We start from the raw sequence: 481,652 nt of genomic DNA, 5'->3' as shown, positions 1-481,652 counted from the left end.
AGCGGGGGCCACTCTTCATCGCGGTGCGTGGGCCTCTCACTATCGTGGCCTCTCTTGTTGTGGAGCACAGGCTCCAGACGCGCAGGCTCAGTAGTTGTGGCGCATGGGCCTAGTTGCTCCGCGGCACGTGGGATCCTCCCAGACCAGGGCTCAAACCCGTGTCCCCTGCATTAGCAGGCAGATTCTCAACCACTGCGCCACCAGGGAAGCCCCGTCTGGATTCTTATCGCCCACTGCTCCTGTCTTCTCTCCCATCGGCCCCATCTCTCAGTGCCCAGGCCAGAGCTGGGTGAGCAGTGGGGAAGGACTCCTTCCACACTCCTGGATATAGGGAAATGGGAACCCAACAGAGGGGTGTGGTTGGGGCCACAACCTCCAAACCATCAGTCCTTGCCTCCAACTGACCCCCAACGACTGCTTACTCGGGAAGGCCATCACTAACTCATCCCTTAGCGCAGGAGGAGGGATGGCTCAGCCAGACCCTCACTCACTCTGAGGCAGGGACCCAGGGCCTTGGGTGTGGGGTTGGGGGCAGCCAGAGGAGCCCCGTCAGGGCACTGAGCATCCTCCCCAGCACGACCAGGTGTCTGTGAAAAAACAGCGGATGCTCCTCCCTTACCGTCACCAAACATCCCCCACTGCCCAGCAGGCAAATGATCCCAGGATGACTCACTCAGTCCTGCAAAAAACAGGCTCTGGGCACCTCAGGACTAGCAATTACACCACAAGTAACAGCTGGGCTGCCTGAGCAGGCACCAGCACCCTGAGAGGGTCCTCGAGGGCTACCAGGGCCCCAGGGAGACAGGGTTTATTGTTGCACCTGGCACTGGGAGGGAAGGGAATTTGGACATGGCCACAGAGTAAATCTGGGCGGAGACAAGCTTCATACCCAGTTCTCCAGACACCCAAACCCAGCCTCTATCCCCTGGGCTTTGCCAGAGGAGCCCCTGGCCGAGGAGAGTGCAGTGAGCCTTTGGAGGCGCCTGCAGGCAATGTGTAATAGTCCTACATTAGCATGTTGCTTCGGTCACTGTTGATGAGCCAACATTGATACATCCTTATTAACTACTGTCCACACTCTATTCAGATACCCTTAGTTTTCCCTACTGTCCTTTTCCTGTTCCAGGATCCCATCCCGAATCCCACATTACATGTAGTCGTCATGTCTTCTTGTCAGGTTACTCTGCTATAAAGTGACTCTTTTTTCCTCCAGCTTTCTACAATGTACCTTTTGAAGAAGTGAGGAGTTATGTTCCACCTCCTTGAGGATAGAGTATCTATATCAATTATTTGGATTTATTCTGTATGGGAAATTTGTCTCTTCTCCTTCACTTATTTATTTATTCAATCATTTATATCAGTATGAATTCATGGGTATTTATTTTATAATTTGAATTATATTACTTTATTTTCTTGCTCAAATAGTTCCTGCTTCGGCTGTTTGAGTTCTTTCAGTTGGTGAATCAGATATTTCAAGTGAATCTAGAAATCAAGATTTTTTATAAAATCTCTAGGTTTTGAAACATTGACTGTGTAAGCCAGTGCTTCTACAGGCCAACCCTGGCAGCTCTAGGCCCTGGGGTCAGATTACCTGCTTTGAACCCTGCTTCTCTGCTTGTAGCTGAATGATCTTGTTCATGTGAGTTAACCTGCCTGGGGCTCAGTTTCCTTATCTGTGAAATGGGAGGATAATATCCTCTGGGTGGTTGAGAGGACTCTGTTGAATGGCTCAGATAAAGTTCAGGGCACTGGACCTGAAACAGAATTCTTATTAAACAGCAGGGACCATCATGACCACAGGCATGAGCAACTCCCTGTGGAGGGCAAGAACTGAGTTTGTTTTGGGGAGGCCTAGAAGGAGACTTCAGGGCTGGAGGTGGCCAGCAGGATTCTGTGAGCCCTGGAGTGGATGAGAAGAGAAACTACCCACCCCAAGCCTGGTTTTCAACATGAGAGTCGAACTCTGCTACTCTGTAGTAATACAATACTGACAGGTGGTGTATGCACAGGCAGCTGTCCTATCTTACTCATGCTAAAGTGTGAATGACTACCTCTCTCCAGGAGGGCAAGTCAGACTGGCAAAGAAAGAGGCTCAGCTTAGTGGAGTGGATGGGGACCTCACTGGCCTGCCAGGCAAGACCCTGGGGTTCAGTCCTGGCACCACCTCACACTTACCCTATGACCTTAAGCAAGTCCAGTTTCCAACATCCTTGAGGATAATTTCACAGTCTGGTCAAGGGTGGGCCCTGGGGGCTGGGGCACCTCCTTTTCTGTCCCCCATGCACAGAACCTTGGGTATGCTTTGCCTGAGGGCCTCTGGTTAGGGGAGAGGGTGATGTTCAGGTCATCAGGCTGCTAGGCGCAGAGGGAGACCCTCATCCCTTAGACAATGAGGCTTCAAGGCCTGGTAGCAGGAGGGAGATGTATTAGTTCCTTATTGCTGCTGTAACAAATTACTCCAGAACTTCCCTGGTGGCGCAGTGGTTAAGAATCCTCCTGCCAATGCAGGGGTCACGGGTTCGAGCCCTGGTCCAGGAAGATCCCACATGCTGCAGAGCGACTAAGCCCGTGCACCACAACTACTGAGCCTGTGCTCTAGAGCCTGTGAGCCACAACTACTGAGCCCGCGCTCCACAACAAGAGAAGCCACTGCAATGAGAAGCACGTGCACCACAACGAAGACTAGCCCCTGCTCTCCACAACTAGAGAGAAAGCCCACGCACTGCAACGAAGACCCAACACAGCCATTAAAAAAAAAAAAAAAAAATACCCCAAACGTAGTGGCTAAACAACATGAATTTATTACCCTACAGTTCTTGAGGTCAGAAGTCCAAAATGGGTTGGCAGGGCTGCATTCCTTCCGGAGGCTCTGAGGAGAATCGTTTCCTTGCCCTTTTCACCTTCTTGCGGTTTCACCTGCATTCCTTGGCTTGTGGCCCTGCATTACTCCAACCTCTGCTTCCATCATCACATCACATCTCCTTCTCCTGACTCCCTCTTATAAGAAGCTTGTGATTACGTTGGGCCCACTCAAGTAATCCAGGAAAATCTCTGCATCTCAAGATCATTAATTTAATCACACCTGCAAAGCACCTTTTGCCTTGTAAGGTAACCTAGTCATAAATTCTGGGGATTCAGATGTGTATGGGGGGGACCCTGGGCCCCCCAAAGCTGCTCCCCCACTGGGCACTACAGCCTAAACTTCCGCCATGGCTGCATTTGGCCAGCCCGGGAATCCTCTCACTCAGTTTAAGAGACATCTCTCATTGTTCACGGGAACAGCTATAGGTGATGTGTGGCTCCAGCATACAGTCTGGCAAAAACCCCTAACAGGCAGGGACCCTTTGACTCAGCAATGCCACGAACTTATCCTAAAAAAATACACTCACAAGTAGCCAAAGATATACGTGCAAGGATGTAACTTGTAGCTTTCCTTATGATCAGGAAAACATGGGAACAACTTACAAGTTCAGTAATAGGCACTAGTGAAACAATTCACGCAACATTCCCAGGACAGAATTCAATCTTGGGCTCCACCACAAATGATACGGAATGACATGAAAACACGTTTACAATATACTGTAAAGCAAGGAAAAATAGGCTTCCAAATAATAGGTACAGATGGATCCTATTTTCATAAAAATTCACATATTTATATTTATGTCATATGTTTGCACTGGGAAAAGTGTGGAAGGATAGATACCAAATATCAGCTGTGGTTATCTTGGGGAAGGGGTAGGATTTTTTTCACCATTGTGTCATATTTAGGGAAGGCCTATTCAGTGCTTGGTACTCTACGGATTAATAAGTAGAGCTTTTTCTGTCTTTACAGATTAAAATTTCACAGGAGACTAGTTTGTTTGCTGTTTGGAGAAAAAGAGGGGGTTTTGGTTAACTAAAATTATTTCCTCTATTTTCTAATGTTTCTTGAGTGAACATTCATTATTTGTGCAACCCTTTTTTTTTTATAGTAAACACTTTTTTAAATTGTGGTAAAACATACATAATATTAAATTTACTGTTTTAACTATTTTTAAGTGTACAATTCAGTGGCAAGAAGTACATTCGCAGTGACCTGTAACCATTACCACTACCCATTTCCAGAACTTTCTCATCTCAAGCAGCTCTGCACCCATTAAACAATAACTCCCCTGCCTTCCTCCCAGCCACAGCAACCACCATGCTTTCTGTCTCTATGAATTTGCCTATTCTAGTCCCTCACATAAGTGCAATCATACAATATTGATCCTTCTGGGTCCGGCTTATTGCACTTAGCAAAACGTTTTCAAGTGTTAAGTTTGGTTTTTTTTTAAATATAAAAACACCTTTTTTTTTTTTTTTTTTTTTTTTGCGGTACGCGGGCCTCTCACTGTTGTGGCCTCTCCCGTTGCGGAGCACAGGCTCTGGACGCGCAGGCTCAGCGGCCATGGCTCACGGGCCCAGCCGCTCCGAGGCATGTGGGATCTTCCCAGACCAGGGCACGAACTCATGTCCCCTGCATCGGCAGGCGGACCCTCAACCACTGCGCCACCAGGGAGGGGAAAATGCAATCGCCGAGTTCTAGGAAATACAAAGCCACCCTGAACAGGTTCCCATGCAGTCCCATCGCCTCTGAGGAGGCAGGAGACAGAGGGGAAGGGACTCACAGGTCCCCAGCAGCAGACAGCTGAGCTGGGAGACCCGCAGCCCCACCCCAGCCCCAGGGCCCTGGCTGCTGGCCTCCTGGTCTCCTAGGATGTTTGTAAACACCCAGGGACCAGAGCCCCTTCCAGGAACAGGCCTGTGTTCTCAGTGCCCGTGACAAGTGGAATTTCACTCTCCACTGGAAACAATCCCCAGGGCATTGTGTTTCTGAACCCAGGGATGAAGCCGCCCGGCTGAATAGTATACATTCTCTAAATTATTAAACAGCTGCTGCCACACTGGGGTCACCAGTGCGAGTCCCCAGAGCAGCAGCTCGGTTCTCAGCGCGGCAGGCACACCAGGCCCCCACGCCCATCACTGCTGTGCTGTCCGGAGGCCAAGGGTCTGCACCAGGGGCACTGAGAAAGTCTCCCTGCTCCCAGGGAGCGAGGCTGACTCTCATGGAAACGAAAGGAACTCACTGTAGGGAGGGAGGTCTGTACTTTGGCCAGAACTGGACTCCCTATCACCTCTGACGTCCAGTGGCAGGGCGGGGCAGCCAGGTCTGGGTACCAGGCTGGCTGTGTGAACTTCAGCACAGCATCTATACTCTCTAAGCATGTTTTCATCCCAGTCTGTCAAATGGGGATTAATAAAGCGGAGCCCCGTCCCTATTTTATTCTTGTGACCAGCCCCTCTCCCCCGCCAGAGTCATGCAGTGCCGTGGCCTTGATTCAAAAGTCCTGGAAGGACTGGGATGTCAGGCTGGGCTAGAAGGGCTGGTGTGACTCCCAGTTACAGCAGTTATACGCTGTTGCTGTCAGAATCGCTGACTCGAGTCTCTCCACCCTCCACCTACCAGCTTGCCTTGCTGGGCCCCAGCTTTCTACTTCTCAGGCTCTCCTGAGGCAGGAGCCGCTGCTCCTCCCTGGAGGCCCAAACCTTTCCCTGTTCAGGAAGGCGCCCCAGGGGAGAGGAAGAGGCTTCACGAAGGCACCACAGAGTTGCAGCTAGGACCTCAGTCTTCTGAGACAGCCCATGACAGAATGTACTGTAAAGAGGGGTGAGGGTGGGAAAGCTCCCTCTGTGAACGGACGCAGGCTCACTTCTTTATTCTCTGGCCTCTGGGCCTATTGGTTTAGGGTGGGTGTTGAATACACTAAATGCCATGACTCAGCTTGGAAAGAGGCCAGGGCAGCTGCCCCAGAGGCTTTGAACGTCGTGGGGTGTTGTTCTTGCGGCCAGCGTCTCAGGCTCTCCAGAAGGATGTAACTTTTGGCCTTAAGTGGTTTCCTCGTAGATAATCCCTTCACCCATCTCCACGGTAGGAGTCTTCACCAACCCTGAGGCCTATGGTGACCTAAGCCCAGCTCATCCCAGGAGGTCCGGGGTCTTGCTGTAACTGACAGCAGGGGCCAGTTCTCATCTGCAAGCACAGAAGCCAGGCCAGCTCTGGCTCTCACACGGTTCCATCCTTGATGGCTCCCCTTTGTCTAAGGATGCACTGAATGGAGCGGATGCCACCAAGTCCAGTCTGGCTGTGCTGCTTCATAACTGTCAACCCTCATCTTATAGAGCGCAAAAGTGAGGCCGCAAGCAGCCGCCCAAATTACAAAGGAGAGAGGGGTGCCAGAATTGACGCTTGAGGTCTGAACCACAAGTCTGGAATCCTGTGAGCAGGTCTGACTGCCCAAGTCAGGGCTGACGTGGGAGACGTGGAGGACACACAAAGGGGCAACTGACATAAGAAAGGGGATGGGCAAGCCATGGAAAGGCTTAGAAGAGGAGCCCTTGTTAGGAAAGATAAAGACCGACCGAGAGGGGATGAGATGGGAGGCTAGGTGGTTGTGAATGATAATTTAAGACGAATGTAGACCAAACCTCAGAACGAAAATGTTACCAAACCTCAGAACGACTTGGGAAGCATGAGAGAAGTGAAGTGAAGTCCCACCTCTAACTGAACAAAACTTACTTACCCTGAGCAGGGAGAGGATAAATGGATTCAGAAAACATTTAGAGGGACTCACAGATTAATGTGATGTTAATCACATAGGTTAAATACCATACGTTAAAAAAATACAAAACAGATTAATCCAGGTTTAGAGGAATCAAGGGTCATTGGGGCATATTCCTGCTGCATTAGGGTTCTCCAGAGAAGAACCAGTAGGACATAGACAGGCTGAGGGTTCTGCTGTCTGCAGGCTGGAGACCCTGGGGAGCTGACAGTGTAAGTCCTAGTCCAAGCCTGCAGGCATGAGCGCAGATGGACAGGAGGAAATGGGTGTCTGAGCTTAAAGAGAGAGCAGATTCGCCCTTCCTCCAACTTTTGTTCTATTCAGGCCCTCAGTGGGTTGGATGATGCCTATCGACATTGGTGACTATGATCTTCTTCTCAGTCTACCCATTCGAATGCTGTTTCTAGAAAACCCCTTACAGACATGTTTTACCAGCTACCTGGGCATCCCTTAGCCCAGTCAAGTTTGCACAAAAAATTAACCATCACACCTGCCCCGTCCAAATGCTTCTTCCAGAGACAGAGCCCTGGGCTGGTACTGCAGAAGATGCTAGTAGGTCTCAGGGATGACCTAGTCCAGTCTTCTCCATGGGTGGCGTTCTCCTCCTACTTCCGGACATGTCTCCCCCAAAGCACTGGGCTCTGTGTTCAGAGACAGGCAGACAGGGCTTCCTTGCTGAATCTTGTCTTCTCAGAGGGTTTACACAGGAAGAGAGGGGCACAACCGCCCTGCTGGACGGAGGAAGACCCTTTTGGGAGGTAACTGGGCATTATATTTCAAGGCCTTGAAAATGTCACCTTCCCTGACATGACAATTCCACTTGTAGCAGTGATCTGGAAATGATCAGGGATGCAGGTCCAGATCTCAGGACTAGGCAGTTCACCACAGCATCATGTATAATGACAAAAAGTGGGTAACCTTAGTGGCCAATGGTTGAGGACTGATGAAACAAACTGTGGTACAAGCATGTAATGGTACATTATGCAGCCGTTAAAAATCGTTTTCTCAAAGAATGTTTGAATAAATGGGGATGTGCTCATAGTACATACCATAGGTTAAAAAAAGAATACAAAACTACATACACCAGTGCGGTCCAACAGAATTCTGTGCTGATGGAAACGTTCAATACCTGCACTTTCCAGTAGTGTAGTCCCTGGTCACGTGACTGCTGAGCAGTTGAAATCTTTGGCTAGTGTGACCAAAGAACTGAATTATGAATTCTAATGAATTTAAAATTTAAATCAAAATATCCACATGTGGTTACTAGCTTCTGTATTGAGCTTCACGGGTAGAGTATAATTCCAGTAGTGTTAAGAAAAGCTATGTAGGGCTTCCCTGGTGGCGCAGTGGTTGAGAGTCCGCCTGCCGATGCAGGGGACACGGGTTTGTGCCCCAGTCCAGGAAGATCCCACATGCCGCGGAGTGGCTGGGCCGGTGAGCCATGGCCGCTGAGCCTGCGCGTCCGGAGCCTGTGCTCCACAACGGGAGAGGCCACAACAGTGAGAGGCCCGCGTACCACAAAAAAAAAAAAAAAAAAAAAGAAAGAAAAACTATGTAAAAACGTAGGGAAATAGACTGAAAGTATCCCAAAATGAACACAGCAGTATTCTCTGTTAGTAAGACTATGGGAGATTTAAGTTTTAATTTTTCTGCTTCCAAATTTTCCAACAATGAATGGTTGCCTTCGATAATCAGAAGAAAAAAGAGGTACATCAGGAGGGGGAAGAGAGAGGTCAAGCCCCGTGCAGACAAAGCTCCCACTGGCAGGAAGGCCTCGCGCTGGCCGAGTTGGCCTGGGAGCTGGGGCCATCTGCCTCGTGCAGGGCTGATTTGACAGAAGTGGTGTGCCTCTGGTGACCTGGGTCTTCTCCAAGCTGCCGGGCAACCTCGCTGACACACTAGACGCTCGGCTTAGCCGGGGTGAGCATGTGTGCGCGCGCACATGGGTCCTGCCATCTGCTGCCAACCTGGCAGCTGAGTGTTGCCTCTTCAGGCGTGTTTGCTGGGACTTGGGTGGATTTTGTTGTGTGAATTTCTCGCTTGTTTCCCAGGCCTTACTTCAGCTGCTTCTCCAAGTTACTGATGACTTTAAGGGGCTTCCCTGCAAAGGCCTCTGAAGGTAGGAGAAAGTTCCTGCAGGTGGGTCTCAGCAGATGTCAGGGAGGAAACCTGGGCTTACTCATTATGGTTTGCTGGTGCGTCAGGAATTCAGGAGTCTGAATTATTTGAAGTGGTAAGAATAAAGGAAATGGAATTTTCCTAAATACATAGCTGGAGGCTTTTACATTTTTTTCTAGGTAGGGAGGCCATAAGCAGCGGTTCTCAAACTTCAGAGTGCATAAAATCATGGGGTTGCCTGTTCAAAATGCAGATTCCGGGCTTCCCTGGTGGCGCAGTGGTTGGGAGTCCGCCTGCCGATGCAGGGGACACGGGTTCGTGCCCCAGTCCGGGAAGATCCCGCATGCCGCGGAGCGGCTGGACCCGTGAGCCGTGGCCACTCGGCCCGCGCGTCCGGAGCCTGTGCTCCGTGGCAGGAGAGGCCACAACAGTGAAAGGCCCGTGTACCGCAAAAAAACCAAAACAAAACAAAACGCAGATTCCTAGTGTTAAATGCCCACAGTTATTAACCCCCCTCCTTTTACAGATGCAGAAATGGGGGCAGAGGAGGCCAAGCCACATGCCTGAGGGCACCAGCTGGTCAGCAGAGCTGGGATTAGGGTGTCCTGATTCTCCAGCAAGGGTGTCTTGACTATATCGCACTGCGTCTCAGTCACCTGTGGCAGATGTTTGGCGTTAACGTTAGACAAATGTGGGGTCCAACCAAATCTCACCAAGGAGATGTCCAACAACTCAGTTCAGTTCATTCACTATCTACCCAGAGTTAGCACAGACCCCATAGTACGGGCTCAGCCACACAAGACCGCCCCGCTTCAGACGCCAGCTGAGAACGGGCTGCCGAGGCTGCTGCCCATGCTGCCGCCCAGCTCACAACCACCCATCACGTGTGATAATTTGCTAGAACAACTCACCGACTCAGGAAGATGCTCTCCTTACGAAAAATGTTATAAAGGCTACGAACAGTCAAATGAAAATGGTCCAGAGGGGTCCTGAGCAGGAGCCTCTGTGCCCAGCAAGTGGAGGTGGTCAGCAACTTAGAAGCTCCCCAAACTCTGCTTACGGGGTTTTTACTTAGGTTCCATTATGTTGGCATGATTGATTAAATCATTAGTCATTGGTGATTCTTTTTTTAAATTATTTATTTTTGGCTGCGTTGGGTCTTTGTTGCTGTGCACGGGCTTTCTCTAATTGCGGTGAGCAGGGGCTCCTCTTCATTGCGGTGAGCGGGCTTCTCATTGCGGTGGCTTCTCTTGTTGCAGAGCACGGGCTCTAGATGCGCGGGCTTCAGTAGTTGTGGCACGTGGGCTCTAGAGTGCAGGCTCAGTAGTTGTGGCGCACAGGCTTAGTTGCTCCGTGGCATGTGGGATCTTCCCGGACCAGGGCTCGAACCCGTGTCCCCTGCATTGGCAGGTGGATTCCTACCACTGCGCTACCAGGGAAGTCCTTAGCCATTGGTGATTGATTGATCTCTGGCCTCCCTCTCCAGAGGGAGGGACGGGTGGTGGGTGGTGGTGGAGGGTGGGGCTGGAAGTTCTAAGGGGTCAAAGGTGTGGTTTTCCTGGTGACCAGATCCCGTCCTGAAGCTGCTGAGTTGGAAGCTATTCCATAACATCTTATGGAAATACCCGAACGAACTTTTTGGCCAGCCCAACACTTGGGCTCGGGCTCCCCCAGGAGTCCTCTCATTAGCACACAAAGAGAGTAAATTCCAAGGGTTTTGTGCCAGGAACTGCACAAAAAACAAAATATGTATTTATTGTACCACGTGGGGTATTTGCAATATTTTAAAAAATACAGTTGTACTGCAAAGACAGAATAGGCCTCTACAATGATGCTTATTCACATCATTTCTACCCCCAGTTGTCTATAGTGGTCTCAAGGGCACACACAGGTCACACCAGACACTGTTGGTGCAGGAGGGCTGGGTGTGTGTGTGTGACTCGGGGATGGGCAGGCTCCCCTCCCTGTGTCTCAGGATACCAACCTCAAATTCAAAGGCCCTGTAATGGAGCTCAGTGGCAGGGCTGTAACAGAACTGTGAGGTCCAGCTAGAGACAACAGCAAAGATGAGGCAATCTGATGAGATGTCTGGGACAGAGAGGGTCCACCCTGCCACAGATGCAACCTCAGGCACCCAAAGAGCTTCCAGACTTAAAAAATGTCTCCCAGGGACTTCCCTGGTGGCGCAGCGGTTAAGAACCCGCCTGCAAGTGCAGGGTACACGGATTCAAGCCCTGGTCCAGGAAGATCCCACATGCCGTAGAGCAACCAAGCCCGTGAGCCACAACTACTGAACCTGCATTCTAGTGCCTGCACGCCACAACTACTGAGCCCGCGTGCCACAACCAGTGAAGCCTGCGCGCCTAGAGCCCGTGCTCTGCAACAAGAGAAGCCACTGCAGTGAGAAGCCCACGGACCGCAAGTAGAGGAAGCCCAAGCGCAGCAACGAAGACCCACCACAGCCAAAAATAAATAAGCAAATAAATAAATTTATTTTTAAAAAGAAGTCTCTTATTTGTCAGTCAGGGTGCCTCAAACTCGGGCAGGCTTCGGTTATTAATGTAGAGGTGTTAACTGGAAGAAGTAAGGCATTACATCATTACCAGAGATTAGTGGGGTTAGTCAGAGGATAGTTCCCTCCCTCCCTGCAGAGGCCCAGCAACACTCCTCCACACCCTGAGGAGATGGCCACACCTCTACAGCGACCTCATGTCACAGCTGTGGCCCAGGGCCCCGGGGGTGAGCTCAAGATGCTGGGCAGAGTTTGAAAACAGGCAGCTCCATAACTTCCACTAGAAAACTCAGACATTGACTGTAATTCATTTTGGTGTCTTTAAATTTCAAGCTCATTTATCCAGGTCAGGAACCATTTGTTTGCATCTAACAAGTCAAGGCCTACGGTAGCATCTTTCTAACATATGGCCTGTTTGTGTGCACCTGTGCAGCCTTGTGGGTGAGGGGAAGGCTGATCGGCAGGGATCACACCATCAGCTGTGCTGGGACAGGGCACGTGGCCTGGTACAGACCCCTCAGCTCCCCCAGCCACCCAACCTGCTTTTCAGAGAAAGGGGAGCTGGGGCTGGAGGGGTTGGGCATGTAGTAGTTCACCTATGTGAATCACTCATCTCCTGGAGAATGTCTCAAAAGCAGCTTGGAGGGATCATTCTGGAATGCCTGCTGGCCCAGAAGAGGAGGCAGAAAAAGCTCCTCGACACCCAGCAAACTCATCACCATGGCACCCAGCGAGCTCACCTCCATCCCTGAACTGCCCCATCCCTTGGCTATCTCTCCCTAAGGAGACTGACTGAGGTGATGCAAATTTAAATGTGGGCTTGTCTTTCCTTCAAAACAATTTATCTTGAAATATTACAGATAAATAGAGTAGAAAGGTATAATGAATAACATAAGAAATATCTGTGTCCCCAACTCCCAACTGAAGATATAAACCCACATCATTAAACGAAGCTCCTCTGTTATCTTTCTTTTATTGTATAAGCTTCCCAATCCCATGAGAGGTAACCACTATGCTGAATTTAGTGTTTATCACCCACTTGTTTATATATATTTATATTGAATGAATATATGAATATATAATTATATAGTATATATATTATTCTGAGTCAAAGGACAGTATCTTTCCCATGTTTTAAAAATTTTATTGAGGTGAAATTCACATAACATAAAATTAACCATTTTAAAGTGTACAATTCAGTGGCATTTACTGCATTCACAATGTTGGGCAACCATCACCTCTACGTTCGCATGCTTTTGAACTTGTATAACTGGGACTGTACGTTAGTTGTTTTGCGTCAATGCTGCTTAAGAGGTTCATCTGTGTTGAGGCATGTAGCCCTGGCCCAGTCGTTTCACTGCTGTACTGTACTCCACTGTGTGGCTATTTCACAATTGGCCCCTTCTCCTGATGGGCACTGGGTGGTTTCCAGGTTTTTACTATCACCAATGAGCCTGCCTCCTTGTGCACATGCTGGTGCTTCTCTAGGATGTCAAGCCAAGAGCAGAGCTGCTGTGTCACAGGCCGAGTGCAGCTCCAGATTCATGAGACATCGCCAAAGTGTTCTTCAAGGCGGTGCTAATTTATACTCACAGAAGCCTGGCTGTCTTGGGGAGCTGGGAGCCTTTAGTGTGCAATTTAATTAGAGTAACTTAACACTTGGATAATGTATTTCATTTAACAAAATACTGTGAGGTAGGCAGAGCAGGATTATTAAGCATTCTCAGAAACCTTTTGAAGACAAGGAATCTGAGACACAGAGGGAGGGACTCAACCCGGATGGCAGGGCTACAATCTAAGGTTAGAGGCAGGACGCCAAACCCACTGTAAGATGTTGCCAGTGTTCTCCTCATGTTACATTTCTCCCTTCCCTCCCTGACACAGCCACCTTTTCCCTTACTTGAGCGGAGATCTGTCTACACCATCAGCTTTCTGAGGGTACAACAATGAAAGCTCACCGGCAGACCATGGAGAGGGGCTCTGGAAAGGAGAGTCTCTGGGGACTGGGCAATACCAGGCTGCAGGGAACCAGGGTGGAATCTTCCAGACTTCCACAGCCCGCTCTCCCTCTGTGGTCAACTTCGTGTGCACAAAGATTGCATCTGGTGGTCCTGTTGGATCTAAGTTGCCTTAAGAGGGCATGGAAAAAAAGCTGCAGAAAAAAAGGAAAGACTTTGCAGGAAAGCCTGAAGCAGGAACCCTGTGTACATCTGTGTGCCCAAGGAAGGAGGTGCAGTGGGATGGCATTTAACATACCTCGACTCTCCGAGGTACTGTCACCTGGGCACCAGCCCCTCCTCCCCTCACTCGCTGAAACCAGGCAGCATCCCAAAGAGGAGAGGGCAACACTGCCTACACCGTGTAGCACAGAAACTTGGTTCTGGGGCAGGGCTTATGCCTCCCCACCGGCTTGTCTGCCCAAGGCCCGAGTGTGTCTAGGTGAGGCAGCACACTCTTCCCCAAAGAGAGGTTCAGATGCCGCCCCACGGCACAAAGGACTGGAAGCTGAAGCCAGCGTGCCCAAGCCTTTGGTGTACTTCTGACACAAGCTTCTGGCACCGGAGTGTGCCAGCTGCCATTCTTCTCAACTGGAAGCATCTCTTCATCTTTGGCTGCTCTGTCCCCTTGCACTCAAATCTTTCCTTTCCAACGTGAATCCTCCAACTAGGAGCTGGGATCCAGAAGGCGATGAGAGGCTGTTTCATCTCGCCGGCAGGGCCCCCCGCCTTCTGTCCTCTAGGCATAAGACATAGGTGTGACCGCTGGCAGTTTCGCAGTCTGACCTCAGGCAAGTTTCCTCTTCTGGTCAGATAACTTGTGAGGAAGCACCAGGCACATGGAACCACTGCATCATTTATTGATGAAGCTAAGAGCTTCTGAATCCTTCCCCAGGAGTCCACCATCTTACACCAATTCCTATCTGTTTACTGGTTTTTTGGTAATTAAAAAAAAAAAAAGAGTCATGGACTCTTACCCAACATGCCTGAGCAATTCCAGTTCTGGCTAAAGACTGATACCAAATACCAGAAGAAGACGCACTCCAGAGAGCCATGCCGCACACACCTCCTCTGTCCTGCTGAGGCCAAGAGGCAGCACAGCACCTGGAGAGCCCTGTCACCTGGCCTTCCTGGTCCCTGCCTGGCTACCAGCAGCACCATCACGCCACTCTTCTCTAGGGAGGTTTTCTGCACCCTCCTGCAGCAGCAGCTACCAGCTGGCCTGCTGGACCTGTCAGTTCTCATGAAATCGGGCTCTGGGCTCCTAGTCCTGTTCCCCTCCTCAGCCCCAGTGCCGCACGCCTCACTCAAGACTTAGCTCTTAATGCGAGCTTTCTCCCCTAGGGACCTCATGCAGCGCTCCTAATTAGAGGACTGTGTTCCTTGGGAAATAGGTGAACAGAACACATAGAGAAGGCTGTTTTTATTCTTTGACCTTATGCTGTTTTAGGGCAGTTTTTTTCAGTAATGGGAAGGTAACACATGCTCTGGAAATGTGATGCGTTTATCTGGGACAAGAAGACAAAGACTGATGGCAGGAGCAAGGCCAGGAAACTCATCTCTCAGGGATTCTCTGGACTCCACAGACCAGCAGGAAGTATCCTTGGCTGCCCTCCTCAGTCATCCATGCCACGGACAAGGGAGGCGCATGGTGCCCGGCAAAGGGCTACCGAGCTGCCTCCCGGCGCTGACTCAGGCCCCCACTTCCTGCCAACATTTTCCTTGGCAATTCCCGACTCCTAGATAAAGAGATGTCACTTCCTTTGGGAGTCAGGCAGATTAGTTTTCACTAAGTGTGGATGTGAAGAGCTAGATAAAATATTATCCACCTGTTCTTAAAAACTGTGGGCTATGGTTCAAAGAAGACTCTGACAGAAAAGATGATTCTCAACTGAAGATGCACACACCTCAATCAGCCCGACCACCCAGCCTGGCCTCAGTGAGTAATGAGGGTCATAACCTCACAGCCATGCAGGGCTGACAATCAGGTCTTGGTTGCACGAGGTTCTGCCCACATATTAGAGGACTGGAGGGGGAGACCTGTGCGTGTTCCCTGCACATGTCACTGGCTCATCTCGACCCTGTGAGGTTCTGGTATTACTCAGGCCACTTACAGACCAGAAAATGAAGGTTCAGAAAGCTGAACTGTGCTCAAGGTCACAGAGCTGGTAGATGTCCAGGCAGGATTCTGAATTCCAGTCTTTGGAACCCTACCTCCCCCAAACCTGTCCGTGTTACTCAGGACATCCCCACCACTAGCCCACAGGGGCAGGATGTGCTGTTTACTGCTTTATTAATATGAAGTTTGGAATTTAAATTTTCCTAAAGAGTTAAAAAAAAAAGTCCTTTGGAGTCTTGACAAACCAAAAATTAAAGCATTACTGAAGTGAGAGCACACGTGAAGTTGACTTTGAGAACATGAAAATGGCTGAAGGAAAAGAAAAATCCCTAATGCAGTAATAGTGTATCCTTATTTTCAGCCTCACATTATACCAGCAAATAGGAATCCCATTCAGGAGAGAGAAAGAGATCAGGAGAGAAGCACGAGTGGAACTGAGAACAGAGCTGCCAGGGGACCTGGTGTTCCACCAACACTGGCGAGCCTCTTCACAGGGAGCCCTACAGCCTCTGGGGGTTCACGTGTGTGCAGGCTGGTCACTCTCTCCACCATGGTGGCCAGGACAGGCCTGGAAGGTGCTGGCTTGGCCTGGTGGACTTTGTAGCAGAACAAAGGAAAGGTGAGTGCTGTCATCTTCACCAGCCTCTCACAGGACCAACCTGTACTTTTTTATTTTTATTTTTTAAAAGACAAACTATTAAAAGTAAAATGAATGAAATCACATGAGATCAAGATACAAAGACAGAAATTCAATGTAGAAAAAAAGACCTTGCTGGGAAACAGTCAATGGGAAACACGGGAAACATTTCAAAGACGCACAAAAAGCTCACGTTGTAAACAGGATTGAGCTGCTGTAGGTTCCTCATCACATCAGGGTTTCATTTTGCTCAGCCTGAGATCTCGCTCGATTTCAAACTGCCTGTGATCCACTCGGTCTAGAAAAGCTTTTCGTTCAATGTACCTGGAAGAAAATTAAGGTATCTGTCAGCAGATGCAGTAAAAGAAAATGCCTCCCCTGCACTGTCCTGTCCTGTCCCCCGCATCCCTCACCCCGCTGTAAAGGGGTCCACTTGGCCTGTGGGATTATCGGGTTACAGCAAACATAAACGGATGACCACAGGTGGTGCCCAGAGTGGACAACACGACTATTTCAGGAACATCCAGACCACTCCCATTTAGTCTAAACAAGCACGTTTCTGGTTCAGATGTGAGTGAAAATAGAATGAAAAAGAGAAACCAACAACTTATCAAGGGGAAGTACATTAGAGGCTGAAGGCAAGAAAATGTTGCAATTTTGTAACCAGGTTTTAAGGAAAGAACAGGGGCGCCCTCAAGCCCAGGTTCAGAGCCTGGCTTGGTTAGACATTAGCAGACCATGCTGGTCAAGGAGCGTCGCTTTTCTCAGCAGCAAAATAGTGACACCACATTTCCTGGCCTTGGCGGTGCGCTGAGTTGGTGGGGAGAGAAAGCTATGTACCCTGCACACACGCATCAAAATGTGGGAAAAGGTGCCTCTACAAATGGAAGAAACCCAGTAAGAACTACCTCCTGGGGCTGCAGGGAAGGTGAAGTGGGCTGAGGTGCGCAGAGCGCTCACCGTCGAAGGTATTTACCTGCAGCTCCTTCCTTCCCCACACCCTTCCCACCTCTCCTTGTGTCCTCCACCCAGATGCAGCCAGGGTGCTTCTGTGAGGACGACAGAAGAGGCCTTTCCTTAAATTCCTCCAAGGGAACGAGGTCAAGCACCTCTGCCATCCACGGCTCACACCCAGGGTCCCCTAAAAGCTGGTGGTTTGCCCCTCATCTTGGCCAGGCTCAGCAGACAAGGCTTCCGTCGGCCTCCCAGGCAGGGTGAGAAGGAAGCACAGGGCTGAAGCAGCAGGCACTGCGAGGAGAAGGCTGGCCGCTGAATGAGACACAGCTGCATTTTCGTGCACCTTCTGGCCTGAACTGTGCTGCTGCTTGCCTGGGGGGAGGGGATCTCTGCTGCTAATTAATCTGTTGAGAGAGCAAAACTGCCACTGAAAACGGGAGGCAGAATTGAATCTCTGCACTAATCTTTCCTTTGTTGCACTGTGGAAAATGTGCATCTGTCATTACAAGGTCATTATGTTTAGGGTGAGAACGTTAGCAGGTTCAGGACCCTGTGTTCCTTTGCTGAGTTCAGAGCCTCGCTTGCCTGCCCACAGCACCCTGTGAGGAGCAACCCAGCCCAGCCCATCCGCTCTCCAGCCAGGCCTGCGGCCACTAACCCTATACCTCACTACGGACAGGGTGGCAGCTCTCAGCTTGAATCCCGACCCTGCGGCTTGCTAGCTGTGTCTCTGGGTAAGCCACGTAACCTTGCTAATTCTGTTTCCTAATTTGCCTGCCCCCCAAAAAAAGGTAATCATCCTTAATCATTCCTACTCTGAAGGGCTGTTGTGGGGATTAAATGCAATAGTGTACATATTATGCCTAGCACAGAGCAGGTGCTCAATAAAATGGCAGAGTTGTCACCATCATTTCGGGAAGCCAGCTTCTGTCAGGGCTCTGAGGACAATCAATCCAAGGGGAACAGTCAGCTCTCTTGACGCACGTTATCAGCAACTACTAGCTACCACCTGGTCTGGGATCAGGAACTCAGCTGCTGTGTCAAAATTGCCAAGGAGGGGCCAGAATGGCTGGAAACACAAGGGCAGGGCCTGCTTGTAGGCTTGACATAAGCCCTCAAGGTCAGGTCATCAAATTTCGCAAATGAAATACAGGATGCCTGGTTAAATTTCAATTTCAGATTCCCCGGCAGATGGGGAAGCCACAGACACTGTGGACCCCTTTTGATAAAGTGTGAAAGCAGGAGAGACTGTGGCCGGTAAGTAGACACATGACAGAACAAATTCATCTTCTGTCTACCACCAAGGGACCCATGATTCCCCAGTGGGGACTGTTAACCGAGATCACTGACGGGCTTTGTCACACTACAACCGTCACCCCTCCCCACCCCAGCCCACAGGCCCTGGTGAAGACCACGACGGAGATCAGTGTTCTGACAGCCTGCGCTTTAACTGCCTCTCTGGAAGTTCCCAAAGAACAAATGCGGGAGCCATGGTTCAAGACAACTTTAGGGCATGTTTCAAGAGAGCCATTACCCAGGGATACCTGAGAGAGCGGGCCTGGGGGCGGAAAGAAGAGGAAGTATGTGGCTTTGAGCATTTGTGGTCTGTCTTCTTGACTTTCCTTTAAAGAAGAGGAAGTGATACTTAAATTAAGATGCTCACTGAGCATGAATAATGCCTTCCAGGTTCCCGGAAGCGGTGCTGGTGCCGGGTCCAGCTGACTTTGAGACTATCAAGAGCGAAGCCACGCTGGGTGCTAAACAAGCAGGTGCAGGCAGAGTTCAGGTTTAGGGAACGCCTCAGGCAGCAAAGAGGGGCACATATGCAGAATGCAATTCTCAAGGGCAACCCAGACAAAGGCCATCAAGGCAGGTTTGGCGACTTCATTCCCCCTTTCACAGCATCTGCAGCTGCTAACAGGATCCTTGTGATGGCTTTGGTTTGCGGCCAAGAGCTGACCAGGAACAACACTTCTACTCGACATCCTCCTCCCACCCTCAAGACAGAAAAGGTGCCAAGGATGAGGGTGGCTCTGACATTTACTATGTGTGTGACTGTGGGCAAGATACTTTATTTTTCTTCTCTGTAAAACAGGAATAAAAATTACAACACCCCTCTGACAGTACAATGAAACTGTGAGAAGTACTTTGTAAACAATAAAACCAAAAATGCCTATGAGTGTTGTGCGGTTCTTGCTTCCCATTTCTGACCTGACTGTATCACTATAAAGCCTCAGAAACTGGGACAGCTGGAACAGGGACCAAGAGACCAAATGCCCCAGAAAGAGGAAGGGCTTGTGGGGAAGGCTGCCTCCTCCAAGGTGGCCCGAGTGGACGACCTATTTAAACTGAGCCTCAGAAAGTTTTCAGGCACCTTAAGCGGGTTACAGTCCCAGAAGAGAACCACCAGCTGACAAGTGCAAGGCTTCTTTTCTGGTCTGTGCCCAGCACTCCTGGGGACCCAGAGTGATTCAGCCCAGTCTACTGGGAAGGGCAGAGGGGATCATCCCTTCCCACCACTACTGCCTTATGTGGCCCATTTAAGAGGCTGCAGCTCTTCACTGTCATTAATAAAATATGCTAATAGCACCAAAACCTAAGGGATTTTCTAAGCTTTCCCTTTCAGAACCAGGTTAGACACAATAGGCTCGGTCATCTTTTTGATCCTGCAACCCAAATTACTTTTCTGCCACCAATTTTCTTGAGATCTAGGCCAATGTGGAGGGAAGGAAAAATAGAAGAAGAGGACGAGAAGGGTAGAAAATGCTTCCAGAGAACATGTTAGTACCTACTTCTGGGAAACCAGCCTGCAAGTGAAAGGACGCCCATCCACCCCCACAAGAAGGCAGAGTTCTGTGGGGCAGCTGATCCCCAAAAGCTCCACCAAACAGTCACAACCGCCCACGAGAGGCGTCCTGCCCACTGGTCAGGAAAAGAAAGAGCACAGGGAGGTGCAGGGAAATCCGAAGCAGGCACATAACAGAGGACGTTTCAGGGCTGCGTTATCACTATGCCCCCAGCAGAGCCAGCAGGCGTTCTGTGCAGCATAAACCTGAGAAGGAAAGTGGACCAACACCAGAAAGCCACAGGCAGCGCAGGCCGTCTGAGGCTGGAATAAAGCTCTGTGATGGAAGTACTAAGAGGTGCACTTCTTTGCCCTGAGAAGTGCAAGTGAAAGAAGCAATCTGCTCAACATCACACAAGCCCTGTGCAAGAGGATGACTCGCAAACACCTCGAGGGCCCAAGTGAAAGGGTGGTGATTTTAATTTTCTTGTCCACTGCTTTCCTCCCATCTCACCTCAAGACTGTGCTCGTTCTGAAAGAGTGACTCTTGGGGGTCACGGAGATAGATTCTTTGGAGAAAGAAAATTATTTTCTCTCTCCTTCACGCCTCTCCAAATCACAAGCACACCTGGTCTCCAATCATCGCGCTCCATGACCTTCAATTTGATTGCCAGCAGCAGCCGAGACCAAGCCCGTATTCCTCTCATTTTCTCTGCGTTGATCCCTCCCCCCAAACCTGCTGGCCTCTACCTCAGCAGTGTTGGAGAGACGCACTGCTGATGGCGAACACTGCCAGGGAACCTAGTGCGATCAGTTATAGGAATAGAGGGAAGCAATGTTAAAGGCCTTGAGTGCCGACTGGTGACACTGATCCTGAAATGCTGGACTGTGCCCTGGAGTCCATGGCTCAGAGGAAAGGCAGCGATTCTTTGCTGTGCAGCTGACCTCTTCGGAACAGGCATTTTAACCAACTTTGCTGTCTGAAAATGATGCCTAGGTGGAGATGTCATTCTGACTTGTCATGCCCTTCCTTTCTGGGTGGTTAATGCCAATCTTACTAGGTTCCAAAACAAAGCCATGGCTGCCTGACAGCTAGTGGGATGTGCATGTAGACAGTGCAATGGCTCAGCGCCTGCTCTGGGACAGATGCTCTTCTAGCACCCCGCTGGTGGCAGGGTGGTGAACCAGACCCTGCCCTTCGGGGCTTACCGTACATGAAACAAAACACGACAACATGTATCAACTGACAATAAATGTGATGAAGAAGGTCAAAGAGGGTGATTTGATGGAGGGTTCCTAAGGTGGGGCTACTCAGAGAGTGAGAGTGGCATCTGAGTGACACAACAAGAGCCCACCGTGGAGGAGGACCCGGAGGAGCAGTGCAGGGGCTGGGCCGCCTGGAGCAGGGGAGAGGGTCAGAGGTGGGCAGGGGACGGCTCGGGGGGCCTGCAAACGCCAGGGTAAGGAGGTGAACACTCGTTTAAGTGCTACTTAAAATCAGCAGGGAAGAGAGGAAAAACGGTTTGTACTTTCAAAAAATCATTTTGGCTGTGATGTAGAGAAGAATGGAGGGAAGGTACAGATACAGAAGCAGGGAGCAGAGCTTGTACCGGACTGCAGGCAGCTGGGATGGACCAAAATACTTCATGACAGAACTGTCTATTGGACTTTCAGGATTGAGTGGAAAGAGGATGCTCCGAGGGCTTTCTTTCATCAGTTGGGTGCATGGTGATGGTGCCGTTTTCTGAGAAGTCTGAGGAAGGAGTCTGTTTATGGAAAGAAAGCAAGCAGAGGTATCTCAAGCTATCCGAAAGTAGAGCGTCCCTGTAACACCTCTCTTAGCTGAAATGGTGTGAAGTGAAGAAGCAATTGCCTTTTGGTGAAAACGAAAATCCTCTTCAGATTTCTTTCAGTTAAGGAGAAAATGTAGAGGTCTTTCGCAAAAGCAAAGTGGTGTAAGCAAGCTTTTGAACAGTGGGGGATATCTGTATTTGGTTTTGGATGTTAAGTTTGATGTAATGTCTTGGACATGCAAATGGAGATGTCAACTAAACAGCTGCTACGGGAGTCTGCAGCTCAGTGGGATGGTCAGGCAGGAGAGAGCTTTTTTGCGAGTTGTCAGCAGAAAATAGTACTTAAGCCATGGAATTAGCTTTCCTGGGGGAGAGAATATGAGGAACGACGGCTGCCCATCACTCAGCCCTGGGACTTCCCTACTTTAAAAGCCCAGAGAAGGAAGAGAGGCCAGCCTGGGAGACAGAGAGGAGATGCCCCCAAGCTGTACTGGCCACGGTTGTGGGAAGTGTTCCTGAAGGCTTGGCAGGAATACACCAGGAAGGGATTTAGAGGAATAGAGCACCTAGCCTTCCAGTAAGGCCCTAAGCTTGGCGTGGTCAGTAATGGCAGACAGAAGAAAGAAGAGGGGGCAGAGACTTGGGGTGGGGGGGAATCCTATCTATAAACATGCCAGACATTTCCCCTACTTATTTAATTCCCATTATAAACCTGGGAGTACACTGAAGAGTTTCTACTTCACAGATGAAGAAACTGGGGCTAGAGCACATGGCAGGCTGGTAGAAGAGCCAGGATTTGAATTCAACTGCACTTCAGTTTACTGTAAAATCTAACAAACACGCACACACACAGAGTATAAAATGGGCAAGGCAGATGAATCATTATATAGCAAGCCAAGAAGCAGAAGATGAGCACCCTAGAGAAGTCCAAGCTGTACTGGGAGAGCTTGCTTTATAGTGATTCGCAATTAGGCACAACTAGATTGTAATGTCAGAGGAACAGAAACTTGAAAGGGAAGTGGAAATGTGGGCAGGCTCACACCTGGCTGGGCTTGGGTGTTGGGTGTGGGTGTTGGGTGAAAGTTATGAACGTGCCTCCTGAAGGCTGGCAGCATTCGGCTCCTTGACCTGGTGGCGGCCTGAGAACTCGACATAAATAGACATACACTGTGTGCATTCTTTTGTGGCTTGCTTCTTCACAAATTGACCTAATGGATGCATTGTTTTTGCCCATTTTTGTTTTTGCCCATTTTTGACCTTCATATAAATGGAATTAAAACAAATAAATATAATACATGGAACCATACTGCATGAACTTCTTTGTGTTATTATGTTACTGAAATTTACCCATGTTCATTCCAATTGGTAAAGAGTATCCCAGTGTGTGAACACATCACACTTTATTTGTCTATTACAAATAGACATTGGAGTTGTTTCCAATTTGGGGATGTTATGAAAAGTACTGTTAATTGAGAAGCTACCTGTCAGTCTAACTGCCCCTCCTTTCAAAGAAATCTCTTTTTTCTGGCTGCTCTTAAGATTTTTCTCTTTGTCACGGGTTTCCTGCAACTTCACTCTGCAGTGTGGATTTCTATTTTATTTATCTTGGGATTCTTTGAGTTTTGAAAAGTCTGTAAAGAGGTGTCTCTCATCTCTTCCCACGCTGTCCTCCAGGAGGCTTAACTTCCCTCTTCCTTATTTTTTGTCTCTCTGAACAATATTCTGGATGATTTCTTCTGGCTCTTTTCCAGTGCATGTATTTCTCTTCTCTGCTGGTCTAACTACTATTAAATCTATCCCTCTCGTTTTTAATTATGGTTATTAAATTTTTCATTTCTAGAAATTTTGTTTGGGTCTTTTAGGCCACGTTTTATAGTTTCTTCTTCTTGCAAATATTTTCAAGTTTGTCTACTTCTTTAAATACAGTAGGCATAATTGTATTAAAACCTGTCTCTGATATTTCCATTGTCTAAATTCTTTGCAGATCTGGTCCTGTGCCTGCTGTTTCTTAAGGTGCTTTGCTTCTTTATGTGAGTATTTTCACACAGCAAAACTGCTTTTAAAAAATTGGACAGTAGGGCTTCCCTGGTGGCGCAGTGGTTAAGAATCCGCCTGCTAATGCAGCCCTGGTCTAGGAAGATCCCACATGCCGCAGAGCAACTAAGCCCGTGCGCCACAACTACTGAGTCTGTGTGCCACAACTACTGAAGCCCGCATGCTCTAGGGCCCGCATGCTGCAACTACTGAGCCCATGTAGTGCAACTACTGAAGCCCATGTGCCTAGAGCTCATGCTCCGCAACAAGAGAAGCCACCGCAATGAGAAGACTGCGCACCACAATGAAGAGTAGCCCCCGCTCGTCACAACTAGAGAAAGCCCGCGCGCAGCAACGAAGACCCAATGCAGCCAAAAATAAATAAACTAAATAAAATTTAAAAATTGGACAATAATAATCCAATATTGACCAATGTAGCTTCAAATTCTATTAAAGCTTTACAAGGGTAAAGATGGGATAGCACTTACTGAAGTAGAATTACTATCAAAACACAAAAAGCACAACATCATCTTTTAACCTCAATTCCATCTTATTTTAGTCAGGTCTGTATTACAGGAATATTTTTTATCACTATCCATGATTTGGATTCTTGTATAGGAGAACAATTTAAATATGGTGTCTGTAAAAATGTCACAGTCTCATAATAAATATGGTAGAGGCCAATCATTACTCATAAGTAGCTTTTTTGAGATGTTATCAAATAGGACCTTTCCCCCTTAGTTTCAGCAGAGATCACTTTTGTTCCATGGTAATACTTCTTGGGATTCTCCACATATTCCCTCAGAGCAGACTCTCCCCAGGTGGCCTTTGCTCTCGTTGGCATCTGTGTAAGAGAATTTGGGGGCCTGACCAAACAGACCTTTCAGGTTTGGCTTGTGCTTCCCACCCTCTGACACTGTGGCACTGGGCACACTTCTCAGTAGAAATCTTCTTGCCCTTCTTGACAGTCCCTGTTTTGAAGTCAGCTCTCTAAGTTACATACGTGCTGGATAGGCTCACCCAGCAGCTGACTGTCTTGCTCTCATTTCTAGAATTTAGTTGCTGTGGTCTAGTGAGTCTCAATCCAGGCTGTGCATGAGAAGCACCTGAGGAGTGATTTAAAGATACCGGTATCTGTGACTCTTTTTTTTTAAATTGAGGTATAGTTGCTGTACAATATTATATCAGTTTCAGGTGTACAACGTAGTAATTCGCAATTTTTTTTTTTTTTTTGGTGCAGCCGCAAAGCTTGTGGGATCTTAGTTCCCTGACCAAGAATTGAACCCATGCCCTCTGCAATGGAAGCGTGGAGTTCCTAACTACTGGACTGCCAGAGAATTCCCAAGTAATTCACAATTGTTAAAGGTTATACTCCATATAGTTATAAAATACTGGCTATATTCCCATATAGCTTATTTATTTTATACGTAGTAGTTTGTACCTCTTAATCCTCTACCCCTGTCTTGCCCCTTCTCCCTTCCTTCTCCCCATTGGTAACCACTAAGTTTGTTCTCTGTATCTGTAAGTTCTTTTTTGTTTTATTCACTCGTTTGTTGTATTTTTTAGATTCCACATTTGCCTTTCTCTGTCTGACTTATTTCACTAAGCATATACTCTCCAAGTCCATCCATGTTGTTGCAAACGGCAAAATTTCATTCTTTTTTATGGCTGAGTAATATTCCATCGTGTGTGTGTGTGTGTGTGTGTGTGTGTGTGTGTGTGTGTATACACACACCACACAGACATCTGTGACTCTTGATTCAGCGGTGCACAGGGATGCCCTTGTCATGTAACTCTGGAAAAACCCCCAGAAGGTTCTCATGCTTAGCCAAGGTAAGAACCAGAGTAATAGTTCCCTCCCTGGACTAGGGGTTGGGCCCTTTAATCTGCCAGGAGCTAGGAAAGGCAGTGAGTGGAGGTATGGGGTGGGCACTAGAGAGGGCAGGTGAGAAGAGCCAAAGGCAGAGCACAGAAGTCATCATATCTGCACTGGAAAAATACAATCAGATCCGTGGAATCATCTGGCCAGGCGGAAAAGGCTCAGAGACAGAGGGAAAAGCAAAGAGCTTAAAAGTTGTATGCTATTAGCTGTTCCCTAACCCAGTTATGTGATTTTCCATTGCCTGAAAAGTCCTCATTGGGCAGATGTCCTTTTTAATCTTGTTTTCTCTTCCAGCCTACATTTTCTTATCTCTCCCTTATCTTCAACAGCACCACTCCTTACTTTTATAAGACCTCTATTAACAGAACGAACACTGTCTAACCCATATAATCAATCCTCAGAGAAGCAGTAAAGTGTGGCACGCACTGGCAGTTCCTCTGCTGCCTGAGATCACCAGGCAAACATGGAGAAGTGGCAGGGCTGAGTTACTAGAGCTGAGTCAGAGTGGGGAGGTTCAGGGCATGCATCAGAGGCCTTCTGCAGGTAACACTGACTCCTGCTTGTGCTTTCTTGTGGGCCCTTCCCCAGATGGCTCTGGTACTTCTACCTCTGTCCTGTGGCAAACCATCTTTGACAGATGGACTTAGAAGTCTGGTAGTTAAACAAGCTCATAAAGTCATTAAAGGCATTTTTTTTTTAATCTACTGATCAGCTTCTACATTCATTCAAATACTCGTGAAACCTAATCTAGAAAAATGACCCCCCAAACAAATCCCTCACCTATCTTTATTATAATTTAGCTTATAAGTAACCTGAATGACTACCACTTAATACACACCTTTAAGTGACAGTGACGGGCAGTTCTGCAAAGGGCTTTATGTGGACAGGGCTTTATGCCTCTCTTATCGTGCTCCACTTTATTGCACTTTGCAGATACTAAGTTTTTTAACAAATTGAAGGACTGTGGCAATCTTGTGTTGTCAGATGATTGTCAGCATTTTTTAGCAATAAAGTATTTTTTAATTAAGGCTTGTACATTGTGTTTTAGATATAATGCTTGCATCCTTAATAGACTACAGTATCGTATAAACATAACTTTTATATGCACTGGGAAACCAAGAAATTCGCACGACTCACTTTATTGCGATATTTGCTTCATTGCAGTGGTCTGGAACAGAACCTGCAATATCTCTGAGGTCTGCCTGTGCTATATACATATATGCATGATATATATATCACATGTTTTGTCTCATGAGAGCCTCACAACCACCCTAAGGGTGGTATTACTATCTCAGTTTTACTGGTGAAGGAGCTGAGCCTCAGGGATGCACAGCGACTGCAGGGAGAGCCCCTGCTGGAGAGGGGCAGGCATGTGGAGTACCAGGGCTGTCTGATGGGCCACGCACACTTCCTTTCACTGTTAGGGGTGGGGAGTGTGGACCTTGAGCCATGGACCCACTTCTGTCGTAACTTTGTTCTTGGGTTCTTCTGAGGTTCCTAAGTACTCAGTGAACACCGTTTCTCTCAGGACATTCCTGTACACAGTTTATGGACACCCTCTTTGTATTCCAAAGTGAAGAGGAAGAGGGTGCATGTGATGGCCCAGATGCTGTCTGAGGGCTGGTGTGTCACATAGGTTGAAGCCAAAGGTGAAGCCCCACCCCGGGCCACAATGACACGGACAAAAAAATCCCACAATACCCGACAACATCTAGGCGCTCTGTTGACTCTGCGTTTGATGCACTGAGCTTGTCTGGCTTCTCAGAAGGCCAAATAATTCAGATGAGACTGAGGCTGATACGGTGAGCCAGACTGACCACATGAACAAACGAGGTGACTTACAGTTCATGGGAGCTGCAATTCAGCAAATTCAGCTTGGCAGACGTGCCTCTCCCCGAGAGAAGTGCTGCTCACGTGCCCCCCCACCCCCTTCCTGTCACCCCAATGTTTTCCTCACCGACAGGACCTGCCCACATTAGAACACAGCTTCAACAACAAACCAGAGAGCTCATGTTTTTTGTTTTACCGTGAAAAGCTCCTGCCTACTTAAATTGGGTGGCGCATGTGCAATGAACTAGCCCAGGGTTTGGAGGATTTTCAGAGAATAGAATGCACTGCTTCTTACCCCTCCTTCCCCCGATTGTGGATGGCTAGTTCTTCGCCAATGCCCTCCTCCTCCTTGAAGCTCTCCCAGTCCAGCTTGGACTTCTCTAGGGTGCTCATCTTCTGCTTCTTGGCTCCTATTTTCCCCAGAAGGCTGCTCATGCCACTTGATCTTTTTAACCTAGGGAAAGCAAAAACATGAAACATGTAGCAGGTAAAAACTCTAATCTCTTGATTAATGGTTTTTCTGATTGGCACGGGCCTCCCTAGATTCAAGCGATTTATCTTAATGGGAGCCATGTTTGCATCCAGGGTACTTCCTGTCGCTGTGGAGAGCACAGTAAGGAGACCAGAATCCTAATGCACTCTTCCTGCTCAATACCTCTGACCACTCTAACGACCTGGGGATAGGAAATCCTGAAGACCTCTGTCTGCTCTGTATGACAGACAGGTCTCTGCTTGCAAGGAGGGAGAAGTGCAGCATGATTCAGACATGGTTTTACAATCACATGCCTTGCTTCATATTCCAGCGCGAACCATGTGACTTTAGGCTAGGTATTTAACTACATCTGCCTCGGTTTCCTAATCTACAAAGTGAATGCTTACTCACAGGGCTGTAGTGTATCCTCTATATAAAGTGCTTAAAACAGCAGCTGGCACACAGCAAAGGGGCAATAAATGTTATCCATCCTGAATCACTGTCATCATCTGTGCACTAAAGCCCCAGGGAATCCTTTCAAGAGAAAGAGAACCAGATCCCAACACTGATGAGCAAGAGTTACAGGATCTTAAAAAGACCCTAAGATCAGTTTCCTTTCAACTCCTGTGAGTCAGGACCCTGGTTTTTCCCAGGAGGTGGAGAACATTCCTCATCCTGAAAGCAGGGAATGTACAGCCTGTGCTCTACTTGCTGGTTATGCTGTCGTGGACGGTGGGAGAAACCCCATATGTCCAAGTTCAAGTCCTGGCAGGTCAAATGTTTCTAGTCAATGTTAAATGTATGAGATAAAATAAGCAAGACAGAATGCAGCTAGTAAGAAGGTGGTATTAGGGGAAGGAAGTATGGAATGAACATGGCTTTTGGTCTCTTTAGAAAGTAAAACAAGTTATATACCAGCATACAGGAAACTAGAAGTCATTTTCTGCTTTACTGAGATATGCAAGACGGTTAAAACATTTAAAACCTCTCTGAGCTAACAACACAAGGACTGCTGACAACATCAATACTAATACCTCTCACTTGCCTAGAAGGCTCATTACCCAAGTGTTTCATAGCCATTTCTTATCTTACTCTCCCTAGTGCCGTGAAAGAGGACCACTGAGTCTCAGAGTTGGAGGAGGAACTTCAAGATGATCTTGTGTCTCACCAACCATTCTGAAATCCCACCTTCCTGCAGCACAGGGCCAGTGAGGGGTGGCTCACTACCTCTGCCCTGGAACGAGCCGATAGGCCAGTGTCCACACTGAACACGAGACTCCTGGGGCTGAACCATTACCCTCCACACTCTCATTAGCTTCCCTGTTGTGGTCATACCCTACTACAGGCTGTCAGCTTAAGATCAACTCACAAGAGGCTGGACAGGCATCACTGTCCTCATTTCGAGTTGGACAAATAAAGTGCAGAGAGGTTAAATGATACAACAAAGGAACCAACAGAAGATGCAGATCCAGGGCAAAACAAGGCTTTTCTGACCCTCAGTGTGGTGCACTGTGCTGTCTCACTTCTAACGTGAGAAGTTACTCGAGAGATTTTCTGACGGCTATTTTATTCCCAATTTGCTTAAGGATTTTCCAAAGAGCTCTTTATGAGCTTTTGATTCATATCTTCTAATTCTTTTCCAGATAACGGTCCCTACAACAATCTCTCCATCAACACACACAGACTATATTTTACCAGGAACAGAGCATAAGTGGGGAGGCAGAAACTTAATATGGCTCAAATCTTTCCCCTTCTCACCTGCTTCACTGCTACTGTCCTGGTTCTCATTTTTATATTCTCACCTGGATGATTAAGCAGGCTCTTCACTTGTCTCCCTGACTTCTGTCTTGTCCCACCATCACTCACCTGCTCCATCCTGGCATCTATCCTACATGCTGTCTTCACCGTGAATTTTTGAAAATATGAAGCTTATCACGTCTTTCTGGTTAATGTCTCCTCCTTGACCCCTAACTACTCTTACAATAAAGTCTAAACTCCTTCGCTCGCAGAGTTCTTCCTGATCTTCTCTCGCCACATCTCCCCTTGCAACCTACACTCCAGCCACACCTGCAGTTCACCTCTCCTGGTCCCCCTCCCATTCATCTGGTCTTGCCTTAGCTTAGAAACCGCTTCCTGCAGGAGGCTTTCCCAGACCCTTCCCCCAGTCTCTGAACTAGATACCTCCTGCTGGTGTTTCTACTGCACCCCTGTTCTTTTCCCATTACGGCACTGCTCCTCTCCGTAACAGGTGTTTGAGGGCTCTACGTTCAGCTGCTGCTGCACTGGTCAGCTCTGAGGAAGCTCAGAACCACTGCGGACAACATCTCACCAAAACCACACACCTGGAGGCTTTCCATTTCTGGCCGCAGGGTGTCCTTTGACCCTGCCTACATGCCAGAAGCACTGTGGTGGAGTGGTTGTGGCGGACAGGAGCTGGCGGCTAAATGGCCCAACCTCTTGTCCTCACATAGGCAGTCCTGGGAGGTACACTGAATGCTTCTCAGAAGTCCTGATGGCTCGTGGCCTTGGAAATGCGGGCACTCTTGTATTGGCTTTTCTGCCTTCCCTGCCTCACTTTTCCCACCCCCTCAACTCTTGCTTCTTGGGACACCTCCCCAACTAAACCACCTGCACTCAAAGCCTTACCTAAGGTTCTGCTTTGAGGGGAATCTAGCAAAGATGTTGAGGAGAAACATGACTTTCCCTTTGCAGGCTCTATATCGTGTGGATACTTAAGTTCTGGGTCTCCAAATCTCTCTCTAGCACATGGATATAGTTCTGTAAACAGTGGACACTCGATAAACTCAACAATGTCACCTGGATCACAGAACCAATTAGTGGGAGAGAATCAGATTTTTGTAGAATAAAGGTGTTCAGAACACTTCTAAATTGGGGAATTCTAAGGGGAGGAATTTCCACTTATATATGCCAATCAGCTCTCAGTAACTCAGGGTTCCCCATTTTGTCTGGGCAGCACCACGGCTCTGTACACCATCTCTCCCCGACAGCCTACAGCTCTGACAGTATTACCAGAATATACCATCTTTTCAACAAGTCACTTCGAGAAGTCTATGGGAAAATGATTTTTGCCGCATAGCAGTGAAAAAGGTTCTAGAAAAGGAAAAGTTGTAATCCCCCTTTAAATGAATATCAGCAAAATTTCACCCGTGCTATTATGCTTTAGGAGAAAGCTTCTATGTCTGCTTGCATTGGATCATTAACACGGTGTATGATTTCCTAATCTGATGGCCTCAAAAGCAAAATTACCCCTCTTGTATTTGAGGCTAAATCAAAGTGAACGACACATTTACAGTAGCAGCCAAAACATGCGGAGGTTCATCACCACGGAGAGACCAGCACTTGGTTCCTGGAACCTGGAATGTGGGGTCTCACACTCACTCTCCACCTTGAAATGGGGCTTTAGTGGCATAATCCTGGCATCATTCCATTGCAATTGTCAGGAAGGCAGATTTACCCTGACCTTGGACCCATCTCTGCTGTTAAAGTTCATCCACCAGGCTTTCAGGAAAGCTGAGGCAGGCAGGAAAGAGCCAGATTCTGGGCAGTGGCTGCTGGCTGTCTCTATTCTGCTGTGAAGGAAACTGCAGAGAGCGCCTCGGCCTACGGCTCCTCTCAGAACTGCAGCTAGGCCAGGAGGGAGCAACTTCAGCACTGGCATCCCACAGGCATTTAGCAGGTGTGTACACTGGAAAACAGGGGAAAGGGGAAGGTCCGAATTCCCTTGGAGACCTCTCTGCTGTCAGCAGGAACCAGTGCAGTTTCAGGCATCAGAGCAACAGCAACACTGACTTCTCTTTGTTCTGGATCCTAAGCCATAATGGCAAGGGACTACCAGAAAGTCGGCTTTGACAGACCAACCCCTCCCCCAGCTGCAGATTTTCCAGTCTTGGTTCTAAAGTGGGATGAGCTGTGTCATGAAAACCACATTCAAGAGAACCTTCACCCACCTGTTAGAGGTCAAAGTCCACAGGAAGGCACCCTGCACTTGCTCCCTCACAGACTGCATCCAGAAGGTTATACTCAGACATATCCAGACTACTGCTGCCGAGGTGTTTTCAATGTAACAGTGACATTTCAACCGCCTCCTCCTACTCTACTGATCTTACGACCGTAAGTTCGATGTGAGGACTAATCCTGTCTGAGGAGCACGACCTTCACTCTAAGCAGCTGGCTTCCGTGCCATCAGAGAGTATGGCTGAGTGCACAACACACTTGTGAAAGAGCCTCTTACTAAGCCTTTTTTCTTGTGCTTTCTGTCCTGTTCTCCATCAATCAGCAATTATCCCAATTCCCTTCCCACTGTACCAAGCCCGATGACGTGTCCCAACACCAGACACCAACCAAGACCTCACAAAAAAATATTCAGAATCTCAGAAGAGTAAAAGGGACAAAAAGGGCAAAATGACCATTGTTTTTTTCCTTGCTGAATTCAAAGTTTACAATGATATTTTGCTAGAAATTATGCTGCCGTTTAGCTCCCAGAATGGAAGTTTAACAAAATTCACTGCAACTAAATGATAAACTCCATCCTGTTGAGTCTATTATAAAGATATTAAAGTAACATGTTTTCTTTGCTCCAGTCCCATGAGCATGGACACAGAGTCACTCAAATGATTTGTTTCGTAGCAAAAGCACTGCTTTATCTGGCCATGCTCAGTGATGCTCTGGATCCTGCTGTTTATTTATGAGAGGTACTGGAAAGGAGCTGGGAAAATAACTTCTTAAACAGGAACAGAAAGGATGAGAGGACACAACAACTGGTTGTGAAGAAAAGGTGGGAACATCTTTCCCATAATCTTTAAAATTGGCCTCAGGCACCCAGCTGTCTCACAGAATAGAATTTGAGGTTTGGGAATGAATTTAGAGTCATTTGTTCATTGGACTCATCCAACAAAGATTAATCAGAAATTACTGTACACCAGACAATGTGCTTGGAACTGGGGATACAAAAATATATAAAGCATAATCTTTGGCTTCCAGGAGAAAATCTAGTAGAGGAGATCATCATCCAAAAAAACTGTGACCAAATACTATCAGGACACAAAACAGGGAGCGGCTGAGAGGCTGTTTAATGCAACCTCTTTATTTTAGAGATGAGTTAACTAAAGTCTAAGAAGGTTAAGAAATCTGCCCAAGTTCACCGTGGGAGACTTGGGTCTAGTACTCAGTGCTTTTGACACCTGGCCTGTCTTCTCCACCTTGCTGATACTAGAGCTGAGGACAGATAACCTTTGGAGAACCCTTCCACACACCAATTTCACTGCTGATTTTGGGGTTGGGGAGGATATTCTTATTTTCCCTGTTGTCCTGGAGCTTACTGTACACAGGGCCCATGTCTTACTCATTCTTGGCTCACCCAGCGTAGTACAAAGCCTTGCCATGGTACGTGACCACTACATGTTTAATATGATTCGATAATGGACTTATCCAAGTGAATCTTCTCTTATAACAGAAGGATTTAACACTGCACTTGGACCAACAGGAAAGAAAAGGAAACGCCAAAATTGGACAAGCAAGGATAGGGTCAACACATGTGCACGGAAGCACTACTGACCTTTACTTAGAACTTCAACATACAGAGCCCAGCTCAAGCCTACGCCTTCTCTCTCACAACCTGTTTAACCACTAACATGCAAATTATTTGGAACAAAGATTCTTTGGCAGAGATAGGCAGTTTCCTTAGTATTTGTCATCTGTTTACAAGGCAGGAGTGGACTTATTTGTAGCTTACCCATGGACTATTTTCCAGAGCCATACAAGGGTCTGGAACTGGCATGGTACTTCCTGCGAAATGGGAAGAAAGTTTATGATGAAATTCTTCAGTGAGAGCTGTCTGATTGAAACCACTATTCTCTTTCAGATCTTCTTTGGATTAAGCTGAAATCCCGAAGAATGAAATGTAAAGCCCTAGTCTCTGGGCCAATTTCATTCCCCACCTCTGTAAGTCTCTAAATAATCTCCACAAAGCCCAAGACAAGATGACTCAAGGAAATGGACTGGAAGCCAGTGGTAAATTAGGAAAAGAGTTTAAATCTCATTCACTTCCCAACATTGTACTGACAGTATTCTATGGGACATCGGGACTCAGGAAAGTGGAAAACCAGAAATATTGACATTGATACACTGCCAGCCAAAAAAAAGGCACCTATCAGCAAAAGGTAAAATAAAAGCTGGCAAACAGCAGCAGCTTCCGTTTTTGTACAAATAGAAAACGATCTGCTACTCAGTTATTGATCTTATGCCAATCCAAGAGTAAAGGGAGGGACTTCCCTGGTGGCGCAGTGGTTAAGAATCCGCCTGCCAATGCAGGGGACATGGGTCTTCGTCCTGGTCTCCGAAGATCCCACATGCCACGCAGCAACTAAGCCCGTGCGCCACAAATACTGAGCCTGCGCTCTAGAGCCCGCGAGCCACAACTACTGAGCCTGCGTGCCACAACTACTGAAGCCCGTGTGCCTAGAGCCCGTGCTCCACAACAAGAGAAACCACCGCAATGAGAAGCCTGCGTACCACAATGAAGAGTAGCCCCCACTCGCCGCAACTAGAGAAAGCGCACGTGCAGCAACGAAGACCCAACGCAGCCAAATGTAAATAAATAAGTAAATAAATTTAAAAAAAAAAGAGTGAAGGGAACGTAAGTTTGTCTGATTTGATTTCCGCTGCTCTGCATCTTTACAGCATGTCTATGAAACATACCTGATGATTCTGGTTGCAAAAGCCCTGAATTCTAAGCTTCTAAAACACTATATTATAGAAAAAGCCCCTTTCAACTCTTCCTTCCCTACCTGTTAAGCACAGAGGTCTATTTTGCCTGCTTTGGCCTTTGAGCTGCTGCTGGGAGGACTATTCTAGCTGACTTGGTTCTGTTTAAATGGACAGCTCTTCCTATAGAAGACATTCATTCACAGTCAGTTCTCCCCAGAGCAGTAGGGATCCTCTAACTGCACAGTTTCTGGTCTCTCTTGCGATAAAGGTCATTTATTTTTGAGACAAGTAACTTGGGGTTAGGGACTCTCAAGTGACTGAAATGGACTTTTTCTCTGGGACAAACTAACTGATCTGTTGGGCAGTAGTTTATTTGCATCATATGCCAAGAGAAAGTTAATGCCCCTCTTTGTGAAGAACAGTCATCCACTGGTCTATTGTTCTGCTGAAACCAGCTCAGTGGGCTTGCGCCCCTTGCCACAGAAGGCAATTGTTTGTTTTTATTGTTGTTTGTCTTTATTAATCTGCCTAGTTCAGACCTTTCAGAGAGGGTCAAATTTAGACAAGCATTAGGAAAGAATGGGTCCTTTCCCACACCATTCCTTGGTGCACGTGAGGCCTCTGCAATGCTTGGTTCACACACTTAACGCAGAGAAAAATGCTGTATGAAGATGCAAAAGGGCTTGCGTTGCCAGGTGGGTGGGTGAGCTTTAGGGTATGCAAGCATCCAGTGCACTCCTGCTTCTGCGGTATGGAATGTGAAGGCACAAGAACAGCAGTGTGGTCTACTGAGAAATTTCCCTCAACTTTCCTGTTTGAAAAATGTCAAACTGACAGAAAAGTTGAAAGCAGAGAACGACTATTACCTAAACACTCTTCACTTAGATTAACCAATTATTAACATTTTGCCACATCTGCTTATCTTTTTTGGGGGGGGTGATTCATGCTCCTTCACCTCTAAATACTTTGTGTGTGTCTCCTAAGGACATTCTTCTACATAAACAACACCTTATACCCAAGAAATCTCACATTGATAGAATGGTGTAATCTAACTTAAAGTTCATATTCACATTTCCCTCAATGCCTCCCCAACGGCCTTCACATTTGTTCCCCATTGCCTCTAATCAGGCACATCTGGGGTTCCCTTAGCCTCCTTTAATCTAGCACAGTCTTCTGCCTTTTGTTTTGTTTTTTGGTCTTTGATAGTCTTTTGAGTCTAGGTTGGTTGTTTTACAGAATATTGCTAGTTTAGGATTTGTCTCTTTCCTATACCAAATATGCCATGTACATGAGGTAGGGTACTTCTTACTGCACCATCACATAGTAATGGACACATAGTGTCAGGTCAGCCCAGGACTCATGATGCTAAGTGTGGCCCCTTGGGTAATGTGGTGACTGCAAGAGCTCTCATTTGTAAACGTACATTCTCTTCTCTGTGATTAATTTGTAATTAATGTGTAATATGTAGAATAATACCTTCAGGAAGTTCTGACTGCTTATTTCATACCTCACCTATAATGCCTTGGCCATGTCTAAGGACAGACTGGGGTGAATGAATAGTGAAGGACCCTATTTGAAGGATAAATATGCAGAAAATCCCAAAGGGATCATAAAGCTCTGGCTGTAAGAAAGTCTCTAAAAAGGGAAAAAGCAGTAACTGGAGAAAGGCCAATGGTTATGAGATCATCAGCAGAGCCCTAGACTAGATCTGCCAATGGTGAGCACAGAAGTCTCTGGCCAACACGGAAGCATTCACCTCGATACCTGGATACTCTTCTCAAGGGCTGGAGGCCTGGTATGCATAGGGTTAAGTGACATGAAGTCAGTGGCAAAGCAAAACCCTCTGGCCTACCCACCAGACCTGTAGGAAATACTACTGAATTTCCCTTCTCCTTTGTCCCACTCCCCTGTGGTTGTATCTCATTCCCTGGGGAAGAGATAATGCCACATCCCTTCCTGCCTCTGCTCCAGCAACTTCCTTCCTCACACCATTCCCATGATGGGGGCTCAGGGCAAAGCAGGGAAGGGCCTCCACCATTTCACAGCAGTTGGGGAGTGAAGGAGGCCTGGGGGCTCTCCAAGGAGGAAATGTTTAGTTTATTGGGAATGAGGGTTATGCCTGGGGAGGGGAGGGACACTTTCCCCTTGAGGTGCAAACTGCTATTGCTTTCATTTGTATGATCAGGCAGAGTTGGGGAGAATAATGTATTGACCAACACAAACAGGCCATTTACATTTCTGAGACCGAATTTTAAAGGAATTATTAAATACAGCTTCTAACAAAGCCCATAATGACATTTTTCTTTATGCAGAACCCTGGGAGCTCAACTGAGGAAGGCACAGCTTGTTTTTCCTGATACTGCTTCCATATGGGCTCCAACCAATCACAGCCATAGAGGCAAAGGAGAGATGAGGCAGAATCAGGATCTGGCGGCTAACACATCAAGGCCCTTCCGAAGGAGAGCTCTGTTGGTTTCGTCCTGTGACTGCACCAGGCCAGGGCGGCTCTGCGGACGACCTGCCTGGTCTGAGGGCAGGAGCCACACTCACGCTGATCGATCCCATCAGGAAAAGAGCACATCTGTCAGAGACACCAGCCAACATGAGAAGCAAAGCCCAGAAGATACATGTGCTCCGACTGGCTTGTTTTGGCTAATTGCTGATTCAGGAGTTGGCATGTTTTCTCAAACCTCATTCTGTTGTTTGACTCCCGGCTTGCTTTTTCTCAGGCAGGTCTCCATCTCCTCATGAAAATGTCTGAGGATGTCAACATAAAATGCATTTTTAAATTCTTGGCCACCTCCCAGGCTGAGATCAGGTCGAAGTTTCAGGATGTGGGGGGTGTCCTCAGTCAGACCAGATGAGTCATGCCTGCGCTCCTTTCTAGAAATGGGTAGGCACATTAGCCACAAGGCTTTGAACACACAGGAGTTAGCTAGCACACATTTTGCAAAATTACTCCCCTCCATGCCTCAACTTCTTACCACTACTAAATAAGCATGCAGTGATTCCCGACACCTCACAGTTCTGCCGTGCGTGCGTGTGTGTGTGTGTGTGTGTGTGCATGTGCACTTTATGGTCCTTTCATTAGATGGGGCTGAATAGTAAGAAAGGTAATTTCCAGCACTTGACACTCCTGCTGGGGCCCTGACTCCAAATCCCTCTCAGGGCGGCATCTGCACTGTCAGTTGCTCGCTCGCTTGCCAGGGCATCTTCTCTGGCTTCCCAGAAGCCGCTATCCTGGTAACTCAGTGGGCAACTCAACGAGGCCCAGACCCCAACCTGCCCCACTCCAGGGCAGCTCCCATCTGTCCTCAAAAAGCCAGGACACACCATTATCCACAGTTTTCCCATTGTCACAGGACCCCTTTACAATCTAGGATTTAAAGAGTCCTTGGGAAGCAATTACCTGCACAAGCATGATCAAAAGAAGGGGGCTGTTTCAAGCCTGAGCCCTAGGTGTCACTTTGCTAAAGCAATGCAATGGATTTCAACAAAGAAAAATATCTGTTCCCACGGAGTCTGGTACAGAAAGCAGAAAACTTTCTTTTTACTGCACTCAGGAAATGGTTTTCATAGATGTTAACCGCAGCTGGGTAATCTGTATAACCACAACATAGTTTCTCTTTAATAAGTGGAAGATTTTTACCCACTGCATCACTGACTACCAAAAAGAATTCCCACCCTCCATCTCTAAGGCAAGAAAAAAATGATAAGGATAAGTAGAGTCCCTTTCCTTAATCTGCCAGCTAGGGGTTGCTAAAGTAGCTTTTTCATTCAGAAATGTAGACTGTTCTACGAGGTTCCTGTCATCCAACCCTACTGCTGAGTGGTGGAGGAACCTTGAACAAATCCAGTTTCTTTGCACGCTGGGATCCCCTCAGAGCCTTTATGACCATGATCCACAACGGGTCACAACGTAAATGTATGACTATGGGTCACAATCAATAAGTCTGAAAAAGGAGCTTTAGCGACTACTGGCTGGGAGATGAAGGTGTGGTGAAACAAAGCTGACCAATGTTGCCACGCACAGATGGTTCAAGAAAATGAGAACAAATCAAAGCAAATTCCACCAACTAAAGATGTGAAGGGTGGACTGTTCAGTTCTCTGATTCATCCTTGTATATTAACCATTTGTCCTGGGAAACTTGGCATCACTCTCTCCCTGCTGTGAGAGCAAGGCCTCTGACCTGTGGCTCCTTGCCCAGAAGCCAGGAGCAGCCTGGGAGAGTCTGTGGCCCTCTCCTTGGGGGCAAGTGGCTTCACGATGCTGCTCCCATCACTGTGAGGCCCAGCTGGTAATTCAGCAAAGACTGAGTGAGCATGTTCACCATTCTCACTGCCCAGATGAAGGAAGGAGGTTCGGAGCTAGGGGTGTTGACACTGATGGTCTCATGTGAATGATATAACTAAAACTAAAAGGGCACCCACGCAAAAACACACAAAACGAAAATTTACCTAGTTGTAATGAGGAAGAGCTTTTCTCTAAGAGTGAAGATAATAGAGACGATAACCCAAATATATAAGCTACTGAAAGAATGCTGGAAAATCTGATGACACATCATTTTTTATTTTCAGTTAATACTTTTAAAAACAGCTTTACTGAGATATAGTTCATATACTATTCACTCATTTAAAGCATGCAAGTCACTGGTTTTTAGTATATTCAGTTGTACAGCCATTACCACAATCTAATTTTGGAACATTTTATCACCCTCTCAAAAAAACCCCCTCATACCCATTAGCAGTCACCACCATTCCTCTAGCTCCAGGCAACCACTAATCTATTTTCTGTCTCTACAGATCTGCCTATTCTAATATTAATAATTTACTATTATTTTTATTTTTTTGGCCACTCGGCGTGGCATGCACGATCTTAGTTCCCAGACCAGGGATCGAACGTGTGACCCCTTCAGTGGAAGCAGAGTCTTAACCACTGGACTGCCAGGGAAGTCCCAGACAGCTAATATTTTTAAATCTTAAGTTTAAGATTATACAGTTGGTATCTGTTGTAGCTTCCTATGAGAAATACATTTAAACTTTCAACTTGTCCCCTATGTTGATAGTCATATGTAAGTTTCCTAAGGGTGAGGAAAATCAGAAATCTAGACTTCAGACAGGAATACTGGAATACCTGAGCACTGCTTATATAGCTAAGTCCCGCATATCAACAGTACTACTTTGGAACTGTGTTTTTAAAACAGTGAGACATAGTGGCTTAGCATTCAGTGCAGAAACCTGCCCCTGCCACTTAAGGTTTTTTTTCTTTTAAAACCCTGGGTGAGTAAATTTATCTGAGCCTCAAGTAACCAATTAATAAAATGAGGATAATAATAACTACCTTGAAGCATGATGATTAAATGAGATATTCATCAACTCAGCCTTTATTCATTGAGTGCCTTCAGTGTGCCAGACTCTGCTGGCCACTGAAGATAGAAACACAAATTTCTTATCCTCATTTAATTCACTTGCTTGAGACAGATATGCAAACAAGAAGTAGATTATGAGAAAAGCGCTACACAGCAAGTGCAGTAGGAGCCTAAGAGTGTGAATTGCGGAAGGCTGTAGAAAGGGAGGGGGAGGTGTCTGAAACGTGAAGGATAAGAAAGAATTTGCCAAGGGGACAACGTGGGATAGGAAGTCCAGAAAGAGATAATTACATGCTCAACGTATGTGAGCGCACTGAGCAGCATAATACCTGGCACACAGCAGAAAGTCAACACTTCCTGTTGTTCCTGCTCTTACCCTCTCACGTCCTTGAAAAGATGCTTCTCTAGAATACAGAAAGAAATTAAAATCTTGCTGCTGCTACAGAAAAATGATTGATCTGAGACTTTAGGAGTTGCTTGTTCTATCTTTTCCTGAGGCTAATTCACCTCTGGCAGCAAAGTATATTTGAAATTTTGACATTTTCCCCCCACAAACTTCCAATTTTGAAAAGTTTCAAACCAAGAAAAGTTGATCTCCCTTGTCTAGAACACTCCCCTTGCCTACAGAATGGCCCACTATTTGGACTTGTCTGATTGTTAATGTTGGCTTCTTTGAGGGTATCTGGGAGTCTTCTGGCACTCGATCCCTGGACTGCTTTTCTCCATGTACACTCACTGCCTGAGTGATTTCACCCAGTCCCAAAGCTTAAATACCATTTATTTGCCTCTGACCTCCAAATGTCCTATTTTCAGCCCAGACCTCTCTCCCTAACTCCAGAATTTCACTCAACTGCCCAGTGGGCATCTCCACTTGGATGCCCAGTAGACCTCGCCTGCAGCCGCTTTCCACACCTTAGTAGAGGGCAACAGCACCCGCCAGGTACTTACCTCTCCGATCTCCTCTCATAACTAACCGCCCGACTCATTCCGCTTCAGGCGTGCAACACTTTTGCAAGCCATTCCTTCCACCTGAAATACTCTCTTCCCACATAACATCTTGTTAACTTCCTTACCTCCCTCAAGTCTGTGCTCAAATCTCAAACTTCTCACTGACACTTAACGCTTACCAACCTATTCAATACTCTAAACTTAACTCTCACCCCACAGTCCTGATTTCCCTACCCTCCTCGGATTTCCTTTTCTTCGTAACATTCAGCATTTTCTAACACACCACATAATTTATTTATTACGTTTAACGTCTATCTCCCTGCTGGAATGGAAACTCCACAAAGGCTTGAGCCAACATCTGTTTTGATCACTGATATAACTCAAACACCCGGCACAGTGCCTGGCACTTGTTAGGCACTCAGTAAACATTTGTTAAAAGAATGTATGAATATTGGGAAAACGTATCAACTTCGTATATTATAAATAGATTCCAATAATGATATCTACTAAAATAACAACTCTCGATGTTGGCTCATCTCATAGCTGCTGTCCATCCTTCACTGGGTTTTCTTCTACAGGAGACGTAAGTACTTCAGAGCAGGGACAGGAAAAGCATTTGCTCATTGCAACAGATGGCAGACCCCTCCTTGAACGGCTGTCAGGAGCCTGCAATTTGTCTTAGGCTGGCCTCGGCACCACTGGATGAGAGCCTGCAGAATGCTCAACATCCTTGCCGTAAACTGTAATCTGGGGTACACAGGCTAAGCAGTCCTAATTGAAACGCAAATAAGGGACAGAATTAAGGGGAATGCTGGATCAATCTTTGCTTTTTTTTGGTCTATGACAATAGAATTTGCAAGAAAAAAAAAAATGGGGCTTCCCTGGTGGTGAAGTGGTTAAGAATCCGCCTGCCAAGGCAGGGGGCACGGGTTCAAGCCTGGTCCGGGAAGATCCCACGTGCCGCGGAGCAACTAAGCCCGTGCGCCACAACTACTGAGCCTGCTCTCTAGAGCCCTCAAGCCACAACTACTGAAGCCCACACACCTAGAGCCCATGCTCCACAACAAGAGAAGCCAATGCAATGAGAAGTCCACGCACCGCAACGAAGAACAGCCCCCTGCTCGCAGCAACTAGAGAAACCCCGCACGCAGCAACGAAGACCCAACGCAGCCAAAAATAAATAAATAAAACAAATAAAAATTTTAAAAAGTGATATTTGCATTCATATTTTGTGATAATGAAGCCCTGGAACAACCAGGTCAAGAGACCTAAGGATGGACTTAGCTGAGGGTGGCAAATGAGTCTTTTTCTCTTGTCACTGGCTACCTCACAGCCAGGCTACTTTTGTCTGTTTGCTCTTGGGGGCTAGTTTTAAAGTCATATACTCTACTACGTTATGAGCCAGAAGCAATGCCTGAGTCCAGCCTTGAAGCTAAAACCAATACTGGATGGATGTAATTGGAGCAATTAGCTAACTCAATAATCAGCCAACTGAACAACTTCTTGTCTGAAGCTGCCAGAAAGAATTATTCAGGTGTACAGATTTGCTACAGGCAGCAAACTGAGCTGCAGCAAAGATGACCACTCCCTCCAGCTGTCACAACCAACTATGTCAAGGTAAGAGAATCATGCAGATACGACTTTCTCGCTTGTTCAGTGGGCAACTGAGTTGGTGTACCCAGTGGAAGGGATCAGATGGTGAAGAGCACCTAGAAAAAGATGCAAAAAGGAGTGGGTTCTTCTCACTGCTGGGGGTCTGGGTGCCTGGTGAGAAGATCCTAAAAACTTCCAAGGCGGGGGGCAGAGGGGGGCGGGGAGGATGAGGTCATACACGAAGATTCAAGACTTCCAAATGGCTTCTGACCATGGAGCAATGTCCTCACAATTCTGAAGAAAAATCATTTTCCACCTATAATGTTATACCCAGCAAAAACATTAGTAAAATGTGAAGACAGAACAAAGTCATTTTCAGACACTCCAAGTTTCAAAAATTTATCTCCCATAAATCATTTCTTCAGGATGTAACTGGAGGATGAGCTCTATCAAAACGAGGGAATAAACCTAGAAAGAGTAAGACAAAGGATCCAAGAAACAGGGGAGCCACACAAAGAGGGATGAAAGGCAGGCCCAGAACAACAGCTGCACAGGAAGCCGAGAGAACAAGGAGCCCAGACCTGAGCAGGAGGATGGAAGGCTCCAGAAGGGACTGGGGATGGGATGTAAATGACAGATTATCTGACATAGTGGAGAAAAATACTGAGATGGATTTCACAGCCTTGTTGGAGAGTTTGGGAAAAATGTGATAGGGACACAGAGAATGAAGCAAACTAACAAATAACATACATACATAAAAGGAAATACAAGGGTAGTCCACACCCGGGCTCAGGGGAGGGGCAGTACAAGAGTGTTAATTCCTCCTCTTCCAAAACAGGAGTTGGTGCTTCTTGAAGACTAGAATTAACAGGAAGTTAATAAATGATGTCTTTTTAAAAATGTCTAATATTGAAAAAACAATAAATAACAGTATACTAAACACAGCAGTTTAAATCACAAACAAAATAATACCAGAACAACTAGCTAAAAGAGTTTAAAGTGGTTGCCTCTGGAAAGCAGGACCCAGGCCTGGGTCAGGAGACTGCATAATACATTTTTTTTTAATAGATTTTTAAAATTTTATTTTATTTATTTTATCTTTGGCTGTCTTGGGTCTTCGTTGCTGCACGTGGGCTTTCTCCAGTTGCGGCAAGCGGGGGCTACTCTTTGTTGCGGTGCGCGGGCTTCTCAATGGGGTGGCTTCTCTTGTTGCAGAGCACGGGCTCTAGGCGCAAGGGCTCAGTAGTTGTGGCTCGCAGGCTCTAGAGCACAGGCTCAGTAGTTGTGGCGCACAGGCTTAGTTGCTCCACAGCATGTGGGATCTTCCCGGACCAGGGCTCGAACCTGTGTTCCCCCGCATTGGCAGGCAGATTCTTAACCACTGGGCCACCAGGGAAGCCCTAATATATTTTGACTTTTCACACTATGCATCTGTATGACTTTGAACTGATAACCAACCTGGGTTAATAAATCTTAATGTGCCTTTTAGCAGAAAAAGAAAAGAAAGGAATTTTTCTGAGGAGTCATCAGTCTGGCTATTTCTCCATTGGAAAAGCTGGTGAAATGATCTGTTCCCCAGTGAGTGCACTGCTGAAATGATGAAAGAGATGAAAGCTAGAACACTCTTCCCGCACTTAATAGAAAAGGTTTTGCAGGATCATATTTATTTCTCAGTAGGGTTTGTACGCTGTTAAATTTTAGAAAGACAAAAATCTTAGATGCCTGCCCCTTCAGATATATGCTGTGCTGCAGAGTCAAAGAAAATCAGGGGAAATGGCTAAAAAGGGACATGCCTCTGTCAAATGAGAATTAGGAAGGGAAGTCTGAAATGTCACTGAGATTGTCATCAAGCCAGAAAGTTTGTTTTAAATAGGGGGAGGGAAGTAAAAAAGGCGATGAAAGGAAGTCTTTAAAGCCTTTCATTCTAAATTCTGGTAGAATACAGCCATTATTAATACAGCCCATTCCTTCTTTCGCTCTCTCCACAAGCTGATTAAAAAAATAAGGAAGGAAGTTATGGTGGTTAGAGCAGGGCATTAATAAGATGGTCTGACTTCTGGGCTGCACTCCTAATTCACCTGCTGTGTGGGCTTGCCCCACCCTGGATAAATCACTCCGTCACATTTTTTACTTCAGTGACTGAGATGTAGAGAGACCAATTTAACTCTGTGAGAGGCCGTGAACATTGTTAATCATTAATACTCTGCAAGAGCCTCTGTGGAGAGAGGTACTGCAGCATCAGTTACTCATGATCATCTGGAAAGGCCAACAATCATCCATGACTTGCCTCCTCTTAAAGCATCTGGTCCACCATAGCTGTGGAAAGGTTTGCTTTTTCTCCTCCTGTAATTAATTAATCCAAACAAAACCCTTTAAAACAACAGAAACATGTGAAAAGGAACAGGAAAGAGGGTAATAATAAGGACAAACTGTTGCAACAATCCCACCTGTCCAGCCAATCTTGCCAAGCCTGAAATGCTCTGAAAAACATCTATCTGTATTTCCCTGGGATGTAAATACCAGGAAAAGGCTGCTTGCTGGCCAGCAGACCTAGCCTGGTGTTGTATAGGAGAAACCATCGGCTGGAAGTGGTGCAGTGGGTGGAGGAGGTTTCCACCAGAACGAAGGAGAGAGAGGGAGAAAAGGCCAGGTAAAGCACAGTAAGAAGCTTCTTGACCCACTTTTTAATTACTCTCACTAAACTGTTAAAAATAAGGCTAAAAAACAAAAACAAAAGGTGGAACACTCCCAGCACAATCTAAACCCCACCAAACTGAAAAAAGTCTGGAGAAAAGAAGACCTCCTATTCAGCAGGTCAGTTGATGGGCTAAGGGAATGCGTATGGAGGATGAGAAATGGCGCAGCTGCCCCTAAAATCAGTCTCCCTGTGAACACATTCCATGGACTCAACTAATTCAGTGATCCTTCTGGAGCCAGCCATCTATTTCATGTTGGCCTCGCATCTTATAAATGCTGTAACCTACCCCCTAGTCAGGTTTCAAATACTCCTAGCTCTCTTGATTTACAATGAAACGTTGACTATCAGAACATGAAGTATGTATTTGCCATAAGTCTTGCCAGTGACTCTTTGCCGTTTCGGGGGAAAAAAACCTTAATTTAGTTTATGCATATGGTCAAAATACAAAATGACCAAAATAATCCCCTAGCCACCGATTCTTTTTCTCTGAAGCAACAACTGTTTACCAGTTCCTGACAGTCCACAGGCTATCTCCTCCAGAAGCTGATTTCCTAGAGCTGTAGGGTAGGACCTAATTTCCTATCTGAACACTTAAATCTCCATATATTTAGTTTTTATTGGGGTCTGGAAATAAAGCTCTGCAAGTCAGAGTTTTAAAATCTGCTTCTTCCTGCCAGAGCTATTTCATGCATATCCAAGCAATGTACATTTGTATATATTCTCTCCCCATCCTGCACATAAATGATTGTATACCTCTACACTATCCTGCTCCTGGCTTTTTTAACTTATTTATGTATTCCAGGGATCATTGTGTATCAGTACATAGAACACTTTCTCTTTTCCAAGCTGCGTGTTGTTCTATTGTATGGAAGAACCATAATTTATCAGGCAGTCACTACTATGGACTTCAATGACAATCTTTTACCATTACAAACACGGAGAGCCACATCCTTGTCAAAGCACTATTATCTAACTTTGGGATCTCTGCCAATCTTGTGAAAAATAGCATCTCCTTGTCATTTAAATTTGTTTCTCTTTTTATTAGGGAAACTCAGCGTCTTTTCTAATGTGTAAGAGCCATTTATATTTCCGTTCTGGTGAGTTTTCTTTGCCCTTTTAAAAACTGGGTGGTTGATATGTTTCTTATTGATTTGTAGAGGCTCTTACTAGGGAAATTTGTACCTTGTTTGGATTTAGTTGCAAATGGCTTTCTCCTAGTTTGTTATTTGTCCTTGTTTATGGTGGTCTTTGCCATGGGTTTTTCTTGGCTTTTTTTTTTTTTAAGGAATGTATCAGCATTCTTTTAAAAAGGCTTCAATCAAACTAATGTCCATCGACAGATGAATGGATAAAGATATGGTGTGTGTGTATAGTAGAATATTACTCAGCCATAAAAAAGAATGAAATAATGCTATTTGCAGCAACATGGATGGACCTAGAGATTATCATACTAAGTGGAGTAAGACAGACAGAGAAAGACAACTATCATATGGTATGGCTTATATATAGAATCTAAAATATGACACAAATGAACTTATATACAAAACAGAAACAGACCCACAGACATAGAAAACAAACTTACAGCTACCAAAGGGGAAAGGGAGGGAGGGATAAATTAGGAGTTTGGGATCAGCAGATACACACTACTATATATAAAACAGATAAGCAACAAGCACAGGGAACTATACTCAATATTTTGTAATAACCTATAAGGGAAAAGAATCTGAAAAAGAATACATATATATGTATAACTGAATCACTTTGCTCTACACATGAAACTAACACAACATTGTAAATCAACTATACCTCAATAAAAATAAAATAAAAAGACTTCAACTGTGCTGTGTCTTAGTTAAAATGGACTTCCCTACTAAGGCAGGTGACATCAGAATGGTCTGTTTGCCGAGGGGAATGATCCAGCTGAAGTGAGAAGATGACAGTGCGGGATTAAGGGGATAAACACAGGAACAGGCAAGGTCACTGAGAGGAGCAGGGCATGCAGTGGATGGGGGACGAATACGGTACTAGGAAGGGCAGGATCCACAGGTACAGGCGCTGGACAGATGGCGGAGCTGCTGCTTCTAAACTTTCTCCTTTTTTTTTTTTTGGGTGGGGGGGCAAACTGTCCTACTTTGAAGCACAGGTCCTGAGGCTTTACTGCCCCTTGTCCCTCCTTATTGTCACCAGCTATGGCCTTCTCCAGTCACTCCCTTGTCACTGACAGCTTGTTTGTTCTTAGCCTCTACCAGATGATTTCAATATCCACAGATGATCCAAACTTGTTCTCTCAATTTTTCAAATTTCTCAGAGTCAGGTAACTTTCTCTTTAGTCCAACTCAGCCACCTATTTGCGTAGGCTTTCTCTGACAATCCAACAAACCTCCACAACCTTTAATTCAAAGGTTCTACTCTCTGATCATTTCCTCTTACCGTTCTTGGCTCAAATACTTTAGTACTTCCACTAACTTCAATGGCAAATCCAGGAAGGAGGAGGAAAGAGAATTTGGAAGCAGTGATGGGGTACAAGGAAGATATTTATTTCAACTCCAGGTTTTGGGAAATGAAAAGTATAGGAGAAAAAACAGCAGCCCCCTGAGGTTGCTGTAGGGGAAGCAGTGTTTCCAGGGGACCACTTGGCCCAGTTTCAATGAAGGCATAAGGTAAAGGGATTATTCATCAAGGAAGTTGAATCAGCAGGGGCTCGGAATGTATCACCCCAAAATATGCCACTTTGGCCTACTGATATTTTGAATTAAAGGTACTTGAGAAATAGCCAGTAAAAGAAGGACACTGATCCTCCTTTGTCCCCGTAATCAGCAGGAGATAACCTCCCACGGGAAAGGTACCAGAGGGGTAGAGGGCATCCTTCTCACCAGATATAGGGAATCCAGGGCCCAGAATGCTGAATAAACCAACCTTGTTACTTCTTCACCAATTTACTACCCCAAGCCCAAACCCCTTTGTCTTGTCAGTTCTTCACAAATTTATTGTTTCTTTATCTAAAAGGTATAAAAGCTTCCTGTTTTGGTCACTTCTTTGAGTCTCATATTTTTGTGGGGCACTGGTACATACACAATTAGATTTGTTTTTCTCCTGTTAATCAGTCTTATGTCAATTTAATTATTAGACTAGCCAAAGGATCTAGGAGGGAAGAAGGGAGAGTTTTTCCACTCCTACAAAACTGAAGGGAGGTCACTGAGCTCAAACTACATGCAGGTATGAAAGGACAGGGAGGGACGTGGTGGGGATAAGAATCTTAAAGATGAGCACAGTCTGGAGGCCTGGACTTGTGGTGGCATCCACAGTGGATGTCAGAGTAGACCGTGACCGAGGGCTCTGGGCGGCTGCTTTCGCCTGTGTCTGCAGATGTCACTGCTGTCAGGAGCATACAGCTGCTCAAGTTCCGGATTACTGACCTAAGGCATTTTCTGCTGAGTTTTCTCCCCCTTTATCAATGCTTCTTTTGTTTACCCCTTTAATTTTTCTGGACAACATCCCTCTGGTAATTCTATAAAATAGGAATCATGAGCGGGAAACTGAGTTCTTGCACACGTGAAAAATGCCTTCACTGGCCCTTAATACCTGAGGGATAGCTTCCCTGGGTATGGGCTCTTAGGTTCTACAGTATTTTCTCTCAGAACTATGAATATGTTGTTTCATCATCCTCTTGCATCCAGAGTTGCCAATAAGACTCTGATACCAACACGATTCTTGCTTCTTTATAGGCTGGACTGTTTTCTCTATCTGGAAGCTTTTAGGATTTTTCCTTATCCTAGTCTTCTGAGACTTCCATTATATGTGTAAAACATATAAGTAAGCCCTCTTAACTTGATATCTTCACAGTGGGCCCTTTCATTCTAAGGGTCTTATTTTCTTCTGTTTGGGAAATTTTCTTCCGTTATTTCTTTGGGTATTTGTTCCCCCCTCCATTTCTTCTCTCTTACCCCCAGAACTCATATTCTATGAACCCCAAAACTTCTGAAATGACTCCCTTTGTTATAGTTACTTTTCTGTCAGCCTATCTCTTTATGATTTTATAACCTAGGAAAATTCTTTGGCTCTTTCCTCTGCTCACTACTAATTCTCTTTAGCTGTATCTATTAGACTATGGAGTCCCTTTAATGAGGTTCTAGCTAAACAATCATGTTTTATTTCCAAGATCTAGGAAATAAAATTCATTCTTTCCTATAAGAGTCTGTTCTCGTTTCATGAATGAATTTTTTTTTTTTTTTTTTTTTGCGGTACGCGGGCTTCTCACTGATGTGGCCTCTCCCATCACGGAGCACAGGCTCCGGACGCGCAGGCTCAGTGGCCATGGCTCACGGGCCCAGCCGCTCTGCAGCATGTGGGATCCTCCTGGACCGGGGCACGAACCCGCGTCCCCTGCATCGGCAGGCGGACTCTCAACCACTGAGCCACCAGGGAAGCCCGAAATATTTTCTTTTTATTCCTTTCAGGGTATAAACATACTTCCCTTTAAGTCTCCTTTACATTCTATTTACAGTATTTGGAGCCTCCAATGTTAGCTTTTCAATTTCTTGAGTTTGGAGCTTCTCTCATTACTCTGGTTTTCTTGTGGCTTGATTTGTGCTAGTTCAAGTGATGTTCTAGCTCCCCAGTGTGTAAATGCTGCAACCATTCACCACAGCCGTGTCCAATAATTACATGGGAGGGGTGGGACATTCAGGACTTCTGGATTCCGGTTTCTACCTTTAATATGATTCCATCTGCCTTCTATCCTTCAGGAATTCCTCAAACTTCCAGATTATCCAGAACATTCTTTTTTTCCAACATTGTTAAAAACATGTATCTTTCTGATATATTTAGGAATTTGGGGCAAATGTGTGGCAGCATGTGTTCAATTTACCATCCTGAGCCGTCTTAGCAGTGGCCATTTAGCACTGACCAGGTAGAGAGTGTTTAAATACGAACCACCAATACCAAGTACCTGACAGATAAATGCCTTACAGTAGAAGAGAGATTCCTTAGAAGTCTCTAAGTGGCATATGGAGAAGATGATTGATCTCTTTTCTTTTCTTTGCTTACCTCCTTACAAAGCCTCCTATCACTTTCTATGATTTTCCAGGTACTGGTTTGGGGATGCCTCAATAGGACAAACTCTTCTGGTTAATGAAATAATAACTAAGTTAATCAACAAGCACTTTGGTTTTCTAAACCAAATGTAACACTAGCCTAATGAGTCATGAATCAGTTCATCAGAATCTAATCAACTAGTAAAATCACATTTTTAGAATTGCAAAGCTGAGAAATGACCCTGTAACAGAGGTATCTACAACAACCTTCAAATCACAGAACATCACAATCAATCACTAAAAGAAAAAATAATTTGGAGGAAGAAATAATGTCTGGCTCTTAAAGATAACCTAATTTAAAGGAGACTATTCTTTCTCCAATAAGCTGAAGACAGGATCTGCCTCTGTTAATAAATGCTGGGTTCATAACATTTACTTACAGAAGTAAACATTCCTTTGCTTTTTCCTATACTGAAATGTTTACACAAAAATCAAATACTTCCATTGCTCAATTCAAAGCAGTTTCTTGTCAGAGTAATGGGTGGGAAATCCTTCAATAAAATGTCATTGCCTTGGGGTAAAATGCAACATAAAAAAATACAAGACCACTTCTATTAAGGTTCTTCAATAAGAGGAAAATATTTCTTTAAATGATATTTCTATCTGCAAGTGAAGTTAATGTTCAAATTTTAAAATTTCAGAAATCAAAGCCCCCTGGTGGATTCTCCACTTCTCTGCCACGTGGTTCTTACCTCCCCTTCTCTTTCTCATTTGCTAAGTAAGAAAGAGTTAACTCATAAATTAGAGGAATGTTGTTTCAGCTCCAAAGAAAGCTTTTAAGGAGAGGGTCAATGCAAGGACCAGAGTCTTCATTAACTCATTAACAAGACAGGTCACTGTGGCCTCAGGGTTCATTTATCAGCAGGAAAACCTCAGCTGGTAATGGCTGGTTGTTTCCTGCACATCTCAAAATTCAGAATGGAGAAGTAGACTCCATTGTGAGTCTGTTTCCTGACTTGGAAGGAAAGAAAATATTTTCATGATGACTATTCTTTTCTCAGGCTGGTGTTACATTTGGCTCAAAGGCACAATGGGCAAGCGTGGGGCTTCTACTCCCACAGCACTTTCTAATGCTTTTTTGTTCCCAGTTAATTACGTTGTAATGATGCTATGTATAACCTCACTGGGTTTCACCAACGAGGCACTAGTTTTTAAATGAATTTTTATGTAAGTGTTAATATCTGTAAATTAGGCAAGCTGTAGCAGTAACTGCCTGCCCATCCACCTGAACCACATATACCATCAGCTACAGTTCTCTTCGGTGGCTGCTGTTCTTGACTGTGAACTGCTGTTCATAGCCCACAATGGATTCAAAGCTATTAACAACCCTATGGAAACCCAACTAGTTTTGCTATAATGTTCAGAAAGGCTTTCTTCTGTAACGTTGAGGTTGGCATCTACTTTGAGGAAGAAAACCATGAAAAACTGAGCAATCATTGTGCTCTCAAAAGAAGACTGGTAGTTTCTCTCCAAAATACGTGACTGGTTGGATTAGCAGAAAGCTTAAAGCAAAACTCCAAACTAAAATCTCTCAGTGGGGGAACTGTAAGTAGAGCTTCTGTGCACTTGGCACTGCTCTGGCAATTAAGCTTTGGGAAGGCTTGCTGCAAACTGCAGGTTGCAGCAGGGAAGAGGGGGAAGAAAAAAAGACCTGATTTCTCACCTTCCCCTCATAGCCCTGAACCAGCAATGCTGACATACCTTCCACAGCTCCAAGAAAAGGCAGCCACAGCATTTCTGGAGGAGTTAAAGCTGTTGTGCTTTCTCTCCACCTCTAGCGTTTTGCATCTGCCACCATTTCTAAGCCTCCCCGTCTGTGTTCGTTCTACTGCTCTTCTCCAGCAGCTAGTCTGGAAGGCAGTATGGTACAACTGAAAAGACCTGGCTGGAGGCATCAAAAGCTCTAGGTCTTCGGACTTTGCTCTGGTCCTTAGCCGCTCTGAACTCCCTATCCCACGGTCTTTTTCATTTCTAAAACTCTACTGGCGTTTTCTTAATTGCTAATACTTGTACAGCACACAAATTCCACACTAAACACTTCAAATACGCACTTCAGGTGCCTGAATATCACAGGCCATGCCAAGGATGTTCCCAGTTGCTAGCACGCTGCCACAAAATCCACTGCCAGGACCAATTTGTGGAGTTTGCTGCACTAGAGGTTTTATAATCCTCTGTTGACATCAGAATTTACTTTTTATTATAAAATGTAGAGAATAGTGGAGCTTTCTAATTGTTATTTTTGGGAAGAAAATCTTGGATTTTGGAAAAACATTACTCACTATAGCTACACATCCATGTTGGCACTTCTGTTTTCACTGATATCCTTCCCCACTCCCCAGGAGGAAAAAGTCAGTACAACAGGAACTTATGTGTACAAAACTCTGCTATGTCTCTGCTTCCTAAAAGCTTTGGCAAAAGAAGAGTGTTTTCTTTACCAGCTGACTCATTAACAGAAAGACAGTAAAAGTTTGTTTAATTAGAACAAGAGGGGCAGGTAGTAAGGAGGTCACTGCTGGCTCATCAGTTGCCATCCCGAGTGGCTGCCAACGCCAAATGCAGTTCAGGTTCTGACCGATTCCTATGTTATCAGAGTGCCTGTTTCTCTATCTGCACATGAAAGCAGAAGAATTCTTTCTCTAGGCTCTTACTTGGGAGAAGAAGAAAAAACACTTTGCGGTTAGGTGGTTTGGTTAAGAGTCAGGAACCTCATCTTGCCTTTGGAAGAAACCTAAGATCAGTGACTCTCAATCATGGGCAATTTTGCCCCCAGGGAACATTTAGCAATGTGTGGAGACATCGGGGTAGTCATAACTTGGGGAGAGAGGAAGAGGTATGACTGGCACCTAGGGGGCAGAGGCTGGGGATGCTGCTGAACAGCCTGCAATGTACAGGACAGTTCTCCACAACAAAGGACTATCCAGCCCAAATGTGAGGGGAGCAGGGGCTGAGAAGCCCTGCCAGAGGTGAAACAATACTCCTTCCATCCCAGGAAGCAGCTCTGCTGCAACGACGACAGCAGTCTCCCTGACACAGCGCACTGAGCTCCTTGGAAACATACAAGATTTAAAATCTGGTCCATCAGTGAACATTCCCTATGAGCTCTAACTTCTGGTTGTTCTTGGGAAGATGGAGACTCGCTTGAGAGAACAAAAAAGTCTCTAGACTGAATTTAGAATCTACTGCATGATACTAAACATTTCTAAATAACATTCAGCAAAACCCTTTCACATTTTAGCTGGTTAGAGAACAAAACGAGGGTGGCACTAGATAGCCAGTTTTCTCTGTGTGCACATGTTCTCTCTTGTTTCATGGCAGTTCCTTTGTTGAGGATTCTACCTTTGAGCAGTCCTCAAGTGGCCTGGGTACAGCCTGGCTACAATTCCTTCACACTAATGTGTTGACTCCATTTTTCTCCAGCAAAAAAGGCGCCGATCCGCATCATGTAGATGGGAAGCAAATGCTAATGGAACTGTTCCAAGAAGGAAAGGAATTTTAGAGAAAATATATGTATATGACAAAACAGCTGGGGCAATTCCCACAGTCCTGAAGGAAGAATGAGGCCCCAGAGCACATGAGGAAAGCCTGGGAGGGAGTTCATGACTTCATCACTAGTTCAATTATTTTAAAAGCTTCCAAATAGACACTAAGCAATAAGCTTTGGAACTGCCTTAGCTAGTACATACGCTAAGTAGAATTCTCAAAGGTGGCCTGATGAGTTAAAAATCATCAATATCCTAATATTGACTAACTCTACTACTTCCTGCTATATCACTTTAAATCGTTAATCAATGAAAGATCAGCTCATGCAAGGTTAATTTCCTAAGAAGGCAAAGAAAAGGGAATAATTCGGTGGATGATTTGATATTTGTGTAGACTGGGCAACAGATGAGTGTGCGACATTTTCTGCAGAATTTTAAAAAAGCATTTGTTTAATTATAAGGACATTTCAAGAATCTCAGTAAGGGGGCTTCCCTGATGGCACAGTGCTTAAGAATCCGCCTGACAATGCAGGGGACACAGGTTCGAGCCCTGGTCCAGGAAGATCCCACATGCCGCGGAGCAACTAAGCCCGTGTGCCACATCTACTAAGGCTGCGCTCTAGAGCCTGCAAGCCACAACTACTGAGCCTGCGTGCCACAACTACTGAAGCCTGCACGCCTAGAGCCTGTGCTCCGCAACAAGAGAGGCCACCGCAATGAGAAGCCCGCGCACCGCAACGAAGAGTAGCCCCCTCTCACCGCAACTAGAGAAAGCCTGCGCACAGCAACGAAGACCCAATGCAGCCAAAAATAAATAAAATAAATACATTTATTAAAAAAGAATCTCAGTAACAAACAATTTCCCCCTTATCCCCCAATTAAAGCAGCATGAATAATTTTAGCGCTCTTATTTAGTATAATTATGGTATGGTAGAATATGCTGTAATAAGCCATAGTTACTTAAAACCCAATGGACTGGGGCTTCCCTGGTGGTGCAGTGGTTGAGAGTCCGCCTGCCAATGCAGGGGACACAGGTTTGTGCCCCGGTCCGGGAAGATCCCACATGCCGCGGAGTGGCTAGGCCCGTGAGCCATGGCCGCTGAGCCTGCGCGTCCGGAGCCTGTGCTCCGGAAAAGGAGAGGCCACAGTAGTGAGAAGGCTGCGTACCGCAAAAAACAAACAAAACCCAATGGACCACTGCTTCGCTGTTGGAGGAAACTAACTAACCTCCAGCAGTGGCGCACAAATTCTGAAGCCAATGAAAAGCTTGCCCTGTCAGTATATACAAGGCTTTTGGGGCCTATATAAGGTTTTTCATTGCTATACACAAACATAAAAATCAGGGTGATGACTGCACAAAAATGAGAATGTACTAAATACCACTGAATTGTATGCTTTAAGATGTCTCATTTTATGTTACATGAATTTCACCTCAATAAGTAAACAGAGGAATCAGGACTTAAACCACTTTAATTACTTTAGAAAACAAAATCATGGAGAGAATGCCTATTAGAAAAATACCTATAACATTAATGATACAATTCGGAACCAAACAATCATATTATAGCTCATGTACAGATGATGTTTTATAGTAGACATATATTCACATGAAAAGAATAGCAAAAAAAAGAAGGAAAGCTGAATGAAAGACTACTCAAAGTAAATCTCTGAATGAAAATAATGATCTTTAAGAAGAGCCCAGGAGCAATATAATTTACAAGAATATCCCTAAAAGCTGTGAGAGAGTTTGGTAATAGGAGATTAAAATCATTTGTCCCTCTTGTGACTGGTTTGAGGTAGACCAATGTGGAAGTAGGAATATAAGGAATGTGACAGAGTGAACTTTAAAATCTTGGGAACTGTTAGATCTCTTTAAGACACACGTTATTTGGTCCTAAGTTGGTGTCCAGCTGCCACAAGACCTGGTCAAGTAATCAGTGACTGCACTGAAGCTGCACCAGGGAATAATCAAGGCCTTCTTGCGATGAGGTCTGGAGGCTTCCGGGTTTCCACCCAAGAAGAAAGCGGAAATGTCCATTAAGAGAAAAATAACAGAAATGGATGATAGTGTGAGCAACACTGAATGATAGCTCAAATGTAAAGGTTCAGTGTTCACAATGCATCTCCCATGAGGACTCGCCTTGCTTAAATTCCGCTGTACACAGTGCTTACTAGTACCTGTCTAGTGTTAAGAACAGAATGGTAGTGAGATTATGCCCTGGATTCTGACATGAAAGCTCCTGGTGAAATGTAAATTAAGTAGCCCAAGGACCAGGAATTTTAATTTGCCAAAGTTCTCTTGGAGTACATGCCCTACTGCACACAGTAGCAGATGTACAGATAGGATGAAGGAAGTAAGAATAAACTACAAGATTTCTAGATATTCTACACGGTGCATACTTTGATGTTCCAAGATAACTCTAAAAACTTCCACTCAAAAAAAAAAGTCAACACTCCCTATGAAAGAGATTGGTATGCCATCCAAACTCTGGAAATAACCCTGCTCCATTCCTCTCTTCTGAGGTAGTATTTTGCTGCCTAATAAAGACTTGAAAATCCAGTCAGTCATCAGGACTTCCCCACCCCACCCCCAAAAAGTGACTGAGCTTTTCTTGGAAAAATGCGGATGGTCTCATCTATCCTTCCTGAGTAAACAGCAAGTAGTTGGTGCCACAATACATTTTGGGAGCTCAAGTTCAGTAACAGGTGTCAGTATTCCTTTGTTAATCAATAGAACACAAATCCAAAGTGACTTGGAAAAACTGAAAAGAACAAAGCAATAAAAATAAAATAAAATAAAAAAGATAAAGAGGGCTTCCCTGGTAGCGCAGTGGTTGAGAGTCCGCCTGCCGATGCGGGGGACACGGGTTCGTGTCCCAGTCCGGGAAGATCCCACATGCCGTGGAGCGGCTGGGTCCATGAGCCATGGCCGCTGAGCCTGTGCATCTGGAGCCTATGCTCCGCAACGGGAGAGGCCACAACAGTGAGAGGCCCGTGTACCGCAAAAAAAAAAAAAAAAAAGAGAAAAAAATAGCAACTTTACAGTAGAGAAACCTGGCAGACTCTCCTTTAACCAAATGATCAAAGTTAACATCACTAGCAACAAGTTGATACCACGTGTGATAAGAAGGGCACGTTTCCTCTCTGGCAGTCTTTCCAAACATCCATAATCCCAGTCTCATCATGAAGAGAACTCAAATGGAGGGACACTCTACAAAATACCTGATCAATACTCTTCAGAAGTGTCAAGCTCAAGAAAAATAAAGACTTAGAAGTTGTCACAGATTAGAGGAGACCGTGTAGAGATGGCAACTAACTGCAAGGTAGAATCAAGGTTTGGATTCTGGAACAAAGGGACATTAGTGGGAAAACTGGTGAAATCCAAATAATGTCTGTTTCTTAGTTAATCGTATACCAATGTTAACGTCTTTCCTTTTTCCTCTATAAATTTATTTATTTATTTATTTATTGGCTGCATTGGGTCTTTGTTGCTGTTTGCGGGCTTCCTCTAGTTGCAGCGAGCGGGGGCTACTCTTTGTCGCGGTGTGTGGTCTTCTCACTTAGGTGGTTTCTCTTGTTGTGGAGCATGGACTCTAGGAGTGCAGGCTTCAGTAGTTGTGGCATGCGGGCTCAGTAGTTGTGGCACATCGGTTTGGTTGCTCCGTGCCATGTGAGATCTTCCCGGACCAGGGCTCCAACCCGTGTCCCCTGCATTAGCAGGCGGATTCTCAACCACTGAGACACCAGGGAAGCCCCCAATGTTAATTTCTTAAAGTTTTCTTTCTTTCTTTTTTTTTTTAATTCATGGGCAATCCTCATATTTCTTTCTCTTATTTGTATTTGTTAATCAATTTCTAACGTGTGTGTGTGTGTGTGTGTGTGTGTGTGTGTGTGTGTGTTTTAAATTTATTTATTTATTTATTTGGTTATGCCGGGTCTTAGTTGCAGCTCACTGGTACCTCAGTTGTGGCCTGAGGGCTCCTTAGTTGTGGCATGCGAACTCTTAGTTGCAGCACGCATGTGATATCTAGCTCCCTAACCAGGGATTGAACCCAGGCCCCCTGCATTGGGAGTGCGGAGTCTTAAACACTGCACCACCAGAGAAGTCCCTATGTTTTAAATTCTACCAGTGATTTCCTAAATTTTTCAATTGGTATTATAAACCCTTCTATTTTTTTCCTAAGTAATATTTGAACAGATACATATGGACATACACAAATGATTCTTTTCTCCTTCACTCTCCCACTTCCCTAAACTCACATGACACTGAGTTTATGATCTGTTATTATTGTTTATCCTTCCAGATATGTTTTGACTCATTAGCATTCACTTTTGATTAATTTCTTAATTTTGATAAATGAATCAGGGTTACGTAAGATGTTTTAATATTACAGGAAGCTGGATGAAGGGTTCAGGGAAACTCTGTACTGTCTTTACAACTCTTCTGTAAATCTAAGATTATTTCAAAATAAAAATTAAATAACAACAACAATTTAAGCCCAAAGCCTAAAATTTCTTCAACTCTGCTTTGGTGGTCACTGTCTTGTCTTAAGTGGGAAAGAAATGCTCATCTAACATGAACAAGTGGAAGACTGGAGTAAACTGTACATTGTTTTTTCCTTTTTGGCTTACCTTCATTAAAACTTTACTGAGCGGGGGACTTCCCTGGTGGCACAGCAGTTAAGAATCCGCCTGCCAATGCAGAGGACACAAGTTTGAGCCCTGATCCTGGAAGATCCCACATGCCGCGGAGCAACTAAGCCTGTGCGGCACAACAACTGAGCCTCTAGAGCCCACGAGCCACAGCTACTGAGCCCACGTGCTGCAACTACTGAAGCCCACATGCCTAGAGCCCATGCTCTGCAGCAAGAGAAGCCACCACAATGAGAAGCCTGCACACCACAATAAAGAATAGCCCCCGCTTGCTGCAACTAGAGAGAGCCTGCACGCAGCAATGAGGACCCAATACAGCCATAAATAAAATAAATAAATTTATATATTAAAAAAAGCTTTACTGAGGGGACTTCCCTGGTGGCACAGTAGTTAAGAATCTGTCTGCCAATGCAGGGGACACGGGTTTGAGCCCTGGTCCGGGAAGATCCCACGTGCCGCGGAGCAAACTAAGCCGATGTGCCACAACTACTGAACTTGTGCTCTAGAGCCCGCAAGCCATAACTGCTGAGCCCGCGTGCTGCAACTACTGAAGCCCGTGAGCCTAGAGCTCGTGTTCTGCAACAAGAGAAGCCACTGCAGTGAGAAGCCCGCAAACCGCAACAAAGAGTAGCTCCCGCTCACTGCAACTAGAGAAAAAGCCTGTGCGCAGCAATGAAGACCCAACGCAGCCAAAAACAAACAAACAAACAAAACAAACAAACAAAAAACCTTTACCGAGGTAATAATTTACTGCAAGCTCTTTTTTTGATATTGAGATATAATGTGCATGTCAAAAGATGTACTCTTTTAAAGTGTACCTTTCCGTGGTTATTAGTAAAGACACAAAGCTGTATAACCATCACTATCTAATTCTACAACATTTCCATTGACCCTCCCCCTGCCAAAAAAGAAACCCAAACGAAACCCTGTACCCATTAGCAGTCACCCGTCCTTCCTTATCCTGTCCAGCCGCAGACAACCTTTAACCTACTTTGTTTCTATAACTGCTTATTCTGGACATTTCATATAAGTAGAACCATACAATATGTGGTCTTTTGTATTTGGCTTCTTTCATTTACCACAAAGCTTTCAAGGTTCATCTACGTTGCAGCCCAAATCAGTACTGTACTCATTTTCAAGGCCAAATAATATTCCATTGTATGGGTTTTACACATTTTATTTATCCATTCATCAGTTGATAGACATTTGGATTGTTTCCACCCTTTGGCTGCTATGAATATGTACTTGTATGGACAAGAGATATCCAATTGTCCCGGTACCATCTGTCAAAGTGATTACACCTTCCCCATGTAGCTGTCTTGGCATTCTGGCCAAAAATCAATTGACTATAAATGTGAGGGTGTATTTCTGAACTCTCAATTCAATTCCACTGATCTATACATCTGTCCTTATGCCAGTACCACAATGTCTTGACTACTGTAGCTTTGTAGTAAGTTTTTTAAAAAATTTATTTATTTATGTATTTATTTATTTGGCTGTGTTGGATCTTAGTTGCAGCATACAGGATGTTCACTGCAGCATGCGGAATCTTTTGTTGCAGCATGTGGGCTTCTCTCTAGTTGTGGCACTCGGGCTCTAGGGTGCGCAGGACTCAGTAGTTGTGGTGCACGAGCTCCAGTGTGCACAGGCTCAGTAGCTGCGGCTCACAGGCCCCAGAGCATGCGGGCTCAGTAGCTGTGGCACACAGGCTTAGTTGCCCCGTGGCATGCGGGATCCTAGTTCCCTGACCAGGGATCAAACCCATGTACCCTGCATTGGAAGGAGGATTCTTAACCACTGGACCACCAGGGAAGTCCCTGTACTAAGTTGTGTTTTTTTTTAATAAATTTTTAAAAAAATTTTTATTTATTTATTTATGGCTGTGTTGGGTCTTCGTTTCTGTGCGAGGGCTTTCTCTAGTTGCGGCAAGCGGGGGCCACTCACTATCGCGGCCTCTCTTGTTGCGGAGCACAGGCTCCAGACGCGCAGGCTCAGTAATTGTGGCTCACGGGCCTAGTTGCTCCGCGGCATGTGGGATCTTCCCAGACCAGGGCTCGAACCCGTGTCCCCTGCATTGGCAGGCAGATTCTCAACCACTGCGCCACCAGGGAAGCCCCCGTACTAAGTTTTGAAGTTGGGAAATGCGAGTCCTTCAACTTTGCTGTTCTTTTTCAAAACTGTTTTGGCTATTGTGGGTCCCTTAAGTTTCCATATGATTTTTAGAATCAGCTTATCAATTTCTATAAAGAAGCCAGCTGGGATTCTGATAGGAGTTGCACTGAATCTGTAGATCAATTTTGGGAGTACAGCCACCTTAACAATATGAAGTCTCCCAATCAATGAAAACGGATGTCTTTCCATTTATTTAGATCTTTAATTTCTTTCAATAATATTTTATAGATTTCAGTGTACAAGTCTTAAACATCTTTTGTTAAATTTACTCCTAAGTATTTTACTCTTTTAGATGCTTTTGTAAGTAGAATTGTCTTCTTCATTTTGTTTTTGGATTGTCCATTGCTAATTTATTGAAATACAATTGATTTTTGTAGTATACTGATTTGTATCCTGCAACCTTGATGAATCTGTCTACTACTTCTCATAGTTTTTAGATGATTAATGAGGATTTTCTATATAAAAGATCATGTCATTTGTGAATAGAGATTTAACTTCTTTCTTTCCAATTTGGTTGCCTCTTACTTCATTTTCTTGTCTAAGTGCCCTGGCTAGAACCTCCAACACAATGCCAAATAGAAATAGCATGAGGGGACATCCTTGACTTCTTCCTATCTTAGGGGGAAAACAGCCAGTCTTTCATGATTAAGTATGATGTTAGCTGTGGTTTCGTTTTTCATAGATGCCCTTTTATTGGGTTGAGGAAGTTCCCTTCTGTTCTTAGTTTGTTGAGTATACTTCACTCCTTTATTGTTTTTCACAAGTGATTAATATTCCACTGTATGGATACAGTATAATAAGAAATGTATTTGGCCCCAGTTTCCTGGAACACAGCTCCCAAACCCCTTGGGATTTCCTGAGTGCTAACAGCATCTTTTGTTATTCATAGCAAGAGCTCCTTATGTTCACACTGGAGTTTATGCTAAACGAGGTGACTTAGGATAGTGCCCACAGATAGCTTCAGGACTGAGCTGGTCACAAGAAAGACCAAATGGTTAGAGGCCATCGACCTCTGGGAAGGGGAGGAGGGACAGAGATGAAGCTCTATAAAAACCTCTAAAGAGCAAAATGTGATGAGCTTCTGGGTTAGTAAACACACTGAGGTGTTGGGCGAGTGCTCCCAATACCTTACCCTATGCATCTCTTCCATTTGGCTCTTTCTGAGTTGTACTCTTAATACTAAACTGGTCAACATAAGTAAAATGCTTTCCTGAGTTCTGTGAGCCATCCTAGCCAATTACTAAACTTTAGGAGGGGGTCATGTAACCCCTGATTTATAATTTTTTTAAAAAATCTTTTTAAAAAAATAAATTTATTTATTTTTGGCTGAGTTGGGTCTTCGTTGCTGCGCATGGGCTTTCTCTAGTTGCGGTGAGTGAGGGCTACTCTTTGTTGCGGTGCGCGGGCTTCTCACTGTGGTGGCTTCTCTTGCTGCAGAGCACGGGTTCTAGGCACTCGGGCTTCAGCAGTTGTGGCTTGCAGGCTCTAGAGCGCAAGCTCAGTAGTAGTGGCGCACGGGCTTAGTTGCTCTGTGGCATGTGGGATCTTTCTGGACCAGGGCTCGAACTCGTGTCCCCTGCACTGGCAGACGGATTCTTAACCACTGTGCCACCAGGGAAGTCCCTGATTTATAATTATTTAGTCAGAAGCATGGATAGCCCGGGTTTTGCACTTGGTATCTCAAGGGGGGCTATTCTTATGGGACTGAGTCCTTATGCTGTGAGGTGTACATTAACTCCGGGCAGTGGCAGAACTGAATTAAACTGATGAACACTTAGGTGGTGTCTGGAGAATCACAGTATTGGTTGGTGTTGGAAAACACCCCAGAATGGATGTACGTTTTGTTTATCTGTTCATCAGTTGATGGACATTGGGTTGTTTCCACTTTTTGGGTACCATGATAATGCTGCTATGAACATTTGTGTACGTTTTTGTGTGGACATATTGTTTTCAGCTTTCTTGAGTATATATTTTGGAATAGAACTATAGGTTTAAATGGTAAGTTTATGTTTAACTTTTTGAGGAAATGTCAAAATCTTTTCCAAAGCAATTATAGCATGCTGTATCCCACCAGTAACATACAAGGGTTTCAATTTCTCCACACCCTCACCAACATTTATTTCCATCTTTTTGATTATAGCCATACTAATAGGTGTGAAGTGGTATCTCACTGTGGTTTGATTTCCATGTCCCTAATGAATAATTATGCACTGCAAGTTTTTAACTAAATGTTATTTTAAAATTATTGCAGACATTTAATTGGATGCAACTTAAGCAAGGATAGCCTTAAATCATGTAGAAATCCTTGCCAGAAACCACGAAAACACATATGCATAAAACTATTCATTGTGGGACTCTTTTATAATAACAGAAGACTAGAGGGACTTCCCTGGTGGCCCAGTGGTTAAGAGTCCGCCTTCCAGTGCAGGGGACGTGTGTTCAATCCCTAGTCGGGGAACTAGGATCCCACATGCCACAGGGCAACTAAGCCTGCACGTTCTAGAACCTTCTCATCACAACTACAGAGAAGCCTCCGTGCCCCAATGGAGACCCAATGAAGCTAAATAAAAAGATTAAAACAAACAAACAAAAAACCCAGAAGACTAGAAACAACCCAAATGTTTAATGAACAAAATTAACTGAATAAACTCTGGTACATTCATACGATGAAATACCTTGCATCTGAAAAAAATGAAAGAGGAAACTCTCTAAGTACTACTATCAAGTGATCTCCAGAATGTACTAAGTAAAAATGCAAGGCAGAGAAAACTGTATATAGGATACTATGTGTGTGTTAATCTAAGTAAAGAGAAATAAATGTATCTTTTTTTGTCAATGGAAGGATAAATCATTAAAAAAAGATTACTTATACTATAAAGAGAGAATAGGTAGAGGGAATAGAGACAGAAATTGAACTTATTTGAAAATTTGCTTTTATAGATTTTGCATTAAGTACAAAATAAAATTTAAGTAGAAACAAAAGCAATCTCTAAAAACTAAAAATGAAATAAAACAAATGAACTTAATATATATCTACTTGGTAGCATCACAAAAAGAAATACTATTCCAGGTGACTTTAGATCACAGTAATTTAGCTATACATTTCAAGTGAAATATACCCTAAGGACAAAAAAAACTGCAAAAACAAAACAGAAAACCTAACTTATACTATTTGTACTAATCCCACTTGGTGGTGGTACTAAGACTATTATGTGTACATTGTGAAATAAAGCAAATGGGTATTTGTGTGATATTCTATCAATCCTGCTGTTTGTTCTCAGTTTAAGAAGATAAAAGTTTCAGATTTAAGATAACCCGAGAGTCCTAAATTTGTTTCAGACGGAGCAGTACTGCCTTTACAGAAAGGAAATAAAAATAAAACAAAACAAAACTCTTTGTGTACTGAAAAGTCCTTGGGACAACGACCAACTCAGTAGTGCTAAAAAGAAACAACAGACCCAAAATGGAGTCACTTATGCTAAGCCCCATAAAAACTTAAAACTACTAACGTAACTGCAGTTTCACCTCTCCCAGGAGTGGAATTATAAACCAACCAGTCTGAAATTTCTTAGTCAGCACTAGAGAGGTAATCTACCTAAAATGCCCTGCCTTCCCCTAAAGGAAGGTATACCTTACCTGAAAAAATCCAGTTTTTAAATTTCCTTGTTCCACCCTCTTTCTGCTTATAAAAACTTTCCATTTTGTAAGGAGCACCTTTCTATCAATATTTGGTAGATGGGATGCTGCTTGATTCATGAATTGCTTAATAAAGTCATTAAGATCTTCAAATTTACTCTGCTGAATTTTGTTTTGTAACACTAGCAACTAACATTCCTTATCCCTAGTGTCTTGAAATAATGCTTCCCAATAAAAGGCAACAGGGGTCCTAGGTTAGATAACCTACACCAGGTCTGTGGCAAATGTACAAAATGAGCCTGGGATATTTTGTCATACCAGATAACCCGGAAGCTATCAAAGAGTATTAGGGTTATTGTCAAAAGGACTTGTGACCTTACTTGAAGAAGTACTCACTGACCAGATGAAACAATGTGGGAATCAATAAGGGTAATGACTCTAATACCCTTGATTGATTTGAAATAATATCAAATGTTTAAATTCATGAGTTCACAATAAAAAATACTAATTTGTATTTAACTGGAGGATGTTAGTGAATCAACTCATACTGAAAATGGGTACATAAAAAAGAAACAAGCATTTATCCTGTCTTTCCTATATGAATTGGGACCAAACAGATGAGGAAGAGTTGATATGTATATGAGTATTACAGCTAATAAATGAAGAGAGAATGACACCGTCACTGCTATAGGTTGACTTTGTCTCCCTGCTCTCTCCAATGCACACTGAAACAATCCCAGTGTGTTGGTATTTGGAGGTGGGGCTTTTGGGAGATGATTAGGTCATGAGGGTGAAGCCCTCACAAATGGGATTATTAGTATACTTAAAAAAGGAGGCCCTAGGGAACTCCCTTACCTCTTCCATTGTGAGAGGACAGTGAGAAGACATCTGTCCATGAGCCAGGAAGCGGGTTCTCACCAGATATTGAACCTGCCCGAGTCTTCGTCTTAGGATTCCCAGCCTCCAGAAATGTTTATAAGCCACCCAGTGTATAGTAATCTGTCACAGCAGCCTGAATGGACTAAAACAGTCTCCAGTTTGCAATCGTGGATGGATCTAGGATCTAGGATCATAACACCATAAAAAGAGAAAGCCAGACATTATGTGTCTCCTAATACAACATCACTCTGATACAGTTTTGAATATAAAACAGGATGTGGGAAACTCTACAGGACAAACTAGTTTCTTCAACAAAAACATAAGAAAAATAGATGGAATGGAGACCTAAAGATTAAAAGGGACTAAGAAGAGCAGTGGTTAAGAATCTGCCTGCCAATGCAGGGGACATGGGTTTGAGCCCTGGTCCGGGAAGATCCCACATGCCGTGGAGCCACTAAGCCTGTGCGCCATAACTACTGAGTCTGCGCTCTAGAGCCCGCATGCTGTAACTACTGAGCCCGTGTGCCACAACTACTGAAGCCCACACGCCTAGAGCCTGTGCTCCACAACAAGAGAAGCCACCACAATGAGAAGCCCGTGCACCGTAACAAAAAGCAGCCCCCGCTTGCCGCAACTAGAGAAAGCCCACACACAGCAATGAAGACCCAACGCAGCCACAAATTAAAAACAAATAAATAAATTTATTTTAAAAATAAAATAAAATAAAAGGGACTAAGAGATATATCAACCAATTATCATGCCTGAACCTTACTGAATCCTGATTCAAACAAACTAGAACATATGAGACAAACTGGATATTTAAACAATGATCGAATATTTGGTAATATTATGAAAACACTTACTTTTTTCAGGTGTGACATGGTATTATGATTCTGTTTAAAAAGAAGAGAAACATATTGAAATATTTATCGGTAAATATTTTTATTTTAGAGATATACATAAAATAATATTTATGAGTAAACTCACATATCTGAGATATGCTTCAAAATAATATGATAAGCCTAGACAGGGGTACAGACGAAGTAAGACTGGGTACTAATGGTTAATTATTGAAGCTGGGCTAAAAAAAGAAAAAAAATGGACCATGCTATTAGAGAGATAATAATTTAAAAATTCCTTACCAACAAAGTTCTTAAACCTTTCTTTCTTTCTTTTTTCAGTTTTGAAGATTTTTATCATTTTACTGAATCTCTGTCCTATGCCTCTTTCTGGGAACAGAAGAGACTATTTTAATTGAAGTAGAATGCTTATACCCTCTACTATAACTAATTTTTATGTCTAAAAGAAGAATTTCCACAGAAACTACCATAAAAACCCACTCTAAAGAATCTTAATTATACCAATCATGTCTCCAATGAAGTAATATAAAACGTTAACTGTTTAAATATACAGTTGTCCTTCAGTATAAGGGAATGGTTCCAGGACCTTCTTTGGATACCAAAATCCGTGGATGATCAAGTCCTTTATATAAAATGGCAGAGTATATGTATATAACCTATACACATCCTCCTGAATACTTTAAATCATCTCTAGATTACTTAATACCTAATACAATGTAAATGCTATGTAAATAGTTGCTGGCCCTAAGCAAATTCAAGTTTTGTTTATTGGAACTTTCTGGAATCTTTTTTCTGCATATTTTCGAACCTGTGGATACGGAGAGCCAACTGTATAAGAGTTAAATGTGGATCTTAGCCTTCATGTAATTCCTGTTTCTCAAAGAATATTTAAAGTCCAGACAGAACGAAAGCCTCCATTTAGAAAACTGCCAGAGCAAATATACAAAGGGAAAATTCCTGCCTATTGTGGGAACAACAGGCACCTCACAACATGTCCATGGTCCCTCCTCCTGCAACCACAGCAGACATCAGTAATCAATCACTTCTTTCCTTCTTTCCTTCTGAATCTCCACAGAGCTTCATGGCAATATGATAACCAGATTAGTATTATTAGGTGTCAGGAAACCTATTTGCCACCCTTGTTTATCTTTCCTTCTTCACTTCCATCTCCTTGGAAAAGCATCATGATAGAGTGGAAGGAGCTCAGACTTTGGACTCAGATAAACCTGGGTGGGAATCTGGTTTCTGCCTCTTATTACTTTGGGCAAATGAACAAACCTATCTAAACCTGTTTCTTTATCTGTAAAATAAAACAATTCCCTAGGATTAGAGACGATATACATGAAGCAGCCATGGTGGGGGTTCACCAAACGATAACTATCATTACCACCCTCTCCTGAGGCTTGCTGAAGGAACACAGGATATAAAGCCGTTACTGCTTCCACTACCTGAGGGGTGGCAGAATGTCTACTAGAGCTGGGGAAAGGCATACTGGCCCACAAAGAAACAGTAAACTATTGCCTTTAAGAGGCAGTCCTACGGAGGAGTAATATGGGGAAGCTCTGCTGTGAACTGTGGTGACCTGTGAAGAAAGAGCAGATAGGGGTGTACACAAGCCAAGTCACTCTTTAACTGGGCTAGAGATGACTGCTCCAGATTAACAACTAAGAAAAACTTGTTACAGAGTTAGTTGTAGGGGCACTTCTCTTTCCCCACTAGGATTTCAGTCCTTTGAGGACAGATACCCTTTTCTTCCTTCTCTGTATCCCTAGCACAACACTTTGCCAAAAATATTCTTCACTGCCAGGCAGTTAAAAGGGAAAGAGAGAAAGAGAGAGAGAGTGAGAAAGAAAGGGAGGAAGGGAGGGAGGGAGGCAGGAAGGATGGATGGATGGAAGGAAGGAAGGAAAGGGAATATTGACACTGACTGGTTCAAGATGGTGGAGTAGAAGGATGTGTGCTCACGCCCTGTTGCAAGAGAACCGGAATCACAACTAACTGCTGAACAATCATCAACAGGAAGACAATGGAACTCACCAAAAATGATACCCCACATCCAAAGACAAAGGAGAAGCCGCAATGAGACAGTACAGGGGGCGCAATCACAATAAAATCAAATCCCATGACCACTGGGTGGGTGACTCACAAACTGGAGAACACTTTTACCACAGAAGTCCACCCACTGGAGTGAAGGTTCTGGGCCCCATGTCAGGCTTCCCAGCCTGGGGGTCAGGCAATGGGAGGAGGAATTCCTAGAGAATCAGACTTTGAAGGCTAGCGGGATTTGATTGCAGGACTTCGAGAGGACTGGGGGAAACAGACTCCACTCTTGGAGGGATCGGGACCCAGGGAAAGGAGCAGTGACCCCACAGGAGACTGAACCAGACCTACCTGCTAGTGCTGGAGGGTCTCCTGCAGAGGTAGGGGGTGGCTGCAGCTCACCGTGGGTACAAGGACACTGGCTGGCAGCAGAAGTTCTGGGAAGTACTCCTTGGCGTGAGCCCTCCTAGAGTCCGCATTGGTTCCACCAAAGAGCCGGTTGGGTCCAGTGTTGGGTCGCCTCAGGCCAAACAACCAACAGGGAGGTAACCCAGCCCCACCCATCAGCAGACAAGTGGATAAAGTTTTACTGAGCTCTGCCCACCAGAGCAACAGCCAACTCTACCCACCACCAGTCCCTCCCATCAGGAAGCTTGCACAAGCCTCTTAGATAGCCTCATCCACCAGAGGGCAGACAGCAGAAGCAAAAAGAACTACAATCCTGCAGCCTGTGGAACAAAAACCACATTCACAGAAAGACAGACAAGATGAAAAGGCAGAGGGCTATGTACCAGATGAAGGAACAAGATAAAACCCCAGAAAAACAACTAAATGAAGTGGAGATAGGCAACCTTCCAGAAAAAGAATTCAGAATAATGATAGTGAAGATGATCCAGGACCTCGGAAAAAGAATGGAGGCAAAGATCGAGAAGATGCAAGAAATGTTTAACAAAGATCTAGAAGAATTAAAGAACAAACAAACAGAGATGAACAATACAATACCTGAAATGAAAATTACACTAGAAGGAATCAATAGCAGAATAACTGAGGCAGAAGAATGGATAAGTGACCTGGAAGACAGAATGGTGGAATTCACTGCTGCGGAACAGAATAAAGAAAAAAGAATGAAAAGAAATGAAGACAGCCTAAGAGACCTCTGGGACAACATTAAATGCAACAACATTCACATTATAGGGGTCCCAGAAGGAGAAAAGAGAGAGAAAGGACCTGAGAAAATATCTGAAAAGATTATAGGCAAAAACTCCCCTAACATGGGAAAGGAAATAGCCACCCAAGTACAAGAAGCACAGAGAGGCCCATACAGGATAAACCCAAGGAGAAACACACTGAGACACAAAGAAATCAAACTGGCAAAAATTAAAGACAAAGAAAAATTATTGAAAGCAACAAGGGAAAAATGACAAATAACATACAAGGGAACTCCCAGAAGGTTAACAGCTGATTTCTCAGCAGAAACTCTACAGGCCAGAAGGGAGTGGCATGATATACTTAAAATGATGAAAGGGAAGAAACTACAACCAAGATTACTCTACCCGGCAAGGATCTCATTCAGATTCAATGGAGAAATCAAAAGCTTTATAGACAAGCAAAAGCTAAGAGAATTCACCATCACCAAACCAGCTCTACAACAAATGCTAAAGGAACTTCTCTAAGTGGGAAACACAAGAGAAGAAAAGGGCCTACAAAAACAAACCCATAACAATTAAGAAAATGGCAATAGGAACATACACATTGATAATTACCTTCAATGTGAATGGATTAAATGCTCCAAACAAAAGACACAGGCTCCCTGAATGGATACAAAAACAAGACCCATCTATATGCTGTCTACAAGAGACCCACTTCAGACCTAGGGACACATACAGACTGAAAGTGACGGGATGGAAAAAGATATTCCATGCAAACGGAAATCAAAAGAAAGCTGGAGTAGCAATACTGATATCAGATGAAATAGAAATAAAATAGAATTATTTTATTCTTTAAAATAAAGAATGTTACAAGAGACAAGGAAAGACACTACATAATGATCAAGGAATCAATCCAAAAAGAAGATATAACAATTTTAAATTTATATGCACCCAACACGGGAGCACCTCAGTAATACATACAACAACTGCTAACAACTATAAAACAGGAAATTGACAGTAACACAGTAATAGTGGGGGATTTTAACACCTCACTTACACCAATGGACAGATCATCCAGACAGAAAATTAATAAGGAAACACAAGCTTTAAATGACACAATAGACCAGATAAGATTTAATTGATATTTATAGGACATTCCATCCAAAAACAGCAAATTACACTTTCTCAGCTGCACACAGAACATTCTCCAGGATACATTACATCTTGGGTCACAAATCAAGCATCAGTAAATTTAAGAAAACTGAAATCATATCAAGCATCTTTTCCGACCACAACACTATGAGATTAGAAATCAATTACAGGGAAAAAAACGTAAAAAACGCAAACACATGAGGCTAAACAATACATTACTAAATAATCAAGAGATCACTGAAGAAATCAAAGAGGAAATAAAAAAAACCTAGAGACAAATGACAATGAAAACATGACGATCCCAAACCTATGGGATGTGCAAAAGCAGTTCTAAGAGGGAAGTTTATAGCTATACAAGCCTACCTCAAGAAACAAGAAAAATCTCAAATAAACAATCTAACCTTACACCTAAAGGAACTAGAGAAAGAAGAACAAACAAAACCCAAAGTTAGCAGAAGGAAAGAAATCATAAAGATCAGAGCAGAAATAAATGAAAAAGGAACAAAGGAAATAACAGCAAAGATCAATAAAACTAAAAGCTGGTTCTTTGAGAAGATAAACAAAATTGATAAACCTTTATCCAGACTCACCAAGAAAAAGAGTGAGAGGACTCAAATCGATAAAATTAGAAATGAAAAAGGAGAAGTTACAACAGACACCGCAGAAATACAAAGCATCGTTAAGAGACTACTACAAGCAACTCTATGCCACTAAAATGGACAACCTGGAAGAAACATACAAATTCTTAGACAGGTATAACCTTCCAAGACTGAACCAGGAAGAAATAGAAAATATGAACAGACCAATCACAAGTAATGAAATTGAAACTGTGATTAAAAATCTTCCAACAGGGCTTCCCTGGTGGCGCAGTGGTTCAGAGTCCGCCTGCCGATGCAGGGGACACGGGTTCGTGCCCCGGTCCAGGAGGATCCCACATGCCACAGAGCGGCTGGGCCCATGAGCCCTGGCCACTGAGGCTGTGCATCCGGAGCCTGTGCTCCACAGCGGGAGAGGCCACAACAATGAGAGGCCCACTTAGTGCAAAAAAAAAAAAAAATCTTCCAACAAACAAAAGTCCAGGACCAGATGGCTTCACAGGTGAATTCTATCAAACATTTAGAGAAGAGCTAACACCCATCCTTCTCAAACTCTTGCAAAAAATTGCAGAGGACGGAATACTCCCAAACTCATATTACAAGGCCACCATCACCCTGATACCAAAACAAGACAAAGATACAACAAAAAAAGAAAATTACAGACCAATATCACTGATGAATATAGATACAAAAATGCTCAACAAAACACTAGCATACAGAATCAAACAACACATTAAAAGGATCATACACCATGATCAAGTGGGATCTATCCCAAGGATGCAAGGTTTCTTCAATATATGCAAATCAATCAATGTGATACACCATATTAACAAATTGAAGAAGAAAACCACAGGATCATCTCAATAGATGCAGAAAAAGCTTCTGACAAAATTCAACACCCATTTATGATAAAAACTCTCCAGAAAGTGGTAATAGAGGGAACCTACCTGAACATAATAAAGGCCATATACGACAAACCCACAGCAAACATCATTCTCAATGGTGAAAAACTGAAAGCATTTCTTCTAAGATCAGGAACAAAACAAGGATGTCTACTCTTGCCATTATTATTCAACATAGTTTTGTAAGTCGTAGCCATGGCAATCAGAGAAGAAAAAGAAATAAAAGGAATCCAAATTGGAAAAGAAGTAAAACTGTCACTGTTTGCAGATGACATGATACTATACATAGAGAATCCTAAAGATGCCACCAGGAAACTACTAGAGTTAATCAGTGAATTTGGTAAAGTTGCAGGATACAAAATTAATGCACAGAAATCTCTTGCATTCCTATACACTAACAACAAAAGATAAGAAAGAGAAATTAAGGACACAATCCCATTCACCATTGCAACAAAAAGAATAAAATACCCAGAAATAAACCTACCTAAGGAGGTAAAAGACGTGTACTCAGAAAACTATATGACACTGATGAAAGAAATCAAAGCTGACACAAAAAGATGGAGAGATATAACATGTTCTTGGATTGGAAGAATCAATATTCTAAAGATGACTATATAACCCAAAGCAATCTACAGATTCAATGCAATCCCTATCAAATTACCAGTGGCATTTTTTACAGAACCAGAACAAAAAATCTTAAAATTTGTATGGAGACACAAAAGACCCCGAATAGCCAAAGCAGTATTGAAGGAAAACAACAGAGCTGTTGGAATCAGCCTCCCAGACTTCAGACTATACTACAAAGCTACAGTAATCAAGACAATATAGGACTGGCATAAAAACAGAAATATAGATCAATGGAACAGGATAGAAAACTGAGAGATAAACCCATACATGTATGGTCAACTAATCTATGAGAAAGGAGGCAAGGATATACAATGGAGAAAAGACAGTCTCTTCAATAAGTAGTGCTGGGAAAACTGGACAGCTACATGTAAAAGAATGAAATTAGAACACGCCCTAACACCATACACAAAAATAAACTCAAAATGGATTAGAGACCTAAATGTAAGACCGGACACTGTAAAACTCTTAGAGAAAAACACAGGAAGAACACTCTTTGACATAAATCACTGCAAGATCTTTTTGACCCACCTCCTAGAGAAATGGAAATAAAAACAAAAATAAACAAATGGGACCTAATGAAACTTCAAAGCTTTTGCACAGCAAAGGAAACCATAAACAAGACAGAAAGACAACCCTCAGAATAGGAAAAATATTTGCAAATGAATCAACGGACAAAGGATTAACCTCCAAAATATATAAACAGCTCATGCAGCTCAATATTAAAAAAACAAACAGGGCTTCCCTGGTGGCGCAGTGGTTGAGAGTCCGCCTGCTGATACAGGGGACACGGGTTCGTGGCCCGGTCTGGGAAGATCCCACATGCCGCAGAGCGGCTGGGCCCATGAGGCATGGCCGCTGAGCGTGCGCATCCACGTCCGGAGCCTGTGCTCTGCAGTGGGAGAGGCCACAACAGTGAGAGGCCCGCATACCGCAAAAAAAAAAAAAACCCAATCCAAAAATGGGCAGAAGACCTAAATAGACATTTCTCCAAAAAAGACATACAGATGGCCAAGAAGCACATGAAAAGCTGCTGAACATCACTAATTATTAGAGAAATGCTAATCAAAACTACAATGAGGTATATCACCTCACACCAGTTAGAATGGGCATCATCAGAATATCTACAAACAACAAATGCTGGAGAGGGTGTGGCGAAAAGGGAACCCTCTTGCACTGTTGGTGGGAATGTAAATTGATACAGCCACTATGAAGAACAGTATGGAGTTTCCTTAAAAAACTAAAAATAGAACTATCATATGACCCAGCAATCCCACTACTGGGCATATACCCTTGAGAAAACCATAATTCAAAGAGTCATGTACCACAATGTTCATTGCAGCACTATTTACAATAGCCAGGTCATGGAAGCAACCTAAATGCCCATCAAGAGATGAATGGATAAAGAAGAGACTGTCATACAGAGTGAAGTAAGTCAGAAAGAGAAAAACAAATATCGTATATTAACGTATATATGTGGAACCTAGAAAAATGGTACAGATAAACCGGTTTGCAGGGCAGAAACTGAGACACTGATGTAGAGAACAATCGTATAGACACCAAGGGGGGAAAACGGCGGGAGGGGGGTAGTGGTGGTGGGATGAATTGGGAGATTGGGATCAACATATATACACTAATATGTATAAAACAGATAACTAATAAGAACCTGCTGTATAAAAAATAAATAAAATTCAAAAAAAAGAAAGCAAGGAAGGAAGAACAAAAAGAAAGAAAAGGAAGAAAAGAAAGGAAGGAAGGAAGGAAGGAAGGAAAAGAAAAAAAAAAGGCAGTTTCACTTAAGAACAAAGCAGCAGTTTGCTGAGAGTCTGCCACGAGCACTACATTTGCCCATTTGTGGAGGAGGAAGCTGAAATTAGGGCGGTCACACTCCAGGACATGGCTGTGGTGGGGTACAAAGCCCTGGTCTGCCTGACTCCAAGCTTGAAATCATGAGAGTGAGAAGCTCACAGATGTGGAGGTTCCCCCATATCTAAGACATATCTACAGGGGAGGTGTCTCCATGATGGTATAAAAACATGGCGGCCTTGTTGGTCTATTAGTTTTGGACAAACGCACTGTCATTATGCAAGATGCTCACATTAGGGGAACCTGGGTGGAGGGTACATGGTATTCTCTGTTCTATCTCTGCAACTCTTCCATAAATCTTACGTTTATTTATTTCCTTAAATGTGGCAGAGAAAAGGAGAAAGTATTATTTAAAAAATTGCTGCCTAAATGCAATGGGATAGTCTGGATTGGATCCTGGAATAGCAAAAGGACACTCAAGGGAAAACTGGAATAAAGTTTAGAGTTTGGTTAAGAGTTCTGTCCCACTGTTGATATCTTAATTTTGACAAACGTTCCATGGTCATGTAAGATGTTAAAATTAGGGGAAGCTGGATGAAAAATACATGAGAACTCTATCATTTTAGCAACTTGTCTGAAATAAACTATTCAGGTTATTCACTATAAAATTATTCTAAAATAAGACCCTTGCTTTTATTAAAAAACCCAAAGCAGTAAAAAATTAAGTGAGGACTTCCCTGGTGGCGCAGTGGTTAAGAATCCGCCTGCCAATGCAGGGGACACAGGTTCGATCCCTGGTCCAGATCCCACATCCACGGAGCAACTAAGCCTGTGTGCCACAACACTGAGCCTGAACTCTAGAGCCTGCGAGCCACAACTACTGAAGCCCATGCACCCTAGAGCCCTTGCGCCACAACTACTGAAGCCCGTGTGCTCTAGGGCCCACGTGCCACAACTACAGAGCCCATGTCCTGCAACTACTGAAGCTCACGTGTCTAGAACCCGTGTTCTGCAACGAGAAGCCACTGCAATGAGAAGCCCACGCACTGCAACAAAGAGTAGCCCCTGCTTGCTGCAACTAGAGAAAGCCCATGTGTAGGAACAAAGACCCAACGCAGCCAAAAATAAATAAATAAATAAAAATTAAGTGAAGTAAATATTCTATATACCATATTTATAATTGTATTTGTAATGAAATATAATTGTATTAAAAATGAGGTTAATTTATTAAATCTTAATTCTTAAATAGATATCTTTTCATATTCTATTTTATGAAATGGGAAGTAAGCATAAAGCTCTCCTGCCAAGAGTGGTGGTCTCCAGGAAAAGCATTTGTGCAACTGAGTTGCAAGCTAAATCTGCTTTCCCAGATAAACTATGGTTATTCATACTTGGGTACTTGGCAGACATCTTCTCATTTCTGAGAAATGAAAGAAGTCTGTCATTTGAAGGAGAACAACTGACAGTATTTGCTGCCAATGATAATTCTGAGCTTTAAAATTCTGGAAAACTTGTATCTACCACTGTTAGCTGGACAGCTTCCCGGTACTTAAAGGCTTTCTGATGAGATTGGTGGTGATACTAATGAATATAACTTGTTAATGAAATCAGTCAACATTAGAACTGTATAAACCAGTGAACTAGTATTTTCCAAATAACTAATGCATGGTGTTACAAATCATGCATATTGGTAAAAAAAAAAAATTCATTCAAAATGCAAGACCAAAGATTTTAATGTAACAGTACAAAATCTGATCAGTTTTCAGATTCCACATTGCAATTAAACTTTAAGATACTACCATTGGAGGGACTTCCCTGGTGGTCCAGTGGTTAAAAATCCGCCCGCCAGGACTTCTCTGGTGGTACAGTGGTTAAGAATCTGCCTGCCAATGCAGGGGACATGGGTTTGAGCCCTGGTCTGGGAAGATCCTACGTGCCATGGAGCAACTAAACCCGTGCGCCAAAACTACTGAGCCTGTGCTCTAGAGCCCGCGTGCCACAACTACTGAGCCCGCGTGCCACAACTACTGAAGCCCATGTGCCTGGAGCCTGTGCTCCGCAACAAGAGAAGCCACCGCAATGAGAATCCCATGCACTGCAATGAAGAGTAGCCCCCACTCACTGCAACTAGAGAAAGCCTGCACACAGCAACGAAGACCCAACGCGGTCGAAAATAAATTAAAAAAAAAAAAAAAGAGTCTACCTGCCAATGCAGGGGACATGGGTTTGAGCCCTGGTCTGGGAAGATCCCACATGCTGCGGAGCAACTAAGACCGTGCGCCACAACTACTGAGCCCGCACTCTAGAGCCCGCATGCTGCAACTACTGAAGCCCGTGCGCCTAGAGCCCATGCTCCACAAGAGAAGTCACCACAATGAGATGCTTGTGCACCTCAACGATGAGTAGCCCCTGCTCGCTGCAACTAGAGAAAGCCTGCGCTCAGCAATGAAGACCGAGCGCAGCCAAAAAAATAAATTAAGAAAACAAAACAAACAAATCAACCTTAGGAAAAAAATAAGAAACTACCACTGGAGAACTTCATGTATTAAATAAAGACACTCAAGTGTTTGAATTTGGTGTGCTGATGAATTAGGTGCTAATGCATAAAGCCACCCACAGTGGCTGTGTTTTGTTAAGCTAGTCGATGTTTAGTATTACGTTTTTAAACAGGGAAATCAAGGTGCTGCTTTTTCAAGAGGGGAGTTATATAAAATATTCTCTTTATTTGATGGATTGCGCTGCCTAATGAAGCATGCCTGCAGCAAAATAAGGAGGAAGGGCTGATGTTGTCTTTGGCCCTTTTGGTGTTGGAGTTCCTCTGAGACAGCCTGCAGCATGTCCCTGAAGGCATGCTCTATGCCTACAACCCTGCTTCTAAGGCTTCCAGGGAAAATCACAGAGCTACACAGATCCCACAAACCTATCATTTCCAAACTCAGACCTGCTTGCTCTTAAAGGCGCTCAGAAACCCTAGGGAGTGACTGTCTAGGAAGCTCCCCTTTCCCATTTCCCAGAGACCATCCCAACCACCACCACACTCTTTGAGTCCCTAACATCACCTCCTCTTTCCTGTAGGGAGTAAATAGGAGCTATCAAGCAGGAACGCTTTTAACTTCCAGGTCACTTCCCTACGTGGAGGCTCTAAGTGTGTATTCTCGTAGCTTCTATTCCAAAACTAATGCACGCCCCTGAGCTGAGAATTCCATCCATCTTTTCCCACCTCCTCAGCAACGTCACTTGTTTAAATACACCTCTTTCCTCTATTTTAGCTTTTCCCTCTGTAGCTGCTCCAAAAGTCTGACCTCACTTGCTCTACCCCTTCCACAGCCCTCACTCCTTCCTTCTCCCACTGCCATTTGGGCTGTCTTACTCCTCCTATGAAACCACCTGGTGGAGGTCGCCAATGATGTCCTAGTTACCGAAGGCAAAAGAACCTTCTCTCCCTCTTCCTTTTGTTGTAGGTACTGGGAATGTGGGAGTTCTGGACATTTTAAATGACTGAATTGAGACCATTATTTAGAGTTAAAGATCTCAGAAAAATAAGGCTCAGCTAGAGAGTTCATCCAAAGCATAGTAGGAGAGGCACAGAGAAATTAAGACACTTCTCAGTATTCTATAATTAGGAAGTAGCAGATTGGGACTTTGAAGCCAAGAAGCTAGGCTCCTGCTGGCTTAACCTCTCATTAAACTGCTACTTCTAGTCTCCTGTATTTTTTTAAATGATGTACTTCAGAGGCTTTCCCCATAAGTACATACTGATCTCAGTGTTTAATAGCTGCATTATATTCTATTGTGTAGATATACTATATTTCATTAGTCACATATTGATTGGTATTTAGACTCTTCAGTTTTGCTATAACAAAAAAAAGTTGTAATAAACTTTCTTAAAGAAAAGAAACTACCATCATTTTTTGCTGTAGTACCACAAAATGATATCCAAAATTATCTAAACAGCTATTAAAATACGCCTTCCTTTGCCAACTACGTATCTGTATGAGGCTGGCTTTTCTTCATATCATTCAACCAAAATAACATATTAAAACAGACTGAACAGGGCTTCCCTGGTGGGACAGTGGTTTAGAATCCGCCTGCCAATACAGGGGACATGGGTTTGAGCCCTGGTCCGGGAAGATCCCACATGCCACAGAGCAATGAAGCCCATGCGCCACAACTACTGAGCCTGCGCTCTAGAGCCCGTGAGCCACAACTACTGAGCCCACGTGCCACAACGACTGAAGCCTGCATGCCTAGAGCCCGTGCTCTGCAACAAGAGAAGCCACTGCAATGAGAAGCCAGCACACTGCAACGAAGAGTAGCCCCCACTCGCTGCAACTAGAGAAAGCCTGCAGGCAGCAATGAAGACCAAACACAGCCAAAAAAAAAAAGACTGAACGGAGCAGCAGACCTGAGAATCCAGCTATCTTCTATTAAACCAGACATTAAAGAGAGAAAATCACACCATGACTCTAATCTGTTGGTAAATATACTTATTAAGCAACCTAAACACCCATCAACAGAGGAATGGATAAAGAAGATGTGGTACATATGTACAATGGAATATTACTAAGCCATAAAAAGGAACGAAATTGTGCCGTTTGCAGAGACGTGGATGAACTGAGAGACTGTCATACAGAGCAAAATAAGTCAGAAAGAGAAAAAGAAATATCGTATATTAACACATATGTGTAATTTTAAAAAATGGTACAGACAAACCTATTTGCAAAGCAGAAATAGAGACACAGATGTAGAGAACAAACGTATGAACACCAAGGAGGGGGGTGGGTGGGATGGACTGGGAGATTGGGATTGATGTACGTACACTACTGTGTACAAAGTAGATGGCTGGTGAGGGCCTACTGTATACCACAGGGGGAAAAAAAAGAAGATACAATCTGTTTGCAAGACATATATTAAGTTAACCTTAAAAACGCATTCCCATATACATTAGGTGCAGACAAATACTGTTTGATTCCACTTATACAAGGTACCTAGAATAGTCAAATTCAGAGTCAGAAAGTATATTGGTAGGTGCCCCCTGGGGAGGGGAACGGGGAGCTAGTGTTTAACGGGGACAGAGTTTCAGTATAGGAAGGTGAAAAATTCAGGAGATGGATGATGGTGAGAGCTGCCTAACAATGTGAATGTACTTAGTGCCACTTAACTGTACAGTTAAATAAGGTTAAAATAGTATGTTATATATTATGTCTTTTACCACAATAAAAACAATTTTTAGTAGTAGTATGTAGTTACTTGTTTATATTATGTTAACATGTATCAGAGTTCATTATTGTTATTTGAAAATGAATTAATAAGTATTTAAAATTGTTCTCAGTTTTAACCTTTTATACTACAAATGGCAGTTATAACCAACTCAGTAAATTTTTTTTTTTTTTTTGCTTTACAATGCTGTGTTAGTTTCTACTGCACAGCAAAATGAATCAGCTATATGTATACATATATCCCCTCTTTTTTGGATTTCCTTCCCATTTAGGTCATCACACAGCATTGAGTAGAGTTCCCTATGTTATACAGCAGGTTCTCATTAGTTATCTATTTTACACATAGTATCATCAGTGTTTATATGTCAATTCCAATCTCCCGATTCATCCCCCGCCCCCCACTAGCACTCAATAATTTTGAAGAGTGCTAAGAGGTCCTGAGAACATAAAGCTTGAGAACTGCTGAGGTAGGGTAACATGCATACAAGCTCCTTTTCTCCAATAGGGAAAAAAAAAAAGCCAGATTCTTATTAACAGGGAATCATTCACACCACTGGCTCCAAAATAGCAAAGGTCTGCAGAGGCTGATATGCTGTGTAGTGAATGAAGCGTTGAAGTTTTAGTTAGTCCGTGCATTTAATTTTTCCCCCCAAAGACTCTTTCTTAAAAATTTTATTTCTTTATTTTTATTTTTGGCTGAGTTGGGTCTTCATTGCTGCGCATGGGCTTTCTCTAGTTGCTGCGAGCAGGGGCTGCTCTTCATTGTGGTGCGTGGTCTTCTCATTGTGGTGGCTTCTCTTTGTTGTGGAGCACAGGCTCTACGCGCGTGGGCTTCAATACTTGTGGTACTCGGGCTCCGTAACTGTGGCTTGCGGGCTCTAGAGCACAGGCTCAGTAGTTGTGGCACCCGGGCTTAGTTGCTCCGCAGCATGTGGGATCTTCCCGGACCAGGGCTCGAACCCGTGTCCCCTGCACTGGCAGATGGATTCTTAACCACTGCACCACCAGGGAAGTAACCTCCACCCCCCGCCCCCGCCCAAAGACTCTTAAAGAGCAAAAAAGTAAGACAAAACAACAAAACCACCAAATCTCATGCCTTGGATTTGCCAAACCATGAAGCCAGTCTTTCCTGAGACTCCATGCCTTTGCAGCCTGTTAGCAGTTTCCCTGACCATTACCACCTCCACCTAGTACTAAGGCAAGTGGCTTGCCTTCTATCAGATTCTCCTATCTTTTCTCCGCGGATAACAGTCCTAAGCAAATTTGGAGACATATTCAGGACCATTAAAAGTAACTGGTTTTGAATTCAGAATAAAGGGATAACTACCTCTGGCCTAATAGGGATGTGCTTCACTGTCTACTTGACTAGGGTCAATTTCATAAGTATCATCTAAAGTTTTCAATGTTTTGTTTATTGTGCTATCAAACCCCACGTTTGCATTGCTAACGGATACACTCCAAAGAAAGCTGAAAACGATCTGCCAGAGAGAGAACTAGTTTTCTACTTGGCTGAATCTTGTGTACTTTCTACCTTTTCAGATGCTGGTCTCCCAATAGAGCTTGGAATAGCCATTTTGTGACTTACCCACACATACCTCTTATCCAATCAAATAAAAATGTCTTCTGGAAGGAGGTCCCTTCTGAAAGTAAACACAAGTGTCCTTATACTACAAGACAGCTTTATTTCACAGACTTGGGGACTTTGGAGCGGAAGTCAGGGAAGAGCTGGCGGTGTCTCTGAAGAGCATAATGCATCTAATTAGTCTTAACCACTGGGTGTTGAGGCACATGGCTGGGTAGTGAGTGAATAAAGTTCCTTGGAGCCAAAGTAGTGGGATCAATTCTAAATCCTGCATTAGATGAGTAAGAAAAGCCCTAGGGAAAATCAAGCAGAAAAATATCTATGGTACTGGAAGATAAGGAAAGTAAAACCATTTTTCTCTGAAGATCAATCTATACATGTAGAATTATATCCACTTATTAACTGTGTCATAATACAAATAATTTTAACTATAAGTGGGGTCCATGTAACTCTTATCAGTTACCAAGGCGTCACCAAAGCCTCAAGGCTACTGGACTATCCTATTAAGATTTAAATAAAATTGGTTCAATCTATCATCTCACAGAGAAAAAACATGTATCCCGCCCACTCTCTTCTGTATATTCTTAGAGTCTATTATTAGTTGCTTTCAGCTTCAATTTTTTGGGTTGTGTTGAATTTACATCCTCTGCTCTGTCACTCATCTTTAGCACACACTGTCTATACACACAGTGTTACGCATGCTGGTACCCCATGATGGACAACAACAAATTCTGCCACCAATGCAAAGCTGCAGGCCATATCACACTTCTCCAGAAAGCCTCAGGATGGAGGTGGGGGCGTTGGTGTGGAGGAGGGAAGCCTCAACCCAGCACAGTAAATGACTCAGATGGAACAGAGAAATCAGCCATCTGTGTTGCTGGGAGTCCCTGGGAACTTTTTACCAGCTATCTCTTCCTCTAAAGGTCCTAAAATGGTCAAGAACTCTCTGGTATTGTATGTCAAATTTACAGATAATTGTATATGTGTAATTTTTCTAGGAGGTAGGTCCTTAACTTTCATCAGATTTTCAAAAGCCTCAAGATCCAAGAACGGTGAAGACATACTTTATATTTAGATGAATATCAAAGTGCACTCTAATAGTAAACAAAATTGTCTCCCCACTAGATAATTCAATCAGTAATGGGGAAATGCAAATTAAAGCTACAGGACATACCATTTCACACTCATGAAACTGGCAATTCCAAAGTTTGCCAATGCCAAGGATTGGAGCAATAGGAACTCTCACTTGCTGCTAGACGGGTTCAACCACTTAGAAAAACAAAGACATAATCTTCTTAGGTTAACATTTAAACATATTCTAGACCCAGCAAATTCACTCTGAGGGCAGTTCTCAAACTGCTGGTTTTAACCCAATGGATCATGAATCAATTTAGTGGGTCACAACCAGTATTTTATTTTAATGAAAGTGAATGGAATAAAATGTTATATTTTTACCTCATTACACATAAATAGTGCATTTTGCCTTATTATATTTCTTACTATGGGGTCATGGTTAAAAACATGTCCCAAAACAATGACCTGGAGAAACACCTACACACGTGCATAAGGAAACGTGTATGGGAATGTTCACACCAATATTTTTCCAAGAGCAAAAAATGGGAAACAATAGAGGAAAATGCAAAAATTGTGGCATACTATGGAATATAATAAAGCAGTGAATATGACTGAACTAACGCTACCACATCAATGTGGATCTCAAAGTAAGGATGACTGAAAAAAAATCAGTCAAAGGAGAATACATACTGTAAGACAACATATTTCAAGTTCAAAAATGAGCAAAACTAAATAATAAATGTTTCAGGGTACATACATGGTAACAAAAAAAAACTAAAGTAAGAGAATGATAAAAATAAAAGTTAAGATGGTAGTTACCTCTTTGGGGTTGAAAGGGGATGCAAAACAGAAGGATACACAGGGAATTTCTAAAGTTTAATAATGCTTCCTGGGCTTCCCTGGTGGCGCAGTGGTTGAGAGTCCGCCTGCCAATGCAGGCGACACGGGTTCATGTCCCGGTCCAGGAAGATCCCACATGCCGCCGAGCAGCTGTGCCTGTGAGCCATAGCCGCTGTGCCTGCGAGCCATAGCCGCTGTGCCTGCGCGCCCGGAGCCTGTGCTCCGCAACAGGAGAGGCCACAACAGTGAGAGGCCCGCGTACCGCAAAAAAAAATAATAATAATAATAATGCTTCCTTTCTTAAGCTGGGTAATGAGTGTATGGATGTTTGTTTTGTTTGTATTCCTTAGGTATACATTACGTATGTTTTTTGTATGCAGGCAATATCTTACAATGAATAGGAAAACAAAGCTCTGTCACTAAAATTAGTGCAACAGCAACAGCAGTACTTTTGCTGGTCACCACCATTCATAAGCCCAGGTTTTGATCTCTACTATTACACTCCACTAAAAAGAACCAGGACCGAATGGGAGATGACTCCATGTCCTGGGGCAAGAAAACAGTCAATACTGTTCTGGTACTTTCTAGCATTGACAGAAAGCAAGGATATTTTTAAGTCTGTCAGAGTTGTGCTGAAAGGATTAAACAGTCAGCTTAAAGACTATGTTGTTAGCCAGAATGCGACACTGCATAAATCAAACTAATTTTGTAAAAATAATTTAGCATTACAAATGGAACGTCCAGAGGGTCTAAAATGGGTTTCTGTAAGTGGAAAGGAATAGTAGGAACCCCTTTCCTTCTTCTCAGTAACACCCATAGGGAGTGTAAGGTAAAGACAAAAATAGCAGATATGACAATAACTTCTCTGTGGCTGATTAAAATCCCCTTTTCTTAGTTTTCTATTAAGTGCAAAAAATCAAGATAACTGGAAATTAGCCAGCAGTTTACTCCAAACCAGATAGTTATACGTTGTTGTTGTTGTTTTTTTAAAATCTCGGTGTTTTTATTTATTTATTTGGCTGTGTTGGGTCTTAGCTGCAGCACGCGGGCTTCTATTTGTGGTGTGTGGGCTCCAGGGCGCATGGGCTCTGTAGTTTGTGGCACGCAGGCTCTCTAGTTGAGGTGGTCGAGCTCAGTAGTTGTGGCACGCGGGCTTAGTTGCCCTGCAGCAAAAGGAATCTTAGTTCCCCAAGCAGGGATCAAACTCACGTCCCCTGCATTGGAAGGCAGATTCTTTAACACTGGATCACCAGGGAAGTCCCAGTAAGTTTTATAATAATCACATTTATAATATATTTTATGTTAAGTTGTTTAAAGTGTTTAAAAGAACAAGCCACATTAAATTTTAGTTAACGTTTAATATTTAAACAACATTGTCAATAGAGAAATTAAATAATTTACTATGAAACCACAGAAATATTACAGGTAAAATAGTTAAAATGTCACATATAAGACTTTTTTTTTTTCTTAAGAGGATCTAGAGATGGCAGTCTTTTTTTAAAAAAATAATAAATTTATTTATTTATTTTTGGCTGTGTTGGGTCTTCGTTGCTGTGCACAGGCTTTCTCTAGTTGCGTCGAGCGGGGGCTACTCTTCGTTGCGGTACGCGGGCTTCTCAATGCGGTGGCTTCTCTTGTTGCAGAGCACAGGCTCTAGGCGTGCGGGCTTCAGTAGTTGTGGCTCACGGGCTCTAGAGCACAGACTCAGTAGTTGTGGCACACAGGCTTAGTTGTTCTGCAGCATGTGGGATCTTCCCGGACCAGGGCTCGAACCTGTGTCCCCTGCATTGGTAGGCGGATTCTTAACCACTGCGCCACCAGGGAAGTCCTAAGACTTCTTTATTAAAAAGTAAGAAATAGCAGTTGATTGTCCACATGGTCTCCAGTAATATTAATCCAAATTCTTTAGTGTTAAGATTCATTTTTGGCTGTCCTTTCAAATATCCTACCACCCATTCCCTAATCTCCTTCCTAAAATCATTCATTAATTCAACGAATATTTATTGAGTGCCTATTTCTAACATAAATTCTTCTGGGTGCTGCTGATACAGAGGTGAGTCAACCAAGCAGACTGGGTTCCCACTGTCTTGGGGCTTATGACCTCATCATATAAACATGGCCCTCTGCACAATGAAAATACCCAACCACTACCCAGTAATGAGAACTTTCACAGGTGAAATTCTGGGTTTAAGTCATAGATTCAGGTCCCCATAAATGCTCCCAGAGTGATACTGCTATCAGTGTTAGACTTTGCTACTTTGGGACAAGAAGAGGTCCAGCAGGAACTAAAAATCCCATCTCAAACAGAATGTTAGGTCAGATATTACAAAGACTTAGAAAGGGATAACGATTAGAAAAGCTCAGAGAATGAAACATTTACAATACACAATAGAACTCCCAAGGCACCTGTAGCCTCCATAAATATACCATGGAAAATAACACATGGGCATGTTCTCTACTAGTCTGGGTTCTTTCTGAATTTCTCATGTCTGTTTCCTCTTTGGTTCCCCTAGTTTCCTTGTATTTGTTTTCAGAACTTTTGTTACTTCGTTGCCCTCTTCCTTCTCCTATTCTGCAATGTGCAACTATGGCATGGACTGGAAGCAAGGCCTAGAAAAACAAGCAAAAGAGCCTGTCTTGACCAATAATTCCCATACCTACAGGAAGTTATTTGTATTAGATGAAGAAACTCAGAAAAACCCAAGTATTCAACGAAGTTATTCTTTCCCAGAGGTGCTTTTGCCGCCATCAAACACTTGCTATTTCCTAGAGTGTATGATCTCTACAAATTAGGTGATGACAGTCGTGGGACAGTCCTGGGTCACTACTATACTCTACTTTTACTTCTCTGCCGTACAGGCTTCAATGCAAAAATGATCTTCATAACCAAAAGGAAGTCTCTATATGGACCAATGGTTTTTGCTTAGTGTGTGGTGTAGCATCCTACTTTGGGTAGAGAGGTGGGGCCAGGCTGCAGCTCTAGGAGTGTTGATGCCAACATTGTGCTGAAAAATCAGTAAAGTGGAAATTAAAATACAGCTTTCCACTCTTTTGAAGAGTCAACCTCCCGTCTTCCTTCTAGGAAAGGCATCCCTATGTCCTGGATCTTCCTGAACAATCCCATCCCAACTTTTACTTTACTCCTTAAAATATAACTACCTTTGACTTTTCTTTGGCGGGGGGCAAAGGTGTTCATTTAGGAAAAAAAAAAAAAAAAAACCCATGAAGCTTATTTCACGTAGCATAATGCCTTTCAGGTTCATCCATGTTGTTGACTTATTTTTTATACCACTGTACAACTCTTCTGGTAAGTAAATCTACAATTAAAAAAAAATGGCGGAGCAGGTATGCTGATTTTTGGTTTGGAAAATATGTTCACCATAGCTCAAAAAAAAAGTTTGGCACAATCTATAAAACAAGCTATAAGCTGAGGTACCTTCCAGAAGAGTACACTCTGCTCTTCATTCCTATACTTATTAAGCAAACCTAAGCTAAAGATCTGTTTATAAAAGGGAAACAAATTACTTTACTATGAAACTACCCTTCACTGTGCATCTTCCTAGTAATGATTATAAACCTTCTGCTCCACTGTTTTGCACAGAAGAGGCGATAATTCTTTTTATAAATAATGAAACTACATGGAACCTGAGGCAAGGGCAGGAGTGGACCTCAATGGCTACAGCAAGAGCACTAGCTCTTATTACTATGGCAGTGGGAGATCTTGTGGCAATGGAGGGTCTTGTAGCCGTATGAACAAACTGCTGGCTTTGAAATCCAGCTGCTTGCCTCTGACAACCCAGTGGTGAATGAGCTAAGAATACTATAAGAACCACCACAAGGAAACAGATGAAACATTTGGCCAACTTCATCTAGGCAAGAAGAAATGTTTGGTGTAATGCTCTTTATTCCAGCATTAGAGTCAGATTTGGTCTTTTTTTAATGTTTATTTTATTTAGAGAAAAACATAACAAATCAAAGAATGAGATGGAGAAGAAAATCTTTAAAATAGCAAAATGGTTTCACGTATGAAAGTCTGAGCACAAAAACTTTTTGTGGCCCCCTCTTGTGACACTCACCTTTAAAATGCTTACTAAATACTTACTGCTCATCTAGTATACAATCTATGAGGAGCCTGAACAAATGCAGGAAGCTTTTTACCCACACAAAAATGGTATTTGGGCAGGATATCTATATTCTGGCAACTGTCCAGAACTGCTCATCATTGACAAATGGGAAACTGATGTGAGTTTCCCACAGATCCTCATTCATTCATTTTATAAATATATACTGACAAACCATTATAAACCAAGTACTAGATTGAGAATAGTGAACAGATTTGATTCATGCCCTCAGGGAGCTAACAGTCTAGTGAGGGAGCAGAGAGGTGAAAAAATAAAATATACAAGAAAATCCATGTAATTACAAATTGAGGTAAGTTCTACAAAGGAAAAGAATTTTTGTAGGATTCTTTTGTTAGAAAAGGGGCTATGAGAGATAAAGACAGTGGGAACCGAATTTAGATTGAAGAAGTGTCTCCTGAGGCTCTTCTCCCCTCTAAATAAATGTACCTAAAATAATTTTAAAAAATCTATTATTTTAAGCACCTTTCTGCCAGAAGATAAGGGCTTTATTTAATAATTTACTTTTTAAAAAATGGTAATCAATGTACAAGGCACAACATTCAAAAAGTATTTGAAAATATGTCTCCCTCCCTTCTCTCTCCTGTCTTCCAGTTACCAAATCCTGTCTCCCCTGAGACAAATACTGTTATTAGTTGCCTAAGTATCTTTCTAGAGATAATACTAAACTAAATGTAAAACAAGGCCATTCTTCTGAATTCTTTTTTTTTGTTTTGGAAAATATACTTATTTTCCATAAAAATGTTAGTTTTACTAACATGTAATGAGTTTATTACTACTTGAAAATAAATGTTTTAAATTTCTTAGTTTTAATTTCTAATACAGTAACAGATATCAAAAGCTCTTTGGGTTCTCAGTAATTTTTAGGAATGTAAAGAAGTCCTAAGACCAAATAGTTTGAGAACCACTAATCTAGGCATTTATAAATGTACGTCAATTGTTCACTTTTAACCCTACTAAACCCTGGTCATCTACTGCATCATTTTTCTTAAATACATCTTTATTGGAGTATAATTGCTTTACAATGGTGTGTTAGTTTCTGCTTTATTACAAAGTGAATCAGCTATACATATATATATATATCCCCATATCTCCTCTCTCTTGAGTCTCCCTCCCACCTTCCCTATCCCACCCCTCTAGGTGATCACAAAGCACCAAGCTGATCTCCCTGTGCTATGCAGCTGCTTCCCACTAGCTATTTTACATTTCGTAGTGTATATATGTCCATGCCACTCTCCCTTTGCCCCAGCTTCCCCTTCCCCACCACCCGTGTCCTCAAGTCCATTCTCTGTCTGCGTCTTTATTCTTGCCCTGCCACTAGGTTCATCAATACCATCTTTTTTTTTTTTTTTATCATTTTGGTAAATGTTTTACAGTGTGTTTTGAGTATATTGGCAATGAGATGGAAACCAAGTTACTTACTTGTGGCTACAATGTGCTGTGGGTTATTTGGCCATCAACACAACACAAATTTCACCATGGTGACTGGCTAGTTGTTTTTCTATAGCACCTTAAACATTTAATGTATTAGTATGTAGTACTACTCAAAGCCCATAAAGAATTTTCAGAAAGTAATTATAATGTATATGTCATAGCTGAAGTTTTTTTTTTGCTTTTTTGTTTTTTTTGGCCATACCATGTGGCAGGTGGGATCTTAGTTCCCCAACCAGGGATCGAACCCGCACCCCCTGCACTGGAAGCGTGCAGCCTTAACCACTGGACCGCCTGGGAAGTCCCTGTCATAGATGAAGCTGAATGGCAAGGTTAAACACATACCTGTGGTAGGAGAGTAAAGAGAGAAGCTATTTTTAAATGAAATAACACAGTAATAGTGGAGTGTCTTTTTTGGACTAACCCTCCCACAGTCAGGTAACAATGATAAACTCTGGACAAAACATGAAAAACAAGTATTTAAAGGCACTGAAGAGCAACAAAAACCAGGCAGACATTGGAGTGGAGTCAAATGCCAGAAGAAGGGAGGCAGCTGAGAGAGCCCAGTTATATTGCTTTGCCTGTGGGCACGCGCCAGTCTCTGTGGCATGGAGTGGCTACAACTCAAGCGGAAAACTGCATTTTCATGGCAGAACTGCCCAAGTCAAAAGCACATGATTATACTCTACCTACTTGCAAAGAAGGAACCAGCAACAGGAATATTCATGACAGTATTTTCTTCTCTCTATTATAAACACAAGATGCTCAAAATAATAGCTATAGGGCTTCCCCGGTGGCACAGTGGTTAAGAATCCGCCTGCCAATGCAGGGGACACGGGTTCGAGCCCTGGTCCAGGAATATACCACAAGCTGTGGAGCAACTAAGCCCCGTGCACCACAACTACTGAACCAGCGCTCTAGAGCCTGCGAGCCCCAACTACTGAGCCCACGTGCCACAACTACTGAAGCCCGCGTACCTAGAGCCCATGCTCCGCAACAAGAGAAGCCACCACAATGAGAAGCCTGCACACCGCCACAAAGAGTAGCCCCTGCTCACCACAACTAGAGAGAGCCCACGCGCAGCAACGAAGGCGCAACACAGCCAAAAAAAAAGCTATAAGAAGAGTCTGACCAAGAGCTAAGAATCCTCAAATAAATAAAAAGAAAAGTGAACACAATCTAGTGGTAACAAAATTCAGATATATATGGTTTTTATATTTGTTCACGAATAACTCAACACTGGCAGGAGGCACACACCGGCAATTTCAAGCCTCCAGCCAGGAGTGCTGACTAGCCTCAACAAAGTGTCAACTTACTGCCAAAGGACCCAGATCAGTGGAACTTTCCAGTTCTCTAAGGAAGCAATATATAGTTGCCTGCAAAATGGTTCCAAAATCCAATCATAACTAGAAATTTTAAAAAGACTCAGACCAGGCTCTGAGCATCAAATAACTTCATGAAAGAATCAACAGAAAATCTAAGAGCAGCACTCTAGTTGTGCCTCAATCCAGGGTTTAAGATCTGGAAATAATTCTACTTTTTAAACTGCTTGCAAAGTTCATTCAACTATTCCTTCCAGGGACTTCCCTGGCAGTCCAGTGGTTAAGACTCCACGCTTCCACTGCAGCGGGTGCAGATCTGAACCCTGGTCAGGGAACTACGATCCCACACACTGTGCAGAGCAGCAAAGAAATTTAAAAAATAAAACAAGACAAAAACTTCCTTCCAGGTTTTGTTTCATGGAAAAATACAATAAAATCATCATATTTTAACACAAGGAGTGCTAACTTTTATTCCTGTCACTCTGTACCCCACAAATTTAAAAGAACACACACATTCAAACACCCTTCAAAAGGCTTTTTGAATCCTAAATAAGCCAGAACATTTGTCAGGGAAGGGGAAAATAAAAGCCTCAGCAAGGAAACATTTTAGTTCCAAAATTCTAAAGGCAAACTGCTAACTGAAAAGGGAAATTAACTTTACCAGTCTTAAGATAAAGTTCATGACCTTGCTGTTTTAAAGGAATTCCTAGGCATGGAGTCAGATCACAGACTCAATTCCCAGTTTAGGAACTGAAACAATTCTGGCCTGGAGATAAAACGGTGATGAATTGCTTGACACACCTCTGCTGGAGCAGCTGCTCCCATCTGTCCACTTCCCTCCCTTCCTCTAAAAGCTACTTCAAGGTCTGGATTTATCAGTTACATGTGCTAATTGAAAAGAAGGCACATTTCCCAGGTCACATTTATGGAAATAACATGCTGGCCCATTTCAACACTCACAAACAGATGTTAAACCGACCAAAGTATATTTAAATAATCTCATCTCACTTGTTCTTGCTAACGCTTACTAATTGGTTCTCTTATGGGACTTTCTTCCCACAAAATGACTGGCCATATACTAAGTTTTATAAATATTAGGAACGTTGTTTTGCTCAGAAAAAAAGGAAAATAATTGCAGAAGAGAAGAGCTTTTCAAAAGAACTTTTACACAGTGGGCATTAAAAACTCTCCTAAGCCAAGGCACAGAATTCTGGCTTCTTTTTCTTTGTGACCCTCCATCCAGCCTAAACTTGCTGTGTAACTAACTGATCATGAACAAAAGAGAGGCAGTTTGAACTCCAGCAGGAGAAATACACTGTATTTAAAGGGTCTGCTCCCCTAAGACTGTTCTGATTAGAGCTCTGAAGCCATTTTGTCCTTTACAAGGGAACCCTGACTTCCTCTACACAATTCACCCATCCTAGCTGCGATAACCATTTCTACTTGAGAAGAAAACGCTAATGAGTTTTTATCACCTTTCTAAATATGAAGCAGTGTCTACAAACACACTATTTACCAAAAAGCAAAACGGTAGGGCTTCCCTGGTGGCGCAGTGGTTGAGAGTCCACCTGCCGATGCAGGGGACACGGGTTCGTGTCCCAGTCTGGGAAGATCCCATGTGCCGCGGAGCGGCTGGGCCCGTGAGCCATGGCCGCTAAGCCTGTGCGTCCGTCCGGAGCCTGTGCTCCGCAACAGGAGAGGCCACAACAGTAAGAGGCCCGTGTACCACAAAAAAAAAAAAAAAAAGCAAAACGGTAAATAAACTAAATGTCCCTATAGGGAAATGGTTGTATAAATTACAGAACATCCAATACAGAACACTATGCAGCCATTAATAGGAATATCAGATAAATCTATCAATACAGGCACTAACATGATATGTGTCAGTGGGTATTTATGTTTTTAAGCAAAAATGACAAATTTCAGGAAAACAGGCTTGGATGACTCCATTTTTGTAAGTAAAACTACCTTTTATATGTGAAAAAAAAATTCCCAGCACAGATACAAAGATTACTAAATGCTTAGGGAAAAGTCTAGAACAGAGCTATTCAATTGAAATATAATGGAAACAACAAATGAGAGTCACATGTATAATTTAAAATTTTATAGTATCCATATTAAAAATGTAAAAGTGAAGTGAATTTTAATCATTTATTCTATTTAACCCAATAAATTAAAAATGTTACCATTTCAATAATGAAATTGGTACAAAAATTGAGATAGTTTGCTTATTTTTTTCTTACTAACTGTTCAAAAATTAGTGCATACATTACACTTAAAACACATCTCAATTTAGACTAGCCACATTTTAATGCTCAGCAGCCACATATGGTTAGTGAGGACTGTACTGGACAGAGGAGGCCTAGAAAGAGAAACATCAAACTATTAACTTTCATTTTGTTTTCTATATTTTTCTGCATTGTTTGAATTTTTTAAGCAACTGTTTAAATATAAAAATAATCAAGACATCAAAAACCTAAACATACAAGCCAGAATGATACGGGTTCTTTAAAAAAAAAAAAGGAAAGAAGGAAAGGAGAAATTACCTCAACCTCAGGATAGGTAGACTTCTTAGGACATAAAAAGCACTAACCATAAAAGAAAAAATAAGAGATAAATTGAACAAAATTTAAAATTTCTGCTCATCACAACACACCATAAAAAGAAATACTCAATAATACCATTTATATCTGACAAAGCACACATATCCAGAATATATAACGAACTCCTACAATTCAACAACAAACTGACAAACAACCGAATAAAAAATGAGACTGGAGGAGACATTTCATAAAAGAATATATACAAATGGCCAATAAGCACATGGAAAGACGTCAGTATTATCAGTTTTCAGAGCAATGCAAATGAAAACTGAAGGAAATACCATTTCACACCCACTAAAATAAAGACTGACAAAACCAAACACGTACCAGGATATGTACCAAGTGGAACTCTCATACACTGCTGGCAGGAATATAAAATAATACAATCATTTTGGAGATCTGTTTGGCAGTCTGTTTTTACATTAAACACACATCTATCCTATGACCTAGAAATCCTATTCCTAGGTATTTATTTACCCAAGAGAAATAAAAACATATGTCTTCAAAAAGATTTGGAAACAACCCATCAACAGGTTGGATAACCTGGTATATTCTCATACAATGGAAATAAAAAGGAATGAATATGACACAGCAGCTTGGGTGAGTCTAAAACACATTATGCTGAGTAAAAGAAGCCAAGCACAAAAGAGTTACACAACATATTTGATTTATATGAAGTTCTGGAGTAGGAAAACTAATCTATCATTAATAAAAATGAGTGGTTGCCTGGGGCAGAGGGTGTGAGGGGGCTGGGGAAGAGAACCAACTAGAAAAAGGCATGAGGAAGCTTTCTGGGGTGATGGAATCATACTACACCTTATTTCAGGTGGTGGCTACATGGATATATACAATCATTAAAACTCACTGAACTGACACTAAGGCTCCTGTGATAACTAACCTATTCCCTGTCAAAAAAGTCAAATGTTATGGGGAACCAAAAAGCACTCAATGGATGCTGTTTAATACATCTTCAGAATAGATGAAGACTGAGGAAATAATGAAGCTTGGAATACGGGGAATTATCACTAAAATGTTCTCTACAATTCCTCATGTGAGTCCACATGAATCTCTTCAACGTATTTTCTTCTAGTTTTATTATTTATAAATGAGATGAAGGGATGCTAACCACAACTAAAATGATATCCTATCTCTCTGCAATCTTGCCTTATTTATATCTCACCCCTTTCTTGAATATTTTCAATGTATATCCATATAATAAGGCATCTAGCTGAAATAACAAAAAAGAAAAGAAAAAAGATGGCAAAGAAGTGAAGAAACTAAATATGAGAAAAGATAAAGGACTTCCTGTGTTCAAGTACAATCTAGTCAATTTAGTTCGAAAGAAGGAAAAACATGAAGCCATTAAATATGCTCATAATTGAAAGTCAGGTAAATCTTTCAAAAAGTCTTTTCCCCACTGGCCATCCCCAGTTCATTCAGTTCTTTTTTTTTTTTTTCTTGCAGTAAAAGCTGTAAGAAAGTCCCTGAAAGCAACAAAGAGGTAGTCACCCCAAATTGTCTTAGCAATAAGTTGGATATTGTGCCAAGTGACAGAATGTTTAGCTCATGTCTCTATAACATCTCCTACATCTACTCCATTTACTGCAGCACACAGCAACTTCGCTGGCAGTCACCAGCCACAGCCTGAACACTTTAATAGTGGTGCATATTATACAGCAAAATCCCTTAGGTACATTTTAACCCAGCACCTATACTAAATGGAGAAAACCACCAAACAGTTATCCAAAAGGAAACACAAAGTTAAGTGCAGGAAAGGCTGAGGGAATACCATGTACTTCTTGACTAGAAAACAAGGCTTCCAGGCACATATCAGAGCTTTTGCTCACTCTGCAAAGATGTGCATTGTGCTGACTTCCCTGGGGAAGCAGTGGTTAAGAATCCGCCTGCTAATGCAGGGGATACGGGTTTGATCCCTGGTCTGTGAAGATCCTACATGCCGCGGAGCAACTAAGCCTGTGCACCACAACTACTGAGCCTGTGCTCTAGAGCCCGTGAGCCACAACTAATGAGCTCATGTGCCACAACTACTGAAGCCTGCACGCCTAGAGCCCGTGCTCCACAACAATAGAATCCACCACAATGAGAAGCCCGCGCACCGCAGTGAAGAGTAGCCCCCGCTTGCCACATCTAGAGAAAGCCCACATACAGAAACAAAGACCCAACGCAGCCAAAAAAAAAAAAAAAAGTATATTCCCTTAAGATGTGCATTGTGAAATGTATTGCTGTGGAAACAACACTTCTACAAGAGGACAAGTCAACCTCAAATAAAGGAAATAGCAGGAGTGGTGAAATAAGTTTTGTGTAATGAGTAAGGAACTTCCCACATGTCTATGCTTGAAGTATGGCATGATTAAGCTGAAATGAAATGTCATTCTAATCACATAATAGACATTACAGTCTGTTTCCGGGGTCAGTTACTTGCTGAACACAAGCTTGTGGAACCAAAAACACTCTGCTTTTAAGATTAAGACTGAGAGGAGAGGGGCTTCCCTGGTGGCGCAGTGGTTAAGAATCCTCCTGCCAATGCAGGGGACACGGGTTCAAGCCCCGGTCTGGGAAGATCCCACATGCCATGGAGCAACTAAGCCTGTGTGCCACAACTACTGAGCCCACGTGCCACAACTACTGAAGCCCACACACCTAGAGCCCGTGTTCCGCAACAAAAGAACACACCACAATGAGAAGCCCGCGTACCACATCAAAGAGTAGCCCCAGGGCTTCCCTGGTGGCGCAGTGGTTGAGAGTCCGCCTGCCGATGCAGGGGACAAGGGTTCGTGCCCCGGTCCGGGAGGATCCCACATGCCGCGGAGCGGCTGGGCCCGTGAGCCATGGCCGCTGAGCCTGCATGTCCGGAGCCTGTGCTCCACAACGGGAGAAGCCACAACGGTGAGAGGTCCGCGTACCGCAAAAAAAAAAAAAAAAAAAAAAAGAGTAGCCCCAGCTCGCCACAACTAGAGAAAGCCCACACACAGCAACAAAGACCCAATGCAGCCAAAAATAAATAAATAAAAAAAAAAAAAAAAAAAAAAGATACCGGGCTTTGCAAGTGTCCACAGGACACATACCAAGCTAGGCCATATCCAGGGCCATAAAACTAATGTCAACAAATTTAAAAGAGGTGAGGGGGACGGACTTCTCTGGCGGTCCAGTGGTTAAGACTCTGTGCTTCCACTGCAGGGGGCATGGGTTAGGTCCCTGGTCAGGGAGGTAAGATCCCGTGTGCCACATGACGTGGCTTAAATACATAGATAGATAGATTCATAGATAGATCAGAACAGCAATCAATCAATCAATAAATAAAAGAGGTGAAATCAAAAGGAGTGTGTTCCTTAACAACAATGCAATCAAATGAGAATCAACAACAGAAAGACAACAGGAAAACCTCCAAACACATGGAAACGAAACAATACACTTCTAAATAATGCATGCGTCAAAGAGGAGGTCTCAAGGGAAATTTAAAAATATATTGAACTGAATGAAAATCAGAATACAGCATGACAAAATTCATGGGGTACAGCTAAAGCAGTGCAGGAGGGAAATTTTTAGTACTAAATACATACATTATAAAGAGGGAAAGTCTAAATCATCAATCTAAAGCTCTCACCTCAAAAATCTAGTAAAAGAAGAGTAATATAGGGACTTGCCTGGCGATCCAGTGGTTAGGACTCTGCGCTCTCACTGCTGAGGGCCTGGGTTCAATCCCTGGTCACGGAACTAAGATCCCACAAGGGGTGCAGCGTGGCCAAAAAAAAAGAGTAATATATATGCAAAGCAAGAAGAAGTAAGGAAATAATAACAAGTAGAAGTCAATGAAATTGAAGACAGAAAGACAATAGAGAAAAAAAATCAAGGAAACAAAAAAAGAGCTACTTCTTTGAAAGGATCCGTAAAATCAACAAACCTCTAGCAAGATTAACAAAAATAGAAGACACAAATTACAATACTGGGAATGAAATCGGTTATCACTACAAATCCCACATACATCAAAGGAATAATAAGACAATGCCACAAAGAACCCTACCCACATAAATTTAACAACTTAGACAAAAATGGGCCAATTCCTCTAAAAACACAAACTACCACAACTCACCCACTATGAAAGAGATAAATTGACAAGCCCTGTAAATATTAAGGAAATAGAACTTAAAAGAAAATCTCTAGGCCCAGATGGTTTCACTGGAGAATCTACCAAACATTTAAACAAGAATTAACATCAGTTTTACACAATCTCTTCCAGAAAACAGAAAAGAAGGGAACACTTCTCAAATTCACCTTATGATACCAAAACCAGATAAAGAGAGTAAAGAAGAGAAAACAAACACCAACATTCCCTCATAAATCCTTAACAAAATATTAGCCAATAGAATTCAATTATATTATATATATATATACACATACATACATATATATATATATATATATATAAAAAGAATTATACACCATGACCAAGTGGGGTTTATTCCAGGGATAAAAGCTCAACATTTGAAAATTAATCAATGTATACTAGCATAAGGACAGAGATATACATCAACAGAACAGAACCCAGAGATAAACCTAATTAAGGTCAATTAATTTTTGACCAAAGTACCAATACAATTCAAAGGGGAAATACCTTTTTTCAAAAATGGTAACAACTGAAACAACTAGATATCCACAGGCAAAAGAAGGAAGCTGGACTCCTACACCATACCATACACAAAAATTAACTCAAAATTATGCAAAACCTAAATGTAAGCACTAAAGCTATAAAACTTTTGGAAGAAAACATAAGCATTAATATTTGTGATCTTGGGTTAGGCAACAGTTTCTTAGCTAAGACACCAAAAGCACAAGTGACAAAAAAATAACAAAGATTAAGGATTTCATTAAAAAAAAAACACACACACACAACTATGTTGCGAAGGACATGAAAGTGAAAAGATAACCCACAGAATGAGGGAAAGTATTTATAAATAATATATCTGATAAGAAGCCTGTATTTAGAATATATAAAGAACTCTTACAACTCAATAATAAAAAGACAACACAATTAAAAATGGGGAATGGGGCTTCCCTGGTGGCACAGTGGTTAAGAATCCGACTGCCAATGCAGGGGACGTGGGTTCGAGCCCTGGTCCGGGAAGATCCCACATGCCACATAGCAACTAAGCCCGTGCACCACAACTACTGAGCCTGCGCTCTAGAACCCACGAGCCACAACTGTTGAAGCCTGTGCACCTAGAGCCCATGCTCTGCAAAAAGAGAAGCCAACGCAATGAGAAGCCAGCACACCGCAACAAAGAGTAGCCCCCGCTCACTGCAACTAGAGAAAGCTCACGCGCAGCAACGAAGACCCAATGCAGCCCAAAATAAAATAAATAAAATAAATTTATTAGGGGCTGCTCTAGTGGCGCAGTGGTTAGGAGTCTGCCTGCCAATGCTGGGGACACGGGTTCAAGCCCTCATCCAGGAAGATCCCACATGCCGCAGAGCAACTAAGCCCGTGCGCCACAACTACTGAGCCTGTGCTGTAGAGCCCACGAGCCACAACTACTGAGCCCATGTGCCACAACTACTGAAGCCCGCTCGCCTAGAGCCCATGCTCCGCAACAAGAGAGGCCACCGCCATGAGAAGCCTGCACACCACAATCAAGAGTAGCCCCCACTCGCTGCAACTAGAGAAAGCCCGTGTGCAGCAACGAAGACCCAACACAGCCAAAAATAAAATAAATTTATTTAATAAATAAATAAATTTATTTTTTTTTTAAATGGGGAACAGATTTGAATAAACTTCTCAAAAAAAGATATACAAATGGCTAATAAGCACATGAAGATGACCAACATTACTAGCCACCTGGGAATTGCAAATCAAAATTACAATAAGACAGCACTTCACACCTCCAAAGATGGCTATGATCAAAAAGACAGTGCTGATGAGGATGTAGAAAATAGAACCTTTGTGGAAATGTAAAACAATGCAATTGCTTTGGAAGACAGTCTGGAAGCTCCTCAAATAGTTAAACACAGTTACCATATGATCCCACTCACTCCCACCCAAGAGAAATGAAAACACACGTCCACAGAAAAACTTGTACACAAATGTTTATAGCATTATTCACAATTGCCAAAAAGTGGAAACTGACTTGAATGTCTATCAACTGATGAATGGATATCCATACAATGGACTATTATGTGGCAATAAAAAGAAATGAAATACTGAAATATGCTACAAAATGAATGAAACTTGAAAATATTATGCTAAGTGAAAAAGCCAGAAACAAAAGCCCATGTATTATACATTCCACTTACATGAAATGTTCAGAATAGGCAAATCCATAGAGAAAGAAACAGACTGGTGGTTGCCTAAGCTGGAAGTGGAAGGAATAGGGGGGTGGGGGGAGGAAATGGGAAGTGACAGCTAACGGGTACAGGATTTCTTTCTGAGGAGATGAAAATTATCTCACATTGGTCACAGTGATGTTTGCAAAACTCTGTGACTCTACTAAAAACCACTGATGTGTACACTTTAAATGGGTGAAGTGTATGGTATATGAATTGCATGACAATAAGGCTCAATTAAAAAAAATCAACATTATCCGTATTAACAAGCTAAAGGAAAACAAATCACTTGACTATATCAATATATACAGAAAAAGCAATTGACAACATTTAACACCCACCCACGATAAAAACCCTGAAAAAAATCAGAAACAGAGGGGCACTTACTCAACTTGATTAAAAGCATCTACAAAAAGCCTACAGCTAACTTATACATTATAGTGAAAGACTGAATGTTTCTCCCTAAGACTGGGAACAAAACAAGGATGTCTACTCTCATTGCTCTTATTCAACACAGCGCTATAAGTTTGAGCCAGAGTAATAAGGCAAGAAAAGGAAAAAGCATACAGAGAGAATAAAGGATAAAACTGTCCCTATTTGCAATAATGATTAACTACCTAAAAACCCCAAGGAGTCTATTTTTAAGTTCAGACAGGTTGCAGGATATAAGATAAACACACAAAAATCAATTATATTTCTATATACTAGTAATGAACATGTGGACACTGAAATTAAAAACACAATACCGGGCTTCCCTGGTGGCGCAGTGGTTGAGAGTCCGCCTGTCGATGCAGGGGACACGAGTTCATGCCCCGGTCCGGGAGGATCCCACATGCCGCGGAACGGCTGGGCCCGTGAGCCATGGCCGCTGAGCCTGAGCGTCCAGAGCTTGTGCTCCGCAATGGGAGAAGCCGCAACAGTGAGAGGCCCGCGTACCGCAAAAAAAAAAAAAAAAAAAACCACAATACCAGTGGACTTCCCTGGTGGTCCAGTGGTTAAGAATCCATCTTCTAATGCAGGGGACACAGGTTCGATCCCTGATAGGGGAACTAGGATCCCACATGCCACGGAGCACCTAAGCCTGCGCACCACCATTACTGAGCCCGTGCACCACAACTACAGAGCCCACGCGTTCTGGAACCTGAGTGCCACAACTAGAGAGCCCCTGCGCCACAACTACTGAGCCTGCATGCCACAACTAGAGAGAAGCCCACATGCCTCAACGAAGAGCCTGCATGCCGCAATGGAAGATCGCCGTAACTAAGACCCGATGCGGCCAGATATAAAAAAATAAATAAATATTAAAAAAAAACAATACCAGGGAATTCCTGGGGCAGTCCAGTGATTAAGACTCCATACTTGCACTACTGAGGGCACAGGTTCAATCCCTGGTTGGGGGATTAAGATCCTGCAAGCCGCGCAGCACAGCCAAATTTTTAAAAATAATAAATAAAGTCAATTAAAAAGAGAGAGCTGGAGTGGCTATACTGTTATCAGACAACATAGACTGTAGAACAGAAAAATGTTACTGAAGATAAAGATTGATTTAAAAAATACAATACCATTTATAATCAATCAAAAGAAAATGAAAATTAGGTACAAATCTAACAAAACACGTACAGAACTTAAATGCTAAAAACTGCAAAATGCTGATAAAAAAACAAAGATCTAAATAAATGGAGATACATACAATGTTCACTGATTGGAAGACTCAGTATAGTAAAGATATCGATTCCCCTTGGATTGACGTATAGGTTTGTATTAGTCTGCTTGGGCTGCCGTAACAGAATACCACAGACAGGTGATTTAAAACAACAGAAAGGCATTTCCTCACAGTTCTGGAGGCTGCAAATCCAAGATCAAGGTAAGACCTCTCTTCCTGGCTGGCAAACAGGTACCTTCTTGCTGTGTCTTCACATGGCCTCTTCTCTGTGAATGTTTGGAAAGAGAGGTTTCTGGTGTCTCTTCCTCTTTTTTTTTTTTTTTAATATTTATTTATTTATTTGACTGCACCAGGTCCTAGTTGCATGGCACACAGGATCTTAGTTGCATCATGTGGGATCTAGCTCCCTGACCAGGGATTGAACCCAGGCCCCCTGCATTGGGAGCCGGAGTCTTAACCACTGGACCACCAGGAAAGTCCCTCTTCCTCTTCTTATAAGGAGACGGGTTCTACTGGATTAGGACCCACCCTTATGACCTCATTTAACCTTAGCTACCTCCTTAATACCTTATCCCAAAATACAGTCACATTGGGGGTTAAGGCTTCAAAATATAAATTTTGGGGGGGAGGGGGACACAATTCAGTCCATAATAAGGTTTAATGCAATTCCTATCAAAATCCCAGAGTTTTTGTAGATACAGACAAAATTATTCTAAAATTCACAAGAAAAGGCAAAGGAACTAAAATTGTTTAAAAAAATACTTCTGAAAAGAAATAATAAAGTGGGAGAAATCAGTCTACCAGATTTCAAGATTTATTTTATAGGTCAGTAATCAAGATTGTGGGATAGACACATGTCAATGGTGCAGAGAACCCAGAAACAGAACCATAAGCCAAACTGATTTTTGACAAAAGGGCAAAAGCAATTCAAAGACAGCCTTTTCAACAAATGGTGCTAGAAGTAGGACAGCATAGGAAAAAATAAATAAAATAAAATAATTAAAAATCATGCCTTATACAAAAATTCTTAGACTTGACACTGGAAGTAAAATCCATAAAAGGAGAAACTGATAAATTGGACTTCATCATAATTAAAAATATATGCCCTGTGAAAGATCCTCTTAAAAGGATAAGACAAGCTACACACTGGAAGAAAGGATTTGCAAACCACATATCTGATAAAGGACAAATATCTAGAATTTACAGACAACTCTTAAAACTCAAAAGTCCAAACAATCCGGTTAGAAAATGGGCAAAAGACATGAACAGTCATTTCACCAAAGAGGATATATATATGGCAGAAGAGCACATGAAAAGGTATTTAACACCTTAGGGAAATATATATCACTACACACCTACTGGAGTGGCTAAAATAAAAAATAATGACCATGCCAAATGTTGACAAGGATGCTTGTCAACTAAAATCCCTTACACATTGCTGCTGGAAATGTAAAATAGTACAGCCCCTTTGGAAAAGTTCGGCAGTTTCTTATAAAAACTATACATTCAATTACCACATGACCCAGCAACTGACCCCTCTCAGAACATTTACCTCTGAGAAATGAAATTTTAATTGTGGTGAGCAGAATAATGACTACCACCCCCCCAAAAAAATACTTACTTCCTACCCTCCTGGAATCTATGAATTAGTTATCTCACCTTACATGCAAAAAGGACTTTGCAGATGTGATTAAGGGTATGGACCTTGAGATAGGGGAGATTATCCTTGATTATCAATCTGGGCCCAATCTAATCAAAGGAGTCCTTAAAAGTGGAAACCCCTTCTCAGCTGGGTTAGAGATGAGATGAAGGAAGGAGTAGACCTTCACAGTTTGAGAGGGAATCAACCAGTTGCTGCTGGCTTTGAAAACAGTAGGGGGCCATGAGCCAAGGAATGTGGATGATCTCTAGAAGCTGGGAAGGTCCATAGCTGAAAGCAAGAAAATGAGGACCTTAGTCCTACACTCACTAGGAACACAGACCTGCTTTGATTTTAGCATGGTGAGACCACAGTGTTGGACTTCCAGTCTGCAAAACTGTAAGACAATAAACTTGTGCTATGTAAGCAGCTACACTTGTAGTAATTTGTTACAGTAGCAATAGAAAACTTGTTCACACAAAAATGACACACTTATGGGAATTCCCTGGTGGTCCAGTGGTTAGGACTCAGTGCTTTCATTGCTGTGGATAGGGTTCAATCCCTGGTTGGGGAACTAAGATCCTGCAAGATGCGTGACAAGGCCCACCCCCACCCCCCCAAAAAAAACCCACACAAGCTCACACACTTACATTCACACAAAAACCTGTACACAAATATTTGTAAAACTTTATTTATGATACTGCAAGATGTTACCATAAGGGGAATCTGGGTCAAAAAGTCAAGAAAACTGTGTTATTTTATACAACTGCATGTGAGTCTACAATCTCTCAAATTACAAAGTTTAATTAAAAAAAAAAAGGTATTGGGTTACTCATCAAAATCCAGGAGGATTCAAGAACAAAGTTCAGAGGCCAGAAACAATGCCCCCAAATCACACTGCAAACCTAGACTGATGAGGATGCTGCTGTCATGGACACCATCCACATACTGCAGCTGGCACCCCTACGTAGGCCCAAGAAGATTTTTGGAGTTCCCTGCCTCTGCCTCACTAGGCCTGGACTCAAAATGCTGGGCACATAGCTGATTCATGAAGCCAAGGTTCCTGACTGAAAACTAGCTACAAAGGGTGCTGGGAAATCAAGGGTTTTGAATATTCAGCTCCTTGCCTCCCATGAAGGGTGGCATTTATGAAATTTCTTGCAGATCTCTGAGGAGGTCAGATCAGACAGACAAAAAGAAGGTCCAGGGTCTTCCCTGGCAGTGCAATGGTTAAGAATCTGCCTGCCAATGCAGGGGACATGGGTTCGAGCCCTGGTCCAGGAAGATCCCACATGCCGCGGAGCAACTAAGCCCGTGCGCCACAACTACTGAGCCTGCACTCTAGAGCGTGTGAGCCACAACTACTGAGCCCGCGTGCTGTAACTACTGAAGCCCGTGCACCTAGAGCCCGTGCTCCACAGCAAGAGAAGCCACCGCAATGGGAATCCCACGCACCGCAACAAAGAGTAGCCTCCACTCGCCACGACTAGAGAAAGCCCACGTGCAGCAACAAAGACCCAACGCAGCCAAAAAAAAAAAAAAAAAAAAGGCGGAGCTGAAACAGGGAGTTACAAATAAACTGATATAGATATGAGGGAATTTCACATAAGAAAATTCATGGATGTTTTAGAAATTATATAAAAAAATATTCCCAGATATTTTGTTTCTGAACAGAACAGGGAAAACCAACAATGGGAACAATGTAGTAAATAGCTCAAAAGAGAAAAGAAAAGCATCAGATATTTAAGATACAAAGGTTTTTTTGTTTTTTTTTTTCAGGTACGTGGGCCTCTCACTGTTGTGGCCTCTCCTGTCGCGGAGCACAGGCTCTGGACGCGCAGGCTCAGCGGCCATGGCTCACGGGCCTAGCCGCTCCGCGGCATGTGGGATCATCCTGGACCGGGGCACAAACCCGTGTCCCCTGCATCGGCAGGCGGACTCTCAACCACTGCACCACCAGGGAAGCCCCAAGATACAAAGTATTTTAATGGTGAAAATCAACAGGTTTTAGGAGAAGCATCAGTTCATATCTGATATGAAAGATAAGTCATCAAATGTATTTTTAAAGAGTATTGGGTATTTCTTCCTATGCTCAGAATGATCAGAAATATTTCCTTTGAGTTACTCAAATTCACCACTTGTAATGAACAACTTGGTACTAGTTGCTGGGAAACACTTTTAAAAGAGCAATACAGGGTATCTGCCCTTAAAGAACTCACTTCAGTTCAGGCAAGATGAATGTTTAATATAACCTAAACATTTTCCAGATAAAGACCTAGAAATGCTAGATTAAAATATACCAAAAATTATTTTAAATGTATAGCTGAACCCACAAGAAAGAAAGGGAAACCCCCAGGGTGCCTGGATCAAAGAAGGAACTGAAAACCACAGTGGTAGCATGTAAGTTGATATAGTGGCTACAAGGGGGTGAATGGGGTGGGGAAGAAGTTTCAATAACTTCCGCCCTGGGTTTTGTTATCCACATGATAACAGGACTGGTCTTGGACTTATAAAAGGTGGAACACTAGAACCAAAACCTCAAATAAAGTAGAAGCTACTTTATCCTCAGGGAAAGGACACACTAGGAAAAATTCACCTAACAGCCCATGGAGCAGACAAGAAAACGTCTCTCTGCTTGGGCAGTAGGGAAAAGGGGGAAAAAAGTATCCCCTGAGAACTGGAACCCTGGGCCTGCAATCACATGGAGTTGGGGTTCACAGTTACTTTAATTATAATAGCTGAGTGTTCTAGAAACTTCAAAGCAAAAAAAAATTAACATAAATATTAGCCCAAGCCAGGGCATCTAGTAGAGAATTCATCTCCACTTTTGAGAAATACAGCTTCACTAGGCCATGAGATCACTCCAAGACAAAACCTTACTAAAGATGAGTAAAGAATACTAAACACAAAAGGAAATAATCCACTATAAGAGACAACAAATGAAATAAAGACAGCTTTAGAACTCCAAGAACTTCTGATAAAAGAACCATCAGACAGACACTATAAAGGAAGTATACTTAAAATGATTATGAATATAAAAGAAAACCTCAAAACCATATGAATGAGATACCATGAAAAAAATAACAGGCAGATTTGAAAACAAATCAACTAAAAATTCTAAAAATAAAAAACGTAGTCACTGAAATGAAACTCAATGAACAAGTTAAAATAGATTAGACACAGCTGAAGAAAAAGTAAAAAACTAGAACACAGGAAACAGCCAGAAGGCAACTCAGAGAAATAGTGAGATGAAAAATACCAAAGAAAAGTGAAGTGATACTGAGGACTAAATGAAAAGATCTGACATATAGGAGTTCTAAAAGGAGATAATAAAATGCAAACTGACAATATTCAAAGAGATAATGCCTAAGAAATTTTCAGAACTTTCAAAAGGCATGAAGCCTCAGATTTAAGAAACAAAACTAAATCCATACCATCTACATTGTATTGAAACTGCAGAAATCCAAAGTCAAAGAAAAGATCTTAAAAGAGCTTTATTCTTCTTAAGGCATGAATAAGAAAGAATAAAATAACTATACTTCATGGTCCAATATTTAAAGGGCCATTAGTGGAACAGCAGTAGAGAGAGAGGACCTGTATCAGGAAAGAGTGTGGGAGGGCAGAGCTGGGCTTGAAAAATGGGCAGGATTCCCATAGATGGGGAGAGATGAGGGCACCTGGGGGTGGGAGTGGGTTATCTGAATAAGCTGAGGGAGGAAAATATGGGGCAAAGGGAAGGACTTCTTTCTGGCTGCCAAACAGAGTAACAGAAAAAAGTGTGGTTGGCTGGAACTAACGTAGTATGTTGTTCACTAATATTAGGCTAAAGCATTTGAACTTAATAGTAGGTAACAAGGATCAAATTTTTGAGCAAGTGATAGGATCTAAACTGAATTTCTGCCACAAATCTCTTATCCCAGCAGCAGCACTCCGGGTGCATATAGGAAGAAGGACTGTTGCCTTTAAGTAAACTTAGGAAACAATTCTAATAGTCTAAGCTTTTCAAAAGGCTTTAGAAAATATTCCAATTACCACAGAGAGAATCCGCAGAAAGACCCAGAAAAAAGGCAATGGGAATGAAGATGAAATATAGAGAGAAGAGGGGGAGGAGAGGGAGGGAAAGAATATAAATGAATATTTATAGACATTTTGAAGGTGGAATTAAAAGGACTTCAAGGACTGGGCAGTGGGCAGAGGAGTGGGGGTGGGGTGGGCGGTGTGCAGGAAAAAGAAAGGGAAGAAGACAGCACTGAGGTTGAGACTGAGTGAGTCAGGAAATAGTGGTGGTATATTTTTTCTCCAGAGACAGGCAGTGTGACCCAGCAGAAAAGAACACTGGAATACAAAGAAGCTTTAGTTTAGGTACTCTCTCTGACAAGCTACTTAACTACACAGACTCCATTTCTCCAGCACTGTAAAATGGAACAAGTTAAGAGAAAATGAATTAAATGTTGGACCACTGTGGTGTCAAGGGGATTCAGAATAAACTTTCAGCAAGCAGTGAGAAATATGCAGTGAGGGTCTGGAGCTCAGGAGAAAGGCAGTTCTGAAAGGACAGAGAACCACCAACATAGAAGAGATGGTTAAAGCTGTTGGAGTAGATGAATGACATTATTTAAATGCATAAAGAGAAGAGGCCTGTGAATCTTGAGAAAACTCCACACAAATGCAGAAAAGGTAGCTTAGAGTCTTATCAGGAAGGGGTGTCCTGAGATAGTGTATCATAATTAGATGACATACCATACTGGGAGAATGAAGTTGTGTGCCATTTTCCATTGCTAATCAATTTCCCCAAGGATTGATAAAATGTAAGGAAAATACAAGCCTTTATCATGAACTTTCCCTACTATCTGGGAAGCACAGATCCTTTGCTTTCATTATGGTGCTAACCAAAGTCCTATTTCAAAGGAGTTTTAAAAATATATAACTCCGGGGGCTTCCCTGGTGACACAGTGGTTGAGAGTCTGCCTGCTGATGCAGGGGACATGGGTTCGTGCCCCGGTCCGGGAAGATCCCACATGCCGCGGAGCGGCTGGGCCCGTGAGCCATGGCCGCTGGGCCTGCGTGTCCGGAGCCTGTGCTCCGGCAACAGGAGAGGCCACAGCAGTGAGAGGTCCGAGTACCACAAAAACAAAAACAAAAACAAAAAAATGTATATATAACTCCAGTTTTATAAAGACAGATACTTAATAATCTAAGGCTTCATGCTGAAATTCTGCCTGGCTCATTCTTGTATGATACTATAAAACACATAGCTAATCCACCAAGTTAGCCCAATAGGAAAGTTGGCTTCACCACAACAAGACCGAGAAATTGAGGTCCAAACAGGTCCAATGTAAGCTACATCAGAATAACTTTCTGAAAGGCTATCAAAAACTTGGATTTAGTTAACCCACAGCACATACAGAAACATGGCTGGGAAGCAGACATGATGCTTGTGGTTACTGTGCTCTAAAGGGAAGTTCCTCAAATCTTTTCTTTGAAACTAGTTACTCTAGACAAGAGCCCAAGATCAAGAATGCTTTGTACATGGGATCCCTTAGATCTTTCTAATTCTCACTTCTGGTCCAAATAAGTTATGTCACACTCTTCTCTTTTGGTTCCTGCCCCCTATAGTTCACCATTCTGCACGCAGCTGGGGCTAAATGATCCCGGTTTAAAGCAAAAGCCAATGCAAAGTGTGGGTTTTTCCTGCTCATTCTAAATAAGCAGCTACTAATTGTAAATATTGCAAATTCAACTAAAGTCTAACATTCAAAAGGTTGTGACCGCTTTTTATGGTCATAAGCATCCAGAATTACTGTATCTAAAGATTAATGATTTTCAGAATCTTCCATTTTCTTAATGATACAGAAATATTAGCCTAGGTTACAAATTTTAAATTATTTCAGCTGAAATTTATCACAGGTTTCTTTGGATAACAGGATTTTGGCAAGAATCCAGAGCTAGTAACTGAATATAGTAAGTGCTGCACCTCACATCAGCCTGATTTTCAATCCCTGACCAAAATAATCAGAACACAGCTTCTCAGCCTCTCCCGTAAGAAAAATCCCCCAATCCAAATTAAATTATTTATCAAATATGTATCTTTCTATATAATCATAACCTTCCACCAAACAGCAGCAAGATGCCTGTATCAAAACGTGATCAGACCAGGAAGAAATAGAAAATATGAACAGACCAATCACAAGCACTGAAATTGAAACTGTGATTAAAAATCTTCCAACAAACAAAAGCCCAGGACCAGATGGCTTCACCGGCGAATTCTATCAAACATTTAGAGAAGAGCTAACACCTATCCTTCTCAAACTCTTCCAAAATATAGCAGAGGGAGGAACACTTCCAAACTCATTCTTCGAGGCCACCATCACCCTGATACCAAAATCAGACAAAGATGTCACAAAAGAAGAAAACTACAGGCCAATATCACTGATGAACGTAGATGTAAAAATCCTCAACAAAATACTAGCAAACAGAATTCAACAGCACATTAAAAGGGTCATACACCATGATCAAGTGGGGTTTATTCTGGAATGCAAGGATTCTCCAATATATGCAAATCAATCAACGTGATACACCATATTAACAAATTGAAGGAGAAAAACCATATGATCAACTCAATAGATGCAGAGAAAGCTTTTGACAAAATTCAACATCCATTTATGATAAAAACCCTGCAGAAAGTAGCCATAGAGGGAACTTTCCTCAACATAATAAAGGCCATATATGACAAAACCACAGCCAACATCATCCTCAATGGTGAAAAACTGAAACCATTTCCACTAAGATTAGGAACAAGACAAGGTTGCCCACTCTCACCACTCTTATTCAACATAGTTTTGGAAGTTTTAGCCACAGCAATCAGAGAAGAAAAAGAAACAAAAGGAATCCAAATCGGAAAAGAAGTAGTAAAACTGTCACTGTTTGCAGATCACATGATACTATACATAAAGAACCCTAAAGATGCTACCAGAAAACTACTAGAGCTAATCAATGAATTTGGTAAAGTAGCAGGATACAAAATTAAGACACAGAAATCTCTGGCATTCTTATACACTAATGATGAAAAATCTGAAAGTGAAATTAAGAAAACACTCCCATTTACCATTGCAACAAAAAGAATAAAATATCTAGGAATAAACCTACCTAAGGAGACAAAAGACCTGTATGCAGAAAATTATAAGACACTGATGAAAGAAATTAAAGATGATACAAATAGATGGAGAGATATACCATGTTCTTGCATTGGAAGAATCAACATTGTGAAAATGACTCTACTACCCAAAGCAATCTACAGATTCAATGCAATCCCTATCAAACTACCACTGGCATTTTTCACAGAACTAGAACAAAAAAATTCACAATTTGTATGGAAACACAAAAGACCCCACACAGCCAAAGCAATCTTGAGAATGAAAAATGAGCTGTAGGAGTCAGGCTCCCTGACTTCAGACTATACTACAAAGCTACAGTAATCAAGACAGTATGGTACTGGCACAAAAACAGAAATACAGATCAATGGAACAGGATAGAAAGCTCAGAGATAAACCCACGAACATATGGTCACCTTATCTTTGATAAAGGAGGCAAGAATATACAGTGGAGAAAAGACAGCCTCTTCAATAAGTGGTGCTGGGAAAATTGGACAGGTACATGTAAAAGTATGAAATTAGAACACTCCCTAACACCATATGCAAAAATAAACTCAAAATGGATTAAAGACCTAAATGTAAGACCAGACACTATCAAACTCTTAGAGGAAAACATAGGCAGAACACTCTATGACATAAATCACAGCAAGATCCTTTTTGACCCACCTCCTAGAGAAATGGAAATAAAAACAAAAATAAACAAATGGGACCTAATGAAACTTCAAAGCTTTTGCACAGCAAAGGAAACCATAAACAAGACCAAAAGACAACCCTCAGAATGGGAGAAAATATTTGCAAATGAAGCAACTGACAAAGGATTAATCTCCAAAATTTATAAGCAGCTCATGCAGCTCAATAACAAAAAAACAAACAACCCAATCCAAAGATGGGCAGAAGACCTAAATAGACATTTCTCCAAAGAAGATATACAGATTGCCAACAAACACATGAAAGAATGCTCAACATCATTAATCATTAGAGAAATGCAAATCAAAACTACAATGAGGGCTTCCCTGGTGGCGCAGTGGTTGAGAGTCCACCTGCCGATGCAGTGGACACGGGTTTGTGCCCCAGTCCGGGAAGATCCCACATGCCACGGAGCAGCTGCGCCCGTGAGCCATGGCCGCTGAGCCTGCACGTCTGGAGCCTGTGCTCCACAACAGGAGAAACCACAACAGTGAGAGGCCCGCATACCGCAAAAAAAAAAAAAAAAAACAGAGAAAAAAAAAAACTACAATGAGGTATCATCTCACACCAGTCAGAATGGCCATCATCAAAAAATCTAGAAACAATAAATGCTGGAGAGGGTGCGGCAAAAAGGGAACCCTCCTGCACTGTTGGTGAGAATGTAAATTGATACAGCCACTATGGGGAACAGTATGGAGGTTCCTTAATAAACTAAAAATGGAACTACCATACGACCCAGCAATCCCACTACTGGGCATATAACCTGAGAAAACCATAATTCAAAAAGAGTCATGTACCAAAATGTTCACTGCAGCTCTATTTACAATAGCCAGGACATGGAAGCAACCTAAGTGTCCATCAACAGATGAATGGATAAAGAAGATGTGGCACATATATAGAATGGAATATTACTCAGCCATAAAAAGAAACGAAATTGAGTTATTTGTAGTGAGGTGGATGGACCTAGAGTCTGTCATACATAGTGAAGTGAATCAGAAAGAGAAAAACAAATACCGTATGCTAACACATATATATGGAATCTAAGAAAAAAAAGTCATGAAGAACCTAGGGGTAAGGCAGGAATAAAGACACAGACCTACTAGAGCATGGACTTGAGGATATAGGGAGGGGGAAGCTGTGACAAAGTGAGTGAGAGAGTGTCATGGACATATATACACTACCAAACGTAAAACAGATAGCTAGTGGGAAGTAGCCGCATAGCACAGGGAGATCAGCTAGGTGGTTTGTGACCACCTAGAGGGGTGGGATAGGGAGGGTGGGAGGGAGGGAGACGCAAGAGGGAAGAGATATGGGAAAACATGTATACGTATAACTGATTCACTTTCTTATAAAGCAGAAACTAACACACCATTGTAAAGCAATTATACTCCAATAAAGACGTTAAAAAAAAAACACAAAAAAACGTGATCAGAACATAAGAATCACTGACTGTTATACTTAGGACAAATGACATGCTTTACTGACATTAAAACATTTCGGATATGGGGATATATGTATATGTATAGCTGATTCACTTCGTTATAAGGCAGAAACTAACACACAATTGTAAAGCAGTTATACTCCAATCAAGATGTTTAAAAAATAGGGCTTCCCTGGTGGCACAGTGGTTGGGAGTCTGCCTGCCGATGCAGGGGACGTGGGTTCGTGCCCCGGTCCGGAAGGATCCCACATGCCGCGGAGCGGCTGGGCCCATGAGCCGTGGCCGCTGGGCCTGCGTGTCCGGAGCCTGTGCTCCGCGACAGGAGAGGCCGCAGCAGTGAGAGGCCCGCGTACCGCGAAAAAAAAATTAAATTAAATTTAATTTAATTTAAAAATTGGGGGATAGTAACTTCCAACACTATGGACATAAAGAGAGAAATAACACACAGCGTTTTAAAGAATCTATAATATACAGTCTCTAAATTGGCTCACGATTGCTCTCAGTGTGTTTATAAAACTCAGATTTTTACCTGAACTCTTAAATGACTGAGAATTAATTAACTTTCATGATTTGATACAATATGGAGACTACCTATAGGTGATACCCAAACCTTAATTAATTCTTTAACATTTGCCAAATGCACAAAAATGTAGCACTAGATTAATTCTTGAAAAAAAATGTTTTTGGTAAAGGTTTTCAAAGGAGGGGAAATTTTAAGCCACAATGCAAACCAGCAGGTTATGAAGACTCAGTTAACATAATGATTGTGGAGAAACCCTGAATACTAGTAATGGCGTGCGGAAATGGGCCCTCCCTCTCATGTAACACTGGAGAGATTTCAAATTTTTCTTGTCTATTTGGCAGCATTTATTATGATTTAAGGTGCACACATTTGATGAGCCAGCAATCCCACTTCTATGAATCTGTCCTCCAGAAATAACAGCATGAGAACATAAAAAAATATATGTGCAAGGATTATTATGTAACTATTCATAACTGTAAAATTTGGAAAACTAAATGTTCACCAATAAGGGAATGGTTATTCAAATTATAGAATATTCACACAACAGAATATCATGCAGGCATAAAAAAATGTAGATGTTTATACTGGACCTGGAAAGATGCCCAAGATAGACTGTTTAAGCAAAAATACACGTTGCAGATTAATGGAGAAGAGTGAGTCCATTTTTGTTTTAATGTTATATGATTACAATATACTAGCATAGTAAGGGAAGGACTGGAACATAACTGATAACCAGCTAAAATTATTAGCCTCTGGGGCTGGGAATGAAAGAACAGGCAGGTAACAAGGAAATTTCACTTCCTTCTTCCTGAAAAAAATTTAAGTGGTAGGACTATAGGTCATTTTTTACTTTCTTATTTGTAATTCAAACAACAATGGTAAAAGCTTTTAGATCTCAAGGAAAAAAATGAGAGAAGAAAAATCATCTTCCACTTTCTAAGCACAATGGTAAAGTTTAAAACAAAACAAATTCTAATAAAAGAAAGATGTAGAAAATGTATAACACATAGAAATCTCATACCAAGAGAATAATCTAATTAGAGAAAAATGTATAGCACTTATATACCAAATCTTAGGGACGCTTCGTGTTCCTGGGATCTTGCCAAAGACAAGCTATCTTTTCAGGCGGACTCTGCCCTCTAGTGTACACTAAAAGAAGCTAAAGCACTCAAAGTAAATCAATAAATTCATGTTATAACCAAAATATTTCCACTTCATTTCTAGAGCATCACAATCTTCTCCTTAAATGAATGTCTCCATATCCTTATTTCCAAATCAATTTCCTATTATCGTACTGAGTAAACTTTATGAAAGTCATAGCTTCAGCTACCTATTCTTTCCATTCTTCCCTACACTACCAAGAAGCACCCAAAGTACTTTCCTGACACCTATTTCACACCAAGAAAAAGTTGGCACAACCAAGGGTATAGGAATATAGCAAAATAAAAGTTTAAAATTTTATAACACATACAGGCACCTGGCTCTTAAACTCATAGATTGTTGAAACTTGTTGGCACTTTAACTCAGGGGTAAGGGCAAAGGAAAAAAGAAGGCTGCTCTGTGTAATAAAGTTCAACTCCTCATAGGATTTTCTAAAAAGACTAGAATTTGTTCAACTCTGGGCAACACTGAAAACCAAAAGGGACATTTCCTAGATTCATAGTATTTGCTGTAGGTATTCAATCCCATCCTGGTGACTGCAAATGAAAAATGTTCTTACTTTGAAAGCTCTTCTATGTTTGGGATCTCATTTAGACGCTTACATTGCTTGATCCAAATGTCAAAGAGTCTCCAAAAAAAGCAGGGGGGGGGGGGCGGGGGCGGGGAATAATCACTAATCTCTCCATTCATAATTCTTTCACTTTCTAGCTCGGCCTGGAACAATCTCTTCAAATCAAGAATGTGAATGAGGGGCTTCCCTGGTGGCGCAGTGGTTGAGAGTCTGCCTGCCAATGCAGGGGACACGGGTTCATGCCCCAGTCCGGGAAGATCCCACGTGCCGCCGAGTGGCTAGGCCCGTGAGCCATGGCCGCTGAGCCTGCGCGTCCGTAGCCTGTGTTCCGCAACGGCAGAGGCCACAGCAGTGAGAGGCCCACGTACCGCAAAAAAAAAAAAAAAAGAATCCGATTGACAATGCAGGGGACACGGGTTCAAGCCCTGGTCCGGGAAGAGCCCACATGCGGCGGAGCAAAGCCCGTGCACCGCAACTACTGAGCCCGCCAGCCACAACTACTAAAGCCTGTGCACCTAGAGCCCGTGCTCCGCAACAAGAGAAGCCACCACAGTGAGAAGCCTGTGCACTGCAACGAAGAGTAGCCCCCACTCGCTGCAACTAGAGGAAGCCCCCGTACAGCAACAAAGACCCAACACAGCCAAAAATAATTAATTTTTAAAAAAAGAATAAATGAGATGAGATTACCTTTAATAAATTCAAAATATTCCAAGTATTCATGGGGAAATCTTTAAAGAATTATTTAATTTCAATTTCAAATCCACTTACTCTGTACCTGCAACACCTGTAGAGGTATACTTAAAAAACAATTGAGGGCTTCCCTGGTGGCGCAGTGGTTGAGAGTCCGCCTGCTGATGCAGGGGACGCAGGTTCGTGCCCCGGTCTGGGAAGATCCCACATGCCGCGGGGTGGCTGGGCCCGTAAGCCATGGCCGCTAAGCCTGCATGTCCGGAGCCTGTGCTCCACAACAGGAGAGGCCACAACAGTGAGAGGCCTGCATACCGAGGGAAAAAAAAAAAAAAAACAATTGAAGAATAATTTAAGGGACTTCCCTGGTGGCGCAGTGGTTAAGAATCTGCCTGCCAATGCAGGGGACATGGGTTCGAGCCCTGGTCCAGGAAGATCCCACATGCCGCGGAGCAACTAAGCTCATGCACCGTAACTACAGAGCCTGTGCTCTAGAGCCCACGAGCCACAACTACTGAGCCCATGTGCCCCAACTACTGAAGCCCACGTGCCTAGAGCCTGTGCTCTGCAACAAGAGAAGCCACTGCAATGAGAAGCCTGCGCACCGCAACAAAGAGTAGCCCCCGCTGGCCGCAACTAGAGAAAGCCCGCATACAGCAACGAAGACCAACACAGCCAAAAGTAAAAAAATAAAAAGAATAAGTTAAAACCAAATGAGGCAGAGTATAAGCATCCATTGAAGAACATGAAGGTGAAAGTCAGTACAGGGTTTTCTTGCCCCAACACACAGCATCATTCTGGAGCTGATAAGTAAAGTAACAGCAGTACCACTGAGGCTGCCAGAATCAATCATTTCCTCTTAAAAGCTATTTCTAGCTAGTCCTATTCTGGAACAAATGGCTGCTAGAAGAAATGACCTTAAAACAAGCTGGGCAAGGATATTTCCTATTTGAGTCCCCTGGCAACACCCTCACATAAGCTTTCTACAACGTAGAATTCAGACCTCAGTAAGAGTCCATTACCATACTCCAATAAAGATGTTTAAAAAAAAAAAAAAAAAAAAGAGGGCTTAAAAAAAAAAAGACTCCATTACCAGATAGAAATGGTAACAGCCATTACTCCCCAGTATCACATGTTGTCCACAGCTTCACTGTTGACTGCTGGCAGATTATCAAAGTACAAACACACCTCGAACTCATTTTTAAAATGTGCTATTTTTGGACTTTGCTACTTTTTTAACCTTCTTCACAAATCAACATTTATTTAAGGTTCCCTGTTAGTCATTCTGGGACAAGTTATTAAGGAGTTTAAATCTGAGCCTCATTTTCTCACAGCTACATATACAGTTATTCTGGAAAAATGAAATACAATTTAGCCATTCAGCCTTAATTATCCAGACTGGTGGAGGGCAGGGCTACAGGGAGGATGCCAGTAATTTTACTCTGCTCTTAAGAGTCCCTGGGCTTCCCCGACTTGCTGCGGCAGACAGAAGCACCCAAGTTTGAGCTTGGAAGAGCTGCCCATTGCTATCTGTTCCCTGGTGGGCGCCAAAGGAGGATTCAGTTATGACCTTCACAAATGAGGAGGGAGCATCCTGGTGCTTCTGCTGTGCTTTCAATCAGAATGATAAGTGAGACGCGTCTATTCAGGTGCCACCCAGCTCGGTGGGAGTCCGCTCTCAGCACCTGGACAGGTGGGAGACGAGGTCCCCTTCCCCCAACCTGGGGCGGGCAGGTGGCCCAGGAACCTAGTCCCGAGCTGCCAAGCGCCAGACAAGCACCTCCCTCCCATGATCAGGAAACCAGAGGTCACCTTCCCACAGAAACTTTATTTTTCACAAATCTCAAGTGCAAAACATAGACGACCATTTTTAAAAAGCATTTTAAAAATTTTTAACCACAGAATGTCTACAAGAATTATACCTTTTCAAAACACAACCAATTTTTATATTTCAAAACTATCTCAACTCGAATAAATTAATTTCTTAAAAAGTAAAAAAAATTTTTTAAATGTGCTAGCTCCTTCAATTTCATGAGATAAGGATGAGATTAAAATATAGTACAGGAGGGCTTCCCTGGTGGCGCAGTGGTTGAGAGTCCGCCTACAGATGCAGGGGACACGGGTTTGTGCCCCAGTCCGGGAAGATCCCACATGCCGCGGAGCAGCTGGGCCCGTGAGCCATGGCCACTGAGCCTGCGTGTCCGGAGCCTGTGCTCCGCAACCAGAGAGGCCACAGCAGTGAGAGGCCCACGTACCGCAAAAAAAAAAAAAAAAAAAAGAAAGTACAGGAAACCCAGACTAGCCATGGTTAATGAGGAAAAGGCTTACAAAGGAAATGGGAGTAAATAGTCATCTCACTTCCTTCAAAAATAACAAAACACAAAATAGCTTTCAAACAGTCCTTCATAGGTTATAAAGCTGAAGAGATACTTTTAACAAAAAAGGCCAATTAGGAGGGTAAGAAAGAGTGGTTGTAAGGCGCAGGGGCTGAGAGCCCAGACTTTGGTCTCAAAGAGAACTGGACTGGAATCCAGGCTCCACCATCCATCAGCTATACAATTCTAACAAATTAAGGGCCCCTCCCTGAGCCTCAGTTTCCTGATCTGTGAAATGGGCACAAAGTTAGCACCTACCTCTTGAAATGTTTATGTGGAATGAATGAAATAATACATGTAAAACACTTAGCACTGTGCCTTAAATTTGGCAAACTGTCAATAAACAGAAACTATTCTTTTAAAACGGATATAGAAACATTTAACCTACAGCATGAGAAGATAGTATGTCATACTTAATCTAGAGAACAAACTGGTTCCAAAAGGAAATTAACCTGGTCATTAGAGGGAAACATGGCATTCTAGCATGTGAGAAACACCTGACTACAGGAAGCAAGTGGGTAGCATAAATGAGGAGCAGGGACAGGAACAGGCACAACCCATCTACTCTGCTCCAGCTCCTTAATGCTCTAAGGAAAGAGGAAGGGCAGTGGCACAACTTCTCATTTCTGAAGAAAAACCAGTAATCCAGAGTTTATGCCAACTCTCCTGATTTTTAAATACTGACTGAATAAAAACATCCAAGGACAGATCTGATCCATCAACTTCCAGTTTGTGAATGTCTAACCTGGAGCAGAGTCTCAAACTGGAAACTGAAGGACCCCAGCTCCCTTAAAACAGCATGTCACAAAGCTAGCATTCTGGAAAAGCAAATTCTCTGTACAAACTGTCCTAAGCACTGCAGGATATTTAGTATCCCTGAAACCCACCCACTAAGTACCAATGGTCTCAAGTCATGTGACACCAAAATATCTCACCACACGTTTCTGAACACCTCCTACTGGCAGCACCACATTCGCTAAGAGTAACAAAGTTAAATTCAAAAGTTAAGGAGGAGGACTTCCCTGGTGGCGCAGTGGTTAAGAATCCGCCTGCCAATGCAGGGGACACGGGTTCGAGCCCTGGTCCGGGAAGATCCCACATGCCGCAGAGCAACTAAGCCCATGCGCCACAGCTACTGAGCCAGCGCTCTAAAGCCCGTGAGCCACAACTACCGAGCCCGTGCACCTAGAGCCTGTGCTCTGCAATGAAGAGTAGCCCCCGTTCGCCACAACTAGGGAAAAAGCCCATGCACAGCAATGAAGACCCAACCCAATGCAGCCAAAAAATAAATAAATAAGTGTATCTCTTAAAAAAAAAAAAGTTAATGAGACTCATGAACATCTACTTACAAACAGTAACAAAATAAGGACAGGGCCAGCCCTGAGTCAACTAAACTAAAACCCCAAATTATCATCAAACAGGAAATCTCACTAAAGTAGAAAACTTAGAGCTGGCTGTGGGAACAAATCAAAAGGCTTAACTCCCTCTCCTTACTTCTAACATTAATTATGACGGCTGGGTCCGTGAGCTATGGCCGCTGAGCCTGCGCGTCCAGAGCCTGTGCTCCGCAATGGGAGAGGCCACAACAGTGAGAGGCCCACGAACCCAAAAAACAAACAAACAAACAAAAGAAACATTTCCACCCAGTACTGTGGCTATATCGGTTTTTGTTACTTTTTTTTTTTAAAGGGCTGCTGTGTATGCAATACTCGTCAGTGTTTTTATTATTATTTTTTAAATCAATTTATTTAGTTATTTTTGGCTGCCTTGGGTCTTCATTGCTGTGCGTGGGCTTTCTCTAGTTGCGGTGAGCGGGGGCTACTCTTCGTTGCGGTACGTGGGCTTCTCATTGCGGTGGCTCCTCTTGTTGCGGAGCACGGGCCCTAGGCATGTGGGCTTCAGTAGTTATGGCTCGCGGGCTCTAGAGCACAGGCTCAGTAGTTGTGGCACACGGGCTTAGCTGCTCTGCAGCATGTGGGATCTTCCCAGCCCAGGACTCGAACCCGCGTCCCCTGCATTAGCAGGCAGATTCTTAACCATTGCGCTGCCAGGGAAGCCCTGGTTTTTGTTACTTCAAGTGAAATGCTCAATGATCTCTGTATAAAAAAGACTATATATTGAAACTCAAAAGCCAACAAAGTCATATTAACTCATGTCCGAGGAGCTTGGGAGACATCAGATCAACTGCTCAGACAGCAAGACTCTGTTGTACAAATTAAAGGTCCTGGGGACTGACTGCTCAAATACACTGAGTACCAACAGGTCTTCTACCTTCAGTGTGACACTGTAAGGAATTCTATCTCTTCTATCTTTGGGGCAAACATTGCTAAACTGACACCACCCAAGATGTTGTCTGAGACTCAACAATAAAGCCTCTTTTTTTTTTGCTCAATAGACCGAGAAGACAAGACAAAATTACACGGGAAAATGATGTTTTTCACCCTTAGGTTTTATTGCTTTAGGTCACTCTCAATCTATAAGGAGGCAACTAAATAGTAAGCCCTTCATTAAACAAGTTAACGCTTATGGGTAGGATTATAAACTTGAATGGAACTAACAGCCACCCACTGTTGGAATAAAGTAAGTAATAAATGTTGGGTTGAAGGCAAGCAGTAAATGTACCAGCCAGACCCCCACAAACACTGGTAGAAGCTGGATTCAAGTGGCCAACAGTATTGGTAGCAAGGGCTGGAGGGGAGTGGAGGGTGAGAAGTGGATCGAGAGCTTAGACTAACAGAACTACAGGAATTCAGACACATTATGCCGAGCACAGTGCTTTTTTCTACCAATCATAGTTTCCTGGCATTTCTGACTCCGGCCGCCAATGAAATTGGGAGTTTTGCTTACTCCATCCCCAAAGCATAAACTTTGGCTTTTTATAGCCAAAGCAGTGTGCTATTTTAAACATGTGGCGGAAATGCACTGTCAGTTACAAACATTTGCTCCTGTGATTCTTTTTTTTTTTTTTTTTGTGGTACGCGGGCCTCTCACTGTTGTGGCCTCTCCCGTTGTGGAGCACAGGCTCCGGACGCGCAGGCTCAGTGGCCATGGATCATGGGCCTAGCCACTCCACGGCATGTGGGGTCTTCCCAGACCGGGGCACGAACCGTGTCCCCTGCATCGGCAGGCGGACTCTCAACAACTGCGCCACCAGGGAAGCCCTCCTGTGATTCTTATTTGCTAGCAAAGGACATGGGACAGGATGTTTTACTCTCCTGCTCTGGTTTTCCTGTATTGCTTAAATCTGTTTAGAGAGAAGAAAAATAAACAAAGTGTTTCTGCTGGGCAATTTCTATAAACTGAAGCAACTCCAAAAATGAAAATGAAAAAAGTCTGTGGAAACAATATTTTACTGCATTAAAATAATTTTCTTTTAATAAGTTAGATATTTCCTGTAGATTCTTCCCCTGAAAACTTTGCATACCACGCATGTGCAGCCTGCAGCACATACTAATGTCTGCACTGATAAAATGTGTGCACTTAGACACCCCAGATCAAATGAATTCCTCTTGAGCCTGTCTTTTCCCAAGCACAACTACAACTGTGGAAGCTTTTTGAGATGAATTTCAGAAAAACGATCATGCCAACCTTGAAGGTCATCTTCTGGATTTATTCAGAAGTTCAAGGTACGTGTATCACAACTAAATGTGTCCCCATTTGCATGTACAAACTGTGAGGACTTTTTTACTGAGGCAGACATATCCTTGTAATCTGTTATGTTCCATTATAGCTTTCAAAGAAACTGATTTTGCTCAAATTTCACTTCACCCCTTTATAAAGGAAACAGTAGTTCATTGATCTACTAAAAGGTATGTCATTGGTTGACCCCTCTAGATTCCCTCTATGTCCTCCACGCTGCTCTCTCTGCCCCAGATGCTGTCCTGTACGAACAAAAGACTCTCTTCTTTATCCAACCTTAGTCAGGCTCCTTTGAGACCTCTTCTCGCCTAAGCCTCAATCTTGGCCCCATCCTTGATGGGCTTGCATAGCTCAGTTTCAGTAAGAATCCTGCTAAATCAGTTTAAACAGAACTGCCCACTCATATCTGATCACTCTCGACATATGATCAAGTTCTTCATTTGCCACCTCTGATGTATAAGTCCTTGGCCTGCCTTCAGCAAGAACCCTGTTAGGTCAGTTCAGCAAGAATCTCTGGTGGCGCAGTGGTTGAGAGTCTGCCTGCCGATGCAGGGGACACGGGTTCGTGCCCCGGTCCGGGAGGATCCCACATGCCGCGGAGTGGCTGGGCCTGTGAGCCATGGCCGCTGAGCCTGCAAGTCCGGAGCCTGTGCTCCGCAACGGGAGAGGCCCGCGTACTGCTAAAAAAAAAAAAAAAAAAAGAATCTCCCTACTTCTCATGTCTCCCCTTAGCACTGTTCCATCCACTGATCATCCTCTCACCCTCAATTCTGTTCCCTAGCTATAAATCCCCAGCTGTCTTTGCTGTATTCAAAGTTAAGTCTGACCTTTCCCCGCTATTGTGATAGTCATTAACAACTACTGCAATAATCCTGAATAAGTCTTCCTTACCATTTTAACAAGTACCAGAATAATTTTTTTTCTTTCATAAGCCTCAATGGCCAATGGAGTGCCCTAGCAAGAGATGGGATGGAAGGAGGAATGGAATATGGATATTTATTCCCCTGGCTTCCCCCTAGATGGCCCATCACTCAAGTGAAGTTCTCAGCTCCTGACAGGAGGCCCTCCCTATCTTCACTGCCATAAACTGCTCCCTGTCTTGCCCCTTCAGGTCTAGGGTTGGTGATGGAGCCGCATTATTACTAGGCCCAGAGATACCATACTGTCCCTCTCCCTGTGGTTTTTCATTATTTTGTGAGATATTAAACTCTCCTCAAGGTATCCTAATTTGAGGATGCCATCTGTTTCCTGCTGGTTTCTCCTAATACAGATATCATCATAGCAGATTTCTTATCTTCTAAAGGCTATTAGCTCTTTCTAAGAAAAGAAGGCATGAATACAGAATACAGTGAGATTTCCATGAGTGACTCAGTGACTTAAACAAGGTGACCTTGCCAAGCTACCACTTCTCCCTCCTCTGGTTATCTTCATAACTACGGTAACAGTGTTTTCTGAAACACATTGTTTCCAAGTAGAATCTCTAAGCATTAATAGGGATTATTTTAAGAAACACCCAAGGGGCTTCCCTGGTGGCGCAGTGGTTGAGAGTCCACCTGCCGATGCAGGGGACGCGGGTTCGTGCCCCGGTCCGGGAGGATCCCACGTGCCGCGGACCGGCTGGGCCCGTGAGCCATGGCAGCTGGGCCTGCGCGTCCGGAGCCTGTGCTCCGCAACGGGAGAGGCCACAACAGTGAGAGGCCCGCGTACTGCAAAAAAAAAAAAAAAAAAAAAGGAAAAAGAAAAAAAAGAAACACCCAAGGAAGCTAGAAGTAAAAATTATGCTAGTTGAAACTAACTATGCTAGAAACCTAAGGCAGAAGAAACTCTGCCTTTATTTCTATCTAGTACTTAATCTAGTACTTAATTTACAGTAACACTTCCAATAAATGCCAAGAGACACTGTTTAATAATACCAGATACAAGCCTGGTAACCCAAAGACAAGCCTGCAGAAGGCTACTTCTGTAAGTAATCTAGAGCAGTATTTGTCAAATTCAGGTTGTAACAGACTGTGAAATCAATTCAAGGGGTCATAACATTTTTTTAAATGACACATACTACACATAATAATTACATAATAATGGAAATAAAAGAGAAGAGTTCACCATACATAGTAAAGGTAAACGTAATTTCACCAAATTTTTATTTCACTTTTTAACATACCTATATTTTAAGTCATGATGTAAAATGTATTCCTTATTGTGAGTTGCAGTCAATAAAGTTTGAAAGTCATTGGTATGAAGAAAATCCCTTTCAAACAATATGATTAGAAGGCTAAAAGCATGTTCCTTCAGCCAAGAGCCTCATATTTTTTATCTCAGACCTCATAAAAAATATAGTTTATTTCATCACCCTGTACAAGCACTTTTATAACTGAAATAGGGAATTCCCTGGCAGTCCAGTGGTTAGGACTCGGTGCTTTCACTGCTGGGGGCCCGGGTTCGATCCCTGGTCAGGGAACTAAGATGTTGCAAGCCGCGGGCACAACCGAAAACAAACAAACAAAACCCACACTGAAATAAAAATTTTGTGAAAACAATATTTATTCTTACCACATGATGTACTATGACATGTATTCTATTTCATTTCTCTTAAATGATGATTGCAAACCACAGCTTGAAACGTACTGGCCTAGAGTATTAAGAGGGTCAGTCTGGAGAACTCTGTTCACATTACTCTGTTCCTCTCACAGATGCCTTCCTCGGTGTTTACCTAATTTCCACGGTGGTAGCAAGCACTCAAAACCTTTTCCTTCTCAGGTTCCTGTGTAACTACTACATGACTTCTGCCACCTAGTTGCTCCAGTGGGAGAGAAATGCATGGATTAAGAAGCAGAAAAAAAGTATGGAGCAGATGTGGACACAGGCCATCCACACGTCCCTGCACTCACCGCCATGACACCCTGAGAGCAGCGTCACTGCAAACACCTGCAGCTCATGGCCTGAGCGCCGTGGAAGCAGCTGAGCCAGCACAGATGGGAGTTGGAGGATAAATATCCCAGCCTCCTTGCCCTTGCCAAGTCCACCAGCAGGACTGATTAGCAGCCACCACCAGCAGCGGCTGGAAAATACACCCTGCACTGGCTACCTTCCCACACCTTTTCACTTCCCTGCTCAGGCTTCCTGGAATCACCTCCCACACTAATGACTTGCATTCAAACCTTTGTCTCAGGATTTGCTTTTGGGTAAATGCACACCAGTGTAACACAGTGTCGTTTGGAGCCAGGGCTGCAAAGATGAGAAAGGCCTGTCCTATAAAAGCTCGTAACCTGACAGGAAAACCAATGACTTTTTTTTTTTTTTTAATGTAAAAACACAAAACAAAACTTCACTGTTTTGGGAGGAAAGGATGAAGCAACAAACTGACTTAAGGATCAGCGAAGCCCCTATAGATGACTTGTTCTACCCCAAACACCTCAAGGACAGAGAGCTCCCCCTCAGGAATCAGCAGGTGATCAGTGTTACAATGGGTGTAGTCCATGTTCACTTCTCTGTAGGCTAGTGCCCTGGTTCCTCATACTAACTGTGATGCTTTCCATCTTACATACAGGTTAAGAAGAAGGGAATTTTTATTTCCTCCAAAGAAACAATTCTAGTCTTCAGCTAAAAATAACCCATGTAGTATGGAAAATATAAAGGGAGGAAAACTATTAAGTTCTTGATGATGTGTTAACAAAATTATTTGCAAGTCAGCTTTGACCTTTTTCTGTTCCTATGAGGTCTTTGGGAGTGGAAGCAAGTACTCAACCCAAATCTTTATTACAAGTTCTGATGATCTGCTGATATTTTCATTCAAAAATTATTTTTTAGGGACTTCCCTGGTGGCACAGTGGTTAAGAATCCGCCTGCCAAAGCAGGGGACACGTGTTCAAGCCCTGGTCTGGGAGGATCCCACATGCTGCAGAGCAACTAAGCCCATGCACCACAACTACTGAGCCTGAGCTCTAGAGCCCGCGAGCCACAACTACAGAGCCCATGTGCCATAACTACTGAAGCCCGGGTGCCTAGAGCCCATGCTCCACAACAAGAGAAGCCACAGCGATGAGAAGCCCCGAGCACCGCAACGAAGAGCAGCCCCCGCTCGCCGCAACTAGAGAAAGCCTGTGCGCAGCAACAAAGACCCAACGCAACCAAAAATAAATAAATAAATGTCATGCTTTTAAAAAAATTATTTTTTAAATGTAAAGTCTACTATGTGTTCACCTCTGTGGCCAACACTGTATATCAGGACTTTTTTCAGAATCAAACAAGAAGCCTGTGGCTAATTTTCCTCTGCCTCCCCCGTTTTGGCAAATATTTCAGCAAAGGCACAACAGCAGCAGAATTCCTTCTCTCAGGAAAGGAGTCACGAGAGCTACAGGTAAAGGGTGTCCTTGTACTGAAAACAGCTTCTCCAACGTGCCAGGTACACCTGGACCTGAGACTAGACTACTCACCCTGATCCGGCAGGAAGTGATGGCAGAGCTGAAGGGACATTAGCCTGGGGTTTTTCTTTCTCATTTTGCTTGAAGAAGGATTTGGCTTCTTTAGATGTAGCATCCACTTCCTTAGTCACCCTGTACCAAGGAAGGAGACACCAACTTTACAAGAGGAATAAAAAGAAAGAAACAAAATCTAAGAAAAGGGCATAAATAACAACAAGGAAAAACACACGGGGCTTCTATAAATTCTGGCTGCTGAGCTTTATGATTAAAGTGTACTGTAACAGTTCTAGATAAAGACATTTTCCCCTTATTAATTTAACAAATGAAACAACAGCATATGTAAGTCTGATGTCTCTCAAGTCCCCCCCGTTACTTCTGTCAGCATGACAGTCACCACTGAATCACAGTCCACGTGGGTCACCGATGTGAAGGCTGAAAAGGGCTCTTCCACTGCACCTCACACGCAGATGAGCGCTCACACTTAAGTAAAAGTTGGAATGGGGAGATGGAATATTTGGGAGAAAAACACTGGCATTATTTCAAGGAGAAAAGCAACAGTATAAACAATTGGGAATACTCTAAAGAAGGCTCTTGCTCTATACCTAACTGCCCAAACATGAAACAAAATTCCTTAAAACCGCCAAATAGGCAGTGATTTAAGGGTGGAAGAAAGCAACACGACTGAGAATCCTGTCCAGTTTCAAAACTGGAAAAAATGCCCTCAATAAAACTAAGTCCTCACCAGGGAAGTCCCTGTTTTTCTTTAATTAACAATAATCTTTTGATGTTTCTACTACCTGGTTTGCAAAAACTCCTATATATCCTGGCTCCTCCCTGACCTCTTCAGAGCAGTCCCTCAGAGTCATCTGAGAGGTTGTCTTCCAGGCTTAAGTCCTCATCAAGTCCGTCAAATAAAACGTAATTCTCAAAAAAAAAAACAAAAAACTGAGTCCTAAAGCAACAAATAAAAGTATTAATGGTGCCTGAAATTTCAGATAAAGAAGGGAAATGCCTAATGCCGTCCTGGGTTTGCCAAGTCAATAAAAACATTTGAGGAATTTTGTTTAAATGCCAATCTGTCTGTCAGAGGGTCCAAGATTATGGTCACTGTGTTATCACGAGTGTTCAAACAGGTCATTCAGCATAATGACAGATGAATCCTATAAATTCCAGATTTGCAGGAATAGAAGTCTCTATCTTTTCTCTTCTTCCTTCTACGCTTCTTAGGACCAAAACCAAAATTTCTCTTTAAGAACCATCTCACTCCTGCACTCAGTACTGTGTCACCCACACAAGTGGCACAAAATAAGAGGTTGACGGTTTTACATTAAGAATCTTCACTGGCAAAGACTACCTTAATCTTGAAGGATGACTTCAAACAAACAAACGAACACTCTGTTACTCCCCTACTCAAGTTCTTATGATGGCTCACTATTACTCAGAGGATCAAATACAAACTGCTGAACCCCCCAAATCAAGGTCCCCCCCAAATCTGGTCCTACTCTGTATTGGGCTTAATTTGTGTGTCCCTCTATTCTCCTAAGTAAACCTCTCAGTACTAAGAGTCAAGAGTCAAAAACAAGAGGAAGATATGATAGATTAGATATGATATGATATGATAGATTAGACCACCATTCGGCAAATATTCACACCTTCCCTGTGGACCAAGAAGATACTCCCCTACCCTACCGATGCTGAGCTTGGATACATGACTTGCTTCAACAGTCAATGAGATGTTAGCTGATTTGACAGGAAAAGAAGCTTTAAATGTATTTGTGCTGTTTCACTTGCCCCTTGAGTTCCTCCCTTTAGCCATAAGAACAGTATGCCTCAGGGAGCTGCTGGTCTAAGATGGCTGAAAGACACATGCTGCAGATCTGAACCCAACAAGCAGCTTGGAGACCAGCCTAGATTAGCTGAACCCCAGATATCCAGGAACACATGTTCAACAAATAAATTCTTACTGGTGTACACCACTGTGTTTTGGGATGGTCTGTAGCATTTCTGTAGTAGCCGCTAACACATTTACATTTCATGAGTGAGAACACTGATATCTAAGGGGTTAAGTTACTTTTTCTCATCTAGAGATTAAGTAGCAATGCTACAGAAAGCCCTTCAGTAAATTCTATTTCCCAAAGATGGTTGCCACAAATTTCCCAACCTCCATGCTCTTCCAGAACCTGACACTACCCCAATGAAAGGGAGAGTATATGTCACCCCCCTTGAAACTGGGTGGGCCTTTGCGGCTGCCTCGACTCACAAGATTCAGTGGAAGGGGCACTACATGACTTATAAGGCTCACTGAGAAAAGGTGGCTCTCTCTCAAGAATGTACCTCTCTCTCAAGAATGTACCTCTGAAACCCCAAGTTACCACACAAGAAGTCTGGCTGCCCCAAAGCCGCCATGCTGGAGAGAATACATGGGAATACCACTGAGAGAGAGATACCTAAGGAGCCCGTTCCAGACCCCAGGTGTTTCTTCCTGGCCCAGGCACCAGACATGGGAGTAAAAAAACTTTCAAGATGGCCCCAGACCCAGCCACTAACTACAACTGCATGAGAGGCTCTGCACAAGAACCATCTAGCTGAGTCCAGCCACCCCAGAACTAGGAGAAATTACAATAAAACAACTGTTTTAAGCTGCTGAATTTTGGGGTGATTCATTACACTGCTATAGAGACAACCAACATAAACCTACATCCAAACCTGAGGCTTAATGCAGAGTCCCAGAGCACTGGCCTAGAAAGTTGCTTTAAATCTCCTTGCCCTGGGTAGAATCTGGAGAAGAACTGAGATGGCTTGTGAAGAACAAGTGGAAACTTCCACTTGGAAATGGGGGTTTGAACTCTACTCCCTACCAAAACCCTGCCAAACAGTGGTAAACAAATTTACAAAGGCAGAACTACACAAGGATAAGAACAGGTATAACAGGAGAAAGATGTCAATCAAATTTTTTGAAGGTAGAAAGCAAACACACGAGTAAAAGTTGACTTAAGTCTTTGTTTGCTCTAATCTCTCAAGCTGGTAGCCATGTGAAATGGCCAACAAGCAAGCAGTATCCTAGAAAGGCTCAGTAAATGTAGATACCAGGAAACTTTGAAGGTTGGGGAGAGGAGTGGGGCTAAAACTAGTTGAAAGTTTGTATCAGGAGCGTCTAGGTCCCAGATCCCCTTCTCTATCTTATACCACAGGCTACTGACCCCTACCCAACCCAGAACCCATTACTCATTGGAGAAATGAAAATCACATAAGTTCCAGACTCAGATGGCAGGGCCGAAGTCTCATTCTCAAAACGGACAAATTAAATGAAGATGTATCTATTCGCTCTTCCTTTGCCACAGCAATCTCAAGGGCTATGTGTTTCCTACGTGTTTCAGACGGCTGAGTTGTAAGATGTAGGGCTACCCAACCTGTGTTGGACTGTGTACCAGTAAGAAATAAATATGTGTTATGCTACGGACTTTCTGGGTTTGTTACCCCAGCATAGCCTAGCAGAGCCTTACTATTACATCAATTTAACTAATAGGAATTTCAGAATAAGAAAATATGGGAAGTTATGAACAAAAAGAAAAATTTCCCAGAAGTTTCCACAAAATGAGTGTTCCACAGGATATGTGACCCAGCAATTTATTTTATTTATTTATTTTTAAAAATATTTTGGCCATACCACGCAGCTTGCGGGATCTCAGTTCCCCGACCAGGGATCGAATGCAGGCCACAGCAATGACAGTGCTGAATCCTAACCACTAGGCCACCGAGGAACTCCCATGACCCAGCAATTTAAAAAGATCTACAGAGCTTCCCTGGTGGCGCAGTGGTTGAGAGTTCGCTTGCCAATGCAGGGGACAAGGGTTCGTGCCCCGGTCCGGGAGGATCCCACATGCCGCAGAGCAGCTGGGCCCGTGAGCTATGGCCACTGAACCTGCGCGTCCGGAGCCTGTGCTCCGCTAACAAAAGAAGCCACAACAGTGAGAGGCCCACATACCAAAAAAAAAAAAAAAAAAAGATCTACAAAAAGGCATATCATTATGAAACTTTAGAATGCTGGTGATGAGAGAAGATAAAGATCAAGTAGCCCAAGTCATAGGGAAAGTAAAAGAAGACTTTATGCAAAGTATGTTTTGTTTACTTGTTTTACCACAGTACCAACAAAACTTTTCTACCAGCAACCTAAGACAATTCAGTGGAGATTTTCTGAAAAGCGACCTAGATGCAGGCACTGTGTTGAACATGAGACATATAAAAAGATATGACATTGTCTCTGCCCTGACTGGCTCACAGTCCATCAGGACAGCCAACCATGAAAACAAATCATAACAAAACATGATATATAGTAAGTGGCATAAAGGAAGCATGGAAAAAAGTATAAATTGTGGGAATATCTCTATTAATTTCTTACTGCCAAAGTCTTATTCATGGACTTCCCTGGTGGCGCAGCGGTTAAGAATCCTCCTGCCAATGCAGGGGACACGGGTTCAAGCCCTGGTCCGAGAAGATCCCACATGCCGTGGAGCAACTAAGCCCATCTGCCACAACTACTGAGCCTGCGCTCTAGAGCCTACAAGCCCCAACTACTGAAGCCCGCGCCCCTAGAGCCCTGGTCCGCAACAAGAGAAGCCACCGCAGTGAGAAGCCTGTGCGCCACAACGAAGAGTAGCCCCTGCTCGCTGCGACCAGAGGAAGCCCACATGCAGCAACGAAGACCCAATGCAGCCAAAAATATAATTAATTAATTAATTAATTTTTTTAAAAAAAGTCTTATTCATATTCACTAGGAAACAAGTTCTTTAAACTGGAATATTTCTCTCAGGGACTTTGATAAATGACACAAAGTAAAAATAAGCAGATTACTGTATATTGAAAATACGCCTAGAAGAACTCCACTTTTAACAAGCAATAAAAACAGATTCGCAGGAATTCCCTGGTGGTCCAGTGGTTAGGACTCGGTGCTTTCACTGCCGGGGCCTGGGTTCAATCCCTGTTCAGGCAACTAAGATCCTGCAAGTCAGGCGTTGACCTAGATGCAGATGGGGTGGGGGGGGGATTCGCTATCAAAATATCTTCAAGTAGGAGAACAGTTAAATTATAGACCACTCCTAATGTACAAGAGGGAACCCTGACAGGAAAAGGCCCATCATTAGCAACAGTTAATTCAAGTGCTAGCAGAAGGAATTCCATCTTAACTTCATTTTCACTTAATCAGAACTTCCTGAAAAGTCTTTATTTATGCAGAAACTTTCCATGACTGGCCTCTTCCAAAAGGTGAATCATTTAGGAAATTCTGAGCTAACTGGCTCAGCTGGTTATATGATAGGGAAGGATAAAAAATACTGTATTTCCTCATTCACCAAGGTTAATAAGCTACACATTTTTCAAGTGGGAGAAAACCGAAACAAAAAGGTAAAAATCCTAAATTTAACAATTAAAACATAATTAGAAAAAACCCAAAAGACTGACTGTGCTAACACTACCTTATGCTTATACTTACAAATTCCTCCCAGTCATCAGTAGCTCTTTCTCACATTTCTTAACTTGATACAAAGACAAAAAGGAAAAGCAGAATAATGACATCAAGAGATTAAAAGATATGCTCAAAATCCATTTACCAACTTTGCATCTTATTGTCAAAATTCAGGCCCTTCAAGTTCCTACATGAGGGCTCCTTATAATACTTAAATTTAAGTATAAATAATTGAACTTCTTAAAAAATTCCTGGCAACATGACAATTATTAACAGAATTTTTGTTTTTTTTAGGGAGAAGGCGTTACACAGAACTTTCACTTGTCACGTTATACATCTCTGCATGTATGTGTTTAAAGTAATAAGCATATATTACTTTTGAGTATAAAACATATGTGCGTGAGTGTGTATATTTATGGAAAAAAAAGTTTCTTTATTCATACTGCTGTTTTTTTGATAGACACGGTGCTGCCCTCTTCTGACAAATGATAGAAACAGCAGGTTCTCTGAATACTCATCCAGTATTTAAAACAATCACCCATTTGCTTTAAAAAAATGAAAGAGAAAAAAATTTAAAAATAGAAAATTTGTTTCAGTCAACTATATTTATAAATATTAATAAATCCACAAAATTTAATTTGATCAGGAAATTTAATGATTTATCATAACAGTTATTCACCAGCTTTTCTTATTACTCTCTATGTAAAGTCAATGGTAAAGTTATAATAAATCTTTCTTAGATATCCTATATGACACATGGGAAATAATGCAAGCCAAGAAAAATTTCCAAAAATTTAAAACCTATATTCCCAACGGTATATTAAACACTTTCTGTATTATTTTTGTAGGACTTCAGTTCACTATCAGTGTTCTACTAACCTCTGATGGATAGCTCAATACTTCCCAGTATGATTTCTGGCAGCAAAACACATTCTTTTTTTTTTGTAAAGAGATTTCCCTTTTATTTTTGTTTGTTTCTTTGTTTCTTGCGGTACGCAGGCCTCTCACTGTTGTGGCCTCTCCCGTTGCGGAGCACAGGCTCCAGACGCACAGGCTCAGCGGCCATGGCTCACAGGCCCAGACACTCCGCAGCATGTGGGATCTTCCCGAACCAAGGGCACGAACCCGAGTCCCCTGCATCGGCAGGTGGACTCTCAACCACTGCACCACCAGGGAAGCCCCCTTTTACTTTTTAAAATTAATTAATTTATTTATTTATTTATTTCTGGCTGCGTTGGGTCTTCCTTGCTGTGCGCGGGCTTCTCATTATGGTGGCTTCTCTAGTTGCGGAGCACGGGCTCTAGGCACGTGGGCTTCAGTAGCTGTGGCTCGAAGGCTCTAGAGCTCAGGCGCAGTAGTTGTGGCGCACGGGCTTAGATGCTCCGCAGCATGTGGGATCTTCCCAGACCAGGGCTCGAACCCATGTCCCCTGCATTGGCAAGCAGATTCTTAACCACTGAGCCACCAGGGAAGCCCAGCAAAATACATTCTTAATTCACATCATCAAGATTTATTTAATGGATCCCTAAAATGATTATATGGGAAAAGGGTGTCTTTGCAATGGAGAATTCTGACATATATTGCCTAAGTAGTCTAACTTATTGCCACCAATAATCAGTGTTAACAATGTGATGTACTGACGAGGACAAAACATCATCATGTAGTATTTTTGTCTAAAGTGATTAATATGAAGTTAACCATGAGGAAACAATGCAACAACCCAAACTGAGAGACACACTACAACACAGAGGGACTCTTAAGACTAAATGACTAAATGCAGAGTCAGCTCTACCCACCACCAGTCCCTCCCATCAGGACACTTACACAAGCCTCTTAGATAGCCTCATCCACCAGAGGGCAGACAGCAGAAGCAAGCAGAACTACAGTCCTGCAGCCTGTGGAACAAAAACCACATTCACAGAAAGACAGACAAGATGAAAAGGCAGAGGGCTATGTATCAGATGAAGGAACAAGACAAAACCCCAGAAAAACAACTAAATGAAGTGGAGATAGGCAACCTTCTAGAAAAAGAATTCAGAATACTGATAGTGAAGATGATCCAGGACCTCGAAAAAAGAATGGAGGCAAAGATTGAGAAGATGCAAGAAATGTTTAACAAAGACCTAAAAGAATGAAAGAACAAACAGAGATGAGCGATACAATAACTGAAATGAAAACTACACTAGAAGGAATCAATAGCAGAATAACTGAGGCAGAAGAACGGATAAATGACCTGGAGGACAGAATGGTGGAATTCACTGCTGCGGAACAGAATAAAGAAAAAAGAATGAAAAGAAATGAAGACAGCCTAAGAGACCTCTGGGACAACATTAAACGCAACAACATTCGCATTATAGGGGTCCCAGAAGGAGAAGAGAGAAAGGACCTGAGAAAATATTTGAAGAGATTATAGTCAAAAACTTCCCTAACATGGGAAAGGAAATAGCCACCCAAGTCCAGGAAGCGCATCGAGTCCCATACAGGATAAATCCAAGGGGAAAAATGCCAAGACACATAATAATCAAATTGGCAAAAATTAAAGACAAAGAAAACTTATTGAAAGCAGCAAGGGAAAAACAACAAATAACATATAAGGGAACTCCCATAAGGTTAACAGCTGATTTCTCAGCAGAAACTCTACAAGCCAGAAGGGAGTGGCATGATATAAGAGAAAAACCTACAACCAAGATTACTCTACCCAGTAAGGATCTCATTCAGATTCGATGGAGAAATCAAAAGCTTTAGAGACAAGCAAAAGCTAAGAGAATTCAGCACCACCAAACCAGCTCTACAACAAATGTTAAAGGAACTTCTCTAAGTGGGAAACACAAGAGAAGAAAAGGACCTACAAAAACAAACCCAAAACAATTAAGAAAATGGTCATAGGAATATACATATCGATAATTACCTTAAACGTGAATAGATTAAATGCTCCAACCAAAAGACACAGGCTTGCTGAATATATACAAAAACAAGGCCCATCTATATGTTGTCTACAAGAGACCCACTTCAGACCTAGGGGCACACACAGACTGAAAGTGACGGGATGGAAAAAGATATTCCATGCAAACGGAAATCAAAAGAAAGCTGGAGTAGCAATACTCATATCAGATAAAATAGACTTTAAAATAAAGAATGTTACAAGGCACAAGGAAGGACACTACATAATGATCAAGGGATCAATCCAAGAAGAAGATATAACAATTATAAATATATATGCACCCAACATAGGAGCACCTCAATACATAAGGCAACTGCTAACAGCTGTAAAAGAGGAAATTGACAGTAACACAATAATAGTGGGGGACTTTAACACGTCACTTACACCAATGGACAGATCACCCAAAATGAAAATAAATAAGGAAACAGAAGCTTTAAATGACACAACAGACCAGATAGATTTAATTGATATTTATAGGACATTCCATCCAAAAACAGCAGATTACACTTTCTTCTCAAGTGCGTACGGAACATTCTCCAGGACAGATCACATCTTGGGTCACAAATCAAGCCTCAGTAAATTTAAGAAAATTGAAATCATATCAAGCATCTTTTCTGACCACAATGCTATGAGATTAGAAATGAATTACAGGGGAAAAAACGTAAAAAACACAAACATATGGAGGCTAAACAATACATTACTAAATAAACAAGAGATCACTGAAGAAATCAAAAAGGAAATAAAAAAATACCTAGAGACAAATGACAATGAAAACACAATGATCCAAACCCTATAGGATACAGCAAAAGCAGTTCTAAGAGGGAAGTTTATAGCTATACAAGCCTACCTCAAGAAACAAGAAAAATTTCAAATAAACAATCTAACCTTACACCTAAAGGAACTAGAGAAAGAAGAACAAACAAAACCCAAAGTTAGCAGAAGGAAAGAAATCATAAAGATCAGAGCAGAAATAAATGAAATAGAAACAAAGAAAACCATAGCAAAGATCAATAAAACTAAAAGCTGGTTCTTTGAGAAGATAAACAAAATTGATAAACCCTTAGCCAGACTCATCAAGAAAAAGAGGGAGAGGGCTCAAATCAATAAAATTAGAAATGAAAAAGGAGAAGTTACAACAGACACCGCAGAAATACAAAGCATCCTAAGACACTACTACAAGCAATTCTATGCCACTAAAATGGACAACTGGAAAAAATGGCCAAATTCTTAGAAAGGTATAACCTTCCAAGACTGAACCAGGAAGAAATAGAAAATATGAACAGACCAATCACAAGTCATGAAATTGAAACTGTGATTAAAATTCTTCCAACAAACAAAAGTCTGGGACCAGATGGCTTCACAGGTGAATTCTATCAAACATTTAGAGAAGAGTTAACACCCATCCTTCTCAAACTCTTCCAAAAAACTGCAGAGGAAAGAACACTCCCAAACTCATTCTGTGAGGCCATCACCCTGATACCAAAACCAGACAAAGATACTACAAAAACAGAAAATTACAGAGCAATATCACTGATGAATATGGATGCAAAAATCCTCAACAAAATACTAGCAAAACAGAATCCAACAACACATTAAAAGGATCATACATCATGATCAAGTGGGATTTATCCCAGGGATGCAAGGATTCTTCAATATATGCAAATCAATCAATGTGATACACCATATTATCAAATTGATGAATAAAACCATATGGTCATCTCAAGAGATGCAGAAAAAGCTTTTGACAAAATTCAACACCCATTATGATAAACACTCTCCAGAAAGTGGGCATAGAGGAACCTACCTCAACATAATAAAGGCCATAAAAAAATTTTTTTAAAAAAGACTAAATGCAGGGACTTCCCTGGTGGCACAGTAGTTAAGAATCTGCCTGCCAATGCAGGAGACATGGGTTTGAGCGCTGGTCTGGGAAGATCCCACATGCCATGGAGCAACTAAGCCCGTGCGTCACAACTACTAAGCCTGCGCTCTAGAGCTCGCATGCCACAACTGCTGAGTCTGCGTGCCACAACTACTGAGGCCTGCACACCTAGAGCCCGTGCTCCGCAACAGGAGAGGCCACTGCAGTGAGAAGCCCGCGCACCTCAATGAAGTGTAGCCCCCACTCGCTACAACCAGAGAAAGCCCACGCACAGCCAATGAAGACCCAACGCAGCCAAAAATAAAAATTAAAATATTTATTTTAAAAAAAAGAACATTTTAGAATAACTAGGGAAAGATTTGCGTAGAACTGTAGCTACCAAAAATGTGGCCTGCGAAACTACCTGTTATTGGTCTAAGACAAGATAGGTACAAAAATTTTGAAAAAGTATTTAGAAACTTGCTTAGCAATTTGACAATGTCACAATATTCAAGACATGAATGATGGACTCATTGCATTAAACAGAACATAGACCAATTCAGGTACTGTCAAACTTGCAAGGTGGTCACACGTGATATTAGTCTTGTGCAGTAAGACCACATTACATTGTGTATGAAAGTTTAGAGTTATTTTATCAATTAAAACCCCAAAATGTGATAAAATTTAAGCATTTCTTTTTATAAATTTTTACAATCATTTTAATTTTTGACCAAGTGTGACTTTTAAAATTTATAGTTTAATAACTAAATTAAGAAAGTAAATTTGGTATTATTTTTTAATCCTCATTTACTGATAGCAAAACAACCCACACTGTATGCTTCTGCAAAAAAAACCCACGTTTCCTGAATGCATCAGTAGTAGTAAACCACATGATGATAATGGAAGTGACTCCAAAGAAATGAAGGACAACCAAGGTCAAACCGCTTTTACTCTATGAGCCCTCATACACTGGGCTTGGGTTTTGATCACTCAGCGCTAAAACCAGTGAGTTCTTTGCAGAGATGTTTTGGCTAATAAAGCAACAAATCCACCAAAACTTCTGCAGCATTTACATATAAAACATGAAGAAATAAGTTCAAAATCAAAAGAATTATTTGAAAGAAGGAGTACTGAACTAAAAAGTCAATAAAAACAGATACAAAATTCCCTACGTTAGCACTGTGGCCTTCTGAGAAAGGAGTACTTTTGGTTGCTAACTAAGAAAAACATATACCACTCCCAGGACATTAGTAAAAGACTATATCAAAGGTGTCTGCTTGGAAATCTTGACAAAGAAGGTAGTTCAAGTACAACTTTCCAATGACACCATGGCTTAAAGTATTCAGGATCTGGCTTATGATGCAGAAACTATTAACAAAGTTAGCAAAGTGTTTCTTCAATGCAATTTGAAGAATGACAGATTATTGCTAATATGAAAATTATTTTAGTATATGTGATTTAATCATGAGGGCGATATATTCTTTTTTATCAGTTTTTTGCTGACAAACATTAACTGACACTGATCTGTGTAATAAAAGTAGGATCACATGTCAACAGATGAGACTTGAAGTTTACGTGTTTAGAAGAATATGTTCCAATGGCACAGCTGCAAAACAGGGAAACAGTTTACATTAAGGAGTTTGTGCTAGAACATAAATTAATACACTGCTTCCTTCATTGAGAAAACTCTTACTACATAAAAAAAACCCCACTGTTCTTAGTACAGTAGTAAAAACTGTGCATTATGTAAAGCTAATGCATTAAATTTAAATGACTATTTTTGATAAACTGAAAGTTGATCATAAATATGCATATGTTATAATGCATGCTGAAGTACAATGGTTATGAAGAAGAAAGTGCCTTGAGAATGATGAACTACAGAATAAACTTAGTACTTCTAAAAGAAAAACAATAACCATATGGTCCCCAATTTTAAAGATCTCAATTGGACAAGTAAGACATGCTTATTTGCCTGCTTTGTTTGGTATTTTTTTGTCCACACTGAGCAGCTTGCGGGATCTTAATTCCCCAACCAGGAATTGAACCCAGGCCCAGCAGTGAAACTGTGGAGTCCTAACCACTGGACTGCCAGGGAATTCCCAGTTTGGTGTTTTTAAAAATCTTAGTACTTTCACACAAGGAAGTAATTCAACATATTTTTCAGAAACAAATAAACTCTAAGAGTAAAAATGCAAGCTAAAAGCCTGAAGAACAGTTCCTATAGGTTAACATGTTTCACAGAATGTTTTGAATTATATTTTCCATAAAAAAAAAATCCACACATAGGAAATTCATGCATCCAGAATTCCTTTTTCCCACTGAAATATAACTTAAATTTTTTTTTTTTTTTGGCAGTACGCGGGCCTCTTACTGTTGTGGCCTCTCCCGTTGCAGAGCACAGGCTCCGGATGCACAGGCTCCAGACGCACAGGCTCAGCGGCCATGGCTCATGGGCCCAGCCGCTCCGCGGCATGTGGGATCTTCCCAGACTGGGGCACGAACCCGTGTCCCCTGCATCGGCAGGCAGACTCTCAACCACTGCGCCACCAGGGAAGCCCAATATAACTTAAATTTAATTATAACTTGACAGGATAAATTACTCGAACTGACTACTTATGAAGCACTGAAGATGAACTCTGAAAATACAGTTACTACTAATCATTTCATGAGGTACCTAGGTCAAATCATTTTGCTGTACACCTTAAACTTATACAGTGCTGTATGTCAATTATTTCTCAATAAAACTGGAAGGAAAAAAAAAGTAAATGTAGTTAGTACTGGCTTCGTTTGGAAAAAGTAAAAATGAAAATCCTGAACTTAATGAAACTGCTTTAAAATCCACACTTCCATCCTCATTACTTTCACATTACTGCAGATCATTGTCTAAATTATCTGTAGTGAAGGACCATGATTTAAAAACTTCAACCTGGTGCAGACCAATACTTTTGTAAAACACAATAGAAAGAATTTATTAGAAAAATAAATTAAAAAGAGGTACAGGACTTCCCTGGTGGTGCAGTGGTTAAGAATCTGCCTGCCAATGGAGGGGACATGGGTTCGAGCCCAGGTCTGTGAAGATCCCACATGCCACAGAGCAGCTAAGCCCGTGTGCCACAACTACTGAGCCTGTGCTCTAGAGCCCATGAGCCCACTATTGAGACCACATGCCACAACTACTGAAGCCCGCACGCCTAGAGCCCGTGCTCCGCAACAAGAGAAGCCACTGCAATGAGAAGCCCGCGCGCTGCAACGAAGACTAGCCCCCACTTGCTGCAACTAGAGAAAGCCCACACACAGCAACGAAGACCCAATGCAGCCAATAAATAAATAAACAAATAAATTTAAATAAATAAATAAATAAATGAGGTACAAAAACAGCCCTTTGAGATGGGTTTATGATGAGTATTATTTTTTAAAAAATTAAAAAGAAGAGGAAGAGCACCAACACAGAAATAATTTACATATACATCATCCTCCAGGAGTAGGGCTGTCACCAATCCCACTTAGATTAATTAACAAGAAAGATATAAGCTATTTTGACCCATTAAAAACTTTAAAAATTAATATAAACAGCACTTATTCAAAGTATGTGTCTAGATGTTAAGTACTGGGAATTGATACTTCTAGTTTTTTGCTTCAATTATAGAATTAAAAGGTGATTCCTTTTATTAATCACTTACACTCACACTTTCAATGATCAACATGTATAGTTATAGGGAATTCCCTGGCGGTCCAGTGGTTAGGACTCGGCACTTTCAGTGCCGGGGCTCGGGTTCAATCCCTGGTTGGGGAATTCAGATCCTGCAAGTCGCAGGGTGTGCCTGCTGCCCCCTCCCCAAAAAAGGATAGTTATGTAATTCTTTTCCTTTTCTTATTTTGTGCTCATTTTGACTGTATTTATTGAAATGTAATTTTACGTCTGTCTGTTAAATCTTATTGTTAAAAATTTGAGCTTGGGGACTTCCCTGGTGGTCCAGTGGGTAAGACTTCACACTCCCAATGCAGGGGTCCTGGGTTCAATCCCTGGTCAGGGAACTAGATCCCACATGCATACTGCCAACTAAGAAGTCCGCATGCCACAACTAAGAGCCAGCATGCCACAACAAAGATCCCATGAGCCGCCACAGCCTAAATAAATATTTTTTTTAAGTTTGCGTTTGTATTTTGTATCTCTTCTTAATTTACTTTTCTAATAATTCCTATTAATTGTGTTTTACAAAAGTATTGGTCTGCAACAGGTTGAAAATTTAAAATCAGGATCCTTCACTACAGAGAATTTAGATAACAATCTGCATTAATGCGTAATCTACCGAATATGAGAGTTATATTGTGTCACAAAGGAGAAGATCCTTGTTCTTAGGAAACAGTTATGAAGTATTTAAGAGTGAAGTGTCGGGCTTCCCTGGTGGCGCTGTGGTTGAGAGTCCGCCTGCCGAAGCAGTGGACACGGGTTCGTGTCCCGGTCCGGGAGGATCCTGCATGCCGCGGAGCGGTTGGGCCCGTGGGCCACGGCCGCTGGGCCTGCACGTCTGAAGCCTGTGCTCCGCAGCGAGAGAGGCCACAGCAGTGAGAGGCCCGCGAACCCAAAAAAAAAAAAAAAAAGAGTGAAGTGTCATGATGTCTACAATTCTCAAATGGTTCAGCCTAAACAAAAAGAGAGAAATATGGAAACAGATGGTGGAGAGAGGGGCAAAACATTTACAAGTGGTGAATCAGTATGATAGGTATATGGGTGTTCAGTGTAATACTATTCTTGCAACATTTTTTTTTTTTTTTTGGCGGTACGCGGGGCTCTCACTGCTGTGGCCTCTCCTGTTGTGGAGCACAGGCTCCGGACGCGCAGGCACAGCGGCCATGGCCCACGGGCCCAGCCGCTCCGCGGCATGCAGGATCCTCCCAGGCCGGCGCACGAACCCATGTCCCCTGCATCGGCAGGCAGACTCTCAACCACTGCGCCACCAGGGAAGCCCACAACATTTTTATAAGTGTAAAATTTTTCAGAAAAAAAAAAATTGGGGGAGATTAAAAAGTAATACTAAAAGACTAAAAGAGTGTAAATATGTGTATCTATAACCGATTCACTGTGCTGCAGAGCAGAAAGTAACACAACACTGTAAATCAACTCTACTCCAATAAAAAAATTAAAAAGCCACCACCACCACCAACAACAACAAATAATAACAATAATAAAAAGTTTGCTTCACATCATTTATAAAACTAATAATGCCGGGACTTCCCTGGTGATCCAGCAGTTAAAAGACTCCGTGCTCCCAGTGCAGGGGGCCCAGGTTCGATCCCTGGACAGGGAACTAGATCCCACATGCCGCAACTGAAGTTCCCACACACTGCAACCAAAGATCCAGCACGCTGCAATGAAGATCCCGCATGCCGCAACTAAAACCCAGCACAGCCAAATAAATAAATAAATAGCACAGGGAGATCAGCTTGGTGCTTTGTGACCGCCTGGAGGGGTGGGATAGGGAGGGAGGGTGGGAGGGAGGGAGACGCAAGAGGGAAGAGATATGGGAACATATGTATATGTATAACTGATTCACTTTGTTATAAAGCAGAAACTAACACACCATTGTAAAGCAATTATACTCCAATAAAGATGTAAAAAATAATAATAATAAATAAATAAATGTTAAAAACAAACAAACAAATAATGCCAAACTTTTTTCTTAGATATATTTTCACTAGATGAAATAATTGTTGGAAACTGGAAATTATTTTTAAGAGTATCAACTTTAGGGGAAATTATATTTACAGAAAGTAAACAAGTCTAATTAATTACTGTCAAGGAAAATAAATGTGGCCATCTATAAAATTGATTGGCAGGCACTTCATCTGTTCTTGTCCAGCTCTAAATTACAGATCTGCTGTTTTCATATTAAAATTTTAAATAAATGGGGAAAAAGAAATTCTGGTCATGTGGCTCTCATCTACAACAGCCAAGAGTATTAAGCCTATAATGTTTTTCTAAACTAGTAACAAACCTATGAATCAATTAAAAAAATAATATTAAGATGAGGAAATAATATCAGAATCAAATTTCTCTCCAGGTACTTTCAATTCTCACCTGATTTCAAAGGTTTCACTGGGGCTTATACATCAAAGTTAAGGGAAGTAATAAAGGGAGAAATAGCCAGTCACAAAGCAAGGCATGAGTAAGTGAAACCAAATACTTAACTCTTACATTTTCTTGTTTCTGTTCAGCCAACCACTTCATAGTGCCCCCAACTACATTACCATATGTAACAGGACCTTTCTCATATTCCCTGATAATCAATGGAACCACTATTTTCCTTGAGTTCAAATATAAATCTTCCACAATATTAAGATGGGGTGGAATGAAGACAGATGTCTAACACCATTTAGAAAGATGCTCCTTTTTAAAAGTACTAGTTTTGAAGTTTGTGAATGTCATCTTACCTGACTTCTTCACCAGCAAAATCAAACACCTTGGTAATTTTAACTTTTTCTGTTTCTTTAGGTTTCTCTAGCTCTTCTGCTTTGACCAACAATTTACTTGAACTTGTCTCTTCAGCCTCCTCTCTTCTCTATGAAAAAAGAAGTGTAATCAGTTTCATATAAGGATGAAAACTAAAAGATCCATCCAAACATGTTGTTTCCAGCTATCCTTAAATATTTCATCTCTAAACAGTTAAATGCTTATTGAAATTTTATTTAATTATAAAGGCCTGTGTTTCCTACCATAGGGAATGCTTTGCTTTTCACTTAGTAGAGTTACTATTAAAAGGCATCTAGTCTGATTTCTGTTGTAAGCCTCAAATCTCAGTTTCCAAATTTAAAAAATCTATCTGGGGAACTTCCGGCATTTCTGGCAAAGCATTCATCCCATTCATCTATTAACTTACTTTAACTTGTGTACGCAGAGGCACTTTTGATTTTGGTCCTACGTCATTGAGGAAGCTGGCCCATAGTTCATCTTCCTTCTTTTTCTTTGCATCCTCTGACTCAATGCCTTTTTCTGGCTCTGCAGCTCCATCTTCCTCCTCACTACTACTTCCTCCAGATTCCTCATTGGCATCCTCCTCGTCCTCTTCTTCTAATGAGAGGCCACCTTGTTTTCTCTTCCTAATCACCAACAGTCACAAGGAAAAGGAAAGACAAGACAAACAGGCAAAATAATTTCAGTTATCCCTTCCTGAATTCCAAACATAATGTTGCAAATATCAGAAAACTTTTAAATCTGGGGACTACTGGTTAACACGCCTGATAGGGGAAGTGGGAGAGGTAAGCTGAGATTTTGTGGAAGAAAAAAAGAACTGAGCTCTTACAGTTAGGATTTTCCCAAAGCATTTAGAATCAAAATACAGTGTTCTACTTCTAAGTTAGGACCAGCTGTTTTCACCAAGAAAATACCCAAAATCACCTCACAGAATCAATCTGTTCAGAAAGAGGGTTCTAATAACATACATATTCCTGGTATTTTTGACTTTTTAAAAGTCACTCCATGTGGGGAACAGAGATTGAAGAGAGCCTCAGATTTATTTGCACTGTTTCTTCCCAGAGTTCTGAGGGGGTGGGGAGTGGGGAATCCATGTTTCTTCCCACCTTCTGAAGATATGAAAGCTGGAATATACAAAAGCCAAGGATAAAAGAACTGGGTCCAAGACTTAAAAGAGTAAACTGCTTCTTAAAGACTATTCTGACTTCAAGTGAATCACCTAATTCTCAAAATTCTCTTTCTACAATCTGATTTTTGCTTCAATGTCCAGGAAGACAGAAACACCAATCAAAGAGAATAAAAGACTTGTACTGAAAGATTCCCTTTTTGAGTTAAATAACTTGTCAGAATTTTCATAATTTTTGGTGGGAGTGCAATTCAGTACCAGGCTTATAGAAGGTAATTTGTCTATACCTATAATTTTTTTTTTTTAACTACATATAACACTGGGTCAAACAATTCTACTCCTACAGATCTAATTTACAAATATACATGTGTACAAAGACACATAAGAGTATTCACTGCAGTCTTATTTGATGTAGTAAAGATGAGGACAATCTAAAGGTCTCTCAATAAAGGAATGTTTAAATAAAGTAAGGTCTGTCCAGTAATGTAACACTATGCTGAAAAGAAAAAGGTATAGCTAAATATACTGCCATAGTATCATCTCCAAGATGTGAAATAAGGAAAGTGAGAAATGATATGCAGAGTATGCTACTATTCTTTTTTTTTTTTTTTTTTTAAGAGTAGGGAATTCCCTGGCGGTCCAGTTGTTAGGACTTCCCATGCTTCCACTGCAGGGGGCGTGGGTTTGATCCCTGGTCAGGGAAGTAAGATTCCACGAGCCTCATGGCCAAAAAAAGAAAAAGTAGGAAATACATATATACATGATCGTACATACACAGAATTATCTCTGGTAACATAATTCTTCTGAGACAAAGCAACAAGGGCTAGAGATGGGGTACATATTTTTTGTAGCAATTGCTTTTTTCTTTTCTTTTGGCCGAACCACGCAGCTTGTGGGATCTTAGTTCCCTGACCAGGGACTGAACCCAGGCCCTGGCATTGGAAAGGCAGAGTTCTAACCCCTGGACTGCCAGGGAATTCCTGGGTTTTCAATTTTAAACCAGGTGCACATATTACCTATTAACTTTTTAAAATTAAAGCTCAAAAACTTTTAAAGCTTGCCAGAGAATAAGAATTTAATCCTAATATGTCACCAAATATTTCCCTCAATGAGAAAAAGGTTAGAAACCATGGCAGTAAGAAATCTATCATGAGACCAATCCCAGCAATCTGGAAGGTTATGACAACAGCCCCTGACTTCTAAGGGCCCTGAGGGCAGCATCACCTGGCCGGAATGCTCTGAGACTTTCTTTTTCTCTCTTTGGTTTTCTGTGTCTGCTCTTCACCATCCACTTCATCTTCCTTCACTAATTCATTTACATCATCTTCACTATACTCTCCACCTGAAATCACATAACAGGGTTGGTCAGACAGACAGGAATAAAGGTTTTCACATCAAGATGAGACATTTTCATTAAGAAAAAAATGTAGTACTTTCCAGACTGAAATATCATTTCCTGAGGGACGTCTTCCCTATTCCTGAAGACCAGGCTAAGTTCCCCTATTCTAGGCCTCCAGGGCAGTCCATATTTCCCTCCTTAACGCACCCCACTTATATTTAATGCTTGCAATTTCTGCTATGCTCCACACACCATGAAAACTAATGAAAATCGCTATCTGTAAGGGTCAAGGCAGAAGACAGTGGGGTAAGCAGGGGCAGCAGAAGCAAGAGTTCTCAGTGTTTATTGCTCCGCAGAATTCTAAAAATCCCTTAAACTGAGCAAAGTTTAAATAAACAAACATAACCAAACTGATAACACAAGCCACAAAGAAAGGATTTACTCCAAGGACTTTATTTATTTATTTATTTTTAATGAATTTATTTATTTTATTTATTTATTTTAGGCTGTGTTGGGTCTTCGTTGCTATGTGCAGGCTTTCTCTAGTTGCAGTGAGCGGGGGCTACGCTTCGTTGCAGTGCTCAGGCTTCTCATCGCGGTGGCTTCTCTTGTTGCAGAGCACGGGCTCTAGCCACGCAGGCTTCAGTAGTTGCAGCTTGCAGGCTCAGTAGTTGTGGCTCACAGGCTCTAGAGCACAGGCTCAGTAGTTGTGGCACATGGGCTTAGTTGCTCTGTGGCATGTGGGATCTTCCCAGACCAGGGATCGAACCCGTGTCCCCTGCATTGGCAGGCGGATTCTCAACCACTGCGCCACCAGGGAAGCCCCTCCAAGAACTTTAGAAACAGTATTTTGACAGTTCATCCTTAGCAAGATGCATTCTAAAGACCAAAAAAGTTCTATTCCTAGTAGTAACATTGGTGTTGGTATTTTGAAACTGTTCCTTTTATTATAGGTAAAAGAAAGTTAAGTAGTTATACTAATCTTGTTAGGAATCCAGAACTTCAGAGTAAGAAATGACACACAATTATAAAACCAAAGAAATTAAGAAATTAAGTGAAAACAAATGTTAAATCTGAACTTAAAATTCAGAACTCTTAACTCTTTTTAAGATAAATATTTTCTAGCTCTGTTCACTTAAATGGCATAGAAGCAATGCCACTCTAGTAGCAACAAGCATTTCTTTAAAGTTCAGATTGTATTCTTTGATATGACTCAAAACAAAAATGGCTCCCTGAAAAGGCCAGCTAATTTCAGGTCTGAGGGAAGGAAAGCACAAGGTGAAATGGGGACATTTTGCTGTGCCAGAAAGCAAGGTAGTTATTTAAGAATAATGGGTCACGTTAAAAGGATATAAGATCCAGCTTGAAAGAACTTTTAGTGGCCAAAAGTGATGACCTGACCATTAAAACGAGAACTGTTAGACTGAAACACACTGAATCGATAAAAAACTGTGACACCTTTATGATATATTTTTTTAAAAGACAGAAAAAATTATTTGTACCAGGGCTTCCCTGGTGGCGCAGTGGTTAAGAATTCGCCTGCCAATGCAGGGAACACGGGTTCGAGCCCTGGACCAGGAAGATCCCACATGCCACGGAGCAACTAAGCCCGTGCACCACAACTACTGAGCCTGCGCTCTACAGCCCGCGAGCCACAACTACTGAGCCCACGTGCCACAACTACTGAAGCCCGTGCGCCTAGAGCCCGTGCTCCTCAACAAGAGAAGCCACCACAATGAGAAGCCTGCACACGTCAGTGAAGAATAGCCCCCCATGGACGCAACTAGAGAAAGCCCATGCACAGCAACGAAGACCCAACACAGCCAAAAATAAATAAATTAATTAATTTAAAAAATTATTTGCACCATTTTAGGTTACTATTAAGAATACTCCCTATTTTGAAAATTGGAAATTAAGGGAAATGAATTAAACATTTATCCTGCCCCACTGATGAGGAAGAGCTACACTTTCAGAAGAACATCAACCAATAAAAGTAGAAGAACCACAAAATTAGAAAACCATCGCTCTCACACTCTAATAATAGTAGTAATTTAGGCAAGGATTATCAAGTAATGTTAAAAAACAATTTAAGTTTTAACGATTAAGTATACTGCCACACAGAATACTTTCCAATTCTAAGAGAAAAAATAATTACACAATAGAAGGACCAAACTCTCATCATTCTGATCCAGAAGTCACAACCACGGGAATTAACCAGGTATTTTGTGTTTTCTGATGTTATGCATTATGAAACACTCAAGTCATCTATAATTTATTTTAGCTAAAATTATTTCATTTGAATCCACCAAGCATTTAGATCTAACTTCCAATTTAATGAAAATTCAAGGGACGAAGGAACAACCTAATACCATGAGGGAGCAACCAGACAAAATCAGAAGGTGAGACATTCTGCAGGACATACAGCCTGATCTCCTAAGCCAATCTAAGTCACAGAAACAGGAGTGTGCTAGATTTAAACAGATTTAAGGGATAGAACAACTGGATGATACATGTAGTCCCGAACTCAACGGTGATTTAAACAAAAAAGCTAAAGCCATTTTTGAGTCAACAAGGAAAACTTGAATATGGTTTGTATATTAGATGAGCTGAAAGTTTACTGAAATGGACAGGGACAGAATGTTCACTGAAAAGAGCAGGTTACAAAGTAACATGAAAAAACTATGATTTCTGGTTGGGGAAAATTACAATTAACTACACTCGGGTATAGAAAAAAGATCAGAGTGGGTTTCACTAAGGGACCAATACTGATAATCTCTGGGTGGTAGGAATGGAATGATTCTGATTTTTTATGTTTAATTGCCTGCATTTTCTAATTTTCTACAAAGTTCATGCACTGCTTTTGTAATAATATATAGCTATTTTTCTTCATAAAAATGGGTGAATGTTGTAGACAGTTCAGACATAGAGATGCATATGGCTCTGGATCTTAAACATGAAAAAAGATGCTCAATCTCACTGATAAGAAAAAAGCAAATTTTAAATTACACAAACAACCACAAAAATCATGCAATTACTCTAAGAGTAAGAAACAGAGTAACAACCCTATAGACAAAAAAAGCACAAAATGAACAAATCTTTTTTTAATTGAAACTCCAAAGACTCAGAGCTTCCATCACCTTTTCAGTCCCCCATGCTTAATTTAAATATGAGTCAGACAACTAAGAATCACCAAAAAAATCTGAGAAAGTGTCTAACATAATAATGCCCAACACAAACGTACAGGGTGAATAAATATCACCTTAGCGGAAAGAGATTGTTTCCTCATTCTATCAGGCTAGCATTATTTGATACCAAAGCCAGGCAAGGAAATTACAAGAAAACTACAGACCAACATCCCTCATAAACAGATGCAAAACTCCTCAACAAAATTCAGTAATGTAGAAGAAGAATAATACATCAGGACCAACTAAGTTTTATTCCAGAAATAAAAGGCTGTTCAAAAATTTTAAATCAATCACTGTAATTCATCACATTAACAGATAAAAGAAGAAAAACCACACTATCAACAGATGGAGAAAAAGCATTTGACAAAATTCACCTCTCAGCAGATTAAGAATAGAGGGAATTTCTTTAACCTAATAAAACACATTAGGGGCAGTATATGCAGACTGCCAGGATTCAAATCCCAGCCCAGCTACTATCTAGCTGAGTGACTTTGGGTTCCTCAGTTTCTTCATGTGTGAAATGGAGAGCACAATAGCACATACTTGATAATGTTATGTGATTGAGTTAGTAATGAGTTAGACAATGTAAAGTGCTTAAAACACACACAAAAGGCATCTATGAAAAACCTATAGCTAACATTATACCAAATGGTGAAACAGTGATGCTTTCTCCTTAAGACTGGGAACAAGGAAAGGATATCCACTCTCACCTGTCCTATTCAATATTACATTGGAAGTCTATACTAAGTACAATAAGGCAAGCGAAAGAAATAAAAGGTATGCCTATTGGAAAAGAGGAAATAAAACTGTTTCTATACACAGACAATATGATCTAATTTGGGGGGGGAGGGGAGGGTAAAGGTGGCCTTGGAACTGTTAATTTTAGCGGCAGTTACATAACTCTAAGCATTTGTCAAAAATTCATAGAACAGTATAATGAAGAATGAATTTTACCATGCATAAGTTAAAAGTAAAAAAATTTAAAGCATTATTATTATTATTATTATTTGATAGGTAAGAAATGGATTTATTTAGAGATACACATTCCACAGGAAGAATGCGGACCGTCTCTAAAGGCAAGAGGGGTCCCAGGGCATGGCGTCGTCTTGGAAAGTGAGAGCAGTCATGGGAGAAACACGCTCCACAGAGTGTGGGCCAGCTGAGAAGGGAAGAGGCCTTAAAGCATTAATAATATCCACAGAGCAATAAGATACTGCACACATGAAACAAGAACATGATGCTATTTAAAATTTGTGAAAAAACAAAAAAGTTATTCAAAATTAAAAACATCCAAGGGCCAGATTCAACACTGATACAAGAAAACAAAGCACATGCTGCCCGGTGGCTTCTGGAAGTTCCTGGTCCACTAGGTCAAAGAGCTTGAAGTGCTGCTGATGGGCAACAAATCCTACGGTGCTGAAACTACTCCCAATATCTCCTCCAAGAACCCCAAAGTCACTGTGGAAAGAGCCGCCCACCTGGCCATCTGAGTCACCAATCCCAATGCCAGGCTGCACAGCAAAGAAAATGAACAGACAGCTCGTGTACACGCTGCACTTGTGTTAATAAAAGCCATAAAACTCTGGGAAAAATATGTAAAGACAAAAAAAACTCAACAGAAGAGTTGGATGGTAAAATACTGAAATATTCTCATAAAGTGAAAAAGAAATCAAAGGGTTAGAAAATAGAGAATAAAAATAGAGGAAGGGACTTCCCTGGTGGTCCAGTGGCTAACACTCCCCACTCCCAATGGAGGGGGCCTGGGTTCGATCCCTGGTCAGGGAACTAAATCACACATGCCGCAACTAAAGACTCCGCATGCTGCAACTGAAAGATTCCACGTGCCACAACTAAAAGATCCCGCACCCGGAGACGAAGATCTCATGTGCTGTAGCTAAGACCCGGCGCAGCTAAATAAATACATACTTACATACATACTTCATACATACATAAATAAATAAAAAAATTTTTTAAAGTTTATCAAAAAAAAAAAGTACAGGAAAATAGAACCAGTCCATAAGGTCTAACATAAGATTCAACACATAAATAATGATGATTCCAAAAAAATAAAATGGAGAAAACTGTCCCCCCCAAATTTAAAAAGTTCCAGAAGTGACTTCCCTGGTGCCGCAGTGGTTGAGAATCCGCCTGCCAATGCAGGGGACACAGGTGCGATCCCTGGCCTCGGAAGATCCCACATGCCGCGGAGCAACTAAGCCGGGGTGCCACAACTACTGAGCCTGCGCTCTAGAGCCCTCAAGTCACAACTATTGAGCCCATATGCCGCAACTACTGAAGCCTGCGTGCTCTAGGGCCTGTGCTCCGCAACAAAGAGTAGCACCCGCGAGGCAACAAAGACCCAACGCAGCCAAAAAAAAAAAAAAAAAAAAAGTTCCAGAAGGCCCAGGACAATGGATGAAAACAGACTCATACCAAGGTACAGTATATCACTGTGAAATATCAGAAAATATCAGAAACAAAGAGATGATTCTATCAACTTCCAGAGACAAATTTTATATAAATGAGGAAAAATTACCAACAAGAGACTTTTTAATAAAAACACTGGAAACTTAGAAAATAATGGAAGAATATCTTTAAAATTCAGATAGAAAATTATTATTATAGAATGCAGAATTACTATTACAGAACACAGAATTCTATACCAAATTAGTAATCATGCCTGAGGGTCAATATTTCACTATTTTTAGATAGTCGAGGTCTCAAAAAAAAAAATGTTTCTAAAAATATGCATCTTTCCTCAAGAAGTTACTTGAGGATTTATTCTCATTTTGGTGAAACACACCAAGAAAGAAGACATCATGGGACCCAAGGAACAGGGAATCCAAGAGAAAATGGAGGTAAAAGGAACATCCAGAGTGGTGGTGATGATGGAAAATCTTAGGTTTCAAAGTGGTAAAACCAAGACAAATTGGAGCAGGTCAGACGGCAAAGATGGACTTCAAAAAGTGAAAGATTATCTAATGAATCTAAATATCTTGGGAGATGATTTAGACAATTTTGAAAGTTCCGGATCAAATCAGTAGTAAGTACATAGACTAAGCAACAACAACAAAATGGCAATTATTAATTCCAGAGAAAACTAGTGCAGGAAAAGCAATAACTAACTGTATATACCACATGGTCAGGCCTGAACAAGATGTCCACAAAGTAATTACAAAAAAAGGAAACAATACCAGTCTAACCCAAATTTCACATAGGAACACTGGCAGGCTGGGGAGTTGGGGAGGGTCTGAAGGTGAAACGGTGAGACTAAAGAGGGTGTTAAAATAACACCTAACATGGATGGGTTAAGTCAACAGACAATGGAAGTACCAAATTTTAAACGTAGAAAGCAGTTTCATGGGCTTCCTTGGTGGCACAGTGCTTGAGAATCTGCCTGCCAATGCAGGGGACACGGGTTCGAGCCCTGGTCTGGGAAGATCCCACGTGCCGCGGAGCAACTAGGCCCGTGAGCCACAACTACTGAGCCTGCACGTCTGGAGCCTGTGCTCCGCAACAAGAGAGGCCGCGATAGTGAGAGGCCCGCGCATCGCGATGAAGAGTGGCCCCCGCTTGCCGCAACCAGAGAAAGCCCTCGCACAGAATCGAAGACCGAACACAGCCAAAAATAAATAATAAATAAATTAAAAAAAAAACAAAGAAAGCAGTTTCTTCTGGGGAGGATTGCCAGGTATGAGGGATGATGGAAACGGTTGTTTCAAAAATAAGCCTTTCAAAAATATTTGACTATTTTTAAACAGGCGCATGCATAACTCTGATTAAAATGAAAACTAGTTTTCAAATGATCACACTGGCCGATACCGAAGACCAACGTTGGTGGACAAGAATGGAACCCAGGAAACCAACTGGGAAGCTATGGCGAGTCTTAGTGTTAATGGTAGTTCAGTAAGAGCGAGATTGGTGAGGAACTGATCAGAAATTAACCTTCTACGCAGACGCGAACAGAACTTAATGATTGGTTAGACCAAAACAGTGAGAATAAGGACAACTCCCAAGGTTTTGTTTTGTTTTTAACCTGAGCTACTGTACGGGCAGATACTTCTAATGAGATGGGGAAGCCTCCGGAAGGTGCAGGAGGGCGGAAGAGGTAGGTTTGGGTGACATTTACTTTGACCCGGTTCGGTTTTAGAAGCCTATACAAAAACAAAAAATCCAAAGTCTAATCAGAGAGCAATGGGTATAGACGTTGCAAAGAGGCAAAGGGCATCATTATGTGAACTTTTTAACAACCAGATCCCTTTTGAGAACAGCAAGTGAAGAGACCTATCTGGAACGTGATGCTAGCTAGCACTTCTCTCGGGACGGAAGGCCTGGCGATAAGACTGCCTTTCAGAAGATTTCAGGGCTGGTAAGGGTACGCGATGACCGACCACCGCCAGCTTCACCAGAGGCAGAGCGGAGTTCACGTGCCGGTTCCCGCGCTCCGAGAGGCGACGGTGGCCGCCGAAGCCAGGCCGTGAGGAGCAGCTGCGCGAGACGTCCCCGTGCACACTTCCTGGGCCACGGGGCCCGCACGGTGCAAGCAGGCGGGCGAGGGCGCGGGGCGGGGACGCTTGAGACCCGCGCCACGCGACCACTGAGCCACCGGGCCCACGAACGCCGGGCAAAGCGCGCCTCACGTGAGGCGCGGGGCGGCGCAAACCGCCCCTCGCCTCAGGTGGAATCGCTCACCAGATGGCACGTAGTCTTCGTCCTCCTCGGAGGTGGAGAAGTCTTCGGAATCGAATTCCTCCATGTCGCTGCCGCGCGGGGCGAACACAGCCGCAGCAGCTACCCCCAACGGCAAAGCTCTAGGGAGAGACCATAGATAGAGCTGCTGCAGGGGCGACGGTAGCTCGGGCGGCCCCCGCAGCTTGTGCACAGGCGCAAAGAGTGCTACGTGATCCAAATGCGACACTTCCGGGCCAAAGCCCCGGGCTTGACGCTGCTGTGGCAGTTGGCGGAACACGGGCTCCGTGCTGGAGCGGTGCATGCTGGAACTTGTAGTCCCCAGTGCTACCAGACGCTTTGATTTAGTAAATATGCTTAAACGAAATTTGTTTTGTCCACGGGAATACAGGTGACCTTCGTTATTCACCGGTTGGTATTTTTGTATTCGCTTACTTGTTAAAATTTACTGTCACCCCAGAAATCAATATTCGCGATGCTTTCTGGGGTTATTCGCGGACATGCGCAGAGAGTGAAAGTTTTGAGTCAACCAGTGGTGGCTTGTACCGACGTTGGAGGCAGATGATCCGCTATCTTGCTTCGGCTCTCGTACTCTAAATAAGTGTCCTCTTCGCAATCTGTTTAGTGCCGCGTTTTTTTGCATTTTTTGTGCTTTTTGTTGGTGATTTCGCTGTTTAAAATGACCCCTGAGCGTAGTGCTGCGGTGCTGCCTAGTGTTCCTAAGCGCAAGAAGGCTGTGATGTGCCTAATGGAGAAAATACGTGTGTTAGATAAGCTTCGTTCAGGCATGAGTTGTAGTGCTGTTGGCCGTGAGTTCAACGTTAATGAGTCAACAATCCGGTACATCAAGAAAAAGGAAAAGGAAATTCGCCGATCTGTACGTGAGGCTGCTCCGGAAAGTGCTAAAGTGACATCTATAGTGCGTGAGGAAGCTATGGAAAAGATGGAAAAGCGGCTCAATTTGTGGATTCATGAGATGACAACCGATAAAAAAGGTGTGGTGGACAGCATTGTTGTGAGGCTGAAAGCCAAAGAAATTTACGGTCACGTTACCCAGGGTCAGAAAAACGTGAAACCCTTCTCGGCTAGCGCTGGCTGGCTTGCACGTTTCAAAAGGCGATATGGTGTGAGTAATGTTAAGCTTGCAGGTGAGGCAAGTTCTGCAGATCAGGAGGCTGCGGAAGAATTTAAAAAATACCTGCTAAGTGTTATTCAGGAAAAGGGGTACGTGGAAGAGCAGGTTTTCAACGCTGATGAGACTGGCCTATTTTACAAAGACGTTGGCAAAAGAACCTATATAACGCAAATGGCCTCCAAAGCCCCTAGCTTTAAATCATTCCAGGATTATGCAACCCTGCTTTTGTGCACCAATGCCAAGGGCGACTTTAAGTGCAAACCCCTAATGGTGTACAGAGCTCCAAGTTCACAAGCACTTAAAGGGAAAAGCGTGAATCATATGCCGGTCCATTGGAGGTGGAACAAAAAAGCATGGATGACTTCTGATTGGTTCCACAGCTGCTTCATACCAGAAGTTGAATACTATCTCCAGGGCAGAAACCTTGCCTTCAAGATTTTGTTAATTTTGGATAATGCCCCAGTCCATTGCTGTGAAGAACTCAAAAATGCCCACCCCAACGTAGAAGTTCTTTTCATGCCCCCAAATACTACGTCTCTCATCCAACCCCTGGATCAGGGCATAATAAAAGCCTTCAAGGCGCACTATACTAGGGAGCTTTATAGCAAGGCTTTTGAGGCTCTCAAAGCCAACAAGGAAACTACCATGATGGACTATTGGAAGTCAGTCACTATACGCAACGTTATTGATTATGTTGGCACAGCATGGGACAACATCAAGCAGGCTACTATCAATAATTGTTGGAAAAATGTTTGGCCGGACTGCGTAGAAAATTTTGAAGGCTTTGAAGGTGTTACAGAAAGTATAAAGAACAGTGTCAAAAACATAATGCATATCGCATGGCAAATAAGTGGAGAAGGCTTTGATGACATGAGAGAAGAAGATGTGGAGGAAATTTTGGCAGAGAAGGCAGTAGAACCCACCAACGAAGACCTGGACGAGATGGCAAAACAAGGCGTTGGAGTCAGTGATGATGAAGATGGTGATGAAAGTCAGCCTAAGAGTCCAGGAATTGTCCCTCTTACAGCGGCCAAAATATCAGAATGGAACTCTGCCTTGGAAACAATTTTCAGTGACATGGAAGAGTGTGACCCTATGCTTGATCGCAGCCTCAAATTTAAGTGCTTAGCCTCCTGTGCATTTGCCCCCTATGCCGAGATGCTTAAAGATTTGAGGCAAAAAGCCAGGCAGACGGGGTTGACCCAATTTTTGGAGCCAGTTTGGGAGGGAAAATTGCCGACTCCATCAACAAGTGGTGAGAGCCAGACCTCTGAGGTTGAACTGATGGATGTCAACCTGCCACCCTCTTCCTCTTCTGCAGAATGAGTTCCACCAACCTCTCCCTTGCTTTTTGTGGGGCAAGCCAAGGTCGAGAGGTTTAACCACACTGTGCACTGTGCCATCATGCAGCCTGCAGCTCTATCAACAGTAAGATTTTAGTTAACATTTTTATAAAACTTTAAACGCTTCATCTTTCATTTTTTCAGGACTTTATTTGCATTACTGCACACTATATAGTATGTGTTTACAGTACTGTATGCATTTACTGTACATGAGTACTATATGTGTAGTGTGTGTCTGTGTGTGTGTATGACTGAGGGGGAAAGTTAAAGTAGTACAATCTGTTTTGTACATTACACAAACATGCTGTCATTGAAATAATTGTTTCATTTTAAACACTGCGTATCATTATTTGTAAGAAAGAGATATTAAATTCAGTGTTTTTGAACAGAAACACACATAAAGCAAGGTTATGTACTGATCAGTTGACGAAAATGGTACAACCAGAGACCCACAGGAACTCAGCCCTGTATTTCTGCTAATTGAGTGTGCACGGTGACCTTACAGTTATAAGTACTGCGAACGACAAGGATCAGCTCTATTCTAGAATTCAGACATCATCCACACCAGTCCTTCCTTCAAGTCAAGTTAATCCATATGGAAATACAACCATATATAATCCTTTTCATTTGGTCAGATTAAAAAATTTTAATTATAATCCAACTCTGAGAGGCAGTAATCAGATGCAAATGAGATACCATTGACTAACATCCTATTTGTTCAGGTTTGGGTTTTTTCAGCTGATAATTGCTCCCTGTTGATACTCTGGACTAGGGTCTGTGTCACCCAGTCTAGTGTTATCTAAATCAAGGAATAGATGAAATATGTCTGTGATTAAAAGGACATTATGGTGGCTTTATGCCAACAAGCTTTTCAAAACAGCCTGATTGCAACATAGTTCCCACACCACAAAATTTACTCATTTAAAGTGCATAGTTCAATCATTTTAGTATATTCACAGACGTGCGCAACCATCACCACAGTCAATTTTGGAAGATTTTCATCACCCCAAGAAGGAATCTCTGACCAATTAGCAGTCACTCTCCATTTCTCCCCAATCCCCAGCTTTAGGCTAATCTTTCTGTCTCTCTATATTTTCTTATTCCAGACATTTCATATAAATGGAATTATACAAGATGTGGTCTTTTGTGACTGTCTTCTTTCACTTAGCACATTTCCAAAGTTCATTCGTCTTAGGTATATACCTGTGGAACTGCTGGACCACATAGTAACTCTGTGCTTTACCTTTCAAGAAACTGTCAAACTGTTTCCCCAAGCAACCATTTTATACCCTCACCAGCAATTTCTGAAGTCTCCAATTTCTCCACACCCTTGCCAACACTCTATCTTTTTGATTATAACCATACTAGTGGGTGTGAAATGACATTTCATTATAGTTTTGATTGGCACGTCCCTGATGACTAATGATGTTAAGCATCTATTCATGTCTTTATTGGTCATGGTATATGTTGTTTTGGAAAAATGTCTACTCAAATCCTTTGCCCATTTTTTTAAAGACTTTTTTGATGTGGACCATTTTTAAAGTCTTTATTGACTTTGTTACAATATTGCTTCTGTTTTATGTTTTGGTTTTTTGGCAGCGAGGCATGTGGGATCTTAGCTCCCCGACCAGGGATTGAACCCACGCCCACTGCATTGGAAGTACAGAATCTTAGCCACTGGATCACCAAGGAAGTCCCCCTCTGCCCATTTTTAAATTGGGTTGTCTTTCTATTATTGAGTTGTAAGAGAGAGTTCTTTATATATTATAAACGCAAGTCTCTTATAAAGTGTATGATTTGAAAATATTTCCTCCTGTGGGTGTCTTTTCACTTTCTTGATGGCATCATTTGAAGCATAAAAATTTTTAATTTTGATGAAGTCCAGTTTATCTAGTTTTAGTCTAATGTCCCTCTTGCTTTGGGGGTTGTATCTAAGAAGGCTTTGCCTAACCCAAGATCACAAAATTTACTCCTGTGTTCTTCTAAGAGTTTTATAGTTTTAGTTCTTACATTTAGGTCTATGACCCATTTCAGTAAATCTTTCTTATGTGAGAATAACAGAAAAATAGATGTTAAATTAGGACCCAGTATTTGGGACTTCACCATTCTCAGCCTCGTTTTCCTTGGACAGCATAAATAAACCCTACAGTGACAAACTGGGATGTCGCCTTTTGCCCCATCCCTGGGGTCTGAGTCTGGGGAAAAGGATACCCCAGGGTTCTTCAGCAGACTTTCTCCTCCATTACCCTACTTCTCCCACTCTCCTCTTTACAGATTACTAGCACTCCATACATTTGTTCAAATTTACAAAGTTTCTGACCACTTTATGGGTAACCAGGGAACTATTTTCTGTTGTGTCAAATAGTTTAGTAAAGAGGTCAAAAAATTGGTTAGCAGGCCAAATCCAGCATAAAGACATGCATTGTTCGATCTGAAAAGCATTTTACATGAAGTTAAATTAGCGGCCAGCTGTGATATTATGATTTCGCAGAAATATACATTTCATATACATTTTGGTCATTCAGATGACCAAAATGTGTCTCATATATATTTGGCCTTCATCCACAGTTCCTGGCTCACAGCTCCCAAAACCCCTGGAATTTCCTAAGTGTTGAGAGTGGTAAAGGTGTCTTGTGTTGTATGAATGACTTTTAGAAGCACCTAAGGATGGGGCTGGTTGCCAGGACAACTTACCGTGTGATTAGAGGATTGGAACTTTCAGTCCCCACATCCCCACACAGCCCTCCCCTGCCCCACCTCTGGGGAGAGGGGGGAGGGGCAACAAGTTGAATCAGTTCCCAATGGCCAGTGATTTAACGAATCATGCATATGTGATGAAGTCTCCATAAAACCCCAAAAGGACAGGGTTGAGAGCTTCCCAGTTAGTGAACACGTGGAAATTCGGGGAGAGTGGCACCCTTGGAGGGGGCATGGAAGCTCCACTCACCTTCCTCGTACCTTGCCCTGTGCATCTCTTCCATCCGGCTGTTCCTGAGTTACATCCTCATGATAAACCAGTGATCTAGTATGTAAAATGTTTGAGTTCTGTAAGCCACTTTAACAAATTAATTGAACCCAATTTACAGCCAGTCAGTGAGAAGCACAGGTAACAGCCTGGACTTGCAACTGGCATCTCGAATCAGGGGGTGCAGTGGGAGTCGGTCTTGTAGGATTGAGCCCTTAACCTGTAGAATCTGGTGCTATCTCTGGGTAGTGTCAGAATTGAGTTGAATTGTTGGACACACTGCTGGTGTCCAAGAATTGTTTGTTGGTTTGGGGAACTCCCAATATACCAGCACTTAAAAATTAAGAGATTTCAAATAATCTAATTTCCAATTTCCTTTGAAAAACTGGAGAATCTGGCAACACTGGGCACATAATCCCACAAAATATCAATAGAAATAGGCTGGAACTGAGCAATTCCTTTAGACAAATCTCTCCAGCTGGCCACAGTACAAATCCCAACTCCCTACAAGTTTCCTGGTTCACTATTACCGTGTTGTCTTGGTAATAATTTATGGGGTCCTTCCTGCCAAACTCAGCATCTTTAGCCCCTCATCCACCATAGTCTCTTTCCACTGTCTTGGGTTATCACCTTTTTAGAAAAGATCCTCCTCTGTTTGGTCCTGGATACGTATCTTGGGGGCTTCTGGCTGAACTCTGCATGTATCCTTCAGGGGTGCTAGAAACATTCTGTATCTTGATCGAAGTGCTACCACTTCGCATTACGTGTATAAATACATAAAATTCATCAAGCTATACATTTAAGATTTGTGCACTTTACTGTACGTTACACCTCAATTTAAAAAAAAATTAGAGAGAGAATGGATGGGTAGTTTCCTACCAGACATTGTATGTCTGTCTGCAATGCCTGGAACTGCAGCAGTTATCTTGTGAACAGGGGGTAAGCTACCCAAATCAGACAATCCAATTTACTGAAAATGGCAAAGCAGAAAAAGATTTATGATGTCACAGAATACTAAACCAACCTCGGAGCCTCTCTTCATGTGGACTTACTACTGAAATAATACATGTTTTTCACAAACTATATCAGCTTTCAGCCATCCCAGTGCATAATCATACAAAAGCTTCTTGATGGTAATATATAGCTCACAAAGTGGAGTTAATAAGACTCAAGTTCACATGTAAGTACAGTTTAATCAGATCTTTGGACAAAAATTTTACCATAAACTAGTGAGTTGAACATAAAAGAAATACAGTTAAGCATATATGTTAAGTACTAAAAAGAAAAATCAAGTTGGAAAACCTTATTACAAAAGATTAAACTCATTGGCCACCGAAAAAGAAATAACAGTTCTAGTTCACAGAATTAAAAGTAACTCTTTATTGATAAACATACATACCAGAATTAGAAATGTCAGTAGAAAAATAAAATTTAAATAATTTTCTATGGTACAAAGATTAGATCATTTTGACTGTAGCATTTGGTGAAATAATCTAATACAAAAAGCTGAGCTGATTTTAGCCACAACCAGCCTGACAGAGCGCACAAAAAAGAAATGCACGTACACAGAACCTTCTGCATGTGGACAGCTAATGGCATCAGGACTTCACATTCCAGGAAATGGTCTCCTAGGGAAGGTTGGTATGCACTGCAGTTGTAATAAGAACTTAATTCAAACCAGAGCAGCTTTTGGAATCAAAAGCTAACATACAATTTAAAGACTTAGAAAACATAAGGGCTTAAAGATAATTATTTGCATGAGCTTTTTCTCACCTAGTTTAGACATTTCCTAGGTAATGTTTTGCTGAAAAAAAAATGAGTTAACAGCACAAAGAGACATCTTTATCTTGGAATATTCATTACTCATTTGTATATGGATTTAAGTTTACATGAAACACCTTTACCCTAAAACCTCAATATTAAAGAATCCAGAAATCGGCTTTTTATGGTTGGGGCTGCCTCCTTCCCACTCATAAAAAAAAGGAAAAGTGGATGCACAGCTAAGGGAGGGGTGGTTGCACCTGTCTCTAGGAAAGTCAGTAGTTGGCAAAACTTCTCAGAAGCTATATGTGATAAGATAAAATGTTCAACACAAATGCCAATATTTTTTCATCTGGGCAACCACCCCCAACTAATTGTGTATTTGAGATGAGAAATTAAAAAGAAAAATAAACTCTAAGGAGGAATAGACATTCCTTATCATTCAAATAGTTTCTCCCTGAAAACATTTCAAGCCACAAAGCTCAAGCTATATAAAGTCTATATACACTTATTCACAGGAGAATGTTCACATACTGGGATGAATGAAACATTCAATAATTTGAAGATACATTTTATATTTGAAGTTTTTAAAAAGAGTGGATAATAAAACAAGAAACAGATGAAAACAAACACAACTTTCAAAATGCATTAATTTTTGTGTCTTGGCTCTAAAAGAAAAATAAACCAAATAAATCATGGATCAGTATGTTCAAAAATTAGCATTTAGGGGGAGGAGCCCACTGACCACTGGCCCGTGTTCAATTTGTGAAATTCTATCCAAAGGAATGTTTTAGGTGAGAATGCTAAGAGGCATCCTTCAATAGAGATAATTAAAATCATTTCCTACAACAAATTTCTTAAACTGAAGGGCTACTTTTCAAAATCCAGCTCACTGAACTGAAAAATGGAGTCTTCAACTAAAGAGTTAAAAATTTGCTTGAAAGAAAGATTTGAGCATTGGAGAGTAATCTTGTTGGGGAATTTGTAAAGACATTTGCCTACATTCCAACTCCTGTAATTTTCCACCTAGTCTGTGTATATAACACTATAATTTTGATAAGTGGTCTAATGGCTGATTAGTTAAAAGAAAATGTCCAGTTACTTTTTGTGATCCTTTGTAATTTTTCCCTTTGACTATCCCTGGTAAATTGGTCCTCCTGGCTGGTTTTAATCAGAAGCCAGAGTGCATATTGCTTTAAATCAAATAGAATTGCACACGACCTCATGGGCAGTTAGCCTTACACTCACAATGAAAACTTTCCTTTAAAAATGTCAGATTTAATTACCAGAAACTATTTTGAAAACAGATAACATCGATTGTATTTCATACAGAACAGTTTAGGTGGTAAGGATAAAGTTAGATAATTTTTGCAATCCTTTTTCTTTTGAAGGTTACAGTTTTCAGGCCTTTAAATGAAAAAGTAAGTTAGGCATTAGAAGAAAAATTAAAATAGCTAAAATTGGGTTTTAAAAAACTCTGATATTTAATTCTCTTTAAGGATATAAATTCTCTTGAAGGAAAATGTAAAGGGCACAGTGGAAGGCATATCTGAAAATTAAACTTTAGGCACTTTCTGGGAGTGATACCCAATACTGTGAAAGTGAGCTGAAGACCCACCACTAGGTAACCACATTAAGACTAGGAAATCCATAACCACTAAGTCTAGTTTAAGCTGCACTTATACAATTTTTCAAGAGCCATAAGTAAAGCAAAGTCACTAAGAAAAACAGTAACAGAACGTTTAAAGTATCTTTTTGTGCGTGTGCCTCAATGTTCAAAGAGTGTCCTAAACAATCTGGGTGAAAATTTTCAACTCCCAACTCTTTAATAGGGTATGTTTCCAATTAAACTAAATAAAAACAATAGAATAAAAGTAATAGGAAGAGGTGGTACAGGAGCTTTAGGGGAAAAAGTCTCAATTACCTAGCTTATTTTGATAAAATGTACCAAAAAACAAATTCACATCTCTTAAAATATATTAAATAATCAGAAGTCAAGATAGTTATCCATAAAAATGTCACATCATTCAGTAGTTAGCTCCTTTTTCTTTAAACAAAGGAATCGAAGCCACTACTTGAGTTATAGATTTTTTTGTGTGCAACAGATTTCACCAAATTTGTTCTCAACACGACATTCAACCAAAACCTACTTGGCACTTACTGTCATGAAGATGTAGCAAGAGATGAGTTTGCCAAATTTTAATCAAGAATAGATCAAGTTAGATTTTAGTACAGTATACTCTGCTCAGAAATAAACTAATATGATCCATAATTTCTCTGAAATATGCAACGTTGCATTTTCTCACAGAACATTATAAATTTCAGTGTGAAGGATGCCAACCCAGAAGCACTGCTGACCTGGCTTGCGTAAAGGTACACCCGTAAAACTGCCTGAATTAAATATGTAAAAAAAAGAAAGAAAGAAAAGAAAGTTGATTTGTTTTGGTTGAGAACAATGAGTCCAAAAAGATCTTTAATTCCTGGAGCTTCAAATTGAAGAAAGGACTGAAATGTTGTTCTTCATATACCTTTTCATCCAAGTTGCTTCCCGTTTGAAGAACTAAGAAAACACATTCCATACTGTATTCTTTTTGAGGATTCTATGAAACTTAGGTTCACCATCATAGCACAAGGGTATGTGCTATAGAGTAGCTAAAATCCGTAAAAAGGAGACCACCACTACACAAAATGTCTGTCCGGTGCCCAAGGTGAGGGCTTCAAATGGAATCATTTCCTTTCCTGCTGCTCGGTACACTCCAGCAATTGCTGCACCTGTTCAAAAATTCAAGAATATTTTTTTAAAAAAGGTTAATATAATCAGGAAAATACAGCACTTAAAATTCTACCAGTAGAATGTTCTAAATTTTTTACATTAAAATTTAGACGTTACAGAAATGTTTTGTTCTGTCTATTCTTTTTGCTGACTAGGTTTTAAGTATTCCTTATATGGTTTGCAAATCACTGACAAGTGTTTTTAGGTGTTGAAAAGTGACTCCTTTAAACTGAGTCTCCTAGATTTATTGAATAAAACCACCTGGAAGTCATAGCTGAAATCACAAAGACGGTGATTTCCACATAACCTGATTACAAACTCAAAAACATCTCTTATTCCTCATGCATTTAACAGGTACCTAACAAACTCTTGGCAATAAATGACAAAGAATCTTCCCTGTGGGACTGAGCAAGAAATATTTCAGGAGCAGCCACAGGGAAACCCCACTCTACTGTGTACTATACTCAGAGCTCCCCTCGAGAAATGGACGGAGAAAGGGGTGGGAAAAGGAAAAGAGGGGGACCCTAAGCCTATCAAGTTGCTATTCATTCAAAGGGCAAGAGGCGAGGGATACTTGGGGAGTCCTTTCTGTTACCCAAATCATTAATCTTTTTTATTACGTTAGTCACTGTAACTTCCTAGAAATTGAGTAAACAAAACAAAACAAACATCTCTCTCTACCCAGGTACCCTCATTTGCTCACAGGGACTGAGCATTGTACAAAGAAAGTCAAGATTTCAATAGTTTGAAAATAACAGATCCAAACATCTCAGATGACCGCCCTGCCGCCCCCCGCCCCACCTCAAAATGCTCCAAACAGAATTCTCCTTGGTCACAGAAGCTAGCTGGAGACACAAGACAGAAACACAAACATGAAGTAGATTTTGAATAATGCAAGATGAAATATAGTGTTTCAATCAAGTGTCTACACCTTTTACAAATGTGATGTGATGGTATATTGACATATTTTAAGGAGAAGAAAGAACAATACTAATCAATATCTGTGTTGGTTGCCAGGAACATTTGTGACTTTGAAATGCCCACCGCCAGAGGCAATGCACAAACACTGTGCTACTAACATCTGAAAGGCACATGTTCCATTGGGCCTCTTTGTAATTTGTCTCCAAAAAAAGTGGGTTGAGTCGGAAGAAGCTTAAAGAAGTTGAACTGGGTCCCAAAGTGGGATTTGGATGATTAAGGGAAGACAGGAAAAAGCAAACCAGAAGGAGCAGCAGAATGGGAAGGGAACAGATTGTATGCACTAGAGTCGAAGAAGGACATGAACACGACATTTACTGCACAATTACTATATGGTAGATATTCTGGTTAAGTATTTTATATTCACATTTTTTCATTTAGTCATCACACAGCATCCCTATTTTACTGAAGAGAAATCTGAAACAGGTCCTGGGGGCCAGTAATCCAGCAAGGAAACTGGAGCAGAGGGTCTCTAAAGATAGCAGTAGGTGATACAGTTAAAAATATTTTTTAAGGCCCGTTATGGAAACTCCTTAATGCAAACAGGAGAAAACTGGCCTCCTCCCCCGTGTTATCACAAAGGTTTCATCATCTGTGGAACACAGAGAAACTAGGCCACCCTGTCCCCAAAAAAATCCCTCAAGTCAAAGAGAGAGGGAGATTTCTGCTTGAAGCTCAAGGTTTAAATTCACAGGGAAAAAAAGTTATGTTTACATGTATACCTAGAAAAAAGTCTGACAGCATATACCAAAATGCAAACTGTGATACCACTTAGGAATGCAGTAATGGAGGATTTTTAATTTTGCTTTCTTATAGTTTTTATATATAGAATATACATGTTATTTATATTTCATTATGAGCTTAAAAATGATTTAAACTTATTCTCATCCCTTTGACATGAGCAAAAGCCACCCTTCCCCCCAAAAAAACACCAGACAGGTAAAAATAATTTATAATTATGAATGTTACTCCAATTCTTATTCAGAAAGTCCTGAGAGGAGAAAACCACCAGGTACTTTTCTAAACAATAATTCTTGTCATTAGAATTATTCTTCCATCCTTAAAATAACTACACCTGGATGAGTGGAAGTGATTTGTTAACCAGCTTGCAAGGTCACAAATCAGTGAAGTGACAGCTGAAGAGAAAGGAGCAGTAGCTTCCAAAAAGACAAATATCTTCTTTTGCTAGTGACCTATTTCACAAGATCTATCTCACAAAGCTTAACATGACTTCCCTGAAGCCAGCGAGACAAAATCTGACTCAGTAAGTCAAAGATGTTAGCCAAATAAGGGGGGACTGGGGTGAGAAAAAAAACAGGATCTGTGGTTAAAGATCACTCTTTCTTCTTCATCTCATTGAGACATGTTTCTAAAATGGTTCCTAAAATTAACTAACTAGTCAAATGAAACATTTTGACTGTATTTTAATGTCTAACATACTTGTCAAGATTCCAGCAGTAATTGGTCCCACGATGCCCATCAACAGGATGCTTACAGACATGAACCTACCATATTTGTGATGTCTGAGGGTGAAGAGGGCCAGTAATCCAGCAGGGACATGAAAGAAGAGAGAGGACACCAGTGCCCACAGGAACACACCATACCACATCTCTACAAGGGAAAGCAAAGAAAGGTCGTACATCACTGCCTTTCCCAGTGCAATTATTACAAAGGGGTAGTCACTATGCCCAGTTATTTCATTTTCAAAACCATTCAGTTGCAATGGGGGTTCATCAGTCAAATATCCAAACATTGATGGTTTGCGAGGGATAAGTAAACTATGGCCACCACCTGTTTGTGTACATAAACTCTTACTGGAACACAGCCATGCCCATTCATTTAAGTCTTGCCTATGGCTGCTTTCAAGCTACAAGAGCAGGGCTGAAACAGTGACAGAGACCATATGACCTGCAAAGCCTAAAATATTTACAATCTGGCCCTTTACAGAAAAGGTTGGCCAACCCCTGACAAGCTACCTGTACTCCCAAACACTGAAGAAAAGGTTCACCCAGATTTGAAAATTCACTTAAATGATTTCCCTCCCATAAGGACAAATGTAAGTACCACTGACAGGGTGCTATGCAGTCAATGCCTGATGACCGTCCCTGCCTTCTTGATTATTCAGTCATCTCAAATGGAAAAGCTCTATATACAATTACATTCATTCAACAATCATTTTCAAGACGATGCAGTAAATATCAACCCCTCACCTCCTATTAGGGTATCAAAGCTCTTTAAGACATGAAATAAATACCAGAATATGTAAATGTTTCGCTTAAAGACAAATGGCAAGTGAGAGCGCAGGTTAGAAGAGGAGCTGGTTCCTTCAGAGAACCTCTATCCCTCTTAGGATGACAGTAACTCAGGAAACATTAAGATATTTGTCCAACAACTATGTATACAAACCTATGCATGAGATATCTTGGAAAATACAAAAACAGGAGGAGATACCATCCTGCCCTCATGACTTTATGATTTAGCAGACATAACATTTTCCCCCAGTGGGCCCAGGCATGGCTTCAGAATTCTCAAGAGAGCTCTTTACCCATATATGGATATAATGAAGGTGTCACACTAGATGAAATCTGTTGTCCATCCCTGAACTTGAGGCAGGTAAACACCAGGCAATTTTAAAGATCAGTCAACAGCTCAACTGGGGTTTTCGCACCACAGCACTATTGACGTCTGGACCATTTAACTCTTTGTTGTGGGAGGCTGTCGACTGTAGGATGTGGAGCAACACCCCTGGCCTCTACCCTCTGGATGCTGATAGCGCTCTCTCCCGTTGTGGCAACCACAATATCTTGACATTGTCACACGTCCCCTGTGGGCATAATTACCCTGGTTAAAAACCGCTGACCTGACTGAAGCAAAGGGTTTATAAGAGTAACAGTAGTTAGGATGCAAAGATAGATGGGGTCACATTACGGGGGGCTTTGAAGGCCAAACTAAGAACTTCAACATGTAAGCCCTACAAGGTACCATCAAAGGTTTTCTGCGCAGTAAAGGGTTGTCAGCACAGTACTTCACAGGTGGCACCTTACACTCCCAGTAGGAACACAAACTAGAAAGCCATCTCTGGAGGGTAAACTGGAAGTGTGTCTCCAAAACAGTCAACTGTGCATACCCTTTGCCACAGTGATTTTACTTCCAGGAATACACAAGGGCAAGGACAAGGTCACGAGGTTCCTGGCAGCCCTGTCTGTACTGGCAAAAACTAGACACCAACTGCATGTCTGTTGATGGAGGACCTGTGAAACCTGTTATGGTGCATCCGCATAATGAAACGTTACACAATCAATAAAAATAGGAGCAGCTCTTTAAATACTGATGGGGTAAGATGCCCAACCCACGGTGCGAAGTAAAAAAGCTTAAGTTTCAGAATAATATGCAGAATAAGATCCTGTTTTTGTGAAAACAAAAAACAAAAGAAACAAATGTGTGTAAATGCTTCTGTCTACTCAGAAGAGTCTGGACATATGTTTATTTAATAAATATTTACAACATGCACAGGCACTGTTTTAAATGCTTGACAAATATTAACTCATGTAATTCTCAAAGTAGCTCTATGAAGCACATATTAATATCTCTGACTCTTGGATGAGGAAACAGAAGCAGAGGGAGGTGAGGAAACTTGCTGGAGCCCACACTGCAGCACGAGGCACAGCCCAGGTTGACCCATGCTGGAAGCAATGCCCTCATCCGCTGTGCACCTCTTATATATATTAAGATATAGAAAATTGTTATTTCTGGGGAATAGGATAGGCTGGGTTGACCCATGCTGGAAGCAATGCCCTCATCCTCTGTGCCACCTCTTATATATATTAAGATATAGAAAACTGTTATTTCTGGGGAATAGGGTTTATGACCATTCACTTTCTACTTTGAGAAAATAAACAAAGCAGGGGCTTCCCTGGTGGCGCAGTGGTTAAGAATCTGCCTGCCAATGCAGGGGACACGGGTTCGAGCCCTGGTCCGGGAAGATCCCACATCCCGCGGAGCAACTAAGCCCGCGAGCCACAACTACTGAGCCTGTGTGCCACAACTACTGAAGCCCTCGTGCCTAGAGCCCGTGCTCCTCAACAAGAGAAGCCACCGCAGTGAGAGAGAAACCTGAACACCACAATGAAGAGTAGCCCCTGTTCGCCGCGACTAGAAAAAGCCCGCGCACAGCAACAAAGACCCAATGCGGCCAAAAATAAATAATAAAATTTAAAAAAAATTTTAAAAAAGCTTGGGAATTCTCTGGTGGTGCAGTGAATAAGACTCCACATTCCCAATGCAGGGGGTGCATGTTCAATCCCTGGTCAGGGAACTAAGATCCCACATGCCATGGGGCACAGCCAAAAAACGGGGGGGCGGGGGGGAAGAGCAACCAGTGAGGAGCATCAGTGAGCTGGGGGAGAGGGGAGAGTGGCAAAGGGGAGGGCCAGGGGCTTTTCTTGAAGTTGCATTTGAGTTGTAAGCACACTGTAGTGTGTGGTTTTTCCCAAATCAATTTCTTTTTATTTTTACTCTTGTTGGGAGCAGGGGGAGGAGGGGTTAGGGAGCCTGGGGTGATTAGATGTGGGGCCAAATCCCCACCAGGCACCCTCCACACTCTCACTGATGACTGCACTAATTCTCTGCACATATTAAGTCAAAGTTTCAGTTAATACCATATTATACATATACCAAGATTAGGATGTCTCGCTCTTGGTTGTTGTTGTTTTTTTTAAAATTAATTAATTAATTTTTTTGGCTGCGTTGGGTCTTTGTTGCTGCACACGGGCTTTCTTTAGTTGTGGTGAGTGGGGCTACTCTTTGTTGCGGTGTGCGGCCTTCTCATCGCAGTGGCTTCTCTTGTTGCCGAGCAAGGGCTCTAGGCATGTGGCTAGAGTAGTTGTGGCTCCTGGGCTCTAGAGCACAGGCTCAGTAGTTGTGGCGCATGGGCTTAGTTGCTCCGCGGCATGTGGGATCTTCCCGGACCAGGGCTCGAACCTGTGTCCCCTGCATTGGCAGGCGGATTCTCAACCACTCCGCCACCAGGGAAGTCCTTTTTTTTTTTTAATATTTATTTATTTGGCTGCTCCAGGTCTTAGTTGCAGCATGTGGGATTTTTGTTGCGGCATGCAGGAACTTTAGTTGCGGCATGCAAACTCTTAGTTGCAGTATGTGGGATCTAGTTCCCTGACCAGGGATCGAACCCAGGCCCCCTGCATTGGGAGCGCAGAGTCTTAACTGCTAGGCCACCAGGGAAGTCCCTCGCTCTTGTTTTGGATGGAAGGCTTTCAATAAAAAAATCAGGGACACCTCATCTAGGGCTCAATGCTTATTAAAAATAACAAACGACTGAGGGTGTTTTTGTACTTCTGTTCTGGTGACAAATTATCAGATAGCTACAAAAGGTTTCAAACCACTGGTATAAGTTTTCTTTTCCTTTCTGCTGAACAAGATACACCTTCAGAATAATTTTACAATACTGTCAAAACTTGTCTATTTTGTTTGATGGTGTTTGGCAAATTGTTAAACCAAATCTAAATCATGCAATATGGAGTATAAAGTGATTAAACAGTAATGTCCCAAGCTTAAATATATATAACATAAACATATATGTATAATATGTAAAAAAATGTATGTATACTAACTACTGCTCTTCCTCCACCAAAAAAATCATACACACAAACAAAAAAAACCCTTCCCAATCAATAGCGTCTGTCAGAAATTGTGGGCAGGGCTCTCAGTCCTCAGGGTTTGGGTCCCCATCGTCTTCAGGAACAAACCTGTACAGTTAGTCCCCTACACAAGAACCTTCAAGTTGCGAACTTTCAAAGATGCGAACATGCATTCCATCAACGTCAGGCGTGAGTGAAACTGCAGCTTGCCCTCCGTCTCCTATTGTTGGCGATCCTTCAGCTCTACCATCTCCCACCTCCTCTCCCTCCTCCAGTCAGTAACTCTTCTTGCCTGTTCCCTCGATGCCAGCCCCTGTATGCCAGCTGTTGTACTGTACTACTGTACTTTTCAAGGTACTGTACTGTAAGATTAAAAATGTTGTCTTTATTTTTTATGTATTATTTGTGTGAAAAGTATTATAAACCTATTACAGTACAGTACTACATAGCCGATTGTGTTAGTTGGGTACCTAGGCTAACTTTGTTGGACTTATGAACAAATTAGACTTAAGAAGAACGTGCTCTCGGAACGGAACTCGTTCGTACGTAAGGGACTTACTCTACCAGATACCACTGCAGGCTCCTTTCCAGCCTCGGGCACCAGCCCTTCTTGCTTCCATGGCCCAGGAGACTTGCCCTCTCTTCTTGGCAGCAACTCCAGAGGTTGCAGAGTCTGGTGTTCAGGTACTGCCCCTCCCTGATAAATCCCTCCTGCCTGGGCCGCTGCTGTTGAACCCTGGCCTCCCCCGCCCAAGGCCCCCTTGTGTACCACCCACTGCCAGCTCATCCCCAAGCCACAGGACAGCGTCATGCAGTTCCCTGCTAAAGCAGTAACCCCGTCTTCAATCCCACAGTCCTTCCCAGCTCCTCCCCAAATCACTTAAGAGACTCTGAACTCCATTACACCACCCACTGTGCACAGAACTCTATAAGAACACCAGGAATGCCACTACCCAGGGGTGGACAAACGGGATACAAACCTGCCTCCAAGACCCCAGAGCAGCTGCCGTCCTGGCTGCTGTCTGCCACCAATGACATGAGACCACTCCTGGGCCTTGCCGTCACGGGGCTTCTGCTGGAGCGCCCCAAATTTAAGAGACAAGCACTGATTTCCGCAGCAACTCAAGGCACTGCTGGAGCTTGGCTTCTTACTGGCTGCCACAGAACCATTGGGGCAGTGAACTGGCAGGTGAGGCCTTGATCTGCCAGAGACACACTAAGTTGGTAACTTCAGTAAATGTAGGTCTGGACACTCGGGTGTTCTACTCAACTGCTATGGACTGAATTCATGTGCGGCAGCCCTAATCCGACAGGACTGTGGCCTTATAAGAGGAAGAGAGATGTCTCTCTCTCTCTTGTTCTCTTTCTCTCCCCATCATGTGAGGACATATCAAGAAGGTGGCCCAAGAGGGCCCTCACCACAACCTGACCATGCCGGCACCCTCATCTTGGACTTCCAGTCTCCAGAACTGTGAGAAAATACACTTCTGTTGTTTAAGCTGCTCAGTCTGTGGTATTTTGTTCTAGCAGCCCTAGCAGATATCAACGCTCACTTGTTCCCACTTCTCTGGAGCACAGCACCTGCCCAAGGAGGCCTGCTGGGCTATCAACTCACATCTCGATTTTCCTGAAAGCTGACAGGAATCTGTTTGCAAACAAGATCTGGCACAGCAGGCCAGCTCCTCCCTGAGTCTCTGAGAAGGAGAAGCAGTATGCACCTTCCTATAACCCTGAGCTACATCCACCAGCTAGCGCAGTGCCTACATACGTTATATCGCATCACTTAAGTCACTCAAAGTAGGAAAAAAAAGGCTGTATTACATTAGATGAGTGGTACAATTTATAAAACACTTTTCAGATGGATGGGATTATTACAGGACTGTAACAGCTAAGGCAAACCTCAATTAATAAAACATTAAAAAAAACTAAGTGATTTCCCTTTAATCTACTGCGCCTTAATTTGCCATCTATTTAATAGCTATTTATTGATTATCATATAGTACTTTTCATTCCCCTGGGTCAACACACGGTCAAAAATCTTTGTCTACATATCTTACAGTATTTCCTTGTTCACTGTTTCAAATAAAGTGCATTATCTTCAGCTTTGTTTACTCTGGCAGCTAAAGTCACATCATTTCCCTATGCTGAAGAATAAATCAGGTTATTAATCTGAAATAAAAGATTATAAGGAGAGTGACTTCCCTAGTGGCGCAGTGGTTGAGAGCCTGCCTGCCGATGCAGGGGACACGGGTTCGTGCCCCGGTCTGGGAAGATCCCACATGCCACGGAGCGGCTGGGCCCGTGAGCTGTGGCTGCTGAGCCTGCGCGTCCGGAGCCTGTGCTCTGCAACGGCAGAGGCCACAACAGTGAAAGGCCCGTGTACAGCAAAAAAAAAACAAAAAACAAAAGAATCTGCCTGCCAATGCAGGGGACACAGGTTCCAGCCCTGGTCTGGGAAGATCACACATGCCACGGAGCAACTAAGCCCGTGTGCCACAACTACTGAGCCCATGCACCTAGAGCGCACAAGAGAAGCCACCGCGATGAGAAGCCCACGCACCGCAATGAAAAGCAGTCCCCCCTTGCCGCAACTAGAGAAAGACCGCACGTAGCAACGAAGACCCAACACAGCCAAAAATAAATAAATAAATAAATTTTAAAAAAGAGAAACTGTCATCGAGGTGGTTTCATAAAAAAAAAAAATTATAAGGGGAAATCAGATGAAGCACTGGTGGCAGAAGAGGCCCCAAAGATGCCCACATCCTCAACCCCAGAGCCTATGAAAATGCGACCTTACATAACAAAAGGGAGTGTGCAGGTGTGATTAGATTAAGCAACTTGGGATGGTGGGGGTTAGCCTGGATTTTACAGTTGGGCCTAATGTAATCAAGGGTTCTTGTAAGAGGGTCAGAGTCAGAGAGATTTGAAGATGCTATGCTGCTGGCTTTAAAGATAGAGGAAGGAGCCATAGGCCAAAGGATGCAGGTGACTTCTAGAAGCTGGAAAAGACAAGAAAACAAATTCTCCCTAGAGCCTTCAGAAGGAAGGCAGCTCTGCTGACCCATTTTGGACTTCTGACCTCCGGGACCGTAGGATGATAAATCTGTGTTGTGTTAAGCCACTAAATTTGTCGTAAATTGTTTCAGTAGCAATAGCAAACTAATACAAGCACTGAGAGTTCATTCATTCAGCAAATATAATACTTACTGAGACCATTCCATATGCCGGGCACATCAGTGAACAACAAAAACAAAAATTTTAAAAAAGACAAAGATCCCTGCCCACAGGGTGTTTGTATCTTGAAGAATATTTTTCAGACAGATATTTGAGTTAAAGAGAAAAGCCACACAGATTTCAGAATCCTCTAGGTGAGTCCTGTGTTAACAAAAGGGGTTTGTAACGGCTGGCTCCCCGGCCCCCTAGCCTCCACAGCTGAGTCACCTCATTTCCAAGCAAGGCCTCAAGACCAACCTGGCTCCAACCAGCAGAAATGGAAGTGGGAATCGTGAGGCTTGGCACCCAGCCATCCAGCTGGCCCCACTCTGCCTTATGTTCCAGGTCGAACAACTGTATGAGCACAGCCAGTGCCTCTGATGCCAGGGTGCTAAGTAAACTGCCTCGGTCCTGGGAACTGCAGTCCTACTCAGTCCAGCAACTCGATGCTGGACTGCCTAGATGCTAACTGCCCATCAGCCTGCATCTGTCCACACTGCCCACTGTGAGACCCCTCTCTTACCCAACCCCACCTGCCTGCCAGGGGATCCATCTGTTCCCTTGTGAAATACTAATATATATATACTGGTCTCTACTCCTGATTCCTGACACAGAGCTCCTAAAACCCTTGTAGATAATGGTGCTAGGAAAATCTTTTGTTCTAATACTTAGTCTTTGACCCTGGTTCCTGATGCAGAGCTCCTAAATCCCTTGGAATTTCCAGGAGTGTCTTTTGTTCTCATGAGGCAACTCTTGGTGGGCTCCTGGATGGTTACCAGAAAGATCAAGCCATGATTATAAGCTTGGAACTTTCAGCACCACCCTCCATTCTCTGGAGAGGGGACAGAGGCTAGAGGGAGTTATTAACTGGTCATGACTAGGTGATGAAGCCTCCATAAAAATTCCAAAAGTACAGAGTTCAGAGAGCTTCTGGGTTGGTGAAAACATCTATGTGCTGGGAGGGTGGCCCACCCCAGCTCCAAAGGGACAGAAGCGCCTGTGCTCGGGGACCCTTCCAGACTTCACCCTATGTACCTCTTTATCTGGTGTTCATTTCCAACCTTTAATATCCTTGGTAATATACCAGTAACCTAATAAGTAAACTGTTTTCCTGAATTCTATGAGCTGCTCTAGCAAAATAACTGAACGAGGAGGACACGGGAAGCTCAGTTGGTCAGAAGCACATGTGACAACCTGGACTTCTGACTGGCATCTGAAGTTGGGGGTTGGGGCAGGCTTGTGGAACTGAGCCTTTAACCTGTGGGACTGGATGCTAACTCCAGGTAGACAGTGTCAGAACTGAGTTGAATTGTAGGACACCCCACTGGTGTCCCAGAATTGCTTGATGCACGGAAGAACCACACATCTGGCGCCAGAAGTGCTGTGAGTGTAGCAGCAGTGTGAGAGTAAAGGAAAACAGCGAGTTTTTCCTAGACACCCTTCCTCTCCTAACAATGATAACTTGCCCACCAGGACTACCAGCAGTGGGCTGCCACCTCTCTCCTGAGGCCACTGCCTAACTGCCCACTCATCCCTTGTTTCTGTGTGCCCCTCTGGCCTGTCTCAATCCCAATGGTCTCTTGGGCCTAGCCTGGCTAGATCTTATCTGTCCTGATCTGGCCTTCCACCTATTCTCGACACAAAGCCAGAAAGTCAGTGCTAATGGGAACAAGGTTTCTTGTTGGGGTGATGAAAATATTCTGAAGTTGCTTTTTGTGATGGTTGCAAACTGCAAAAATTCATTAAATTGTATACTTAAAAAAAAAAAAACTAAGTCAGATCATCCTTCCTCTGCTCAAAACCCTCTAATATGGCTTTCTGGGATCTGACCTCACTTCCTCTCCCTGCCTTGCCCACCCCGTTCCACCCACTGCACTGGCCTCCTTCATGTTGCTTAACAAGCTCTGGTCCCAGGGCCTCTGAACCTGCTGCCCCTCACCCACGAGGCTCTTCTCCCAACAGCTGCGTGGCTTGTTCCTCATTCCCTTCAGATTTCTTCTCCAATGGCACCATCATAGAGGGCTTCCTTGTGACCTTAAGTAAAACAGCGTTCCACTTGACACACAACGCCTGCCACTTACTATCCCCCTACCCTGTCTTACACTCACCACCATCTGTTCCTTTCCATACTTTAAAAAAAAAAAATTTATTGGAGTATAGTTGCTTCACAATGTTATGTTAGTCTTTTCCATACTTTTAAATTTTGTTTTCTCTCTCCCCTTTAGAATGAAAGTTCTTTTGTTTACTAACACACCTTTACTTGGTGCCTAGAAAACAACAGACACATGATAGACACTGAGTAAATACTTGTTGACTGAATGAGTAAATGACTGATCGAAGTGTGACCTATTCTTGATTCCAGCAACGGCACAACCAAAACATTAGTGGGTTTTAGTTTATCAGAAGATACACTTTGACACTGAAGGTATAATGAAATTCATACCTTCAGAAAGTAAATGTTATTCCTGATACAGGAAAAAAAAATTCTGCCTTTCATAGCACTCAGATTTGTTAAAAATGACAACAACAACAAAAGAAATCTGAACAACTTGCAATAAGGAGGGTTAGGCAGAAACCTAAATAGCTAAATTGCAAATGCAGGTTTAAAAAAAAATCAATTCAAAGCTTCCTGACAGGGATAAACCACAGACTCTTTCAGAGCAATGATTCTGCCATATCGAGTTGGCATAAAATGCAAGGAACCTTTTCTGTGGGGCCAAAATAGAAACAATTCCAGAATCAGGACAGTGAACGACATTCACTGTCAGCAGGCTTTGGTGCCTCCAAAGGGATTACAGTTCATGTACTTACTGTCCATTCCAGCTAAAGAAGAGATATAGCAGGGAGGTTGTGTGTTTACCCACTGTGTTTACCCATCCCATTCTGATCAGCCTGCTGCGGTCAAGGGCTTTATCTCATGCATGTTTATACCCCCAGCCCAGAGCCTGCACTTGACCAACGTATACCTGCTAAATAAATGATCCCCGGTGATCACCACCCCCAAGTTATATATTCAAAGAAGTTCCCATAAACTCAAATACATACTGCAGTTGAATATTTCAGAACAATTGCTGAAAGCAAAACAATTCACTTAGCTACAGATTCTCTACTATGACATGTTAAAACTATTGTTCCAAATCCACTTATCTCAATCTTTTCTTAGAGAAGGAAAAGGCAACTAAAAGCAAAACATATTGAACAGAATATTCAGTTTCAAAGTATCACCTCACATGATTTATTACAAAAGGATTAAGGTACCCTTACAGTGAACAGATCTGATAAACACCATCTTCACCAAATGATTAAACCTAGTGTTATCAATAAAGGTACAAACTGACACTAAATGTCTCCTGATGAGGTGTCCTGGGAGTGGGCAACATCACCTGTGTAGGCAGCGTTCTGAACAAAAATATTTGATCTGAATCTAATCATGAAGAAAAAATGAGATAATTTAGATTATGGAACATTCTATGAAACAATTAGCCTGGACTTTTAAAAAAAATGTCTGTCTCAAGAAACTGAAACAAGGATGGAGGAACTGTTCTAGATTCAACAAGATTAAAGAGACATGACAACTTAATGCAATGTGGGACCCTTGATTAGATCCTGGAATTTTTAAAAAAACAAAGGAGGGACTTCTCTGGTGGTCCAGTGGGTAAGACTCCATGCTCTTAATGCAGAGGGCCCAGGTTTGATCCCTGGTCAGGGAACTAGATCCCACATGCATGCCGCAACTAAGAGTTCGTATGCCGCAACTAAGAAGTCCCACATACCGCAATGAAGATCCGGCACAACGAAAATTTAAAAATAAATAAAGAAAGAAAGAAAAAAGCTAAAAATGGCATTATTTGAACAACTGGGAAAATTGGGAAAATCTAAATAAGGCCAATACATTAAATAATATTCTATCAATGTTAAATTTCTTGGGTGTGATGTGTTTTTTTTTGTTGTGGCAGAAAATGTCTTCATTTTAAATGATACGTGCTGAAATATTAGGCGTCAAGCATCGTCACTTCTGTAACTTCCTTTCAAAAGGCTCGCAGAAAGTAAAAATGTTATGTGTATGCATATATATATTTAGAGAGGAAGCGAAAGAATCAAAATGTTAATAATGAATCTAAGTAAAGGGCATATAGATATTGGTTATACTATCATTTCAATTTTTCAGTAGGTTTGAAAATTTTCCTAATAAAGAATTGTGGGAAAAGTAAGGAAACAATGAAAACAGACTGATCCAGTTCAGTACTGCCTCCAGACTGCATGAACATTTCATTTTTTGGACAGTGTCTCCAGAATGCCATATATTTCTGTTGTCACTGTCAAATGTGATCTTAGTAACTTTTGATACCTTTTGCCAGATTATCGTTTTAGGCATGATTTCAAGCTAACATCTGCATCTGCCCCAACACGGTTATCTTATTAACTATTTCACAAACCTGTCCGGGAAAATACTAGGAAGGTAATACATATCAAGTCCCTGGTGTCTGCTGAATGGCGCCTGGCAGTCGCTGCCCAGCGAAAGAGAAATCACAGGTGCCTTGTTTACAACTGCAGTCAGTAATCCAACCCTCCTTCCTTTGCAGGTCTCAGGCCGGTTCTCTCATTGTTTACTGAGTCAAAGTATCTGCCAGCTTTGCGGGAGAGCCCAACCTCACCCTTCAATCACCCCTACCTCAGCCTTCTTGCCTTTAAAGGGCCAACACACAACCGTGCTCTCCCGTCAAAGGCTTTATTTTCGGCCTTCCCAAGTACTTTCTCCTCCTCTCAGTTTTCTGAGCACGACAACTTTCTATCTCGATTTCTAATTTTTAAAAACTCTGCTCTCAGGCCCAGCAGAATCGCCAGTGTGGGTAAGAGTCAGAAAGAAGCTGCATCAAAGACCTCGAACGCATGAGCGGGAGGCTGGCAACAGGTCTCAGAAAATGATTCCTAGAAAGAGACGCTGGTGGAGGGGGTGGATTTGAACTTGGGCGGTAGCGATCGGCAGACCACCTCCCCGCGTAAAGGGGTTGGGCTACGCTAGAAACAAAGGGTGTGTGACTTCTGACTGACGGCCCTCAGCCCGGCCGGGACCATGCGCTGTCCGAGCTGGGAAAGCCGAGAGGCCCGCGCGGACGAAAGGGGCTGGGCGGGGATGACCGCCTCCAGTGCCCCAAACAAGGGACGGCCGCCTACAGGGCTCTGCCGCCGAGTTCATGTCTGAACCTGGGGCGTCTGGAAACTCCTAAGAGCAAGATCAGTTCGGGCGGTGACCGAGCTCCCTTCACTGACGGGTCCCCAGCGCGGGCTCGGGGTGGCCTGGCCCGAGGAGCCGGCAAGGAAGCGACGGGGGGAGGGGTTAAGGCCCCCAGCTCTCGGCCGTGGGAGACGGAACCTTCTTCCAAGAGGAAAACAGCCCCCAGCGGGCGGGACGGCGGGGTGCCAGTCGGCTCGCTACGGAAGGGGCGCCGCCGCGCAGCCGGGGGGCCGCGGCGTGGCACGCAGTGCGCAGGCGCGGGGCGGGGCCGGTACCTGGGAAGGAGCAGAGAGAAGTGGAGTTAGGGCACAAGGTCCCGTTGCCCACGCGCGGCACGAGCTTCAGGCTGAGGATCTGCTGCAGGAGCCCAGCCGACCCCCCGCTGTCGCCGCTCCCCTCGTGCTCCATCCCGCCGCCATTCACCGCAGAGAGGTGGGGGAGAGCGCCTGAAGTGCTGCCGTGGCTCACTCTCACTCACGGCCTACTCTGCTCTCCGCACCTCCGTCGCCTCAGCGTCACCTTCGGCCGAAGCCCTCTTCCTCCACCCCAACGGCACTGCCAAGTGATGGCTGCTTCCTCCAATCATAGGGCGCCTCAGATGGCAGGGGCGGGGCGAGAGTTGTTCCCGCCCCTGACGTTGCGTACGGCTTTCCGAGATCCAGCGCCTATGGCCTACGTCCCCTACTGGGGAAGTCTCTCCTGCTACAGTGCGGCGCGCTCTGCTCTGCCCTCCTCTGCAGCGCCACCTATAGGAAAGTAAAGGAAATTAGGTATAGATAGGGAGGAAGAGATAGACTGGTGGGTGAGTGGGTGGGTGGGTAGATAGGTAGACAGCGGTAGGTATGCAAGTAGACAGGTAGGTAGGTAGGTAGTAGGTAGGAAGATAAATACGTACATACATATGCATCTGGTAATGAGAATCAGATGGTTCAGCAGTCAGGTGAAAGAAGCTGGAAGACAATGCAGCAATACCTTCAATATTTGGAAGGAAATGATTTTGGGGGAAAACTTCACTTTAAATTTAAAAACATTGTATACGACATAAGGAATATGGTCAATAATATTGTAATAACTGGGGACAGATGGTTACTAGACTTACAGTGGTGATCATTTTGTAACGTAAGCAAATGTCAAATAACTATGTAGTACACCTGAAACTGACATAATATTGTAGGTCAACTATGTTTCAATTAAAAATAATTAATTAAAACATATCGTGGGGGCTTCCCTGGTGGCGCAGTGGTTGCGAGTCCTCCTGACGATGCAGGGGACGCGGGTTCGTGCCCCGGTTCGGGAAGATCCCACATGCCGCGGAGTGGCTGGGCCCGTGAGCCATGGCCACTGAGCCTGCGCGTCTGGAGCCTGTGCTCCGCAACGGGAGAGGCCACAACAGTGAGAGGCCCGCGTACCGCAAAAAAAAAAAAGCATCCTGGGACTTCCCTGGTGGTGCAGTGGTTAAGAATCTGCCTGCCAGTGCAGGGGACACAGGTTCGTGCCCTGGTCCGGGAAGATCCCACATGCCGCAGAGCAACTAAGCCTATGTGCCACAACTACTGAGCCTGCACTCTAGAGCCCGCGAGCCACAACTACTAAGCCCGCGTGTCAACTACTGAAGCCCTCACACCTATAGCCCGTGCTCTGCAACAAGAGAAACCACCTTAATGAGAAGTCCATGCACCGCAGGAGTAGCCCCCGCTCGCTGCAACTAGAGAAAGCCCCCCACGCAGGAACGAAGACCCAATACAGCCAAAAATAAATAAATAAATAAATTTATTTTTTAAAAAAAAGCATCGTGCACAAAATATGTAATATTTCCTTTTAATTCAAGAACATTAGGCAACATTGTTTATTAGAGTTCCCTTTTGAAAGCCTTTGTTTTGGAAGCTTTCTAATGCCAGTTCTCTAACCCTACAACTGGGATTTTGCATCAACCAAGAAACTTTTCTAAAACAAAAATAGTAAGTATTTCAAAAAGTTATGAAATATTTAACAATGCTGTCTTTTGGTACATTTCCCAGACTAGCAGAGTGTATAAGAAGTGGAAAAACCAATTATTTTAAGCTTATATAACCATCAATAATGTATCACATTAGGAAACATTTTTAATTTAGAATTCTATCCTCAGTCCGATTGTGAATTGAGAAATTTCTGAAAAGCCATTTAGACTTGCAGGACTCAAAGAATGTATGTTTCATGTGCCCTTTTTTTTTTTAAAAAAATATATATTTATTTATTTATTCAGTTGTGCTAAATCTTAGTTGCAGCAGGTGGGCTCCTTGGTTGCAGCTTGCTGGCTCCTTAGTTGCGGCATGTGAACTCTTAGTTGCGGTGTGCATGTGGGATCTAGTTCTCTGACCAGGGACCAAACCCGGGCCTCCTGCATTGGGAACGTGGAGTCTTATCCACTGCGCCACCAGGGAAGTCCCACATGTGCCCTTTCTATGGAAGCTGAGTATGTACTCCAGCGAAGTAAAAGAGTGATGACTAAGAAAGAAAAAGATGGGCAGTATAAGGAATGGTGGATTTAACCAGGAATGTTAGATTGCCTTCTGTGCAAGTCTTAGCAGCCACCTAACCAGATTAGAACAGAAGAAAGAGTATCCTCAGGAAAAATAATGGAATTGATTTCAGCTATAGACAAAATCGTTAATCTCAAAATTTTAGGGACACGGTGAAGAAGGTACCTGTTTCTTCTCTCAATGGGAAAACACTGAAAAACAATACAAACTCCAGGAAAGACACAAACCTGCAAGAAAATTATGAAGCAAATATAAAGCAAACAAAAACTAGGTGTTTTTGTTTGTTTTTTAGACATCCACACCCTCCTTGTTTCACTTATAGTGAGATGCAGAACTATAAAACTTTTAGACGGCAATGTTGAATATCCTTATGTCTCATGATGGTGAAAGAGTTCTTAAACTAGATACAAAAAGCAAAGACCATAAAGGAAAGGATGGATAAATTTAATTACTTTAAATTAAGACCTTGTATTATTCAAGAGTTACCACAAAGAAAGTATAAAGACAAGCCACAAACTGGAAGAAGATATTTGCAATACGTATAACTGACATAGGAATAACATTTAGCACTCCTAAAAATCAATAAGCAAATGATGAAGAGACAAAAGACCTGAAGAGGTACTTCATCAAAGAGAAATACAAATGGCCAAAAAAACCCCAGGAAAACATGCTTAACCTCATTAATCAGTGAAACACAAAATGAATCACAATGAGGTATCATTTGTCAACCACACAACAGCCAAATATTTAAAAGTCTGAGAATCCGATTGTTACTGAGGTTGCATGGCAGCTGGAACTCTGGAGGTGTAAACAGATATAACCATCTGGAATAATGTTGAATGGAGATGTTCATGATCTGGCAATTTCACTCCCAGGTAAATATCCTATAGCATTCATACAAGGAGATACAGACAAGATTGTTCCTAGTAGCACTGTAACAGTACATAACTAAAAACAAGCCAAGTATTCATTGAGATGGATAAATAAAATTGTATTATTTTCAATAAAATACTATCGAGTAGTGGAAAGAAATGACGTAAAGCTGTAAGCAACAACATGATGAATCCCAGGAATGTAAACTTGAGGGGAAAATCTAAGTTGCAGAAAAAAGAAGCCCACACTGTGATTCAATTTAATCCAGTTCAAAAACTTGCAAAACTAACAATATACTAATTCAGGATATTAACAAAGGCAGTAAAATGATAATGAAATATTTTGGGTACTTGTTCTATTTTTTTTAATATCTATGACATTATAAATATTATATATTATGTCACATATATATAACATTATATTTATATTTATTTATTCAACTAAGGAGGGCCATAGAACAAAAGTGGCTTTGGACACCCTTCATCTCACGCCAAATAAAGGCCAAAGTCCTCACAAGGCCTGCAAGGTCGTACATAATCTGACCCCCTCTCTCCCCATCTCCTAGAATTCTTTCTCTGGCCTACCACACCAGACTCAGTAGCCCCTTGCTGTTCTTCCAATATTCCAGATGTGTTCCCTCCTTAGGATTTTTGTATTACCTATTTCTTTCTACAGTACAATTTACCCATAGTTATCCCTAAATTAACTGCTTTACCTCTTTCAAGACTTTGCTCAAATGTCACTTTCACAATGAGACCTACACTGATCACGCCATTAAAAATTGCAACTCACACCCCTGCACGCAGACATTCCTAATCCCCATGATCCTTCCCTTTAAAACTGGTTGGGGCTTTCCTGGTGGCGCAGTGGTTGAGAGTCTGCCTGCCAATGCAGGGGACACGGGTTCGTGCCCCGGTCCAGGAGGATCCCACGTGCCGTGGAGCGGCTGGGCCCGTGAGCCATGGCCGCTAGGCCTGCGCGTCCGGAGCCTGTGCTCTGCAACAGGAGAGGCCACAACAGTGAGAGGCCCGCGTACCGCAAAAAAAAAAAAAAAAAAAAAAAAAAGTAAAAAAAAAAAAACTGGCTGGGGCTCAATCCATAATGTGTGTTGAATGAATGAATGGAGATGTGGAGGATCTGAAGACTGGGATCAGGACAGCACCAGATTTGCATGGCCAACCAGGTTCTCCAGATTTAACCCCAAGAGAGAAAATACTCAGCTGGCTCTAAGGGCTTGCCACCCTGGGAAAATTCAAAGTCCGGGCTGTGGTGGGCTCTGTGTTCTTGGCCAACTCCTCCCATTTCAGCAGCATTCCTATACCCTCCTGAGGCTACTAAGGCTTTTGCTCTAGTTTTGTTTTGTTTTTTAAAGACTTTATTTTTTAGAGAAGCTTTGGGTTTACAACAAAATTGAGAGGGAACTACAGAGATTTCTCATATACCTTCTGCACTCACACAGTTCACAGCATCCTCCATTAACATCTCCCGCCAGAATGGTACATTTGTTACCGAGGATGAACCTACAATGACACATCATAATCGGCCAAAGTCCATAGTTTACCTTAGAGTTCAGTTTTGGTGTTGCACATTCCATGGGTTTGGACAAATGTATATCCATCATTATATGTACATGTCATCCATGGCATATATCCATCATTAGAGCACCATACAGCACATTTTCACTGCCCTAAAAATCCTCTATTCTCCATCTATTTATCCCTCCCCTCCACCCACAACCCCTGGCAACTGTTGACTTAAAAAAAATGCACAGGGCTTCCCTGGTGGCGCAGTGGTTGAGAGTCTGCCTGCCGATGCAGGGGACGCGGGTTCGTGCCCCGGTCCAGGAGGCTCCCATGTGCCACGGAGCGGCTGGGCCCGTGAGCCATGGCCGCTGGGCCTGCGCGTCCAGAGCCTGTGCTCCGCAACGGGAGAGGCCACAACAGTGAGAGGCCCGCGTACCTCAAAAAAAAGCACAACGTGAGAGCTGCAAGTTAAGTTTTATTTGGGGCAAAATGAGGACTGCAACCCAGGAGACAGCATTTCAGATAGCTCTGAGAAACTGCTCCGAGGAGGTGAGTGGAGCTAGAATACACAGGAGTTTTGCAACAAGGGGAAGGTAGTCGGGAACATCAAAAGATTACTGTTAATTGGGAAACCAGATATGTCAAGTTAAGGAATTTAGAGCTTTTCTATGTATGGGAAGATGCAAGAGCCTGGGCTCACTGAAATCATTCCTTTGATATGCACCTCAGCTATCTGGGGCCAGTATCCTGTATTTTCACATCCTGGGTTTCCTCACAGTGCACCATGGGGAGTGGCTGCAGTCTGATGGCTGCTAGATGGCAGGTATTCTTTCCTTCCTGAGTTCCCTCAGGGCTCACCAGCTCTGTTGCAATCGCTGGTGGCTGTGACATCCTTTGTTTACTGATATGGCAGGAAATATTCCATTTCTCACAACCACTAATCTTTTTACTGTCTGAATAGCTTTGCCTTTTCCAGAAGGTCATATAGTTGGAATCATAGTAAATGTAGCTTCTTCAGACTGGCTTCTTTCACTCAGGTTCCCTCCTGAATGTCTTTTCATGGTTTGATAGTTCATTTCATTTTACTGCTGCATAATATTCCATCAGGTAGGTTAAAAATGAGAATGATTTACCCTGTACAGATGATGGGGAGGGGGTCAATAGAAAAGGGTGACAAGGGCCTTCCTGACACCATTCCAGAGAACGTAAGTCAGTACTCCATTTGGCAATTCCATATTTAAAACGTGGATGCCCTTTGATCCATCAGTTCTACTTCTAGTCCTCTTTACCATAGACACACAAACTCAGTCGCGTCCTGGGTCCTCTCCCATCCCATGTGCTTGGATTCCCAGGACTGATTCTTTTATTTTGCCAAGGAACCTTGATTCCAAAGAGACCAATCCCTCAGTCTCTCTCTGCCTCTTCATCCTATGCTCAATTAACTCCTACCTATTTTTAAAAATATTTATTTATTTATTTAGGCTGTGCCGGGTCTTAGTTGTGGCACACAGGATCTTTAATTGTGGCATGCGGACTTCTTAGTTACGGTATGCATGTGGGATCTAGTTACCCGACCAGGGATTGAATCCGGACACCCTGCATTGGGAGCGCAGAGTGTTACCCACTGGACCACCAGGGAAGTCCCTATCTATTCAAACCAAACGTTTCCTTTTCGAAAATGTTTTCCTGACTCTCCATACTAAAGTAGGTCACCCTCTACCCATTCTTATTTATTCTTAGAGCACAAGCGACACTTATGCATATTTATCTGTAGGACTATTTATTTAACATCTGCACTCCCCACAAGAGCAAGGGCTGTGACTATGTCCCCAGGGCTTAGCCCTGGACTGACTCATTGAAACACTGGACTGGCACTGCCTATCTTTGTCCTGAAACCTGATGTGGGTTCACCTAGAGGCTTGCTCGGAACCTGCTGCGCCCTGTAGCTCATGCAGAGGCTTGCCCAGAGGGCCCCATGTGCAGGGAGCCACATCCAAGAGCCAGTCATCGCTATCATGGAACCTTGGGAGACAGGTGAGAACGGATGAGTCACATAACAAAGGCCGTTAATTGTGTCATCGGTGACCCAAGCAGGGGCAAATGAAACTTGTGGGATGCTACTATCAGGCTGGGCTCTAAGCCCCACCCCAAATGCCTTCCTGAACCCCACTAGGGATCAGTGTCTCCCTGTTCTTAACCTCTGGCTCCATGAACCTCTTGCTCAACCTTCTTTGCCTGAACATACCACATTGCTGGAGACTTCCTAGCCGACTCCTCCACTTAACAATGCATTCCTTCCAGGCAGGGCCAGCAGGCTGCTTTTATCCCCAGTGGCCCCACTGTCCCAGCCAACTGCCCACCATTCATCATTCTGGTCCTTGAGATGTCTGCAGACAAATGCCAGGATGGTGGTGATCATTTTGTAACATATAGAAACATCAAGTAACTATGTTGTGCACCTGGAACTAATGCAGTACTGTAGGTCAATTATATAATTAAAAGTATAATAAAAGTTTGGAGAGAAGATGAGGTGAGATGGAGGTATTAAATCTTCATCTCTTGTAACAGTTATAAACTTAAATTTTTTTTTTTTTTTTGCCGGACGCGGGCCTCTCACTGTTGTGGCCTCTCCCGTTGCAGAGCACAGGCTCCGGATGTGTAGGCTCAGTGGCCATGGCTTACAGGCCCAGCTGCTCCGCGGCACGTGGGATCCTCCCGGACCAGGGCACGAACCCGCGTCCCCTGCAACGGCAGGCGGACTCTCAACCACTGTGCCACCAGGGAAGCCCTAAAAAATTTTTAATTGTGTTTTTCTTTTCTTTTTATTGTACCTAAATGAGATGACTGATGTTAACTAAACCTAGTGTTGTAATCATTTCACAATACATGTAAATCAAACCATCATGTTGTACACCTTAAACTTATACAGTGATGTATGTTAATTCTTTCTCAATAAAACTGGAAACAAACAAACAAAATGCCAGGACCACTCCCTGACCCAGAGACCCACGTCTCTGGGTAATGATCTGGCTTTCCAAGCCTGTGATGGAGTCCTCTGCTGCATCCCCATTTCAGTTTCCTTGTTAGAACCATAAGTATTGAAGTCAAAGATATGAGTTTGAGTTCCAGCCTATATATTAAGCTATGTGACCTTAGTTTTTCTAAGCCGAAGTCTCCATTAATAAATTCTGGGTTTTAAATACCTTCTCCATGCTACTGTGAGCAGTGGCAGATGGGGGCTTTATGGGGCCTGAAGTTTCTACAGCTTGACGGATCCCCAACTGAGGCATCCTGAAGCTTCAGCTTCAAGGTCAGTATACCTCTGCTCCCTGCAAGAAAAGAAATGAAAAGTGCCAGATTGCCCTCGACCTGCTGCTTTGCAGCGAGGATGTGGGTCTACGATCCAGGTCTCACCAATCCAAGGCCACACCCAGGCTGAGAATCAGAAGCCAGATCTCCAGGATCCCTTCCGGTGACTGATGGCAATGATGAGGGCAGCTCCCTCACTTCCAGAGGTAACGGGCACAGGAGTTCTGGTGGCAACTGTCAGTCTCCAGACCAACTCTGTATCCCAGTGTGATTTGGGGTATTCTATTTGTGTGGACTCAAATCTGCTTCTCTGTCCTTCCTAGAGGTGCTGTGACCTTTTTTCCCCCTTTCTTTTAAACATTTTTAAAGCATGGCTGGCTTTCATTTCCTGAGCTCAGGACTAGCCCTCTACACATCCGGCATCCCCCTACCCACCCCTCCTTTTTTTAAATCCAGCATCCATTTAATAAGACGCTTTGCCACTAGAGCCAGGTGTTGTGGCTCGTAGCTAGGAATCGTACTTTGCTCTTCTCCAGGGCCTGGCACATAAGGACCACAGGAAGACAACCACTCCAGAGCCTTTTTTCTTCCAAGCTCCTGGCAAGCTTTATCTAGTTACATTCACCCTGCGACTTGCCCTCCAGGCACTGATCTTGCTGCCAACCTTTTGCTCTGCCACACGCTCTGCCTGGCTTGCTGCCCTGGCCTGCCCTGCCTTCTCTCTCTCCACTTTTCCCCCTCACTGCCTCCCTCCAGGCTTATCTAGGAGGCTCCCTAGATTCTGCACCCTGGACCCAGAGCTCACCACTTCCCACATCTCACCTCGCAGTTGTGGCCCTAGCCATGGCTGCTGGCTGATCCCTTGAGCAAATAAGATGGGAACACCTGACCCTTCTTCGTCCAGGAGACAGGCCTCTGCAAGCCTGACTCACCCTCTCCTCCCCACTGCGGGCCCGGAGCAAACCCCCCCTCCTCCCTTCATCCTCCTTCTCATCGTGTGGCCTTGGACAAGTCCCTTCGCTTTTGCTTGTCAAACTTTACAGGCTGTAAACTCTAATCTGTATCATACAGGTGAATTATGTTTATTTCTGTGGGTAGGATCTTTCCTGTCTGGACAAATCAAAGTTCACCTTCCCTGGGCAGGTGATGGGGGCATGTGGGCTCCCAGGAGATTGGGGTAGAGAGAGACTAAGGGGAGACCACAAGATAGAGGCACCTTGGCTGATTTCTTACTGAAGATACAGGTGAATATAAAAGCACTGGCTTTGGTGGTGTGTGGTGCCAGAGGCACGGGGTGTGTGTAGGGGGAGATGTACCGACTTCAGGGACCAGCTCACCACAGCGTCCCTCCACTCCCAGGCAGGGCCGGGACAGCCTTCTCAGCTGCAGGATGAGGCATCCCAACAGAGACTTAAGGGGAAAGAAAGTGCTGGAGTAGGAGCCAAGTCATCTGAACTTATTCCCTGCGCCCAGAGGAAGTGGGGGCACGAGTCTGCTTTCCATGAAGAGTGTGTGTGGCGGGAATCTAGCTCCTAAAGAGGATTCAAAGGAAAAACAAGAAGTGGGGAGAAAGAAACATAGTCTGCGGACCCGGTCCTTTCCTACTACGTGGGGGACCTCCCAAACTCCCGGCCTCGTGCGCCCCAGCTCCTTCCCCACCACGCGTGAGTCTCCTGGCAACCGCCAGCCACAGCTGGGGGCCTCTGCTACGGCCCGGAGTGCTGGGCAGTGGACGATGCCCAGCTAAAGCTGCTCGGGCCGCGCGGCAGCATGAGGTCCAGGGCGAGGTCGTGCTGCTCGTCCTCAGAGAACACTGGCCGGTAGCCCAGCAGCTGCAGTGCGCCCGCACACAGCTCCTGCACGCGGCGGATCTTGGCAAAGGGCAGCGTGTGGCGCCACGCCTGCGAGACGTTGAGCGCGTCCCTGGACGTAGTCTTGAAGGCCTCACGGCGGGCGCCTGGCCCGACCCCGTGGGTGATGTTGTGGATCCAGGCCTCAAGCTGCGGCGTGAGGCTCAGGCCTGCGAAGGCGTAGAGCGCGCGGATCTCGGGCAGAGGCGCCCGTGCCAGGTCCTCGAAGCGCACCAGGCGGTAGCGGCCGCGCAGGGAGGGCGGTGGCTTGCGCATGGCGGCCTCGGCGATGCGCACGTGGCTGCGGCACACCTCGCGCACCACACGCAGGTCCGGGTCGGCCTCCACCCACTTGCCGTTGGTGCCCAACACGATGCCGTTGTCACGGGCCAGTGCCTTGGCCGTCTGCTCGCGCGAGCGCAGCACAGCCCGCGGGTCGCGCACCAGGTGCACGATGCGCAGGTTGAGCGCCGGGTCGCTGAGCAGTGGGTAGAGCACCTGCAGGTTGAAGAAGCGCACCTCCTTGAGCACCACGTGGCTGTAGGTGCGGCAGGCCTCCTGGGCCAGGCCGAAGGGCCGTCGTGCGCACAGCGGCTTGCACACTGCTTCGCTGCTGATGGCGCCGCGCGGGAAGGCGCTGCAGGCGGGCGGCGAGCACAGCGCGCGGCTCTCCGCCCACTGGAAGAGGTCCGACAGGTTGCGCCGCCACGGCAGGTAGGCGTCGAACACGTCCATGTCGCACAGGAAGACGGAGCGCACCAGATCGCGCACCGCCATGTGTAGCGCCACCGCGCTGCCCTGCGACAAAGCGGCCCACACGTGCCACGCAGGCTCCATCAGGTAGAAGACATTGGGGTGCTGGCTGAAGAGCTGGCCCACGAAGGACGAGCCCGAGCGCCACGAGGACAGCACCAGCACATGCACCCTCTCCTCGCCACCCACCGGGGACGGCGGCCTGGGCCGGGAGACTAGGAAGAGCAGGAGGCCAGTCTGCGCCAGCAGGAGCGCGGTCACCGCGGTGCTGGAGATGCGCCGCAGCCACATGCCGCCGGCCGGGGGCCTGCGGAGGGAGAGTGCAGCCGTCAGGAACCGCGACCCGCTCACCCATCCCACACCCCAACTCCTGTCTGGTGCTGCCAGGGAGCAGCCCCGGGACTTGACCACCCCACCTGTGGAGGCCTCCCAAGGCCACGGCCATCTCAGTTGGGCGCCCTTCCGGGAATGTGACTTTAAGACATGAGCCATGATCCAGCCTTTACAGAGCTAAAGGCCAGTTGCACAATACTATGGAGCAGTGTTTTTTCCCTTTTCTCTCTTTCTCTCCCCACGCCCCCTTTTCTTTCTATCCAGAGGGGGAAATATATTTAAAACAGAATTCCTGCTTTTCACTTAAAATTCCTTTTAGGGGAAAAGTTGTAGGTAGTTTAGCTAAATAGCTTGATGGGTGATTTGGCAGAACCCTCCCTGGCTCCGCCACTTCCTAGCCTATGATCTTGGACCAAACGCTTCAATCTCTCTGTGACTCAGTTTACCCATCTGTAAAAAGGGGATTAATTCTGGTTCTGGAGTATTGGGATGAGCATGGAGGGGTGGGGCATTTCTCATAACTGAAAACCTGCACTTTCTACGTAGTGTGCTTCTGCATTGTTTGACTTTTTAAACAAGCAGATACAACTTTTGTTATTAAAAATAAACATATAGACAAAGAACAGCAACTGTTGCTCTCACCCATGGAGAGTGAAGTGCTGCAGGATTCCCGAGGGAGGATATCCTTCTGGATTCGTGTAATTTTGCAGAAGAAACGAGTTAAGGGAGAGGTAGGATGGAGACAGAGAAAGGGAGAGATGAGGGCAGAATCAGACCCCTTTCCATGCTGAGGTTACTCACTGCTGTCCAGGGCTGCTGGGAGAGCTGCCCACCTCGGTCACAGATCCATGGGAGATGCCTGGAGGTTTTTCAGGGCCTGGGAAAGCAGGAGGGAAGCTGGGTCAGAGTCCCACAGGAGGAGACGGCCCTGCACACTGGGAGGGCTCTGCCTTCCCAGACTGACAGAAAGTTCCCCACAGGTGGGAGTGTAGCTGTCCTGCCCCTGGCTGCAGCTGGGCCCAGACCAGCAGGCAGCTGGATACATTTTTCCAGATGGGAGTGAAATAACCATCTCTCCTGCTGGGTTTGAGCTCCTCTGATGCCACTCAGAAGCTGTGAACCCTGGGGCAAATGACTTAACTACTCCAAGACTCAATATCTTCCTCTGTAAAACGGGGATGATAACATTTGACCTTAGGGTTCTTGTGAGAGATGCTGCTACAAAGACATACGAGGAAAGGGCTTGGTAAAGTGCGATGCATGCCCCGTGTTACTGTTGTAGCGTTCAGCTGTGTCTGGAGAGGAGGAACCATGGGAAGTCCCCACCCAGATAAGACCCCTGAGGTCACCTACGCTTGGAATCCCAGCTTCTCCCAGGCCCCCTGTAGCCCCCAACCACCCCTGAGTCCTTCAGTGGATCTTAAGAATGTCACCCTCCCCGGGGTGGGGGGAGGGATAAATTGGGAGATTGGGATTGATGTATACACACTATATATAAAGTAGATAACTAGGGCTTCCCTGGTGGCGCAGTGGTTGAGAGTCCGCCTGCCAATGCAGGGGACACGGGTTCGTGCCCTGGTCCGGGAAGATCCCACATGCCGCGGAGCGGCTGGGCCTGTGAGCCATGGCCGCTGAGCCTGCAAGTCCGGAGCCTGTGCTCCGCAACGGGAGAGACCACAACAGTGAGAGGCCCGCGTACCGCAAAAAAAAAAAAAAAAAAAGTAGATAACTAACAAGGACCTACTGTATAGCACAGGGAACTCTACTCAATATTCTGTAGTGACCTATATGGAAATAGAATCTAAAAAAGAGTGGATATATGTATATGTATAACTGATTCACTTTGCTGTACAGCAGAAACTAACACAACATTGTAAATCAACTATACTCCAATAAAAATTAATTTAAAAAGAAAGTGTGGAACGAAACTGAGTTATTTGTAGTGAGGTGGAAGGACCTAGAGACTGCCATACAGAGTGAAGTAAGTCAGAAAGAGAAAAACAGATACCATATGCTAACACATATATATGGAATCTAAAAAAAAGAAAATGGTCAGAAGAACCTAGAGGCAGGACAGGAATAAAGATGCAGACGAGAGAATGGACTTGAGGACACGGGGAGGGGGAAGGTAAGCTGGGATGAAGTGAGAGAGTGGCACGGACATATATACACTACCAAACATAAAATAGATAGCTAGTGGGAAGCAGCCGCATAGCACAGGGAATCAGCTAGGTGGTTTGTGACCACCTAGAGGGGTGGGATAGGGAGGGTGGGAGGGAGACGCAAGAGGGAAGAGATATGGGGATATATGTATATGTATAACTGATTCACTTTGTTATAAAGCAGAAACTGACACGCCATTGTAAAGCAATTATACTAATAAAGATGCTAAAATAAATAAAAATAAATAAAAGTGTCCCACAGAGTGTCCTACAGAGTGAAAGGAACACTGAGCCCAGCCCCCACACCCCGAGGCCCCAGAGTTTTCTCTTCTTTGCACTGCTGCTCCTGCAATGATCTCAAGGATGAGCCAAGCTGGAAGGAAAGGACCTGGAAGTTTCTTTCCTCTTTCCTTTTGCTCCCCACCAAGCCACCTTCACTGTCCACCTCACCACTGAGGGAAGCTGGCATCTAAACTATGAGCAGAGCCCATATCTACCTCTTCCCCTTATCAGGAGGCTGCAGGATCGGGTGGAGGATGCCCAACAGCTCTGTCACCTGCTGAGTCCAGAACTGCCTCCTGGATACCTCGCCCACTCCTGGATCACATTGAAGACGAGGACAGCAGCCACCCACCTGCTCTGCACACGTCACCTCCTCTCCTCGAGGGTGTGCTTCCTGAGAACAGGGTGCAGGAGAGGGAGGAAACTAGAACACATATTTGTTGATATAAATTACCTCAAGTGCTAGGTGATTTAACTCAACGGCCCCTGAGGTGGGCATCATGATCTCAGTTTTTTAGACAAAGGGCCCAAGGCTTGGAGAGACAGCAGGGAAGCTGGGACCCCAACCCAGGACTTCTAAGTTCCTGGCACTTTCTGTCATAGACTGCTGGCCTCTCCCATCCCTGGGAGATCCCTGCAGAACACAGGACCCTGATTCCTGGGCCCAAACACAGCTGCCCAAGCCAGCCCTGCCCTCCCCTGGGTAAGGAGGATCTTGATCCCAGGCCAAGGTGCTTGTTACATGCACTCCAGGGATGCCAGGGGTCTTCTTAAGTGACTCACACAATACGGGAACTGTTATCTGATCCTGTGATTGGAACTCAAGAACTAGAAAAGGGATGGAAACATCCTACCCACGCAGAGTGTCCAGAGAAGTCCAGGTCTCAGCTGGGAGTTTTCTGAGAACGTGCCTTATATTCAGCGCACCCACCAACTGCCCCAGGGTTCAAGTTACAAAGAACATGTCAGGCAGGCACTGTGATGGGTACTTCACCTTCATGATTGAATTTTCTTCTCCCCAAATCCCTAGGAGGTAGAAACTATCCCTGTCTGTTTTAATTGAGGTAGTGGGGCGCAGAGACATGAATATACAGCTGGTAATGGGCAGGGCAGGGGTTTAAATCCAAGTGGCAGACCCCCAGGCGTGGGACTCTGGGTGGCCCCTCTCCTAAGCCTTTGCTCAATGAAGTCCCCCATCCTGGAAGGGCCATCTGCCTCTGATATGAATTCTTTTCTTTTTAATTTTTTGTGGGTCTATATTAATTATATGTCTAATTTTTGGAAAAGGTGATACAAAGAGGCGGCATAAAATTTGAAAGGTACAGGCGAGGGAGTCGTGGGCTCAGGTTTTATTTGTCAAAATTAGAAAAGGGGCCCCATCCTCCGGCAGATACAGCCCCACATCAGAGAGCAAAGGGCCATTCAGTCAACAGGAAGTGATGTTCTCTGTCCCCTTTGCCTCCCCCCAAGCCCACCTCAGAGGCAGCCCTGTCTCCAATTTCCGCAAAGTCTTTGACGGTGATGATGATGATGTTTAAATTAATTATATATTTCAAGGGAGACGGGTAGGAGTAAAGTGCAAGAGGCCACTGAAGGAATATAAAATTCCTCTTCCTACCCTGATAACCAGGACCACCTTACAGTTGTCTATCTCAAGTCACTGAAAATTTTTTGTCATAAAGCATTTTTAAAATTTACTTTTGTCAAAATAATACACAGAGCTTGAATAAGGATTAGGTAACCCTGGAAGTTTATACAAGACAGTGACCATATTAGCTTCCCCTGGGAGGGGAGTGAAATAGCTGAGAAAAGATATTTCACAATAAATCCCTTTTTTTTTTTTTTTTTCAGCCAGCCGCTTGGCATGCAGTTAGTTCCCCAACCCAGGATCGAACCCATGCCCCTTGCAGTGGAAGCGTGGGGTCTTAACCACTGGACCACCAGGGAAGTCCCCACATTTGATCATGCCATTCTCCTACTCAGCAACCTTCAGCTATCCAACTTCACTTCCCATTATTCCCAGCAAGCATCTTATATTTCAGATAATCTGGAATCACTACTGTTCCTCCAGCAAGCTCCATGCTCTCCTACCCCTCCACTGTGAGTACCCAGCCCTGAGTCCCACCAGAAGTCATCTCAGCATCTCTGAAGACACCTCATCCCTGCCTCTCTCCAGGCACACACCGTTCTGCCCTGTGTGACACTTTGCCTCTCCTTCTTGCCTGTGAGCAACTTGAGGGTTGGGATGGTGGGTTTTTGCAAGGGAGCATCTGTTCTCAGGTACCTAGTGTGGGCTCGGTACTGCACAGGTGCATTGGACAGGGCTGTCTGTGTTCATTCAGAACCTATTTCCCCTTCTTTTGGTAACAGCCTCTAGATTTTTCTTTGAGGAACCACCCCTCACCCACATAAAGCACGTGTGGTTTGGGTAGGGCTGACCCACCACCCCCTGGTTCTTAGGGAGTCCTGTGTCTCAAGTCTGGTTCATCTGTATATTCCACACACTATCTCCCTGCCACAGCAACTGGCTTAGGAACGGACATCAGCCCCAAGTCTAATCCCAGGATTTTTGCAGATCTGAAGGGAAGAGGGAAATTGCCTGGGTATAAAGCCAATATAGGAGAGAAATGAGCAGAGAAAAGAAAGACTGGGAGCCCATGAGCAAGCTGACGGCACCAGATCCAGCTGTGCCAAGATTCACCCATGTACTTTTCAGTTGGGGAAAATACTCCATTTTTGCTTAAGCCAGCATGAGTTGAGTTTCTGTCACTTACAACCAAGAGTTCTGATTAGATAGTGGATCCCCTTGGTGGGATGGGTTGAGGGTAGAACTGTAAGGGAGCATGGGCAGAGAGAGCTTCTAGGGGCTGGTTATGCCCTGTTTCTTGATGGAGGTACTAAGTACATGAGCATGTTCAACTTGTGAAAAGTCACTTTTATGTGAACTGTGCTCTTTTCTGCATGTATATTTCAATAAAAAGTTAAGAAACCTCTAACACCATATACAAAAATAAACTCAAAATGGATTAAAGACCTAAATGTCACACTGAATACTATAAAACTCCTAGAAAAGGACTTCCCTGGTGGCACAGTGGTTAAGAATCCTCCTGCCAATGCAGGGGACACGGGTTTGATACCTGGTTCGGGAAGATCCCACATGCCGCGGAGCAACTAAGTCCGTGCGCCACAACTACTGAGCCTGTACTCTGGAGCCCACGAGCCACAACTACTGAAGCCTGCGTGCCCAGAGCCCGTGCTCCACCACAAGAAAGCCATTGCAATGAGAAGCCTGCCCACCACAACGGAGAGTAGCCCCTGCCCGCTGTAACTAGAGAAAGCCTGTGCGCAGCAACAAAGACCCAATGCAGCCAAAAAATAAATTATAAAAAAAAAACTCCTAGAAAAAAACATATGCAGAACACTCTGATGTAAATTGCAGCAATTTTTTTTTATCTGTCTCCTAGAGTATTGCAAGCAAAAGCAAAAATAAACAAATGGGACCTAATTGAATTTAAAAGCTTTTGCTCAGCAAAGTAAATCATAAAACAAAAAGACAGGAGGGAGACGCAAGAGGGAGGAGATATGGGGATATATGTATATGTATAGCTTATTCACTTTGTTTTAAAGCAGAAACTAACACACCATTGTAAAGCAATTATACTCCAATAAAGATGTTAAAAAAAAAAACAAACGAAAAGACAACCTACAGAATGGGAGAAAATATTTGCAAACAATGCAATTGACAAGGGATTAATTTCCAAAATGTATAAACAGCTCAATATCAAAAAAAAAACAAAAAACAACCCAATCAAAAAATGGGCAGAAGACCTAAAATAGACATTTCTCCAAAGAAGACATACAGATTGCCAACAGGCACGTGAAAAGATGCTCAACGTTACTAACTATTAGAGAAATGCAGCTCAAAACTACAGTGAGGTATCACCTTACACCAGTCAAAATGGCCATCATCAAAAAGTCTACAAATAATAAATGCTGGAGAGGGTGTGGAGTTTTCTCCTTTTCGGAAGCTTCTACACTGTTGGTGGGAATGTAAATTGGTACAGCCACTATGGAGAACAGTATGGAGGTCTCTCAAAAAACTAAATATAGAGCTACCATATGATCCAGCAGTCTCACTCCTGAGCATATATCCGAAAAGACAACAACTCTAATTCAAAAAGATACATCCACCCCAGTGTTCACAGCAGCATAATTTACATTAGCCAAGACATGGAAGCAACCTAAATGCTCATCAACAGATGAATGGATACAGAAGATGTGGTACATATATGCAATGGACTATTACCCAGCTATAAAAAAGAATAAAATAATGCTATTTGCAGCAACATGGATGGGCCTAGAGATTATCATACTAAGTAAGTCAGACAGAGAAAGACAAATACCATATGATATCACTTATATGTGGAATCTAAAAAAATGATACAAATGAACTTATTTACAAAACAGAAATAGACTCACAGACATAGAAAATAAACTTACAGTTACCAGGGGGAAGGGGGGGGATAAATTAGGAATTTGGGATTAACAGCTACACACTACTATATATAAAATAGGTAAATAACAAGGACCTACTGTATAGCACGGGGAATATCTTGTAATAACCTACTGTATATATATATAACTGAATATATATAATATATATATAATTGAATCACTTTGCTGTATACCTGAAACATTGTAAATCAACTGTACTTTAATAACAATAAATAAATAAATAAATAATTTTAAAGTATATGGGACCTACGGGACTTCCCTGGTGGTCCAGTGGGTCAGACTCTGTGCTCCCAATGCAAGGGGCCCAGGTTCGATCCCTGGTTGGGGAACTAGATCCTGCATGCATGCTGCGACCAAGAGTCTGCATGCTGCAACTAAGAGCCCACGTGATGTAACTAAGACCCGGCATGGCCAAAATTTAAAAAAAAAAGAAAAAAAAAAAATATAGGACCTAAAAGAAAAAGTAAAGTATATAGATACTGGAAAATCTGTAAATGTCCTGAAATTTTACATGAAATTCTTTAGTGTATTTACATATACTACTTCATTCTGTAAACATTTATTACATGACTATTATGTGCAAAGTATGAAACTAAATATCGACATGTGGCCACTGCCTTCAGCTTAATTTCTAGCTGAGAAGGTCACCATGAAACAAGTGATCATTTAACCACAAGCATAATAAGTGTAATGGAGGGGAAGGACAGTGCTATGGGAGCCCATAGCTAAGGGCGAGTAGGGAAATCTTTCCTTAGGAAGTACTTGCTGATGCATGAGTAGGGATTAACCATGGGAAGGGCTGTGTGAGGAACGGGCAGAGAGAAGGGTTTGGGAGTAGTCAGATGAAGCAGCATCTCTAAAGGCTCTGAGAAAAAACATTTCATGTTCAAGGGTCTGAAGGAAGGCCAAACAGGCTGTACGTACAGTGTCTCAAGAAAAAGAAAAGAAAGAAATCATCCCATTGAACCCAGTCCCATTCATTGCAGATTTTCTGTTAAAGAAAGCAAAACCTAGTGATACATGCTTTCCTGGATCTCACACAGCTAGACACTGCTGACAGGGCCACAGCCGAGGATTTTCAACTTGTACTTGCCCTATTCTATACAATCTACCCAGAACTGCTCCTTGAATTTCCCCAAACCTCTTTTATTCCCTCGCCCTCACTATACATAGAACATCATCTGTGTAAAATTATAATTAGAAAAACAATACCTGCCTCAAGGAACGTGAAACAGATTTGGTTCAGTAAGAAGTATGTGAAGAGGAAAGTGTCGGGACTTCCCTGGTGGTCCAGTGGTTAGGACTGGGTGCTTTCATTACCGAGGACCCGGGTTCCGGGTTCAACCCCTGGTCATGGAACTAAGATTCCACAAGTCACGCAGCCAAAAAAAAAAAAAGAGGAAAGTATCCTGCTTACTAAAGCATATTGTTTCCGTAAATACAGTAATTTGGAGGGAAGGAAAAGGGACTGAGAGGAAGGAAAAGCGCTCTGTCCTGCTTTCTATAATAATGGCCTATATGATAGCCTGTAAAATCTCAATTAACAAGATAAGGCAGAGAGAAATGCTAATTAATTTTATCAAAAGGCCTGGAGACCTTGTTTTGTATCCAAGACCAGCAAGATTAGGTCTCCCATAGTAGAGAGCTGGGATCCTGTGTATTCAGGCCACTAAGACACGTTGCCCATTGGCACACGGGAGAATATGGAACTGGTCCTGCACTGGTGGGAGGTCACTGCAGCTTTTTAATTCCTGTCCTTTCAGAAACACTAGCTGTATAGTCATAAATTCAGTGCCTACAAACTATAAGGCTTTCAAAGAATGGGATCAATTAAAAAAAAAAAGATCCAGGGGCTTCCCTGGTGGTGCGGTGGTTAAGAATCCGCCTGCCAATGCAGGGGACATGGGTTCGAGCCCTGGTCCGGGAAGATCCCACATGCCGGAGCAACTGAACCCATGCGCCACAACTACTGAAGCCCACGTGCCTAGAGCCTGTGCTCCGCAACAAGAGAAGCCACCACAATGAGAAGCCCGCGCACCGCAACGAAGAGTAGCCCCTGCTCACCACAACTAGAGAAAGCCTGTGTGCAGCAATGAAGACCCACCGTAGCCACAAAAATAAAAAAAAAATTAAAAAAAAATGACCCAGCTATTTAAGCCTGATGCCACATTTCAGGAAGCAGAGACTGTGAAGTAACCTCTTATTTTTTCCAAACAAAAAACAACCTAACACTAAAATCACTGGATTGCTTTAAAAAAAAAAGTTAAGAATCCTGCCTGACGGGGCTTCCCTGGTGGAGCGGTGGTTGAGAGTCCGCCTGCTGATGCAGGGGACACGGGTTTGTGTCCCGGTCCGGGAAGATCCCACATGCCATGGAGCGGCTGGGCCCGTGAGCCATGGCCACTGAGCCTGCGCATCCGGAGCTTGTGCTCCACAATGGGAGAGGCCACAACAGTGAGAGGCCTGCGTACCAGAAAAAAAAAAAAAAAAAAAAAGAATCTGATAAGATAGTTAAGTGTCATGTCAGGGATTGTCCCAAAGCGTGAGTGAGTCGATGATATTAATAAGTATTTGCTGGGGCTTCCCTGGTGGCGCAATGGTTAAGAATCCGCCTGCCAACGCAGGGGACATGGGTTTGAGCCCTGGTCCAGGAAGATCCCACATGACTTGGAGCAACTAAGCCCGTGTGTCACAACTGCTGAGTCTGCGCTCTACAGCCCACAAGCCACAACTACTGAGCCCGCACACCTAGAGCCTGTGCTCCGCCACAAGAGAAGCCACCACAATGAGAAGCCCACGCACCACAGCGGAAGAGTAGCCCCCGCTCCCCGCAACTAGAGAAAGCTCATGCGCAGCAACGAAGACCCAACGCAGCCAAAAATAAATAAATAAATAAACAAAATAAAAATAAATATTTGCGGAATTGATATCAGGTCCTCTGTTATCCAAATCCAAAGGGAGTAACTCCCCACTCGTCCCGTATTTCTTTCTGCTGAGCATCTTAAAGTTTCAATAGCTTCTAACCATCCCTGACTAATTCTTGGCCTGAGAGACACAGGAAGGTGCTATTGTCCTACCTGATGTGCAGATGGGAACACTGAGCTACAGGACAGGGGAGGCTTTACCACAGCAGGGCCCGAGCGGGAGCCCAGGGATCCAGCTCTCCAGGCAGCACTCACTTGTAGCTCTGCTCTGCCGGCCCTTGACTCAGCAGCTCCTCTGGTCACCAGCGTCTCCCAGCCCTGGCACAGAATCTAAGGGAGTGAAAGGTAATACTAGGTACAAATCCCTGGCTCAGATCTATCTCATTTTGGCATCAGCTGGAGGCCATCCCTGTTCAGGAATCCCAAAGGCTAAAGAAAAGAGATTCCGGATGAGGGATGCGTGGACTCTAGGCGTCAAGGGCTATCCCTGTAGGTAAACCAGCTCTAGTGGAGGTCAAGGCATCTGTCACGGAGAAGGCTGACAAGGAGGGCAAGAAAGAGGAGGAGAGACAAAGAGGGAAAGAGAAAAGAAAAGCAAGAGACAAGGGAAAAGCAGTAAGGGAGAAAAGGGGAGAGAGTGGAGGAGAAAGATGGGTGTCTACAGTGGAGTGGGAAACATGGAACACCAGTTAATACTACCTGTTGAGGGCTTCCTATATGCCAAGCCTTTCCCACCCATCTTCTGATTATGAAATCAGGATTACCCCACAACAACCCTATGAAGTGCATCTGATGCTCATCCCTATTTTACAGAAGAGGAAACTGAGGCTTAGAAAGACTTATGAACTTGCCTAAAGGACCCACACAGCAGCAAAGTCAGAATATGAACCCCAACTGTCTAACTTTAGAGCACTTCACTATATAATATCAAGTGGAAAAAACACAACAAAACATCCAATTGTGTTAAAAATACGTGAACATCAAAGAACACCATCAAGAAACTGAAAGGATGGGCTTCCCTGGTGGCGCAGTGGTTGAGAGTCTGCCTGCCTACGCAGGGGACACGGGTTTGAGTCCCGGTCCGGGAAGATCCCACATGTCATGGAGCGGCTGGGCCCGTGAGCCATGGCCGCTGAGCCTGCGCGTCCGGAGCCTGTGCTCCGCAACAGGAGAGGCCACAACAGTGAGAGGCCCGCGTTCCGCAAAAAAAAAAAAAAAAAAAAAAAACTACAATGAGATACCCATCCACTAGGTTGACTATAAGAGAAAAGACGAATAATAGCAAGTGTTACTGAGAACATGGTAGAACTGGAGCCCTCATATGCTGCTGGTGGGAATGTAAAATGATGCAGTTGCTGTGGAAAACAGGTAGTCCCTCAGATAATCATAGAGCTACGATGTGATCCAGTGCTCCCACTCTACAATACCATAAATCCAAGAGAACTGAAAACATATATCCACACAAAAACTTCTTCATGAACTTTCACAGCAGCATTAATCATAATAGCCCCAAAGTGGAAACATCCTACATGTCCATCAATCGACGAATGGATAAACAAAATGGGGTGTACCCATATAGTTGAATATTATCTGGCAATAAAATGAATACTGATACGTGCTACAACATGGATGAACCTTGAGGTGATTAACGCACAACACTGAATCTACTGTAAACCAGTGAATTGGAAACTTTAAAAGGGTGAACTTTAAATTATGTGAATTATATCTCAATAAAGCTGTTATTAAAAAACAAAAGTCATGACTATGTATAGAAAGAAATCCAGAAGGATGCATGCTGAATATCAGTGGCTATCTTTTTATGGCCAGATTACAGGTAATTTTTTTTCTCGTTATTGCTTTGCTGCATTTTCCAGGTGGTCTCCAAGAGACTTTTATTACTTTGTCAATCATAAATTATCAGTTCTATTTCACTGGTTCAAGGAGGCATGGGTGGAGTTTGCCTGCTTCAGCTTTCATTGCAGGGAGAGAGGTGCCTGCAAACCATCTCCCACCTGACCTGAGTACCCAGGTGGCCAGAGGAGAGGGGCATGGGAAGGAACTACCTGAGGGGCTGGTCAAGGGCCCCCAGCCCACACTCAGCCTCAGGGCTGTGGGCTGGGCCAGGCTGTGGCAGGAGACGTGCCTGGCCCTAAGCCCTGGCCACATCTGCCGTCTCTGCGCCTGCCCCGAAGAGCAGCTGTGTGGCATCAGCCAGAGGCAGGGAGGCTACAGTTGCACACCCGGATGCTGCTGGAGAAAACAGATCTGCCTGCAAGAATCTATTGGGAAATGAAATCAAATTAGTCTGGGAAAGGAGCCTCAAGCCTCCTTGGCTCAGAGCCACCCCGGGGGCATTTCAGAGCAGATGAGCAGATATCAACGCATAAATCCCTTTTCCCTGGCTCTGAGCTTTGGGGATTCTCAAAGCACACCTTACACAGCACCTAAGTTGGTCTAAATCACAGCACCTGATGGCTGAAGTACCCTAAAGTCTGGGGCACCCACCTCTTCTCTGCAGTAACACACACAGGGAATGGGTGTAGAGGGTGCATGTTTTGCACATTCCTTTGTGTTCCCCCAGGTGTGGACTGAGCTCTCTTATATATACAGGGATAGTCTGGAGTGTCCTCTGGTTTATTTTTTAATCTCTTATTTTGATTCATTTATTTTTAAAAAGTAAATCATTCTTACAAGTCAATGACATAAAATGAAAAAAGGAAGGGACTGTTTTAGAAGAAAACAACTCAAAACACAAAACAGCCAAAGACAACATGTGGACCTTGTTTGGATTCTGATTTGAACAAACCCAGTGCAAGAAGATATCTGTGAGGTAATCAGAGAAATTTTAATGTGGACTGAGTATTAGGTGATATGGGGAAATCATTGTTAATGCTACTATCACCACCCAGAATACTCTTGTTCATGCATTTCTGTACCTAACTCCCCTTACTAGACTAGAAGTGGGACCCTATCTCATTAGAGGGCGTAGGAGCAGCACAGGTGCTAAGAGTGTGAACTCCACTTGATCACTTACTGTGTGATCTTGGGCAAGTGACTTAACCTCTCTGTGCCTTTTTAAGAAAAATCTATAAATAGGGGAAATAATGTAACCTAACTCATGGGCTTGATTTGAAGAGTAAATGAATTAATATTTATAAAGCACTCAGAACAATGTCTGGCACATAGTACACTTATAAGTATTTGTTCAGGAATCTCCCAAATCCTGGGTCACAACTATATTCTGTGAATCCAAGGGAAAGCCTTTTCATAAGCAAAGCTCAAGGACAATAGCCTAACCAGGTCCAAGTGACCCTAGCACCCTAGCCGCAGAAAGTGGCAGGCCTAGGCAGGGGCATTACATACAAAACAGAAGACAGTGAATGATAGCTAAAAGCCTGGCTCCTGAAGCCAGATTGGGTTAAAATCTCGCTCTACCACCAGTGAGGTGTGTGACTTTGAGCAGGTCACTCCTAACCTCTCTGTGCTTCAGTTGGCTCCTTTGTAAAGGAGGCTCTAACAGCGCCTACCACACGGGTCCGGGAGGAGTAAATGGAACAATCCAACCCTTAGCATAGCCAATGCTCCCTGAGCAGCAAGCTCTTATGCTCTGGTACTTGGCTCACTCGCTCATGGCTTCACCTCAGCCAAGTCCTTTCTGCTCTTGAGGCCTCAGTTTTCCCATCCTCATGCCTCCAGTACAAGAGGGAAGAGGAAAGAGAGTTAACATTTGCTGGGCACCTACGCTGAGGCCGAGAGAGGTCTCTATTGCTGCCCAAGACCCAGCAGCGAGAAGCAGGGGCCGCCAGACTCACATTCAGCTGGATCTGGTTCCAAATTCACTCACCGAGCTGCTCTTCCTCCAGAGTTCCCTGGAAAAAGCCCTCGGAGAATTTTCTAGATTAAAGCCATACCCTTTGAAACTCAAATTTCAAGAGACAAGGGATCCCCAAGCAGTGATCTCCTGGGCAGCTGAAGCCCCAGGAAGACACTTTCCAACCCGCACTCGGGGCGGCGATGCTCTTTTCACGTTCTGATAAAACCACAACCACCACCCTCAGCTCCAACTCGCACAGCCGACCCGGCCGCAAGATCAGGGCCTTCCCAGTTGTGCCACACTGGCTTAGGCTCAGGCCGCGCAGGGTGTGGGCAACCCGAGCGGAGAGAGGACGAACCAACGTACCCCAAGCGAGGCGTCCCAGCCCGACTGGCGCGGCGGGAGGCAGACGCCTCTGGCCCCTGTCTCAGCAAAGGCTCCTGGACGTCTTTTCCAAGCTCCTCTCCACAGCCGCTCTGTCTCCTCGCCGGGAGAGTCCGCTGCGGCTGATTTGTTCCGCAGGGTCCCAAGGCTATGAAGGGGTACCTAGTGACACCGGGGAGAGGGCTCCAGGAGGCATGGACTTGAGAAGCGGATACTAAGATATTGGAGGCACCTGGAGACCCAAGGCGGCGGGAACCAGCAAACAGGGCAGGATTCCCCCTGAAAAAAGAGAGGTGTCGTAAGAATGCGATGTTGGCGGAGCAGTCCCGGGGCAAGGACAAGAAACAGACCCGGGCCCTCCTGCCCCGGAGCCCCCTGGGTGCCCGGCCCCGCGCCCCGCGCTACCTGGGCGGCCGCCGGAGGCCCGCGGCGCTGCTCTGCGCTGCCGGCCCGAGCGGAGCGCGCACAATGAGGCGCTTTCAGACGTGGCTGCGGTCCCGGAGCCGGCGGGCGGGAGCCGGAGCGGGAGGGAAGGAAGGAAAAAGCCGGTTGGCCCCCGGCTCCGGCTACCCTGCCCACCTCGGGCGGAGGGGCCACGCCTCGGGGGAGGGGCGGCCGTCCAGCGGCGGGGGCGGGCGAGCCCCGGGGAAGGAGGGCACAGGTGGGCCTGGGGGGCTGCCGGGGGCGCCCGGCTTGGCCAAGGATGTCAGAGGGCGCTCGCAGAGTCAGCTCTCATCCCACTAATTGACCAAAAAGTTGTCTTCCCCCTCCAATCCCCAGAGAAGGGAGGCTACTGGGAACACAAAAGGCCCTTGTGAAGGAAATCGAATCTTAATTTTGCCCCTCCTCCTTCTCGGTGGCATCCTCACAGCGAAAGGACTTGGAATCCAAACCGCTTCCCAAGCCCCCAGCCTCAGCCCTAAACCAAGCCCCAGGCACCTTGATGCCAGGCGGATCCGCGCGGCCTCCCCGGGTAGTAGCCGAGCTGGGGGCCGGGACACCAGGTGGCCCTCAGGAGCTAGGCCTGCAGCTGGCTGTGCCCCCTCTTTCTGTCCCCTCCCTGCTCTAGCCTCAACTTGATAGCAGGTCCCGATAAATACAGGGTATGTTTCAATAAATAAAGATGCTATTTCCTCCTACAAATAACGGAGCAGAGTCCAAGCACCTGAAAAAGAAAGAGAATTCTGACCTCTTGTAATCCGCTGTGGGATCCAAAAGAAATCTCTGCCGCTGGAAGTATAAATTAGTGCATTCTTTCCAGGATGCGGTTTGGCAAGATGAATTAAAATCCTTATGAACGGGCTTCCCTGGTGGTGCAGTGGTTAAGAATCTGCCTGCCAATGCAGGGGACATGAGTTCGAGCCCTGGTCAGGGAAGAGCCCACATGCTGCGGAGCAACTAAGCCCCTGGGCCACAACTACTGAGCCTGTACTCTAGAGCCGGCAAGCCACAACTACTGAAGTCCGCGCACCTAGAGCCCGTGCTCCGCAACAAGAGAAGCCACCGCAATGAGAAGCACGAGCACTGCAACGAAGAGTAGCCCCCGCTCACCACAAGGAGACCCGCATAGCAACAAAGACCTAACGCAGCCAAAAATAAATACATAAAGTAAATATATTAAAAAAAATCCTTGAGAACATCATAAGCTTTTGAATTCATAATTTCTTTCTAGGATCTAAAGAAAATAAACTAGCAAAAAGGATTTATAAGCAAGGTTCATAGACGTGTTGTTTATGATAGCAAAAAATGTTAGAAACAAAAGATTAAAAAGATGTGTATCAGAAAGCCAACAGTGATAACTTCTAGAGAGCAATTTACAGACAACTTATTTTCTTTAGGTTTCTGTAATTACACATTTCCCCCAATAGGCATTTAGAACTTATGTGGTCACAAAGAACCAAAACTTCTTTTACAAAGCATGAACATGAAGAGAAAGGAAGAAAGCTTTATTAATTGCTTTATCAATCTTACATGATGGGAACTCACCTGATTCAAACAGAAACTGGAAAATCATTTGGCAAAATAAGGGATTCCCCCCTGCCAAATATTAATTGTCTCAAACCATGATGTAGTGATGGGTTACAGTCCAATTAATAATATCCTGTATATTTCCATTTTTCCCCTCTTTCAGCTATAAGGTGTGATTCAGGTTCAGAAACTACCAACATCTGATCTGTAAATAATCTAATGTTCACCAGACGCAGTTGTAATTTTCCAGCCTGTGGTTTCCACACGCCATGTGGATTTCACCAAAAATTCGCATTTACTTGGGGCAGGGCCACAAGAGTTTTGCGAAGAGCTAACAAAAGCTCCAAGGTTTTTGGGCAGAGCCCTGGCAAAGCAAGGCTGCTGGTGAGTAACCCCAAGAAGTGTGCACAACCTCTGCCCTCCCCATCCTCCCCTTTCCAAATACTCTCCCTCTAAAGAGCCACATGCAACCTTCCAGTTTGAACATTTTAATTATAAAGTTACAAAACATCATGGTTCTTTATACACATTTTGCATGAAAATAATGTAATAAAATGCAAAGCCATGTTTATACACATCTTCAGCTATCTTTCCATACTCATTACCTTTTGGTGATTCAAACCAGAAACCATTTTAATTTAAATCTCAAGAAAAAAACTTTAGGCATATAAACAGCCCAAAATATTAAAAGAAAAAGCAGAGGGGTCGATATTAGGATATTTTTGTGCTTGGATACTTCAAAACAGGTTTGTTTCCAAAACTCTTATTTTGGTCAGCCTGAATGAAAAGGTGCTTTAGAAATAAAAACTGAGTCTCCAGGGTAAACTGAGGCATGCACTCAGGAGTGTGTGTGTGGATGGGAGTGAAGCGTGGATCACAGAGGGCATGTCCTTCCAGTGCCAGTGATATCTCGGTATCATAAAGCAGGTCCAGGTGTCCTTAGGGCGAGAATGGAGAATTCTCTGCAACAGAGGCCCATTCCAGCGGTCTCTTCGGCAGACACTCACTTAGTCATGAGGGTAATCTGGCTGGACTGCGTGTCATTCTGCTAAAGGCTAGGCCCGGATTGGGCTGCCTGGGCTAGCATCCTCTTTATCCCCTCCCTGCTCCTTGTGTGTCCTCTCCAAAGCGGCCCACTCTGATGGGCACCCTGTTCCTTAGTCGAGGGAAACACAAGTAGCTGGGCTTCCCGCTAGCCCTCCAAGTAAACTCTGTGGTTGTCAGGCAGTGGGAGCCAATACCAACAACAGCTCCTCTGTCACCCATGTCCTTTTCAAGAAGGGGGAGGGCTGTCAAGGAGAAGGAGTGGCAAGCGTCCAGGGTGTTGGGTGAGGGCCAAAGAGAAAGAACCTGTTGTTACACTCCTTACTTCCCCCACTGTTGCTGAGGGGCTTGTGAAAGGAACAGCACTTCTGACTGCAGCCTGCTATTCCAGGGGCCCAGACAGAGGGCAAAGAGCCAGCCACAGCAGGGCACGGATAAAGGGCTGTTCAGCTGAGCTACCGACAGATGACTGTCTGTTAGACTCGGGGCAGGTGGATGGATGGTCCTAGTGTCCTCAAGTCGCCCACCCTCCCGCACGTGCACACATGTGCTCTGGAGCGCTCCCTTTCTCACTCTCCAGATCTCCAGTTAAAGGCCTCTCAGTGCTGGAAATCAGTTCTGAATGGGAAATTTAGATGCCCAGGAGTGGAAAGTGCTGATGATTTGCATATCTATCACCAGAGAGCCCTGAAAAGAGTAAAACGTGGTTTACAATAGGGGGAAGAAATACATAGCATGTTTCTCAGTTCAAGAGAGGAAAAGTCTTTGCTTGACCAGAGATGGGACTCTTTCCAAGCTCTCTGAACTGACTGTAGTTTTCTCCTGAAATTCAAGTCAGAGACAAAAAACAAAAGCAAATTATAGCCTTCAGGAACCCTCAGAAACATTTCCACAAACTAGTCCGTGATTATTTTTGTAGGCGCGTAGAAAATATAGAATTTGTGTAGAGGGAAATTAGAAAGGAATGTTCTTTGTCTCTGATAGGAAAAGCACACACGTGGGCAAGTTGGGCAAGTGTCCACAGGCTCTTTTCAGAAATTTCGTAAGATGACAGTCCTCAGAAGACAACAGTGAGGTAGCTCAGAGTTTTCAGACAGGGTCTTCTTAAGATAAATGCTCCTTATACAGTTCTCCCTGGGGCACTGCTGTTACAGGGATTGTGGTCACCACCTGATTTTGAAACACAAATCTTTTGATTCTTTCAAATACCCAGAGGAAGATAAGTAGGATACTGACATACTGGATCCAAGCAAACTTTATCATTTCCCAGAATCCTGGTAGATAAGTACAAACAGTTAAGGAATCACAGATGACATTTTCTAAGGAAATGTTAAACCAAAGGGTTAGTTTAGACAGAAAATGGCAAAAATGTTTCAAATACCCTTAAGATAAAAGAGATAATAAAAGATTATTAAGATATAAATATGGATGATTCTGATCTAGAAGAATTACTCAAGAAGAAATATGAACAGGAAATGAATATTTTTTCCTGTATGAACTGCAGACAGACAGTCATTTGCGTGGGGGCTACAAATGCAGCAATTTCCAGTCTGAGGCTTCCCACATCTGTTCCTTCCTGGGACAACTGAGGAATCCTTTCCTTTTTTGAAACCCAGCTACTGTTGGCCCTTTAACAGAAAGGATATGAGATGACTTCCATGGGGTATCGGATGACAGCATTAATCACAAATGGAGCTTCTGCAGCCCTTCCCACCAGCCAGATGGGGTTGGGGTCAGTCAGGATGGTGGTTACTGCAACACAATGGGGAGTTAATCCATGAACACTCTCTTCGGCAATAAAATATTGAGGGTTATAAAAATACTCTGACCTCTCAGGCAAATTCTGCACTTCAGAACTCATAGCAAAGAAATAATTCAAAAGGAAAGAGAAACTGAATGTTCAAAGTTGCTCACATATTATTTGTTAAAATACTTGTTAAAATAAGTTAAAAACTTGGAAACAGTCTATGTGTTCTACAATTGTTGAACGGCTAAGCAAAAGAATACTATGCTACCTCTGAAAAGAAAACCAATTAGAACTTTGTAGCAGTGTGGGAAAATATTTATATTACAAAGTACAAAAGAGAAGACAGATCATAAAGTGTCTCTAAACTATGATAGGAGCTGGGACTTCCCTTGTGGTCCAGTGGGGAGGACTCCGTGCTCCCAATGCAGGGGGCCTGGGTTAGATCCCTGGTCGGGGAACTAGATCCCACATGCATGCCGCAACTAAGAAGTCCACGTGCTGCAACTAAAAAAAAAAAAAAAAAAGATCCTGCATGCAGCAATTAAGACCCAGTGCAGCCAAAATAAATAAATAATAAACTATGATAGAAGCTGTATAAAAAAATCTACACATGTACAAAGACTGGAAGGAATTAAGAAAGAAAAGTTGATTTGTAGATAAACGTTTTTCTGTTCTAAAATTCTTTATTTTTGGAATAACGCTGCTAGGGTATTACATAAAATCAGAAAGAAATACTGGAATTGCAGTCCCCTCACTTGTTAAATGTCTCTGTATAGTATCTATGATGTCTGGTTGCCAAGTAATGCTTTAGATGCCTTTAGAGAAAACCTCAGACCACCAACCAGCCAGATGTGCTGAGTCAAGCACACACTCAGGGACAGCCTGAGAGCCCACCTCTTGAAAGGGATGGATACCCTCGGCCTTCCAGCTAGAACCTTGGGTGCTTTCTCCTACTGCAGCTGCTGACATGGGGTGAGTCATGCACAGTCCCTATTTCCATCTGAAAACTATGGACAGCAACTTGTCTTTGGCTTCTTTTACAGGTATGGTGTGGGGAGGAACTCACATATCTATACATATAAACCCATCAAGTCAGCGGTGGGATACATATGGCAGTTAACTGGCACCAACCTGCCAGACCATAGGAGCAGTGGAGGGGATGGTTAGCGTGTGGGTCTTTAGATCAGGCGAAAAAGGACAAACCCTGAGCAACCTGTTCACCTTCCATAACTGAGCATTCACTGTTTTGTTTTTAATAAATAAATGTATTTATTTATTTATGGCTGTATTGGGTCTTCATTGCTGTGCAAGGGCTCTCTCTAGTTGCAGCGAGCAGGGGATATTCTCCGTTGTGGTGTGTTGGCTTCTCATTGTGGTGGCTTCTCTTGTTGCGGAGCATGGGCTCTAGGCGCGAGAGCTTCAGTAGTTGTGGCACACAGGCTCAGTAGTTGTGGCTTGCAGGCTCTAGAGCGCAGGCTCAGTAGTTGTGGCACACGGGCTTAGTTGCTCCGCCGCATGTGGGATCTTCCCAGATCAGGGCTCAAACCCGTGTCCCCTGCATTTGCAGGCGGATCCTTAACCACTGCGTCACCAGGGAAGTCCCAAGCATTCACTGGTTTTGATACTTTCATATGACGTGGGCTCTAATTCTGTTTCTCTCCAATAACGCCATTAACCTGCAAAGTCCTTGAGAAGCAGCTGAATGAACTCTCCCCATGACTCACCGTTCCTCTCCTGATAGGCAGCAACAATGTGTGTGAGGTCGTAGTCATGGGCAAAAGGGCTGGTCCCGTTGATTACAGATACCTGGGATTCGACAGGAGGATGTGATGTGAGCACCCAAGCGGCTTCCCCTCTTGTTTTTCCTGGTGTTTTTTTTGTTTGTTTTTCGGTACGCGGGCCTCTCACTGTTGTGGCCTCTCCCGTTGCGGAGCACAGGCTCCGGACGCACAGGCTCAGCGGCCATGGCTCACGGGCCAGCCGCTCTGCGGCATGTGGGATCTTCCAGGACCGGGGCACGAACCCGTGTCCCCTGCATCGGCAGGCGGACTCTCAACCACTGCGCCACCAGGGAAGCCCTCCCCTCTTGTTTTTCTACCCTCCTGCCCACCCAGGCTGACCTCAGAGACAACCCTCTTTTGCTTGGTGGCCCATTCCAGTATTGATAATCTTTTCTTCAAGGATGAATGAACTCCTTTGCAACAATTTAAGTCATTTACTCTCAGTCTTTCTTTTTGTAGGGATGGAAACAAGGGGTCAATATCCACCTTTTACACCTTCTACACGTTAAAAGCTATTTATAAAATACCCCTTTCTATTCCAATGGGAGAAATGATTAATTTTTTTTAAGAGACCACATTTTCAACTTCTTTGTCTTTTTCTTGCTCTTGCCTGGATTCTCTCTAATTGATCTCTTTGAAATACAGAGATGGAAATAGGATAAAGCGCAAACAGTAAGCACATAATCCTTTGAAGAAAAGAAAGATCTGCCCTCTAATATCATATTCCTGTTGACATAATGTAATATACAAACCTTCAAATAAAAAGTGCTACATTAAGTTTATATCTGATAGTCTCCTCCTTTTTAAAATACGCATGTTGGGACTTCCTTGGTGGCGCAGTGGTTAAGAGTCCACCTGCCAATGCAGGGGACATAGGTTCGAGCCCTGGTTCAGGAAGATCCCACACACCGTGGAGCAACTAAGCCTGTGTGCCACAACTACTGAGCCTGCACTCTAGAGCCCGCGAGCCACAACTACTGAAGCCCGCATGCCTAGAGCCTGTGCTCCACAACAAGAGAAGCCACAGCAATGAGAAGCCTGCGTACCGCAACGAAGAGTAGCCCCTGCTCACCGCAACTAGAGAAAGCCCGCGTGCAGCAACAAAGACCCAAAGCAGCCAAAAATAAATTAATTAAAACAAAACAAAACAAAATGTATGTTGATTATAGCTAGGTGACCACGAATCCCAATTTATCTGGAACAGTCCTGGCTTATGCCTATAACAAATGATAACATCTCATATTCATTTTCTAAAGTAGCCCAGCCAGGGACTTCCCTGGTGGTCCAGTGGTTAAGACTCCGTGCTCCCAACACAGGGGACCTGGGTTCAGGTCAGGGAACTAGATCTCGCATGCTGCAACTAAAAAAAAGATCCCGCATACCACACCAAAGATCCCACACGTGGCAACAAAGATCCCTTGTGCTGCAACTAAGACCCAGTGCAGCCAAATAAATAAATACTAAAAAAAAAAAAAAAAAAAAAAAAGTAGCCCAGCCCAACTTATACAGGCCTCCCTGTGATAATGTAAAGGTTAGTAAAAAGTGATCAGATGCATGAGTTCTGGCCTCAGAGAGACAATTCATGGCTCCGTTACTTTCAAGCTGTGGGACTTTGGGAAAATTAATCAATCCCTGTAAGCTCCAGTTTCCTCATGTGTGAGATGAGAGTTCATTCTCACATCAACTCTGAGTGCTTACAATGCAGCAGGCACTGTTTCAAGCGCTGGGGTGAGAGAAGACAGAAGACGGCAGCGCTTTTACCACTGAGGGAGATGGCAAATGAACAAACTGAAAACCTCTCTTTCATATTTCGGGTGGAGGTAAGGGGAGTAAACCTGGGTGAGGAATGATGGAGGGACAGGTAAATGTTCTTTAGAAGGAGTGCCAGGGAAGGACTGTACTCAGGAGCTTTGAACAGGGACCAGAATGGGGCAATAGGATAAGCAACCTAGAAAGGAGCATAGGGGGACAATGAAAGGACCAGCGGCTGGAGAGCAGGGAAGTTGCAAGAGAAGGCATCTCATGAGGTTGCTGTAATGATTAAATGAGATAACACATTTAAACCTCTTAACTCAGGCTGGCATGTTATATGCTTAACAAATTGTGGTTAGTATTCTTTTTCTTTTCTTCTTCTTTTTTTAAAATAAATTTATTTATTTATTTATTTAGGCTGCATTGGGTCTTTGTTGTTGCGCGCGGGCTTTCTCTAGTTGCCAGGAGCAGGGGTTACTCTTCGTTGCGGTGTGCAGGCATCTCATTGCGCTGGCTTCTCTTGTTGTGGAGCGCAGGCTTCAATAGCTGTGGCACTCAGGCTCAGTAGTTGTGGCTCGTGGGCTCTAGAGCACAGGCTCAGTAGTTGTGGTGCACGGGCTTAGTTGCTTTGCGGCATGTGGGATCTTCCTGGACCAGGGCTCGAACCCGTGTCCCCTGCATTGGCAGGCGGACTCTCAACCACTGCCCCACCAGGGAAGTCCCAGTATTCTTTTTCAAATATTTTACATGAACTGAAAAAGATCAACTGAAATAAATACACCGTGTGTGTGTGCCCACGTGTGCGCGCACCCAAAAACTATAAGCAATTCCATTCTTAAAAACGAAGACATATTCTTTTCCTCTCTTTTTACATGTAAATACAGGGGTATCTGTCTCCATATTTTAAAATAACTCATGGTAAGAATTCCTCAGAAATCCTTTTCTATGCTACCCACAAAGACATGCTATTTCCAACGTTCCTTTCTCCCTCTTCAAAGAACTTGACAAACAGTAACATACAAGGACTTCCCTGGCAGTCCAGTGGTTAAGACGCCACGCGTCCAATGCACGGGGCATGGGCTCGATCCCTGGTCCAGGAACTAAGATCCCACATGTTGCGTGGTGCGGCCAAAAAAAAAACCCCAACACACACACACACACACACACACACACACACACACACACACACAACAGTAACATACAGAAAGAAAAGAGATGGACAGTAAGCAATATCCTTACGTTGTACCGAACATCTAGGCCACGATGGCTTAGGGGCTGCTTCTGCTGCAGCCTCAGGTCTCCGTTCACATATAACTGGGACCCTGGAACAGCGAAGGAGGATTGGAAGAACGCCATGCTCTGCATCACGAATGTCGACATCCTCTGAAGTCATTAGAAGGAGAGACAGTATCAATTTCGGCCAGATCCAAGGGGCTCTGGGTTCTAAGTGTCACCTGTCTGTAGTTGAAGCCTAGCCATCCCTCCTATGCCTCACTCAGCCATGCAGGAAGCACTCTGCCCAGAACCCTCTGACCTATTAATAGCTCATGTAAATTAATGTGACCTCAATGAAAAACATTCAAATTTAACTTCTGCAGTGAAATCCCAAACGACACCTCTGAAAAGTCTTCTGCAGTGTGGGTTTTCCCAGAAATCAGACAGGGGGCTCTGTTCTATTGAAAGACAAAAGGGAGAGGACTCACGTGCAGTTGGTAGGAGAAAGTCAAGATGAGCTGCACACCAAGAATGTGCTCCGTGGACTGCAGGGGAAGCTCCAGTTTAAAATGTAACATGTCCATTTTCCCATCCTGGTTCCTGTCTTCTTCTCTAGTCTAGGAAAGCCAAAACAGGCCAGTGACCTCGCTCCTTAATAAGTCTGGGAGGAATCCATCTCACTGTTGGACGTACACAGTGACTCATAGTTCTGCCACACAGAGGCATTATCTTCCTCACCGGAAGAAAAGAGAAAAAGGGACTTCCCTGGTGGCACAGTGGTTAAAAATCCACCTGTCAATGCAGGGGACATGGGTTTGAGCCCTGGACCGGGAAGATCCCACATGCCGCAGAGCAACTAAGCCCGTGCACCACAACTACTGAGACTGCGTTCTTGAGCCCGCGAGCCACAACTACTGAGCCCGTGTGCCGCAACTACTGCAGCCCGCATGCCTAGAGCCTGTGCTCCACAACAAACAGAAGCCACCGCAATGAGAAGCCCGCACACCACAACAAAGAGTAGCCCCCGCTCGCCGCAACTAGAGAAAGCCCGCACACAGCAATGAAGACCCAACGCAGCCAATAAATAAATAAATTTATTTTTTAAAAAAAAAGAAAGAAAAGAAAAGAGAAAAATACATAGGTATAAGTGGATCAATCGTGGTGAAAGAGACACATATGCATGGCCCCTAAACTGCATACTTGGGCTTCTCAAATGTTCTAGGGCCAAACTGAAGAAGACCTGGAAGTGGCAGTAACGACAGTGTGAACATCTGGATGCATTGTTCTTTTTCAGTTGCCTCATTTGCTTTTTTGGTTTTATTGCTGGTGTTTTCTTTCCTTTTTAGAAACATGCCTGAGTTTGTACGGAACGTTTAAATAGCATATCAAAACAGACTTCTACTTCTCTAGAAGTCAACTTTTAAAACAGAAAAGAAAGAATCCTAATCATTATGCATTCCCCAAACAGACTCAGCAGAAAAACACCAAGCTCTATTTATATATTCTTTAACCACAGTGCTTTGATTCAGATTCTCAGTGTTGGACTGATGTCAGGACTTTATAGCCTAGTGCATCTTTTAGTACCAATGAATACAATGAAAAAGAAAGCTAAGTAAAATCAGTGAGGCATTAAAATCACACAGGTACTTTATAAATTACGGCCATGAAAGTAGGGAAGGGACCTCCCTGGCGGTCCAGTGGTTAAGAATCCGCCTTCCAATGCAGGGGACGTGGGTTTGATCCCTGGTTGGGAAACTAAGATCCCACATGCCACGGGGCAACTAAGTCCTCGGGCCGCAACTCCTGAGCCCGCACACCACAACTAGAGAGAAGCCCCAGTGCTGCAACTAAGACCCGATGCAGCCAAAAATAAATAAATAAATACTAAAAAAAAAAAAAAAAAAAAAAAAAGTAGGGAAAACAGAGATCCAAGGAGGGAAAAACACAAATCACAGATCCTTTAAAAACACCAGAATCCAGTCTCACCTCATAGTGACCCTAAAATGACTAGCAGGAAAGACTCACTGAAATGTGATCACTGGTGACATGATTCCTTGCCACAACTCGGGATCTTGTTACTACAACTGATCCTTTTCCACTGTAGGTTCCCAGAAGGATTCTGCTATGGGGTATCAGCATTCCCATCTGAATTCCCCATGTACTGATTCATTTGGTTTTCCACCATATCTTTATGTGGGGGAAGAGATTCTTTGTTCTTTTTCAGGCTAGTAAGGTCGTTTGAGATGGAGATATCTCAGTTTTCAGAACCTTTCAATCATTTCTTTCCTTCTAGACAATAATGTCCTTAACCTAGGCCTTGTTATAGAGAAACCTACCCTCTCTGTTCTGTTGGATACTATTTTCTCTGTCCTGTTACATCAGCTTTGCCGGTGTAGGCGAGGGATATCTGTTACCATGGCTGACGATCAGGTTACCGAGGCAATTATGTATTAGCAATTATGAGTAGGATGGAAAAGAGTCTGTGAATTCACAGGCTTGTCTTCCTGTGAATTTGTTTCAGTTGGTATCTGGGAAGATTTGGAAAACAAATCAGGTTAACTCTCTGTAGTGGATCCATGGCTTTTCTGGATCTTTAGGGTTGGATAGGAAGACAAAGATCAACAACTTGCAAGAGAGGAGAGTGACCAGGAGGGAAATGCCGGAAGAATCCAGATTCTAACACAGTCTGAGAGGGAGAGAAACACGTTTCATTTGACCTTTACAATAAGGCGAAGGTAAGCAGAGCAAGTACTATCCCCATTGTACATATGAGAAAACCAAGGCTCAGAGAGATTAAGGGATTTATGGAGTATGGCTACTATTGGTAAAGACAGGATATGAAACCACATCTTTGACTTCAAATCTGATCCTCTTTCCAGGACTAAAATGTCCAGACTTAAACTCAAGGAGAAGATGTCGGTTAAGAAAGATCTTTTTGCAAGAAGCCAGCACACTTTTACGCCATGTTCACAGAGGACAGAGATCCAGCACAGCACCATAATTGGTGTCTACTTGTTAAATCCATTCATTAACCTGTCAAATATTTCCTTTTCCTTTTTTTTTTTAACATTTATTTATTTGGCTGTGCTGGGTCTTAGTTACGGCACGTGAGATCTTTTTTTACTTGTGGCACACGGGATCTAGTTCACTGTCCAGGGATCAAACCCAGGCCCCCTGCACTGGGAACGTGGAGTCTTAACCACTGGACCACCAGGGAAGTCCCAACCTGTCAAATATTTTCTGAGGGCCTACTATGTGCCAGGCATTGCTTCAGGTTCTGGGAATATAATGGCAAACAAAATGGACAAAGTCCCCACCCTAATGGAGCTTACATTCCCAGCCAGGGAGGCAGAAAGTAAATCAACAAACAGATATGTGCCCAGGTAGTGCTAAGTGTCACAAAGAAAAATGAAGCAAACTAAAATTAGAGAATGACCAGGACAGAACAAAAATTTTTATACAAAGTATTCAGGAATACCTGACTGTCCGAGAAGTCAGGTGAAGTGAGGTGATAAGACATATAAATGTCTTGGGGAAGAGTGATCCAAGCTAATAAAGCACACATACTCTGGGTGAAAGCGGGTCAGTGTTGTGAGGCCAGTGCAGCTGAGCAGAGTGCATGAGCTGGAGACAGTGGAAGATGAGGGCCCAGACAGGCCCATGGGGATGAGTGATGGTGCAAATGGTGCATCTCCCACAGAGGACCTGTCACCAATTAAGACTCTCGCTCCCTTGGGGCTGGCAAGGTGAGTTATATCGCTGTGCTATCACTTGGACCACTGATGGAATCAATTAGCTAATTCCATTTACTTCAAACCAAGCTTAACACAAAATGCAACAGCTACAAAGGCAGGTGTTCAATGAGCTAATACTTTTTTTTAAACATTTAAAAAATATTTATTTATTTATTTTTGGCTGTGTTGGGTCTTTGTTGCTGCACATAGTTGCGGCGAGCAGGGGCTACCCTTTGTTGTGGTCCGTGGGCTTCTCATTGCGGAATACGGGCTCTAGGCGTGCAGGCTTCAGTAGTTGTGGCGCACAGGCTTAGTTGCTCCGAGGCCTGTGGGATGTTCCCGGACCCGTGCTTGAACCCATTTCCCCTGCATTGGCAAGTGGATTCTTAACCACTGCGCCACCAGGGAAGTCCCCTCAATGAGCTAATACTTCTTTAACACAAGTTTAGGATTAGTAACTAAAATCCAATGGGTGTGTCTGGCTAAGAGAATTCATAAATCACACCATCACCTTATTTCTATAAGCTATATGTGCAATTTGGAGCAATTTTTGTATCCACGGTTCATCCTGTCTCGTCCCTCTGCACACCCCAGGAGAGAAGTACTATTACTAGTAATAATTAGCAATAGTTAGAGAGGTAGGTACTGTCATCCTCTTTATATAATTACTTTGAGGCCAAGAGAGGGTATGGAACCCAATGACAGAACTGGGGTTAGAACTTAAGTTTACTGACTCCTGATTCTATAATAGCCCATAAGAACCCTAATTTCAAAGATTTCTGGAGTTAAAACAGGTAATCCTTTACAGATATGTGTGAAATCAATACTAACATACTAGATAGGATAAATACAGGCATCCTTGGATTTAGTCAATGCCCATCAGTCCACCTGTATCAATCAGGGTCCAATCAGGAAGGAAGAAATGAAAATAAACAGTTATTTTAACAGGGGAATATAGTATAGGGGATAACTAATAACACAGGCATTAGTGGACTAAAAAAGCAAACAGGGAACACTTTTTGCAGGATAACTACCTAGGGCCGGAGAAGAAAAGGAAGAGGCTGGCGTTACCTCAAGGAGCTAGGACTCAGACCTCAAAAGGGGAGTGCTGTCAGCTGGTACTGGTACCTTTGGAGCTAGGATGAAGAACCCATGAGGGAATCAATAAGGCAGGAGGAAAGATGTACTCCTTGCTGTTTGCATCACCCCAGCAATGGTTCTTCACCCTGGTTGCAATTTCTGGTCTTCTGCCACTCCCAGAACAAGGCTCACCATGCCTCCTACTGGCAGAATCTAACAGGGAGCCAGTAGGCAGAGGAAAATGTGGTTTTCAGTATCTCAGCATGAGCATCACAAAGGAGAGTATAGGAGGGTAGGTTTGGAGCTGAGACAAGACCTAATAACCAGCACAGCATCTGACAGTAAGAGTAGCTGTATATTTAACTAGTGCCATTGTTTCCACAGTGCCTTGACTTGCAACATTTTTCTCATCAGGGATTCTACAGTATTTGATAGTTTGCTGGAATTTTATTTGGCTCCTGTTTGTTTTCATATCTTTTATTCTCTAGAGTCATACTCTTTTTTTTTTCTTTTTTTTTTTTTTGCTGTGCCACGTGCCTTGCAGGGTATTAGTTCCCTGACCAGGAATCAAACCCAGCTCCTGGCAGTGAAAGCACAGAGTCCTAACCACTGGACCACCAGGGAATTCCCTAGAGTCATATTCTTTTACTGAAGGTTAATTTCCTAGTTTATACCAGTGTCCACTTTACCATATACTTGTCATCATTGGGGTTTCCCATTTTTTCTTTTTAAGCTGATAGTACTCTTTGACACCAGTCTTTGGGTCTCCAGCAAAGTAGGAACTACTACTCCATGTCTCCTAGACATATAAAATCCTTGCTACCTGTATTTCAATTAACCTAAGATACCATTAATTATAAAATGTACCAATATTTTATATACCAGTAAGAAAGCAAAAATATTTCCAATTAAACTATGACACAATGCTTTCTAATCACTAAGGGTATTTATGTTATACTTATTGAAAGAGCTTTTAGATTTAGGCATATTAATATCAGATATCCTATTTATGCACATAGAAAAATATATGCAAAATAAATTGATCCAGGGATTCTTAAAACTTCTTTACATCATGATTCTTTGAATCATTTTCTGACTCAGTATTATCCATACTTTTCTATGCAAGTTTGTCCTTTGTGCCATGAAGCACACTGGTGCTTTTTTACAGCATTTAAAAAACATTCACTAAGGGAACTAAAATTCACTGGTCTGGGTTCATAAGCAGGCTTTAAAATTCTGTGGAGTTATCCTACTATTAAGTGCCTCTTGAACCTTCCCTTACCTGCTTATCACTTGGTTCTTAGGGTTAAAATGTTTTATTATTGTCTCTGGGGTTTTCTTTCAAGTTGCTGATGTCCCTTCTGCAAGTTTTGGTGCTGGTACTTTTGAGTTTTCATATGTAGTCAATGAGGACTAGCCAAGCCTGTCTTCTTGACAACAGCTATTGTTAAGATACCACTGACAGGGCTTCCCTAGTGGCGCAGTGGTTGGGAGTCCGCCTGCCGGTGCAGGGGACGCGGGTCGTGCCCCGGTCCGGGAGGATCCCACGTGCCGCTGAGCGGCTGGGCCCGTGAGCCATGGCCGCTGAGCCAAAGAAGATACCACTGACAGGCAGACACATTCTGATTTCGGAGAGGAGAAAAAACATGTCTCGGACACACAATACTCTCCACTCATCTTCTTGCATCCTCTTGTAGTCTTCAGCCCCCATATTCTCTGGGTCACACATGCTTAAAGAACCAAGTCAGGCTCATTGAGGAAAAAGGTCACTCCGTGCTTTTTTTCTTCTTTCATTAGAAACAAGAAACTTGACTTTTAAAGCATTAAAAGCATAGGGACTTTAGAGACGCTGTCCAAAGTGAGCTGACTAAAGCAGAAACAAAGCCGTTTCTGACTTCTAAGGCATTTTCCCAAATTAGCACCCGCAAAGCCACCTCCAAGCATTTGGTCAAACTTTTTTTTTTTTTTGCGGTACGCGGGCCTCTCACTGTTGTGGCCTCTCCCGTTGCGGAGCACAGGCTCCGGACGCGCAGGCTCAGCGGCCATGGCTCACGGGCCCAGCCGCTCCGCGGCATGTGGGATCCTCCCGGACCAGGGCACGAACCCGTGTCCCTGCATCGGCAGGCAGACTCCCAACCACTGCGCCACCAGCGAGGCCCTCATTTGGTCAAACTTTGACCTAAAACCACTGCTTCCTTGGCTCTCTGGGCAGTTTCTTGGACAGGTCGTAGTCAGTCTAGCTTTATGTTCAGAGTTAGAAGAGTATTTTGCTGCACTAGGGTTAAGAGTATAAGACACAAAAGAAGAAACCTTGGGGACTTCCCTGGTGGTCCAGTGGGTAAGACTCTGCGCTCCCAATGCAGGGGGCCAGGGTTTGATCCCTGGTGGGAGAACTTGATCCTGCATGAATGCCTCAACTAAAAAAAAAAGATCCTGTGTGTCACAACTAAGACCCGGAGCAGCCTAAATAAATAAAAATAAATCTTAAAAAAACCCCAAGAAACCCTTGAGCTGTAGTCCTGACTGCTTAGCTGAGAGCTAGAAACTGTCACTTAGCTCTGAGTCTCGTTCTCTTCATCTGTAAAATGGGGGTATAACCTCTACCTCACAAGGTTACTGTGAGGCTTAAAGAGATAATATATGTAAAATATCAATGGCTAACACTTTACTAAGTGATTGTTAAAGGCCAAGTATCACATACAGGAATTTAAATGTATTATCTAATGATGAAATGCTTAGCATATGCCAGAGGCATGGTAAATCAATAGCAATTTCAATTTTATTCATTTATTTGGCCGTGCTGTGGGGCTTGTGGAATCTTAGTTCCCAGACCAGGGATCTAGTCAGTGAAAGGACGAAGTCCTAACCTGGAAATTCCCAATAGCAATTTTTATTACTATGGCTTGTAAGCATATCACCAGGATATCACCAACCTGCTTTTAAAAAAATTTAGACATAATTCACATACCATAAAATTCACCCTTTTGCTACAATTCAGTAGATTTTAGTATATTCACAAAGTTGTATGACTATCACCACTGATTCCAATTTCAAAACATTTTCATCAGCCCCCAAAGAAACCACATACCCATCCCCACTAGCAGTCACTACCCATCTCTCCTCTCCACCAATTAATTCCCCAAGTTCCTAATCTTCCCTAATCTACCTTCTGTCTCTACAGATTTGTCTATTCTGGACATGTCATCTAAATGGAATCATACAACATGTGCTGTTTTGTGGTTGAATTCTTTTACTTAGCAAAAAGGTTCATCCATGTTGTAGCACACATCATGACTCCATTCCTTTTTGTGGTTGGGTAATATTCTATTGTACGGATATAACATATTTTGTTATCCATTCACTCACTGATGGACGTTTGGGTTGTTTGGACTTTTTTTTTGAATTGTTATTGCTCTTATGAATGAGGCTGCTATGAACATTTGTGCACAAGTTTCTGTGTACACATGTGTCCTCAATTTTGGGGGGTACACATATGCCTAGGAGTAGGGATGCTGGGACACAGGATAACTCTATGTTTTTTTCTTTAGTTTGGAAAGAAAATCACTTTATTCTAATTAATTCACAAACAAAAGCTTGTTTAAGAGGCCAAACATCCGCCCAGCCCCAAACTCAATACCATCTCATGAGCTTCTACATGGTGAGAATACCCTCTTCCTCTGCAATTCTGAAGCACAAAAGCTATTAATGATCGAGGAGAGGCTTAACTGGTGGCTTCATACTTTATATCTTCACTATCAATTATATTTTTAATGCTAAATCAACATGGTCATGAGAGATGATTTCTCATGTCTTCAGTTGGAACTTCTTGATGAAGCTAACCCGTTCGCCAATTTGCACTGTTTCAGCACCTCACTGAAACCTTCACAAAGCTTAAGGTCACCCTGGTTCAGTGCACACTCCAAAAACTATTTCACCTGAAAAAAGCATGGGCCATTCTGCTGCTGCTGTGCCCGCTGGGTTCCCTGAGGCTCCCGGTAAGTGACGTCAGGCCTTGAGGGCTCAGCATTACTTCCTCTACTGAAGCCACCAGGGAGGGCATGACCCAGAGTGTGGCCGACGCTGGCTGCAGTGGTTGCCGTCTAGGCCATCAGACCTGGCTGCCGGGGAGCAGCAGCAGGGGAGCCAACAGCAGACGGTGGGGCCGCTGCTGGTGGCTGAGCTGCGGGCGTTGGCCTGGGCACAATTCTCATCTGAGGGGTCCGGCTGGCTGGAGGGGCCACGCCGAAAGCGCAGCTTCGGCTTCCAGAGGAATCTTAAATGCGCGGCGAAGCGGGGACTAGAAGAGCGAGGATAACTCTATGCTTAACTTTTTGAGGAACTGCCAACTATTTTCCAAAGTAACTGTGGCATTTTATATACTTACCTGCTTTTAAAATTTTACTGGTTTTTTGGTTTGCTTTTGTTTTACACGGCGGTTTCTAAATTTTTCCTTTAAAAATTGTTGTCATTGTAATTTTAAAATCTTGAATATGTATTACATTCCCATGTTACAAAATTATAATGGTACAAAAGGCTATGTAGTGAAAAATTTCTCTCCCACCTTAACCTCAGCCACCTAGTTCCTTCCCCAGAGCAATCAATGTTGTCAGTTTCTTTTGAATTCTTCCAGAGATAGCTGAAGCATGCATGTGTGTGTATGTAAATACACACATTCGTATATTTTGGGTTTTTTTTTCCTATTTTTATACAAATGGAAGCATATTATATATAATTTTTGTTTTTTACACTTATCAGTTTCTCTTGGAGGTAATTCCACATCAATAGATATAAATCCAACTTCATTTAAAAAAAAAAAAGCTACGTAACATTCCACTAGGTAGATGTAACAACTTTTTAAATGAGTCTTCTATTGCTACATAGGTTGTTTACCATTTTTTTTAAATTTATTTATTTTATTTATTTATTTTTCGCTGCACTGGGTCTTCGTTGCTGCGCGTGGGTTTTTCTCTAGGTGTGGCGAGCGGGGGTTACTCTTTGCTGTGGTGCTTGGGCTTCTTATTGCAGTGGCTTCTCTTTTTGCAGAGCACGGGTTCTGGGCGTGTGGGCTTCCGTAGCTGTGGCACTCGGGCTCAGTAGTTGTGGCTCGCGGGCTCTAGAGAGCAGGCTCAGTAGTTGTGGCGCACGGGCTTAGTTGCTCCGCGGCATGTGGGATCTTCCCAGACCAGGGCTTGAACCCGTGTCCCCTTCATTGGCAGGCAGATGCTTAACCACTGCACCACCAGGGGAGCCCTGTTTACCATCTTTTGATGCTACAGACAATGCTGCAATGAGCAACTTTTTACATAAGTCATTTCACATGTGTGCACAAACCTTAGGATACCTTACTAGAAGTAGAAACAGGCACATGAATTGGTAATTTTGACATATATGGACAAACAAATATGGTCCTTAAAAGGGTTTTATCAATCTATACTCCCACCAGAGATATACAGGAGTGTATGCACAATTCCCTACATCTTGCTCACCGTGCTACGAAACTTCAATTTTTGCCTATTTGATAGATAAAAATGATATCTCAATTATTCTTAATTTGCATCTAATTACGAGCACGATTTCATATGTTTAAGAGTTATGTGTTGAGAAATACAATACTGCCTGCCACATCAGTAAACAAAGGATGTCACAGTCATTAGCGATTACACCCACGCTGATGGTGAGCTGGCGAGCCCTGAGGGAACTCAGGACAGAAACAAAAATACCTGCCATCTAGCAGCCATCAGACTGCAGCCACTCCCCATGGTGCACCCTGAGGAAATTCAGGATGTGAAAACACAGGATACTGGCCCCAGACAGCTGAGGTGCATATCAAAGGAATGATTTCAGTGAGCCCAAACTCTAGCATCTTCCCATACATAGCAAAGCGCTAAATTCCTTAACTTGAGATCTAGTTTTCTTTTACTAACAGTAATCTTTTGTTCCTACTACCTGCCCTTTGTTGCAAAACTCCTGTATATCCTACCTCACCTCCTTGGAGCAGTTTTCTCAGGGTTACTAGAGATGCTGCCTCCTAGGCTTGAAGTCCTCAGTATGTCTGCCTAATAAAACATAACTCTCAACTTTTAGGCTGTGCATATGTTTTTTTAGTTCACAGTGTGTTTTGTCTTCTATAAACTGTTCATATTTTGTCCATTTTTTTACTAGGTAGTTGGTCTTTTAATTATAGATCTGTAGGCACTTTATGTTAGGAAAATTAGCCCTTTACAAGTGATACAAATAGTAAAACTTTTTTCCTTGTTGTCATTTGTGTTTTGGCTTTGCTTATGGTTTTCACCAGGCCAATGATTTTTTAAATTATATACTTGCATTTATCAAAAAAGTTTCTTTCATGCCTTCTAAATTTTACGTCATACTTAGAGTTTTAAAAGCTTTCACTCTTGGGGGCTTCCCTGGTGGGGCAGTGGTTGAGAGTCCGCCTACCGATGCAAGGGGACACGGGTTCGTGCCCCGGTCCGGGAAGATTCCACATGCCGCAGAGCGGCTGGGCCCGTGAGCCATGGCCACTGAGCCTGCGCGTCTGGAGCCTGTGCTCCGCAACGGGAGAGGCCACAACAGTGAGAGGCCCGCGTACCGCAAAAAAAACAAAAAACAAAAAACAAAACAAACAAAAAAGCTTTCACTCATTTGTTTCAGTACTTTTATGATTTTGAATTTAATTTTGATCTATCTGGACTTTAATTCTGCTGTACAGTCTCTGAGGACTAGCTCCATCTTTACGCACTGATTTAAAATGCCACCTTTGTCATATTAGGGTCCATTTCCATACTTTTTATATAATTCCCCAAACCACACTACTTTACTTATTAGAGCTTTAAGGTATAGTTTAATATCTGGTAGACCTCTTTCCCTTGTATTGATATTATCCTTTTTCTCCTAGAATTTTTGCTTACTTTTTTTCTGTACTTCCTTTATATCTTCTAACTATTTATTTGTATCTCATGATTTCAAACTATTCTCAAACCAAGAGCTCAGCCAGCAAGGAAGCAAATAATTTACTGAGAAAGACTGTAGACAAGGTCATAAATTACTTATAGAGGCTTAGAATGGAGAGAAAAAAAAGACTAAGAAAAAGGAGCTTTGGCTTTATGTTTTACAGTATAAAATTGCCCAGTATTAAAGAGGATTGATAGCTCTGGACACCATAAAAACAGGAGGTAGTCTTGGCTTCACAAAATCGCAACACACACACACCAGAAGTAGGGGGTTGGTGGGCAGTGCTCTCAAGGGAGTGGTTTCTGGTTACAGAGATAAGAGGCTAACTAGCAATCCAACTGGGAAGCCAACCCAGGTCATGGTGGATGAACAAGTGAAAAGAACACATGAATAAAACCTAATGCTGTATCCTTGTTTTCATGATTATTTTAAGTTTTCATGATTATTTCTTAGACTCAAGTAACCAGAAAGTATGACAGATAGGAATAAACAAAGGTAAAAAAAAAATTTCTACCAAAAATTTAAAAGATAAGGAATGCTAACCTAAAGTAAAACTAACAAGTTAATTTTTTGTGTGTTTGTAATACAAACAAGAACAACAACCTTTGTTTCCACTTTTGGAAAGGAAACACAGGTGGAACAGAAGTACACTGGGTTTACAGGGAAAAGGAAACGTACCTCGATGCTGGACTCTCCCCCGCAGTCACCTTTCCCCAGAGGCATTATAATCTCAAATGAGATTTGAGATTATAAAAATGGGCAATATGTCATGATTAGGGAGGAGCTGCGAAAATAAATTTGTCTCTACTCCACTTCTATTTTTAAATAAATTTAAAAGACCTGATCATTTAAAGAATCAAAGTGTTCAACAATGTTTGTTACAAAAACCTGCAGGCTTCCACCCACAGGGCAACTAATTTTGCCTCATTTACCTTATTATTTAGAAATGTATCTCCATGTCTTTACACAACCTTGGCATTGGCTGGCTCTTCTCAACTTCCATTTCAGGCATCCTCTATTGTCTTCCCACAAGGAGGGATGATTTAGTTTTCTTTCCCCCTCCCTTCCAGCCATCACTGCCGCCTTCCCATCCCCCCAGTAGCGTTAAAGTCTTATTCCGGTTAGTTAACATTCAGTGTTCACCAAATTATGATATGTAAATCCTATTCATAACTCTGATTGCTTTTCCTTACTTTTATTTTTCTGGAGTTAATAATTATTTTATTTGCTTGCTTAGTTTTCTATGTATTTATACAATTTCAACAAACAGCTTCTATTCCAATTCCTCACAATTTGATGTCTAAAGGTGTATGACTTATTCAAAATCTTGTTCACTGCAGTATTCTACTAGTGAAAAAGTAAAAGCAAATAAAAAATCCACCAACAGGCAACTGTTAAATCCACTGCAGTTTTCCATATCATGAAATACTTTGCAGACCTTAAAACGAAGGTTTAACAAGTATTGATACATGTACCAAACTGAGCCTTTAATTTTATGTCATTATACGTACCTGTAACTCTTTAATATTTTACAATGAGCATGCATTTTTATAGTCAGGAAAAAAAAGGACATTTAAAGTAATCATAAAAATAATCGGAATCATATTTTGTTTGCGGTTCATATGACCAATCAGATTTTAAAATTTTTGTCATTTTGTTTAGTTGCTGGGCAAAAAGTCAATTTTTTTTTTCCGCTGCAGAAATTTGACTGTAGGCCAATCATCTCACAGATGTCTAAAGAGATTCAACTTTGGAAGAAGGAAATCCAGATTTTTCCTACTTCTAAAGGAAAATGTTTTCAGAAAATGAGTGTAAAGGGGGTGACTGTATAGGAAGCCCTCACTTATCTTGAACCAGATACTAGATTACAGACAGTAAAATGCTTCATTTTCATCCCAGACAGCGGCAGGATGCAGCGGCATCTAAGGAGGCGAGCCCAGGGAGGCGGGCCTGGGCCAGCAGCACATTCTGCGGAGGTTGCTTAACCAACCAGCATGTTGGCTTCCGCGTGTCAGTCTGCCTAAAAATGCCTGACCTTTCCGTTCCTACCGAGTGCTGATGCACTACTGCAGCTGCACGACGGGGTAATTAACTAGACCACCACTCGGCCTTCACGACTCACAAGGCAACTTTCGCGACCACCCTTCCATTAGGAAGGGGCAGGCCCACGGAAATGACGGGGTCGGACACAGGTTGCCCCCCAGGCTTCTAGCCTCTGTATAGGTCACAGACGCTGACAGCTGTAGCTAACTTTATTGGGGTGGTGGACGGCTTGGAGAAGTCGAATGAAACAACAAATTTGCTCCCCAGGAAATTAAACATAAGCTCGGGTCAGTGAACTTGTGCACAGAACTTCCCGTGGGTTCGTGACTCCCTCAGACACAAGCCGGGCTCCCCCGGACACAGGGGCCGGGGCTCCGGCCGCGGCGCGCCCTCCCACCCCTTCCCCCATCCCCACCGCAGCCCAGTACCAGCGGGCGGCTGGGCCCAGGCGGGAACCACGCACCGAAACGAGCGGGACGCGCAGGTGATCCCCCTGCAGCCGGTTGAAGGCGGGAAACGTGCTCCAGGCTAGGAAACCACCGTGCTCGGGTCCTAGCAAGGCCACGAGCAGCACCTGGTGCTGGAAGCGCACGGTCGGCTGCTCCTCATAGCTGCTCCGTTTCAGCCAAAACCCTGAGGTAAAAAGGGCGGGAGGCGGAGGGGCCGAGGTCAGGGAAGCCGGCGCGGTCGCCGCGGAGAGCCGCGTCGCGCACCGGCCGGGGCGCAGGCTCACCGTGGCTCCGGAAGGCCACCAGCAGCGGCGGGATGTACGTGAGCGCGGCGGACAGCATCAGGAACAGCGCGGCCTTAGAGCAGAGCCCCGCGCGGTAGCCCCGCTCCACTGGGTGAGAGAAGAGCTCGTAGAGCGCCATGAGGGCAGCGGTGAGTCGGGCCAAGAGCTCGGGATTCCTCGGCGGTTCCAGAGATTCGACAAACTTTGGCTTCTCCTGGTTGCCATAGCCTTGGTCTCCACGGCAACCGACGGGGCAGGGAAAGGAACCAATAGCAAGGAGACGGGCTTCGGCAGGGGTGGGGCTAACGGGGCGGTGCCCGCAACTGAAGTGTAGTCGTCGCTTTACGCATTACTTGCGCTTTCCCAAAGGCGGATTGTTTCTGTGTACCAAAGTCGTAGCCATCGCCTGTGTTAACATTTTTGTAAAATAAGATTTTCATAAATGTTGACATAAAGTAAATACTTGCATATGTGTCATCTGTTAATCCCCAATATGGTTCATTGTGTACTTAAGTCCAACCAGTCACAGCACACCCTACATTGGAGGAAAACACAGAGAACATAAATGTGGCCGTGGTCCTGGACCTGATCCTGCGCCAAGACCAAACCATGTCTCTCTGTCTCCAAACTTTCTATCGCTTTCATTATACTCCATAGCCGGACAGAAACAGGACACAAATCTCCCTGCTCTTCGAGAGAGAGAAAGGATAATTACTATATAGCTCTGCTATACTTTGTTACCTTAATTGGGCACAAGCTTGGCTACCTGTTTTAGGGGAAGCTATGCTCCTCTCCAAAGATAATGTTGGAGTATCACTTAATTGAATGCTTTCCCCCCACTCCACCCGCCCCCTAGTATTTCGAACATGGCAGAAGGAATTTTTTTTAACATGGTCAATAGCCAAGTTCTTCATCAAAAGGATCACATTGCAGTTCCAAGAGATAGTGTGAGGTTTGTGCTCAGAATGGAGTCCAGTAGTAGATGCTCCTATTTTGAAGGCAACCTAGAAGGATTTTTTCCTTCTAGTTTTATTGAGGTTTTAATTGACATACAGCACTGTATAAGTTTATGGTGTACAGCATAATGATTTGAGTTACATCATGAAATGGTTACCACAATAAGTTTAGTGAATATTGCTTATCTCATATAGATTAAAAATTAAATAGAAAAAATTTTTTTCCTTCTGATAAGAACTCCTAGGATTTACTCTTTCATATATAACATAGAGCAGTGCTAATTATATTTATCATGTTGTACATTACATCCCTAGTACTTATTTATCTTATAACTGTAAGTTTGTACCTTTTGACTTCCTTCATCCAATTCCCCCCTCCCTCCACCTTGCCTCTGATAACCACAAATCTGATCTCTTTTTTATGAGTTTGTTTTTGAAGTATAATTGACCTACAACACTATGTAAGTTCCTGTTACACAACGTAGTGTTTCAATATTTCTATACATTTCAAAATGATCACCATGATAAGTTTAGTCACCATAACCTAGAAGTGGGTTTCAGATGAAGAGAACAGCCGAGATCCTAACAACACAGAAAGAGGTCAAGATGTCCCATAAGGGGAAACTATCCAGGGCCCTTACCACAGTCCAAGGTGACAATGTAATCAGCCATGTCATTTTTTGACATATCTGGTCCATTACCACTCATTTTTGCTTTAAAGCTTTTCTGGGGTGGCAACACAGCTCTTAAATACAACAACTGTTAGACTTAAATCTATGTTATGATTCTGCCATTATACTGTACTTATGCTTTAAGTGAATGTCTTTCATTTATTTAAATAACCAGGAGACCTCCCTAGTGGTCCAGAGGTTAAGACTGCACTCCCAATGCCGGTGACTGGGGTTCAATCCCTGGTCGGGGAACTAGATCCCGTGTGCATGCTGCAACTAAGAGTTCACATGCCGCAACTAAGAAGCCCACACACCGCAACTAAGAAGTCCACATGCCTCAACTAATGATCCTGCATGCGGCAACTAAAGATGCTACAAGGAAGCTCCCGAGTGCCGCAACTAAGACCCAGTGCAGCCAAGATAAAAAATAAATATTTAAAAAAACCCATTAAAATAAAATTTAGAATAGATGGTTCTGATGTTGCTTCTTGAGGGTGGCTCTGCTGTGAGGAAGGAGGTGTTTGCCTCCAAAGCTCCTTCTTTCAGAAGGAAACACATGCTGTAGCTGGTGTCGGCTTAGTCACTGCTGAAACGGAGGTAACTACTAAGAATTTGGGTGTATGAAGTGCTTCAGCCTCCTCTGAGATGCCATGAGCTTTGCAAAAGTGTTTAATAATAACAGATACTAATATTTACTCTTTGTTCCCCTGATTTGAGGAAACTACTTTTTGTGGTTTTATTTCAATTCTTGACAGAATATTAAATTTTTTTAAATGCTAAAGATTTGTCTATATTGTGTCATTTTCACACATTCTTGACTAAGAACTGATGTCTCAGTTTCCATTTCCATAATTTTCTTGTGTTTTATGCAATTTACCTCCAAGGACAAAGAAAGTCGTTCTCTAAAAACTATGCATTTTAATCATATTTTACGGCTTCCCTGGTGGCGCAGTGGTTAAGAATCTGCCTGCCAATGCAGGGGATACCGGTTCGAGTCCTGGTCCGGGAAGATCCCACACGCCACAGAGAAAAAAGGCCCCTGTGCCACAACTACTGAGCCTGCACTCTTAGAGCCTGTACTCTGCAAGAGAAGCCACAGCAATGACAAGCCTGCGCACAGCAACCAAGAGTATCCCCTGCTAGCTGCAACTAGAGAAATCCCGCGCACAGCAACGAAGACCCAATGCAACCAAAAATAAATAAATAAAATAAAATTTTAAAAAATCGTATTCTACTCCTTTCTATAAGCGCCCATTCAGGATCTCTTGAATCAGGTTAGAACTCCTGAATGTTTGCTTCAACACTTTCCAATATTTCTTTCACCTTGGCATTTATATCACCAACCCTTTGACTTCCCAGTTCCCTCTTCCAACTCCAGGCTTTGTTTCTATCTGTTAAGGAAAGTTTACACTTTGGAAAATGCACCCTTCTTTCTGAAACATAAAATTCACATTCTCTGTGAAGTCTTTTTTAAAATTTTTATTTATTTATTTAGGCTGCATTGGGTCTTAGTTGCAGCACGTGGGATCTTTAGCTGCAGCATGTGGGCTCATAGTTGCGGCATGCAGACTCCTTAGTTGCAGCATGCATGTGGATCTAGTTCCCCGACCGAGGATTGAACCCAGGCCCCCTACATTGGCAGCGTGGAGTCTTATCCACTGGACCACGAGGGAAGTCCCTCTGTGAAGTCCTTCTTGATAAGCCACACTTGGCTTTGTGTCAGCCCCCATTGTCCTAGCCATCCCTCAGTATCCATGTTCACATACCTTTGAAATTTACTCTCCATGTTTCACAAGTTGGTGAACGTGTAATTGCATATATGTATTATCCTATTTCTCCTTCTGACTCACCTCATCAACTGACAACCCTCTCAAGGAAGAGATCCAGTGTCCTTAGAACATTCAGTAAGCTAAATATAATGACCCAATAGGTAAAGAAGGTGATGCATATCATCAAGGCAGATCAGAGACACCAGTTAGAATGGTGAACTGGAAAAGGACATCAAGAAGGTAGGTAAAGATAGAAGACAGACACTGCACATCATTGAGACCATCAGATGACATACATGCCTGTAAGCTGGTGAGCAGCGGATCTCTCCCCTGAGAAGTGTACTGAGTTCTTCCGGATGCAAGCTGGTGTACACATGCTTTGAACTAGGACTCAATGGCCAGCTCTGTAAAGGGAAGCAGGGGGTCTTCGGTCCAATTTCTATCTCCTTCACTGATTCATTACCAGATGGTGAATAACCATCTTCATTCCTCAGTGTTTAGCTCTATTCGCAAAATAGGTATTTTCATTTTTATACTCACTCTCTAGCGGATCTCTAGTTCGATAGTTTAAATACTTCTCTTCTGAATTTGAGACTCATAGATCCATCTACCTACTCTACATCTTTACTTGGATGTGTCTCTTGGGCATCTTAATATAACCAAAACCAAAGCCTTGCTTTGCCCCCCGCCCCGCTGGCTCCACCCTATTCCAGTACATCAGTACATGGCAACTCCATTCTTCCAAAACCGTGACTTAGACTCATCTCTCATCTCACATTCAATTGACCAGCAAATTTTGTTGGATCTACCTTCAAAATATATCTAGAACACAGCTGCTTCCCACCACCTCCACAGATAACTTCTTGGTCTAAACCAACAAAATCACATACCTGGATTATCACAATAGCCTCTTAACTCTTCCCTTGCTTCCATCCTCAACCCCCTATAGTCTATTGTCTACACAGAAGCTAGCCTGATCACTTAAAAAGGAAAGTCATATCATAACACTTTGTTTTTTTAACATTTTTATTGGAGTATAATTGCTTTACAGTGGTGTGTTAGTTTCTGCTTTATAACAGAGTGAATCAGTTATATATATACATATATTCCCATATCTCTTCCCTCTTGCGTCTCCCTCCCTCTCACCCTCCTTATCTCACCCTTCTAGGTGGTCACAAAGCACCGAGCTGATCTCCCTGTGCTATGTGACTGCTTCCCACTAGCTCTCTATTTTACATTTGGTAGTGTATATATGTCCATATATACACTACCACTCTCTCACTTTGTCCTAGCTTACCCGTCCCCCTCCGCATGTCCTCAAGTCCATTCTCTAGTAGGTCTGCGTCTTTATTCCCATCTTGCCCCTAGGTTCTTCATGCCTGTCACACTTCTTAAAACCCTCCACTGGGACTTCCCTGGTGGTCCAGTGGCTAAAACTCCACGCTCCCAATGCAGGGGGCCTGGGTTCAATCCCTGGTCCGGGAACTAGATCCCACATGCCACAACTAAAGATCCTACATGCCGCAACTAAGACCCGGCGCAGCCAAATAAATAAATACTAACAAACAAAAACAAAAACAAAAACCCTCCACTGACTTCTCATTTCATTCTAAATAAAATCCAAAGTTCTTCAAATGGAATTCAAAGCTCAACTCACTTTTGTTCTAGATCCCTTTGATCTCACCTCCTAACACACACCCTCTTATTTATTCAGCTCCAGCCACAAGGGGTTCCTTCCTGTTCCTAGAATATGCCAAACCACTTTATCTAATATGCATTTGATCCCACACATCACTCTCTAGTCAAGCACCATGCTTTATTTTTCTAAACAGCACCTATCATTACCCAACATATTTTTTTTTGTTTTGTCCCACTAGAATGCAAACTCCGTAAGAGTGCAAGTGTTGTCTGTTCTGTTCACTGCTTACCCCCAACACTTAGAACAGTGCTCCTATATGCAACAACAATAATTTCTAGGTATGAAATTCAAAGGATTTTTCATTTCATTTAAAACAGGCAAGAAACAAACACGGATTTTAGTTGCTCAGACACACAGTCTTAAAATATCAAAAATAATTTCAGAATAAAGCTAGATTCCACAACATCCATCAGGAGTTTCAACTGAGGAAATGATGAATGACAATGTTCAAACAAACAGGCCTGTCAGATGCATCAGAATCACAAGCACGTGGCAAGGATCATGTGTCCCAATTAAGTGAGTATCTTGTTCCGTATTCACCAGCTCATAAACAGATGATGAACCAGAGCAGACTGCCCTGATGACTCTTGGAGGAAGAAAGGAATGACATCACTGGAGACCCTGAAGGCCTGTGCTCAGGCAGATGGCACACACACACACAGCCTAGGCTGTGATTGCTGAACCCTATGCTGAACGGCAAAGAAACCCGTCTCATGACCAGCTATCAGGGGAATTCTCTGAGCCAGACAGTCACCTCTAACTCTTCTGCCAGTTAAGGCGAAGGGGACTCTTTGTGATAAGGGTGATGTTACACTCCTCAAATGCGTAGTTATGATAGCTTTTCTTAAATGCTTATTCAAACATTTATTCGTGAATAAGGGAAGGAAATGGGATTTGTTTAAATTCAATTTCTAGGTCCAATGCAACCTATTATGGCTGTCCCCAATACTGAACCACCGGGTTGTCATCAGTACCCCACCCCACACAGTCCCCTCAAACTAGTCACAGCCTCCAGATTGAGCCCCGAATCTGTAACCACTCCAAACAATATTCCCCAAAGTGCCAATGCCCTAAATAGACCCCCTGCCATCACCAACCACCAGAGAACCCTCTTCTGTCATCCATACCTACAAAATCCCCCTGTTGTCACCAACGCCCCAGGCAGGTTTCCCTAATGAATAGTCCTCTATAAGAGCCCTATCCCATCAGCCAGAGCCCCACTCACCCCTTCCCCTTACCAACGTCCACCGAGACCCCACTCCTGTTACCAGTTCTCGAATATCCCCTCCCCATTCACCAATATCCCTCACGGACATCTGTCACCAACTCTGTCATCCCCACTCCGCCGGCAGCCCCTCTCAGCGCCCTCTCCTGTCCCGCCCCTTGACATGCGGCCCCGCCCCTTGACATGCGGCCCCGCCCCTTGGCGCGGCGTCCCAGCGAGCGGCGCCGGAAGCTCCGCCCCCTGAAGGTTGCTAGACTCCGGTAGCCGGAAGTCCCGCCTGCCGTGTAGTCGCCGCCGCCGCCGCTACCGCTGCCGCCGCCGCCGCCGCCGCCGCTGCCACCGCCGCCGCCGTCGTTGTTGTTGTGGTTGGTGCGCTGAGCTCCGCGGCTCCGAGAGCCGGCTGCATCCTTTCCCCGCTGCCGCCGCCGCCATGAAGTGGATGTTCAAGGAGGACCACTCGCTGGGTAAGCGCTCGGCCATTGGCCCCGCCATGGGGGCTGGGGCGGCGGGTGGGCCCCCTCCCCCACTCGGGCCGCCCTGGGTTGGGCCCGGCGGGGCGGATGCCGCACTCTGGTCTCGGGTCGCCGAGGTCCCGGCACCCCGGGCGGCTGCCCACCCACCCCGCGCCGACCTCTGCGGGACCTTCCGGAGCCAGTGGACCGGGGACCGAGGTTGCCGGGACGCCTGAACGAGGACCTGGGGCGTTCGCAGGTCACGGTGGGGAGGAGGGCCGGGAGCTCGGGACCCGGCCGGCCGGTCAGGCGCGACAGTCAGCCCGGTGCGTTTCTCCCATAGAACACAGATGCGTGGAATCTGCGAAGATCCGAGCGAAATATCCCGACCGGGTTCCGGTGAGTGGACTCCCCGCCCCCTCACCTCGCTGTCACCCTTGCTGTTTAGGACCCGTGATAGGGCCCCAGGCCATTCAACAGTTGACAAGTTTAGATTCCAGTCCCAGTTATAGTAGTAGATGGGCCAGACTGGGTAAGGGACCAGCTGGGGCCGGGGCGTGAGGGGCTTGAGTTGATGCTGTTCAGGATGCCTCAGTGCTGAATCTCCTGATCTAGGCCAACAAGCTGTCAGAAGCCTCTGGGCTTCCCTAGACAATTATGTAATAAACGATGTTCTAGGACAGGGCAACAGGTCACAGCCACTTTGGGGAATGGTGGTGGAGGGAGACTTTCACTTTGGTCTTGGAAGTGGTACTTTAGTCTCAGGACATTGATCTTTAACTTTGAGCCTCCATCTTTACCTGACTTCTAGTTCCCTTTTCTCACTCTGATCTTGACATCCTTTCCTGACTAAAAAAATCTGAGAAGCCACTTCTAGTGGCTTGTGTTTAATCAATGATACTTATCCTGTATTTATCCTATGGTAGGGGAGATAGTTTCTGTAACCCTTATTTATTTTTAAGGACATCCAGACCTGTTATTGTAGCTTATTGCTTGTGAACAGTTCCTTTGGGGAGGGGGCAGGAGGGATAAATTTGAAACTTAGTTCAGAGAGAAGCAACAGGCCAAATGAAGAGCTTCGTTCTTGGCTGGCTGGGCTTGCCAGTCATTCCCATTAGTCCATCCATTCTCATTTCCTGTGTTCCTTGAGATCTTAATTCCTCTGTAGTGTGAAGGCAGATCCATTCTGTGGTCCAGCCTGGAGTAACAGGCTGTAGAGGAAACCCTCACCAGATATTTTCGAGTCTGCCCAGACAAAATGTTGAAAAGCTTTGTAGTGAGGGCTGTGTTTCTCTTATGCGTGCTGACATCAGGGATGAGAAATATAATAGTTGACCACAGAAAAGCACTTACCGTTTCCCTATAACACATTTATATCAGTTCTTAACCTCCAGAGTGTGTGGTTTATTAAATCAGGGGCATATTTTCTCATGTTATGCAGTTTCCCAAACACCTCCTTGCCCACACACTGTTCATCAGCTCTCCACCAATGCAGGGCCAGAGCCTCACATTAGAAATCTAGTCCTGACCTTTCTTTACTTTCACAGGTGATTGTGGAAAAAGTCTCAGGCTCTCAGATTGTTGACATTGACAAACGGAAGTATCTGGTTCCATCTGACATCACTGTGGCTCAGTTCATGTGGATCATCAGGAAAAGGATCCAGCTTCCTTCTGAAAAGGCAATATTCCTGTTTGTGGATAAGACAGTCCCACAGTCCAGGTGAGAGCTGTTTACTGCTATTGGCCATCTGCTTGATTGCTTACAGAACTCAAAACTTTGGAGGTCTGAAAACTCTTAGAGGTCCTGACGAGAAATCTGATTTTTGTGCTGCCTGACATCAGGAGTTCAAGGAAAACAAGAAAGGGCTTCAATAGGTGGGTGTGCGCTTTGGGTTAAAAAAACAGAACAAGGCCTGGACTTAAATATCATCATTTCTTTTTTTTTTTTTATCCTCAAACACCCAAGAATCCTTTTAAATAGTTCAGGACTTAATTAGGCTTAAGCTATCAGTAGAACTGAAGCCTGAAACAAGGTTTTCTCCAAATGATCCATGAAATAAGTCCTGTCGTTCTTCCCCAGGAGCTTGTGGTCTCTGCTGAGGCTCAGCTTCAGTTAATCACCCTGCCTACTTGCTCGCTTTCCAGGCTCAGCTCTGGCCACTGTGAGAGTACCCTGAGAGCAGCTGCCTGATCCTCAAGTACGTGGAAATGGCTGCTGGCCAGCAAAGGGCTCTGAGGTCTCTTTACAAACTTACACCTCTCTTGGTACCACCTGCTCTGACTTTCAGAGTAACCATCCCCTTGCTCTTGCTCTTGTGCTGCCTGGAAGCAATCTTTGGGATAACTTGGGGCCTGAATCTAGGCAGGGGCATTACAGTTCCCTTCTAGGTAGTTGACAGTCTGACTTTAGTCCTCTGTGGAAAGAGGAAAATTTTCTGGCTCAGTCTGTATCCCTGGTCAGTCCTTTCCTATTACTGATTTGAGTACTTCTAGGCCCCTCCTCTGAATGTGAATTCCTGGCTGCATCTCATCTTAGTGACCCAAACTAAGTTTCATTTGTTATCCCCCCAAAAATAGTACTTCTGAAGCTAAGGCTTTAAGAACTCCTGGGAACTAGCCCAATGTGGCCAAAATATGTTTCTTTTGAAAATCCTTGAAAGCTCCAGAAGAGGCCTAAGCCAAGTTCTAGTCCTTTTCCTATGAAAGGTAGACAACTCTGGCTACTTTTTGGTCTGATTTTCTCTTTCCCAGTCTCTACCACCTCCACCTCTTGGTGTTTGGCAGAGTATAAGGGAGAAATGGAAGGTTCTTCCGTTAGGCCAAGGTTCTGCTTGAGGAGACAGGCCAGGTCCTGCCTAATGGGTGCCATTGGTTTGCTTACAGCTTTAGCTCAGGAAGCTGCGGTGTTGCCAGGGGTGACCTGGTCATCCCATTGGGCTCTCCCAGCCTTCCTTCGCAGGCCTCTGGGCAGTGTGGTGCTAGGCACACTCTTCACCAGGGAAGGCTGGTGAAACCCTGGGCATCTGTGGTCACTCTCCGCTTCCCTTCAGGTAGTGGGGGAGGTAAATCTTCATTCATGCCACCTGCAACTTCTGCAGCTCCTTGGTGGCCCTATGTTTTCTCCTTCCTGGTGGTGGCTTCTTATGGGAGGAAGTAGGTGACTAGGATCTGTGGCATTGAGTTTTATTTTCCTTGATTCTAATCCTCTGATACTTCTTGAAAGAAATGAAGCAGGCTTCTGGAGACATTAAGATTACGTTATCTAGCAATTAAAATGGCTGAAGATTTTAACTAACGCCCTCTCCCCCATTATCCCTGAAATATAAATAGAATTGGAAATGAAAAGTGATTCTCAGGGCGGCAGAGGCTGCTTCAGGGCCATTTTCTCTCTAAGTTTTATTTGCCTTTCCAACCTGGTAAGAATCCTCCCTGAAACAGATTACACCAGTGACCCAAGTCACTAACCAGCCCCTCTGCCCAGGCTCTTCAGCACCCTTGGACCCCGTTAATGACTTCCTGCCCCATATTTAATGTACCAGTTCTTTGTTTGTTTGGTTTTATTCTTAAAAACAAATTTGCTTATAAATAAAAGAGGCATGTGACATCATTGACCTTTATGCAACTGATGGCTTCACAAACAAAATTGCCAGTCTCCTTCCTAAAGCTATTGTTTGGCTCAGTGTTGCCATTTCCTCCCCAAGGCAGTAGCAGCCTCTTACGTAGCACTTTTCAGCCTCCTTAGGGAAGCATGGAGCCTCCTTTAACCTTCAGCCAGTGCTTGCAGCCTTTGGAGAGTGGCTGGGGAAATCAGAGTTGAGAGAGGAGGAGCCCTCCCCCATACCATAACAGACAGATCTACACAAGGATAATTTACGTCTGAGGCTGAGCGAAAGTAACTTCATTTGTTCCTGCCTTGGAGCGGAACTTTGCAGGTGACCATCACGTAAAATAACGTGATTATTGTTTGAGTAGTTAGTATTAAATATTGATTCTAGAAATAGAGACAGAAGCAAGTCTCTAAGAGTTTTACTTTCAAAATTCTGAGTTCTCTTTTTTTAAAAAGGGGAAATCTCAACTGCCTTTTCCCATTTCCCATTGAAAAGTTGAATTCTCTGCCTAGGTGCCTGCATCCAGAATTGGGCCAGAAACGAAGGGAAAACTATGCCTTGGTGCAGACAGGACTTGAGAAAGAATATCAGTGTATGTTTCCCAGTCACAGCTTTAGAGGGGAACCCAGACGTGGCAGTGGTGCCCACCTTTGGTCTTTGTTTAGAGCACAGATAAGAGTCTTCTTAATCCCCTGTCTAAAATAGAAACAGGAGTATATTATTAAATAAAATATCTAAGATGTTATAACTTGGGAATGTTATATTGGGAAATCCGTCCTGTTTAAGATTATGGTGTTTAGTTGCTCCTGGCTCTTAAAGAGGTACTAAGTAAAAGAAGTTGTGATGTCTTACAGTCCAGACTTCATTTAGAAAGGTGCTTAAATGAAGCACATTTGATCATTTCTGGGTAAATACCTCTTCAAGAGCAGGGTTTATCTTAACAGTGGAATAGAGTTTATTTATATCAGAGAAAAATCTGATAAAAGGAATAAGCAGTAGTTAATTTTTGTATTTTAGAATCTTGGGCAGCCTTTAGGGCCATGTTAACGTTCACTCTGAGGCCTGTGCCTTTCCAGGATCCACAGCAGTGGCCGTTGTCCTCCCAGTTCACCCCACCCACCCTCCCCCTGCTGGGAAAGAGATAAATCCAGATACAGTGGAAGCACGTGGGGCACAGAGCAGATGGATGGCCGGGTGGCCCATCAGCCCAGCCAATTCTGAGTCAGGCTGGACCCCACAGCCTCCGCAGCCTGGCCTTGGCTGGGTCCAGGGGAAGGCTGTGCAGGGATAGGGCATTCACACAGTTCTAGGTCAGCCTCCCCCAGTTCGTAGGCTGGTGAGCAGCTTGAAACTGGCGTGCCCTCAGCAGCATGGCCATTCCTGGGTGTGGATCCTTCTGAAAAGTGCCTTTATTATTGGTTAGTTTGTCTAGACCGGTTTATCTTGAATGGAAGTGTAGGGGACAGGGTTTTAGGGGGCAATTTAGGTTCACTTCACTCAGTACTTCAGGGTCCCACCATACCTTTAGCTTGGCTCCATGGCTTAAAACTGCCACTGGCTTTCCCATTTCTTCCCTTGTCAGACTCAGAGCTTGAAGGTGGCAGTCCCCTACCACCACTGCTCAGCAGCCTTCTTCTCGGATGAGTGTCTCCTTGCTTTCAGATCCTCTGCTGCTCCAGTAGTGGCCCATCTGGTGCTGTGTGGCTTGGGCCTCTGGATTCTGAGAGGGGAGCCCGACTTCTCAGAGGTGTACAGAACTTGTCCTAAAGGAACACACCAGCCTTCTGCTGTATGCTGCCTGCTGAAAAGGGGCACGTTTTGCATCCCTGCCCTTCCACTTGGCTATACTTTTTTTTTTTTTAATTATTTTGTGTCCCTCATGACTTTTTTTTAAAGAGGGCTCTTTTTTAAAAAATTTAATTTAATTTAATTATTTATTTTTGGCTGTGTTGGGTCTTCATTGCTGTGTGCGGGCTTTCTCTAGTTGCGGTGAGTGGGGACTACTCTTCGTTGTGGTGTGCGGGCTTCTCATTGGAGTGGCTTCTCTTGTTGCGGAGCACGGGCACTTCAGTAGTTGTGGCATGTGGGCTCAGTAGTTGTGGCATGTGGGCTCAGTAGTTGTGGCTCGCGAGCTTAGTTGCTCCGCGGCATGTGGGATCTTCCCGGAACAGGGCTCAAAGCCGTGTCCCCTGCATTGGCAGGCAGATTCTTAACCACTGCACCACCAGGGAAGCCCTTGGCTATTCTTTTTTTTTTTTCTTCTTTTTTTTGGCTTGGCACCCTGCACCCCACTCCACAAGAACCAAGCCTGACCCAGCGTGGCCTTGAGTGCTGCCGCCTCACCAGACCCTCTCTCCTGCTTTCCCTCCCACCGCCCGGGATCCAGCTTCCCTCCTGCCGCCTCAGCCATCAGCGACAGCGACACCCTCTCCTCCCCTCCCACGGCTCCCCACGCCAGGTCGCTGCACCAGACAGCGGGTAACCGCCTTAGCTATTCTTTTAATGGGACTTTTTTTTCTTTTTAATTTATTTTATTATTTTTGGCTGCATTGAGTCTTCGTTGCTGCATGTGGGCTTTCTCTAGTTACGGCGAGCGGGGACTACTCTTTGTTGTGGTGCGCGGGCTTCTCATTGCGGTGGCTTCTCTTGTGGAGCACGGCTCTAGGTGCGTGGGCTTCGGTAGTTGTGGCTTGCGGGCTCAGTAGTTGTGGCATGCAGGCTCTAGAGCGCAGGCTTAGTAGTTGTGGCGTATGGGCTTAGTTGCTCCATGGCATGTAGGATCCTCCTGGACCAGGGCTCGAACCCGTGTCCCCTGCATTGGCAGGTGGATTCTCAACCACTGCGCCACCAGGGAAGCCCCTTAATGGGACTTTTAAAAAAAGTATTTTTAAACTATATTTGTAGCCCTGCTCTTTTTTGGCTCCAGACCAAGTTATTCTGACTCTGTATGTGTGTGGCCTGATCCCACACGTGCTGTTTTTGAATTATACTGTACAGATGCGCCAGTCTTCTTTCTCGTCACCTAGAGAAGCCTTGGAATCAGGCATTCAGTCACGGGCTGCTGACTGGAGCATTTAGCTCCCAGTGTTGAGCATTGTCAGTTTTCAAGTTCCTGCCCAAGGGATACCCTGAGTATAAGGACACTGTGCTACTGCCAACTAAGTAGAGTTTCCACATGACACTGCGTGGCAGAGAAAAGGAGAACAGTGAAAGGGCTCTTAAAATCATTAGGCACAGCCATCTAATTGTAAAATTACAGGATCTGAAGGACCTGCTGCTCAATGTGTGATACAGAAGCTGGCAGCAGTGGCCTTCCCTGGGAATTTGTTAGATAGAAATGTAGAATCTCATCCTTGACCCAGACCTTCAGAATCAAAACAGGCACTTTAACAAGACATCCAGGTGATTCCCTATGCATGTTTGTATGTGTGAGAAGTGCTATTCTAAGGGAGGTCTTCACAAAAGGTACAAGAATGCTGACATTAGGTCATTAGATCTAGTTGTGTATTCACATGGAGGCAGCACAACTTGGTGGTAAGAATGTCTCCTAGCTTTGTGATCTGGCATGAATTAGTTAACCTCTCTGTGCCTCACTTTGTTTTTTAAATTAACTTATTTATTTTGGCTGTTTTGGGTCTTCGTTTCTGTGCGAGGGCGGCGAGCGGGGGCCACTCTTCATCGCGATGCGCGGGCCTCTCACTATCGCGGCCTCTCTTGTTGCGGAGCACAGGCTCCAGACGCACAGGCTCAGTAGTTGTGGCGCACGGGCCTAGGTGCTCCGCGGCATGTGGGATCCTCCCAGACCAGGGCTCGAACCCGTGTCCCCTGCATTGGCAGGCAGACTCTCAACCACTGTGCCACCAGGGAAGCCCTGTGCCTCACTTTTATTATCTGAACTATGGATTATGATTGTACCTGCCTCCTAAGATTGTTCTGAGGGTAAAGAGTTAATACATGTAATGCACTTAAAACAAGTGCTTGGCACATAGTGTTTGCTATTATAATTAGAATTTTTATGATCAGCCTTTATAGCTGCTAGGGCACTGTTAAATTTATAAACCAAAGTTTTACTTAAAAGACAGTGGAATCTGAAGACAGAAAGCCACATGATTATGGGTCCTCCTCCCCCAACCCCGTCAGTCTCAGAGCCTGCCTTAGACAGTAGTCGTTCCGTGGTCTTGTTCACTGCAGACAACGTTCAGAGTCTGGGGTTTATAAGCTCCTCAAGTATTTCTAACTCAGCAGCACAACTTAGAGTCACTGCCCTTGGGCTTGTAACTTGCTAGGAGAAGAGCAGAACTTAGTCTGGCAGATGGAACCAAACTTGACATAGGCATCAAGGTGTGGCTGCCGCCTTTGAATTGCACACAGTGTCTGCTCCTTCCAAACCCCTTTGGTAATGATAGTGGAGAGACTGTAGTTCAGGTCTTATCACGGTCACCCTGGACACTTGTACCAAGCGGGGCAAGAGAGTTGTGGCAGTAGCGGTAGCTGTTTTCCCCTTTGCCTCATTCTGAGGATTCTCAGGGAAAAGCTGGGTTCCTCAGGGCATTCCTAACCACCAGGGTAAAAGTCTTCTCGAGAGACCCCCGCTACTTGTTCAAGCCCTTTGCTAGTTGCTGGCTCTTCACTCCGCTTCCTGGCTCACTCTACTTCCTAATCCCATGCTTTTAAAGATAAGCATCTCCAAAACAAACAAAGACAGACAAGCATCTCTCCCTCTGGCAAGGGGATTGTTTCTCAACTTGGCTGCCTATGGAATCATCTTGGGCATTTTTAAAAAACTAATTAATTTATTTTGGCTGCGTTTGGTCTTGCTGGGCGCGGGCGGGCTTTCTCTAGTTGCGGTGAGCGGGGGCTACTCTTCATCGCGGTGCGCAGGCTTCTCATTGCGGAGGCTTCTCTTGTTGCGGAGCATGGGCTCTAGGCGCACAGGCTTCAGTAGTTGTGGCGTGTGGGCTCAGTAGTTGTGGCGCACAGGCTTAGTTGCTCTGCGGCATGTGGGATCTTCCTGGACCAGGGCTCGAACCCGTGTCACCTGAATTGGCAGGCGGATTCTTAACCACTGTGCCACCAGGGAAGTCCCCATCTTGGGCATTTTAAAACTTACTGATGCCTGGGTCCTACCTCCAGAGATTCTGATTTAATTGGTCTGGGGTGGGGCATGTCTTTCAAGCTCCCCATTGTTTCTGCTGTGCAGCTGAGGTTGAGACCTACCACCCACCACAGGTGTTCTCATGGGCACGTGTTCCTCCCTCTACCTGCTGCCCCCCGAGTCCTCACACGTTCCAGGGCAGTGTCGTCAATAGAAATGGCATGTGAACCACATATGAAATCTAAAATTCTCTAGTAGCCCCATTAAAAAAAGAAAAACAGGTGAAGTTAATTTTAATAGTATATTTTTTTATCTGGTATATCCAAAATGGCATCATTTCAACATGTAGTCAAAATTGAGATATTTTACATCTTTTTTTTCATACTCTGATACTTTGAAATCTTGTGTATGTTTTACACTTACAGCACATAGCAATTCAGATGAGCCACATTTAAAGTGCTGAACATAGTGGCGACTGCATTGGACAGCAGAAATATAGGACATTTCTATCACAGGAGAAATTTGTAGTGGACAGTGCTGTTTCAGGGAGTCCTTATTTTACAAATTCCAGTTAGATCCTCACAGGAAGCACGATTTTATTGTACAAGATGCCAGTGACAGGCCATTCTGTATTCATACTCATCCACTCCTACGTTATTACTAGTTCTCATCTACCCACACAGCCGAACCAGCTAAGCTTGAAAATGGGCAGGAAGAGTAGGAAAGGAGAAAAACTCCCCTTTATAAGTAAATGTGGTCTGCATTCCTGTTTACATGGTGGTCCCATACAGCTGCCAGGAGCAAAGCAGCAGCATGGGGCAGTCTTTGCTTCACCAGCTTGAGGCCTCCAACCCCTCTTTATCTACCCTCTGGCCCTTGTTCTCCTGAGTCCTGCATTTAAGCATCTGTTAAGACCTGTCCGGGCTTAGTGACCTCTGTCACCTCGGGGGCCGGCTCTCAGACTGCTTTGTCAGTGCTGGTTCTGGTTGACCCCACCACGCATGGTCATGCTGAGGTTTAGCACATGTCTGCACCTCCTGCTTATCTCTAATAGAGCAGTCATGTGGCCAGAGCTCACCTGGGGCTCCAGGTGTTACTAGTCTTACTCTGGAGCCAGTGCACCTCAGCTTCATGGCAGAGAACTAGATTAGGTCTCCCCTGCTGCAGTCTGTTTTACCGCTGAGGGAAAGCCAGCTCTCCCACCCACACATGTTTAGTTTGAGCAATATCTATTTCTGGAGGGTTCTTAGGAAGCTTGGGCAAGACTTCTTTGGATCCCAGATACAGTATGAGAGCTTTTTGCATTACATGTGAGGAAAGTAACTTCCCTTCGATGACGCCGATGCAGATCTCTGGGGCACAGGGTTTCTGGCGGGTGAACTTCCACAGGAATCAGCCCACTCATTCTTTATCATGCTAGGTACGAATTATAAATCTTCAAATAGACCAGCCCTGAGGAAAGGAAAGCACAAGTACTCGTCCTTACCTTTGTCTCTCACCCACACAGGGATGGGCCTCTTAGACTCTTATTTTGCTTATTAGCTTTTCTCCCTAGCCCCCCCCCCCCATTCAGAAAGCATTGCGAAAGCACTAACCAGTACTAACCAACCACATCCACCCTAGGAGCTAGAGCTGGCTTCTGAAGGAATACCTTGGTGTAAGGGTGAGTCAAATGGCCTTGCCTGGGACAGGAGGATGGAGGTTGATTCTAGTCTTATCTACCGATTCCCAGAGAATTACTTTTTATCACCTACCACCAAAGGTGTGACAGAGTAGCTAGTTTAAGTAGTGAAATTCCTTATCCTCAAGCCATCTTTCTCCCAACACGTAGACTCAGTAATCAAACCCAATTCTCAATGTTGTTTTTTGTTTTTCTCTTTCAAGCCTAACTATGGGACAGCTTTACGAGAAGGAAAAAGATGAAGATGGATTCTTGTATGTGGCCTACAGTGGAGAAAACACTTTTGGTTTCTGAGGGCCAGTGCTGGGCTAGGTGCACCATTCCTGCTTGTGTATCTTGTAAATAGCTGGCCATTTTCAGTTACTATACCAGAACCTCTTAACATAGACCTATCAGTGCATTTGTAACTGGATTTATTTCTTAATATATTGGAAGGTATTGTTTCCTTAGACTAGTAAATTATCATACAGAGTTTTATTTTGAGTTTTTCTTTTTGTGCACCGTCCTCATGGCTATACTCTCCAGGGAACTTGTTCCTCTGGGAATCTTATTTAACGAAGATATTTCCATATTGAAGAGAGGTAGGTGGGAATTAAAATGAAAGGGAGGGAGATGATGCATTTATTCTCGATTATGTTTGAGGTGTTAGATGGCTAAGTATTAAAAGCATCCAAATTAAATCCTTAGCAATCAGAACACTTGCTTCACTAGATTTTGCCAACTGCCAATCATGTTGGACTGAGCTAATCTGTTCCTCTTTCTGAAACTGTTAAGGTAAATAATTAACAATAAAACTTCCTCTTATAAAGGCATTGCAGTGTGACCATGTCCTTTATTCACCTTCTTATAAATGGGTCAGAGAAGTAGCTCCTACATCTGCCAGGCTAGGAGGAGGATTTGTGGGGCCTATGGCAGCACAGCTGGGCACAGGAAGCAGTGGTCTGTGTCATGAGGAGGGAACTTTTTTTTTAAGTGGTTAATATATTCACATGATTCAGATGTCAAGTCTCTCTAAAAAGGTATACATGGAGAAGTCCTTCTCCCACCACTGTTTTCTGATTACCCTAACCCTCCACTTTTTGGGAAACTACTTGTACTGGCATCTTGTTTCTTTTCAGAGTTTGTTTTTGCAAGTTCAGTTAAATATGAATATATGTCCAAAATGTTTTTTTCTTATACAAAAGAGAACACATTATATCTATACTTAAGTACATTGGTTTTTTTAAAAACAATATATCCTAGTGATCTTTCCATATCAGTTCATAGAAAGCCTTTAAATTTATTTTAGTATCGCATTGTGTGGATATATCATTATTACTGAAACTGAACAGGACCCTGTGGGGCTCCTGGGCACAGAAGCCTTTACGTGTTCCCCGTTTCTTGTAGGGAATAGACTCCAGCCTCCATGACCTTCCCTGAGTTTCGAAGGGCAGATTCAAACAGTTGCTGATCAGGGAAGGGAGGGGATGCAGAGACAAGGTGGTAGGAGCAGCCAAGAAACAACAGTGTAGCCTTGGGGGAGGTCCTGGTTCCAGGTCAAGGGGTACACATAACACCTTTGAGCTCTTTACAGAACTAAAACTCCCAACAAATGGAAGATGTTAGCATTCTTCATTCCAGAGAAGACCACCTGAGGCCAGATTAAAGGAACCAGAGAAGCTTATCAAGAGACCATCTGAGGCCTGGGACTGCCCTGGTGGTCCAGTGGCTAAGACTCCTTGCTCCCAACGCAGGGGACCTGGGTTTGATCCCTGGTCAGGGAACTAGATTCCCCCATGCCTCAACTAAAGATCCCACGTGCTGCAACTAAGATCCAGGCAGCCAAATAAATAAATATTTAAAAAAAAAAAGAGACCACCTGAGGCCAGATTAAGGGAAACAGAGAAGCTCAGTAGGAGGAGACCACCTGGGGCCAGATTAAAGGGATGCAGGCCCTGCACACACCCTAATCTTATGGGCAACTCTGCCCATTGCTATAAAACTCCTCACCAAATCCCCCCCGGGGTTGGGATACACAGTTTTTGAGGCACGAGCCCACTGTGTCCCCCTTTGCTTGGCAAAGCAATAAAGCTTTTCTGCTTCACCCAAAACTCTTGTCTCCGAGATTGAATGCAGCACTGGTGCACAGAGGCTGAGTTTTCAGCAACATTCCTAACTAGTGCCCTATTAACGGCATTTGGGTGGTTTGCAGTCTTTTACTATTACATACCGTGTTGGAATGATAACCATACACGTTATATGTACATGCATTCATGGTGCTGCTTTACAACCACATTCTACAAATGAAAATTCAGATTTTTCCAGGCCATACATTTTATGATTTCTCACAAATTAGATGTGTAGGCTTGCCACTACACAGATGCATCTAAAGGAAATGCTTATTTACTTCTCTAAGTCTTCCCCAGACTGTGGCTGGAGGCTAAAGCCATTACACAGATCATCAGAATAAAGAAACCAGGTATCATCCAGGGATCTAAGAACATGTAGTTAAAATGACTATCCAATTTTCTACTGGGGAAGGAACAAAGAGATTTAACTTCATCTTTACCAAATTATGTAAGCAATCCCTCCAAGTACTCTACTAATGTCAGCTTTCCAGATGGGATCAGAAAGCCAACTGTTTTTCTTTTAAAAGTAGTTTATAGTTAGCATTTATTGAGCACTCACTAGATATACCAGATAATTTACATACATTGTTGCAATTAATCTTCAAAAAGCCCTTACGAGATAGCGTCATTCTTGCAGCCAGCCACACTGCCAACGAGTGGCAGAACTGAGACTCCAAACTTGAGATTTAAGAGAAAAGACATAGCTGGCAGTGTCATTTTGTGATTTTTTTTTTTTCCTATTTACAGTATGTCTCACACTGTGCTAGACACTGGGGAAAATATGAATAAAGCATTACCCCCTACTCCAGAAGCTTACAGTCTGGTGGTAACCAACACATAAACAATTACAAAGCACTGTTCTAAGCGGTATGTAGAAAGTATTATTGGAACAGAGGAGAGAATGACTGTTACCTATAAAAACTATTCAAGCAGCCTTATTTGTAATATCAGTCAATAAAAATGGATTTGTTAATATTGCTTTTAAAATGCAACAGATGAGTGAAGGTTTTTTTTTTTAAAAAAGGGAATTCCTTGGCAGTCCAGTGGTTAGGACTCTGCACTTTCACTGCCGAGGGCCTGGGCTCAATCCTTGTTCGGGGAACTAAGATCCCACAAGCCACGCAGTGTGGCCAAAAAAAAAAAAGTTGCACGTAGTCTCCCCCGACTCTAGTCTGTAACAGACACTAGTAAGATTTTACAGATGAATTTTATCAAACTATGTAAGGAACCTTTAATCCTTTCTTAAAATTTCAGAGATTAGGAAAAGGGAATAATCAAAAATTAATTTTGAGACAAAATCTCAATGGCCAAAACTTTATGAGAAAAATTATACATTGATCTCATCAACATAGAAAAATCCTAAATATTAGTAAATAAAATTCAGTAGTATACCAAAACAATCATGACCAGGTAGCACTTAGCCCAAGAATGGGTTATATAGTTCATCATTATGTCTATTAATAAAACATCAATTTTTTTTTTTTTTTTTTACGGTACTTGGGCCTCTCACTGTTGTGGCCTCTCCTGTTGTGGAGCACAGGCTCCGGACGCGCAGGCTCAGTGGCCATGGCTCATGGGCCTAGCCGCTCCGCGGCATGTGGGATCTTCCTGGACCAGGGCATGAACCCGTGTCCCCTGCATCGGCAGGTGGACTCTCAACCACTGCACCACCAGGGAAGCCCTAAAACACCAAATTTAACAAAGGAGAATGTTGGGCTGTACCCCGCAGGCCTTCAAGGCCTGTACTTGCCCAGCCTCAGACTGAAGAAAGAGCCCAGAGTCAGTGACAGAGACATCAGTTGTTTAATGGATAGGGGATCTTACACGTCCGGAGCAAAAGGGTCCTGGAGTGACACTCCACTGTGGATGGCAGACAGCAGGCAGGACATGGCAGAAGTCCAGGGAGCTGTGTGTGGGGGGGAAGGTTACCTGTTATGGGGAACTGATGTCAGGTTGGCTCATCCATTACCAGGGAAACCATCAGAGAGGCATGTCCCTCAAACCCCCTTTGATAAAACTAGCAGGGTGGAGCTGTTTTGATATAAAGATTAGAAGAATCACTAGCTGGGGGCAAGTACACAGGCAGTTACTGATTAGGCTCTATGATTAAGAGGGAAGGTCAGCCATGTGAGTAGGGTGTAGGTGAAGCAGGGACTGGTTAAGCAGGGGATGTACAGAGAGCAAGAGAACAAGGCATCCTGGATGGCCTGATCACATGGCAAAAACTATATGATCATGTCCTAGATGAAGGGAAAGCACCTGAAACAACTCAAAACCTATTTATAGTTTTTTATTTTTAAACTTCTTAGCAAATTAAGATTTCTTTAATTTGATAAAGGGTATTCATAAAAACTCTATAGCAAATATGTACATTAGTATATAAAGCTATGGTGAGTATGGCAGTGTGGTACTGACAATGGGATAGACAAATACTTTAATGGAACAGAACCCAGAAATAGATCTGTGTATAAAACATGTCAGAGGTGGCATGACAAGTCATCAGGGAAATGATGAACCAGTTAACAAATGGGACTGCAGCAATTAGTTACTTATATGGTAAAATTTCAGAGGCATTCCTATTAAAAACAGGAACTAAAAAAGGAAATCTGAAGGGTGAACTTTATGGTATGTGAATTATATCTCAATGAAGCTGTTGAAGTCTGCGATCAGTGCTTTTACTCAACTTTGTCCTGGCATAAAACGAATATAATGAGGAAATGTAAATGAGAGCCATAAGAATCAGAAAGGAAGACTAAACCATAATATACAGACAGTGATAATCCATATAGAAAAATCTAAGAGAATCTATACAAATTAGAATAAGAAAGTTCTCCATAGTTGCTGGATACAAGATCAGTTACAAATATTGATGATGTTTCTACACACCATTTGTAACCAGTTAGGGAATATTACAGGAAAAAATTTCAGTTTCAATAGGAGCAAAATGTATAAGTGCATAGGAATAAACTTAATATAAGATACACTAATATACCATATTCCAGGATGAGAACATCCAATATGGTAAAGATGCATATTGCCTCCAGGTTAATCTGTGAGTTTAATGCAATTTCAATAAAAATCCCAATCAGGTATGTGTGTGTATGTGTGGTATCTGACAATTGATGGTAAAAATCCATGTAGGAGAGCAAAAGCCAAGGATAACCAAGAAGTGTTAAGAAAAACAGGCCAGGGAGATTTGTATTAGCAGTAATTAAGTAATTAAGACTGTGCCATATGGCAAAGAGACAGACACATAAACCAGGGAACACAACAGAAACCCAGAAACAGATCCATGTTTAAAACATAGCTGTATTTTGGGAATTCCGTGGCAGTCTAGTGGTTAGGACTCTGCACTTCCACTGCAGGGGGCACAGGTTCTATCCCTGGTCCGGGAACTAAGATCCCCGCAAGCTGCATGGCCAAAAAAAAAAAAAAAAAAAAAAGGCAGTACTTTAAAGTATCTGGAGTGAAAAATCAAAGGGGAAATGATGAACTAGTTAATCCATTATTTCAAATTGGTTATATATACATGAAAATAGATTCCTATACTATATAATAGGATTATAAAATAAATTCAAGGTGAATTAAACATCTAAAGCTGGAAAAGCAAAAGTTTAAAAAGAACGAAATAATGCCATTTGCAGCAACATGGATGGACCTGGAGATTATTATACTAAGTGAAGTAAGCCAGACAAAGACAAATATCACATGATACCACTTACATGCTGAATCTAAAAAAAAAAAAAAAAAAAAAGTGATACAAATGAACTTATTTACAAAACAGAAACAGACTCACAGACCTGGAAGACAAACTTATGGTTGCCAAAGGGGAAAGGTAAGGGGGGAGGGATAAATTGGGAGTTTGGGACTGACAATGTACACACTACTATATTTAAAATAGATAACCAACAAGGACCTACTGTATAGCACAGGGAACTCTGCTCAATATTCTGTAATATCCTAAATGGGAAAAGAATTTGAAAAAGAATAGATACATGTATATATATATAACTGAATCACTTTGCTGTACACCTGAAACTAACACAACATTGTTAACCAACTATACTCCAATATAAAATAAAAATTCAAAATAAAAAGAGTTGGGGGCTTCCCTGGTAGCGCAGTGGTTCAGAGTCCGCCTGCCGATGCAGGGGACGCGGGTTCGTGCCCCGGTCCGGGAGGATCCCACATGCCGCGGAGCGGCTGGGCCCGTGGGCCATGGCCGCTGAGCCTGCGCATCCGGAGCCTGTGCTCCACAACGGAAGAGGCCACGGCGGTGAGAGACCCGCGTACCGCAAAACAATAAAAAATAAAATAAAAAGAGTTGGGAGGAAGTTCTTAAGATAAGCTACAAAAATACAAACAATTAAGAAAAAGGTTAAATTTAAGTACATTATAATTTTTTTAACATCTTTATTGGAGTATAATTGCTTTACAATGGTGCGTTAGTTTCTGCTTTATAACAAAGTGAATCAGTTATACATATACATATGTTCCCATATCTCTTCCCTCTTGCGTCTCCCTCCCTCCCACCCTCCCTATCCCACCCCTCTAGGTGGTCACAAACCACCTAGCTGATCTCCCTGTGCTATGTGACTGCTTCCCACTAGCTAGCTATTTTACGTTTGGTAGTATATATATGTCTATGCCACTCTCTCACTTTGTCACAGCTTACCCTTCCCCCTCCCCATATCCTCAGGTCCATGCTCTAGTAGGTCTGTGTCTTTATTCTCGTCTTACCCCTAGGTTCTTCATGACATTTTTTTGTTTCTTAGATTCCATATATATGTGTTAGCATACGGTATTTGTTTTTCTCCTTCTGACTTACTTCACTCTGTATGACAGACTCTAGGTCTATCACATTAAAATTTTAAAAATTATGTTTTTTATTTCCTCAATATTATTCTTCAGTAATATTTTTACTGAGGGCATGCTGAAAAGTTGTTTTGATGTCACAAAAGATTTGTCTTATTAAATGGGAATATCACTCCACCTCTCTTTAATAAAAGGTGACCACATATATTATGGAATTTGAAAAAGCTTCATAACTTTAAAGAATTAAACACTTTATTTAAACAAAATTAATAGAAGCTGCAGATTGGATGAAAATGTTTGTAACAAATATAAACCAAAAAAGAATTAATATCCAAAATAAATAAAGAACTCTTCCAATAAGACAAACAACCCAAGAGAACAATGGGCAAAGACAAAGAATCCTTAACTTCACTCCAGTCCACTGTATATGCTGTCCATGCACTAACTCTATCGAGTGCCTTTCACAAAGACTACAATATGAACGGTGCCCCCTAGAGTTGTGCAGTGTACAACCTCTACACTAAAAGATGCAGACTTGCACTGTACAGTTGGTGGCCTTATGAAATGCAAAGGAAAGTAAACTCTGGTTTATTTTTTCACACTCATCAGATTGGCTAAAGTTTCAACATATAAAATGTTAGGGAGGATATGAAACATCTGGAATCCTCATAAACTGCTGTGTGGGTGTAAACTGGTACCATCACACTGGAAAGCAATCTGACAATATTCAGTTAAGTTGAAGATGCAGATAACCCATGACCTAGCAAATTCCATGTCTAGGTATATATCCTAGAAATATCCCCACCCATGTACAAGAGACATGTACAAGAATGATCACTGCAGCCTTGTCTATATGAGCCAAGAATTGGAAACAGACTAAATGTCCGACAACAGGAGAACAGAAGGATAATATGTGGTATAGCCATACAAAGGAATACTATATAGCGGTTAAAATGAATGCACTAGAACTACATATGTTAACATAAATAAATCTCCAAAATGGTGCTGATGAATGAAAAAAGCAAGATGCAGAAGTATATTCAGCATATCATTTCTATAAAGTTTAAAAACATGGAAAACAATTCTAAGTATTGCTCACAGATATAAAGTTATGTAATAAAAGTATAACCATGCAATTCAGGGTGGTGGTTACCTAATGGAAGGAGGGGAACAGTATCAGGGAGGGGTCAATGTGGGGTTTCAAATATAGCTAGTCATGTTTTATTTCTCCAGAAAATAAAAACCTGAAGCAAATATAGCAAAATATTTACTGCTGTTATTTCTTTTTATTGTTATGTTTGAACTATTAAATAACTTTTTAAGTTACATCAGTGAGAACAGGGATTGGGTCCTTCTCAAAGAACAGCACACGGGTGCCTCCAATTTCTCACTCCCCTTCACTCCTCAGCCCAGGAGAGGCCAGCTTCTACCTCCCTGACCCTGCGTTTGCTGAGGTTACCAAAAATAACCTTGTCCGCCCAGCTGAGGGGCTGGAGGGGAACCACGAGGTTCTTAATTCTTACCTTCCTTGTCTCTCTTTCTTTTAATATATTCTACACTCCAGATTACTCCCTCTTTGAAGCTCCTAGTTGCCTTTCTCCTGATTTTCCTCTGGCCTCTTGGTCACACTCCTTCTTGTGCTTCTCCACCTATTCCTGAACTCTCCATGTTCCCCAGGGTTCAGTCCAGGGTCCCCTTTTCTTCTCATTCTCTACACATTCTCCTTGGATGGTTTTATCCTAACCCGTGTCTTTAAAGACCTCCTATAAGTGACTCCAAAATCTTGATCCTCAGTCCATCTCTCTCCTGAGCCCCAAGCCAGTGCTTCCAAATGCCCCCTCTTAGGTCCTTGGCCAGCAGTATCACAGAAATCCCAACTGTCTGAGCTCATCGTCCCCTGCCTGCAACTCCTGACACTGACCCCCTCCCCAGCCCAGAGCAGCTCCTCTTCCTGGATCCCCTTTCCTCATATACAGCACCCCCTTCCCTCCTCTCACCCACACAAGAACCTGAGAGCCATCCTCAATGCTCCCTCAATCCTCATCCCCTACCGCAATCAGCCAATCAGCCTCACCAGCCTCTGCATGTTTCTCAAGTCAGTCCCCTCCCAATGGCTCCTAAAACTGTTATTGTCTGGGCCTCATCATTTCTCTTCTTATTATTACAGTAATCCCCCAACTGTGGTCTCCCTGCCACCATCCCTGTCCCTGACTAATCCATCCTCCTTGTTACAGAGGAGAGCGATATCGCTAAAATGCAACTTCCATCCCAATACCCTTTCCTCAAAAATCCTTAAAGTGGCAAGTCATTGGGATAAAACCATTCTCCTTTGCAGGACTCAGAAGTCCTCACCGACTTGCCCCGAGTGCCTCTCCAACCCCTCCCACACTCCCCCAGCCCAGCCACGCAGTGCTGTCATCTCTGGCCTTTGCATACGTCGATTCTCTACCTCAAATACCCTTCTCTCAAAGCTGTCCCTATGTGCGCCACCAGTTTCTCTTTGCTTCCCCTTCACCTCTGAGCAAGTATACCTGGGCCTATGAGATCTTCCTGTGCCCCTTCCTCTCCCAAGTTGGGAATTAGACCTCTATCATGGCCATCCTTGTGTTCCCTGCAAAGTCACTTTCCCACCTTCCCTATCAGTCAAGGAGTTAACAAGAGGACTAACCCCCCTCCTTGTATTTCAGGTGCACAGCACAAAGCCTGATATACTGATGGTTTCAGAAGATATATGACAGGTCCACCTGGGACTGAGAGCCTACCTAACAAGTGCTAATGCATCTTAATGTTGCAGCAGTGGCTGAAATACGTAAAATATGTACTGTAGCCACACAGAAGGCATGGGGCAGGTATGTGCACCAGGGCACCAATTCCAAAGGGGGCCCAAGCATCTCCTTCAAGGAGAATTTAGAAGGAGGCCATGTAAATGTTCTTATTCTCAAAAGCCTCACTCTTCATTAGGCTGAATGGTAGAATGCTTTAAAAAGCACAATTGGGGATTTTATTTTTTTATTTTTTTACTTTTAAAATTTTTTCTGGCTAGAACCTTTATTATTTCAGAAATAGGCATCCTATGTAACTTGAGGTGGGTAGAATAGTTATTTATGGATTACTGTAGTAAATATTTGTCAAAACACCAAGTATCTCAATAATCATACACATTTCATTCATAAGAACTTACAAAAATAACTCTTCTGTGTCAAAAAACTTATAAATAATGGTCTATGGAGGAGAGAAGGAAAATTCTGCTAGGGGAAACTCTAGTGAAGCATTTTCTCCATTACATTTTTGATTGATATAGTTCATGAAAGAAGCCTCGCTTTGCCTTCCTTTTTTTTTCCTCTGAGAGGGAATGCAAGAAACTAAATCTGAGGGGGAAAACTGCTTTCATAATCTCAAGTGTAAACCACGAATAGGCTTTTCTGATAAAAGCTTTAAAGCCTGAAGAGATAAGAAAGGCAAGCATGCATTCCTTTAAACATTTCAATAAATTTGCAAAAATATTCAGCAACTATGCACGTATTGTTTGTATACTTAAAAATGCAACAATTTTCATGCTTCGAATATTTTTTCCTGAGTGTTTTAAGTATGTTTTGTTCTAGACAATTCAAAAGTAAGGCTTACACACACACATAATATATACAACAGGAATTCTCCACATGATTAGCATTGTGGACTCTCCTAACAGTGTCAAACAATGAGAAGCCAAACGTGATCACATCCATATCGTAAGGAGAGCCTGGAGAATTACCTATGTCTTTGTTTTCTGCTCAGTGCTTCTGATAAGTTCAGCAGATGTACAGCCATGACTTGTTTCCAAACATCCAGACCCCCTCACTGGCTCACCACAATTACACGAGTGCTAAGTTCTAAGTATTCAAAGAAAGACTGCAGGTGTCGCTTTACTTCTCTCTGGTCCCTTTACCAAACCCCTACATCACTTATGACGTTACTTGTTAATATTTTGCAATCCAAAATGAAAAATGCAGGTACACAAGTTTGCTAAATTTCATTTAACCAAATAAATTTAAAAATAGATAAAATACTTAAATTCCTGCAACACAAAACTTGGTTTTCATATTCATTTGAACATTTTCGAATTACTCAAACGTGAGAATTGAAAATGTGTGTGCTATTTGGAAGAGAACTACTGAATTTATTCTCCAGAAGAAAAAGCAGACCTGAAGCATCACATTACTGGAACACCTGAAATGTTGACAAGTTCTTACCTTCTAAACTTCAACGAAAGCTGCTTGCACAAACTATTTAAAGAATATCTGCCCCGGGCTTCCCTGGTGGCGCAGTAGTTGAGAGTCCGCCTGCCGATGCAGGGGACACGGGTTCGTGCCCTGCTCTGGGAAGACCCCACATGCCGCGGAGCGGCCAGGCCCGTGAGCCATGGCCGCTAAGCCTGCGCGTCCGGAGCCTGTGCTCCATGACGGGAGAGGCCACAATGGTGAGAGGCCCGCGTACTGGAAAAAAAAAAAAAAAAAAAAAAAAAGAATATCTGCCCCTATTAAACAAGCCAAATATCTGATGTATTAAGGAAGTCAGAAGCTGAGTCACTTCATTTCTTTCTGTTGACTCTAGTTGCCAGAATACTGGCAACTCGCATCCATGTAGATTCCCAGCATCGAATTGATGGGATCATATTTTTGAACTCCATACACTGGTACTACTTCTGCACGCTTGATTACTTTCTGTGTATCATACAGAAGAAACATGCTGAAAAGAACTAATCCACCATAAATTGTCAGTGAGTACAGAGTGGCACCAGCCACAGTGGTAAGTGGAAGAAACATAGATCCTAGTAAGGACACAAAGACGACACCCAGGCCCACGCCCAGGGGTGCTCCCATGTTCAAAAACTTCTCACTGGGTGCACATATGGCCACAGTGGAGAGGCCTCCCACAATACCAGCTGTGTACCATGCAGCTGTGATGAGAAGAGGCGCCCCCTAATATCGTCAGAGGAGCCACCACTGCACCCATCACACCAGAATGTAGTAACCAAGCAAGATGCTTTGGGCCTGGGCTCTGGTCATATGATATCGACTGGACCAGCATTCCAGCTCCAATCATGGCTGCAAAGGTTGCACCAATTGTCACCCAAGAGCCTTTCATCATGAAGTTCATGAGGGCAGGAGTTCTGCTCACTGCCAGGGCAGACAAAGCTGTTATGCCGATACTTCCTACTAAGTACATATAGGTGGTATGAATTCTATCCTTCACATACTGAGGCCAAATTACAGCTTTTTCAATAGCTCCAATCTCATTAGACACTCCCAAGCCATAGTAGCACAAAGCTCTAAAACCAACAGCAGCCCCTCCAGCAATCTTCCCATCTGATCAATTTTAAATATTTTTTCCGATGATGGTTCCAAAGCTGCCTCCTTGAGTTCTTGGCTAGTTTTCCCACGCCAAATTCCAATTCTTGTCCTGGTGGCATATTCCCTGCTGGGTGTTAAGAGCCATTGATTTTTCGTGATGGAATTCTTCACAACAGGGGAGGCCTTGGTGAAAGCTGGTGGAAAACCCTGGAAGGTAGTGTCCGGAGACACACAAGTCTTGCAGCCAGTATGGTGGTGCACCAGGTTTACCAAGCGATCGGAAACGCTCAGTCCCTGGTCAACTCAAGCGCGCAGTTCCCTTTCCAGCCGGCAACACGCAACGACTACCACCCGTGCTCTCCACCCACCTCTTACTCAATTGTGGATTTTAAATTACCCCTTTCATCTTTATTTCCTCAGGGAGAAAAAAACAATCCTGGTGGTTGACATCAGGAAGGCGAGGCCACGGAGTTAGGTAGGAGGATCTACATATTTCTCTGTGATCAACAGCTCTGCTTCCTCACCTCCTTAGCTGCTGGAGACAGGCTGCTGCTTCCAGATGTGGGATGGGGTGGTGCACGCAAACAAACGCCTGGTGCACAGCAAGGGGCTCCACAAACATCTGCCCAACATGCTTCTCCTAAGGACGATCTCTTAACGTTTGTTAGCAAAAGTTCTGGAAATCAGGATCAGTAAACTGCAGAGTACCTTATAAGCGGCAGTGACAGACCAAGGCAGGAACTGCACACGCGGTAGGCAGCCCTCCTCATGCCTGTGCTGAACAGTATCTCATCTCATCGCCACAACCCCACTGCCGGGGTGGTGTTGCCCTCATGTCAAAGGTGAGGATACTGACGCTCTGAAAATGCACTTACCCACCCAAGATCACACACTCAGTCCATCCTGGAGTCACAATTCAAACTCAAGTCTATGGCCAAAGTCCATCCTTGTTCTGCTAGACCAGAGGTTAGAAGCTGAAGGCCTGTGTCTACGTGGACCCTAGACATGTACGTAAAAACACAACTTTCTTGCTTCTCTTCAAAAAATTCTGAAGTTCTGGCAACAATCAGCCAGAACAAAATAATGGCTCCTCTTTGGACAAGGAACTTGCCGGTTCACTCCACCTACTTTAAAAAAAAAAAAATTTATTTATCTATTCATTTATTTAGGCTGCACTGGGTCTCAGTTGAGGCATGTGGGCTTCTTAGTTGCGGCATGCATGCCGGATCTAGTTCCCCACCAGGGATCGAACCCGGGCCCCCTGCATTGGGAGCATGGAGTCTTACCCACTGGACCACCAGGGAAGTCGCTCACGCCACCTATTTTTTAAACGTTTCCTATTCCTGGATATCTTTGGGCTTACAACCTTTGCACCATAGTTTACGTGCCATCCTTTATTTAGAACAGAATTCTTCCAAAGTATATGTAAGCAAAATACTAACGCACATTGGTCAACCCCATCTTTCATGGGAGAAGCAAAGAGCTCGGCTGCATGACCTGCCTGCGTCGGCACAGGTGAGCGAACGGTGTCATCCGGACCTGTTGAGACTGTACTCCTGCTCCCTCGCCCCGAAGCCTGGTTTCTCCCGCTGCCAGCTGTTTTCTCAGCCCAGCAGTTACTGATGTGCTGGGATAGGAGGGCATTCACATACCACTGGGGAAATGAGGAAAAGTATAGCATGAAAATACCAACTGAAAAGGTACTCACTAGAGGTCAAAATAGTCCACTAGTAGCAGCAATAAAAAAGGAAGTTGATGAAATCTTTGCGGGGGAGGGACAGGGAACATACATTGAGAAGAGCTCTTTGCTTTCTCTCAATTAACAGAAGCTAATTCAATTAAAACTGGGGCAGACTAGATTGAGGGTGCCTCTATTGCTGGGCAAAGCTCAGGTTGCCCACAGTTTAATTCCGTTTTTTTAAAAAATCTGTTTACTTTTGGCTGCATTGGTTCTTCGTTGCTGCGCACGGGCTTTCTCTAGTTGTGGCAAGTGGGGGCTACTCTTCGTTGCAGTGCGAGGGCTTCTCATTGCAGTGGCTTATTTTGTTGTGAAGCACGGGCTTTAGGCGCGTGGCCTTCAGTAGTTGTGGCATGGCCCACGGTTTAATTTCTCAGAGATTTCCTGAGAGGTTGCACATAAAGGTCTGTTGTTGAACTGAAGAAAGATGCTGGGAATAGGCTCTCTGATCCTGCTCTGTTGTCAGGTTGGTTTCACCACCCAGGGGCCCACCGTGCCTCTCCCCATGGAGACACTGCTGGGTTTCAATGTGCTTTTCATTCTCTTGGCTGCCTGAGCAAACAGCCATCACTGTTTCCATTGTGAGCTCTTCTCCGTCTGGAGCCAAGCCCAAGTTCATGGAACATGTGCTTGCGACCAACATTTGGCAGCCTGGGTCCCCACTTGGAGCAACTTTCTGCCTTTGCCTTTTTCCCATCAAGACAGTTCCTGAATCTGGAGACTGAAGAGCAGTGCTGAACACGCTGTTCTAAAAGCTGGTTCCTCATCCTGCTAGCTCACTGGGATGAGGGACAAAAAATTCACACCAAAATCCAGAGCCCAGGTTACAAAGACAAAAATTATTTCCATCCCTCCCTTGTTACCAACACGACTGAGGGCATACATATCTCACAGCATCAATGGGCTTAGTTTCCTGGAGAAAATTTCTCTTTGTATTATCTACCGAGTTAAGAATTTTTATGAGAAATCCTAATACAAGTGGAAAAAAATTTGAGCATCCTTATCCTGAGGCCTCATTTTCTAGGTCAGGTGACAGAACGAAAAGATTAAATGCTTTCCCCACATCCACATAGGAAGTAGTGGCAGAGTTGGTACTAGAACATAATTACTTGAATATCCAGACCAAAGTTTATTCTACTATGCCAAGTCACTAATAAGGACTGGGTTTTTTTTTTTTTTTTAACATTTTTATACTGATATAATTCCACACAATAAAATGCACAGATCTTAAGTGTAGAGCTTAATACATTTTGACAAATGTTTACACCCACGTGATCAAAACTCCAGTCGAAACATGGAATGTTTCCATCATCCTAGAAAGTTCCCTTGGGCCTTTTTCCACTCAACTTCCTTGTCCCATCTTCCTGCACCCAGCAACAACCCCTGCTCTGATTTCCATTCCTTTTGATTAAGTTTTGGGGCTCCAGTTTTAAGAAATAAAAATTGAATGCATGTGAATTTGCCTGAAGCCCTGAAATGTCTCTTTGCAGAATTTTCCTCTCCCTTTTGGACCGCAAGTACTACTTAAGATTTGTTTTGGATCCATCTGGACATTCTTCCAGAAAGTCAGCCTTAGCCCCAGCACAGACATATTTAGGGTTAAAGGCATCCACGTTTATAAGAAGCAAAGGCCAACTATGATTCCTCAATATGTGGTATAAAAAGAACTCTACCTTCTGGAAAATAAAGTTGCTATCTCCAAAATATCTGCCTTCTTGGCTCTTTCTGTAACACACCACTCCTTTAGAGTAGCTGCCTCTGTTCCTATGGAAAGAATTGCCTGAGCCCTTGAAAGTGAGCACATATGCATTATCTTTCTACTTGGAAGCTGTTTCCTAGTTTCGATAACCTTCTGCTGCAGTGGGATTCCTCTTCGCAGCTCCTCTGACTTCCCCAGACATCATTACAGGAGGGCAGAGGCAGTTAAAAACCTAACATTGTCCTAAGCTATTTAGTCAGCAAGGGATCTGGGTTTTAGAAACTGGAAAACTTTGGCTAAGGCTTGCTCAGAACATTGTCTTAAGGCCAAAAAGTGTTGGCAAGGTCCAGGTGAAGGCAGCTTTCCACCAGCCACAGACACGACCAAATCATACGGGGCCTGCTTCTCTTTTAAGCAGAGCACTGACGGCCAGCCTGGATCATTTTCTCCGCATCAGCTTGTCTCCCCAGACAGTGAGCTAATGCTTGGCACCAAAAAACACCATTAAAAAAAAAGGCATTTAACCCCATGTTTTGAGGCAGAAATGACTAAATGGAATATATACACAAAATTATTTAAATCAAGACAACTTTTAAAAATTCTAAGAGAATAAAAATTATGCACACATAGTCATAACACTGGAACCCACTTGTGAACACAGAATAAAGAGGAAGCAATGCTGAAAATGTAAACTTCTCTGAAAGAGCCAAATTTCAGAAGACATTTTGTTAGTAAAGAGAGAATTCTGCGGAATTAGCTGCCTAAAGCATGCTGAATCCCTCTTCCCTATGCAATGTCACTTCTGAGTATGTTGCGGCTTTTCTACAGTTTAAAACTATTGATATTTTAAACTTTTTCTATTTTTTTTCATTTTCTAAATTTTACTTTTAAAAATAGACACTATATTAACATGGTTCAAAATTTTAAAAATAAGAAGTCTCCCTCCCACTCCCAGGCCCCAGCCATTCCCTTTCCCACCCTATAGGCCCTGTGTTAGTGGTTTCCTGTGCATCTATTCAGAGCTAGTTTAGCAAAACATAGATATATACCTTTCATCCTTCTTTTTTTTAGAAATGGAATGTTATAATGGTGTCCTACATTTTGCTATTTTTTTTTGCACTTCATTGTATTTAGAAACAGAATTTTGAAGACATATTTCAATAAAGAAAAATTATATGTTCATTTACCCTTTGACACAGTGAATCCCACCTCTAAGAATCTATCCAAAATATACATTGGCAAAAATACAAAATATTCTATGTAGGCTATTCACAGAGTATTTCAAAAAGAAAGAATATGCAATGTCCACCAACTAATAAAAATGGTTACTGCTGGGGGCAGGAAGAAACAGAGGTGAGGGGACAAGGATGTAAGACCTCTCTGAATGTACCTTAAAAAAAAAAACTTGGGGCTTCCCTGGTGGCGCAGTGGTTGAGAGTCCGCCTGCCGATGCAGGGGACACGGGTTCGTGCCCTGGTCCGGGAAGGTCCCACATGCCGCGGAGCGGCTGGGCCCATGAGCCACGGCCGCTGAGCCTGCGCGTCTGGAGCCTGTGCTCCGCAATGGGAGAGGCCACAACAGTGAGAGGCCTGCGTACTGCAAAAACAAAACAAAAAAACCCAAAAACTTGTTTTAAATATTTTACATAATTTTTTAAAAAGTCCCCCTAAAAATTGAAAGCGAAAGGAGACAAAATTAACTATATATATATTTGAAGCACTAACTACAGAGGAACTATTTCAAGTGACTTTAAAATGTTCACAATCTGGGAGTTCCCTGGTGGTCTAGTGGTTAGGATTCGGGGCTTTCACTGCTGTGGCCCAGGTTCAATCCGCGGTTGGGGAACTGAGATCCTGCAAGCCGCGAGGCGAGGCCAAAAACAAAAAAAATCAAAAAAACCTCACAATCCCTAGATCTGGTTTTTCAATCTCAGCACAACTGACATGTTGGGCTGGATAATTCTTTGTTGCGGGGGGTTGTCCTGTGCACCATAGGGTGTCAGCACCCAAGGCTCAGGTGAACTTCCCTGATTGGCAACATTTTGCACATACAGTCACACATCGTTGTCCCGAGAATTAAGTGCTGTGTTTGTCACATGTGCACCCAAAAAACTAAATATTGATTGCCCTGGGAGAATGTTCTAAAATATAGGAGGAGGGAGCATGACACAGCAGGATGAGCCACCTGGGGAAGCACCAGGGTGGGTCAGGAGGCACAGGGAGGAAGGAGGAAATGTGGGCAAGAGCCATTACTGTGAAGGGGAAGGGACGGGACGGGCAAGGTAAACAGGCTTGGGATTGGCTGGTTTGACTAATTTCAGTAAACTCTGGAGGCACAGTGACTGCCCCTGGTTTTCTGGTGCCTGGCCCTGGTGTGATTAGGGCAGGTGGATAGTGGCCCAGAATGTGAGAGCCCCAGAAAGGAGGTGGTTGGGGTATGGGCTCTGGATTGGTTGGTATACGTACAAAAGGTGTGCTCAGAGATGAGTCTTTATCCCTAGAAACTGGCTATCCCTGGGAGGGGCAGTCTCTCCAGGGTCAGCAAGGCAAAGATGTCAAAGCATCAGAGACACAAGGTTAGCAGAGAGGACAACTAGAAGCTTGTGCAGACTGTCTCCTGGACTTCGCCCATGTGCCTTTTCCCTTTGCTGACTTTCACTGTAATAAATGGTAACTGTAACAGTTTTTCTGAGTTCTGTGAGTCTGTCTAGTGAATCAACCTAAGGGTGGTCTTGGGGACCTCGTGACACAGTTGCTAAAACCATTCTGTAAAAGGGTGATGGGATACATCAGGCTGATACCAATGAACCCACTGATTAATCACTGAAAGCGGGACAACCCTATGTTGTGCAGAACCACCTGAAAAGAACTGAACCTGAATGTAATCAAGCCTCTCCACGTAACCACAAATTTACAGGAAATATGAGGGAGAGAGAACCTGCTATCAACACTGGAGGAAATAAGCAGCCAAATCCTGGATGGGGGACAGTCTACAGGACAAATAACCCATTTGTTAAGCACATAAAAAGGAGAGTGATTTAGTGAGAAAAAGACACGTCAATCCAATGCATTGTGTGGACATTGTTTGGATCCTAATTTCAACAAAACAATAGTCAGAAGACATTTTTGAGACAACAGGGGAAATAAAACACAGCCTGCATAATAAATGTTAAGGAATGATTGTTAATTTTGTTGGGTAGAATATGATGGTTAGAATTCACTTTAAAATATTCCAAGAAAAACAAAATTGGAGGGGAGGGGGGAATAGATTAGATAACAGCAGCATAAAGCTGATGATTGTTAAGTCTGGGTGATGGGTACATGGAGGCCCACTGTGCTATTCTACTTTTTGTCTATTTAAAAACTTCTATAACAAGTTTTTATAAATTTATTTATTTACTTTTGGCTGCGTTGGGTCTTCGTTGCTGCATGCAGGCTTCCTCTAGTTGCAGTGAGCAGGGGCTACCCTTCGTTGCAATGAGCGGGCTTCTCATTGTGGGGGCTTCAGTAGTTGTGGCACGTGGGCTCAGTAGTTGTGGCTCATAGGCTCTAGAGCACAGGCTCAGTAGTTGTGGCGCATGGGCTTAGTTGTTCCCTGGCATGGGGGATCTTCCCAGACCAGGGATAGAACCCACGTCCCCTGCATTGGCACGCAGATTCTTAACCACTGCGCCACCAGGGATGTCCTATAACAAGTGTCTAAAAAGGTACTTAAAAATTGGAAGCAGTTATCCGTAAAAACATATGATCTAAATGTATGAAGTCCGAGAAACTGCCAATATTGCAGAGATGTGATTTTAAGGCATAGGTGAGATTCTAAACTTGGGTTTTTGTTTTGTTTTGCTTTGTTTTTGGGGTTTTTTTTTTTTGGCAGCACCACGTGGCATGTGGGATCTAGTTCCCCGACCAGGGATTGAACGCACGCCCCCTGCAGTGGAAGCATGGAGTCCCAACCACTGGACTGCCAGGGAAGTCCCTAAACTTGGGTTTTAAGAGATTAAAGCAAAATGTAGGAAGTTGGCTGTCTAAGCTCCCCTTTTAGCTCTTGAGAAAACAGGCAGAGTCCAAGGTGAAGCTGCCTCTGGTCTCTATCTTTCAGGGTTTTGCCAGTCTCTGTTCTGAAGCATAAATTCAGGAGTGTTTTTAATATTTAGTTTTTTGGGTGCACATGTGATGAACACTATAAAATTTAGGAATAAAAAGACTATCTCCTTACATTCTCATATAAATCTTTATCCTTTAAAATAGAATCTCGGGACTTTCCTGGTGGTCCAGTGGGTAAGATTCCGCACTCCCTATGCATGGGGGCTGGTTTTGATCCCTGGTCAGGGAACTAGATCCCACATGCATGATGCAACTAAGAGTTCGCATGCCGCAACTAAGAAGTCCTCATGCTGCAACTAAGAGTCTGCATGCTGCAAATAAGAAGTCCGCATGCCACAACGAAGATCCCACATGCTGCAACTAAGAACTGGTGCAGACAAAATAAAAAAATATTAAAAAAAAAAAAAAAGAATCTCATGAGAGAGAGAGATGCATAATTTTCTGTGGATAAAAGCTTCTGCCAGGGCTTCCCTGGTGGCGCAGTGGTTGAGAGTCCACCTGCCGATGCAGGGGACATGGGTTCGTGCCCCAGTCTGGGAGGATCCCACATGCCGCGGAGCGGCTGCGCCCGTGGGCCATGGCCGCTGGGCCTGCGCGTCTGGAGCCTGTGCTCCGCAGCGGGAGAGGCCACAGCAATGAGAGGCCCACGTACTGCAAAAAAAAAAAAAAAGCTTCTGCCAATCGAGGTATCTTAACTGCTCTCATATCATAGGATTTGGGGTCAGGCAAAAGGATCTCTCTGATTAAAGCAGCATATGGTAGGGGTCTGGCCTTCAGGTAGTGATGTTTTTGTCTTTCTTTCCTGCTATCTAAAAGGATTCCTTATAGAAAAAAGTTCAAGGATAACTTGTTATGAAAAACTTATGGGGGAATTCCCCAGTGGTCCAGTGGTTAGGACTCGGTGATTTCACTGCCGTGGCCTGGGTTCAATCCCTGGTCAGGGAACTAAGATTCCGCAAGCCGCAAGGCACAGCCAAAAAAAAAAAAAGTTACAATGGTAAATTAAAAAAAAAAGAAAAAGAAAAACTTACGTATTACTTCTGTAATAAAAAAAATTAAGAACATATGTTCACATGCAAACTTGTATATGAATGATTATAGCAGCGCTATTCACAATAGCCAAAAAGTGGAAACAACCTAAATGTCCATCAGTTGATGATTAGATAAACAAAATGTGGTATATCCATAGAACTGAATATTATTTTTATTCCATAAAAAGGAATAAAGTACTGACTCATGCTACCAATTCACGTTATAACATCATGAATCTTAAAACATCATGTTAAGTGAAAGAAGGCAGTCACAAAAGACCACATATTGTATGATTCCATTATATGAAATGTTCAAAACAGAGAAATCCATAAAGACACAAAGTAGATTACTGTTTGCCCTGGAGCTGAGGGGGTTAAGGGGAAATGAGGAGCGGCTGCTAATAGATACCGTACTGGGTCAAACAGCATCCCCCCGCCTCCCCCAGATGAGAACAAAAATGTTCTAAAATTGATCGTGGTGATGTTTGCACACCTTTGTGGATATACTAAAACCCACCAAACTGTACACTTTAAATGGGTGAATTTTATGGTATGTGAATTATATGTCAATAAAGCTGTTATTTAAAATATTTAAAGGTACAAGGAAATACTGAAGAACCAACAATGACCTTGAGTAATCCCAACATGGAGAACTTCCACTTTTAGTCAATAAATTAGAGTGTGAAGAGGTTGAAAGTTAAACATTAGTTGTTAGTAAAAACAGCATTGATTGCTAGCTCTGCTGCTGAATTACTATAGGGACTTTTGGCCTTTTAGACAGAACTCTTTCCATTGAAAGTCACAGGAAAACGGTCTCAAACAGGCTTACTCAAAACAATACGAATTTATCTCACATAATTGAAGTCCACAGTAGGCACTAGTTTCAGGCATCCAGACAAGGTCACGATAGCTCTGATTCTCTCAGCTGTTTCCTTCATTGCCTTTGTTCTCAAGCTGGCTATCTCTATGTAGTAGGCAATGGCAGCCACAGGCAATCCCAAGATTACGTGGCGTTTATAGCTCCCGATACAAGAGGAGAGAGAATCTTACCTGATCACTCTGGCACTAGTTCCAGGACTGTTCAGGGCTGGCTCACATTCCTGGAGCCAAGGAGTAAAGTTCACTTCATCCAAGCATGGGTAAAGCAGGAAAGGGTGGTTCTCCAAAGGAAAAAAGACTGGATATACAAAATACATGTCCACTATGACAGGCGAAACTCTAAAACTTGCAGAGATTCAAACATCATCTCAGCCCAATAAGTACTTGCCAAGTCAATGTAGGAACAGACAAAATGGAGCTATTGCACAGTACTTTTAAAGCATCACATTCCAAATTCTTATTCTTAGAGAAGCAATAAAACACAGGACACATACCAAGGTCATTAGCAAGATGCTGTTTTAGCAGTGAGCTACTTCAGTCAAGTATAGATTGTTCCATGTCCAGAATTCCATCCATCTCACACAGAAGAGATATTTTACTCTGGTAGATGGCAGTCTTTTTTTCCTGATCAGCCACAAGAAAAGCTAAGGCTTATCCAGCACGTAGGAAGAAGGCAGTCCAGAATGAATGAATGGAAAACACCCTGCTGCCAGTAAACTTTGCTCATTTAAATTGTTGATAATCCGGTGGGTTTCTGATCCAGGATCCAAACGCCTGCTTTCGGAGTGTGCTCCAGGCCTGCTGGTAAGTGGATGCGGCCTCCTTGTACTCATGGTACGTCACTAGCTTCTGCACCCTAATGCACACACACCACCAAGCACACAAGTTCTCACTGGACAGCTCACCACCGTGGCCAGCAAGACACCTCAGCAATAGGCTGGACAGATTTATTACAAGAGACTTAGGAAGCAGGAGGATTTTCTTATGCTGTCCTATGCTGACTCTTACCTCCTTTGTAGGGAATTCACTAGAAAACAGCATGGATTAAAACAGGTAAGAATAAACAGAATGCTAGTTTTGTCTGGTCCTGGTGGAATCAGATAAAACAAGAATAACTGTATCTACTACTTGGTTTAAAATTTTCTATGTGTCTATAATTTCCACCATTAGGATCTAGCTGTTAGAAATTTCTCAACTGCATTTTCCCAAAGCACTTTCCATCTTAATCATATTCTCCTATGTACTGCCAGCCAATACCCTTTCCCAAATCCCTTAGTGTCTCTGACTGCTGAAGAATGGCCGACGTGCTGAATAATATCTATAATACTCACGCCCAGATCAAAAGATTTTCTTGTGACAAAGATTCTTTCCTTTGATCAAACTTGAGTCAGGCTCCTCTGAGCCCTCTTCTCGATCCAGCCCCGACCTTGAGCTCTGTCCTTGCCATCTCATAGCTGAAGAAACTGAGCCTCATGTCTCATTGATTCAGGTTTTATCCTGCTTCTACTCTTTCGTTCTTTGCCAAGATCTGAGGAGACCCAAGTTGTTTCTTCACTCACTTCAGCAAAGATTAAAGTTGCTAATGGTAGCAAACACTGATTTTCGTTGTTTGATCAATTTCCCATAGCTTTTTGGTGGTTAATGGATGGGAACCACACACATGATAATGTTAAACTTTACCTGAGCCCTCAGTTCCCCAAACAAGCTATGGTTAAGAAATCTCCATCCCACACTTCTGTGTTGTGGGAAGTGGCTGACTGCAAAGAACCACCCTTCTTCATGGCTTAGACAGACTCATGAATGCCCCCCTCGCTTACCTCTAACAAGGCCAGACACAGACCCCATTCTTTGCCTCATAATGATTAGCTGAACTGTACCCACTGACAAAATCTCAACCACATGCCTGCTAATTTGACCAAATATTAGTTATGCTTCTCTCCTTCCCCCAGACCCCTGAACTTTGAGCCACTTTCAGCCTGAGCCAGCATCAGCATGTGTAACAAGCCCTTCTTTTAACAGCCCCTCCTGAGAATCAACACTTCCTGTTCAATTGTTCCATCACACTACCGGCTCGTCCTACTCCCCCATTCCCGGCTCTGTCTAACTTTGCTTCTCTCTCCGTATAAAAGAAAATTCCTTTGCACCTGCTCTTCAAGAGGCTTACAGATCTTAAGATTGCAGTGCCCTTGCTATTGCGTTAGTCCTCCTCCTATTGTAACAGGCCCTTTCTCTTATTACAATAATCCTTTTGAATGAAGTCTCTCCTTACCTAAGTCCAGATTTGTTTTTAAGTCACAGAATGTACGGAAACCCACCCAGTTCCAGTCTGATTCATTCTTCCAGACAAGAAACAAGCAAACTGACCATGGATGACGGGAGGGCATCAATACTGACTGTAGGATGCATGATGGTGAAAACAGGTGGTAGCCTCTTCATATGGAAGCATATAGCTACGCCTTCGCTTCCCCACTGTTGTATAAAAAAGACTTTGGCTGATCTTTGTTGTCAGTTCCTGGCAGGGAGCCTCTAAGCCCTTAGAATTCCCCTAATGATAGGAATGTCTTTGTTATTCATGGTGGACCCCTCAGATCACACCTAAGTTTTTGCTTAACGAGATGACTCATGGTGGGCCCTAGATAGTTTCAGGATGGGCTGGCCATGCCAGAAAGACCAACCATGAGTTTAGAAAGTTGGGGCTTTGAGCCATCTGATATCAGTCTGACCTCCTGGGGTGGGGATACTGGAAGGTGGAGACTGAGTTCAACCACATCATGTGGCCAACAATTCTATTAATCATGCTTATTGATGAAACCACACTAAACACGCTGAGCACTGAAGCTCAGGTCAGCTTCCTGGTTGGTGACAGAGAGTGACATGCTGGGAGGGTGATGCATCCTGGGGACACAGAAGTGTCAGGTTGGGGACCCTTGGAGACCTTGCCCTATGTGTCCCTTCTTTCATCTGGTCCTTATTTGTATCCTTCATAATAAAAGGTAATTGTAAGTATGGTGCTTTCCTGAATTCTGTGAGTTTTTCTAGTGAATTATTGAACCTGAGGGGGAAGTAGGAACCTGAGTTTGTAGTCAGTTGGTCAGAAGTGTAAGTGGCTTTGGGGCCCCCCCAGTATGTGGCTGGTGTCCTGAAGTGAGGTCAGTTTGTGGGGGCTGTGCCCCTACCCTGTGAGATTTGGCCTAACTCTGGGTAGTTAGTATCTGAATTCCACCCACCCACCTGCCCCAGAAGTGGTTTTATAGTTCTCTACATTCCTGTTTGGAAAGTAATTTAAGTCTTCGAGCTTCCGTTCACAAGCAGTGATGTGAACAAAAGAAAAAGAGAAGAGAATGATATTCCCAACAGAATCTATTGCTCCCCAAGCACTCACATTTCCACAACGCTGTCCATCTGGAGGTGGAACAAGAGGAGGGCCTGTAATGGCCCAGGCCCCAATTCTGCCCTTAGGCTCGTGTGACTCTGTATTACCAACTACCCATCTCCCACAGCTCAGATCATACACATATCTGCAAATGGGGCCATGGGGATTGAAGAGCATGTGGTTAGTAATAAGTACCCACTCGCCTACTGAACCACCATTCCTGCCAAAGCTTCCTGCCATCCATAAGCAGAATTAAACCAGAAGTCTTCCTAAATATGAAAAAACATAGGTCAATGGCATCACCTGAGGGAGTCTGGCCACTTGTCCTCTGAAATACTGCTTAGCAGCTTCTGGAATGATCTAAAGAGCTCTACTTTGCTGATTCGGGATCTGTTTGGAAAAAGAAGACCAAGAAGATTTATTAAGTGTTTACTATGTATCAGGCCCCTATCAAAGATACTGGGTTTCACATGGTATCTTTTTAGGTCTGAAGGTCCTGAGCCCCCATTTTCACCTTCTTGCACTTGGCAAGAAGAAAAATCCAGACCCAAGAGTCTGATGAGGTTGAGGGACAAAACTGATTCTCATCTTAAGAAATGTTATCAGGGACTTCCCTGGTGGTGCAGTGATTAAGAATCCACCTGCCAATGCAGGGGACACGGGTTCCATTCCTGGTCTGGGAAGATCCCACATGCCATGGAGCAACTAAGCCCACGTGCCACAACTACTGAAGCCTGCGTGCCTAGAGCCCATGCTCCGCAACAAGAGAAGCCACCGCAATGAGAAGCCTGAGTACCGCAACAAAGAGTAGCCCCCGTTCACTGCAACTAGAGAAAGCCCATGTGCAGCAACGAACACCCAATGCAGCCAAAACAAACAAACAAACAAAAAACCCCAAAACTCTCAAGAAATGTTACCAGCAGTGAAATCATCAAGGTGACGGGCTGAAATGGGGTAAAGACAGAGGGGATTACTAAATTTTGCCCCCAAGGATACCCATCAGCTATGTTTGGCTTCCTCCTTTCAAGGGAGCTGGCCCCTTGGGTAACAATGCTTACAAAGCTTTGGGACTTCCCTGACGGTCCAGTGGTTAAGGCTGCACTTCCACTGCAGGGGGCACCGGTTCCATCCCTGGTCGGGGAACTAAGATCCCGCATGCCACATGGCGTGGCCAAGAAAAAAAAAAAATCAGGAATAATACAAGGATACTTGCTATCACTGCTTTTATCCAACATTATACAGAAGGTCTGGCCAGTAAGACAAGAAATAAAAGGAATAAAGATTGAAAAGCAAAAAACAAGTCATTATTCGTAGATGATTGTGATATTGTCAGTTCTGGTCAGCACAATAAGTCAAGAAAAAAAAATAAAAGGAGTGGAGGTTTGGAAAGGAAATACTATTTGCAAAAGATAGACTATGTTCAAAAATTCCGAAAGAATGCCCAGATACATTAGTAGAATAATAAGAGTTAGCAAGGCTGCTGGATACAAACATTAATTGTAAGAGAAATAAACAACAACAAAAAAGTTGATTGCAGTAGCAATGACCAGAAAATGAAATGAAAGGAAATTACTTAAAACAGCATCTGTGGTAGCCAATCTCTGAATGGTGATTCTTACCTCCTGGAATTCATGCCATTATGCAATCCCGCCCCACACCGAATAGGGGTTATGTGAATAACCATTAGGAGATTGGGTTGGAGTGTGACTTCTGAGGCTACTCACAAAAGACTCTGTGGCTTCTGCCTTGCTCTGTTGGATTGCTTGCTCTGGGGAGAAACCGGCCATCATGTTGTAAAGATGAATACTTGTAGGACTATGGAGAGACCCAAATTGAGAGGAACTGAGGCCTCCTGCGAGCAGCCAGCACTGACTGACCTTGCAGCCACATGAGTGAGCCATTTTGAAACTGGATCCTCCAGGCCCAGTCAAGCCTTTGATGACTGTAGTCTTGGTTGACATAATGGATTGCAACCTCATAAGCCCCTGAGTCAGAATTATCCAGCTAAGCTCCTCCCAAATTCCTGATGCACAGAGACTGTGAAATAATAAATGTTAATTGTTTTTTTAAGCCACTAGGTTTTTTTTTGGGGGGGGGTGTAATTTGTTACACAGCAACAGATAACTAATACATCATTCAAGAAATAAATCTAATAAAAGATGTGAAAATTTATGTGAAGAAAATCATAAAACTTTACTGAAATATATGTAAGAAGACCTAAATAAGTGAACATTCAAAACTGCTTGTTTTAAATTTGGGGCACAACTGCCAATTTGGCACCAGCATTATATAAAAAGATATACACCATATTCCTGGTTTGAAGACTTAACAATAAAAAATGTCAATTCTCCCCAAACTGAACTTTAAATTTAAAAGTCTAAGAAAAGCCAAGACACTCTTGAAAGACAAGGCAAGAGGACTTTCCCTAACAGATATCATCTTATTATAAAACTACAGTTATTAAGAGTATGGTTTTGGTGCAGGGAAAAACAAACAAACCAATGGAACAGAACAGAATGCCCAGAAACAGATCTATCTATCTATCTATCTATCTATAAAATACAGCTATTCTATATAATACAGATACATACAGATATTCTACATTTGATATGTGTTCACTTAAAACATGTAGATTTCAATAAAATTACTACAGTTTCTTTTTCTATCAAGAGTAGAAAATAAAATGAGTTTCTCTGACAGAGAGCTTGTATTGTATATGAGAGTCTTTTATACATACTATGTATTGGGTCATTGCAGGTGGACTAGAAAGATGGTAGAGAAATGATATTTCTCATATTTTTTTTCCATTCAATTAATAAAGTGGTCTGGTAGAGCTAATAAGGAGTTGTAGCTAAAGCTGCCACTAAGTAAGAACTGTCAGATTGAAATATCAATCCCCTTGAACTGAAAACTTAAATTATAGAACTAAAATACTGTGCAAGTGTTTATATGACTGCACTAGAACTGAAAATTATTACTCAAGAAGAAAATAATCTGACTGTTCAATATTAGTGAAAATATATCCAAAGGGTGGTCACCAAAGGCAACTGTAATGTTAAATCTTTTATTCATCTAGTAGTTTAAGTGTGAATAATACTGACTAATTCATATTGACTGATTAGACAATTAATTACTTTTACCCAAGCCTTACAGCTTTACATAATATTTTGTGTAGCTCATTCACTGGTGCACCAACTACTTATATGAAGCTAACACCTCAAGGACTTGTAAGAAACCATCAAACATACATGCTTCGAACATGGAGTTTAGATGCTGATGTTATTCTCCTGTAAAAGAACCAGCGCAATTTGAAGAGAAATTATTCTATATATTGGAGCAGGGAAGTGATGGTCCTGGAAAATCTCATACAGGACAAAGAAACGAGGCTCTCTGGCAGCTCCCTATGCTTTCTAGGCCTAAGCATAAAAAGAGAGACAATGAAGTTTATAGCTAATAGAAACATATTAAGAGTAAAGCCAGGAGGCCATGACCCTCAAAAAAGGGAGACTTAGAATTTTTTTCTTTTCAGACAACTAGCACTATATCAGGATTCGTTTTACCCAGTTGAAAACAAACATTATTTATGTTTTATTGTATGTATGTCTTCAGGTAGATAAGTTGATATGTTCACTGTTACTCAGAATCAAAGATTTCATCTCCAGATTCAAGACTCTGAAATTTTTGGTGACATGACCACACATTTTATTGCTCAAGAAGTCCAGAGAGTCTTACAGACTCAACATTTCCACTGTCCACATCACTCAGAATCAGCAAAAGAGGAACATCAAAAAATAAACTAATATCTTGCCCGGGATGCTCACATTTCCCTTTGAAATACTGATAGGTGAGCCCATGAGACTTTTGCTATAACCCAGTGGCTACCAATGTACAACTATGAGAGAAAATTTGGCTATATTATTACAGAGCATTAATGAAATATGTCAAGGCATTTCATTCACAAGCCTTAGTAATCAACCATGCCACGATCTGTAGTCTGGAGATGGGGTCCACTCAAGGTTCATTAAAGAAACACAACACTTAAACCTCACTGGAAGGTGGCACACTGGATTCTATTTACCACCAACACTGGGCGAAATGTCAAGGCCTCCAGTGTCACTGTGAAAAGCCATCAGTGACAGCTTAACAGCTTCTTGAGACCAGATCTGTAAAATGTTTTCAACATTATTCCCTCTGGAGGAGCAAATGGCACTTTCTCTTATGAATGCTTTTGGTCTAAGTCACCTCATGAGTAATGTTAAGGTGTTATATCTCCCTCCAGAGAAGTAAGACCTTTCTCAAGACTTGTTCAACAGCAGAACAGAGTGACCATAATAGTAATTCCTCTGTCAAAGAGGCCCACCCAAAAATAACCAATGATGTCATCTGTGGAGCAAAATAATCTTGGTGGCCGCTAGCTGCTATGCTCCAACAAGCCCTAGTTCCTTTTAACAGTGAGGATTACATTCTTAGATATTAGTCTTCCTGGTGAGCTGGTTAACACTACTGGTTGGTGTATCAAAGAGCTAGGAAAGCTATACATACATAATTTTTTAAAGATTACACATTCACATTTCAGCCTAGCCCTATCTTTATTCTAACATACTTAGACACGCTTAGTTTTTTTTTTTTTTAATCTCTTACCCTTCTCTTTTATAATCCAATGAGCCACGTAATGATCTCTCCAGGATGCTCTGGTAGCTCATCTGGGAAGGGAAGAGAATATGCCTCTTCAGGGCAAAGAGAATTTAAAAGGATTTGCCGGGCTTCCCTGGTGGCGCAGTGGTTGAGAGTCCGCCTGCCGATGCAGGGGACACGGGTTCGTGCCCCGGTCCGGGAAGATCCCACATGCCGCGGAGCGGCTGGGCCCGTGAGCCGTAGCCGCTGAGCCTGTGCGTCTGGAGCCTCTGCTCCGCAACGGGAGAGGCCACAACAGTGAGAGTCCCGCGTAACGCAAAAAAAATTAAGCTTCTTGAAAATGAGGGTCCTTTATCTGATTCCTGTTATTATCTCATTGTTTGCAATAAACACAAAGACTTAAAATAAAATATTACCTTTGAGTGTCGCACTAGTATTTTAAATGTTTCCAACATCCCAGTCTTGAGTTCATACTCTAGATCATTCTAAAAAAGGTGGTTCCAGGATAGCACTCAGGAATGAGAAGTGAGAAAAACCCACTCTCCCCAGCAGCTGTTGGTCTTTAAAATTAAAGTAACTTTGACCCTTTCAAACATAATGTGCAGGGGCTTCCCTGGTGGCGCAGTGGTTGAGAATCTGCCTGCCGATGCAGGGGACACAGGTTCGAGCCCCGGTCTGGGAAGATCCCACATGCCACGGAGCAACTAGGCCCGTGAGCCACAACTACTGAGCCTGTGCGTCTGGTGCCTGTGCTCCGCAACAAGAGAGGCCATGATAGTGAGAGGCCCGCGCACCGTGATGAAGAGTGGCCCCCACTTGCCTCAACTAGAGAAAGCCCTCGCACAAAAACGAAGACCCAACACAGCCAAAAAAAAAAAAAAAAAAAGTGTCTTAAAAAAACCCAAAACACATAATGTGCAGATTCATTTGATGACTGAAGAAGAAATCTATCTTAACAAGATGTCTACTGCAAGCCCTGTCATTCAATTTTCACAACATTCCCGTGTGACAGATACTATGAGTTACCCTTGCTTTATTGTTAGGGAAGTTGAGGCCCAGAGAGGTAAAGTAATTTGCCCAATTCACACACTTGGGGGGAAAGGGAGCCAGGAATTAAACATCAGTCTCTTGAACTGCAAAGCTTCTGCTCTTTCCACCATGAACTTACTCCTGTATGGAGTCTGCCTTCTAAATGGAGAGACATCCACAACATGTCAGATACCTCAGATCATCTACTCCAATATCCTTGTTTTACAGATATGAACACACTGAGGCCCAGAGAGCTACTGGACTTGTCCAAAGTCACCTGACAACTGGAGACGGAGCCAGGGTGAGAACACGGGGCACTCCCAATCACACATAAAACACTGACATATTGGGATAAACTGGAAAACAGCACTTTAGGAATCTGGAGAAAAGATGGTAATTTTGAACCAGAAAGAAGTCGTAAGGAAAGCTTTTAAGGTAAAAGATGGTGTAGGTTCACAGTGAAGAGCATTTAGACTTGAGCAAAGCAGCAAACTGAAGCCACAGGCAGGTGGGTGGGGCCAGTATGGGTTGCTGCTAGCCTGTCACTTACAGTAAAGGCAGAGCTCAGCAGGAAGTGTGCTCCCTGTCCCTTGTGACCTGCTCTGCTCACACATCGTGGCCTGTGGTTAACTGCTGGTTCCCGGAGAGATGCAGACAATGGCCTGAAGCAGGGAGGCCCTTGAGAAAAAACTGGTTAAAAAATTTCTACCCCTAACAATTTTGTAAATACTACTCAATTCAACAGCTCAGGCCACCAAGAGGCAGGCTGGGTCTGCTGTATAGGCCATTTGAACCCTGCTTAGTGTCTGTGAAGAAAAAAACTTTTTTTTTTTTAAGTCTAAAAAGATGTAAGTTATTATTATTTCCATTGAGGGAGACAAATAAGCATGTCAAAAAGAAAAGAAACAAATCCACCTGTGAACTTTAATTACAATACAACTTTTTTTTTTTTTTTTTTGCAGTACGTGGGCCTCTCACTGTTGTGGCCTCTCCCGTTGCGGAGCACAGGCTCCGGACGCACACGCTCAGCGGCCATGGCTCATGGGCCCAGCCGCTCCACGGCATGTGGGATCCTCCTGGACTGGGGCACGAATTCGTGTCCCCCGCATCGGCAGGCGGACTCTCAACCACTGCACCACCAGGGAAGCCCCAATACAACTTTTTATAAGGGCATAATAAAGAAATGGAAAAGCCACTTAGAATGAAAAGAACTACCTATAAATTGTGGGAGTCCTACAACAGTCACTCAGAGGCAGCTCAATCCAAACAGATGGAAATGCCTTTGGTGGGGAGGCTGCTACCCCATAGCCCCACCCACCCTCGTGTTATTGCAGACCCTCTGTGGCTCACTGGGAGGGAAAAGCAGAGGGGGCAAGATGAACATTTAACAAAAGAAAAACCAATAAGGCAGATACATGAAACTCCAAACACACAATCATGAAACCCAAGTCTCATGTCCAACAGATCATATGCTCCACATTTCAATAAAAGCCAATCTGAAGATACGAAGTCTTGTTTTCATGGCACCCTTCTTGCCAGTCTGATTACTGTGCAGCTTCATAAATGATTCTCGGGTTCCAGCCTTGACCCACTAAACCAGAATCTCTAGTGGTAAAGCCCAAGAAAGTGTTCCTTTCAAAATCTTCCAGGGGAAAGAACAGTCTTTCCAAGAAATGCTGAGACAAGGACATCCACGTGCAAAAGAATGTAGTTGGATCCCTACCTCACACCTTATAAAAAATTAAATCAAAATGGATCAAAGTCCTAAACATAAAAGCTAAAACCATGAGAAGAAAACACAAAGTAAATCTTTGTGACAATGGTTTCTTACATATGATACTAAAAGCACAAACCATGAATTACAAAAATAGATAAAATGGACTTCCTTAAAATTTGAAACTTTTGTGCTTTAAAGGACACTTTCAAAAACTGAAAAGACAATCCACAGAACTGGAGAAATTATCTGAAATATATATCTGATAAAGGACTCATATCCAGAATATATAAAGAAATCTCTCAAATCAACAATGAAAAGACAAACCAATTTAAAAAATGGGCAAAAGATCTGAACAGATATTTCTTTAAAGAAGATATACAAATGGCTAATAAGTACAGGAAAAGATGCTCAACATCATTAGTTATTAGAGAAATGCAAATCAAAACCACAACGAAATAGAACTTAACACCCACTAAAATGATTACAAGACAGACAATAACAAGTGTTGGAAAGTATGCAGGATAATTGAAATACTCATACATTGCTGATGGAAGTTTAAAATGGTGCAGCTGTTATGTAAAACAGTTTGGCAGTTCCTCAGAAGTTAAACATAAGGTTATCCCATGACCCAGTAATCCCACTCCTAGGTATACCCAAGAGAGTTGAAAACAAATGTCCACCCAAAAGCTTGTATATGAATGTTCAGAGCAGAATTATTATTTATAATAGCCAAAAAGTGAAATAACCCAAATGCCCACCAAAGGATGAACAGATAGGGGCTTCCCTGGTGGCGCAGTGGTTGGGAGTCCGCCTGCCAATGCAGAGGACATGGGTTCGAGCCCTGGTCCGGGGAGATCCCACATGCCATGGAGCAGCTAGGCCCATGTGCCACAAATATTGAGCCTGCGCTCTAGAGCCTGCGAACCACGGCTACTGAAGCCTGCGCGCCTAGAGAAAGCCCGCGTGCAGCAATGAAGACCCAACGCAGCCAAAAAAAAAAAAAAAAAGAAAGAAAAAGAAAATGTTCTGGAATTAGAGGGTGGTGAGGTGTGAATGCACTGCCACCATCTCCTTCTGCCCCAATATGCTATACCTGGCTTGAAGGCGTCCGATTCCTTTCTTTGTTGTTCCCTGCAGAAAGCCATTGGCGGTGACATCCAGTGGCTGCTCAGGAACTGCACTCCAGCTGATGGCTATGAAAAGATAAGATTCTGGGGTTAAAACTGTTCAGTTTTCTGTAAATGTCAGAGGTATTTCAATAAAAATATTCCCCTACCACTGAAGACTCATGAGAGCTGGATATGATGCCAGAGACAGTGGCTGCCACTCTGATGCCTGGCCTCCAGAATACAACAGTATAAGTGGTTCATGATTCATCATCACCACCACCACCATCATCATCATCATAGCTAACAATCACTGAGTATTTATTATATGATGAACACAGTAAATGCATGAAACAGAATTTCTCGTTTATTCTTCGTAACAACGCTGACAAATGATATTCTTATCCGAAGATGAAGGAACTGAGGCTAAGAGAGGACAAGTTGCCCAGGGTCATAAAGAGTATGAACTTGACCCAGTGTGGGTATCTCCCGAGCCCATGCTATTGGCCACTTGAGTGGTAAACTGCTACCCCAGGCTGGGAGGATGCATTCCCTTCCAGGCCACTCTAATGTCCAGGGACAAGTTACTCCAGAGCAAGTGGAACATGGATCCCTTACCTGCCCCACAAGGAACAAGTCGGCCTTGGTTCTCAGCCTTTTTTGCCTGTACTGCACAGCGGCTCTGTTCAAATAGTAAATCTGACTGCTGTAGTTTCACTTCTTGAACTCCAAAGCCTTCAGGTAAAGCTGAGACATTCTGACACCTAAACGTGAGGGGAAAGGCATGTAGTTTAGGCTCACTCATCGAGAAAGAGAGTATCTTGGACTGTGGACCACATCACCACCCATGTCTCAGTGGGAGGCAAAGGCCTTAGAAGGTGTGTGGATTTATTTATTTATTTATGGGGAGGATGGTATAGGAGGTTGTGACAGAATAGAATCCAGATCCTATGAACCTTATGGCTGAAGAAAGATCTCTTCCATCACTCTGAAGTGACAGCTATAAACTGAGTCACCACCCCTCAGGGACTTCAGTAACACCGAACTCCATTTCTCATATTGGCTGTGAAAGATCTGAAAACCTTAAGAAGAAATACTAACCTGTCGGCATCAGCTTCCTAGGGAGTCCTTAAAACAGGCCAGAAAGCAAAATTAATATAAAAATAATATAAAAGCTTCATTTTTTTCTCTTGAATATTTCACACAAACTAGATGCCCACATGTAGTGGGTCTAGAGCTGAGCAGACAGCAACTTAAAGCCTTGGAATCAAGAAAACATGGAAAACAGAAAATGTCTTGGGCACAGTGCCTAGGATTGCCTTTCTTTTCTTAACATATTTATTGGCATATAGTTTATACACCATAAAATTCACCCATTTAAAGTTATAATTCAATTTTTTAAGTATAGTCACAGAGTTGTGCAACAAGCACTGCAATCTACATTTTCGTCACCCCGATGAGAAATCCTGCACCTAACGGCAGTCATTCACCATCCCCTTCTCCAGCCCCTGGCACCCATGAATCTACTTTCTGTCTCTATGGATTTGCCTATATTGGACATTTCACTCCATGAAACCATACAACGTGTGGCCTATTTCACTTAGCATAAGATTTTCAAGCTTCATCCATGTTGTGACATGTATCAGTCCTTCATTCCTTTTTGTGGCTGAGTAACATTCCACTGCAGGGAGCTACCGCCTTTTGTTTATCAATTCACCAGCTGATGGACATTTGGGTTGTTGCACATTTGGGCTATTATGACTAATGCTGCTATGAACATTCATGTACAACTTTTATGTGGATGTATGTCTTTATTTCTCTTGTGTATGTACCCGGGAGTGGAATTAGTGGGTCATATCCAAGAGTCAGCTTTAGGAGTGGTACATTTGACAAGGGCCCACAGGCCTCCTCTGGTCATGGCCTTATCTGCCCTCAGTCACTACAGCATTAATCAGGTTTGGCTGCCCTTCTTCAGGGAGACCACGCTTGAGTGGTCATCATTTATCTTTTTTTCTTTTTAAAAAATTAACACTAATGTCTGAAGGTTTTTAAACATTATAACAGCAATATATGCACACTGCAGAAAAATCAGAAAATAGAATAATCACAAAGAAGAAAAAAATCACCCATAATACCACAACTCAGTGGTAATCATATTAATACCTTGGTGTATATCCTCCTATAAATTTTTTCTATGGGCATATATACTTTAAGACCAAAACAAACTCGTTTTACCTTGTAAATTGCTCTTTAAACATTATGAGCATCTTTCCATGTTAAATATTCATCAGTATTAGTTGTAATAAAAATCACAATCTTCTATTGCTGGCCATTTCAGTGGTTTCCTCTTTTTTTTCCTTAAATTAGTACACACAAAGCTAAATATTTGAGCACTTTCTTAATTATTTCCTTAAAACAAATTCTTAACTCTTTGTACGTATTTATGTATGTCCAGGCTCTTTGCACATACTCTCAGACTGCTTTTTGGAAAGACTGTTCCCTCCCTGCCCTCTCACCTCCCAATCAGTGCTCTCTGCATGGCCTCCTGGCTGTACGGGCACTTCCCAATGACCACAGCTGACAGGTAGATGGGCTCTTCTAGGAAGTGCATCAACAGTGCCCCCTGGCATCCGAGGACATTCCACCGTGCCAGCTTGTCACTGCAGGACATGGAGCAAGTCCTGTCCCCCCGGCCTGGCTTCACTCGGAGCAGCCCCACCCGGTGATAGGCAGCACCAGGCTTCCCTGAGTCTCCAGCTTCTCCAGGCACACACTTGGCTCCAGTTCTATAAACGTCCACCACTTTGGCGCCACCGGGGGCCATTCCAGTGACAGTGGCTAGTTCCTCTGCAGTGAGATTAGAGCTGCTGACATCTGGTGAATTAGGGCCACTTTCCTGGTTGCCAAAACTCTGATGGTGAGCCATACCATCAGGAGTCCTGGGCTCAAGCCTCATCTTTTTGGTCACAGGACTATCTGAGTCTTCACATTTCCTTTTATCTTCAGGAGCTTCTAGGTTACCACTATCTTCTACTGCTGGATTATTGGCCCAATCTCTACTGACAGGACAGCAAGGCTGATCTTCAAACTCAAGCATTGGAATGATGGAGGCATCCCCACCTGTAGGAGAAGAAATCACTTAAACCAGTGGTTCTCAAAGTGAGGCCACCAGACCAGCCACATAAGCATCCCTTGGGAACTTGACAGAAATGCAAATTCTTGGGACCCACAGTAGCCCTGTTGAATCAGAAACTCTAGAGGTGGTACCCAGCAGTCTGTTTTAACAAGGTCTCCAGGTGATACTAATGCAACGTCAAGTTTGAGAACCACTGACTTAAATGAAGCTTAATTCTATTCTCCCAGCTACCTGAGATGAGTTAAGAACACTTGGCCAAACTTCCCTAACAAGAATTCTCTGAGGTTCTTGCTGAAGACCGTATCCTAGACCCAGTGAGCTAGCCTCTCTCAGTGGGAGGAGTCTTGAAAACTGAATTGTTTAACAAAGATCCCAGGTGATTCTTACCACAGAAGTTTTGGAAACACTAGATTAGACCAAGGTTTCTCAACCTCCACGTTGACATTCTGGGCCAGATAATTCTTTGCCACGGAGGCTTGCCCTATATATTACAGGATGTTTAGCAGCCTCCCTGGTCTCTACCTACTAGATACCAATAGCACCCCTGAGTCTGACAATCAAAAATGTCTGCAGATGCTGCCAAATGTCCCCTGGGCAGCAGAATGATCCTGAGTTGGGAACCCCTGGCTTAGAATGAGCACAGTTTCTCAAGTGCATTTTGTGGAATATTATTCCATAAGATGCCTTGGAAAACAAAAGTGGATGGTTGATTTCATGGTTAAATAAGTTTGGCAAATAATGCTCACAATTTCCCCATCTTGCATATCCTCACAGTAAAGACTCACAGTAAATTACACAACTGGTGTTTCCCCAAGCTGGTTTAGAGGTTTCTGACCCACTCTGTGTTTACAGGTAATCACAGAAAACCAGAGGTCAGTAAAAAGCACACCACCCCTGTGAGAAGGGAGCTTCTTCTTCAAACACTAATGTGTATTGCTTTTCTAAAGTGTGTAAATAATACGTCTGTGGTCTTTATAACCTAAGAGTGGGAAAGGCAAGAGATGCAGAAGTGGGAGTGTTGCCAGAGAGGCTGGCTGGCAGGCTTCCAGAGACCTCACAAGGTGACAGTGACTTTGGAGAATTCCCCAGGGCCCACCTCCCACTCTGAAGGCTCAGAGATTTGATCTTGACAGATGCCTGAACTCAAGAGGCTGACTCATGCTAATACAGCTCACAAGTACCAGTCTGAAGTAGCCAATCCAGGCACCAACTTATCAATTAGTAATGAGGAATAAATGTCAAGGGCGCCAAATAGTCACATTCTCTAGGTAGTGTTCTTTCTCTCTGCAGACAAACCATCGGTGGACATCACACTGTAAAAGATTACCCATCACCCTGGGAGTTAGATCAGTGGTTCTAAATTTTGATTTCAAAGACCAGTAAAATCTCCAGAAGATTTTAAGACAACTAGAGTGTTGACAACTTTTTATTCCACCAAGTAAGATCTTTAAAAATCCTATTTATCATTATTTTAAAAATGCATAAAAATCTCATAACCTTAAAATGGAAGGAAATTAGTGTTTTGAAAAACTCACTGAGTAGTCCTGATTTTTCTCATCTGGCCATGGACCAGTACACTCTCACAAAGCAGTACCAGCCTGGAGACCACTGATTTATGTCCTCTGATTAGGCGGTCAGGCCAGCTGTGATCTCCAGATGTATCTCTCTCCACAGGAATGCTACACCTCCCACTGGGATCAGCCAGGCCCTGGCTATTCAAAATGTGATACATGGGCCAATACCACTGGCACCACCTGGGAGTTGGTTAGAAATGCAGACCTCCGGCTCTACCCCAGACCTACTGAATTTGAATCTGCATTTTAACAAGATCCCTGGGTGATTTATATGCATATTACAGTTTGATAAGCACTGAGTTAGGAAACAACCTATCAGGGCACTGCTAAGAATAGAGTATGGATGAGTCCTCCCTCCCTCTGTATGTCATTTTCCTGTTCTTTCATAAGCTATATTTTATTTTTGAGTTATGATCTTCAGTTATTGTCTCTTAAGAGTGATCACCTATCTGCTCTAATTGCATAGTTAATTTTAAAATTTAATACTCAGGGGACAATATTATATCCTTATTTCAAAGTTTTTAGGGTGACGAAATTTTACTACCATCCCTGAACTGTTGTCTACAAAGGGTAGAAATTATTCCCAATTTTCAAGACAGAAAAACAAAGGAGAGAAAATCAGCCAGGTCTGGTCTTCCTGCCTAATGCAACCAGAGCACCTGAACATCCCCTTACAACTCATCAAAATTTACCTTAACTAACCATGACTGTCTACATTTCCTAAAAAACCAAAGGGTAAGCAAGGGACTAGTCTTATTCACTGCTACATAACCAGTATGTCACACTTGCCTGACAAGGAGTAGAAAATTTGTTTAATGAATGAATGAAATGAGTTTCAGGATAAATCACCATAGAACTCAGGGCTTTGGACCTCTAAGCCCTCTTGTTGGTTTTGGACCTTGTGGGGTCTCAGCTTTAAGCTTCCAAATCCTGCTTGGGAACTGAGAACTGAATAATAGTATGAGTGAAGCTCCCTCCACTTTTCCTTGGTAGAGACGTGATTAGGCACACTGGGCTGTTCACAAAAAGGGACTATAAATGGTTGTAGCTACACTTCATCTAAGGTGTTTTTTTGAGAAACTATGGATAAGACAACAATAAGGAAGCAGACAATGTAACATGAATCCAAAGGCATTAATATACTTACAGGGTGTATGGCTGGAGAAAAACACAAACAAGAGGTCTGGTCTGAGTTTCCACAGTTCTCTCTGAGTTCCTGGGACAAAGATGGAATCCTCCTTCAGGGTGGCTGCCAAGTGGAGCTGATGGAGAAGGTACCTAATGGGGTGCAGGATGTTATCAGAACGAACAACCAGTCTCTGTGGTAAAGGGAAAGACTCTGGTTGCGTGATTACTAAGAAAGAAAGAAAGATACTGCAGACCAATGGGACTGGTAGCGATTTGGAATTATGAGAATGACCTAGCCCAGTGATTCTCAAAATGCGGTTCCTGAAACAGCAGCATCAGCATCGGCTGGAATTTATTAGAAATGCAACTTATCAGGCTCCACCCGGATCTGCTGAATCAGAATCTCTGGGGATGGGCCCAGTTATCTGGGTTTTTTTTGTTTGTTTTCTTTTTTGTTTTTTTTGGCGGCCTCTCACTGTTGTGGCCTCTCTCGTTGCGGAGCACAGGCTCCGGACACGCAGGCTCAGCGGCCATGGCTCACGGGCCCAGTGGCTCCGCGGCATGTGGGATCTTCCCGGACCGGGGCATGAACCCGCGTCCCCTGCATTGGCAGGTGGACTCTCAACCACTGCGCCACCAGGGAAGCCCTGGGTTTTAACAAACCCTCTAGGTGATTCTGATGCACATCAAGCATGAGAACCACTGTCTAGACGAGCACTATTTTAAGTGCAGTTCAGAGGCCTACATAATCAGTATTACCTAGGAGCTTATTAGAAATGCATATTCTGGGGCCCCCACCCAAGCTAAATCAGACTCTTTTGGGATATAGCTTTACCTTTGGAAGCTCCTTCTGGCTATGACCTCAGCATGGCTATCATTGAGGATGTCTCCTGTGGCAAAGACAGGACATTAGTGAAAACATATGGAACCTGGAGATTCCCTGGTTCCTAAAAGCAGAACATAGTAGCTTCTCCCAGCACCCAGAATGACCACGTAGCTCCTGGAGGGCTTTGCCTGAAAGTTTTACAATCATTACTGGCAAAGCATTTACAGCAGGGTTTCCTCAACTACTGACATTTAGGGTTGGAAAATGCTTTGTTGAATGGGGCAGGGGGGCGCTGTCCTGGGCTTTGCAGGATGTTTAGCAGCATTCCTGGCCTCTACTCACTACAGACCACTAGCATATTCCCCTCTCCCCAGTTTTGACAACGAAAATGTCTCCACATATTGCCTAATGTCTCCTGGAGGGCAAAATCTCCCCTAGCTGAGAACCCCTGATTTATAGGGAAATCTTTATCTGGAGGAGAAGAGTCCAGATCTTTTGTACCCTCATGCCATACTTGTGCTCATAGTGATAAAATTCCATCGAATTCTATCAATAGTGGTCCTGGAACAGCTTCATCATATCCAGGAGGAAAGGCTAGGAGAATGAGGAAAGCAAACTGGAGGAGGAATCTGTTAACTGGCAACCAGAAGGTGAAGATGCCAGACCTCTAAGGGATTTCCATATTCTTTCTGGTGCCAAAATCTCCATTTAATTAAAGATTGCTTTGTGGGGCTTCAGATCTAATATGGAATAGCTAAGCCCAGGCAACTTTTGGTTTGAGCATGAAAATACTGGCCAACTTTCAAGCCACTCAGAAAGATGTTCTTGGTGGCCTTTGCTTCCACAGCTTACTTCCATTCTTTAAATGAGTTCTGTCCTTTCAAGTGGAGCGACAGTCAGTGGGAAATGAAAGGTCAGCCACCTAGCGATATTGCCCCTTTGCTCTGCCGAGAAGAGGAACGGATGACATGCACACGGGTTTCCAAAAGCTCCCTAACAGGCCCTGTTCAGACCCCACCGGGGCTTACCGCTCTTCCTCATTTTGGACTGGCCTATGCATTTGGTTCCTGTTCCCATTGAGACAACTTCCTTTGTCACTGAGGGGGAAAAAAAAATCATTAAGTGTGCTCTCAGAATCTGAATGATCTATAGGTTTAATAAGTCTGCACATTGAGTCCCCCAAAGGCTGACTCAACTGTGCACTGCGTTTCCAGCACGGCCATCTACCACCACCAGAGGTACCCCGCCCCCTGGCGGGGAGCAGCGGAACATGCCCAACATCGCGGTTTACAGCCAACCGCCATCGTCCCTGCCTAGCCCTGTGTAGTTCTACCATCTCCTACAGGGAGAGACAGTGTTCCAGGGAGAAAAGGTCTCACCTTGCACCGGTCTGTCAGGGCGGTCGCAGGCCTGCTCAGCTGTAGGTTGTATCTTCACCACGGCTGCCAGCAACGTCCACTCGCGGTTGGGCTCAGGCTTCCCTTGCTTGGGCAGCATGCTCCCATAGTGCTCATAACAGAGCCGCGCAATCTCATCCGCGGTCCACATGGTGTGAGCTGGTGCTGAGGCCCTGATCAAAACCCACAACCATCAGAAGGGCAGAAAGGAGAACGAATGCAAGATGCTAAAACCCTGCACTGGTGCTTCAACAGGCATTCAGATATAGCCCATTCATGTTCATACTGAGGTTTCTCAGTTCAGAACCCTATGTATCATCTTCTCCTACTACCCCTCTGCCTTCTTTTCATCTTTAATGAAAGACTAAAGAAGTCCCAAATCTCACAACACCAGAAGATACCCTATTTCTTCAAGCTGCTTTTTTTCTTCTTCTAATGTTATATATTTGACATGTTTCTAATGAATCTGAACCTAACTACTCAAAATGAAAGCATATGAGAGGGAAGTATCCTTGTTACTCCAATTTTCATTTGGAAATAGCATGTAAAATAGCTGAGGCTGCAGACCTCAGCTTGCTTGGGACAGACTCTCACCATACAAAGTTTTATCTTTCCGGGGAGGTGGTTTTTCTTTTCCGTCCTCTTTTTCAGACGTTTTACTTGTCATTCCGTCATAGCAGATAGTTTACCTCCCTCTAGTAAACCTCCACTGATGCCCCCATCAGGAAAGCAACCTTTTAATTTCTTCTACAGCGTTTTATGATGCAGAGGGGAGAAGTGACAAGAGTCTAGTGGTTTCTCACCAGTCAAGTGTTCTGCTTCTCAGAGTGTGTCCTTTGGAGTTAGCATTTCCGGATTCTCATCCTGCTTTTGCTACAAAGTAACTGTGCGATACTGTGTAGATTACTTAACCTTTCTGTATCATCTGATAATAGAGACAGTAGTATGTAATCCACTGGAATTACTGCGAGGCTTAAATAATTACAAAAAGCAATTGGTACAACGTTGAGCATAATTAATGTCAACTGAGATTAATATTACAAAAAAGAACACTTGAATTTCCTGATTGATTTGCCTTGGGCTCCTTATCAGGTAGTGGAACTGTAATGGACAGGTAAAACCATGAGTAAGAAACCATGAAGCAGATCAGACCTAAAAAAGGCCTAGAGTACTTCCCTGGAAACTCTCTCACTCTTGACTCTATGGATGCTCACTCAGTGACCTCATTTGGACTCAAATGTATGAAAAGCTTCCTAGTAGAAAATAAGATCATATGGTGATGGACAAAGCCAGACATGTCACCAAAAACAAACAAACAAACAAAAAAGGCTCTACTGAACCCCAATGCATATAGCAGACAACTGACTTTTCTACAACGAGAAAAATTGCGTTGTGTTAAATTAATTAAACAAGGAAGCCATTAGATTGATGAGGCTCTAATGCTGTGGTGGCCTATTTAAGCAAACCAAGATCTAAGCATGTTGGGCTTCCCTGGTGGCACAGTGGTTAAGAATGCGCCTGCCAACGCGGAGGACACGGGTTTGAGCCCTGGTCCGGGAAGATCCCACCTGCCGCGGAGCGACTGGGCCCATGCGCCACAACTACTGAGCCTGCGCTCTTGAGCCTGTGAGCCACAACTACTGAAGCCCACACGCCTAGAGCCAGTGCTCCACAACAGGAGAGACCACCGCAATGTGAAGTCCGTGCACCACGACGAAGAGTAGCCCCTGCTCACCACAACTAGAGAAAGCCCGCGCACAGAAACAACGACCCAACACAGCCAAAAAATAAATTAATTAAATTAAAAAAAAAAAAAGAAAAGCTAAGGTAATTCGGCTGCCAGAGGAGAAAAGCCTTTAGAGGGGTTGAAAGTGAAGCCCACTTCCCTTAGACCCCCTCCTCAATATCCTCCAGGGGCCCGGGTGGGGCCCATTAGGAGACTCTAGGCCCCTGCAGCAGGGACAACGTGCGTGCCTGCCCCCTTGGGCTTTGTGGGATGCTGCCGAGAGGCCACGCGCCCCGCTCTCGTCCGCAGCATGAGCTCTCTGCACGGGGGGACGTTGGCATTTCCCTGAAAGGAGCAGCATTTTCCCACCGGACGCGCGGTGCGAGAGGCGCGGTCCTGATATCCTCTCCCCACACAAAAAGGGCTCCGGAAAGTCGGACAGAGGGGACCTCACCCAGGACCCCCAAGGTCCCCCTTATTTGCGCGCCCTCGGCCGCACGACGCCACCCCCTTCACAGACGCTCCCCTCCCACCTCTACAACGCGAGCTCTCGAAGGGAACGAACAGAACCCGCGTGGCGCAACGGGCGTGACGTCACAAACAGGCGGCTCTTTCAGGTCCGTCTCCGGAGGCGCGCAGTGCACGCTGGCTCTTGTAGTCGTTCAGGGGGCGGAGCCAGGGGCGGCTGTGCTGATCCTTAGAGTCTAGCGACTTCCGGCGCTGTGCTTAAGTAGCGGTTAAACGGGCTCAGGGAAGCTGACTCCCCGGTAGGATAGATTCAAATAGTAGAATGATTTCGTATCTTGAAACACTAGTCTGAATTTTTGTCTGAAACAGCGATGTCCAGTAGAAATATAATTCGAGCCAGATATGTAATTAAAAAATTTCTAGTAGCTACATTTTAAAAAGTCAAAAGAAATAAGTGAAATTAATTTTAACCATATATTTTATTTAACCCAGCATATTCAACATATTTCAACGTGTAATCAATATTTTTAAAATAAATTTCAGATATTTTACATTCTTTTTTTCATACTAAGTTTAAGAAATCTGGTGTGTATATTACACTTACACTACATCTAAGTTCTGACCAGCCACATTTCAAACGCTCAACAGCCATATGTGGCTAGTGGCTTACCATATTGGACAGCTCTAAACCTTCAGATTGTCAGGTATAGGTAGTATAGCTGTCTTGGATAGTTCAGGAGCCTGTACCATTCAGCAGCTCTATACCTCAATTACTAAAGATGAGAGAATTCACTTTTCTTACTACCCCTCAAAAGCTAGAGAGGAAGTGCAACTTACTTGACCCCCATCTTTCTCTCTAGATCAGAGGAAAAGGGCCACAGGCCTCCTCCAAGTGTCAGGACCCTGATCCTCATTCCTCTCTCCAACATGTTTAGTTTTTTTTGTTTTGTTTTTTGTTTTTGGCCGTGCGGCATGTGGGATCTTAGTTCCCTGACCAGGGATCGAACCTGCGTCCCTTGCATTGGAAACGCGGGGTCTTAACCACTGGACCGCCAGGGAAGTCCCTCCAGCATTTTTAATCTGCGGCTGACTCCTTGTCTTTAAAGACTCCTGGTGGGGGAATCATCTTCCAGGGTTATCTCAGGGATTAGTACCACCATTTGTCTAGTTGCATAAACTGAAAAATGAATCACCTTGTCATTTCCCTTCCCTTCACCCCCATAATATAATCCAATATATAATCCATTACCAAGTCCTGTTGAGCTTTCTATCTCTTGAGTCCATCCAATTCTGTCCATTTTCATGGCAACACCCTAGTGTGAACTGCTGTTGTCTCCCTCTTGGACTGCTTGTTAACCTTGGACTTTAACCTCTTTCTGCCCAACTCCAATTCTTTTTCACAGAGCAGCCAGACTGATGTTTTCAAAATGCAGATATGATGTCACTCTCCTGCTTAAATGCTTCAGTGGTTTCCCAGCACTTTTAAAATGCAGACAAAGTCCCATAGTAGGGCTCACAGCCCTGTATGATCAGCACCCTCCTGCCTCATCTGTTGGCATATTTCTTTGGGTTTTTATATCTAGTGGTATTGGTCTTCTCCTTGTTTCCTCGTCAGGGTCTTTGCACTTGTTGCCACGCTATGGAAAGCCCTTCCTTCCCTTCTTTGACTAGTTAGTACTCTATCTTCCTTCAGATCTCAGATCTGATGTCCTCAGGGAAGCCTTCCTTAACTAGGTCTGTTAGAGTTTCTCAATACCCCATGGATCTCTCCTTCAAAGCATTTTCCAGAGTTGCCATTTTTTGTTTTTTGGGGGATGATTTATTAAATATCTATTTTCTTAAAGGATTTTTTTTAAGATTTAATTTTATTTATTTTTGGCTGCGTCGGGTCTACATTGCTGCACGTGGGCTTTCTCTAGTGGCGAGCGGGGGCTACTCTTCATTGTGGAGCACAGGCTCTAGGCACGTGGGCTCAGTTGTTGTGGCACACGGGCTCTAGAGCGCAGGCTTAACTGTGGTACATGGGCTTAGCTGCTCTGCCGCATGTCGCATCTTCCCAGACCAGGGATCAAGCCCATGCCCCCTGCATTGGCAGGAGGATTCTTAACCACTTAACCTTGCACCACCAGGGAAGTCCCCTTCCAGCTTTCATTCTGTCATTTTTCCTGCTAAACCGCACAGACAAGATGTCTACTGCTGCTTCAGTTCCTCTATCCCCAAGCTCTTTGAGGCCAGACAGCTGGCATCTGCCCCCAGCCTACTACTAAACAGCTCTTGAAAGATCACTTGTGACCTCATTAATCCTTGTTGCCTTTTCCAATGGTCCACATTGACGGTACAGTGGTGCCTGAAGTCCAGTCCCTTATCCTGGTCAGTTGACTTTTCATTTTAATTAACACCACCTTGCTGAAGGATGTGCCATATGATGCCTTTCTTCTGAAATACCACCTGGTCATCTAACCAGCACTGCCAAGTGCTCCTGGAGCCTATGTTCAACACCAGCAAGGACTGAGGTTCTCAGCACTCCCTGTAGTTCCCAGTTAGGTAATTTCTGCGTGCTTAGATCATTTTACCAACCGCAAAGTAAAAACCTGCTCTGTGAAAGTAGACTGGCAACTCCCAAGCCGAGACGCTTGCAGAGGTTTTGCTGAAGTGCAAAAGACAAGTCCTTTGTTGTCTCATTGGAGAAAAGTTTCCCCCAGCTGCCTCCCTGTGTCACGGGCTCTCTTTTAACAGCAGGTCCCTAGCCGTATCCTTGTCACATTCTTAGCTCAATTGAACTGTGCTGAAAATGAGAATACACCAGACTCACTATTCAGCATCCTATTCACTCTTCCCACCCAATATCTAACAAGCATGCTAAATTTAATTATGTCCAAAATCAAACACTCAACCTTCCTTCTCAAACCTGCACTTCCTCAAGTTTTTTCCATCTCAAGTCAATGACAACTCTACTTTCCAGTTGGTCAGGCCCCAAACCTTGAAATTATCATTGATTCCTCTTCTTATAACCCACATTGACAGCAGATTCTGTTGACCTCAGGAACACAGGCAAAGTCCAATGGCTCAACCATCACCATCACTTTATACCACCCAAGGCTAAGCCATCATCTCTCCTCAGCCCACTGCTGCAGTGCCACTGTCTCCCTTTCACTCTTGCTTTCCACATGCTAACTAGAACAATCTTTTAAAAACACTGCTCAAAAAAAAAAAAAAAATAAAAAAATAAAAACACTGCTCAAGGGAACTTCCCTGGTGGTCCAGTGGCTAAGACTCCATGCTTCCAATGCAGAGGGCATGGGTTCGATCCCTGGTTGGGGAACTAAGACCCCACATGCCATACGTGGTGTGGCCAACAAACAAACAAAACAACACTGCTCAAAACCCTCCAATGGCTTCACACCTCACTCATAATAAAATACATACTCCTTTGCATGGCTTACAGAGGCCTGCATGATCTGGCCCCTTACTGATCTTTACTTTCTCCTCTCCGGCCAAACCAGACCCCTTTGCTGTTCCTCAAAAATGCAGCCCTGTAGTCTGAATCACCCCTTTTCCACTCAGATCTCTGTTTGCATATCTCTACTTAAATGTCACCTAGAAGAGGTCTTCCCTGACCACATATGCAACGTAGCACTGCCTCCATCACTTCTATCTAAAATAGCACCTCTGGGGACTTCCCTGGAGGTCCAGTGGTTAAGACTTCGCCTTCCAATGCAGGGGGTAGTTGGATCCCTGGTCGGGGAGCTAAGATCCCACATGCCTCGTGGCCAAAAAACCAAAACATAAAGCAGAAGCAATATTGTAACAAAGTCAATAAAGACTTTAAAATAAAATATAATAGCACCTCTGTCCCCTTTCCCTGCTTCATGTTTCTTCTTAGCATGCATCACTATCACAAATATGGATTTACTTGTTTCTTATTTGTTTAGTTGCCCCCCAAACTCCTGCCCCTAAAGCAAGAGTATAGGTTCCACAAAAGCAGGAACTTGGCTTCTGTTCACTGGTGTGTCCCCAATCCCTTGGAACAATGGCTGGCACAGAGCAGACATTAATATAAATTTGTTGAATGAATAAAGTGGTATAATCCTAAACATTCATTATATCAGCTGTCTGAGAAATAAGATGACATTCCAAAAGTAAAAAGAGTGATGAGACAGGAGTAGAGACAAATGGTTTATTTGGTAACAAGGAGTAAAAAGGAATTCTTAATTCCTCTTCTCTCTTTTGATGGCTGACATGAAATGTGATAGTCAAACAGATAGCAACACACACAGGAATTCCCTCGCAGTCCTTGATCTTCTGCACAAACGCAAAGATGCCCAAGTCATACGACTTGCTGTTATTGTTTTCTAGACAGAAGTGCCGGCTGCTGTGCTTTCCAGTCCATCAGGGGTGGCTACATTCTCCTTCTTGTCTTCGGGTTTCATGGCGGGAAACAGAAGCACTTCCTACAGGAGAGAGAATGCATTCTGAAGCTAAGACACACTTTTTCCTGGCTATCCACCTACTCCTTTCTCCCCTCATTACTGTTATCACCAAAACCCGGAGATCTGTGTTCTTTTATTTCAATTCAGTCCCTCTCAGTTACAGAGGATGGAAAAGAAGAAATGCACAGCGCTGCCTAGGGTACAATGTCAAAAGAAGGAATAAACAGAGAGGTTCTCTTCAAATATGATTTCCTCAACTATAAACATGGGATAGCAACAGTTTCTACACATCATAAGCTGACAAGTTAAATGAGGTAATGCATGTAGATGGCTTAGCAGGTTCCTTGGATCCTTAAGAAATGTGAACAATCAGTATTTCTTCTGCCTCAGGTTGAAATCCCACCAAATTCTGTAAGGTCAGATGCTCTGCCCCTCCTCTTGTGAAGTCACCTGTAACTTCTCTGCCTGCCCCTCCTCCTAGCCCAAAGCCCTCTCTTTATGCTCCAGGCCCACCACACCCCGCTTCCAACACAGTGGTGCTGTGTTCAGGGTCTCCTCGTACCTTGATGTTATTGGAGTCTGTGAGAAACATGGTGACGCGGTCGATGCCCATGCCCCAGCCACCTGTCGGGGGCAGCCCGTATTCCAGGGCAGTGCAGAAGGTTTCATCTATGAACATGGCCTCATCATCGCCAGCAGCTTTGGCCTGGAAGAGGAGAACCACACAGCGACGTCGTTCTAGGCTGTGCTCTCTCAGCGTCTGAGTGAGCACGTGAAAATGTCCAGAGGCGTTATCATTCCAGGGATGCTCTGGACACCCAGCACTTGCTGGGAATTGGTTTCCCAGTAACTCCAGGATGGAGTCATTTCTTTCAAAGACCTGGAGGTCAGGACTGATGAATTCTACCTCAGAACACATGCAAATTTCTCTGCGAAATGAAAATACTTCTACTGCCTGGGGCTCTTCGAGTCCAGCGAAACGCATTTTCTTTCAGAGACTGATGGTTCCCAACAGTCTTTCTCCCACTTCCTGAACCACCCATCAGTGGCAGTGCTAGTATAGGCAGCCTGTGGGTGCTGTGGCTTCTCATCCTCACGCCACCTCAATAAATGTACCATCTAAGAAAAATTATGTTCTTGTCAAGTGTCACACTCCTCAAACAGATATTCATGCCTAAGCTCCATTTATATAGAAATTCTAGGGCCCAAACTAGTCAAGTTCTCCATCTTGAAATGTGACTTCCTCCAGTGAAGCCTGTGGCTTTCATTATTCATTGTGCTGAAGTCACCAGGAGTTGCAGACAAGACACAGACCAGGGTTAAGGCTGATATCTTCTGGTGAGTGGGCACACATTCCTTCCTTACCTTGGCCTGTTCTTCAAAAAGCTGCCGCTGTCGCACAGGGTCATTCAGCTCAGTGTAGGCATTGCATATTTCCTTTTTCATGACAAATAGCTCAAAGCGTTCAGTCAGACCCTCTTTAGAGCGGTGCCTGGGGACAGGAGACCAAAGGGGAGGGTGAATATGCAGGTTCAGCAAGAACATCTGGTACAAACAAGGATTCCTGAAATCTAGTTGACTCAAAATTGTTACTGATTGTGACCCATAGCCTGCATGCATTCTTGGCACCAAATCATTTGGTACATTATTGAGGAGGGTTAGAGACAAAGAAGCTTTAATTATCTTCGCAACAGGCTGTGTGATAGACTGATACACTGAAATATACCCCCTGTATTCATGCCCTTCTGTAGTCCCTGCCACACCGACTCTGGGCTGCCCATATGACTTGCTCTGGCCAATGGGACATCAGCAGAGGCTTGATGTGTGTTTGCACATCAGGATTTATTCTTTTGGAATGCTTCCACTTGGAACCCTGGCTACGCTGCCAGAGAGGCCCCAGAGGATGAGATCCCATGTGGAGGAGATGCAAGGTGCCCTGGCAGAGTTCCCAGTTGAAAAAAGCCACTTGAGTTACCCTAGCCAACACCACGTAGAGCAGAAAGACTACCCACAAACTCCTGAGAATAAACTGTTTTATGCCGCTAAGCTCTGAGGTTATGCAGCAACAGGTAACTGCAACACCGTGCTTTATCTTACCATTTGGCCAGAGGACTCATTATCTGCGGGTGATCACAGATGAACGTAGGATTGATGCACGTCACTTCCAGGAACTCCCCAACAAGCTTAAGGAGAAAGCAGAGTTAGAGAGCCCTTCTAAATGGCATTTTGATCGTCTCCGTCTTGGTGGTAGAGGCCTCGGACCCTAACCCTATACCTGATGCTATAGGGGTTTATCCTAAGCTTCTCAATGGTCAGTAATAAGGTAACGAACATAACTATTTGGCACAGAGCTTAGTACAGCAGGAGTTCAAAACTTGTTCTCTCATTAGAGCTTTCCTCTGTGAAGCTGTAGAAGTTCATTCTCTACAGTGGAGTTCACCTTCATAGGGAGGAAGGGGCGTTACCACTGGATGAGGGCATGTACTAGAAGTGCACGGCCTTTCACCTTATCAAGGAGCCTGGCTGTCGTCCGAGGTGGAGGGCATTCAACAGCTTTTGCCACACAGATATCATCTAGAATTTTGCGAGTTTCTGTAATACAAACATACAAGTTAGGACAGAAGACATCACACTACCCCATTAAGAGGTATATAAAGAGAATAACATGGGAGATTCTAGCCCTGACCTAATCTAATTCAGAGCTGAACAGGAAGGAGGGCCCTAGAGTGAAGGAGTGCATCACTTTACCTTCCGTTTCGAAGAGCTTAGTTTCTGGCAGCTTCACGCCCAGGGCTTTCTCCAGCTCTTCGACCATGCTGATTTTCCGGAAGGGTGGGGTGAAGTCAATCTCACAGGCTTGGCCCTCTGGGCCATCTGGATGATAGGTGACCTTGTAACCGCCTGTAATGTGTTTCACCATCCCTGGGAAAGAAATGTGTCATTTAAAGAGGACCAACAGGAAGTCCAACTGAAAGTGGCACACCAGCCCTGCAGACATGTGTGAAAGACAAAGGGACAGGAAGGGTCACCTGAAATCATCTTCTCTGTGATTTCCATGAGATCATGATAGTCTGCATAGGCCATGTAGAATTCACAGGTGGTGAACTCAGGATTGTGAGTCAAATCAATTCCTTCATTCCGGAACTGGCGTCCGATTTCATAAATCCGGTCAATGCCACCAACCACCAGCATCTAATAACAACACACGGCCGTGGTCATGGCAGCTAATCTTGTCTTACTGGCTAGGGAAAGTGTCTGCCTACAAAAGCTAACTTGGATGTCACAGCTCAAGGCATGCTTTCAGGTCTCTAGCCAAATGCTGAGTGCCCTACTCTCTTTAGGCCTTCGTGGATAGTCATCATTCTGGCTGTCCAGGATCACTGAACTCTCGTCCTTTGTCTGGGGTGTCCCCCATCTTGTGAGTGTGAGCCTCCCCAAGAAAGAAGCCTCTTCTGGGGTTAGGATGTAGGCATGTGACGTAAGTTGCCCAACCTGTGAGACTTCAACATGCAAAGAAGATGCAGTGTTGCACAGAATCCCTTCTGGTGAAGGGGCCAGAGATATCTGGCTTCTAGAGGCAGTAACTGCAGAAGTCCCAATGGCAACGACCTGTGCCTAGTACCAAGCTTATGAGTTGTGGTAACTGTCCTGACTGGAAGATACTGGGTTCTTCATGCGAACAGCCCAGTGATATGATTCAGAATCATTTCAGTTGTGTGGCCTCCAAGCCTGATTCTCTGATCTTCCTGGAAATTGTGAGCTTCCTTATATATTCGAATACATTTTTTTTTTTTTTTTTTTTGCTTAAACACCATTAACAGGTTTTGTCATTTGCAAGTAAGAATCTTAAATGACACAGTCTTCGATATTTACTCTGGTGATTTGAGGATATTTCCAACTTTCAGACAGAGATTCAACTCATTCTTCTACAAAAGACTAAAATCAAATTTAATCCAAGGATTATAAACTTAAAAGTATTATGAGATTATGGGAAACAAAGTATGTTAGGAGGATCGGTACACCTAGGAAAGATACCCCCTTTGCCCTATAATGCTCTACTGATCCTATAGATAAATTCCAGAAACGTAACACTCAGAAGCCTGACAATTTAGAATCCTCTCCTGGTTGTTCTACCCTCAATGTTCCTCTTATTTCTGACTGCACCTGTCTAGCCAATATTTTTCAGCCTTCTACTTCTCTAAGGACACAGGAGTTATTATTGACTACCTTATGGTAGAGTTCTGGAGCAATCCTCATATATAAATTCATGTCCAGCTCGTTGTGGTAGGTGATAAAAGGCTTGGCCACAGCTCCCCCTGGGATGATGTTCATCATGGGAGTTTCAATCTAAAAGAGAGGAAAAACATTTAGTTCACAGACAGAGGTCCTCAAACTAGAGTTCTTGGGAATGGCTCAGGCTTTGAATGTGATAGGCTAAGCCTACTATATCCCAAGTAAAAGTTAAGTTCAATAATAATGCATAGGTGCTTGACAAAAAAAGTAGAGATAGCTTGATTTTCTAGAATAGAGTCTCTATTAATACCAAACACCATTAACACAGTACCATAAACTTTCACAAGCTGTTAGTGGGAGTCTAAATGGGTACAGCCTTTCTTGAGTTCAGTTTGCAGTATTTATTAAAAATTGTAACTGCTTATACCCTTTGACTTATTCTACTTCTAGAAATCCATCCTACAGAAACACCTGTCCATGTGTACAAAGATGTTCACTAAAACATTACTGAAGAAAATCAGAAACTTAAACTATCAATAGGGGAAATAATCATAAAGCATCAAAAAGGAATATACATACACACATATATATGGACATGCAAAGGGTCCCAGAATATATCGTGTATGTGTGTGTGTGTGTGTGAGGTTCATTATAATACATACGATGTGATTTCACTTATGTTTAAAGCAAAAAATAAAACCCTGCTAAAACACTTACACATGTACCCCACCTGCAACATGCACAGGAGTGGAGGTATTATAAATATGCAGAGCAAATGGTGAGGAAGGATACATATTCAAGTTGTTTTTTTAAAAAAATATATTTATTTATTATTTATCTGGTTGCGCTGGGTCTTAGTTGCAGCACGCAGGCTCCTCAGTTGAGGCTCGAGAGTTCCTTAGTGGTGGCATGCAAACTCTTAGTTGCGGCACGCATGTGGGACCTAGTTCCTTGACCAGGGATTGAACCTTGGACCCCTGCATCGGGAGCGCAGCCTTAACCACTGTGCCACCTCAAATTCAAGTTTGGAGAGGGACATTAGCTGGGAAAAAATGAAAGGGGACTTTCAGTTTTGCTTCTATTTATTTCTTTATTGTTTGAATTTGTTGTATGGTAATAGGTACTCACCTTTCTCATAAAATTAGAAAATAAAATTTTTTTCTTTTGCTCTACAAATTTTCCTAAACAACATTTTTTAGTTTAAATAAGTTGAATAAAAATCAAGAAAAATATTTTTTAATGCTACAAAAAAGCAAAATGAGTTGATAACACATTGAACATGGCATTGTTAGCATGTGAATGGCCCTCTACTTTGTCCATTATCTTAGAAGTCCTGTCCTACCTTCCTAATCAGGGCACTAAATAAACAAGGTGGAACAAAGACACTGGCAAGAGGAGACTTTTCACTGAGCATGAAGGATACTGACACAGGATGTGCCTGTGGAGAAGGGAAGGGAAGAAGAGTAAGAGGCAAGCACAGAATGCAGCTCATCATGTCAGGTAAGAACTTTCCATCACCTCTAGGAATCCCAACTCATCCAAGAAATGTCTTATGTATGTGATGATCTTAGAGCGGATGATAAACTTCTGCCTCACAAAGTCATTCAGGATCAAGTCCAAGTATCTCTGACGAAACCGTGTTTCCTAAATGAAAAGTAACAGATAAAAATCACTGATGCGTTTGATTCAATGGTATGATAAACCAGAGCCAGGGGGCCACGAAAAATTACCTTGTCTTTTTTTTTTTTTTTTTTTTTTTTTTTTGCGGTACGCGGGCCTCTCACTGCTGCGGCCTCTCCCGTTGCAGAGCACAGGCTCCGGAAGCGCAGGCTCAGCAGCCATGGCTCACGGGCCCAGCCGCTCCGTGGCATGTGGGATCCTCCCGGACCAGGGCACGAACCCGTGTCCCCTGCATCGGCAGGCGGACTCTCAACCACTGCGCCACCAGGGAAGCCCCTACCTTGTCTTTGAGGCCAAAGTGAAGATGAGGTAACATATGCAAGCAGGGAGACAGCAGTGTGACTTCATAGGGAATGATGCTCAGCTCGCCCTTCTTGGTTTTCCCAGGATTGCCCTGAACTCCAATTATGTCTCCCCGGCGCAGTTTGTTGTTAATGCGAATAAATTCTTCTTCAGATTTATAATTCCTGAATAAATGGAAAACATAATTCAGTATACAGTATCCCAAATTAAAACTGACCACTGGTTTTACTGTGGAACCCTCACTAAAGTGTTAATGTGTACCCAAGAAGAATCTCAGATTCAAGGTCAACTGTTAAAAAGTATTATCTTTTATTTTTAATTGCTCCACAACCCAAGATCAGTCTTTATTCTTCAGGTGACCAGATGGCCCTTTTATTTTCCCAACCATATACCACTCCCTTTAACTTTAATTTCCTATGGGAAAAGAAGACTATATGGGCCTTTGTCCCCAGTCATGTTGCTCTGGGCCAAACTAGAAAGGCCTGTAACTGGGTATTTCTATATACCTGGAATTGGCCATGACTTGCAACTTGACCCCCTCTCCTCGAAGGTCATAGAAGATGAGCTTTCCCCCAGAAGCTCTTTTGGCATGGATCCTACCTAGAGAACAGCAAAAATAATGACAGAAGCAGAAGCTATTTCATGATATCAGTGCCAAAAAAGCTCCCTCTGCAGTTTTTACACCCAGGCAGAATATAAACTAGAACAATTTGATTTTAGCCTGAGGCCTAAGCCCTGCCATTTTCTTCATGACAAAGTTGGCTCCTCATTTAAACCAGTTAAAAGATGTGCAGGAAGATCTGGCTTTTAAAGGTGTTCAATGGATTCCTGGAATGTTGATGGCAGCGTAGTTGTGGGATCTTCCTAAATCTTCACATAAAAATAGAAAGCACAAGGACTTCCCTGGTGGTCCAGTGTTTAAGACTCTGTGCTCCCAATGCAGGGGGCCTGGGTTTGATCCCTGGTCAGGGAACTAGATCCCTCATGCCACAAATAAGACCTGGTGCAACCAAATAAATAAATAGTAAAAAAAAAAAAAAAAAAAAAAAAAAAAAGAAAGCACAATTAGACAGGCAAGCCCAAAAAGCCATGGACAAAATTTACAACAAAATTATGTGGGAAGATATTCCCAAGAATCCCCAAATACAAGCACTGGGGAAAACCACTAAGGGCGCCAAGACCTCTATATGGGAAAAAGCTATGGGAAGCAATGGAGTCTCTGGCAGGTCTGAGAACTGGAAGTCTGCCAAAAAGCCATAGGTATTCACTGGAAAATGTGGCAGGGCTAAGTGGAGGATAGCAGCGGACACGGAGAGGATAGCAGCTTACTAACATACAAGTCAATATAGTTGGCTGCATTAAGAAGGTCTAGGGGATGAAGCCCTTTAGTGTAGCCCCCAAGAACTCTCTAAATTTAACAGCAAGGGATCTCTCCGAAGACAAGGTCCCACAAAATTGAACAAGACCAAGAAAACAGAGACAAAGGAAAGAGAAGGTCCAACAAAAGCGAGAAAGGAGAAGAGCCTGAAAATCCCAGAAAGTAAGCTGCTGTATTTCTGAATGCTCCACAAAAACAACAGAAGAGGGAGCTCAGTGAAGGTGGAAAAGCTATCTGAACGAAGCTTCCTTTTAACACTGAAGAAAATTAATCTCACATGAAAATAAACAACATAAAAGTAGTGAGGTCAAATACCAAAGTTATTAAATTAAAAAAAAGACAATAAGGAGAATAACATCATCACAGGCAACAAAAGCACTAGAAAGACATGCTCAGGAAAAAGCAAAAAATTCTATTTCATGAGCTGAAAGACATTAAGAATATGACACAAAATGTGAAAGAACACAAATTAGAATTAGAAGAAACTAAGAAATGAGACGACACGTTGAAAAAATTAGAAATAAAGGAAAAAATCATCTCAGAAAGGAAGCCTAAATTAGAAGGAAATAAGAGTGAATAAATACAACAAATAATGCCTTAAGAGAATTACACTGGAAAGGAGGATACAATTTAAAAATCAAAGTACAAAAAAAGAGATAAAAAGGAGCCCCAGGGGCTTCCCTGGTGGCGCCGTGGTTGAGAGTACACCTGCCGATGCAGGGGACACTGGTTCGTGCCCTGGTCCGGGAAGATCCCACATGCCTCGGAGCAACTAAGCCTGTGCGCCACAACTACTGAGCCTGTGCTCTAGAGCCCGCAAGCCACGACTACTGAGTCCTCGTGCCACAATTACTGAAGCTCATGCGCCTAGAGCCCGTGCTGTGCAACAGGAGAAGCCACCACAATGAGAAGACGGCGCACCGCAATGAAGAGTAGCCCCTGCTCGCCGCAACTAGAGAAAGCCCGTGTGCAGCAACGAAGACCCCACAAATAAATAAATAAAATGAATAAATTTATTTAAAAAAAAAATAAAGGGCACACTGTGTACCTGAGAATACTGACCCAGAATAACTAACATCAAGACATATTTTAGTGAAAACACTGGACTTTAAAGAAAAAGAAATTTGGGGAGCATTTAAGTATTGGCAGGGGTTCTCTCTGGGTGGTGGGATTATGGGTAATCAAACTTTTCTTTCTTTGCCTTTCTGAATGTTTCAACATTCTAAATTTTCTACAACAAATAGTTTTATATATTTTTTGGGGGGGAAGGTATAAACGAAAGACAGGATTTAATTATCTTTTAAATTAAGGAGAAGATCCCACACAAGACAGTAAACTCCAAAATAACAGTGCTCTAGAAAAATAGCCTAGTGTAAAGTAGTCTAGGAACACAGATTGCAGTTTTTAGGAGCTCAGGGCCATGGCTCCCACTGATGAAGGGAAGTCCCCAAAAAGGACTGTGAATGAGTAGCAGTATCAGGCCAGGGGTCCCCCACAAAGAATGCCCCTTCCTCTGTAGCATCACCACTGGAATGTGACCTCATGCCTCAGGGCTGCTCTACTTTCTGTGAATAGACATACTGGTGCCATCTCTAGTAATGTAGCCTCAGACTTAAGCTTTTTGAGAGCAAGACCACCCCAGACCTTCCTTTGTGCAACTGGAGAGGCCTGCCTGCTGTGGGAGCTCAGCAAACTGCCAGGGAATCTTCCTACCTGCCACCTTTAAGGTGATGTCAGTCAGGTGCTCCCCAGGCTGCAGGTGACTGTATTCTTGGATAAAGTGAGTGAGCGAGACGTCGACGTGGAACTTGTGTGGGTATGGGTCTTCCCCACTGACCTTCAGCTGGTGGACTGCTTGGCTGCGGATTTTGAAGTATTGCTGTTAAAAACAAAAAACAAAAGAGCTTTTGAAAAGTTGAACATGGTCAGTCCAGAGGCTTGTCTAACGGAGTTCTGTATTCTGCCTCAGAGGGGCCCCAATACAGTGAGGTTTCTTTAACCAACCCACCTGAATCCTTGAAATCATAGGCTTGGAATATGGAGTGAGATTTGCACTTAAATATGCAGGGTGGCCAGATCCACAGCTGGGAATAAAGGCCAGAATTCCAAAATACAAGATTCAACAAAAAGAAAAATCAAATCTCTGCCTAAAATAATGTTTAATTGGTACAGATGGCCCTGGTTACCACTTTTGTAGACACATCTGCATGGTGAGTCACTTGTCTTCCTACTTTCCTGCCCCTGGCCACACACCAGACTTTTTCCCCAAGGCAGGCCCATGGGCCTGGAGGATGTGTAAAAGGAATATTCTATATCAGGGGTCAGCAAACTTATTCTGATGTAACTACTCAACTCTATTGCAGTGTGAAAGCAGTCTTAGACATATATAAACAAATGGGCATGGCTGTGTTTCGACACAATTTTACTTATAAAACCAGGGAGGAGGGATTGGGGTAGTGGTGGCTTTGGCCTGTGGGCCATAGTTTGCCAATCTCTGGGCTAAAGTAAACCCCAGCCCACGTTTAGGGAGACATTTTCTCTGGGGCTGCTATAAGGCCCAGCTAGCTCCAAGGAAGATCAGTCACTTGGAAGTACTGGATTCTCCCAAATATCTGTAAGTAGTCGACAAGAAGAATGCGCAGGGCCTGTGCCTTTAACCAGATGGAGTGGTGGGCCCACCCTCATCCATCCCTGTGCCTGTTTCAGTTCCTATTTATCTTCTTAATCACTGGTCCCAAGGAATTTGCCATAATCCGCATTAGAAGCTTCCCTATGCCCAGCCAGGGCAGTGGTCGAGAGGACTCACGTTTGGGTCCAAGCTCTCCTCCTCCGCACCCACACCATTATCAGCAGTGTGGCTGGTGGCAGCAGCAGCGGCCTGGCTTAGTTGTTTCTCACTGAGCTCCTTCTGCTTGGCCTCCTTCTCTGCTATTTTCTTCTCAGCTTTCAGGCGCCTCTTTAGCTCACTGTCAGGAAGATGAAAATGTTCAACGTGACAGGTGCCTGAAGAGTCCTCTATGATCTGCCCCATAGCTACTTATCAAAAATATGAATAACCTGGGGAAACACTCATGCCCAGTTCTACATGCCCACTGTTAGTCTCTCAGTCACTGAACTCTATATGTGAAACAGACAAGGGAAAAAAATAAACTTAGAATAAAGATGTGAAAGATCTTTCTCAGTCTCTTTTTTCCAGTCTGAGGTCCTTGGCATTAGATCCCAACTAAAATCAAGATAGACAAGGACAAAGAGAACCCTACATATTAATTTATATTTAGAATAGGAAAAAAGGTTTTCCAGAAAATCAGCAAGGTAGGCTTTTCTCAAGCTAATCAGGCTTGGGAGCTCCTTGAGGCCAGGGACTGAATCTTAGTTGTTTGGATTCCTCTGCAGAATACGAAGTTCCTAGAGCATCAGATCTGATGTGTGATAAGGTGACATCTCTAGCTTTGTCTGTCATCTCTCTCCCCTCCCGAAAGGAGTGGGTTAGTCTGGGGTGGGGTGAGGAAGAGGGGGCTCTTCAGAGTTCAGGGAGACACTCCACTGACAATCTCTCCCCCAGCATTGATCAAGGCATTGACAATGGCCCTCAGCATTGGCCTCATTCTCCACAATGGAGCCTGACTTTGACAACAAATTGGGTAGAATAGTGTACAAAGCAGCATAGCACAGGGGATAATATACCATCTTTGGAGCCAGACTGCCTGGGGTTAAATCCTGACACGCCTACCTACCAATTATGTGACTTTGGGCAAGTAACTTAATTTCTTCTGTAAAATAATGATAGACACCCTCCTCCCCAGATGTTGTGAGGATTGAGATAATATACATAAAGAGATGACCCCACCCCTAGCATTTTAGTAACCATGCAAAATGTGAACCATTCTAGGTATCCCTATCTTAACCCTTCACACTCTGCCTCAAGGACAGAAATTTTACAGATGTGGATAAATTTCTTGTCAAATCTCTCACTATTCAAACTCTTCATACTCGTCACCTGAGACTCAAAAACTAAAGCGATTGGTACAACTTGGTTTAAATAACTTGAAAACTTGCTATCTGAACCCAGAAACCAAACAGATTTGGGTAGAGAGGGATACCCTCATTATTCAAATAGACTTGATCATTCCTTTAAACCACCAATGTTAACTGAATATCCTGTCATAACGAACCATGGCAGATGATCCTTAGTCAGGCTTGCATACTGTTTGGCTTCAGGGTCCATTTTAAATTATCTATGAGTTTAGAATAACTCAATTAAAAAAACTTAATTGGAGATTTGAAATGATCATCTTTTAAGTAAGAAAACTGACTCTGAGGGCCTCAAAGTAAGTGTCTCTGGATAAAATCTGTTTTGTAGCAGTTGTGAAGCCACCTTTCTAGAACAGTGTGCTAGATTTATTGTGCTGTCATTCAGTCAGTGGGCATTGAAGTCTCTTTGGTTCTTCCTGGCATTAACATAATGAACTTGTTTTCCATTCAACTGGATGTTGCTCTTTAAGTCAAATCAATAATAAGGATAATCCAAAAAGGTCCTAGGAGTAAGAACTAAGACTAGAAACCAAGTTAATCTCAGGAGCAAAGAAATTCCAGAAAGACAGGGAAGGGAAAATAACCTGCATTAGAAATTCTTTATTCATAAAGGGTTTTGTTCTCAGCACTGTTCTAGAATAAGACCTAAAAGTCATCCCAAAAATCTATGGAGTGAGAATTTGAATTTATTAAAGAGAAACTGAGAAAGGACTATTGGTTTTGGTAGGTAGCAGGGTTGTTTCATTAGCAAGTCCAAAGACTTAGCCAGAGGCTTAACAGATAAGAAACCAAGTAAGGGAAGGATTTTTGCTCCCAGAGCAATAAAGAAGGTAATGGGCACCAACCTTCTTTTATCAAAAAGTGGCTTGTCCTTCTGAATCGTTGTCAAAAGAGCAACTTGACACAGGCGCAGCTCCCTCTGCCCCCACTGTGCCCAGGACGTTTGGCGCAGGGACCCCCTAACAAGCCTTACAGCAGCTTGCGTCAACATGGCAGATTACCCTGGAACTAATGATTACCACCACCTAACAGGAAACACAGAGATGTGGTGTCAGATGGGACAGACAGTACACATACTCCCAGCCAGCACTCCTACTATTATGGGTTGGGTGCGGGGAGAAGGCGAGGTTACGAAACCTTTTAGTGTCCCGTTTTACATAAGACCCTCTCAACTGACATCAACCCTGTAACACTCACTGTGCTGCAAATTAACTGACAGTGTTCTCATTCCTGGCTATGGTAAGATGGTGCTTATTTGGGGTCAACAGCAAGTCAGTCAATGGTTTACGGGTAGAAATGCTCACAACAGTCTAGAAAATGGGAATGTTTCTGAAGCCCCTGACATGTAGTTTCTCTCTTGGTGATGAAATACCTGTCCACAAAGATGGCAATGGGAAGCATACAAAACATCACCATCAACTGCAAACTCTAGAGGAAGCTAAAAACAAGCCACACAAAAGCACCTGAATCAAAGACAAGCCTTGTTTGGAGCTCCAGGAGCAAGGAGGAAAGAAGAAATTCAGAAAGAGTCTTAGACTACATTAAGTTTATACATTAACACTGGAAGGCAACAGAACGATAGAGATCATGTTCTTTATTGCCTTAAAATAAATGTGGCCTTGAATGAATCACCTGGCAGGGAGCCTATCTGTTTTTAAACTTGGAGAAAATAACTGGCATACAATGGTGCTCACTAAAGATTCACACCAAGGAAGTTCCAAGAGCAATTAAGAAACAGAACTAAAAAAATGCACTAAAGCAGGCATTATATGCAATAAACTAACTTCTCTCCGATGCCTCTGGAACGGTACTATATTTATGTACTGTCCTTAGGCGTACTGAGGAACTAGTCACTCAGATCATTACCTATGTTCTATGAAGAACTCCGGTTGAGAAGGAGTGTAGTATTAAGAGAATACAAGACACAGTCAGTGAAAGGGCGGCTAATCTTAACTTATTTATATTCACCTTCATACTCCAAGGATTTGGAGTGATTAACAAAGATACATCCAGCAGAGCTAAGTGCAGTTTGGTGTACCCGGCTAAATAAGACAGTCTCTACTGCCAGACATACTCACAATGCTCTAACCCATATGGAGAGGTGTACGACACAGTTTAAGAACTGATCCCTTTAATACAAAGGGTTCAGAATGGTCTTTGATACATAAAGTTCGAACGTTGAAGGTGCTTCTGAAAACCTAGGGTATTTAACATTTCTCCAACTTCTTTACCGGGGTGTGGCACAGTAACGCATTGCTCGGAGAAAAGGGAAGGAGTAAATTTCGCTTTTCTCTGTCCCCGCCCAGTTCTCCGCATTCTTACTCAAAGAGTACGAGAAGGAGGAAGGACCCAACCAGCGGGGGGCCCCCGGGCATCCTGGGGGATGTAGTTTCGGGGCGCAGCGACTACGTCCCAGCATGTTCATACCCACGAGAACGAGCAAGAAGGCCCCAGGCACAGCCGCCTCGGCCGGAGCCTCGAGGCGCCTTCTAGTTCAGACTCTCCGACAGCAAAGGTTTTAATGACCTGCTGCGACACTTACTTTTTGCTCAGTTTCGGCTCGCAGTCGTCCACTTTAACTTCAGGTCCCTGCACCGCAGCCATCTTCCCAGAGGGCCGGACCTAATGAGGACGAGGGTCGCACGGCAATTTCCAGGTCACGCTCAGAAGCCCCGCCTCTTCCGGGGAAAGGGGGCGGGCACCGCTCTGTGCAACTGCAGCGCAGGCGTAGTACGGGGTTGTGGGGCGGCGGCAGTAGCGTCTGGAGCGTTACCTCAGGCACTGGGGCTCTGTACGCCGCGCGTTGGCAAGACGGCACCTTCTTCTGGTGCTCGGCGTGAGCTATGGCTGAGGCGATGGATTTGGGCAAAGACCCCAATGGGCCAACCCATTCCTCGACTCTATTCGTGAGGGAGGATGGCAGCTCCATGTCCTTCTACGTGCGTCCCAGCCCGGCGAAGCGCCGGCTCTCGACGCTCATCCTGCACGGCGGCGGCACCTTGTGTCGCGTGCAGGAGCCCGGGGCCGTGCTGCTGGCTCAGCCTGGGGAGGCGGCGGCCGAGGCCTCGGGCGACTTCATTTCCACGCAGTACATCTTGGACTGCGTGGAGCGCAACGAGAGGCTCGAGCTGGAGGCCTACCGGTTGGGCCCGGCTCTAGGGGCCGACCAGGCCCCAGAGACGAAGCCCGGGGCTCAGGCTGGGGGCGCCGCCGCCACGGAGCCCGAGCTGCAGCCGCACGCGGGGCGGATCGTCTTCACGGACGCGGACGACGTGGCCATCTTGACGTACGTGAAGGAACATGCCCGATCGCCCAGCTCCGTCACCGGCAACGCCTTGTGGAAAGCGATGGAGAAGAGCTCGCTCACCCAGCACTCGTGGCAGTCCATGAAGGACCGCTACCTCAAGCGCCTGCGGGGCCAGGAGCATAAGTACCTGTTGGGGGAGGCCCCAGTGAGCCCCTCCTCCCAGAAACTCAAGCGGAAAACTGAGCAAGACCCCGAGGATGCTGATAGCGGGGGTGAGGCTTGCTGCGAACGCGCGAGCCCTCTGCTGTCCCCTGTGTGAGGCGGGGGCGTCGGCCTCTTTCCTCTTCTGTTGGGCGTCCATGTTGGCGTCTTGGGGAGCATCGTCCAGCCCCCTCCTCACCCCCCCTTTGACAGCCGGGTAATATTGCGCCGTTTTCTAAGGTCTCTCTTAATTCACTTTTCCAATAACTGGGGTATTGGCATGGTCCGATATTCAAAAGGTGCAGAAAGAGTATGTGGAAAATTCTCCCCCCTTTCCTTTCCCACCAGCTACCTAGTTTTTTCCCCCCAGAGACAACGGGGAACCAGCTTCTTGGGTATCTTTTAAGAGATTTCCCAGACTCGTTTTAAAAAATAGTTCTTCTGTATTCAGGTACATTCAGTATAAGACGTTTTAAAGTCATGCGTGCCAGACCAGCTTATTTTAATTTCTTGGCTTAAATGACTGCATATTCACATAAGAAGATTCTCAGTGGGAAGTCGCTTCCACGTTTCGCTCAGGTGAAGTGTATTTCTAACGCAGTTGAACAGAATATTGGGATTCAGGGCCGGTTAGGACACAGTGCATAGCTGTTGAGATGCTTCACTTCTGATAAAACGGGTATTGACAGCGTAAACTGACAGACCCTTTTGTTTAAAGAGTCATGCTGCTTCCTCAACTTCTCTTTCCTTCTGTGGCTATTCTGCATAACAGTTGAAATCTGGGAAGGCAAATCTGTTAATCCTATTCAATATGCTTAGTAGGAATTTTGTTTTTGGTAAAAGTGACATTTGAGATTCATTCATTCAACAGATGTTTGAGTGCCAGACCTTTATCCTGCTGGGATATAACAGTAAATAAAACTCCCTTCAGTCATGGAGTTTAAAATGCTAGCTGGGCAGCGGGAAGTGCTACAGAAAAAAATAAATCAGGGTAAGGGCCGGAGAGGAGGAGGTTTTCTACGGGATGAGAAGGGAAGGTCACTACTGTAAGCTGATGCTTGAGCAGAGACCAGAGGAAATGAAAGAACTCAGCAGTTGGTTATCTGAGAAAGAGTATTTCAGGCTTAGGGAGTATTAAGTACAAAGGTCCTGAGGTGGAGTATAGCTGGTGTGTTCTTGGAGCAACAGAGACCTGTGTGGCTGGGATGGAGGAAGCAAGAGGGAGAATTCTTGGAGAGACTGGGCTGTGTGTATGGGTGAAGGAGATCATGTAGGGCCCTGATTTTAAATCAGTGGTGTGGAGATGGCTGGTAGACCAATTGGAACTTGGGACAAAATTAAGCTGGATTCACCCTACTCAGTGTTTTGATATTCAGGCATTTAAATGTAAAAATTAAAATCATAAAATGACCAGGAGAAAATGTGGATGAGTATTGTTTTTTGTGGTTTTTTTTTTTGGCCGCGGCTTGCAGGGTTCCCTGACCAGGGGTCAAACCCAGGCCCATGGCAGTGAAAGCACAGAGTCTTAACCACTGGACTGCCAGGGAATTCCCGAGTATCCTTTTTATTTTAAAATTTTATTTATTTATTTATTTTGAATTAATTAATTTTATTTTATTATTTATTTTTGGCTGCGTTGGGTCTTTGTTGCTGCACGTGGGCTTTCTCTAGTTTCGGAGGGTGGGGGCTACTCTTCATTGCCTTGCGCAGGCTTCTCATTGCTGGGGCATGTGGGATGTTCCCCGACCAGGGCTTGAACCCATGTCCGCTCATTGGCAGGCGGATTCTTAACCACTGCGCCAGTAGGGAAGTCCCCAAGTATCCCTTTTAATAGTTAACATGTTGATAGTTCTGAAACCAGGAAGACTAAGAAAAAACTATATATATTTGATTACTTAAAATTTAAAGCTTCTCATGATAAATAAAGTCAGAGGGCAAACTGGAAAAGTATTTTCAATACGTTGCAACAGAGTGAGTTTCCTTAATATCCAAAGAGCTTGTAGAAGTTAGTAAGTAAAACTAGTAGAAAAGTGAGCAAAGGAAATGGAACAGGAAGTTTCCAGAAAAGGAAATAGATAAATGGCAAATAAACAAATGCAGAAATATTGTTACTGAATAAAAATAAATTAGACCCTGAGGGGACTTCCTTGGCTGGCCAGTGGTTAAGACTCCGTGCTTCCACTGCAGGGGGCACGGTTCGATTCCTGGTCAGGGAACTAAGATCCGGCCCCCCCCCCCCCCCCCCCGCCCCATGCCATAAGGCGCAGCCCCACAAACAAAAAATTACACCCTGAGCAGAGGACCAGTACAAGCCATGCCTGGACTTCTGCCCATGGAAACTGAAATAAGTGTGTCTGGTGTGTTTTTTAGAAAAGTAGATCAGAGCAAGGCAATGTCATATTTTATCAGTTAGATTGGCAATAACTAACAAAATGGGTAATACCCAGAGTTAACGAGGTATATGAAAACAAGTACACTCCTACATTATTAATAGAAGGAAATCGGTGCAATTTCTTTGGAAGGAATTTTGACACCATCTGACAACATTTAAAATACATGTTCCCTTAAACATGGTAATTATTGCCTCTAGGAATTTATCCTCAGATATACTCCAAGTGTAAAAGAGTACATAGTGAAAAGTGAGTCTCACTGCTCCATACCCCTTCCCCCGCTTCCTCTCCCAGAGGCAACCACTGTTGTTGTCCCCTGTTTGTGTCCTTTTTCCTCAGTAACACTAGCACACTAGACAGAAGTTTGTTCTGCAGTTTGCTTTCTTTTTTTAACTTAATAGATCTTGAAGCTTTTGTGTGTCTGCTCATTGATTGCTTCATTCCTTTCTTGTTCGTTGCATTATGTTTCATTATGTGAGCCATAATTTGTTTACACTTTTTATTATGGAAAATTTCAAACATTTACAGAAGTAGAAAGAGAATAGTATAATGCACGTACCCATCACCCAACTTCACCTGATTATAGTTTGTGGCCAGTTTTTTCATCTACACCTTTCATCCTGACTTCTGGGATTATTTTGAAGCCAGTGCCGGGCATTATCCCATTTTTTTATCGGTTTCAGCAAGTATCTCTAAAATATAAGGCTTCTTTTTAAAATTTTATGTAAAATAAAATTGACTTATTTTGGTGTACAGTTATGTATTTAAATTTTTTTCATTGTGGTAGAATATGCATTAGATAAAATATACCATTTTAGCTGTTTTTAAGTGTTCAGTTCAGTAGCACTAAGTATGTTCACATTGTGATGCAGTCATCACCACGATCCATCTCTAGAACATTTTCGTCTTCCAGAACTGAAATTTGTACCCATTAAACACCAACCCATGTTGCAACATGTGTGAGAATTTTGTTCCTAGTGTTGCCACATCTTGGATATTGTGAATAATGCTGCTGTGGTATGGGTTACTAATACCTGTTTGAGACCCTGCTTTTTTTTTTTTGGTGTGTATTCTCAGAAGTGGAATTGCTGGATCACATGGTGATTATATGTTTAATATTTTAAGAAACTGCCATACAGTTTTCCAGTTAGGTGTTTTAACACATGTACAGATGGTGATGTAACCACCAAAATCAGGGTACAGAACAATTCCATCACAAAAAATCTCTCTCATGTTGCCCCTTAGTAGTCAGTCTTTGTTAAGTGGAAAATAGCAGAGTTAAGTCCTCAGAGAACAACGAGTAAAAGGGAAATAGGAGGATGTTTAGCTTTAGGAGGCTCTCCTTTCTGTAGATTGTATGTGGTGGATTGTGGTAGACCCCCCAGATCTATCTTCCCCTGGGAGAACTGCCTTACCCAAGGTTCTGTCATTCCAGGCTAGCATCCAATGACTAATCTATGCAGCGTTAAAATAACATCTTGGCCCCCTTGCCCCAACTTGGTCAACTCTGTAGGGCCTTCCTAGCTCCAGACTTCTACATGGTTTCAGTTGCGGCCTTGTTGGAACTCTCACAGCTCTCAGCTTCTTTCTGCCCAGTGAACACTCCTTAATCAACACCTTACCTGTTAATCTCCATCTCAGAACCTACTTCCCAGAGAACCCAATTTATGGCACAGTTTTGTTAATTTGCAAGATCTATAAATACAAAGTGAAAAATGAATTAAACTTGAAGAGTATTTTTATTTTACGTATCAGAACCTAGGAAAATTATCACCATTTTTATTGTACAACTTTTCAGAAGCAAGAGTAGAAATTATTGAACATGCATGTCATGTTTTTCTTACCCTTCTGATCAAAAACATATTTTCTAATAGGAAAAAAGTGCAGGCTCACTTCTGGCCCAGAGCTCACAGAGCATTTACTATATTTTTGGTTTCTGTAAAAAAGGCTAATTCTAATCTGGTGCTGTTCTGTTTAATAGAACCACAGAATAAGAGAACTCCAGACTTGCCTGAAGAAGAATTTGAAAAGGAAGAGATCAAGGAGAATGAAGAAGCAGTCAAAAAGATGCTTGTAGAAGCCACCCGGGAGTTTGAAGAGATTGTGGTATGTTAACTAGATTTAACTCATGTTTTTTTCCTATGTCCATTCTCCTCCTTTGAAATTGGTCTTCCCATCTGTTCTTTTTATACACCTGAGGCCCAGAAAGGTAAGAGAGAAATTCAAGATGGAGGAGGAAAATGGAAGGTGAGACTGATCAAGGTTCTGGGCATGTACTTTTAGTTTTTGGTAGGATGATTTAAGGAGGAGGGGAGGGAGAAAGATGGGGGAGAATTATTTTTAAGCAGTATAAAGCATCTTACTTTGAGTACTTTCATCTGTAAGTTTTTCTAAGTTAAGTTTGTGGATTTATCTTTTTAAAATGTTTTTATTCTCAGGTAAAAGTAATTTTTTAAAGAGGTTAATTTTTTATCAAGCAATTTTAGCTCTTTGTATACTTAGAGCTTTTTTAGAATTTTTTAGCTCTTCCATATTCAGTTAAGTTCTAAAACTTTGTTGGAATCCCATATTTAATCATAGTTATAGAGAAAGGCAACCATAAAATAATGAGTAATAAAAAAATCCAAATTATATGTGCATATCTTCTCTAAGAAAAAGGATCTTGTTAATTAATTTTTCTTACTAACACTAAGAAAAATGGTTATGCATCAGTCTAAAACAGGAAAATAATTTAAAGTTCATTTAATTTAAAGTTGGTTCATTTTCTGTAAACTTTCAAATACTCTCAACAACTCTCAAACATGGCCTACATAGGTCTCCTCTCACATAACACGCTTTGTAACGTGCCTAAATATAGTGTAGTGTGGAGACCCTAATATATTCATACAGCAATGTTTTTTGAGTACTTACCATGTGAAGGCATTGGTAGGCACTGGGGATGTAGTGATGAGCAAAACATAACATTTCCTGCCCTATGGAGCTTACAATCTGAGAGTGAAGTCAAATTTTTAACAAATAATCTAGTGCATACATGTGTATACATATATGTATATGCACATAACATTTATTTTTCACATTCAGTGTAGCTTCTAATGTTCTGTTGGAATACCATATACATACACGTACGTACATATGTACACATGCATACACACACACACACACACTCCATCCACACTCACACTTCTCCTTACCCTATCATATACATACATATATATACACATACATACACGTATGCACACATCCAACATGAGTAAATGTAAGAAGGAACATAGCACATAAGAGGAACTGAAGGAAGTCCAGTGTGATTGGGGTGAAAAGGACAAGGAAGTGGTAGCTGGGAGAGACCAGATATTTTAAGAGTAAGTATTCATGACTTGGTAATTAGTAACTGGTCATATTCATCACTTTCTCTAGGTGGATGAGAGCCCTGATTTTGAAATACATATAACAATGTGTGATGATGATCCACCCACACCTGAGGAAGACTCAGAAACACAGCCTGATGAGGAAGAAGAAGAAGAAAAAGTTTCCGCACCAGAGGTGGGAGCTGCCATTAAGATCATCCGGCAGTTAATGGAAAAGTTTAACTTGGATCTGTCAACAGTTACACAGGCCTTCCTAAAAAACAGTGGTGAGCTGGAGGCTACTTCCTCCTTTTTAGAGTCTGGTCAGAGGGCTGATGGGTATCCCATTTGGTCCCGACAGGATGACTTAGATTTGCAAAAAGATGATGAGGGTACCCGAGATGCACTGGTCAAAAAATTTGGTGCTCAGAATGTAGCTCGGAGGATTGAATTCCGAAAGAAATAATTGGCAAGATAATGAAAAAAAAAGGTTTGGCACATAAGGCATTAAAAATTTTTTTTGTGACTATTGAACTTCAGAGATTTTTACATTGGAACTGACACTCATCTTTTGACCAATGCTATTGTTGCTCTGTGAGTCCTAGATTTTGTAGCCAAGCAAAGTTGGAGGATGAAAATAAAAGAAATTGGATATATTTAGAGCTGTTCCTGGCAGTATCAATGTGTTTGTACAAGGAAAATCAAAAACAGAGAGGTTGGTTTACATAGTAATAACCGCTTTCTGGAATGGAATCCCTGCTGTATTGGTGAGAGGAGCTAGTGACAAAGTCAAAGGCGGAAAGTTAGATGGGTTGTTTCAGAAAGCATAAATAAAGAGCCTCCTATCCTTTGGCAGAAGCTTCTCTAGATTATGATAGATTCCAAATCAAGAATCTAGGAATGTGGAAAGATTTAATTACAAGGCCTTTGAACATGGACTGTCCCAAACCCTTGCATCCCCCAGTGAACTCTGATTTCTGGGCTGCTTTGAAAACCCCATATTCCTTTTGCCAACTTATATTTGGGGAGCCTGTTCGTTGGCTGTTCTTTTCTTCAAGTCTGTGTCAGTTAAGTCTCTACCATGTGTTTCTTTATCTACCATCCAGTTTTGTTTAAAACACAAAAATTTAGAGAGTCTTGGGAAAAGTCTTACTTGGTTACTAGGAATGTGTTTTTATTTATTGAGAATAGTTTTGTGCTAAGAATAGTGTTAGATTTAAAAATTAGAGGATTAATTCCTCTTTGTTGTGTTGATTTCATTATTGAAAATAAATAGAACTTTGTATTTGAGTCTCCTCAAAGTGTTTTCTTTGATTGTGTTCACAAAACCTTTTCGGTATAAAAACCATAAAGGAACTAACATTTTTGGATCTTAGTAATTAGAACTAATAAAGAGTTCCATTTAAGACTAATGGGTTATTAGAAAGAAACTGTTTCTTCTGGGTGGAGCAAAGAGAAGATCTGTGTCAGGGACTGTGAAAGATGGCATAACAAGGTGAACTGCTGAGAGTCAAAAGGGAAGAGAAGCCAATAAGGAACCATCCGGTGTGTAATAGAAGGTGTCAGTGCCTGTCCCAAATGCCTGAGCACTCACCATTCCAGCACTGGCCACCATCAGGAGTCCTACTGCAATCACCTTCCTAAGGCTCCCTCTCTGCTTGAAGTGCTGTGGAGTTAATGCCCCTGAGAGCAGCTTTCAGCTAATGGTGAATAGGAATCAGAGGATGCATCCCAGCTTCCTTGCTCACCAGAGAACTGACAGCTGAATATTTGAGTTACCCCTCGAGTGGAGTTACCCCATGCCATCCGAGGCCGCCAGTAGAAGAAAGCATAGTTGCCCACAGTGGTATGAATGCACCTGCATAGACCTCCTCTTATTTTACATACCCACTTCCCTACTAGTGCATCCTGGAATCATCGGTTAAATTCACATTTTTTCCTTAGAGTCTGCTTCTGGGAGAACCCAGCCTAAAGCAAAGCATTTAACCTTTTACTCCTCCTTAGAATGTTGAAAGGATACAACACACACCCAGCAGTAAACGTAGCTCACTACAGTAGTGTTTCTTTTTTTTTTGGCTGTGGTGCACGGCATGTGGAATCTTAGTTCCTTGACCAGGGATTGAACCCATGCCCCCTGCAGTGGAAGCATGGAGTCTTAACCTCTGGACCACAAGGGAAGTCCCCACAGTAGTGATTCTTAAATGGGGCTTGGGAGGGGTTGGGTGGTGGATATTTGTTTAAAATGGGTTCTCCTCCATTGTGATGTGACCCTAGAGTGGTTGAAAATCATTGCTTTAGATATGAAATGGAAATGTCATCTAGCATGTCTGTATCTCAATAAAGTTACCACAGCCTATTGGCTTTACAGAGCTAGAAATTCCAGTTTTGTCAGTCATGTGCAAAAGGGTCTGATTTATTATACCCAGACTCCCAGAAGACATGTTTAAATCTAAACACACACCAACTTCTAGTGCTCATTATAAACCAGTAATTTTCAAATATCTGGTTTTGTAATTTCTCTGGTCATTTCATCTCTTGGTCTGGGGTATATGTGGGGAAACATTATCAGAAATATTTTGGGGAGCACAAAACTAAGCAAGGAAAATGAGTTGGATCTTAATGGTTAATGGCATTGAGCTATGGCTGTATCTACTCCAGAGACCAGCAGTTCAAGTCTTGAATTGACATACTTCTGCTTTGTGCTGCCAGATTCTTGTTCTTTGGGTTTTCTTTCCTTGACTTCGTGAGTTTGGCTTTTCTGCTTATGATGTGGGATATGTTATTTCGTACTCATTTTAGCTCTTGAGTTCTAGGCCTTCCTCACTATTCCCTCTTGGCTCCCCCTTACTCCAGCTTTTGAAATTTTTCTAGACCTTAAATAACCTCCATAACTTCATTAGTGGCAGAAACATTCTGTCTTCTCTTTCTCTGCAACAATGAGGCTATTCATTATTTTCCTCTGTTCCCTATTCCATTTAAGTGGGTGCAGTTGAGTTTTAAAAATTGAAGCTGCTGTTTGAATTGTTCTGATCCTCTTGCTTTTGGACTAATGCTTTTGGCTGAATCATATGCCTACCTGGCTATAGCAATAAGGTGTATTTCATTGAACGTAACAGAAAACCTAACTCTAAAGGACTTTAATAAATAAGGGGATTTATATTTTGTATATATAACAAGAAGCCCTGAGGTTGGGTGGCTTTAAGGTTCTAGTTTTCTGCTCTTCCATCCTTAACGTGTTCTGTCAGCTTCTCCCCTTGTGGTTGAAAGGTGGCAGCTACAGCTCCAGCAGCTGAAGAGGGAGGGTTTCCTCCTAAGTGTCTCCTTTATTGGTGGGCAGCCTTTCTCAGAAGCCCCTCATAGACATCTCACTGGCCAGAATTGTGACACGTGCCCCTTCCTAACTCCACCTCTCTGCAGGGTAAATGAAATTGACTGAGAGTGATTAAGATCTCTACTCCTTGGGCTGCGGATTGTGTATCCTTCCCTGGGAATGTGGCCTGAAAGGGGAGGGTGTATACCCAAATAAAAGTCAGGGAGTTTAGGGTCTGCTAAGAACTTCCATTGTACGGACGAGTCACCTTCTTCAGGGGCAAGAATATTCTACCCAGGAGCAGGCAGCACAGCTAGTGACGAAATCCCCAATGCCCCCTCCAGAGGATATACAGTGATTTCTGCTCCAGAGGTGAAGTCTGCACTTTGGCCATCACCCAAACAGTGGACACAACCTGGACCAGGACTGGCCTGCGAGATGCATGACCTCATCCACGGCCCCTCCCGTCCAAAGGTTTTCAGCCCCAAGGGGTCCAAGAACTAAGGGACCAGGTTGTTGGGACCCAAGGGGCCTCTAGGAAGAGGGCAGGTGCCTTTTATCGGAGGCAGAGCTGGGATGGGGCAATCAGATGCTCCAGCCGTGGGCACCAAGCAAGGTCCACTGGACTTGCCACCCTGCAGGATCCATGTTCTCAGCCCTGCTTTCAGGCTGTAGAGGCCTCAACCATGACAACCTTTAAGGCCTCCACTGGCTGTGAGCCCAGTGCACATTCATGGTCACCTCAATCTGTTATAAGAATAGGATGTCTGGTCACCCAGTCCATGAAAGGGACATTTGACTTGCAGGAGATTCTGAACTGGTCAACGTGTTTCTCTTGGTCAGATACTGTTCCTTACCTTTTTCTCTAGAGACTTAATCCCACCGCTTGCTTCAGAAGTGAAAATTTACCTATTTCTCTAGAGAAGGTCATCCCATCTGTCTCCCTCCAGAGGCTATAGTTAGACGTGTAGATATAGAGATAGGCATAAAGAGTATGGAGGGGAGCTGTAGAGACAATGTAGATGAACAATAGATAATATATTTACATAGATCCATACATATAAACATGGAGATACAGATATGCATATAAATGAAGAAGTAGATTATAGACACAAATGTATAGTTTTCCCTTCACAAATAATCAGACTTGTTTTCATAAGTTGGAGAACTCTGTCCACGTATGTGTTTGAAGTACAGGAAAGATACTAGGACCTCTCATCTCTGACCACATGAGAATCATGTGGGGGAGAAATTTAAAAATCAAACTAGGCATGGTATCAACACTGTTAAATATATCAGATTCTTTTTGTAGATTTGTGCCACTAATACCTGCACATACGCATGTGACTTTTATTTCCCTAAGTGGTTAATGAAGATACAGCTCATATTAGGAAAAATAACTTGTGCTGAGTGTTATTTGGCCATAAATACTGATGTTGGAATATTCTGGCACTTGTGCTTCAGTGTATAAACATCTAGAGAACTCCTGCATGTAACGCACCCAGATACCAGAAGGATGTCCACCTCACGACTGTATTTGTGCAAAACTGGTATCTTTGTAGAACTAGATGGTATGCGTACTGATCTTCTTTCAACACCTTCATATGGAAAGTAAACAAAGCAAATATGACAAAACAGAAAGCAAATTGATAAAATGAACAAAGAAGTGATTTTTTTTTCTTTTTTTTTTTGCGGTACGCGGGCCTCTCACTGTTGTGGCCTCTCCCGTTGTGGAGCACAGGCTCTGGATGCGCAGGCTCAGTGGCCATGGCTCACAGGCCCAGCCGCTCCGCGGCATGTGGGATCTTCCCAGACTGGGGCACAAACTCGTGTCCCCTGCATCGGCAGGCGGACTCTCAACCACTGTGCCACCAGGGAAGCCCAGAAGTGATATTTTTTAAAGACATTTTTATTGCCAAGGTAAACCCACATATATCAAAATCTGTTTTCAGAATTTACCTTTTCAAAAGAGGGGGGAAGACTGAGAATGAGAATGGTTATCCCAGGTTTTAGATGAACGTATAATGTATTTATAATAAGAGGAGAAATATTATGGACATATATATATACATATATGCAAATATATACAAAAAACTAAAAAAGTGGAAATATTAGCATCATTAGACTATGTTCAGTGATGATATGGTATTGCTATTATAATTTCCTTGTAATTTTTTGTATGTTTTAAATAGTCAAAGTAAAAATACACTTCTAAGTGAAGATTACTCAGTATTATGGATTTGTCCAAATCCATTTAATCATTCCCGTAATGATGGATGCTGAGGTAGTATCTAGTTCCCAGTTTAAACCCTCGGAGCTTTGGGGAAAAGCTCACTTTTATGAGCTCACATCATCAAGAAGTACAGCATCCCTTCGTTTTCTACACAATCAACTAATTTCAAGTTTGCCCTCTCGTGATGCCAGGAGGGAAAGAAGTTCTAATATGTCCCTCAGAGATCTATTCTCACCTGAGTTAGGTTACAGTTTGTGGGTTTTCCAGACCGTGGAGGACATGGTGATTACAGAGAGAAGGTCATATTCTTGAGTAAAATACTTTTTTTCTGGAAGAATTCAGCAGACATGTCCACCACCTAGTGCCCATGGTGCTTCCATGGGCAGTGTGGAGCTTGGAAATAATCCTTCACTTAGTAGAGTATAGAAGATTACCACTGCCCACAAGAAAAACAACCTCCATGTGGGTTTCCAAGTGGTTTTTCCTTCCCCCTGCTTTAGTTTTGCCTCTGACAGGATGACCTCCTTATTCATTGTCCTTTAAATTGCTGTGATCTGCATCCAAAGAAAGGAGGACTGGATCAGGTTCAGAATGCTATCTTCTTCCTCCTGAAGCTCAAGCCCTGGTGAGCTTTGCAAAGTGTTCAGAAGAACCTGAAAATCCTGGAGGGTCCTCTTCCTGTGGATCAGGATTCAAAAAAGTTTGTACCTTTTACTGACAATCTGTGGATGGCAGGAGTTGACCTAAAGGCTTCTTGAGGTTTCTATATATTGCTGGTGCGGTTGGCTGAGGGCATGAGATGGTTCTCCAGCTGACTCTGTGTGGTGTGGCCACCAGTCTGTCTCAGTGGGTCCCTTTTTGAGGATCCCGCTCTGCAGTCAGAGCCTGGCAGCACTCATCCCACCACTGCAGAAAGTAAGATATGTCCACCTGGCTCAGATCCTGTGGTGGTGGTTTTTTGTGCTCAGCTTGAGGCTGAGAATAGTCTTCCAACTGCAGTACTCCCATGTCAGTCTGTTCTTGGTGATCCTGGCGTTCTTGGTATTGGGGCCAGAAGGGGTACTGAGTATCTGGGTCTCCTCCCATAGTCAGCAGTGCTGGCACATAATTCCCAAGTGTTAGAGTAGAGGGAGAGTTCTCTCCTCTCTGCACAGCCTGCATGGGCTGCATCATGACACTTTGTCCTTGGATCACACAAGGGACAGAGGATACGTGGGATGGGAGAAGAACAGGTAGAAATGGTTGGTTCCTGCTGAAAGAACTGGAGGAAGCAAAATGATGAGATCTGCCTGGGAGAGTACATAGGTCAATTTCGTGCTGCTGAGCTGTCATACCAGGTCTCCCATTTGGGCCATCTACCAAGGAATTCACAGGCTCACTTGTGCTCTGCCCAGGGTACAGAGATCTTGGGTCCTGAAACCACATCTCCGTGAGAAAAACAGAGACATGGATATCATAAGACAAGCGATTCTGGCTGTTCTCAAACTGTGTAAAGCAAAGGGCCTATTATATAGGCCCAAATCTCAAGAGGTGTGTGTGTGTGTGTCTATACATACATATATATATATATATATATATATATATATATATATATATATATGAAATTAATTGCCCTTGTTCATGTGTTCAGTATGTGTATATATGTACATATGTGTGTGGACACATATATATGTGCATATGCATAAGTATGTGTGTATATATATGTGTGTTTATTTGTGTATATGTATACATATACAAACACATAGATTTAGGTCATAGCACATTCAGCAATCAACTATAGATGAATTGAAACTGGCTAAAAAGGCATATGCTTTAGGATCCACCCTTCAATTTCAACGATGGATCAGGGAACAAGGTCTCCTGACGAGGTTGACATTTTCCTCCTATTAATCAGTGTTTGCACAGGAATACATACCTTGTAAACGTGTATAAATCTGAATAAGGATTAATAAACACATAAGTGTTTATGAGGGTCATTGTGCTGATAGACCTGTGAACATGCTTCCTAGTCATGAGCGTTGAATGTATACGGAACCACTATCCCCATAGCTTAGGTAGAAGAAGGTACTAATGAGGGTGATTTTGTTCCCCTATTTGACTATGCTTGTAGATTTTTTTGGGGTGTTAAAAGTGGGGGAAGGAGAGATGGGCAGGATATCTAGTTGGTAAAGGCCAGGAATGCTGAAAAACACTATACCTGGCATGGACTGCCCCTCCCAAGAAAGAATTGTCTGGCCCAAAATGACAGCAGTGCCAAGCTTTAGAAAACCTAACGAGAGTGTTCTCAAAATAGGCGTTAATTTTCACATCTTCCCACAGTTTTGTACCACTGACAATTTGATTAGAAAATTCTTCCTTTTGCAGGAATGTGACTTGCAATGCCAGGTGTTTACTATCCCAGGCCTTTGTCCTTGATTGCTGTGGTAATCTAGGTTAGTTAAGGTTTTCCAGCAACCACTCGGGGTAACATTGTTTAATGGGTTAGGGATATTTGCTGCCATAGACATAAAACTTACTTGAATTCTCGATTCTGGAATGCCTGTTTGGCTAGTGTTTTCCTGTTTGCAATATCAAAGAATTGGTTCCTCTTGAAGGCTTGAACTAGAATGTTTGATTGAGATCTTGGAACCGATGTGTGGTCTTGTGTGGCTCCTTTTGGTAAGTATGCTAAAAGAGAACGCGGGGACAATAGGGTTTTTAGGACATTTTTGCATTCAAGCTGGAAACTCAAACTTGGGAAGATAGTGCTGACCTCTTACTCCCTCTGAATCCCCCTGAGATGACAGAAGAGGAGGATGTTGCCCTGCTCAGAGCAGCAGGACCAAAAAGTCCAAAGCCTTTCTTGCTCAGAACCTGTCTGTCCCAGCCACTGTGGGACCATGCTTATATTGATGACCTTAGGTTACTCAGAACAAGCTGTAACTGGCTCCAAAACTAAGGATTCTTTGTGGAGAATTTGGGCACAACATGCAGAATTGATTCCCCTCTCAATGGGACCCACTGATGAACTGCATTTGGACTGGTGGGTTCTTACCTTGAGTATAAGGCTGAGGCTGGTTCTGTCCATGGGTTTGGTCTTCTCCTAGGAGGAGCTGAACCCCAATCGGCTCTGTCTTGCTCTGTGGTTTTTAAACCAAATCTGAGTGGGAAAAGACGACGTGAAAGTCATGTAACTCAGTCTGTGTCATTCCAAATATCAATGCAGTTAAACAAAACGAATTGATCAACTGCTCTTGGGATAATATCCCTAAGAGAAAGACGATGTATTATCCTGGGATTGACGCTATTATTAGCATACAATTCAGGATGGTATACAATCTGCTCTCAACTCAAGTTAGCATTTCTTGTACGGTCATCCTCAGGGTATCCAAAATAAATTTCCCTGATTTAAGAAAAACAGTGTAGTTCTCCCAGAGGAAGTCAATCAATCTCTCTCTGTCTCTCTCTCTCTCTCTGTCTCTCTCTCTCTCTCCCCCTTGTGTTGTATCAACTTTTCATTAGAACACCATTTCATAATACACAATACATATGGGATTGATCGTAGAAAAGAATTTCTTTATGTAGGGCAGTAGAATTAGCCATAGTCAAGAGCAGGGCTAACTCACCTACACTTTTACTTATTTCATCCCATAGTCAGCAATAGATAATGAAACTCCTAGGGACCCCATATATCTTGCTTTAAAACTATTATCACCAACATAGCCAATTGTATTCTGCTTGTTTCCTCATTACTGGAGTTGACATTGCAAGGTGCTTTCTAAGTATTTCTGAGTGTTTTATTTTGATAATTTGATAATTCATGGTAAGATTAGGGTGTCAGTTATAACCAATATCTGATGTAGCACTCATATCCCAGGCATTGTGCTAAAAGGTTATATCTATTCTTTAAATTAATTAATAAAAATATTTTCCAATAAGAAGTCTTAAGCCCAAGTGGAAACTGGAAACTAATGAGTAAGTTACTGAACACAGTTGCAGAACCAACCTCATCCTACATTGTTTCCTGGACTTGCCATCCTCCACCTCAGTTCAAATGGGCCTAGTACCTCTCATGCAGCTAATCACTAGATAGTCCCCCAAAGTGCACTTTATTCTGGGATTTGGGAAAACTGTTTCCTACACCTAAAACAAATGCATTAAGAAAAGCGGAACTTTTCTTCTCCCCAGCGTCCCCTCAGACTGATGCCCTTATATATAGTGACTTATTGGAGACTATTTTTTTTTTTTTTTTTTTTGCGGTACGCGGGCCTCTCACTGTTGTGGCCTCTCCCATTGCCGAGCACAGGCTCCGGACGCGCAGGCTCAGTGGCCATGGCACACGAGCCCAGCCGCTCCGTGGCATGTGGGATCCTCCCAGACCGGGGTACGAACCTGTGTCCCCTGCATCGGCAGGCGGACTCTCAACCACCAGGGAAGCCCCTGGAGACTATTTTTGATAACAAAAATCTGAACTCATTATTCTCCTCTGAAAGCACCTTTTTTATTGACCTTTATTGATTTCAATACTGTTTCAGTTGGTATAATTGTATTATTTACAGCTATCTTTTTGCTGACTGAAGAAATCCAGTTTATTTTTATTTTTACATCAGTAGTTCTATTCAAAATGATACAATATGGGATTTTATTTCATACACTCCTGTGTATGAATCACATTTCAGATATTAGTGAAAAAAAAAAACTAGCTTGAGAATTGGGAATTTACATGAGTGCTTACCCCACAGTTTCCTCATAATTATATATTAATCATTATTCTGCCATATATATTCCAGTACTTGATACCATATCATTATCATAGTGATCCAATTTCCTATAATCTCTAAATCTCAGAAGTTGATTTAATTATCTCCTTTTGGAGAGCCTCAACCAGTATATTCTTTTCTCCAAGAGTGAATGCCCCCAACCAATTGGTAAAAGAAGTAACAGTTTTCTACCATTGGTAAAAGAGGTAATTCTTGTTTTTATTTTGTTTTAAATATTATTTAACAGGAAAAACCTTTAGGAAACATACCCAACATAAGAGAATCACCTGCCAGTGCTAAGCTTGGCCTTTCTCTTTACCTTGAACCTGACAGATAATGAAATAGAAACCTGATACTAACCTGAATTTTAGATTCTGGAATGCCAATTTCCTTGGCCAGTTGTTTCCTGTTAGCTTTTTCAGGGTAAGGGTCATGTTCAAACCATGCTTGGAGGATATTCTTTTGACTCTGGTGTAAATAATCTTGCCTTGCCAGGTTTCTTTTTGTAATAGTATGTCTGATGAAGAGAAAGTGGGGAGAATTATGAAGGATATGTTTATGGATTAAAAACTGGGTGAGCATATATCTTACTTCAGGTTGAAAGTCTGTAAACCCAATGATTATTCTGTATTTTTACTTTAGGGATATACCTAAAGTCATTCTAAATTGGAGACATGGGAATTCCCTGGTGGTCCAGTGGTTTGGACTCCATGCTCTCACTGCCAAGGGCCTGGGTTCAATCCTTGGTTGGGGAACTAAGATCCCACAAGCAGCCCGGCGTGGCCAAAATAAAAAATTGGAGACATACAGGTCATATATATATATAATAGAAAAAATGACAGTCTGTCATCTCTGAGTTACCAAAGGAAGAAGGTAATAGAAATCCACAAAATTACATGCAAAGAAAATAGGAGTTAGGAAAATAAATGGAAATAAATGAAACAAGTAAAACATTAAAACAAAAACAAGAAAAACATTAAAAGGATAAATTAAATACAATACACAAAACTGATACTTTATGATAAAATACATTTAAATAAATATAAAATGTTAAATTATTAGATATAAACTAAACGTAAAATATTATGTATTCCATATATATTTTTCTCCATTTAAAGTGTTAACTTTAAGACTTTTGAAAACCCACATATGGGACTCACGGCTGTCTCTTAAATTTGAAATTGCATTCTCTCACTTCAAAGCACCCATCAATCCCCTGATACAACTTATCACTGCAAAACAGCCCCTGCTTCAACAACCTATTCCTCTAATCATAATTGGGATTTTACTTTTTATAAACTCTGGAAAATAAACAAAGCATGTGGCATTATCAAAGAAGAGAGCAAAACACAGATGGGAATTTACCACTTGCAGTGCTGTTCAAATCCATCTTGGGAAGAGGTATCCAGATTCTGCAGAGATGAGTGGACAACTAAGCAAGACACAGGATTTATAAAACACCCAGAGCGACCCACCCATTTCTTAAATACCCTCCTATTTAATCCCTTCATTAAATAACACTTTTCAGAAGAGGGTTGAAGTAATCAGGTTAAGAGGAAATACAGATTCTACCAGATTCTAATTTTGCATCTATTATAATATCTCCCCAAATATGACTTAGAATCTGTGCTTTCTACTTTACATAGTACATAGGTATGTATCAATATATAGTATAATATATGCTTTGTTCTCTATAATTTTTAGTACTCCTGTTTCTTAATTATTTTGACTTGATGATATTATTTTAATATTAGATCGATATTCCTATTCACTTTGTAGGCTCCCTGTTTTCCTTAGCCCTTACTGAAACAAATTTCTTTCCATTATTGTTAGTAGGGTTTATGTGTTACCTTGGCTATTCTATATTCCACAGTTATTAAAAAAAACACTGATCTAGGTGTTGCTGTGAAGGTATTCTATAAATTGAATTATATAATCAGTTGGATTTAAGTAAAGGAGATTATCCTCGATAATCTGGGTGGGGCTGATGCAATCAGCGAAAAGTCTTAAGAGCAAATCTGGGTGCATTCCTAAAGGAAAAGAAATCACGCCTATGGACAGCAGCTTCATCTGCCAGAGACTTTCAGCCTGCCCTTCCAAAGGGCCTACCCTAGAAATCTCATTCTTGCCTAGCCAGTCCCCACAATTGTATAAGACATTTAATAAATGTCTTTATTTGTGTATGTATGTATGTACACACACAAGTATGTATATAATTTCACAAGTTCCCTATGTGACTTGAGTTCAGAATGCTACTGATTCTGTTTCTCTGATTGAACACTAAATGATACAGATGTTGGTACTGAAACTGATCAGGACCCTGTGGGGCTCACTGTCTCAGGTTTTATGGTAATGGGGTTAGTTTCCAGGTTGTCTCTGGCCGGTCATCTTGATTGGCCCATGTTTCATCTGACTCAGGGTCCTTCCTGGTGGCGCACCCATCTCTCAGTCAAGATGGATTTCAGCGTGAGGGCTTCTGGGAGGTTGGCAGGACACATCGTCTCCTCCCTCCTCCTTTTGGCCCCTCCTGAATTCTGGTTAGTTGCACTTCATTCTTTATCAGGACCTCCTATTGAGAGACAACAGGTAAGCGGTTATCATCATACCTGGCCAAGGCGGGCAGTTTTTAAAAAAAATTTTTTTTTTTAACATCTTTATTGGGGTATAATTGCTTTACAATGGTGTGTTAGTTTCTGCTTTATAACAAAGTGAATCAGTTATACATATACATATGTTCCCATATCTCTTCCCTCTTGCGTCTCCCTCCCTCCCACCCTCCCTATCCCACCCCTCCAGGCTGTCACAAAGCACCGAGCCAATATCCCTGTGCAAGGCGGGCAGTTTTGGTCAACGGTTCCCTAACAGAAGAAAAGTTACAAATACCAGCTATTACCATGTGACCATTTGCATAAATGAGGATATACTAATTATGAGGATTGCATTATGAATATGTTTGTATAAATATTAACAAAATATTTTGCTTTCTTCCTGCTCTTATTCCCTGATGATCCAATATAAGATGTATTAATAATAGTTAACATTAAATCACCGTATTTAAGGGGCATCAAAAGAGAAGTATTCACATCAGCCAAGGATGTTGCATCCTCTTTGGGGAAAGGATTAGCATGTTTCTCTTGTAGGCATGATAGTTGCACCATATTAGGCAGAAATACCACTTTGTTATTATCTTTATTTGGAAATTATTTATGGTTTCAGGAGATGTGTATGGTTTCCAGGTTGACAAGGTATGGACAGAGCTGGTCAGTTTTGTGTCAGTCTGGCTAGGCTACAGACCCTAGTAATTCAAACACTCACCTACTAGGAGTTTCTGTGAAGGTATTTTGTAGATGTGATTAAAGTTCATAATCACTTGACTAAGGGAGATTATCCTATATAATCTGGGTGGGCCTAAGTCAATCATCTGAGAGGCCAGAAGGACTGAGTGAAGGCTTCACTGAGAGGAAGAAATTCTGCCTATTGATAGATGCATCAGCTCTTGCCCAAGAGTTCTAATCTGCCTTAGGGATTTTAGACTTGCCAAGGCTTCTCTGCAGTCACGTAAGCCAGTTCCTTGCAATAAATCTCCACATACACACTGATTCTGCTTCTCTGGTTGAATACAATCATCTGATACAATTATTAAATTATTTACTTTGAAGTGATGACTTTAACAAGAAAAAAATATATATGTGGATTTGTCACGGGGCTAGACCGTGGGTGATGGAAAAATTTATTGAATCCTGAAAAGATGGCAACTGTAAATTTTGCTGCTGTAAATTTTTTCTGGTAAACGTCAGCTGTGAAAAACTGGAAGGCAGGAAATGCGACAAATACTCTATGCCTTGACTTAAAGACAACAGAATATCTCTGTCAAGACTCATGTGCTCTTGGCTACTATTGCCTTGGGAACAGCTAGAGAGAAATGAGCTCAGAAAGAAATGTGTTCCTTAACAGGAAAAATGGAAGGGGATAGAAAGATTGTATGAACTGCAAGATAACGTGTACAGGCAGACTTTGTATCATTTATATGAGGAAATACGAACTTGGAGACATATTTTCTAACAAAAAGTTTACACAGTTAAAAAAAAGCAAAAATAAAACCTGGGTTGTGGCTTAAAACCTTTGGTTTAAAGCAGTGATTGCATTATAACTTCTACCAATCATTCTTCTATTATTTAAGACAGCATTACTATAAACTGCCACCAGAAAAAAAATGGTATGTGCTTTTACCACAGACACTGATAAGCTCAAGACATTTATAATGAGAAACAGAAATATTAGGCACAATGAATTGGGGGATGGGCTAATTGCACCTGGAAATAGATATAATTAGATAGGTTAATTCATCTTTAATTGTGTGTTTTTCTTTGTTGACATATATGTGTGGGATTACCAGAAAATTCACATGCTTTAACTAAAAGAAACTTAGCTTGGATAAAAACAATATTTTGTGAACTGCACCCCCTCATATTATATCCAGATGGTAAAACCCTCAAAGAGCTATAGCCTCTAATGCCCCTACAAATGAGGCCGAGCAACATAGAAGACATCCAAGTATCTGGTGTAAGGACTTCATCTAGGATCAGACATTGACCTAACTAGGGGGAAAAGCATTCTCAGCTAAAGGGAGCTCTTCCTCAAAACATCCCCCCATCTGAATCTTGCTGCTGCTACGTTTCAATGGGTGCAGTGTCCCTCCTCTTCTTTCATATCATGGCAGGATATTACGTTGATCCAGTCCATGTTCCAACTAGCTCATAGCATGGGCTTTTGTTCTTTGATATTTTGATGAGGAAGAGTTATATCTGGATCTTTCAGCTGCTTTGAGTGTGAAGGGAGGTGTTGGGCTTTGAGTCCTAACTGTGTTTGGAAAAATCTTTCATACTGTGCCTGGTGGAGAAGGGTAAGATTATTCTGTGTACTTTAGGGATAGAAGCCAATAATTTTGACCAAATAGATGGACTTCAATATAAATAAATAAATAAATTTAAAAAGTCATTTCTTTTTTTTTAAATTTTATTTATTGATTGATTGATTTTTGGCTGTGTTGGGTCTTCATTGCTCTGTGCAGGCCTTCTCTAGTTGCGGTGCGTGGGCTTCTTATTACTGTGGCTTCTCTTGCTGCAGAGCACGGGCTCTAAGCACATGGGCTTCAGTAATTGCAGCATGTGGGCTCAGTAGCTGTGGCTCACAGGCTCTAGAGTGCAGGCTCAGTATTTGTGGCTCATGGGCTTAGTTGCTCCGCGGCATGTGGAATCTTCCTGGACCAGGGTATGAACCCGTGTCCCCTGCATTGGCAGGTGGATTCTTAACCAGTGTGCCACCAGGAAAGTCCCGTGCAATATATTTTATTTATTTAAATAAATTTTATTTATTTATTTTGGCTGCGTTGGATCCTTGTTGCTGCCCACGGGCTTTCTATAGTTGCGGGAGCAGGGCCTTCTCACTGCGGTGGCTTCTCTTGTTGTGGAGCACAGGCTCCAGGCACGCCGGCTCAGTAGTTGTGGCTCACGGGCTTAGTTGCCCAGCGGCATGTGGGATCTTCCCGGACCAGGGCTTGAATCCATGTCCCCTGCATTGGCAGGCGGATTCTTAACCACTGCGCCACCAGGGAAGCCCCCGTGCAATATATTTTATAGGGACTGAATATTTCATGGCACCAGCCCAATCAGGCCATGTCTTCCAAAAGGCTTATACTTTCCAAATTGTTGATTTCAGTCTTTGCCTTGTGATTTCTTTCAGCCAGTGAAATATGAATGGATTTAATGAGGCAGCCTGTGCCATCTCTGAGCAGAATCCTCCATCTTTGGGGCCATCGTTCTCTTCTCACTACCATGCGCCTTCTTGGTCCTAGATAATGATACCATTAACCTGAATCCCAGAAGGATGAGTGAGAAATAGGTGAGTCATTAGTGTTTAAGGTCACGTATTATGATGACATAATTGAGACTAAGGTGATGGATATACAAATTTGCTTTTTGTATCTTTAAGTTCTATGACCAGAGTTGTCTTTTTTAAAAAAAAACAATTATCTGAACATTTCCAGAAACCCATTTGTTATAATTTTGTTTAATAGCCTCCCCCAACCCTGTTTTTTTCAACTGCAGTAAATTTTTGTGAAATTTAGAAGGGCATGAAATCCATTTTCTAAATGAAGAATTCCAAGGGACTTGTCCATGTGTCAGGTGTGAAGCCTAAGGAGGTACCGTACATAGGACAGGACCCACCATGATGAAAATCATGGGAAGCTGTTTGCTCATGTGGTCATCTGATGTGCAGAAAATGAAGGAATCTCTTGGATTTAGGGGATAGAGACTTGGGATGTTGCCTACGTGTGGGAGAAAAGAGTGAATCTGTCCAAGTGTTTCCTTAATCCTGGAGAAGATGTTTATTTGTACTTTAGGAAGAAAGTAAAACAATGACCTTTCTGGATTTAGTTACCTAGATTCTAATCTATTTGTTTATTAAAAAGTGAAGACCAGGGCTTCCCTGGTGGCGCAGTGGTAGGGAGTCCGCCTGCCGGCGCAGGGGACGCGGGTTTGTGCCCCGGTCCGGGAGGATCCTGTATGCCGCAGAGCGGCTGGGCCCGTGGGCCATGGCCGCTGGGCCTGCGCGTCCGGGGCCTGTGCTCCGTGGCGGGAGAGGCCACAGCAGTGAGAGGCCCGCGTCCCGCAAAAACAAAAAACAAAACAAAAAATATCTCAAAAACATCCATTCATTTCCAAGTTATTCACTTTCTTTTCTTTTTTTGAATTTTATTTTATTTTATTTTAAAAAAACAGCAGGTTCTTATTAGTTATCCACTTTATACATATTGGTATATATATGTCAATCCCAATCTCCCAATTCATCACACCCTCCCCCCTCCGCCACTTTCCCCGCTAGGTGTCCATACATTTGTTCTCTGCATCTGTGTCTCAATTTCTGCCCTGCACACTGGTTCATCTGTACCATTTTTCTAGGTTCCACATATATGTGTTAATATACGATATTTGTTTTTCTCTTTCTGACTTACTTCACTCTGTATGGCAGTCTCTAGATCCATCCACGTCTCTACAAATGACCCAGTTTCGTTCCTTTTTATGGCTGAGTGATATTCCATTGTATATATTTACTGCATCTTCTTTATCCATTCATCTGTCGATGGGCACTTAGGTTGCTTCCATGTCCTGGCTATTGTAAATAGTGCTGCAGTGAAAATTGGAGTGCATGTGTCTTTTTGAATTATGGTTTTCTCTGGGTATATGCCCAGTAGTTGGACTGCTGGATCATATGGTAATTCTATTTTTAGTTTTTTAAGGAACCTCCATACTGTTCTCCATAGTGGCTGTATCAATTTACATTCCCACCAACAGTGCAGGAGGGTTCCCTTTTCTCCACACCCTCTCCAGCATTTATTGTTTGTACATTTTTTGATGATGGCCATTTTGACCGGTGTGAGATGATATCTCATTGTAGTTTTGATTTGCATTTCTCTAATGATTAATGATGTTGAGCTTCTTTCATGTTGGCAATCTGTATATCTTCTTTGGAGAAATGTCTGTTTAGGTCTTCTGCCCATTTTTGGATTGGGTTGTTTGTTTTTTTTGATATTGAGCTGCATGAGCTGCTTGTAAATTTTGGAGATTAATCCTTTGTCAGTTGCTTCATTTGCAAATATTTTCTCCCCTTCTGAGGGTTGTCTTTTCATCTTGTTTATGGTTTCCTTTGCTGTTCAAAAGCTTTTAAGTTTCATTAGGTCTCATTTATTTATTTTTGGTTTTATTTCCATTTCTCTAGGAGGTGCGTCGAAAAGGATCTTGCTGTGATGTATGTCATAGAGTGTTCTGCCTATGTTTTACTCTAAGTGTTTGATAGTGTCTGATCTTACATTTAGATCTTTAATCTATTTTGAGTTTATTGTTGACTATGGTGTTAGGGAGTGTTCTAATTTCATACTTTTACATGTACCTGTCCAGTTTTCCCAGCACCACTTATTGAAGTGGCTGTCTTTTCTCCACTGTATATTCTTGCCTCCTTCACCAAGATAAGGTCACCATATGTGCGTGGGTTTATCTCTGGGCTTTCTATGCCGTTCCATTGATCTATATTTCTGTTTTTGTGCCAGTACCATACTGTCTTGATTATTGTAGCTTTGTAGTATAGTCTGAAGTCAGGAAGCCTGATTCCTCCAGCTCCGTTTTTCTTTCTCAAGATTGCTTTGGCTCTTTGGGGTCTTTTGTATTTCCATACAAATTGTGAAATTTTTCCTTCTAGTTCTGTGCAAAATGCCAGTGGTAGTTTGATAGGGATTGCATCGAATCTGTAGATTGCTTTGGGTAGTAGAGTCATTTTTACAATGTTTACAATCCAAGAACATGAAATATCTCTCCATCTATTTGTATCATTTTTAATTTCTTTCATCAGTGTCTTATAATTTTCTGCATACAGATCTTTTGTCTCCTTAGTAGGTTTATTCCTAGATATTTTATTCTTTTTGTTGCATTGGTAAATGGGAGTGTTTTCTTAATTTCACTTTCAGATTTTTCATCATTAGTTTATAGGAGTGCTAGAGATTTCTGTGCATTAATTTTGTATCCTGCTACTTTACCAAATTCATTGATTAGCTCTAGTAGTTTTCTGGTAGCATCTTTAGGATTCCCTATGTATAGTATCATGTCATCTGCAAACAGTGACAGCTTTACTTCTTCTTTTCCGATTTGGATTCCTTTTATTTCTTTTTCTTTTCTGATTGCTGTGACTAAAACTTCCAAAACTATGTTGAATAAGAGTGGTGAGAGTGGGTAACCTTGTCTTGTTCCTGATCTTAGTGGAAATGGTTTCAATTTTTCACCATTGAGGACAATGTTGGCTGTGGGTTTGTCATATATGGCCTTTATTATGTTGAGGAAAGTTCCCTGTATGCCTACTTTCTGGAGGGTTTTAATCATAAATGGGTGTTGAATTTTGTCAAAACCATTCTCTGCATCTATTGAGATGATCATGTGCTTTTTCTCCTTCAATTTGTTAATATGGTGTATCACATTGATTGATTTGCATATATTTTTTTTTGTTTTTTTCTGTTTTTTTTGTTTTTTTTATGGTACGTGGGCCTCTCACTGTTGTGGCCTCTCCCGTTGTGGAGCACAGGTTCCAGACGCACAGGCTCAGAGGCCATGGCTCACAGGCCCAGCCGCTCTGTGGCATGTGGGATCTTCCTGGACTGGGGCACAAACCCGTGTCCCCTGCATCGGCAGGTGGACTCTCAACCACTGTGCCATGAGGGAAGCCTGATTTGCGTATATTGATTTGCGTATATCCCTTGCATTCCTGGAATAAACCCCAGTTGATCATGATGTATGAACCTTTTAATGTGCTGTTGGATTCTGTTTGCTAGTATTTTGTTGAGGATTTTTGCATCTATGTTCATCAGTGATATTGGCCTGCAGTTTTCTTTCTTTGTGACATCTTTGTCTGTTTTTGGTATCAGGGTGATGGTGGCCTCATAGAATGAGTTTGGGAGTGTTCCTCCCTCTGCTATATTTTGGAAGAGTTTGAGAAGGATAGGTGTTAGCTCTTCTCTAAATGTTTGATAGAATTCACCTGTGAAGCCATCTGGTCCTGGGCTTTTGTTTGTTGGAAGATTTTTAATCACAATTTCAATTTCAGTGCTTGTGATTGGTCTGGTCATATTTTCTAGTTCTTCCTGGTTCAGTCTCGGCAGGTTGTGCGTTTCTAAGAATTTGTCCATTTCTTCCAGGTTGTCCATTTTATTGGCATAGAGTTGCTTGTAGTAATCTCTCATGATCCTTTGTATTTCTGCAGCGTCAGTTGTTACTTCTCCTTTTTCATTTCTAATTCTATTGATTTGAGTCTTCTTCCTTTTTTTCTTGATGAGTCTGGCTAATGGTTTATCAATTTTGTTTATCTTCTCAAAGAACCAGCTTTTAGTTTTATTGATCTTTGCTATTGTTTCCTTCATTTCTTTTTCATTTATTTCTGATCTGATCTTTATGATATCTTTCCTTCTGCTAAGTTTGGGTTTTTTTTGTTCTTCTTTCTCTAATTGCTTTAGGTGCAAGGTTAGGTTGTTTATTTGAGATGTTTCTTGTTTCTTAAAATAGGATTGTATTGCTATAAACTTCCCTCTTAGAACTGCTTTTGCTGCATCCCATAGGTTTTTGTTTGTTTTTTTTTTTTTGCAGTACGCGGGCCTCTCACTGTTGTGGCCTCTCCCATTGCGGAGCACAGTCTCTGGACGTGCAGGTTCAGTGGCCATGGCTCACGGGCCTAGCCACTCCGCGGCATGTGGGATATTCCTGGACCGGGGCACGAACCTGTGTCCCCTGCATCGGCAGGAGGACTCTCAACCACTGTACCACCAGGGTAGCCCTCTTCCACCATCTTGAAGCTACTTGATTTGTGACCCGTGATGTGATCAATCCTGGAGAATGTTCCATGGGCACTTGAGAAGAAAGTGTAATCTGCTGTTTTTGGGTGGAATGTCCTATAAATATCAATTAAATCTGTCTGGTCTATTGTGTCGTTTAAAGCTTGTGTTTCCTTATTAATTTTCTGTTTGGATGATCTGTCCATTGGTGTAAGTGAGGTGTTAAAATCCCCCACTATTATTGTGTTACTGTCAATTTCCTCTTTTATAGCTGTTAGCAGTTACCTTAGGTATTGAGGTGCTCCTATGTTGGGTACATATATATTTATAATTGTTATATCTTCTTCTTGGATTGATCCTTTGATCATTATGTAGTGTCCCTCCTCGTCTCTTCTAACATTCTTTATTTTAAAGTCTATTTTATCTGATATGAGTATTGCTACTCCAGCTTTCTTTTTTTCCGGTACGCGTGCCTCTCACTGTTGTGGCCTCTCCTGTTGCAGAGCACAGGCTCCGGACGCGCAGGCTCAGCGGCCATGGCTCACGGGCCCAGCCGCTCCACGGCCTGTGGGATCTTCCCAGACCAGGGCACGAACCTGTGTCCCCTGCATTGGCAGGCAGACTCTCAATCACTGTGCCACCAGGGAAGCCCCTGCAGCTTTCTTTCGATTTGCATTTGCATTGAATATCTTTTTACATCCCCTCACTTTCAGTCTGTATGTGTCCCTAGGTCTGAAGTGGGTCTCTTTTAGACAGCATATGTATGGGTCTTGTTTTTTTTTTTTTTTTTTGAAAGAAAATTCATTTATTTTTAATGACTTATTAGAACAAATACCTATAGATATCATTATATATATGATATATAAATTAATTATACAATATATCATGTATTAATTATTAAAACATACTCTGGTAAATATTATATATTCAATATGAAACAGGAGGAAAGGGGGCAGGGCACAACCTTTAAAAGAATTACATAGCCCGAGGACACAACATAAACTGATTAGAACAAAATAGGTCCAAGATGGCGGACGAGTCTACTTCCACTAGACCTTGAGCCTCAGTATACACTCATTGTAACACATCAGCAAGCTACGCGACACACCCACAGGTGCCACGACAGTTCCAAGGATGACCATAAAGGTCAAAAAGTGGGCGGTGGCTCAATTCCTAGAAATCCCCACCCCTTCCCCAAAATAGCTGGAATACTCCTCCCACTCATCAGCGTATGAAATTACTCACCCCTATAAAACTAACAACCCCATACCCTGGTGCTGCCCTCGCCTTCTTTTTTTTTTTTATTTTTTTTAATTTTTTTTTATAGGTATACCTGGATTTAATTCTCACTTCTACCGCTTGGTAGCTGGATAGCCTTAGGCAAGTTTCATACCTCCCTGAAATTCACTTAATTCAGTCTGTAAAATGGCATAATAACTTATTATAGCATCCTTTTAGGAATTTTAAATCAGTTCTTGAAATAAAAGTACACAATATATAGACAAGTATGGATACCTCAATAGATGTTTGACCTTTCATTTCTCCAGTATCCCACCCGCATCAAATAAAGAAAAATACTTTTTAAAATTTACGAATATTTCATTGTTGTAAAGTTAAAGCCATAAAAATAATCAAATGGCCTACTATCATACCGTTAGAAGAAAAAAAAAAGGTGTTCATGAGAGTTCCATATTAGAATACAAGTTTTCCTTAGGCACCTGTTTATGTATGCTATTCTGCTCTTTGCAATAAATAATTAAATTTAAAAGACTTAATTCCTCACTTTTAAGACCTTATTAGTTTACAAATTACATATTGACCTATGCTAAATTTTATACCGACCCATGCTAATGAATTCAGTACAGAAAACAAAAAACACTGTACTCAAGCAAACTACATATATATATATATATATATAACTTATATGAGAATTGCTACTCCAGCTTTCTTTTGGTTTCCATTTGCATGAAATACCTTTTTCCATCCCCTTACTTTCAGTCTGTATGTGTCTCTAGGTCTGAAGTGGGTCTCTTGTAGACAGCAAATATATGGGTCTTGTTTTTGTATCCATTCAGCCAATCTGTGTCTTTTGGTGGGAGCATTTAGTCCATTTACATTTAAGGTAATTATCGATATGTGTGTTCCCATTCCCATTTTCTTAATTGTTTGGGGTTTGTTATTGTAGGTCTTTTCCTTCTTTTGTGTTTCTTGCCTAGAGAAGTTCCTTTAGCAGTTGTTGTAGAGCTGGTTTGGTGGTGCTGAACTCTCTCAGCTTTTGCTTGTCTGTAAAGGTTTTAATTTCTCCATCAAATCTGAATGAGATCCTTGCTGGGTAGAGTATTCTTGGTTGCAGGTTTTTCTCCTTCAACACTTTCAATATGTCCTGCCACTCCCTTCTGGCTTGCAGAGTTTCTGCTGAAAGATCAGCTGTTAACCTTATGGGGATTCCCTTGTGTGTTATTTGTTGTTTTTCCCTTGCTGCTTTTAATATGTTTTCTTTGTATTTAATTTTTGACAGTTTGATTAATATGTGTCTTGGCGTATTTCTCCTTGGATTTATCCTGTATGGGACTCTCTGTGCTTCCTGGACTTGATTAACTATTTCCTTTCCCATATTAGGGAAGTTTTCAACTATAATCTCTTCAAATATTTTCTCAGTCCCTTTCTTTTTCTCTTCTTCTTCTGGAACCCCTATAATTCGAATGTTGGTGCGTTTAATGTTGTCCCAGAGGTCTCTGAGACTGTCCTCATTTCTTTTCATTCTTTTTTCTTTATTCTGCTCTGCAGTAGTTATTTCCACTATTTTATCTTCCAGGTCACTTATCCGTTCTTCTGCCTCAGTTATTCTGCTATTGATCCCATCTAGAGTACTTTTAATTTCATTTATTGTGTTGTTCATCGTTGCCTGTTTCATCTTTAGTTCTTCTAGGTCCTTGTTAACTGATTCTTGCATTTTGTCCATTCTATTGTCCATTCTATCTCCAAGATTTCGGATCAACCTTACTATCATTATTCTGAATTCTTTTTCCGGTAGACTGCCTATTTCCTCTTCATTTGTTAGGTCTGGTGGGTTTTTATCTTGCTCCTTCATCTGCTGTGTGTTTTTCTGTCTTTTCATTTTGCTTATCTTACTGTGTTTGTGGTCTCCTTTTTTGCAGGCTGAAGGTTCGTAGTTCCTGTTGTTTTTTGTGTCTGTCCCCAGTGGCTAAGGTTGGTTCAGTGGGTTGTGTCAGCTTCCTGGTGGAGGGTACTAGTGCCTGTGTTCTGGTGGATGAGGCTGGATCTTGTCTTTCTGGTGGGCAGGTCCACGTCTGGTGGTGTGTTTTGGGGCGTCTGTAGACTTATTATGATTTTGGGCAGCCTCTCTGCTAATGGGTGGGGTTGTGTTCCTGTCTTGCTAGTTGTTTGGCATAGGATGTCCAGCACTGTAGCTTGCTGGTCGTTGAGTGAAGCTGGGTGCTGGCGTTGAGATGGAGATCTCTCGGAGATTTTTGCTGTTTGATATTATGTGCAGCTGGGAGGCCTCTTGTGGACCAGTGTCCTGAAGTTGGCCCTCCCACCTCAGAGGCACAGCACTGACTCCTGGCTGCAGCACCAAGAGCCTTTCATCCACAGGGCTCCTTAATTTGGGATGATTCGTTGACTATTCAGGTATTCCACAGATGCAGGGTATATCAAGTTGATTGTGGAGCTTTAATCCGCTGCTTCTGAGGCTGCTGGGAGAGATTTCCCTTTCTCTTCTTTGTTCTCACAGCTCCCAGGGGCTCAGCTTTGGATTTGGCCCCGCCTGTGCGTGTAGGTCGCCGGAGGGCGTCTGTTCTTTGCTCAGACAGGACGGGGTTAAAGGAGCCGCTGATTCGGAGGCTCTGGCTCACTCAGGCCGGGGGGTAGGGAGGGTCACGGAGTGTGGGGCGGGCCTGCAGCGGCAGAGGCCGGCGTGACGTTGCAGCCTGAGGCGCGCCGTGCGATCTCCCGGGCGAGTTGTCCCTGGATCCCGGGACCCTGGCAGTGGCGGGCTGCACAGGCTCCCCGGAAGGGCGTGTGGCTAGTGACCTGTGTTCGCACACAGGCCTCCTGGTGGCGGCAGCAGCGGCCTTAGCGTCTCATGTCTGTCTCTGGGCTCCGCACTTTTAGCCGCGGCTCGCGCCCGTCCCTGGAGCTCTCTCAAGCAGCGTTCTTAATCCCCTCTCCTCGTGTACCAGGAAACAAAGAGGGACGTAAAAGTCTCTTGCCTCTTCGGCAGGTCCAGACTTTTCCCCGGACTCTCTCCCGGCTAGCCGCGGTGCACTAACGCCCTGCAGGCTGTGTTCACGCCGCCAACCTCAGTCCTCTCCCGGCGCTCCGACAAAAGCCGGAGCCTCAGCTCCCAGTCCCGCCCGCCCTGGCGGGCGAGCAGAAAAGCCTCTCGGCTGGTGAGTGCCGGTCGGCCCGATCCTCTGCGCTGGAATCTGTCCGCTTTGCCCTCCGCACCCCTGTTGCTGTGCTCTCCTCCGCGGCTCCCAAGCTCCCCCACTCCGCCTCCCGAAGTCTCCACCCGCGAAGGGGCTTCCTAGTGTGTGGACACTTTTCCTCCTTCACAGCTCTCTCCCGCTGGTGCAGGACCCGTCCCTATCCTTTTGTCTCTGTTTAGTTTTTTCTTTTGCCCTAACCAGGTACGTGGGGGGTTCCTTGCCTTTTGGGAGGTCTGAGGTCTTCTGCCAGCGTTCAGTAGGTGCTCCGTAGGAGTTGTTCCACGCGTAGATGTATTTCTGGTCGGGTCTTGTTTTTGTATCCATTCAGCGAGCCTGTGTTTTTTGGTTGGAGTATTTAATCCATTTATGTTTAAGGTAATTATTGATACGTATGTTCCTATTACCATTTTCTTAATTGTTTTGTGTTTGTTTTTGTAGGTCCTTTTCTTCCCTTGTGTTTCCCACTTAGAGAAGTTCCTTTAGCATTTATTTTAGAGCTGGTTTGGTGGTGGTGAATTCTCTTAGCTTTTGCTTGTCTGTAAAGCTCTTGATTTCTCTATCAAATGTGAATGAGATCCTTGCAGCGTAGAGTAATCTTGGTTGTAGGTTCTACCCTTTCATCACTTTAAATATGTCATGGCACTCCCTTCTGGCTTGTAGAGTTTCTGCTGAGAAATCAGCTGTTAACCTTATGGGAGTTCCCTTGTATATTATTTGTCATTTTTCCCTTGCTGCTTTCAATTTATTTTTTGTGTTTAATTTTTGTCAATTTGATTACCATGTGTCTCGTTGTATTTCTCCTTGGGTTTATCCTGTATGGGACTCTCTGTGCTTCCTGGACTTGGGTGGCTGTTTCCTGTCCCATGTTAGGTAACTTTTCGATTATAATCTCTTCAAATATTTTCTCGGGTCCTTTCTCTCTCTCTTCTCCTTGTGGACTCCTATAATGTGAATGTTGTTGTGTTTAATGTTGTCCCAGAGGTCTCTTAGGCTGTCTTCATTTCTTTTCATTCTTTTTTCTTTATTCTGTTCTGCCACAGTGAATTCCACCATTCTGTCTTCCAGGTCACTTATCCATTCTTCTGCCTCAGTTATTCTGCTATTGATTCCTTCTAGTGCATTTTTCATTTCAGTTATTGTATTGTTCATCTCTGTTTGTTCTTTAATTCTTGTAGGTGTTTGTTAAACATTTCTTGCATCTTCTCGATCTTTGCCTCCATTCTTTTTCCGAGGTCCTGGATCATCTTCACTATGATTATTCTGAATTATTTTTCTGGAAGGTTGCCTATGAAGGTTGTTCATTTAGTTGTTTTTCTGGGGTTTCATCTTGTTCCTTCATCTGGTACAAAGTCCTTTGCCTTTTCATTTTGTCTATCTTTCTGTGAATGTGGTTTTCCTTCCACAGGCTGCAGAATTGTAGTTCTTCTTGCTTTTGCTGTCTGCCCTCTGATGGATGAGGCTATCTAAGAGACTTGTGCAAGTTTCCTGATGGGAGGGACTGGTGGTGGATAGAGGTGGCTGTTGCTCCGATTGGCAGAGCTCAGTAAAACTTTAATCCACTTGTCTGCTGATGGGTGGGGCTGGGTTCCCTCCCTGTTGGTTGTTTGACCTGAGGTGACCCAACAGTGGAGCCTACCCAGGCTCTTTTGTGGGACCAATGGCAGACTCTGGGATGGCTCACACCAAGGAGTACTTCCCAGAACCTCTCCCACCAGTGTCCCCGTCCTCACAGTGAGACACAGCCACTCCCTGCCTCTGCAGGAGACCCTCCAACACCAGCAGTTAGGTCTGGTTCAGTCTCCTATGGGGTCACTGCTCCTTCCCCTGGGTCCCGATGCGCACACTACTTTGTGTGTGCCCTCCAAGAGTGGAGTCTCTGTTTCTCCCAGTCCTGTCAAAGTCCTGCCATCAAATCCCACTAGCCTTCTAAGTCTGATTCTCTAGGAATTCCTCCTCCCATTGCCTGACCCCCAGGTTGGGAAGCGTGACGTGGCGCTCAGAACCTTCACTCCAGTGGTATAAGTGTTCTCCAGTCTGTGAGTCACCCACCCGGCAGTTATGGGATATGATTTTATTGTGATTGCGCCCCTCCTACTGTCTCATTGTGGCTTCTCCTTTGTCTTTGGATGTGGGGTATCTTTTTTGGTGAGTTCCAGCGTCTTCCTGTCGATGATTGTTCAGCAGTTAGTTGTGATTCTGGTGCTCTCACCAGAGGGAGTACATTCACTTTCTTTGTTCAGTCAAATGGAAAATGACATCAGTGTAAGGAACATCACTTTATTCATTGGCCAACAGATACTATATATGATTCTATATAAGTATTAATTATAAACTTGGAAAGTATTGCCCTAAAAGAATATGAAAATATAATATTTTATCAATCACTAATGTAATATTGGTGTTAATAAAACATTTTAAATTCAAAATTAAGTTTCTGTTAATATTTTAATAGTACTACATATTTATTATATTCATAAAATAGATTTTATGATTAGAGAAATAATAATTATTTCATAACCCAATATCAATATTATAAGCCCAGATGATATAATGTTAAGAAAATTGAAATTTACTGTATGTTTACCATTAGAACATTAAATTATAATTCATGTTTAACTTTTGTTAATTATTTACTCATTAAAATTATAATTATTATATCATTTAAATCTACCCTTCTATTCTTCTAATGCTTTAACATCATTCTGGTTTTCCAAGATCTTCATGCTACTTTCCTCTTGATAAAAATCAACATACCACTGAATTCTGATGTTCTAAAATGTGAGGCCTCTTGCTGTCTGGGTGCTTCAGGAAGACATGTAAGTAGGTTTTAATATATTAATTATATTTTATTCAAAAAATTATTACTTTAAAAAATTGAAGTATAGTTGATTTACAATGTTGTGTTAATTTCATGTGTGCAGCACAGTGATTCAGTTTTATATATATATTTTATGTATGTAAATGTAGGGAATGAGAACGTAGATGTTCATCAGGGTTACAGTAGGTTATATATATTTTATATATATATTATATATATATTTTTTCAGATTGTTTTCCCTTATAGGTTATTGCAAAATACTGAGTATAGTTCCCTGTGCTATGCAGTAGGTCCTTGTTGGTTACCCATTTTATATATAGGAATGTGTATATGTTAATACCAAACTCCTAATTTATCCTTCCCTATATTTTATTTCTAACATTCAAATTAAGAAGTTCAAATAAAATGTGAAATTCCCAAGAATAGGGACTTTAATACAATGAAACTGAGTACACGTGAAATATATTTCTTCTTATTCAGTCCTGGGGTCCTTTTCAGAACTGTTTCATATGCATATAATCATGACACACTAGCAACATTTTCCCAGGAATAAATTGGTTAAGCTGCCATGGCTGGGATGCTAATGACCTGGGAGACAATTTCAGATCCTTGGGTAATATTACTTTAGGCTAAAACCTAGAAAACTTGACATATGTAGCCAACACCTTCGTAATGGTATTTAGACCTTAAGATTTCCTTTACTACCAAATTTTATGTCAGATCACATATTCTTATCTCTAACCTTGTATTCATTATAGCACACACTTCACATTGGGAAATAATCAAGTGTAGCACTTCCTTAATATTCCTAAGGATATAACACATTATGTACATGAATATGAATATAGATGCACGTATATTTATTTACAGAACACTTATATATCCTGATAATATTCTTCTCTTATTTTGTCTAAGAAAAATACCACTTGCCTTTCTGAAACCTGATGTGTCCTAAATATTCTATCAGTTGGAAGGAATACAAAACAAATAGTCTATCCAAATAATCAACCTTCGATTCTAAACTCTCTCCTCTTTTCTAATTTTATTTTTCTTAATTATTCACACATCTTCCATTTTACTGAGGAAGTACAAAAGTGTCATTAAAGAGAAGTCTGTCTGGAGAATTCCCTGGCAGTCCAGTGATTAAGACTCAGTGCTTCCACTGCCGTGGCAAGTTCAATCCCTAGTCAGGGAACTAAGATCCCACAAGCCGCTCGGCGCAGCCAAAAAACAAAAAAAAGGCTGTCGCTGAAACTCAGATTCCAGATTTTGTTTTAAGGTTCCATGGTTAGTACAATTATTTATTTAACAGAAAAAAGATTTTTTTGTGTGTTTTTAGAACAAACCATGAAATCATGCTGAATAGCTTTCAGTTTACTATGGAATGTATATTCATTTGCTACATGCCTTTCCCCCACAAGATCCAATTCTAAGACATCCCTAAGTTGGAGTCAACCATAATTCAAAATTCATAAACTTATGCCTATTACATCAAGAGGAATAAAAACCACAGTTATAAGGAAAGACAAAATTGCAAATAGGATAAAAAAGAGAATGGTGGACATGGTGCCCAGAACAGTGTGCTGAGAGACAGATCTTTGCTGGGAGGTAATTTGCCTGGACCCGAGTTGGGCTTGTCCTGGACACCATGAAGTCACCCAGGCACATTCAACATTGAGGGACACTTCAGGTAAATCAATACTCAGCGATGTGTCCAGGGGTCAGATCTCATCTTGGGTCATGTCAGGAGAGCAGAGGGCCAGGGCCAGCCTATATGGGAAACCCGTTTAGGTGCGGGCTGCATCAGGAAGCCTCTAGGCAGAGACATCCTAGAACATCACCTAGGATGAAAATGCATCAACTGATGGAGACCCCATATACTTGGGTTAGTTGGGGACATATCTGCCAAACTCAAAAGCATTCATGATTCAATGTGATCAAAGAAAAACTTCAGTTGTATGATCAGGCAAAATGTCATGATACAACTAAAAACTAACAATGCTTCTTTGGCTGTGGGGGGAGGGTGCTTTCTTTGGTCTATTATTCCCACCCCCACCCCAAATAATAACCATGTGACAAAAAATAATAAATTGTTGACTGAAATAATCAACAAACAATCTATAAAGGGAATAGAAAAGAGTTTTATTTGAGCCAAACTGAGGACTATAATCTGGGAGATACAGATTCCAGAAGCACTTGAATTGTGCTCTGCTGGACTACAGAATGGGGGAGGCTTATAAAAGCAAAACTCACAAAACTACATAAGTTGTTTGTCAAGAATTAGGACTGAATCTGGCAAGAAGTAAGGGTGCTTGTCAAGTAAGGATTGGTTGGGGTCTGAAATAGTTGTATACGTACAAGTGAGGACCTTGAGACCACAAGGTTGCAGCTGGCAGCTGCTAGCAGATATTGTTTTGAGAACGGCTGGTGGTGTCCTTGAATTCATCCAGTTCAGAAATTTCGAGTTCTCAGTGATGCAGGAACTTGTCTGAAACTACATCCACAATGGACACCTGGCTCTAGTTTGGACGCCTGAACCACACTTACTCCATTCTGATTTCTGAATGCAGTCTTTTCTTTAATGGTTAAAGCAGATGTACTGTACATGTTCGATGGGCCACAAAACAAGCTACTCTAGTTAGCATAAAGTTCAAGTTAAATCATGTGAAAGACAGAATGACTTCCCCATACCTCAAGATGTGAAAATTTTTTCCATCAAAACCAAATAAGAGACACTTTGAAATTTTATTTTTTAAAGTAGGATTGATAGTAGTCTCACTCACCCGCGGCCAAGGTCAGAGACATGCACTACTGCATGCTTTATGCTCTTCTCCACAAGACCAGGAAGTGGTCTGTATTCTGTTAATTTGAACAACAAAATACATTTATTACTAGATTCCACCACCTCATTCAGATCAGCCATTCTGAAGGACCTCAGGTCGTTGGGAAGGGGGCCTGCTATAGCCCAGCTGGTGTAGATGGTTGTCTCTGCCTGTGACATGGATGACCTGGGCACCGACAATGCTGTGAGGTTTGAAGGGCAGCTGGCTGCACACAACCTTGCTTACGTCTCATGGCAGTCTGCAGTGGTGAGTGGAAAATGATCCCGAGAGAGGTAGGGGTTCCCAAGGCCCAGTCATGGCAGGCTGGTCCTCAGCGGGGGCTTGTGCCTCCTGGACCATGTGCCCTTGCTCTGTCCTGGTGGAAGGCAGAGTTCTAAACTGTCTGTGAACATCAGCTCCAACTGTCACTGGGTTGGCCAATCAGTGGCTGAGGATGGAGATGCCCACTGGGAAGTGGGGGAGGGTCGACAGCTTGGCTGAGGTCCTTTCCATTCCCAAGACAAGACTTGGGGTGGGAATCAGCGGGCCTAAAAAAATATTTTCATCATCATAATTTGGCCTTGGGCTGTCTGGGTTTGGAGGGTGAAGAATCTCAAGGTTGAATCTGAGTTCAGAGTCCTTCTTATGCATCACAGTGACTCTGTTTCACCTACATTCTCATTCACTAAAGTGTGCACCCTGAAAGGCTGGTTTTGAGAGATGTTCATCAGGGTTACGGTGGGTCAGCAGTGGGTGGGGGGCATGGAATAGGGTGACGTAGGAAAAAAATTGTGAAACTGGGTGAAACCTCCCATTCCATATTGGTAATCTTTGTGCAGAGCTGGATTCTGAGGCTGAAGGATGAAGGTGGCTGAATCCACAGAGCAGGTCTCCTCAATGCTGTTTATACACTAAACACAGGATGGATAGATGGGTACGGAAGGAAGTAAGGCTTGGCCTCTAAAAGTTTTCACAGACTACTTTCTTTTTGAACCAAAAATAACTTAGTTAACTATATTAGTCTTATAACTAGAGTCAATCCAGTTCTTGGGACACAGAAGTAAACATTGTCTTTCAAATCTCTCTGGTCGTCGTAAGGCCACTCAGGATAAACTCTCACTAGTTACGGGACATTAATAAATATCCATCACCAAAATACTGTCCTTACACAGTCTAGCTATAGAGGAAAAGAAAACAAGGCACTCACCAAATTTGCTCCCTAATGAAATCCATTTTTGAAGCACCATCTTAGAAATTATAATTCTCTCAAGCTTCAACTTGAGCAAATGTACAGTTACTTAGCAACAGTAGTGAAAACAATGGTAAGAAAGTCCAAAATTACATCAAAAGAGAGAAAAAAATGTGTCTCTAGACTAAATAGTACTGACAAAAATATTCTCTCTGTGCTGCCCAGAAAGCAGATGATATGAGGACAAATTACCCGTATAATTCATATTTTATATAATGAACATTTACAAAACTCTACCCTATACGTTATAATCGTATTAATTCTCCATTTGAGACATTGTGTGATCACTTAAATAATAGCAGGAAAGCAAAGAAAAATTATTTCAGAAGAAAGACAAAGTTCTTGCTGTGTTTCTGATTACTTTAGTGGCCTTGTTAACAAGAACAAAGATACTGTCATTATACCACCTACAAATAGAGTGCCAAGAGAACACTTAATTTTGAGACTCATGTTGTGTAATCTATGGTTTTAGAGTACTGAGGATCACAATCCTATCAAGTTCCCACATGGAGCAGTGGGTGTTCTGCAGGTCACCAATGGCTGGAAGTGAGACAGAAACATCTCCACACTCTGAACTTGAAAAGAGGCTCAAACTCAAATGTGGTGACATCAGATGGTGCCACAAATTAGTGAATGTGAGTGTTCAGGGCAGCGCAGTGGTGGGGGAATCACTCACTGACATTTATCTGCTATCATTTTAGAGAAGTCCCCAAGTGTTTTATTCTAATACTACCTAAGGTATCCACTCACATTTATTTCAATAGTAAGCTTCAAATGTACAGAAAGTATCTCCTAGGGGATTAGTTGGGATCACGTATACAGAAAGTATCTCCTAGGGGACTAGTTTTGTCCATGTACAGAAAGTATCTCCTAGGGGACTAGTTTTGTCCGTGTACAGAAAGTATCTCCTAGGGGACTAGTTGGGATCACATGTGTTAGTGAATTTCCCAACATTTCTCTACCTCTCATGCTGAGCCAGAAATGCCCCCTCCACCCCTGGTATCCCTCACCCCAGGGGCAGTTCTTGCCATCTGCACTAAAGCTTCCTGCTGAACCTCTCTCCTACCATGTCCCCATTGATGGCTGAATCTGCCCCTGAAGAGTGCGCTCCTGTGCTTCCCACCTGCACACACCTGGCCCCAGCTGATTTATTCTCAGTCCCTCCTCCTGAGTGAATGATGCTTACCATTTCCCTCCAGGAAAGATCCTCATACTCTCAACACTTTGAAGCAGTCTATAAGGCAAACACAGTTTAAACACAGGCAAAATGTTTTTGAGTGTGGGAAGTGAATAGGATTTGGTGGTAGAGGTCCCAGATTCAATGCCAGGTATGTCATTAGCTTAGTTTGTGATGATAAAAAGAGCAGCTTACACGAGGGTTTACCATGTGCCAAGAGTTTTACATAACTTCATCTTATTTAACCTGTACAACAACCCTCAGCTAAGCTAAGAGTTAAGGAAGTCGAGGGGATGAAGAGTTACAAGAATATGTCCTGAGTACCCAGCTAGGAAGGTGCAGAGGTGAGACTGGTCCCCAGTCTGGTTTTAGAGCCTGAGCTGTACACCAGCTGTGAATACTGTGTGATCTGGAGCTTGTTTGAACCTCGGTTTCCTCACCTCTGCGTACAATACAATTCCCTTTCTCGAAGATAGCCATGAGGGGTTATATGGCGCTCTGTGCTTCGTTGAGTTGTTCGCCCACAAACATTAGTTACCACACTCAGGGAAGACCTGGTGACTGCTGGTACTTTCCTGCCTCCTCGCTAGGGACTCTCCAAGCCAGTGAAACCGTCTAGGTCCCCAAGGTCCTGTGATTTTTCCTTTACCACAAAAGCACCCAAGCTCTTTGCTGCTCAACTGTGGTTTAGGAGTCCAGTGGCCACCCCACCATGACTTTTTCCTTAGCATCTCTGTCCTCTTTTCCCACAACCTTGGGATTCCCAGCCATCTCCATGACCTACATTAATGTGGAGTCATAGAACTCACTGTTAGGGGTGGACCTCAAAGAGGCTGGCCCATCACCTGTACATGAAGGTGGGGCAGTCTGTAAGACAAAGCTAGGGTTCCTCAGGGGATGTGTGGGCAGCGGGGAACAGCAGGGTCCCAGGTAAGGCTCTAAGGAGGCATCTGCAGGTGTGTGGGTCCTGCACTGGGAGGCCCAGAACGGCCTTACTCTGAAGTTTAGACAGATTTGAGGTCTCAGGTCTTCTCACTGGATTCACTTTTTTCATTTCTAACTCAATTCCCCAGGGCCTTAATGAATGCCTCACATGTGCCAGACAGGAGAGAGGGCTCAGCAGGAGTAAGATATCTGTCTTAACAACCTTTACAATTCAGAGGAAAATGCAGACAAGGAACAAACATGGAAGTAAAATGATTTCAGGGAGGATGAGTGCTATGAGGCCATGTGTAGGGCAGAGGAGTAGAGAGGGATGCAGTAAGTACAGTCACTAGCCCTTGGTGGTTGGGAAATGACACCTTAAGAAGACAGGAGCAGAACTGGTTTCTATATGGAGGAGGCAGCCACCCACCTGTCTGGGGAAGGGCGTTCTTGGCAGAGGAAATAGCCAGTGCAAGGCTCTGAGAAAAAATTGACCTTGACGTACTAACGGAACATTAGGAAGCCCTTCCCTGATGGAAGGCACAGTTGTAAACTGTCCATGGACATCGGTTCTAACTGTCACTAGGTTGGCTAGGCAGCCACTGAGAGGATGCAGGTGACAACCCTGGAGGAGCAGGATTGGCACCTTGACCTCTGAGGTCCTTTCCAACCCCAGGTCCAGACTTGTGGTGAGGACAGGTGGTGAAGGACAAAGAAAAGAGAAGGGGATCAGGGTCCTGAAAAAAATCTTTGTTACAGTCATATTCTTGCCATGGGCTGGCCTGGCTGAAAAGTGCTGGGTTTGACCTGTGAACTGGGTAGGGGCCCAACTGGGGCACATTTCAGAGTTAGGATTAAGGTTATGTCTTAAGGATCGTCCTGGGGAGTTTAACTTGAGCCTTAGGATTAAATCTAAGTTCAGTGTCCCTCTTACATATTTGGATAACGCTATTTCTTCTACACCAAACTTAACTGAAACGTGTTTTTTGAAAGGCTGGTTGGAGATGTTAATCAGGGTTATGGTGCTGCTAGGGGGTGGGTGGAGAGCATTGCCTCCTGAGAGTGAGAAACTGGGCTGCCTCTGGAGGAAAGCACCCACTCTGGGCTGCTAATCCAGGGCCAGAGCTCCATTCTGAGGGGGAAGGGGGAAGGTGGCACAGCTCACAGGGGCCATTAGTACAAAACTATACATGATGACAACATGGTGGATCAGCTCTACCCCAATAAAAAGTAAAAAAAACCAAACAAAACTACATGTGATAAATGCTGAAGAAAGGGATGCTGGGCCATATAAAATGTTTCACGACCTACTTTTTCTTAAATCAAAAATCAGTTTTGTTAAACATATTAGTGCTGTAACTAGAGTAACTCACCTCTTGTTACATTGAAATAAACTTTGCCTTCTACATCTTTCTAGTTGTGAGTCCACTCATGTAAAATCCTCCCTTAGTGTTCACGTTACGGGGCCCTGTTAAACAGAAACAACCAAAATTTTGCCCTTACTTAAATACTAGCAATAAAAATAGAAGAGAAAAAGAGCTAAATCATTTTAGAAAAAAGAAAATTCTGTGTTTCTGATGATTTTAGTGGTCTTTTGGTAGCCACAAAATACTGTCATTATACCACCTACAAATAGAATAACAAGGAAGGACATCCAAGAGTCACATGGAAATAATCTACAGTTATGGAGCATTATCTAAGAATTACAATCCTATTAAGTTCCCACATGAAGCAGTTAGTGGTCTGTGGAAAGCTCTGCAGGTCGCCGATGGCCGAGAATGAGGCAGGAACAACTCCACACTCTGAACTTGAAAAGAGGCACATACTCAAATGATGGTGATACCAGATGGTGACACGGGTTGGTGGATGTCAGGGCTTGGAGCGAGGCAGAGCGAGCACTCACTAGGCTTCAGCTGTTATGTTGCAGAGAAGCACACACGTTTATTTCCAGTGTTATACTACTGACTTTACTACCCTCTCACATTTATTCCCATAGTTACCTCCAAAAGGTTTTGCCCAGTTCCAGAAAGAATCCCCACTGTGGTTCTAATTAGGATTGCATTTGCTAATTCTGCTCCCATTGTTTCTTCCCCACTCATAGTGAGCCTGAAATGACCCCCTTTACCCTTGGTTTCCCTTGTTCTTGTGATCTGAACTCAAGGCTGAACCCCTTTCCCACCTGTGCCCACTGATGTTTGGATCTGCCTCTGGAAAGGTGTGCTCTTACGCTTCCAAGCTGCACAGACCTGGCCCAAGCATGCGCATGCTCACAATCTCTGGGGGCCCTCCTCCTGAGTAAATGACCATTTCCCTCCATGAGAGGTCCTCTCACCCTAAACATTTTGATGCAGTTCGCCAGCCCGTAAAAGTTTAAACGATAAGCAAATGGGACTTAATCAAACTTACAAGATTTTGCACAGCATAGGAAACCAAAACCAAAATAAGACAACCTATGGAATGGGAGAAAATATTTGCATATGATGTGACTGACAAGGGCTTAATTTCCAAAGTACATAAACAGCTCATACAGCTCAATATCAAACAAACAACCCAATCAAAAAATGGGCATAAGCTCTAAATAGACATTTCTCCAAAGAAGACATCCAGATGGCCAACAGGCACGTGAAAAGATGCTCAACATCTCTCATTGTTAGAGAAATAAAAATCAAAACTACTTTGAGCTATCACCTCACACTGGTCAGAATGGCCATCATAAAATGTTTACAAATAATAAATCCTGGAGAGGATGTGGAGAAAAGTGAGCCCTCTTACACTGTTGGTGGGAATGTAAGTTGGTGCAGCCACTATGGAAAACAGTACGGAGGTTTCTCAAAAAACTAAAAATAGAGTTGCCATATGATCCAGCAATCCCACTCCTGGGCATATATCCAGACAAAACTGTAATTCAAAAAGATACATGCACCCCTATGTTTATAGCAGCACTATTCACAATAGCCGACATGGAAACAATGTAAATGTCCATTGACAGATGAATGGGTAAAGAAGATGTGGTACCTATATACAGTGGAATATTATTGAGCCATAGAAAAGAATGAAATAATGCTATTTGCAGCAACATGGATGGATCTAGAGATGATCATACTAAGTGAAGTAAGCCAGACAAAGACAAATATCATATAACATCACTTATATGTGGAATCTAAAAAAATGATACAAATGAACTTATTTACAGAACAGAAATAGACTCACAGACACAGAAAACAAACTTATGGTTACCAAAAGAGAAAGGAGGGGGAGGGATAAATTAGGAGTTTGGGATTAACAGATACACACTACTATATATAAAATACATAAACAACAAGGTCCTACTGTATAGCACAGGGAACCGTACTCAATATCTCGTAATAACCTATAATGGAAAAGAATCTGAAGAGAATATATATCTATATCTGAATCACCTTGTTATACACTGGAAACTAACACGACATTGTAAATCAGCTGTACTTCAATTAAAAAAAAATAATTGGGAAAAAAAAAGCGTAAACAGAGGCAAAACAGCTTTTCAGAGAGTGGAAGATGAATGGGATTTGGGGATGGAAGTCCCAGATTCAATGCCAGTTATGAGTGTGATGATAAAAGTAGCAACTTATTTTACCATGTGCTAAGAGTTTTGCCTAAATTCATCTCATTTAATCTGCATGTCTCTGTGTTAGAGTTGAGGGATTCCAGGGAGCGGGTTTAAGTTTCTGAGCTGATAACCACCTCTCAGTGTTTCATAATTTGGAGCTTGTTTGAACCTGTTTCCTCATCTCTGTATGTAACCCTTGCACTAGACGGGAGCCATCAGGGGGGCTTACAGGTGATGAAGTAGAAGACAGCATGGAGCTCTGATGAAGGTCTGTGCTTTGTGACTTCTCGCCTCGCAGATATTAGTCATGACTCCCAGGAGGACCTGGGTGTTAAACGCTTGCAGGTCCCTCCTCGCTAGGGACTGACTGTCCGAACCAGTGAAGTAATCTGGGCCCCTGAGGCCCAGTGGCTTTTCCTTTACCACAAAGGCACCCCAGCTCTTTCCTGCTCAACCCTGCGGTACAGGAGGCAGTGGCCACCCCACAATGTGTCTTTCCTTAATACCACCTCCCTGTTTCCCTGCAACCTGGAGCTTCCCCTGCCCTCCACATGGACCGTGTGAATGCACAGTCTTTGGCCTGAAACCCACTCATGAGAGAGGAGCAGTTTCTGGGACATAAGCTTTGTTCCTCTGGGAACATTCAGGTAGTGGGAGCAGCTGGGTCCCAGGTCAGGCTCCAAGGAGGTTCTGTACTGGAGGCCCAGAATGGCCTTACTCTGATGTTTGGGCAGGTCTGAGATCTCATGGGTCTTCCCACTGGACTCATTAATTTCTTGCTCAGTTTCTCAGATCCTTAATGAGCTCCTGTCATGTGCCAGACAGGAGAGGACTCAGCGGAAGTAAGATAATCTCTCTGTCCTATTGGCTGTTTATAGTGCAGAGGGTGATGCAGAAAGTAGACGTGAATAAACATGGAAATAAAACGATTTCAGGAAGGATGACTGCTAGGAGGCAGTAAATAGGGCAAAGGAATAGAGAGGGGCAGATGAAATGCCATCACTAAGCTACAGTGGCTGGGAAAGGCCACCTTAAGAAGACAGGATCAGAATTGGTACCTAAATGAAAGATGGAGCACCCACCTATCAGTGGAAAGGTGCTTCTGACAGAGGGAATGACACAAGTGAGCTTGAGATGCTAATGGAACAGAAGGATGGCCAGTGGCTGTTAGGAGGGGCTTGGGCATGTACATGCCTGGACCAGGCCATGCACCACCTTGCCGGGGGGGGGTCATGGAAGCATGGATTTGAGTCTCAGTGTGACTTGGAGGCATTGATGGGCTTTCAGCAGGGTGGTCTCATGGTCTCATTTAGGGTTTTATTTATTTATTTATTTAATTTATTTATTTTTGGCTGTATTGGGTCTTCATTGTGGTATGCAGGCTTCTCACTGTGGTGGCTTCTCTTGTTGCGGAGCACGGGCTCTAGGCATGTGGGCTTCAGTAGTTGTGGCATGTGGCCTCAGTAGTTGTGGCTCGTGGGCTCTAGAGTGCAGGCTCAGTAGTTGTGGCACATGGGCTTAGTTGCTCCACGGCATGTGGGATCTTCCTGGACCAGGGCTTGAACCAGTGTCCCCTGCATTGGTGGGCGGGTTCTTAAGCACTGTGCCACCAGGGAAGCCCTCATTTAGGGTGTCTAAATGTTCCACTGACTGCACAGTTGTGAAGGTGAGAAAGCTCAGGGAGGGAGTGGTGAGGGTTGACTCTGGCTTCTGAGGTCCTTCCCAATCCCAAATCCAGGCTTATGATGGGGCGGAGTGGTATAGCACACAGGACAGGGACAGGCAAGGGAATCAGGGGTCCCAAAAAAACCTTGTCACCTTCATAATTTTGTCTGGGGCAGGGCTGGGTGAAGAGTGGCTGGGTTTGACCTGTGAACTCAGTCAGCCCTCCCTTTCCCCCGAGGGCAGCTTTCAGGGTCAAGGTTAAGGTTGCTTGTAGTCAACACCCTAAGGAGTTTAGGTTGTGGAGGTTAAAGCAGCTGTGGCTTCAGTGTTAAATGTGATTCACTTTCACATCAGGTACAACACAATCCTAAACATTATAAACCTATCAGGTCTGTTTTTCTGACTGCAGTGAAGCTTTCCCAGTTTGGAGACATTTCATATGAAATTTAAGGGCATCAATTATTTCATATTCCTCAGTTCAGTTAGTATGCAGTTGGTTTCTTTTTTCTTCAAGAGTTTTTAAGTAAGTATTTAACTCAGTCACAACAGTCATAGTCTTCAAAACTCCCTTTGATTTGTCATCCATGTGGTCTCTGTTTTCTGGTGAACTTGTTACATCCAACTGCAAGCTCTCACCATCCATGTATCTTTTCCAGGAGCAGAAGCCCAATCCTCCTTCTTCCCTGAAGTTCACCCAGAAGCTTGATCTGGCTTTTTAAAAAAAAGTTTTGTAATATCTTTTTATTCTGTATAGTAAATGTGCTCACTCTTTTCACTCATTCAGCTTCTCTTGAAAACAGTGTTAGGCTTCCTTGAAGATGAGACTTTTCCTTATAGAGATACCTGAATTTCTTCTTCATTTGCCTGATGGATTTTGAAGGATGTAACAGGAGCAACGACTTGCATTTTTTGTGTCCTCTGCTGTGCCTTGTTAAGGACCAGATTTTTCTGGTAATGCCAGCCATTAGCTCAACTTGTTTTACATTTTGAGATTTGTTCTCTTTTGGTAGTTTTTGGAATGTCCACTTTACACCTAAGAAAAGGGTTAGATGTTTCTAGGTCTTTATTCATGGCTTCTAATTTTCTTATTACTGATACTGTGGTCTCCCAAAGGGGTTCCTCCGAAGTTGACTCATGCCCTTCAAATTCATTTTCAATTAGGCAAAGCGTAAAGATATGTTGTCTTTCCTCCAGAGGGGCAGAGTCTCCAGTGTCTAGTTTGTCTCTATTTGAATGAAGAAGTCAGACCTTGATAATTCCGACCATGACCATCTCGACTGCCATCAAATACAGCAATGAGCGGAGAGCTAGGCCTGGTCTGAGGTCCCCTGATAGTGTTGCCACTGCCCAGCTCCACATCTCCTGGACCAGCAGGACACACAGCATCACAGATACTGCAGCACTACCTCATGTCCAGAACGCTGCTGCTCACAACAGACTTCAGAGAATGTTGAGAGCATTGTGTCTGGAACCACACCAGTGCCTGGCAACCAGGCAGACCTCAGCTGAGCTGAGGGAGAGGGACAAATACAGTAATCCCTGGCCAATGCTCTTTTTTCAAACAGCTTTATTTAGGTACATTTTACAGATAAGAAATTTGCCCCTACCAAATGTATGATTCAATGATTTAAGTAAATTTACTGACTGGTGCAACAATCAGCATTAATATGCTTTAGAACCTTTCAATCACTGCACTAAGAACCCTCATGTCCAATATTTCCTGACACTTGTTCTTCATCTCCTTTCATTTCTTTTTTTAAAAAAATTAATTAATTAATTTATTGGCTGCGTTGGGTCTTCGTTGCTGCATGTGAGCTTTCTCTAGTTGCGGCAAGTGGGGGCTACTCTTTGTTGCGGTGAGCGGGCTTCTCATTGCGGTGGCTTCTCTTGTGGAGCACGGGCTCTAGGCACGTGGGCTTCAGTAGTTGTGGTGCATGGGCTCAGTAGTTGTGGCTTGTGGGCTCTAGAGCACAGGCTTAGTAGTTGTGGTGCACGGACTTAGTTGCTCTGCAGCATGTGGGATCTTCCTGGACCAGGGCTCGAACCCGTGTGCCCTGCATTGGCAGGCGGATTCTTTTTTTTTTTAAAATAAATTTATTTATTTATTTATTTTGGCTGTGTCGGGTCTTTGTGGCTGTGCGCGGGCTTTCTCTAGTTGCGGCGAGTGGGGGCTACTCTTCCTTGTGGTGTGCGGGTTTCTCATTGCGGTGGCTTCTCTTGTTATGGAGCGCGGGCTCTAGGTGCGCGGGCTTCAGTAGTTGTGGCTTACAGGCTCTAGAGCTCAGGCTCAGTAGTTGTGGCGCACGGGCTTAGTTGCTCCGCGGCACATGGGATCTTCCTGGAGCAGGGCTCGAACTCCTGTCCCTTAACTGGCAGGCGGATCCTTTTTTTTTTTTTGTGGTACGCGGGCCTCTCACTGTTGTGGCCTCTCCCTCTGCGGAGCACAGGCTCCAGATGCACAGGCTCAGTGGCCATGGCTCACGGGCCCAGCCGCTCCGCGGCATGTGGGATCTTTCCGGACCAGGACACGAACCCGTGTCCCCTGCATCGGTAGGCGGACTCTCAACCACTGCACCACCAGGGAAGCCCGGCAGGCGGATTCTTAACCACTGTGCCACCAGGGAAGGCCCTGGCAGGTGGATTCTTAACCACTGCACCATCAGGGAAGCCCCTCCTTTCATTTCTGATCCTGTCCCTCCTTGGGAGAGGGGGCTTCAGGCTGAGGTGGGAATGAGGGAGGTGGGAGCACAGTCAGGACCTGGCCCAGGACAGATCACAAACTCAAGCTCTCTTGCCATCCCCTAGTGCCCGTTGTTTCCACACTCGCCATCTCCACGCAGAAATATGCTTTGTCTTTACATGGGACATGGCTTTGTTTGGAGCCAGGGCTGGTCACAGCACTCAAGCCAGGAGCCTCATCTGGCTGCTTGGACTGAGCTGGTTCCAGGCAGGGGAGGTGGAAATCCACGTGCACCCAACAGCTTAGCCAAGGGTGAGTGACCCTGCACCAAGGACACAGCTGCACCATCACACCGTGAATGAGAGTGCCGTGGACACTAGCCTGGCTCACACTCCCCCCTATTCCAAAGATGAGCAAACACAGGCAGGCCCTGGTTGTGGGAGGTGGCAGCGTGGACTCTACCCTCTGCTGCACGGGGGGGACGCTGGTGGCAGAGTGCGGCTGCCCCTGTGCAGTCTGAATGTGGGGCTTTCAGGGTCCTGGGCTGGTGGGAACCTACCTGCCAGCCCCTGGCTTCTCCCCTCACTGGGTATCCTGACTTCAGACAATGCATATAACATTTTCCTGGAGACCTTTTCCTAGCAAGGCAAAATATATATAGATGAAGTCCAATTTTTTACATTAAAAAAAACCTTTGTACTCTTTGTGTTGTATTTAAGCAACCTTGCCAACCCCAGGATCACTAAGATTTTTGCTTATTTTTTTAAAGATAAATTTATTTATTCATTTATTTTTGGCTGCAGTGGGTCTGCATTGCTGCGCACGGGCTTCCTCTAGTTGCGGCGAGCGGGGGCTACTCTTCGTTGCGGTGCACGGGCTTCTCCCTGAGGTGGCTTCTCTTGTTGAGGAGCATGGGCTCTAGACATGCGGGCTTCAGTAGTTGTAACATGTGGGCTCAGTAGTTGTGGCTTGCGGGCTCTAGAGCGCAGGCTCGGTAGGTGTGGCGCTTGGGCTTAGTTGCTCCGCGGCATGTGGGATCCTCCCGGACCAGGGCTCGAGCCTGTGTCCTCTGCATTGACAGGTGGATTCTTAACCACTGTGCCACCAGGGAAGCCCTGCTTATGTTTTCTCCTAGAATTTTATAGATTAAGCTCGTAAAATTGGTCTATGACACAACATAATTTTTGTATGTGGTGTGAGATTAAGGGTAGAGGTTTACACATATATTTTATTATTTCAATACCATTTGTTGAAAGATTATCCTTTCCCCATCAAATGGCCTTGGGACCTTGGTGGAAAATCAGTTTATATGTATGAGTCTATTTCTGCACTCACTAATCTGTCCCATTAATCTGTTTGTCTATCTGTACGCCAATTGCATGGTTTTGGTCACTGTGGCTTTATATTACGTCTTGAAATCATGTGGTTTAAGTCCTCTGACTTTGTTCTTCCTTTTCAAAACTGGATATTATTCATCGGCATTTCTCAACCTTGTCTCTATTGGCATTTTTATATAGGATCATTCTCTGTGGGAGGCGTCTTAGACAGTGTAGGATGTTTAGCGGTTTCTCTACCCACTAGATGTCAGTGGCATCCTTCCCCACCATGACAATCAACATGTCTCCAGGATGTCAGCATCATGGCAGAGTAAGATGTCACTCGTTTTTGTCACCGCCTCCCCCCTAACAACAAAGATTTGGCATTCATCCACAGACAACTTGCCTTTGTGGGATCTGTGGGATCCAGCACCATATGCCAAGTGACCCAGGAGGCGTCTCACCCACCTGTGCATTGGGTAATAGGCACACACACCTTAGTCCTGGTCATGGACCCTGCAGTGGCCTGTGAACCAGCTCCAGCCCTTCTGTGATTCAGACCAGGGAGCCTCTAAAAGACATTGAAAAGAGAGCCTTTGTGGAAGTCTGAGTTTCCAGAGGAGAAGTTCCAGCACACGGTTGGAGGGGAAACAAGTTTGGATGCATTGGAGTGGATAAGAGGAATAGCTTGACTCTGCCTACATCTTTCCTTCCCCAGAACAGCACAGCTTAGGGCCACGAGAAAGTTTCTTGGCCTGTGATCTCCCGCGGAGGAACACAGGACACTGCCGAAGGGTCCTCTTTCACCTCATCAAGAAGGCTGAATATGGGCTACGTGACTGGGGGTGGAAGAGGCTGGGAGAGTGGCAGAGAGGACTCTCAGAGGGCATTAAGGGATGCGGATCGTACCAACTGCATCGCAGACTCCGTCAAGAAGACAGCTCATGAGCTGCTGTGAACGCCTCACCCGCGGATACCCCCAACTGGCCCATGGCACCCCCAGCGCTCTGCGTGCCTTGCCCACACACACTCTGAAGAGCAGTTTCAGGTTTACAGAAAAATTGAGCACAAAGAGTTCTTATAAAGATGCAATTTATAACATATAGTTTCTTCTATAATTAACATCTTGCGTTAGTGCTGCACGTTTCCTACAATTGATGAACAAATATTGATACATGATCAATAATGAGTCCAGGGACTTCCCTGGTGGCGCAGTGGTTAAGAATCTGCCTGCCAATGGAGGGGACACGTGTTCGATCCCTGGTCCGGGAAGATCCCATGTGCCATGGAGTAACTAAGCCCGTGCACCACAACTACTGAGCCTGCGCTCTAGAGCCCGTGTGCCACAACTACTGAGCCCGCATGCTGCAACTACTGAAGCCCGCGTGCCTAGAGCCTCTGCTCCGCAACAAGAGAAGCCACCGCAATGAGAAGCCTGCGCACCGCAACAAAGCATAGCCCCTGCTCGCCGCAACTGGAGGAAGCCCGCGTGCAGCAACAAAGACCCAACACAGCCAAAAATAAATAAATAAATAAAATGGTTAACTTAAAAAGAAGAAATAATGAGTCCACTACCCACCCCCACCCCATACTTGCTCTGTGGTCTGCGATCTCTTTCAAGGCAGCAATCTGGGGAGATTGTAGGGCTGACCTTGTCTCTGGTTTCACAGAGCCACTCTCCTCTATTGCCTGTTGTTCAGTGTCTTGCAAACCATTATGTGCTATATTTTGTCTTCTTTTTTTTCTTGGTAGAAGGGAAAATATGTTCCCTATTATTCCATCATGGCCAGAAGCTAACCTCCTATTTATGTACAGTAAATCCCCTACATACGAACCTTCACATTGCAAACTTTCAAAGATGCTAACCTGTGTTCGCATGTCCAACCACGTAAGTTAGTTCATGTGTCTGTAAGATTACTATGAGACAAAAAATGTTTTCTTTCTTTTTTTTTTTTTGCGGTATGCGGGCCTCCCACTGCTGTGGCCTCTCCCGTTGTGGAGCACAGGCTCTGGATGCACTGGCTCCGGACGCACAGGCCCAGCGGCCATGGCTCACGGGCCCAGCCGCTCCGCGGCACGCGGGATCCTCCCGGACCGGGGCACGAACCCGCGTCCCCTGCATCAGCAGGCGGACTCCCAACCACTGCGCCACCAGGGAAGCCCTTTTTGTATTTTTTAAGATGTATTATTTGTGTGAAAAGTGTTTTAAACCTATTGCAGTGCAGTACTATATACCCAATGTTAGTTGGATACCTAGGCTAACTTTGTTGGACTTCCAAACAAATTGGACTTATGAACGCGCTCTTGGAACAGAACGCGTTCGCATGTAAGGGACTTACTGTACTTAGCTTTGAAACAGTGAAACAGAATTATTTTGAGTTAATGTTTTGAAGTCTACCACTAGGTGGCAATGTTATACAGCTGAGATGCTTTTCAGAATCAGCAGAGCCCAAAGCATTTCTAGGTTCTTTTAATACGGTATAGCACAGGGAACTCTACTTAATGCACTGTAGTGTCCTAAATGGAGGGGATATATGTATAGGTATGGCTGATTCATTTTGCTGTGCAGTAGAAGCTAACACAACATTGTAAAGCAACTATACTCTACCTCAGAGGGCTCCTGTCTTTGCAGGGGTGGGAGACACAGATGTGGACCCCTAATGACAGCACAAGGCAACGTGCTTTGTAACCCTGTCAGGGGGAGTCTGAGAAGCTTCACAGAGTAGCTGACCATCCATCAGTGTTCAAAAGATGTGTAAGCTTTCCACTTGAGAAAGGGGCAAATAACTGTCTATCCCCAACAGTGCAAATGTGACGTAAAGTAGAAGGAGAGAGGTGCTCAGAATATCATGACAAGATCAGGGAACACTGAGTGAATCCATGAGAAGAGTGGCAGGAAGCAAGAATTAAAAATGGGCTTGGGGCCACTTTGTGAAGCGCTAAATTTACTACAATAAGAATTTGGACTATACCTTTTAGCCGGTGGAGATTAAATGACAATTTTCGATTAAGTGATTGATATGATTAAAAGGGTGTTTTAGACTAGAGTCTCCAAACTCTTTTGAATGAACAGACTTTATAATAAAATATTGGTTTAGTAAACATCCAATATATTTATATCTAGTTATTTATGAATTATATCTATGTCATACATTCCATGCAATTGTATAGATTACAAAATATACACAAAACTGTGACACTTGTGCTAATAATGAAATTGCATTGGCAACTTAGAAATTTTTGCAGATAATGTCAGGTCTGATTAGATCACTGTTTTCTGCCATAATGAGGCTAATTTAAGTGGAATCGAAGACATTTTAGTCTTGGCGTTCTCTTGTTCACTTCAGAAAATGCGAACATCTTGGTGAACGTCCACTATTTCTTTGCGCCTGGCACACTGCACATGCAGCACGACCATCTTATAAATAAACTGAGCAAGATTACTCTCCCAAGTAAATATTAAAGGTCTAATTTCTGTCTTATTTATTAGTATAAAACAAATGCTAATGGAGATATACTATTTTATTTGCTCCCCATGGACCATTCTATGCACGCTGGGATTCATGTGCCCTTTCATAGGCATTCTGGGTTGGGTGGCTAAGACTGCAGCATGAAGAGATAACAGAGTGTAGGCAGGAGCCCAGCACACAGACACCATACCTGACCTTGTCTGTTGATAATGAATTAGACTCAATTAAGACTGAGATAAATAGTTACAGTCCAGTTAAAAAAATATATGTATTTCATTTCGACCTCTTGTAAATGAACAAAGCAAAGACATTAAAAAGAGCAATTATGGGGACTTCCCTGGTGGTCCAGTGGTTAAGACACCACGCTGCCAATGCAGGGGGCCCGGGTTCCATCCCTGGTCAGGGAACTAGATCCCGCACGCTGCAACGCAGATCCCACGTGCTGCAAGACCCGGCGCAGCCAAATCAGTCAATCAATGGATCAATCTTTTTTTTAAAAAAAGAGCAATTATGTTCTAAACAGTTCTGGTATCACAAGTGAAGATGGATTAGAATTAGAAAGAAAACTTTGGGACTGATTCTCAGGCCAACACCTGAGAAAGGACAAGGTGCTTTAGCTATGAGGACACAGCTAGAAGTTGGCAGTCTTCAACCCAGAAGAGGGCCTTTACCAGAACCCAACCACTGGGGCACCCTGATCTTAGACTTCCAGCTTCTAGAACTGTGGGAAATGAATTTCTGTTAGCGATAAGCCACTCAGTCTGTGGTATTGTTGTTGTAGCAGCTCAAAAGGAGTAGGACAAAGAACAAAGATAAACTGGAGTATTTGACCTGTGTTATCTGCCACTGCGTTGTAGAAGATGCCTGAGAAGACTTGAGTTGGCACCCGTCTCTCCATTTCTTTGCCATCCACTAGTCCTTCAGGTGAATGTGGCTTCTTAACTCAAGATACTGAGTTTTCCAAGTGTAGCAAGGAGTATCACACGTTCTGCTTCACTTTTTTCTTTTTTAATGAAGGTTTTATTTATTTATTTATTTGGCTGTGTTGGGTCTTCATTGCTGTGCATGGGCTTTCTCTAGTTGTGGAAAGTGGGGGCTACTCTTTGTTGCGGTGTGCGGGCTTCTAATTGTGGTGGCTTCTCTTGTTGTGGAGCATGGGCTTTAGGCACGTGGGCTTCAGTAGTTGTGGCACGCGGACTCAGTAGTTGTGGCTCATGGGCTCTAGAGTGCATGCTCAGTAGTTGTAGTGCATGGGCTTAGTTGCTCTGCGGCACGTGGGATCTTCCTGGATCAGGGATCGAATCTGTGTCCCCCTGCATTGGCAGGCAGACTCTTAACCACTGCACCACCAGGGAAATCCTCTGCTCCATTTCTGCAGATACCTTTCTTATATGAATTTATAAACTACTGTTGGTAAATTGCATCAACTACATGGAAGATATTACATAAATTCAGAGAAGTTTCATCTCAATATCATGTGAAGTATTAAAATAGATGTCTTTAAAGTAATGATTATAAATAATTTATACCTAGACAATTTGCAGCTAATTTTCCCCTTCCAAATTGCATTTTGACCTTGTTAATTTGTTGATTGGAAAATTGCAACACTCTATGACATAAATCACAGCAAGATCCTTTTTGACCCACCCCCTAGAGAAATGGAAATAAAAACAAAAATAAACAAATGGGACCTAATGAAACTTAACAACTTTTGCACAGCAAAGGAAACTATAAACAAGACGAAAAGACAACCCTCAGAAGGGGAGAAAATATTTGCAAGTGAAGCAACTGACAAAGGATTAATCTCCAAAATATACAAGCAGCTCATGCAGCTCAATATCAAAAAAAACAAACAACCCAATCCAAAAATGGGCAGAAGATCTCAATAGACATTTCTCCAAAGAAGATATACAGATTGCCAACAAACCCATGAAAGGATGCTCAACATCACTAATCATTAGAGAAATGCAAATCAAAACTACAATGAGGTATCACCTCACACTGGTCAGAATGGCCATCATCAAAAAATGTACAGGGCTTCCCTGGTGGCGCAGTGGTTGAGAGTCTGCCTGCTGTTTCAGGGGACACGGGTTCGTACCCTGGTCTGGGAAGATCCCACATGCTGTGGAGCGGCTAGGCCCGTGAGCCATGGCCGCTGAGCCTGCGTGTCCGGAGCCTGTGCTCCGCAACGGGAGAGGCCACAACAGTGAGAGGCCCACGTACTGCAAAAAAAAAAAAAAAAAAAAAGTACAAATAATAAATGCTGGAGAGGTTGTGGAGAGAAGGGAACCCTCTCGCACTGTTGGTGGGAATGTAAATTGTTACAGCCACTATGGAGAACAGTATGGAGTTTCTTTAAAAAACTAAAAATGGAACTACCATCTCACCCAGCAATCCCACTACTGGGCATATACCTTGAGAAAACCATAATGCAGAAAGAGTGATGTACCACAATGTTCATTGCAGCACTATTCACAATAACCAGGACATGGAAGCACCCTAGGTGTCCATTGACGGATGAATGGATAAAGAAGATGTGGCACATATATACAACAGAATATTACTCAGCCATAAAAAGAAACGAAATTGAGTTATTTGTAGTGAGGTGGATGGACCTAGAGTCTGTCGTACAGAGTGAAGTAAGTCAGAAAGAGAAAAACGAATACCGTATGCTAACACATATATATGAAATTAAAAAAAAAAAAGAGGTTCTGATGAACCTAGGGGCAGGACAGGAATAAAGATGCAGATGTAGAGAATGGACTTGAGGACATGGGGGAGGGGCAAGGGTAAACTGGGACAAAGTGAGAGAATAGCATTGACATATATACACTACCAAATGTAAAATAGATAGCTGGTGGGAAGAAGCTACATAGCACAGGGAGATCAGCTCGGTGCTTTGTGTGTACCTAGAGGGGTGGGATAGGGAGGGTGGGAGGCAGATGCAAGAGGGAGGGAATATGGGGATATATGTATACATATAGCTGATTCACTTTGTTATATAGCAGAAACTAACACAACATTGTAAAGCAACTACACTCCAATAAAGATGTTAAAAAAAAAGCCAAAAGTAAATAAATAAAAAATAAATAAATTTCTTTAAAAAAAAATTTATTTATTTAATTTATTTATTTTTGGCTGAGTTGGGTCTTTGTTGCTGCGTGCAGGCTTTCTCTAGTTGCAGTGAGCGAGGGCCACTCTTCGTTGTGGTGCGCGGGCTTCTCATTATGGTGGCTTCTCTTGTTGCAGAGCACGGGCTCTAGACGTGCGGGCCTCAGTAGTTGTGGCTCACGGGCTCTAGAGCACAGGCTCAGTAGTTGTGGCGCTCGGGCCTAGTTGCTCCACAGCATGTGGGATCTTTCCGGACCAGGGCTTGAACCTGTGTCCTCTGCATTGGTAGGCGGATTCTTAATCGCTGTGCCACCAGGGAAGCCCCTAAAATAAATAAATTTCTACCAAAAAAAAAATTGCATTCCACTTTTTACTTCTGAGTATGATGGTGATCTCAACAGTTCAGTGGGATACTTCAGAATTCACAGTTCTTGAATTCTGTCTTCCAGATAAAATCGCAAGTGTGGTTTTTCTCAGTGTGAGATATCAGAATAGGGGCTAGTCTTTAGGCGGATACCTTCTGAAAGCTGAAACAGGATAGAGCTACGTGTGTACCAAATCTAACGGGAGACTTTTGGAAGCAGATCCCGGAGTAAACCTGATGTGAGTTGAATGTTTTTATTGGGGCACTGATTCCTTACTTGGTCTTCAGGCCTCTGCTACTTGAGTATTTCATGTTCCCACAGTGTTCTCCGTGTAGGAGCTCCACTGGTTTTTGCAGGGGCAGGACGGCCTGATGAGCTGAGCACTCTCTCTTCACTTCAGTGAACCTTTGTGAATTGTCCTGCCCTGTCACTTCCTGTTTCATTATTCAACTGTATTTTCTCCATAGCACTTAGCAGTATTTGAAGTCATCTTACTCACTCAAGCTATGTGTATTTTCTCTCTCCTCTCACTAAAGTATAAAACTGCATGAGAAAACAAACAAACAAACAAAAAACTGCATGAGGTCAGGGGCTGTGTTTTCCTTCTTTATCATCCTGTCACCAGTGCCAAGACAGGGCCTGGCACAAATTGAGTGATCGATACAAAACCATTGGTTATGTGAATGCATGAATGTGGGTAATAGTACCTGATGTCATGTACATTGTCATCATCAATATAAAAAAGCATTTATTCAAGTAGTACCTATGGTTAACAATACATTATTGTGCATGTACGTTAAAATATGTTAAGAGGGTAGATCTCCTAACCCCCTAAATTGATAACAAACAAATAAACAAGAAACTCACAAAAGAACACAAAGAAAATTTGGAAGGTGAAAGATATGTTTAAAGCCTTGGTTGTAGTGAGTATCACAGGTGTAAGTATATGTCTGAGCTTATCAAGATATAAATATTAATGAAGTGATTTTTTTGTATATTAATTATATCTCAATAAAGACTAAGAAAAGAATCATTTATTAAGCAGGACCACAGTGTTGCAAAATCCCAGTGGGCTCTGTGTGTGTGTCAAGGGTCAGGCCTTGCACAAAAGAGGCTGAAGCCAAGAAAGACCTGATTAAATATAAACTTGTTACCAACGTTGCTCATGGATAATGTCAGTGGTTTCCTCCATATTTGAAGTCATCTCATAATGAAAATCTCTGGATAGTTCAGTAAATAAACCCCTTTGGGTAAATACTCCCATGGAGCCGCCTTAAACTGAATACAAACCTTGCTCTATAATAAACAGCTTTGGAGGCAAAGAGCTTTGAATCTTTCGATTCTCTAAGATTCATAATCAGAGTAAGAAACTTTTTTTTCATAGAAACAAGGATATACACAAAGTAAAATTTTTTTTTATCAAATTGGGATTAAGTGTTATCTAACGCTAATTTGGAGAGTTAGTTAAATTTAATTGACTGATACGGGTCGGATAGAATGGTAGTAATTATTGGACACGGTATTTAAATTTCATGACTTGAATTTCTTATGGCTTCTTTCCACGTGAGAATTACCTTTGCAAATACGACATAATAGAAAGGTTTTCAGAAACCTTTTACTTGCGTTTTCTCTCTGAGTGTGTTGATGTTGAATTCAGGCGTTGGTGACTTAGAAGGGCATAATGAGAAGATGAATGTGCCTCAAACTTAGAAGTTTCTCCAGCTGCTGACTTTGTTCTTTCCCTCAGGCTGAATGAGGTGAATATAGAATATCTTACCGTTGAATAATTCGGATTGTTTTTAGGCAAGAATTTTTCTGATGTTATAAAAATTGTGATCTAAAAGGAACCTTAAACTTCAGTTCATTCTTTTGATGTATTTTGCCCAAAGCATGGTGCCAGGACCTGTTATCTCAAATAGACAAAAAATATCTTTCTAATTCACTCCTACATTGAAAGATCCTCATGGATTGAAATTACTGTGATGTATCAAAAGTTAATATGTTTTGGAAATAAAATAAAATCACATGTCAGGAAAGGAATAATGATAACAATGGACCAGCTTATTATGAAGCTTAAAATGAAAATGCTTTATTGGCAACACTATTGGACTTTGGAAAGATTGGGAATATGTGTCAAAACCAGAGAAGCCACAGTGCTGGTGTCCTTATTCATTCTTATTGATGTAGCTTGTTTGCCCCATGTTTAAGGCCAATCTTTTGGAATCAGTAGCAATATTTGGTTTAATTGTGTGTCTTGTTTCATTGTTGTTGTTGATATGTAATTAACATACCATAAAATTTATCTTTTTTAAAAATTTATTTATTTATTTATTTGGTTGCACCGGGTCTTAGTTGTTGTGGCTCATGGGCTCCTTAGTTGCAGCTCATGGGTTCCTTAGCTGCAGCTTGCTGGCTCCTTAGTTGTGGCACGTGGGCTCCTTAGTTGCGGCTCATTGGCTCCTTAGCTGTGGCAGGCGGGCTCCTTAGTTGCAGCTTTCAGGCCTCTTAGTTGTGGCACTCAGCCTCCTTAGTTGTGGCATGTGAACTCTTAGTTGCAGCATGCATGTGGGATCTAGTTCCCTGACCAGGGATGGAACCCGGGCCCTCTGCATTGAGAGTGTGGAGTCTTAACTACTGCACCACCAGGGATGTTCCACAATTTATCATTTTAAAGTGTACATTTCAGTGGTTTTGAGTACATTGATAAGGTTGTGCCACTATCATGACTAACTCCAGAATATTTCATTAATCCAGAAAAGATGAAACTACTAATGTACTTTCTGTTTCTATGGATTTGCTTATTCTGGATATTTCACATAAAATGATATATAATGTGTGCTCTTTTGTGTCTGACTACTTTCATTTAGCAAAAACTTTTCAAGATTCAGCAGCAAGTATCAGTACTTCAATCCCTTTCATTGAATTGTATTCCACTGTATAGGTAGTTATACCACATTTTATTTATCCATAAGTTGATGACCATTTGCTTTGTTTCCGTTTCTTGGCTATTATGAATAATGCTGCTGTGAACATTTGTGCACAAGTTTTTGTGTGAACATTTGTTTTCATTTCTCTTGAGTATATTCTCCTAGGAGTGGAATTGCTGTCATATGGTAGCTTCAGGTAACCTTCTGAGGAATAGACAAACTGTTTCCCACAACAGCTGTGCAATTTTTCATCCCCATCAGCAATATATAAGGATCCAATTTCCCCACATCCTTGTCAACACTTGTGATTTCCCATTAAAAAAAATATATATATCCATTTTAATGGGTATGAAGTGGTATTTCATTATGGTTTTGATTTTTATTTCTCTAATGAATGATGAGCACTCATGCTTATTTGCCCTATCTATCTATCTGCTTATCTATTTATCTATCTATCCATCCTACCTATGTATCTATCTAGAGAAATGTCTATTTGAACATTTTCCCATTTTTTGTTTGGTTTATTTGTCCTTCATTATGAATTATAAGAGTTCTTTATATATTCTGGATACTATATCCTTATTAGATATATGATTTGTGGATATTTTCTACTGTGGGTTGTATTTCATGATGGTGTCTTTTGCTCCATCTGGCAATAGGAATGCAGACTGTTGGTTTCCAAGGCTACTGTTGAGATGGGCAGTGGAGGATGGTACTAGGGCAAGTTAAAACACCACAAAATAAGCTTTCATGACTGCTTTCATGACTATTTAGCCATTTTTCTTTTTTTTTATAGATTTATTTATTTTTATTTTTGGCTGTGTTGGGTCTTCATTACAGTGCATGGGCTTCTCATTGCAGTGCATGGACTTCTAACTGCAGTAACTTCTCTTGTTGCGGAGCACAGGCTCTAGGTGCGTGGGCTTCAGTAGTTGTGGCTCATGGGCTCTAGAGCACAGGCTCAGTAGTTGTGGCACACAGGCTTAGTTGCTCCGTGGCATGTGGAATCTTCCTGGACCAGGGCTTGAACCCGTGTCCCCTGCATTGGCGAGCGGATTCTTTTTTTTTTTTTTTTTTTTTTTTGCGGTCCACTGGCGTCTCACTGCTGTGGCCTCTCCCGTTGCAGAGCACAGGCTCCGGACGCGCAGGCCCAGCGACCATGGCTCACGGGCCCAACCGCTCCGCAACATGTGGGATCTTCCCGGACCGGGGCACGAACCCGTGTCCCCTGCATCGGCAGGCGGACTCTCAACCACTGCGCCACCAGGGAAGCCCGCGAGTGGATTCTTAACCACTGTGCCACCAGGGAAGTCCTTAGCCATTTTTCTTGAACAAATGCTCTTTGGGTTACTACAATTCTTTGGTTAGTATCCATAGGTCTGAAAAAGTTGATTCTGACAAATTTTTCCAGTTTTTTTCATTACTTTTACGAAGGGATACATTTTCAGAGGCTCTCATTCTGACATTTTCACTGATATCACCTCAATTGCATGACTTGTATTACAGTGGGATGACTGCTTTGCCTTTGGTTTTTTCATACACACTTGTCCAGTCATATGGATGCCATGGAAAGATTGACTCAGGCTTCTTCTAAGTCCATCACCATGGAACTCCTCGTTGAATATCATCCTCTTAAACTTTTATGATTTATAAATTTTGGGAGCTATAAACAGCCTTAGAGATTGGCTAGTGGATTGATCCTTTTGTTTCACACACGAGAAAACACATGGGCACCCCTTGTAAAGAGAAGGGAATTGCCTGGCTTCTTCCTCTAGTTGGTAGTTGAGTCTAGAGGAGAACTGAAGTCTTTAAACTGCAGGATAGAGCTATAACAGAAATACTCAGTAAAATCCTTGTTTGCAATTCTCCTGAGTCTTATCACCCAGTCTTCTCTACATTATTTCCCTTTTGTGTGGGCATTCGGCCCAGTCCCTGGGAGACTTTGAAAATAATGAGATACCATAAGGCCCATGCATAGCCCCACAGCTATTCTCATGGACTTGGTTTTAACCTTGGTATTATTTGGGGATTATAAAAATTCTTAGTCACCAAGAAGCAGCCAGCAGTTTGAGCTATGTGAAACCTGTGTGATAGGGGATACATTTCTGTCTAAATTTCCCTGTTCATTACTGCATCAAATAACCTCAAGAATGGCTTCTGTATAGTCAAAGAGAAAACACTGGTTTCAAAATAAAAGTTTTGGGCTGAAGTGTAGATATATGAATGTACATTGAAAGCACTTGTTTTTAAAGTCCTTAAAGCCTTAATACTGATTGGTGTTTATATTAGTTTGCTAGGTTGGCCATACAAAGTACCACAGACTGGGTGGCTTAAGCAATAGAAATTTATTTTCTCACAGTCTTGGAGGCTAAAAATCTGAGATCAGTGTGTCTGCAAGATTGGTTTCTTCCAAGACTTCTCTCCTTGACTTGTACATGACTTTCTTCTCCCTGTGTCTTCACATTGCTTTCCCTCTGTAACTTCTTATCATAATAAGGACACCCATCACATTGGATTAGGGACCACCATAATGACCTCAACTTAATTATCTCTTTAAAAACCCTATCTCCAAATAGAGTCACCTTCTGAGATACTGGGGATTAGGACTATGAATTTGAAATCTATGAATCATTTTCTTTTCAAAAAAAAAAAGAATAGGATACTAGCAAACAACATACTCACCATTCTTAAACTGAAAAAACCAAAAAAAAAAAAAAAAAAGGAAAAAAATGGATCAGAATATCCAAGGACTATGGGGACAGCTGCACATATGTAATGGGAGTAACGGATAGAAAAGAAAATGAGAAAGGAGTAGAAGAAATATTTGAAGTAATAATGCTGACAATATTTCAAATTAATGACAGGCACCAAATGACAGAACCAACAAGCCCAGATAGCACCAAGCAGGATAAATATCAAAAAGTTTATACCTGTTCATATCATATTCAAACGACAGAAAATCAAAGTCAGGAGGATGGGGGACTAATCTATAGAGGAAGCTGTATAAGGATTACATCGGACTCCTTGTTCAGAAACCATGCACACAAGAAGAGAATGTAGTGAAATTGTTTAAAGTGTTAAAAAAAAATCCACCAACCTAGAATTTTGTATCTAGACAAATCATCCTTCAAAAGTGAAAGAGAAATATAGACTTTCTCAGATAAAGAAAGCTGATGAAAATTGTTGACAGTAGACCTGCCTTACAAGAAATGTTAAAGGGAAGTTCTGAGAAGGAAAATGATGTAGGTCAGGCACTCAGATGTACATAAGGAAGGGAATTGGATCAGGGAAGGAATATATGAGGGTGAAATAGGATCTTTTATTTTTGTTATTCTTAATTGATCCAATAGATAAATAGCTGTTCAAGTAATAGCAACATATTGGGCGATTATAGATAGGGATAAGTGAAGTGATAGCAGTGTTATAAGGGACGGGAGGGGGAATTGAGAATATTCTGTTACAAGATACCTGCGGTACTCATGAAGTGGTATAGTGTTACTTGAAAGTGGATTTGGATTAGTTGTAAATGAATACTGTAAATTTTATGGCAACCAGAAAAAAAATTTTAAAAAGAAGTATAATATGTTAGGAGGGCAGAGAAAATGGAATCATATAAAATGCTCAATTAAAACCAGAGAGGCAGGGGCTTCCCTGGTGGTGCAGTGGTTGAGAATCCGCCTGCCAATGCAGGGGACATGGGTTTGATCCCTGGTCCGGGAAGATCCCACATGCTGTGGAGCAACTAAGCCTGTGCACCACAACTACTGAGCCTGTGGTCTAAAGCCCGTGAGCCACAACTACCGAGCCTGTGTGCCGCAACTGCTGAAGCCTGCGCACCTAGAGCCCATGCTCCGCAATGAGAAGCCACCGCAGTGAGAAGCCTGCACACTGCAACAGAGTAGCCCCTGCTTGCCGTAACTAGAGAAAGCCTGCGTGCAGCAGTGAAGACCCAACACAGCCAAAAATAAGTAAATAAAATAAGTAAATAAATTAAAAAACCCCCCAAAAAACAAGAGGGGCAGAAAAAGAGGGGAAGATTAAAACAAAGGAGCAATAAAAAGTGCAACAAATAGAAATATGGTAGATTTTAATCCACCTATATCAATAATCACTTTAAATGTGAATGGTCTACATATACCAATTAAAATAACAGGAATTGTCAAAGTGGATAAAAAAACAAGGCCCATCTACCTATTGTCCATAAGTAAGCCCTTTAAAATATAAAGATGCAGATAAATGAAGAGTAAAGGGGTATAGAAATTTATACCATCTTAACATCAATCAAAACAAAACTGGAATAACTATGTTACTTTTAAGCAAAGCAGACTTCAGAACAAGGAAAGTTATCAGGGATAAAAAGAGGTATTACATAATTAAAACAGGGTTGATTCTCCAAGAAGTCATTAACAATCCTTAATATGCATGTTCCTAACAATAGAGCATCAGAATACATGAAGTAAAAAATGGATAAAACTGATCACTACTGATCTCATGGACAATAAAAGGATAATAAAGGAATATTATATATAAGTCTATGCCCACAAATTTGATAACTTAGATAAAATGGACCAATTGGACAGAAACTACTGAAACTCAAAAAGGAATAGATAGTCTGAATAGGACTATATATATTAAGGATTTTGAATTACTAATAAATAAAATTCCAAAAATGAAAGCAATAGTTCTAAATGATTTCACTGGTGAATTTTACCAAACATTTAAAGAAGAAATGACACCAATTCTCTGCAACCTCATCCAGGAAATAGAAGCAGAGGGAATACTTTCTAACATATCCTGTGAAGGTAGCATTACACTAATCCCCCAAACCAGGTAACAACATTATAAGAAAGGAAAACCAGAGACCAGTATCACTTCTGAACAAACATGCAAAAGTCCTCAACAAAATATTAACAAATTGAATCCAACAATGAATAAAAAATTATACATCATGACCAAGTAGGATTTGTCCCAAATATGCATGGTTAAAATCCCCAAAATTTACAATACAAAAGCTGGTGAGAATGAAGACAACAGAAACTCTCATTCATTGCTAGTATGAATGCAAAATGGTACAATCACTTTGGAAGACAATTTGACAGTTTCTTACAAAGTTAAACGTTATCTTACCATATAATCCAGCAATCAAACTCCTTGGCATTTACCCGAATGAAAACTCCATAAACACACACACAAAACCTGCACAGAAATATTTATGGCAGTTTTATTCATAATTACCAAAGCTGGAGGCAATCAAGATGTTCACCAATAGGAAAGGGATAAACGTTGGCACATCCATACAATGGAATCCGTATTATTCAGTGACAAGAAGAAATGAACTATCAAACCGCAAAAAGTTACGGAAGACTCTTAAATGCATATTGCTATGTGAAAGAAGGCAGTCTGAAAAGGATACATATTTTATTATCCACTATTTGTCACTGTGGAAAACTACAGAGACACAAAAAACTATAGAGACAGTAGAAAGATTAGTGGTTACAGGGGTTGGGGGGAAGGGAGGAAGGATGAAGCACAAGGGATTTTTAAAAATTTATTTATTTTTGGTTGCATTGGGTCTTCGTTGCTGTGTGCAGGCTTTCTCTAGTTGAGGCGAGCAGGGGCTGCTCTTCGTTGTGGTGCACAGGTTTCTCATTGCGATGGCTTCTTGTTGTGGAGCACGGGCTCTAGGTGCGTGGGTTTCAGTAGCTGTGGTGCACGGGCTCAGTAGTTGTGGCTTGTGGGCTGTAGAGTGCATTAGTTGTGGCACACGGGCTTAGTTGCTCTGTGGCATGTGGGATCTTCCTGGACCAGGGATTGAACCCGTGTCCCCCTGCATTGGCAGGCGGATTTTTAACCACTGCACCACCTAAGTGTGGGAGGGGAGTATATAGGGACTTTGTATTATCAGGTGGATTTTTCTGCAAATCTAAAACTGCTCTAAAAGTAAAGTCTATTAATTATAAAAAAAACCCCAAAATACATAAAAATATGTCTGATTTCAATTTGCCTATAAAGTACTCAGAAATCCTTTTCATTGAAACACATTTCAGTTTTGAAATAATCACGTTGTCCAAAAGATGGTGCCAAAGACTTACAAAGATATCTTTTTTTGGTTATGCAAAAGAGAGTTAAATAATGAAATAGAATTAATAGAATAAAAAACCAGAAGGTCCTAACATGAGTCAGCATGCATGACACTTATTTACATCTTGCCAACGACTTTTAGCCTCCTGCTTTAGGACTCAGATCCATTGCCTTTGCTCTTTGGTGCTGCTTCCTTGCTGTATACGAAGGTGAATTTGCCCTGACAATGCACAGCAGTGACTTGCACTCCATAGGGACCTGCAGGAAGCTGGGCTAGCACAAATACATTTGGACCTGATTTTAAACATGTATATATCAAATTTAAATGAGAGTTTTGCAAATTTATAAGTTTTTTTCAGTGTGTAACATTTTCAGATATAAATTTAAAGACACTTTTTACTTATTACTATCAGGTCTTCCATTGACAATAGCCTTTAAGACTTCATTCTTGAATTTCTCTGTTCGTAGGACCCTAAGTCAAGGAGCCTATAATCTGTGACTAAGTATAAATGCACCAATACAATTCATTCTTCAAGGTATTTTTTGGTGAATAATCTTTCAAGGAGAGAATCTCTTTGTTAAGGTGATAATAATATCACAAGTAAACCAAGGTTCTTTATTGTTATATTGCCTTTTTATATTTTCAAAACATCTTTATTTTTTGTTGGTTATACAAGTGTAAAAAAATGGTGTAAAAATACACTTATCTATTGTCCTTATTATTGTTTGGATTTTACAAATTGCATTTTAATGATGTCACACAGTGTCTTCTTCTGTCTACTCTTTTTCCAGAATATTAATAATTATATTGAGAAGCTTGATTTGATTTAGGTTTGATATTATTGGCAAAAGTATTTCATAAATGGTGTTATGTATTTTTGTCATCAGGTACAAGGTGTCTGGTTGTCTTCTCTTTGGGACTGCTTGAAGTCATTCATGACCATTGCCTGTCTTCGTTAGGAGTTTGCAAATGTTCCTATTCAATCATTTCCTCTTCCTATAGTACTTGGAGTGATTCCATAGAGAGAAAAATTTCCTAATAAAGTATCTGGTGGGCTTCCCTGGTGGCGCAGTGGTTGAGAGTCCACCTGCCAATGCAGGGGACACGGGTTCGATCTCTGGTCCGGGGAGATCCCACATGCTGCGGAGCAACTAAGCCCATGCGCCACAACTACTGAACCTGCGCTCTAGAGCCTGGGAGCCACAACTACTGAGCCTGCATGCCACAACTACTGGAGCCTGTGTGCCTAGAGCCCGTGCTCCGCAACAAGAGAAGCAACCACAATGAGAAGCCCGTGCACTGCAATGAAGAGTAGCTCCTGCTCGCCATACCTAGATAAAGCTCGTGTGCAGCAACGAAGACCCAACACAGCCAAAAAAAAAAAAAGAAGATAACCAGCAAGGACCTACTGTATAGCAAAGGGAACTCTGCTCAATATTATGTAACAACCTAAATGGGAAAAGAATTTGAAAAAGAATAGATACATGTATATGTAAAACTGAATCACTTTGCTGTACACCTGAAACAATCACAACATTGTTAATCAACTATACTCCAATATAAAATAAAAAGTTAAAAAAAGAAAAAAAAAAGAAAAGCAGATTCAATATTTAATTTATTTGCTTTATTTACCAGTTTTCAGAAAAAAGAGTTGATTCCTTAGCATTTTTTAAAGGTGACTAATGAAGGTTTTACTTTTTTCTGTTTTAGTAACATTTCAAACTCATGAATTTTTAACATTTTTGGAGTGTTTTTATTCTTTGCAGTTTAACATATCTGATGTATTTTTATTTTTATCAGTACTTTGTTTGGTCAATTGGAGCCTCTTCAAATTGACTCCTCTGTTCTTGTGATATAACCTCAATACAGAAATCCCTCCTTATCCGTGGGGAATACATTCCAAGGCCGCCAGTGTTTACTTGAAAACACGAATAGTACCAAACTCTCTGTATATATATGAAATGGAGCAGGACCCTATGGTCCTTCCCCCCACCCCCATGTGCTCCGCTTGCCTTTTGTCTGTGGAAAAACTTTAGCCAAAGAATAAGTTTAATCAGAGAAGTGGGAAAATGCAGAAACAAAGGAAAACAGTCCAACAAAACTAAATAATAATACTTTAGTCATTAAGCACATTTAAGGACCTTTAGTTCCTCCTCAAGGGCTATAGATAATATTCTGAGCCACAACCTGGGACCTGTCCTGTAGATACTGACACCCCCACCAGGTGGAAGAGGTTAACTACATGATGACCAGACTGCAGCCATGACATAAGCTGCCACAATTCTGAGAATTGGCCTCAAGAAAATGGGAACAAACCGACCCTGGAACTGAAGATTAATAGTATCAATACTTAAATCAAGATGACGCTGGTCAGACCCCTGCATGACCAATTTCAAGATGATTGTCAGAGCTGACTGTGATGTTTCTGCATGTAGCCCCCTCCCTCAACCTATAAATGCTCTTGCCCACTGGTTGTGGTTGGGGGGAATTGGCCTTTGGACAGGGATCTGCCCTTCCCCCACCAGTTGCTGGCATCCAAAATAAAGCAAACATTCCTTTCCACCAAACTTGCCTCTTTATTGGCTTTTGAGTGGCGAGCAGCCAGACCCCCCCTTTTGGTCACATATATTATACTATGTTTTTTCCTATACATACATACCTAGATAAAGTTTAATTGATTAATTAGGCACAGTAAGAGATTAACAACAATAACTAATAAATAGAACAATTACAACAATATAGTGTAATAAAGTTATATGAATATGGTTTCTCTCTCAAAATATCTTTTTTTCCTTTTTATTATTTATTTATTTATGGCTGTGTTGGGTCTTCGTTGCTGCACGCTGGCTTTCTCTAGGTGCGGGGAGTGGTGGTTACTCTTCATTGCGGTTCATGGACTTCTCATTGCTGTGGCTTCTTTTGTTGCAGAGCACGGGCTCTAGCATGTGCACAGGCTTCAGTAGTTGTGACATGCAGGCTCAGTAGTTGTTGTTCGCGGGCTCTAGAGTGCAGGTTTGGTAGTTGTGGCGCACGGACTTATTTGCTCTGCAGCATGTGGGATCTTCCCGGATCAGAGCTCAAACTCGTGTCCCCTGCATTGGCAGGCGGATTCTTTTTTTTTTTTTTTTGCGGTTCGCGGACCTCTCACTGTTGTGGCCTCTCCCGTTGCGGAGCACAGGCTCCGGACGCGCAAGCTCAGCACGCGCAGGCTCAGCGGCCATGGCTCACGGGCCTAGCCGCTCTGCGGCATGTGGGATCCCCCAGGACGGGTGCAGGAACCCGCGTCCCCTGTATCGGCAGGCGGACTCTCAACCACTGCGCTACTAGGGAAGCCCGGCAGGCGGATTCTTAACCACTGCGCTGCCAGGGAAGTCCCTCAGAATATCTTATTGTACAAATTTAATGCCTTTTCCATCTTAACTAAGCACTTATCACACACTGTGGCCATAACTTTTGCAGTTTGAGGTGCAACTGCAAAACTAGCACGAATTTCTTTTTCCTCTTCACAGTTTCACAGATATAAGATTCATTCTTACCGTAGATCTTAGCAACCTCAGCATAGGATTTTTTTCTTTCCTCATTAACTTGAGACACCTTTTCACTTAAAGGAAGCACTTTGCAGCATCTCTTTGGCATATCTGAATTGCCAGCACCACTACCTATTGCGCTTTTGGGCCATTATTAAGTAAAATACGGGTTATTTGAACACAAGCAATACTGGGGCAGTCGATCTGATAACCCAGATGGCTACTAAGTGACCAGCATAGGGGAGAATATGCTGGACAATGGGGTGGATTCACATTCCAGGTAGGATGGAGCGGGATGGTGCGATATTTCATCATGCTACTCAGAACGTTGCACAATTTAAAACTTATGAATTGTTTATTTCTGGAATTTTCCATTTAATATTTTTGGACTGTGGTTGACCATGGGAGTAACTAAAATCACAGAAAGTGACACCTTGGATAAGGGGGGACAACTGCAGTGTTAGAAATCTTTTTTGCTTGCAGCTATGACAAAAGATTATCTAGTTTTGTATATTTCCTGCCCTGACCTGTAATTAGTAATTTTTTCCAAGGTGCTTTAATTTTTAAATTAAAAAATAACATTTACTTACATTTAGAGAGCAAAACCTGGGTGCTAGAGGTGTTTAGTACTACCGGCTTGATCTTTGTCTCCAGATTTTTTCAATGAACAGCTCTTAAATTTGACAACAATCATGACCCAGTTTTTCATTGATGCCTTTATAGTAGTGGCATAATATGAGTTATATATTCTTTTCATTGATGTCAGTGGTTTATGTCAATTTAGGGAAAAATTAATAAGAATTTACATAAATGCGATTGGTCAAGACCATTTTAGCCTAAGGAAAGATCATGAACAAAAGCACGGTCTGTAAACGAAGAATCCCACGTGGATAGAATTGTTTGTACAGGTAGGACAGTGGTGGATGTTAGGGCTAGGAAAGTCTGTTGGCGCCAGGTTGAGAGATGGGAGGAAGTGCCAGATGCTGCTAAGTTGCTCAGCATAGAGCATCATATCTTAAATTACGGAATCAAAGACTTGTTAATACATCCCAAAGAATATGAAAGGAGTAAATAATATGATATGGTAGCGTTAGAATCAGACAAACTTAGGTTTGAATCTTAGCTTTGCCACTTACTGGACAAGCTATAGCTTAACTTTATGGAAGTGATGGTGAACCACGTGAAAACATTTGACTAAACAAAAGTTGACGGTGTTCCCAACTACCTATCACAAACTTACATCTTTTTACCTGGACTTCATATGTGCCCACGGGCACAACACTACCACTTCAGCAAAGGGAATTAAAAGGGGGAAAAATCAGGGTAGAAAGAGACAGCAGTCATTTAATTATAATAAAATATCTTACATTTGCAAATTGTACAACATTGGACCACGTGGACACATTGCTAAAATTCTCTCAAATAAGGGCCCCTGAAAGCTCAGTCTTATTCGTTTCGCGGTAAATCAATTTTGAGCATGAGGAAAGTAGAAGAAAGCGGAATTCTGTCTGAGTCAGTTTTTGTGAGGGCAGCAGAAATCCCGGAGCATTCGAGGAAGCCTTTGAAAATAGGGTACTTCCTCCGCAGGCACAAGGAAGTTTCTACCAGGCTGCCTGGCCCTGTGTTGCCTCTCAATTTCGCAAAAATAAAGAAAAGAAATCCCATGAATTTTCTTACCTTAGAGCTAAACCTGTCAAGAGAAAATCTTTGTGAATGTTATTCTATATGCTGATGTATACAAAAAAAGGTTCACTTTAGATCTGACCTTGATTGAATTTTGTTAAGTACGGCTTATCTTTTCTCTTAACTCTTTTTGTAGTGACTGAGCTAAGATGTACCCATATTTGTGCTCAGTGCTTTGGGCTTCACAGACAAGATGACCCGAGAGATCATAAGAATTTGAGAGTAAGAAGAAGCCAAGACATCTTTAATACAATACCCTCATTTCATAGATGAGGATACTAAGGCCCCCAAGAAATTGACAATCTTATTTATTTAAGAGGACTAAAAAAAAACTTGAAATAATTAAATATCAGTATACAAGAGTATAGGATCCAATACTCTATTTTATGTGGATTATATATGCTCTAGGAATCCAAAGAGAGGAGAGATCCATTGTGGTAGAAGTAGATGGAGAGAGCTAAGAGCCTTGACATTTGCTGAGTATATAAAGTTTGCAAGAGGCTTTATCAGTGTGACCTTGAGTCTGATATTTGCTCAGGAGATTAAAGAATAGGAGGAAAGTGGTTCATAGAACTGGGGAGGCTCAAAAGCAGAAATTGTGGCTTGTTTGGAAGATGGTGGTAGGAGCACTGGGAAGCACATTTGGAGAGAAAAGAAACAAATGAGTGAGAATGAAAATGTCATGAATATGGACCTTGATATCCAGTAGAGGCTAGCAACCACTGGATGGACAAGTTAAATTTGTATTTTAGAAAGAATAGCCCAGCAGTTATAAAATCATACTGCAGACACTGATAGCCACCCTTGAAAAGCTTCCAGTTCTGCAATATGAGAGTTAGTTATTGACTGTCTTTTAACCATGCTTGAAAATTGGAGGAATCTTTTAAAGATTTCTATGGTTTTAGTATCTTTGAAATTACATGCCATGTGACAGAGTAACTTGAATATATTTTAATTAACAAAAACAGCATGTAGATTCACTCTCAAGAATAATAGCCTAGCATGTATTGAGCGTCTTCTATGTGCCAGACACTGTGCTAAGGTTTCTACTTCCATTTTCACATTTTACAGATGTGGGAAGTGAAGCTTAGGGAGGATACTGCTCATTTCGAGTTACATAGCTAGTATGCGCTGTGGCCTTCATCTGAATTAACATCTCCCTAATCTCAAAGCCCAATGCTCTTAAACCTATGTAATAGTACTCCAATCCCCATTTTTTCTGAATTATTTGGGAAAGTCATGGTTACTAGTCTTCAGATGATTTGAGACAATCACATTATTTAGTTTAGTCTCTAATTAGTGCCATTTACAATTTTTCTGATATTCCTCTGGAAAGTACATTACTATTTTAGAGGTCATCCATATTTCTTTAAAAATAATCATTGGCCCAGTTCACATGCGTTAGAAATTAACATCACTACCTAGTGTTATATTTGTGGCAGGACTTTATGATTTTCAGATTTAATAGGTTAGAATATAATGCTTCTGCCATTTGTCCATCCACCTGCCCATCCATCCATCCATCCATCCACCCAACATTTGTTGAGTGCCTGATGTGAGTTAGGCACTGACTGGTACCTGCATTGTCACTTCTTCTTGCACTGTTGTTTTCACTAGCTAATAAAACAAAAAATCTTCAAATCTCTGTAATTTCCTGCTCACATCCCAGATCTGTGAATCTCCTCTTAAGCTGTGACTCTTTCTATCTCTTAAGACCTCCTTGGTGTCTTTTACTGGATCCTTTGCATTTAGTTGGCTAGGTAGTGAAGAGTGAGAGTGTAGAGGATTGAGCACCTAGTACTTAACATCTGAGCCCAGAAATGGCACACATCACTTTGGCTCACATTCCATCACATGGTCCCTAGCTGGGCCACCTCTTTCCACCAACTTTGCACTATGAATGAGGAACGTGGATCTCTGTTGGTCAGCCCATTACCTCTGTTCAATTGCTGTCAGTGCTAAAGAATGTCTATGGAAATGTTTAGTAAATTGTGAAGTTGTTTTCAATATTTGACATTGTTATTTCACAAATATGAATGAATTACAATGGAAAACAAAATAAATTTATTGAGACTGACTTGACACATGGTGAAAAGAATATCTTTTGTACCATCTAATCCTTCTTCTTCTTCTTCTTTTTTTTTTTTTTTTGCTGAGTCGTGGGGCATGTGGGTTCTCATTTGCCGAACCAGGGATTGAACCCATGCCCCCTGCAGTGGAAGTGTGGAGTCTTAACCACTGGACTGCCAGGGAAGTCCCTAATCTTTCTTCAGTCTTGTTAGATTATCAGCATTGTCTGGGCTCCCTGTCTATGGCCAAGTTCCACTGAAGGCCACCCTTGCAGAGATGGGGAGAGGGGAGGTATATGACCCTTGTCACATTCCTCTTATTTATTCTATTTTGAAAGGAACCAAAGGGGCTGTGATATGTAATTTAAATGTCCATGTTTTAGAAGCTGCAATTTGTTTCTTTGGGAATCAGGGTTCTTGTACTTTCACTCTTGTTTTTAGAGATGAAATGATGGTTTCTTCTAGCTTTAATATTCTCCAATTACATTAAATGTATAAAATGGGTATGTTAATCCCCAGAAGTTTTTCCTGCCTTAAGTAAAATAGGTAAATTGGGAATATAGATTTTTTTTGGGTGGTAGCTTGGGCAGCATTCTGATGTTGTACCTTCCTCTAGATCAACTTCCTGCCTTGCCCTGCATTTTCAGTGGAAGTTGATTGGAGAAAATAATGATCTCCTTTTATCTTTTTTTTTTTTTTTAATTATTTATTTCTTTTTGGCTGCCTTGGGTCTTCGTTGCTGTGCGTGGACTTTCTCCAGTTGTGGCGAGCGGGGGCTACTCTTCGTTGCGGTGCGTGGGTCTCCCACTGTGGTGGCCTCTCTTGTTGCAGAGCGTGGACTCTAGGTGCGCGGGCTTCAGTAGCTGTGGCAAGTGGGCTCAGTAGTTGTGGCACAAGGGCTTCATTGTTCCACGGCAACGAAGATGTGGGATCTTTCCAGACCAGGGCTCGAACCCATGTCCCCTGCATTGGCAGTCAGATTCCTAACCACTGAACCACCAGGGAAGCCCCCTGTTATCTCTTTAGGTTAGTGGCATGTCCATTTCAGGTGCCATTTCAGTTAATGGGTTTAATCATGTACTGGACACTAAGATTCCTTGACCTGTGGGCTCTGAAGTGATAAGGTGAGAAGCATTGATGGTGTGGATAATAAGATTGAAAATAAAGAAGAAAAAAATTAATTTGACTTCATGGCCTTGGAGAAAACACTTGACTTTATTATTAAAATGATCAAATACCAAATGTTGGTTATCAGAGTACCATGAACAAGATCACCTAACAGATCTTGTCCTTATCCCCAGAGAACTTACATCTCAGAGATCATAAAAACAGACTAATTTAACTATTGTATTAATTGACATTTAAAATAATATGCTAATTGCATAAAATAATTTTAAATACAAAATTTAAATGATTATACTATAACTAGTAGACAGGAACGTTCACTGATCAGCTTTTGACACTCTAATTTAAATCTTAATATAAAAATTTTGTTTGGATGGTTCAGAAATGTAACCAGAGCTTTCAATCATTTCTCCCTGTGTTAATATATTTATGCACATTTTAAGAACAAGTCACAAACACTTTATGTTTTGAGAATTATTGTCCCTTTAGATTGTCAGCACCTGGTTACAGCATGCTGATTGGTCATTTGTCTCTCAAATACTAAAAAAAAACCTATATATATGTATCAGTTTTAATTGTATATAACAGTTTGTTGTAGCACACTGTTAATGTATGTTTTCCTCAAACTCTAGGGGCTCTCTTATACTTTCAGCCAATGTGAGCTAGCCCATATTTTTCTCTATTTTTATGTTCTAGAACCATGAGTGGTACAGTGCTCTTAGCTTATGAGTGCCCTACTACTCTATACAGATGATGTAGTTTTTCTAGCTGATGTTGTTAAGAGCTATTTACTACATAGTGACCTTCTTTCTGCAATTTATTTTGTGTCCTCATGGACATTTTTGACACACAAAGGCTGGCAAAGCTGTGTAGGTGATAGAAGCAAACTTGCCTCAAGGGGACAAAGGATGTTATCACAAACATTTAGTAGAATGTAATGACCAGAAGTTAGCGACTAATGGAAATAAACATCACTGCAATGTAGAGGGATTAGGTCACAATTTGGACAGGCACCGGGAGGAATCTGTGGAAAGAGGCATGACTTGATTCCAGGGAACTTGGATTGGCTTTGCTAGGGGTCCACACTAGGAATGCATGTCCACAGGACATAAAGCACCATGGTGGGGCTAGCGCTGGAGCTGGGGCTGAATTTGAAAGACGTGCTAAACCTATGGGGGACAGCTCAGCATAGCCCAGAACCCATTCTGGCTCCTCTTCTTCAATCTTTTAAAGAAGGAAACGTGTCCCTCCAGGAGTCCTGTAATGAGCGTGTTTACAGACAAGAATTGAGTGACAACAGTCCCCTTCTCCCCAATACGAAGAGCTGAGAGTGATGATTTTACAGTATTTCCTCTCATCAAAGTAACACAGGCTTGTCTCTCGCTTCCTGACACAGAAAATTGCATTTTGTCACCCATTTGTCAGTTCTTAGAGATTTGAAGATAATTAAAGAATATTATAGCAGGTGACAGCTGTTGCCGAATGCCGTGTTGCTAGTTCTTCTGCTTGTTGGATGCCCATGAATCTTGGATGATGATAGCTTGGTGCTCCAGGTTTAATTAGCTGGTTGTTTTGAATCTGTCTGGGCTCTCAGGTGTGGGGTTAGCAGGCTTGCAGCTTGTTGAATCTGAGCTGTGCTCATCACTGACTGGGGGACCTGCGTCTGACCAACTCACGAAAGGGCCACATAGGGGTGTCCTGACCTTTATCAGACAAAGGCACCAAAGGGATAAGGTGCTTTCTAGGAAAGGCTACACAACAGCATCAAATGCTGATTGGTTTCCCGGTGTTCTTGCATCAAAGCATGCTTTAGATTTTGAAATTTATTTTCTGATTAAATCTCCTTAAGGCCATCTCTTTTATTATAAAGCACAGCAATCATAATCCCTTTGGATTTATTTCTAGGTTAATTTACCAGAAGTTCCCTGACATGCAAGAGAGAGCTAAATGGTCTCGACTCTGGCTTTTGGTAGTATAGAAAATTTCCTTTCTTTTCCTGGAGGATTTGAATGCTATTACACTACCTCAGAGAAACTACAAACACTGCTGGAAGCTCCGTGCTTCCTTTCTTTTTCACTCTCTCTAGATAGGAATGAGTTTCTATGTGTTTCAACAATTTGTTTATTAAAAAAGTATATTTAAAAAATCCCACATGATTTTAAATTTACATCCCCAAATCATTATTTGTTTTTAAGCTCATCTCAAAACACAAGAGTAGTTTCAAGAAAATTTAAAACATCCTTAACTTATGCAAAAAGTTCTTTCCCAACAAAATACTCTGAATCATTAAAATGAACACAGTAGAAGTGCATCAATTTCTAACTTAGAACAATAGTGAAGGGTTCTGCTTGTGGAATCTATAGATAGTCCCTCAGACCGGACACATTCTTTCACCCCTTTTCTTACACTACATTATGCCCTTTCCTTGAATCCCTTCTCCCTTCTGTACACAGATCAAACTCTGCTCATTTTTTAGCTCATGGCACAGAGGCCACCTCTTCTTTGAAGACTTTTCTGAATCTACTGAGCAGGTCTCAGCCCTCTTCCCTTGGTTCTGCTTCCTGTGTTCTTTGCATGCATGTACACTCAGAATAGAAGCCATCTATGCACCTTCCCATGTACATTAACATGACTTTATTATCCCACTGTCTTTGACTTAACTTTAGTATTTCATGAGACTCTTTCCCTGGAGGATACAAGCTGTAAATAAGTTTACTTTTCATTCCAAGGACTCCCAGAGAGTTCCATCAACTCATTTATAGAAAGCATCCATGGACAGTTTACACTAGACTCTTTGAATCCCTGCCTCGAAAGTCTTGCATTGCTATGTCCTTAACTATTACTAATCCTAAACTCTTATGTCATGATTCCTGCCCAGTCGTAATCAAGCCTCCACATTGTAAGACCTGCTTTAAACCAGACTTCAGAATTTCAATAAATATACCGACTTTGTCCTTCCCTCTCCAGGACATTATTAAGACCCTGCTGACCTAGTGTCCTCCCTTACCATGGTAAGAAATTAACTGTGCTTTGTTTTGTTAGTAGATGCTTTGGTGATAGTTTGGGGAACCAGGATTTGACAGCATCATTGTCCAAGTTACCGTGTCTTCTACTTGATTGTGCCTCTCTTTTTCCGGTTTACCATGAGCTCTTTACCCCCTGCCCTGCCCCACCTATCATGGGGTCTTCTGTCAAACTCAGAGCATGAGAAAGAAATACGCGTCTTTTGGAAAAATGGACTTAGTGAAATAGAGAGGAAGTTAATGTCCTGACATACAAAAAACATCTTGCTTGACCAGACTCAGACTTCTCTGGTGCTTTTCCAAGTCCTCGTCAGACTGAGTTTTAATGATCTCCATGTTCTGGCTTCAATCCACCCATCTATCTGTATTTCCCACACATTTTCTACTCCAACAGAGCATTTCTTCTCATTGATCCATGCTCCTATGCACCTGCACATATTCATGTATTCTCTTCCCTGTGCCAGGAATGCCTTTGTCGCTACCTGATGCTAAACCTTGTCCCAAATTTAAGGCTGAATTAGTTCTAAATTCTCAATGTACTCTTTTCTAACTTCTTCACTATACCGTATTCTCTCTTTTCACTTTTATAGTACTTGTTTAGGCAGCACCTCACTATTTTTTCATTATTCTCCCATAACTGATGTTTATTCAGTTATTTTTGATAACTTCAATTCAGGCATGAGATCCTGTATTTATCCATTCACTTTTTATTCAACTAATGTTTATGGAAACCCACTATGGCAAGGTACTGTGACAGGTACTTGGAATGCAGCAACGATTAAGACAGAGTGACCTTATGCATTCTTTTTGGATCCCCAATTTCCTTATCACAGGACCAAGTAAGACATCAATGCATGGTTAATTCTTTCTGATAGTTGCAATCCCTCCAGGCCTTCTTCATATTCATCAAAGCATTCGTAGACCCATAGAGAGGCTGGATCAATATTTTGTACACAGTTTTATTGCATATTTTATCAACCTTGCTAAAAAGAAACTTACTGTAGAGAAACCTAACATCAGTTCTCAGCGACTACTATAATTGCTGACACATTTTGATTATCTGGAATAATAAGAAACAGCAACAAAAAAGGTGAAATTAAATCAACCTAAAATGTATAAGCTGTTACGGGACTGTGAAAGTTGGCTGCTGAGGGGTGCAGAGAGCACCAGGAATGGGCAGGGGGTAATTAGTAGGACAAACTCAAGGCTGTGTTGCCTTCAATGAAGTGGCTACGTCTCCAGAATATTGTCCTTGAGGGAACGACTGAAGAGAAGAGTACTGTAGTGAAACTGAGGATAGTCATCTGTTAGATCCACTAAACGTGTAAGCTGCCGTCACTGATCAAGCTGGCTTTAATCGTTGCCACAAAAAGCTTGCATGTCCTCCAAGCCTCATGTAGCTTAAATAATAAGATGCTTGCCCCAGCTGTTTTTTTGGGAACTTGGAGTCAGCTGTGTCCAGTTTGAGCTCGAGATGGTTAAGACTAGCTGGGACCACCAACCCTCCAACTGGGCATTCCTGAGTGTCTGATTGGTGACCTTTTGACATCAGAGGGCCCAAAACTCCACCCTCAGAGCATGCTAACTCTGCTATTTTCTGAACACGTGTCCCATGAAGAAACACGTAGCTTAGTTGTGCCTGCACAGGAGTACCTCATCTTTTTCTTATCTCCAATCACCGTTCCCCACATTCTCCACACCTCAGCTATATCCCATAAATATCCCGAGCCCCTCACCTTGTGGGGGGGGCAGATTTGAGATTTGTTCTCCCATCTACTCGCTTGGCTGCCTTGTGAGAAAACCTTTTCTCTGCTGCAAAGCTTGGCATCTCAGCACTCAGCTTGCTGCAAGCAGGGCAAACAAACCTGGTTTGGTAACACCAGCCAGCGATGGCGTTCCACAGGGTGCCTTCTCGGGATTTCTAGGTGGTGGAAATAGTTGTAGTGAGTGGATGGTGCAGATTTCCCCCTGGTATGTCTTCTCTGAAACAGTGCCTGATGGTACATGTGTAAATTCTAGGCCCTGGGAGACGGGAGCAGGCAAGAGTGGTAGTGGGAGCTGGCTGGGTATGTTGTTGGAAATCTATCCATTTGAGAGCAGGAAGGGAGGAAGAATCTAGACCCTCTTGGGACAGATTATCAGTCAGGAAAAGAAGGCAGAGCTGTATTTCTTAGAAGAAGTTGATTTGGAGGGAATGAAGGGAATGCTCAGTAATCACGCTGTGTCCAAGGCTTTCCTGTCCTGGGGAAGCAAGACTACCTGCAACCTCACTGGCATGGTGCGCCTGCGTTTATTTCCACATATACAGCCAGGCTTGGCAGAAGTGGCTCCATCTCTGAGTCGGGCAGGGGTAGAGCTGCGTGTCAAGGGTTCTTCATACCCGGGGCAGTGCTGAAGGAAGTCGACGGACCTGGGGTTAGCTGGCACTGACCTTTGGAGCAACAGTTTAGTACCTTTCTATTTTTTTTCTCCTTTGACACTACTACAGTAGCTTATGTTATTTTGTCTTTCTTTGTCTCACATAGAAGGTAGAGGAATTCATTAGTCGTGAAATGACTCAAAGCAAGAAACAAAGATCAAATATGAAGGAAAGCAAGGTGAATAAATACAAATACATTGGATAGCCAATTCTTGAACATTCAAGGCAAAAAAGTCACGGGAATTAGTTTGAAAATGAAGTGGCAAACTGATGAAAGATCAGGTGGTTTCACCAGAATTTGGATCAGTCTCCGTGTGTGTGCTCCCCCTCCCCTGCAACTTAGAAACAGAGTATTTAATTTAAGGAAAAATAATACATAGTGGAGATCAATATACAGTCATTGAAGCAGAAATTATTGGAGGAAAACAGTGCAAATTGGAGTATTCAGAAGAAAATCAGTATTACAATTCTACTATCATTGTATATGAACCTATTAAAACATAATTGGCAACTTTCATCTACTAGAAATTGTTCTCTCTTACAAACAGGTATTGGCACAAATTCAGACACATTAACTATGTTCCAAGTGGTGTTAATGTATTTTTTCTCATATCCCCAATTACTACAGCATATTCATTTTGATTTAAAAACCCAGAACACAGCTTAATTCTAACAAATAATTTAATTTAAGAAAACTATTTATTGAATCCTACTAAATTGTATTTTTTCCCATAGAGTACTGCCATATAAAGTTGAATTATCAAACTTAGCTTCCTATTATATCTAGCCTTTTGCCTCTAGGACTTTTCTACTCTTTTATCTGAAAGAAACAATCCCACCTCAATTTTTTTATTGAACATATTTTACCTATAACTGATCAGAACACAGTCACCCTAGAAGCAGATTTATTTAGAGGACAGATACTAATCCAGTTACTGAGAAATTAAACTGTTGAATCAGTATTTTTTTTGGCTGCACCGCACATCTTGTGGGATCTTAGTTGCCTGACTAGGGCCCTCGGCAGTAAGAGTGTGGAGTTCTAACCATGGACCACCGGGGAACTCCCTGATGAATCAGTTTTTAATCCTGATAAACTCTTTAACACATGTCGGCAGTGTCTGTAATTTTTTTTCTTGAGGTCATTCATATTGTCAATATCTGCGCTATCTGTTTTCTCTTAGTGGAGATAGACTCTGATGAGGTGAAATATAAGGTGTTCCTGGAGAGACTACGCTCTAGTTACAAAGAGAAGAATGGTCACCGCAAGCCCTTCCTTCTATTTCTGGCAGATGGCTGTGAGATCTCATAAACAGTAAGAACTACCTGTGACTTGATTTCTCCAGCTCTTAAAACGGGTATAACATGTATCAAGAGCCATCTTGTGCTGATAGAAACCTGCAGACAATATGCAAGAGTTAATTGACAATTTCTGTAGAAATTGTTCCCAAGTTTTGATGAAGATATTCTATTTCAAAATTTTATCCTTTTCTCAGATAATAAAACTGTGATCTTAAAGTGAGCTTCAATACAAAGCTTATTTTTATAAGATAAACTCCCACATAGCCTACATTTAATATAACTTTAAAAATAAAACTTTGTTCAAGTGAATAATTTTCTGTGGAAATCATGAAAAAGAGACTTTTCAAAATGACTACTAAAATAATTATTACCTTTTGAGCTAATATAATCATAGTGCTACTATGGTATAAAATGAAAAAAAATTGTGGCAAAAGCAATAATCATTTGTGCTTCCAATAATCGATCTAACAAAGATTTTACTAATGGAACAAAATGATTTAGAAAGTAGGTGCTTTGATATCAATCTCATTATTATTGCCATTATTATAACAATAGAACATGCATTAACTAATAAATATGGCACATGATAGGTGGAGGAGACATTCTCTGGATGATGCAAAATGACTCTTCCAACACCCTTGGGTCATAATCACAGGCAGGCATAGTCTAGCTTTTAACTATCAGAGGATAACATGGGCTCCCTTTTGAATTGGTTAGTGGCATGGTATTTGGAGAGTGAAAGAAGAGCATGGATGACTACTTGGTTAGTTTTAGAATGGATTCATCCACTTGGAAGGGGAATGGATTAGGTGACTTGAAGAAAAAAAATTCCTTCAGATGTTGATATTCTATCATTCTAGCCTTTTTGGAAAGTAATTCATAGATTTGATCCCGGTACCTCAGGACTTTATATGCTATAGTAGACACGGAGATATGTACACATAAGATTGTTCACCCAGCGAACCTAATACATTTTCATCAATGCCTTTGTGGTTATGATGCTGCTTTTAAAAATACCAGCAAGTAAAAAGCAAGACTTATTCTATCTTGGTCTGTTGCCACAGTCCATGTGTACTGCGAACATGGCTGCTGTTGTTACTGTCAGTGTCAGCTGGTGTGGGAAGGCCTAGACGCTCTGCCTTGGAGGTGAGAGACAGGAAAGGAGAAGCCAGGACATTGGCCGTGGCACAAGTAATAGTCATAAACTCCCTGATCACTCTCTGCTAGTTTTGATTAAACTGAGTGTTGATAGATTGATTAAGGTTCCTTCTAAACTTTCAGGACATCTGCTGCCACCAAATGTTAGTGTCTCAGAAGCATTATGCAGTAATAGAAAATGGAAAACTGAAACTCTTCTTATTTCATATCCGGGAAGAGCAAGTAGATTTTATCTTTAACTTTTGTGCCTCCTACCTCTAAAACGTCATTAAGTGCTATCTTGAAAAGGGCTTTTATTTATTTCCCACCATTATTAGAATACAGTGTAGAATCATTTACCAATAGGCCAAGGTCATTAATTTTAAAAAGTTCTACGCCTCCTTATTTCTTAAAATCGCTAACTGCCAGCACTGTAGACTGGGAGAATGGAAAGAGAGAGGATTTTAAAGGAAGGTGGATGCTGTTCAGACTCCATGTCTACCGCTTACTAAATGTGGGACCTTGATAGAGTTAGTCTTTCTGACTCCTGTTTCCTCACCTATAAAATAAGGATACTACAACGTAGTTTATGGTGTTGTTATACTTGACATACAGGCAGTAGTAAATAAATGGTATGGAATGTGGGATTTGTTGTAGGGATTTGACCTTAGACAATTGAGAGATTGCATTGAAGAGTTTATATACAGCTATTGCTTCTGTGTGGGACGCTGCAGCTTCAAGTCAGCAGGACTGGCAATTGGGAAGAAAGATGGACAAGAAGTAGGGGAGAGTAAGCACAAACTGGAAACTAGAGGGATGGCCTGGAGCCCTCAGAGATGAAATGGAACCCACAGGGGTGTCTCGCTGCTTCCAGGCCTCCCACTTCGATGAGATGGATGACTTGCTGGGGCAGCTGGCATCCTTCAGCACAGAGCTAAAGAGGCACCTAGTACAGGAGTGGGAGGGGCTGGAGGAGCCGTGGCCTGGTTGTTGCTTCATTCCAAGGTGAGCCAGCAGATTAGTGACAATGTGTGTGAGCTGCAGTCGTGCCTGGTGCCTTACAGTAGCCTTCTGACTATGAAACGAATGTAGTGGCTGTTTCCTTCCACCTTCAAATCTCATGTAAAATGTCTCTTGTGGCCCACATGAGTCTAGAACTATATAGGGAAGGGCATTCTGGCAGACACAGTTCCAGTGAGCCGAGTTGACACAAAACAAAGCCACCATAGTATCTATTGTTATTAAGAATTCTTCCCAGAAATTCTCTTAATCACTCAGCTCATTCTAATACCTTGTATGCAGTTACCGTTCCAATTTCTCATAGTACTCAGAACACCCACAGTGCAATCTCTGCCCTTCAATTTATCTCTATATCAGTGGTTCTCAACCAAGGTGATTTCGCCCTGAGAGGACATTGGCAATGTCTGGAGACAATTTGGGGCTGTCATGACAGGTGAAGAGTGCTGCTGGCATCTAGTTGGTAGAGATCAGGGTTGCTAAGTGTCCAATAATGCACAGAGAGGCCGTCCCACAACAAAGAATTATCCAGGTCAAAATGTCAATAGTGCTGAGATTGAGAAAGCCTGGTGTGCAGTTCCCTTCTCATCTGTCCCTAATATGTCTCAGGAAGAAATCACTCACTTCTAAAGTCAGTTCCTTCACCTTTGCTTTTTTTATTGCCATCGACTCTTCAAGAACCCCATTCAGTCTCTTCTCTCTCTGTTTTTAACCTCACAGGCTTAACAGATTTAACAGATTAAAACAATCACATTTGCTTTTCCCCTTAGCTCTTGGAAATTACCATGCATTTACCACCTCCTTCTTTAATTAGCGAACTCTCTAACTGAAGGATCCATGTTGGTTACTCATTTCCTCTGTACCTCTAGCCACCTGGTACCTCTCAGCAAAACTCTTTTAAGTTAGTAATGAGCTTATTCTGGCCAAATTTGTGGATTTTTTAAAAAGCAAAATTAATTGACTTTGCAGTTCATTTCGTTTCATTTCCTATATATACTGTCCTTAAATTCTCTCTCTTATCCCCCACTGAAATCATCATGTCAATATCATAACAAAACGTCTGTAGTCAACATCTCCAATGACTTCCAGGCTGGTAAGTACCATGGACACTTCTCATCCTCTTCTTACTTACCTTCTTAGCAGTACTTGACGCTTTTTTTTTTTTTGGCCACGTGGCACGTGGGATCTTAGTTTCCCAGCCCCGGATCGAACCTGTGCCCCCTGCAGTGGAAGCGCAAAGTCTTAACCACTGGACCACCAGGGAAGTCCCAGTACTTGACACTTTTGATCATTCCTTTTTTGAAGCGCTTTCTTCACTTGACTCAGCAGAAGTCCACACTCTCCTGGTTTTTCTCCTATCACACTCCTTCTCAGTCTCCTCTGCTGCTCTCTTCTCCTCTTCTTGACCTTATAATTTTGGAGGCTCCCATGACTCACTGTTGAAACCTCTTCTATTTTGTATCTACAGTCCCTTCCTGATGACTTCCTCCAGCTTCATGGCTTTAGATATTATCTGTATATTGATGACCCCAAATTTATTTTATCAAAAAATTTTTTTTGTTGAAGTGTAGTTGATTTACAATGTTGTGCCAATCTCTGCTCTACAGCAAAGTGACTCCGTTATACACATACAGGCATTCTTTTTTTAAAATTTTTTATTCATTTATTTTTATTTTTGGCTGAGTTGGGTCTTTTTTTTTAAAGGTCTTTATTGGAGTATAATTGCTTTACAATGGTGTGTTACTTTCTGCTTTATAACAAAGTGCATCAGCTATACATATACATATATCCCCATATCTCCTCCCTCTTGCCTCTGCCTCCCTCCCACCCTGCCTCCCACCCCTCTAGGTGGTCACAAAGCACCGAGCTGATCTCCCTGTGCTATGCGACTGCTTCCCACTAGCTATTTTACATTTGGTAGTATATATATGTCCATGCCACTCTCTCACTTCATCCCAGCTTACCCTTCCCCTTCCCCGTGTCCTCAAGTCCATTCTCTAGATCTGCTTCTTTATTCCTGTCCTGCCCCTAGGTTCTTCAGAACCATTTTTTTTTAATATTCCATATATATGTGTTAGCATACGGTATTTGTTTTTCTCTTTCTGACTTTTCACTCTGTGTGATAGTCTCTAGGTCCATCCACCTCACTACAAATAACTCAACTTCATTTCTTTTTATGGCTGAGTAATATTCTATTGTATATATGTGCCACATCTTCTTTATCCATTCATCTGTTGATGGACACTTAGGTTGCTTCCATGTCCTGGCTATTGTAAATAGAGCTGCAATGAACATTTTGGTACATGGCTCTTTTTGAATTATGGTTTTCTCAGGGTATATGCCCAGTAGTGGGATTGCTGGGTCATATGGTAGTTCTATTTTTAGTTTTTTGAGGAACCTCCATACTGTTCTCCATAGTGGCTGTATCAATTTACATTCCCACCAACAGTGCAAGATGGTTTCCTTTTCTCCACACCTTCTCCAGTATTTATTGTTTGTAGATTTTTTGATGATGGACGTTCTGACTGGCGTGAGGTGATACCTCCTTGTAGTTTTGATTTGCATTTCTATAATGATTAGTGAAGTTGAGCGTCCTTTCATGTGTTTGTTGGCAATCTGTATATCTTCTTTGGAGAAACGTCTATTTAGGTCTTCTGCCCATTTTTGGATTGGGTTGTTTGTTTTTTTGACATTGAGCTGCATGAGCTGCTTGTATATTTTGGAGATTAATCCTTTGTCAGTTGCTTCATTTGCAAATATTTTCTCCCATTCTGAGTGTTGTCTTTCTGTCTTGTTTATGGTTTCCTTTGCTGTGCAAAAGCTTTTAAGTTTCATTAGGCCCCATTTGTTTCTTTTTGTTTTTATTTCCATTTCTGAGGCAGGCTTTCTCTAGCTGCGGCGAGCAGGGGCTAGTCTTTGTTGCGGTGCGCAGGCTTCTAATTGCAGTAGCTTCTCTTGTTGCGGAGCATGGGCTCTAGGCACACGGGCTTCAGTAGTTGTGGTATGTAGGCTTCAGTAGTTGTGGTTTGCAGGCTCTAGAGCACAGGCTCAGTAGTTGTGGCACATGGGCTTATTTGCTCCACAGCACGTGGGATCTTCCTGGACCAGGGCTTGAACCCATGTCCCCTGCATCGGCAGGCGGATTCTTTTTTTTTTTTGTGGTATGTGGGCCTCTCACTGTTCTGGCCTCTCCTGTTGCGGAGCACAGGCTCTGGACGCGCAGGCTCAGTGGCCATGGCTCACGGGCCCAGCCGCTCTGCAGCATGTGGGATCTTCCCGGACCGGGGCACGAACCCGTGTCCCCTGCATCGGCAGGCGGACTCTCAACCACTGTCCCACCAGGGAAGCCCCTCTTTGTAGTTTTGATTTGCATTTCTCTAATAATTAGTGATGCTGAACATTTTTTCACGTGCCTACTTGCCATTTGTATGTTTTCTTTGGAGAAATGTCTATTAAGGTCTTCTGCCCATTTTTCAATGGGTTATTTGTTTTTTTGTTGTTGAGTTGTATGAGTTGTTTGTATATTTTGGATGACCCCAAACTTATAGCTGTAGTCTGGACCTAGGTGCTGATCTCTGGAGTCCTATATTCAATTACCTTCCCAGAATCTCCACTTGCTTTTCCCAATGGAAATATCAACCTATTATGCTAAAAACTGGGCTCCTGGTATTTTCCTACATCTCAGGAAATGTCAACTATATCCTTCCAGTTACCAAGACCCAATGCTTTGGAATAATCCTCAACCCTCTCTCTCACAAAGTATATACAGTCAGTCAGAAAATATCATCGTTTCTGTCTTCAGCATACATTTAGAATCCAACCACTTTTCATCACTTGTAGTGCTAGACCGCCACATGTACTTCGCAGATCAATGCACCATTCTCTCTCACCCAGATTGTCCAGTCCCCCAACTGTGCTCCCCTTCACTCATGCTTAATCCCTTCCCCACTAACGAAAGGTTCTCCAGCCAGACTGCTGGACTTCTTTCCAGAGTACGCTTTTGTAACAGTGAGTCTCCTAATTTTAACATCTTTTGCAATCTGGGCAGTCTGGGAATTTCCCAGATCAACAAGTCCTGTTCCTTTTGGCTTAGTGATTCTTTCCTCAATATGTCTCTTTCCTCTAGCATTTTAGTACAAGCAGCAAGGAGAAGCCAGACTGTATCTCAAGGCTATGCTTGAGAATCTCCTCAGCTAATATCTGAATTCATCGCTTATAAGTTCTTGTTTCCCACAGAACTGTAGGTCACAATTCAGTGAATTTCTCTGCCGCTATATCTGTATAACAAGGATTGCCTTTCTTCCATTTTCCACTAGGATGTTTCTCATTTCCTTTTGAGACCCTTGAGCAGCACCTTTAATGTTCACATTCTACCAGTATTCTGTTTGTGACAATATACTTATTCTCCAAGATGATACAGGTTTCCTCTTTTGTGCTTCTCCCTTCTTTCTGAGCTCACAGCAGCATTGTCCTTAATGCTTATATTTCTGTCAGTAGTTTGTTTAAAGCAATTTAGGTTTTATCTATCATGTGCCTCAAAATTCTTCTATCCTTTGTCCATTACCAACTCCGAAGCCACTTCCACATTTTTAGGTATTTGTTACAGCAGTACCCCACTCCTTGGTACCAAAATCAGTACTGGTTTCCCTTGGCTGCTGTAACAAGTTACCACAATCTTGGTGGCTTAAAATAATAGAAATTTATTCTCTTGTAGTTCTGGAGGCCAGGAGTCAGAAATAAGTATCACTGGGTCAAAATCAAGGTGTGGGCAGGGTTGTTCTCACCCTGGAGGCCCTAGGGGAGAATAATTTCCTTGTCTCTTCCAACTCCTAGTGGATTCTGGGCAATCCATGGCTTGTGGCTGCATCACACTAGTCCTCAAGGCCAGGATCTTCAAATCTCCCGCTGCTCTGTCTTTACACTGCCTTCTCCTCTCTGTGTGTTGAATCTCCCTCTGCCTCCCTTTTCCTTGGGTAAGGCCAATTAGCAAACACAGATGATCTATGATATCTACCAACCCAGCTTTTAAACTCTCATGCCCATTGTTTCGGTGGAGTTGAGTTCAGACTGTCTCTCTTCCCTATTTCAATAGCCTTGAATAAAGCCTTCCTTACCTGCTTAACTTTGTCTGATGCAATTTTTGCCTTGACAGTGGTTTCAGATACTAAACATCACCCTTTAATCATTTCCATCAAGACTCTCCAATATGAATGCAAATGTGATATTACTTTTAGAGAAACTTATTAAATAACGCTTTATTTTCATTCCCCCTAAATTGTGGCATGTTAATGCTAAGAAGAGCATGAGAGAACATGACTCTTGATCCCCTCTTGCTGGATATGTCCTCTTTTACCATCTCATTTTTATAAATTCCCTGATCAGTAACCTCGTTATGCTTATTTTTCCTCATTTTCAGCTGTTAAATGGTAATTAGAAAAAGATAAATATGTGACTTCCATGCAGATATAAAATGAATAATTATTAAAGATTTTATTTAACTCGTGAATCAATGAGGAAATCAAGTAGATGTTTAACAGTTCAAAAGAAAATCCTGGCTTCTCCACAGTGACGGAGGGAGGTCAATTAACTCTCTATGGACAGCGCAGATTTGTATAACTATAGATAAGAATTATTTTTCACTGCTATCAGTTATCTATAATTTAAAGAGATATAGAATAGCTGCCATAGAATCATAAACAGATAATATGGAGACATGCTATAGATAACACATAGTTTTTCCTTTGAAGCACAAAATTTTCCCTCCAGAGCCTTGATTCATTTTCCACTGTTGACAGAGCTGCAGTATGAAAGTGCTGGAGAACTGTGAAAATTTCTCAGCATTAGGGTTTGGATAACTGTTTTATTCATAACAAGAAAGGGATACAAGGTTAGAGTATTTTCAACAGAAGCAGCCAATGAGCCTGAGAAAGGATTTAGTGAAAGGGCTGTTACATTAAAGGAGAATGAAGTTCAGACTCTCAAGATGGAAGGGAGCGTCAGCTTTTGTGCTACTGATACGTAAGGAAGGAGAAACATCAATTTGATCAGAGTGCACAAGATTTTTTTATATTTGAAATGGAACTGGCCTGATGGATAGCCCCTGAGCCCTTTGAACCTCTGAAGTATGATTTTGCTTACAGACACCTAGGACCAAGATAATTGAGCCAGACAGTCCTGGGATGAGTCTGCAAAAGCCTGGGCAGAAGGTATGCTCAAAAGGGAAATTCAGTGGGCATGAGATGAAAGGGTGTTAAAGTGTTTGGTGGTTCATCATGACCCCAAAAGTCCTCAATGCCAAGTTTCATCAGCCCTGAGTGATCTTTGCTCTCACTTTGGTGTGCAACGTCATGTGGCATAAAGTAGTCATTGTTAAATGTCCTGCATCTTAGGGACAATAGGAACAATATGCAAATTAACCATGGGTAATGTTCCTGCCCATATACAATTATGGGTATTTAAAATTTTTAGATGCAAATTAAACCCAAAGTTCCTTGCAAATAGTGCCAATTTTCCTCCAAATAACATGTTGCAGAGATAGAATAATTTACCATAAGCGCCTGTACCAGCAACAGTAGCTTGGCACATATATAGATGCTATTCAATCAGTGTGTGTGGTATTGACTGATTTGAAAAGCATCCAAGAACAGTTTCCATTTTTCTATGATAAAAAAAATTTGATGCTCAGTTATTGAAAAAGAAGTGCTGACTTCAAACAGAGTGGTTTGGCGTTGTGCTACTAACGTGCATACTAACTATACCTTCACTTTTCCATCGTGTTCGTATATGTTAAATGTTGTTTACATCCTCTCCTTACAGGGGAACCAAAACATAGAACACAGGAACACAGCAGCAGCATAAATGTAAATAAACATGCGTTATTTCATGAAAAAAAAATCCAGCCTGGGGAAACCTCTCCGCATGCTGTAGATGTTGGGTTACCTGGATCCTCATAGTCTCCAGATGTGTTTGTAATCATATGTATAATGTGCCTTGATTGCTAAGTAATAGGCCTATTGAAATGGGCAACATGGAAATAAAACACACTGACCTCTGATTATAGAGACTCTATGAACTACTTCTTATAAACCACAAGTGTATACAGAACGGTGGTTTCAAAGTTGATCTTCTGTAGCAGTTTCTGCTCTTTCTTCTCTTCCTCTTCCTTCATGTGGACGTAAGTAGTTTGTGGAGAGTGGAATAGGAGATAACACAATTCAAAATTAAAAAAAAACAAACTAATACAATGTGAAATATTGAAAAAGAATATTCTAAACATGCAAGTGATTACTTATCTGAATTTGAACCACAGTGAATAAACAAATCCTTCAGAAAATAGGAACACATTAGGGTACATTTTGAAACCAAGACTGGAAGATTGTATATCAAATTATGCTCATGGTCTTTGGGTGGTAGCTGTTTTCTTTAAAATAATTTATTGTAATCTACTTTATAAAACTTAATGAAAAACTTACTTTTATTTATTTATTTATTTTTTGGCTTTAATTTTTATTTTTATGATTTTTTAAAACTTCTTTATTGGAGTATAATTGCTTTACAATGGTGTGTTAGTTTCTGCTGTATAACAAAGTGAATCAGCTATACATATACATATATCCCCATATCTCCTCCCTCTTGCATCTCCCTCCCACCCTCCCTAACCCACCCTTCTAGGTGGACACAAAGCACGAAGCTGATATTCCTGTGCTATGTGGCTGCTTCCCACTAGCTATCTATTTTGCATTTGGTAGTGTATATATGTCCATGACACTCTCACTTCGTCCCAGCTTCTCCATCCCCTTCCCCCTGTCCTCACATCCATTCTCTACGTCTGCGTCTTTATTCCTGTCCTGCCCCTAGGTTTTTCAGAACCTTTTTTTTTTTAGATTCCATATATATGTGTTAGCATACGGTATTTGTTTTTCTCTTTCTGACTTACTTCACTCTGTATGACAGTCTCTCGGTCCATCCACCTCACTACAAATAACTCAATTTCGTTTCTTTTTATGGCTGAGTAATATTCCATTGTATATATGTGCCACATCTTCTTTATCCATTTATCTGTCGATGGACACTTAGGTTGCGTCCATGTCCTGGCTATTGTAAATAGAGCTGCAGTGAACATTGTGGTACATGACTCTTTTTGAATTATGGTTTTCTCAGGGTATATGCCCAGTAGTGGGATTGCTGGGTAGTATGGTAGTTCTATTTTTAGTTTTTTGAGGAACCTCCATACTGTTCTCCATAGTGGCTGTATCAATTTACATTCCCACCAACAGTGCAAGAGGGTTCCCTTCTCTCCACACCCTCTCCAGCATTTATTATTTGTAGATTTTTTGGTGATGGCCATTCTGACCGGTGTGAGGTGATACCTCCTTGTAGTTTTGATTTGCATTTCTCTAATGATTAGTGATGTTGAGCATCCTTCCATGTGTTTGTTGGCCATCTGTATATCTTCTGCCCATTTTTGGATTGGGTTGTTTTTATGATATTGAGCTGGATGAACTGCCTGTATATTTTGGAGATTAATCCTTTGTCAGTTGCTTCGTTTGCAAATATTTTCTCCCATTCTGAGGGTTGTCTTTCTGTCTTGTTTATGGTTTTCTTTGCTGTACAAAAGCTTTCAAATTTCATTAGGTCCCATTTGTTTACTTTTGTTTTTATTTCCATTTCTCTAGGAGGTGGGTCTAAAAGGATCTTGCTGTGGTTTATGTCATAGAGTGTTCTACCTATGTTTTCCTCTAAGAGAAAAACTTACTTTTATCTTTGTTAAGACGGACATTTAAAAATTTTCATAATGAGGCACAAAAGTTACAGAAGGCTTTTGAAATCTGTGCTGAAGTGTCATTTCCAGTTTTGCTTTCATAATACATTTATATATTATATAATCATAAATATGTATGATATATATGAGTTTTAATACTTTTATTCTATTGTGTGACTTAAAAATATTTTTATACCTTTATTACTTAATATATTGATGTTTTGTGATATCATAAAAAAATATTCCAATGTAGTATTTTAGATTTATAGTTTAATTCCAAATAAATTATACATACATCCATGGAATATATATGTTTATAAATATAGAATATGTATATATAATTGGAATATATTCATACATGCATATTTGTGTATAGAGAATCATGTGTATGTATATATATAAAATCACTTTCTTCTTCTGTTATTAGGCATTAGTTTGATTTAAATATATTTATTATTAAGAGTAATGTTATATAAACAGAGTGATGTGACTTTATATTCTTCTTCTTCAATATACAGTTTCTTTTCACTTATTCAAGTATGTAATACTTTTCAGATAATCATCTGAATTTTTACTTCATAAAGGATGCATTCTACCTTAATTGATTCTTAAGCAACCAAAAATCCTTGAACACTTTCTGAATAAGTAATCTATCTATCCCATTATCATCTCAAAAGAAACCAGTAATACTTCTCCCACATATTCTATTATTGTCAGTTTTTATTAATCATACTCTAGACCATTTGGAAATTATCATTTATCTGTTATTTTAAAATTAAATTCATTGCATTCTTTTTCTCAGCTTTTTATCAAGTTGATACAGAGCTCAGCTATGTGCCTCTCTAGTTTCTGCTAGAAAGTATAAGAGGATGATAGCAAGAAGAGTTGGTTTATTTATTGCAGGATCTTTAGGAGAGCACATTATGAAAGGCAGAAAACACAGCAACCAGAACTCTGGTTTCTAAGCCAAACTCTGTCAGATGGAAAGCCCTTGTACACAGCAAGAGATGTATCTGATGAATCAGCAGCTGAGCTGAAATGAGGCTTGAATAGACCAACTACTTGAGGTAACTCTTTATTAGCCCTCCCTGTTAAGAAATGATAATATGGGAGATCTAGCTGTCGAGAAGTCTCTAGACCACTTCAGAAACTCCTTTCCCATATTCAGTGACTCATCCTAAATATAGGCTTGCCTTCTATCTAGTTGAGATGAGAAAAGAAAAGGAGGTTCTTATAGCTTTGACTTCAGTAGGTTATAAAAAAAAAAAGGATATCAGGGCTTCCCTGGTGGCGCAGTGGTTGAGCGTCCGCCTGCCGATGCAGGGGACACGGGTTCGTGCCCCGGTCCGGGAAGATCCCACATGCCGCGGAGCGGCTGAGCCCGTGAGCCATGGCCGCTGAGCCTGCGCGTCCGGAGCCTGTGCTCCGCAACGGGAGAGGCCACAAGTGAGAGGCCCGCGTACCGCAAAAAAAAAAAAAAAAAGGATATCAATAGGTTATCCTAGTAGGAAGTCTCCAGTTCCCTGAAAATCTATAAGAAATAACATTTAAATTCATTGAATTTATCTACCCCGTACAGAACATTGAGTTTAATGAGCCATTAGTCTTGTTTTGGAAATAAAGGAATATCTCTCCCTTACAAAGCTTTTGTAGAAAACTGTTTTCCTATGTGTCCACATATTATGAAAATCCAGATTTGAGATTCAAATAGAAGTGTTTCTTCCCTGGATACCCAGAGACTCACCGCCTTTTACAGTGTAACTCTGAAAGTTTCTGCTTCCTTCCTGAAGGCAGCACTCTTGTCTGAGCAGAACACATGTTGGCAACTGACGGACACCTTAAAGACTCCCTTGACATATTTGACAGGAAAATCGTACCAGCCCTTTGGTAGAGAGAAGGGGAAAGTCATTCTAGCAAGAGAATGACAGCTATTTTGATCAAGGGGTTTGGTGTTTGATCTCTGCATGTATCTGCTTGGATCTGAAGAGGAGAAAGTGTATGATGAGAATGTTGGGAAAGCAAAGGTCCCAGGATTGTAGACAGACTTCTTCAGATATTAGTAAACTAATTTTTACTGAAAATTAGAATAGTGTAATCATAAAGAAATAAATCCCCAGGCAAGAAACATGTCTCTTTCCAAGATTTTTGTGTTCAGCTGAGCCACAATTAACTCTGAGGTGTCCAATATTGAGGAGTGAGGGTCTTTTCCTCTTAGAGTTAGTTATACTGATAGTTTATTTAAATTTTTAATCTAATTGTGGGTTATAGAATTTGGGGAGAATGGGTAGTCTTCCATACTAGGGAAAATATTTTGCAATATCCCCAAAGAGCAGATATATCACCAAACTTAACTGAGGAACTTGGAAATGTAGAAGAATATCTAAGCAAACATGAGATCCAACACAAGACAGAAAAACTGCCTTTATCTGCCAAGGAAATTAGGTGAGGTCATCTTAAATCCTTGACAGAAAGATGTTCTTGTGGGTAAAGCTAGAGAAAAAGCCTATTCACAAAAAAAGGCCATGGCATGCAGTATTATTTAGCTCTCCTTGTCTGGTGGAATATTTGAATTTATCATGTTGAATTTTCCCTTATCTAATATGAACAATTATAATAAAATTTCCAAGGAGGAGCTCTGAGTCCAAATATCATTGTTTAATAAGTCTTTGTCCAATAACAAATAAATTATCACTGTATTTAATGTTATATCAGTTTGAGTTTTAAAAAGCAATCTGAGGGCTTCCCTGGTGGCGCAGTGGTTGAGAGTCCGCCTGCCGATGCGGGGGACGCGGGTTCGTGCCCCGATCTGGGGGGATCCCGCGTGCCGCGGGGCGGCTGGGCCCGTGAGCCATGGCGGCTGGGCCTGTGCATCCGGAGCCTGTGCTCCGTGGCAGGAGAGGCCACGGCAGTGAGAGGCCTGCTTACTGCAAAAAAAAAAAAAAAAAAAAAAGCAATCTGAAAGTTCCTTTAATTGAAGAAGTATATGCAGATCCATTTCTTCCAGTCTCACTGTGGAAAACAAAATCTAGAAGCATATTGTACAAGATTCAGAATTTGCATAATTTTCATTAGCAACTAGTTTGCAAGTTTCCAAGAAGGAAGGGGGATGTATTTTCAGTGTGTCCTCCACAGAGAGTTTCATCAAGAAAATAAGTAGTTGATTTAATTTTTAATGTATTCAATTTTTAATTTTATAAAATATAAATTTATTTATTTATTTATTTTTGGCTGTGTTGGGTCATTGCTGCACGCGGGCTTTCTGTAGTTGCAGTGAGTGGGGGCTACTCTTTGTTGCAGTGCACAGGCTTCTCATTGCGGTGGCTTCTCTTGTTGCGGAGCGCGGACTCTAGGCGCCTGGGCTTCAGTAGTTGCAGCACGCGGGCTCAGTAGTTGCGGCACATGGGCCGTAGAGGCATGGGCTTCAGTAGTTGCGGTGCATGGGCTCAGTAGTTGTGGCGTGTGGGCTCTAGGGTGCATGGGCTTAAGTCGTTATGGTGCACGGGCTCAGTAGTTGTGGCTCGTGGGCTCTAGAGTGCCAGTTCAGTAGTTGTGGTGCACGGGCTTAGTTGCTTTGTGGCACGTGGGATCTTCCTGGACCAGGGCTCAAACCCATGTCCCCTGCACTGGCAAGTGGATTCCTTTTTTTTTTTAAATTTAATTTAATTTACTTTATACAGCACGTTCTTATTGGTTATCTATTTTATACAAATTAGTATATATATGTCAATCCCAATCTCCCAATTCATCCCACCCCCCCCACCCCCCACTTTCCCCCCTTGGTGTCCATACGTTTGTTCTCTACATCTGTGTCTCTATTTGGCAGGCAGATTCTTAACCACTGCATCACCAGGGAAGTCCTTGATGTTTAATTTTTAATGGTATTTTCAAATTTGATGTTAAAAGTTTAAAAGTGTTACTTAAAAAAAATTGAAATATAGTTGATGTATAATATTATGTTACAGGTGTACAATAGAGTGATTCACAATTTTTAAAGGTTATAGTCCATTTATAGTTATTATAAAATATTTGCTATATTCCCTGTTTTGTACAATATATCCCTGTAGCTTATTTTATACCTAATAGCTTGTACCTCTTAATCCCTTACCCCTGTATTGCACCTCCCCACTTCCCTCTCCCCACTGGTAACCACTAGTTTGTTCTCTGTATCTCTGAGAGTCTTCTCCTTTTTTGTTATATTCACTAGTTTGTTGTATTTTTTAGATTCCACATATGTGATACCATACAGTATTTGTCTTTCTCTGTCTGACTTATTTCACTTAGCGTAATGCCCTCCAAGTCCATCCATGTTGCTGCAAATGGCAAAATGTTATTCTTTTTTACGGCTGAGTAGTATTCCATTGTGTGTGTGTGTGTGTGTGTGTGCGTGTGTGTGTGTATATCTCTTTATATATCACATCTTCTTTATCCATTCATCTGTTAATGGACATAAAATTGTTACTTTTATTTATTAAAAAAATTTTATTATTATTTTTCAGTGTTGTGCTGAAAACGTGATTGTTGGTTGAATAATGAATGGGGAATGGGGACAAAAGAGGACATGGAGATAAGACTCTTTCAAGAGATTTGGCTGAGTGGAGAACAGGTGGACAAAAAAGCAAGCCCTTTTTTTTTTTGTTTTTGAATTTTTGAATTTTATTTAATTTATTTTTTATACAAAATTGTTACTTTTAATATGATGTCTTCAAATGGCGATGACATTGGGTAGAGAATAGACTTAGCATAGGAAACATTTATTAATCAATTACTATTTTAATAATAATAAGATGAATAGCATTGAGGTCATCCACTGGAGTGAAAAAAGTTAACTTATTAATAAAAAATAAACAAATGGGGCTTTCCTGGTGGCGCAGTGGTTGAGAGTCCGCCTGCCGATGCAGGGGACACGGGTTCGTGCCCTGGTCCGGGAAGATCCCACATGCCGCGGAGCGGCTGGGCCCGTGAGCCATGGCCACTGAGCCTGCGTGTCCGGAGCCTGTGCTCCGCAACGGGAGAGGCCACAACAGTGAGGGGCCCGCATACCGCCAAAAAAAAAAAAAGGAAACTTGCTTGGCAAACAATATGATTTGAGTTGGAAGACTATTTTCTTATGTTAGAAATCAATAAACTAGTTCTGTCCAGTAGAACTTTCTACAATGATGGAAATATTCTATAATACAGTGGCTACTGAATACTTAAAATGAGAATAGTATGACTGAAGAAGTGAATTTTATTTTTCACTTTTAATTAATATAAATTTGAATTTAAATAGCCACATATGGCTGCCATATTAGAGAACACAGCTATGGACGGTGAAAATTAAGACACTAAAAGAAGGTTGGATCATTAGATGTTTAGAAGATTATTTACAAATTGCCATTAGAAAATGCCAGAGTGCATTAATGAGAGTACAAATAAGGCTGAGAAATGATGACATTCTTTTTTTCTTTTTAAAACATCTTAGCATAGAATCTGTATGGTATTTCATGATTATCAAATCTCAGACCATCAACCAAGAAACATGCTATACAAACATTTTATTTTTATTTTAAATTAATTAATTAATTTAAAATTTTGGACAATCATAGAAATGGTATCAGTGTCTCGCCCAATGTCCCCTTTCCAATTCTGGCTTATTCTTTTTGGACCATGTTAATGTCAGAATCTTTCTCTTGTCGTTCTTTGAACCCTCAGAGTCTGACAGAAGGTCTATCACGTAGGGGCTGGAATTTATATATACCGAATTTATATATACTGAATAGTTGAAAGTGTGTTAGTTGTCTGTGCGTTGCCCACTTTATGGTTCTTCAAGGCAAGCCCCTCAACATCTGTCTCTAGCACAGTGAATGGTACAGAGCAGGTAGCAGTAAATGCTTGTGAGCTGACTGCTAGACTTTGTACCTATTTATTCCTTTAATTCTTATCTAGAAAAGCTAAATGGAAATTATATGTATGATACTATGAATATATATAAAAATGCTTTCACTTTCGTGTGAGCCAGAAAAGTTCAGTTGGAATCTCTTCTCTCTGTTGACTTCCCGGCTTAGTCTTCTGCATGTTAAATGCTAAATTTATTGCTAAGAGCTATGAGTCTTATGCGCTTGGAAGAAAAGTGGATTTTCTGGAATGAATACATAAAGTCTAAGGAAATGCATACCTTTAAAAATGTGACTTGCAAGTTGCCTCCAGTTAGAAGGAAAAGCAGCCTTGCCCATCATTGAATTGACCCTTTATAGTGAAGCAGCATCTGCTTGGTCATCTTTTCCTTAGTCCTTGGCATACCTCTCACTAGAAAGGGCTTTCTCTTCTTTTCTTATTATATTTTTTGAGGTGGTGGCATGGACCGGCAGAACTCTCAGAAAGAGGTTGCTGGCTTTAGCCTTGTAGAAATGAGCAGCGAGGGTGGCCCAGTACACTGAGATGTGCCAACGGAATGTTGTGTCAGGGCTCTAGTTATGTGGGGGATCCTCACCTTGTGTGTCACGCAAAATTCCCTCATGCCCTTTTGGGGCTCTTGGGGGGCATTCTACTCTAGAATCTGTGAAATAACAGGACGACCTTCTTGTGAAAGGAAGGGAGGACAGTGACTGTTGAGCGGCTGCTCAGCTTCCTTGCGGGTTGCACTCATTTTAACCAAGTTGAACTTTGGTTGGTTTTTTCATAAGTAATTCTTTGAAGAATTTGAGAGCTATGGTTCTTCTGTGTGCTGAATGCAATCCAGAGTGGTTTGATTTAAAGAGAATGTCAGGGACTTCCCTGGTGGTGCAGTGGTTAAGAATCCGCCTGCCAATGCAGGAGACACGGGTTCGAGCCCTGGTCCAGGAAGATCCCACATGCCGCGGAGCAGCTAAGCCCGTGCACCACAACTACTGAGCCTGTGCTCTAGAGCACACGAGCCACGACTATAGAGCCTGTGTGCCACAACTACTGAAGCCTGCATGCCTAGAGCCCGTGCTCCACAAGAGAAGCCACCACAGTGAGAAGCCCGCGCACTGCAACGAAGAGTAGCCCTGCTTGCTGCAACTAGAGAAAGCCTGCGCACAGCAATGAAGACCCAATGCAACCAAAAATAAATAAATACATTTATTAAAAAAATAAAGAGAATATCAATGGTTGGTCATTTCCTAAGAATCAAAGGTGCTTTATCCCTGTGCTTTATGTGTTTTGGTGGCCATAGAAAGCATAGGTTGTTCTAGAATCACTTGCCCTGAGAGAAGCCAGCTGCTGTACTAGGAGGACACTCAAGCAGAGTACAGGAGGTGAGGTACTAGACTTCCTGCAAACAGCAGTAGCACTTACCATCCATGTTAGCGAGTCACCTTGGAATTGGTTCTCCAGCCCCATTTAAGCCTTCATATTATTGTAGTCCTGGCCAACAAGTCATCTGCAACCTTATGAGGGTCCCTGTGTCAGAAATACCCATTCAAGTTGTTCTGAATACCTTACCCACTAAAATTGTAGATTTTCCACTTCTTGTCATGTTGAAGTAAGCGGTACTAGATTTGTCCTCTTGCTGTAAAGAATTTAAAAACTGGAAAAATGTATGAAATAACAGTTTTCATAAATTGGGCAATAGGCAGTGAAGGACTGTAATCCAGGGAAATGGAAAATAAATGATGTGAACACTACAGTTGCTCTGGCTACAATCACCTGGAAATCCTTAGTGGACCATGGCATAGGAAAGGCTAACCCAGGCAGAGTTCAGCATTCTCACTGAGTTGAGAAGACAGAGATTAGAGTTTTGGGAGAATGAAGTGGGTGGAATTTGCAGGGCAGAGTACTAGAGAAGAGGGAATCCTATAGAAAATGGTTCCAGAAATCAGAAGAGGAGTCCTCTTGAATCTGTTGCTGAGTACTATGCAGGATGAATATGTATATGTAGGATGAAACTCCATGAGGCAACACAAAGAACAACAACTTTAGAACTCACGCAGTGCTGGGAGACAAGTTCCATCCAGCCAGAGTAGAGAAATCTCTTTGAAACCTGGGTGATTATTCAATAGAGATGGCTGAAAGGTTAGGCCTTAATAGTGAGGCTAACTTAGTCCTAGAATAAAGGCTAATTCAGCCCTAATAAAGCTTAAAAATAAACTGATCTGAAAGTTACTCAACTGCTTGCCCAAATTTCAACGCTCAATCTGACACTCAACAACATATCACTTAAAATCTAATAAAACATTATGAAACATGCAAAGAAATGTATACATATTAAAATCAATATATAATCATATTATCCGTAATAAAATGTACAGTTATATATATTTTATATGGATGTGTATATAAACATATATACATACATGTATATGTGTGTATATATATTTTATATATAAAACATTATGGTTAACTAAGAGAAAATCAGGCAATAGATATGTACTTAGAAATAGCACAGGTGATGAAATTAGCTCAAGGGCTTTAAAACAGTTATTTTATTTATTTATTTATTTATTATTTTTGAGTGTGTTGGGTCTTCGTTTCTGTGTGAGGGCTTTCTCTAGTTGCAGCAAATGGGGGCCACTCTTCATCGCGGTGCCCGGGCCTCTCACTGTCGCGGCCTCTCTTGTTGCGGAACACAGGCTCCAGACTCACAGGCTCAGTAGTTGTGGCTCACGGGTCTAGTTGCTCCGTGGCATGTGGGATCTTCCCAGACCAGGGCTCGAACCCATGTCCCCTGCATTGGCAGGCAGATTCTCGACCACTGCACCACCAGGGAAGCCCTAAAACAGTTATTTTAAATCATTATGTTTAAAATCTTCCCTTTAGACATAATTAGGAAAGGAATGGAAGATATAAAAATAAACCATGAACTGATGAACATAAAAAGACAGTATACAAAATGAAAATTTTACTGGATGGAACCAAGAACAGCCATTGAAAAGGGAAAGATCAGTGAACCTGAAGATATACAAAAAGAAATTGTATAAAATGAAGCACAGAGAAAAGTAAACACATAAGAAAAGAACAGTGATTGGTCTTAGTGATTTGTGGGACAATATCAAATGTTCTAAATTACATTTAATTGCTGTTGTGGAAAATATGGAATCAGAAAAATTTCTAAACAAACAATGACAGAAAAATTTCCAAAATTAATGAACTCTATAAACCCACAGATCTAAAAGTTTTCAATGAACCCAGCCAAGCTAGGTAAATACAGAAAAAGAAAACAAACGGAGCCACATCATAATAAAATTTCTGGAAACCAGTGCTTAAAAAAATGTCTTAAAAGCAATCAGAAATAAAAGATACATCACATATTGGGCAGAGAAGATAAGAAAAATTTCAGATGTCTACTCAATAACTATATAAGTCAAAGGACAATGGAATTGTTAACTTAGAATGTTAAGTTGGCCAAAAGTAAAAAATGAAGGCAAAATTCTTTTTAAAGACAAATATGTATAGGATTTGTCACCAGCAGACCTGCACTACAAGGAATATTAAAGGAAGTTCTTCAAGTATAATAGAAACAAGAGCAGACGGAGAACTGTATCCACACAAAGATGCCAAAAAAATGAGTGAAATTGACGCACAAAATGATGGTGATTCCTCACTAACAGTGACAGAAGCGGAAACTAAAACAACTGATTCTACTTTTATCAGTGAAGTATTGTGATATACATTTACTCTAATTGAGTAAAGCACAAAATAGGTACCCACGAAAACGAAACAACAACAAAAAGAGTAAGCATGCACTCACTGAATTCAGACAGCATGAGGAGAGTGAAAAGTGACTGGAGAGAGAGCCTACCTACAGGACACTCCTTCTGCCAGTTCAGTCTACTCATCTACTCAAAGTATTTGCTGAAAAATGACAAAGCTTGGAAAGTTTCAGAAATAAATGGGATATCTGAGTTTTTACTCCCCCCCCAGATAAGACATTTTCAGGAGAATTCGGTTGCTACTATGCTCTCTCTACAGGGTATGTGGTATGCGGTATCTATGTGTGCTTTGACTTTTTCTTACTCCTTTGGTTCAATATCTCTTTTAATTTTTTATTTAAAAAATTTAAAATTGAGATATACTTGACATATAACATTGTGTAAGTTTGAGTACCACGTGTTGATTTGATACATTTATGTATAGCAATGTGATCACTACCACAACATTAGCTAACATCCCTATCACATCATATAATTACCATTTCTTTTTTTGTGGTGAGAACAATTGAGATCTAGTCTCTCAGAAACTATGAAGTTTATGATACAGTATAGTTGACTCTAATCTCCATGCTGTGCATTAAATCTCCAGGATTTATTCATCTACTAGTTGCAAGTTTGTACCCTCAAACAACATCTCCCCAATCCCCCCACCCCCTAACCCCCACAACCCAGCTGCTGGAAACCACCATCTTACTCTCTGTTTTTAACAAGGTCGGCTTTTTAAAATTCCACATCTAAGTGATATCATACAGTGTTTATCTTTTTCTGTCTGACTTACGCATAATGCCCTCACATTCCATCCATGTTGTCAAAAATGGCAGGAAATCTTGCTTGTGTAAACTGTGTCCACCAAGCTCCTTCTGTGATTGGTTTTCACACTGTGTCTTGCTGTTGTTTGTGAGTATTTCCCCTGTCCTAGCTGGACAGGATACGTCCATGTTGTCCAAGAGCCCTTCAGAGCTCTTTAATTAATTAACAAGATTCATAAATCTTTTCAGAGTTGCCTAGCAACATGGCACTCACTCAGCTCTCCACTGACCTGGGCAAGAGGTGGCAAGGGCAGGAAGGAGCTAGCCCACATACAAGGTCCTTTCCCTCTTGATCAACACCGCTTATTAAGGGCAACTAATTTTTTTTAATATAAATTCATTTATTTTATTTTTATTTATTTTTGGCTGTGCTGGGTCTTCGTTGCTGCGCGCGAGCTTTCTCTAGTTGCGGCGAGCCGGGGCTACACTTTGTTGCAGTGCACAGGCTTCTTATTGTGGTGGCTTCTCTTGTTAAGGAGCACGGGCTCTAGGTGCGTGGGTTTCAGTGGCTGCAGCATGTGGGCTCAGTAGTTGTGGCTCCCGGGCTCTAGAGTGCTGGCTCAGTAGTTGTGGCTCACGGGCTTAGTTGCTCAGCGGCATGTGGGATCTTCCCAGACCGGGGCCCAAACCCGTGTCCCCTGCGGTGGCAGGCGGATTCTTAACCACTGTGCCACCAGGGAAGCCCTAAGAGCAACTAATTTTCGAGGCAAGATGAATATGAATTAGGAATCCTGGCTTAACTATCTCTCTAGGAAGAGAAAATCCATTTTGATAAGAAGCCTGTATTTATAAATACTAAATTGAAATATTCGGTGGTAGTTCTAGATGTGATATTTTCCTGGTGATTTCTAAAGACCACAACAGGTATTTAATAAGCTTCAATCATTCCAGACACTTTCCCACAAGCTACGTGGAGAATATGAATCAGGCGAGTCTGCTGGGCACAGCTCTTGTTCTGGGGGTGAGCTTCAGAATGAGATTATTATTGCAAACAGAGAGGAAGGAGTGGAAAAGAGCTGCAACTGGAAATGATAGTTTCTTGAATAGGCTAATCCAAGGTGCATGATGTCGCACATATGCAGTCGAGCGTTAAATGTTTAGATTTCCCTACTGTGTAAACACGAAGGAAAATCTCTTTATGTGGTAGCAATGATGCCGTGATGTCTCGTTTTGTGACATAACAAACCCACTGGGCTGACACACTCATGGCTTCAAGCACTCCTCCTCTGTTTGCAGGCGCCTCTCAGCTCCCAGCTCAGAGCTTACAGTTGATCAGAGAATGGCAGCACAAGGCCCCTGGGTGGTAGCTCCTTGTCCAGCCACTAACTAATGATGTCCAAAACCAACCTTGTTACCTCTTCCCCCAGTGCGGCGGCTCCTGTTTCCGGTCACAGGGGTCACAGAAGTCTCCTTTGATCTCTCTGTTTCCTCTTGCCCCACCTCCTGCCTTTTGTTTTACAATGTGCCTTACCCAAGGAACGCTTCCCATTCCTACTTCTATCCTCCAAGGCATAAGTAGTGTCCTTACACTTGGATTATTACATCCACGCACACCACTGGTGTGTGTTTGTGTGTGTTTGAGGTGTCTCCATCTAGGCTCTTGTGAGTAGACTCTGAAATGCCCTTTGCTTTTCCTACCTAGCTTAGGCGTAGGTAGGAAGTGCTAGGCACAGCAGATATACAATACCATTAATTAAATAAACTGCCATGGAAATATGAAGACCTGCTCAAAGCAACTCAGAATATTTAAGAAAAAAAATTATATGAGAGAGAGAATTGCTGTTAATATAGATCCTAGAAAAGGTGCTCTTTGCCTAGTTTGGTCCACCCTGGGTACCCGTATCTCACTTTATCATAGATAACATCCACTGTCTATTTTAAAAAGCATGGATGAAGTTTTTAATGCAAGATTTTATGATGATGTTGAAATAATTTCTTTAGAGTTTGTGAACCTTCTTACAATACTAATCATAGTAATAATTATCATGTGTAGAGAATTTATTCTGAATCTACTTATACTTAAAGTTAACTTGATGAATGATTAAAAAAAATTGTCGGGACTCCCTGGTGGTCCAGTGGTTAAGACTCCGCGCTCCCAATGCAGGGGGCCCGGGTTCAATCCCTGCTCAGGGAACTAGACCCCATATGCATGCCACAACTAAGAGTTCCAATGCTGCAACTAAAGATCCCGCATGCTGCAACTAAAAGATCCCAAATGCCTCAGCGAAGATCCCGCGCGCCACAACTAAGACCCGGCGCAGCCAAATAAATAAATATTTAAAAAAAATTTGTTTATACCAATGTCTTTGCTGATCTATAATATGCATCACAAAATGCTGATCCTTTACTTGTTAGCTCAGGAAACATTTCAGTTTGGCTTGGCCCTGCTTCTGTCTTCCTCTTCTAAAGACTCTTTTCTTGCATTAAGAGGCAGAAAGCGTAGCTTACTGGTGGATTCAGATGGAGAACGTATCCTACATTGGGCTGCTTTGCTACTCTCCCTGTGACTCTACTAGCTGAAGGATGCTGCTTTTTTGTATCACGTTATAGCCACAACTATGCATAACAAATTTATTGGTGGAGAAATTTTACTTAACATTTATGGAGAATTATTTAAAGCAATCACAGCCTTAGATTAGCTGATTCACTGTAATACTGTTCACAGTATTTTGTAATGACTATCAGTGATGTGGTGTGGCTTTGAGAGGTGTGTTTAGAGTTCTGTCCAAGTTGCAGCTTGAGATGTAGGGGTGAAGGATCAAGGTTTAGAGGAGTCAGAATGGCTACTTTTTATTTTTTGTTTTTAGGAAGGCAGATTTGGATACCTGTGTCTCTGAGTCCTCCCCAGTAAAGGTTTTCCGTGACAGCATCTCTGTTCATTTCATTTTCTTTAAGGAGGAAGGTGGAGGAGTCACAGAGTCTCAATTCCTTAAAATTGAGGACAACATAAAACATAAGGAATGGAAATATTTTCTCAGAGGTAGAGAGAATATCTTTGAAGAGTGAGGGAGTGCTGTTCTGACTCAATGTGTACCGGGAGACATTTTCTCCTACCCAATTTGCCACAAAATTCTCCTCACTTAACTGTTAACCGTTTATCAGCTGATGGTGGGATTGTAAGTCTAAACCTATTTTATACTCCTGCAAGCTATGCAAAGCATTGCACAAGTACAGGTGGTCATTTTTAAAAGAAAAAGGAGTTAATAGAATTCTTGACTCCCATTAACATATTTTATACATTTATTTATTTATTTTTGGCTGCATTGGGTCTTCATTGCTGTGCGCAGGCTTTCTCTAGTTGCGGCGAGCGGGGGCTACTCTTCGTTGTGGTGCGCAGGCTTCTCCTTGCAGTGGCTTCTCTTGTTGTGGAGCACGGGCTCTAGGTGCACAGGCTTCAGTAGTTGTGGTGCACGGGCTTAGTTGCTCTGTGGCATGTGGGATCTTCCCGGACCAGGGATTGAATCCATGTGCCCTGCATAACCACTGCGCCACCAGGGAAGCCCCCATTAACATATTTTAATGCTCTACCTTTAGTCAATAGGTTTTCCTTAAGGTTGACTCAAATCCTTCTTGCTGGAATAGAAAACAATTATCACTGGTCATAGATTAGAGAAGTGCCAACCAGCATATATATCTGTGACTATATATATGATGTATACATTTTAGGCTGATTAATCCTCCTTTTTTCAGCCCTCCATTGCCACCTCAGAAACTTGTGTTAATCTTTCTTATAAATAACATCTTGCGCTTAACACCATGTCTTTCTTTAAGTTATCCGCATATCACACCCGTTGTTGGGCTGTGAATTGGAAGAGAGTCTGAGTCATGAAGTCATTCTGAGCTTGCGTTTCTCAGAACTCCCCAGGTTTTTCCATTCTTTGTGTCTAAAGCCATTTCCCCTCTCTTATGTTATATTTGTACAGCTTTTTTTCTTCCTAAAGAGATTACATCCACATCTGTTTCTATTAAACACCATTCTGCTTATCTTTCCTTTTCTCCAAATTGTCAAGGGCGCTTCTTTCTTCTTAATTCTGTGTCCTAGCCCCATCTCTGTGGAGATTTATCTAATACCTGCACTGAGGAAATATCTTATTAAAATGTAAATAGATTGTCAACATCCCAAACACATTCGAATCATCCAAATTTGGCTATTTATTTGCTGGGTTCATGTTTCTATTTCTTAAAAAAAGTATTTAAAAATAAATAACAACTTTAATTAAATGTGGTTATTACATGGTAGGGGGCGGGCAAGACATTTGGAAGTTAATGTATAATTGTTATTATGGAATAGTTATCTGAACAATAAGATTAAAAATTTATATTCCTTTCCTTACATTTTAAGGAAAAGAGCCTTTCGTATTTGTTTGAGAATAAAAATGTTTTAAATTTTCACACCTGAGCATTTTGTCCTTTTTCATTGCTTTAAAGGACTCTGAATCCGGTTTTGACACATGCAGAATAGAAGTGTGTCTTCTCTCCCGACTCCACTCTTGTGATGCATGTCTTCTATTAATAGCGATAAAATTCTGGAAGTGAGAACTTGAGACTTGGCTCAAATTGCTTCAGAAATATGGCTGGTGAAACTCCAGCATTTAGTTTATATGACAGTTTTCAAGGTAGCACAAAATTAATCAAGTGATATGACTCAAAACACTGTGAGTGTTAATTAATGGATGGTCTACAAAAATAATTTGGAGATAAAAAGGCTGTACAATGGAAAAGCATTAGTATAGTGATGACTGCTATACTAATAAAAGTCATATAGAAACTATTTTTATAGCCATCTTTTGCTCTTTCCAGTGCTTTCATTCTCCTTATCTAAGAGCTCATGTCATACTGTACTTGAATCTCCAGTTATCCAGGACTTGGCTTCCTCTGCTTTTGGAACCTGTGCAGAAGATGAGTAGTGACTCTAGAAGGGGCTGGTTGGAACCAGGGCTGAGGATGAGGACGCTGGCAAGCTGCCACTCAAGAGAAGATGCACGGAGTCTTGCAGATTAGAAACAGACTACAGCAAGAGGTAAAAATGTGAAATAATTTACATATATATGTGTGTGTGCATGCATACAGTCACACAGACAGACACACACACATACAAAACCAGTGAATAAAGCAGAGTATTCTCTGAAGAAAAGGAGAAATAGAACATCCCAGAAGTCAACAAAGACACAATTTGTTCACTCATTTGCTCTCTCATTCCTTCATTCTTTCAATATTTATGTAACCCCTACTCAACGCTCTGCACTGAAGAAGACATTATGGGAACAAAATGACCAAATATCTTTAAGACACTAGAATTAATTGGAGGTACTAATTCCATATGTATAAGATTAGATCATAATAAAAAGAAGCCAAGGGTTTAATGTCTTTAAAATGCTGCAGGACACTACTGGGTCCATGGAAAAACCTCACTCATTTCTGAAGGAGTTTTTCTTTGTGGATTAGCTTGTCTATAAAATGAAAAAAGGCAAACACACAAAGTGAGACCGTGGGTGATTGTTCCTCTTAGGACCACGTCTAGTAACATTCCCAGAATTGAATCTCCTGGGATCCATCACTAGAGACATAGGCGAAGGCAGTGAAATAATGGAGTAATTTGTATATTAACTTCTTTCCAGCTACCAGAGAAATGCAGCAAACCAGTTTGTGTTTGATATGTAAAATACATGATTGAGAATAGTAAAAGGGAAATGAAGCATTACATGGATTTCACTAGCTCACAGAAAATGGACTTCTCAGTTCCTGTTTACCTGCTGTATCAGTTTGTTTCTCCAAACTTGCTGCATCTCTGTAGATTGTTTAAAAGGTTAGCGGCCATGACCCTGATATGACAAAGAGATACACAAGGATGTGGATGCCAGCAGTGCATGAATGCACATAGCAGGAAAATATTTAAGCTTTAAAGGTGGAAACACCAAGACAGTGTATTAGAGTAAAATGTTTCCACTAGTTCAACTGAGGGAGAGTTTGACAGCTTTTTTTCTCAGACTAATGAGAGGAAGGATGTTTTCTTTATGTGGATGGGGTGGTTATAAATGAATATAATGTCTCCCCAAAATGAGCATCATTTTGAGCATCGTGTATTCCATTCACACCAGGGGAACTGATTTATAATTACCTTAATGGAGCCTGGAATTGAGATAAATGGATGTTCACATCCCATTTTCTTCTTAGGACATGAGTACATTGGGCACATACCACCAACAACTACTGTACGGGGTACAAGTGAGGTTTGCTTATTTCAGCTTGCTTGTAATGGATGTGCATTTCTAGGCCACTGATTCCAGCACAGCAGTGTTCATGGCAAACAGTGTATAAAGGGGGATTTAAATACAGGACAGCCAACATAACTGGATGGACTCTGCCTTGGTCTGCTTGGGTGGATAACTGTAAATGAAGCCTGGGCATCTCCAGGTAGCGTCCTGGCTAATGAAAAATACACTTGTGTTTGGATTTACTGATATCCAGGTACATTAAGCCAAACATATACTGAACTGGCACACAGAAAAACACATCTCTTATGAACAGCAAGAGAAGGAGTGACTAAAATGTCTCCTTTAGTTCTGAATTCTGTTTCCAATTTTATTGTGAGGGAGTCTGTTAGCAAAAAGATAAGATTTAAGATTGAGATCTTCCAAGTAACGTTAATTACCTATCTATCAGAGCGTATCATCTACGAGGTGCTATTAGCGGTTTGACTGAGTTGTAGGAGCATATACTTTACTTATCTTTCTGGGTTGGTTACGTGCAGCCATGGTGGTATTTGGACTGTTGACACATGATTTGTAAGAGGATTTAGTTTTCATTAAACTGCAACATGAGTACTGAAATGGAAATCTAATCTTAAAACTAGTACAGGACAATTTGCAAAAACATCTTAAAACATGAGTGTGGGGAATCTTGAAACGTTAGGAAGAATACTTTTCCTGGTATCAGGAAAAAACACTGCAGGAAAAGCAGGGTCATTAGTAGCTGATTTGCTGAGCCAAATCAGGCTTCGTGACATGTTTATGGTGATCCAAAGAGTGTTATTCGCTAAGGGTGCAAATCCTATCCTTGTATTGAACTCTGAAGCCAGTGCTGGAATATAAAATAGATATCTTATTCTTTAGTCCTGGAAGGAAAATTCGGTATTTTTAGGTATTATTGATTCTAGCCTCTATATTGAGTTTATAAAGAAATCAAGGACCTGAGAATCTGCAGCCTGTTGTTGCAGGGTCACTCAGGGCAAGTTGGTTCTTAAGGTATTTAGAAACCAGTTAGATGCACACACATACACGAATATATGCATATACATGTGTATACACATATGTGTGCATGTATGCACGTGTGTATGTTGTGTGTGTATGTAGTGCTTTGAATGAAGTAAAAAAGCCCTGGAGTTATGGCTTCAAAGGCAGTCTCTGTGCTTTAGCCCACAGACATTGTGCAATCTTGGGCAAGCTCGCTTGCCTCGGGATATCATCTAGTTGTGAGGAACCTGAACTCAGTCTCTGATATCTTCTCTGCTAACAGTGTAGGGCCACCGTACCTTGTCCATGGGCATCTTCCACATCCGTGTGTACACTCACTCCTTGGAGACCTCAAGGCTTTCCAACACCACACGTAAACTGACGATTCCCAACTTCTGCCCCAAATTCTAGGTCTTCTTGACGTTTCTACTTGGATGGCAAATAGACATCTTAACCTTTCGGTCAGAAACTGAATCCATCCTCCACAAACAAACAAACAAATACCTAGTCCCCCAAACCTGCTCTTTCAACAGGCTTCTCATTTTAGCATATGGAGATCCCATCCTTCCAGTTTCAGTGCTGTAAGCCTTGCTGCCCTGCTTGTCTCCTCTCCCTCACAGCACACATGCAACCCATTAGCAACCCAATTAGCTCTATTTTTCCAACTACATCAAGAATCTGACCCCTTCTCAGTACCTCTTCCATTAACACCTCAGTGTGAGTACCCTCATCTGTTTCCAGAATTACTCCCACTGGCTCCTGATTTTTCTCCCTCCTTCCTCGCTTACCAGCCTCCTAGTATCTATTCTGATCATAGCATACAGATGCGTTTAAAACACAGCTGGGTATGAGGGGCTGTTGCCTCTTCTGACTTTGCAAATCCTAGAACTTTTGGACTCTCTCTATTCCCTTTTTTTTCCTTCTTACAAATGTAAATTCTTTTCTGAGCATTTAATCTCTTAAAGCACTTTGTGAGATGCATCCAATAATAACCAACTCATGCTTTTAACATTCTGTTTTCCAATTACTTTCTGTAGAGCTACAATATGATGAGGTACATGAATTGTCTCAAAAATTGTGAGACATGATTGTTTACCAAATAATTTGCTATTTCATAATATGGCTTGCCATCTTTCCAGTTTGTAATATAATTTTCCTTACTGCTTATTCTCTAAACCAAGGCTCTACTAAGATTTAGATTTTAAGGATTTTAGCAGTGACCCCTGAAGAACCAGATGAAAAGCTAAGCAACCCCCAAATTCCAATGGCCTAAAAGAGCAAGCATTTATTTTTCATTCACACAAACTCCCACTGCAAGTTTGGGACGCTCCAGAGCGACTGGCCTCCATGTCACGGCTCAGCCTGGCACCTTCACAAGCCCTGTAGGCAGCAAAAACTGTGTTGGAAAGATGAGCTTCAGAAATTAAGTTCTTCCACCAAGAAGTTACACAAACAAGCTCCCAAACCAAACCCAGACAGCTGGTTCTAATTTCTAAGGTTTGGAGAATAAGGTATCAGAGAATGTCTGCCTCAGAAATCAACTGTTTTCACTTTATTTTGATAATCACAAACGAGTGTAAAACCGTATGAATTGACTTTTTATCTTCCTGCCTAATATCAAAGTGATTTTCTTGAAAAAAAAATTCTTTTTGCCTCATTTTTGGGTCTGAGACTCTAAAGACAGAATAGCCAGCATGCTATGAACAGGTAAGGTTTTCAGTAAAACTTCAATAATCCTCTTAGAGGGAAAATGTGCTAGGTTATTATGGTTTGAACTCTACTCCAAGGTAATTCATGCCAGTTGTTAGCAGAACCTAAAAGTAAAACTACTGTCGGTCCCTCACCCGAACCCCTAGGCTGTTACTGCTGCAGTGTCTTTCTCCATTCTTACCTTTGTTTTGCTTTTTTGAAACGAAACAGCATCTATTTTTAGCTGCCAACTACCTCACCTCTCCTATCTTCTTAATGTCCTGCTGTCCTTTTGTTATTCCAACAAAGACTAACTATGGTTTCTATAAGAACTTTAGTTACATTTGATACCATAAAGCAGGCATGTCCCTCTCAATGTATGTATTTATACATAGTTGATCTAGCATTACCTGCAAACAAGTTATTTTGCCGTTAGTGAAATGTTTAAATCCAGGTGTTAGTCAAGGGAACTCTCTTTGCCAGGAAAAGAGGAACTGGCCGGAGCGACCAACCCCTTTAAAAATCTCTGTATTCCCTTTGATTTTATTCCTATTTGTATTGGGTTGGCCCAAAAGTTCATTCAGGTTTTTCTGTATCTTACGGAAAAACCCGAACGAACTTTTGGGCCAACCCAATACATTTGTAGTACAGAGGAGGAAAAATCAACACAAATGGAAGTGACTTCGTTTTGGACTGGTTCTCAATTCTATTAAAATATGGATTTCTCCTATATTTACATGTTATTTACGTGTAGTGGTACAGAGTTCACAAGTTGTTTCAGATTGGTAACATCGACAAAGCTGGAATTAAAAACTGTGTTATCTGGCTTTCTTTTGTGCTATTTCCCCAAGCAATTTCCTAGATAATACAAAGTGAAGAGCATTATCTCTTTTTATCATGATCTGGTATTTATTTTGTCTCATTAAATAAATAGCTGTATTTGAGGCTAAGTGGTGCCCTTGGTTCCCCGCATGTCTGTAGTTACTTGAGGTTCCTTTTGTGTCCCTGCCCATGGGGCATCGCACATGGATTCATCTGTGGACTCTTCAAATATACTCCCAACATTAAAGAGGAGGGATTCTTTGTACAAGTAACTCTTTATGAATTGGTAAATTTTCCATTATTCTCAATTGGTGGGAAATGCTTTAGCACCTTGGATAGTGAGTGTTCTTGTGGTTTCAGGATTTTACTCATCTGACTTCCTACTAAGTTCAAGCATCAACTGGTCTTTCTTACCTTTCTCTTTTGCTGATCATACTCGCAGATTTTTTGTTTTTTGCCTTTTCCAGACTGTTTATATATATATATATATATATATATATATATATTTTAAACTGGGAGAAAATAATGTTATCTTTTTTTTTACAGCAGGTTCTTATTATTCATCAGTCTTATACACATCAGTGTATACATGTCAATCCCAATCGCCCAATTCATCACACCACCACCCCCACACCCCCGCAGCTTTCCCCCCTTGGTGTCCATACATTTGTTCTCTATATCTGTGTCTCAATTTCTGCCCTGCAAACCGGTTCATCTGTACCATTTTTCTAGGTTCCACATATATGCATTAATATACGATATTTGTTTTTCTCTTTCTGACTTACTTCACTCTGTATGACAGTCTCTAGGTGCATCCATGTCTCTACAAATGACTCAATTTCGTTCCTTTTTATGGCTGAATAATATTCCATCGTATATATGTACCACATCTTCTTTATCCATTCGCTGTCGATGGGCATTTAGGTTGATTCCATGTCCTGGCTATTGTAAATAGTGCTGCAATGAACATTGGGGTGCATTCATCTTTTTGAATTATGGTTTTCTCTGGGTATATGCCCAGTAGTGGGATTGCTGGACCATATGGTAATTCTAATTTTAGTTTTTTAATGAACCTCCATACTGTTCTCCATAGTGCTTGTATCAATTTACATTCCCACCAACAGTGCAAGAGGGTTCCTTTTTCACCACACACTTTCCAGCACTTATTCTTTCTAGATTTTTTGATAATGGCCATTCTGACTGGCGTGAGGTGGTAACCTCATTGTAGTTTTGATTTGCATTTCTCTAATAATTAGTGATGTTGAGCAGTCATTCATGTGCTTCTTGGCCATCTGTATGTCTTCTTTGGAGAATTGTCTATTTAGGTCTTCTGCCCATTTTTGGATTGGGTTGTTTGTTTTTTTAATATTGAGCTGCATGAGCCGTTTATATATTTAGGAGATTAATCCTTTGTCCGTTGATTCACTTGCGAATATTTTCTCCCATTCTGAGGGCTGTCTTTTCGTCTTGTTTATGGTTTCCTTTGCTGTGCAAAAGCTTTTAAGTTTCATTAGGTTCCATCTGTTTATTTTTCTTTTTATTTCCATTACTCTAGGAGGTGGATCAAAAACGATCTTGCTGTGATTTATGTCAGAGAGTGTTCTTCCTATGTTTTCCTCTAGGAGTTTTACAATGTCCGGTCTTACATTTAGGTCTCTAATCCATTTTGAGTTTATTTTTGTGTATGGTGTTAAGGAGTGTTCTAATTTCATTCTTTTACATGTAGCTGTCCAGTTTTCCCAGCACCACTTATTGAAGAGACTGTCTTTTCTCCATTGTATATCTTTGCCTCCTTTGTCATAGATTAGTTGACCATAGATGCATGGGTTTATATCTGGGCTTTCTATCTTGTTCCATTGATCTATGTTTCTGTTTTGGTGCCAGTACCGTATTGTCTTGATTACTGTAGCTTTGTAGTATAGTCTGAAGTCAGGGAGTCTGATTCCTCCAGCTCCGTTTTTTTCCCTCAAGACTCCTTGGCTATTCGGGGTCTTTTGTGTCTCCGTACAAATTTTAAGATTTTTTGTTCTAGTTCCATAAAAAATGCCATTGGTAATTTGATAGGGATTGCACTGAATCTGTAGATTGCTTTGGGTAGTATAGTCATTTTCACAATATTTATTTTTCCAATCCAAGAACATGGTATATCTCTCCATCTGTTGGTATCATCTTTAATTTCTTTCATCAGTGTCTTATAGTTTTCTGCATACAGGTCTTTTGTCTCCCTAGGTAGGTTTATTCCTAGATATTTTATTCTTTTTGTTGCAATGGTAAATGGGAGTGTTTCCTTAATTTCTCTTTCAGATATTTCATCATTAGTATATAGGAATGCAAGAGATTTCTGTGCAATAGTTTTGTGTCCTGCAACTTTACCTAATTCATTGTTTAGCTCTAGCAGTTTTGTGGTGGCATCTTTAGGATTCTTTATGTATAGTATCATGTCATCTGCATACAGTGACAGTTTTACTTCTTCTTTTCCAATTTGTATTCCTTTTATTTCTTTTTCTTCTCTGATTGCCAAGGCTAGAACTTCCAAAACTATGTTGAATAATAGTGGTGAGAGTGGACATCCTTGTCTTGTTCCTGATCTTAGAGGAAATGCTTTCAGTTTTTCACCATTGAGAATGATGTTTGCTGTGGGTTTGTTGTATATGGCCTTATTATGTTGAGGTAGGTTCCCTCTATGCCCACTTTCTGGAGAGTTTTTATCATAAATAGGTGTTGAATTTTGTCAAAAGCTTTTTCTGCATCTATTGAGATGGTCATGTGGTTTTTCTTCTTCAGTTTGTTAATATGGTGTATCACATTGATTGATTTGTGTATACTGAAGAATCCTTGCATTCCTGGGATAAATCCCACTTGATCATGGTGTATGATCCTTTTAAAGTGTTGTTGGATTCTGTTTGCTAGTATTTTGTTGAGGAGTTTTGCATCTATATTCATCAGTGATATTGGTCTGTAATTTTCTTTTTTTGTAGTATCTTTGTCTGGTTTTGGTATCAGGGTGATGGTGGCCTCATAGAATGAGTTTGGGAGTGTTCCTTCCTCCGCAATTTTTTGGAAGAGTTTGAGAAGGATGGGTGTTAGCTCTTCTTTAAATGTTTGATAGAAGTCGCCTGTGAAGCCATCTGGTCCTGAACTTTTGTTTGTTGGAAGATTTTTAATCACAGTTTCAATTTCATGATTTGTGATTGGTCTGTTCATATTTTCTATTTCTTCTTGGTTCAGTCTTGGAAGGTTATATCTTTGTAAGAAGTTGTCCATTTCTTCCAGGTTGTCCATTTTATTGGCATAGAGTTGCTTGTAGTAGTCTCTTAGGATGCTTTGTATTTCTGTGGTGTCTGTTGTAACTTCTCCTTTTTCATTTCTAATTTTATCAATTTGAGTCCTGTCCCTCTTTTTCTTGATGAGCCTTGGCTAATGGTTTATCAATTTTGTTTATATTCTCAAAGAACCAGCTTTTAGTTTTATTGATCTTTGCTATTGTTTTCTTTGTTTCTATGTCATTTATTTCTGCTCTGATCTTTATGATTTCTTTCCTTCTGCTAACTTTGGGTTTTGTTTGTTCTTCTTTCTCTAGTTCCTGTAGGTGTAAGATTAGATTATTTATTTGAGATTTTTCTTGTTTTTTGAGGTAGGCTTATATAGCTATAAACTTCCCTCTTAGAACTGCTTTTGCTGCATCCCATAGGTTTTGGATTGTCGTGTTTTCATTGTCATTTGTCTCTAGGTATTTCTTGATTTCCTCTTTGATTTCTTCAGTGAACTCTTGGTTATTTAGTAACGTAGTGTTTAGCCTCCATGTGTTTGTGTTTTTTACGTTTTTTCCCCTATAATTCATTTCTAATCTCATAGTGTTGTGGTCAGAAAAGTTGCTTGATATGGTTTCAATTTTCTTAAATTTACTGAGGCTTGATTTATGACCCAAGATGTGATCTATCCTGGAGAATGTTCCGTGTACACTTGAGAAGGAAGGGTAATCTGCTGTTTATGGGTGAAATGTCCTATAAATATCAATTAAATCTATCTGGTCTGTTGTGTCATTTAAAGCTTCTGTTTTCTTATCTATTTTCATTTTGGATGATCTGTCCATTGGTGTAAGTGAGGTGTTAAAGTCCCCCACTATTATTGTGTTACTGTCAATTTCCTCTTTTACAGCTGTTAGCAGTTGCCTTATGTATTGAGATGCTCCTATGTTGGGTGCATATATATTTATAATTGTTATATCTTCTTCTTGGATTGATCCCTTGATCATTATGTAGTGTCCTTCCTTGTCTCTTGTAACATTCTTTATTTTAAAGTCTATTTTATCTGATATGAGTATTGCTACTCCAGCTTTCTTTTGATTTCCATTTGCATGGAATATCTTTTTCCATCCCCTCACTTTCAGTCTGAATGTGTCCCTAGGTCTGAAGTGGGTCTCTTGTAGACAGCATATATATGGGTCTTGTGTTTGTATCCATTCAGCCAGTGTCTGTTTTTTGGTTGGAGCATTTAATCCATTCACGTTTAAGGTAGTTATTGATATGTATGTTCCTATGACCATTTTCTTAATTGTTTTGGGTTTGTTTTTGTAGTTCCTTTTCTTCTCTTGTGTTTCCCACTTAGAGAAGTTCCTTTAGCATTTGTTGTAGAGCTGGTTTGGTGGTGCTGAATTCTCTTTGCTTTTGCTTGTCTCTAAAGCTTTTGATTTCCCTGTTGAATGTGAATGAGATCCTTGCTGGGTAGAGTAATCTTGGTTGTAGGTTCTTCCCTTTCATCACTTTAAGTATATCATGCCACTCCCTTCTGGCTTGTAAAGTTTCTGCTGAGAAATCAGCTGTTAACCTTATGGGAGTTCCCTTGTATGTTATTTGTCATTTTTCCCTTGCTGCTTTCAATAATTTTTCTTTGTCTGTAATTTTTGCCAATTTGATTAGTATGAGTCTGGGCATGCTTCTCCTTGGGTTTATCCTGTATGGAACTCGCTGTGCTTCCTGGACTTGGGTGGCTATTTCCTTTCCCGTGTTAGGGAAGCTTTTGACTACAATCTCTTCATATATTTTCTCAGGTCCTTTCTCTCTCTCTTCTCCTCTGGGACCCCTATAATGCGAATGTTGTTGCATTTAATGTTGTCCCAGAGGTCTCTTAGGCTGTCTTCATTTCTTTTCATTCTTTTTTCTTTATTCTGTTCTGTAGCAGTGAATTCCACCATTCTGTCTTCCAGGTCACTTATCCGTTCTTCTGCCTCAGTTATTCTGCTATTGATTTCTTCTAGTTTAATTTTCATTTCAGTTATTGTACTGTTCATCTCTGTCTGTTTGTTCTTTAATTCTTCTAGGTCTTTGTTAAACATTTCTTGCATCTTCTCGATCTTTGCCTCCATTCTTTTTTTGAGATCCTGGATCATCTTCACTATCATTATTCTGAATTATTTTTCTGGAAGGTTGCCTATGAAGGTTGTTCATTTAGTTGTTTTTCTGGGTTTTATCTTGTTCCTTCATCTGGTACATAGCCCTCTGCCTTTTCATCTTGTCTATCTTTCTGTGAATGTGGTTTTTGTTCCACAGGCTTCAGGATTGTAGTTCTCCTTGCTTCCACCGTCTGTCCTCTGGTGGACGAGGCTATCTAAGAGGCTTGTGCAAGTTTCCTGACGGGAGGGACTGGTGGTGGGTAGAGCTGGGTGTTGCTCTGGTTGGCAGAGCTCAGTAAAACTTTAATCTGCTTGACTGCTGATGGGTGGGGCTGTGTTCCCTCCCAGTTGGTTGTTTGGCCTGAGGCAACCCAGCACTGAAGCCTACCTGGGCTCTTTGGTGGGGCTAATGGCAGACTCTGGGCAGGCTCACTCCAAGGAGTATTTCCCAGAACTTCTGCTGCCAGTGTCCTCGTCCCCACGGTGAGCCAGAGCCATCCCCGCCTCCGCAGGAGACCTGCCAACACTAGCAGGTAGGTCTGGTTCAGTCTCCCCTGGGTTCACTGCTCCTTCCCCTGGGTCCTGATGTGCACACTACTTTGTGTGTGCCCTCCAAGAATGGAGTCTCTGGTTCCCCCAGTCCTGTCAAAGTCCTGCCATCAAATCCCACTAGGCTTCTAAGTCTGATTCTCTAGGAATTCCTCCTCCCATTGCTGAACCCCCAGGTTGGGAAGCCTGATGTGGGGCTCAGAACCTTCACTCCTGTGGGTGGACTTCTGTGGTATAAGTGTTCTCCAGTCTGTGAGTCACCCACCCAGCAGTTATGGGATTTGATTTTACTGTGATTGTGCCCCTGCCACCATTTCATTGTGGCTTCTCCTTTGTCTTTGGATGTGGGGTATCTTATTTGGTGAGGTCCAGTGTCTTCCTGTCGATGATTGTTCAGCAGCTAGTTGTGATTCTGGTGTTCTCACAAGAGGGAGTGAAAGCACTTCCTTCTACTTAGCCATCTTGGTTCAGCAAACCATACTTGCAGTTTTAAAATTAATAATTTGACAGAACTGACCAAAAGCCACTACTTATTCACACTAGAAGGATTGAATTATTAATTTTTTTGTGAGGGAATTATTAATTTTTTTATTGTATCAAATAGAGGTAGGAGTCAGTTCTCTAAGAAGGACAATCCTTGAAATTCAGGTTAATTTATTTTGAAACTTTTCCACCAGGTAATTCTGTACTCTTGGGCAATTTACTTTACCTTTGTGTATATATATCTTTATTAGATGCATGGAGTGTTATACCACACAATACTTAATAATGCATAAGCAATATGTTCAATTTTATTTTCACTTCTATGGAAAAGGTATCATATAATCTTAAGATAATCCTATGATTAATATCTTTTCTAAGGCAAGGTCAAAAAGAAGCTTGTAGGTGATCCCATGAGTGGCCATTCTCTGAGGTGTAAGAACAAAGCCAAACACTTCTGGTGTCAGTTTCCTTGTACCTGTGCTAGAGAATCTGCTCAAATGATAACATTTTCTGAAAAAAAAAACATCAATTAGGATTCAAGGTTAAATATACCATTCATTAGAAAATTGGACCTCAAGGTTTAATTTTAAAACTTACTTAAAGGATATGTGCAAAATATATTCAGAATTAAAAAGATGTTGTTATGACTTCTACTCCCAGGAATGATGTAATAGACACAGCAGGCAAGTGTGTCCATTGCAAAAAGAAATGCCTAATAAAATAAAAAAATTTTTTTGAAAATATCAGAGAGCTGTGGAGGCACAGGGATTAGATGAACCAAAATTCCATGGAGGAGAGAAAGTATCAGAGGTGAGGTAGTGATCTCCAGCTTTTTTTTTTTTTTTTAATTTGGGGGAGGGGCATTTCCTGATGCTGGGTGTGAACTGGGAGCTTACACAGACAGAAATCCTATCTTGGGGGAGAGAATAAACAACAAACATTTTCCTGGTCATGCAGGGCTGATATAACAATAACAATGTCAGGCATGTTTTCCATGGAAAATTTGCACTGATCCTTGTATATAATGGCAGCTAGGGGTCTTGGTCAAAATGTTTTGAGAGGTAGAATGAAACATCCTGCAGCCTTGAGGTACGTAGGGAATAAAGATCCATCTGGGAGAAAACACAAAATTGGTCTTTCCAGTAAGATTTTTGGGGCAGATTTTGAAACTAGTAGAGGTCGGAGGTAGAGGGCTGGACTGGAAACTCTGAAGGCAGAGATGGGTCTCTCACAGAGCTTTCCAGGGCTGAGGAAACAGAGACCCTTCAGGCTAGCAAGTGATATTTATTAGTTTCATTGAGCATTTTGATTCCTAGAGAAAGGACTTCTATCATTATAATTCTACTTAAAGCATACCTTAAAATATTTGATTGCATGTGCATAGTGAGACTAATTTTATAGAGAACTTCCACATACTTTATTTCTTTTGTTTGAGCCCTTCTAACCTTGTCTGATATGTAGTTCTGGGGTAATTATGCTGATTCCGTACAGGAGGAACCTGGGGTTCAGACAGTTTAAGAGGGAGGCTCAGTAATAAGAATGAGAGCTGGGCTAGAATGCAGGTGTTTTGACTGCTCATCCAGTGGCCATGCATTATAGACATCTAGGCAACTATTTTAACCGGTTACTCAGGAACTCTTAGCTGTACTTTATATATATATATATATATATATTTTTTTTAGCTTTTGGCTGCACTGCGTGGTATGTGGGATCTTAGTTCCCCGACCAGGAATTGAACCCGTGCCCCCTGAAGTGGAAGCACAGAGTCTTAACCGCTGGGCCACCAGGGAAGTCCCTCTTAGCTGTACTTTAAATTTCATTGTGCAAATGGACCATTTTTGAATAACTGGTATTTACAAAAGTTGATCCTTCACTGGCAGTTACAACAAACAAACTGTTCAGAGCCACTGGGATCAATATTATTCTCCCTTGGGACTTGGATTAAATAAACTGGTATTGAAGATGAGAAGGTAAAAAGCATGGGGGCATGAATTTTGGTTTCAGGATACCAATTACAGCCAGAGTTTCACAGTGAATTATTTATATTTCTGTCACCTGAGGACTTCCAGAGGGCAATTGGGTTAATTCACATACTGTAATTCTCCAATTCTAATAAACTGTGGAGAGTTCTTAATTGGTAATTAGAAAATGATTATACCTTTTCAGTAAAAGCCACATTTCTTTGACTATATTGATGTGATTATGCAATTACATTTCAAATTAGCTTGAATAATGTTCAACACAGGAATTCTAATTCCGTTCTGATCTGCCAGGTAACTTTGGCATGGGCAGATTTATGGGTGTCCTGAAGCGTAAGCACACTGTTCCTCGTCCCCACGGTGAGCCATAGCCACCCCTGGCTGGTTGAGTGGTTTCTCAACTCGTTCTAGTGTTCTTTGCAACACGTGGGGTGGCAGCAGGGGTTTAATTTCACTGTTCAGTCTTAATTTTGTACATAATTCCCTTTTAATTATGACTTAAGTCTTTAATTTTTATGGAAACCAAGTGGCTCTATTTCAATATTATTTTCTTTTACTTAATAAGAACACACTAAGAGGGAAGAGATATGGGAACATATGTATATGTATAACTGATTCACTTTGTTATAAAGCAGAAACTAACACACCATGGTAGAGCAATTATACTCCAATAAAGATGTAAAAAACAAAAAAAAACGTACTGTAGTTAATCAAGAAATACCTCTAATGTACATTTACAATGATCAGACCAAGAAGGAGAATTTATTAATAATAATAATAATAAAATAATAAATTGGTTATTCCAAAATGTAGCCATCCACATAAATACAGCTCTGGAGAGTTGATAAAGAGTAGAGATTTGATAGAGTTCAAACAGTGGCACCTTTGAGAATCTAAGAGGATGAGAACGCAAATGGGGACATTGGGATAGTAAGTTTTAGCGTTGCCCAGGTTAAACTGGGATATGTGGTAACCCTAATCATGGTTATGTCTATGTATGTGTAATATATGGCTTTGTGCTTCATAGACCTACTTGTACCTAAGTTGAAAAAATCAACATATATGCCTTTCTGTATATGCATTCACTTCAGTGGCTACTCTGTGCCAGGCACACTGGGAAATGGATATACTGAGTTCAATGAGACTCAGCCCCAGGGCTTGCAGAAACCGTATCTTGTGAACGTGGTAAATCCTGAGGGAGAGGTACAGATGACTGAGGTGGAGGAGCGTGTGTGTGCTGGGGGCAGATGCCGTCAACGGCTGTACTTCTCCAGCCAGCTCCACTACATCCCTGCCTTAGTCTTTGATGCTGATGTTTCAAACTGGTATAAACACCTCGCACTGGCGTTTGAATTAGTTTGTTTCTAACATTGTATGGGCCTATCAGGAAAATGCCTCTAGTTTTCAAAAGGACGGGACTGGACATGTATGATTCATTTAAAGCTGCACTGTCCACTACAGTAGCCACATGTGGCTATTTAATTTAAATTAGTGAAAATTAAATCAGATTAAGAGTTCAGTTCCTCAGGTGTACTAGTCACATCTCAAGTGCTCAGTAGCTGAATGTGGCTGACGGACACCAAATTGAACAACACCACATGGAACGTTTTCTTCATCTTAGAAGTTTCTCTAGGAGACCACTGATTTGACGAATCCCACACCTCTAAATGCACATAGTAATTTCCTTTCCCCTTTAATAGCAGCATGTTTAGACCATTGCACATTCTGCCAAGAGTCTGTGAAATGCTTTCATTCGCTCATTTACTCATACAGCACATATTCACTAAGTACCTAATATGTGCCAGACACAGGAATGAAGAAGATAGAAAAAGGACATGCATGTTATTCTCATTTAATTAAAACAATTTAGATATTGTAGGTATTGAAAATGTCTTCCAATGATTAAGCCTTCTAACTGGGAAGCAAATTAATTAATGTTCAGCTTCCTAACATGGCACAATTGGGAAGTAACAAATACACCATAAAATATGGGCAAGGAATGTAAAATAGGAAAGTATAGTGATCAGTGATGTCAGAGCACCTCTACCATTGCTTATTGATTTTCTTCTTTCATTTTCTGAAAAACTATTATTTAATAACATCAAAACTCAAGAAGATGACTGAAGGTTATAAAAAAGTGTACCTGAGAGTAACTTTCAAATGAGGTTAAGTAGGCAGACCCAGAAAATTCACAAGAACATTTGAGCAACATAGCAATTAATGGATTATAAGCCATACAAGATAACATCTGCAAAGACACAGCAAATTATGGTTTATGCAGGCTTTTAAAATTAGTGATAAAGAAATATAATCACGTACAATGACCCTTTCAGACTCTGATGTCAACTTTTACATTCAGTGTACTAAAAAGGCAAAACAAAACCTGGCTGTATTTGAAGAGGTAGTTAGTTTGATCCTGTGGTGAGAAGAGATTATGGTTCCAAAATAGCCTGCCCGTCTGGAGGATTTACCTAGGATTTAAGGGCATTAGTGTGGAAAGCTAGGGTTAAACAGTAGAATGAGTTGCCTAGGGAAGGTTAATCTACTTCCTATTTCTCAAGGTCACTTTGCTGAGAATAAGAGTGGAATTGGACTGAGGGTTGTTTGTAAGATGGCATGAGAAGGGAACAGGGTTTGATATGTCAGCCATTTCCCCCAAACTCCATGTGAGATCAATATACCTTTGATTTAAAAACCCTCGCCATCTCTTCTCAAAGCCAAGTTATCTACAGTATTGATTTCCCAGGTATTGTCAGGTTGGTTTCCTGAGACCATGTCTTCTGTGAGTTGCCTCAAAGTTTCTCCTTCTCTGCTGTTAGCAGGGACTTCCATGCCATTAAATGCAATGATACTTCTTTAGTCTACACCTCCCTCCATCTTCAGGGAACACCTGCCACTTAAAGCAATTTCCTCACTTAAAGCAATCTCTCCTTCTGGCATCCATGGCACCACACCAGTTTGACAACATCCCATTTTATTCTAGCTCCACAGCTATCATCTTGATTGGAGACACCAACAACTTTGGGTTACTGCCTCCTCCCTGCTCCACCCAGTTGTCACTCTTGTTGTAAATTATAAATTTATAATATAAATTTGTTCATAGCATTTTCCACTAAGAGCCTCTGGTGACTTGCCATTGCATTTAATTAATTAATTAATTAATTTTTGGCTGCGTGCGGGCTTTCTCTAGTTGCGACAAGCGGGGGCTACTCTTCGTTGCGGTGCGCGGGCTTCTCATTGTGGTGGCTTCTCATTGTGGAGCACGGGCCCTAGGTGCCCGGGCTTCAGTAGTTGTGGCACGTGGGCTCAGTAGTTGTGGCTCACAGGCTCTAGAGTGCAGGCTAGTTGTGGCGCCGGGCTTAGTTGCTCTGCTGCATGTGGGGTCTTCCCGGACCAGCACTTGAACCCGTGTCCCCTGCATTGCCACGCAGATTCTTAACTACTGTGCCACCAGGGAAGCCCTCTATTCTGTTTAACTGGAATATTTTTCCATCTTTGTGCCATGCCACATTGTCATAATTAATATAGTTTTATAATGAGTCTTAATAACTAGTAATGTGAACCCTTCAACTTTGTTTTCAAAGTTGTCTTAGGTATCTGTGGACTTTTAATTCACACACATATTTTAATATCAACTTTTCAATTTCCACAATATAAAAATACAGCTGGGATTTTCCTTTGGATTGAATATATCAGTTTAGAAGGAATTATTATCTCTATAATATATTGTCTTGAAATTCATAGACATTTGTCCTGTTTGTTTAGCTCTTTTATATTTTCTCTCAATAATGTCTTTAGTTTTCTGTGAAGAAGTGTTGTATGTATTCTGTTAGGGTAATCCTTAAGTATTCTTTATGCTTTTGTAACTATCACTTAAAAAACTCATTTTCTACCTCTTCCCGGTAGATAATAATGAAACTTTTTCATTCTGACTTTAATGAGCAATTTTGCTATGTTCACTTATTCATTTTAATAGTTTTTCTGTGGAATGTTTTTGGATATGCCAGATGAACAACTGTGTGGTCTGTGACCAATCATAGGGATATTTACTTTTCCATTCTTTATGCTTTGGTAGTTCTTTTACTTACCCACATGCGTAGCCAAGGACCTAAACTATTACAATGTGGAAGAGAAGAGGTGATAGAGGGTGTTTTGTCATGTTCCTGATCTTAGGAGGTGAGGTTTCAATATTTTACCCTTAAGTATGATGTTTGCTGTAGGTATTTTGTAGATGAGCCTCAATATCAAACTAATGTTAGATTCTTTTATTTCTAGTTTGCTAAGTTTCTGTAATGAACTTTTTCAAATGCTTTTTCTGGCATCTATTGAAAAGACCTTTTTTTTTTCCTTTTCTTCTTCCAGTGTGGTGAATTGTTTGGCTTTTCTTTCTCCCTCCCTCCCTCCTTTTCTTCTTTCTTTCTTTCTTCCTTCCTTTCTCTTTCCTCCCTCCCTCCCACCCTCTGTTTCTTCCTCTCCCTCTCCCTTCCTTCCTTCTTTCCTTCCTCCCTCCCTTCCTCCCTTCCTCCCTCCCTCCCTCCCTCTCTCTTTCTCTCCCTCTCTCTTTCTCTCTCTCTCTCTTTCTTTCTTTCAACTGTGGGAACAACGTTGCATTCATGGACTGTGATGCATTCCTGGATCCAATTCAATGGATTGTGATGTATTTATTACCTTTTTAATATATCGATGGCTTATATTGAAATCAATTTTGCAACTATGCCCATGACAGTTATTAGTCTGTAATTCACTTTTCTTGCAATGTCCTTTCCAGATTTTAATATGAAAGTTAGGTTGGCCTCATTGCATAAATTGGGGGTATATGTCCTCCTTATTTTGGATTAAAAAAATCCTTCTGACCTGTGTATCACATGAACTATCAAATGCCTGAAGGAAAAGGGGCCCAGAATGTTAAGTTCACTTCTCTGGACTTCATTCCTCTCCAGTAATGTGTTCCTTGAGTCCTGGCTGCCTTGGTAGCTCTCTGATATCTTCAACCTGAAGTTTTCTGTATTTTATTCATCTTTTAAAGATTTTCTTGGTGAGAGGTTCATTTTGCCACAGGCTGGCCTACCATGGGAAGTGAAAGCCTCCCTCATTTTTAACCCCCATGTCCAGTTCTTGCTATTTTTCACAAAGGGCAGACAAATCAAGAATTTTTCAGCTTGTGTGTTACAAGTATTCATTAGAGACTTGTAGACTGCTGTCTGTGCTCACCTTCTCATGGTTGAATGCTTTAGGAATGAAGAAGAATATTTACTGAGACAAATGCTTCTGTCAGCTTGACAATGCTCTTTTCAAACTGGGTGCCTCTCAAAGCAAGCTCTGCATGGTTCATTACCCCTTTGCTGCCCTACCCTCATCTTTAAAGATTTGCTTTAGATGATGCTAGTCTGCAGAGGTTTCTGTTTTCTGGTATATACAAGTTTTAGTTGTTTTAGAAGTCTTAGAAAAGTTAAGAAACATGTTCTTCATAGTGAAGAATGCTTATTTTAATCTTGATTAGAATCTCTTATAAACCTGCCCTGGAGGGATTTCTTTGGGTAAAATCTGGTTAGATGTTAAATCAGGCAGAAAGGCACACACACATACAAACTAGTTCTAAAAGGTGAAATCAAATTTTAACAAATAATATTTTCACAGGGAATGATGTCAGCAAGATGGCAGAATAGGAGTCTCCTGTTTGTATCCCTACTCAGCAATAATAATTTGGCAGCCATCTTGGACAGAAGTGCCTTAGTGGGAGATTTGGGACCCAGGTAGGAGATTGTTAAATCCTATTGGAGCCCAAGCCCAGTGAGGGCTGTTTTGAGAAGGCAGATCCATGCCCAGGCTGCTGAATTGCCAACTGTGGTCCCAGCTAGACCCAGAAACAACTCCTTCCCCTGTGGATATTATATCTCGTTTTGGCCGTGGTCCTGCCACCAGCACAGTTTGTTACAGAATCCAGCAGGAGTGATGCCTGCCTGTGCCTCAGGTATACACTAATGGAACAGAATCAACAGCTCAGAAATAAACCCACATGTACACAGTTAATTCATAATTGACAAGGGAGCCAAGAATACTCAATGGAGGAAGGATAGTCTCTTCAATAAATGGTGTTGGGAAAACTGGACAGCTACATGTAAAAGAATGATATTAGAACACTTCCTAACACCATACACAAAAATAAACTCCAAATGGATTAAAGACCTAAATGTAAGACCAGACACTATAAAACTCTCAGAGGGGGCTTCCCTGGTGGCGCAGTGGTTAAGAATCCACCTGCCAATGCAGGGGACACGGGTTCAAGCCCTGGTCTGGGAAGATCCCACATGCTGCGGAGCAACTAAGCCCGTGTGCCACAACTACTGAGCCTGTGCTCTAGAGTCCACGAGCCACAACCACTGAGCCCACATGCCACAACTACTGAAGCCCATGTGCCGAGAGCCCGTGCTCTGCAACAAGAGAAGCCACTGCAATGAGAAGCCCACGCACCGCAACAAAGAGTAGCCCATGCTCACCGCAATGAGAGAAAAGCCCATGTGCAACAATGAAGACCCAGCGCAGTCAAAAATAAAATAAATAAAAATTTTAAAAAAAGAAATACTTAAAAAAATAAACAAAAAACAAACTCTTAGAGGAAAACATAGGAAAAACACTCTGACATAAACCACAGCAGGATCCTTTTTTGACCCACCTCCTAGGTAATGAAAATAAAAACAAAAATAAATAAACAGGACCTAATGAAACAAAAGCTTTTGCAGAGCAAGGAAAATCATAAACACGATGAAAAGACAACCCTCAGAATGGGAGAAAATATTTGTAAATGAAACAATGGACAAAGGGTTAATCTCCAAAATATACAAACAGCTCACGGAGCTCAATATCAAAAAAACAAACAACTCAATTAAAAAATGGGCAGAAGGGCTTCCCTGGTGGCGCAGTGGTTGAGAGTCCGCCTGCCGATGCAGGGAACACGGGTTCGTGCCCCGGTCCGGGAAGATCCCACATGCTGCGGAGTGGCTAGGCCTGTGAGCCATGGCCGCTGAGCCTGCGCATCCAGAGCCTGTGGTCCGCAACGGGAGAGGCCACAACAGTGAGAGGCCCGCGTATGGCAAAAAAAAAAAAAAAAAAAAAAAAAAAGGCAGAAGACCTAAATAGACATTTCACCAAAGAAGAGATACAGATGGCCAAGAGGCACATGAAAAGATGCTCAACACCACTAATTACTAGAGAAATGCAAATCAAAACTACAATGAGGTTACCACCTCACGCCGTTCAGAATGGCCATTATCAAAAAATCTAGAAAGAATAAATGCTGGAAAGGGTGTGGTGAAAAAGGAACCCTCCTGCACTGTTGGTGGGAATGTAAATTGATACAACCACTATGGAAGTTCCTTAAACGACTAAAAATAGAATTACCATATGATCCAGCAATCCCACTACTGGACATATACCCAGAGAAAACCATAATTCAAAAAGACGCATGCACCCCATTGTTCATCGCAGCACTATTTACAATAGCCAGGACATGGAAGCAACCTAAATGCCCATCGACAGGCGAATGGATAAAGAAGATGTGGTACGTATATACAATGGAACATTACTCAGCCATAAAAAGGAACGAAATTGGGTCATTTGTTGAGACGTGGATGGATCTAGAAACTGTCACAAGAGTGAGGTCAGAAAGAGAAAAACAAATATCGTATACTAATGCATATATGTGGAACCTAGAAAAATGGTACAGATGAACTGGTTTGCAGGGCAGAAATTGAGACACTGATTTAGAGAACAAATGTGTGGACAACAAGGGGGGAAAGAGGCAGGGGTTGGGGGTGGTGATGTGATGAATTGGGTGATTGGGATCGACCTGTATACACTGCTGTGTATAAAATGGATGACTAATAAGAACCTGCTGTGTAAAAAAATAAAATAAAATTCAGAAGTTCAAAAAAAAAATCAAAAGAAAAAAGAGACATGTACCACAATGTTCATTGCAGCACTATTTACAGTAGCCAGGACATGGAAGCAACCTGAATGCGCATCCACAGATGAATGGATAGAGAAGATGTGGCACATATATACAATGGAATATTACTTAGCCATAAAAAAGCAAGATTGGGTTATTTGTGGTGAGGTGGATGGACCTAGATTCTGTCATACAGAGGTAAGTCAGAAAGAGAAAAACAAATACTGTATGCTAACACATATATATGGAATCTTAAAAAATGGTACTGATGAACCTAGTGGCAGGGCAGGAATAAAGACATAGACATAGAGAGTGGACTTGAGGCCATGGAGGAGGGGGAAGGGGAAGCTGGGGTGAAGTGAGAGTAGCATCGACATATATACACTGCCAAATGTAAAATAGATAGCTAGTGGGAAGCAGCCGCATAGCACAGGGAGATCGGCTCGGTGCTTTGCGATGACCTAGAGGGGTGGGATAGGGAGTGGGGGAGGGAGGCTCACGAGGGAGGGCATATGGGGATATATGTATGCATATGATTGATTCACTTTGTTGTACAACAGAAACTAACACAGCATTGTGAAGCAATTATACTCCAATAAAGATCTATTAAAAAAAACATTTTGAAGTAAATTATATTACATTTAAAAAAATAAATAAAACACAGGTTGGCTTTTCGTAGTTTTCACTGAGGCTCAAATCAGGAATGTAGGAAATGTAATTTAATGCATAAATGTATCCCTTAATCTCTCATCTTTGATACTTGAGTTTAAATCTCACAATCGAACTTCAGTTATTGAATGATAATCAGCCTTTCTGGCTTTTCCTTACTGTCAACTTTTACTTTCTATTGACATTTTAATCTGTTGCTTTACTGAAGGCCTTTTCAATAAGTGTGAGTATCCTTCATAAGCAAAATTGCCAGATTTAGAAAATAAAAATAAAGTGTAAGTATATCTTATGCAATATTTGAGAGCTACTTATATTAAAAATCTGTTGTTTATCTAAGATTCAGACTTAATGGGGCATCCTGTATTTAGCTGGCAATCCTATTCTTAGGGCAAGAAAAAAATAAAGTTGAAATTGCATTTTTCATAAGTAGTCAGAAAACAAGGAGACATATTCTGGCTGGGAATTTGGTGTTTTCTATAGATTTTCCTTGTCCATGTCCTCACTCACACTTTTGTGAGCTACTCTTCATGATAATCTGTACTAACCAGACTCTTTTAATTTGTGGAAGAATTTTGTCAATGTGAGAATTTAAACATGTTCAATTTATAAGACTTCTTTTCTCTTTTTTTTTCCAAATGAACAAATCAAAAATTTATTCTAGACTGTTGCTCATACACTGCCACATTCCTTCTGTGTGGTCTGGACCAATCTATAGCTAACAAGTGACCAAATAGAGTTGCATGATAAGACAGACTTCTTTTTTTTATTTGAATACCCCAATTATAGGCCAAATCCAAATTTTTTTTTTTTTTTTTTTGTGGTACACGGGCCTCTCACTGTTGTGGCCTCTCCCGTTGCGGAGCACAGGCTCCGGACGTGCAGACTCAGCGGCCAGCTCTGCGGCATGTGGGATCTTCCCAGACCAGGGCACGAACCCGTGTCCCCTGCATCGGCAGGCGGACTCTCAACCACTGCGCCACCAGGGAAGCCCCCTAAAATCCAAAATTTTACATAGTATTTGGTATATATTTTATGAGGATTAAATACATCATTTATGTCAGACGTTACATTCCAACCTGAAGATTCAGATTTCCTGAATGGATATCTGCACAGGCCTTCTGACCAAGTCCAGAGATCAGTATTCATTAGGAAGAAGTTCAATGGCATAGAAGAAAAGGCACTGAGAATTAGGATATTTATATCCTGATCTTGGCATTGCCCCTGGGAAAGTAGCATCAATCTTGTGTCTCTGTTTCTCAATCTGTTAAACGAGGCAATTGGACTACATCTGCATTTCACAAAGTGCTCTAAGAACTGTCTTTGTAACAGTGCTTCTGGGGTCAGGAAAATTGTTAAAAAAACTGAATACTCCATGGGGTATTCAAACTATACTATTAAAGTTTATATATATAATACCTAATATATGTAATATATCATAACATTAGATATTACATATGTTATATGATGCATATAAAATTTAATATTATAATATTAAAGTTTATATATAATATTTATTATATATTATATTAAATATATATTCTATTAATATTATAAATTTATAAAAGTATACATTTTAGCAACCACGAAGCTCTGAGAAGCATGTGGGGTCAAAAGAACAACAAACCACAGACAATATAAAGTTTGCATTCTGCAAACTTTTTGACTACAAAGCCTCTTCTGAGAAAGCTGTTAGCATCATATGGGCCACCTGGAGGATACTGGATTTGATGAGTATAATATCCTCTTCAGCTCCAACATGCTATGGATATCCTTAGAAAGATCTGGCTTTGGTGAAATGCAATAATGGCTCATCTTTCAGGAGGCTGAGGTGCTTTGGCTCAAACTGTGCAAACAGTGAGGAGACCTGGAATATTCACAGTATGCAGTGACGATAGGGAGGCTGGTGAGCCTCTTTTTTAAAATTTTTAATTAAAAAATTTTTTAAAAAATTAATTTATTTTTGGCTGTGTTGGGTCTTTGTTGCTGTGCATGGGCTTTCTCTAGTTGCGGCGGGCGGGGGCTACTCTTCATTGCGGTGCGCGGGCTTCTCGCTGTGGTGGCTTCTCTTGTTGTAGAGCACAGGCTCTAGGCGCGCGGGCTTCAGTAGTTGTGGCTCACGGTCCTTTTGTTTTATTTATAGACAACATCGACACCATCGCCAGCATCTTCTTTGGCTTTTAGGAAGGCTGCATTTATTCAGGTGTAATCTTCCCTTTTCAATTTTATTTTGATTTGATTTGATTTGATTTGACGAGGGTGTTGTAATGGGAAGTTTTGTGTTAAAACAGAGAGAACACAATTTAAGTTTTCTGAAGGAGTAGTGCCTCCCTTTTTTCACCTCTCAACTCCTGGTCTGTTCTCCTTTAGTGCTCTCTTAATGCCTCGCTGGGGCCTCAGAAATTAAAATGTCACTTTTATTACTATTATTCTGATTTTCTAATTTGGGATATTTTCTCAATTCATATTTATGTCACATATGAGTTTAAAAAACTGAGCTCTTTATTTTGTAGTCAAAATCTTAAGTCTTCTGGCTTTTGGCAGAAAATCATCAGCTTTTTAAGTTACTCATGTGGCTTCTGAGAAATGGGGCTGCTGTGATTGATGTCTCGGCCGCAAAATACCTAGTCTGTTTAAAACATGGTAGAGAGATGAGGAAGCACGCGTGTCCACATTGTCTTATGAGCTGAATTAGATCTCCTAAAATTCACATGTTTAAGTCTTAACCGTACCTAAGAATGTGACTGTATTTGGAGATGGGGTTTTAAAAGAGGCAATTAAGTTAAAATGAGGTCATTAGGATGGGTCCTAACCCAATATAAGAAGCAGAAATTAGGACAGAGGCACATATAGAGGGAAGACCATGTGAGGACACAGGGAGAAGGTGGCCATCTACAAGCCAAGGAGAGGGGCCTCAGAAGAAATCAACCCTGCTGACACCTTGATCTCAGACTTCTAGCCTCCAGAATTGTGAGAAAAACTGCTTTGTTGAAGCCACCAAGCCTGTGGTATTTGTTAATGCAGCCTGAGGAGGCTAAAACACACAGGTATCCCTGGAAGCAGACTCTCACCACTTCCCATACACAGGTGAGATTGTTGCCTGGAAAATGTAATACTTTTGGTCAGAGAAATGTTCACCTGGTTTCTCAACTCCTATGCTGATGTAATAATATTGGCAATATCTTTAGCATGTTTCCTAGAGGGGATGATCAATGAATAAGTAACTTGATAAAGAAATAGCATCCAAATAAACGGGTGTTTCTTTTCACAGACGCCTTCCACTGCCCATGGGAACAGTTCTTCTCATCCCTTTTCTGACAAAGGAATATCATAGAGACAAAATTGAAAAATACTTCCCCATGTGAAGGAGCTTTGGTTCAGCTGCAGAGCTAAACTCACATCTGCACTAAATTGGAATTGGCTGTGAATGATTACAAATGAAAATCTGTTGTTGCTGAAGGATCTTATTTGCAACAAAAGACAAGAACAGGTACTTCGTAGTGTCACTGTGTTCTAGTATGTGGTCTTTATACCTGGGCTCCCGATTGCTTTCCTGTGCCTTGTTAAATTTATTGCTTTTCTGGACCTTGTACAAGAAAAATTGCTTTAAAAAACGATAAGCTCTGGGCAGTATGACAAACTCTTGTATATACTTTTACCTTTTCTTCTGAACTCATTGAATTTGTGCATTAAAAAATTACCATTATTTGTTAAAAATTATATTAAAAATTACCATTCTCCTCCCTTTTGCCTAAACATATTTAGTCTCTTATTTGAATTACCTTTATATCTTTGTTTCAGAATTTAACTTGAACTTATATTAAACCTTTAATCAAATACAGAAATGATTCTTTCCCCTTGACTTAATGTTACAAAGTACTTGTCTTAGCATATAGGAATTGCACACAAAATTGTAGTTTTATCTAGATCTCAGTCTTTGGCTCCATTCTTAGTTTTATTCCTGTATCTATCCATCCAGGAACAAAGAAAATGCAACATACAATGCAGTATTAGAACTTCAAAGGAAAACAAAATGCATGTTTACAGGTAAAGAATCCTCCAAAAATTCTAGGGTTCGGTTAAAAATCCTCTTCCAAACCTCTTAGCAAGCCCAGTGAGAAAGAAAACACATTTGATTTCAAATTGTAAGTAAGGAAAAAAAATGCTTTTTAACCGTATGACCTTAGGCAAATTAAGTAATCACCCTGTGCCTCTGTTTCTTCATAAGCTTAATAAGAATGATAGAAGTAACTTCGTTATATAGGCATGTTATGAGGATTAAATCAAATGTGCCAGTATTAGTAAAGCATTTAGAACAGTGGCTGGCACAAGGTAAGCACTATTTGAGTGTTTTTAAAATAAAACAATAAAATAAATGCTAAGGAAAATTCTCAAGGAATGTAAAGTTTCACCCAGTACCTAGTTTAAAGGATAGAGACAAGGTAAAAATGTTCACTTATGACTTCTTTGTCGCAAACACGTTTGTGGGATTTGTGGAATGTTTTCTTGACTCATCCCTCAGTAGGTGCTGAGGACAGAACGTTGAAATCAGGGAAAGCAATTTTGCAGCAGGCCAGGATAATATGTTCTGAACATGAAATGTTCTGATGATCGGGCTTTAGCTCTAGATTATAAAGAAATGGATGGACGCATTTGCTTCCAACAACCATTTATAAATATCTCTTTTCTGGGCTTCCCTGGTGGCGCAGTGGTTTAGAGTCCGCCTGCCGATGCAGAGGACGTGGGTTCGTGCCCCGGTCCGGGAAGATCCCACATGCCGCAGAGCGGCTGCGCCCGTGAGCCATGGCCGCTGAGCCTGCGCGTCCGGAGCCTGTGCTCCACAACGGAAGAGGCCACAACAGTGAGCGGCCCGCATACTGCAAAAAAAAAAAAAAAAAAAAAAATCTCTTCTCTTCTCTGGGCATTTTACAAGTTGTGCAGTGGAAGCATGGCGTTATAGTCTCTGCTAGGGCTTCACATGAAAACACTGTGTCTTGCTGATAAAGCCAGGGATTCAGTGTAGCAGTTGCTGGTCAATAGCAGACACACCTGCTTTCATATCACTGGCTATGCCAGTGGCTGGCTTGTGACCTCGGGCAAGTTATTCCACTTCTTAGGATCCTTGGTTTCACCAGATGAGCCATTGCAATCTCAAAATAGTGCTTTGAGAATGAAGGAGATTATGCACGTGTAGCATGGACACTGTGACTGATTGCATAGGAGTGATGACAGGGGGCACTCTGACTTCTCTTAGTTTGGTGACTGTGTTGGGCCTCAGGCTCCTCATCTGCAAATGGGAAAAGTAATAGCACCTTTCTCACACAGCTGTTGCAAGGTTTAAATGCAAGAGCAAAACACGGTGATTGGCATATATTAAGGGTTTCATAAAGGTTACCTGTTATGCTTTACTCAATCTTATACTAAATACTGCACATACTATAGTCTAATTGAAATTATACTAGGTAAAAATGACGTGTTTTGGGAACAGAGTTTTAGAAAAGAATTTTCAACATTGTTTTCACAAACAAAATGCAAGTTAATTATGTAAACCTTTATTATTATAGAAGCAGTACTTCTATAAGAAATGCCATGCAAACAAAAATATAAAATAAAAACATACATTCCCACGGCACAGAGATTACCGCAGTAACACTCTAGTAACACTCCACCTACATTTTCCCTAAGAATATATGGGAGTAATATTATGTGTCTATCTATATTTTTAAGACATTTTTGAGCAGTTTTAGGGTCACAGAAAATTAAGATATAGAGACTTCCCATACGCCCCCTCTCCCAACACAGGCATAGCCTACCTCACTATCAAGATCCCCCACCAGAGTGTGTACATGTGTTACAACTGATGAACCTATATTGACACATCATTATCAACCAAAGTCCATAGTTTACATTAGAGTTCGTTCTGGGTGTTGTACATTCTATGTGTTTAGACAACTGTATAATGACGTATCCACCATGACAGTATGATAGAGAGCATATGATAGAGAGCATTTTCACTTCCCTAATAAACCTCTATAGTATTTTTAACCATAGTGATCATACTGTACACATTGTTTTATGATATGCTTTTTTCAGTTAACTATCTTGGTCTCTACAGATGAGTAAATTTTATCTCACCTAATATCTGAAACATAATATCATAATATCACAAATATCTGAAACATAAACTATAAACTATTTCCAAGTGTTCCAGTTATATTTTTTATAGCTGGTTTGTACAAATCACTATCCAATCCAGAACCACATAAGTGCTTGTGTTTCAATAATTGTTTTTTTTTTGCCATGAAAATTTCTTTTTTTTTTTAAACATCTTTATTGGAGTATAATTGCTTTACAATGGTGTGTTAGTTTCTGCTTTATAACAAAGTGAATCAGTTATACATATACATATGTTCCCATATCTCTTCCCTCTTGCGTCTCCCTCCCTCCCACCCTCCCTATCCCACCCCTCTAGGTGGTCACAAAGCACCGAGCTGATCTCCCTGTACTATGAGGCTGCTTCCCACTAGCTATCTATTTTACGTTTGGTAGTGTATATATGTCCATTCAATAATTTTTTATTTGTGTTTTGAACAGCTCTATTTCAGTCTAATTTATATACAGTAAAATGCAAAGGTCTTAAGTGTACAGTTCAGTGAGCTTTGACACCCCTATAAACCTATGAAGCCAACGTGGGAATAAAGATATAGAATATTTCATCACCTTCAAAGCTTCTGAGTACCCTGTTTCAGTCCATTGCTCCCCAAGAGGCAAGTACTCTTCTGATATCTCTCATTGTAAGTTAGTTTTGACTGTTTTTGAACTTTATGTAAATGGAATGATTTGGTATTTATTCCTTATGAGTCTGGATTCTTTCACTAAACATAATGTTTTTGAAATACATCCACGTTGTGTGAATTAATAGTCCATCCTTTTTTAATTGCCGAGTAGAAATACTTCACATCAATAGACCGTGGTTTGTTTATCCATTCTCTTGTTGTGGTGGGTTCAATAATGGCCCCCAAATTCTGTGACATTCCTCCCACTGAGAACTGAGGTCTGTGTCTCCATCCTTGAATCTGGGTTCTGTGCTTGTTGACAATAGAAACTGGAAGCTTCTACTGCCTGTTTCTTGGGGCACTTACTCTTGGAATACGATGACATACTGTGCAAAAGCGCATGCAGCAGTACGGAGAGGCCCAGGCAGAGAGGGACTGCAGCCTCCAGCAGTATTCAATTATTAAAACAATTGTTTTTTTTAGCTCGATAATTTGAATTTTATTTATTTTAAGTTTACAGATCCCTCATAAAATCCACTATCTCTAAACTCATTCGATTTATCTTTTTCTTTCAATTATTTAACATATTTATAACAATTGTTTTAAAGTCTTTGTAGATTTCAGAGTCATTAGTAAGTCTTTAAAAAAATTATTTATTTTTATTTGGTCGTGCCAGGTCTTAGTTGCGGCAGGTGGGCTCCTTAGTTGTGGCATACGAACTCTTAGTTGCGGCATGCATGTGGTATCTAGTTCCCTGACCAGGGATTGAACCTGGGTCCCCTGCATTGGGAGTGCGGAGTCTTAACCACTGTGCCACCAGGGAAGTCCCAGTAAATCTTTCTTTATTGAATTTCCTTCTCTTGATTATGGGTCAATTCACCTGCTTCTTTACGTGTCTTATAAACTTTTATTGTATACCAGTCATTAAAGAACAGTCATAAGTGAAATATGATGATTTTACTTCTTTTCTCTATTCTCAGAGAGTGCAAGAACTTCCTTCAACCAGGCAGCCAATACCAGGTCTATTCTTTATTTTTTTTTGCGGTACGCGGGCCTCTCACTGTTGTGGCCTCTCCCGTTGCAGAGCACAGGCTCCGGACGCGCAGGCTCAGCGGCCATGGCTCACGGCAGCCGCTCCGCGGCACGTGGGATCTTCCTGGACCAGGGCACGAACCCGTGTCCCCTGCTTCGGCAGGCGGACTCTCAACCACTGCGCCACCAGGAAAGCCCCCAGGTCTATTCTTTTAGGTTCCACTTACTTCAATCTGGGTCAGAGCTGGATTACAATTGCAGTTAGTTTTAGTTTATAGCTGATTCAATTATAATTTAGGAGATCTCACTTTGTCCTTCAGCTCAACCACCAACTTACTTTATCTATTATTAATTAATTAATTTTAATTAACATTTTATTGTAGTAACATTATATAAATTTATATGTATAACATTGTATATATTATAACATTATGTTTCACATGTACAACATTATATTTCTACTTCTGTATATACTATAGTGTGCTCACCACCCCAAATTTTTAATTTAATTTTTTTATTGAAATATAGTTGATTTACAATATAGTGTTAATTTCTGCTGTACAGCAAAGTGATTCAGTTATACATATATATATATATTCTTTTTTCAATATTCTTTTCCATTATGGTTTATCATAAGATATTGAATACAGCTCTCTGTGCTCTACAGTAGGACCTTGTTGTTAACCTCCCACTCCATCCCTCCTCCAACCCCTTCCCCCTTGGCAACCACAAGTCTGTTCTCTATGTCCGTGAATCTGTTTCTGTTTCATTGATAGGTTCATTTGTGTCATATTTTAGATTCCACATATAAGTGATATCATATGTCTTTCTCTTTCTGACTTACTTCACTTAGTATGATAATCTCTAGTTGTATCAATGTTGCTGCAAAAGGCATTATTTCATTCTTTTTTATGGCTGAGTAGTATTCCATTGTAAATATGTACCACATCTTGTTATCCATTCATCTGTCGATGGACATTTAGGTTGTTTCCATGTCTTAGCTATTGTGAATAGTGCTGCTATGAACATAGGGGTGCATGTATCTTTTTGAATTAGAGTTTTGTCTGGATATATGCCCAGGAATGGAATTGCTGGATCATATGGTAATTCTATTTTTAGTTTTCTGAGGAATCTTCATACTGTTTTTCATAGTGGCTGCACCAACTTACATTCCCACCAACAGTGTAGGATGGTTCCCTTTTCTCCACATCCTCTGCAGTATTTGTTATTTGTAGAGTTTTTAATGATGGCTATTCTGACTGGTATGAGGTGGTACCTCATTGTAGTTTTGATTTGCATTTCTTTAATAATGTTGAGCATCTTTTCATGTGCCTATTGGCCATTTGTATTTCTTCTTTGGAGAAATATCTATTTAGGTCTTCTGCCCATTTTTTGATTGGGTTGTTTGCTTTGTTGTTGCTGAGTTGTATGAGCTGTTTGTATATTTTGGAAATTAAGCCCTTTTTGGTCGCATCATTTGCAAATATTTTCTCCCCTTCAGTTGGTTGTCTTTTCATTTTGTTTATGGTTTCCTTTGCTGGGTGAAAGCTTGTAAGTTTGGTTAGGTCCCATTTGTTTATTTTTGTTTTTATTTCTATTGCTTTGGGAGACTGACCTAAGAAACAATTGGTATGATTTATGTCAGAGAATGTTTTGCCTATGTTCTCTTCTAGGAGCTTTATGGTGTCAGGTCTTATGTTTAAGTCTTTAAGCCATTTTGAATTTATTTTTGTGTATGGTGAGATGGTGTGTTCTAACCTCATTGGTTTACATGAGGCTGTCCAACTTTCCTGACACTACTTGCTGAAGAGACTTTTTCCCATTGTATATTCTTGCCTCCTTTGTTGAAGATTAATTGACTGTAGGTGTGTGGGTTTATTTCTGGGCTCTCTATTCTGTTCCATTGATCCATATGTCTGTTTTTGTGCCAATACCATGCTGTTTTGATTACTGTAGCTTTGTAGTATTATCTGAAGTCTGGGAGAGTTATGCCTCCTGCTTTGTTCTTTTTTCCTCAGGATTGCTTTGGCAATTCTGGGTCTTTTATGGTTCCATATAAATTTTAAGATTATTTGTTCTAGTTCTGTGAAAAATGTCATGGGTAATTTGATAGGGATTACATTAAATCTGTAGATTGCTTTCGGTAGTGTGGCCATTTTAACACTATTGATTCTTCAAATCCAAGAGCATGGGATATCTTTCCATTTCTTTGAGTCATCTTCATTTTCCTTTATTAATGTTTTATAGTTCTCAGCAAATAAGTCTTTCACCTCCTTGGTCAGGTTTATTCCTAAGTATTTTATTTTGGGGGATGTGATTTTAAAAGGTATTTTCTTTACATTCCCTTTCTTATATTTCATTGTTAGTGTAAAGAAATGCAACTGATTTCTGAATGTTAATCTTGTATCCTGCTACCTTGCTGAATTCATTTTTCAGTTCTAGTAGTTTTTGTGTGGAGTCTGGGGTTTTCTATATATAGTATCATGTCATCTGCATATAATGACAATTTTACCTCTTCCCTTCCAATTTATTTATTTATTTATTGGCTGCGCCAGGTCTCTGTTGCAGCACGCAGAATCTTCGTGGCAGCATGTGGACTTCTTAGTTGCGGCATGTGGGATCTTTAGTTGTGACATGTGGACTTCTCAGTTGTGGCATGTGGATTTCCTACTTGCGGCATGCATGTGGGATCCAGCTCCCTGATCAGGGATTGAACCTGGGCCTCCTGGACTGGGAGCATGGTGTCCCATCCACTGGACCACCAGGGAAGTCCCCCCTTCCAATTTAAATACCTTTTATTTCTTTTTCTTGTCTGACTGTTGTACTTGTCTGACTCCAGTACTTTTGTGTACACTATAGTGTGCTCACCACCAAAAATCCATCCATCAACATGCAGTTGATTCCCTTCACCCATTTCACCCACCCCACCCTTCCCCTCTGGTAACCACAACTCTGTGTGGTTGTTATTTTTTGGTTTGTTGGTTTGGTTTGGTTTGTTCATTTATTTCTTTTTGCAGTGACATGGATGGACCTAGAGATTGTCATACTGAGTGAAGTAAGTGAGACAGAGAAAGACAAATATCATATGATATTACTTATATGTGGAATCTAAAAAAACAGTACAAATGAACTTATTTACAAAACAGAAATAGAGTCACAGATGGAGAAAACAAAGTTATGGTTACCAAGGGGGAAAGGGGGGGAAGGATAAATTGGGAATTGGGATTGACATACACACTACTATATATAAAATAGATAACTAATAAGAACCTACTATATAGCACAGGGAACTCTACTCAGTACTCTGTAATGACCTATATGGGAAAAGAATCTAAAAAAGAGTGGATATATGTGTATGTATAACTGATTCACTTTGCTGTACAGCAGAAACTAACACAACATTGTAAATCAACTATACTCCAATAAAAATTAATAATAAAAACTTTAATTTTTTTATAGCCCACATATGAGTGAAATCATGTTATATTTGTCTTTCTCCATCTGACTTATTTCACTTAACATAATACCTTTAAGGTCCAGCCATGTTGTCACAAATGGCAGAATCTCATCTTTTTTTTTTTTTTTTGTGGCTGAGGCGTATTCCATTGTATATATATGTATCACATCTTCTTTATCCATTCATTCATTGATAGACACTTAGGTTGTATGTTTACCATAAAGCTCCTAGAAGCAGTACGCTCTTTGACATGGGTCTTAGCAATATGTTTTTTGCATGTCTCCTCAGTCAAGGGAAACAAAATAAAAAATAAACAAGTGAGACCTAATCAAACGAAAAAGCTTCTGCACAGCAAAGGAAACCATTGACAAGGTGAAAAGACAACCTACTGAATGGGAGAATATATTTGCAAATCATATCTCAGATAAGGGGTTAGTATTCTAAAATATGTAAAGAACTCATACAATACGATGACAAAAAACCAAACAATCCAATTAAAAAATGGGCAGAGGAGCTGAACAAACACTTTTTCAAAGAAAACGTGCAGATGGCCAACAGGCACATGAAAAGATGTTCAACATCACTAATTATAAAGGAAATGCAAATCAAAACTACAATGAGATATCACCTCACACCCCTTAGAATGGCTATCATCAAAAAGGAAAGAAATGACAAGTGTTGGAGAGGATGTGGAAAAAAGGAAACCCTCCTACCCTATTGGTGGGAATGTAAATTGGTGTAACCACTATGGAAAACAGTATGGAGAGTCCTCAAAAAATTAAGGATAGAAGTATCATTGGTCCAGCTATTGTACTTCTGAATATTTATCCAAAGAATATGAAAACTCCTATTTGATAAGATATGTGCACTCCTATGTTAATCACAGCATTATTTACAATAGCCAAGATAGGGAAACCCCCGATGTTCTTTACTACTGTTGCTACAACTAAGGGACAAATTAATCCTTTTGATTTTCCCAAGTTTGAACTTGAAAGCGTTTGATTTTTAGCTTAGTTGCTTATGATTTACTTACGGATTCAAGTTTTACAGGGTCCTGGGATCTGAGCACCATGAAATGGCCAAAAAATTTTCTGTCTTTTAGCTAGCCCTGTCCTCATAATTATTTCTGCTACTTTCTCAGAAAAATTCCTAGCGTGTGGGAGATTGGAGATATGTTGGCCTGAACAGTTCTTTTTGTATTTGAGCTATCATAGATTCTGTCTTTTGCCTGTCCTCATTGTTAAAACCTGCTGGTTTCTCCTAATCCCTCTCCCTTCCATCTCTGGCAAGTTTGCTTGGAATTTGCAAAGTCAGATTGGAATTTGCTGCTAAGTGTGGAAGCATCTGCGGCTCTTTGCTTGTCTTTCTGTAACATAGTTCATTAAACCTTCTTTGCTTTTTTGTCACGGCTCTTTGATAGCTTTATAGAAAAGTAATTTTGTTTTTCTTGTTGTTACCATGGAGATGATGGTCTTTTGCACTGTTCTACATCCTAATCAGAAACAGAACTCCGTCAACAACTTTAAAGCTTTTTTTTTCTTTTTTTACATTTATTGTGCACTTTATTTCTATTATTATTACATTGTAATATATAATGAAATAATTATACAATTCACCATAATGCAGAATCAGTGGGAGCCCTGAGCTTGTTTTCCTGCTACTAGATGGTCCCATCTGGGGGCGATGGGAGACAGTGATACCTGACGTGTGTTGCTTATGTCCAGTCTACTCTGTGATCTCGTTTTGGTCGCTGTCACTGCAGAAAACCCTGCTTCACAAGGATAGGACGTTGGAAATGGAAGCAGGCTTTTCAGTGCTTTTGTGGCAATCTCAGGATATTCTGCCTGGACTTTAATCCAGAACGTATGGAGATTTGAAGTTGTCTCAAACATACTTTTAAGGCCACCGTCATTTGGGATCTCAAGCAGTTGATCCTCTTCTAGCACAGACAAAATCGATTCACCTGGCTTATTCACAAATGGGTCATGGATCCATTCCTTCCCAGTTCAGGGGTCTTTTGTGATTGGGAAGTAATGCTCAAACTCTTTTGAAAGCTGAGATAGGTGAGTAGTTTTGAAGGTTTCATGGCTTTGTTGGATAGCCGGTAGCCACATTTTATACAAAGTGGGCTTGGGTAATGTGAATCACCTGTTGCAATGAATTTAAGTAGGACTTTTGGTATTTTCTTGTAAATGCAGATTTCTTTTAAATGCAGTCTTAGAGTCTTCTGCTGTCTCATCATTGGGTCTTCCCCCTTTTCAAAGAAGCTCTCCAGAGACATTTGTTTTTTACTCATTTTGGCTAGGGTTAGCTCGTGGGCTTACCAAAACTGACTGAGACAAGTGCACAGTGTGGGAAAGAGGCGCGGATGGAGGTGGTAAATAAAATAATGGGCGGGCTATGCATGGACTAAAATAAGTGTCCGATTCTGACTTAAAGCCTGCCACCAGATGCAGCTGTACTATTGAAGTACATCAACTCACTTGCCACTATAAAGCCTGCCAACAGATGCAGCTTAATTGTCACTTGACACTCACTGATAGGGTTTTTTTTTTAACATCTTTATTGGAGTATAATTACTTTACAATGGTGTGTTAGTTTCTGCTGTATAAGAAAGTGAATTGGCTATACATAAACATATATCCCCATATCCCCTCCCTCTTGTGTGTCCCTCCCACCCTCCCTATCCCACCCCTCTAGGTGGACACAAAGCACCGAGCTGATCTCCCTGTCCTATGTGGCTGCTTCCCACTAGTAAAGCCTTTATTATTTTCTGATTTTAGACTTTGGGATCAGTTCTGTGATTTATAAGGTTTGTATTACAGGATTCCTTTACATATTAAGCAGAAAGTAGAAGGTATTGGGCATATAATTGGAATTTCTGAACTACCAAATCTATTTATTTATTTTGTGATTCTCCGCATGTTTTTCACAAGGGAGAAAGTGATTGATAGTGAGGTATCAAGAGACACACGCAAAAGGCACAAATCCCTTTTTTTTTTTTTTACAGTACGCGGGCCTCTCACTGTTGGGGCCTCTCCCACTGCGGAGTACAGGCTCCAGATGTGCAGGCTCAGCGGCCATGGCTCACGGGCCCAGCCGCTCCGCGGCATGTGGGATCTTCCCGGACCAGGGCACGAACCCGTGTTCTCTGCATTGGCAGGCGGACCCTCAACCACTGCGCCACCAGGGAAGCCCCACAAATCCCTTTAAAGTAGGTAAAGGATAAAGGATTTAACAGCATGGTGATGGCTATACCAAGTTGGAGACTCAGCAGTATTCTTCCCTTTGGAGGGGCAGTTTCCACAGCCTTAGGCAATAATGACACAGCCTGTATGTGGAGAGGCGCTCCATAGGCAGGCAGGATTTTTCAGGAAGCGCAACCTGGGTCCGAGAGGAAGGCCATTCTGCCCCTCTGGGCTTTATGTTCCTGTGACTATACAGAGAAGCACCTGTCATTCTAAGTCTGTGTTGTGTGTTTACCTGCTGCTCTGGGGAATCAGGAGAAACTTAAGTTAACCCTGTTGGTTGTCCTGGGGATGTTATGTCCATCTTTTATCACTTGGGGTGCATTTCAGTCCTAGCACCCTTCTGGGAACATACAGCAGGCTGTACGGAATTAGAGATTGATTTTTATCACTCCTGGGATCTGATTATCCCACATAGAAATGGGCTGAAGGACTTTCTTAAGTCGTATCTTGACACAAGTAAGAAATTTACAGTCTCTCAGCATCTAATTGTACATATTAAATACGTGAAGTTTTGGTATACGTCATAAAGCTGCAAGAAATAAACTCTATCAACATCAGATTTCTCACAAATAAAGTGCACTTAATAATAATGAACTCACTGCTAGTGATGGTAAAGGTAATAGATGAACTTGCCTTGAAAAATGTAGAGTCCTAGTCATATTGAGATGGGAGGAGATTTCATAGGGCTTTTGGATTTGGGTGTGACACAGTGATTGTGTGACCCATTTGCAAACCCTCTCAGGTAAAAAAAGGTTTTAGGTGATTGTAGTAATAGATTTGGCTGTTTCAGCTTCTGAGATGTAGGGGGAAGTTCCTCTCCATTCACAAGGAGACACTGAGTATAAGGGATGGAGAAGCAAATGCAAAGAGAGAAAGGGGAGAAATTTGATTTGGTCCAGATTTGGCCAAAGTTTTTGATGTATTATGGTGTTTTACTTTATGCTTTAAGTAATTGGAAACTATAGAAGGATTTTAAGAGCAGAGCTTTATTTTCTCTATTTTTTCCTGAGACTGTACTCTTCTCATTTGTCTTGTACCTGTGCCACATCTCTTCTTTCTGCGTCTTTCAGTAGAACATTTTAGAGCTAAATTAGCTAGGTTTAAATTATGTTTAATATTGACAAATGTTTGATATTGCTTGAGATTTGTATATTTACACATCTATAATCCGTCTTCAAATCGTTATTTTCTAAAGTTGCATTGAAATGCATCGGTTTTGAAGGAAGACATACAAATAGCCAAATGGTATATGAAAAGGTGCTCAACATCACCAGTAATCAGGGAAATGCAAATCAAAACCACAATGAGCTATGACCTCACACCTGTCAGCATGGCTATAATGAAAAAAAAACAGGGGGGCCGCCGTCAGAGCCGCCATCTTGTGGGAGCGAAACCAGCGCCTGCGTCGGGGTAGCAGCTGCGCCGGCCGGGCCGCCGAGGGTTTCTCTGGCCCGTGTTGCTCCCATGGGTCTACAGCGTGGGGCATATCTTTGCAAACCTCTTCAAGGGCCTTTCTGGCAAAAAAGAAATGTGCGTTCTCATGGTGGGCCTAGATGCTGTGGGAAAGACCACTATCCTGTACAAACTGAAGCTGGGTGAAATCGTGACCACCATTCCCACTCTAGGCTTCAACGTGGAAACCGTGGACTACAAGAACATCAGCTTCACTGTGTGGGACATGGGAGGCCAGGACAAGATCCGGCCTCTGTGGTACCACTTCTTCCAGAACACACAAGGTCTCATCTTCATGGTTGACAGCAAGGACAGAGAGCGTGTGAATGAGGCCTGAGAGGAGCTTATGAGGATGCTGGCAGAAGACGCGCTCAGGGATGCCGTTCTGCTCAGAGTTTGCTAACAAACAGGACCTCCCCAATGCCATGAATGCAGCTGAGATCACAGACAAGCTGGGTCTGCACTCTCTGTGCCACAGGAACTGGTACATTCAGGCCACCTGTGCCACCAGCGGGGACGGGCTCTATGAGGGACTGGACTGGCTGTCCAATCAGCTCCAGAACCAGAAGTGAGCTGTACTCCTCTCTCCTCCCCTCTCACTCCCTCCTTCTACCCTTGCTTTACTCTCATGTGGCAAACGTGCCCCTGGGGTGTGAGTGCCATGGTCGGTCACAGTGTGCTTCACCGCGCTGTAAACGTGCAGACGCGGCCTGCACCTGGGTTTTTATTTAATGTAAATAGCTTTTGTTTCCAATGAGGCAGTTTCTGGTATGCCTATGCAATACTACTCAGCTTTTTTTTTTTTATTATAAAAAGAAAACCAACCCATTGTTTAGTACTGAGAAGGGATTTTAGGCACACGGGTCATCCAGGAGTCGCTGTGTCAGACAAGCCCGATGCTTCTCCTCCGGGCTTTAGATCTGTGTTGAGATCCATTTTGGTGGTTGGTTTTTAACCCAAACTCAGTGCATTTAAAAAAAGTTACAAGTAGGGCTTCCCTGTTGGCGCAGTGGTTGAGAGTCCGCCTGCTGATGCAGGGGACACGGGTTCGTGCCCCGGTCCGGGAGGATTCCACATGCCGCGGAGCGGCTGGGCCCGTGAGCCATGGCCGCTGGGCCTGTGCATCCAGAACCTGTGCTCCGCAACGGGAGAGGCCGCAGCAGTGAGAGGCCCACGTAGCACAAAAAAAAAAAAAAAAAGTTACAAGTACAAGATAAGGAGAACACTTGAACACACAGAAGGGAGAAATGTGCCTAGTGTAGGTTCTGCAGTAATGGCCTGAGTCCAGTCCACTAGTGGTCTGTTTCCCATTGGGAACATGAAACGGGGCAGAACCAGTCATGATCCATTCTGCATGGTCACAATAGGGTCCATGTGATTTGCTCTGTCTTGGGTCATCCCACACCCCATAGCGTTTGTGCTTGCATCTGTGCTTACATGGCCGTCCAGGAGATGGGCTGGAGGCTGCAGCAGCCGCTCTCAGACCCCTTGGAGGATCCCCAGCCTTTTCTTGGGTCAGCATGGGCACTTAGGTTGGAATGCTCTGGTTTGAGCGGGAGCCCTGCAGTCCCCTTGCTTGCCTGCTCTGGTCTCTCTGGGGTCTCACCAGCAGGAGCGCGGGTGGTCATCCTTGAGCCCCAGCCCTTCGGAGCCCCTGTCTACATGTGCTTTCACTCCCTCAGCCTGCAACGGTCAGATTTGCCATCGAAAAATGATAACCTCTACTTTTATCTTTTGTATTTTGATAAACACTGAAGAAGCTGGAGCTGTTAAACTTTATCTTGGGGAAAACCTCAGAACTGGTTTATTTGGTGTTGTGGAACCTCTTACTGCTTTCAAAACACAGTTAGTAATCAAGTGTTTTGTATACTTGTTTTCAGTTTTCATTTCGACAAACAAGCACTGTAATTACAAGCTATTAGAATAAAATCTCTTAACTAAAAAAAAAAAAAAAAAAAAAAAAAGACAGGGGACTTCCCTGGTGGTCCAGTGGCTAAGACTGTGCTCCCAACACAGGGGCCCAGGGTTCGATCCCTGGTCAGGGAATTAGGTCCCACACGTCACAACTAAGAGTTCACATGCCGCGACTAAAAAAGATCCCACATGCTGCAACTAAAGATTCTGCATGCCGCAACGAAAGATGCCACATGCCAGAAGGAAGATCCTGCACGTGGCAATGAAAATCCCATGTGCCCGACTAAGACCCGATGCTACCAAGTAAGTAAATAAATATTTTAAGAAATATTTAAAAAATATTTAAAAAAAGAAAAACAAACAAACCATAAAACAAAAGATACGTGTTGGGAGAATGAGAAGAGGGAAACTTTGTGCACTACTGCTGGGAATGTAAGTTGGTGCAGCCACTGTGGAAAACAGTATGCAGTTTCTCAAAATAAATTAGAACTACCCTATGATCCAGCAATATCACTCTGGGTATATGTTAAAAGGAAATTAAATCAGTATTTCGAATAGAGATCTTCACTCTTACGTTCATTGTAGCATTATTCACGATAGCCAAGACACGGAAGCAACCTAAATGCAATCAAAAGATGTATAGCTAAAGAAAATATGGCAAACACATGAAATGAAATGTTATTCAAGCTTAAGAAAGAAGGAGATCCTGCCATTTGTGACAATATGGATGAACCTGGAGGGCATTATGCTAAGTGAAATAAGCCAGACAGCAGGAGAAATACTGCATGATTCCACTTCCAAGAGGAAAGTAAATCATAGAAGCAGTGAGTTGGAACTGTGGTTGCTAGGGACTGGGGTTAGGGAAAATGCGGAGGTATTAGTCAAAAGGTACAAAGTTTCAGTTATACAAGATGAATGAGTCCTAGAAATCTACTGTATAACATAGTGCCTATAGTTAACAACACTGTATTATATACTTAAAAATTTGGTAAGAGGATAGATCTTATGTTAAATGTTCTTATCCCCAAAAAAATGATAAGTAAGGAGGGTGTGAGGAAACTTTTGGAGGTGATGGATAGGTTTATGGCATAGATTGTGGTGATGGTTTCATGGGTGTATACTTATCTCCAAACTCATCAAGTCATGTGCATTAAATACGTACAGCTTTTTGTACGTCAATCATACCTCAATAAAGTGGTTTAAAAATGTGTTTCTCTTGCAGTCTGCTTTGCAGCATCACCAGATCTACCACCTGTGGAAGTATTTCAAGTGCTCTGGCTTCTGAGAAGTTAAACTCTGATATGTATACTAATTCAGGGACTGAAAACAGTAATAACTACATGTTGATCCACAGACATAAATACATGGTTATATAGAGAGGACATTGTTAGACGCGGTCAGTTACTTGGTTAGTTCCTCACCTCCAGGAGGTTTCAGTTTGTAAGAGACTAATGCGAGCTATAACCTAGGTGAGTCACAAGTGGAGTTGGGGGCTGTTAAGTTTTGCTGCAAATGAATCCTAGGGTATATCTTCATTCTTTTGCAAACGCGTCAAAACCAAAATTGTACAGGACAAAATTTAACAGGCAAGGAAGACTTTATTCAAGGCTGTTGCAAAGAGGAGAAGGGCCAGAACTAAAGTCTGAACTTAACTCTGCTGAAACAAAGGGTGGGTGAGTTTTGAATAGCTGGGGAATGGGGGGGATCATAGGCTGTCTGTATTTGCTAATGGGTCTTTCCCAAAGGAAAAGTAAACTTTCTCTTATCTTCATGACAGAAGGTAGTTTTACAACTTGGAGCAAAGTGCTCATGGAAGTTGGGCTCCTACCCTACCACAGAAACTGGGAGATTGGGGGGCTTGATGTTATTGTTTCAAAATGATGGCTCCCAGCTCCTGGAGGAAGATATTCCTTGAAGGTACAAGGAGTTAGAGGCTTTTAAGAGGATTTACATATCAAATAGGCAAAGAAAGAATTTATAAGTTTTCTAAAGAAAATCCTCTGAGGAAAGGGAGGTCAGGGCCTATAGTCTGGAAGAAGCCTGACTAAAGTTTCTTCAAGCTGGACCTCTTGGTCATCTGCATGCTTGAATGTTTTATGTAAACCACACTGTGGCCACATTTTATGTTAATTCAATGATAAGATGATAACAAAACAGCACTTGATAGAACTTTACGGTTTGCAAAGCCTTTTCTCATAGGCCATTTCTTTTTATTTTCACAGCCACCCCATGAATAGTATATAATTGTTATATCCAATCTCTATATGAGAAACTTGGTTCTCAGCAATATTAAATGAATTAACAGAATCATGTAGCTGGCGAAGGGTAGAAGAGGTGTTTTAAAGCATCTGACTCCTGTGCCCTTTCCAACTCATACTTCTTATTTAAGGGAAATCTGTGATAAAATCTGTGATAAAATCTGTGCTCTTCTGAAAAACAGAGGAAGCAGTTGGTCTAACATTATATATTTTTTTAAATTCAAGATTTCTGGGACTTCCCTGGTGGTGCGGTGGTTAAGAATCTGCCTGCCAATGCAGGGGACACAGGTTCGATCCCTGGTCCAGGAAGATCCCACATGCCGTGGAGCAACTAAGCCTGTGCACCACAACTACTGAAGCCCGCGTGCCTAGAGCCCGTGCTCCGCAACAAGAGAAGCCACCGCAATGAGAAGCCCGTGCACCACAACAGAGAGTAGCCCCCGGAAGAGTAGCCCCTGCTGTCACAACTAGAGAAAGCCAGAAAGCCTGCGTGCCGCAATGAAGACCCAACGAGCCAAAAATTAAATAAAATTAAAAAAAATTCAAGATTCCTGTGTTTTATTTCTTTAAATTGTATTAATATAATAGAGAAGTAAAATAGAGAAACTTGTAAGATAAGTAGAGTCATGTCAATTCTCTATTAAAAATTAGTTTAATCTGTAAGAGTATTATTTAGAAAAGGTAACTAATGAAAACCAATTTTTACTTGCCATAAATATCTATAGCTCAATGATTTCTTCTTATGCTCACTAAACATGTTTCCTAGAGTTTTTGAAGTTTCTGTCCTAAAAATATTTTATGGGATCGGCCCTAAAATTTTAGCACAAACAAAGGAAGATGGAGACTTTTAGTTCAGGTGTGAGTTTTAATTTCATGAGCTATTTAACATCTTCCAAATGGAATTTCTCAGTGGCCAGAATCAAATACAAAGGTTTTCTTTGTCATGGTTTCAACTTAATTTGAATATGATTTGGATGACGGAGAGAAGGCCTTCTCTAAACAGTACTCTCTAGACCCTCTTGATGTATTTGCATCTGTTTTCTAAGTGTCTCCATGTTCACCGGCAGTGCCAGGTCACTCCCTATACAATGCAGTCATGGCCTCCACAGCCCTCCTCCCCTTTCTGTGTTGAGCATGTTCTCACTTGAGATTTTCTACTGGTCCTTTATACCTACTCTTCTTCATTCTTCTCTTTTGAAATTTATTGCAGTTTTAATTTCCTTCCATGGTAATGGGTTATCTTTTATGACTGTGCAGATAAGTGCTTTCATGTGGAGAAACTCTTCAACATTCCTGTTGGTCTCCAGATAATAGCTTAGAAGCACTATTCATGGAGGTTCTTAACTATGTCAATAGTGCAGGACACCTTGTCATCTTTTTTACAGGGTCTGATGGTGTTTTCAGTTCCTACAATACAGGTTTGGAATGTTATTGAGGCAAACGGTTCTGCAAGCTTTACAATTAGGTACAGAAGAGGATGGCATCTATCATTACAAAGGTTGGTTGAAAAGAGAGGATGGGGCAGGTTCATTATGTACAGTATTCTGGTTTCATTATGAGGATAAACGTTTGGAGCTGAGAGGTATCATCTAGTGGCTCCATTGCAGTGGTGCTCAACTGGGGGCGATTTCTCTCTCCCTCTGGGACACTTGGCAATGTCTTGAGTCACAACTGAAGGGGTCATATTACTGGCATCTAATAGGTAGAAGCCAGGGACACTGGAGAACATCCCTCCATGCACAAGAAACCCACCCCCCCAACAGAGAGTTATTCAGTCCAAAGTATCAAGTTCCAAGGTTTAGAAACCTTGCATATCAGCTCTATTTTAATACTACTATTTTATTATGCTATTATAAGTAGTACTCTTCATAGTACTTTTCAGTATCTAATATTTTTCTTGTTTATTTATTTTTCCTGGTGTGTTTCTCCATCTTGCCTGTGTTGGCCACCCCCATTTCTTCATCCCACTGACCAGTGCTCAGGAAGATTTTCCTTATCAGATAATGTACTTATCTCTGTTTCATTAAGGTTTGGTTCTGAGGTTTTATCTTGTTCTTTTGATTGGAACATATTCTTTTGTTTCTTCCTTTTGCTTGACTCTCTGTTGCATTAGATAAAGCAGCCAGACTTAAAGGAGTGGCCTCCTGCAGGAGATGAGCCTGATCGTTCAATCCTGCCTCACCCTTGTCTCTCAAACCTTAGTTATTGTCCAAACAGCCTATTTTATTTTTAATGGCTCCTAGTAGATGAGGGTTTGCCAAGACCAGTCTGTGTTACAAAGTGGGGGAATCTCAGTCAGTACCTAGATTCAGGCTGATTGGAAACCAGACCCTCAGGCAGTAGATTTTAAAATATGCAAATATAAACAGTGCTGTGGGGCCGAAAGCATAGGCCCCATGGCCACCAGAGCCAGGTGATGTAGAGGTGTCCCCTGGAGGCAGCCTCAAAAATCAGGGCACACTTTGCGATGACCTAGAGGGGTGGGATAGGGCGGGTGGGAGGGAGGCTCCAGAGGGAGGGCATATGGGGATATATGTATACATACAGCTGATTCACTTTGTTGTGCAACAGAAACTAACACAGTATTGTGAAGCAGTTATACTCCAATAAAGATCTTAAAAACAAAACAAAACAAAACCCGGGGCACCAGATGTAAAACTGGGGCACCAATCCAGAGTCTGAAAATATTAAATGAAAAATTTCAGACATAATTCATAAATTTTAAATTGCATGCCTTTCTGAGTAGCATGATGAAATCTCATGCCCTCCTGCTCTGTCCCACCTGTTATTTACCTAGTAGCCCTCTTGGTTATCAAATCAACTGTTACTGTGTTACTGAACCACATTTGGGTCCGCTAGCCCATGCACAGTAAAGCCAATCTACTGATACCGGGTTATGGTGAAGGAAAGTGCCCTGTTTACTGTAAAGAACCAGACAAGGAGTCCAGGACAGCTAATGTTCGAAAACACCTGAACTCCCTGATGAGTTTCAGGGGCGCATTTTTAAAGGCAAGGTGAAGGAGAGGACACTCAGGGTATGTGATCAGCTCAGGCACAATTCTCTGAAAGGTTGATGGTGAGGTAAGAAGGTGATGTCACAGGGGTTAACGTTGTTAATCCCGAGGCTCCAGTAGGTCTGGGGGCTACATGCTCATCATGGTCATCAAGTAGTTAACCTCTTCCACTTGGTGGTGGTTTTAGCATCTGTAAAACAACTCAGGAAATGTTCATCTGATACTGTTATTAGGTACTTCACAGAGGACCCAAAGCAGGGGACTTGGGGGTAGGGGTAGGGGTCTTTCCCAGGAAGGCCCCGTAGGTCCTGCTTGGTTACCACAGCATCACAGTGCTTGTGTTCAGGAAAACCTTATTTTACTTATCAATGGCCCCAAAGCGCACGAGTAGAGATGCTGGCAATTCGGATATACCAAAGAGAAGCCATAAAGTTCCTCCTTTAAGTGAAAAGGTGAAAGCTCTTGACTTAATAAAGGAAAAAATAAGTTAAGTGCTGAGGTTGCTAAGATCTAGTAAGAACAACTGTTCTGTCTATGAAGTTGTGAAGGAAAAAGAAATTTGTGCTAGTTTTGCTGTCACACCTCAAACTGCAAAAGATACAGCCACAGTGTGTAAGTGCTTAGTTAAAAGACAGAAAAGGTATTAAATTTGTACAACAAAATATTTAGAGAGAGAGAGAGAGAGAGAGAGACCACATTTATATAACTTTTATTATGGTATATTGTTATAACTGTTGTATTTTATTATTAGTTACTGTTGTTAACCTCTTACTGTAACTATAAGTTAAACTTTATCAGAGGTACATATGTGTAGGAAAAACTTTATACATAGTGTCTCGAACTATCCTTGATTTCAGGCATCCACTGGAGGGGGGAGGTCTTAAACCTGGGGTCCCCAGCCCCCGGGCTGTGATACAGGTCCACAGCCTATTACAAACTGGGCCGCACAGCAGGAGGTGAGCAACGGGTGAGTGAGTGGGTGAAGGTTCATCTGCCACTCGCCATGGCTCCCCATTGCTGGCATTACTGCCTGAACGAATCTTCCCCCCGAATCTGTGGAAAAATTGTTTTCCACAAAACCAGTCCCTGGTGCCAAGAAGGCTGGGGACTGCTGTCTTAAAACATATTCTCCACAAATAAGGGGGATCTACTTATTTCCTTAGATATCCAATATTTTTTCATGCTCTGTAATGGAATTCATTTTAAACTGCACTTGCAAATTTTTTGGTGTTGGTGTATGAAAATACAATTTTTGTCTCTTCATCTATCCAGAGACCTACCTAGCTAAAATAATTTACTAATTCTGTTAGTTTGTATGTAGATTCTTTTGACTATTTTTAAATATTCTCGTAAACTGCAAATAATAAAAGTTTTACTTCAAAAAAAAAAAAAAAAGGAAGAAACCCCAAACAAACGGAGCATCAGATGTAAAGCTGGGGCACCTGACCTAAAACCAGGCACCTGATGTAATCCATGACACCTGACGTGTTACTTCTGTAAACCTGTGACCTGTCGTAAAACTGGGGCACTTGTTGTAAACCCCAGGGGCACGTGACGTAAAACCGGTGCGTCACGTAAGCCCGGTGCCTCGCGTAAAGCCGGCGCCTGACGTAAAACCGGGCGTCTGACGTAAAACTGGCGCCTGACGTAAGCCCGGGCGCCTGATGTAAAACCACGACACCTAACGTATTACTGAGTGCCTGACGTAAACCTGGGACCTGCAATAAAACTGGGGCACTTGATGTAAACCCCGGGCACTCGACGTTAAACTGGGAGCCTGACATAAAACCGGGCGCCTCTCATAAACCCTACGCCTGACGTAAGCTCTGCGCCTGACGTAAACCCGGGCGCCTGACGTAAAACCAGTGCCTGACGTAAAGCTGGCATCTGAGGTAAAAACCGGGTGCCTGGTATAAAACCCGGCACCTGTCGTAAAACTGGGGCACTTGACGTAAATCCACGGCACCTGACGAGAAGCAGGGGCAACAGTTGTAAAGCGGGGGGACCAGATGTAAAACCTAGCACCTTGTGTCAAACCGGGCACCCGATGTAAACCTGGGCACCAGACTCCCCAGGCGCCTGACATAATGCTGGGGCACCAGAGGTAAAACCGGGCGTCTGACATAAAACTGGGGCCCTTGACGTAAAACCGGGTACCTGACACGTGTGAAAACTCCCTCCTGAGAGATCCTGGCCCTGGAAGGAGGGCACAGAGATGCTGCCTGCCAGCCTCCTTCGCAGAGAACACCAGCAGTCTCCCAAATGTGTTAAATCAGAGGCCTGCCCCTCAGGCCGGTGCTTCAGGACCAGCAAACAGAGCCTCTCCCCCAGCCGTCGGGGCATCCCTGGAGGCGGCTTCCGCGCTGGACCCAGGGCTGGTGAGTCTGAGCGCGGGCCTTCCACAGCTGTCTCTCGGATGGCTGTAGGGCAGGTATCGTGAAGTGACTGGTTTTCAAAGCTAGGTGTTTTGGGGGCTCATGTCTCAGGTGCAGGTCTTAAAGGTTGGGGGTGTCCCATGTGGGGTTCAGAGCCTTCACTCCTCAGGGAGAAGCTCAGGGTTTGAGCTCCCTCCTGTGACTGTGGGTTGCCGCCCAGGGGCGGTCCTTATGGCCATCCGCGTCTGGCCTCTCCCACCTGCTCCTTTTCTCCTTCGCCTGCGGCGTAGGCGCTGCTCAGCCAGGTTTCAGGTTTTTTTTTTTTTTCAAGAGGAAATTGTTCCATATGTAGCTGCAGGTTTGGTGTGTAGGTCACCGGCTTGGACTGGAATCTCCTTAGTAAGATTTTCCTGAACGTTCTGTGTTCCACTGCGGTTATTTCTTTTAGTAGGAAACTGAAACCAAAAGTGGGCCAAAAGACTGTAGTACAAGATAGGGGCATTGGTATCAAGATATTGGCATCTTGATTGACAAGCCAGCGTCCCATCCTGCTGGTGTTTTGATCACTTTAAGGAGGGCAGTTTCGTCCACTGGTTTGTGTTTAAACACAGAAGTGAAGAGAAACAGGCATCTTCTCTTCTGTATCCCTAATGTTTCAAGAGAACCTCATATTTCTTAGATTTTCCTGATAGCATTAAATTAGATGCCTGATACAAGAGAACTATGCCTGATTCTCGAGTTCATTTCTCTGGAACACGTCACGTCCTCTTAGTGGTGATAGGAAAAAATAACTTCAGGAAAAGACTTCGTAGCAACCATGGAGTATGTAAATATTTATTTTCAGGGAGTCTAGATAAATTGCTGTAAGAAATTTATAGAAATGGTTTATATATATCTCACAATTTCATTTGTCTTTTTCACTTTAATTAGACCTCATCTCTGCTAATAAGCCTTTGCTTGACTTAGACTTTTGGTGACCCCCTACTTCATGGTGAATTCCTGGAATTTCGCTAATGTCTACTTAGGAAGTGCTCATTTTTCCACTTAGGAAGTGCTCTCTGTATATGGGGAGCCGGGGGGGGGGGGCAAGGTATAGAATGGATAGATATTCTCTTTGCATTGACTTCATGGTAGGTCAGTGCCCCTAATCCCTGTGTTGTTCAAGGGTCAACTGTATATAGTCTGTAGATTCTCACGTTATTAAAGAAAATAAGTTTGAAACAATACTAAAGCGTATATATAGCTTTCATTTGCGAGTTTATCGGGCAGTTACTGTATTTTTTTAATGTAATCTCTATTTTAAATATGACAGATTTTGGGTTCATGAGAACTCCATAATATTACATTTAGCAAAGGTGTCCACTTGCCTTTGGTGTCCATGAAAGAAATGAACCAAAACATCAGCTAATGGGGCATTTGTGATATACATAAGGTGTTGAGTGCTTGTGAGAAGGAGTCATGTTGAGGAAGAAATAGAGGAAAAAGGAACGAGTGGTCTTTACTCTCCCCCTACTCTTCTTTGCAAAGCATTGCATTTTCACCTTCGTTCAACTTCCCTGCACTTGTGTACATGTTTGTTTTTCCTACTGAATTATAATATCCTTGAAAGAAGACTTAATTCATCTTTTTTCCTCAAAGCACTTAGCAGTTCTCCTTGAACAATTTCAATAGCTCAGGAGCAGGAGGTAACTTAATGATTTGCTATACTTCATCTAAATGATGAGCATGCTTTGTAAACCACCGCTGTTAGTGACAACATTAGGTTATCATGGTAATCATCTAGATAATTAGGTTATCCTGATACTCTCAGTGGGTTGAATGGTGGCCTGCAAAAAGCTGTCCGAGAACTAATTCCCAGAAACTGTGAATGTAGTCCTATTTGGAAAAAGAGTCTTTGCAGATGTAATTAAGCTAAGGATCATGAGATGAAGAGGTCATTCTGGATTATCCAAGTGGTCTCTAAATGCAGTGATAAATTTCTTGTAAGAAACACCTGTGAGAGAGATTCGACAGAGAAACAGGGAGGAGGGGAGGAGGCAACGTGACCACGAAGACAGGGACTAGAGTAATACAGCCACAAGCCGTGGAAGAACATTGTTGGCAGTCATCAGAAGCTAGGAGAGACATGGAATGGATTATCAACCTGGAGCCTCTGGAGGGAGTCCACCTTGATTTCAGACTTTTGGGCTGTAAAACTGTGAGAGAAGATATTTCCGTTAAGCTACCAGGTTTGTAGTAATTTGTTGCTACTGCCCTAGGAAACTAATACAACTTAGCTCTGGACAGTCCCCCAGAGACCACCCTCCCTGTATCTGGAGAAACCTGGGCTGTTAAATGGAGCCACTGACTTCCTGATGTTCTTTTATTAAATGCTTCACAGCCTCAGGCTGGAGGGCTCCTCCCCAGCATAGATTCTGGGGATAGAGGGAACGTATCTTCACTTAAAACAAGAAACCAATAGCTGCTACACTACCCAGGGAAAGTTGAGGGTAAGGGAGGGGAAGTACTGCTCTCACAACCTCCTGCTTTTTGAACAGTCTTCTAGAACCCTACTTTCATTGCCTTTTGAAATTTAATCCCTGTAGAGAGATAAGGTGCTCTTAGACAACAGAGACTTTCAAGATAACATCTGAACACATTTATGACAGTGTCACAGACGAGAAAATCATAGGGAAGGAAGTATTTGTATGTAGACAGATGCTTCTTGGAGGAAGTAAGTTTAGAGCCGGACTGTGATAAAAAATAGAGGGTTTGAGTAAGTGGCTAGTGGAAAGGAAGGTATTTTAGGTGGCAACACAGAAGAAAGAATAAGCAGAGGAGATGAAAACTAGTGTTGCTTGTAGGAAAGATCATCAGAACCACATTGAATGCTAACTAGGGTGTTCAGTTACCATTGGAAGAATTTGGGTTTTTTAATCTAGAGGTCCGTTGTGGTTTGGTGAGCAAGGTAGGCCTCGCTTGAGAGGCTGCAAGCCTTTCAGGAGTTATCACTGGTGGGGTGGATGACGCTGTAGGCCCCCTACAAGTTTCCTCCCTCAGCAAATCTTTCTGACTTCTCCAGTCAAGCATAAGTGCCCTTTTCTCTGCTCCATGCATAACTTGAACACTGCTGTGGAGTATCCCTCCTACCCCCATGTGGTTTGGATTCCTTCTAACTCTAAAAGGCCCCAAGGGAAATGTATTCCCATTATCTAGCACTGGACCTGGCTTCCAGTAGGTACTCCAATACCATTTCTTCTAAACTCAGTGAATTTCAGGGGGGACTCCTATAGAGGATTCAAGACCCGGATTCCAGCTCTTATAGCTGTTGTCTTCTCACAGCCAGGAGCTGTACAAAAGGATTTTTAAAAATAATTAATTAATTAATTTTTTGGCTGCGTCGGGTCTTCGTTGCTGCGCGCTGGCTTTTCTCTAGTTGCGGCGAGTGGAGGCTGCTCTTTGTTGTGGTGCTCGGGATTCTCTTGTTGCGGAGCCCGGGCTCTAGGTGCACAGGCTTCAGTAGTGGCGGCTCGTGGGCTCTAGAGCGCAGGCCCAGTAGTTGTGGCGCATGGGCTTAGTTGCTCCATGGCATGTGGGATCTTCCCGGACCAGGGCTCGAACACGTATCCCTCCATTGGCAGGCAGATTTTTAACCACTGCACCACCAGGGAGGTCCCCAAAAGGGTTTTTAAAAAAGTGATTTTCACACTTGGGCAACATGACCATAGTGCCTAATTCAGGAAGACACTCTTTCACGTTTTCAGTCTCTGCACATGGCTCTCCCAAGTAGAAAGCATGTCTTTACTGGGTTAATGTAAAGTTCAGAGAAAATGTGTGGCTACAGGACAGGGAGTTGCCAGTGTTTGTTGAGGACCTGATAGTGTACTGAACACTACATTTGAGATTGAAAATCCATCAACCAGTACACATTTTTTTTTTTATTTTGTAGTTCCTTTCTTGTTTTTATATATATATATATATATATATATATATATATATATATATATATAGTTGTTTTTTTTTTTTTTTTTTTTTTTTTTGCGGTGCGTGGGCCTCTCACTGTTGTGGCCTCTCCTGTTGTGGAGCACAGGCTCCAGACGCACAGACTCAGCGGCCATGGCTCACGGGCCCAGCCGCTCCGCAGCATGTGGGATCTTTCCGGACCAGGGCACGAACCTGCGTCCCCTGCGTCGGCAGGCGGATTCTCAACCACTGCGCCACCAGGGAAGCCCTCTTGTTTTATATTTTTTGATCAGTGTCCCAATACACTTTATATTTGTTGACATTTCTATATATGTTATACTTCAATAGAGCATTTCACTTAAAAGAAACAAATATGAACCTGATGCTATGTCTAGCCTATTGTTATTGATCTCAAAATAATGGGACAAAATAGTTTACAATTCCTTATACTTACATTACATTACTTTTAGTAATTGGATGAGAAAAAATATTTGAAAGAAATTGAAGGGGGCAAAAAGCAATATAATTTGATTTAATTACCTTTTAATCAAAGTAATTGATTAAATTACCTTTTAATCAAAGTAATTGATTAAGATTATTCCCAGATCAGGAGAGAGCTCTTTTCATGATAAGATTCCTGCAAAGTGTTAATGACTACCAAAAAAAAAATTCCAAAGTGTTTAAGACAATATGATTTGACAGGTTTTGGAGAGATGAAAAACATTCTTTTATAAAAGAGAAAAATAATTCAGAGTAATCTTAAGATAGTAGACTTGCATACCTAGTTTGTAATGGCAATTTGATTTACATTGAGTATAATACTTATCAATGGAATAAATATTTGCTATGCAAAAGAAAGTACATGAAATGGAAGGGAATGAGGTATCAACTTTGTTTTAAATTAATCCTAAGATATTTGAGGAAAGGATAATTAGCAGTTAGACTTGAAGATATGGAAGCAATATGACAAAGCCAAAATAAGTAAGCAATAAAATAAATGACAGTAGAATGTTTCCTAAAATAATTACCTGCATATATTGCTTTCTGGAGAGACAAAGCAAATAAAACAAAATCCCAGATGCCTTCATTCAATGTATATTCAAGTCATAAAACCTTAAAATCTGGGTTAAAGGTCATAAACCTTTGTAAAGTGTGACTTAAGAAATGTTATTAAAAACCAAGCAGTTGCTGAAAGAATTATATGGAAATTAAAAAAAAATCCTTGAGAAATCCCTTTAGACCTCTCAGAAATACACAAGCATACACACACACACACACACACACACACACACATATGTAAGTGAATTGTGTCTGAAATAACAGAGAAGATATTTAAAGGGCCATAACTATTTGTTAGAATGTAAATGTAACGAGTATTACAAATATCTCAAGTTACCCGTGTGTAGGACTACCTAAGCACTCCACATCCCCTGTGTCTGCTTGTGATAAGGCATTCACATGAAGACAGTCAAGGCTTTTGCTTAGCATCTCTATAAAATAAAATTACCAGGTTTTCTTGAGCCTTTTACACATTTAATCTGAATATTCCCAGTGACTAAGATGTGTATGAATGAATTAGTTAAACTGTATAAGTGCAGGACAGTTCTGGCTATCACATTCAGAATCTTCACCTGTAAGATATTTTAGGAGAACACTTTTTTCATATTTTCTTTCTGTTATTTATTTGAAGAAGGAAGAGAAAGGAGGAGGAGGAGGAGGAGGAGGAGGAGAAGTGGGGGAGGGAAAGCCAGAGAACAGCAAGAGAGCTATAGTCAGATCTGGTTGAAAAGTGTAGATCCCTGGGCTCCACGTCCAGCTTCCTGAGTTAATAAAAATCTTTTTGGTGGTTCTAATCATCAGCAGAGTTGGGGATAACTGGGTTAGAGAATACTGAGATTGTCCATAGGTTGATCCTCCTGGGCCCTAGTCTACAAGGGTCATATCAAGTGTTAAGGAGATTGTGTACTGGTGTCCCCCACAGTGCTTTCCATGCCTCACTCCAGAAGAACGAGGAGCATGGGAATCTCAGACCCACGGTCAGGACATTTGGAGGAATATTTTGGAATAGAGACGGCTTCCTCAGGTCCTACAATTATAACAAACTCATGGAGAACAAGAAATGTGTCTTTTCCAGCTTTACCTCTGGTGTTCACCAGGGTGCCTAGTGTGAAATACCTGATAGTAAATGTACTGATTTTGATGCATTATGCAGGCTTTGTGGGTGGCACCCAAGGCTAAGTTCTTGTAGAGAACTTGATTCGTTGTGTTACCATTGCCGATAAGAAGCCCATGATGCAGGAATTAGAATTATTTATTTGTTAAAGATTACTTATTTATTTATTTATGGCTGTGTTGGGTCTTTGTTGTTGCGCTCGAGCTTTCTCTAGTTGCGACGAACAGGGGCTACTTTTTGTTGTGGTGCATGGGCTTCTCATTGCAGTGGCTTCTCTTGTTGCAGAGCATGGGCTCTAGGCACGTGAGCTTCAGTAGTTGTGGCATGTGGGCTCAGTAGTTGTGGCTCGTGGACTCTAGAGCGCAGGCTCAGTAGTTGTGGCACACGGGCTTAGTTGCTCTATGGCATGTGGAATCATCCTGGACCAGGGCTCAAACCAGTGTCCCCTGCATTGGCAGGCGGATTCTTAACCACAGTGCCACCAGGGAAGTCCAGGAATTAGATTTAAAATAAATCCATCTACACTGTAAGAGCATTGGTTGAAGGGAGTGACTATTTCTATTATGCCCTCACTGGAACATGCAAACTTAATGGTTTCACAAGGAAGGGAGAAGTGGAAATGTCAAATGTAGGAAAACAGGAAAATACAATTACCTTGTCAGCTTTCCTAATACTGATTGTGGGTGGGTAGCAAACAATGGCTAATATCTCAAATCCAGGAGAAATTAAACCATATCTTTCAGTAGAATCAAACAGGAGATATCTATATGGTCAGATATGTAGCTTAAAACAAAAAATTTTCTGTTCAACTTTAATTAAAATAAAACAAATTTATCTGAGAGAGGGCTCTCACAGAAACAATCACAAAGTAAATTTCTCAAGGAAATGTGGTAATCTTGAAATGTCTTATTTGTTCAAAAAAGAATTGAAATTTATAGTCCACCTCTATGAGAAATTACAGTATGATTCAAATGTTTTAATATGCTTAAATTAAAGGATTCTTATTGCTGTGACCAGTTTTTATTTGGGACTTTATTAAATACTCTGTAATGTAAACAGGGAATAATCTCAGTTTGAGTGTTTTGGTTGCCATAAAGGTACAGCAAAAGGATTCATAGAAATTTTTGTATTTCACAAGAGTAATTTTGGGACCCCATACCTTTGTGCAAAAAATGGTAGGTACTAGCCTGTACAGTATTCTTTGTACCTTGTAACATATGGCAAGACATCTGATTTAGAGTCCAAGAGTGTTACATTTTAGACAAGGTAGCCTAGTGTATAAACACATTGTTTCCATAAATTTCACACTGCCTTGTTATTCTGGCACCTGCTGTTCCAAGAAAGAGGAAAGCTGAAGGAAATAAAACTCAGCACAAAATAGAGCAGCACTTGAATGGCAACTGCTGGGATGTACAAAGAGGAGACACAAAATGGGAAGACAAGATGCATTTTTTTTAAAGGTGGGGTAAGATCTTATTTTCAGTAGAATATTATTGTATTTAACTGAGAAACAATTGAAGTGAACAAGGTGAAGTGAAATTTGAGAGGAAAACAAAAGGGCTTTAATTGATTTTAGTTCACAGACTCTTAGAGCTGGTGTGGATTTTATAGAATCCCAATCTTGTCATTTTATAACTAAGGAAAGTAAGGCTCAGAGAGGTTGGTGCCTGAAATTCACGTGGTTCACATGATTGCTGGTGGAATTCTTTCTGGAACTGTAATTTATTTTATAAACTAAATGCCCACTTCATTTATTTATATACGTATTTTTTTCTATTCCTGGAGGAAACATGAAAGCATAATATTCACAAAATGTTCGAGTGATTTTGGATGAGTGACATGCTGGAAATCAGAGCTCTTCTTTGAGCAACAAGTGGTTTGTCTAAGTGCACACTGAGGCTCCAATCCTTAGGCCCTGTGGGGAGAGGGCTCTGTCCTGTGGCCACAGCCCTGGTAGCAGGGACATGGGAAACTGCTGGGCTCCCCAAAGACTTCCCTATCTTACTCCTCCGTCATCTTACAGGCATAGAATCTAAGGGCCTCCCTGGGATGCTGGAGATTCTTGCAGTATAAGCTGGTGGTAGAAACCCTTCTGAAAATGTTCTTGAGAGTGAGAGGTTGCAGATTCTGACTAGGTGTTCAGCATCCACTTGTGGAACTTGCATTGAGTCCCTGGAGTTGTGGGGCTTCTTTCCCCGGGGTGGCTGAGTCACTGAGAAGAACACAGGCTTGGAGTCAGAACATCCTGAATTTGAATTTTGACTCTACAAAGGGACCATCTTTGTGACCATAAACAGACACTGAAATCTCTGTATCTCTATTTATTGTGAGGGAAAAGACATCTGGCTTATAAAATTCCCAGTAATGGCCTTCTCTGCCAAACAATGAGGAATCAAACAGTAAATTTAAATATTTCCCTCCGAATTTCTGAAGATATTTCTTTGACTCAGTGCAGAAAGTGATAGCACTAACTTTTTCTTTGTTATCTAATTTGCAGACTTGGAAGTAAGGACACTCAAAATCCTCTTGCATGACTCACATAATGAGATGATAGCAATTTCCTTGAAAACATTAACTATTAGTCACTATATAAATAAGTTTTAAATATTGGCTCCACTGATCTTCCCATCCTTCTTTCTAAATACCAATCCTGGCTTGAATGCTGTTTTTAAGATATATAATGGGCTACAACAATTGACAATACTCAGACAAAGAAAGGGGTGGGTGGTACACAGGCAGAGCTGCAATTCAGCCAGCGTGGAGGTCAAGGTTCTGTGGAGGAATGGAGGTTACTGATTTTTTAAAAAATTTTATGGAGATATACTTAATATGCAAAGAGTTGCATGAATTTAAATGTATACATTTGATGAGTTTGGACATATGCATACACCTGTGATAACCATCACCATAAACAAGGTAATAAACATATCTATTAGTTCCAAAAGCACTCTTGTATTCCCTTGCTTTATTATTCTTTGTGGTAAGAACACTTTGTGTGAGATCTACCCTGTTGACAAGTTTTTAAGTGCATAGTACTGTATTGTTAACTATATACTCTAGAGTTTTATATAAGATGAATAAGTTCTAGAGAGCTGCTGTATAACTTAGTGTTGTATGATTTTTAAAAGTGTGATTTTTCAGTACAGGGTGTTTTGATTAGGTGGGTTGATCCAAGCATAACGTTCTAGGAGGAAAAGAACATTGAGTGTTGTGGCCTCAAATTCAAAAAAAAAAAATCACTAACAAAAAATTGGCAAGAACCTTAGATAAAAACAACTATAACAAAAAAAAGAATGTTACATAGCGTATAAATTACAGCGGAAAAGTAATATCTTTTATAGTTTTATTTACATTATAAATGTTTAAAAAGTGATATTAATGTTTCTTGATATTTCCACAGTTCCTTTCTACCAAAGGATAAAAAAATGTACTTTCACGATGTTCATCATTCATTCAGCTTCATTCATTGAACACCTACAATATGGCAGAAACTATTTGACCATATGATGAATAAAATGAGCACTTTAAATGTTTAAGTAAAACACGCTGGTAGGTTAGAGGGAGACAGTAAACAAGCACATAACATGCTTCCAGGCACTGAGAAGTATTATGAAGGCAGATAGAGAGAGGAGCCCTGGTCTGTTTGAGATAAGCAGGTCAGCAAAGGCCTCCCTGAGGAGGTGACGTTGGGGCAGAGGCCTAAATTAAGTGAAGGAGGGAGCCACCTGGAGTTCTAGGGGAAGAGCATTCCATGTACAAGGAACAACAGTGACAACAAAAGGAAGCATTTATTTTGCAGATATGAAGGAGCACGTCAGGTACCCAGAATAGAAAGAAGGCCAGGTGATCCAAAAAATGGAGAAGGTGAGAGAGTAAGGATAGGAAAAAAACTGTAGGCCATGGGTTTTGTTCTGAATGTAATGGGAAGCTGTGATGATTAATTTTATGTGTCAACTTTGCTAGTCTGTGGTGCCGAATTGTTTGGCCAAACACTAGTCTAGATGTTGCTGTGAAGGTATCTTTTAGATGGGATTAACATTTAAATCAGTAGACTTTGAGTAAAACAGATTGTTCTCCATAATGCAGGTGGGCCTCGTCCAATCAGTTGAAAGCTTTAAGAGAAAAGATGGAGATTCCCTGAAGAGGAAGGGGTTCTTCCTCCACACTGAAACATAGAAATTTGCCTGAGCTTCCAGCCTTCAGACTCAAGACTACAACATCAGTTCTTGCTGGAAATTCCAGCCTGCTAGCCTACCCTGCAGGTTCTGGACTTGCCACCTTCCACAACTTGATCAGTACATTCCTTAAAATAAATCTTTCTCTCATCTCTCTCTCTTCATATATATATAAATACACACACATACACATACACACACACACACACACACACACACACACATACACATACATACATACATACATCATTTTGGTTCTGTTTCTCTGGAGAACCCTGACTAATATAGAAGCCATCTGACTTACTTGAGCAAGGGCATGGTATGATCTGATTTACATTTCAAAAATCACTGTTACTTCAGGGAGGGAGACTGACTCTTGGCAGCAAGAGGGAAGCAGAGAGACTAGCTAGAAGGCTGTTCTGGTCCTGTAGGTGAGACCTGACAGCGGCCTGGAAGTGATTAGAGGTCGCTGGTTTTGAAAAATATTTTGCAGGCTTTTTAAACAGATCAGATGAAGGGTGTGAAAGAAACAGATAAATCAAGGCTTACGTGTTGGGTCTGAGCAACTGTGTGAAGGGTGTGCTATTTATAAAGATAGTTCTGGAAGCCTGGATAAGGAACAGGTGTGCAGAGGTGGAAAAGGAGGGGAGGGAAGATGTATTAAGGATCCAGAGTTTTATTTTGAGCACATTAATTTCATGTTGCCTGTTTGCTGTCCAAATGGAAACATCAGTTAGAGCATTAGATGCAGGCATATGCTGCTGTACAGTGGTAGTTAAGAGCACAGTCTGTGGAGCCAGAATGTGAACCTCACTGTCTTGGTCTTTTAATCTTAAAAATGGGATGATAGACATACATTACTGATGTGACATGAGGATTAGATTAATCAACATGTGTAAGCTATTAGAATGTGCCTGATGATCACAGAAAAAGTTATGTAAATGTTAGCTATTCTTATAGTCAGGGTTTTATCTTTCTGGCTCATCAAATAAGTTCCTAGATTGAGGCAGGGGCCTGGGGAATGTCTCCCAAGCATCCTGCTTTGTATAGTTTTTGATTACTAGCTCAAAGAGGTCAAAACACAAACAGGAATTGGATGCCAATTGTTTGTCTTCCCTTTGCCCGGATGGCAAGCGCTTCTGGAATGATGACATCAGAAAACTGTGCTTTAATAAAGCACACTTTTCTACCTGATTGCAACATCAGCTTGTCTGATGCAGCCCCACTTCCCCCAAATACCTCCTTGCCTTCTATGCTTTCTTTCTCCATTGCATATCACACCTTCTTATATACTGTACATGTCACACTTATTTGCTTATTTTCTGTCTCCTCTTGGTAGAATGTAAGCTCTAGGAGGGCAGGGATTTTTGACCATTTTTGTTCACCTGGAAGAGTGCCTAGCTCAGTCAATACAGGAGGAGTGAATGATATTTCCTAGTGCTTATTGTTCCCTTTGTTTCTTATTCTATTTCTTCACATATTTTCCCATGAGAAAGGCACATCAAAAAGAAGGTTGCACATTAACATGATTCTCTGGACCTTTATGATTTGTGCAGAATGTTAATTTTCATTGAAACAAACCTCATCTATGAAATGGAATTTCAGAGGAAGCCTCTGATGGCAGTTTCAGTTTTGACTTTGGAAATCAATTCTGGAATTGACATATAGTCTCCTGAAAGTGATGACGCTTTTTTGCTGTTGGCTGTCCGCTCCGTTTCCCTGCCAGTCTAAGTGTGGGCAGTAATACACTCCAGTTGCAGATTCTGATCACAGGTTTTTGCTCAGCAATGCTTGTCGATGAGAGGCATTGAGAGCCGTGCTGAGTGGAAGTTGATACATGACCAAGTCAATCTATGACTTGTGAGTCTTATTGTAAGTCCAAGACACTGTATTGATTCTGTAGAATGGGCTGGAAACTGACCATCATCTCACAGAACACTCTAACTTGCTCCTTATCTGTTTATTCCCAAGGGAGCATTTGCATCACGCAACTTTCTTCCAAATTCATTAACTTCTGTTTCCCTTTACATTCCATTGTGATTTTACCCTACGTATGAAGAGTGGACAAATGGATGTCTTTATTTAGCACAAAAGCATCGGTCCTGTTTTAATGTCAGCTTTTCAGAGGCAGTGAATTTTATCTTCTCTTAGTGCATGGTTTTAGTACAAGATACTGTTTCCTTGGACAAACAGGCATTGTGTCAAAATAAATTTCATTTGACCTTACACTTCTTGTGCCAGCACTTATTATCACCCTTAGCATATTGTATTGCAGGTAGTCTTACAAAGTATTTTTAAATTATCCTGATCAAATTAATCTTAATATTACAGCTGTTGTCTCGTTTCTCATTGTGATTGTACCAACCAGCACATCATGGCACATAGTTGGAGTTCAACAAATGATGGTTGAAGTGAGTTAAATATTAATTCCTGAGGCTGCATGGGAAGGGGCATTGCCATTGTGCTGCTTTCAGATTTCCCTTTTATCTATAGAATGAATGATAGGCTGAAATAGGACTCCTCATCAGCTATTCTCTTTGTCCTTGAAAGTGGATGTAGACTGGACCTCAAGGAAAAAAACCCGTTTCTGAACTAGGTTACGATCCTTTTGTGCCTCTGAATTCTAAGCATGTTTTATGTCATTGGAGGATGGTTATTCCAATGAATGACTAAAATTATAGAACATCCGTTCTAGCTGGAAGGAAGCCTCTAATTCTGCTAGAGAATGTTCATTATATAGATAAGTAGTGGGGACTGAGAATTTAGGGACTTACTTCAGACCTCAGAGCTGTCAGCTCATGTGGGAAGGAAATTCATAGCTCCTGTGCTCTACCATGATATTAGACCTTGATTTGGAGGTAGTTACTTGATTTCCTGGGCATTTATCTAAGGCAGAACATTCTGAACAAAGCCTGCATTCTTTTTCAGAGATGACTAGATGCTGCCACTGAAGCCAGCCAGGCAGGGAAGTTAGTCTGTGAGTTTGGTTTCTGCAGAACACATGCTGAATCACTTTCTCATGGCTGTTGGTACTCAGAATTGTCCTACCATCACCCAGGTCTTTGCTGTTGCTGTTTTTAGTTCACCTGAGCGGGGAAAAATTGAACTGAGCAACAGAAGATACGTGGACAATAAAAAAAAAAAATCAAATAAACATTTTCCTCCCCTAAGGCTAAAAGGAAAGAGAAGGATTCAAATAAAACCTTCTAAGAATAATGATTCATTTATAATAAATGTCATATCCCTTGCCTTGGCTCTATGATGTCATTACTATTATTTATATAATATTCTGGACTGTGCAACCCGCACTGCTGATGCTGCTTCAAAGGGTGGGGTGCCTCACAGCTACTGTTACATGTCAATATAGCCATTTTATTTATACACAAATGAATGAGCTTATTATATAGTATAAGTGATAAGAGCAAAGAAGAAAAATAAGGGAGGAAAGGAGGAGAGGTAATCTTGATGATAGGTGAGTAGCCTTAGACAGCCATAGGGATTTATTTTAAATACACTTTCCAGGTTTGCAAGTTATGTCCTAAACAGCAGCGTACGGAACAGATGCAGGCAAAGCCACCAGCATTAAGAAAATGGGGTCACAGCTATGGAGACGAGACATTCGCCCCTTTTACATGCACTTGGTCTTAATGCAGATTGTGCAAAAATAAATGAATACATAATCAGACCCCATTTTCTTTAACTGAATTATCATTTATTTTTATTAGTATCTAGAAAGGATTCAGACATAAGAAAGAATATCTATTAGCTTTATTTTTCAATACAAAAGCCAAATCGTTGTACGTGATTTTAATAGATTCAAGTGGTAGATCAATTAACAAATTGTTTAATTTAAATCTATTTAACTTTAAAGAGGAATCCTTCCTTCCCCTTGTTTTTGTTCATTTAGTCATTAATATATTTTTTTGGTCTTAAATTGAAGTCATTTTGAAGCACCTTTCCTGGACGTGATCAATACTAAGAGTTATTGCTATGTTCTCTCACCTTTTTCATTTTATGATAACATTAATGGTTCACAAAAGGGCTGTATTTTGCAGGTGTTGGGCATGAATATTGGAGAATATAAATATAGAATTGGATGCTTTGCAGAGACTCTGCAGCTGGAGGGATGACAAGGCTGGTCTTCACTGAGGAACAGAGTCTAAGTGACACCATTCAGGTGTCCACCAAATCTGAGAGGCTAAAAATCCAGTGCAAGTGGAAATGATAACCTTTGTGCATGTGACAGTGACTTTCTCTGCATGATAATGGGGAAGAAGAGGAGAGAGCCTAAAAATACTGCAGCAATAAGACATTCAATATATGGACCTAAAGACCTTCTTGCAATGGTGTGGTAGGCAGAATAATGGCCCTCTTAAAGATGCCCATGCTCTAATCCCTGGAGCCTGTGAATATATTACCTTCCATGGCAAAAGGAACTTCAAAGATGTGATTAAGGGTATGTACCTTGAGATGTGGACCTTATTCTGGATTATTCAGGTGGACCCAATCTAATCTGGCTTGGTCACAGAGAGAAGCAATGGAAGAAGAGGGAAAGATTCAGAGTATGAGGAGGACTCACCATTGCTGCCTTTAAAGATGGAGGAAGGGGGCAATGAGCCAAGGAGTGTGGACCTCCTATGAGGCTGGAAATGGCCCTCAGTTGATTGCCAGGAGGGAAACAGAGATCTTGGTTCTACAAATACAGGAACCGAAACACTGGTAACCTGTATGACCATGGAAAAGGATCTTCCCCTAGAGCCTCCAGAAAGGAACACAGTCCTTCCAATACCTTAATTGTAGCTGGATGAGACCCATATCAGTTGTCTGACCTACAAAACTGTAGGCCACTATGTTTGTGGTTATTTGTTAGAGTGGTGATAGGAAACTAATATAAATATTGGCGAATGAATGAAAAACATTAAGAGTGGAGTCTTCTTTGGGTCCATCAGTTTCAGCACTTGGAACGAGCTGCCACGTGGAATAGGCGAAGCTGTATTTGCTCTTACATTTGAAAGCACCCATTATTGACAGCTCAGGCAAACATTCAGGTCAGTTAAAATAATGAATAAAGGGCACATCTACACAAGAGTCAGACTTGTTATATGTTACCACAGAAGATAACTTCATTTTCACACAGGCTTAGGAGATAGGAGACATAGCTTTTTTGTTGAGGTCTTAAAAAATAATTTCCAAATTATTTTGGTGAACTATTTCTCTTTTTGTTTCTGGGTAAAGGGTCAACTGAAATTGCTCAAGCTTCTTATAACAATCAATCATTTGTCATGGAAAAATGATGTAGCCAGCAATTAGGTCAAGTTTTATACCAACTTCTTTGCTTTTTCTCTGCAATTAATTGAATCTTTTACAATATCAGTGCTTGAGTATATAGTTGACCCTTGAGCAGCCTGGGGGAATCAGGGGCGCCAACCTTCTGTGTAGTTGAAAATCTGTGTATAATTTATAGTCAACCCTTCAAATTCATGGTTCCTTCACACACACAGCTTCTCTGTATATATGGTTTCGCACCTTCTGATTCAACCAACTCAGGTGGTGTAGTACTGTAGGACTTACTATTGAAAACAATCCACATGTAAGTGGACCTGTTCAGTTCAAACCTGTGTTGTTCAGGGTCAACTCTTAATCTTTTTAGCTCACTTACTTTTGGTTCAACTTCTCTCCTTCTCCCTGGCCACCTTCTTAGGGCTCCTTGAGCACCAGCTACTTGTTATTAGGACCCTATGTTGGGGATCCTCCTGAGCATGGAGAACTCTATCCATGTGTACTCAGGACTCACATAGAGATGTAACATGGAGGCACAGGGGCGTTCTGATGGACCATGCCTGGATCATACCTAGGTTTAAATTGTATTGAAATTTCACTAGTTCAAAATATGATTTCCTTTTTTCAGAATTCAAATTGCTCAGAGAGGCAGGGTCTGAGTCCATAAAAATTATACATATGCAGACAGGCCTTGTGAGGTCCATCCTGCATTGATATAGACTCCTTAATAGGGTTAAACTGTTGTGTTTGTGCCTGTGTGTTGTTTTGGGTTGTGTACAAGCCAGTCAGATCTTTTCCTCCTTAGCCCCAGGCAGAGCATTTCAGACCTGTTGTGGACTGAGTCGTGCCCCTGCCCCCCAATTCTTATATTGAAGCCCTAATCCCCAATGAGACTATATTTGAAGATAGGGTCTCTAAGGGGGTAATTAAGGTTAAATGAGCTCATAAGAGTAGGGTTCTATATGATAGGACTAATGTCCTTATAAGAAGAAGAGATACTAGAGTTCTCTCTCTCTCTCCCAGCACTCACAGAGGAAAGACCAAATGATGACACAGCAAGAATGAGGATTTTATAAGTCAGGAAGAGTGATCTCACTAGAAACCCAATTTACCGGCACCTTGATCATGGACTTCTAGCCTCCAGAATTGTGAGAAAATAAATTTCTGTTGTTTAAGCCCTCCAGCCTCTGGTATTTTGTCATAGAAGCCTTGGCAGATTAACATAAGACCACTTCAGGAGTCTGCATTTCATCCTGGGAAGTCCTTGAGGCAAATTAAGCCTGGGACATGTGGCATCGTCCATTTTACATTTGAAAGCAAATATCTCTGGCTCTTGTGTAAAAAATGACATGAAAAAGGAAGGAAAGAATGGAAGTGGAAAGTTAGCTGAGAGGCTACTGTACTGGTCCACGCAAGAGGCAATGACATTCTTTAAGATTTGACGATGTAAAGCAAAAATGACAACTCTAAATTGTGCCATTTATAACATATCCTACTTGTGCAGTTTATAACACATGAAGATAGAATATGTATCACAACAATAGCCAAAGAGTGGGGATTTAAGGTTAATAGACTTACACTTGAAAATTTATACATTTCATGTCAGATGGTACACTATTAACACTGAATTGATTGTGATAATTTTATTATTCATAATGTAACCTCTAAGTTAACATGAAAAAGGTGCAAAGATATATAGCTAAAAAGCCAATAAAGTAACTTAAATGAAATACTAAGGGTATTTCATTAGCTCAAAATGAGGCAGAAAAGAAGGTATAGAGAAAAGAAAAACAGATGAGACAATTAGAAATCAAACAGCAAAATGGTAAACCAAAAATCAAGCTATATCTAAAGTTATATTCAATGTAAGTGGAATGAATATGCCAGTTAAATGACAGAGATTGTCAAGCAGGAGGAAAAAAAAGAAGCAAGATCCAATTAACTCCTATCTACAAAAACATACTTTAATTATAAAAACTAATAAAGAGTGACAGCAAAAGGATGGGAAAAGATATGCCATGCAGACAATAAACATGAGAAAGATGCAATAGCTATATTAATATTAGACAAGATAGACCTCAAGACAAGAATATTGATAAAGAGGGACATTTTTTCATGAAAAAATGCCAGCTCATCACAAAGACATAACAATTATTAATACATATGTGCCTAATAATAGAACTTCAAAATACATGAAGCAAAAATAGTTAAGATTAAAGGGAAAATAGATAATTGCACAATCATAGTTGGAGATATTCACGTCATCTTAATAATTAATACAACACTTAGACCAAAAAAAATCAATAGAATGGATGACATGATCAGCACTAGCAACCTCCTTGATCTAACTGATGCTTAATAAAACACAATGTTCTATAACTAGAATACACATTCTTTTCAAGTGGCATGGAACTTTCAAGATATATAATATACTGAGCCATAAAATAAATCTCAAAAAGTGTAGATCGGCATCCCTATTTGGAAGTACCTATTAAAGCTAAACTTACATCTACCCTGTGGACCAGTATACCTATTCGTAGTGCATACCACAGAGAACTGAATCCACCAAAAGACAAGTACAGGATTATCCACAGCAGTGTTATTCAAAATATCCCAGTCCTAAAAAGCAGCTAAATGCCCATCCACAGGAGAATGGAGACATTGTGGTATCTTCATATAAAGAATGTAACAGAAAGAAAAATGAACTTTTGCTACACAGGACAATATGGATGAGTCTCACAGATGTGATGAAAAGCTCAAGAATCCGGTTGTAAATCTAGTCAATAATGTATGATTTCATTTATGTGAAGTTCAAGAACAGGCAAAACTAATCAACAGTTATAGGAGGCAGAAGAGTTGGAGTAGCTGTTACTTCTTGGTATGGTAGATATTGCCTGGGAAGGACACATGGGAACATTCTACATGCTGACAACATATGTCTTATACAGGTGGGAGTTAAGGCCACTTCAAAACAACTGACTGGTCTGCTTCAAGAGGCCCAGCCTTCACCCCATAAAACCAACTGTATAAACAATATGAGTCATAAGGACCTTGGTTTTCCAATCAACATTCCTAGGAGATGATCCCCAAAAGTAGAACTGGTAGGTCATCTCCACCCCTCCCCCAATGCATTATTGCCAAATCTGATGACTTGAACTTTGTGCTCCCTTGGAAAGAAGCTTGCAAACAGGTGGTCCTTGTACCAACTATACAAAGAGATTTTCTTGAGGAGATTACTGATTGAATCAGTCCTGCAATGAGACCTTTTGATTGACCTAAAAATACAAATTGTTTAGAACTCTTTTAGAAGCACTTACCATAAACTGATATACTGATTAATCTTTGAAATGTGGCCTTCGATGGGCAAAACTGTTTGGCCAGTTGAAGTTCTTGTGAACTTGTGAAAAAATGTTTGTCTTTGAAAGCATTTCCTACTTTTCATATCTTTCCTTCCATTAGCTGCCTCTTCCTGACTTCCCTCCCTGTTATTGCAGTAGGAAGCATCTCTTCACACGAGCCCAGACATGCTTGGGCAGCCTTGCATAAAAACTTTTGATAGAAAGGGATCGTGCATTGTGATTTTCCCAGGGTGCCATAGCTTTAGGGACATCAAGTAAGTGTCATATACATGGACCTGTGTTAGAATAGCATGTGCTAGTATAAGAAGTGTAGGAGTCAGACCTCAGTTTAAGCAGTGGCTTTGGTACTCAGTAGCTGTGCAATGTTAGGCAAGTTACTAAAACTCTCTGAGTTTCAGTTTCCTTGTCTGTAAAATGCAATTAATGATCATTGTCTCATAGGATTATTCTGAGGTTAAACATCTAGAATGGTGTCTGGCATATTGTAAGGGCTCAATAAACAATGGTATTTAAAAAAATATTTATTTATTTGGCTGCGCCCGGTCTTAGTTGCGGCACATGGGATCTTTGTTGCGGCATGCAGAATCTTTATAGTTGTGGCATGCCAACTCTTAGTTGCGGTATGTGGGATCTAGTTCCCTGACCAGGGATCGAACCCGGGCCCCCTGCATTGGGAGCACAGAGTCTTAACCACTGGACCACCAGGGAAGTCCCAACAATTGTATTATTATTTCATGATGATGATAATGCTGCTGCTTCTGCTGACATTAAATTTAGTGGTATTCTGACCTCTTCCCTCTATAAATATAGGCAAAAACATCACACAGTTATGTATAATTAATGAGTTCTTTTGCTCCTTACTTTCTGGATAATGGGGCTTATCAATTCTTCATAAGGCACTTTGGATTCTGGAGCTAAAACTCTAAAGAGGTCTAATGACTAAATAAAATTTAAATGCCCTTAGTACTTTATGTAATTATCACAGAGTGCCAGAGTGATATTTGGAAAATAAATAAATTGAGTTGGCTATTTTGTTCTCTTTAAGATTTCTACCAAGATGTTAACAGACAGAAAGCCAGTAAAAATACTGTATGAAATTTATTTTTGTTTTAATTTTTTCAAATCCCATGTCGCTTAGCGCAGGAGGATGTGACTGTAAGAGAGTTTCGGCATAGTTCATTAGCTTTTAGAATAAGAGCTTTGTGAATTACCTAATTACACTCAACCTTGGTGCTCTTGACATTCTGCACAATCATTGTAGAACAGTTCATGTGTGGCATGTGTACCCTATAGTTTAATCTGACACAGTCATTTTTCTTAATGAATCGGGAATTTAGGGCCCATTGTACAAATAATTGACTTGGAAGTGGAAAGCATTTTTCTCTTCTTAAATAACAATATTGCACTTATACAGTGTAGATTGGGAAGGAGCTGGGAAGAGAGTACAGGGGACTATTGTCAAATAATAAAATGATTAATATATATTTGTGATTAACTTCCTACTATTATCATCGGTGAGAGAGAAGATGGAGTGACAAAGAGAAAATGGTATGAATTATATAGGTCTATTTGAAAGAAGCAGGAATTTGATTCAAGTGAAACAAGGGCTATGGTTTATTTATTATTATTTAATCTGTGCAGGAAACTAAGTGTTTTACATATATTCTCAGATTTAATCCTTCGATGCCCCTGTGAGGAGGTGCTTTATGGAAAACACCATATTTTTTCATCAAGCATTTATTGACCACTTATGTGCCAGACATTGTGCAGGACATTGGGACTTCACCAATGGCTAAGACATGTTTTCTGCAATCTCACAGAGAGGGTGGATCACCAACCTGTGCATGGAAAAAATAGTGTTTGTAATAAGTAGGGAGAGTAAGTATAAACAAAGAAGTATCAGTGTTGATTTCTAGGCATAACTGATTTGTAGATAGGCATTCTTAAAACAGTCATTATATCACTTTAGAGTTGGAAGATTTCCCAAGGTTTAAGGATTGTAGGGCAGGGATGACTCAAACCTCATTTACTACCAGAGATTTGGCACTTGGGCAAGGCGTTTTGCTACAGCATGTGGAGTGCACAGCCAAGCCCAAGGAGAGGGATCTGGAAGATGATGGCCTGCACGTGCGTACCCGACTCTCTTTTCCTCACAGCTCCCATGCGGGATCCACCCAGTGCACGCAGATGGTGCCTCGAGGGTGTGTTTCTGGTGGTGAGATTTCCTGAGATGTTTCTGAAAGAGGGCAGGTGCAGGGGACTTGATTATCTGGAGTGATGGCCCAGGCCTCTGCTCTGCCAACAGATGGGTCAGATCTTCTTAGAAAGAGCTG

At 42.3% G+C, this 481,652-nt stretch overlaps 9 protein-coding genes, 1 long non-coding RNA gene and 4 pseudogenes across 29 annotated transcripts; 3 read left to right on the top strand and 11 right to left on the bottom strand.

The window, feature by feature from the left end:
• Positions 1-16,046: 16,046 nt before the first annotated feature.
• Positions 16,047-151,959, bottom strand: CFDP1 (craniofacial development protein 1). Of its 6 annotated transcripts, XM_033434383.2 has the most exons (9): positions 151,733-151,948; positions 143,741-143,858; positions 141,797-142,016; positions 141,351-141,478; positions 124,668-124,787; positions 37,191-37,257; positions 33,527-33,579; positions 27,598-27,756; positions 16,047-16,345 (listed from the first exon to the last, which is right to left on the bottom strand). In XM_033434383.2, the coding sequence occupies exons 1-9, from the start codon at positions 151,794-151,796 to the stop codon at positions 16,255-16,257; spliced, it is 1,020 nt and encodes a 339-aa protein (XP_033290274.1). In that variant the 5' UTR covers positions 151,797-151,948; the 3' UTR covers positions 16,047-16,254. The 6 variants fall into 6 exon arrangements, with proteins under 6 accessions (XP_033290274.1, XP_049559660.1, XP_004273330.1 ...); XM_049703703.1 differs by lacking the exon at positions 33,527-33,579 and having other exon boundaries at positions 124,668-124,811; positions 151,733-151,950; XM_004273282.3 differs by lacking the exons at positions 33,527-33,579; positions 37,191-37,257 and having other exon boundaries at positions 151,733-151,959.
• LOC105748149 (cytochrome c-like) lies at positions 22,170-27,183 on the bottom strand (annotated as a pseudogene).
• LOC117202607 (uncharacterized) lies at positions 37,264-69,910 on the bottom strand. Its single transcript, XR_004485071.2, has 3 exons — positions 68,272-69,910; positions 65,884-65,913; positions 37,264-37,383 (listed from the first exon to the last, which is right to left on the bottom strand). It is a non-coding gene; the product is annotated as an uncharacterized LOC117202607 (long non-coding RNA).
• Positions 151,960-158,532: 6,573 nt separating the features above from the next.
• On the bottom strand, positions 158,533-177,476 carry TMEM170A (transmembrane protein 170A). 2 transcript variants are annotated; one of them, XM_004273283.4, is made up of 3 exons: positions 177,063-177,476; positions 164,125-164,295; positions 158,533-161,705 (listed from the first exon to the last, which is right to left on the bottom strand). In XM_004273283.4, exons 1-3 carry the CDS (start codon positions 177,193-177,195, stop codon positions 161,575-161,577), a joined length of 435 nt encoding a protein of 144 aa, XP_004273331.1. In that variant the 5' UTR covers positions 177,196-177,476; the 3' UTR covers positions 158,533-161,574. The 2 variants fall into 2 exon arrangements, with proteins under 2 accessions (XP_004273331.1, XP_004273332.1); XM_004273284.3 differs by having other exon boundaries at positions 164,194-164,295; positions 177,063-177,464.
• Positions 177,477-178,988: 1,512 nt separating this feature from the next.
• Positions 178,989-211,692, bottom strand: CHST6 (carbohydrate sulfotransferase 6). 3 transcript variants are annotated; one of them, XM_033434390.2, is made up of 3 exons: positions 211,560-211,692; positions 188,749-188,824; positions 178,989-187,921 (listed from the first exon to the last, which is right to left on the bottom strand). In XM_033434390.2, the coding sequence occupies exon 3, from the start codon at positions 187,903-187,905 to the stop codon at positions 186,718-186,720; it is 1,188 nt and encodes a 395-aa protein (XP_033290281.1). In that variant the 5' UTR covers positions 187,906-187,921; positions 188,749-188,824; positions 211,560-211,692; the 3' UTR covers positions 178,989-186,717. The 3 variants fall into 3 exon arrangements, with proteins under 3 accessions (XP_033290281.1, XP_033290277.1, XP_033290279.1); XM_033434386.2 differs by lacking the exon at positions 211,560-211,692 and adding an exon at positions 202,011-202,181; XM_033434388.2 differs by lacking the exon at positions 211,560-211,692 and adding an exon at positions 190,607-197,490.
• On the bottom strand, positions 204,469-226,315 carry TMEM231 (transmembrane protein 231). The gene is made up of 7 exons (XM_049703706.1): positions 226,077-226,315; positions 225,807-225,976; positions 212,024-212,152; positions 211,560-211,703; positions 208,512-208,593; positions 206,676-206,792; positions 204,469-206,314 (listed from the first exon to the last, which is right to left on the bottom strand). Coding segments are annotated over exons 1-7 (783 nt in total). The 5' UTR covers positions 226,216-226,315; the 3' UTR covers positions 204,469-206,312.
• On the bottom strand, positions 217,946-223,078 carry LOC105748150 (coiled-coil-helix-coiled-coil-helix domain-containing protein 2-like; annotated as a pseudogene).
• Positions 226,316-232,693: 6,378 nt separating the features above from the next.
• On the top strand, positions 232,694-244,044 carry GABARAPL2 (GABA type A receptor associated protein like 2). The gene is made up of 4 exons (XM_004273287.4): positions 232,694-232,860; positions 233,192-233,247; positions 234,396-234,568; positions 243,436-244,044. The coding sequence occupies exons 1-4, from the start codon at positions 232,827-232,829 to the stop codon at positions 243,524-243,526; spliced, it is 354 nt and encodes a 117-aa protein (XP_004273335.1). The 5' UTR covers positions 232,694-232,826; the 3' UTR covers positions 243,527-244,044.
• On the bottom strand, positions 241,829-287,202 carry ADAT1 (adenosine deaminase tRNA specific 1). Of its 10 annotated transcripts, none has more exons than XR_004485074.2 (11): positions 285,660-287,109; positions 284,839-285,029; positions 284,488-284,556; positions 283,469-283,523; positions 282,653-282,783; positions 279,312-279,915; positions 277,414-277,559; positions 276,783-276,882; positions 268,612-268,698; positions 265,107-265,791; positions 241,829-243,003 (listed from the first exon to the last, which is right to left on the bottom strand). XR_004485074.2 is itself a non-coding variant. In XM_033434391.2 (11 exons), exons 3-11 carry the CDS (start codon positions 285,005-285,007, stop codon positions 265,659-265,661), a joined length of 1,494 nt encoding a protein of 497 aa, XP_033290282.2. In that variant the 5' UTR covers positions 285,008-285,029; positions 285,660-285,781; positions 287,116-287,163; the 3' UTR covers positions 262,958-265,658. The 10 variants fall into 10 exon arrangements, 8 of the variants coding, with proteins under 8 accessions (XP_033290288.2, XP_033290286.2, XP_033290282.2 ...); XR_004485073.2 differs by lacking the exon at positions 241,829-243,003 and adding an exon at positions 247,149-247,246; XM_033434391.2 differs by lacking the exon at positions 241,829-243,003 and adding an exon at positions 287,116-287,163 and having other exon boundaries at positions 262,958-265,791; positions 285,660-285,781.
• LOC125962693 (growth hormone-inducible transmembrane protein-like) lies at positions 250,363-257,990 on the bottom strand (annotated as a pseudogene).
• Positions 287,203-291,213: 4,011 nt separating the features above from the next.
• Positions 291,214-305,806, bottom strand: KARS1 (lysyl-tRNA synthetase 1). Of its 3 annotated transcripts, XM_049703699.1 has the most exons (15): positions 305,649-305,780; positions 303,952-304,131; positions 301,881-302,040; positions 300,788-300,953; positions 298,203-298,296; positions 297,674-297,860; positions 297,232-297,357; positions 295,708-295,827; positions 294,510-294,672; positions 294,229-294,402; positions 293,987-294,072; positions 293,578-293,663; positions 292,846-292,972; positions 292,043-292,186; positions 291,214-291,501 (listed from the first exon to the last, which is right to left on the bottom strand). In XM_049703699.1, the coding sequence occupies exons 2-15, from the start codon at positions 304,095-304,097 to the stop codon at positions 291,403-291,405; spliced, it is 1,878 nt and encodes a 625-aa protein (XP_049559656.1). In that variant the 5' UTR covers positions 304,098-304,131; positions 305,649-305,780; the 3' UTR covers positions 291,214-291,402. The 3 variants fall into 3 exon arrangements, with proteins under 3 accessions (XP_049559656.1, XP_049559657.1, XP_049559658.1); XM_049703700.1 differs by lacking the exon at positions 303,952-304,131 and having other exon boundaries at positions 305,649-305,806; XM_049703701.1 differs by lacking the exons at positions 301,881-302,040; positions 303,952-304,131 and having other exon boundaries at positions 305,649-305,748.
• Positions 305,807-305,815: 9 nt separating this feature from the next.
• On the top strand, positions 305,816-313,583 carry TERF2IP (TERF2 interacting protein). The gene is made up of 3 exons (XM_004273290.4): positions 305,816-306,625; positions 310,926-311,050; positions 312,359-313,583. The coding sequence occupies exons 1-3, from the start codon at positions 305,950-305,952 to the stop codon at positions 312,752-312,754; spliced, it is 1,197 nt and encodes a 398-aa protein (XP_004273338.2). The 5' UTR covers positions 305,816-305,949; the 3' UTR covers positions 312,755-313,583.
• A 4,794-nt stretch (positions 313,584-318,377) lies between these two features.
• Positions 318,378-383,348, bottom strand: DUXB (double homeobox B). Its single transcript, XM_049703633.1, is given in 7 exon segments — positions 318,378-319,256; positions 320,348-320,379; positions 320,382-320,498; positions 320,925-320,970; positions 322,931-323,043; positions 323,046-323,087; positions 383,267-383,348. Coding segments are annotated over 7 exon segments (1,014 nt in total). The 3' UTR covers positions 318,378-318,674.
• Positions 383,349-388,759: 5,411 nt separating this feature from the next.
• LOC101271796 (ADP-ribosylation factor 1-like) lies at positions 388,760-451,405 on the top strand (annotated as a pseudogene).
• Positions 451,406-481,652: the final 30,247 nt, after the last annotated feature.

This window comes from Orcinus orca, chromosome 20 (assembly GCF_937001465.1).
Source record: "Orcinus orca chromosome 20, mOrcOrc1.1, whole genome shotgun sequence".
Classification (NCBI taxonomy): domain Eukaryota; kingdom Metazoa; phylum Chordata; class Mammalia; order Artiodactyla; family Delphinidae; genus Orcinus; species Orcinus orca.
The sequence above is the reverse complement of the archived record's forward strand: the minus strand, read 5'-3'. Positions and strand labels throughout refer to the sequence as shown.

Excerpts from the sequence above, each read along its gene's own strand:
- CFDP1 (XM_033434383.2), bottom strand. The coding sequence starts at position 151,796 with ATGGAGGAATTCGATTCCGAAGACTTCTCCACCTCCGAGGAGGACGAA. Across the intron at positions 142,017-143,740 it reads TCTCAGAGCATTCCGGCCAG|GAAGAGAAAACAAGGTGGCC; the intron begins GTGATGCTGCCC and ends GTTGGTGATTAG. Across the intron at positions 16,346-27,597 it reads CACAATCGGGGGAAGGAGGG|GTACATTGAACGAAAAGCTT; the intron begins GTAAGAAGCAGT and ends ATTTTCTTCCAG.
- TMEM170A (XM_004273283.4), bottom strand. The coding sequence starts at position 177,195 with ATGGAGCACGAGGGGAGCGGCGACAGCGGGGGGTCGGCTGGGCTCCTG. Across the intron at positions 164,296-177,062 it reads TTCTCTCTGCTCCTTCCCAG|AGATGTGGTATGGTGTGTTC; the intron begins GTACCGGCCCCG and ends TTTCCCTTGTAG. Across the intron at positions 161,706-164,124 it reads TACTGCTGGAATCTTGACAA|GTGCAGCAATTGCTGGAGTG; the intron begins GTATGTTAGACA and ends ATTTTTGAACAG.
- CHST6 (XM_033434390.2), bottom strand. The coding sequence starts at position 187,905 with ATGTGGCTGCGGCGCATCTCCAGCACCGCGGTGACCGCGCTCCTGCTG.
- TMEM231 (XM_049703706.1), bottom strand. The coding sequence starts at position 226,215 with ATGGCGCTCTACGAGCTCTTCTCTCACCCAGTGGAGCGGGGCTACCGC. Across the intron at positions 211,704-212,023 it reads CTTTCTCCTACCAACTGCAC|AGGATGTCGACATTCGTGAT; the intron begins GTGAGTCCTCTC and ends TAATGACTTCAG. Across the intron at positions 208,594-211,559 it reads GCCTAGATGTTCGGTACAAC|GTATCTGTAATCAACGGGAC; the intron begins GTAAGGATATTG and ends GTCGAATCCCAG.
- GABARAPL2 (XM_004273287.4), top strand. The coding sequence starts at position 232,827 with ATGAAGTGGATGTTCAAGGAGGACCACTCGCTGG. Across the intron at positions 232,861-233,191 it reads CAAGGAGGACCACTCGCTGG|AACACAGATGCGTGGAATCT; the intron begins GTAAGCGCTCGG and ends TTTCTCCCATAG. Across the intron at positions 233,248-234,395 it reads AATATCCCGACCGGGTTCCG|GTGATTGTGGAAAAAGTCTC; the intron begins GTGAGTGGACTC and ends TTACTTTCACAG.
- ADAT1 (XM_033434393.2), bottom strand. The coding sequence starts at position 285,007 with ATGTGGACCGCGGATGAGATTGCGCGGCTCTGTTATGAGCACTATGGG. Across the intron at positions 268,699-276,782 it reads ATCGGACGCCTTCAAGCCAG|ATCCCGAATCAGCAAAGTAG; the intron begins GTATAGCATATT and ends TTTTCCAAACAG. Across the intron at positions 265,792-268,611 it reads AAGTGGCCAGACTCCCTCAG|GGTGCAGAAGCTAGTGACGT; the intron begins GTGATGCCATTG and ends TGTGTGCATTAG.
- KARS1 (XM_049703699.1), bottom strand. The coding sequence starts at position 304,097 with ATGTTGACGCAAGCTGCTGTAAGGCTTGTTAGGGGGTCCCTGCGCCAA. Across the intron at positions 297,358-297,673 it reads ACTTTGGCCTCAAAGACAAG|GAAACACGGTTTCGTCAGAG; the intron begins GTAGGGGCTTCC and ends CTTTTCATTTAG. Across the intron at positions 292,187-292,845 it reads TTTTTGAAGAACAGGCCAAG|GCCAAAGCTGCTGGCGATGA; the intron begins GTAAGGAAGGAA and ends CTCCTCTTCCAG.
- TERF2IP (XM_004273290.4), top strand. The coding sequence starts at position 305,950 with ATGGCTGAGGCGATGGATTTGGGCAAAGACCCCAATGGGCCAACCCAT. Across the intron at positions 306,626-310,925 it reads CGAGGATGCTGATAGCGGGG|AACCACAGAATAAGAGAACT; the intron begins GTGAGGCTTGCT and ends TCTGTTTAATAG. Across the intron at positions 311,051-312,358 it reads GGGAGTTTGAAGAGATTGTG|GTGGATGAGAGCCCTGATTT; the intron begins GTATGTTAACTA and ends CACTTTCTCTAG.